The sequence below is a fragment of the Hesperophylax consimilis genome, chromosome 14, assembly GCF_061612785.1.
Source record: "Hesperophylax consimilis isolate HC1 chromosome 14, BYU_Hcon_1.0, whole genome shotgun sequence".
NCBI lineage: Eukaryota > Metazoa > Arthropoda > Insecta > Trichoptera > Limnephilidae > Hesperophylax > Hesperophylax consimilis.
In genome coordinates this window covers 11798120-12268042 of record NC_142849.1, presented here as the reverse complement: position 1 = coordinate 12268042, position 469923 = coordinate 11798120, and the positions used below count along the sequence as shown (strand labels likewise).

General features: G+C 34.1%; 3 protein-coding genes and 1 non-coding gene across 7 annotated transcripts; 3 read left to right on the top strand and 1 right to left on the bottom strand.

Annotated features, from left to right (window-relative positions):
* Positions 1–359: 359 nt before the first annotated feature.
* Moca-cyp (nuclear cyclophilin protein Moca-cyp) lies at positions 360–35901 on the top strand. Of its 2 annotated transcripts, XM_089639509.1 has the most exons (20): positions 360–470; positions 556–754; positions 867–972; positions 2228–2315; positions 9493–9522; positions 10103–10242; positions 10966–11089; positions 11512–11754; positions 15597–15708; positions 16532–16627; positions 23172–23316; positions 24798–24917; positions 25008–25079; positions 26504–26747; positions 29248–29490; positions 30665–30925; positions 31913–31966; positions 33244–33547; positions 35121–35196; positions 35725–35901. In XM_089639509.1, the coding sequence occupies exons 2-20, from the start codon at positions 560–562 to the stop codon at positions 35844–35846; spliced, it is 2775 nt and encodes a 924-aa protein (XP_089495635.1). In that variant the 5' UTR covers positions 360–470; positions 556–559; the 3' UTR covers positions 35847–35901. The 2 variants fall into 2 exon arrangements, with proteins under 2 accessions (XP_089495635.1, XP_089495636.1); XM_089639510.1 differs by lacking the exon at positions 360–470 and having other exon boundaries at positions 494–754.
* A 3858-nt stretch (positions 35902–39759) lies between these two features.
* Positions 39760–468732, top strand: LOC149417887 (uncharacterized). Of its 3 annotated transcripts, none has more exons than XM_089639507.1 (18): positions 39760–39931; positions 392453–393226; positions 426163–426307; positions 427367–427435; positions 427647–428028; positions 433032–433266; positions 438120–438314; positions 438852–439007; positions 440746–440910; positions 441673–441832; positions 444537–444809; positions 448159–448292; positions 449181–449416; positions 452315–452495; positions 453035–453161; positions 455619–455682; positions 458544–458648; positions 459121–468732. In XM_089639507.1, exons 1-18 carry the CDS (start codon positions 39865–39867, stop codon positions 459664–459666), a joined length of 4014 nt encoding a protein of 1337 aa, XP_089495633.1. In that variant the 5' UTR covers positions 39760–39864; the 3' UTR covers positions 459667–468732. The 3 variants fall into 3 exon arrangements, with proteins under 3 accessions (XP_089495633.1, XP_089495632.1, XP_089495634.1); XM_089639506.1 differs by having other exon boundaries at positions 449169–449416; XM_089639508.1 differs by lacking the exon at positions 458544–458648 and having other exon boundaries at positions 449169–449416.
* TRNAT-GGU (transfer RNA threonine (anticodon GGU)) lies at positions 238444–238515 on the top strand. The gene has a single exon. It is a non-coding gene; the product is annotated as a tRNA-Thr (tRNA).
* LOC149417888 (uncharacterized) lies at positions 317141–321283 on the bottom strand. Its single transcript, XM_089639223.1, has 4 exons — positions 320076–321283; positions 319617–319875; positions 318970–319038; positions 317141–318259 (listed from the first exon to the last, which is right to left on the bottom strand). The coding sequence occupies exons 2-4, from the start codon at positions 319753–319755 to the stop codon at positions 317988–317990; spliced, it is 480 nt and encodes a 159-aa protein (XP_089495349.1). The 5' UTR covers positions 319756–319875; positions 320076–321283; the 3' UTR covers positions 317141–317987.
* Positions 468733–469923: the final 1191 nt, after the last annotated feature.

Here is a 469923-nt window from a genome sequence, read left to right as displayed (position 1 = left end):
AATAATAATAATAGCAGACAACAAGGGAATCATTGCCAGGAATGAAAATTAGTGATTGAAATTTCGCTAGTACCTGCTTACCAAAAATATTGCCATACTAATGAAAATAAATTACAACCGAAATATGCAAACAATTTTTTTTTACGATAGGAATAGTCTTGATATTCGAGTTTCTATTTTCAAATCCTACCCCCCCCCCCCCCCCCCGACGGAAATTTTTTTGCCCCTGTTCGTAATGGATCATTCGATTCTTTTGATGTTTCGGTTAAAAAAAATCGATTATATAAATATTTCGATCATTCCCATCACTACTCCCGCACCAATGAAGATGAAGTTTATTTATTGAAATCTCTGGTTTACGAAAAGAAAATAAAAATGGGCGATTTTGTCCTCCGTTGAGCTGGACTACTTCATATTCTGATATTTTGATAAGATTGATGTGGATCGAAAATAAAAAGCCTGTAAAATACGTACGAACTCTTCACATCTTGAATTTACATATAATCTGCTTATTTCGCTTGAATATTAGAAATAACAATAATACATTTATCGTAGCAAAATGACTGTAGAAGCGACGGAGAAGCCGGCGAGGGATAGGGTTTTTATGGACCTATCCATCGGAGGATTACCTTCTGGCCGAGTTGTTTTCGAGTTATACAACGATGTTGTTCCTAAAACTGCAGAAAACTTTCGTGGTTTGTGTGCGGGAGATGTGGGACTCGGAGAAACCACAGGAAAACCGCTCACCTACAAGGTATAATAATCTTCTGGTTCAAGTTTACCATACGTATACTCACCTATTATTAACAAGTTCTGGTTTTTAGAAAGATTCTTTGGCTTTTGATTTATTAGTTTTATATTTTCAGGGTATGGTTTTCCACAGGGTTGTGAAAGATTTCATGATCCAAGGCGGTGACTTCACAAATGCCAATGGAACTGGCGGAGAATCAATCTATGGAGGGGTGTTCGACGGTAGGACCATTTATTCTTCTATTTATAATATATTTGGTAGAAAGTTTCTGAATTCACTAGCCAATATTGGATGCAATCACTCAAATCTAAACAAATCTGAAAATTGATAATTTTTGTGCTAGAACACTAACTTCATCTATCAGAAAATTCATAATAAAAAATGCATGGAGCACAGGTGTCAGATGGGAACGCTGTCCTTGTTCTACCGTTATTTCAATGAGAGATGCTCTTAAGAACTAACGTGATTGATCCCTTCGGCACCGGTGCCTAATATGGAAACACGTGCCCAACATTTGTACACAGTTGACATTTTGTCAACAAGGTTCTAACTGACATTTTGCACCAAATGATCTTTGAATGGTAAACCATTTCTTTAGCTCATATCTACATCCAAAATAATTTTGTAGACATTCTGCTGAGTATTAACGAAGTTAGTAATGTGCCAAAGTTCTATCATCAGAACTTTATTTTGGCAGGGTTCTGATGTTCCTTTGAACCTTGTTCAAATGATATTTTGTTCTTAACTGACTGTTAGAAGAAGCGGAACTGCACATAAATTCTCCAACTTAATATGTCAGAGGCCTTTGCTGTTTGAATCCAAACAAATATTGTTTCTAACTGTCAGTTAGGAACAAAATGTCAGTTGAGCAAGGTTCAAAGGAGCGTTAGAAAATTGTAAAATGATATATTGTATCCTTACTGTTTGAACAAGGTTCTAACTTCTCAAGTAGGGTCTGTTCAAGAATCTAATATATACATACAATTTTTTAAATTTCTTCGTTTATAATGAAGAACTAAAATACTATATATATATTAGATCAAACCATAAATTTAGCAATTGTTATAAACGTTAAGAGAAATTGACATTATAATATTTGGAACCCCATAACTCAGAATAAGGTAATATTTAGTTACAACCTTGTCAAAACCAAAATGATTTTTCGTCACTTGAAAACGGTTCATTTCTATGACCCGTTCTTGAGTTCAACAGCTCGGCCGTTCAATGATTTGCCTGCCTCTGTGTTTCCTCCCTCCTACAACACGGGTTTCTTCAAGACCCATGTTCACTCCTTCCCCTCCTCAAAACACCCTCCACACAGCATCCTCAAAGATGACATATGCTCTAAAGGAAATTATTTTCCTGTGGAGTTAATGCAAAAAAAACACTCTTAACTCTTCACTCTTAACCTTTACTCCCCTGTAAAGGAGAACGTTTAGTTCTTATACATTCTGAATAATATTTTTTTGATTGTAGATGAGAATTTTGACATCAAACACGACAAGCAATTCCTCCTCTCTATGGCAAATAGAGGAAAGAATACTAACGGATCCCAGTTTTTTGTGTAAGTATATGGTTCATGGTATTTTAACTCCTTTAGAAAGGCTGTCGGTAAATTTTTTAAATTTTGTGATTTAGGCAGTCATCCCACTGGTCGGTAAGGAATCGACAAAAAACTGAATGCTGTAAGGAAGAGGGAAATGTTGCGTGATGTATGTTGCACGATGTATATTGCACGGTCTCTGCACACGGCAGATAAGCTATGCAGCTTGAAGCTCAGTAAACTCTCGGTATTGCAGATTTCTGCTGTCGGTATTGCAGATTTCTGCTGTCGGTATTGCAGATTTCTGCTGTCGGTATTGCAGAGAACATGGCCGAATGGCGGTCGCACGCAATGTTTGTAGAGAATATAATATTCTTAATATAGTCTCTATAAACCTGGGGTTGTGCGTAAAAAACAATAACAAACTGGTGAATTAAGTCAGTCATCAAGTGGACGAGGTTGTGGAAAGTTTTGTAATATTATTATTGTGCCGAAAATAAATTCTTAAGAATATTTTTAAATTATTACAAACGACTAAAATAAATGTTATTGATAAAAATGATAATTCATTATGTGATATCGGCGGCAACGCAATATATATTGAGCGCCCAATAAATCCTGGTACGTCTAGCTGTATACGGGAAGTATATCGCATCGCTCCACGACCCATTGGCACTGTTTGCAGACCCCAATACAAATACATGGATTGGTGGTCTCTCGGTACACCGCACTCAGTTTTTGTCGATTCTTTTCCGACCCATTGAATGACTTCTGTATTGATCGATGTTTTGTTTCTTAAATTCTCTTATTGCTTGAGTCTACCATAGTAAACACGGAAGATTCATAATTGTACAAATTATTTTTTACTTCCAACACAAAATTTCAATCTACGCTTTGAAGCATGTAACCTGGAGACTTTAACCCTTAGGAGCCAGAGCCCTGCAATTGCAGTGTTGAAGAATTGTACCAACGCACGTCACAGAGCACTGCAACTGCAATGTCGACCTTATACATTCATTTTGCCTTCGGATATTACTTTTACTGGATTTTGTTAAGGGCCATCTCAAAACATTTTTCGAAACTTTACGCCGATAGATGGTGTTATTTTCAATATCGTCTAATAAAACACTTTTAACACGTTATGCTTTATAATATTGAGATGAATTATTGGTTTGCGAACGTATATAAGTAATATTAATCTGTATAAATTTTTTATGGTACCTATAATTACATAATCGTAGAAAACGGCTGAAAAATACACAATTTCATTGCAAAAAATACGTACAAAAGACATTTCACGCAGCTCCGCGCGCGTTGGTACAGGAAATTTTTATTTACCCAACCAAAACCATTTGCGAAAAAGACTCCATTTCAAAAAATTTACGATGTTTCGCATGAGTATGAAAGAGACACGAGATAGAGGTTTGTTCAATTCACTAAACTAAATCAATGCCTGGGAAGATTAAATAATTTATAAAAGGAGCCGGCTAGGAACAACGGTATGTGTGCCGGGAGCTGGCGTTAACTGGACCTTTTTTTTAAAGGCCGCTTTTGCTAAATGAACATAATCATACCAAGCGATGTAGGTATATACCTACATAGTAACCATGTATTCGCGCTTTTGCTTGCTCACAAATATTTCGCGAATAAGTCAAAAGGTTACACTTTTTCTTACATTTCTATGGGGCGCATTCATCAAACCAACGAAGTGGTTAGAATTGCCAGACGGAGAAACAAATTTGTCATATGCATAAGTCAGAAAGGGCTCTCGTAATATCAAGCATCTAAATAATATAGCCATTGTTTTGAAATCAGCTCGCCACGTGCGTCGTAATATATTATGAGTGTCCACAAAGACGATGCCTACAGTGTGCATATGAAGTCGCCTTTTCACATTAAAAAACTTTTTGTATTTTGTAAATGGGTATATTTTATTTTCACAAATGACAAACATGTCATGTAAATAATAGTAAATCCTTTATAGGGCAGAAAGGTGATTGAAAAAAAAAACTTTTTGTACAAATATCTTATACACGGTGTCCATAAACTAGTTGTAAAACTGCCATCACAGTAAGCGGAAAGCGTTGCCTGGGTCGTGATGGAGGAATTAGCCAGCTGTGGAATTGAACTCACGATGCCTGGCGGGAACGACGATAGTAAAAGATTTTTTATTTACTTATTTATTTATTTTTTATTCTTTTCACATATTCTGTCCATATTTCTTTTTTTTGTAAGATCCTTTTTCTTTCAATGTTTGTTTTAATATTTTGTCCGATAGCTTGAATTGGTCTACTTTGTCCAATTAATTCATCATCTTTCTCACAGAGAAGCAGTCCTGGATTTCTCCACAAAAATTAATTTTAGGGGTCTCGTCATTCGAACACTTGTTTTCTTTATTTCCGCGCCAGTGTTTGTGGGAACTAAAAGATATAATATAAAGGCATTAAAGGAGTATAATTTTTGAGCAACATTAAATATGAATCACCCTATACCAAACGAGCGACATGGGTCATAAAATAACAAGCGTGATGGTTAGTTAGTTAGGTAGGTACCGAGAAAATATTTAAAAAATAATAAAATATTTTGAAATAATTTCATAATACTTACCTGTATTCCGATTCGCCGTGCTGACGTTTCATCCCGTTCGCACTTAAGCTGCTGCCACACGCAAAGCTCACATCAACAGATAATATAAAGCACAATAGCGCTCGCCATACAATCCCATACAGACCCGACACACGTAAAAATATAACGCGCTATAAGTGTGGTTCTGAACTTCGCTAACCGAATTTATTTTACGTAACCGCTCCCGACGCGATATTTGAAAAGTTATGCGTCCCCCTCTCCGCCGTAAAAAGGAGAGGGGGTCATTTTAAATTACGGAGCTACCAACTAAGTTCCGTGTTCCCTTTGACAGCCATGACATAAGGAGCCTAATAATGCATTTCTTATTTATTATGTTAGCTCATATCGTCATGTGTGCTAGTAAATTTAGGAACATAAAAAAAACTTTATTTGGCAAACATACTTAACATATATTTAAAATATAAATATAATCAATATTTGAATTTGAAGTAAACAAATTTTCGCCCTTTCAAAATTAATCATATTTTTAATCTCAGTATGTTTATATGGTAATATCATTCGGTTTTTTGATAAAGTTGGACGGCTTGGACGAAAGTTGAGCTTATTTTACAATAATTTATTATATGTCGCTTTCGTCGATCGGCGTGCGAACTGCGAATTTCCTGATTCGACGGAGAGGTTATGTCAGGTTATGTGAAAATGCGCTATTTACGCGCAGATTGTTTAAAATCTAAAAAGTTTTTTAAATAGCATTTATAACTATATAGTTGGCGGCATCTTCATCTGAGGATGAGCTGTCCAACAGATCCAGCAATAGGCGACAAGTATCATCCATTTCAAAAACGTGCTCAAGCTGTCAGTAAGTAAAGTTGTCACTTTGACAAATGAAATTATGTTCCTCGGCCGCTCTCGAATTCAACTGACCCCCTCTCCTACCATAGGAAGAAATATTTGATAGCGTCGTGTGTCGGTAGAAAAGATGATGCGCTGTACATTAACTTTTGATGTGAGCTTTGCGTGTGGCAGCAGCTTTAGTCTTGGATTCACTCTTTTCCCGGAATACTGATGATTCTTATAAAGGGCACGCCTCATTTTTATGGAATAACAATGCTGTACAAAATCGAAAAAAGTCACTTCAAACCGCGGCAGACAATGACTGTTGTAGCCCAGCTACACTACTCGCGAAGTTGATCGAAGTTGACCGAATACGATAGTGTGGGCACGAACTTCGCTTCGCTTCGGTCATCTTCGCTTCGCTTCGCCCGACTTCCGATTGTTGTCGGTAAATGCGCCCAAGTCAAAGGACTCGAAGTTCGAACACGAAGTTTCTGCCCACACTACTCGGTTCACTTCAGTTCGCTTCGAGACGTCGTGTTTGGTGGTTGTGCGTGCGCAGAGTCATAGTGACTATACGTAATAAAATATGGCTTCTACACTGTGGTCACAGGACCTAATTTTTTTGTTCCTAGAAACACTCCAATCCGAGGCGGTTATTTGGGACCCAATTGAAAGGGACCATAAAGATAACTAACTAACTAACTAACCTTGAATAAACTTGACGGCCGGCATAGTCCAGTGGTAACGCATTGGACTGCCATTCCGAAGGTCGCGGGTTCGAACCCGGCGTGCGCAAATAAATTTTATTTGATTGATTTGTGTTATTTCACAATTAATTAATTAAAATAATATATAGTATATTTGCGGCACGTTCCAGAGTGGAAGATACTACCAGTACCTATCGCCCTGGTGTAAGACCACCATTCAGAATTGAAACGTTGCTCCAAATGGCTTAAGCCGTGTTTAGTGACTAGATCTGAATAGCCAGGTACTTCCCCACCTTCCTCTTTCCCTTCCCCACTTACCTTCAGCCTCACAACATCCCCCAATTGGGGATGCCATAGTCTCACTGGCTCCAGACGGGAGCAGTTGGGACTCTTGTGAGGTATTCACTATAAAAAAAAAAAAAAAAAAAATAACCATCACGCCGTTTCCCCGCAGGGGTAGGCAGAGAGGACAGACCGCCAAACAACTCGGTCTTGGCACACACTCCTTGCCTCATTCACATTCATACATCGTCTCATACATACTCTTCTATTATTCTGACTCTTGACATGGCCCGACTCGAGTATCTGATTCACTTGATCGTGCCATGTCTTCCTCGGGTGTCCCCGACTTCTGCTACCATTCACATTTGCATCATATATCCTCCTTACACTCCTATCTTCGCTCATTCGCTCTACATGCCCAAACCATCTAAGCGTCCCTTTCTTAATCTTACTCATTACGCTTACATCAGCCTTGCCCTCTTTGCGGATCTCCACATTCCTCACACGATCAAACATGGTTTTACCACACATACGCCCTTGAGGTGATTTTTCACAAAAACGGCGCTTTACAAATTATCCAATTATTATTATTATTATTATTATACGCCTCAGGGATCTCATTTCAACAGCATTTAATCTACTTTCATCCTTTATTTGCCACTTGAACGTCCATGTTGCCTAGTGCACGGACTCCGAGAGACTGAGCTACTCGCGAAGTTGCACGAGTGTGTGGGCACGCACTTCGGACTTCGGCTAACTTCGTCGAGGACTTCGTCGAAGCGCCGAAGCGAGTAGTGTAGCGGCCGCTCAAATGAATGAGAGAATGTGAATTGGCGGGCGTCTAGCTAGTGATAGTTACAGATTTAAGAAAGTTCTAAATAATTACAACCGCTCTCACTATAATTATTATACAGTTAATTTTGCCTTTTTTACTGCGTGCCAAAACCGCAAATGTTCCTTGCGACGAGTAATACTGGAACATTCGTAAAAAAGCAAAACGAACATTCTATCAGAATAACAAATCAAGCCGCGCAAATTCACATTTTTACTACAAATTTACTGACCACTTTAACACCGTAGGAATGGGCTAATAGCGTGCACGTGAAACATATGGCTCGCACATATGTTTGTCTCCTTCTAACACGGATTCGGGCATTTCGGCTGGCGGTGCCCGCATAAAATAATTACTTTTGTTAATTTAATTACTTGGTTATTATAAATGATAGAACAGTGAAATTTTCGTTCGCGATAAACTCATTACGAGTATTATTTTTCGGTACTAAAATAAATAAAATATTATCTATAGTTTTAAAATGTGGCTGAAAAATAGATTGTATGGGAATTGTCACATCTGTTTCACCTTAAACACAAAAATCAAAATGTCACTTTGTCAAGTATGGTATTTATTGTCTTCGTGTTAGCCTTAACAAAAATGTATTTGTATTTGTAATTAATTATCTTAAATTGATTTAAACTTTTATCCATTACATTGCGCAATTACGTATTATGTAAGTTACATTTTCCATGATGCTGATATATTTTTTTTCAGACAATAACAAATTAACCTATTTATTTTTTGTATTCATCCCTAGGAGATTTTAAAGTTGTTGAAAGGCCAAAAGTAGCCCAAGTTCATCATAAAACAATCTAATATTACTCAATAATACTTTTACCATCATCTGGTATCCAGTGAAAGTTGATAGAGAGGTTACAGGCTCAATTCCCGCAGAATGCATGTTGTCATATTGAATGTTAATTTTGGCCGACCTTACAAAATAGCTTTACAGCTTTGGTAATAACAATATGTATTTACACAACAAAGATTGTATTACATAGCGTAATAATTATTCATTTGAGTTCGCGGATTGAGGGTTTGATTCCTAAAAATTTATTTATACTTGCATGCTGCTGGCACACGATGCTATACTCTCAAAAGTTATTTGGGCATGTCTCGCTATACAGCCGTGTCACACAAGACAGATAATATATTATACCAGCTTTTACCTGCGGCTTCGCTCGTGTGGTAGTGGGGAGAAATTACTGTTCAAAGAATTTTCCTATGGGAATGAAATGTTTTTCTGGGATGAGAAGTAGCATGTGTCACTTCCTAGTCCTCCAACTATCCCTATGCAAAAAATCACATCGATCGGTCGCTCTGTTGCTATGTGAAAGAAGTGATATTACGGTCAGATAAATTGGTGAGCTGCCATGGTCACGTGGCTGTCAGCTGTCGAGGTGACAGATCCCTTAAAACGAATACGGCTTCCGTGTGATACTACAACATACTGTAGGCTACGCCCAAAAAAACCGCATTGGGAGTATAGCGTTGTGTAAACCGGGCATTGCGATTTTGAAACATTCAATAACTTCTCTAATTATAAGAGTAGTTAGTAGAATACCTATTGATGTCACTTATTGATAGCCAACTAAAACATTTGTCATTTATTTCAGGCCTTATTTGTTGTGATGAAGACAATTTTCTCTCAATATGTGTTAATTATTTTTGTGTATTCTCATGAATAGATCAATATTGTAACAGGCCCGGCCATGGATCCGACACTGGGTACACACACTTGATGTGATGACAACAATTGTCTCTGTTGTTGTTGTGATGACAACCATCTTCTCTCAATATTATGTCCTGTATGTTGTGTATTCTCATGAACAGAACATTAACGTGATTTGTGTTGTGTAACAGGCCGGGCAGTGGTGCCGGCACTGTGTGCACACGTGTGATGTGATGACAACCATCTTCTCTCAATATGTGTCCATTGTGTTTGTTGTAGAACAACACAGCCCGCGCCCCATCTCGACAAGTGAGTCCAAAATACATACCTTTATTCGGCATTTCCTACTTTTAACAATTTATATTTTTTTTCTGTAACACTGTTCTGTAAAATCTCGAAACCATCATACCTCCTCTTACTTTAAAGATAATGCTTATGTAGAGTAAAATCCACCTGTGATTTAACGTATAAGTAGTTTTCATTCTTGTTTTTTTCTTCCCTTGAAAACTAGTTTTAAAATTGCCCCAATTTGAAACCCTCATAATAAAGACTTTTTTTCTAGTCCCTTGAAATATCTTTTAAATCTGCTGGTTCACGTTGGGCCATGGCATTAGCCCAACATATACAGAACCACTTGGTGTATTTTGACTGTTGCAATGCGTTGGTTGCCAATGTTGGCCGGCCAACCGATTATCGTTGGTTTTTCATGGACACATCAAATGAAATTGGCAGCAACGCTAGCCCAATGTGTACTGGCAGCTTAAGATAGTTTGCCTTTTTTTAAAATTAAATTTTGAAATTTGTTTTTCATTCAATTGGAGGTTCGAGACATTCTCGAAAATTGCTACTTGTGAATGGACATCAGATTTCATGGTTATTGTCATTCCAGTGTCCACGTGGTGTTTGGAGCAGTGGTGTCGGGGCAGGCGCTGGTCCGACAGGTGGAGATGTTGCCGGTGGACCGTAATGCCCGCCCTCTGCAGGACGCCGTGGTCACCAATTGCGGCCAGCTGGTCAAACTCACCAAAGGTAACGAATACCACAGTACAAAAAACTTCCCACAAGTTTCTGGGTACACAGGCAAGTAAACATAAATAATGAAACAAAGGAAGATATGGCATAGAAGCGTGCCGACTTTCACTGTCCTAACAAAGCGGCAGAGCAAATGAAAAGTGTTTAGGTAGAGACAAGCCGGTTTTGCAGCTGTCAGGAAATGCCTTTTTTGTTCTATATTTTGGACCTAGTATTGATCTAAAACACACCCATTGCTAAGCCATATTTAAAATGTTGACGGTGTGAGTTATGTCGGATAGCCGGGTCAGGAGACTGGGGCCGCCGACGAGTTAACAAAATGTCTGCAACATGTGCCTGTGTACGAACCTCCATGCAGAAGTGGCGATCTGTGACTTTTCAGTGAGCCAGAGTGGTAAGATAAATACGACTTTAATAATGTTGTTGCTGAAAATATACATATTTTTCAAAATGTCAATTTTTTGTATGAATATTTTTTATATTTATTTTTCAATCTTGCCACTCAAGCCCACGGACTACCACTGATGCTTAGATGTACGAATCGTCGAATATCGTAAATTAAGTCCCTCATCATAGCACAAGCCACATTTTCCACTTTCAATGATGGTAGTAGGAGTTTTGCAAATATTGTCAGTTTATTGGTAACTCTAGAATCAAAAAAAAAAAAACAATAATGGTTTGAATGCTATAAAATACTCAGGAATATTTTATTGTTTGCAGTAAGCAAGAAGCATAAGAAACATTCGAAGAATGCCTCTGGTAGTGATGTCGGGGAGTCTTCTGATGACGGAGAAAAGAAGAAAAAACGCAAGAAGAAAAAGAAAGAAAAGAAGTCCAAGAAATCGTGAGTTCAAAATCATACAACTAAAAACATTTTCTTCATTATAAACACATAAATTTGTTTTGAGCAATTTATTTTTACTATATTCGGAAGAACCCTTCCTTCATCAGGAGAATATTAAAACTCAATCTTAAATTAGTGGTAAAAACAAATGTATTTGTTTACATTGTAAATTATGGCGAGCCACAAAGTTAATGCTTTTTACAAATACAGAAAAAAAGTTCTTTAAAAATTGCTTGCAGAAATTACCCATTTCAGTACCAACTTTTCATGAGATTTTTATTTATTTGAGCACACAACATCACCACAACCTGCCTCTTTCTCAAAACCAATGCCTGTAACAACAGAAAGATAATGCAATGGAGCTCTCAGTGAAGGGATCATTAGAATTTGTCTTAAGATTTTATTTTACCAATACATTCCAGCAAAAGGGAGAACCAGGGGAGCGCAGAATCTGCCGAGTCCGACGGAGACAACGGGGGCTCGGCCCTCGAGGGAGGGGAGGGGTCCCACACACCCCCTCGTGAGCTGCAGCACCCCCTCCTGCAGCACACCACCATCGACCCCAAGGAGATCCCGGCCGTGCCCACCAACAAGTTCCTCATGAGGGGAGGCGCTTCTAAAGCCGACGATAAGAAGGATAGGGGAGACAGGGGGAGGAATCAGAGGTATGTGAATCTTTACATTAACCAGTTGACTGTTTTTCAAGCACATCTGCGAGCCAAGTTTTACGACCGTGCTCAGCGTGCACATGTGTGAGCTCTGGAAATTTTTCAGAAGCGATTTTAACCTTTATGCTTTGAAAACTGTATAGAGGAGAAAAAAATCTGAATCAATTGCGTTAATGTCACTGTAGATCCTACAGTTTATTTCATGAATGTAGCCTCCATGATAGCTTACAAAATAATTTGTCATAAATAAAATATTAGAGAGGTAAGTTTTTAGATTCTCACGGCCAAAAGCATTTTTGTTGTTTGTTTTTGGGGTGTTATGCCGTGTTGCGCTAACTCCTTCTTTAGCCGACGTTTCGGACAGCGTTGCAGTGTCCATCATCAGGGCAGATCCGGTAGATCCGAAGATGTGAAGGAGTTAGCGCAACACGGCATAACACCCCAAAAACAAAAAAAAAAAAAAAACAAAAAAAAATATTAGAGTTTCAAAGATTACTTTGAAATTAATAAAAGTCATTATTTCTTTGAAAACACCTTTTGATTGTTGTTTTTCGTGTAGGGTATGTAATCAGGTTTATGTAAAAATAATAAAATCACTTTATATATTTGTATAAATATATTTTTTTGACAGTTGTCTCCCAAACGGGGAAATTAAAACTTATTTAGATAAGCTATTCTGGGGAAACGTCTTCCAATATAAACATGAATATATATATACATATTGAGAAACATGTTAAAAAGGGACAACAAGTGTAAAAGTTAATTGAATTTAAATATGTATCACCAAATTTTTTACAGTACATACCTATATGGTTGGCTAAAAAAGTTTTAGAGTCTGTTCTTTTTATTAGTAAAAATTTTTCAAATATTTGATTATAAATTAAATAAAAAAAAATTTACATTCAATGCGTCCGTGTGAGTACTGTGTTTGTGTCAACATTATTTGCTGACATGAATGTGTGACTGAAGTGTTGTATGAGAGAGACAGCATGAAAGCCAGACAACTGTAGATATATAAAGAGTTTGCATGGTTGTCCGATATCGTTTCACTATCACCCGTCTGAGATAATACATTGTTACTTACTATTCCACCATCCTAACATCACAGTAAAACAATAGTGCCATTATAGCAAGTACATTACCCATAGCAAACAGAGGCGGTTCCTTGGTATGTGCATTGCACTGCTTGTCTTCAGTCTTCACATAACTTACCACAACATCTGTGCCCCAGTCATCACTATGCGAAACTACGCTCCAGTCGTAATTTCCGCCAGGTTATTATTTGAACTATCTTCTAGTACGAGACTCTCGTGCAAGTGCAAACGAGTCGTGCATATTTCCTTGTGCACAAAAATTTGTTTTACCACACTAAGGGAAACAGCATCGGTCGGTATCGAGATGACTCGGCCCGCCAAAACGGCATGTCAGATCATGCTTATAACAGCCAATCACGTGTTGGAGCAGTGCAGATTCAATGGAGAAGCTGTAACGATTATAGGCTTCCTGAGACAAATTTATCGGCAACACAAAACAATATTTATTATAAAGGTTTTAATGAACTCAATTTAAATGTTAAGAATGCTAAAAGTCTCAACATTTTTGGTGGGTTAAGTCTCAATGCTGTTAAGTCCAAATATTAGTGCGTAGATAATACAGGGTTTTCCAATAAGAGGTGTTATTTTGAATAGCCCGCTATTTCGGTAGATGTTACTTTTGAAGCTGTCATTTTTTGACATTTGACAAGTAGAAACTACGCCATTAATAAAAATGGAACGATACACGCTTCAACAACGCATTGAAATTATTAAAATTCACTTGAGTTAATCAAATGCAAATCATCTTGAGTGATGAGGCCCATTTCCACCTCAGTGGCTTCGTCAACAAGCAAAATTGTCGCATCTGGGACTCGGAAAACCCAAGAGTTATTGTTGAAAAGCCTCTCTATCCTCAACGTGTGACTGTTTGGTGCGGTTTATGGTCCGGCGGAGTCATTGGACCTTACTTTTTCGCAAATGAGGCTGGAGCAACAGTTACGGTGAATGGATTGCGCTATCGAGAGATGATTAATGATTTTTTATGGCCGGAATTGGATGGTATTGATCTGGACAACGTTTACTTTCAACAAGACGGCGCTACGTGCCACACAAGCAACGAAACCATTGATCTTTTACGATTGAATATCAAAATAACACCTCTTATTGGAAAACCCTGTGGAATATTATTATAGTAGTTTAGAATAGATATACACCAAATATAAAATGTAAAATTAAAATAAAATATACTTAAAATTAAAAAAACATATATTCACACATTGGCACTCGTGCACGGTGAATTTAAACGGTTTTGCAAGATTTTCAGTAACGAATTGTGTGTCCTTTACTCTCGAGATGATATTGCGAACGCTGACGGAGCAGTATTATTTATTAAATTATTTTTCAACTGTAACTTAGTGGAGCGAAAGAATTTGCTACACTTATATTACGTACTAGGTACATTTTAATAGTGAAAAATTAAAAATTGAATCAATAGCTGGAAATTTTTGTCACGAGCCGCCTCCGATAGCAAATACGCTAGAATAGAGACAATACCTCCAACTTCTGACATTTTCCATACATTCTGATGGCAGTATGTTCCACTATTATCTTCTAGTAAATACTGCTAAGGGAGTGGAAACACGCCCTTCAATAGCCATCCCAAGCCAAGGTGTGAACTACGTGCTCAGGCTGAATGACCTGGGGAACAGTGTCACGAACGGTGCCTCCGAGAAACAGGGTCACATCTTGGAGTATTAAGACCTTACTCCAGCACTCGGGGCTCTGCTGGAGTAGACCTTCTATTTCCCTAGATACCCGTGGGACGAACATTGGACCATTTGAAAACTCCCTTTTCCCTCGTGGGGCCTTCAAGGAACCGAAGGGGAGTGGACTCTTCAGCCATGGGGCCTTCAGGGAACCAAGGACTAGTAGACTCCTCCATCGCGGGGCCTATAGGGAACCAAGTAGGAGTGGAGAGGAGAGACGAAACCCTCTTCCATACCCCGGAGCCTTTAGGGAACCAAGGAGGAGTGGAGAGGAGAGACAAAGGCCTCTTCCCTGTTGGGACCTTCAGGGAACCGAGGGGGAGTGGACTCTTCCGCCATGGGGCCTTCTGGGAACCAAGGAAGAGTAGACTCCTCCATTGCGGGGCCTACGGGGAACCAAGGAGGAGTGGAGAGGAGAGACGAAACCCTCTACCATCCCGGGGCCTTTAGGGAACCAAGGAGGAGTGGAGAGGAGAGACGAAGGCCTCTTCCCTGTTGGGACCTTCAGGGAACCGAGGGGGAGTGGAGAGGAGAAATGAGACCTGGGAATATACACACTGTGGAACCAGAAGACATAGCCACATATCCAATGATAACCCTTGAGAACTTTATAAAAGGGACTGGGTGATTTTTAAAGGAATGAGGTAAAATGGGAGATAGCACAATGGGCTTTGGCCTAAGTGCTCATGGGAACTATATGTAAACCGTCTCCGCTCAAAAAAAAAAAGAAAAAAATACTGCTTATATTTGACTTGAGTTAGGCGCAGTGGCGGCTCGTGACTTTTAGGTGTAGAGTGATATTACAAAAAATGGCATTATTTACATTGTAGGTGAAAATTATTTATTTTTTATTTTTCGAAAATTCGATTTTTTGTATGAAGATGTTTTAGAAATTTCACTTTGGCCGTGCGTAGAGTGCTAGTATTAGCACTCTACGCACGGCCAAAAGCCGCCACTGGTTAGGCGATTATTATTATTCTAGGGTATTTGAACTTATGTAAATAGTAAGAATTTAATGAATATCTTGTTCCATTTGAAGGCAAGGAACGGGAGGATGGGAGCGAGAGGACAGGAGTCGGGACAACAGAAGACCAGCAGAACGGTTAAACTTCACACGGAGCGGTCGGGTTATCAAGGGAAGGGGTGTGTTTGTGAGTACCGACATGCAAGACTATGTTTAAAAAAAACAGAAGTAGTTTTTTTATGTGAATATTACACAAGAGTCCCAACTGCTTTCAACCATTTAGAGCCAGTGAAACCCTGGCATCCCCGATTGAGGTATGTTGTAAGGCCGCAGGTAGTATGGAGGAAGAGTAAGTGCATCATTGGGTTAGAGCCATTTCAAGCTACATTTTGATTCTGATTGGTGGTATTTCACCAGGGCCACACAGAGAGTATTTACCACCACTACAAATAACATATTGGTAAATAATATTAGCCAAAACAAGTCAAATTACATACATCAATTATGTTCACCATTGTTTTTTGTTCAAATAAAATATTTTTTATACGAACAATTCAATTTTACCTGAAAACTACATACCTAAAAAATTGGAATTTCGAAAAAAATTAAATATATTTTTTACTTGTACAGTAGAACCCCGTTAATACGAAATTTTCCCAGAATTTTTTTTTCATACAAAATGGTTTTTTAATTCGAAATTCGTTAATTCGTAATTCGAAATTCGAAATATATTTTTGTCCACGCATGAAAATTTGTTTGTGTAATTTACACGGGAATAAGCCTTAATATTAAACGATGCTACCCGAATTTGAATGGGCGGCCTAGGAACTCGATTTTCGAAATTAAATTTTTTATGTCTCGTGGATTTCGAATTAACGAGATTCTACTGTACTATCATGTAGAATTGTTTCCCCCGGAAATCTTGTTAATATAGATGATTATGTTGTTGTGTTCTTTTGTGAAGTACAAGAAAAAATAAATAAGTAAAGTTGTTGATGTTCTTTTTGTAGCGTTACCGAACTCCGTCGAGGAGCCGTTCTCGCAGTGTGACCCCTCCGCACTGGAAGCAAGCGCAGGCCCGCACCATCAAGCTTTCCGATTTCGAGGTTAGTCTGAATACACAATCCAGTAATATTAATATTTGATGCATCATCAATGTATGAATACCAACTTTACTTTTATTATGTATATTAAGGTTGATTAACCTTTTCACCGCGATCAAATGTACCGAAAATTACACTCGTACGCGGTACTCACTTTGAAAATCAAAACCTACCACTTGAAACAGCTATAAATCTCTTATTTCCAGACAGATTTATGATTTGCTTATCTTAAAAGCTTTATTAATGCTCTTGAAGTTTGTTGAAACACATAAATAAACAATAAACCGCAGGATACAGATATAATATTATAAACAGTGACCCATCACAAGAAATCAACAAGAACTGTCGCCATCGCATGCACACTGCTATATTGTTTATAGTATTTACTTACCCCGGTCTGATGGGATTTGGACCACTGCGCCGATATCATCAAAACACAATTATTTTTATTATTATATCTACTAACAAATAAAGTTTTAATAAAAAGTTAACACGAGGAGAAATATTTATAAGTTTTGTTTTTCATGGTAGTTTCTAAAACATGGCCACACACACAATGTCACATCGCACTCTGGGCATTTATACTGGGACATTTTCCTTTTTTTAGAAATGGCGCACACTCGGCAGGCTCGGTGAAGTTTTTGAGAATTATTTCCCTTTATTGGGTGGGGCATATGTTTTGCTAATGCCTTAGCAGTTAGTCTCAGAGGTAAATCGTGTGAAGAGCGAGAATGAGGCTCAGATCGGGAAGTTTCATGATATTTTTGCAATAATTGTCGTATTACGGCTAATTGGAAATCTGCTAAACTAACATTTTTATTTGTAATTGATTTAAAAGCTACATGAGAGTTCAATAAATACAGATCAATAATATGGAAGGCCACTTTTTTATACCACTTAATTGTTTTTCGCAGGCAATTAATACTACTTAACATCAAGTCCACTTTGTCAACAGAACCCATACACTTATTATAGTCTAGAACGCACTTGGGTTTCATAATTGGTTGACGAGTTTTCCAATCAACTTTTCCCGTCATGTCCATGGAGTCGTCATGTAAGGTTGTTAGCATGTGAACTTCTCTTTTATCGCACCACTTTAAAGCCAACAGAGGTCCACGATGTTGTGCTTTCATTTCACCCTTTTTAAGTTTATTAAATTTTGCCATGCCTTTTCGTGTCTTCCGCACCGTACCACATGCATTGGTTTTGTTAGTATGGAGAAAATCATATAGTTGAGGGCTACTGTACCAATTATCAATAAATAGATTATGTCCTTTATTTAAATAATCTTGAAGTAGTGTCGTTACTACAGCCCCCGAAACTCCGAGACATTCAGAGTCAGTTATGTCAGTCCCTTCGCCACAATAAATAATGAAGTCTAATATAAAACCCGTCTTCACGTCACATAATACAAACATTTTAATTCCAAACCGGTGACGTTTGGATGGTATATATTGTTTGAAAATTAAACGCCCTTTGAAAACAATTATGCTCTCATCGATGCATAAATTTTCATAAGGTATCAAAGTTTTTTTGAACATTTTTCGGGTATGGTCAATTAGGATTTTAACTTTGTAAAGTCGGTCACCAGGAATTTGTGTGTCGGGGTTTGAGAAGTGTAACATTCGCAATATAATTTCGTAACGATCCCTAGACATGGTTTTTCCGAAAATTGTACTAGCGAGCAATGGGTCAGTGGACCAGTGTTCTTCGATAGTAAGATGTCGGTTTCTCGTCATTAACATTAACAGTGCAAAAAAAATGTACATTTCTTCGACAGATGTGTCAACCCATTTACGAAGTCTGGATTTTTGGGAAGGTTCTTGTTTTGATATGGTGGCTATGTAATATCGATTAGTTTCGATCACCATTTTTGTCACTATTTCTTTGTTCAAGAAGTATTCAAAAAAGTCAATTTCCGATGAATTACCAGAAAATAAAGTGGATGGATCAAAACCTGACACAAAATCATCAAATTCATGAACTATTGGAATAAATGGACCAGAGGTCCAAGAAGAAAAGCAGTCTGCATTTACGGTATAGTCTAAGTTAGGTGTACGAGAGTCATGATCTTGGCTTGTCCCGGGGGCGTTTATTTCACTGTCACTAACTTCTTCAGTAATTGGTATATCTTGATCATCTTCACTTATTTCTAAATCAGAGTCCATGTCTAAAAATGTTTCATAAATTTCGTCTTCCGTAAGACTGGGGTTTGCCATTTTTAAGGGAGTTCAATTTTGATATATAAACGGTAAGCCTATAAATATAGACAGATAAATTACTATTTAGGTTGTCCACAAAATTTAGAAATAAAATCACAAAATAAATTCAATCAAAAAGTCTTGAGTAAAATAACTATTTTTAAAACACGTCACGTAAAAGTTCACAAACAAACGAAAGTCAATCAAAAAGTCTCGAGTAAAATAACTATTTTTAAAACACGTCACGTCACTTAAGTTCACAAACAAACTAATGTATCACAGAAAAATATATTACTTAAAAAGATTCGCAAAATAGAAATCGGTCAATATTTTACATCGACGCATAAGTCCATCAAAGCAGATTAGATCACCTAAGAAATACTATGGATGACACAACGATTCAGCGGCGCGACATTCAAATGACTGAATGAAGATTTAACGAATCATCGCTTTCACAATGTTTTATGTAAACAATTTATTATATTTTAACCAGCAAACGCCAGATGTCAGTAAGAAAAAGGATTGAACTATTTTTTGGTTCAGTTATCTGCTAAATTCGTCGCGTATTTACGTAGTATCAAGCCGCTAAAGTGAAACGCATGATATGATGCGCGTAGCGTGGGGGGCACGAATTATTTTCGCATGAATTGATGCGCGTAGCGGCGAAAAAGTTAACTCCTCAACACCTCGTATAGATAGGTTGTAGTATGACTGTAGCCTTTGCGTCAGTCAGACGCGTCCTCCAATCTCTCTGTGTTTTTTTTTTACTATTTTCAAGGGAAATGGGAAATTTTCGTGGGTCACAACATTCCTTTGAACTTATTTTTAAAATCAATTAATCAACATTTTAAATAAACTCAACAACCAGTTATTAGAACTTTATAGTAATGTGATTTGAGTGCAGTGTGGATAAAAGTGAATAATCGAAAATTTTGTTGAATGAACAAACCTGGGACGAGGGTCGGTAACTGTACGCCAGATATTTTCAACGGAATTCTATAGAGCTAGGCCCGAGCAAGTGTTTCGCTACACCCAGGGTAATTTATTATCCCGACTGTCGCTTTGTATTGCGGGCACAATGCACCGCTTCTACAATCACCAGGAACAGGATTATATGGAGACAAATGATGGATTCGTCGAACGTCACAGCGGTGCTGCAAAGGTCTGGTATCTATGTGAGGATATTGTGTCAGCGCTTTATTGGCAGCAGACACATACCTGGACGGATGACGAACCTCGTGCCTGAGCTGTTGGTGGACGCGGTGGACTCTCTCGCTGCATCAGCTGGTCCAGTTTCTTCACCACCTAGGATTCTTGCTGCAAAGTCTCCACCTTCTATCTTCGTGTCACCTGTTCCTGTACTTCATTTTACTTCACTTTATATTTGTAATATTTTTATTTTTTGTAATACCTGCATCAACTGTAAAGCGCTCCTGAGGTGGTTTCACAAAAGCGGCGCAGTACAAATTATCATAGAAATAAATAAATAAATAGGTGTCATAGAAATTGTTGTGTCTCCCTTACGTGAAAAATATTATCTAAACGGTGTTAGAAAGAGAAAATACCACTCTTTATATTCAAATCTAGATGTTATCCACACAAGAATTAAAATGTACACCTATTTTAAGCCAAAATTTCCGACTACAGTTTAAGAAAGATTTATGAAAGTTTGTGAATATTTTATGAATTATTTTTATATGAAATGACATAAAAAGTAGGGTGACAATAATGTTTAATAATACATTTGTCTAAATTTCAAGTATCACATTTGAAAAAAGAATCTTTACTGAACCATTAAAATGGCCCCATCTTGAACCGGAAATGGACCGCAAAAACAAATTTACAGACAGTAGAAATGCAAAACGGTGGAATTTTTTATTTTTTTATTTATTTATTTATTTAGTACAGGTGATGATACAATGACACATGTAGATAAAAAATACTTTGACTGCCCAACTAGGAGGAATTCCCGTTTTAGGACAGTCAAAATTGAGTTAGTATTCATGCACGCATACATATTTTGTAAGAACAAAAACAAAAAAGGAAAAAAAAGAAAAGTAATATAATATATACACAACTAAAATAATATATACATATATAACTAAAAAATAATGATACATTAAAAGAAAAATATTATTATAAAAGATTAAAAGCAAAAAGTTATAAAGTTAACTGATGTTAACTTGTTGTTTGGTTTGTTTAGTTTTGTTTATTTTCTTGTTTTCTTAATGTGTTTGATATTTTGTTTGTTTTATTTTTGGAAAAGTGTGAGTTCACACTCTTTTCTCCCTAATTGGTGAAGCCAGACAGTGATCGATTTACGAAGAGCACCTATGCTTTCCTTTTTCCAAGCATCAGGTATAAAGTTGTAAAGTTTTGGGCCTAGGAATGAAAAATGTCTTTGAGCAAGTGAAGTTTTGGTTGTGGGTGGTACGATTGGATTCCTCCGTGAGTGTCGGGTGTCGTGACAGTGGTCGATAGATGGGTAGAGATGACGTTTTTTATGAGTGTTCAAAATTATTTTCCTCATGTATAATTGTCTGACATCTAGAACTCGTAACTCTTCAAATAGTGAATCGCTGTGGTGCCTAAAAGGTTTTTTCATGATTACCCTTAGTAAGGATTTTTGGGCCTTTGCTAAGTGGTCTAAAACCATTTTTGCACATCCACCCCAGCCTAATGATGCATAATCTAATAGTGACCCACACATAGCGTTGTAAATGAGTCTTAAATCTTTTAGACATAGGATATTTCTAATTGGCATAAAGATATGCGTCAGCTTTCTAACCTTAGTAGTCACAAGGTCTATATGTCCGTCCCATCTAAGATGTTTGTCGATAACAATACCGAGATATTTTATACTGTTCACGCATTCTAATTTATAGCAATTACAGATATTTGATTCGTTGCATTTATGTATGAAAATATTGTATAATTCTTTGGGTTGGCCCGCTTCTGTCACACTAAATCGTATAAATTTTGTTTTTTCTGAATTGAGAGTCAAAAGATTATAATCTAACCAATATTTAAGCTGATTAATACCGTCTTCTGCTTTGTTGTGTACAGCATTCCAGTTTCTTCCTTCAAATATTAAGACAGTATCATCCGCAAATGTTATGATGTGATTGGAGAGATTACTGTTACATAAATCATTTATATAAATACTGAACAGAAGTGGTCCTAGGGTACTCCCTTGCGGTACACCAAATTGTATAAGGGCGGGATCGCTAACTGTATCATTAATTTTAACTTTTTGGTATCTGTTCGCTAAGTAACTATCCATCCATTTGAATAGCTGTCCCTGAATGCCGATGGCCTGTAGTTTTTTCAGAAGTATTTTATGCGAGATGGTATCAAAAGCTTTTGCCAGATCAAGGAAGAGAGCGATGGACTTAACTCCCTGGTCAATATTATTGGAAATAATATCAGTCAGCTTGGCAATAGCATCTTCTGTTCCTAAACCAGGTCGAAAGCCAAATTGGTTCTTAGATAGGATCTTATGATTTTCTAGGTAGAGACTAAGACGATTTTTGACGATTTTCTCAATAATTTTTGAGATTGAATTTAGTAGAGATATAGGCCGATAATTTTGTATATCCGATTTGTCTCCATTTTTGTGAATCAGTATGACAATTGATTCTTTTAAGTGGTTCGGAAATATGCCTGATTTGAAACTAAGATTACAGATAAATGCAATAGTACTAGCTATAAGTGGTTTCAACACTTTTAGCAAATTTGTTGACACTTTATCTGACCCGCAAGCATTCGATGTCTTGAGTTCATCTATCATTTTCATTATTTCATTCGTCGTAGTTTGAATCTCATCTGCTTTACAATTATAAACAGTTGAAGGTATGTTGGCTAGATCGGATTCAGTTTTCTTACATTTATCGAGTATTTTGTTAGCGAGTGAAGCTCCTACGGAAGTAAAATAATGATTTGCAAAATTAGCCATCCCCTTGGGGTCAGCAGTGTTTGTGTTTTTAGTGTCTAATGATTGTATGAATGACGACTTATTATTTTTTGTTTTGGTGATTTTTCGAAATATATCCCAGAAACGTTTCGGAGTTAATGTGTTTTCGTATATATATTGTTTGTAGAATTTTTCTTTTGTTGTTTTAAAACAGGACTCCAGTACACTGAGTCAATAAACAAAAATTTGAGAAATTGAATTGGGGGTTATGTCCCACTATGAAGAAATAAAGAGATGGTTAGCTATTTATAATGGATACCTTTTTATTGTCATGAATTCAGTGTATAATGTGTGCATTAATATACTTATTCGCATAAGTTTGCAAAATGTGCATACAGTTTAATAAATGGTGTTTTATATAATATTTTTGTAGAAAGCTGAAGAGGAACGAATTAAACACGAAGAGGAAGTGAAGCGCAGAGAGGCAGAACGTAAAAAAAGGCACGAGGAGCGCGGGGAACCAGAAGAAGGTGAAGAAGTGTCCAAAAATGCTGAGTATGCTAACAACAAAGGCAAAGGTGATTAGCAATATTATTCTAACAACAAAGATGAAGTCCGCTTTGGCTCTGTGCGCCAGTTCACAACTGCCGAGTTCAAATTTACTAAAAAGCAGTGTTTTGGACATTTTTAAGTCTTTTATCATTATTGATAAGAATACAGTCTGTGTAGCTCCTGCCACAGGCCCATCGCGCTATTTCTCATCTTTTAACTTATTCCCTTGATAGTACGTCGCTCTAGTTCGTTTTTGTCCAACAGACCAAAACGTAAATCGGAAGAAATAGCGCTTCAAAGTTTTTTTTACGAAAAACACATAAAATGAAATTAGCTCAGTTGCTTGGCTTCAAATCGATGGCTTGGATGTTTGGATACATTTATATAAAATGTAATTTAACGGCCGGTTTAAAAATGAATGGCTTTTTGGCCAACGTGTGAATGTTGGATAAACACGCCCAGAATGTTGTTTAATTTTCGTGGACTTGACAAACTTCGTTTCGAAAACACATTGAAAATTTTTTTTTCAGTTGTATCGTATAAATAAATGCTTTCTTAGAATAACTGCATACTTAACTCAATTTCGCTCAAAATGGTCTGTTGGACAAAAACGAACTAGAGCGACGAGTAGCCCAGTCCTTTCAATAAAGTTCACCAGGGTTGTCATTGTATTCAGCTGTGATACCTGGTTTCACAATATATCCCGTCATATAATTGACACCATAGTTTAGTTGGAGTTTCTTTCATTTTGTACAGCTCTTTTTTTCCACACCCAAAAGCTGCACGAATCTCCTGGGGTGGCAGTGTCCTGTTAGTAGTCCTACTAACTCCCTCAATGAAGTTTCTATCTATGTTGAGCAGTTGCCTGGTTCGTTTGGGATTTGAATTGTTTATTACTTTGGGCAGGCTCATTTCTATTTGTGTTTTCCACTCCCAAAAGCTGCATCTCCTGGAGTGGCAGTGTCCTGTTAGTAGTGAGCACTCCTCACCGTCTCATTTCTTCCAGTATGTAAAACTTAACCATGCCGGCCTTTTTAAAGCAATCTATCCCATCACCAGTGGCGGCTCGTGACTGTTGAGTGTGATAAGTGCCAAGTTTGAAAAGTTCGACATTATTGATGTTACAAAAAGATTTTTTTTCGAAAATTTGATTTTTTTATGAAGATTTTCAGGAAATATCAATTTGGCCGCACGTTTTTTCACACATTTTTTCACACATTTTCATCTTCACACAGAAAACCAAATTTTCTAAGGAAAATAAGAAGACGTTTTCGGCTACAACAACATTAATAACGCCATTTTTTGTATTATTAGCACTCTAGTACTCCCAAAAGTCACGAGCCGCCATTGCCCATCACGTGACACGTATGTGTTTATTGAACCTTCATGGATCACATAATATGTGCAACATCGGATGGCCACTAGGGGGAAGCCAATGATGATCACATATAATTCCGAGAAGAAAGTTAATAATTCAAGTTTTCAATGTGACTCTTTTGGTTCATAGAACGGATATGGAAGGCTGACCATGAAGGTGTCAGGACAGCTGCTTCTTCCATCCGCCCAAGGTCTCCACAGTCGGAGAAGGAAGATGGAGAATTAGACACCACCATGGACAACACCTTAGGTAGGCTTAGTTCATACTTGCTTTCTCTCTGTGAATACTGTGAATTTAAACATCTTTAATTTATTTTTAATATGTGTGATATTGTTGTAGATCAATCCGCCAAAGGGTTGGATTATAATGCTCTGGATTATGAAGATTTGCCCTCTGATCGTGAAACAAAAGGTAATTAAAATAGTGTATATAAAGATAATAATATATATAAACTGCTCCCAACCATCTGGACCCAGTGGGATTATCAAATCCCCAATTGGGGTAAGTTAGGCTCATGGTAGTGGGGAGGGGATGGAGATGGGAAAGAGGAAGGTAGGGGAGTACCTGGCCGATTCCGGCAATATCCTGGGCGATACTTAGAGTATATACCACTCACATATGGCAGCTCCTGGATTGCAATGTGTTTGAGAATAATAAATTGTACACAGCATTGGAGTTTACCATTAAATTTTATACAGTAGAACCCCGTTAATTCGAACCCCGATAATTCGAAATTTTCGCAAAAAAAAATTCCGCTGAAAAATTTTTTCATACAAATTTTTTTTTAATTCGAAATTCGTAATTCGAAATTTATTTTTGTCCGCGCACGAAAATATGTTCGTGTAATTCGAAAAAATTTGATTTTTGCGAAAATAAATCATAATATTTCGTAAATCTGAATCTAAAAGTCAGCCGTGGCTATAAAACGCCGAAAAATGTATTTTTACGTGGTTATACATCGTCCTAATTAGTATTATTATTTTGTAAATCTGAATCGATTTACACTGGAATGTCGTATTTTTTCAAATTTATTTCGAATATCCGAGTTTAAAGGGCCGAGAAAATACATTTTACGCGGATATATGTCGTAATTTTACGAGTTTACGCCAAATATCTGCATTTAAAGGGTCGGCCGCGACGAAACTCGGCCGCGTAATTTCGATTTACGCGTAAATATATCGTATATTTACTAACTTTACTTCGAATATCCGCGTTGAAAAAATACGGCGCGACGGAAATCGGCCGAAAATTTTCGATCCATGCCGAAATATGACATATTTTTACGAATTTACTTCAAATATCTGAATTTAAAAGGCCGGCCGCCACGAAAAACTGCCGACAAAATTCGATTTACGCGGAAATATATCATATTTTTACGAATTTATTACGAATATCTGAATTTGAAGAGCCGGCCGCGACGGAATACGGCCGCGAATTCTCGTTTAACGCGGAAATATATCGTATTTTTACGAAAATCTCAATTTAAAGGGTAGGGCGCGACCAAAATCGGCAGCGAAATCTCGATTTACGCGTAAATATATAGCATTTTTACGAATTTATTGCGAATATCTGAATTTACAGGGCCGGCCGCTACGGTAATCGACCGCGAAAATAAAGAAATAATTGGTATTAATACGAATTTACAACTAAAATACCACCCGGATTTGAAGAGGCGGCCGAGAAAATCGATTTTAGGCGTTTTTTTTTTTTTTTTTTTTCATAAAATTTCGAATTACGTGGGAATTCGTTAATTCGAAATTTGATTTTTGATGTCCGCTGGATTTCGAATTAACGAGGTTCTACTGTATTGATTCCTTTTTGTTAAATTTCCACAGAAGAAATCCAACACCGCCATAAATCTTCCCACAAAGAAAAGAAGGAATCGAAGAAAGAAAAGGAAAAGAAGAAGAAAAAGAAGCACTCTAAAGACAATGATAGAGCAGAGAAAGATTCCAAAGGGAAAAGCAAGGGATTAGCCATGGACCAGGAAGAGGAGAACCACAAGCGTTTGCCCAAGTCCCAAGCGATGGCCATGGCTTTTGGTGTTGAAGTGAGGAACAATGATGATCTACCCGCAAGGTCAATATTTATTTTTATTTTTAATAAACCATAGTAGTAGAGAGAGGTCTTACGTACGTCATCGACAATCGTCATCTTCCTTCCTTGTATGAAAATTAAAATGATTAGAAACTAGAACGATGACGTCAGGTGTGACATCTTTCTGTGATTACTAGAAACATACCTCTGGCGTAGGGTAGAGAAGATGAAGTGGCACACAACTTTGTCTTGGTGAACTCTCCTTGCTTCATTACTTTTGTTCTGACTCTTGACATGATTAGTATTTAATCTGTATTAGGCCATATCCTCCTGGAGCATCCGCCAGCTTCTTCTTCCATCTTATATTCTTCCGACGCTCCAAATGCATGTTTTTAACAAAACAGTTTAATTTCTAATTTAAGGCGGGCATTTTACCGCCAAATCACGGCGTAGCCGCGGTTTTTTTTTTTAAATTTTAGCACCAAAGTTAGGCTTTCTGCTAAATATTCACATCTTATGATCTATTTGATATTTTTCTATGAAACTTTCAGTGCTTTACTTTAAAAAGATGTCTCTATTTATCTACTTAGCAATGTATGTGTAATTCTTTTTTTTATGAACAAAAACATTCTACTTTCTTGGGAATCATAGAAAAAACAGTATTTCACAATCGAAATAACTTTATTCATACAAAATTACAAGATTATTTAGAAATTTTCAATACATATAAAAAAACTATAACCTAATAGTGCTTCAATATGTGATAGCATTCGAAACACTTTCCTTTATGCAGGGGCACATTGCAAAACTTGCACATGTACCGCGTTTCACTGCGTAGTTTGTGAGCGGAACATACGCGACAACGGTTTTATTTTTTGTCGTGTTTCAAACTCATTGTATTGACAGGTAGATAGATCGGGTACCGCCGACAACAGAAAACACATGGCCCCGCACCTATTTAGAACCCCTTGTTTACAAGTTTCCCGCTCCTTACCGCTTTGCGCAACAAAACGAGTAAACTCGTCTCCCGCGTCTTACTGTAAAAAGGCATATGACGAGTTTTCTCGTTTCCCGCAAAGAATGTGTTAATGTTCAATCAACTCAACGAGTGATGTTTCGATGCTAGGTGCCCCTGTAAGAGGTACTTTCTCATTGATACGTGTCCCCAACTGTTGTGATGTCCGCTTACGGGGCACTCCTGCTCACAACCCAATTGCTGTGATGTCCGCGTACAACGGATTAAACGAACCTAATTATTATTAGTTCCGAGTTCGAATAATATAATATATTATCTAGTCTAGTTAGAAACCTTCATAGATATCTTATTATTATTATTATCACTAAGCCGAATGTACACATTGACGCCAGCTCGCCAATATGTGAATGCCGTAACCAATGTTGACCGGTTAAAAACAGTCATGTCATTTAGGCGGCAAATCTAAAATGGCACATTTTAATTCATTATAGAAAATTTATGTCAATATAAAAATAAACTAAATATACCTTCATTTTAATATTTTTTTTTATTAAAAAAACAATGAAAATACCCTGTTCAGCATTGGTCATTTGATCTTCTGTTTTTAATGTCAATACCACACAAGAGTCCCAACTGCTCCCAATCATTTGGAGTAAGTGAGACTACAGCATCCCCAATTGAGGTACATTGTGAGGCTGAAGGTAGTGGAGACAAGAAGGAGATGGGGAAGAGGAAGGTGGGGGAGTACCTGGCTTTTCAGATCTGGTCACCAAACATGGCTAAAGCCATTTCAAGCAACGTTTCTGCATGGTGTTCTTACACCAGGGCTATACTGAGAGTATCTTCTACTCTGGAACGTGCCACAAGTATTCTATATACTAAACAAATAAATTCATAAATAACGCAAATTCATCAAATAAAATTAGCTTGCGCATGCCGGGATTTGAACCCGCGACCGTCGAATTTCTAGTCGAAAGCCTTACCCCTTGACCACGGAGGCCGTCAAATCTAGATGGAGGTAAAAATTATTGGCCGCGACAATTTATTTGTACAGGAAGTTTAATTATTAATCATCGTAATTTGTAAACGTAAATAATCACTCACGCAATAATCTACACAACTGTCTCCGCTGAACGCCTATTGCAAGGTGTAAACGCTGTTAGCGGATTGACGCCAAGATCCTTCCAACGTTGGCGGCCAACTCATGCAACGGCCAAGTCATCCTGTATTGGCCCAATGCATTGTGCCAATGAGGTTTGACTTCAATAGAAAATTTAGATACATTTAGTTTGTCAAATATGATTTAAGATTTTCACGGCCAAAAGTATATATGTTTTTGGGGTGTTAGGCCGTGTTGCGCTAACTCCTTCTTTAACCAACGTTTCGTACATCATTGCAGTGTCCATCATCAGGGCAGATGTGTTATGACACTGCAATGATGTCCGAAACGTTGGCTAAAGAAGGAGTTATCGCAACACGGCATAACACCCCAAAAACAAATAACAAAAAAAACAATTAGTTTGTATATTTCTTTGATGTGGTCTGACATTGTAATTTATTTTTCAGAGATAACAACTCTTCATACAGGCGAGATGACAGACAGCAGCCGGAAAGTAAAAGTGAGGGTAAATCTCAGAACTACGATCCTTTCAAACTGCTAAAGACGCAAGTTGGTAAGGATGCTGTGGAACTCAGGCAGAAGAGCGACAATAAGGAGAGAGATAGGAAATTCAGCGAGCGTTCCAGTCCAGACAAAAAGAATGATTCGTCGAAGGATAGGTACAAACAACACTCTTCAGATAGAGACAGGTAATTTTTTACCTTTTAATTAATTGTTTAATCTCGTATTCTTTTGAAGAAAATATGTGAAATATGATTAATGGCTTCATCAATATTCCGATTGTCAATTAAATGGTGTGAAAAATCACATTAAATAATAATTAGCTATGAATAAAACTGAGAAATTTATGTTTAATGACTCATGATGTCACTATGTACTTTAAAATGAATGCCAAGTAAAGTGCTTAATCATTATTCACATTCAAACATAAATAACGATAACAAAACGCGGCAGTTCAAGTTGGCAAACATCATTTTAGCTAAATTATGGACGCATTTATAAAAATTTATAGTAAAACTAGATAACAATTCACACCCTTCAATGTGATTTTCTGTTTTTTTTTTTTCCTTTTAATATTTCCAAATTTGTATATTTATTTTGTTTTGATATTCAACTATTGTATTGTACCAAAGAATAAAGAACACAAGAAATGTGATGTTGGCATGTTTCGTGATCCAAAAATCTCGTCACTCGAGGCTTAAATTTTAATTTCAGAAATTTAGTTTCTCGGTACAAAATCAAATAGAATGAAATATACAATGTCAAGCAGTGCAAGAGAGACATAGTGCTGTATTTATTTGCCATTGGCTCTCTCGGGGCTAGAACCAAAATGTACTAAGTCAGTGGCTACATTGGTTCATTCAAATTGACATGGAAAGCACTTCTATAGAAGTAATAGATAACTTCTATAGAAGTAATAGATACATTGGTCCATTAAAATTGACATGGAAATCACTTCTATAGAAGTAATAGATAACAAACAAGTGCTATATTACTTGTATATTATCTATTCAGTGAATTGTGCTAAATAATGTATACCTCCAGATTGGTTTATTTTCCATAACAAAAATATTTTTCCATAGAAGAATATTTATTTTTCCATACAGACATTTCAATTTTTTTTTACCTAAAAACTTTGGAATTTCGAAAAAAAGTTCTTAATCTTTTTTGCTTCTAAAATCATATATAATCACCCCCCTAAGTTAGCGCACTTTACCGCCGGATACCCTGTGTGCAATCTTGAAAAAATAAAAATAGAAAATACCTTCAAATAGTTTTTTTTTTAATATTGTATGTTGTTATCATCAAATTATTTCATCAATCATAAAAAAAACTTTAAAAAAATCTTTACTTGATTTGCAGACAGAAGCCTTCCGAAAGAGGTAGAGACAAAGAAAGACGGAATGCCACTCCCGAAAAACCCAAAGACAAATTGGAAGAACGCAAAGACGACAAGAACTCTAGAACGGTGGACAAAGATAAGAGACGCGGCGACAGTCCCGACAAGAAAAGGAGGAAGAATTCAGACAGTCCAGCCAGACGGTTCACACCGGACAGGAAACGCAGAAGTAGGTCCCGCAATAACCGCAGGTCCAGAAGCCGCTCCAGGGATAGAAGACCAAGGTAATACAAGACTCCATATTCTATGTTGCGTCCATATATAATTAGAAACAGGGGAGTTTGGCCTTTGGAAAACAGGGAGGGAGGCCTTGAGGACAATAAATTCTCTCATGGCCTGTGTCATCTTGGGGATGCTGTGTGGAGGGTGTTTATGGGGAAAGGAGGTAAAATATGTTTTGGGAAGGAAAAGGTATGAGAGGTAGGGTCAGTGTGTCCAGGAGTGACAGACTTATGAATTCATCCCACTGCACTGTGAGGCGATAGGTTGAGTCTGAGTATAGAGAGTATCTGGAGTATAGAGAGAGTCCGTCCAGTTGGAGAGGTCTCCCTCAATCAGCCATATACACGCCAAACGCATAACTTCGGTTAGCTCCGCCGCTTTGATAGTAAGTGCATATTGTCAATAATTTAAACTATTCAATGCGCATACATACAGACACACACAAACAAACACTCACATATAAACTACACACGTCACCTGGTAATTAAGGAATAAACGGTTCCATGATAAATCAACACAATGACAATTCAACACACTTTTAAAAATTTATATGTAGTCATTAGAAACAATGAAAAAAAAAATTTAAACTTAACCTAACCTATTTCCCTTGTTTGTTGTTTCAATTGTCTATGGTTCCGTCTACATCACATATTTCTCTTGTTTGTTGTTTCAATTGTCTATGGTTCCGTCTACATCACATATTTCTCTTGTTTGTTGTTTCAATTGTCTATGGTTCCGTCTACATCACATATTTCTCTTGTATGTTGTTTCAATTGTCTATGGTTCCGTCTACATCACATATTTCTCTTGTATGTTGTTTCAATTGTCTATGGTTCCGTCTACATCACATATTTCTCTTGTTTGTTGTTTCAATTGTCTATGGTTCCGTCTACATCACATTAGACTTGTATGATTGTAAATTAATTTTGTTAATGGAAAGGTGTTGGTGTAGTGTAAGTGTAGGGGCTTATTTATTTGTTTGTTTCTAGGAGGACATCTCGCTCTCGGTCTAGGGGCCGTATCAGTCCAAGGGGTAGAAATCGGTAAGTTAATTATGTTTCAACTTTGTTGTGTAGTCATTTTTTAAGAATTAAGGTAATAGGCCTCCGTGGTCGAGAGATAAGGCTCTCGACTAGCAAGCTGGAGGTCGCGGGTTCAAATCCACGCGTGCGAAAATAAGTTTTATTTGATCAATTTGTGTTATTTCACAAATTACTCTTTAAAAAAAAATAATTCAAGACCCATGTTCACTACTTCGTATCCTCAAAAAGTCCCACCACATAACATCCCCAAAGATGACATAGACCTGAGGGAAATTATTTTCCTCATGGTCTCCTGTCTCCAGAAGTTAATCTAAAAAAAAAGAATCGTTTGCTAAACATTCAACATTGTTATGTTTAGATACAGAAAGCATTAAACTTCTTTTTTACTCATCGCAGGCACTTCATAAACATTCACCACAATGAAAAGATAAAAAGCGCATTTTAACAGATATTATATTTTACAAAAAAAAGTGATAACGTAGAATGAGTGTCTACAAGTGTTTTGGTTAAAAATCAGTGTACATTAGACAAATTATTAATATGCTAAAAGGTTAAACAAAACTGTAAAAACTCAACCCTTGAATCTGGAGAATGACTCCTATGTAAATTACTGTCTTTTATTTACCGCGGCAGTATATGTAGGATCTGTAAACGATCGGCAGATGATTGGTTCCTGCTGTTTTCCGTAGCAATGTAAGATTTTTATGGAAAAGTTGCAATATCGGAGGGCGTGTGCAAAAGGGGTCCCTCGAATGCTCACAAAAGACTCCAACACGCTTCAGCGACGACGATAAGGTGAAAGACGGAGTTCAATGCTTCCTCAATGACGTGATGGCGAGCTGGTGTGACATGGGTATTCAAAAATTGCCACAGCGCTTACAAAAATACATCGACCGAAACGGCTTATGGATTATGTAGAGAAATAGATAAATGTTCAAGCTTTAAAAAATTTTTTAAAATAAATGTTTTTTGTTGACTACTTTTCAGATTACTCTTGTACAAATACATTTTTGTTAAACTTTTTTTTTACTTGACACTCTCTGTCTACTTACCGATACATTTTGATTATTTTTTTTATTTCTTACAATATATTATGTATGGATAAAAAGGCTTTAATTATAGTATGTGTAAAATACTCTAATTATAGTATGTAGGTATGTATCAATAAAAATAACTTCCTCCCTTTTAAACTCGGTACATAAAAAAATATTTTGGGTAGTAAGGCCAGTCATTTTCTTATTAAAAACATTTGTTATAATATTTTGTTATTATTCCAGTCCTTTGTCTCCTCGTAAGGCTAAACGCCAGGGCCAGGGCGGCAGCCGTCGTCGTTCCCGCTCCTCGTCATCTGGCAGCTCCCGGCGCGGCCGCCGCCGCTCCCCCTCCCGCCGCAAGCGCTCGCCCTCCCCCGCCCGCCGCCGCCGCTCCTCCTCCCGTTCCTCATCGCCGCGCTCCTCGCTGGAGCGGACCCGTAAGCGCGAGGAGCTGCAGAAGAAGCTCAAGAGGGCCGAGCAGCTCATCATTCTAAAGAAGAAGATGGAGTTGGAGCTGGCCGAGAATGAGAGACGGAAGAAGGCGGAGGTAAAATAGTTTTGGGTTTTTCAAATTTCGGATAAAAGTAGCATGATTGAGAGAACATCAGATAATTGATTCGACTTATCGTATACTACAGCAGACAGAGCAGACATCACCACAACTCGTTGTAATCTCGAGCAAGTCGTTGTCTATATCTGAATTCGTCTATTGGGAGAGTGACCCCTTATCTGAATACAGTAGATGTCAAGTTCAAAGTATTCTTTGAAACCCACATAAAAAAATCCTACCTGTAAAATGTCAGCATCTCATCACTACTGCTATTGTATTGTGCAAAAGTGCAAAAATACATCTGTGACGCACCAATAAGAAAAATGCTCCTTTATCTATTTTGATGCAAGTACAATAGTTTAATTTAGGTGTATGTATTTTTAGTACTACAAATTTAACCTATTATTGCATTACACTTTGGTGAGACAATTACATGATAGTTTCTACAATTTTTTTGTGGTTCCTGTTATTATGCTGAATTATTATAATCAAAAATGATAATATCATATACATAATTATGTAAGCAGATTATCATATAAATATTGTGCCATGATGCCGGTCAACTAATTAACAACTATGGGAATGTAATCGATTTCCATAATTTTCCCTCCGGATTGTGATTATTGAGGGCTTATAATATAATGTTTCAATCCCGTCAACACTGTGAAACAACAGCAATTAAATCTTTTAAATACAAACATAAACCCGAGTTCGTTGTTTCAATCTCCATTCAAAACAAGAATGAAATGTGGACATTGTGGACTGGTTTTGGACCCATCATGTCAGAGTCAACAGATTCAGTCGTGCCAATGTGATGGTGTTTTATTGATTTTTAAATGACGATTTTGTAAATTCTACATATATTCTATATAAATAAAAATGTAAATGTTTGTTTGTTAAAAATCTTAAATCCAATACGCATGTGTTTTTATATAGATGGCAACTGTGACAGGTAAAAACATGCTTTTTTTTGAAGAACAGCGCTTCTGTTGAAGTAACATGCTTTTTTTTTTTAAAGCGCCATCTTTTGGACGTAAAAGCAACACGCGCAATTATTTGTCTATCCGCACAATCACACTGAGCCAGCAACACAGCAACTCGTGGTGGGGTACAGCTAGTATATAAATAAAAATGTTAATGTTTGTTTGTTCAAAAATTTAAATCTCTGAAATTCCTCTTTTGATTACTTTGAAATTTTGATACAACTTTACATTCGAATACGCATGTGTTTTTATACACCTACACTATATAAATGTCAGCTGTGACAGGTAAAAACATGCTTTTCTTGAAGAACAGCGCCATCTGTTGGACAAACATGCTTTTTTTTATAAAAAACAGTGCCATCTGTTGAATGTAAAAACCACATGCGCTATTGTTTCTCTATCTGTACAGACAGACTCAGCCACAGCACGTGGCGGGGTACAGCTAGTATATAATAAAACTTACATATTCAGAATAAAGTTTGTTGACCTGAGCGATAATATTTTTTAATGGAGTTCCTTATTCACTAATTTGCCTTTCTTGTTGACTGAATCTTTCTGTGGTTTTTAATTCTATTTCTCTGTTGCAGGAATCCCAAAAAAAGGCTATTGATGTGTTTGACATTGCTGGAAAACTAGACTCCATAGAAGCGAAAAGCGAAGAAGGTTAGTGTAAGAAACGTATGTCCTAGTGAACGAAATAACAATCCAGTATGAAAGAGACAGCTTGATTAACCTGCTGGTCAGTCAGTTGACTGTAAAAAAAATCCCCACCATGCCGAAAAATTAATGTTTAACTAATAAACTACGTAGGTAAGAAAAAAAAGACTCCTACTACCATCATTATAAGCATAAAATGTTGCTTGTGCAATGATGGAGAACTTGGCTCATTTGCCAACACAAACCTAACTAACACGCCGTTTCTCTGCAGGGGTAGGCATAGAGAACAGACCGCCAAATAATTCGGTCTTGGCACACACTTCTTTTGCTTCAGTCACATTCGCACATTGTCTCATACATGCACTTCTGTAATTTCGACTCAAGTATTTGGTCCACTTGATCGTGCCATGTCTTCCTTGGACTTCCCCAACTTCTTCTACCATTCACATTTGCATCATATATTCTCCTTACACTCCTGTCTTGGTTCATCCACTCAACATGCCCTGTTATTTAACTGATTTTATTTATTTTCAGATAAAAAAGCAAAATCATCTTCTAAAAAGAGATCACAATCATCATCTTCCTCCAGTTCCAGCGAAGATGAAAAGTCCAAGAAGAAAAATTCCAAGAAACGACACAGCAGTAGTTCTGATTAACAATAAATTTACAAATAAAATCTGTTTGAAAGAATCGTTCCCTTTCGAACAGATTTCCACAGTTAAAAAATCAATAATTACGAATTGAAAAACCTATGACATGAAAGCACCCCTTTGAAATGTTGGTAGAATAGTCAATAACATAATAAGTTATTATAAATAGAAAATCAGTCTTCGTTTTTACAATCAAATTTGTTAAAATTATTGGCCTAGGTAAATATTTCAATGCAAAATATTCTACAGATAATAATTGTAGATAATACTATCATAAATTTTTATTTATTCTGGGAATTTTAAGGGAAGATACATATTATCATCACCTCCACGTTAAACTTGCGAATCTGCCATTTTCATAAAAATAACTTTTTGTTTAAATATTCTCCATTGTAACGGGATTATTAAATAAATGCCAATTCGTCAAATTTCAATGTTGATTTTTGAGTTCCGTGAAGGTTCTATTAAAGTTTTTTCGTGATTTCAGTTTTGCGAAGCAACTGGCCAATAATGATATAATAAAGGAACTTGAATAGAACCTCCACAGAACTTGCAAATCAACCTTCAAATTTGATGAATTTTTCAAATTCTGTGAAACTACCCAATATTACTAGGTCATTTGAATCAACTCATGGTAAATTTATAAGATTGTAGATAGAAACATTTACCATTGTGTAAAATATAAAGTATCAATAAAATAGACCACAAACGACTTGCAAATCTTACTGTTATATCTCTGCCTTTACTTGCAGATTTATTGTGTTGGGAACTCTTGATAGAGTAAAAGGTTTTTTTACAATAATTGCGTTTATTTATGTACAATAAATATGAGTCTGGATTTAGCTACACTATTCATTACCCGAGGGTTGGTAATTCTCTGTTTCTAGAAGCTTGAAGTCTGACGAGGATACCCCACAGGCAATTGCTACACTCTAGCGACATCTGTCGGACTCTGGAGTAAGCTTTCTGACTAGTGCCATCTATCGCTTGAATACCCAACTTATTACCATACATCACACTTACGTATAAATTAAATAAAAAAAAACATAGTTCTTTTGCCCTACTAAAATGTTGATATTTCACATATTCGTAACTTTAGCATGGAGGTGACGATATATTACGTACTTGAGAATTCGATTTTCTACTAAATAGTCAAAAATTTTACCCAACATTAAAGGAGTCTGCCGAAATAACCGGATATAACGTATCAGGCACAAAAAGAAACACGACCCGCACTACTATGCCCACTGCAACAGATTGACAGCGCGCTATGCCCGTATATGTATATATATGCACGGAGTGTATTGCCTCACGCAAAATGTTCAAGCCGTAGATTTAATGGCGGTCCGGTTATGACACGCTACGGTGATGGTCAGTGACGGAACAGTCTAGTGGGTGTTGTTTCGTATTAATTCATAGAATGAATTTTTTTTTGCATGTGTTGATATGGTTCGGTCATGGTATGATATGTTGTAGTGGGCAGAATCCTTAAAGTGTAATTATTTTTAACCGATTCCAAAATTTAAAACAATATTTTGTATGGGGTTTTTCTGTTAAAAATGTTTATATTAGTTAAGGAATGATAAATACATACAGCTTGTCTATGAATGTGATTTTATTTCCAATTATAATAGGACCTGTTTTAACAAAAAAATAAATGTTTTAATTTGATGTCTTGTTTTATTTTTCATTTAGAGAGAACTTTTCTATTTCAGGTACCGATGACTATAAACAATATACATATTTATAATATAATAAAGGTGTCACGGGGTTAAGTGCACAAACTTCGGGAGGTTTCTACATGATGTTAGAAATGAAGAAAGTTCTTTTTCACCTGAAAACTACCGTAAAATGCTGGAATTTCGAAATAAGTTAAATACCTTTTTCACTTGTATTTTTATGTAGAATTGCTCTCCGAAGTTACTGCACTTTTCCCCCTGGACACCTTGTATAATCAAAGTGAGTTTTCAAAAATAATTCGCAGATATGCAGCAGCCATTTTTTAAAATGTGAATACTGCACAATAGTCCCAACCGTCTGGAGCCGGTGAGACTATGGCATCCTCAATTGAGGTATGTTGTGAGGCTGAAGGTAGTAGTGATATGAAGAAGAAGGTGGGAGAGTACCTGGCTAATCAGATCTGGTCATCAAACATGGCTAAAGCCATTTTAAGCAATTTTTCAATTCTGAATGGTGGTCTTACACCAGGGCGATACTGAGAGTATCTTCAACTCTGGAACGTGCCGCAAGTATAAATTGGGAAATAACACAAATTAAATTTACTTGCGCACGCCCATATTTGAACCAGCCACCTTCGGCTTGCTAGTTGAGAGCCTTAACTCCCGACCATGGAGGCCGTCATAATTATATCTCAATCTTGAATAGGGCAATTGATGAGATGTTATTGAGAAGATTTTAAAAAAGTTCTCGTCATGGAGCCAAGTTATGACTAGCCTAGTTAGAAATAATGTTTCAATTATTTTTATCACTTTTAATTTGGTACCTCATCTTGGTAGCATTCAGAAAATTTTCTCAGTTGGTCATAGGTACTGTAATGTGTGCTTGAAAGGGGATGAGTGCAAGTGAGACAGAATGCTTATAGTAGTTATATAAAGGAATTAATGCATGTTATGACCTCTCTGTTTGTTAGTCTGATCCTTCACTACGCCAAAAGCAATATTGCAATTATTCACAGATACAGATGAACCAACATATCCGTACAGTTGGGGCTGTCACTGTAAAGATAAATTTTGTATTATAAAAGATGGTCTTTAGCTCGCAGGTTGCTCTTGTGGTTGCCTTTTTAAAATCATCAGTTAATTGTATAATAAGTTGAGGGTGGTGTTTGTATGTACTCAGATTTACAATACACGTAGTTCTGGATTATTTTATACTTACGACTCTTGGTTTGTTGGTACTTACTTGACATAATTTATTATTAGATTGCGCAATCTTGATTGAATAATTTGATCACTTAAATCTATTTAAATCCACATACATTTAGATTAGTAAGATAATGCAGACCTCAACAAATTTTATAAGTAATTAACTTCCTTGCGTCCATAAATAAACCACTCACCTTGTGTCTATCTTCATGCATTACTCAATTAGACTCACAATCAAATTTATTAAATAACTACATTCTCACCCCTAATCCCCTAACAATGACCACAAAGTGCTATTGTGTAGGTACCTACCGAGGTACTTACCGCCAAAATGATTTAAATTATTGTTTTATTTCGGTTTTCAAACGCGATTCTTTTTATTATAAAAAGCTGTGAATGTTTCGAAAGTTTTTTTATGGAACTAATATATACTTACTTTAGATTATGTGAACTTATTTCCTAATATATGTTACTAATAGTCAATAGTTTTGTCAAAAATAATTTACCCAAAACACGGTAACAACGAAAAATTAGAGTTGTACAAGAGTGAATCGCTTTATTATTTTTATATTGTTTCGTCGTGTTCCGCAATAAAAAAAAGTTTTTCAATTCATTGAAAACAATCACATAATTGTTATTTATTAATTACAACAAGGGCTACTTGTCACAATATTCAAAATAATAATAATCATTCACCGGCCGGCATCGGAAGAGTACTAATCGGCACCATATCGGCAGTAATAATTGCATTTCTTTCAAGCAACGTAATCTTGCCCGCGTCAAAAAGAGATGAGAAACACAATATTCAAACCAAATCCTAAGATTACAAGGCAGCGCCGCAAGAATATACACGTTGCACTCTAATAAATGAAGTAATCCTATAGCTGTCCCTCTTTTATTACGTCAGAGTTGCCCCGGGTGTGTATGTGCGTGTATTTGTTAATTTGCGCAGTCGGTTGTTGCGCAGTGGTTTTTTATGAGAGTTTGTTGAGCAGTGAGCACAGCGGCGCTGTTCATGTTCAATGGTAGCGCTCTGCGTCGCGTGTGTGTAGTCAGTGGCCGCAGTGTTAGTGAAATACGGATAATATCGAGAAACTCTGTTATTTTTGTTAAAATTGTGTACAAATGGTTAAACATTTATGGCGCTGTTATTATTTCAACTCATCATTGTGTTTACAGTAGGATTGCTTCTGGGGCCAGCTTCCGGTACGTCGAATATTTTGCAATGTGTTTTTGTTTTTGGATTCTCGTAATGTGTGTTTGTGTTCATACAACATCTCTCTCGTAGAATAGCAATATGGCCGTCAATGTTATCGGCCTCGAACTGTTTATTTTCTTCTAATAAAGCGGTCGATACACACTTTTTATTGACATTTTGTGTATTCGATTTGCTGACTGCCCAATATTCGCTATAATCCACGCCGTAAGGTGTCGTTTTGTAATGTGACATGAGCTGTCAAAACGAAAACAATATAGGACGTTGTGCACTGAAACAAACGGACATTCTTTCACCACCTGTGTAGATTTACTACGTATTTTAGGATGTTTTGGATTTTTTATATCTCCTTCAATATGTGTCGCAGTTAATTCCGGAAGGTAGTTTGATTTATAATATCGGAAAATGTATTCGGTTGGGCATGCTCAGCACGTGGATCTGCGCGGATAATGTTGGAAATTGTTTCGAAAATGTTTTATTTCCCTTGTATGCCTATTACCTATATTCCACGGTGGTTAGTTTATGATGGGTCCACGTGTGATAAACTATGATATTGTGACACATTGTTTTGTTGTGAATTGTTCTACGGCTTGAAACGTCAGCTGATAAGCCGAACATGCATTCGAAAACTTTGTTACAACCGAAAACATGTTGCGTAATGTAATGGCTTCGCGAGATTTTTTGTCGACATTTGACAGAATATCCAACAACCTTGCAGTACCTACTTACGGCGGTGGTTCAACTACCTATACTATACGCTTTACTATATTTTTACAAACAGCTAAAAAATGTAGATCCGATACCTAAACGTCCAACTAAACAAGATGTCAAATAATGTTTTGCATCTTTCATGTTTTTAATAAATAGTCACAAAACCATAACAGTTATAACAACTATTTATACCACTTAATTACGTTCAACTAAGCAGTTTCAAATTTGAATCTATTTAGTTTCAGAAAAAAAAAACAATTAAAATGTAGTAATTACATTACAATACAGTTATTACTATTATTTTAGGTCTCATTGAAAATCACTACAAATGTTATGTATTTTAAAAAAGGAATGGAATAATAAAGTAACTACTCGTAAATATTATTAGTAGGATATCTACTCCGCTGTAATAGGCCGGGTGGGTATTGGGTAGGCTGGTAGGTACTGCTAGCTGTTTTGTAGGCGAATGAACTGTAAAACTATGTTAATGATCCTAGGTACTGATCGGGGGTATGTAAACAAAGCCTTCGACGTTCCACATTCCAAGCAGTCGATAAGTATTTTAATGGTTTTATACTGTTATGAAACGTTCACGAAAAAATCGGATTAAACTGCGGTACCTACCTATATTGATATTTATTTACAAAATTTAATGTTTGTAGTAATCCTAGCAATATTGCAGTAATTTCTGCAGTCAAATATTGTTTTTTTTGTCGGCATAATTTCACTTCCAGCTGTAACGATAAAAATTATCTCTTTTTATAATTTATCGTTGCATTTTTTTAATGTTTTTATTTATAACGGTGTTTTTAAATTTGAATATGAAGTTCCGCCATCAAACCATGATGATTTTTTCTCGTTTGGTGTGATTACCGCAGAGCCCCAACTGCCCTAAGCCAGTGGGGGCCATAAGTCATCCCCAATTAGGGGTGTATCGTGAGGCTGAAAGAATTGGGGAATACTGAGAGTATCTACCACTCTGGAACGCAGTTTGTGTGTTTATTGTGAAATGTTATTTATTTGTGTGTAAATACTGAAGTGGAATAAAATTGCAACCAGGACTTACAGCTTACACACTAAACTTGGCAATGGAGGGCATCGCCACTTTAGATACGATGCAATCAAAGCGTAGCATAATTTGCTCTGAGAACTGGTCGTAAAATCGACCTGTTCAGAGGCACGTGTGTTGGCATTCGGTTGAAAGTATTTTCGTAATCTGTGCCTATTGTGTTGCAAATTTGACCCTGAACCAAAGCGGTGGGAGCATAGTCTACTACGCAGGAGGTCAGGGACTCGACTCCCAGTAAAGGCTCGGATTCCTTTGCAAGAAATATTTACTTTAAAATCCTTCCTTTCTTAACAATCTTACAATCTTTTTAAAAATACAATTTAGTACAGAGATTTCAGCATCTGAGAACATTTACATTTTTATGTTAACATAAATAATAAATGGTTGTGTGCATATTTTACGGTATTGTATTGGCTTCGAATGAAGAATGTTTTGTTTTTGGTACTTATTCGTTAATAATTCTTCGAGTTGGGGTTTGGGGTAGGCCGGGGTAAAGGAACAAACATCGATATCGTATTTTTTACATAAATTATTAAAATAACCCAAACTAAACCCTAAAAACCTATTTTGTGCATGTTTACTTAAACCCACTACTTAAAAAAGACTTAATCAAAATTTACATGGCTCTCTGCCAATCACTGTTAGAATACGGTATTATTTGATGGGGCAGTGCAAATAAAAATAAACTAAATCCACTAATTAAAACTCAAAAAGCCATAATGAAAATTATACTGAAAGTTCCTGTAAGAACTAGCACTGACGAAATCTTCACCAATCTTAACATCATGTCAATTAAACAACTATATTCTAAAACTATACTCATTTACATTCATAAGTACAAAACCCAAGAAATAACAACAAACACGTACAATAGAAACACTAGATCTCATGGTCAAAAACTTATCCAACAAATAACTACTAATACAACTTTTGGGCAAAAAAGCTTCTTATATCATAGTATTAACTCTACAATAAAATACCACTCTCACTCAAAAACCTCAACATTATAACATTTAAATCTCAAATAAAAAGCAGGATACTTAATATAGGGAGATCTGAAATAGAAAATATACTGATATCAAACACAGACTAAAACCGAATCTAAACTAAACTGAACTATACAAAAAACCACTATCTTACTTATTTTAAAATTATTTAAAAAAAAATTATACTACATGATATATGTTTATAATTAAATTCATATGTTACTTTGTCATAATATTAATTTCTTATAATTGAATTATAATATGTAAATGAAATCCTCAGCACGGGAGATCCCAGTGAGGATATCATTATCCCTATATGTTACTAAGAAAAGAAGACAATAAATCATTATTATTATTAAATAATTGTCCATATAAGTTAAAATCAAGTGTTGTTTTTTTAAAGAGCATTTGAATGCAACGGAATTCGACAAGTTTACTATTATTTATATTACGATATCTCAACGTAGATTAGGATGGGAGAAGTTCGGTTAATATTAAGAAGACATTGTGCAACACATTGTAGTAATTTATTGAATAAACCATAACCTTTGATGAGGCATTCTTTTGTATGTTTATCTAAAGTACTTAATGTATGTTTGCTGTTGTTAGATTAACTTATTTACCTAACAACGAACTTCTGCGATAATTTTTATAAACAATAATTCATTTTTAGATAACATTTTGTAATCATTCATAATGTTCATTGAGTATTAGATTATTTATCAGATGCCTATACATGTACTATATTTTTCCACAAAGGGACGTGTTTTTGTCCGACCTATCACAATAATTTGTTCAATCGTTTTTTTAGGTCATTGAGCTGATAAGAATGATAACTTGATATTTTTTGATATATTATTGATAAGATGCAATCAACTATTTAAGTGACTAAGTATTATGCTATGATTGCACGTGACAGCTGTTTCGCTACCTGAAGACACTTTCACTTAAATAAAATCTGTATCTATGACAAGATAAATTTTAATTTTGTTTGGAAATCATTATTTTTTTAAAGAAACTGTTGTTATTGTGGCTGGGTTTGTATCTCAATGGCGAACCCGAGGTTTTGCCTTTGAGGTATATAGATAGAGCTAACATTGGCATTCGAAGCATGGGCCACTTACATCGGTTCGTTGTCCTCTGTGAAATATCACGGGTTTCAGTCGGTTAAAAGCGCTCGCCGAGCACAGGTCTCCGGCGATAACTTCAAAAGGCCGACATGCACGCTACAAGTCGTGCTGGAATATACAAGGAAAGCATTGGTATAACCTTTTATCGGTAAATAAGGTTTTCCCATAGTCAGCAGTCGTGTACATTGGATTTTTAATGTTAAAAAACTCGAACGAAGGTTTTTGGGCGACATCGACAGCCACCACACCGCCCTACCTATTTCCTGCACGGGAATAAGTATATAACAGAATGGGTTTTGCCCAAAATGCATGTCTTTCTCATTCAAAACTATTATTACCTATGCTTGATTTTAATGGTGTTAAGAGTTTTATCTTTCGGCAAAAACCACGATATTACGACCAAATATATATTTTTCGACTCCTTTCCCTCCTATTACCTTCACCCTCACAACATACTCCCAATCAGCGATGCCATAGTCTTGTTGGCTCCAGATGGTTGTGAGCAATTGGAACCTATGTATTGCGGGTATTATAAATAAATACGTATACGTATATCCAAAGAAATTGCAAGATAGTCGAAAATATGTCGATATTTACGATTTTAACGAGGCTTACATAAATTACTGGTCACCCTATTCTGTACAGGGTTTTCACAAATGCCAATTGTCCCTTTCAGCAATATTTCCAGGGTCCAAACGGCTAGGGTTGCCAGTCACGTTTTCCCCAAAAAACAGGCTCTTAAGAAAGCGAACTGCTTAGCTCAGAATAACCTGCTTCCAGAACTCGTTCCTACCTTTAATTTATTAACAGCTTTTACGACATATGTGCGTTAATGTGAATATATATAATGTTAATGTGAAGTTCCGTTTTTGCACGATTTTGTATTTATTATCGCTTTTCATATGCAAAATAGCGTGGTATTTTGTTGTTGTTTGTACAGTGAGTTGCGAAATACCGATTTGCGAATTGATAGTTGTAAATTGATAATTATTTTGCAAAATGAAACAGCTATCATGCGTAAAAAAACGTATGCGCCAAGCTGAGTTGTTCTGTATAATTATCATTCTGCGTGTGTTATTATTTTTGATTACTAATCGAATATCGCTCGTTTTACCCATTTTTTTGTTTGTTTTCAGACTATTACTATTTTTTTTTCTAAATTTTTCCTTCGTCATTTTTCTGATCTGGAAAAGTACCTTTTATGTAATTTGATAACCGCACAAGCGTCCCGACCGACCGAAGCCAGTGGGGTTTGTTGCAAGGTTGAAGGAAGTGGGGAGGGCAAAGGAGATGGAAAATAGGAAGGTTGGTAAGCACCTGGCGATTAATGTTTTGAATCTGAAGAGTGGTCTTTCGCAAGATCTGTTTTGAGAGTGCTACTACTTACTGTCTTTGCCCAATTGTCTTTCACTAGATCTGTTTTGAGAGTGCTACTGCTTACTGTCTTTCACAAGATCTGTTTTGCAAGTGCTACTACTTACTGTCTTTTCCCCATTGTCTTTCACGAGATCTGTTTTGAAAGTGCTACTACTTACTGTCTTTGCCCCATTGTCTTTCACGAGATCTGTTTTGAGAGTGCTACTACTTACTGTCTTTGCCCAATTGTCTTTCACGAGATCTGTTTTGCAAGTGCTACTACTTACTGTCTTTTCCCCATTGTCTTTCACGAGATCTGTTTTGAAAGTGCTACTACTTACTGTCTTTGCCCCATTGTCTTTCACGAGATCTGTTTTGAGAGTGCTACTACTTACTGTCTTTGCCCAATTGTCTTTCACAAGATCTGTTTTGAAAGTGCTACTACTTACTGTCTTTGCCCCATTGTCTTTCACGAGATCTGTTTTGAGAGTGCTACTACTTACTGTCTTTGCCCAATTGTCGTTCTCAAGATCTGTTTTAAGAGTACTACGCAATAAACATTTAAATGTGTGTATAACTTTTGCAGCTGCCTGTAAATTGTATATTTGTATATACTCGTACATGTTGTTTATTGATGTCCTGTGTAGTTTAGACACTTCACTTTTTAAATTGCGCGAGATTTCCGGTTCTGTGTTACCGAAACTTCGCTTTGTTTCGGTGATAGCTGTTTCGAACCCTGAGGGCATTAGTGTCATTTGTGACCGTTTATATTATGAATGTGACCTTACGTATTTAGAGTGCAAATTCGGTTGATTTCGTTTTACCATGACTTTGATTTATTTCTTTATGATACCGGTCTATAGTATTATTTTCTATTTTATTTATATTTACTAGATAGTTGAAATGTCTCCATCTCGTTGGGTCTTAGGTTGTTGAATGTTTTGCATATACGTCCTATTAAGACAGCACTACGCAGTAATGAAAAACCACGTGTTTTTGGTTTGAAAATTTCATCGCATAGAAATATTTTAGATACTCAAATTAAATATTTTTCGAGTAGAACACATCATGGCCTTTGAAATAATCAAGTATTTTTTGATTTGTCTTTTTATAAGGCCAGAAAAACCTACCCTGATGTACGGAAGTGAGGCATGGAACTGGCAAAGAAAGGATGAAAGTAGATTGAATGCTGTTGAAATGAGATCCCTGAGGCGTATGTGTGGTAAAACCATGTATGATCGTGTGAGGAATGTGGATATCCGCAAAGAGTGCAAGGCTGATGTAAGCGTAATGAGTAAGATCAAGAAAGGGACGCTTAGATGGTTTGGGCATGTAGAGCGAATGAGCGAAGAAAGGAGTGTAAGGAGAATATACGATGCAAATGTGAATGGTAGCAGAAGTCGGGGGCGCCCGAGGAAGACATGGCACGACCAAGTGAATCAGATACTTGAGTCGGGCCATGTCAAGAGTCAGAACAATAGAAGAGTATGTATGAGACGATGTATGAATGTGAATGAGGCAAGGAGTGTGTGCCAAGACAGAGTTGTTTGGCGGTCCGTCCTCTCTGCCTACCCCTGCGGGGAAACGGCGTGATGGTTAGTTAGTTAGTTAGTTAGTCAGAAAAAAATAAAGTACCAAGCCTATAACGAAAGTTGAAAATCTCCTACTTACTCGTACATTTGATTATTATTTTATTGAATAATTTGGCAAATTAAGTTCTTCATCAGGATTTAACGTAAAACATTTAAATATTTGTGTCTGAACTTCACAAAATAAAATAAAACAGACTTTTTGGCTATGTTTTTTTTTACAAAACAGGCGGCTGGTGTTGAGCGAGAATTTAAACCTTAAGCCGCCCCCACATTCCGAAATTCTACCGATTTACAACTTTCAACTGTTTAACGTTTACGTTTTGAAGTTCCTAAAAAAAATGTTATTTTTGAAGATAAAGCCGAAACGGTAATTATAAAAAAAAATAGAAAATTATGAAAAAACGTTTTGTTCTGTTATTTAAGATGTTATAGGTATGAAAAAAATCAGAGTCTATCTTTAAATGCAACTTAAATATTTGTCGAGAGATTTTTGCTCTATCTCAAACGAGTCGTGTTTTATTAAATATTTTCACCATTTTCGCTTAATTGTTATCGTTTTTTATATTAGCGCGCTCCCTCTATCATTCGTATTTACGTATATCCATTTCAAACAATATTTGAACGCTAACTACGGAGCCTTAATGCCGTCTGCATAAGGAGTGTTATTTTTAGCGGCCCGATTCCAGTAGAAAAAATAGGACAAAATTTCCGCGAGCCAAACCTCGAACTATGTGCGCTTTTGAGGTGATTTTCTTACGAAAACGGCGCTATAGAAATGATCCAATAATATCTACATTGTCAATAGTTGGTAGATTTCAGTAGCATTGTTTACAGTAAATTTTTTTGAAGTTCTGATCTATTAATATAATTTATAGGTTGACGCATCTATTTAAAAAAAAACCTTAAGAAAAAAATCTTGAAAAGAGTGTCAAAACATGGGAGTAAAGCAAACACGTTCATAAAGTCAGAAAACATTAAATTAGTGTAAAAAAATGATAATCTCATCACATTTCGAATTCGTTTTATTATCTAAGATGCGATTTGCTAAACTTAACGGCAACAGTTTGATTAGCATTCTCTTATTGGACGGGATCGCTTACAAATGGATAAGGGAGCCGGGATCGTTCCGGCCATTTGGGCCGCGATCGTGACTGATTCCCGCTTCAGATTAAAAACATCCACTTCGCTCCCGCATCACCGCTATTGGTATTCACGGCATCCCCGCTGCCGTAATCAACATTTTATTCGGCCGATCTAGATTCGCGACTCTCCCCCGCCCCTACGGAATCTACTCTCAGTAGATTAGCTAACCAAGGAGTCGAGACCGATAACCCGAAGCAGAGGTTCCCAACCTTTTTGGGTCACTTTTCAAGTACCCTAATTTCACACAACTATGGTTCAAAATCACTCAATGTTTGATTTTTCGTTATAGATTCTAAAATATGTCATTAAAAAAGTTTTATTTGATGAAATTATCTGTTAAAGGATTGGAAGAAAAAAACTTTCATCTAAACTTTTTTATTTCTTTTTTTTCGGCAACTAAATGGTTAAAACACCTGTGGAGGTGGGTAAATGCTTCGACCCCCTTAAAAAAACATTAAACAGCTGATATTAATTAACCCGTAACAACTGATTTTTTTCAAATTTGACCTTAAAATTTCAACTTCTGACTTGATTTACTTGAAAGTACTCGAAAACTCTAACCAACAATGTTTTACCTACTATAATATAATAGAATCGACTTCAAATGTGACAGTGGATTCATTTTTAATGCCTTCTGTAATATTCTCATAAATCGATTACTATTCCATTCTTTAATTCAGTATATTTACACCGTATTGGTGTTAATTTTAGTCAGATTTAGTCAAGTAATTATGTAAATGTAAAATACGTGTTGTGAAATGTACTTTCATTTTATGACTAAATAATAACAATATTCGTTTAACTCCACTTTTAGTCATAAAATGAAAGTACATTTCACAACATGTATTTTTAATTATGTAAATGTAAAATACATGTTGTGAAATGTACTTTCATTTTATGACTAAAAGTAAGGTTAAACGGATATAACAATATTCAAATTGATTTTTTTGGTTTGTGTATTATAAGATGTTTTTTTATAACGTAATTGCCCGTAAAAGGCAGGTGCAGGTTTTGGTAAACATGTATCGAAGAAATTAACGTTTTAAGATGTGCAAGCAATGCGTCAAAAGTTTCAGTTTTTTTGTTGTCGTTTTTCGGGGAATTTAAAGTAATATATATTTTTTATTTTGTGAATAACGTATTAATTTTTAATTCTCTGAAGTTATTCGACGTTTTGTATAAATTTTTTTAAATTTTTTAAAAATTTTTTCATGTTTGAAATATGAAATATAAAAATATGGCTATTTTTAAATATTAAAGTATATTTCAAATACAAACATCTAAAAGGTTATTTAATCTAGTTTATAAAATGGTCCGACATCTTCAAAATGAAGAGTTATATGTATAGAACATTTTAAATACATTGGAAAAATTTCTAAATTCGATTATTATTATTTCAAGTTTATACAACAGATTAACAACCCTCTTTGGCTGGATAAGCAATGTATATATTGTATATACTTTCCATGAACTATTTTATGTCAGTTTCTACTTTATGTGTCAATTAGTAAGGTTTTTACATATACCATCGTTTATCAATTGATAAATCGCGTTTTTAGTAAGGCTGCTGTGTTTACATGCAGTGTATTTAAAATTCTAAATCCAAAAATTTCAAAAAACCTTTATTGCACAAAATTGTCTTTATTTGTCTATCCGCGAATACGATTTAAAGTGAGATGTCTTGTAATGTTTGTTGATTGATTGCTGATGGGCTCGAAGTTAATGCGAATCCAGTTTGATTCCATCGACCATCATTCATATTTATGTATTATCATTTTCCTTAATATGTTATGCTAATACTTTCTGCCAATAATATGAAATGACGTGGATAATGGATGGGTTGTCTTAATTTCAATCACACCATTAGTCACTTTATAATAAAATATCTTAATTTTAAAAATATGTATTTCAATTAATGTCGTTTAAATTATTCATTTTTCAACATTGTGTTTTGTAAGTATAACCACGGGTTTATTGTTATTAAGTTTAATTTGTAGAACTCCATTTTATTTTTTTATTTTTTTTTTATATATACAATAATATTATTATTGGGTTTATAAAAACAGTTTATTTTTAAACAAGTTCTGCTGTGTAATTATTATTACGCGTGACAGCTGTTTCGCCCTCTGAAGGCATTATCAAACTGTGGGTAGCCCACTTACAGACGATACATTTGTATTATTTCTAGGTAGGTATTTTAATTTCATTTACTGATTTCTTAATTGATTTCTAAGTAAAATATTAAAAATTATTAATGGTTATTACCCCAGCAAAGTTTCCCCAATTAGTGTAATGTTTAAATTTGACTGAATGTCTTTATGTTAGTTATTCCCAAACGATGACTCATAGGGTTATTTTAATAGCATAATTAAGTACTTCATAGTGCACTCATATTTGCATTAGGTTTGAAGATATCTAGTAGGGGTGAACGAATTATATTTGTTTGTTCATTAATTAGAATAGCTTTCGGATTATTAGAGTTTTTGTTAATTTCTAACTGCTCTAAAAGATTCAGTTTACGGCCTTTATTTTGTACGTGTAACGGAGTTGGTTTATTATTATCATTAAGTGAGTGATTTTCATCTAGGAGATGTTTGGCAAATTGAGATTGCATTTTATTATTATTTTTAAAAGATCTTATATGTTCTTTAAACCTAGTGTTAAAGGACCGGCCCGTTTGTCCAACATAAACAGCGTTGCATTCGTCACACTGGAGTTTATAAATGCCACTATTTTGTAATTTGAGTACCTTACTTTTTGAGTTTTTAAGAGATGATCCTAAGTTGTTATTTGTGCGGAAGGCAATATCTAAGCCACACTTTTTGAGGACTTTGGCAATTTTATTAGATGTCTGTCCGATGAATTCTAAACACCCGAATTTATTATTCGTCTTATTATTAGTCGCTGGGTAAATTAATTTAAGGTTATTTTTGTGTTTGTTATTATTAATTATTTTTTCAATGTCTCTACCCTTGAAGCCATTATTTTTAGCAATAGTTAGGATTGTATTTTTTTCCTTCTCGTATGCTTTCTTGTCGATTGTATATATATAAAAAAAAAATAATAATAATAAAAAAATAACCACGGGTGGTGAGTTTGTATCTTTTGCTTTATATAATGTAGGTTAAACCCTCCTGGAGTTCAAATATTAGTACCTGAAAATAAAAAGGTACTTAACCGCCATTTCAACCTTTTTTCAACTTTGAATATAGCAACTATGTTTGCTATGATCATTTCAATGCGCAGATTTAAATTTTCAAGATTCGAATTTTAAAATTATTAATTTCAAAGTTATTGCTAGTTAAAAATAATCTTTAATTTCAAAATGTAATAATGACATTCAAGGCAGTTTTCTCGCTTTTGCCGAATATAAGGTTTTTGGAGTTAGGTACCTTTCGATCGTCTACCCTTTTCACGTAATTGTGTGTGTAGGTTACACTCCTTTTACGCCGCGTTAGGTAACGAAAAAATGCAGACTCACCCCCACTGTCGCAAGGGGTGACCGGATAAATCGTCACGTCTTTACAAAGTTATATAAAGTCATGGAAAGTGATGAAACAAAAACTTTATTAACTGGGTTAAGTAGGTTAGGTTAAATTTTTTTTTCATCGTTTCTAATGTCTTTATATCACTTTTTAAAAGTGTGTTGAATTGTCACTGTGTTGAGTTATCATGTGGTTCGTTACGTTTGGTGACTTAGCAGGGGTGCCTGGGCTATTGGGGTGAAGTTGGCCTAGATCTTGGCTGCGGATGCGTTTGCCCGCCTGTTGCGTGGCAGGCCGGATTGGGAGACTGTTTGAGGCAGACCTTTTGACCTGTCCAGCCGGACTCTCTCAGCGCAGTTGGATGGGTGGATTCATGCGTCCGTCACTCCTCGACACACTGACACTACCTCTCATACCTTTTCCTTCCCAAAACTTATTTTACGTCCTTTCCCTAAAATAATCTCCACACAGCATCCTCAAAGATGATACAGGTCCTAAGGGGGGATGGATTCATATGTCCGTCACTCTGGACACAATGATCCCAAGATTCCTAACCACCCCTCAAAATCCATTTCCTTCCTAGAACTTCCTCCCCTTCCTTTCCCTAAACTGACCCTCCACACAGCATCAACACAAAATAGAAATATATTATTCTCACTGGAAAATGTCGAGAAAAGCCACGGCACGCCCTGCCACCCTGCCAAGACCGGTTCCGGTGACATGACGTAATATTATTTGTTTTGCTTTTTTATATCGGAGAGCTATAACTGATTGCGGAACGTGAATGCGGGGATAGATATAAAAGCGTGTCCACATAAAAATGGCATGTTACAATGTCAGGAGTGAACGAATCTCACCGTGTGCTGCCCGGTACTTTATATCCATGACTATACAACTGTAGAATAAGCTCGATATTAACATAATAACATACCACTCTCCTATACAAAACAAACAAATGTCAAAATATTCAAAGCGTTTATAAAAAATCCTTCTGGGACACAGGGAGACAGAGACACAATGAGACAGGGACACAGGGACACGAGGAAACAGAGACACAGGCACACAGAGACACCGCGAGACAGGGAGACAGGGCGGCAGGGAGGCAGGGAGACAGGGAGACAGGGACACAGTGACACAGTGAGACAGGGACACAGGGACACGAGGAAACAGAGACACAGAGACGACACAGACACACAGAGACACCGTGAGACAGGGCGACAGGGCGACAGGGCGACAGGGCGACAGGGACACAGGGACACAGTGACACAGTGACACAGTGAGACAGGTACACAGGGAGACAGGGACACAGAGAGACAGGGAGACAAGGAGACAGGGAAACAGGGAGACACGAAATTGATAAAACTTTGCAACCAAAACACAGACTGATCAAAGTGAGATAAATAAATACATTACATTAGATTATATTCAAATTTAATAAAATAAAAAATACTGAAGATGTTAAATATGTTCCCCAGCACAGGAAATCCCTGTGGGGAAAACATTATGAAATGCAATTATGTAAAATGGACGTTCTGAAATGATATGTTTTATTTATTATTCGCCCGGCTTTTTCATACTATTTTACAGAGATCGTTTTTGTTATTGAACCATCAAACAGTATAACGACATTATCTTATTTAAATTGATATTTGAAAACCAACTAAAAGTAGTTACACTGACCTGCTTAAACTGCATAGAATTAATTAATGAATTCTTGGAATATATACATGTTAATACGTCTGTAACAGATGCAGTTGAAAAAGCAGGGAGAAATGACTGTTCAAAGTACGTTTCCAGACTTTTAAGACTGTTTTGTTCAAAGAATGTGTTTGTCTGGTGGTATTAGGGAAAAATGACTGTTCAAAGAACGTTTCCAGACTTTTAAGACTGTTCTGTTCAAAGAATGTTGTTTGTCTGGTGGTATTAGGGAGAAATGACTGTTCACAGAATGTTTCCATCGGAATGAAATGTTTTTCCGGGATGAAAAGTAGCCTATGTAACTTTCCAGTGCCACAACTATCAAAGAATGTTGTTTGTCTGGTGGTATTAGGGAGAAATGACTGTTCACAGAATGTTTCCATCGGAATGAAATGTTTTTCCGGGATGAAAAGTAGCCTATGTAACTTTCCAGTGCCACAACTATCAAAGAATGTTGTTTGTCTGGTGGTATTAGGGAGAAATGACTGTTCAAAGAATGTTTCCATCGGAATGAAATGTTTTTCCGGGATGAAAAGTAGCCTATGTAACTTTCCAGTGCCACAACTGTATGAAAAAAAATATACATGCATAAAAATCACGTCGATCGGTCGCTCCGTTGCGACGTATAAGAAGGACAAACAAACACACTTTCGAGTTTATAATATTTAGTTTCAATTATCTTTCTATAAATTGACCATAGATTCTTATAGAATAGATCAGGTCTGAACATAGCGTAAGAGTCAGTTGTTTCACAGAACTTATTGATTTTAGTAGTAGTTTACAAATTGTGTATTAGTTTCCCGCTTAGACATATCTTATGTGTATGGTTTCCCGTAACGTTTTTTTATCAATAAATTCAGCACGACGATTTCAGCATTCTCTCAGATTATTTCATCATTTGCCAAGAGAAGGGCGGGAAGGGCTATAAAATCTAAAAAGCAATATCATAATGGGCTTTTCGAATATACATATGTCTACCTACAATGTACATTTGGTTATATTTATTCACAGGTAGGTACGACCTGAAGGTTTTTTACGGTGGAAATATAAAATTGGATAAGTTTTTTTTTCACTTTCCAAATAATTCCCTCGTTTCTAATTTTGAACGTACGTGTTTTTTAAACAAAACATTGCATTTTTACATCATTTATCTTTTTCGAGTTATTATTTATGGGATTATGTTATGTTTTTATTTTGAAACTCCCTGTGTACATTGTAATATTTGTGTATAAAATGTCCTTTTAGGTTTAAATTCAAAATTAATTGTGGTCAAAGTCGTACAGTGGTTTATTTTTTTTTTTATTTTGCAAAATCCAATGTTACGGTTGCTGCGTTTTGCGAAATTAAAAATCTTGGCCAAAAAACTTTAACTTAACTTTACCAAACCTTTTTGGCGTTGTTTTCGCAGTAATGCAACATACTGGCAGACTGATGGAACCTAAGCGCAAGCCAAATACTAAGTTTGGTGATCGCGCTTTCGGAGTTTGGAATAATAATAAGAATATTCCGAAGGCTTGGAATAAACTCCCTCCGGAACTAAGATCCATAACAAGTCCAACAGAATTCAGGTCTAAACTAAAAACTTATCCTTTTAAGCTGTCATACCCTTAAATTAAATATACCATTCCTGAGAGGAAGTCCAATTATATCCAATTTTCCAATTGTGTCCTAAATACTGTATCTAAATTTCGCTTATAAACAATTAGTTAATGTTGTGTTAATATCAAGTGTCCTACTAGGTAATTATGGTACCTACTGTATATTATCTCCATATTTAGTTAGTAGATCATTGTAAAAGTGTATTATATATTTGAGGTGATTTTGCACAAAACGGCGCTATATAAATCATCCAAATATTATTATTAATACAAAGGCATTTCGATATAGGCATACCTCAAACGTTTACGGTGGTTATAGGTTAACTAAAGTGGTTAGATAGTAGGTAAGTAGGTGGATGTACCAACCTCCATCAAAGTGGCGCCACTATTCTCGCCAAGTGTCGCGTCCAATTTCAATATATCTATGTAACCCATCTTCATTGCACTTCGACTCAAATACCGGCGACAAATGTAATTATTGCAAGCAAGTACTTAGCTTGCTTGCAGTAATTACATTTGTCGCCGGTTTTTAAAGCATTCCCCCAATAAGGGTTAAAAACCGGCCGCGTAAATCGCAGAGTTCATATTATTATTCTTCCTGCATAAAAGCCTTTATTTCCTGTCGACAGTCAACAGTGATTTCGCGTACAGAGCGCTGTATCCTTGTTTTATTATTTGTATATTCATAAGTCCCTTGTCTCATTCATTGTACCTATGCGCACAGTGGTGTTTATACGTCTGGAACCCCCTGATTTTGCGACTTTTTTACCGGTAATTTGGTGTATTAAATTTCGCAATGTGGCACCTTCTTTGGATGGAGTCTTATTACCATGCCGTGGTTTTAACCATGACCATTGCCAATACCGTGCATTAAACCTAAACTAATAGATTCACTGGTTTATTTTTATTTTGTTGCAATATGCATCGCTCGCAGTTCGTAACCAGTCAGTATTAATTGAAAATCTTCCATCATTATCTAAGAATGACGATTTTATGCGATGTACAGACAGGGGACCTCTTCCTATTGAAAAGAACATTTGGGGCGGCTCAAAAAAGGGCTTATGATAAATTATTTATATCATTAGAACTTTTGAAGAGACGAAAACACGCAAGAATATTTAACAAAGCGTTTCGGTGCCTCGTTAGGTGATCGCTTTTATAATCAAATGTGCATTTATAAATGCTTTTATCTGAATTTCCTGATTGCAATTAATAATTTCGCATACCCTTTATTTTCCAGCGCGGAACTTAAACAGTACATATAGCCCAGTTGAAAGATCACTATTAAATTTTGTATTTCGATTTAAATACTCATGTGGAGTAAACCTTTGAAATACTATTCCTATCATTTAAAAAAAGTTTTGTAAGTTGTCATTCATTCAGTAAATTTAATTTCCATTTTATTTATTTATTATTAAAAACATGTTCATTTGAAATATGTATGTAATAAATATTTGAATAGATACAAATATTTTTATTAGAATGATATTGAGAACTGCTCGCAGTAGATTAGCAGGTAAAAAAACACATCACGGGAAAATAATAGTTTAAAAAAAATTGTGAAATTAATATATGTAGTTTTAAAACGGTATTTGAATAAGATAAAAGAGTAATTTTAACAGCAGAAATTTATTTTCATTTTGATATGTGGTGTAGGTATTTACAAACATATAAATTTTATTGATGTATTAGTGCAGATCCGTTAAAAATCACGGGAAATTGTAGAATTTGTGAGGCTGTAACTAATATTTACCTCAGGATCATTGCCTTTCAAAATAAATAATTTACTTTTCGAAAGGTAGTATACTTAAAAAATTATCTATCAAGCATCTGTCAAAATTGTAAACAAAAGAAATACACATTTAAAATAATGAATTCTTAATTCATAAAATTATTTTAATACCCACTTTATCGCTTTTTTTATAGGATTTATCAGTCAGTTACAATTTTGAAAATTGAAAGTGCAATGAACTGGAATCATTTTACGCATTACGCAGGAATATTCACAATCACTTCTCGCACGCACGCGTGCACCGACAACTGACATTAGTATGTTTAGTAATTATTTTGTAAAAAAATTCATACGTTTTTTTTAACGAGTGTACCCTATTTCTGTTGTGTGTTTCCCGATTTATAAGCACTATTGTATGTGCATATATTATTATTACCATGTCGTTGTCACAGCACTTTCTACTTGATGAATAGGAATGGTTTTATTTATGCCTTTATCGCGACAGCGACAAATTTTATTGGTGTCCATGAAGCGTTTTTGCTTTATGGATATTGCTTAGCTTGAGAGATATTGAGATTGCGAACAACATGCGATGATACATTTCATACTCGTAGAATACCATCTATATTATATAATACTGTTTAGTTTATAATAAATAATTATTGCTTACTACCTTAACCCTTTCACACCCGCATTATTGTTTCCACATATGTATATAAAATATGTAATGCTTGATAATACCTCAGAAAATTTTTGGTATTTAATTTTTTTTTTTAAGAAATTTTAATTTGGATTAACATTGGATGTCAGAGGGTATTTTTTAAATAGTAAGGTCAAATAAATATAACACAAAAGTAATACAAATAACTGTTTCATGTCAAACATGCACATTTACAATGTAGTGATAATCTCTAATGTACAAACAAATAACATTTCAACCAAAATTCATTCAGAAATTAAGAAATAACTACGGTAATAAATCTTTAAAAACTCGCCATACTAGTCGAAAACATGCCCGGTCACGACCAATGTTAATTTGAATGAACATTGAAATTCATTTACAATATTCTGGCAAATGACTGTGAACAGTGAATTGAACTGATGTTATTATTATAGAACACATCTTAATGCGTTAAAATATTTGTAATTCGAGTTGAAAATATTGATATCTCACCTTAAATTAAGTAATCAATGACGGCAGAAATTCGATGAAACTCACAATCAGCATATGTCAAAATATTAATCGTTGTTGTGGCGGGAATAAGGATTTCAACCGAGCGGAAAAAATAGACGCCACGGAAAAGATTACAAGCTTATAACAAAACAAAAACATTCCTTTTCTAAATCGCTACAGTTACAGTAAAAAAAAATCACAAAGTTCATGTTAATTTGAATTAACACTGGGGCTGGAAGGGTTAAGACCCCGCATACCGAATTTAGCATACTTTCCTTTAAATTTTAAGGGGGGGCTAAGGTTAATTCGTACGAAAAAAGGCATTTTTTTGTGACAACACAGTTAAAATCTCTTAATTAAATCTAAAAGTAAAGTAAAGTATGACATTTTAAGAATGTTGTATAAAATTTTCACGGAGAAATATTAAAAAATACGGCAATGGCAGCAATTATTCGGACGTGTCTCAAAAAAAAGTAGAATGGCGGTGCCCCTCATAACTCGGTGCTGGGTTCTGAAATCAAAAAATTAAAGTTCATTCGTTAGATAATAGTTTTTCCCAGGTAACGCTGGGAGGGTTTTTCGAAATTTTAATTTTTCACTTTTTTGGAACACTTTGAAGGGAAAAACGCTATTTTTAGTGAAAAAAATCGGCTAATTTGTTATTGTAAAATAATAATTATTAACAAATTTGAAAAAAAACTCCCCAGCGTTACCTCGTAAATTATGTACAGAAATAGTTTTCAAAATTTCAAAAGGATCGGTGCAGTAGTTTTGAAGTTATGACGGTCACCGACTTTGAAAACGTGAGTTGTGGGAAAAACGCTATAAAGTTTTGAACACTAAAAAATCTGGTATTAAACGTTTATAAGCAAATTTTATCGGCTTACCTCACACTGAATCATCAATGCCAGGTCCATAAAGGATGTTGCTATCATCCATGATGTCTAAAGCACCTTTTTGCTCCTGTCTACGACGAATCCTGCCTTCTTTAGTTTGTCTCTCAGCTTCCTGCTCTGCTCGGCTTATACGTATGGTCGGGTAGGGGTTAAAATCCGACAGGTATAAAAATACTCGTAACTTCGTCAATTTTGCTCCAATCAACTTGAAATTTGAACACAATATTTTTAACATATTAAGCATTTATTTTAAAAAAAATTTAAAAAATGCAAAAAAAATAATTTTAAAACCCTAGCCCCCGCTTAAGCTCGATAAGTGATTAATTATATGATATTCCCTCGATAGAAAAAATTGCAAAGTATGCTCCGAATATTGTAAAAATATATTGTTCCTCTGGCCTCCGCCATATTTTGACATAAGGTCGGAGTATTTCCGCTTTGAAACAATGGGTGCGTTAGCTAAAAACTGCATTTGAAATGTGATAAAAAACACTTTCAAATTTTATTATTACATGAAAAAAAAAATTAAATGGCTCACCTTACGTTTTTTGTAATTGATATTATTGAAAATTAAAAAAAATATAAAAACACCCATTTTTTACAAACTTTATTGTTACCTTTTTTGTCGTTTCATATAAAAATAATGTTAAAAAAATCAAAGAGTTAAATTTTTTTTTCAACTTGCGTTCGAAACCTTTGGTTTCATAAGGGTGCACATTATGCATAATTTTCTAACACCGTTTAGATCGACAGTAAGGGAAATAGGTTCAACGATTCTATTAGACCATATGAGTTGTTTTCAAAAGCGAACAAATTAGCCTGAAGGGAAATGCACAGTATTTCTTTAAATGCGAATGCTTAAGACATATTGCTGTATTTTAAATAAGTCATGCTTTATTAAATATTTTCGCTAACGCCATTAAGTGGTATATACTTTCCGTGTCCCCCTGGTAAAATACCACCATTCAGATTCGAAATTTTGCTTGAAATGACAGTAATTGCAGGTACAGACAAGTAATTTTAAAAAGCGCACGTTTGAATGTATTTACGCACACCGCTGTTGGTTCAAACCCGCCCGCGGTCCTCTTACCCCGCAGTATTCCAACAAAGCAGTATTTACACCACTATACGAGCAAATGATTCTTCTGTACTTTCTCACCTCCCCCTTCCCATCTCCCTTTCCTCCAACTACCCCAATTGGGGATACATAGTCCCACATGATTTTGTGGTATTATAACACATAAAAATGTAATTATTTGAGAACCGCACCCGTGTAGCAATTCTTTCAGAAAACATAACGAAAAATAAAAAACGGAGAAAGCTCATATTTTTTGCCAAATTTTTGTTGTTGTTGCAAAAACACAATGCTTTGCTGCTTGTCAGTCTACCGATATTTTTATTTTGTAAATACGAGATTTCTTTGTAGGCAAAATTATTTGTTACGTTGCAGCGAAGTTTCAATTTCCTTTGAAAGATGAATTAGTTTTATATCGTTGCTGGAAACAAATTATTGCTGCAAAAGCCAAAACAAAATTTAACACCGGCGAAAAACACTTCTCAGAATTTAGAAAAAATCGTGACTTTATATTACTATTGGGGAGTGTCGGGTACACCAAAACAGAAAGAATCATATTATTATAAAATAAAATATAATAAGTTAAGTTTTTTTTATATGAAAGTGTATGTTACAGCAGTACCTTTGCGCAGTAATCGGATAAATCGAGCCACAGGACAGTTGCAATTCAACACACTTTTAAAAATTCATGAGAAGTGATGAAAAAAACTAGATTAAATGGCTTAAGTTAGTAGTTATGCCTTTTTGGTCACTTTTAACCCCTCGCACCTTTGGCATATATACAACAGGCGCGGTCCGTCCATACATGCTGTGGATGCTCCGCATCCCTTGCATTTTAGAGTAAAAATATTTGGACTTCTAGCCGTAAACAGCAATACTGCAATGTAAATATTTTAATATTTCTACAGCGACCTCAATGTGATTTTTTTTACGAAAACGGCGCTGTAAAAAATCATAAATATTATTATTATAAGACATCGTGCATATTTTCGTCCCGTTTCTGTGTACGTACAACGAACGACACGATGCAAACAGCGCGGGCGAGCCTAAATACACATAATACATTCTCAAATACTGTGAAACGCGTAAACACACTGCGGTGTGGAAGCGATCTGTAAACCGTATCCAAGAATGCTAGAACGTACGTTCTTTCCGCGCATGCGCACTGAGACCCGCAAGCCAATATCTTCGTCAACTTTATACGATAATAATGACAGCATCCAATTTACAAAAACCGTCTTTAATGCTCATATGTATAATGCACAGAATTGTATACTCTATTTATTACTAACCATTGGATTTTATGCGCATGCTGCTTTGACAGTTTGCTTTGAGCTTGAAGCTGAAGTCGATTTCTTATTGAATATCTGTATAACCTGCGATTTACTTTTTAATCATAATTTAAATAAATAAAAATGAATACCTAAAATAAGATGGATACTTCGCAAACGTGTTCTAAATGATAATAGTGAATTGTGTGGTTGTATAATTGAATCATTAATGCGAAAAAGTTTTGTGTCTCGGCCATTTGCGGAAAAAAAAAACTTATTCAGGATACTGAAAATATTGAGTTATGGAGCTTAATGGATTTATGGACATAATTTTAGAAGGTATCTAATTGCATCTTGTTCGTGGGCTAGCGTCTAGATGTGCATATTTGATATCAAGTACGTAGTAAGTACGAGTATAAACAATAAATTTGATGTCCAGCATCCCTTCTACAAAAAGTCACCGACCGCCACTGATAAACAGTTGTATATCTTAAAGACGCGGTCAGGAGGTCAAAGAATTTGTGTGTATTTTCACCTTGCAATTAAATCCAAATAAATGGAATATTTCTGAACGTATCCGAAAACATCAAACTGTGGTTGAAAGGTGATGAAACACGCTTTCAAATTTTATTATTAGAAATAATATATTATTTTTTAAATAAATGTATTGATTTTGAATGCAAACTTTAAATACTTTTAAAATGGCTCGCCTTACGTTTTTAACGTCTAAACACAGAACTAAAATTTGAGGTTTTACCATAAATCGTGGTGTTTTCTCTTTCTAACACATTTTAGATCATATTTTCACCATGACAGTTAGGGAGACGATGAATTTTATGAGACCATATGAGCTTTTTTTATGTGAATACCGCACAAGAGTCCCAACTGTTACTAATCGTCTGGAGCCAGTAGAACTATGGCATCCCCAACCAGGGTATGTTGTGAGGCTGAAGGGTAGCGGGGCGGGGAAGGAGATGGGAAAGAGGAAGGTGAGGGAGTACCTGGCTATTTAGACCTGATCACCAAATTCGGCCAAAGCCATTTCAAGCAACGTTTCTATTCCGAATGGTGGTCTTACACCAGGGTGATACTGAGAGTATCTTCCACTCTGGAACGTGCCGCAAATCTACTATATGTTATTTTAAATGAGTAACTTGTGAAATATCACAATTTAATCAAAAAACATTTATTTGCGCACGCCGGGATTTGAACCCGCTACCTTCAGCTTGCTGGCCTTACCCCACGACCACGGAGGCTCTACTCATGTTTGGTCACCAGATCTAAATAGCCAGGTACTTCTTAACCTTACCCTTTTCATCTCCTTCCCTGCAGCACACCATACAGCCTCACAACATTCTCCATTTGGGGATGCCATAGTCTTGAATTCAATGAATCCGGACAATTGAGACGGAAAAAACCTACTATAAAATTTGAACCAGTAGTTTCAATTTCAAAAATGTATTTGTTAATTTCCAAATAATATTTCACAGGAATCTGTTAGAGCTATTGAAATATATGATTCATATAACGCTCCTATCCGCCTAGTTTCAAAATAATACAATCCTCGAAACGTCAAACTTTTGAGTTGTCCGTGTTGAGTTGAGTTACGTTACCTACTGGAATGTGTACCTACCGAGAGAATCGAACCTTCCCCTGTCCCTCTCCCCGCCGCAGTCACCTCCCAAATCCACCCTTATTTTGACTCCCACATAATCCCCTAACTCAGTTATCCCATTGAAGTCATTATATAATGGAGATTGTTTCATGAGAATATTGTGCTTGGCAAAAATGACCTTAGACTTATTCTAGAATACTCATGAGTAACTATTACATATAAAAAGGGTTACGTTATTCTAGAATACTCATGAGTAACTATTACATATACAAGGGTTACGTTATTCTAGAATACTCATGAGTAACTATTACATATAAAAAGGGTTACGTTATTCTAGAATACTCATGAGTAACTATTACATATACAAGGGTTACGTTATTCTAGAATACTCATGAGTAACTATTACATATACAAGGGTTAGGTTATTCTAGAATACTCATGAGTATCTATTACATATACAAGGGTTACGTTATTCTAGAATACTCATGAGTAACTATTACATATACAAGGGTTACGTTATTCTAGAATACTCATGAGTAACTATTACATGTACAAGGGTTACGTTATTCTAGAATACTCATCAGTAACTATTACATGTATACAAGGGTTACGTTTTTGATTTTCGGCATGAAATGTATATTTAATAAATAATATCTTAACACATGTGGATGCATATATTCTAGTCCTTAGAACGCAGACATCATGTGCAGAATGCTGTCCTCTTATTTGTCTGTATTTTAATGGAAGGTTCGGAAGAACTAGCGTTATTGATCGTTTCAGTGGGTATTATTTTGTGCACCGTTGACATTTTCCACTTGATAACGGTTCGTTTTCACAATCTGTTCTTAAGTCTAACAGCTCGGCCGTGGGACGATTTGTCATCTTCTGTCCGCAGTGGCGGCTCGTGACTTTTGAGTGTGATACTATGCTAAAGTTAGAAAAATTCGACGTGCGCCGCACGGATTTCTCGAAAATCTTCCTACAAAAAACCGAATCGCGAAAAAAAAGACGTTTTCCGTTAGAACAACATCAATAATGCCATTTTTTGTTATTTTCACATTCCAGTACTCCCAAAAGTCTCGGGCCGCCACTTTTGTGATTCCTCCCTTCAAGATAGAACCAGTGATTTCCTGGATAAAACATTTGTACTAAAATTAGGACCTTGATGAAAAGCCCCCATCTTGAAATTTCTCGATCTCTATGAAAGTTTTGCAAATGTGACATACAAAACACGTAATGCTTTTTTCTCCGTAAAATAATCCGTTTTCTCTAAATAGAATAAAACAAAGTCGCTATCCGCGTCTGTCTGTTTATGCGTTTAGTTCTACTAAACTACGCAACGGAATTTGATAGGGTTTTCACTAGCATGTAGAGAATTTCTCCCGGAAGGTTTGTATAATACATTCATTATAAGTCGATGTTTATCCTTTAATCAAAACATTACTCCAAATCATTCACAACCCCGAACAACGCCGGGTACACACGTCAGCTAGTATTAACATATAACAAATCGCAAGTGCGCCCTACTGTCGAATTTGGCAGCCATCTCTGGTCTGGAGCCCCAAAATACCTGAAAAAAACCCTTGACTCTGTGCAGAAACGGGCGGTCCGTTTGATAGATTCCCCAATCTTAACAAACGGACTGCAATCTTTAGAGCACAGGCTTCAGGTAGGTATGCTGTCCTTGTTCTATCGGTATTACAATGGAAGATGCTCTGAGGAACTAGCGTCATTGATCCCTTCGGCACCGGTGCGTAGTCGGGATACACGCCAAACGCGCGCCCAACATTTGTACACAGTTGACACTTGTCACATGAGAACGGGTCGCTTCTACGATTCGTTCTTAAGTTCAACAGCTCGGCTGTGGAACGAACTGCCGGCCTCTGTGTTTCCTCCCTCCTACAACATGGGACTCTTCAAGACCCATGTTCACTCCTTCCTCTCCACAAAAAGACCCTCCACACAGCATCCCCAAAGATGACATAGGCCCTGAGGGAAATTATTTTCTTCAGGGCCTCCTGTGTGGAGTAAATATAAAAAAAAAAATAAATAAATAAAGAAATAAATTACTGCCATATTGAGCCAAATTTTAAATCAATTAGAAAATGCATAAAAATCAATACCGTATTCAGTAAAATCAAAAATAATCACTCACCTTAGAATACTAACAAGATTTTAAACATTACTCCTGCTAAATTGTCTAATGTGACTTACTGCTGTCTTTCCTGAAGCTGTTGAAGTGATCCCTTCCTATTATTATATCCATATTTTCATCTGAGGCAGAAAGTTCCTTTATGGGCCCCAAGGAAAGTTTATGACTATATTCGAGATATCTCGATTCTGTTTCCATTTACAAAGGCTACCTCCGGAAAATGTTAGCCCACGGACAAAGGAAACTTGGATTCCGCACGGGCAAAACTTTTTCACATAAACTTTGGTAGAGGACTCAGTGGTGGAAATTATTAATTATTTACACCGAAAATAACTTATTTACGCGGGAAATTTTACTAAAACAGGTAGGTTTTTTTATTTGAAAATTTGCTCGTATGTATATTTTATGTATTGTTATAACATACACCAATTCTAAGAATTCATCACCTTGCAAACAAACGCTGTGAACGTATAGCTATATTTGGTGTTAATAATTTTGTGGGTTTCAAAAGGCAACTAATTTCAGACCTATTTGGTGGTTATTAACTTTTTATCATTTCTTGTCTTTTTTAAAATTTCTATACCTTCTTACGAATACATCGCATACTTATTTTTAGGCTAAAGAAGGAGTTAGCGCAACACGGCATAACACCCCAAAAAATAACAAAAATTCTTATGGCCGTGAAAATCTTAAATCATATTTCATGTTATTACTAACTATATATCGAGATAATACACAGTACCATACTTACCTGGTAGTTCACTTAAGATTAACACTTAACTTAACAGTAACTAATTGTTTATTTAGATACAGGATTACATTACTTATTAATTAGTTTTTTTTCTATAGATACAACTGATATTTTTTCCTTCATTTTTAATTGTTCTCTTTTATAATATTAGTATATACCTTACGAGTAAATTATTTTCTTATATTCAGTTTTACTGGTGTGCAACAAACATGAATAATTGTATGTACATACTTACTCTATATTTGAAGCTTTGCTTTATTCACAATATCAGATGTTATTATTTGGATTTGAAGTTAATCATAGTATTTGATATTTCTAGTGTTATGCTATTATCCATGTATCCTGTTACACTTACCGTGTCATGAAGTGCTGACCCAACACATCTATTCTGCCATGTGGTATGCATAGCAGATCGTGGTACCACTCCCGGCAGTAAGTATTTGATATTTCTAGTGTTATGCTATTATCCATGTATCCTGTTACACTTACCGTGTCATGAAGTGCTGACCCAACACATCTATTCTGCCATGTGGTATGCATAGCAGATCGTGGTACCACTCCCGGCAGTAGTTGTTGGGTTATGTGCTGAAGCAGCTAAAACTGTCGAAAAGGGGGCTCTATCCCAGCATTCTGAAATCTTACATTTTTTTGTTTGCCATTTCTTGGTCAACGCAGCTTCCTTCGCACAATAATAATATATATATACACACACATATTCAAATAAAGAATTTTATTAAAATTATTTTGGTACCTACTTCATCACTTGTATGCCATGTTAGTAGTTCCGATTTTGAATTGAAAGTTCATTGATTTTGAATAATGTTACGCATTACGCAGGCGTATTTTATATTCCTTACTACCAACTAACCCATTTCATCGACAGCCTAAAATCACGGTATATTGTAATTGAAGAATTTGTGGAGCCGAAAGTATTTATAAAATATTTGCCTTGGGATTACATTGCCTTTCAATTTGAAATTTTATTTTTGATATAATTTATTTTTAATTTATCGGAAAATTGGAAAGAAGTCAGAAAACCTTTTGAATGAAGGGTATTAACTGTCTGAACGGGGTTCAATAACCTTACCGCGATACCGAATTACTATCAATTTTCACGGTGGTTTTCAGAATCTGACTCCGTGATATTTTGAGCAACACCCATTCTCTGCCGTTATTTTTTCGGTTATTCCGTATCCGTAGCCATTCTGTTTCGATAAACACCCCCTGGGGGGAATGGAGGGTAAAAACCTCGTTATGGACTGGATTTTCGTCCCTTATTTAGGGAATGCTGATATTTCTCTTATCAAAAGGGTTGCGGGCTTTGAAATAGGAAACTCTGGACACTGGAAGAACCCAAAGCTTGTAAACAATCTAATGAAATTGGATATACATTATGTACAGCTTTTCCGACATCAAAATTTACCTTAAGTTTTGACTATTTTCGTGGTGTGATTTTTCTTTATTTTTTTCGTAGGTACCTACGTACCGAGATAATCGAACCTTCTCCCTTCCCTCTCCCTGCAATAGGATACGTCGGACACTGGATGAACCTTAATCTTTTAAAAATCTAAAGATTGTTGAAACATTAAGTTAAGCCTTTCTAACACCAAAACGCATCTCGAATTTCGTTTATTTTCGTGGTGTGATTTTTCTGTCTTTTGGTAGGTTGGTTAGGTTGGTACGTCGTGCCACAAATTTGGCCCCGATAAAATAATAATCATGTTTTAAAACCTTTCGAATAATCTTGCAACCATGGAAAGTAGAAAAGGGAGGCAATAAGCCAAAATATAGTGGTTGTTCCCAATTTGAATAGACCTTTCGATTGTATTTGGTTTCAGTATATTTTCTATTCCAGATCTCCTTGTGTTATGTATCCAGCTTTTTATTTGAGATTTAAATGTTATAATGTAATATTGTTGCGAGTTTTGAATGAGTGGGATTTTGCTGTAGAATTTAGTATCATAGTATAGGAAACTTTATAAACTAATAATAAAACAATATATTTTCATGGAAGCGTGTCAAAGAGTCGCCGAACTACGACCAAACTGCACGGACTATCAATGCGGCAGAGCCAATGAAAGTTTTGTGTTTGGTGTATGGGTAGAAATAAAGGCGTGGCGCCGCTGTGAGTAGATGCGATTTGCAGTAGTATGGGTTTAATATACACTTATTTGCTCGCTGTTTTATACCAGTAATGGGCTCATGACTCATCACCCCAGGGGTTGAATCTATTATCTATTATGAAAAAACATCTATATTATACTAAAATATAGTCGCTATCCGCGTCTGTCTGTTTGTGCGCTTAGTTTTTCTAAACTCCCAACAGATTTTGATGGGGTTTTCACTGTCATTTAGATAACTTCTTCTAGAGGGTTTATATATAATACATGCATATTATACTTATAGAAAGTAGAGAAAAGCCAAGCAACGTTGGGTACACGTCAGCTAGTATTTACTAACAATTATCGATGTGGGCACGGTTTTCTTGACGCATTGTAACCGAAGATGTTTTGTTGTAAAAGACGCGACCTAAATTCATTTTGATCTCCGCATATTTTAAAGCTTTAGCTGTAAATAAATATTTTTTATACGTATATATTGTAGTAATGTTATATTTGATAAAATCTCGTATAATTCAATAAACAACACGTTCGTTCCCATTTGGAGTGCTTGTCCATGCAGTATTTTCTATCAAAGATAGTCTCATATTCTTCGCTTTACTTTGTGTAAATATTATGGCGTGTGTCAGAGGTGCGCAACTGTGCTACAGGTAACTAAAGGTTTTTTTTTTAAAATAAATTGTCTACACTTGGTTACATGGGCATTTAATGATATCGTATCGATACCAATGATAAATACATTGTTAATATTTTTTTATAAATACATTGAACAACATCGGTAACTCTCATGCTAATGTTGCTGATGTTTCTAATATGCCTCTATTGAAGTGGGTATAAGGCTGTACTAATTAAACATTACATTAAACAGGTACATATTTTAACGAGGTCACTGCATAATAGGTTTTTTGTTTTTTTTTCTTATCCGCTGCTTTCATTAACTTCGTATTAATTGTATTTTCTTTTGTTTTGTTTACTTATGGTAGTCCTATAATATATATTTTCTTTCTTGTTTTTATAATTTACTATCAAATAAATATACTTGTAAATGAAACTTGTGACGTCAATTCCAAATCGATTCTTGCACAGTAATCCCAAATGATCTACTGTCCTCAATTATTGGTGTGAGTCGTGGGGAAGATAGGTATGGGAGAGGGAGGGAAATGTGGACAGGAAGGTCTGGAAGTACCTGGATTTTTAGATCTGGTCACCAAACACGGCTAAAACCTTTTCAACCAACTTTTCGAATCTGGATGTTTGTCTTTCACCAGAGCGATGATAAGAGTATATACCACCGGTTCCATGATAACTCAACACAGTGACAATTCAACACACCTTTAAAAAGTGAAATAAAGTCATTAGAAACTATAAAAAATATTAAACCTAACCTAACCTACTTAACCCAGTTAATAAAGTTTTGATTTCATCACTTTCCATGACTTTACATAACTTTTTAAAAATGTGATGAATTATCATTTTAACGATTTATCCGGTCACCATACCACCATGTCCAATGCCGAAAATTTACAAATATATGTTATTTGAAATTAACAATCGTGGAAAATACTAATTAATTAATTTTTTTTTTCTCTCGACAAAGTAGACCGTCATTATTGTTATCTTGTTACCGGAAAACATAAATCCAAAGTTCTTAAAAATCTTTTTTTTTTGACGTAAATGAATTTAAAGTTAATTTTACCCTTGAAGTTTCTCGGTTTGAGCACTAAACACGATGCATTATTTGGTAATTTAATTTTATAAGTCTTTGTTTTCAAAATCGTTTGTCTACTCCTGCTTTTACCCCGTTACTCAAGCGTGGGTTGCTTTGTCCAACTTGAAACCACACCGCGCTCCGTAATGAGGCATTCCGGGAACTAATATCACCTTCTCAAACAAACAAACCGACACATCCGACTTATCAATGTTTGTTTATAACTTTGAAACAATAATACAATAAGTTCTTCTTTATTATGTTTGTTGTCCTTATCTACGATGCCGTTGCAACTAATATTTCATATCTCATTACTATATTTTGGTTTATATATTATATTTTTTGCTTATATGTAATGTGACACCAGAAGAGTTTCATTTCCAGGAGTCAGTGATATGGATCACTTATAATGTTGTGAGGTGGAATGGAATAGGGGAGGTGTTGAGAAAGGGGAAGGTAATTGTTACATGTACCTGCACAGACAAAAAGGAGTGTTGCTAATTTAATTAAATCCTGTTAAAAAGATGACAGCAGGCCATTTCCTTATAAACTATTAATACTAATAGTTTGTAATGAAATGACCTGCTGTCACCTTTTAGACTGCAGGCTGCAGGCCAATAACGGATGAATTGAAAGAGTTCCTAACAAAATATCAGTCAAAAGCGAATGTTTTATGAGGACGGTGGAACACGTGTTCATACAAATACTGATTAATATTTTTATCAGGATGTTGTCACGCTGTCACTTTTTTAACAGGAAATTTTTTTTCCGTGTGGAAATGACGCTGGTCTTTAAATTACTGCAAATTTCATGAAAAACTGAATGAGAACTCACAGAGGATATTTTCTACTTTTAAAATTTTTTGACATTATTTTTTATAGCGATCTTTTCGCTGAAATTTATCTCAAGAACTATTTTTTTTAATATTATGAAATTCTGACTTCGACAAAAATTGTAGTGAAGAATTTAATTCAGACTGCATACTTAGGTAATTTACTTACTTACAAATTGTTCTTTTCTGTCAGAGTGACAAATTATTATATATTATTGCGATTGGATCACAAATAATAAAAAGATGTTCAATTTGTTAGTAATGTGATATGTTTTTTAAACCCTACTTTATTGTGTCATGATCAAAATAACCCCACTATGACGACAGTTCCCATATTAATCCTTTTAACACTAGTCTTATAGTCTCCAATTCCCGAGTTGCCAACGAAGAGATATTGAGAAATGGTATGTATTTCGACGTAGCAGCTTCTTCTCGCTAAGTTCGGGGCCTCTTGGATTTTGATCCATGGCTTAAGTTTAGAATATCAGAGGGCCCCCGAGATGCGAAGATGCTGGGCTATTTCGGTCCATGCTAGCGGCTTTGGGGACTCGGTAGGAAGATTGCCCAAGAAAATTCAGGGTTGACGAGCGCCCCAGATTGATTGATTTTTAATAATTACAGCACTCAGAAATCAAAGCTAACCTACATAGAACAATTCATACGGTCAATGTTGTAACTTATCGCGAGGCTTAGAACACGGCTCGAAATATGAATTCATTGCGACTAAAGCCAATTGAAAACTGCGTTGAATTTTTGTTCTTGTTACAATTCGTGTTTTTTTAACGTTAATTTAGTCTTTTACGGCCTCCTGTGACCCCGAATTTGAAGTACACCACGTTGTTCCTGTTAAAACCTTTAAAGACTTTAATTCGACTGCATATCTGTTTCAGTGCCGAGATAATGCTTAATAATAAAACAAACAAACATTGTTACATCGAGACATATTTTATTTTAGACATACGTTATAGATATCGCACCCCGGGACAGCAGTGGCACAACTCAAAATACCAGTTTTTTTCAGTAGAGCAGTTTGAATGTGTCGTTTTAGTGTGTTAAATCATTTTTGTTAACACAAATAAAAATTTAAAAAAACATTACTTTACGAAATTTGGGAAACTCTTACTCAATTTCGTTACTGAAATTTCTCCCATTGTTATTATTTAAATTTAATTAAAAAATAATATGGTATTTAAAACATAAGGTTTGTGTCATTATTATTGCTGAAATCTTTTTAAATTTTTAACTTATGCCACAAATGGATATTAAGATCCATTCATAATTTGGTTTCCATAAAAGTAATTTTAATTTTGAAACTGCGTTTTAATAGGTAACAACAAATAAAATACACAAAAAAACATAAAAATGTTTCTGCCTCTTACAAAGTGGGACACACAGTAATTATAATCACCATTACCAGCTGTAGCTGTATTAGCATCATCGATAGTGGAAACCCTTAAATTTTGATAAGACTGATAATTGTATTGGACCGAGTTCTGCCTGGCAAATTATTTTAGCTGCAGAAACATCTAGTGGCAGAAGGTATGCCGGGGACAGAATTAAAGCGTCTTGTCGATCTATTAACCCTCCAAGTCTCGAAAAAAAAAACATTTCACAACTTTTCAAATTGGGAGGCGGGTATGGGTATTTGGTGACTTAGCAAGGGTGCTCCGGTTCACGTGATGAGGTTTTTCTGAGGCTTGGCGACTGATGCGTTCATCCACCTGAGACTGGTTAAGGGAGACCTTTGACCTCTCCAGCCGTACTCTCTCGACCCATCGCCTTGTCCGTCACTCCTGGACATATTGACCCCAAGATTCCTATCCAGCTCTATACATTTTTCTTCGCAGAACTTTCTCTCCTTCCTTTCCATAAAAAGACCCTCCACACATCATCTCCAAAGATGACATTCTGTGGAGAGCTAATGTAAAAAAATCATATTCCATTAGAAGCTCTAAAAGACAGATCTGACCTGCATGTTTATACAATATTTATTAATGTTTTTTTATATTGCGTTGATGTTCCGTGTTTTAATTTCAAATTCATAATCGGTATTTAGCGTAAATAATATCTGTAATGAAAATTAATAACATTATCCTTAGATAGGAAAGTTCAATCTCGATTTCATCAGGAAAATCGAAATAGTACCAACCCACTAAATGTCAAATACGACTAGGTATATATATATATATAAATATATTATTCCACGGAGATTATTATCCGGGCAGGAAAGTCCTTAAATTAACTCAATGTCATGAATTATTTTATTCCTTCTCCTTCTGCGAATAGCCACATTCTAGATGACCACTAAGACAAAAATACTTGACCAAAATGATTTTTTTAAATCAAATGTATGGCTAATATTTAGTACGGAAGTGTGCTATTTTATTTATTTGTATTTGTATTATGATATATTGATTTTAGAGGCAGATTAGCATTTTTTTGCAAGTTAATTGAAATATTTAAAAAAATAATCTTACTTTACCCACTGTGTTAATATAATCTTTTATATAAATTAAATGTAAATGTTCGTTTGTTTAAAATCTTATATCTCCGAAAGTTCTTCACCAATTTCTTTTAAATTTTAACACAACGTTGCATTCGAATACGCGTATGTTTATATATACCTATATTATATAGATGTCACCTGTGACAGGTGAAAATAGATTTAAAAAAAACGCCATTGTTAGGCAAACTTGCTTATTTTGAAAAACAGCGCTATCATTGGACGTAAAATCAACACGTGATATTGTTTATCTATCTTCTAAGACATACACAGCCTGTGAAAAATATTTTTTTTTTTAACATTGTAAAAAAGCGTTCTTTCTGTTTTTAATTTTAATTTATGAAATATCTCATAATTTTGTGTTAAAACGTAATCAGTCACTTGTAATTCAAATTTTCGTCCATCAAAATGCTTTATGTGAACATTTTATTTAAAAAAAATTATATTTCATTATTTATTCAGTAATTATCAATAACTTACAAATAATTACCGAAGTCGCCTCCGAAATCATGAAAATTTTAACTATTTATTTACCTATATTTTATAATAAAAAAACACAAATAAATAAATTACTACATAATATCCGTAGGTACTAGATATTTGCTATATTTTTTGATTAAAAAAATATTATTCAGTTTTTTTTATTTTGGCCTCAATTACAAATTAATGTTTTGTATGAAAAGGGCCGCGCAGTCTTTCCTCTTACTACCTGATCATCAAATACCGACGAATCATCAACTCTCGTCCACTGTAATCAGTGTCCCTATAGTCCTAGTACATATATTATATTCCTCAGGTGAGTGGTAAGGTGCAATGACCGTTCAGGAATTCCACAATAATATTTATATTTCAATTATTCTCCTTCACTATGTGTTCTTGTAACTTGTTCTGCGTTTACATCGACCTTTCCTCTGCCATTCCAAGTACTGAAGAATAATTATTGTTATTGTCCTTCAACGGCGCATTGACCATTGTTTCTACAGATTATTCCGTAAAGGCAACAATAGGAACTTTGTTTAATTATTCCAAAAGTTGTTTGCAAATAATAACATTTAAAAATATCCATTATCAACTTCTTCAGCGCCCCGGGGTGATTTTTCTAATAGAATAATTAAGCAATTATTTACAAGGTCCAAAAATACCAAGTAACGTTAGAGTTAATATTACATTTTTTAGCATAATTAGTAAATACAGTAAATAAGATGTGTTATTTTGATATTCAATCGTAAAAGATCAATTTTTCGTTGCTTGTGTGGCACGTAGCGCCGTCTTGTTGAAAGTAAACGTTGTCCAGATCAATACCATCCAATTCCGGCCATAAAAAATCATTAATCATCTCTCGATAGCGCAATCCATTCACCGTAACTGTTGCTCCAGCCTCATTTTCGAAAAAGTAAGTTCCAATGACTCCGCCGGACCATAAACCGCACCAAAAAGTCACACGTTGAGGATAGATAGGCTTTTCAACAATAACTCGGGGGACGAGTGCACTCTTTCAGAGCGCTTCTCCGCCACCACATGGGAAGGTTATGGCGCAGACTACGCCAGTCAAATAACACTATCATCACTGCCATGGTTGCCTGGATGGAGTTCCCCATGGTGGAGACGGGAAATGTTCAAATATCCTCCATAAACGGCTGCTTGCATACAATTTGTGTGTATAATCTTTTCACTTCTTTTCCACATTTTTTGTTATTTTGTCATTTTTAGTAATTTATTTTTCTGATTTTTTTTTGTTTTAAATATGGAATGTATTGCGTATCACATTCCTGCATACATTCTGCAATAAACTTTTAGGACGGGTTGTTTCGGGGAATTTGAACAATTCATCAAATTTCAAAGTTCATTTTCAAGTTCTGTGAATGATTTTTTCAAGTTCTGTTTTTATTTCAGTTTTGTCAAGCAACTAGCCTACAATGATATAATAACAGAACTTGAATATGATTTTCACAGAACCCGAAAATGAACGTTGAAATTTGATGAATTGTTCAAATTCTCCGAAACAACCCGTCCTTAGTATTTTTACATCAAATGTAAAAATAAGAAACATACATTGATTAAAAGATTTAGAAAATTTTATTTAATACTTTAATGATGTATTTTTGTTCATCTTTGGCAAAATGAAAATATCGCGTATCATATTGTATATAGGCGGGGCGTTTCTAAATTTAGGTCATTTCCCCTGCATATTGCGACATTATTTTTAAATGCAGTTTGTTTGATATGTCAATTGACGGATGTAAGCGACTTTATCTTTTTTCGGGTGCTGTTAATTGCAGTTTAGGTGAGGGTGAACGATACAAAAATAGAGATACGTCATTATCGCCATGCTGGAATAATAATAATTTGATGCAGAGATTCAGATAGTGTTTCACATAAAAAAAATATGTTTTTCTTTTCATACTAATATATTATCTCAATAGCAGTGGCGTCCTGTGACATTTTTTAATGATATTTAATTATGTCTAGTAATCAAATAGTTATTTATATTTTTAAAATCAATATAGGTATGATAAACCATTTATCTTTCATTAATTATCTAAATATACAAACAAATAATAATACATAATTATGTACTCATCGATATTTGGTCGATGTATATATTGTAAACAAAAAACATCGATATTTTAACGATGTATATACTGTAAACAAAAACATCGATTTTTGGTTGATGTAAATTCTCTGGTAACCGGATAAATCATCACAATGATAATTCATCACATTTTTAAAAAGTTATATAAAGTCATGGAAAGTGATGAAATAAAAACTTTTTTTAACTGGGTTATGTAGGTTAGGTTAGGTTAAAAAAAAATTTTTTTCATCGTTTATATCACTTTTTAAAAGTGTGTTGAATTGTCACTGTGTTAAGTTATCATAGAACCATATTCTCTAAACAAAAACAACAATATTTGATCGATGCATATACTGTAAACGAAAATATCGATATTTGGTCGATTATTATATACTGTAAACAAAAACAAAAGAAAAAATAAACGATAAGAACATTGAAAACAGTTCTTATAAGTACATATCTATTTGATATTTTAATCTTATATCTCTTATATTGATTTTATATCTCTATTGCAGTTCATTCTCGAGATGAAGTATTCAATGTTTTGCAGATACATCCCATTAATGAATATTGGGCATAAAAAAATTACTATATAAATTTCTTTTAGCTCTGCACGGACATAACTTACTGATAAAAATATTGCTAATTTATTAAGAATGTCTTAAAAATTTCGTAATCCGTTTAAAAACGGGATTGCAGGCCATTAACGAATGAATTGAAAGGTATCCTGATAAACTTTTATTAAAATACCAATATTTTGTCACGCGTTCATGAAAATACTATAATTTTCGCATTTTGTCGTTATATATAATTAAGACAAACGCAGGTGATTGAACACGTGTTTCGATATTATTACGAATTTACTAAAAGTTTATCAAGAAGCGGCCTGCAGTCCCGTTTTAAACAGGATTACCAATAATTTGAATAGATTTTTTTATTAAATCAACAATACTAATTTTTCTCTGTGTGGTCTTATTATACTGACCATAAATGTGTCATAAAAAATGTAGAATTTTTTTTTAATCATTGCCCGCCACTGCCTTTTATCGTATTTTTCTTTATTACACTAAAATAATGTTTTATGACCATATTTTTCCAAATTGTTGTTTTATGTTTGTCTTAAATTAATGAACGAATCCTTTATTTGCCTTCCGTAGTGCGGCGCACAGTGGGCTGACAATCGCCTTCCATAGACATAGAGACTTGAATTTTCAAGGGTATTTTTTTATGTTGATGATTAATTTTAATGCTTAAATGCTTTACATATGAGTATGCTTTGTCTAGTTTACAATATTTTATTGACACTATAAACCAAAACAGTCTAAGAAATAACAAAAGAGGATTTAAAAAAAATCGCATCTTGCGCCACAATACGAAGTATGTCAAAAAAATACAAATAAATTTTAGTATATCTGTGTGTAAGGAAATAATGGCCAACCTTATGATTCCAGAGATAGCCTCATTTTTAGTTTCAGTGCCATACAAATTTTTCACAATCCATTTCTAGCCAAAAAAATACCCTTGAAAATTCAAGTCTCTATGTCTATGGAAGTCGATTTTCAGCCCACTGTGCGGCGGGGGTTTAGGCGCCCGTAACGTACCGGGGTCATTAAACCTAGCTCCACTGAGCTACTTTAATGTTCGTTATCTTTTAATGAATGTATTTACCTCGGCTATTTATTTAGCGGATTCGCGCCACGTGGTGTTAACTTCTTGCCCTTTAATTACGTAACCGGGACGCCCACCCTTTCAACCGTATTTATTTATATCTCTCCGCTAGTCGGGAGATTGTGAATCGCAGACAAATATTTTAAATATTTGTTTACGTGATGCCGCACAACAGAGCGGTTGACGTTGCAGCGGGTAATGAAATGCTTAAGGTATTTATTTATTTAGCAACCGAAAATAACAGGAAAATTATATAAATACGAAGATACAAAGTACATTTTTTTTGCATAACAAATCATAAAATTTATGATTAAAGTTTTTTTTTATAGTTGCAGTTCCCGGCGTTGATAGGGCTTTACGCAGAGTTTATATAATTTTTTGTTTTAAGGGGTGGGAAAAAGGAATTCAGGGTAATTTTTAGAAATCTCGTCAGTTACCTTCCTCTTGTTGTGTAGGTCATGTGTGCAAAATTTCACCAATCTCGGAATAAAACTGTAGAAAAATATTAAAACAAAGCTACGCCACCTCAGACAATCTTCTGTACAATATACTAGTTGACATGTACCTGGCGTTACTGGGGGTTATCGTAAGGAGATAGACATTTACTATCGTGGACTTTTCCGTAGATCTTTGTATGATATACAATTTCTTAGTTCATTATTTTGATGTATCTCACAAGGTTTAGTCAGCGTTAGCAATGTAAACGCCCGAAAATATTTTTTTACGACTTGATTACAAAACATCGACTTTTCTCTATTTTTTTTTTTTTTTTTTTTTTTAATTATTTAATACATGTTACATTATTTTGAAATTTACATAAAGTAGATATAATGAATCACCATACTAGGCGGCTGCCTGTTTCATGGTGACCAATTGAGTGTAATTACTTTGTATGAGATATGAAATCTAGTGTAAACATATGAAATTAGTAACTATAGATGAAGCTAAAATTTTGGAAAAATTGTAATAAAAAGTAGAAGATAGAAATTAGAAAGGAGAAAGAAGTAAATTAGCATTAGATTGTAAAAATGTACATAATTATATATATAATTTTTAATATGTGTGCATGCAAGCACACATGTGTATATAGCAGCAGACATACCTATATACATATAACAACACATGTATACATACACCCATATGACGCATCCTCACGCATATAAACAATAATATGCACGTATTATATATATAAACCTTCCGGAAGAAATTCTCTAAGTGATAGTGAAAACCCTATCAAAATTCGTTTCGTATTTTAGAAGAACTAAGCCCACAAATAAACAGACGCGGATAGCGACTTAATTTTATAATATATATATAGTCGGAAAGGGCACGGTTAAAAGGGTTGTTGGGTTGAACCTATCTGCGTCTTCAGATCTGGTCTCAAAACGAAGCTAAAGTCATTTCAAGGTACCTATCATATCTTTCTACCTGAAATTCCATATGCAATAGGCATATTGATGCAAAAACAGATTTATTCCAAAATAAATATAATATACATAAGCGTTTTCAAACTTTTTTTATCAACCCTAACCTTACCAAACCATTTCGAACTTTTACACAACCATTTCAATTTGGCTTTTACAGTAACATATATTATTATATGAGAATACGAGATATGAAATATTAGATATGAATTATATATATGTGTATGTATGAGATATGAAATATATTCGAAATATGACGTTTAATAAATAGGTCCCAATGGTGAAGTTGGTTAAGACGCGTGTCCCGGTAAGACAAGAGATCCTGGGTTCGATTCCTATTTGTGATCGTTATCTTTTTATTTTTCTGTGTCTTGTTCTGTTTCATGTTTTGTTTAGATTTATTAGTATTATCTTTTTCTTCAATGATGTATTGCTAATATATTAAGAATCTCTTCAAATTATTGGTAATCCGGATAAAAACGGGATTGCAGGTCTTAACGAATGAATTCACAGGTTTCCTGATAAAATTCTAGTAAATTATAACGATGTCGGAACACTTGTTTATGAAAATTCGAATATTCTCGCATTTCGTCATAATTCTTTCGTCATAATTTCTTTTGTTCTGGGGGACTTCAATGTTCATAACGAACCGTGGTTGAAGTTCTCAGGCCCAACGGACTCGGCTGGCCGACAGGCGGAATCCTTTGCCATTTGCTATGGATTAGAGCAACTGGTTCAGGAGCCTACAAGGGTTCCTGATGTCCAGACTCACCGCTCCAATCTGTTAGACCTATTCTTAATTACTGTGCCACACGGTTATAAGATAAACGTCACAGCGCCTCTGGGATCATCCGACCACTGCCTTGTGACGACATCAATCCCCGTTAACCTCAGACCAACCAATGAGAGGCTGAGGAGAAAAGTGTGGCACTATAGGTCAGCAGATTGGTTCGGTATGCGGGCCCATTTCAAAAGACCCTCCACACAGCATCCCCAAAGATGTCATAGGCCCTGAGGAATTATTTTCTTCAGGGCCTCCTGTGTGGAATTAATATAAACAAAAAAAAATATTATCAAGGCAATTAGACATGCATTTGCATACTCACCTAAATCGCCATTTGACTTTAAACTAGAAAACACTCGATATGAAATTGCCCAACTCTAGCAATAATATAGTCTAATTATTATGCCTAAGTCTTATGTTTTCAGTAATTCATCACAATTTTTTAAATATAGTTTTGAACATAACGAAAAGCTTTGAAGTTAAGCCCTCTGTGTAGATAATAATTACATTATTCGTCTATGGTTAATAATTAATCGTCAGAAAATAATCGTAATCGGTAGTAAAAATATTTATACGGGCAGATAATATAAAATCTTTTCGGTCACAACCGCTAGGTAGGAACCCGCTTTTATATCTCTCAGATAGCCGGGTAGTTTTTTTTTTTTTTTTTTTTTTTTTTTATAGAAAATACCTCACAAGAGTCCCAACTGCTCCCGTCTGGAGCCAGTGAGACTATGGCATCCCCAATTGGGGGATGTTGTGAGGCTGAAGGTAAGTGGGGAAGGGAAAGAGGAAGGTGGGGAAGTACCTGGCTATTCAGATCTAGTCACTAAACACGGCTAAAGCCATTTGGAGCAACGTTTCAATTCTGAATGGTGGTCTTACACCAGGGCGATACTGGTAGTATCTTCCACTCTGGAACGTGCCGCAAATATACTATATATTATTTTAATTAATTAATTGTGAAATAACACAAATTAATCAAATAAAATTTATTTGCGCACGCCGGGTTCGAACCCGCGACCTTCGGAATGGCAGTCCAATGCGTTACCACTGGACTATGCCGGCCGTCAATGGGCCGTAGTGGGTAGGTACCCCAAGATTAATTTATAGCTTTTATTAGGTAGCCACTAGGCGGAAATTAGATTGTGTGATATAATTCGGGGGTTTAGGATCACAGGGGCATATCTACAATAGGATATTTTTGAGGCTATATTACAAAATAAATTTATCTTAAAATATACACAACCTACCATCAATTAGATACGTATTGATTAGTTATTATAACTGCCCTAGTTATTTTATTTTTATAGTGTTACTTACTATTTTATTTCTTAATATTTAATTCGTTTCGTTTAATTTACATAATTTCAATAGAATACAATTGTAAAATGGGGCTCCAGCACGGGTAAAGCACCCAGTGAGGTTCATATTACCAATTCATGTATTATAAAAATAAAATATGAACGAAAATAACGATTGGAATGCTCATATCCTCAACTGCATGCCCAACTGCATCTCTTAAGTGACTGTATGTACGAAATAGAAACGCAAATAAAGATTGGAAGGCTCATATCCTCGACTGTATGCCCAACTGCATCTCTTAAGTGGCTGTATGTACGAAATAGAAACGCAAATAAAGATTGGAATGCTCATATCCTCGACTGTATGCCCAACTGCATCTTTTAAGTACCTGTATGTACGATATAGAAACGCAAATAAAGATTGCAATGCTCTAATAATAATAAAATAATACTTGGATGACTTGTATAGCGCCGTTTTTGTGCAAAAACACCTCAAGGGCGCTGGCCCGATGCCCGACTTTATACCCAACTGATATGCCCAACTGTATCTCTAAAGTAATAATTAATCTCTGTAAGTAATAAATATGATTATGGCATTACCAAAACACTATTTTTTGTAGTTAGGCCCCTGTGATCCTAAGCCCTCCAATTTAATTACGAAAGCTGAATGAAACAACCGCGGAAGCTATAAGCTATATGGTAGACATCGGATATGCAAAGGACTGAGGCCAAAGAAGTAGTGCAAGATAAGGACACTTACCTAGGGTGACCGGATAAACTTATCAAAATGACAATTTAACCTATTCAACCTAGTTTTTGTTTCATCACTTTTCATGGCTTTATAACACTTTTTGTAGGTGTGTTGAATTGTCATTTTGATGACATACCCGGTCACCATTTATAAGTAGCCCTAAAAAATATTGGTGGATTTTATGTAAACACCCAAGTGATTTTCTAGTCCAGAACGGGACATGAATACGAAATTATCGCGATTATTTTTTGGGTTATTGTGAGTAAAGGTTGCCCGCCCTGTTTTGTACCAAACTTATTTTTGGATTTGGGGAAAATTTGTTTTTTTGAATTTCGAACTTGGCGAATTCTATAGAATTATTTGAATTTCACTTTTTTCGTAGGTGAATGTAAATCTTGTAGGTGGAAATTAAACATCTTCCCGACATCCGATCCAGCTGAAACTCGGCAGAAAAACTCGTCGTCGATGACAAGGCATTCTGTCATCTATATGTGTTGCAATCACGCACAGATACAAAAAATAAAAAAATCTTATGCGGACATATACGATTTTTTCTAAAATTTTGGATATTGCGGTAATTAATATACGCAATAAATGTCGGTCTTATCCGATAGGTTTTAAAGTACATTTGAAAATAGATATTAAAAAAAACTCTGACGAAATGTGGTTGAAATTAACCTTTAAAATTGTATTGTTTATTAATGGCATATGGCATAAGCTGAAAGTCGCCTACAATAATGCTTATCGCCAAGTATTCCGCCTACCGAGATACTGCAGCGCCACAGAAATGTTCCTGGAGGGACGAGTACACTCTTTCAGAGCGCTTCTCCGCCATCACATGGGAAGCTTATGGTGCAGACTACGCCAACCAAGTAACAAAATCATCACTGCCATGGTTGCCTGGATGGAGTCCCCTCTGGAGACCCTCTGGAGACCCTCTGGAGACGAGAGTTGTGCAAATATCCTCCATAAACGGCTGTTTACACTCATTTTTGTGTTTATATTTTTTTTTTCCACTTAAATTCCGCTTTTTGTGCCTATCTGAATCACCTATGTATTATCATTATTTTTCATACTCTAATTATGTATATTATTTCAAATATGGAATGTATTGCATTGCACTACCCCTGCATACATTCTGGAATAAATTCTTATTATTATTAAAGGAAAGTTGTAATTGAACGCTGGAATAATTCATTATTCGCCTTGCTCTATTGTCGTCTAAATAATAATGGCCCCTTTTCGGCAGCGCGATATCTTAATGAAGCGACCGATTCAAATTTGAAAAAAAAACGCCCATTTCCTTGTTCCCGCCATTTCCGGCGGCGCTTAGCACTCACAGATCGACACGCTTAACTTTGCAGGCGGCCAAGAGAGGTACCACGAAATAATCAACTATTTTATAAATCCCAACTGTCCAGATTCAATTGGACTGTGTCATCACCAATGGGGGTATATTGTGAGGCCGAAGGGAGTGGCTATCCAGAATTGGCTACCAAACATGGCTAAAACCATTTCAAGCACCGTTTCTATTGTGAATGATGGTCCAACACCAGGGCGATACTTTGAGTATCTACCACATTTTCCATATCTAGTCTTAAGCTACGTAATTCATTTTATTTGAAATCTACGCACGTACATAATACCTAATAACAATTAATATTTTGATAATTTTAATGGATATATTTTTCTAAAATATGTCCTGATCAATAAGAGCTAGATAATTGTGCCGCTCTTTCGTGAACGACTCATATTATACTGCTCGAACACATGCCAACAAATTATGTTAATCGTAGGTTTTAATTTAATTTGCAATTTAATCAGTAGCTAACCTTCACTGACATATCCTGAACATACATAGATTAGGCAGAGGTACTAGCAAATATATATGTTTATTTTATTTTCGTTTATCGAATCATTATTCACTTTTGTTTTCGGCCCTTGTAAGACCGCACTAATGGCCGCCTTTTTCAGCGAACATAAACTAACTCCATAAAACAATTTGTACTTACAATAATAATAATAATGATGGCTGGATAGTAATAATAATAATAATGGATGTTCCTACAGTCATTGCGCGTCTTGTAAGCTTAATCGACACAAGGCACAATAGACCTATAGTTAGTTGTTTGTACGTGTTTGGTCGACTTGGCGCCGATCAAGGCGGTAAATATTCCACAATGTCCGCCTGAAACTTCAAATCGATACCTACCGTTGCCGCGAAAGGACTATTCCCGCGCTTTTGCTCAACTTTCTTCCGAAATAATGTTTTATTATGGCCCGGTATATCAATTGATTTTAAGCTCGGTTTGTTGAAATGTCGAGCTTAGCGCGGCTTTGAACATAATCCGTATATAAGTCGGAAGCCTAGATATCAGCAATATTACACGTATTGTCTATGATTTTAATATTGTTTTTTCTTTGTGAAATCAAGCTACTGTCTACGTGTGTGGATTATCTAACGATAGCTGGTTTTCTTGGCCGGTGTAATTTACGAGTTGATTTTCGATTTGAAGTTCCCCACTTCAATCAGCATGGTGCTGTGTGCTAGGATACTAATTTTAAATAGTATTTGTTTTGCTGGAGTCAATGCACGTAATCATGAAATTATGACAAACAAACCGCTGTCGCACGTAGCGAGGATACGGACTAACTTATATACCGGGTCTATTTGTCATTGATCATTGACAAATAATGCGAAACAATGAATATGTACGGAAGTTTTTAATTGGCGTACTTCTGAAAATTAGACACTATTTCAATTTAACACCGGTTCATGCTATTTCTTATTTTCGAACACTAATCCCAATAATGAACCCAGTCTTATATATTCATGTAGATCAACAAACGCTAATTTTGAACATATAAGTTTTATTTTTTATACGTAAAATTTAATCGAATAAAAAAAATTAAAAATTCTAAAAACCGTAGAGATATTATAAGCTCTGTGATTGGTCGGCGGGTTCTGACAGATCTTACACCGCTACCTCATGGGTTGGTCAGCCGCGTGTATTAGAATGGGTACAATTTTGTGTAAAGTTGTGCTGCGTAGACTCTCACACGGGTTACCAGTGTGGTATACAAAAATTAATGTTCGTTTTTGGAAATCTTGTTAAATATTTAAATTAGGATTTGATGATTTCGCCCGAGTGGGGCTGACCTTACTGGCAAAACCGAGGTACGCGTGACGTCACGTGTGCCGCGTCAGGTTTCGATCGTTTTGGCGGCCAATGCAAACATTATTTTAATTATCAGATGAATATTTGTAAAATTAAATAAAAAAAATTGATTTTAAGTTAGAAGGTGAACTTTCATCATTATTTTTTTTAATTGACTACAATTCCTTATTTGCGCAGGTAGATATACTTGTGGAAATTAGACACTATTTTAACGACATCTGTTGGAATGTATTTAAAAGCAGTGCGTGTTGATTTAATTATTATTTCGAAGTTCGAACAGATAGTTCTTTCTTATCACAAGATTACTTTATTGATATCTTCCTTTTCTTAGCATAGCTTCACTATTTTCCATAGACACTAAATACTAAGCTCCCTTTCCAGATTTGCATTATATCGCGCTTTGTTTCTTCCGTGGCGGATTTTAGCTAAAAGCAACAGAATTAATCACAGCCTTTTGAATATAATAATTCTCCGTTCCCTAAAACGTACGAACCAGCTGTAATATTATTATCTCACATCTTCCCTGACAATGCGCGGGAAATCTTCAATCGTTCGGTGCGCCCGGGGCCAGCGTTCTCGGAATAACGCCCAAGGAATTTATTGTACACATTCTTAGTGGCACATCCGACTCGATCAAGTGAATGAATGGATGATGTTTGTGTGCGGTTTAATAAACTGACGCATTCATTAAAACGAGTCACAATGTATGTTAAAGTTTAGGCAATTGGCAATGTGTCGGTAACAAACATAATAATTTAATTTTCATCCCTTTTTCCTTGTTGGGAGACTTGCTTTGTAATAATGTGCAATAATGTGGGTTGGTAATCATTTGAGGTGGATAACATCGTGGCTTAACTTAGTTCCTATGGTTAAATTTAGGTAAATTCTAAATATCTTTATTAGCTGGTAAAAATTAGCTAAAATTATAAGTCAATTTACAGGAACTTTGTAGGTACCGCGCAGTAACTTAGTAGGTTACCCGCAAGAACTTTATAGGCAATGTACAGGAACTTTGTAGGTTACCCCCAGGAACTTTATAGGCAATGTACAGGTACTTTTTAGGTACCACGCAGGAACTTTGTAGGTTAACCGCAGGAACTTTATAGGCAATGTACAGGAACTTTGTATGTACCGCGCAGGAACTCTATAGGCAATGTACAGGAACATTGTAAGTTGCCCTTATGATTTTTGTAGGTACTGCCCACGAACTTTGTAGGTTCCCCTCAGAAACCTCACGGGCCACTGCGCGGGAACTTTATAGGTACCGCGCAGGAACTTGGTGGGTTCCCCGCAGGAACTTTGTAGGCGATTTACAGGAACTTTGTAGGCGATTTCCAGGAACTTTGTAGGTTACCCTTATGATTTTTTTGGTACTGAGCATGAACTTTGTAGAAGAAACCTCAGAAACCTTGTGGGCCACTGCGTAGTAACTTTGAAGGTATCGCGCAGGAACTTTGTAGGCACCGGGATGGAATTTTATAGGTACCGCGCAGGAACTAAGTTTTTTTTACAAGAGTTCCGTCATCTCATGAATGGTTTTATTTTTTCATTAATATTCTTTAGGCTAGCCTACCTAGGTAGGTCCCTAAATTCAATATTTTTCGAGTTTTTCCTTGAAAATGTTATTTTCAGAAATAATACAACAGTAAGCTAGCTACTCACTTTATTATATGTGCTTACCAGGGGGAGTTTTAAGTGAGAAAACTTTCTGGTACATTTTTTATTTCCTTCGCTTTTTACGGTGTTTTACTAATTTCCCCAACTTTTCTTCGGATATCCGGGTACGTAACCTTGTATTACGAGGCTGCGTACAGCGCCATCTTCTTTCTGGGGGTTAATTAATCGACCAAGTCGTTCACAGGGTATGTTGTGGCGGTACCTACTTGGGGTGCGATACAACCCCACCCTCACATTTCTCCCACCCATCCCACCCCCCCTCTCTGGGATATCTTATTTCAGTATTCAAATTTGAAACAGGGCCGGTTGCGGGTTATTATATTCTTTTTTAATTTTATTTTATTATTATATCTTTTTATTTTCTGGTTTATTTTATCGTGTGAAGGAAATGTAGAAAAATAGATAATAGAAAAAGGGAAAAACAGGAATCATTATTAATCTGAAACCGGAAAACTGTCGCCAACATTGTTCACCCACACACGGAGAAAAATTTCTGTTGATAATTTATTAAGAATCTCTATAAATTATTGGTTATTCTGGTTAAAAAGGGATTCCAGGTCGAATGAATTAACAGATTTCCTGATAAACTTTTAGTAAATTACAAGTATATTATCATGATGTCGGAACACGTGTTCAAGAAAATCCGAATTTTTTGCGTCACAACGTTACAACGAAAATTCTTTGTGTCGTCATGATATATTATAAACATTCTTAAATTGTTTTATTAATAAGACATGTTAATTTATCGTGAGGGCAAATATCCATTCGTCTCCGCGCTTGGAATTACTGCAAATCAAGATAGCTAAAATAATATAAATTAATAGCCTTCAAGGCGTAAATAAATAAAGAAATCGCATCTTCGCACAGCGGCGCCTCGCCTTTGTTTCTACCTACACACCAAACGCATAAGTTTCATTGGCTCCACCAGTGGTTTGGTCGTAGCTCAAGCTGGATGGGATATTTTTCAATCCTCTCCCCCTCTAGTGGTGTTGTCATTTGTAAAATACTAGTAATTTCAACCTGGTTACGCCTGAAATATCATCACCCTTATACAGAACTTTAATGGAGCCTTATTTTTTCACAGGTGAATAAATATTTCAAAGCAGAGATGACAAAATAGTAGACCTGGCGTCATAAAATTTGCACATCTGTTTCTGACTGGAATTTTAAGGTCACTGCAACTATATTGAGTCTCGGTCATGACTCGTTGTATCAAGAGCGAGAGCCATGGTATCAGCTCAATATGTTCGTCCGGCTCAAAGAGTTGACTCAATTGAACGACGGCTCTGTTGAACGGGAGCCGTGAGCTCGGAGCGTATGAGCAATAATAATACTATGCTCGCACGATACGACTCGCGTGGTACGGCTCCCCCGCTACGGCTCCCCCGCTATGTGTCCCAGCTCCTAGCTCCCACCTCTCAGATGCTAGGTAGTTGGTAGGTGTAGGTACATATTTCCTGGTCCAGATGTCGGATTCTCAGACGCCGTTCATGTCTCTGATCATGTGGTAACAATTGATACTTGGATAATTTTAACGGCGCTATTTTTCTAAAATATATCGTGATGAAAAAGATTTCTATCGATCCGTGGTTACAGTCTACCGGAGTCGTACGAATACGGCTTATCAAAAAGTGCTAGCTCGCTCATGGACGACTCGTCCCTACTTGCAATGTCATTTCTACCAGAAATACTTTGAAATATTCATTAAATTGTTTGAAAACAAGAGGTGACGGTTTATTGTTTTTTTAAAGTGTTTAATCTCTAGTTTACTAATTATGTACTACTAGCTGACGTGTACCTGGCGTTGCTGGGGATTATCCTTAGGAGATAGACATATACCATCAAGGATTTTTCAGTTGGCCTTTTTAAGATATACAATTCCGTAGTACATTATTTTGATGTATCTCGAAAGGTTTAGCCAGCGTTAGCAATGTAGTGCACGAAAATATATTTTTACGACTTTATTATAAAAAATCGACTTTTCTCTATTTTTTATATATGGATGTATCATATGTATAAACCTTCCGGAAGATATTCTCTAAATAGATAATATCCGTTGCATAGTTTAGAAGAACTAAGCGCACAAAGACGTGGATAGTGACTTTGTTTTATACTATTTAGAGATTTATGTTAACAGCTAGGAAGGCTGTTCCTACGTAGGTCACTAAGGCTAACTTAAAAAAAAATTGGTAAACACACTGGAGGCCCTGAGGAAAAAATATTACAGACAGACGTGGAGAGCGACTTCATTTTATACTATTTAGGGATGAATTATTAAAAATGTCGGTGGTTAGTTAGCCTCATCACAACTGATTTTAGGTTGCCTGGTTACAGGTGCTCTGAACCCCTAATGGTCTTGCTAAGAAACAGGCCACCCTGTTGAGTACTCACGCAGTTACGCTAATAGACATCAGGGCCAACTTTACCCCTTAAATCTGGCCCAAAATAAAATACATACCCTCACATTCTACCGCCACTAACTGTTAGAGCGGTCTCATCTCTAGGAAAATGATAAAAGTCCTAACTTTTGAGGGAAGTTAAATATTATAATAACGTTTTTTGTGGGTGTGTTCCTTGTTTATAGTAGAGAACCAAGCTCATTGATTCTGGACCCACGGTTTGTGGCTTCAAAATCAAACGAAACAAGAAAATCTTATATTGAACCCAAAATGCGTCGTGCATAAGGTAATTAAAATCCACAAAAATGTCATTTATATTAATAGAGACTACGCATCAGGATTAAGCTTAATAGTTCTTGATATCTTATACTTGACGGCTTCACAAAACAAAATGCCGAAAATCACATTAATGTAAGTAAATATTATACTTCAAATACCGGCCCCAATCAACACTCTGATGATGGGCACTGTAACGCTGTCCGAAACGTTTGCCAAAGGAGGACATAATAACCTAAATACTCTGATAACGGGGGTTTGCTCTAGGCTCACATTTTAATTAATTCTGACGAATTCCCACGGATGTAAGTTATTTATATTTGAGATTAATAAAAATAGTACCTTACCACTAAAATATTTTACGTAAAACGGTTTGAAATTTTTATAAAATGTTTTTCATCTATAAAATTAGCGTTTACAACCAGATTTTATATTTCTAGACGAATTCTATGAATTAGTAACCGACGTATTCATTTAGAAACATCTGAGATTTTAGTAATACGTTTATCATAATTAATTAAAATAAACCCCGCGACAGATCAATTTTCTAGGCCTGCTTGGACAAATTAGACCGCAGGTCGGTCCGATACTCCAGGCCGCGCGCTGAATATTTTTGTAGACACCTTCTTCACTTACGTCGTTATGATTCTACTTTATTTTAGGATTTTGTGTCGTCAATCACGAAAATCAAAACATGTTCTTCTTTTGAACCTCGTTCTCTATTGGAAGATACTCGTAACCAGATACCCTACAAACTTCCTTTACTGTCTTCGTGGCACTCTGGGAAGTTTGAGAATGCTACTGCTTGCACTGGCTTCTTGATTTCTATTGGCTAATTAACGCCCCTTTCGGGGCTTTTACATATGAATATTAAGAAATATACATTATTTATTGTACATAACTGAATTACTTCATTAACAATATTTTAAATTTGTTTAAAGATAAATTGAAGATGTCAACTGACTTGGTATAATTTTCTCCCTCCTTTAGTATTCTGGGCAAAGGGGAATACATATGGTAGTTAGTCCCAGAATTTCCGCACTGAAATAAATCCTGACTTCTAGTATTACGTTGTGGAATCCGGATGCTTATCAATTCTAGCAATACCGGACTATCAACTAAATCGTTTAGAATTTTATATAGAAATACCAAGTCAGTGAAAATTCTTCTTTCTGACAATTTGAGCATATTCATATAATTTAACAGAGTGTTGTAGTTCAACATAATTGCTGGAATACCCATTTTAAAATTTATAAAACGTAAGAATTTGTTTTGTATTCTTTCAACAGCTTGTACATGTATATAGTATGCTATTTTGGTAATTTGAGTTTACCAAAGTTCAATTTTGTGATATCTCTACATAGAATTATGATGAAAAATATAAATAGCTTTGATTTTAATTTTGTTAATGTGAATGAAAAATTTGATTATTTTTATACGGTTTTAGCAGTTGTTGATTTAGCTTGATTGTTTATCTTCCTAAATGTTGTTTTGTTATGTGAAAGTCAGGAATTTTAAGTCAGATGCCGCGCTCAAAATGGGTACCAAATGAGCATGCTGTCACTTTTATTGACATCCTCCAACAATTATAACTGTGTTGTTTTAGGATGGGTAAATTGGGTAGGTAGGACAAGTGCATGTTTCCTATCCAGCAAGTCCTATCACCATACCTACCAATCCCATACAATTTCCATGCATCTTGCTTGAAAACTCATGTTAAAAGTGACCTTGCTCTTATTTTGGAGGTCAAGTATGCAAAATTTCATCAATATTTGAAAATTTCCAATTACATTACACAGTAAGTGTGATCGCAATAGGCAAATCAAGAGTGGACTGTAAAAAATAATAGTGAACTTTGGAGTTGACACAAATGGTTGAATGGTTGGAGATGGTGAACATGGAGTAAGGAAGGAATCCGACTCACCCCTTTGATGCTCTTCAAAGATGTTCATGGTTGGTTTCACTCATAGGAGATATGATTTATTTCACACACAAGCTTCCATAACATCCAAGTTGGATAAGAAACACACTGAGGGAACCGAATATATTCACTGCACAGCTTTCTACCCTGAGTTGATATCAATAAAAGCACTGATCACAAAGAGATGTTAATCAAACAGGCTCCATCAATAAACAGGTTTGACAGTTACGTTTATTGTTGTAAAATGTCACTCAAAAATGATTATAGTCGGATAATGACAGGTACTTGTAGGTAGAATAGGATGGGAAAAATTGTAAGGACAATGTTAATGGAAGATAGTTGCGTCAACAGTAAGCGTAAAATGTTGCCTGTGTTATGATGGAAAACTTAGCCAGCCTTGGAATTGAACTCACAATACCTCGATGGCAACCAGACGGGATGCTAACTCAGCCACTGACCGGCCAATTAAAAGATTTTTTTAAAACTTTTCTCCATCAAAAAAAGTCGCCATATATGTGTGTGTTTGTTTTCATTGAGAAGAATGTGTTAATATACGTGATAGATTGACAGCACTTACCAATGATTGATTTCTTCATTAAAATGATCTGTCTTTGTCAGCGGTGCGTATTGTGAACGGATAGAAATTATAAATTACCTGCTTAAAGTTTTATGACACGTTTATTAATGTCAAAGCTGATATATGATCTTCAACATCTCAGAAGCAATTTATTTTTCTCATTTATTTTACTGTGACCAATTTGAATTCTTGAAGTGCTTGCCTATTTTTAAACGTTTATAACCACTCGAGTGCTCGCGTCAATAACTAACATTTACAAAAATCATACCTCTGAATTTTAATACGGAGACATATAAACTGATTATGGTGCTATATAGCCAATGAATTCACCTATATTTTTAGGGTTTATAAAAAGATCGTTAATGCGCGAATTCTGCCAGTCAAAAATGGCATATTATTGCGTGTGATCACTCAAGACGTTTGGCAAACTCGGCATAATATGCCGAAAATCATTCTAGTGGATAGTGGGTACATTTGTCACTTATTTTTACCAAGTTTATGTTCTAGTAGGTATTTAGTCTAGTGTCTAGTGTTTTTTTAGATAAAAATATTTGATGGTAATATGTACAGGGAGTCCGGGAGTAAAGTACGCTAACTTCCGGAGGTGATTCTACGTGATGATAGAAATAAAAAGTTAAATAACTTTTTTCGCAATCATCATCTGCCTGCTTCTGCACAGAGTCTGTGGCTGTCAAATTCAACGTTTGTAAGTTTCGGCATTTAAATCGTTTATTGAATCCTTGCACTTTTTGATAATCTATCGTTTTAAACCACACCTCCCCACTTCCTGCTTAATATCCTGGTCCCTTACGGCGCCGAAGGTTTTCATTATGGCCTGACGTGAATACTGAACATTTTGGAAATCGATAAAAATAGTTTTCCTGAATCTGAGGAACGTATAAACTATGTTGTATTGAATGCAACAAAATGAAGAAACATTGGGATTTTGTTTTCATAATGTCAATTTATAGGTTACCAGCTGACGTGTACCCGGCGTTGTTCGACTTTTCAAATAAACTAAACCTTCCGGAAGGAATTCTCTAAATGATAGTGAAAACCATGTCAATATCCGTTGCGCAGTTTAGAAGAACTAAGCGCACAAACAGAGGAAGACTCTTGAGGAGGCCAAGACCCACCAGGGGTTGTAGAGCCAAAAGTTATGATGATGATGATGAAGCGCACAAACAGACAGACGCAGATAGTGACTTTGTTTTATACTATTTAGAGATTTACGTTAACAGCTAGAAAGACTTTTCTACCGTAGGTAACTGTGGCAAAACTTTAAAAAAATTGTGGCATATTTTTTCTTTTTACATTATCCCCACACTGGAGGCCCTGAGGAAAAAAAATCCCTCAGGACCTATGTCATCTTTCGGGATGCTGTGTGGAGGGTCCTTTTAGGGAAAGGTACGAGAGGAAGTTCTGGGAAGAAAAAAGGTATAACGGGTGTATAGGAATCTGGGGGACATTGTTTCAAGAAGTGGTGGACGAATGAATCCATCCCTCCCACTGCGGTGCAAGGCGATGAGTCGAGAGTCCGGCTAGGGAAGTCAAAAGGTCTCCCGTACAAGTCTCTCGATCCGGCCCACCGCGTAGTAGGTGGGCAAACGCATCCGCCGCCAAAAGCTAGACAAACCTCACCCTACAAAATCGGGCACCCCTGCTAAGACACCAAACATAGCAAACCACTTGGGTTGACCTATGGCAGGTGTGTTGTTTATCTAATAACGGTTCTCGGGACGGCGGTATCCAAACCCGCCTCCCAAATGTTGCAATCCTCATATGTAACTTTGATGTAATATTAATTTTCTTATAATTAAATTATACATAATATGTAAATGAAATCCTCAGCACGGGAGATCCCAGTGAGGATATCATTATGTCTATTTGTTACAAAAAAAGATAATAAACACTTATTATTATTATTAAATTGATAGTTATTACAAAGCTAAAAGTGTTTACGTGATTAATGTTTGGTTTATTTATATCAGTGTTGCGCTTCCTTCCTAGCCAACGATTCAGACAACCTTACAGTCCCAACTGCTTTTAATAGCCCGGAGCCGGTGAGATTATGGCATCCCCAATCGAGGCATTTTGTGAGGCTGAAGGTAAAGTGGGGAGTGGAACGGGCGGGTGAGGAGTACATGTCTATTCAGATCTTGTCACCGAGCATTGCTAAAGCCATTTCAAGCAACATTTCAGTCCTGAATTAATGTCTTTCACCAAAATAATGAAAAAGAAAGTGTGTTGTCTTATAATAATATTGATAAAAACAAATTGTTTCATCCCTTCCGTGCATCCCATTTTCTTTGATATTTGACTCAATACATCCGAATTCCTTCGGCAAGTTTTCTATTTTCCCTCGGAGACAGGTTTTTACGAACACGGTTTCGGGCAGGGGGTTGTTCCATATGGGAAGGCCGGAAAGGTTCTTCATGAGGGGAATAGGGGGGTGGGGTTAGAATCAGCAATGTGTCACGTGACTATCGTTTGATTCCTGGTGAACCTCTTTCTTCGTTCTGTTTCTGTCTTTGGTTTAATTATTAATGGAACATCGCATATTGTTTTAAAATGACTTCCTTGGAATCTGTCATAGTCTAATTTTGTGTTAGCCCTTTCATATAATTAATTAAAATAATAAGTACAATTAATTTTGTGGGCAATAATAACTCACCTCACCTCTCTTCATACTTACTTCCTTCGACTTATGACAGGTCTAATACAAACCTAGTATAAAGTTGCTCAACTATTGTTTCACTGGTATATATTTCTTTTGAATTATGCATTGTCTTAGGCTTCCTTCACACGGGACACTCTGTGTCCGGATTCTGTGTCCGGACTCAGAATCTTGAGCCACTGGGCACCCAAATCCGCGGGACACTGCAGGGACACGCTGTGGCTCTGACGTCATCCAAAACCATCCTTTTTATCTGTATTCTTCACTCGTCAGTCAACATGCTTGAGCCAGAGGAGATGGTTGCACTTGTATGTATAATTTCAAATTGTTTAAAAAAAAAGAAAATAAAACGTAAAAGAAAATTATGGGTACATCCAATTATATCCAGCAGACAGGGAAAAGGGATTTTTCATACTGTTTTTAATGATCTATTGGAAGACGAAAAAAAATTTTTCAATTACTTTCGAATGTCAATTTCATCATTTTTTGAACTGTATGAGAAATTAAGGATTCCGCTGACATTTCAAGATACAAATATGAGAAAATGTATCCCTGGAAAAGAGAGACTAGCTGTGACTATTCGGTAAGTAAAAAAACAAATACTTGTTTAATTTAAAAACTTATATTTTTATAAAATAATAAACAAATAGAATACTAGATACATAAGTATTGAAAACTGTGCATTAATTAAGTAGGAAAATTATAGAATCATCAGACTCAGCAGTCATTGGTGAGGGTGTACATGTAGACTGAAGAGATCTGTTATCACCAGTCTGTGAGTAGTGAACCATATTTCCAGTTTCATTAGAATAACCAAAAGGCGCAACTTGCGATTGATGAGGCACTCTTGCAGGATAATGAAAATTTGGAGGTGAATTCATAGGAAAAGATGGAAAATGTGTTTGTGTGGGAGGGAGGGGGGGACTAGGTGCGTTATATTTTGCCAAAACTTGAAGGAGATCAGACTTAGCAAAAATTTTTTTATGTTCTGGAACAGATTTCAAATGGGCATGAAGTGAGAGCAAAAATAATTTATCATCATCTTCCTCGTCTTTCCGCAAACGTAAATTCATTGACTCCCTCAAAGTTTTGTTGAGAGCTGCTAATTGATCCTCGCTCTCAACCACATTTTGTTTCCTTTTTCTACTTTTACTTCCTGCAGAAGAGCTTTCGGGCTTATCTGTAGACGTCCCTGCCTGAGGATTAGTTGCAGCGTCGTCCTGAAGAAATTGTGTCGACTGCTCATCAGTTCCTTCGTCAACTGGTTCCAAACTTGATTCAGTACTACTTTTCTGAATGGCAGGTTTTAAAAAGCTTAGAATATCGAAATATACATAAGTTTTTCGGCTCGATGCTGCATCACCTGACTTACTTTGTTTTTGTTTTGCTAGTTCCCTTGAATAACTATTTCTCAGACTCTTCCACTTTCTTTGTATTTCAGCACCTAAAAAATATTGAATTTTGTTTACAATTATAATTAAGACATGTTTATACAAAGTTTAAACAAAATACTGCGTTTTGACGCAATCAATTCTTTTGTTTCAGATATTTGGCTGTCGGGTGTTACTTTTCGGACATGTTCTACACCTACAGAATTGGCTTATCAACAATTTCCAAAATTGTGCACCACACTTGTCTACTGATCTGGAATTTAAGATCTGAATGGATTCCTTTACCAACTGAAGAAAAGTTTAGGAAAATCGCAGAGGGGTTCAAGCGAAATGCCAACTATCCAAATTGTATAGGAGCACTAGATGGTAAACACGTTAGGATAATTAAACCCGCTAATTCAGGGTCTCTGTATTATAATTATAAAAAATATTGTTCAATTGTTTTACTCGCAGCTTGTGACAGCAACTATCTTTTTACTTATGTCGACATTGGATCGTATGGAAAGGATTCGGACTCAGGTATATTTCAAGAATCCCATCTTTGGCGAGAAATACAATCAAATACATTGAATATTCCTGCATCAGTAGCTATAGGAAGTAATCAAAATGAAAAAATTCCATTTGTTTTTGTAGGAGATGAGGCATTTGGTTTATCTAAACATGTTATGAGACCTTATCCTGGAAAATGCCTAAGTGTGAAGAAAAGGGTGTTTAATTACCGTTTAAGTAGAGCACGAAGACATATTGAATGTGCCTTCGGAATACTTTCCAATAAATGGCACATTTTTCACCGGCCGATAAACGTAGAAGTAGATTTCGCTAATTATATAATTAAAGCATGCGTTGTTTTACACAATTTTATAAGAACAAGAGATGGGTTTAACTTTGATGATACCCTAACCTGCCCAGGGTTATTAGATATTCCAGATGAACCCGACAATGGTAACCGCCGGGTGCAACCAATGAAAATCAGAGAATCGTTTGCTGACTATTTTGTTGGTGAAGGGAGTTCGCCATGGCAGAACAACAGAATTTGACTATTTTTGTGTATTTTTATATATTTACTTCAAAATGTTGCATTTATTTAGCCCACATAATTTCACTAAGTAGTAAATTAATTTATGCACATAATTAATTTAAAAAAATGTTTCTTTCTTTACTTATAATATTCCTGATGTAATTTTCATTTTATTATTAAAGTTTATTTACTTATATTGAAATAAAAAATCAACAAAAAAGTTTACAATTATTATTACTTACTTTTTTCCACTTTCTTGTCTTGTGGGAGTTCCTCAAAACCTTCTTCCATCTCAACAAAAACTTCCAGCCAGCACTTTTGCTTAACTATTTTATTGCTGTATTCAGCTAAGTTATTATCCCAGATCGCTGGTCTTTCCCGAACCATTTCAATGAACTTTTCTATATCGAAACTCGCCATAATGTAGAAATAAAATAAATAAAATGAAAACAAAATAAATATATAACAGAGAAGCGAATGAAGAGTTGTGTCCCGTGTGAATGCTCTCATAGAACTGAATGTAGGAGAGGGGCCGAGAGAATCAGACAGTGTCCCAGCCACCGCCAATCGGGACACCGACGGGACACTGCCGGGACACAGAATTCAGCGCCACCACACGCTGAATTCTGTCTGAACGCTCCCATCTACTTCTATATCGAGACGGTGGCTTGGGACACAGAATCCGGACACAGAGTGTCCCGTGTGAAGGAAGCCTTACTCCACTTATGTTAATAACTGCTTCACTTGCAATAATAGTGTTTTTGTTTACACATAATTGTTCTTTAATTTATTGGTATTATTATCCTGTTTACTATTGTACGCTTGTAATTCGATTATCACTGTATTTTAAAATCCATTATATGGCGTTTGAATAAATAAATAAATAAATATTCGAACTTAAATTTAAAAAAAAAATATATATATATAACAGATATCTCTGCATACAACGCTCTAAAAGAGTGTGACACTCATAGGTAATAAAAAAGGACATAAGGCATTGAAGTGTGCCGATTGTCGCAGATAACTGCACGGACAATCGAAGCCGCGGAACCAATGAATGTTATCCATTTGCTGTGTAGGTAGAAACAAAGGTGTTCATGCGATTTGCAGTAGTATGGGTGAATGATTTTAGCGACACATGACTACATATTCATATTAATAATGGTTCATAACCCATTTCCATTGTTTCTAATATCTATCATCGTAAAGCTAAACTAATTTCGAAGGTGTCAGCAGTTAATCTTTTTGGTTTTAACATTAATTCCATATAGAACTGAGGAAAATAATTTCCCTCGGGCCCTACATCATATTTGGAGATGCTGTGTGGAGGGTCTTTTTGAACAAAGGAAGGTGTGAACATTGGTTTTGAATATACCGATGTTATAGGAGGGAGGACACACAGAAGCCGGCAAATCGTTCCACAGCCGAGATGTAAACTCACGAACGTCGAAGTTGTAGATACAACGCGTTCTCATGTCAATCACAAATGATGGCGTTTTCCCGACTATGCGCTGGTTCCAAACGGATTAATGACGCTAATTCCTTGGAGCATCTTCCATTGAAATACCGGTAGACAAAAACAGCGTTTCATCGTTCCCACCTGACGTCTGTGCGTTTATTAAGAGACGGAAATCTATCAAACGGACCGCCCGTTTCTGCAAACAGCAAAAGGTATTTCTAAGAACATTGGGGTTCCAGGCCAGAGGTGGCTGCTAAATTCAATAGTGGGGCGCACTTGTGAACTATGGTTGTGAACTTAAGTATCTGTGGGCCTGGACAGTATTCTAGTTCTATTTCATTTTTTTTTTAATAAATCAAACATGAAACAAGAAATGGCTACAAAGCTAGCAAGCGGTAATTACGTTAAGGGGTGAAAATACAATAATCTCGGACTTCTCGTATTACGGTTAAGTTATCTTCACCCGTTTTTCTATTATTGTTTTTATAAGGTTCTCTGCGTAATAGAAAACATACTCAAGGTGGACTCTCACGATATGAAAAGTAACCTCAATTTTAATCGTTTGCCATTTTTTTCAACATTAACCTCTCACAGGAGGCCCTGAGAAAAAGAATTTCTCACAGGGCCTATGTCATATTTTGGGATGTTGCGTGGAGGTTTCTATTTAAGGTAATGAAGGAGAGGACGTTCTGAGAAGGTAAAGGGTACGAGGGTTGATTAGGAATCTAGGGATCAGGCGCATCCTGAATTCACTTCACCCAATGAACCCGGGTAACCCTGCTAACTCACCAAACGTAGCCAACAAGTTGGAATGACTGACGGCGTTAGTTATCCAATAAATTATGCTTATATTAGACTAATGCAATAATATACGACATAATTATTTAAAATGTATTCCTACGTAATGCGTAAATTATCTTTTAATTTTCGAAATTGAAACTGATAAGTATAAATCATATCGAACAAGCATTGATGTATTATACTTATGTCTTATTTAGTCATTGATGTATTATTTAGTCTATGCGAACAAGCCAAGAAATAGGTACAAATATTATTTTTATGAATTAATTATTATTTTTAATATAAACTTATTTTTAAGAGACAAGGATGCATAGCACATAGGATAACATATTATTTTAAAGCAATAATTATAAGCCTGAATCACCCATATACATTGAAAAAATCTTCCGAGAAAAAATACATGCCGCCGACGGGAAGTGAACATTGTAATTTGAACCGGAAATTGCCGGTCAGGTGCTCTATCTACTAATATAATAGTTATTTATTTGAAATGCGTATTTATTTTGTTTAAATTAAATTTTGTTTTTTGTTTGACCGATGCTCACATGAATGAAGATACGTTACTGAGAACGCGAATAGTTTGACTGAACTAGGTCCAGTGGACAAATATAACTATTTCATTCGTACACACATCTTCATTGAATCGCTATTCCTTTCATAAGCAGTGCTACATTTTTTGTTCGATTCGTATGAATATAACGTGTCTAGAATTTTTAAATGGTATTAAATAGATGTCATATTATAAAATTTCGATAGCAAATATTTAACAAATTGTTGATGTCATGTGTGAAATTTTTATAGTACAATATGTTTTCCATCATAACAAATTGTTGATGTCATGTGTGAAATTTTTATAGTACAATATGTTTTCCATCATAACAAATTGTTGATGTCATTTGTGAAATTTTTCACTTTCAATATGTTTTCCATCATAACAAATTGTTGATGTCACGTGTGAAATTTTTATAGTACAATATGTTTTCCATCATAACAAATTGTTGATGTCATTTGTGAAATTTTTCACTTTCAATATTCTAAATACTTTTTGCAATAATTGCTGTTCAAAATTTTAATGTTTTTTTTGTTATTTCAGGTAAGTTACGAGTTTCTCAGCTTAAATTTGACACATCTGAGGATCTACCTTCATTTGGTGAGTTTGTACTTACCTTATATCTGTAGAGTACTGAAAGACACTGAGTGAAATATGGTTAATTTATTAAAAATCTGGTCAAATTATTTGTTTTCCTGCTAAAAATGAGACTGTGGGCCTATTATAACGAATTAATTCACAAGTTTCATAACAAATTATTAGTAAATCACGAATAATTGTAAGTCGGAACACATGTTCTGAAAAATAATAATACTTTTACATCTCGTCCATGTTATTTATTCGGACGAGCCACCTTCATTGAACACGTGATCAGATATATTCTGATATATAATAACATTATAATATATTATCAGGAAATGGTCCGCCCGTCTCATTTCTAGTACTGAGCACGGGTTTTCAAAGGCTTGAAATCTTGCCTGAACAATTCGAATTGCAAAAAAACTCACATACAAAATTTATTTTAATTAAACTTATTTTTGAGTGGATGTAACCTTTAGTGATAGTCCTTAATTCAGATTTGAAATGTTGCTAGCGTGGTTTTAACTGTGTTTACTGAACTGATATGACAGAGTTGTAAGTTTGAATGAAATTGAACTCAATTTCATTCAAACTTACAACTCTCTAAATTGCAGATGCCCTAGTCCCACTGGTTCTAGTTAGGACTGTTTGGTGTACCGTACCACCAGTAAGTTGCATAGAATATTATTCAATTTATTGGAATCATTTTTGAAGTTTACACAGATCAATGTAATATTTAATCAATGAAGAAGTTAATATAAATAAATCTAAACGAAACGTGTAACAGCAAAAGACACAAAAAGGTAACTGTCGCAAGTGGGGATCGAACCCTGGACCTCTGCCTTACCGGGTACACCCTCTAACCCAGGGGTTCCCAACCTTTTTGTACTTTAGAGCACAGTCTAAAATATCGGTAGTGTGGCGGGCACCACCTATTTTTAATCAACAAACTCGGGGCAGCAATCGCAATCAAAATGACAACAACGCGGTTCCAGGCGGGGAATGCTATTTGCACATCACTCCTTGTACACGCCGAAAACCCGAAGTGAGCCGATGATCGCCGAACCGATCGGGACGGTACGAGCACGTGGCTACTGTCAGCTTGTCTGTCGTCTTGTGTCTGTCCATGCTTATTGTTTTCACTGACAGACAGAGCTGGCAGAGTCATGTGCCATGTGTTTTGGCGCCTTCGGCGTTCATCGGCTCAGTTCGTGGAGTTCGTTCACTTCGGATTTTCTGCGTGTACAAGGAGTGATATGCAAATAGAACTCTCCGTTCCAGGCTACCGTGAAGAGTGCAGTCTGGCTCGCCGCTAGACAGGTTGCGACAAGTTTTGTCAGCAAAGAAACCACTCATACATACCATAATCGAAACATACGAATGTATTTAATAAATAAATATAATTCACATTTTTAATTAATGTTTCACTGTCGAATAATGGCGGGCACATACGAATCGTTCTGCGGGTGCCATGGTGCCCACGGGCACGGGGTTGGGAACCCCTGCTCTAACCACTGAGTTTATGTCTTAGTAGCTCGGTGGTGAGTGCTCTCTCTCGGCAAGACAGGTCCTAAACTCGATTCCCAATTGCCACAATTACCTTTTTTCTGTTTTATGTTTCTTTCATATTTATTAGTATTTTTTTTCTTTATCTATTTTTTTTTTTTATTTATCTTCAATGATATAATATCATTTTACTGCAAACCATAACATTGGTACAATTTTTTTAGATTTTAACTTTTAACGGACTATAAATAGCATTTTGACCATCCTGGAACAGGAAAATCTTCCAAGAACATTAAGAAATTAAATATATTATATATTTTGCTTTCTGTTATAAATAAATTTTCAATTAACTATAACGAATAAATTCAACTAAAACGGGAAACTTCCTAGTTGGACAGTCAAAGCTTCCTTTTATATTTGTATATCTTGTATGTAATAAATGTAATACATAATAATAAAAAATAAAAAAAAAATTCGATTTTCAAGTTCGGGTATGAGTAATTTTGCGTTGAATATTTCAAAATAGCCATTTTATTATCTTCCTAAGTTGATTGTTGTTGCCAACCTAATAAATGTGTGTACAAGTTTGTGAAAAAAATCTATTTTTGTGAAATAATGTCATATTGAAATTTTGATTTTTTTAGGGTACACGGAAAAATTTGTATTGCTAATTTATTAAAAATCTCTTCAAATTATTGGTAATCCGGATAATATAAATGGGATTGCAGGCCCTTATCGATGAACTGATAGGTTTACTGCTAAACTTTTAGTAACATAAATAACGAAAATATCATCACGATAGCGTACGTAGCACGTGTCCCAATATTTTCGCATTTCGTCACTATATTATATTATCAAGGCAAATGCAGGTGCATGAACACGTGTTCCCAGATATTAGGAATTTACTGAAAGTTTATCAGGAAACGGCTTGCAATCCCGTTTTTTTACCGATGTTACCAATAATTTGGAGAATTTCATAATAAATAAGCAATACTCATTTTATAAATGATTTTTTTTAAACTTTGTTTAAAACCACTTTATTTGAGTTATATAGGTCGACCGGTTTCGGTTGCACTCAACCTTCTTCAGGACAATGGAAATATAAACTGAATCCATTGTCCTGAAGAAGGTTGAGTGAAACCGGTCGACCTATATAACTCAAACAAAGTGGTTTAAAACAAAGTTTAAAAAAAATCATTTACGTAATGTCAAACTACAAAGTGTTTGCTTTCTTCGATAATACTCATTTTTCTCCGTGTAGGCACAGACTTTAGGGACTGAACCTAACCTAAGAATTTTCTGAAATAGTTGTGTAAGATTTTTTTTAAATTTTACAGCTTTTATTGTATCCACGTTTAGCTTTATCTAGTGCCTAGTGAATTCTTTATCAGTGCCCCCAAGATAAATGTATTTATGAAGGCCGAGCATATCCATCAAGACTTCCCGGAGAAGTTGTATCAGATAATTCCTCCTAATACAATTTTCTTACAATAAACCCGGCAGAGTGCTTTATCTTTCTCCGTTCCGCTTTGCGGGCTTCCTCTCGAAGTTTCAATTACAAATTTATTTAATTTATCAAATATTCGAAGATATCGATGATCGATAGATAACAATTTAAGGGTTACTGTGCATTTTACCTCATGCCTAAGAATTGTATTTATTTGTACTGTATAACGTAAAAAATCTATATAATTAAAAATATTTTTTATGTTTGTTCAAAATCTTAACTATCCGGAAGTTCTTCTCCGATTGCTTTCACATTTGTATTGCATTCGAATACGCGTATGTTTTTCTATACCTATAATATTTAGATGTCACCTGTGACAGGTAAAAATGTTTTTTTGGAAAACTACGTCATCTGTTGAACGTAAACACAACACGCGCTATTGTTTCTCTATCTGCACAGACAGACCGAGCCACAGCAACGCGTGGCGGGGTAAAGCTAGTTAAAAATAAAACATAAAATACAATATTTTAATCCACGCGTTCATAAATGGCGATTATTTATATATTTTTTAAACATAAACCTTTTGAAAGTTATGCATTAAAATATAAGACGATTTTTTTGTTTGTGCCCATACATATGTAATATGAATATGAATAAATAGTTTTAATTACAATAAATATAATTATAATATTGGATTGAATCACTGATACAAAATTGTATTTGTATGCCTTTCTTGAAAGAATTGAGTTTTTATGCGGACAAAAACTATTTATTCATATTCATATTACTTTTGTACGGAGTGGTAGATCCTACTCTCAGTATAGCCCTGGTAAAGGACCACAATTGAGAATCGAAACATTGTTTGATATTGGTGACCAGCCTGAACTGCCATGTAACAATAATAATAATTTTTGGATGATTTTTATACCGCCGTTTTTGTGCAAAATCGCATCAAGGGCGCTGTACAAATATAGCATTCATTCCTAAAACGATCTATGTTATTACTAACTATAGACTAGTTAAAAGTTAAAGTCAATGTATGGCTAACAGATTGGATCCACTGGTTCGTCGATCACTATTACAAAGCTATATGTACATTGTACAATGCATTTGATTGATGAACGTGATGCTAGAATGTACATATTATGTTATTAGTTATTATTCTTATTTATTTAAATTTTGTAGATAAACACGGTTTATTGTTTATTAGAGACATTTATATACAGTTCGCACGCACAGGACATAAATGAACTTTCCGGTATTATTATAATAATTATTATTTTTGTTCTATGAGCGTGTTTAGGAAAGGAAAAGCAAATTTAATACTGTGCAAAGCACAAGGTTTTCATCAGAATTCTCTTCTTCTAATCTTCCTAAATTCGTCCCTCGGTATAAGACAGATTTCGAAACTTCCCACCCTTCCTCTTGCCCATATATCCTCCTCCCAAATACCTCCAGTCTCAACCACGATTGGTGATGCCATAATCTCACCGGCTCCATGCGCTAGGGAGCAGTTGGAACTCGTGCGGTATTCACATAAAAAATACCTATCTAATTCGATTCTTCAAATGATTTAGTTTTTGTCGATCGCTAGATTCAGGGAACAATAACGGATTTCGATTTATCTTATCGCATTTTTTTTATTATACTTGAGTACCCGATACAAAATGTTCGACTATTTGCACAACGATTTTTCTACGAGTCTTATAAATTTATCTATCGCACTTTATCTTTGTATCAATTCAATTTTCTTCAGAAGAGTATTTATTTAGGACGGGTTGTTTCGGAGAATTTGAACAATTCATCAAATTTCACGGTTCATTTTCAAGTTCTGTGAAAGATTTTATCAAGTTTTGTTTTTATTTCAGTTTTGTCAAGCAACCAGCCTATAATGATATAATAACAGAACTTGAATAGGACTTTCACAGAACCCGAAAATGAACGTTGAAATTTGATGAATTGTTCAAATTCTCCGAAACAACCCGTCCTTAATGTCTAATCGCATATTTTTAACACGGAGCCCTATCTGATACGCTATCTCTTCCCATGGGGGCAGAGGAACATAAATTCTTAAAAGCCACTTTCTTGACACAGTAAAGAGATGTGACAACATTTTATTCGGGTAAATTATTCGTCATTTTGAAGTGTAAGATGTTGACAAAGTTCTCTCCTGAACTGAGTAGTATCCTGAAGTAAGTAAGTACCTATTATCCTCAGCAAAAACTTTTTTTACTGATCGTTGTTTTTTAGATCAGGCAATTTTGCATTGCAAAATATTTTTGCTTTTGCCGTTTTTGTTCAAAATCACCTCAAGGGCGCTGTACAAGTATATAATACATTTCTAATATGTTATTACTATCTATATATGGAGATAATATACAGTACAATATGTACTTACCTGGTAGGTCACTTGAGATTAACACTTAATTAACATTAACTAATTGTTTATTAGCAAAATTTAGATACAGGATTTAGGACATAATTGGATATAACTGGACTTCTCAGGAATGGTATATTTAATTTAAGGGTATGACAGCTCAAAAAGGTAAGTTTTTAGTTTAGACCTGAATTCTTTTGGACTTGTTATGGATCTTAGTTCCGGAGGGAGTTTATTCCAAGCCTTCGGCCCAGATACTCCGAAAGCGCGATCACCAAACTTACTATTTGGCTTGCGCTTAGGTTCCATCAGTCTGCCTACAGCTGATCTAAGAGTTGACTGCCTCAGACCAGTGTTTTCCGGGACGCATAGTTCAACGACGCCGTTTCCCCGCAGGGGTAGGCAGAAAGGACGGACCGCCAAACAACTGGGTCTTGGCACACACTTCTTGTCTCATTCGCATTCATACATCGTCTCATACATATTCTTCTATTATTCTGACTCTTGACATGGACCGACTCAAGTATCTTATTCACTTGGTCGTGCCATGTCTTCCTCGGGCGTCCCCGGCTTCTGCTACCATTCACATTTGCATCGTATATTCTCCTTACACTCCTTTCTTCGCTTATACATGCCCAAACCATCTTACTCATTATGCTTCCATCAGCCTTGCACTCTTTGCGGATCTCCACATTTCTCACACGATCATATATGATTTTACCACACATACACCTCAGCGATCATTTCTACAGCATTCTGTCTACGAGTCTGGTAAATAGGTAATTTATTTTTTTTAAATATATGTTTTCCACCTAATACACATTTTAAAGGTTGTAACATTTTTTTATGCAAATTCATATTTAAACATATTTCTTGCCTCGTTTCTTAGATTTTGCCACTTTCTATTTCAAATAATTTTCTCTCAAAGGCAACTAAAGTGATATTTTGTTATTATAATGAGGACCGAGGTAGGAAATTATTTCACTCTGAGCGCTCGCTATATTTTTGCGATATATTTTATAATCATTATATATATATTTATAATCAAGTCCCTGGCGTTGCCCGGACGTTTTTCGAAATCTGATAACTTATCTTCCTCTTCTTTAAAAGGTCGAGTGTGCAAAAATTTCATCAATCCTGAATAAAATAAAGTAGATTTGTATAAAAAACTAAGTTACCCAGCCGCCCTTCATGCCGCTTGCCCGCCCGCCACGGACACTCCTTTACATACATATATAATAGCTAAAGTCCGTGGTGTTGCCCGGACAGATTTTTTCTAAATCAGATATAGACAGTCAACTTCCTCTTGTTCTGAAGGTCGAGTGCGCCAATTTTCATCAATCTCGGAATAAAACTGCAGATTTGTATAAAACATCAAATTTACGCCGCCCGACACAGACAAAAATATACAAAAAATAAAGAATTAATATCAACCGTCCAATAATGGTGTACTGTATAATTACTTTAACTACAATTTATTTTATATTTGTGTTTTAAATATCTTAATTCATTTTTATTTCCGATAATAAATTTAATTCAATAAATCAAATACAGTTTACTTGCGCACGTCGGTATTTGAACCCGCGATCTTCGTGTTGCTAGTCTAGAGCCTTACCCATCGACCACCGAGGCTGTCATAGTGGTGTAAACATTTTTTTTATTTGTTTATTATTATTATGACACCATAAATAATTTAGCTATTATTGAAGGAGATAACTTACTATCCGCCGTGAATTGATTGTTTTTAATATATGGATACAGTTCTAGTCCTACTGATGTTAAAATAATTTATTATTGGAATGTAAACAGTAAATAGTTTAATAGCCCAGCTACACTACTCGCGAAGTTGATCGAAGTTGACCGAATACGATAGTGTGGGCACGAACTTCGCTTCGCTTCGGTCATCTTCGCTTCGCTTCGCCCGACTTCCGATTGTTGTCGGTAAATGCGCCCGAGTCAAAGGACTCGAAGTTCGAACACGAAGTGTCTGCCCACACTACTCGGTTCACTTCAGTTCGCTTCGAGACGTCGTGTTTGGTGGTTGTGCGTGCGCAGAGTCATAGTGACTATACGTAATAAAATATGGCTTCTACACTGTGGTCACAGGACCTAATTTTTTTGTTCCTAGAAACACTCCAATCCGAGGCGGTTATTTGGGACCCAATTGAAAGGGACCATAAAGATAACTAACTAACTAACTAACTAACCTTGAATAAACTTGACGGCCGGCATAGTCCAGTGGTAACGCATTGGACTGCCATTCCGAAGGTCGCGGGTTCGAACCCGGCGTGCGCAAATAAATTTTATTTGATTGATTTGTGTTATTTCACAATTAATTAATTAAAATAATATATAGTATATTTGCGGCACGTTCCAGAGTGGAAGATACTACCAGTATCGCCCTGGTGTAAGACCACCATTCAGAATTGAAACGTTGCTCCAAATGGCTTAAGCCGTGTTTAGTGACTAGATCTTAATAGCCAGGTACTTCCCCACCTTCCTCTTTCCCTTCCCCACTTACCTTCAGCCTCACAACATCCCCCAATTGGGGATGCCATAGTCTCACTGGCTCCAGACGGGAGCAGTTGGGACTCTTGTGAGGTATTCACTATAAAAAAAAAAAATAAAAAAAAATAACCATCACGCCGTTTCCCCGCAGGGGTAGGCAGAGAGGACGGACCGCCAAACAACTCGGTCTTGGCACACACTCCTTGCCTCATTCACATTCATACATACTCTTCTATTATTCTGACTCTTGACATGGCCCGACTCGAGTATCTGATTCACTTGATCGTGCCATGTCTTCCTCGGGCGTCCCCGACTTCTGCTACCATTCACATTTGCATCATATATCCTCCTTACACTCCTATCTTCGCTCATTCGCTCTACATGCCCAAACCATCTAAGCGTCCCTTTCTTAATCTTACTCATTACGCTTACATCAGCCTTGCCCTCTTTGCGGATCTCCACATTCCTCACACGATCAAACATGGTTTTACCACACATACGCCCTTGAGGTGATTTTTCACAAAAACGGCGCTTTACAAATTATCCAATTATTATTATTATTATTATTATACGCCTCAGGGATCTCATTTCAACAGCATTTAATCTACTTTCATCCTTTATTTGCCACTTGAACGTCCATATTGCCTAGTGCACGGACTCCGAGAGACTGAGCTACTCGCGAAGTTGCACGAGTGTGTGGGCACGCACTTCGGACTTCGGCTAACTTCGTCGAGGACTTCGTCGAAGCGCCGAAGCGAGTAGTGTAGCGGCCGCTTAACACGTGAAGAAACGATCAAATAAAATAAAATATTACCAATTTTACATACAGTTCCCAATATTAACTAATTAAACGGATAACCTATTTTAATTATTCTCATTAAGATAGTTTTTGATGCTTAGGTACTACAGAGCCTGCTGTTATCATGTTAACTGTTATATAAAATGTATGGCATGTGAGTCCCCAATAACATGTCAAAATCATAAGTCAAACGGCTATCCAATATAAAGGATGTTTTTTTTAACGGAAGATAGAATTCATCTGATTTTTCTTTATGGATAAAATGATGGTACCTTACCACAACGGCGGTGGTTTGCTCGAGGGTGATATTTTAATTAATTCCGATAAATTCGTAACTAAAATATCTTGTTTTTTCATACCTATACCCACGTACGTAAGTTATTTATATTTAAGATTAATAAAAACAGTACCTACCCTACCATTAAAATGTTTTGTGTAGTAACTATTTCAAAAATTTATAAAACACATATAACATTATTAATTTATTAAAACTGACGAAAAATAACACAAATAATAGTTAACATGTTGAATTATACTAATATAATAGTGTTTTTTTTCAACTGTTGAAAAGAATGTGACCTTACTGGGATATCCCGTTCTAAGGTAACATTGTACATGATATTTGTGTGGATGTGAATTTGGCAGAGTTTTTTTAAAATGTTAATTTTTTTTAAACTATTTTGCAATCTTTTCAAAATATAACATTGAAAGTGAAATAATAGAAGAAAAAGATAACATTATACAAGAAAATTATATATTCTCGAAAAACATAACATTCTCTGTCAGGTTTCAAGATTTTACCTATATTCTTCCTTCCCGTATCCATAATCCATATTGCAATACTTCTTTTGAAGTCGGTTATTTTTTATGGTTCTTATTGCAAGAAGGAGGATATTGAATAGTTTTAAAATAACGAATATTGCAAATTTCTTTCCCAAAGGTAAGTTTTTAGATTCTCACGGCCAAAAGCAGGTGTTCCCAAAAGTCGTTTTTAGTTGTAGGTCGGTGAAATATATGTTGTAATGAAGATCTTGTGAATCGATTCGAGTTGGTCATTAGAATAAAAATTTTTAACGAAAACATTTTTAAATTACACGTTACAAATCAAAAATCAAAGCTGTCATTTTCCAGTGAAAAACATGCACACGGCGCATAAGGCGCATGCGTGAGTCTGCCAAAAGGCTATGTTGCCAGATCTTACGAAGCCGGTTAAAGACATTTTTTATTTGCAATAATTCGGAATAGAAATTGTACACTCTTTGTACATTGCGCAAAAAAAATACCATTTAACGGTTGTTAAGTGATTTTCTATTAGTAAGACTGAAAATGTATAACTTGTTATGGCTGTTAAAGATCAGTTTAGACAATTTTAGTTTATTAGTAAGCTTTTTACGTACACTGTTGTTTACACCTCCTTTATTAATAAGACCGTAATTATGTTGTGTTATGTTTCGTTAGAGGTAAATGGGTTTTAAATAAATAAACTAATAACTTTTAAGTACAAAAAGTTTCCCTGTATTTATCTGATCCCAGCTAGTTGTACCATAATTAGCTGAACAGTATCAAATTAGTAGAATTTCAAACAATTACGTCAACTTCACGCCCAGTAATTGCTAAATTTTCACTTTCCTATATACAACACGTACGCCCTTTTTACGCTAGCTTTGTCATAATATAAAAATACTCGGTAATTAAGTCGGCCTTTGCGGAAATATTAAATATTGTTTATCGCTTCTATTTTCCTGGATGCGATTAAATTCGCTTCATTGGATGTGATCTAGACACGATTTTATACTACCAGTTACAACAAACACTCCTAAATATTAACTCCCTTATATCATTTTGTAATATTACAATCATTTTGTTGGATCGTTAAACTTTCATTAATCTTTAGTTATTATTTTTTTATGTAGGTGATATTCGATTCTTAGAATGGAAACTCGTTGTATATGACAATGCATTCTATCAACACACACAAAAATACGCGAACATATACGCATTTCTCTGAAATTGGATGACATTACAGCAGTTAATATACGAAATAAATGTCAGTCCTACCCGATCGGCATTTAGCGCGGTTGACTCCGGTCCCTTGCAATGAAAGTACCATCCTTGGTTATCAACATATTTTATACATATCTGTTTTTAAAATAAATATATTATAGTAAAAAACTTTGTTTTTTGCGTAATTATTTTTCTATATTGTAATAACTAATCTGTTTTGTAATAATCCGATCGTTTTCTTTTTATTATTTAAAGTTAAAATAACTTTTTTTTAAATTTCAAATCTGTTGCGCTTTACAAATCTATAAATTGTCCATTTATCGAATAATTGTTGTTCCTTTAAAACCTGTAATTTTTTGCATATTTATATTAATTAAACTGAAACTGACACTAACAAGTTTATATTCCGGACTGTGAAAGGATTTGGATTTGTCGTAAGAATCTGGAGTCTGTGACAAATTTAAAAATAAGTTTCATGCTATGTATTGTATCAACATTGAAAATATATATTTACTAACCAAATATACATAGCTAGATACAAACATACACAGCTAGATACAAATATACACAGCTAGATACAAATACTTTTTGTGTACACCAGCTTCTCATTAGGCTGAGCCTGTTCCGAGGTGGCAGACAAATAGAAATAATAAAGCTTTATTTAAAGTTCATAATAAAAAAAAATTGATCGTATTATTATATCTGTATTCAATCATTATAATCATACAGCAATTGTTTTAATATTAAAGTATTTGAAAAATAATTATGAAGAGTTTCTTCTTGGATATTTTAATCTCGTTCAGCCATTTTTCAAATGGAAGCAAATAATAATAACAAACCGAGAAGTAACACCATATCAAACGCTTTCATTTGAATATAAAACTGAAAGTAGAAAAGTCTCGCAATTACGAATAAATGTATTTATTCCTGCATTTCATTTATGCTTTGGAGCCTCCATCTATCGAAGAATACGCAAAGCTTTCATATGAATGTATAATTTATTTTCACAAAAGTTAAATGCAAATATGAAAGCTGTAAATCTGCATATTTTTTCTTTACAAACTGCATCCATCCACGTTCTATAATACATATCGTATGCACCTCCACCGTACATTATTACTTATCTCTTGCAGTGCAATACATTTTTAATGTCTTAGAGTGCAGCTTGTATAATACAGGGTGTTAAGGGACGACCTTTTTTTTTCAAATTAAAAAAATATCGAACAATTTAATTTTCTTTCACATGTTGTCACTGGTTTCTCAGTCGAGTAAACGTAAGACCCCTCACCCGAGCCTAACTGTCCAAAACCTAGAGTTTTTTTATGTATTAAATTGAAAAGAAAGTCACCGAAGACCAAAATTTCACTTACATTTTACTACAAATAATGTCAGGAATCGCTGGTTAAGGCGAAGCTTAATGCTAAATCACTATTTTGTTTAATCTTTATACCGAATTGGTGTATATTATGAATACCAAAAATATGCTTTAAATAAATTGAAGGTTTTCCTATCGTTTCGCTCGAGTAGAATACAAATAAAAAAAATAAATTACTCAATAAAAAATATAAATGTATACTACTAAAAAAAATATTTTTTCAATAGAAATGTGTGAACGCATAAAGGAAACAACTTAAAAAATACGTATAACAGCTGCGATTATCTGTGACAGTTTCACTTGATTAACTTTTTTGCTTTCTTATAAAATTATTTACAAAATAAATAAAAACCAGTTTTTTTGCTCGAAATCGAACGTTTTTAGACTCCGTTTGTCAAGCGATTTTAATGCCTATTACCTACAATATAAGGTATACCAAGAATATACACATTTTCGGCTTGTAGCTTCCACTTTAAGTAAGTCAAGTACATCGCCCTGTATATTATTTAGGTATGCACATATAGAGAGGCATATATAACATTTACTTGTGCATTATTCTGGTTATAGAATTTTAAAAACAAATTGAAATCTATTATTATTGAAATTCATGTTAACTATTGAAATAACAAATTATTTCGTTTTATAAGTATTCCAGCAAATTTATTTAACTACAACACTACGATATGAAAATTCTTAAATTATCAGATAGAAGGATTTTCACAGACTTGGTATTATTTCTATAAATAAATTGTAACTGATACATTTGATAGCCCAGAACTGCTTGCACTGATAAGCTTTCGGATTCTACTACTTAATACTAGAAGTCGGGATTTATTTCAGTGCAGAAATTCTGGAACTAACTACCACACGTATTCCTCTCTGCCCAGAATACTAATGGAGGGAAATAATTGCACCGAGTCAGTGGACATTTTCAACATGTTGTTACTGAGGCAGTTGAGTTATGGATTATAACTATGTCTAATTATTAAATGCGTATAATATTAACTTTGTTTAATGACAATGAATAATGTATAATTACTATAAAGCCCCTAAAAAGGACGTTAATAAATAAATAAAAGTAAGATATGGTATTGAAGCGTGCCGACTGTCGCCGAGTTACAACCAAAATGCACAAAGTGTGTAGGTAGAAACAAAAGCCGGAAGCCGCTGTGCGTGGATGCGATTTGCAGTATTATGGGTGCTGTGTTGAAATTTTACAATACATTGTTTTGAATTTTAGCTGGTTATTAGTATATCAGTTAACTTTAAATTTTTGAAATTATTAGTAATTAGTATATCAATTAACTTTAAATTTTTGAAATTTAGCTGGTTATTAGTATATCACTTAACTTTAAATGTTTTAAATTATTGCTTATTAGTATATCAGTTAACTTTAAATTTTTGAAATTTAGCTGTTATTAGGATATCAGTTGACTTTAAATTTTTTTATTTGAGTTCTTACATCTTCTATTATTTTTTTATTTATTATTTACAATATTGTATTTTTTGTAAATCTCTCAGGCCACGGTTACAGAACCCTTAGTTTTTTTTTTAAATATTTTTTATTATTATTATAATTTTAAGTGTTAAGTAAATCTGTCATTTGATTTTTGGTGATCAGGGGTGAAGGCACGAAATGAAAGAATGTTGTGAAGGTCACATGTGTTTATTGATGAGTCAGGTAGCCGTGACGAGGATTGACGCTGGACAGAAGAATACACCGGATGCTGGCTGATGATGTGCTGGTCAAGCGCGGGTCAGTGAGTCGACGCCGGGCGCTGGTGACCGGGACTCGATGGAGGTCAGGCACTGGCGAAGAACGTAGGTCTTCAGGCACTCCAGTGCTGACGAGACGGCTGAAGGTGCGACGGACCTTGAAGGCAGTTGAGCGGGAACGGCGTGACCAGTGAGGATGCAGCGTGTCCTCGTGGTGGTCATGGTTGCGTGGAAGAAGCGCTGGTCAGAGACACTGGAACCAGGGCGCTTGTAATCCGTTGTAGTGCTTGCCAGGAACGGCGATCTGGACAAGGCACTAAGATGATGTCCCGATAGAGTCCATGATGATAGGGGCGAAGCCGGGTACGTGTCCTTCGCGCTAGCGTGAGCGCGGGTGATCACTCGTTGATCCTTGTAGGCTGACGGCGGAACGGTAACTGATGACTGACTGACTGACTCGCTGCGTCGGGCTTATTTATACTAGACGGCCGACGGTAGCAGTGGGTAGTTGGATGGCAACTAAATTGAAGACACTCGCTCGATCTGGATCATTCGTGAACTTTCGACGGCTTGGCAATTATGCCTAGGCCGTAGGCTCGAACCTTCTGGCGAGTTCTCGTAGTATTCGAGACGGACTGCAGTGATAGTATTGTCGCGAGTAGATAGAGTACGTAGATTACTTTGTTTACGATTTAACGAGCAAGTAGCAAGTAGGTACCTAAGTAGCAAGTAGCAGTTTATTATTAATTATTTAATCTGGATAATTCGACGCCACAGACACCCCCTTCCCAGCAGCTTGGCTGAGGGCTGCGATAGAAGAAATAGCTCGGAAACGAACGTCTTTTAAATTGTGACACTTCATAAAAAAAAAAAAAATTTTGCAAAACACATGTTCACAACACAGACTGAAGATTCACTTGGATAACCATGGTGGCACTACTATCCGCGCTTGTGCGGAGATGCTCTGGTGCGTGATGCTCCGTGATGCCTTAACTGATCACCCATTTTAGACGGGGTTACCGGTGAGTTGAGGTAACACTATCTGCAGGCTGCAGATCACGTCGGGCTGCAGGGCTGCAGAATCACGTCGGGGTCACCACTTTGGTGATCAGGGGTGAAGGCACGAAATGAAAGAATGTTGTGAAGGTCACATGTGTTTATTGATGAGTCAGGTAGCCGTGACGAGGATTGACGCTGGACAGAAGAATACACCGGATGCTGGCTGATGATGTGCTGGTCAAGCGCGGGTCAGTGAGTCGACGCCGGGCGCTGGTGACCGGGACTCGATGGAGGTCAGGCACTGGCGAAGAACGTAGGTCTTCAGGCACTCCAGTGCTGACGAGACGGCTGAAGGTGCGACGGACCTTGAAGGCAGTTGAGCGGGAACGGCGTGACCAGTGAGGATGCAGCGTGTCCTCGTGGTGGTCATGGTTGCGTGGAAGAAGCGCTGGTCAGAGACACTGGAACCAGGGCGCTTGTAATCCGTTGTAGTGCTTGCCAGGAACGGCGATCTGGACAAGGCACTAAGATGATGTCCCGATAGAGTCCATGATGATAGGGGCGAAGCCGGGTACGTGTCCTTCGCGCTAGCGTGAGCGCGGGTGATCACTCGTTGATCCTTGTAGGCTGACGGCGGAACGGTAACTGATGACTGACTGACTGACTCGCTGCGTCGGGCTTATTTATACTAGACGGCCGACGGTAGCAGTGGGTAGTTGGATGGCAACTAAATTGAAGACACTCGCTCGATCTGGATCATTCGTGAACTTTCGACGGCTTGGCAATTATGCCTAGGCCGTAGGCTCGAACCTTCTGGCGAGTTCTCGTAGTATTCGAGACGGACTGCAGTGATAGTATTGTCGCGAGTAGATAGAGTACGTAGATTACTTTGTTTACGATTTAACGAGCAAGTAGCAAGTAGGTACCTAAGTAGCAAGTAGCAGTTTATTATTAATTATTTAATCTGGATAATTCGACGCCACAGATTTTATCTTTATTACTTAGTTTATTCTTATATATGTAAATAATCGGTTGATTTTCCCAAATAAATAAAATAAAAGAATGTTGACACACGCGCGCTAAAATGACCCATCTCCCTTGTTCTGTTATCAATGGATATACGCACCTTACATTTTACATTTATGTTTACTAGTGGACCCCGCAATGCTTCGATATTACTAATTTCGGCGATGTGTGAATGTGGTGCGGTGCATGTGGTCAACAAATGCCCGCTACATTCATTCCCCGGCGGGATTGATGAGGTTCACATGGCGACGCCTGAGGCCCTAGAATGGCTCGCAGACCTAGATGTCCCCCTCTGACCCCCCCACAATACGAAAGAAGAAGATTAATGTCTTTCTCAAGCTTCTTCCACCATTAACTACTGTATACCACAACGTTACTGTTAAAAAAACTACATTGCATCGACATCAATTCGACTCCGTATCTCATTCCGGTGCAGAGATATTGCGTTAAGTATTCCTCAGGCGTCCCCGGCTTCTTCTGCAATTCAAACCACTCTTATAAACACTCCTGGCTTTAATAAGGACAATATTTGAAAATTTCAGTTATATCGGTCGACTACATTTGCGCGCACAAACATACGCAGGCTGAATTTTTATATATTAAGACCAGCTGTACCCCGCCACGCGTTGCTGTAGCTAAGTATGTCTGTGCAGATAGATAAACAATACCGCGTGTTGCTTTTACGTCCAACAGATGTCAATGTTTTTTAAAATATGTATGTTAAATGGCAGACCGAACTCCCTCGATTTAACAGGCCACGATAACCAGTCAAACGCTCTATATTTTGTTAACAATACATATTATCATTTTTGTACAAGAGGTTTATACCTACAAATAATTGTTGTATGCATTTACTTTATCAGGCGTACCCCAGGGGTCCAATCTTGGCCACTGCTTTTCTTGATCTTTATTAACGACCTTGGCCCCATGTTACGCTGTGATTTTGTTCTATTTGCCGATGATCTCAAGATTTACCGCAAAATTTCTACTGATTCTGATCATGTTAAGCTTCAAGAAGACCTTTACACACTAAATAGCTGGTGCATTCAAAACGATATGTTTTTAAATATTGAAAAATGTTACATTATTACTTTTACTCGTAACAGAAAACGAAAGGATTTTGCATATTCCATTAATAATGTACGATTAAATGCAGTCACCACTATAAGAGATCTAGGAATCACTCTTGATTCAAAGTTTATGTTTGATGTACACATAAATGATATTATAAGTAAATCAATGAAAATGATTGGATTCATTCATAGAATATCGAAACCATTTAAATACCCCCAATCCATTATAACATTATACAACTCGTTGGTCAGAAGCAAATTGGAATATGGGAGTGTTATCTGGAACCCACATTATATAAAATATTCTAAAAGTATTGAATCTGTGCAAAAAAATTCCTAAGACTGTTATATAAACTTGGATTAAATGCCTCACTCAAATCTTATGAAGAACGTCTACTTAACTTCAAATTTACGACATTGGAAAAAAGAAGACAATTTGCGGACTTAATATGTTTATATAAAATTATTCATGATAAACTTCTTACCACTAATTGTCTGAGCAATATTCATATTGAAGTCCCTAATAGACATAATTTAATAACAATATTGCATATTTCAATCCACTATCTAGAATGTGTCGTCTGTACAATACAGTTGAATGCGACCTTATAGATATATTCGCAAACAGTCTAGCATATTTTAAAAAACAAATCAACCATCTTCTACCATGATATGTTATGGAGAACAGTTGAGATATAATTGCTTTATTATTTTTCTTTACTTTTCTTCCTTATCCTTTCTCTGTACATTTACTATATTTTATATTTCATACTTTATATTCATGTTTTATATTTCTTTTTCATTATTATTATAATTGTATTTTTTTTCTTTTTCACTACTAGCATCTCCGCCTAATATAAACTAAATCTTGTTTACGCATGCTGTGAACATTTTTAATTGGGGTGTTAATTAATATCTGTGCACATTCCCACCGAAACAATATAAATGTAATAATTGTTAACACTCTGTAAATGTTTCAAACAATAAATAAATATAAATAAAAATAAATACTATTTACTTGCTGTTATAATATGTCAAATGGATATGGTTAAATGTATTATTAGTGTTACTATTGTGAACTTACAATCTTCAGAATATTTTTCTTAAGAACTATGTTTGTAAAAGCCCAATGGGCGTATAAAAAAATAAAAAATAATAAAAAAATTAAAATAAATTTAAAAAAACATGTTTGAACAACAGATGACGTTGTTTTTCAAAAAAAGCCATGCAACAGAACAACAAATGGCGCTCTTTAAAAAATACATGCTTTTTATCTATCACATGTGACATCTATATAATATAGGTATTTAAAAACACACACGCATTCGGATGCAACGTTGTGTCAAAATGTCAAAGCAATCGGTGAAGAACTTTTAGAGATTTAAGATTTTTAACAAACTAACATTTAAATTCTACTAGAAAGAAGAAAGATTACAATTTCGACTAAACTTTGCCGGCCTACTTAAAATACAATAAGTAACCTAGTATGTGTGTACAAATATACAACAGTGTAGCATAGGGTAGGACTTCCACTCGAGTTCCAGCGGTATCCCGGTGTTGGTGCATATACAGTATAAGCAATACCAAGAGTGCATACTGCAGAGAGAGACTGGTTTCATTGCGATGCAAACACGGAAATCGATACGACCGCGGCGACAGAATACTGTACGGGTTTAATGCTGCGTATACATTTTCGAGCCGAAACGCGAGCCGATCATCGAATTATGGGAAAGGAACGAAGCAACAGCGAAAGGCGCGAAACGCCGCTTGCGATGGGCTCGGCTCTGGTTTCGGCTCGCAAATGTATACGCAGCATTAGGCCGTCCGGGACCGGTTTGCCAGTTCTAGTTTTGTGTCGTAGTATCCGCGCTTCGTTGCTTTAATCACGATCGAGCAATAGTCGAAAGGTCTGTTCGGATTTTCAATTCAGTCGTGACAAATTAAATGAAAAAAAATCCCTCATTTCGGTTATGGCTCTGTATATCTGTCGGTTTATGAATCTAGAACAAGTGTCATAATGATTTTAAATAAAAATTGTTTGTAATTATAATATTAGTTTTTGTTTCATCACTTTTCATGACTTTATATCACTTTTTTAAAGTGTATTGAATTGCAATTTTGACGAGTTACGCGGTCACCACGCCCTTTGCTGCTTATATGTCCCATATCAAAGTATTTAATCATTCTTAATCAATGTATGTTGTCCAAATTATGAATTTGAATAATATTATTCTAACCTACACAACTTAGTTTTTGTTTCATCACTTTTCATGACATTATATAACTTTTTAAAGATGTATTGAATTGTCTTTTGATGAGTTACCCGGTCGTCACGCCCTTTGGTATTTATATGTCCTCTATCCAAGTATTTAATCATTCAGAATCAATGTACAGTTGTCCATATTAAGAATTTGAAAAATACTTTTATGAATTTGTGAAGTTGTATAGTCGTTGTAGATCCGTTGTCCCTGACAGATGCAGATATAGAATCGAATTCAATGACAACCCAACATTTCAAAGCTTTCTTTACTTGAAATCTGTGATTGTAATCGAAAAATGATTGGCGTAAACTACAATTTTTGGTTCTAAAATTATTGTTTTATTTAATAAACGCGGACCCTGGCAGAATTCTCAATCGATCCTGATGCGATTTTAAGTAGTAGCATTTACATCTCAGCAAAAAGTGCATATTATTCCTCAGGCCTGATGGAGACACTTTTGCAGTTGCTAGGTCTTTTTTTACCCTTGTTCCGACATTAGCATCCCGATTCGCCCTTTATTGCGAGTGCTCGAGGCACATGATAGGAGAAAGGCCTCGCCCAAGCTTAGAAGGGAGGTTCATTTTCACTACAACTAAACTGTACTTTCAGGGGTGAAAGAGGTTTAAAGGTTGTGTTACACTTGTTATGAGGTTTTAAAAACAATTTTCGTGGCGCGTAGAGCACGTTTTGCTGTATTTGTTAAAGATCGATTACACATTGAGCCAACAACAAAAAAATGCACTTTATTATTTATAGCTAAGAAATTATAAATGTTTGATTTTTCGTCTGTTTTTCAGAAACGAATTCTTTAAAGTCCGTTTGGTCGCTCCAGTCATTAAACTCATTAAATCAAACTTTTTTTCATTTGTATCTTAGCATAATACATAAATACGATAAGTACGAGGGTGGTCTGAAATGTTTCCGACCTCAACGCAAAGATGGCGGTACTCGTCAATAAAAGCTAGTGAATGTAGTTGTGCATCTTTTGACAGTTACTCACCAAAGTTTCGGCCATTTTGGACGCGCAGTCAAGACGAGGAGAAAAATTAACAAAAACTAAGGTGTCTTGCCGTATTGTTTTGTTGCTGTTAAATAAACATTTAAATGCTCATAAGCTTATGATAGAAATGACGTAACAAACGTATCGCATTTTTTAAAATTTCAGACCACAAAAGCAGTGTAAATTTTATTACATCAGATCTTACTATTTTCAGCGCTTTTCCTGTGATAAATAACAGATTTTCTGCCGTATTTAAAAAAATAACCATTTTTAATCCTCTACATTTATACAACAATACTACTTGCCGGGTAGGTACTTAGACTAGGTATCAGGTGTGCTGGCTAGGATGCTTTTAATGCATACCGACCGGTTCAATGACCTCCCCATTCCACCCCACACAACCAGCTGATACCTGCCGCCTCTCATGAGGTATTTATTACATGCGAATTATAGTTATTAGCGTTATTAATTATCCCTGGGTGATTTAATAACACTACAGTGCAGATAAACATACACTTACCTACATATAGTGAAATGTATTAACGCGATGAAAACGTTAAAAATATAGATGAATTTGTTTCCAATTCAAGTTTTTTTTTTTAAATTTTAAACGATACAATACCCTAAAATAAAGTCGGAATCTTAACGACGTAAGTGAAAAAGGCGTCTATAAAAATATGCGATGCATGGCCCCAGCGTATTGTACGGACGTACTGTCTAATTTTCCTCGGCAGGCTTGGAAAGTGAATCTTTCCGTGGGGTTTATTTTTATTAATTCTATTAAACGTAGATATTACTAAAATCTCCGATGTTTTTAATTGAATCTCTCGGGAAGTTACTAATTCATCTTCTAGAAAAATAAAATCTGGTGCTTACCGCTAATTTATAGTTGAAAAACATTTTGTAAATATTTGAACCGATTTACGTAAAATATTTTAACCCTATGTACCTAATACTTGATAATAACTCAGAAAATAACTCAGTTTTTGGTTTTTAATTTTTTTGAAGTGAAACTTCTTTAGGCGCGTAATGGATTTTCGGGGACGGAGTAAAACCGAGTCAGGATCGACACGAAAATGCGGGTACCCCCACCACCGCTCACCGTTCACTGTCCCTCTCTCACCATATGCGCTTGTTGAGGTGGGGGAGCCGCTCACGAACGTTCTCTCTCTTCTCTTCTTTCCTCTCTCTCAGACACCAGCGAACTGCGCCACGCCAAGCATCAGCTGCTTGGTTAGTATACTGCGTCGTGAGTGTAATACGAGTGAAATACGTAATTGATTGTGGTTCATACGGTTTGGTACAGAATTTCAGTGTTAAAAATGAGTAGTGACGAGATAGAGGTGATGAACACATCATTGTCATTGTAATTTCTTTGTAATTTTTAATTGTAATATTGTTATTTATGTAATATTGTATACTTGTGAATAAATTGAAAATTTTTGGAACTATACATTAATCGAACGTCATTCATCTATAAGAAAATATTAGAAAAAGCAAATCCATGCTTCGTCGTTGAATTATTTAACCTCTAATTTTCAAACTAACCTAAGAGAGAAAATAGAGATGATGAAATGAAAATAGAGAGAGAGGAATACTAGAAGTTTCACTTCTGTCTTGCGTAGGCTTGACACACCCACTTTTTTTTCTTTTTAGAAATTATTCTATGTTAATTTGGATTAACATTGGACGTCAGAGGGTATTTTCTAAATAGTAAGGTAAAATAAATATAACACAAAAGTAATAAAAATAACTGTTTCATGTCAAAAATGCACATTTACTCACAATCAGCAGATGTCAAAATATTTATCGTTGTTGTGGCGGGAATAAGGATTTCAACAGAACGGAAAAAATAGACGCCATAGAAAAGATTACAAGCTATTAGAAAACAAAAATATTGCTTTTCTAAATCACTACCGTTACGGTTAAAAAAATCGCAAAGTTCATGTTAATTTGAATTAACACTGGGGCTGAAAGGGTTAATGGTAAGGTTCTGTTTTTATTAATCTTAAATATAAATAATTTACATCCGTGGGTCTCAGTCTATAAAAACATATATTGAAAGAGATATAATTCGTCGGAAATAATTAAAATGCGAGCCTGGAACAAACCTCCTTTGTTAGAGTTTTGTGTCGCGTTAATGAAGGCATGTAAACAGGTATTGTTGTGATCTGCCTTCTTTCATTTCATTTGTTTTCCGGAATAAAAATATTTTTAGTAATTTAAGAAAGAGTCTTGAAATTTTCAGTTTTCTATCCAAATGTTTCTACTTGAATCTTAGTTTGGATTGTAAATCACCTTTCGCTTTGTAAAATCTCGATAATCAAAGCAAACACTAAAATAAAAGGTACATAGTGTGTCATACGATTTCTAGCTTTGATCAGAGGCATCCCTCAAATCGTTGCAGTTTTGCTGTATGATGGCGGCTTTTACCGATCCGGCAGTTCTTTCAAGTCATTAGGCCTCGTATCTGTGGACGACCGCTGCTTCTTTTTCCCAGTTAAGGACGCTATTCACATCCGATGATATTAAAATTTCAACGATCATTGTCATTGTCATCAAATGGTTGGGAGCAGTTAGATTATCATCATCATCATCATCATCATCATCATCATCATCATCATCATCATCATCATCATCATCATCATCATCATCATCATCATCATCATCATCATCATCATCATCATCGTCATTATTATTATGTTGGGTTGGCGCAATCAGCTATTTGATTTCCGTCCTGACCGCGTCATTCTGTCTCCTATTTGGCACGATGGTCATCTCCACGTTGTTATCTATCCACTTTTAAGTTGTTTTCCTAGTACTCTTCTTCCAGAGAACTTCCCCTCCAGGATCAAACTCGGAATTTCATGTAGTTCACCCCAAAGTGTCCCAAAGTCTTGCATTCCATCAGTTCCAGTGTACAATAAACCTGGTACAAAATTTGGTTATAGCATATATGAAGGAATTCCGATTCTTTTCGCTTCCCTAGCTTTTCCTAAGTTTTACGTAATATCATCGATAACGTGGAGTTTCGTGATTGCCTATTTGTAGTAGGTACTGAGGTTTTGATTTTGAATGCTGCGTATAAAAGTAACGGTTTAGAGCCAGGTTGTGTAACAAAATAATTTTATTCGTTTTAGTCAATAGCTTACAAATTGGCTCAAGAGAGATATTTTCCCTTTTTATTCATATAAAAATGAACGTGCTCAAATTCCGGGTTTCAAAAAGCTTTCGAATATAACGTAGGTACAATAATGCTTTATGTTAATGCGAATTTGATATAAAAAAGTAGGCTGAAACCTGGAAGACTTACTGGCATAAAACGTGTATTTTTCATATCAAATTTTGAGGTCGTGAAATGTAAACTGATTTTGAAATAATATGATTTTTTTAAAATATTTGATTCAATTGATCTTGTCATGTCTTCTGACAGTCCGAACGGAAGTCCCTGAATTTTTCTACCATTCACTTCCACATCATAATTCAATATCCTTATTAGTAAAAATACACAAACTCATGCACTTGCTCCAAGTTGTCCACAAACATTGAATTTTAAGAAAAATGTGTTATAGTTATTTAATTTTGGTGTATTACACATCTGCCCATGATGATGGACACCGTAATGCTGTCCGAAACATTGGCTTAAGAAGGAGGTAGCGCAAAACTGCATAATACCCCAAAAATAACTAACTGTAATAATTAACTATTTCAAAACAAAAGAACATCATGTCAATCAATGTTCAAACTTGTCGCGATCACGCAGAGCTCTAATTTTTTTTTCTTACTGAGGAGAGATGAAGGCACTGTTCCAATTGTACTCTCAATACATTTGTTTTTTTAACGTTAATATAACATTTTGCGGACTCCGGTAGCCTCGGAAGTCAAGTTGAAGAATACCACGTTGTTGCTGTTAAAAAAAATCGTACATTTTATATTTATTTTAGATAATGCGTAATAATGAAACAACTTTACAAACAAACATCATTACAAATACTAAGAATATGCAAGATAATATAATTGTGTTGTTTTACGTCAGGATTTATTTTAAGTAGGTACCAGAATAGTGATGGGCATGATTGAGATATCCACTTCGAAATGGTTTTTGTTAATATTCGAAGTATTTCGATTGTTAAACTAATCGATAAAAAAATATTCAAATCAATTATAGTCGAATGAATTTATGTTGGGATTTTACATTTTTTAAATATAGCATGAAAATCTTGTATTTACGTAATTTTTTGCTTAGAACGATATTTGGCGAATATATTTAAGGATCTTAAATCTCCTTAATATCCTGCATTATTATTAAATTAACACAAAATAGGATTAAAACAATGAAAAACGCTAAACACGCTATAATTAAGATGTGTTTTTTTTCACTTTCGTTATGTTTTTCCTACCACTCAAAATGGCGTCGTTACGCGTCGTTAAGTCGGCGTCGGTGTCCTTGGCTCTCCACGCAGCGCAGAACCGCGAGGAGTGGAAGAGCCTTAATCCACCAGGGAAATAGGAATGAGGGTCACGATCCTTAGCGACAAGGAACCGACTTAACTCCTCATGCTAATTAGTTCGGTTTTGGAAACAAACAGCTATTTCTCATAGAAATCGTTCTGTCTCCCTTACCGTCGTAGTTAGAAATATGCACTAAATGGTATTAGAAAGAGAAAACACCAAGCGATATATTCAAATATAGAAGTTATCCACATGACAATCAAAATTTACACATGAGGTTTAAATTTAAATTTACATCTGACCACATTGAGAAAAAAATATGAATTTTTATAATAATATTTTTTTAATGACACGACTAAAATGTGAGGTGGCAGGTGTTTATTTAATGTCTAAAAAAATATAAATTTTTATCTTAATCATTAATTTTAGTTCAGTGTTTAGACGAAAAAACGTAAGGTGAATCATTTTTAATACTTTTTTATGTTTGATTTGAAAATATTTATAAGTCAAAAATATATATTTATTTCTAAATGTGAAAGCTTATTTCATCACCTTTCATAAACAGTTTTTAGTTTTTGGATACGTTCAAAAGTACTCCATTTTTATAGATTTTATTGAGAAACGGAAATGTACACAAATTCTTAGACTTTCTGACATCATCTTAAGAAATATAACGGTCAATATGCCAGAGGCCTGAAGGGTTTAGACATTATTGTATATTGATCTTCATTGAGCTATTATTTCGAAACAAAAAAGTGTTCAGATGTTTTGACTGTGCCCATCACTAGAGCAACATTATTTTGTACGTACAATATTATATTTTGTTCAATTTTCTGCACGTAAGCACACTTTGAAGTTTGTTACCCATGTTAGCTTTTGAACTCTACGTTTGCTGTTGTTGTTTTTGACGTTTGAAATAAGGTTGTACTAAAAAAAAACATTATGTTAATATCATATTCCTTTTCTCGCTAGAAACAAGATCAGGAAACTTATCGACTAACGGGGCGGCACGGTAGGATCCTTGACTTCGGCCGAGAGATCGCGGGTTCGAAAACCAGTCAATAAAATTTTCGAAGGCAATTTATGACAAAAAATCCACTTCAATGTTTGCAGACATAGATTTTCAGATAATAATAGTAACAAAATAGATAATAAGTGTTTTATTATCTTTTTAGTAACAAATAGGGATAATGATATCTCCACTGGGATCTCCCGTGCTGAGGATTTCATTTACATATTAAGAAAAAAAAACTGCTATTGTAAAAAATTATGTGGCACTGATTATATTATGTATTACTTGCGTCTTTTACTTTTCTGTAATATTTGTGTTTCATATATATTTTTAATTTTGAATTTTTATTTGTTTTATATTTTTATCTTTATTTAGGTATTTGAAAATTAATGTGTCCTATGGCTGAGAAGATTTTGGTAATTGTTGTACCTATTTGTATATTAACTGAGTTTTTATAACTGGATTGTTCTCACGTAAGTGAGGTCGTCTGTAAAAACCCAGTATAAATAAATAAATAAATATGATTAAAATTTAGTAGTATGGATAATATAAAGTAACTATAAATATATCGAATAGTGTTTTTTTCTGAAATAATTATAAATATATTACATGGTGTTTTTTTGTTTTTTTGTCAGCCTGTATTTGGTGTAAGTATATTATCTATTTCTGATATTCCTGTGTTTTGTATCTAGCTTTCTGTTTGAGAGTAGCTGTACCTCGCCACGCTTTGCTATGGCTCTCACCGTGCTGATAGAGAAACAATAGCACGTTTGCTTTCACGTCAAACAGATGGCACTGTTTTTTTAAAGCATGTTTTTACCTGTCACAGATGATATCTATACAGGGTGTCCGGAAACTCGTAGTACAAGCGGGAAACTGGAGAATCTACACCACATGGGGAACCCAAAAAAACATTAAGTTTTTTGATTTGAGCATTTTCAAAAAAAAAAAAAACCAAAAAAAAATATTTTTCGGCTATTTTAGGGTTAAAGTTTTTTCTGGTGCTTAGGGTTGAATAACAGATGTTTTAACCCTGCAGAGCAGAAATATTTTATGATTACACCGGGTTAAATGAAGGGTGATTTCAAAATAATGCTTCAAATCCGAGTTTCTTCATTTGTTTTACTTTCAAATAGTTTTAATTAGTTGGGTACTTTGATCTTCAGTAATAATTTATAAGAATTTGATTAAAAAAAAAAAAAAAAAATCATCTTCAAACTCGATTTACTCGATAACGAAAGCTCAAATAAAAAAAAATATACTACAAAATCGACTCCAAATGTGATGTAGATTCACCAGTTTCCCGCTTGTACTACGAGTTTCCGGACACCCTGTATAATATATGTATATAAAAACACACGCGTATTCGAATGCAACGTTGTCTCTTAATTTCAAAGCAATCCGTGAAGAACTTTCGGCGATTTAAGATTTTGAACAAAAGAACATTAACATTTTTATTTATATAGATTTAAATGTTAATATATCGTTGTGAGTTTTGAATGAGAGTGGGATTTTGTTGCAAAGTTTAGTAGACATCAAAGAAAGGCGCGTCGATTTTACATGACATATTTATTAAATTAAATAGTTAGTTACACAGTAGTGTAATAAGTAATAACATTTTTCTTACTCGCTGAATTTCTTGTTTCGATTTACTGAATAAATTTAAATCGAAAGCGGTTTAACTCGACATATTTCCAAGGCAGTGGAGGTAAAGTTGGCCATAAACACAAATACTTTCGTAGTGTAATGTTACCAGGAAAAATAAATACGCCTAGTTTATGCCTACAATAATCTTCTCTCTTAACTTTCTCTTCTTATTCCCCGCGGAAGACTTCAATACGATAGATTCTATTATACAGGGTGTCCGGGGGTAAAGTGCACTAACTTCAGGGGGAAGTGATTCAACATTATTTTAGAAGTAGAAAAGAAAATTAACTTTTTTCGAAATTCCAACGTTTTAAGGTAGTTTTTAGGTAAAAAAAGTTGAATTGTTTGTATGGGAAAATAAATATTCTTTTATGGAAAAATATTTTAGTATGGGAAAAAAAAGTTGGAAATTCGAAAAAAGTTATTTATCTCTTTTACTTCTACCATCATGTAGAATCACCTCCCGAAGTTAATGCACTTTACCCCCGGACACCCTGTATATTCTTTATTTTTATACAAGTTAATTAGTTTGTAGTGAAACATGTGAAATTTTTTTTTCATAAAAATCATTATATAAATACTGTATGTATCTGAAAAATACGGAACAAACCATACGTCAATATGTCTTATTTTTTTAAATATATTTCAAAGCTCCATAGCTCATGGTGGAATTTTCACCACGTGTTGAATAATGATTCAACACGTGGTGGTGGTCAATGAGCCAGCCTTGACTTTTGAAATTCTACTAATTTCGTGACGTAAAAATTAACTGTTCGATAGTTTTTACTGTTTCAGGACACAGTTTTATCACCTTTTAAAAATTACGAAATCTGACTTTACTTATCAAAGATAAACCCTAAGAAATTAAACAAAAGAAATACACTATTCAAATATATAATTAAAATAATTTCTGGTAAACAAAATATTATGTTGTAATTAGGTAGGTACTTTATCGCTTATCTGAATTCTTGTTATCAGTTCCAATTTTAATTTTTTTTTTTTGGTTTTAGGCATTTCACCCTGAAAAGAGTGCTTTGTGCCGGTAACAGTTAAAAATAACAATTTAATCATTGGACTCATTTAGATCGCTAAAACAAATTAAATGTTGAATTCATTCAGGTTAATAAACTTACATAAAGCTGTATGAACACGAGAATTGTTAAGAGATAAAAGGTATGAAATGTTAAGGGGGGACTGGTGTGTGATTTTAATAAGACGGCGGTATATGTTCTTGAAAGATGAATGATTTTTACAGTTAAAGAAAACGTGGTCGAGGGTTTCCTCTTCCACACCGCACTGGCAGACCGGATCATCCAAAACTCTAATTCTAGCCAAGTGGGATGCAATTGAACAGTGACCAATTCTCATTCTCGAAATACATGAAATGAATCGTTTTGACAGTTTTTTACCGTGAAACCATGGCTTAGCAGGGATATGGTTTTGAATTCCAGCATAGAAAGATCCAGTTATTATTTTGGAGACTGCCCAATTTTCTTCCCAGGCACGAGTCATGTTGGATTTAAGAATCGGGAAGACATCGGAGATAGGGATTCTAAAATTTAGTGGGATAGTTCCGGAATCTGAACCAGATTTGGCGAGAGAATCGGCCATCTCATTACCCTCTATACCCAAATGGGCAGGGACCCAGGCCAATATCGTCTCAAACCCAGATTCACTTAGAGAATTGAGGAGATTTTTAATTTTACATATAATATTGTCTTCCGGATAACATAGAATATTTGACATAATTTTTGTTAGAGCACTTAGCGAATCAGTACATAGTAAGGCTCGATGAATGTTGAGAACCTGGATTTGATTTAGCGCTTGTTCAATTGCAAAGCATTCAGCTGTAAATATGGAAACTTCTTTCGGTAATTTATAAGTGAGATTGATGTTGAATTCTGGACTATATATCGATGCTCCACATCTTTTATTTTCAAATTTGGAACCATCAGTGTAAAGGATGGAAAATCCAGGGAATTTTGAAGCCACAATGCTTTTAAAACAGTCATCCACATTATGAAATTTATTTGGGGAAGATAATAATTATAATTACTTTAAAACATACCCACAGGCTTGGACTTAGTGGGGACACAGTAATTTTATTAGTCTAATATTTTCTTTAAATTACTATTATTTTCAGTTAAAATATTTTACAGGGTGTCCGGGGTAAAATAGTGATTTAGCATTAAGCTTCGCCTTAAGGATATGCCGGTGTTCAAGAGGTTAATCTTCTATAGTTTCCCATGATTGTACGATATTGACATGTAAGTTTTATTTTTTATTAATTCAGAAAAAAATCTATCGGCGTAGGTACATACCCTTATTTATATAATATTATGCTTTCAAGTACGTTTTTACTTCCAAGTTTTCCCCCAACGTAAAACTCCGTTTTCCAATCTAATAATATTTTACATACGAAATACAATTTAGGCAAGATCAAAGTGAAAGCAACCATTACATTTATTATATTTCAATTTGTCTGATGGAAAACCTCGTTTTGAGGTCAAAGGTCGTCGGCAGGTATACGGACCGCGTAACAGTATGTCAAAAGTGGAGGCTCTCAGGCCTCTGGCATATTCTGTCAGACGGTCAATTAATCTCTCTGAAAAATCTTCAAAGAAAATCATCGACCGGTCGGTAGCTGAGTTGACATCACGTTTGGGCCCACCCAGGCGTAGTGTGTTCAATTCCTCGGCTGGCTAAGTCCTTCATCACAACACAAGCAACATTTTCCGCTTAGTGTGGTGGTAGTAGGAGATTTTCAAATATTGTCAGGTTATCTGTAACCCGGAAATGTTTAACTTTCTATATAAAAAAAAATTATTAAATTTTATTTCTTATCTTTTTAACGATAAACTAATGTTTATAAGACAAGGTTTTTATGCATAGCACAAAGGATAATAAATTATTATAAGCAATAATTAGTCGCCTCCAATATCAATACATGTTGAAAATATCTCCCGAGTGAAAATAAATACCGCCGACGGGAACTGAACCCGCGCCTTCTGATGTCCGGTCAGACGCTCTGGACCACTGAGCCTGTACATCTTCCCAAAGGAGAGGTAAAAGAAGGAGGAAAATAAGATAAACATTTATACATCGAGTAAGGTTGTATAACATTGGATATTGTTATACTTGACTTTTAGAATTTGGAATCGCGGTAATTTTTTTTCTAAACCAAGCAAAACACATTTCTTTCACGTGTCGTCACTCAGCCAACCAACCAACCAAATCCTCACCCGATCCTAACTGTCCAATACCTATTGATTTTTCATTTTTCAATTTTATTTACTTTTTTTACTCCAAACAATTTTAGGAATCACTGGTTAAAATAAGTCAAGTACGTCCCATAACACTCTGTATGTTATTTGTTTAAATTAATATCCTCCAACATCCCCCAGGGTACGAAGGGATTGTTTTGGATATGATAAAATAATGATCTTGTCTCAAGTCGCCGGAGGTTAGGGGGAATTAGATAACTACGTTAATGCGTCTTATAAACAGTACACATATTATTAGCCTTAAACTTGTTAGTTAGTTGCTTTAAGAGGAAGCTACAAGCCAAGAATGTGTATATTCTTGGTATACCTTATATCGTAGGTAATAGGCATTAAAATCGCTTGACAAACGGAGTCTAGAAACGTTCGATTTCAAGCAAAAAACTGGCTTTTATTTATTTTGTAAATAATTTTATAAGAAAGCATAAAAGTGAATATAGCGAAACTGTCACAGATAATCTTGGCTATAATACTGTATTTTTTAAAAATTGTTTCTATTATGAGTTCATATATTTCTATTGAAAAAAAATTTTTTTTAGTAGTTTGCATTTATATTTTTATTTGTATTCTAATCAAGCGAAGCGATAGGAAAACCTTCAATTTTTCTAAAACATATTTTTTGGTATTCATAATGTACACCAATTCGTTATAAAGATTAATCAAAATAGTCATTTGGCATTAAGCTTCGCCTTAAGTAGGTACTGACGTAAACGGTACACTCATTATCTTTACTCTTCCTCGCTTTAAGTAGACACTGACACAAGCGAAACACGATATTAAGCGCTAAGTAATATGTACAAAGTTTTCTATTTGATAATACCGACACCGCTTCACAAGTCGAAAACTGCCACATCAGAATAAACTTTTTATCAAATTAAACATTTTCTCTTCGAGCTTAGATTGACGGCCTCCGTGGTCGAGGGGTAAGACTGGCAATCCGAAGGTCGCGGGTTCAAATCCCAGCATGTACAAGTAAATTTTATTTCTCACAATTTATTTGCTTAAAATAATATATGGTATATTTGCGGCACGTTCCAGAGTAGAAATTAAAGTAATCAATTATGGTCACAAAACACTTTTTTCAGGGTGAATTGCCTTATACAAAAAAATATGGTCTCCGTGGCAAGGGGTAAGGCTTTTCGTATCCCTATATTTGCGGCACGTTCAAAGTGGAAGATACTCTCAGTATCACCCCGGGAAAGCCACCATTCAGAATTGTAATGCTTTGCTTGAAATGGTTTTAGCCGTGTTTGGTGACCAGATCTGAACATCCAGATACTTCCCCACCCCCCCTCCACTATCACCAGCCTCACAACAAACCCCAAATGGGGATGCCTTAGTCTCACTAGCTCCAGACGGTTGGGAGCAGTTGGAACTTTTGTGCTGTATTCACACAAAAAAATTCAAAAGAACTTAGATTGGAATAGCACAAACATTCACAAAAAACTGATCACAGCCTGGATCAAAAAACGAGATATCCATTTTATACAAAACATTATAACACCAAACCAAACATAATCATGGATGAATGTGTATGTATGTATGTATACATGTGTTTACTTATATGTGTGTAAGTATGCATATTTATGTATGTATACATGGGTGTATGTATATATGTGCATATAAATAAATATTTTTTTTCCTTTTTCTTTGAATAACAATGTACAATAACCATTTAAAAAAAAAAAAATTTAAATCCCAACTTACACCTATATAAGAAAATTGAACCAATACACATAAATACATGTACCATTTAATCATAACCACGTAAACACCTCAGCACAGTGTCACCTACTCAAACCTACCTCACACCCAGCATAAAACACCATATTAACAACAGTTCTAAATTTATTTACTATATACAAATGTAAATATTTGGTAGACACTGTAATGTATGTATAGAAATAAATAAATAAATAGCATATATTCATTCATTAATCTTTCTACCACAACAAGTTTAAATAAGTGATTCTATTAGTAGAAGCTAATGCATTTTCTTCTAGATGTACATTAATATATATTTTTAATTGAATTAAAAGTGATTCTTGCGTTGGAACTTTTTATGCTTATACCGCACAAAACCCTTTAGAGCCATTGGGTCTCTGGCATCTCCAATTGGGGAATGTTGCCAGGCCGAAGGGAGCGAGGAAGTGAAGGGGAGTCACAAAACACGGCTAAATCCCTTTCAAGCAACATTTCTATTCTAAATGGTTGCATTTCACCATTGTATAATACTGAGACTATCTAGAATACTGGAATTATCTGGACTTTTACCATGTTTTCAAAATCCGAGAATGTCAAAACCTCAAGGAGAATAACTGCGCTGCCTTTTTCATTAAAAAATTATATTTGTATTTAAGGACTAAATAAATACTCACCCGATATAACTCAATAACAAAAAAATATCAAAATGTATAGCATATATCTAGTACGGATATGTGCTATTTTATTTATTTATATTCAAATTATGATATTAACCTGTTAACCGGGCGGGACGTATAAATACGTCAAACGTAAACAGTATCGGGTACGGGTAGGACGTATAAATACGTCCTTGAAATATATGTTGCGCCCTGGAACGAGCGGGACGTATATTTCCGAACGGCCGGCGTGGTCTAGTGGTATACGCTTTTGACTACAGATCCGACGGTCGCGGGTTCGAACCCGGCGTGCGCAAATAAATTTTATTTGATTAATTTGTGTTATTTCACAATTAATTCATTTAAAATAATATATAGTATATTTGCGGCACGTTCCAGAGTGGAAGATACTCTCAGTATCGCCCTGGTGTAAGACCACCATTCAGAATTGAAACGTTGCTTGAAATGGCTTTAGCCGTATTTGGTGACCAGATCTGAATAGCCAGGTACTTCCCCACCTTCCTCTTCCCCATCTCCCTCCCCTCCCCAATACCCTCAGCCTCACAACATACCCCAATTGGGGATGCCATAGTCTCACTGGCTCCAGAGGGGAGCAGTTGGGACTCTTGTGCGGTAATACTGTAAAAAAAAAAAAAAAAACGGAAATTGAGTTTTTAATTTTTACATATTTTAATTTTTTAAACTCAATGTTTCTCTTTTATCTGTGCGCTTTTATTTATTGTTCTGTAATTATAACCTTTTTTATATTTTTTAGTAATCTTTATAATTGTTTGTAAATATTCTATTTTTTTAATTCGATGTTTTGCTTTTTTTGAGGCATAAATAAAAAAAAATTAAAATAAAATTAACGTCCACCGGGCGTGACGTATTATTGATACGTCCTAGTGAAGGAGTTCGCGCCCGTTATATATGCTGCGTAATTCAAAACTGAACTCCCGGTTAACAGGTTAAAGGCCTTAAAGAATTCTATTTTTTATGTTTTTTTATGAGTCAATTGTAATTATCAAAACCCAAATCTGTAAATATTTTGACAGCCGAACAGTAAAAAAAAAACATAGAGTCTTTAGTTGCTATATTCGCCCCACGCAGAGTTAAGTATTTCAATATGAAAGCTAGAGGAGGAAAAGAAAATGAATTTGTGCGGTTTCGGTTTTAACGCGTCGGGTGTGATATTAATAGTGCAACCCATCGTGGATAAAGTAACAGGAAAGTAGAATACGAGAAGGGAAATGTAACGGCGTATTATACGGACAGTTATGTAAGCGTGTAAGCGGTGGGTCAGTTGGGGAATGGAATGTCCCTGGAATAACCCTAGTACATATACAATGGATATGTAGGTCTATAATGGATATTCTGTACATTATTCTGATGTTTTGTTTTTCATTAATCCACACATGAAGTGTTTTGAAATTAAGTAGTTGATAACCGGTTTCGCCAGAGATTCGAGAATATTTTACTATTATTATGAAATATGGAATAAGCATTGTCTTTTTGTACTGTTTTGGTAGGTTTTTTGAAGACTTGATATGAAAGTGGCGTTGTGAGCTTCACACGATTGTGTTGTTCTAAAAATTAGAAATTCCAGACAGTGCAAAATTATCAACGTTTTGCTTACGTAAAGAATGCATTAATTTCTAGCGCGAATCGGTCATATAACTTTGTCTCTTACACGCACAGTGGCGAAGACAAAAGTACACGATGTATTGATGTACACGATGTATTGATGGCCACAATGTATTGATGTACACGATGTATTGATGTATATAAAGTATTGACAACGTGCCATAAGTACAAAAATAAACACACACTATTTTAAGAGTTTCGAAGGCACGCAGCATTCTTCTAAAGCTAATCCCCTAATATTTTACTAGTTCTTCGTTAAGGTGAAGTGAAAGTCAAAAGGACGAAGCAATGTTGTTTATTTACTAAAATCGCTTATTTCTAGACTAATAATAATGAGAAAGTACGCGCATACATGGAGGCACTTTTTAATGGAGTCGATTTTGCTTACTCTTCTTTGTTCGGGGCGTAATACACTTACCAGTTCCTTTGATATATTCCCTAATCTCGCCGTATTTACACGTTATTTGTTTACCACCCTTTCCCCTTTTCTTGGAAATCTCTCGGCTTCGTTCCCCGGTTTATCTCGAAATAATCTTTCTCTTCGCATTTCTGTACAAGTGCGTAATTCATTATTCGTGTCACTTGTAGACCATATCGTCGCACGAGAAAAAGAAAAAATGAAATGCTTTGCTTTGTTTGTAATGTACAATAATTTTTTATCAAAAACTATTTTCACTTGTATGAAAATGAAATGCTTTATGTACACCACTTTTAATTAATAATAATCTACATGTTTCAAAGCTAACGGCTTCTTCATCAGGATAATTTATTATCCCGACGAAGAACCCATTGGCCTTGAAAAATGTAGATTATTATTAATTAAAAGTGGTGTATATATACAAAGTCATTATGCAACTAATGAAGGAATATTATCACTATTAATATTAATTAAAACTCTAAAATGTAAAGTTCCATTATTTTTAAGTGTAGCGAAAATTTAGTTCTCTGTTGCCTTTTTAACGCTCCTATTCTTAAGATATTACGAATTATAACGTAATTCTTTTGAACACTTTAAGCTCTTAAAAAAATATGTGTTTTATTTTAAGATAATCTTTACATATTTGCCGGTCTGAAAAGTAATTTATTGTTGATCAACACTAAAGTAACAAGTCTTGAGAAACCGTTCATTAAGCCTTTCAACACCAAAGTTCTTACTCAACACTAAGAAAAAGGGAATATCTTTTATGAAGCCTTTAGCTTTTAGCTTTTTCCATATTTTGCGTATCGCTTATGAAAGATATTCCTCATAGCGTTGCCATCTTTATTCCAGCGACAAATACCGTAAATATAATGACAGTTTCCGTTTCGGCTGTTTCGCTTGGAATGGGATTTTTTTAAATTTTTTTATAGTAAAGACCTCACAAGAGTCCCAACTGCTCCCGTCTGGAGCCAGTGAGACTATGGCATCCCCAATTGGGGGATGTTGTGAGGCTGAAGGTAAGTGGGGAAGGGAAAGAGGAAGGTGGGGAAGTACCTGGCTATTCAGATCTAGTCACTAAACACGGCTAAAGCCATTTGGAGCAACGTTTCAATTCTGAATGGTGGTCTTACACCAGGGCGATACTGGTAGTATCTTCCACTCTGAAAATCCATTGTTTTTTTTAATATTATCTGTGTATTTATGCATGTTGTGCAACTTTTACTATTTTAAAATTAATCAATTGTTTTTATGATTTCTTGATAATAAAAAATATCACTTTTAGGCCTGAAAATAAAATTAGAAAAAACAAAACTTTATTTATAATAAATAATAAACCAACAATATTAAAATACAATTTTATCAAGCGTGTGTCGAATAGGAACAAAAGACAAAATGTAACATTCTTCTGCAATACATACACAACCAACTATCAGACACACTCATTAACAAATAATATGCATGATCTGGGCAACAGGTGTGGGGGTACTATTCTTAAATTTACTGACTCCATTTATAGAACTTAGCGTAATCTATACCAGCACTTTGTTGAATCCTACAAATTGTAGTAGCGTTGGTAATATAGTTATAATGATTTGTCTTATATGTAGTATTATTCTAGTTTCTATATTATTTTATGTTACTGTTACATGTTTTACTAATATTTTTTTCACATTCAGTTTATCAGTTTAACGTTATTTCCCTGCTTTAAAAACTTTGTGTATAATTTTCGATAGCTCACTAGTTATCTGTTCTTAATCCACGTGAAAGTACGGCTGAGCGTAAAATCAAATAAAATAATAGATCTATGTGTTGAAACAAAAGTACGGTGCGTGAATGGGTTATTTTTTCCAATGTCGAGAATTCATATGATAATTAAATTATAGTTTTAATATGTCTTCAATCTTTGTACAGCCCTTAATGTGACATTAAAAATGCATTAAAAAAATTGTAATAAAAAAGTAATCTGCGAACTAAACTTTTCTTCACAGTTTTTTTTCGGCGCAGTTCCATCTATGTCCCGTGACTACGAATACTCTATTACCACTGGTTAAAAAGTTACGACTTTCATCTGAACTACAAAAGTTTTCTTTACTGAGATATAAAATTAATTATTTAGTCAGTCTCGCCTTCCCCTCCCCGTGACGATATTTATTTTTTTTATTACAAAATATTACAACATTTTAAATTATAAAAGTATGCAATATAAATATTTTGTATAAGTGACAATTCCTGAGGCACACAAACTACGGAAACAGCAAAAGCGCCATTTGTTAAGTTCTTTGTTAGTTATAATGTCATAGCCATGTGATGTGTTAATTTACTAAAGATTTGTATTTAAATTTAGTTATCGTATTACGCAGTATATAATTTTAAGTACACAAATATATGTAAAAGCCCAACAGGGCGTTTATAATAATTAATAATAAATAAATAAAATATTTGTGGCACGTTCCAGCGTCGTAGATACTACCCTGAGATATCGCCCTGGTGAAAGATAACCATTCAAAATTTAAATGGCTTTAGACGTGTTTGGTGTGCAGATCTGAATAGCCTGGTACATCCCAACCATCCTCAACCCCGTCTCCTCCCCCGCCCCCTCCCCCCGTCTACCTTTAACTTCACAACATTACCCAATTGGGGATGTAATAGTCTCACTGGCTGAAGACGGTTGGGAGTAGTTGGAACTAGACATGGGTAGATTCGACCGAGAATGCATTTTACTTTATATTTATGCAGCTTGTATGCATTGATGCAATTTGGAAGGCGGAATTGGGTACCGCCGCCCCTGGAACCATTTATTGAACAACCAACCCTTCTGCCATAGGTCACCCCAAATGGTTCGCCACGTTTGGTGATTTAGCAGGGGTGCCCGGGTTCATGGTGAGAGGCGTGTTCAGACCCTTTCACCTCTCCAACTGGTCTCATGACCCATCGCCTTGCGATGCAATGCGAGGGATATATTCATATGTCCGACACTGCTGGACACACTGATACCTTTTACCGTCCCAGAACTTCCTCTCATTCCTTATATTAAATAAGACCCTCCACACAGCATCCCAAAAGATGACATAGGCCCTGAAGGAAATTACTATTAGCACAAGCTCTTTGCTTCATTTACATTTATACACGTACTCGTCAAAAACATACATTTCTAACACAAAAATGTATCAGAACAATCGAAGATGATAAATGACTACTAAAAGCGATTAAAAAGCAATTCAATGTAAAAATATTAAATTGTTAAAATTATCCTCTTAATTAATATTAATTCACATTATCAAATCATGTATTAAAATATAATTATTGTACAAAAAAAAAATATATACATATAACTTTAATTTGTTTTATTTATGTTTTTTTCCTGTTGCTCGCTCCTCTTTTAAACACAAGCGCTCAATCAAAAAAATAGAAACTAATTTAACTATTTAATTAATAAATAATCATAATATATTATTTTTCTCATACACACTCTTCTGTTATTCTGACGATAGTTATTTTGGTAGTAACTGTACGTGTGAGGTTTATACGAATAGTACCTACCCTTACTGTCCTTGGGTGATCACTATATTCACCGCGCACATTACCAGCCCGATTATACCCCGTTACTCCTTTCCTATATGCCCTCCTGGTAGCCACTAAATAAAAGGGTGGTGTTTGTTGCCATTTTCTCTACTTTTACGGCCACCTCTTACACTTAACCGCTTACAGGTATACCGTATCACGTTGCTTATAATCTGAGATTATATAAAACTCTTTAATGGAGAAGAACAATGAAAAATTACTTATATCTGTTTTGACTTTGTCTGTAATTCTGGTTCAATGAACTCCAGAACTTTGCTTTGAATTTTAGATAATAATAATATTATGACTTAAAAAATGTTATTAATATAAATCAAGAAACGCTGCTTAATATATAAGTTTTATTATAATCATTTAAAAATGATTAATATCGGGAGACACTCAAACGTCCTCTGATTGGTCGGTGGGTTCTGAAAGCACTTAAACAGCTACCTCACCGCCGCGTACATTGAAACTACGAATAAAATTTCGCTGCGTATACTCGCACATGGGTCACTACTGCGGTTTACAAATTATTTCAAAAGAATTAACGGTTTTCGTAAATGTTGCTTAATATTTCAATTGTTTTTTTTTCCATATCGTTATCCGACAAAACCGATGTATATTTGACGTCACGCGTACCCCGTCAGTTTCGATCGTTTAGGTTGGGCTTCAAAATGTGAAAAACGTAGTTTTTTTTTTATAAAATAGACATTATTGTAAATGAGTTTTTTTTTAAATCTGGTATTTAAGTTAGACGGTGAATATTCACAATAAAAAATGACTGGAATTCCTTATTGAAAGTTTTTGTGCATAATTCAGATCATCCTATTTAAATGAGACACGAAGCGAAAAAAATCTATGTTTTTTTTTTAAGAACTTACCTAAAATTGAACAACTTTAACATGCCTACATATGTTTTACATTTACATTTGTTTACTAGATATTTCGAAAACACTTTAGTTTTGTTTGGGGAGTTTGTAAGAAAACTATACCTTCACTTTTATCTCGTTCATAGAATAAAAAATAAGAAATCATTTTTTGAGTCAAACTGATAGCGGCGCGAAATATGAGTTATTCATTTTGGATATTTTTAGGATTTTATTAATTATGAATATTTGAAGCAAGCTGGAAAGAATTATTATTTCTATTTCAAACGTCAAAAAAATGAGTATTTCTGCATTATAGTAAAAAAGATAAAAATACTTTTTATAAAACATGGACGCCCGGTCATATATGACCCTCAAAAGCTGGAGGGGTTAAATATATTCGTGGGCAATGCCGGGCAGTAAAATTACACATTCTCTTTAGATTTTTCAAGGTTGATCTTCCCTAAACCCAGAAAATCCCAATTTCCTTTAGAGGTGGAATAATTAAATGTCTTGCGGTAAACGTTCCCGTTCTTTTCGACCCATTATTATCCCATTTTCCAAGATGTAAATACTCGAGGCCGGTAATCTTTAGGGTCCTCTCTTCGCCGCTATCAAAACCAACCCAAACCCTTTGCGCTTAGCGTGGCTATTGGCATTATTTTATTACTACCGTACTTTCTTAAAAACGAATGATACCTAGATCTCTCTACATGTAAGCTGTTTTGATACCTTTACGTGAGCGTTTACTTCTAGCTTTTTACCCGTTAGCAATCACAAGCTTAATTCAATGTAAAAATCACTGGGATGAATTAAAAAATATATATTTAAAAAAATGCCGCGGCCGAGAATCGAACCAAGATAACTGCTTGGAAGGCAACTAATCTGATCATTACACCACCAAATATTGTAGAACGGCTGCATAAATTCATCATATGTACTGACAATAATAAGAATGATGTATTTTCGAATTTAAAATGTTACGCAAATCACAACAGAAATTATATTGTTTCATCAATAAAAATAGTTAAGGCAATGCACTACTTCGTGTAATATTTTGAATCGAGCCGCCATCAATAACACTCCTTACGTAGATGGCGATAAGTCTTAAATTCCCGCTTCACACCATCCACCTGTTTTGATTTATGCAAGAAAAAACGTGGCCAAAAAGTGCTTTTTATTTTATTTTGTGGATGTTCAGGCAAAAATATTTAAATGTTTTTCGATCATTTTATAAATAACTTAATTTGCCACATTATAATATAAATCCAAAACCAAAAATGGGTTCGTAAGTAGGAGATTTTGGACTTTAAAGCAGTTTTCTTATGCCTATACATTATTTTTTTCTGGGCTTATAAAAAGACTTATCCAAAAAATACTCGATTATTTCAAAGGCCAGGATGTATTCTACTCGCAGTATTTAATTAAAGCATCTGAAACATTTCTAGGCGACCAAATTTTCAAACAAAAAATACATGATTTTAAATTACTACGTATTGCATCGCCTTAGTTAATATGTTTATCCTGACGAAGAAACCATTAGTTTCCAAACATGTAGATTATTTTAATTCAATAGTGGTGTATACTAAGTATGAGATTGAAACCAAATGTAAAACTTTCATTTATCAGACTGGACCGTTTTCAAACAGTTACAGCCACTGCACACAACGCAAAACCTACCCTAAGCGTTGGAATTAATTTTTATTATCATGTAGTAACATAATAATAACGAAAGCTTAAACTTTAAAGATAACCATCTGCAGTGTTTCGCACGAGGTACGGTGCATGTAGCTTCGTAAGCGTGTTTAAATAATTATTACATTTTCGTAAACTTTATGTATTCAAAACAATATAAATTAACTCTTGCAGGGGACAACGGTTTTCATATAAAACGCTACGCGAAATGAACGTTTTTCGCGGAATTCATGAAATTATAATGAGCATAGAACGCCGCACAAAGTGGACTCGATTCAACGGCGAAATTATTAGGTGCTGCAGAGAAGGCGTTTTCCCCTCAGTATTTGACTGCTACATTGATATGACATTATCTAGGTGGACCACTTCAATCACTCTTTGAGGTGATTGATAAAATTGTATTTTATTTTTTATATTCGTTAAAGTACGCAACTGACAAAATACGAAGAATCAATACCAACAGTTCAATAACGGTTTACTACATTAAATATGTAAACATAAAACAATGACCGTCTAACTAATAACTAAATTCTTATACGCCAGTTCAACGTTGGTATGGTAAAGCCGGCCTTAAGCCTAGTGTAAAGCCTTTTTAACCATACAAACGCCATAGTATTAAATCAAGATTTTCACTGTTCCGACCTTACGCGCCGAATTATTTACACAGCGTTTATAAGTAAGGAGGTAATATGTAAAACAACAAATTAAAGCAAGAGATTCAATGTTATGGGGGCTACCACAGTAAATATCATTAATGCGTACAGTCGACATATTCGCACAAGACGTTGGGAGAAGTTTAAGTTGATTCTTTGGAAAAGGAATATGGAAAGTTTCTAGGTTTCGTAGTAGAAATCGATTGATATGGATTTTGATTGTGACCATGGTTATTTATAATTTTTAATAGAAATTTGATGTCATTTTTGTCACAACGTTCATTTAAATTATTATATATGTGTATGTTGTATTTAAATGGAATAAAACGTCACATTTAAAAAAAAATGATTTTGTCGTCGAAAAAAAGATGGCCTACTTGAACGTCGCCTAATTCTTCGAACATCTACTTGCAATTCCCTGTATTTCCCCCTCATGGTACAGCGGTGCAAAGTGTCAATTTCCTCTAAGAGGAAGCTACAAGCCAAAAATGTGTATATTCTTGGTATACCTTATATTGTAGGTAATAGGCATTAAAATCGCTTGACAAACGGAGTCTACAAACGTTCGTTTTAAAGCACAAGACTGGTTTTTATTTATTTTGTAATTAATTTTATAAAGAAAAACAAAAAATTTAAGCAAGTGAATCTGTCACAGATAATCTAAGCCATAATACTGTATTTTTTAAAGTTGTTTCCTTAACGCGTTCATACATATCTATTGAAAAAAAATTTTTTTTAGTAGTTTACATTTATATTTATTATGTATTCTACTCAAGTGAAACGATAGGAAAACCTTCAATTTATTTAAAGCATATTTTTTGGTATTCATAATGTACACCGATTCGTTATAAATATTAATCAAAATAGTGATTTAGCATTAAGCTTCGCCCATCTATTCAATTTTTTTATCGTTTGGGTCTATTTTAACCGCTTGACTGCCATGATACCTCTAGTGAACATGTAGAAGCAGAAGCTCACCGCACTTGCCTCGATTTCATAATATTTTAAACCTTAAAAAATGCTCGCTTCATTCTAAAATATATTTTATTCACTTGGCAAGGAAATAACATGTTCGAAAAACGAACAGGGGTTGGAATAGCCGCCCTTTACAGGGCTATTCCACACAGATAAAGTATAAATTAATTATATAGCTTGTGACAGGCGATGCGAGAACACAATGCATAACGTTAATTCACAATCAACTTACCGGGAGGAGATGGTGAAATCTGCATAGTGAGCATCATCTGTCAGCACTGGAACGTTTAGCGTGGTTGGTAGCACTCGTTATTTTAGATTAAATTGCGATAAAAAATACGTAAGATAATTATTTCGATAAGGAACCGGCAATGTTGTTATGACGGGACGAACGGTTTTTGTGCGACTGGTCGGCCCACGGCCTCCGTGATTCCAGCTGACATGTGCGAAATTAAACTATACAGTTTAATTTCTGACGATACGATTGGTTATCACACAGCCTGTCAAAAGCGATCGGCGTTACGGAACATTCCGCCCACCAAAATACAACAACGTGTATTTTAAAGAAAATTTAGAAAACGAAACGGGCAATGCTGTGGAACGTTGCGTGAACGAAGAAACAGTGAAAAAGAGAAGAAAAAGAAAAGAAAAAATATATATATTAATAATAATAATGAAAATGATAAGAAAGAATGCGCCGCGGAAGCGAAGATGATTAGTCACATTGACTAGGCAATGGACATAATTTGGTTAATGGTCTCGTGAGAAGAGAACCATTCGATGTACGAACCGTAGCGATACGAACAACGCCGTCGGGGCCTGGGTGACAATGTTCTCGATGTAGAGCGTCTATCACAAGAGAAGTAAGCTTAGATTCGCGAGGAAGTAGGGCAGGATGTTTATACTCGAATTCGAGCCCGGATCGAGATAACCTGCCACCCACCCTGAGCACACCGTGGTCGTCAATGAAGGGATTAAGCTTCCGCATTTGTTTCGACATAAGGTTGCCCTCTTTCAAGCGCGTGATATCATCATTAAAATGTACATGTTGAGTGCGTTTAACTACTGTCAAAAGTGAAGTGTGAATTTCGGCACGGTTTAATGGAAGATACAAACGACGAGATTCTTTATTCTGTAGGTTGTAGATGAATCTAAGACAGTAACCGAGAATGCGTTGGATCTTCCGAATCGAAGAAAATTTAACTAGTAATAGGTCCACCAGATTTTCGTCCTGTTGGACAAATAAAGATCGAACTCGTTCCTCAGAGTGAAGTTCAATTTCGTCGAAATTGCCATCGAACGACGGCCAAGAATCGGATGACTGGATCAGCCACGAAGGCCCCGCCCACCATAACGTGTGATCGATCAGATCGGCTGAGGATTGACCACAATAAGCGACATCCGCTGGATTATCTCCAGATGACACGTGATGCCAGGAAGTCCCTTCGAGGGCATCTTGAATGTAACTGACACGGTTAGCCACGAAAGTCTTCCAGCGACACGAAAGAGAACGTAACCAGGCGAGCACGATGGTTGAATCCGACCACGCAAAGGTATTGGAGATCGGAAGCAATGGTACGTATAAATCTTTGACGAATTTTAATAGATCTGCTAGAAGAACTGCCGCACACAGTTCAAGGCGAGGCAATGAAATCTTTTTTGTGGGGGCGACTAGAGACTTGGCGCAAACCAAATATATTTGGACTTTATCGTCAACATCCATGATTCGCAAGTAATTGAGGCAGTATTCCGGAGGCAGATCGGCGAGGAATTCTGGTTTGTTACTAGCCCACTTCCGCAATTCGAATTGACCTCGTTTGAACAGCTCGATAACTTCGGTTTTCGTTTGTTGAGCTTGTTCCAAGCTGTTACAACCGGTGACGATGTCATCTATGTAAATATCCGAAGTTAGCACACGACGCGCTAGCGGTAAATCATAACCTTCATATTTGGTCAACTGTTTGACAGTACGACAGGCTAAAAATGGGGCGGAGGAGACACCATAGGTTACAGTGTTTAGTTGGTACTCTTGGATGGGTTCCGACGAATGAAAACGCCAAAATATTCTTTGGAAAGCACGATCTGGTTCTTGAACCAATATTTGGCGATACATTTGTCGTACATCAGCCGTAAACACTACCGATAGTAAACGGAATTTTAGCAAAAGCTCCAGCAGGTTCTTTTGAAGCTTTGGACCGATAAGCAAGGTATCATTTAACGAGGATCCGTTCACATCCGCCGCTGAGGCGTCAAAAACCATTCTTAGGTAAGTGCTAGCGCTGCCTGGACGAAGAATGCAATGATGAGGTGTGTGATACTTTCCCTTGTGCAAATCTTTTCCAGGAACACGAGTCATGTGACCACTGTGTAAATAATCAGTCATGAAAGCAGAATGTTGTTCACGTAAGGTTGGATTTGCTATGAGTTTGCGCTCGAGTGAATGGAATCTGCGTAAAGCGATCTCACGCGACCCTGGGAAAGAGATATCCCTTCCCCTTTCTCGGAAAGGCAAGGATACGATGTATCTTCCCGAAGATCCGTCCCGTGAGTGGTCAGTGCAGTACATTTGTTCACAAAGTTGTTCCTCAGGAGTAAGGTGTGAAGATTGGGGAACGGTGTCTAACTCCCACAGTTGCTGGACCTCTTCGTGAAGCCGGTCCTCGTTAGTAACGATGAAAGATTTCGTTTCGTGAGCAGTGTTCGAACCAACTGAACCTAGAAGAAGCCAACCAAATGCAGAATTGAAAGCTGATGGCTGACGTGGACCACCATTCACATTACCAGGTCTCAGAAGAGAAGAGAAAACCTCAGCACCCAGAAGAAGATCAATCGGTCCCGGTTTGTGACAGTCAGGATCGGCAAGAGGCAAGTTTCTCAACTGATGCCACGATGACTTATCTAGACGAACAGTTGGCATGTTGCCGCAGATACTAGGCAGCGTAAGTGCCTTGATGTTGAAGAGAACCCGTCCCTTAACACCGATCTCTAATTGAATGACTCCCGACGTGGTTGCGGAAGATTGGCCTAAGCCGCTAACTCTCTGAGAACTGGCTTGACGAGGGATGCCTACGAGCTCCGCAGCACGATCGGTGATGAAGTGAGCTTGACTGCCCGAATCGATCAATGCGCGAAAGGTTTGGAAACGGCCGGATGAATCGCGAATGCCAACATTGGCGGTTGACAATAGTACTATGGACTTGTCTCCTAAGTTGGTGAGGACCTGAATTTTAGAGTCGGAAGACGTCTCCTGGTCCGTAGACGTCGTGGAGTGTTGATGCTGATCTCCCAAAGAAGCGTTTTCGTCTCGATGGAGCAAAGTATGATGTTTTTGCTGACATTTTTGACATGTAAACAAAGATTTACAATCTTTAAGATAATGAGAAGAATGAAGACAATTGAAACACCAACGGTGTGATTGAACAAACTGTAGGCGATCCTGAACTGACTTGAGTGCAAATACCTTGCACTTGGAAATGGAGTGGTCTTCCCCGCAACAGGAGCATTTCAGGTAAGTGGTGGAGTTCGAGGACCTATTTGTTTTAGGCTGTCCTTTCTTAAGATCGCAAAGAAGCGCTGAAGTGCGTTTTTTGGCAGCCTGATTAAAGTTCCGTGCAAGAGGTTTGTCAATAGTACTGCTATCGCGAGTCGAAAAATGTAAGTCTCGTACAAGAGCTTCGCATTTGTTATAAAGAAACTCTTTGAGTTTCAAATATGAAGGCAGGTCGGTAGGAGACTGCAGTTGTTCGAATGCGCATCTTGTAGGTGAATCTAATTTCGACAGAATTAAATAACAAAGCACGAAGTCCCAATTATCTATTGGGAGATCCAATTCTTTTAAAATTGTTAAATCCTCATTAAATACATCGAACACGCGACGAAATTCAAAAGGATCGGTAGACGGAAAATTTAAATTTAGCATTTCCCGCCAACACGTAAATGCGAGTTCACGCGCGTTACGATAGCGCGCAATTAATCTTTGATATGCTTCAACGTAGTGAGCTCCTTGTACTGGAAATGTCCGAATTAACCCTAAAGCTTCTCCAGATAAACATGAGAACAAATACTGCATGCGTTCGATGTTGGATAAAGATTTGTTTTCATGAATGAGAGCGTTAAACATGTCGTAAAATTCGGGCCATTGCTTGACATTTCCAGAAAATATTGGAATGTTTATTTTTGGTAATTTAACGTTTGTGCACGCATTCGCGGTTTTACAATCGAGAGGCTGACTGGTTAACTCCTGGTAAATTTCCACAATTTGATAATACATCTCGTCAAAGGTTTCGCGAATTTTATCCTCATCAATTTCGTTTGTGTCATCTAAAGCTAATATTTCCGCGTGAGACGTTTCAAATTCAAGAACTATCTTTTCCAGAGTAGTATAATGCGCTAACAGTAAGTTGCACTTAGTTGCATCGTGCAAAGCGCTTTTTGCTATTTCATGTGTCTTGACTAACCTATTATTCGCTAATGTCCGTTTCCGGCGCAATGTTTGAATGGCTGGGGCCATGTTGAATAAACACGATTGGAAACGTACCCAAAAACGAAACAAAATAAATGATAATAATTTAATCTATTATAATTATATGCGCGGTAGGTCGTAAATACTCAAGCGCTAGGTACCTACCTAATTACTGTTCGAATTGATTATTATTCAATATTTAAGAAACATTCCACAGCATTATCCGTTTTGGCATAGATAGATTATAATCTTAAAGTTCCCTGGTTTCGGCACCAAAAATGTTCGAAAAACGAACAGGGGTTGGAATAGCCGCCCTTTACAGGGCTATTCCACACAGATAAAGTATAAATTAATTATATAGCTTGTGACAGGCGATGCGAGAACACAATGCATAACGTTAATTCACAATCAACTTACCGGGAGGAGATGGTGAAATCTGCATAGTGAGCATCATCTGTCAGCACTGGAACGTTTAGCGTGGTTGGTAGCACTCGTTATTTTAGATTAAATTGCGATAAAAAATACGTAAGATAATTATTTCGATAAGGAACCGGCAATGTTGTTATGACGGGACGAACGGTTTTTGTGCGACTGGTCGGCCCACGGCCTCCGTGATTCCAGCTGACATGTGCGAAATTAAACTATACAGTTTAATTTCTGACGATACGATTGGTTATCACACAGCCTGTCAAAAGCGATCGGCGTTACGGAACATAACATATCATAATATTATTCAAAGATACCTCTAGTGAACATGTAGAAGCAGAAGCTCACCGCACTTGCCTCGATTTCATAATATTTTAAACCTTAAAAAATGCTCGCTTCATTCTAAAATATATTTTATTCACTTGGCAAGGAAATAACATATCATAATATTATTCAAAAAAAAATTTTCATAACTTGTAAGCGTATTTATTTTACTTGTGAAAAAAGGCGTCGCAAAAATTCCGTGTTAAATGTCATAATTCCAATTTTGGTCGAGGTACCTACTACGCCGTGTTTATTTTGAAGAACTCTTATTTAGCTGGAAAACATAATAAAAATCAAGAATATTTATTTTATCGTATTATTTTTTCGTTGTTACAACATTTATTAGAGAGAAAAAAACGTTTATCAGAATGGAAGCTATCTTGAGGAAGCTGCATATGATTTATTTATTCTTTTTTATATAAATATATAAAAACATTATCTATTAAGATAGTAAAATTTACAAAAATATAATTTTACAAAAAACAAGTAAGTTGTTACGAAAATAGTGCACAACACTTCTTGGCATTCTAGGGGTTAAGACTGGCTAACCCCTATTTTGTAAAGACGTCGTGTAATATTTTGAATCGAGCCGCCATCAATAACACTCCTTACGTAGATGGCGATAAGGCTTAAATTCCCTCTTAACACCATCCAGCTGTTTTGATTTAGGCAAGGAAAAAACATGGCCAAAAAGTGCCTTTTATTTTTTTTGTGGATGTTCAGTCATAAATATTTAAATGTTTTCCGATCATTTTATAAATAACTTAATTTGCCACATTATACAATAAAACCATAACCGAAAATGGGTTCGTAAGTAGGAAATTTTGAGCTTTAAAGCAGTTTTCATAGGCCTTATAAATTATTTTTTTCTGGGCTTATAAAAAGACTTATGTAAAAAATACTCGATTATTTCAAATGCCAAGATGTATTATACTCGCGGTATTTATTTAAAGCATCTGAAACATTTCTAGGCAACCAAATTTTCAAACCAAAAACACATGATTTTGCATTACTACGTATGGCATCGCCTTAATATAGCATACATTAAAGTTGTCTCTGATGACTCCTTCTATCCTGTCTAACCGAGTTTTACTCAAATTTGTTAGCATAAAAGCCAATCTAGATAATGTTATACCAATTAAATTATTCCCTGGTCCTGTCGGGTCCCTCCCGTTTGAAGTTAGCATAAGAACCGTGAATATGTTCACGTTCCGCTGCCCCTGCAATTGTGGAATACATTTTGCCATCGTTTAGCCTATTAAATATTTAGATTAATATTCGTCGAACAGTTTTTGCGATTGGCGGACCCTCCTGCCTTGCGAAGCTCTGCTTATTGGAGCGTGGGGAACGAACCATTACTACATTCACTTCAAGGCAACGATTGTATCTTCCTGTGCATTTTGCAAGTTTTTAAATTTATATTCATCTTTATAAACCTGTTCCTTGCAACATTTTTTTACTGCAAAAATATTTTCAGTTATAAGGTACATGGATAAAACGTACTGATATGAAATATTGTTAATTTTTTTAAATTTTGCGGCCCGGTTGTATTGTACGGGACGGCTGTTGAATTTGCTTGATCAAATCTATAAAATAAAGTGGAAATCTTAAAGACGTAAGTGATCAAGTGGCGTAAAAACAAATTCGGCGTGCTGTACGGCGTAATGGACGCACCTACGGTTGACTTTGCTCTAGCAGGGCAAGAAAATCGATCTTTTCGAAGGGTTTATTTGAATTATTTCTATTACGTATTGCTAAAATCTCAAATGTTTCTGGAGGGAAATATCCGGAAGTTACTAATTCGTAGACTAGAAAAATAAAATTTGGTGCTTACTGCTGATTTTATAGTTGAAAAACCTTTTAAAATTTTCAAAGCGTTTTACATAAAATATTTCAATGGTAAGGTCCTGTTTTAACTAATCTTAAATATATATAACTTACATCCGTAGGGACCCCTCTAGAAACATTTGAGAATTTAGTAATGCGTTCATCAGAAATAATTCAATTATGAGGGTTGAGCAAACCCGCGGCAGTAGTCTTTTGTCGCCTTAAGAGAAAGCTACAATCCAAATATGTGTATATTCTTGGTATACCTTATATTATAGGTAATAGGCATTAAAATCGCTTGACAAACAAAGTCTAGAAACGTTCGATTTCAAGCACAAAACTGGCTTTTAATTATTTTGTAAATAATTTTATAAGAAAGCAAAAAAGTTAATCAAGTGAAAATGTCACAGATAATCTTAGCTATAATACTGTAATTTTTTTGAAGTTGTTTCCTTTATGCGTAAAAAAATATTTTTTTTAGTTTACATTTATATTTTTATTGAGTAATTTATATATTTATTTGTATTCTACTCAAGCGAAACGATAGGAAAACCTTCAATTTATCTAAAGCATATTTTTTGGTATTCATAATGTACACCAATTCGTTGCAAAGATTAATCAAAACAGTGATTTGGCATTAAGCTTCGCCTTAACGCTCTTATTTCGGAGATGCTATGCTAAAAATGGCCGAATTCCATCGATATATACCGGAAACCGTCTACCTGGAGCAGACGTTTACATACTTTGTTACTTCAGGAATATACGAACCTTATTTTGCCTACACTACACTACAGCTGCTACGAGTCTTTCGAACTCTGCCTTTAGAGGCTGTGGGCAGGACTCGTTGTGGGGATAAAATCCCAACTACACGTGCCTCAGATTGAATGAAACCATACTATCGAACCGTACGAATTTAATTTACAAACGCCGTATTTTCACGTAATGGGTGTTATCGTTGTTCGTTCATATTTCGCTAATGTAAAATTTTGCTGTTGGGACCTGTAATAGTAATCACTAATCAGAGTACACTGGGTTTGTAAAACACCATACACTTTTTTAAACGTTAGGTTCTCTTGTCTCACATAAATTGAGTTGTAAAATTTACCATATTATTTTAATTATGCTCTAAGGGAATAACGCAACATCCAGTTTGATTAGCAGTATTTTTAAATTAGTAGGTCTGTGAATGGTAGACGTAATGTTGATTACTGCGGCTTGACAGTTCGCATCCGTCGCAACGCTTATGCGCTCAATGCGGTGGAATAAGGGAGTACTAACAAACACGGCTACCGTCTTGACTTGATTGACCGGATACGGAACACACAACCACATTAAGAGGAAGCTACAAGCCAAAAATGTGTATATTCTTGGTATACCTTATACCGTAGGTAATAAGCATTAAAATCGCTTGACAAACGGAGTCTAGAAACGTTCGATTTCAAGCAAATAACTGGTTTTTATTTATTTTGTAAATAATTTTATAAGAAATCATATAAGTTAATCAAGTGAAACTGTCACAGATAATCTTAGCTATAATACTGTATTTTTTTTAAATTGTTTTCTTTATACGACGTTCATACTATTAAAAAATATTTTTTAGTAGTTTATATTTATATTTTTTTATTTAGTGATTTATTTTTTTATTTGTATTCTACTCAAGCGAAACGATAGGAAAACTTTCAATTTATCTAAAGCATATTTTTTGGTATTCACAATGTACACCAATTTATTATGATTAATCAAAATAGTGATTATCACATAATCATAAATCTGTAGTAGATAAGGCTATCTGTTTACACCATCTCGCGGATGTAGTAAAAGTGAATTGCTTTATTGTCTCCTTTATTTAAAGGTCGTAAATTATTTCGTAATGGACAGTAACTTAATAATTGTGGTGTTTCTGGATAAAAAAAAGTACTTCGGTTTAAAGAAAAACCATTTCCTTCTTAGCTATAAAATGTTATGATTGCATTAGATTTAACTTCTTGATAATATTTATCTGATTTATATAGCGCCGTTTTCGTGAAAAATCTCCTCAAGGGCGCTATATGGTATATGTGTTCAATATCTGTCTCTTCGTCTTCTATTTATTTGTTTATGTCGTGGTCGGGCAACGTGAATTTGATTTGTATACAAATCTACAGTTTTATTCCAAGACTAATGAAATTTTGCACACTTGACTTTCAAAACAAGAGGAACGTCGATGTAACACGGGGGATTTATACCAGACCCCGCATACCCAATTTCTACCGATTTATAACAAGTTTCTTTCTAACTTAACTTAGTTAATTTACGAACTATTTAAGTTTTTAAGATCCAAAAAAAAGTTATTATTTAAGAAAATATCTATACATTTGTTATGCCGAAACGTTAATAATATGAAATTCCTTCAAAAAGATCGCAAAGTTCATAAAATTATTTAAAACACGTTTTGTTCTGTTATTTAATATGTTATAGGCATGAGAAAAATTCACAGTTTATCTTTAAATGCAACTAAAGCATTTGACGAGAGATTTTTTCTCTATTTCAAACGAGTCGTGTATTATTAAATATTTTCACCTTTTTTGCTTAATTATTATCGTTTTTTTAATATTGGCGCGCTCCCTCTAATTCTAGTATTTACATATCTCCCTTTCAAACCATCTTTTAACGCTTACTACGGGGCCTTAAGCCAGTAAAATATAAAGGATAAGAAGATTGATGATGACAAAAACCATACCAAAGAAAATGTATAGAAATTTTTTAGTAAGTTGTTACACGAATAACTATTTTTCTTGGAGAGTTTTGTTGGATAATCATTTAAGCTTGTTATAATAAGAGATTTATAGATATTATCCCTAAAACATTCCATACTTGAAGATCTTCGGTACTAACAACCGACCGCCGAAAAATGTAATATGCTTTTATGATACTGAATAAAGAAAAACAAAAATCGTACCCCATCTTTGCCGCTTGGAGACAGTAGGACATACGCTAAAGAACACACGATAAGAGTGTGTCTTGGATTAATTATATTTACCTACAACCCTATTAACGTAATATACATACACGGGTCTCTCGTATTCCCCTTTTGGAAGTATCTTCATGCGTAACGTATTTCTCCAAATTTCAAGTCCTTGAAAATCCTCGTGCTGTAGATTTATTTAGATATGTGTTTGTGGTCATGGATAGTGTGGCATTTTTCGGATACTCGTCTAAATGTGATTTAATAGGACTTTAAATAAGACTACCCGGCTTTGTTTGAGAGATGATATAATAATCTGATACTATTATTACCTTAAAGACTGTACAGTTTAGGATTGTTGCAAACGGAAGTGGCGCCCTCTGTTATTTTAAAAATAAACCGATGAAATTTTCAAACAGTTTTTTTCTGCCAGTAGGTATATATAAATATCGATAAAATAATGTGGTGTCTTTTTTGACAGTCAGATGGATATTTTAATTTACATAGTCCTAAAAATAACAACGTTCGAGAGAGCTTTTGCAGCTTCAGAAAACGAATTTCTGCTTTAAGTTTTCCATCCGGTATATTATCTAAAACTCAAGTTTTATCTGCCCGAATACACTTATAAGCTCCGTTATAGCGTTTAAAAAGAACATTTCTTTCTGAAGATGGTTTGAAAGGGAGATAAGTAAGTAAAAATTAAATTAGTAAAATATATAAATGCATTATGTAAACTGCATTTTTTAACGGGCTTAAATAATTAAATAGAATGTTTAAGGGAAGTGTGTTTTATGTCGGGTCTTAATTCCTGCAGTTTTAAGACGTTGTCTTTCTCTGTCCAAGTGTTTTTATATGCAGTCACCTGCATTGGCAATAAAGACTGTCATAAACAATAGTCCCACAGACAAATGCGGCCTTTAATTAGCACGACATCCCCCCGCAGTCTCGGTTCTATGAAGCGATTACCCACATCCTCTATTCGCGTTTCCCAGCTGAATATTAAACAACATTAAACGCAACGTCTCTATCAACCGTGTCTCATTCTTAACATCTTTATCGGCAATGTCCCATTCACAACATCTATATCGGCAGTCGCCCATTCGCAATGTCTCACATAATGACTTGCGATTTGCAATTTGTGCAGCCAGCGCACGCCTTTGTGTATTAATTCGCCTTGCAATCAATAATATCATCTAATCCAGAAGTTCTCAACAACCGCGACCCACCTTTTAGAACATCAATCTTGAATTTGAAAAAAAAATCAGCAAGAAACAACTCACCCCTTGAACCCTATGTTAATCAAATTAAAATTGAATTGGTACTACATACAACAGAAAACAAGGCATTAAATATTTTGTACGGTAAATTATAGGGAGTTTGCATCTCCCGAAAATAACAACAATATTATTTTTACCCACATTCTTGTGTGGCTGGTATCATTGTAAACCTGCGCGCGGTACCTCGCGCGGCAAATAATATTATTCTGTCTCCAGCAGTCTAGCCATCGGGTTGACCCTAAGGCTAAGGACTCAGGCTAAGGACTCACGGAGCGATTTTTACCCGCGCCCGCCGCGGTTGCGGGCCCGCAGCCTCTGTAGAATGCAGATATGTATGTAAAAAATTAAAGCACATTTCACGACGCGTTTTACGCCCGCGGCGTGTGCGATTGTTTGCGGGGCCCGCTGCACCCGCGGTCATCTTGTACCGGCGGCGCGGCCGCGGTGCCGCGGCCGCGGCGGGTTGCCCCCGCGCGCTCTGCGATCGGTTGGCGGGCGAGTTAGTGGAACTCAGTCTTGCAACCGCCCGTCTTGCGATAATCAACCGCCAAGATTGCGGGCGATAACCGCGACCGCGGCGGCTGCGTCACCGCAAAAAAGAGCGGTCTCGTGAGTTTTGAAAATAAAACTCCATTCCGCCACCGCAGCGGACGCGGGTAAAAATCGCTCCGTGAGTCCTTAGCCTAACGGAGCGATTATTACCCGCGCCCGCCGCGGTTGCGGGCCCGCAGCCTTTGTAGAATGCAGATATTTATGTAAAAAATTAAAGCACATTTCACGACGCGTTTTACGCCCGCGGCGTGTGCGATTGTTTGCGGGGCCCGCTGCACCCGCGGTTATCTTGTACCGGCGGGCGCGGGCGCGGTCCCGCAGCCGCGGCGGGTTGCTCCCGCGCGCTCTGCGATCGGTGGGCGGGCGAGTTAGTGGAACTCAAGTCTTGCAACCGCCCGTCTTGCGATAATCAACCGCCAAGATTGCGGGCGATAACCGCAACCGCGGCGGCTGCGTCACCGCAAAAAAGAGCGGTCTCGTGAGTTTTGAAAATAAAACTCCATTCCGCCACCGCAGCGGGCGCGGGTAAAAATCGCTCCGTGAGTCCTTAGCCTTAACCTCCTCTAGCGTACGCGATTTATTTGTTCATAAACTTATTATAAGTGAGTTTTGTTAAAATAAAAAAAAAAATAAATTAGAATTATCCAAATTCTCGTCATTTCACACTGAAAGTAATCACGCAATCTTGGATTCTGCGGATTTGGAGAACAGTAGAATCATTTAGTCAAAAATCGATTTAAAGTGGCGATGATAACCAATCCTCCAAAAAATTTTTACAAAATTCTATTTATGTGGAATAGGAAAACCTCTAGAATGATGAGCTCATAAATATTTTCCAAACTTTTGTCTGGAATTTCATTTAGTTAAAAATCCATTTAATTCTCCAATAAAACGCCATGCCACATATTAGGTCAATTAGTTTTGTTTTTACTAAATATTAAAAAGATTTGGTTTAAAGGTGTAACGTATTTGAACATCAAACCCGATGATTGTTACAATTATATCGATACCCTCTACATGTCAATACTACTGCTGTCAGCATTGATGAGAGCGGGACATTATCCATGACTTGGTCTGAACGAGCAGTCTCTAAGGAAGGTTTAGCGAGCGGGTTCTTCGAGAGTGGACAGAATGGCGTCCCTAATAGAAAATACGGATAAGGCAATTAGCTGGTATTAGTTTATAATGTTTGGTTACCTCTTGTTTTAATCATTCTACTTTTTTCATTATGTTACAAAATGACACAATATCCCACAAATTATCGGAATAATCACGCAAGTGATTTTAAAGTTATTTTAATCTTATGATTATTCTTCGATTCGCTTCCACACCCTGACATATTTTTACAATCAAATTTATAGTAATTATTCTAGAATCGAAATATTGAAGCTTTAAAACTGTTAGCTTTATTCTTTTCTAATAAATGTTGTCATTTTGTTACATGCTCTTTTCTTTTTATAAACCCTAAATATTAATTAAGAATACTTATCAAAGATAAGTGTTACAAAGGGTGCTGAAACCTGAGCGAAGCCGGAGAGTAAAGCTAGTTTAAAAAAACCTTTAAGTGGATTAGGGAAAAAAAAAAATTTCTCAAAGTTTATTTAAACGGTTCTGTCAATATATCTGCTGAACGAGATTTTACTGTATATTTTTTAATATCTATTCTTTGAGAAGCTCTGTTTGTTGTATGCTGTTTGTTTATTCAAATTGCCGTCGCAATGGCGCGATTGTTATCAGACCCTTCAGAAAATAGTCGTATGCCATTTCCACGAATGGAATTTATAAACAAGTAGATAATGTAGTTAAAGTTATTAATCCAGCGAAGGTTTACATAATGTAAATAATATTAAATTTATCTCTAGATTTTGTACAAAAAAGGTCCATGAACTTATAATAAATCCATCGAATTTAACTAGACTAGGCTGGCCAATTTCTCATCTCATAAAGATAGCAGCCGATAAAAAAATGCGCGGTGGCAAAAATTCGAAGTATGACCGAAGGAGATAGGGTCCCATTAGCTCAGTTGGTAGAGCGGCGCACAGTGGGCTGAAAATCGGCTTTCATAGACATAGAGACTTGAATTTTCAGGGTATTTTTTTTGGCTAGAAATGGATTCTGCTGATCATTACTATGCTATAAAATGTCGTACGAAGCAATTGCGTGTACAAATGAAGGAGTTATAATTTTTTTAAGAAAAATTTGTATGGCGCTGACATTAAAAATGAGGCTATCTCTGGAATCATAAGGTTGGCCGTTCTATCCTAACATACAGATAATACTACTATTTATTTGTATTTTTTTTGACATACTTCATATTGTGGCGCAAGGTGCGATTTTTTTTTTAAAAATCCTCAAAGTTGAAAAAACCCTTTTTAATGTTGATGATTCATTTTAATGCTTAAATGCTTTTGGGCTTGCAGTGTAAATAAAATATTGTAAACTAGACAAAGCATACTCATATGTAAAGCATTTAAGCATTAAAATGAATCTTCAACATAAAAAAGTTTTTTTTCAACTTTGAGGATTTAAAAAAAAAAATCACAAGTTTCGCCACAATACGAAGTATGTCAAAAAAATACAAATAAATAGTAGTATATTTGTGTGTAAGGATATAATGGTCAACTTTATGATTCCAGAGATAGCCTCATTTTTAATGTCAGTTCCATACAAATTTTTCTTAAAAAAATGATGACTCCTTCATTTGTACACGCAATTGCTTCATACAAATTTTTATAGCATAGTAATGATCAGCAGAATCCATTTCTAGCCAAAAAAAATACACTTGAAAATTCAAGTCACTATGTCTATAAAAGGCGATTTTCAGCTCACTGTGCACAGTTTTTTGGCTTGGAGTGTAAATAAAATATTGTAAACTAGACAAAGCATACTCATATGTAAAGCATTTAAGCATTAAAATGAATCATCAACAAAAAAAAGATTTTTTTTCCACTTTAGGATTTAAAAAAAAAAAATCGCACCTTGCGCCACAATATGAAGTATGTCAAAAAAATACAAATAAATAGTAGTATTATCTGTGTGTAAGGATAGAACGGCCAACCTTATGATTCCAGAGATAGCCTCATTTTTAATGTCAGCGCCATACAAATTTTTCTTAAAAAAATTATAACTCCTTCATTTGTACACGCAATTGCTTCATACGACATTTTATAGCATAGTAATGATCAGCAGAATCCATTTCTAGCCAAAAAAAATACCCTTGAAGATTCAAGTTTCTATGTCTATGAGAGCCGATTTTCAGCCCACCGTGCGGCGCCCGGCAAGGCGAAGTTCCTAGGTTCAAGTCCTAGATGCGACCGTATCTTTTTCTGTTTCAAATTTTCGCTTAGAAATCGCTACTTTTGTCTTCAATAATTAAATATTACATTGTTTTTTTTTCAAATAAAAATATTTATTAAAATCAGTTTTTTTTACAGTTAGGTCTGGCGTGGGGGTGGTAACACGGCTTAATGACCATGACCAATTATTTTGACAAAAAAAAAACATCAAAAAATGTCACCGAGACCTACATTAGACTTACATATTTTACTTAAAATAAAAAAGTATTGTAATATTTAATGTCGGGTGCGTCTCTTAGCACCCTGTTAATAAATTGTTATTAAATTAATATGAAATAAAATTATTTTATTCAAGTGTTTCAAAGTTTCCTATTAGCAGTTTTGTTTCGTCGAATTTAATGTTTCAAAGACCCAATCATGTCTGATTACGTCTAAAAAAGATCGGATCCTTCAACGGAAGCAATCTTCTTGATATGAACTGATATGCTTGGTGTAAATGCTGGCACGGAGACTCCATCGAAGCCAGAGTCAAGCTATCCCCCTGGAATCTGGGTATACTGTACATTTGTACAGGGCCTGCAGATACTTTAATAGCACCTACACAACTCCTGACCCTGTAAAAATCGTAAGTGGGTTCGACTGTTGAACATGAAAAAAAATGTTAAAAAAATTAATGTAAAAAGCCGTCACGGGACTGTCGCATATGACTGTCAGATGTGAAACATAGAAAACCATTTTTAAAGAAGTAACCGAAAATTAAAGTAAACAAGTCATTATATTTTTGATAATAAAACAGTTATTTTACTATCATTAAAATATTTCCATGTTTAGAATCAATTGCCAATTTTAGTGAGAGTAGAAGCAAACATACCGCACAGAGTTTTGGCGGCCGTGCGGAAAGAGTCGAGGCACGAGGTTTTCCGAATGAAACGCCGTTCCGTGCAAGAGCGTCATCCCGTCTTCAATATTTCCATTAGTTTTATTTCCTATTGAGAGCTTCTCTAGCCTGTTCTGTATCGGGTGTTCCCATCCAGCCTCAGTTCTCCTGGGTCCACAAGATGAGATCCTGGAAATATGTAGAATGGAGATGGATCTTCCTTCATGATTGTTGCTTTCATCTTTAGGGAATATTACGCGAAAGCCGAAAAAGAAAACTGTGTTTGCGCTCGTAAATCTCTCCAGAACTTTTTTCCATTTATTTTCGTTTGCATTTACTTGCCCCGGGCGTTTAAGTGACCATCTTCTTATCTGATTTGAAGACATCTCGTTTGGGTCTACTTTGTTGTTTCTTGAAATGGTTTTTATAATTTTGTAATTGCAAGAAAATTGTTTTAATTATCTCTCTTGTTTAAATTCGTATTACATGGGTACAAAAAGATTAATACATTTTCAAATACTGTTTTTTCGTTTTAAGGTACTATGAAAGTACTCGTAGCTACTGAGCTATGTGTAATAACTTTGTTGATTAAAAATAAACCTGAACATTTTGTTGTAAAGTATGTTTGTACTGAAGTATGAAAGATAAAATGGTGTATTGAAAGTTGTGGATACGTGTATTACAGTAATATAATAACGTAGTTAAAGCAATTTTGTAACATAATTATAAAAATAAACACGAACAGTTTGTTTATTTTTATAGATTATTATTCATATTCACATATCCTACGAAAAATGCCAAGACTTGCGGTTCCTTTACTGCGACATGAGACTCTAATAACGGGGGTTTTCTCGACGCTCTCATTTTAATTAATCTATTTTTCGATTTTAATTATCCTACGGATGTAAATTATTTATATTTAAGATTAATAAAAACATTACCTTACCATTAAAATATTTTATGTAAAACGGTTTGAGAATTTCGTAAAACGTTTTTAACTATACAGGGTGTATCGGCACGTACCCGACAAACTTTAACCAGCTATTCCTTAGCATATTTGGAGTAAAAAATCTTATGTGCACTTTGCTGTCCGGTAACGTTTTTTTTAATAAAAAAATTATTATTCATATTTTCACCACATGTCACCACTGTTTTATCCTTTGTCAAAGTTTGAAAACCCATCTGACAATATTTTATTCGAATTCCATTGAATAATGCACGTGTGTACCTATATTGGCGCACTTTTACAATCACATCGAAATGGCACGGCACCATTCGTCTCATTTTAACTGTTATTATTTAGTGTGTGCGAAAGAGCGAAGACGCTTTTCGACATACTTGCTTATAACCAGAGATGTGCTTTATTTCAAATAAATCCATTTCAAATGGAAATGCAAAATGCAAAATGGGTATTTTCCATTTTGCATTTTAAATGCTTTTCTAAAAACCATTTTGCATTTTGCATTTTAAATGCTTTTTTCAATGCATTTTCCATTTTAAATGCTTTTTTGCAACATTCTTCCTACTATCTCCACTCATGTTTTTTCATAAGCCCCAAATATCAGTCGGTCCTCAACCTCGCTAAGAGAGATAATTTACATTTGTCAAGTTGCTCCCTGGTAGAAGCCCTGGCAATGAATGATACCATTACAAAAAATACTGATTCAAATACTGAACATGGGGCCCCGGCCATGACGCTGTAATATTAAATGTTAGATAGCAGTTTCTATGTTTTTACGTTGGCAACAGTTGACTTGCGCAATTTTTTTGTGGTTTCATAATCTGTAGTCGTGGTGTTTAAGGATTTACCATCATGTAATATGTTTGTTCTACATCGATGTCCATTATTAAATGAGAAAATTGTTTAAAAATTCTATAATTATTTTAATTGTTTGACTTGAGAAACCATTTTGCATTTTCAATGCATTTTGAAAATAGGTATTTTGCATTTTGCATTTGAAATGCTTTTCTAAAAACCATTTTGCATTTTGCATTTTAAAATGGAAAAGTTCTGACCCATTTCCATTTTGCATTTCAAATGGTTTTGGGTACCCATTTTGCACATCTCTGCTTATAACAGCTGTTGAACACGAAAAGCAAAGCCAATGACAGTGATGTAGTGTGGAAATTTTTAATTTTTTTGTTTATAATTAAAAAAAAATGCTACCGCACAGCAAAGTGCCCATAATTTTTTTTACTCCAAATGTGCTAAGGAATAGCTGGTTAAAGTTTGTCGGGTTAGTGCCGATACACCCCGTATAATTAGCGATTAACACCAAATTTCATTTTTCTGGACTATGAATTGGTAACTTCCCGAGGGATCGCTCTAGAAACATTTGAGATTTTAGTTATACGTTTATCATAAATAATTAAAATAATCCTGACGGAAAGTTCGATTTTATAGGCCTGCTAGGGCCTTCGAGCCGCGCGCCGAATATTGTTTTTATACGACTTTATCACTTATGTCGTTAATATTCCTACTTTATTTTAGATATTTGTTAGGGCAAATTCAGCCGCAGGTCTGTCCAATACACAAGGGCCGTGCGTCGTATATTTTTGTGCACGGCTGGTTCACTTACGTCACTAAGATTCTGGCTTTATTTTAGTGTATTGTCTCATCGGCGTTTGAAAGGTTATTAATTTTTTTAATTTCCTTTATAAAACACGCTGCTTTGTGTGCACGTAAATTTAGTTTTGGGAAGCCTAGAATCTTCTTGTAGGATAATTGTGATTATTTAGCTTGTAAATCGTTAACATTTTCTTAAATTAGCTCCCCACAGGAGGCTTCAAGGAAAATAATTTCCCTCATGGCCTATGTCATCTTTGGGGATGTTTATTTATTTATTTATTTATTTATTTATTCATTTAAATTTACACACAGTACAATATGTTATATACAAGATATAATTAAAATATTTTGTGATTATTGATTATTGTACCTTATCAGGTCGAAATTATTGGTTCCTAACTAGGCAAATTGCCCGTTCCAAGAAACCAAAAAATATGTGAAAGTAAGTGTGTGATTTGTCGATGTCTATAATATATCTCATTAATGTTTTAATTTGTGATGTTTTATCGTTACAATCTTATGATAGAGTCGAACTTGAGCTGTTGTGTATGTTTCAATTGTGTATGAGCAATAATTAGAATAATGGAAGATATATATAGTGTGTGATTAGTCTATGTCTATTTATTACGTGACGTTTTTTAACATTTTTTCACATTCTCCTCTGCCCAGTCCAATCAACCATTTAGTTATTATTGGGCCTATGTATGAAATATTACAAGTTTTTATGTTTAATTCAGGGGGGATTTTGTTGTACAATTTAGGTCCCAAGTATGTGTGTGTCTTTTGGTACTTTGCCGTATTGCTCGTTGGGATCATAAGGTCATTTCTGGTGTAGCTTCTTGTGATGTGTTTATGGTCAATTTTATTAATATTGTCTAGATTTTTATTTACATAGATATGTAGTAACCTTTTTTATATAGTTTTGACGAACATTAAGTACATTAAATTGTTTAAAGTTGTTGTGTGGAGGGTCTTTTAAAAAATGAAGGAGAGCAAGTTCTGGGAAGAAAACAGGTGTCCAGGAGTGAAGGACGTATGGATCCTTTTCTCCCTCTGCGTTGCGAGAGTATGAGATATGTTGTTTAATAATTGAGATAGACGCGATTTACGAAACCCTTACACTTTTCATGTTTGGGGGGGCACAGGGGGGGAAGCAAGGGGGGTAGGGGCGGGGACTTTTTTCTAAACACTTGTCTCAATGGTAGTAGTCGATGGGGAAAAAATTAGCTTTATACTATTTAGTTGGTCTAAATGGTGTTCTACGACACAGGCTGACTGGACTATATCTATATAAATTTTTAGTACTGCCTTCTCATTTCCACCTCTTGTGGATTCCTTATTTGCTGTCCAAACTTACAAGGTTTCGGTTCACTAAATTTCTCTAATTAGCCATAGGTGGTTACCACACTCGGTGTAGTGAAATTTATTAACTTGTACAGAGGCATTAATAATTGTAATTTATTATGTATAGAGAGATCCTATTTCGTAATGTTTGTATAGGATTACGGCAATGGCCAATACTATTAGTGTTTGTCAATATATTAATTGGTTTTTTTCTTCTATTTGCAGGTAAGTTCCAATCTTCTCTGATTTATTTTCGTCCCGGGGTCATTTAAGGGTCATCTTGTGATGATAAGGTATGTATTTTTAAAATCTCCAAATGGGTGTTTTTTTGTAATTTTTTTAATTAAATAACGTAGCTTGACATGCAACCTTTTTTGTCACCTCACAAGAGCGATTTATTAAAATACCTTTCGCATAGACTTTGTACTGCGTCTATGCATTAGATATGGCTATCAGTCTGTTAATAACGGATTGTCAATCAGACGAACCGCTACCTTTGCACAGAATAACATTTGTTTATAAGGGTTTTTGGACTCCATCCCAGAGGTGGCTACCAAATTCAATTGATGAATCTGCAAGCCCTATACAAGACTTTCAGTTTCTTGCAAGCCAAATGGAGAGAAATCGGTTATTGCCCTCGCAATAAATCAACAGGTAAACCAACTAACTAGCTAACCATCACTCCGTTCCCCCGCAGGAGTAGACAGAGAGGACGGACCGTCAAACAACTCGGTCTTAACACATGCTCTTTGCTTCATTCACATTCATACATCGTCTCATACATACTCTTCTATTATTCTGACTCTTGACATGGCCCGACTCAAGTATCTGATTCACTTGATCGTGCCATGTCTTCCTCGGGCGTCCCAGACTTCAGCTACCATTCGCATTCGCATCATCAACATCATCAACCGATCGTATTAATAAAACATTAATTTAACAATGTTTTATCGATTTGCCTTGATAATGTATCATGACGGTGCAAAGAATTCTCGTTGTAATGCAAAAAAGTTCAAATTTTCATAAAAACGTGTTCAGACATCATGATAATATTCGTAATTTACTAAAATTTTATCAGGAATCTTTCTTTTTAAATTCCTTCGTATGGCCTGCAATCATATTTTTAACCGGTTTTACGGCTTATTTTAATAAATTAGCAGTAGTAATTTTTCTCCGTGCAGATAAAAGACCTTTCTAACGAAGTCCTGTTTTGCATCTGCCTGAACCTGAAGATTTTTGATAAGGGAAACACCGATGTAACCAGCACTGCTAAAGAGTTAAATAAACTTCGCAAATAAACTATCCACGGCATGTTTGTAAACATGTCAGTGAACTGATAAAACTATTATAGTACCTACTGTGCGAAAAAATTCCCAGGAACCTCGTGACGCTCCCATCGAATGGTAATTGTAGCTAACAGTGTTGACACACCCAGTTTACATTACATGCGCTCAAAAATAACAACTAATAACAGCCTTGCTCAGCAATTTAGCTTCACCTTAATTGGCAGCCTGACTCCGGCTGTCCGTTATTTTTTTGTTATATGATGGCCACAAAAGGGTCCTTACTGTCAGGAGCCCGTGGAATTATGCCATCCACAATATTGGGCACGTTGTGAGTAGAAATTGTCCAAAGAAGCGAAGTTAGCAGTGCTGGTACCTACCCTGATGTATGGAAGTGAGGCACGGAACTGGCAAAGAAAGTAGATTGAATGCTGTTGAAATGAGATCCCTGAGGCGTATGTGTGATAAAACCACGTATGATCGTGTGAGGAATGTGGAGATCCGCAAAGAGTGCAAGGCTGATGTAAGCGTAATGAGTAAGATCAAGAAAGACACGCTTAGATGGTTTGGGCATGTAAAGCGAATGAGCGAAGAAAGGAGTGTAAGGAGAATGTTCGATGCAAATGTGAATGGTAGCAGAAGTCGGGGACGCCCGAGGAAGACATGGCACGACCAAGTGAATCAGATACTTAAGTCGGGCCATGTCAAGAGTCAGATCAATAGAAGAGTATGTATGAGACGAATGAGGCAAGTAGCTTGTGTCAAGACCGAGTTGTTTAGCGATCCGTCCTCTCTGCCTACCCCTGCGGGAAACGGAGTGATGGTTAGCTATCGACGATCAAAGGCCGGGTGAGGTTGTGGTGGGACGTCGGAAAAAATATACTCGAAAGTGGGCAACGGGCCCAGTCAGCCCTTTATAACGTGACAATTGTGTAATTTATTCAAAATCGTTATATTCTTAATACGTCTTGAACGCCTCATTGCCCAGAATACTAATAGTGGGAAATAATTCGAGTCAGTGGGCATCTTCAATTTATCAACAAAAAATAAGAAAGATATTTTTATATTTTATATATTAATATTAGTGTGCTGATTTTAAAAAAAAAACATTTATATCTTTAAATATTTCAATCAATATCTATTATAAAAGTAATTGTACAATGTGCGTGCCGCTACAAATCAGAAACGAGTCCCGGTACGATCAAGGAAGTTATATGGTGTGGTAGCACTCTAGCCCCCATCCATGAAGAAGGTTCCCGTTTTTACCTGAAAGGCGCGCTTATAAAGATATAAGGGCTGAAAGTTTCGCCCTCTAGAAATTTCTAGAACAGTCCAGAACATTCGAGAGCATTCCACAACATTCCAGAACATCCCGGAACATTCTGGAATGTTGTCCTGAACAACCCAAAACATTCCGGAATGTTCCGGGATATTCTGGAATGTTGCGGGTTCTTCGGGAATAGTCTGGAAAGTTCGGGACATCCCAGGTCATGATGAACTAAAAACGGGTTTACAGGTCGTTTCCTGATAAACTTTTAATAAATTCGTAATCTTGACAATACATATCTCTAAATATTGTAAAACAAAGTCACTACGCACGTCTGTCTGTTTGTGCCCTTAGTTATTCTAAACTATGCAATGGAGTTTGATACGGTTTTCACTATCATTTAGAGAATTTCTTCCAGAAGAATATAATACATGGATATTAGGTATGCGATAATCGCGTAGACTATCGTAAACGTGGGTTAGGCCTATGTAAATTAACCCTCCGATCGCTGAACCAAAAAGATAGGTATTCGCAAATGTGACTTACGGAAGAGTTGGTTGTGATGTTCGATTATATGGTTGGATGATAATTATAACTCCGGCTAAAAATCGAATTGACACATCGGTGGTTTTCTCGGTACGGTGTTTTCGTCAACTGTCATTAGCTGACGTTTTTGCTACAGCGCGGGCGGCTCGATTCAACTCAAAGCAACACTGCGCAGATTCAAACCAATAAAATTATAATCCTAGCCTTCTTATTGGTTGGAGCGGAAAAAGCGTTAAAACAATTCAGCGTCACGAAACAAATATTATATTTATTGAAAGTAAAGAAAATTCGAGCAACGCCGGGTACACGTCAGCTAGTTTAAATACATTTTACAAACGAAACATCAATATTTGAGATAGACTTACTTTCTGAATTCCTTTTTGAAATTAATCATATTTTGAATCTCAGTAATTTCATTCGGGATTTTGTTTTAAAGTTGAACGGCCTTGTACATAGAGTTTTCCGGGTGCTGGACTTATTTCTTGTTACCAATCTTTTGCTTTGCATTTCTCGTCCCATGTCCGTGTATTTCGTGATTGTAATTCATTTTTCTTTTCAGTTCCGTACACATTATCCCTATGTTAATAATATATAGATTGTTGCTGTACCATTTAAGTTATGTATAAAAAGAAAGAAAAAAATCTGTATGGTTTTTTTAAATTCCTGTGTGAAAGTTCCTAAAATGGGCGTCAATAATTAAAAAAAAACTTTGTCCATTTCCCGACGATCCGCAAAATATCACCTCAACCCTTTAGCCGCATCTGGAGTCATTTCCAACACGCCGAGTGCCATATGCCGGGGTAGCAGGTAAAAGTGTGTGGGACCCACCCGACATGTGATTGACAGGCGATAGGGTACGTCGAGGGGAAAGGGTTAAACGTGGATTACTTGTTAAACAGGAAATATCATGTATGAAAAATGTTTTAACGTTTTTTTACAAACGGGAATGTAAATCGCGTCCCACACAACGTGAATTTTTTTGGGACACTGGAAATGTATATAAAGTACAAAATTGTTTTTTTTAACGTTATTTTCATGATTTCGGTCTTTTAGTGGGCAAATTTAAACGTAGACTGTTATAAAAGATGAAATGTTGTGCTCCGTTTTTTTGCGTAGGAATTTATAAAATCATCCTTTAGTCGTGGAAATATATTTATTAAATTGTGTTTTAACGTTATTTTTTAAAAAATTAGTGTTATTTTATATAAATGTGACTATGTAACAGAATTACGCTTTTTACCTAATTTTATATAAATGTTACTGTTTAGCAGAATTACTCTTTTTTGCCTAATTTCGTATAAATGTGACTATGTATTATGTATAAATGTAACAGAATTACCCTTGTTACCTTATTTTATATAAATGTGACTATGTAATAGAATTACTCGTTTTGCATAATTTTGTATAAATGTGACTATGTAACAGAATTACTCTTTTTTGCCTAATTTCGTATAAATGTGACTATGTTACATTATTACCCTTTTTACCTAATATTATATAAATGTTACTATGTAACAGAATTACCCCTTTAACCCAAATGATAAAATTAAAGTCGATTTATTTATGGAATTGTTTAAGCTTGAAAATTATTAAAAATGTTATTTATACGCCCATGGTGCTTTTACACTGGGTACATTGAAATGTTTACCATTTTGTACATGAAGGTTATAAACAAAAATAGTTTCTTACATTACAGTGGTGTGCAATTGGATAAAAGAATAAAATAATAATTATAAATTGAAATCATCAGAAATAATATAAAGTATGTTTTAAACATCAAATTTGTTACATTAAAAATGTCGATATTATTGGTATATTCATTTGCTAAACTATGCAGGCGTTATATGAAATACTTGGGAGTTATATTAGATTTAAAACAAAACTAATTTGGAGAGAAGTAAGAATTCTCCAAAATAGGGCCATGAGAATAGTGTTTAGGCAAAAATAGATTTTCAAAAGTAGCTAAAATATTAAATGAGCTAAATTGGGTAATGAATGTCTGAATCTTGACAGATAGACTCGTTGTCGATGACAATGCATTCTATCAACTTTTAGTGGCAATCACGCATACACCAAAACCTCCTAGATCACAAGGCCGGGACACTCATTCAAGACAGCCTCCTAACTTTATGGTATTTTACAATAAAATTCGTTTTCATTTTTTTTTCATTTTGTTCTTATTCATTAAAACATCTTAAAATGTTTTAGTTAATTTAAAAAATAAATAAAAATACTTTTTTAGGAGGTTCCCATACTAGTTAGGAGGCCGATTTGATTCAGTGTCCCGGCCTTGTGATCTAGGAGGTTTAGCGTACACACTCGGATATATATGCATTTCTCTGAAATCGGATGACATAACAGCTGTTAATGTACGAAATCTATTTTGGTCCTACCCTATCGGCATTTGGCGAGATTGGTAGAGGTGTCGACTCCAGTCGCTGGGTAGGAAGGTTTAATCCTTAATTTTAAAATAGATGTATAGTAGTAAAAATACGGGTTGATTTTTCAATGAATTTGGCCGGGACCGGTACCTTTTATATGACGATATTTATAATAACTTCCTCAAAGCCAAAAATAAATGTATTTTTATACTAATATTTTGTTTTATTGTTATCAATTTTTTGGAAATCACATTTTTTATATTCTTATCTTTACTAACTCAACATCAAACCGTTTCTCCGCACGGGTAGGCAGAGGGGATAGCATTCCTTGCTTCATTCACATTCTGTTATTCACTTGATCGCGCATTGTCTTTCTCGGGAGGCACCGACTTTTCGTTCCATTCACTTTCTCGTCATATAACATCTCCTTACATTCCTTTCTTCGGTTATCCGCTGTACATGCCCAAACCGTTTAAGTGTCCCTTCATTAAGCGAAGATATTTATGCATCGATATCATTAAGCAACTCTACTCGCCTACGTACGAAGTCATTTGGAGTTTACATCAGCTGTTTGGTCTCCATTTTACTAAATCCACATAAACAAAATCGAAGCAATTCAAAACAAATTCCTAAAATATCTTTGTTACAAGTCATTTGTAAGATAATAATTAAGGCAGCTTCATACTTTAAAATTGATTCTCTAAGTGTACGGAGGCATCATAAGGATGTACTATTCCTGTATAAAGTAGTTAACAATAATATTCAATGCCCAGAGTTGCTAAATAAGATTCAATTCAATGTACCTGTGCGTTCAACATACTCTTCGGTGGATCAATGCAAAACGAACTCTAAGCAGAATTCTTGCCTGAACAGACTATGCAATAATTACAATAGCGTATTATCCAAGGTTGATATTTTCAGTTGCGAACTTACCAAATACAAGAGGTCCATAAAAGAATATTTCTCTGATGGTTTGTGAATAATGTTTATGTCTCTATTGTTTATGTCTCTATTGTTTATGTCTCTATTGTTTATGTCTCTCTTATGATTTGATTTACATCTACAACCTCTCTCGATGGCTATACATGTATTGTTTTGTAAATTTTTCGTTTATATAATCTTTTGTTTTTATATTTTTTGTAATTCATAATCCTTTCTTACAAATTTAATTTCTTATTCCATATTATGCTGTCTCAGTAGAGGTAAAGTCACAAGGAGGAAATCCATAATTGTTTTTATTTTGGCTGTAAAATACGGTGACCGGATAAATCATCAAAATGATAATTCATCACATCTTTAAAAAGTTATATAAAGTCATGGAAAGGATGAAACAAAAACTTTACTAACTGGGTTAAGTAGGTTAGGTTTAATTTTTTTTTCATCGTTTTTAATGACTTTATATCACTTTTTAAAGGTGAGTTGAATAGTCACTGTGTTGAGTTATCATGGAACCGTAAAATACTTGTACAAACTGATTAAATGTAAACTGTCGATTTCCCGAAAATTAATAAATAAATAAAAAATAAACAACCTATTACCAAAATACTTTTCAAACAAAATTATATGCAACAAGGACATTCACAGACATGGCCACAAGAACTTGCAATGAAATTATATGCAACAAGGACATCCACAGACATGACCACAAGAACTTGCAATGAAATTATATGCAACAAGGACATACACAGACATGGCCACAAGAACTTGCAATGAAATTATATGCAACAAGGACATTCACAGACATGACCACAAGAACTTGCAATGAAATTTTATGCAACAAGGACATTCACAGATATGACCACAAGAACTTGCAATGAAATTATATGCAACAAGGACATACACAGGCATGGCCACAAGAACTTGCAATGAAATTATATGCAACAAGGAAATTCACAGACATGACCACAAGAACTTGCAATGAAATTATATGCAACAAGAACATTTACAGATATGAAAACAAGAACTTACAATGAAATTAGGCTCTCAAAAAAGGATAGAGCCTATACACAAAATAGTTTATTATCCCTTAGGATGACTACCTTCAGGTGCACTCCAGTGACTGTGTAGAGTAGGTTTTGGAAGTTTTTAACGCATTTTAATACTGTCCATGAAAATTAGTAAAACTTTGACATTGTAGAAGCCTGTCAATTATTTCAAATATAATATTCAATATTATATTTGGCTTTGAGATATTTACAAAATATTACTCGTCTTCTAACTATTAAAAGGAATGCAATATTATAATGCGCTGCCGAAAATTAAGTCTGTACCAATTGATAAATTCAAGATGGAGTGTAGGAGCCATTTTCATCAAAAGTGATAGAAAATAAAATTGTAAATTAAACATACGTAAACATTGATGTACAAATTCCTAAAATAGTATTAATAAGTAATAATAAAATGAAACTTATTCGCTTACGTCAAGCCTTACATTTTTCCGATACGTGTTGAATAAAATTTCTAAAATGTAAATAATTCATTCAATTATTATTATCATCCTTTAGCATTATTTTCCATCCCCGCTGAGGGTTTATTGCCCTAAAGAAAAAATATGCTGGCTATATTTTACTATCTGTCAAATATTTCCGAGGCATTTGACGCGAAGGGACTTCGGGGAAACGAATGTTGCCATTAGCGTGGAGTCATTTTTTATCGGTTGAATATTTTAGGATTCCCCTAATCCCGCGAGTGGTGGATTTTTACGACGACAGAATAAGATAAGCGGCCATTTGATATGCTAGGAAGATCATAAAGTTTATTGTGCTGCAGTAAACAAAGTCAGCCTTCTTTTTTAGGATATATATAATTGATTACTACATAACTTAAATTCTTATCTCTATATTTTTTTAATTCGTTACTCCTTACTATGTTTTATATTATTTTTAAATTCCTCTATATTTAAATCTTTTGATATATTCTTTCAAATTATTTTAATGTATTTCACATAAACGCAATCGCACATATAAAATGTCAATATTATTTTTTAATTTTTTTTTTGCTTTCTGCAATTATGTCCGGGTTAAATCTTCCCCACATGAAAAACTTAACCCTTCCACACACTTTTCCACAAATGATCATCTAGTCAATCCACATTATGCAAGTGCATTATATAAGCATAATAAATACAAGAACAACACGTCAACTCACAAGAGATCAAATGGGAAAATAATTCACCGACTCCAGATATTTTCATATCAGAGGGTTCGGCTCGGTAGAACTCCTAACTGGACCTATAAATCCTACTGATCCTCAATATATTTGTCACCTACTCAAACCTACCTCACACCCAGCATAAAACACCATATTAACAACAGTTTTAAATTTATGTATTATATACAAATGTAAATATTTGGTAGACACTGTAATGTATGTATAGAAATAAATAAATATTTTATAAATCTTTCGTAATCCTACATGTATTTAAAATGACTGATTTTTTTCATTTTATATATATAATTTCTTTGACAGATCTAATATTTATTATTTTTATAAGTACATTGATTTCGTAAATTGAATTTATATATATATATATATTTTTTTTTATACTTCCGATTTTGTTGTCCGGGTTAAATCTTCCCCATAGGAAAAACTAAACCCTTCCACTCACTTTTCCACAAATGATCAGCTAGTCAATCAACACTATGTAAGTGCATTATATAAGTAAAATAAATACAAAACAATACAAGAACAACAACACGTCAACTCACCAGATATCAAATGGGAAAAAAATTCACCGTCTCCAGATATTTTCATATCAGAGGGTTCGGCTCGGTAGAACTTCTAACAGGGCCTATAAATCCTACTGATCCCTCAACATACATATTTAAAAAATCTTTTGTTATCCTACATGTATTCAAAATGATCGACTTTGCATCTTTATATATAAATTTTTTGATAGATCTAATACGCCCAAATTTTTAATTAGAGAGCTAGGTATAATGCCAGTAGCCGAAATAACGAATGGTAATATTTTTATAGTCTGAGAATGCCAAATTCTTTTTTTTTTCATTTCCTAAATCTGTGTATTTTCTTATTTTTTCGCTAACAGATTTTTGAATATTACAGGAATTTGGTATAGCGACATCAATGATATAAGTTATTTTTTTAATTTTGTCATGTAAAACTATATCGGGTCTATTATGACTAATCGCTCGGTCTGTTAGTATAGTTTTATCATAATATATTTTATTAAATTCGTTTTCTAAAAATGAATTTGGTTCGTATTCATAATATGGTACTATATTACGGCAGTCAATCAATTTATGTTTAATTACCAAATTTTGGTGAATTATTTTTAAAACTTGATTGTGCCTAAATGTATACTCGGACGGTGCTAATATAGAACATCCCGATACAATATGTTCTATAGTTTCCGGAAAAGTCAAACATTTTCTACACAAATCATCAATTTGATTTGTATCTTTGATTATATGCTTTCTATAATTTTTAGTATTAATGACTCTATCCTGAATGGCAAGCATAAATCCTTCTATTTCTGCGCTCAACTCTCCAATACTCAACCATTTGTTTGACGAAAATTTGTCAACATACGTTTGGTTGAGATAATTGAAGTGTTTTGCGTGTAAAATTTTATTTGACCGGAAATCTAATAATTCCTGGTTGGGATTTATAAAAATGTTGGCATTCTCATCGTATAAATTTAAAGGTGTAATATTTCTATCTGCCTTGCAAATTATTTTGTGCATTTCTGAGCTATGAGCTTTCCTATCGAAAAAAGTTCTTAGTATTTCTACCTGATTATGTTTCAAAGAAGTTATTTTGACTATACCTCTACCTCCTAAATTTCTAGGTAAATTAACTCGTTCTATAGCTGAATTTGGATGATGGCAATTAAACTTTGTTAGCGTAGTTCTAATTAATCTTTCTAAGTTTTCTAAATCTGTATTAGACCATTTAATTATGCCAAATGAGTACGTTAATAGAGGTATTGCCCAAGTATTTATTGCTTTTACTGCTAATCTTTGTTCGTTTACTTGGGCAATCGGATAATTTTGCGAGAAAAGTGAATGTAATTTTTTCCTATATAACAACATATCTGTTTCTAGTTTGGTTACATAAAAATATGAACGAACAATGAACATATTGACATCGTTCGTCCATTTCATACGCTGTCTAGGGATACCTGCTTTTGTTTTTTGGGGTCTTAGACTATCCATGTTCATCTGTATAGATGACATAATAATCCCCTGTTCATCTACGTTGGTTGCAAATGACATTGTTGTCATTTTTCAAAACAACTAGGAGATGATTGTATCGTTAGTGCTACATTCCAGTAAACAAATCAACAAATAATTTTCAATATGACCAAATTAAATATTCTAATCAAACTACCTTTCGACATAACAAATCTATAATTTCCAATTCAACTACCTTTCAACATTACAAATCTATGATATATTATGTTCCAGAAAAACGTCAACATAAAAATATACCTTTAAAATGTTTTTTTTTTCAAATGAATGTTAAATATTGTTGTTTACCTTGGTTACCTGTTGTTTACCTTGGTTCCTCAAATATTTTTTTTAAAAATCCTATTTATTTACCTAAATATCCTATGGCTTACTGGCAGTTTATTTATTGCGTTATCTGATATACTCTTCTTTAAATATTTTTATGTTTTGGGATCAAAGCTAATTCTTTTTTATATGACCACCACCAATCTCTCAACAGGACTGCCAGACGTGGCTCGGCGAAACTCCCCAGTCACTCTATTATTTCACTTTGTTCTTTTTGTGCTTACAGGTACTGGAGTGTGGGTTCCCTCCACCAACTATTTGCCTGAAACTTGTTACTTGATTGTTTGATGCTTATTGTTCTGTGTTGTCTTTGGATTAATACCTGTAAGCGCTCGCATACCGCTTCCTAACACCGTATGCGGGGACATTGAAGGTCTAGCTTCATTTATATACTTTGTAGAGCCGTTTATTCAAAAATTAGATTCATGCGAGAGCTCCGAAGGGGTGACCATAAGTCACCTATACCGGGGTGGGACAGGGCGGGTGTAACCTTCAATAACCTTCAATATGATATTACAAAAAATAATCAGAGAGCAAATGCAAAGCATATGCCTTAACTAGCGTTGCTAAGCAATATCTATATATATATATTTTAATTATATGCTAATATTCTCTTAAGCTCTATACGCCTTATTTTCTTTTAAATTATATACTTTTATATTTCTTTTAATTTCTTCTTTATTTCATACTTGATATATTCTTTTAATGTATTGTATATAATATAATCAATCACCACAACACGGGCATGTGCCTAGCTTGGTGGTCTAAACGTTCCTAATAATTGTAATAACCATTTCACTGAATAAAGAAAAATTTAAAAAAAAACACCGTACAACACAGTAACAACTGCTCCCAACCGTCTGGAGCCAGTGAGACTATGGCATCCCCAATTGGGAGTATGTTGTGAGGGTGAAGGTAGTGGGATGGGGGAGTACCTGGCTATTCAGATCTGGTCACCAAACACGGCCAAATCATATCCGTACTAGACATTTTCTATACTTTTTGATGAAAAAAAAAACATCTTGGTTAGGTATGTTGGCCTCAAATCCAAATTTAAGTTTTTTATGTAAAACGTCGCACAACCTTTTTTAAAGGTTTTATGCCCCCTTTGAGGTGATATTTCACGCATATTGCACTAAATATATTGGTGTACGGAAATAAGCCTTATGTATTACTATGGTCAAGAGCCAGTAATAATTTGTGTTCTTAGTTCATTAGTTGTCTTTAACAAGAACCAGTTGTTTTCCACGTATATTACTTATCAGGCCTACTTATTACTTAGTCAATATTTTCAATTCGTGTTAGCAATACGAAGGTGCAAAATAGTCATCGTTCCAAATGTGAAAATGGTTAATTCCGCAAACTTAAACATAACAGCCATACCAAAGAAAAGGTGTTTTTGTTTTACCAATAAAAATGGCTCGCTACTTTCCAATTTTCATACTAGCGCGCAGGCGCTCCTGAGCGCGCATGCGCGCAAAGAACCTCGGTTTCCCCGCGAACAACTGTGTCGGTTTATCATGTGTGATTAAAATAAAGTTTTTTTAATAATAATTTCTATGCTAATGATACATTTGCTGTTATATTAGTATTTTTCAATGTTTTTTTACTCATGTTAATTGTTAATTATGTCATATTGTGAATAATATAGTTTCATGTTATCGGAAAAAGCGAGGTTGTATCCTACTTATTATTTTAACCTTTACCTTTTTATCGCGTTAATTTAATAAATTTTCAATAAAAGTGATGTTGTTTGCATGTGTACGTACATACAAAGTTTAAAAAACATCAAAGTTTATAATGTTGACAAAATGGATGATTTTTTTGTAATTTTCAGAAAATCCTTATTATAATATTTAATCATTTTTAATTTGTATGAATGAACGAGATAAAAAGTAAAGTGACAGTTATTTTGCAATTTTTTTGATTACATTGCTTGTGTTTTTTGATTTTTTATTTCTTTGAAAATTTTCAACGTTTTGACTCAAAATTTTGGTGTTTTTTTTTCATCTTTTAAAATTAAAATATTTCAATTTTTAAATATTAAGGTGTATTTCAATAACAAAAATAAAAAAAATAAGTTTATCTTGTATCCAAATTGATATTTGTTATTACGACATTTTCAAAATAAAGGAAATACAGAATATTTAAAATACCTAAGAAAGCTTTGGAAAATCGATGAGAAATTATTATTATTTGAAGTTTAAACATCAGCTAAACTACCCCCTTTGACTGGATAAGCAATGTATACATCTTACGTATCTTTTTATGAACTATTTTATGTCAGTTTATCTTTCACGTTTCAATTAGTAAGGCTTTTGTGTACACTGTATTTAATCAATTGAATAAAATTTTAATCTCGCTTTTTATTAAGACCGTTTTAATGTTCTCCGTTTTACTTTTAAAATTCTTACGAATTTAGCTTCTCATTTTCAGCATCCCCAAAGATGAAATGGGTAATGATCTCCCTCTCCATCTGCCTCAGTATTGCATATGAAAAAAAAGAGAACGGTACTCATAGATTAACATTCCACAACGATATTATTTGCACCATCTCTTATCAATGTGATGTAAAGAATAAGTTGTGGTAAATAGAGGACTCAAAAAACTTTCTAATGAATTTTCTAAACCCCCCTTCACCCTTTCCCTCTCACCGGGTCGATCAACCCTCCCATGTAGATGCTATAGCTACGCCACTGCATATTAGCAATAATAATCTTGTTGTTCAGCTGTCCGTCCTCTGTCGATTCCATAATAACTCAACACAGTGAAATTTCATCACACCTTTAAAAAGTGATAAAAACTAACCTGTATACCTAACCTTCGTACCTTATTTAAACTATTTTTTGTTCATCACTTTTGATGACTTTATATTACTTTTTAAAGGTGTGAATTGACATTTTGATGAATTATCCGGTCACCCTCTCTGCCAAACCCTACCGGAAAACGGCGTGATGGTTAGTTAGTTAGTGCGACGAATAGTAGATATTCGGTCAGATCCCGTTGAAGATGAAACGTGACCAAGACATATTTTCAAATTAAGATTTCATATGGATACTCTCCTTCTTTACATGCAATACAAGATTTTAGATGGATACTCTCCTACTTTACACGCAATACAAGATTTTAACAAGATTTCAGATGGATACTCTCCTACTTTACACGCAATACAAGATTTTAAAAAGATTTTAGATGGATACTCTCCTACTTTACACGCAATACAAGATTTTAACAAGATTTCAGGTTGATACTCTCCTACTTTACACGCAATACAAGATTTTAGATGGATACTCTCTCCTACTTTACACACAATACAAGATTTTAACAAGATTTCAGATGGATACTCTCCTACTTTACATGCAATACTAAATTTTAACAAGAATTCAGATGGGTACACTCCTACATTACATGAAATACTAAAAGTTTATTCCTGCTCAAATGTCAGTGCTTATACCGGATTTACTGAGGGAACAGCATAAACATTATTTTACGTTTTGTCAAAATTAAATGAAAATCACTTTCATTTTCATACCAGGAATTATCACCCTATAATCCACTATCCTCCTAGGGGTGGATAAAAAAATACAGTTGAAATTGTCGTTAGCCCCGACGAGATGTTTTACGACAGTTTTCATCTCGAGACATCAAACCCTCTTTATTGGGCGACAAAACTATACAAAACAGCCTAAGAATGCGTAAAATATATACTGTATTTGCATATATATTGTAAAAAAATACGATGTCTATAATCTTCTGCCAGTTGCGAAATAACTTGAAATATCTCCCTGGACCATAGAACAAAGAAGGTAACTAGAAGCGCCTTCCATACAAATTTTAGTGGTAACAAATGTTCAATTTAACCCAATAACTCAGAGCTCCGTCTCACTTACACTCACCTGACATCGTAGATCTCCATCTCATTTGAATTTTTTGTTCACATCGTACTATATATTGTGTAAAAAATATAAATAAATAAGAATATGTAACATATGTACAATCTAGCATCTCGTTCATCTATCAAATGCATCAAATATAAGCTTTTTAATAGTGATCGACGAACCGGTGGATGCAATCTGTTAGCCATAAATTGATCATATTTTGATTGATCTATAGTTAGTAATAACATAGATTATTGTAAAAGTTTATTATGTGTTTGTAATGTTAAAATAGGCCAAGTTAAGGTTAACACACACGGCGACTCAATCTTTGTAATTACCACACGTTAATGTATTATTGTAGCAGCATTTTATTTATGCACCAGCACAAAACACGACCATAACATCAAATCATCATCATCATACAATACATCGCAAATACGCAATACCATGCATTACCTATTTATCTAAAACTTCCAGTAACAAAACAAAAATATATCGGCAAAGCTCTTAAAATATATTTCCTCACCAACTTTATCAACCAGTTTAACTGTCTTTCTTTGGAACTCTCTAACTTCCGTATATCTTTCTTAATGTGTGTATTACATATTTTTCTTTTAACCCTTCAGCGTTTTGGGGTCATATATAACCGGGCGTCCATATTTTATAAATGTATATAAAAATAACCAAAATGAATAATTCATATTTCGCGCCGCTATCGTAACAATTGGTTTTAAAAATTATGTGAATGGGATAAAAGTGAAGTTACAGTTTTCTTACGAATTCACCAAACAAAACGAATGTGTTTTCAAAATGTCGAGTTCTCTCAATTTTTCTACGATTAGAGTAAAACAGTAAGTAAAAATGTGGTTGGCGTTTTTACAACATTTTTCATCTTTGATATTAAATTTTTTTTATTTTGAAGTAGTAATGTTTATTTTAAATGCGTAAACTAGATAGATAATTTTATCAAGTTTCTAAAACAGTTGTTTTTACGGAAAATGAAAAAATTAGATGTATATAGCGCATTTGAAATACATAGAATATATTGAAAACTGAACAAAACTGTTGAAAGAACTGAAGGGTTTTATCTATGGTAAGTCTGTTTTGAAATCTATGCACACTGTTCATTGAACTCCATTTTAAATTCGTTTTCTTGTGGGAAAATAATTTCGTTTTCAATAATGTTTTTTTTTTCCCGAAATGAATTTTATTCAACTCATTGGGAATAATAATAATTGTCACTTAAATATATAAATTTAAAAAAAACTTAGGTATATATGAAAAAAATACAATACTACAAAATAGAGCATTGATAATTATACTGAAGAAAAATAGGTAAGACGTAAGTCGAGGAATTGTTGAAGGAGTTAAATATCTTGTCATTTGAATGAATTATTTACACCATCACAATATTTTTCATCGACAAAAAATTGAGGAAAGTGAATTCAATTAGACTTCTTAAAAGAAAAGTCGTTGATTTTGGGAGCAATGAAGACATATTGTCCAGGAAATATCCTCGTAATATCGGTCGAGAAACCTCACAATCAAGACAGGGCAATATGTCGACAAGAATAGGCAATTTACGACATTCCGGAAATCATGACGGAAATACCTTGCCGAAAAGAAATTGTCATAAAAAAGTGTTCGTTTAATTTCCGAGTCCGCCCCGGATATTTACCCAGAGAGTAAATATGAAATAAAAAAAAATCGACACCTCTTTTGATTGAGCCATATAGACCGCTATCATTTAGTTATATCTTCTTCTGGCTTTAAAAATAAAGTGAGATTTTACGGATACGAGTGTTGTCAACAAGAAAGAAGGCGGGTTTTTCTCCACTTATTGAAATACATAGGAAGGCACATTTCAAATGAATGGGTGGAGAGAGGGCGATACGGAACTTTCTTCATCGAGTTTACACACCACGGTCCACGACTTCATTTATTATTATTACTGCCCTGACACTATAAACTTGCTATCTTTACATATACCTCCAAAATATACTAGACGGAATATTTTATTCTACAACAATAACTTCGCTACGAATTCTGTGTTAGAAAGAATACATAGGTTGGGCAATGAACTAAGTGATGTCGCTGACATATTTAATTTAAACTTCAATACATTTAAAGCCAAATTAGTCCACCACTTTTTAAATGTAAATAATGTATGAGAAATCATTATTTTTTATTTCGATTTTCTATTGTTTGTTTTATACTGTTGCTAAAAATGAAATTTGTAATTTTTATGTACTTAAAAGCCCAATAGGGCGTCAATAAATAAATAAATTATAAACAGGACGAATTCAACTTTAAGGTTGATAGGCGTAACTACCGATGATTTTACACAGATCCCGGGCACGGTCGCACTGTTGATACCCATACCGATGTTAACGCGATAAATAAATCATTTTCATAAAATTTTCATTTTTCTTTTTAAATTCCTGTACCTTTTATTTATTAATACTTTTTAGGTATTCGTACATGTTAACTACAGCCAGACTAGTGACATGCGTGCGTTGAAGCGGTCGTTTTGTTAAATTTAATGAATAATATTCAACGCTCTAAGACATTCTCGTGTTCTGAATGCATTTATTAATGTTTTGTTACTACCACGTATATCAAGGAAAAACTTTGTCAACATTATCTTTATTTCTAAATTATAAACAAAAAAATTTCTATGCTACACAAATATTTTGGGCTTTTAAATTCAGCGTCAAAAATTGAAATGTTACCTTTAATGTACATTGGCAGTCAACTTTGGGCTAGAGCCCCACAAAACTTGATAAACCTACTTGTTTCTGTGCAAAGGAGGGCGGTCCGTCTGATTGACAATCCATTGTAAACAGACCGATTGCCATCTCTAATGCACAGCTACCGGCATTTTTTTCCTTCATATAATCAGCGCCTCTTCTAGACCCGCATTAATAAATCCCTCCCTATAGCCCCTGCTTTTACCTGCCTCACAACGCTGCCCATCCGGATGGTAAAATAGCTCCCCTGCCTGTACATTATACAGACAGGGACGCTCTTGTGAGATGTCACATAAAGGAAGGAGTTAAAACTATCAACTTTTGTTTTTCGAAGCTGGAGAATGGTATCGATTGATCGCGGCTTACATCAATCAAGTCTATGGATCTATAAGTCTATGTATACTATTTCTTTCAGTTTTAAGAGCTTTGTTAGTCCCCCCCCCCTTCTATTCATTAATAAGCCAGTTATTTAGCATAAGTTTATCAGACACCTTGAAGACCGTGCCAAAATTTACAAAGCAGTATTACACATAAAGTAGCTATCAACTATAAATACTAGTAAGAATCTCGTCTCTCCCCCCTCTCTTCAGCCTCATAACAAAACCTAATTGGGAATACTATATCCCGCACGCTTGGGAGCAGTTGGGACTCTTGCGTGATCTCTCTCTGGTTTCAATCCTGGGATTGGTTTGCAGCACAGACATAGGAATTAATAGACGAGAAGATAAAGGCGAGGGGTAAAATCAACTGTTGAAGAACGAAGGGAGTGAAGATGACTGTGATTCGTCAATAAATCAACCTGACAGTAAATAGGCATCTCGCATTATAATATCACCATTTACTTCTTAAAAGTAAAATCTGCTTTGAATGAATAGACATTTTTACATGGGAGCGCAAATTACTCGCCACGTTATGAACAAATTTGCGAAGTCCAAATTCGGCAAAGTAAGGCAGCTTCTATATTCAGAGTCGTAGTTAGTTTCAGAGTATTTAGTTAAGACACTTTTATAAATGTTCATAATTTACTTCCCAGCAACCAACCAGCTTTGTGTTTCGCGTCCAGACGTTTCTCGATGTGATAGTAACAACTGATTCATATTATACGATGTGAATATGCTTAAAATAAAATAAAATAATGCTTATATATGGAATGTAATACGACAATTGGGTTTATTCTCTTTTTTCGCATCTATTTTTACCAGTTTTCATAGTACAAGTAAACATTTTGCCGTGTTATTTCGTAAAATGAACCGATGATGCCTCGACCATAGTTCGCACAAGAATGATGACGTCACGTTTTCAAATATCACTTGAGGCCGTACGCGAGCCCAGCCGGCTCAATGGAACCGGTATGGGAGTGGGGATAATACGCTTTTAATCACTTAGGGCAGGTCTACCTAATATTCATATGTCTATGGTTTGCAGCAATTTTATCTAATCTCCTCTTCCATTCTTCCCTGTCTTGTGCGGCTCTTTTGACTTCTGCATATGATGAGCAGCGCACGTCCACCAGCAGGTCCTCCAGGTACTCTCGGCGTGGGCGTCCCCTAGAGTTGGTCCCCTCGGTCATACCCTCTATTATGACATGCAAGAGGCCTTCTTGTCGTATAACATGGCCGATCCATCTTGCGTGATATTCACGTTTAAAATAAACCGCCCCTAAAGTAAATTTATATTATTTAAAGCTACAGTATACATGTATACAATAACAGCGATTTAAAAGGCCCTTGGGGTGAATAAATAATTATGCGGCGTTTTATAAAATTTTCGTGTAATATTTATATGTTGAGAAACATATTCGTGTCCATACTGTGAATGACGAAGTTGGCAGAATTCAGGAGCTTACGAGATAAATCCTATCTTACGGGACAGTACAGGGCGCTTATCAAAATGATTACAAACAAACAACAATATTTGTACTTCTGTATAATCTCAAGCAGGAAGGTTATGTTTTAATAACGCCAAACAATAAAATACAACATGATAAGTCCTTTTGCATTAAAATAAAAACAGACTTACGAACGTCATTCTAGGCAAAATGGGAACGAAACGCAATTATGTACGATGGTTTTGAAACATAGGAAGAACGGCTGCGCGGCCTTTTAAACTTAAGGCGATGCCATACGTAGTAATGCAAAATCATGTGTTTTTGGTTTGAAAATTTGGTCGCCTAGAAATGTTTCAGATGTTTTAATTAAATACTGCGAGTAGAATACATCTTGCCTTTGAAATAATCGAGTATTTTTTAGATAAGTCTTTTTATAAGCCCAGAAAAAAATAATGTAAAGGCCTATGAAAACTGCTTTAAAATTCAAAATCTCCTACTTACGAACCCATTTTCGGTTATGATTTTATTGTATAATGTGGCAAATTAAGTTTTTTATAAAATAATCGAAAAAAAAATATATATTTATGCCTGAACATCCACAAAATAAAATAAAAGGCACTTTTTGGCCATGTTTTTTTCTTGCTTAAATCAAAACAGGCGGATGGTGTTAAACGGGAATTTAAACCTTATCGTCATCTACGTAAGGTTTGTTATTGATAGCGGCTCAATTTAAAATATTACACGACGTAGTTCATCGCCTTAAATTTGGAATTGAGGCCAAAATACCCAACCAAACTGAATAATATTTTACTTTACCAAAAGGTGTATCAAATATCTAGTACGGATTTAACTAACTAACCATCACGCTGTTTTCCCGCAAGAGTAGGCAGAGAGGACGGACCGCCAAACAACTCGGTCTTGGCACACACTCCTTGAATCATTCACATTCATACATCCTCTTCTATTATTCTGACTCTTGACTTGACCCGACTCAAGTGTCTGATTCACTTGATCGTGCCATATCTTCCTCGGGCGTCCCCGACTTCTGCTACCATTAATAGTACTATTAATGATCTACTTTATTTAATTGTATTTTAAATTATAAAATATAGGCCATCACAGAATTACATTTTCAATGATTTTAGAGGCAAATTTGGCAATTATAATTATTAAAAAAACATATTTTATTACACAGGTATATTGAAAAAAAGGCCGTTTTTTGGTAGAAATTTTAATTTTTGTATGATAAATACGTGTGTCAACGCAAAACACTCTTTTGTAATTAAATATTACGCCCATTAAAATGCTGTTTTTGATCATTTTTAATTTCTATTTTATTATATTTATGTAGTTAAGAGTGTAAATATTTTTTTAAACTGCTAAAGTTGCCTCTAAAATCATGAAAATTTTTATTATTTGACACTCTCTATTTTATAATTTAAAATACAAATAAGTAAAGTAGCACATATGCGTACTAGATATTTACTACACATTTTGATTAAAAAAATAATTATTCAGTTTGGTTGGGTATTTTTGCCTCAAATCCATAAGTTTTGTATGAAAAGGCCGGGCAGCAGTTCCCCTTAAGGGGATATGTGCTACTTTGTTTATTGGTGTGTCAAATTATTTTTCACGATTTTAGAGGCAAGTTTGGCAATTATTTCTGACGGTAATTATCGAAACGGTAATCTTGCCTTTTTAATATGTAAATATGACAAAATATGAATTATTACAAATACTATTTTTATGGGTTTAAATTTAATTTTGGAACCACCATTACGAATTTAATATTGTGTACGTTCGAATACAAATTTGTCGCATATAAATGTTAAATTCCGATCAAGTTATTCGTAATCCTTTAAAAAACGGGACTGCATGTTTTAACGAATTAATTGACAGATTTCCTAAAAAAACTATTAGTAAAACACGAATGTGTTATGAGGATGTCAGAAGACGTGTTCATAAAAAATCTAATTTTGTCGCATTTCGTCATTATATTTATCAGGATAAGCGCAGCTCCGTGAACACGTGTTCCAGTATATTATAAATGTACTAACATTTTATTGGGAAATAGCTTGCCATCACATTTTTAACCGGATTTTAATATTCATTTTTCTCCGTGTGTTAGTGTAATATTTTCCTTCAATATATCATTAATTTTATATACATGATCGGATTTTTTTCAATGAAGAGCTTATCGGGCAAGTTCCTGACAGTGTTAATGTTCCACCCTGCAAGAATACCTCTAGATTTACGAGCACGCGCCCTTTGCAACGTGAGCCGGCGGGGGTGGTTTAGGGGTGGTGCTACCTGCCCCCTCTCAACTTTGAGTGGGAAGAAGCGTCCATCCGAGACGCGGGCGCAGCCAACGTGCGGGTTGAGCGCCTCGGCTAAAGAGCACAACACACCTGTAATATTGATACCTACCCTTACTACCCCGTATATTCGCTATCAATAACATTACACAGTAGAAAAGATTAGCCAAGTCATACTTATTACTTCAATAATAAGTATGACTAGAATGAAGATTTATTAAAAATAAAATATTCGTAATCCTGTAAAAAACGGGATTGCAAGCCGCTTCCTGATAAAGTGTTAGTAAATTCGTAATAATATCGGAACACGTGTTCAAACAACTGCGTTTATCTTAATAATATATCATGACGAAATGCAAAAATGTTAGGCTTTTTATGAACACGTCATCGTGACAAAACATTGGTATTTTACAAAGTTTATCAGGATACCTATCAATTCATTCGTTAATTGCCTCTCAATCCCATTTTTAACAGGAATACGTATAATTTGAAGAGATTCTTAATAAATTAGCAATATTTTTTTATCAGGAAGCTTTCTTAAGTATGTTTCTATTTTTCTCGTATTTAAAACTAGGTACTCATTTATAATTTAAATTGTTGAAAGTAGGTACTTAATTATACACCATATATTTTATTTGTTCAAACACAGTAAACTTGTGTTATGGCACCATGTTAATTAAAAATAATAACCACTTCCTTTTAACCATTTTTGTATTGTTTAGATGCAACTGACATGTGTCGTGATCTATGCTCACCTCATCGGGATTTACTTAAAGCTCCACCATTTTTATAACAAAGATTATACCAATACGTTTCTGCCAGGTTTTTTACGCAAATAATAAACTAAATTGTAAAGATTGCGGATTTCTTTGTTGTACGAAAAAAAACTTCGTGGAACTTTAAAATCATGATAAAGGAGCATCTGTTGCGTGTAAACAGTAATAGTTTCTCGTAGTTTGCTAATAGCATTTTTTGCAAGCGAACCACAATTTCAGTAATGGTGTATCGATTTTTCACTGTAATATTAATGATCTCAGTTTGGATAAACTGGAAATTAATAATCAATTTGTGATTTAAATTTATGTAAACCTTGACTAGGTGAGCATAGCTCACGAAACAAGTCGGTGGTATTTTATTTAAAAAAAATAATAATTCAATTTGTCCGAACAAACGTAACCATCTAAATTATTTTTTCACACTTTGTTCTGGCAGGAAGGTACCATCAAAATATTGAAACAATCCAAATAACTAAGTCTAAATAGACACGACGATTTCACATTTGAAAAAAGAATGTTTACTGAACCAGAGTTAGCCACCGAGTCAATGTTAGCCACCAAGTCAGAGTTAGCCACGAAGTCAGAGTTAGCCACCAAGTCAGAGTTAGCCACCAAGTCAGAGTTAGCCACCCAGTCAGAGTTAGCCAACTAGTCGAAGTTAGCCACCTAGTCAAAGAATGGCTTGCTTGAATAGCAAAGTGGTTGCAGCCTATTTTTTTAAAACGGAAACTTTTTTAGCTACAAGCCCAGTGGAGCCGTCCTAGTTTCTTCCAGATATTCATCTACGGGTCTTCCTCTCAAAAAGCTCATGGACCAGAGAGCTGTGAGCTTTTTATCTCAACTCATCGAAAGTGCATTTTCAGTGAAACTGTCAATTATTTTGATATTCGTGTAATGAGATTTGGTAAACATTTAAAGAACGAAAAATATAGCTGTTCCTGTTAGAAAGCTTGTTTGAAGCAGGTTGTGCATTACGTATATGGCACATGAATAATTGGCAACCAATTAAAATATTGTGTACACAGTCGAACAGCATGCAAATAGTGGGGAAAAATTCGCTTAAATTTATGAGTCACTTAAAATTTCAAAATAACTGCCCACGAGCGATCCCTATCGGACCATTTGTATCCCCAATTTCCCCTTTGCAATTCATACCCGCCCCCTCGCGAATGCAAAATTCTAATCGCCTGCATAAATATGTCGTTTGAACTTATCAAATAACGGAAATCTCCAAAAAGTTTTTATATGGTACGTGAATTTTTGCCGTACAACAAGAATGGGGTTCAATGACCTCACGGTGGGAAATTCAATTTGGGGTATGTATTTTTATTACGTTTCGCGCTGCTGGTTTTATTGTTAACAGCCATCTACAATAGCGAATTAATGATTTTATTTTTTTCACATTCTTTCATAATATGGGCCTTAAATAATTAATTGTAAGATTCGAACAAAGATCTTAAATAAATGACTAAAACACCAGTAATCTAATTTATATTATAAATATCTTTCAATCAGCATCTATTTCCCGGCGACCTCGGAAAGTTAACTGAATTAAATTCGTTAAAATGGTATTCAGCGAAAATGAACCTCGGATATCAATTCAAATTAGTATTTGTGTTAGGCCCTTTTTACAAAGGTATACGCAAGTATCCGATACTCGATGATTTTAGTATCTTGGCGACCACCGCCATGCATCTGTGCGGAATTCGTACACAGCACACGTTGCCGATATTTAATAAACTCGTCGGCGACTTCAGTCTCCCGCGACCAGCCGGGCGAGGTTGTCGATACTCAAGACTTTAAACATGGCGTCACTTGTGTCAGACATTTTGTAACAATGCGTATGCTTTAAATCAATGCTATGAAGAAAACAATCAACAAAGATTGACAGGATAAAAACATTACAGTAACAGCAACTGTTCGGTTGTTAGTGAGGTTATGAAAATATTGTAGTTTTAACAATGATTGGTAGCGACGGGGTCTCGTGATTTCAGTAGCGACGTGTAAGAAGGACTGTGCGCGACGAGTTGTTTGCGACTTGAGTACACAACATGAGTATCGAATACTCGTACTTGCGTATTCCTTCTGAAGAAACGGTTTAAGGCAACAGAGGTACATTTCGGATATTTTTACGATTTATAATTGTCTTCTGTTGAATCTTATATTTCGTAACACTTTTACAAGCATTTGATCACCAATGTGGAGAGGCGTCAAAAGTTGTTATTGTTACATAGTTAATCCTGTTTATGAAAGCGAAGGGTCCCAGTAGGTCGTCTTTGACAATAATATGACGCCTGCTTTTATAATATTTTTTTTAACCTCACTGTGACACCTGTTTCGTATTCCCAAGGCATTATCAAGTAACATTTTTGAAGAAAATACAAACATTCTTTAAAATAAGCACATATTTTTAAGCGGGTTCTATCCTTTGCTAGCAGTCGATTGAATGTCTGACAGGTTAAAAATAAAATGTACAGGTTTATATAAATTTAAAAGAGCATTATATAATTCAATAAACAAATGGTATTAGTTACATGTGTTGCCGTCATTCGTGGGCGTAATGAATATATTTTCCTTTCAGAAACATTCAGGACACTTGAAGAGTTTCTAGGGGTAATATTTTTAAAAGACGAGAGAATCCGGAAGCGGAGGAAACCTATTTTAAGGTTCCTAATTCCCCGGCCATTCCCGGTATGGGCACTTGGCATTTTCGGCAAATTGCCGCTTTCCCAATTTTCTATGCTTTAATAATGTTAAATATAGGTTTTGTGTGGATGATCAGATAGCTCTAGTTAAACTCCGACTGCACTTATTATAGTGAATACAGAGATTACGGAACGTCTTTACAAGTTAACAGTTAGTATGTGAGAGAGACTGAACTACCTACGCTACTACATTTTATACTGTCCTATAAGTATTGCCAGAGTTTCCTTTATCATTATCCTACAAATCAGCTTGTGGTTGTAAAAGCATTTAACCCCGTCATTGGTGTATGTGAAATAATAAGAAGTGATCATTTTCTGTGCATTGTTGGTTATTTAAACCATGCTTTCTAAGCTTTATTAATTTTTTAATCGAAAAAAGTTTAAAATACAATTTTTAAACTTTTCATTCCTGTGGGAAGATTCTTTGTGCAGTTATTTCTCCCTAAAACCACTAGAGCTTGAATTCTTTTGATGAATTTTTTAGGTTAAATAAAAACTCCAACAGCTCGGAGGGCTTCGAAGCAGAGAATAGACGGTTTCCTCGACAGGGTTTCCTGTTGGGGTAAGAATAACCTTGTCGAATTTAATGTTTCAAAGGGCCAATCATGACTGATTACGTCTAAAAAGGATCAAAATAACGCTCTAGTCTCCTACAACGGAGAAAAACTTCCCAACATGCCTTCCATTGATATCCATGGTGTAACTCTCTGTGACCAGCTCAGGCACGAGGGCTCCATTGAAGCCAGTCAAGTTAGATCCTCAGAAGCTGGGCGTACTATACAGGACCCGCAGATACTTTGATAGTACACGACTGCTTACCCTGTACAAATCGCAAGTGCAATCCGTTTGGCGGTCCAAACGGATTGCAATCACCTCCCTCTCCCCACTACCTTCAGCCTCTCACCATACCCCAATTACCGATGCCATAGTCTCACTGGCTCCAGACGGTTGGGAGCAGTTGGGACTCTTATGCGGTATTCACATTAAATAAAAAGGAACTACCAAATGATAACCAATTATAAACGTCCAGCGAGCTTTTACATATAATGCAGTAGGTACATTTTTTTTTTAAATTTACAATGAAAACTTAATATAACATAATGTATAAGAGTAACATAAAATATGGGTTACATAAAAAATAATTAAGTGACATATAATTAGCTAATCTGCCAATATCATCCAAATCAACGATAATACTAAGAAATACGTATAAAATTGTTGTTAATAATAATTTATACTAGGTAGAAATATGCACATACGGCCAAATTCAAATTATTGTCAAATACATTCAAATCATTTAAATATTTGTTATCAACACTATGTATTATGAATCAATTAGCCGTTCGACGTTAATTCTTATTGCTTACAGATTTTAAGAATGGCATACGGCACATAACTTATTTTTTTACATTTTTACAATCAATTGGTGTAACTACTACAGTATGTTGCCAACGCGCAAACGTTTTACCACTTTTTTTTTTACTTATAAGCATCGTACAAATTTCAAATAGACGGATAAAAATGAGTATGGCTGATTTATTAAAATCTTGTTAAAACCGTGATGGCAAGCTTTTTCCTGATAAAATATTAGCACATTACGAATTTATTGGAAACTTTAATGCAGCTGCGGGTATCATGATAAATATAATGATGAAATGCGACAATATTAGAATTTTTATGAACACGTGTTCCGACATCCTTATAACTCATTCGTTTTTTACTGAAAGTTTTCTTCATTCGTTAAAAGCCTACAGACCCTTTTTTAACAGGAATACGACTTTGACCAGATTTTAAATAAATTAGCAATATTTTATGTCAGTAAGTTTTCTCCGTAAAACTATAACTTTTGGTCTTTGAATTGAAGAATGAACATTCTTTTCAACAAATGTAAAAAATTGTTAAACACAAAAAATTGGTAATATCTCTTTCCACCCTTTTCGATGTGTTTATTGATTCTTCCGTTTATAATATCGTCCACTTGTCGGCCGCCAAACAAAAACAAACATTCGTATATAACATTATCTCAAAGTTACTTCCCTTTCGGATCGCAGTCCAAACGTTTATTGAAGAAAAACTCGCAACTCTTCAACCAACCAACATGGTGAAATCATCCACCCACGTTATTGTATAACTTCCCCAACAAAAAGATGCCCGAAAACCTTTATTTATTTACATAGGTTCATTCTTTAGTGTGTTCTTTTCGCCTCCCGGAAGGTTTGAGGTACAACTTTGAAATATTCTCATTTGTATAATTTATAAAGTTGCCGATTGAAGTCTTATTTATATCCCCTTTCGCGGTTTGCGGGCCCTGTTCAGTGGCGTAAAAATAAATTCTCGGGCTCCTAGGCAAACACGTAAACCGGAATTTATTTATTATAGCAAACGTTGCACATACAAAATATGATATTAAATATAATATATATATATATAAACAAAAATAATACAGTAAATTGTATTTCTTAGTCCTCCTCACTAGGGTGACCTGTGCTGAGGCGAACTAAAGTTATTCATTTTTGTTTTATTAGTTTTCTATGTCGTTTTTAATGTTTTTTCATTAATCTCTTTCAGCCAGATTTTTGTTCTTGATTTGTAATCATTCAAATTTTCTGGAATATTTTTTATGTCCTTGTGATTTGACCTTGTTTGATGAATACGATTGTTATTATTTTATTTTTATACATATGTTCGGATAGCCAGGCGGCCTTAATGGCACTGGAAAGTAACCGATGCGACTCCAGACTGGTGATGGAATGCAGGACTATCCTAATAGAACTGGCGACCATCAATAAAGTAACCCTGCTCTGGGTACCAGGACATAAAGGTATTGAGGGCAACGAGCGGGCTGACGAACTAGGAAGGAAAGGGGCGAAAGCACCACTTGTGGGATCTGAGCCGGCCGTAGGAGTAGCAGCTTGCCACACCAAACTACATATCAAGAGGTGGGTCAAATCCCAACACTGGAAGGAATGGAAGAAGGCACCCGGAATGAGGCAATCTAAAGTACTCATAAACGGACCGGACCCTAACCGAACCAGGCAACTACTCGATATGGACAGAAACTCACTGAGGGAACTGGTAGGACTATTAACGGGACACTGCCATCTCAGGAGACACATGCAACTGTTGGGAGTGGAAAACACCAACATCTGTAGGAAATGTGAAGAGGAGGAAGAGACTCCAATTCACCTATGGTGCCAATGTCCCGCTCTGCTGGGAATAAGGCTCAGATACCTGGGAAGACACAGTGTGGAACCAGAAGACATCGCCACATATCCAATGACAGCCCTGGTGAACTTCATAAAAGGGACCGGGTTACTGGCAAGGGAATGAGGTAAAATGGGAGATAGTAAAATGGGCCTATGGCCTAAGTGCTCGCGGGGAACGTAAGTAAACCGCCTCCGACTATAAAAAAAAAAAAAATTATTTTACTTTTCATTTTTCGTGATAAATATTTACGTTAGCACAAAATTTCGGGAGTCTGGATTTTACTGCTAAAAAAAACAAAACCATGTTGAAGATCTTTATTGCTGTAATAGGTTAGCTACATTCCCAGGCGGTCGAGTTTTATCCAGAAAGAATTTGATAATTGGTGGAACGCTATGACAAGTGCTTCAATTTAAATGGCGACCATGTTGAACGGTTCCATGATAACTCAACACAGTAACAATTCAACACACTTTTAAAAAGTGATAGAAAGTCATTAGAAAGGATGAAAAAAAGATTTAAACCTAACATAACCAACTTAACTCAGTTAATTAATTTTTTGCTTCATCACTTTCCATGACTTTATATAACTTTTTAAAGATGTGATGAATTATCATTGTGATGATTTATCCGGTAACCTGTTGAAAAATGATGGAAATCTGTAGTTTTAAGAGGAACACATATTTGTTATTGTCAAACGGTGGTTACACAACTGGCCTGAAGATGGATACTGTAACGCTTTCCGAAACGTTGGCTAAAGAAGGGGGTTGCGCAACAAGGCATGATACCCCAAAACTAAATCACGATTAGCAATGGTTACTTTCCGAACCGCCCTCATATGAATTAAGAAAATTTTTAGGAAAAGATTAAGGACGGATTGTTTCACAGAATTTGAACAAGTCAACTAATTTCAAAGTTAATATTCAAGTTATATGAAGGTTCTATTCAAGTTCTGTTATTATTTTAGTTTTGTGAAGCAACTGGCCAATAATGATATCGAATAATAATAATAATAGAACTTGAATAGAACCTCCGCCGAACTGGTAAATCAACATCGAAATTTGATGAATTCTTTAAATTCAATTCAGAGTTTCCATTTTTATGTTTTACACCGTTTTATGTAAGTATAATAAATTTTAAGTTACGCCCCTGAGCTGACCCGTTCATTGCTCGCAATCGGATTAATTTGAAAGGGTGTGTTTTTTCGACTTCCTCCAACTACGAGCAAATAGATTCCGACGTAATAATTCGTCTCCGTCGCCCGTTTTTCGTTATTCAAAGAGACCGGTGATATTTTATTTTTTCAAAAAGGTTTAATTCCGTTGAACGGGGACCGCAGGGGCCTGATTAATTGTTCGGAGATTACGTCGGCTGTTTCAATGGAATGCCTCGAAAGACCCCATGTTTGTAATTACGCCAAATTACGGTTTAGTTTTTTTGCATCTTTTTTGATATCGTCAAATTAATATGACTCGGTGCAACTTTGTACTTTGCAATACGGAGTTCACAAAACTTTTTATTTATAGTGCGAGCGAACGGTAATATTTGAAGGTTCTTATTTATAATGCGAGCGAACGGTAATATTTGAAGGTTCTTATTTATAATGCGAGCGAACGGTAATATTTGAAGGTTCTTATTTATAACGCCACCGAACGGTGATATTTGAAGGTTCTTATTTATAATGCGAGCGAACGGTAATAATTGAAGGTTCTTATTTATAATGACACCGAACGGTAATATTTGAAGGTTCTTATTTATAATGCGAGCGAACGATAATATTTGAAGGTTCTTATTTATAATGCGAGCGAACGGTAATAATTGAAGGTTCTTATTTATAATGACACCGAACGGTAATATTTGAAGGTTCTTATTTATAATGCGAGCGAACGGTAATATTTGAAGATTCTTATTTATAATGCGAGCGAACTGTAATCTTAGAAGGTTCTTATTTATAATGCGAGCGAAATGTAATATTTGAAGGTTCTTAAATTTTGATCAAAATATACACTTTGAAAACTTCCTGATAAAAAATATTTATGATTTATTAAGAGTCTCTTCAAAATTATTCGTATTCCTGTTAAAAACTTGATCGTAGGCCATTAACAAATAAATAAACATAATAAAACACAATAAAAAATAAAAGATAAACTCTAAGTACACATGTTCATAAAAATCCTAATATTTTGCATTTCTTTATGATACATTATTAAGATAAACGCAGGAGCGTGAACACGTGTTCCGATATTATTATGAATTTACTAACAATATCTGGAAGCGGTTTGAAATCCCGTTTTTAACATATTACTAAAAATTTAAGATTTAAAAAAAAATCAGCATTATTCAAACGAAAATAAAACTCCTGTTATAGTGTTCAGCTTAAATGTTTGCGATTCTTTTACAGCGATCCTAGAAAATTGCTTAAATTAAAATAAAAATTCATAAATATACATTCAGAATGAAAGTAAAAACAGTTATATCAAGAAAACTGCTGTGGTAACTCCGGTTCAATGAACTCTAGAAGTCAGATTTCCTTTAAAGTTTTGTGTGATTTTAAAAATTGGAACTGATTGTAATAAATCGATACCTACCTATTTAAAACATGTACTAAAATTTTCGAGGATTTTAGGTTTACAAATTTCTATGTTACCTTCTTTTTAAGTAGGTACTTAGAGTACCTACCTATAATAATATTATATATTTTTTGTCAGAAAATTATTTTAATAATTAATAATATGAATTGTTTATTTTTCTTAGGTTTAATCTTGACCAACAAAATCGGATTTCGTGTATTTTCAAGGGTCTGCGCTTTTTCCATTTTCATTAATTTTGTAATCATCTTCACAAATCATAATATCCCGTGATTTTTTACGGGTCTGCGCATGTATTGTGATAAAGAAGTTTCCGTTTCGAATGATGGCCTTCCGCAAGTCACTTAGAAATAGCACTTATTGTTTTTAGTGACAAAGAAAAACAAATTTTACCTACAGGTTAATCAAATTTGAATATTTTTAAACATTTTTTTTCAAATAAACTGGTATATTCTTTTATTAACAGTTTTAAATAGAATAAAGGTTTAGTGTGATACAAGCTCTATGCGAGCATTGCATCTGTTTGAGTACAGTATCCGTGTCAACTCTGACTGCGATGACAAAACAAATCTTATTTCAGTTCAATTGTACAATATTCCATAGACAAATTACTACTAAACAAAGCTGTTGTTACACAATTCTGTAAATTAATTATCTGTTCGTGCTATATTGTGGCTTAAAATTGTGAGTCAGCACACATCTCAATCTAAATACAACGACGTAGTGTAACAAACTCGTAATACAAGACTAACTGCAAACGATGAACTTGTTCTTCCCAATTATCTAAATAAATACGACCAAAGAAACTTGTTATCAAACTCTCAATTGTGAACAAACTTTCAGAAGGTGATGCATGCTGAAAAAGTGGTTAACCCTTCAGGTTTTAAAATATTTTTATCAACAAGTCCCTAACGACGTGGTGAATTTTCTTGGAATTTCGGAATTGTTCCGAGATATCTAAAATGTGCTTCATATTACTTATTTTTGAAGTTGTCGCTAAAAGAAATACTATTTTAGAAGCTAGATTTAATTATCTTTGAAATATTTGCATTTGATAAAAACATCTTTCTAAAAAATATTTTTTTAATGTCAACATAAAAATGTTAACAAAAAACTTACCAGGACGTTTTGACTCGGAACGTCGATAATTTATAAAATAAATTCCTTTTGTGTGGGTAATTAGTAATAAAACTGTCACTTCACTTTTAATGCCGTTTATACAATAAAAAATGCCGCCAATTCGTAATCATGTGCTTTGTGTATTTTAAAAAAATTTATCCATGTAATAATGTATAATAATTTGATACAAACTGTGAAGAATAATTATTTATCTTTCCAATGAAGGAACATATCACATATCTACGAATTATAGAAAAAAATATAAAAATACTTTTATCATGTATTGACGACGCCCCGCTCAGATTTGTCTTTCAGAGGCTATAACGGAATATGATGTTTGTGGCTAGTAATGTCCTTCCGAAGCCTGAAGGGTTAAAAGACTTTTGGTACTGATCTGTTTTTCTCTCTAATTTTCTCAGGGCTTGTACTTATTACTGATTCTATGTTCATGTTTTTGTTATTTGTTTATTTTATTTAGTATAAATCTTATCTCTATGATTCACAATAATAATGCGAGTATGGATCCTAAATTTAAATCTATAAGTAAATTGTTAATGAGAACCCTTCGAGAAACTGCTAACTAGCAGTTGAACCGCTCAAATGTTTTAGGGTCGTACATGACCGGGAGTCCATATTTTATAAAAGTATCCATATCTTTTTCTATCATTTTTTTTCTGTGAAACTGCACAAGAGTCCCATCTGCTCCCAACCGTCTGGAGTCAGTGAGACTATGGTATCCCCAATTGGGGTGTGTTGTGAAGTTGAAGGCAGTGATGAGAGGAAGTAGATGGGGAAGGAGACGGTGGGGAATTACTTGGATTTTTTTATATTAACTCCACACAGGAGGCCCTGAAAAAAATAATTTCCCTCAGGGCCTATGTCATCTTTGGGGATGCTGTGTGGAGGGTCTTTTGTGGAGAGGAAGGAGTGAACATGGGTCTTGAAGAGTCCCATGTTGTAGGAGGGAGGAAACACAGAGCTATTATGGCTATTCAGATCTGGTCACCCAACTTGGCAAAAGCCATTTCAAGCATTCTACTCTGCATGCTGGTCTTATTACATCAGAGCGATACTGAGAATATCTTCCAAAATACATATTTTTGTCAACGTTAGAATAATAATTCTTCTCAGTTTGTCTATATATTTAAAATTCGAAAAATAGCCAAAACGAATTATTCATATTTCGCACCGCTGGCATAACGTTCGGGTTAACTTTAAAATTATTTTTTATTGAATGAACGAGATAAAATTTGAAGAGACAGTATTCTTACAAATTCCTAACACAAGAAATGTATTTCGAAATATCGAGTTCTGTCGATTTTTTCTACGTTTGTAGCAAAATTGTGATAAACGTTTTTGACAACATTTTTCATGTTTGATACTTATTTTTTATTTAGAAATATATTTTTTTTTTTTAATATAAACATTGGAAAGGCAATTTTATTTTGTTTCTAAAACAGTATTTGTGTTTCTGAAAAATAATATGTATGTAGCACATACGTCGTAAACATTGCAAACTCGCCAATAATTTTAATAGATTGTAGGGGAAACGGGACTTCATTGTAATCACGTAACTAAAAATAATAAACGTGAAAGAAATTAATGTAAATAGATATTAATATTTTGTATAGCTTGTAGGGTAAACGGGACTTCATTGCAATCATGTAACTTAATTGTTTTATCTTTTTTTTGTAAAACCATTGAAGTGAATGATTTTCTCACCCTGTTGCTAATTCCGAACATCAAAACATTTCGAGGCATTAATTTTTTCCGTTTATTAACCCTGTTTTTTTTCTGCGTTTTATAATTCAAATCCCCATTTCCTTTATGAATTATATTCAAGGCGGCCCACTGGCACTTTCTCGGAGGGTTGGCCCGGAATTAATTTAAAGTGATAGAAGAATTTTTCGATTAAAGCGTTATTTAATAAGACTGTTTGGAGAAGCCTTTAAAATTGAAATTTTTCCAATGACGCGATGGTGCTGACCTCTGACCCTACACAAATATAATGAATGAACCAGAGAAAAAAATTGCCACGACGGAAAGTCGGTTAACAAATAAGCAGAAATTTCTGTAGGGTTATTTAATTAAGGAAACGTTTTGTGAATATTTTTTGCTTTACCACCCCACTTTGCCCACGTCTTAATACCTTGAGATAGTTTTTCTTATTTAAATATTAAAATAATGCTTTCTGATATTTAAAAAAAAATACTATGCTCGTGATATTATATAAGGGCTACAAGCCGAAAATAGTTGAATTACAGACATTTCACACAGAAAAGCTGTACAAATTTTAATAATTCCAGACTCACATTTCGAGTGGTTTTTGCGGATTTGGGAAGAAATGCACAGTTTTTCTGCTTGAATGACTAATGCTTAAAAAAATTATACATATATATAAAAAATAAAAATAAATACTTACTCTGTCACACCTTCTTTACAATTTCTTCAATATTAGTTTTCTTTATTTCTCACCTTACTTTTAGTTTCTAGTTTTATTTATTCTTGCACGTTTTTATCTTAGATTTTCTTATTTTAATATTGTTACTTTTATCTGTTTGTTATTATATTTTAATGATGAAATGTTTTATGTATGACTACATAAAACACAACACGGGCATTAGCCTAGTATGATAGTCAAAAGAAAATGTACTGTATCATCTTAATATTTATTAAATAAAATAAACAAATAAATATATATATCTCTCTTCTATATTGCTTGGATTACTATAATTATATTCAGTGCTTAAGAAACATAAACCTACCCGTTCTTTTTCCGATAGCCGTTGACTGCTAAAATATATCCTTATATAAATGAACTTAGTGCGAGGTACTTGTCATTTGTAAGAATACACAAATAAATTTCTAAACCCAGTGCTTTTCAATTCGTCCTATTTAACGTAGGGTTCTCCTCTTAAATTCCGCATCAATAATGTCCCAATAATGGCACGCCACTCAGATCAAATTAAAGTATCGTCAGTTTGGCCAACTTTTCCCCTCCATCTCCATCTCCACCCGCACCCCCACCCCCTGGCTTAGTCTTAGGGCTAATTTAAACATATTATTATCTAAATAATTTTATCCTGCTTTTATAGCATGTCGTATTTTGTCGTTAACACGAACAATACCATCAAAAGATCGTTACGTATGAAAGCTAAAATAACACAGGCAGACAAATGAGTATTGCTGTTTTATTAAAATCCGGTTAAAGACGGGATTGCAGGTCGTTTCCTATTAAACTTTTAGTATATTCCCAGTATATCGGAATACGTGTTCATGCACCTGCATTTGCCTTTATAATATACTGTTATATCTCTGCTTACTAACAGATTTAGTGTGTTGGGAACTCTTGTGAAGAAGTAAGAAGTAAGGTTCTTTACTATAATTTCGTGTATTTACGTTACAATAACTTAAGTCTGGATTTGTCTACACTGTTCATTACCCGAGGGTTGGTAATTCTCTGTTTCTGGGAGCTTTAAGTCTGACAAGGATACCCCACAGGCAATTGCTACACTCTAGCGACATCTGTCGGACTCTGGAGTAAGCTTTCTGACTGGTGGCATCTATCGCTTGAATACCCAACTTATTACCATACATTTACATATACATTGATAAATACGGAAATATTATGATTTTTATGAACAGGTGTTCTATTTTATTAGGAAACCCATCAATTTATTCTTTAAGGGCCTGCAATCCCGTTACTAACCGGATTACGAATAATTTGAAGAGATTCTTAATAAATTATTCAATATCAGTAATATTTTTCCGTGACATTCCATGACGCTGTTTTCACTGTCAGTTCGCTTAGTATGTCCAAATCATTTATCGTCCATTTCTTTCTTTCTTCATTCTACTCTTTCTTCAGTATTTTACCTACATGACCTCAATGATAGAGTGGTTACAATCCTCGGCTACGATTCCGGAGGTTACGGGTTCAAATGCCAGAGTGTGCCAGTAAATTTTATTTCAATAATTTGTGTTTTTTCACAATTTATTTCATTACAATAACATGCAGTAATAGACTTACAATAATTTGTAATATTACGGCTAGCTAATTATTTAACTAATAAACTTTGCACTTAATCAACATTATTGATATAATGTTGTTTTGGAGGAAAGTTCCAAAGCAAAACATAATAATAACTTATGTTTACGATACAAGGTTTTTATGCAAAGCACAAAGGATAAAAAATATTATAAGCAATAATTATTAGCTTTAAACATGCAATAATTAATAAAAATAATAACATATGTATATTCTAGCATCACGTTCATCAATCAAATGCATTGTATTAATGATCGACGAACCGGTGGATGCAATCTGCCATAAATTGATAATACAGGGTTTTCCAATAAGAGGTGTTATTTTGAATAGCCCGCTATTTCAGTAGTTGTTACTTTTGAAGCTGTCATTTTTTGACATTTGACAAGTAGAAACTACGCCATTAATAAAAATGGAACGATACACGCTTCAACAACGCATTGAAATTATTAAAATTCACTTGTGTGAATCAAATGCAAATTATCTTGAGTGATGAGGCCCATTTCCACCTCGGTGGCTTCGTCAACAAGCAAAATTTTCGCATCTGGGGCTCGGAAAACCCAAGAGTTATTGTTGAAAAACCTCTCTATCCTCAACGTGTGACTGTTTGGTGGGGTTTATGGTCCGGCGGAGTCATTAGACCTTACTTTTTCGAAAATGAGGCTGGAGCAACAGTTATTGTGAATGGATTGCGCTATCGAGAGATGATTAATGATTTTTTATGGCCGGAATTGGATGGTATTGATCTGGACAACGTTTACTTTCAACAAGACGGCGCTACGTGCCACACAAGCAACGAAACCATTGATCTTTTACGATTAAATATCAAAATAACACCTCTTATTGGAAAACCCTGTAGTTTAACTGGTCTATGGTTAGTAATAACATAAATTATTGTAGAAATGTATTATGTATTAGTACAGCGCCTTTGAGGTGATTTTGCACAAAAACGACGCTATGAAATCATCCTAATCTCATTATTTATTAACGCAATTATTGTTTAGTAAAATACCAGTATTTATTGATTTTTCGGTGGTTTAAAAATAAGCAGTACATTAAATATAGCATAGTTGGCTAGTGCACCGACAATCAGAAGTCTGCGGATTCGTTTCCCGTTGGCGGCATTTATTTTTTCATTAATAATTATTTCTTAAAATAATTTGTTAGATTTTTAATAACTAAGTAATACTTTTTTCTCCATTTATGACGCACGTGTGGAAGTGAATGAGGCAAGCAGTATGTGTAAAGTAAAGATAGACTTTAGTTATATTACCTATTACGTTAAGATTACCTTTTATATCAGTTATCCTATTTTATACACGATAATGGTTACTTAGGCTCAGTTGTTTCGAAGAAATTCACATGTGACCAAGTCGTCAAATAACCACACACCGCCATTTTGTTTTTATTTAAATTTTAAAGGTCCCAGATAAACTTCGATTTAAGGTGAGTTTCAGCTTTATATAAAATTATAATAAGCTGACTAGCTGATAGTTGTCCTCTTCTGCTGATCATAATTTGTTCTACAGCTGAAACGGACTTTGACCTTTAACGGGGACCTTTCAACTGTCAAAAAAGAAAATGGCGCTGAATGGCCAATTGATGACAATATTACATTTGAATTTCTGTGACAACATCCCGCTCTTAGTTAAGTTAATTTCATTAATGATATGTTGTTAATTACCAAACCCAAATTTATATTTTAGGACCAAAATACCTACACGGAAAAAATCTCCGGATAATAAATGTTGCTAATTTATTAATAATCGCTTGAAATTATTCGTATTCCTGTAAAACACGGAACTGTAGGCCATTAACGAATGAATTGATATGTATCCTGATAAACTTTAAATAATATACGCATGTTTTGTAACGATGTCCGAACAGTGTTCATAAAAAATAATAATTATATATTATTAAGACAAATCCAGGTGTATGAACACGTGTTCATAAAAAATAATAATTATATATTACTAAGACAAATCCAGGTGTATGAACACGTGTTCTGATATTATTATGAATTTACTAACATCTATTTTTATTATATTATAGGAAACAAACAGTCGTACATTTAAGCATAAACATTAATTATTCACATTTTTCTATTAATTTTATTATTTAGTTTTTGTACCTACACAATATATTTATAAATGACAAAGAAATATAAAAATAAATAAACATTATAAGGAATTACAAAATGTTATAAAACAAGTAAAGACAGTTAGTAGTAATACAGTTTTCGCATGATTATGCTTATCAGTTTAGTAAGCTACATGTAATATGTTTTCAAGTAACAGTTGAAAATGTGTACATCTCTTGAGGCATCGTGAGTTTTACAGATACGTCCCATTTAAAAGTTTTGCGCATATTTGGATTAACAGTGTGGTGTTCTAAATAAGTCGTTCGATCTGGTGTTGTGTTAGGGCAACAAAATGATATCTTTTCTAACAGATATGATGAATCAACAACATTGTTCACGATTTTGTATAAGAATAGGGCATCAGAAATTTTTTTGCGTTTATATAACGCGGTAGGGTCAAACCGATGATTACTAAAGCGATACGTTAGGTGTTTGGTAAATTTGTATTGGATATTTTCAATACGATCATGTTTGATATTGAGGATTCCAAATGACTGAGGCAAACTTGATTTGTGACCTTACATATGACAAATATAGCAGCAGGTATAAGCACTTTATCAGAAAGTGGCTTGCAGTGCCTTCTTTAACAGGATTACCAATAATTTGAAGAGATTTTTAATAAATCAGCAGTACTCATGTTTCTCCGTGTATGCGGCTTCTATATTATCTTATTCGTTCGTACGCCCTACCAAGGACACCGCGTGATAGTGCGTACGTATAACGGACTGAATCGATATTTTCTGCGTATAAGACCAAGGTCATTCGGTTCCCAAAGACAAAATCGATCGGCCAACCTCAATACATAAACAATAAAGCCGCCAACCTACTTACAAAATAATAAAAACGCAAATTATAATACTAATAATATTGACGAAACACGGAAAAAGTACGGAGTCGAGCAATTTCCGCGTGTATATTGTGGAAATTCTCTCGTACGAACTGCGCTCGATCACCGACCTTTGGGGGTTCTCACACTGGCATACTAAACCCGCCCTCTCCCAGGGGGTGGGATTCCTCCCCCAACTTGAGATGGGGATGTTTCCCCACCCCCTTTCTTTTCCTCCCACTCGCCCACTGCACCGTTCTGCCATTTTCGTTGCGGAAGTAATAAAACGTTGAGAAAGGGCGGGTCGGAAAGAGCTGCGAGCCTATCCCAAATTCCTACCACGGAAAACGCCCGATTTTTTGAAAATTTGCTGACAAAATAAGAGCCTCTTAAAAAAAGAGATGAAAACATTATTTCGATTTTGAACGTCATATAAACATTTAGTGTGGTCGTTTTTATGTAGTGTCGTATCCTACCCTGGAATGTATCCAATTGTAGAAAATTTGCTACAAAAACAAAATACGAGCCTCTTACAAAAATAGATGGTAAATTTACTTCGGGCTTAAAATATAAAACGTACTTTAGTTTGGCCTTTTTTATAATAGGACATCTGCGCTCTACCCCTGTGTGTGAATGTATTCACAAAATTTATGGAAAATTTGCCGACAAATTACAAGCCCGTCGTAAAAAGAGATGATAGAATTATCTTGTTGTAAAACGTCGTGTGAACGTTTGGTGAGGTGTTTTTTTATGTCGTGTCTTTGCTTCCTGGATTTATTACAAAGGCTTTGTTGAGGCGTAGAAGCGTCATTTTAGCTGCGCGTGGAGCTTTTTTTATATGAGTATGGTTGTCTTCATAATTTTATATCCGTTTGCTTACGCTTAGTTAATATAATTTAATTAAAATCGAGTAATTCGTCGGTGTTCTTACTTGATGCATGTTGCGCAGGATTTATTTTTATTTTTTATGTACAGTGAAAACTTGTAATTTTTAAGGACCATCTTTTGAGTAGTGATGGACATAATTCATTGTTTAAAATCGATTGGATACAATTCGATTTGAATTCGTTCGATTACGTAATCGATTATTTATCATTGAGATCCATTCAATTTATAAATAGAAATAGAAATTCTTTGCCAAAGCAAAGAAGGTCGTCGACGTTGAAATTTTTCCCTGGTTGTTTTTTTAAGAACCTTATAATTTATTCATCGTTCGTAACTAACTAACTAACTAACCATCACGCTTTTCCCCGCAGGGGTAGGCAGAGAGGAAGGACCGCCAAACAACTCGGTCTTGGCACACACTCCTTGCCTCATTCACATTCATACATCTTCTTATACATACTCTTCTATTATTCTGACTCTTGACATGGCCCGACTCAAGTTTCTGGTTTCCTTGATCGTACCATGTCCTCCTCGGGCGTCTCGACCTCTCGTTACACTATATTCTTCGTTCATTCGCTCTACATGCCCAAAATATCTAAGCGTCCCTTTCTTAATCTTACTTATTAAGTACGTCTCTTTTTCTATTATTCTCTTCACGTCTTCCTTCGGGCGTCCCCGAATTCTGCTACCATTCACATTTGCATCATATATTCTCCTTACACTCCTTTTTTCGCTGATTCGCTCTACATGCCCAAACCATCGTAAGCGTCCCTTTCTTGATCTTACTCATTACGCTTACATCGGCCTTGCACTCTTTGCGGATCTCCAAATTTCTAATACGATCACACATGGTTTGTTCGTTCATTATTCTGTGAAATGAAAATCGACTACAACGAATAATGTTATTAGCCTATGTTAGAGCTACTCCCAGTATGGTACAATAAAATGTACGTTATTCTACGTGTAGCTCTACTGAACAGCTTACCATGGGTGTAATAGCCGCTTAGAGTGATTACTAAAAAATATAAATCCTCAACAGATACATGATTGTAATACAAACTTTTTCAAGTAGATCGGTAGCTTTACCACTATTCAGAATTGGAACGTTGCTTGAAATGGCATTAACCATGTTTGTTGACTTAAGTTTGGTACTTCCCAACCTTCCACTTTAACATCTCCTTCCCCTCGCCATAACATTCAGCTTTACAACATATCCCAAATCGGGGACGCCATACTTTCAATATAACTAAATAACCTTCATACAGTTTCCCTCCAGAAGTAGGCAGAGAGGACGGACCGCCAAACAACACGGTTTTGGCACATATTGCTTGCCTGAATGGCGACGTATGAATTCACATTCATACATCGTCTATTAATCTGACTCTTGACATGCCCCGAATCAAGAATCCGATTCACTTGATCGTGCCATGTCTTCCTCCGGCGTTCCGACCTATTCTAGCATTCACATTTGTGTGATATATTCTCATTACAATATTTTCTTCGTTCATTCGCTCTACATGCCCAAATCATCTAAGCGTCCCTTTCTTAATCGTACTTATTAAGTAAGTCTCTTTTTCTACTATTCTCTTCAAGTGGTATCATATAGTAATCCACGTTGCTACTGTTAAAAAACTATACTATGTCGATTTTAATTCGACTCATTCTAATGAAAAAATAAGTCCCACTCGAACGTCTCCGACGTCTTCTATCATTCGAGCCACTCTCTAAAAACTCATGGCACTAATAAGAACAAACTTTGCAATTTTAACCGAAATCGGTTGAATGGTATTGGAACGCGTACAGGACAAACAAAGAACAATTCAGATTGTTTGGATTTGAAAAGTTATTTTTATTATGATCATTTTCGTAAGATACATACCGTTCCAATTTTGAAAATATCGCACTTGTACGCACAAGAAAATCATTTTATAATGTTCGCAAATGCCGAAGATTCAATAAGGCACATTATTATCCGACCCCCGACGAAATAGCGCTCCCTTCGCTAAAATAAAGCACACAACTTTTAAACAACTTTTTTAATAATGCCAAAAAGTCTTCAAAAAGAACCTTGTGTGAGTATAAATTTATGAAATTGCATTTCCAGAAATACGCTTCCTGCCAAACTCTCAAAGAAACATCAATCAGAAAACTTCACATGAAAAACAATTACTTAAAAAATTGTTATTCTCGTTGAGTTCATCTTCGAGAAACCCTTCTTACATGGATTGATCAGTTTCCAAAGCATGTTATCCCTTCCTTTCCCACGTGTACCGAACGTTTCCTGACTTTTTGACCCCCGCTCTTTCACTGATGAAGTATCTATCGAGATTACCGGCATTATCTGCCATAAAAAAAAACATACATTCAGTTACTTATCAAGAGAATAAACAAACTTATGGTTCTCTCAATCACAAGGAAACCAACAACAAATATTAGTGAAAAAGTGAATACATCACATAAGTGAAACTTTGTGCTTAATTCTATTTCTAAAGAATATCACCTTCCGGCATTATCTGCATTTAAAAATATACATTCAGTGAAAAAACAGAGTGATTGTTCAATCTTATAATTCTACAAAAAACAATTTAACTCATATCAGTGAAGTACCTAGTGGACATACCATTTCAGTTGAACACATAATTCAAAAAAGAGTGCTCAAATCGATAAAATAATAAAAATAACAAACATTTAAATTTCGAAGCGTATCAAAGCGTCATTGTTTTTGTCAACACGCAAAGTACCTAGGTATATACTTATTTCCAGGCTGACCGACAAGTTAGCCATATTGCCTACTTGCCAGGTGACAGGCGCAAAATTTCTAAATCTAAGTGTGATTACAGTGCATTACTCCACAATCTATTGGAATTATTTAATTGTGTCATTACAAACATCATGTCAGCAACAAGATCCGCCATTGAACTTCAAAAAATCATGGACTCGCTCACCGAATACATTGATCGTAAACTGGGTGAGTTGAAATCACAATTGTTTACAAAATTAGAGACGGAATTAACCGATCTAAAAAAATCAACTCAATTTGTGAGCGATAGATATGATGACATAAATGAAAAATTAAATAAAATTCTCGACCTTCCGAAACAACACCAAAAAATAATGGAAGATTTGGAAAACAAAGAAAAAAGAATAGTTGCTCTTGAAACGAAAATATCTGAATCTGAACAAAGGGAATTAAAAACTTGTGTAGAAGTCAACGGATTCAGAGTATCGCCGAACGAGCCACCACAAGAAATAGCCAACAGAATTAGCTCAGCCTTTGGAATTAATTTAGAAACAGTGGACCAATACAAATATATAAAACCTACTGAAATAAAACCACCACGTCTAATATTTACCTTCAAAGATGACACAAAAAAAATAACCATGATGAATGCCAGAAAAAATAACAATGTCTCCCTTCTTTTAGCAGATGTCAATAAAAAGGTTTACGTAAATGAAGCCCTGACGCCATACTACAAAAATCTTCTATGGAACACTAAAATAAGGGCAAAAGAAAAAAAATTCAAATTCATTTGGTTTAAAAATGGAAAATTACTCGCACGAAAATCCGAAGACTCTCCAATTTTTGAAATAAAAAATCATTACGACCTCGAAAATAAAATAATGTAAACAAACAATAAATTCCATAACCATCTATAATATATTGAACACTTATACCAAAAATGGATCCATTAACGGAGATTGAATTCGATTACCCTTCTCCCGAAACCATCACAACTTCAACAATACGAGAAATTAATGACTACATACAAAACAAAAAAACAAAAACATTAAAAATACTCCACCAGAATATTAGAAGCATCAACAAAAATTTCGTAGAGTTGACAGTGATGCTAGAGCAACTTGATGAGGAAATCGACATTATCATACTCACAGAATGTCGTATAAAAAAAGAAACATATTCACCAAAACATCTGGACAAATATAAGGTATATAACTCCACGCAACATAAAAGTCAGAATGACGGAGTGATAATTTATCTTAAAAATGAGATCCAAGGAATTGTAAAGGAAATTCAACTCAGAGACGCAAACTGTCTACTGATAAACATTAATAATGACATCTCAATATTCGGGATATACAGATCACCGTCAACAAGAGACATATCTCCCTTTCTTAATTCCCTGGATGATGAGCTAACCCTACTACGAGATGTTCGGAACGTGTACTTAATTGGGGACATTAATATTAATCTACTAAATACAGGACAGAAACACCCGCAGTGTGATGACTACCAACTACTTTTGCTGCATCATGGACTGATCAGTGCAGTTAATGTACCAACTAGATTAGGATATAACGAAAACGCTCAAACTGTATCTGCCTCCTGTATTGACCACATCATGGTAAAAACAAATAAACCATACTGTACCGCCGTTCACCAATCCAATATTACTGACCACTTTACACTACTACTCACCATTCAACTTCAAAATACACAAACATATATTAAAAACACACTTGTTAAAAAAAGAATTAATGTTAACAAATTAAAGGATTTACTAAAATCGGAAGATTGGGGAGAATTACTTAAAATTAAAGATTTTCAAGATTGCTGGCACTCATTTACAAACATTGTTCAAACAAATATTCATAAATGTTCAGAATCATTCACAACACAGACTTCACACAAACGTAAAATAAAAAAACCTTGGATTACTCAAGGACTTCTAAAAAGTATAAGAATTAGAGACAAATTACACTTGAAAACTAAAAAAAACCCACTTGATCTTTCATTACTAAATCTTTATAAACATTATAGAAATATGTGTTCCAAACTTCTGAAATATGCCAGAGGTAACTATTATAAAAGTCAGATTCAAGACTGTAATAACGACCCTAAACTTGTCTGGAAAATTATTAGGGAGATGACATATACTAACAACAATACAAACAGTGATATTTCCGAACTGGATACACCAAATCAAAAATTAAATATGAAAGAACATCCAAGGGAAATAGTCCAATTTGTAAATGAATATTTCTCCAATGTCGGTTCTAATTTAGCTAAAAAAATCTTTAAACCTCTTCGTACTGCTAATGAGAATAACAACGCACTTACTAATAATATCACCTTTAAATTAAATACAGTTACGGCAGATGACATTAAAATCATTATAGATTCATTGAAACCAACACTCACTTCCGGATCAGATGGCATTTCAATGAGAATAATTAAATCAACTAGAGATGAACTAATCCAACCACTTCTCCACCTTGTGAACAGATGTATCAAGGATGGTATCTTTCCTGCATCGCTTAAATTGGGTTCTGTTATACCAATCTTTAAAGCCGGAAATAAAGCGGATATAAGTAACTATAGACCGATAACAATATTGAATAATCTTTCAAAAATAGTAGAGAAAGTTATTAAGAAACAGCTCACTCAATATCTTGAAAAAAACCGCATACTATCTGAAAATCAATACGGCTTTAGAAAAAATATGGGAACTTCCGATGCCATCGCCTCTATTGTAAAAAGTATAAAACATAGTCTCGATAATGGTAATAAGTGTATCGGAATATTTTTAGATCTATGTAAAGCTTTCGATACAATTGATCATACATATCTTCTAGAAAAACTCAAAAAGATTGGAATCGTAGGTCGTGAACTGAATCTCATTCAAAGCTATATGTCAGAAAGGTCACAACTAGTCAGGATTAAAAATGAATCAAGTCAACCAATACCAATTCAATACGGAGTTCCACAAGGCAGTGTCTTAGGGCCGATTTTATTCCTGATATATATAAATGATCTATGTAATCTAAACTGTCACGGCTCAGTAATTAGTTTCGCAGACGACACAGTTCTTCTCTTCCATGGAAAGTCGTGGGAGACAGTATTCGTAAAAGCTGAAGAAGGGATGAATCAGGTAAAACAATGGCTTGATACAAATTCACTAACATTAAATGATACAAAAACTAAATATATTAAATTCAAAATTTACAACAAACAGACAGATAAAGTCAATTCAAACCTAAACATAAAAATTCATAAAAATTGTTTAACCGCGAACCATGAAATTCCTTGCAACTGCCCAAAATTGATTGAAATTCAAACAATAAAATACCTTGGGATAATTATTGATCAAAACTTAAATTGGAACTCCCAAATAGAAAATGTGAGCAACAAATTAAAAAAACTTACCTATTTCTTCAAAACAATAAGAAACATTTTAGATAAAGAACAATTAATTCAAATCTACTACGCATTAGCCCAATCTCAACTACAATATGGTCTTATCGGATGGGGAAGCTCATGCGATTCCACTATAAAACCAGTCCTCGTAACACAAAAGGCAATTCTAAAAATTATACTTAGGATCCCCATCAGAACTCCTACCGACTATGTTTTTAAAACCCTGAATGTAATGACACCAAAACAATTATACGCAAAAGATATACTAATTTACGCATTCAAAAACCAGGACAACTTTACACAGACAAACTCAGACAGACTCACAAGATCCACATTACAACACATGTTACACCAACCTACAACTAAAACAACTTTTGGACAAAGAAATATGCAGTATTATTCTATAAAATTATTTAATGTCCTCCCTTTTGAAATAAAAAACATTAAAAAAATAACTGACTTCAAAAGAAACATTAAGAAATGGATTATGGATAAGGGAAGGAAGAATATAGATATAATTTTGCAACCCAACAAAGACTAAAGCTTGTATTATGTTTTATTTTTTCTCTAAATATTGTTTTTTAATTTTCTATGTAGTATTTTAGCATATGTACTTATAATATTTCAAACATATAACCATGTACAATGTGACCTTAGAACGGGGTACCCCAGTAAGGACACATTATCTTTTATAAAAAATTGTTAAATAAAAAAAAAAAAAAAAATAAAAATAAAAAAAAAAAGAATAGTTTTTTTTAAGTCATTGGCTTATCAAACAAAATTTACAGCAACCGAAGCCAATGAGATCAAATGCACTAAATAAAATTTTAATATGCATGGTATTTACTCTGTTGATCGCGTACTGAGGGGGTAGATATCTGGATATAAAGGTCTAATTAAAAAAAAAAACATTTTTCAATAACTGTTTTTATAAATATAAACCTAAAAGGTATATCCAAGACACAATCTAGGTTACAAATAAATTCGTGTTGACCTTTGTAACAATGAATTGAGGATAATATTGTTCATTCTGTGATTGATATATGAATATGCTTACTAATCTCCAGAATTTGACTGAATTCAAACGGGCTTTAAAAACAAAATTATTTAAAAAATCTTACCATTCATAAATCTTAACTTCTTTTCAATATTTTATAATAAGCCATATTCTAAAATTTCCGGTAATTGTTTGGTTTCGGTTGCCTCTTTATTGTGCCTTTTTAAATGTCTACTCAGAAGATTCTCATTTCTGAGCACAAACTGCCTCCTGTTTTATATTGTGTTTTAATTTTAATTTTCTTGTTTTATCCTGTCCTGCTGTTATTGTTATTCCAAGTTTTGTCATCACTTTGTATAAACAGTATATTTAGTGTTATAATATTAGATCTGTATTGGGTAAGGCACAATGTAGGAATAATTTTAAGAACATGACCACTAATATTAAATTACCGTTTTTAAGTTTGTTATAGTAAAACGCACTTGAAATCAAATGACAATAAATGGCACTATATAAATGCCATGTTATCATTTTCCGACTTTATGTCAGGGTTAAATCTTCCCCACAGGAAAAACTAAACCCTTTCACACACTTTACCACAAATGATCATCTAGTCAATCCACATTATACACGGTGTCCGGAAACTCGTAGTACAAGCGGGAAACTGGAGAATCTACACCACATGGGGAACCCAAAAAACATAAAGTTTTTTGATTTGAGCATTTTCAAAAAAAAAAAAAAAACCAAAAAAAAATATTTTTCGGCTATTTTAGGGTTAAAGTTTTTTCTGGTGTTTAGGGTTGAATAACAGATGTTTTAACCCTGCAGAGCAGAAATATTTTATGATTACACCGGGTTAAATGAAGGGTGATTTCAAAATAATGCTTCAAATCCGAGTTTCTTCATTTGTTTTACTTTCAAATAGTTTTAATTAGTTGGGTACTTTGATCTTCAGTAATAATTTATAAGAATTTGATTAAAAAAAAAAAAAAAAAAAAAATCAACTTCAAACTCGATTTACTCGATAACGAAAGCTCAAATAAAAAAAAATATACTACAAAATCGACTCCAAATGTGATGTAGATTCACCAGTTTCCCGCTTGTACTACGAGTTTCCGGACACCCTGTATAAGCATAATAAATACAAAACAAGTACAATATACAACAAAATACAACAAATACAATACAAGAACAACACGTCAAATCACCAGAGATCAAATGGGAAAATAATTCACCGACTCCAGATTTTTTTTTTTTTTTTGTAATTATTTTTTATTTTTAATAATATGTTTACATGGTACATAATTCATTTTACATATTGGGTTTTTTACTACTCTTCCATTAAAAGCATTTGCTTGTGTATGGAAGGGGAGTGTACATGAATGTTGTTGTTAGTTAGTACTTAAATAATTCATTGTACATAAATGTACGTTTGCTGTAGTATTTTTTTTTATAGTAGTGAAGGATAATATATTAATATAATAAATTTTAAAAAAGAAAGGAAGTTATGGAAAACAAAAGGATATTTGTGAGATTAATTAAGTGACAGAAGTTTTTTTTTTCAGAATATTTTTTAAAATGTCTCTTGACAGAGAGCAGTATTTGGGTTTTATCATTAATGCTTCTGATTTCTTCTGGTAGACGATTGAAAAAAGTTCTTCCCTGGTAAGTATAATGATGTTGTGCAAAAGACGTATTTAGTTTTGGGCATAGAAAAACATGTCTAAGTCGCGTTCTGTTTTCATTTAAAAATTGATATTTATCTTTTTCTTTTATAATTTGGATTAATGAGTTTTTAATATATAGGTCTTTAAATGTAGGTACTTGAAATTCTTCAAACAGGCGTTCTGTTGGGTAGTCAAAGGATTTTTTTAATATAATTTTAATAATTGTTCTTTGTATAATTTCAATTGGAAGAAGGTTATATTTATACGCGGATCCCCAACTAATAATCGCGTATTGTAAAGTGGATTGAACTAAGGCATAGTAAATTAAATATAGATTTTTTATCGACAGAAAGTTTCTAATTCTTAAAAATATATATATTAATTTTCTAATTTTGTTTACTACTTGACATATTTGTTCCTTCCATTTCAGATTTTTATCAATAATTACTCCTATATAATATTTATATAGATATTTTCATATCAGAGGGTTCGACTAAGTAGAACTTCTGATGGGACTTATAAATCCTACTGATCCCTCAAAATAAATATTTAAAAATCTTTCGTAATCCTAAATGTATTTAAAATGACAAATTTTTGCATTTTTATGTATAAATACTATTATTATTATTATTATTAGATCAGCAGAAATGACATAAAAAAGGTTCAGGTTAAAGGCGTTGTCTGCAAGACAGAGATCCTGGGTTCGATTTCCAGTTGCGACCGTTACCTTTTTTACTTTCTGTGTCTTGTTCTGTTTCTTGTTTATTGAAACTCGTTTGTTAAACTGTTTATTAATGAATTAGCAGTGACATTATTGTTACTGTGAAAGATATTTTTAGTTCGCGTTACTCTATTAGGAACATTAAATGAAATCAGTTGCAATAATGCAGAGCTGTCATAAGTGAATTAATGATTTTTAAAATATATCAATCAGATACTTGTATAGATAATTTTCTGATACCAATACTCTACCGCACAGCTTTAATAAATATAGATTATCATTTAACACTTATATTTTCGATTGAATATATTTTTTAAAATTTATGTGTCCTAAAAAAAATGTGCTGTATTTTTTCAAATGTGCGGTGACTAACTTTTTTTTTTTAAATTTATTTATTTCATCAAAAAAATTACAGAATATATAATATATCATTAGTAAGTTGTATAGATGTCAGTTAGAAACAATGAAATTGTTGAAAGAGTAATGTTACAATAATACAGCAGTTTCTAATATAAGAAAAAAGTAGATATGAATGTAAGGGTGTTATATAGAAATGGCATAATATACTATATTTTAGGTTGTGCATAACCTGCCTCACTAGGCGAACCTGTATTGAGGCAGAATTTTTAGTTAATTATTTCTCGCATTTTTTCTATGGTTTGCTTATAAATGTTTAATATTGGTTCACAGCAATCCATTATTTTAGGTTACATTATTGTTTACATATAGAAAATACAAATACAGCAAGTTTAAGCACAATACATCCTATAATAACTTAAGAGTGACAAGGCATTTGGTTAGGTTTCATTATTGTTTGCATTTACACAATAGTCCAGTCAGTGGGGAGTTTTACCTTGCAAAAGGTTAGGTAGTAGCGATTTTGATATATGTTGTTAAGATTGGGACTCTAAGGAAAAAAAAAGTTTTCGACCTTGGGAGGGTCGAGCTCGACCCGCCATCTTGGATTGAAGGTGCCAAAATTTGTTTTTTTCAAAATAATTGTGAAGTGGTCGTTTTTACAACCAAATTGATGAGAGGAAACTTAAAGACAACTAAATTACCTACATTTTTTGTAGAAAGTTTTTTTTTGTAAGTCTTAATATGAATATTTGTTGATAAAGAAACTGATTTCTCATTTGACAGATTTAAGGGATTCTGATAAATGGACTTTACGGGTAAAATTCCTTAACTTAACTTTCATTTCACCCACTTCCTTTGACTCTGTTAACCCTCTTTTACATTGAGCCCGAACATTATCTAATGCCCGGTTTAGATGGGACGGCCTAAATGTGCGCCATCTTGGACAATCTGTCGAACGGAAAATTGTCTTGTGCTTCCAGATTATCAAGTTATTTCTTTTCTTTTTCTGCGCGATATTAACGGAGAGCTGCTGTTATAATGTAATAATACAAAAATCATAACATGAATTTGCCGAAAGGGTCAGAACTTTAACCGAATGTTTGCCATATGCTATGCATTAGTGGTATGAATCTCGATATTTCTTCTTCTGAAAGAATCGATTCATGTTTACTTTGAACCTGTCGACAATGTTATAGCTAAAAAATATATATCCTCGAATGTACCTCTTTTTTAACCAAACTTCTCCCATTAATAGTAACGAGCGCAGGCGTTCGATTCATATCGAGTCTTTCGAAGTACAATACAAATTAACATTGGAGGAATATTATTTCTCCAAGAAATTAACTCGACTAAGATCGACTGGTTTGAATTGATGAGCCCGATTCAATTCGAGTTTTTTTAAAAAATTTTAAATTAATATTTGAACTAAGAGTCGAATAACTCAGTTTGGTTTTACCAGTTTATATAAAATACAAATCAACCCGTAAAAATATTTTTACTAATATATGTATCGTTTTAATGAGGATTGAACCATCCTCCTCAGGGTCTGACTAAAATGAGTAAATCACTTAAGCTATATCATGATTGAATAATACCGAGATTTATATTAACTTCTGTAAATTTTAATAATGTCATCCAATTTCAGAGAAACGTTCGTGAGCATGAGTGCCACCATAGATATGGATAGAATGCGTTTTCATCGACAACGAGTCTATCTGTCGAGTTTTAGCTGGATCGGATGTCGGGAAGCGGGTTAATTTCCACTTCCAAGATTTCACTTCATTCATTCATTCAGGGAAATAAAATCGAAATTCAAATACATGTGTTTAAAAAAATTATCCCGGTTAGTGAACCATTTAGTTATTATTCAAATACATGTGTTTAAAAAAATTATCTCGGTTAGTGAACCATTTAGTTTGAATAGCTGAGCTCAATATTATCGAGGTATTTAGAAAATTTTATATCAGCTAATTTTCTAAACGAATCTTCTTTCGTTTTTGGAAAAATCGTTAGTAACTTTGGTAATCGTTTCAATTTGTTAACGAATTGTTTGAAATGCCGACCTACGACTTTTACGACGTTTCGTTAAAAACGGTGAATCAATACGGTTTTTTTAAATGTGCACTCCGCACAAGAGTCCCAACTGCTCCCGGCTGTTGGGAGCCAGTGTGACTATGACATCCCCAATTGGGGTATGTTGTGAGGCTGAAGCTGGGGAGGGGAAGAAGATTAGGTAGATAAAGGTTTGGTAGTATCTGGCTGTTCAGATCTGTTCCCCAAGCACAGATAAAGCCATTTCAAATTTCATGCAACGAAATGCTTATCCCGTTTTAAATTTTACTGAGATTCGCTGGAAACAAATCATTCGAATAACTCAATTACCACATTTACTGAGATTCGTTCGAAACGAATCATTCGAATAACTCAATTACCACCTAAACGCCAAATTCAGGTGTCATTTAAATCGAGCTTTACAAACTCCGTCACCGAAAGGTCACCAGGGATTGTCAAGGAGGGGGTCGAGAAATACGCACCAGGTCCCAGATTCCCTGCAGCACCTAATTCATACATTATCTCCTCGGCTCCCTAGAATTAGTATTCATCGCCTGTCTCAAATCCCAAATCCCAAACCCTTGGAGATTTGAGGGTTCGGGTTTCGGAATTCAGTATTTGGACGGACGTATAATTCCGCCTTAAAAAAGAGTAACGTGCAGCAAAGTGTTGGAAACCCGATCCGATCTCCCTGGGGATTTGAACCTAAATGGGTTAACCGTTAATGGTGACGCACTAATGAAATTTCAAAATGATGCTTTAACTCGTCCCCTCGTTATGGCATTAATCGATGCCGGGAAATTATTTGTAAAATTTCTTTGATCTTTCGTTTTTAATTTTTACTTTTAAAGTATGAAATTTTTATAGGGTTTTTTGTTTGTAAACAAAAAAGTCATTTTGAATTGTGTGCTGTGCCAGAAATGAATAGAAAAATCAAACTTCCGATTTTATTTTCCTATGTACTGCGGAAGGGAATTAAAATAAATTAAATTAAATAAACTAAATTAAATTAGCAAAATCACTTGAAACATGTTTATTTTATTATTGATTGAAACTCAACATGGCACATGTTTCTACAGTAAAGTGTGTCATGTTCGTTCTACGATCTGTTAATACAAGATTATTGTGACTAAAAAATCTTTTTTATTATCGCTAAAAACACCATTTATCGCTTAAATTCGCGAAAATATCGTTAATGCTATGAATGGGTGTCTCTACCTTTAATTTACTTAATATAGACAAAATTGGGTGTACGTACAACTTTCTAGGTAACTCCTGTTTTTTTTAACAAGATTGTCACAAATTATTTTTATAAAGTTTTTTTTTCTTTATTCTCACTTGACCAAAACGCCACACTGCAGTAAAATTTCAAACTATCGACGGGATGTTTTTTCAAATTTGAATATTAAAATTCAAGTTTTGTGAAAATGAAAAAACCAAGTGTTTGTGTCACCTACTCAAACCTACCTCAAACCCAGCATAAAAAAAAAACACCATATTAACAACAGTTCACAATTTGAGGAATTGTTCACAATTTGATGAATTGTTCACAATTTTATGAATTGTTTACAATATGATGAATTGTTCACAATTTGATGAATTGTTCACAATTTGATGAATTTCTCACAATTTGATGAATTTCTCTCAAGTTGATGAATTGTTCACAATTTGTTGAATTTCTCACAATTTGATGATTTTTTCACAATTTGATGAATTGTTCAAATTCCTTCCGTCACTATTCCGTCCTAAGTGTATAATATCTAAATACACCGTCCTCTAGCTTCCCGGATTCTCTGGAAAGATGACTGACCTTGTCCGGTTATTCCAACAGAAATAAACGAGGTCATGCTTCAAGTGGGAATCTAGAATCACGCCGGAATGCGAAAGGTGAGGGAAAACTCTTCCTGTCTAAAAGGACCTTGTTTCCTAATAAAATTTTACTAAAATACGAACGTATTATCACGGTGTTGGAACACGTGTTCATAAAAATCAAGGCAAGTTTAGATGCATGAACACGTATTCCGAAATATTATGAGATTACTAATATTTTATCAGGAAACGGCCTGCAATCCCGTTTTTAACCAGATTATCAATTATTTGAAGGAAAGAGATATTTTGATTTTTCTCCGTGTGAGGTCTCATTGGTTTTTTAAGTAATTTGAACCGTGGTTTCATTTGATCGACGATTAGCGCATTTTTTTACAAACCCTGTTCATTCTCGGTTCGTTTCAGCGTTTGATTATTTTTTTAGCAGCCGTTAAGCGCTCCAACGGGCCTAGATTCATCGTTTAACGGGGACCGTTTAAATGACGAATGCTATAGAAATGTGTTCCCTGAGACGTATATGTGGTAAAACCAATGTATGATCGTGTAAGAAATGTAGAGATCCGCAATGAATTCTAGGTTAATGTAAGCTTAATGAGTAAGATTAAGAAAGACAAAGGAGCGTAAAGAGAATATATGACGCAAATGTGAATGGTAGAATAAGTTGGGGTCGCCCGAAGAAGTCGAGTGATTCAGATAATTGAGTCGGGCCATGTCAAGAGTCAGAATAATAGAAGAGAATGTATGAGACGATGTATGAATGCGAATGAGGCAAGGAGTGTGTGCCAAGACCGAGTTGTTTGGCGGTCCGTCCTCTCTGCCTACCCCTGCGGGGAAACGGCGTGACGGTTAGTTAGTTTTAATTCCGAATAGTGACAATGTGACGGGAGTTCAAATAACCTAACCTCAGATTTATAAATAATTCTTCAAGTTTTTCTGTGGCGGCAAAACAAGATGAAGGTCACTTTGTAAGTCTGATTTCGACAGACCTTGTGAAGAGCCCGATCAACGCTGGGGACTCAAATTTGACATCTTAATAAAAATCTGACATCTTAATAAAAAATCTGACATCTTAATAAAAATCTGACATCTTAATATAAATCTGACATCTTAATAAAAATCTGACATCTTAATAGAATATTATACCCTTAATTTGTTTATGTTTTGTTCTTAGGCTGTATTTTTAGTACATTCCCTGAGTAGGTACCTACTTCATTAAGACTTCTCTTGTTTGTTGATGAAAACGTAAGGGCCCCTTGACAAGCGTATTGCGAATAATCGATGGAAGGAATTAATTAACTTCTAATTATTAGCAACCCGACCTTATTATTTTCTTTCAAGGGAAACTTTTGAACAAAGTACCTATGATTTTCATCGCTCAAGGGGCGTCTTTGATTTATTTAATGATGGCATATAAATAAAGCGATATATGGGGGGAGTATTTCTAAAGAATAAGTGAATCAACTCCATCAAAGTTTATTTTTTGATAATGAGACTTAAGGCGAAGCTTTATGCTAAATCACTATTTTGATAGACTTTATATAATTGGTGTTCATTATGAATACCAAAAATATGCTATTAACTTTTTTGCTTTCTTATAAAATTATTTACAAAATAAATTAATACCAGTTTTATGCTTGAAATCGAACGTTTCTAGACTCCGTTTGTCAAGCGATTTTAAATCCTATTACCTACAATATAAGGTATACCAAGAATATATACGTTTGGCTTGTAGCTTCCTCTTAAACATTTTTATATTATGTAAATGTTCAGAGTACCACAACATAATACCATCTAGGTGCAATATCTTGAAGAGAAAATGAGAAAATCTTTGTTGCTAAGATAGTTTTAAACTATATTTCATCGATAATACTTTTTTAATCACATTTGTAAAGTTGTAACACTTAGGACGGGTTGTTTCGGAGAATTTGAACAATTCTTCAAATTTCAACGTTCATTTTCAAGTTCTGTTTTTATTTCAGTTTTGTCAAGCAACTAGCCTACAATGATATAATAAAAGAACTTGAATAGGACTTTCACAGAACCCGAAAATGAACGTTGAAATTTATGAATTGTTCAAATTCTCCGAAACAACCCGTCCTTAATAATTATTGCACCCCCCTCCCCATATACTGGGTGTCCGTGGTAAAGTGCGCTAAATTCGGGAGGTGATTCTAAATGAAGGTAGAATTAAAAAATATTAATAACTTTTTCGAAATTCCATTGTTTATTTTCATGGAAGAATATTTATTTTCCCATACAAACAATTCAACTTTTTAATCTAAAAACTTCCTTAAAACGTTGGAATTTCGAATAAATTTATTAATCTTTTTTATTATCGTGTAGATTCCACCCCACCCCTCCTCAAGTTACGCACTCTACCCCGGACACCTGTATATGGTAACTTCGACGAAGTACACGTGTCAATTTATAGGAAGGCTAACTAACTAACCATCAGAGAGGATGGTACGCCAAACAACTCGGTCTGCACACACTCTTGCTTCATTTATATCCACACATCGTCTCGTGACTCTTGACATGGCCCGACTCAAGGATTTTGTTCACTTATGTTCTTCTTACACTCCTTTCTCCATTCATTCTATCTATTTGCCAAAACCATCTATGCGTCCCTTCCTTAGTCTTACTCTTTAAGCTTTCAACAGCCTTGCATTTTTTAAGAATCTCCCCATACACGATCATACATGGTTTTACCACACAGGGATCTCATTTCTACGGCATTTAGTCTACTTTGATCCTTCGTCTGCCAGTTCCATGCACCAGTGCCTTACATTAGGGTAGGTACCAGCATTCCTTTGGAAAATCATGCACGTGTTCACATGTAAAACAAGCACGTAGATAATAAATTCAAGGGGTACCTCTATACCAATTCTTTTTAATTTTAATTAACCCTGTGACACATGCTTGTATCATCGAACAATTTGGGAGGTAGGTTTGGTTACCGCCGCCCCGGGAACCATTTATTGGATGACCAACACATCTGCCATAGGTCACCCCAAGTGCCAAGCTACGTTTGGTGACTTAGCAAGGGTGCCGGGTTCATCGGGTGACGTGTTTTCAGGATGCGCTTGCCCACCAGTTGCGTGGCGCACCTTGACTGGGGAGGCTGGTTTGTGGAGACTCTTTGACTTCTCCAACTGGTCTTTCGAACCATCGGCTCGCACCGCGATGGGAGGAATATATTCGTACGTCCGTCACTCCTGGACTCACCGACCCCTAGATTCTTACCCACCCCTCATACCTTTTTCCTTTCCAGAACATCCTCTCCTTCCTTTTCTTGAAAAGACCCCCCAAACAGCATTCCCAAACTTGACAGAATCCCCAGAACAAAATATTTTTTAAGGGCCTCCTGTGAGGTAAAGTTAAAAAAAGCAATAATGCAAAAATGGCCTTCCTTGCGGGATACATATAGACATTCTAATTATTGAACATGCATGTACAGAATAATAGATGACACGCTAATTATAGGAAAATTACAGAAAAAATAGATTTTACCGAAAAAAATTTACGGATTTTAAATAAAAGTAAAATTTCTGTGTACATACATTTTGTAAATACATTTTGTACAATCATGTGTACATACAATCATTTTGTACAGTACGTATTACATAAATATTGTACATTCTTGTGTACATACATTTTGTAGATTCCTGTATACATACATATTATACATTCCTGTGTACATGCATTTTGTACATTCATGTGTATGTACATTCATTTTGTACAGTCCGGTGTACATACATAATGTACATTCTTGTGTACATACATTTTGTACATTCCTGTAAACATACATATTGTACATTCCTGTGTACACACATTTTTTACGTACATTTTATACATTCCTGTGTACATACATTTTGTTCATTCATGTGTATGTACATTCTTTTTTTACAGTCCCGTGTACATACACATTGTACATTCTTGTGTACATACATTTTGTACATTCCTGTATACATTCATATTGTACATTCCTGTGTACATAAATATTGTACATTCCTAAGTACATACATTTTGAATATAAAATGATTTCCTTTTGCTATTATGATTTAGATATAAACTTCAATTAAGTTGTCCAAAATATTATTTTGTACAATTCCTTAGTTATTTGCGGCTTACGAACAACTTATTTCCCTAGGCACTCTATTTTTGTCTTTGGGCAAAACAACTTCCCATTTTGGTTTGTTTTTACCAATTTACCAGTTTCGTTCCGCTCGAAATCGTATATGCGCAAAGGAGATTAAATCGATCAACTCATTATCGAAGAAGTATTAGTTTGGCCCGAAACTTTATGTGCCCCTCACGCTTCGGGGATTACAAGGGTCCCCCCTTGGAAAATTCCGTACAATGCTTTCTTTACATCCTACGTTACGTATACAACCTATATAACATTACGTGGTGGTTCCACGGGATGCCTTTATCCAGGAAATAGGCCTTTATACGCTGGCTGGTTTGGAAATACCCTAGAAAAGATTCTTGAAAAGGATGCATTTCTTTGTTGAATAAACTGTTTATTTTTTAGAGCCTCGGAAGAGCTTTATTGAAGATTTGAGCAAGCTTTCAACATGTTTCTTTACCATCCTTTTTTCGGGTTTCTGAACCTTTTTGACGTGTTTACAAAAAAATCTGTTTTCGTGTTATTAATTTGCTTCCTGCATAAATTTCCTTGCCTCTGTAGTGTAAGGCTTTGATTGAGGTATTAATTAAAATGGAATAAATTATTTTCTAATTATCACTGAGGTAGTATTTATGTATGTATTAATGTATAGTGGGGGATAATTGAGTTTGACCTTTTTTCGAATATTTCTCTGCATTTGCCTAGTGATGAAAAATAGTGGGTTCCCATAGACAGTCAAATTAATATACGTGCCAATCAGGGAAATAAACCAAATCGGGTAAACAAAAGTTTCGGCTTGTTTCTAATATTTAATCTTTTATTTGACAGTGTTGTAATTTACCCACCTCACTTCCATTAAGCGTCGGTACGCCAGGCGTATCGTTTAAGAACGAACAAGTTCCTGCTCAGAAAAGTCCCACAAAGGACTGCGCTGCAAACATTTGCCATACTTCACCGAACTTTACTTTTCTGGTTATTTCTTCGGTGGTCTATGTACCACTGATGTAATAGTTTCTTCTAAGTATTTGTTTGCCTCTAGGTCGTCTAAATGATTTCTAAATTTGGATAGCTGTGTGTTCCATATTTTCGTTAATGTATTATTTTAATTACTCGTGAAATGTTTGTCAAAATTTTAATTCTTTGAATGTTTCTCTCTTTTCAGGTAAGTTTCAGTCTTCTCAATTTATATTTCAAGATTTTCTGGATTGTTGCAATGGGTTCTGCATAACAGGTATGTATTACTTCAAGATCTGGGATTTCAATATATATACTAAAACTGTAATTAAAAATAAGCACTCTACAAAACTTTATTTTGGTGGTGAAATTCCCTTTTTTTGCAAATGCTTCGAGTATTTTCTTTCTAAGGGATGATCTTCAATTCCATTCCGTTGCCATTCGATTCTATTGTGTGAAAATGACTTTCCAGCTAGATGCTAAACTGCTTTTGCTAGCACAAACTCATCTGTAACAACATTGCGGGTCGCAACAGAAAAACAAGCTAAAAAAAATTCCATTCTCGCTTTCTGTTTGCGTTCAATCTATCTTTTTGCATTTATATTGTCTCGTTACTCGGTGACGCAGTATCTGACAACGTAATGAATATTTTGTATGCTCATTTTAATATTTGTGTAGATAGTTACTATTTGTAGGTAGATATGTAACATTTACAGTCTTGTAGCTCCATCATTTCTTTTTGTCATTTTGCCAAGGTGATATTGACCAATTGCTCTCTGACCGGTTTATTTCTGAATGCACTTTTAATCCCTATGTGAAAATTGTGAGAAAACAATTAATTGCATCTTGATCTTACTATCTAATAGTAGATTGGTTTGTGCGGCTAAAATAGACTAAATGTTTGTTTTCCTATAACCTTTAACAACGCTGTTTTAATTTAGTTCTTTAATGATAAACTAATGTTTATCAGACAAGGTTTTTATGCATTGCACAAAGGATAACAAATTATTATAAGCAATAATTAGTCGCCTGAAATATCCATACAAACTCAGTGGTCCAGAGCACCTGACCGGACATCAGAAGGTGAAGGTTCAATTCCCGTCGGCGGCATTTATTTTTACTCGGGAGATATTTTCAATTTGTATTCATATTTCAGGCGACTAATTATTGCTTATAATAATTTATTCTGCTTTCATTTGTTAATCTTGACGTTAGTAAGTACCTACGCGTTGGGGTGATTCGACAATGATTTTTTTGGATTTTTTTTAAGTTGATAATACGTTGTCCTTGTGCACCCCCATATACCACAAAAAATTCAAAATTTCTAGCAAGAGACCTAAAGTTAATAATTTTAAAAAAAAACTGATTTTTCCACATATTTTGTCCAAATCCATTGCATAGTTTAGAAGAACTAAGCACACAAACAGACAGACACAGATAGCGACATTATTTTATAATATTTCGTTATTTTTTCCGTGTATGTATGGGGCGGCCAACTGAATGTCTTCCTTCTGAAATAACTCAAAATTCGAATTTGATCTTCTGACTTTCGTTCAGTAAAATCATATTAACTGCATTGGAAAGCGGATCAATTATACACAGGTACCAGTGGATTTAACCTACTCTCTAATGGTAGAAAGTAGAGTACAAAAGTATTAAAGATTTCCGAGATATTTATATCTTAGAGACTTCGGGTATTATCCCTCGTAATATCCACAAGCCTTTCTGTTTGGTATTCTGGGTATTAATAGTCTCACCGATATGAGGAAAACCGCTACAACAGCACATCATAACCTTCTGTACGGACATATATTTCTGATATAATCTTTAATTAAATCATTGAAGACACTATTTACGACTAACGAAAGATTTGAAACGGAAAAGAAAAAAAAAGTTTTAGTCGCATTTCCTAGATCTTGTGTCTGAATCTTTTCTGTCTTCTCTGATTTACATCTTCTCATTGGAGAATCGTTAATAATGTCTTCAACGATTAAATAAAACAATTTAGGGTTTAAGGCGATGCACTACGTCGTGTAATATTTTAAATTGAGCCGCTATCAATAACAACCCTTACGTAGATGGTGATAAGGTTTATATTCCCGCTAAACACCATCCGCCTGTTTTGATTTATGTAAGAAAAAAACATGGCCAAAAAGTGCCTTTTATTTTGTGGATGTTCAGGCCTAAATATTTAATTTTTTTCGATCATTTTATAAATAACTTAATTTTCCACATTATACAATAAAATCATAACAAAAAATGGGTAAGTGGGAGATTTTGAACTTTAAAGCAGTTTTTATAATTATTTTTTTCTGGGCTTATAAAAATACTTATCTAAAAAATACTCGATTATTTCAAAGGCCAAGATGTATTATACTCAATTAAAGCATCTGAAACATTTCTAGGCGACCAAATTTTCAAACCAAAAACACATGATTTTGCATTCCTGCTTATGGCATCGCCTTAACTCATTAAGTTACTCCACAATAAAAATAATCCATAATTCCCTATAATTACACAAAAGCGGGCACAGGATTGTGTTGTCTCTAGAGACAGAACTAACCTACCATTCATTAGTAATTCAATTATAATAATGATTGGTTTATTTGTATAGCGCCGTTTTCGTGAGAAAATCGCCTCAAGGGCGCTTAACAACTTAATTTATGCATTTAATCTATTCTTATCACTTAGACTTATAACTCATTATTAGTGGCTATAACTAAGTTTGATAGCAAGTGACTTATAACTAAGATTAATGTCTAGTGATTTACATCTAATACTTTTAACTAGTGCTTTAAAACTATACATAACTAAACAATTGAACGTAGAAATATTAATATATCTTATTATTATTTAACTAGAGAAAAATGTATGTTTATTGTTGTTTATTTTTAATGTACTTGCGCGCTAAAAGTAGATCGATCAATGAAAAACAAACCGTACACAAAATTCTTCCGTGAACAGACTTTGTAATAATTACAATAACATAACATCAAAAGTACACAATTTCGTTTGCGAGTATAGAGCATAGAAAGTCCAAAAAAGAGTATTATTCTCATATTTCATGCGAATGTAACTTTCCTGTTATTTATATTTATAATTCTGTTATGAATTGAATTTGTTTTTGTGAATGATTACAGACTCGACAGAGTTCAGAGCTAAACTAAAAATTTAACTTTTTCAGACAGTCATATCAATAAAGTCGGAAACTTTTTACCTTCACAGTTCGCGACATTGTAAATAACTAAAGGTGTAAAAATGTTAATTTTTTTGTAAGGTTTTTAAGGTCGTTTCGTTAAAATTCTCTAGTTCTAAAGAGTCCTCCATTCTCCAGTCTTGCTAAATAAATATCAACTCTTGCCACATCTCCCAATGAATATAATATCCTTAGTAATGGATGGTAAAATAGCAATTTTTAAACCAGTGTCCAGTGTTGTTTTTAATATAGTGTCCTCTGCGTGCAAAGTCGTGATTTTTTTTAATAAAATTTATCTGAAGTGACCAGGTAAGTATGTTTTTCTGTATCTGTTAGTAAATCATTAAAATAGATAGAGACTTCCTATTCGTCATAAATTGTACAGCGTCCTTGAGGTGATTAAGTATTACTGTGCAATAAACTGTTCCATATTGAAAATTTCAAATAAAATTAAATACTTAGGAATAATAATAGACAAAAACCCAAACTGGAAAGATCAAATCAACCAAACCGTCAACAAAATAAGAAAATTAATTTATATATTTTTGAAAATTCGAAATTTTTTCTCATTGGAAATTCTAACATCAGTCTACCACGCTTTAGTACAATCAAATCTCCAATACGCTGTAATCAGCTGGGGAGCTGCATACAAAACAAATCTACTCCCTGTTAAAATTGCACAACGTCTAATTATAAAAATAATATTGAAAAAACCAAGAGATTATCCAATCCACCTAATTTTAGAAGAATTTAAAGTATTAAAATTTAATGATCTTGTCCAAAAAAACATAATAACTTGAATAATAAAAGAAAAACAAAATCGCAGCTTTTTAACTGAAAGTCGTACTCGTCAAAAACATATATTTCCAACACAAAAATGTTACACCGCTTTTGCTCAACATCATAACATATATCTAGGGAAAAAATACTTCAACAGCCTACCCGAAAATATCAGAACAATAGAAAACGATAAACACCTACTAAAAGCAATTACAGAGAAGTTCAATGTAATACCAAAATTATGAAACAATCTTTTTAATTAATTATAAACTTTAATATTCATAATTACAAACACTAAATATTCTTAATCTTAATGCTCACCACTCTTCTAGACACAAGCGCCAGCTTCTATAAAAGAGAAAACTAATTGTATGAATTATTTTAGTTAACATTGATTATACTCTGTAATACTAATGTACTGTAAATTGATTAATTTTTTGTATGTTTTTTTTACAATAAATATACAATTATACATATTATACAGTGTTATCAAGGTAAATAATAATAGCTTTTCCTCACCATAAAGAGACGAGGCTCTTGTGTTTGGTGAGTGAATCCTAGCTCAATTATATGGAATCATGTAAGTAAGTAAATAATATATTTGCAAAACCAAAGGGATAAGTAAGAAATATTAAAAATATAAAATATAAAATATTACTAAATATAAAATAATATGCATGTATTATATATAAAAAAAACTTCCGGAAGAAATTCTTTAAATGATAGTCAAAATCGTATCAAAATCCGTTGTGCAGTTTAGAAGAACTAAGCGCATAAACAGACATACGCTTATAGCGACCTTGTTTTATACTATTTAGAGATGAGCGAGTTTTTTTGTTGTAGTTTCATATAATTCTGTATTGAACATAATTAATGTTATTTTCTGTCTTATATTTATTAAAGTGAAAACTTCTAAAGTGAAAACGGTACTAACTCCAACAAGAATCAAAATAGAAAAACTACAAAACGATAATGAGAGAAGTAAGTATGTGAATTGTGCAGAGATGAGATTGAATGAGAAAAAAATGGATGGTCTAAGCATAGACGAAACATGGAACCACATAAAAGTGAGTCTTTGTGAATCTGCTAGAGAGGTGTGTGGAATAAGTACGCAAGGTAGAAAGAAAGGTGATGCATGGTGGGATGATGATATTAAAGCACTGGTCTCAGAGAAGAAGAAAGCATGGTTATGTCTGATTGCGGCTGGCAGTGCTTCCAGCGAAGAGAAGGATCGAGCGAAAGAAGTATATAAGGAATGTAAGAAAAAAGTAAGTGTGGGAGTGAAAGAACGAAAGAAACGCCTGGAAGAGGAAGAAGGAATGAAAATGACAAACCATTTCCAAGAAAACATTAAGTTGTTTTGGAAGGAAGTCAAAAGGTCCCGGTGTGGCCCTGAAAACGGAAGCATGAAAGTAATAAAATCGAAAGATGGAAAAATGTTGACGAATGAGGAAAAAATAAAAGAGAGATGGATGAAGTATTTCGAGGAAGTCTTTGAAAGCGAAGTGAGTGACAGTGATTCTAGCGGCGAATCAGATATGAACGATGATGGACTGAATGTTACCGAAATTAGCATGGATGAGATAGAAAGATCAATTAAGTGTATGAAGAATGGCAAGGCTGTCGGTTTCGACAATATTGCTGCTGAATATTTTAAAGGAGGTAGCCGTATAATTCTCACATGGTTGTGCAATCTTTTTAACCAATGTTTAAAGGAAGGTTACACGCCTTTAGATTGGAGAAGGGCAGTGATCATGCCATTATACAAAGGTAAAGGGTCACGTATGGAATGTGGGAATCATAGGGCTATTAGCCTGCTAAGTTCAGTTGGCAAGCTGTATGGTAGAATTTTGATTGAAAGGGTAAGAAAGGAAACAAAGGATAAAATATGGGATGTGCAAGGTGCTTTTATGAGTGGAAGGGGGTGCATGGACCAGATCTTCTCATTGCGTATGCTAACCGAGAAGTTTCTGGCAAAAAACCAGAAACTTTTCTGTGCCTTTGTAGATCTACAAAAAGCATACGACCGAGTCGACAGGAAAAAGCTATGGAAGGTGTTGTCCAAGTATGGAGTGAATGCGAATCTGACTCAGGCAATTGCGTCTCTATATGAGGGAAGCGTTGCATGTGTTAGGGTGAACGGTGGTTTTACGGGGTGGTTTGATATCACAAAAGGTGTTAAACAAGGCTGCGTAATGTCACCGTGGTTATTCAATCTATACATGGATAATTGTATGCAAGAATTGAAAGATGTGGGATTGGGCGCGAATTTGAGAAATCTGAAAGTATGTTGCCTGTTGTATGCTGATGATGCGGTGCTGATTGCTAATAGTATGGATGATCTGCAGTCTCTCGTGTCTAGGATGAACGAAGTATGCGTGAAGAATGAGTTAATGATGAATGTAAGTAAGTCTAAAGTAATGGTGTTTGAAAGAGAAAGTACGAAAACAGTTTGTAATATAGCTGTGAATGAGGAATACTTGGAGCAGGTGGATGAATTTGTGTATTTAGGAAGCATGTTTACGAGAGATGGTAAGGCTGACAGAGATATTGAAAGAAGAGTAAATGCAGGTAACTCCATTAATGGAGGACTGAACGCAGTTGGCGCTAACAAAAAATTGTCCAAAGAAGCGAAGTTAGCAGTCCACAATGGAGTGCTGGTACCTACTCTGATGTATGGAAGTGAGGCATGGAACTGGCAAAGAAAGGATGAAAGTAGATTGAATGCTGTTGAAATGAGATCCCTGAGGCGTATGTGTGGTAAAACCATGTATGATCGTGTGAAGAATGTGGATATCCGCAAAGAGTGCAAGGCTGATGTAAGCGTAATGAGTAAGATCAAGAAAGGGACGCTTAGATGGTTTGGGCATGTAGAGCGAATGAGCGAAGAAAGGAGTGTAAGGAGAATATACGATGCAAATGTGAATGGTAGCAGAAGTCGGGGACGCCCGAGGAAGACATGGCACGACCAAGTGAATCAGATACTTGAGTCGGGCCATGTCAAGAGTCAGAACAATAGAAGAGTATGTATGAGACGATGTATGAATGTGAATGAGGCAAGGAGTGTGTGCCAAGACCGAGTTGTTTGGCGGTCCGTCCTCTCTGCCTACCCCTGCGGGGAAACGGCGTGATGGTTAGTTAGTTAGTTAGTTAGTTATATTTATTAAAATACATGAAAAAAAGGAAATACCCACTGGTAATAATTGTCAGAATGCAGGTTTCGGTCTTGACGAGTAATTCAAATCCCGAGTATATATTGCAGTCGTTAATGCTGCACATTGCACATCTGGACGGGACGAATGCATCAGTGTGTGTTGCATCACCTCGGGTTATTTATTGCAATCAAATAATGCATTGACATGTCATTGCATTGTTTTGCTGAATATCATATTAGGCGATATGTGACGTGAATTTTTATTTTTGCATACCAACTCTGTGCGGGCTTTATTACTTAGGCTTTATTTTTAACCTACGCTAATATTTTTTGTAATAATTCCTTGTCGTTTTATGACCAACTGTCATTTATATACTATCCTCACATATTGTAATGTTGTATGATAGCTTTTTTATAACTCACTTTTAAGACGAGACACTACCCTAAAATAAAGCCAAAATCATAAGCCCCCGTAATAAGCGGTTAAAGATGGTTTGAAAGGGAGATATGTAAATAAGAATGTTAGAGGGGGCCCGCTAATATTAAAAAGGAATTACAGTTAAACGACAATGGTGAAAATATTTAATAAAACGTGACTCGTTTGAAATAAAACAAAAATCTCTCGACAAATGCTTTAGTTGGATTTAAAGATACACTGTGATTTTTTTCATGTCTATAACATATTAAATAACAGAACCAAACGTGTTTTTAACAATTTTTCTATCGAGCTAATTTCATATAATTAACATTTCGGCATAACAAATGTATCGATATTATCTTAAAAAATAATACATATTTTTTTTAGAACTTTAAAAGTTACCGAGAAACTTGTTATAAATCGGCAGAAATTGGGCATGCGGGGGCTTAATGAATTCAGTGAAGAAACTATGCAAGGGCGGAAAGGGCATTAAGAAAAATTGGCCTTTTTCAATCATCGAAATGGGTATATTTTTTGGCTCAAGTTGAAAAAACTATGAATACCAACAAAACCATTGAACTTATCATTCGACAAAATTTATATATCAAATAATTAGTGGGTATCTCAAAAACAATTGAACGTAAGTGGCCACTAGGTTGACTTGTGACGGCTACACTTTTTGGTAAAAGCATTCACAAGAGAAGGGTAGTTTTGCATGTGATGTTCATCATTTTGACGATGCGATGTGATATTCGTCATTTTGACGAACGTCAGCTTTCTAGGGTTAGTTGAATAAAAATAACTTGCGCTCGCCGGGATTTGAGACGCGACTTCTGGATTGCTAGTTGAGATATTTACCCCTCCATCACGTAAGCCGTCCAATTTTTTGTTATATTGTGTATTTTTCATTTAGTGAACGAAATAAGATAAATAATAATGACTAAATTTACGATTTTTTTTGTCATTGATTTTCATCTTTATTTGAGCAAATGACGTTTTCTAACGTTTGATTTCATAGTACTCCCTTACGCAATTTGAAATATGTCATGAACCAAACTTGTTATAAAACTTTAAATTTGTTTGAGGTTTCAATGTCGCGCCCAAATGAGACCAGAGAAAGGTAGGTACTAAGTAGAAACTGACAGTAGGTACTGGCGCGTGGCGATAGGTACTAGGTACTAGTGGTGACCGGATACTTGTCAAAATGACATTTAACTCACCTCTAAAAACTCATATAAAATCATGAAAAGTGATGAAACAAAAATTAGGAAAATTAGGTTAGGTTTATAGGTTGTTTTTTTCATCATTTTTAATAACATTTAATGTGTTGAATTGTCATCTTGTTGAGTTAACGTGGAACCGTACATGCACGGTGAAAAATGTGTATTGCTATTTAATTAAGAATCTCTTCAAATTATTGGTAATCCGTTTAAAAACGGGATTTCAAACCCTTAACGAATGAATTCACAGGTTTCCTGATAAACTTTTAGTAATACTCGTATACTATTTATATTATCACGATGTCGGAACTCGTGTTAATAATTCTACAAAACAACTTTAACAGTTAAAAAAGATTTTTAATTTATTCAATAAATATTTTTATATAAAACGAAATAGTGTCGTACAACAACTTTAAAAAATACCGTATTATAGATAAGATTATCTGTGACAGTATCACTTGATTAACTTTTTTGCTTTCTTATAAAATTATTTACAAAATAAATAAAAACCATTTTTGTGCTTGAAATCGAACGTTTCTAGACTCCGTTTGTCAAGCGATTTTAATGACTATTACCTGCAATATAAGGTATACCAAGAACATACACATTTTTGGCTTGTAGCTTCCTCTTAATTTCACTTGTCGATTTTCAATACTAAAATTTGACAGTCTTTCTTCTGCTTTAAAACAACAGTATTTTACTTTCAAAAACAGCGAATTAATCTGCACGGAGAAAAGTGAGTATTTTTATTAAAATTCTGTGAAAAACGGAACAGTAGGCCATTTCATAATCACATGTCAGTACTTTCCGAACACGTGTTTCATGCATCTGCGTTTTATGGCGAAATGTGAAAATATAATGATTTTTATGAACACGTATCCTGACGTCGCGTTAGTACATTAATTATTTTACCAAAATTTTAACATGAAACCTATCAATTCATTATTTAAGGGCCTGCAGTCCCGTTTTTAACAGGATTACGAATCATTTTATAAGATTGTTAATCAAATGCTTGGATTTTTTCTTCGTAATGCGAGATCGTTTACTAATGGAATTGCAATACGGAGAACATATGAAGCACTTGTCCGCAGCATCCTGGAATACAGCTCCATTATTTGGGCCCCTTCTGAACAAAACCATATCTTAGAAATAGAAAAAGTACAAAAAAGGTTTATGCGTTACCTGTATATGAAGGAATATACTACAGGAATGCTCGATTTCAATACATTAGAAGCCCGCAGAAAAATATTTTTAGGCAAACACTTTTTTAAGTTAATCTCTGGTACAATACACAATCCGCCTATGTTGAAAGAGGTTAACTTTTATGTCCCTAACAATTATACTCGAGGGAGATCCCATGCACTCTTATATGCTTCGAAAGCGAGGACTTCTGCCTATCAGAACGCGCCAATAAACAGAGCGACTCAACTACTTAACGACTCTGCATTAGCCATCGACATTTTCAATGTCACCTAAAGACAATTCAGTAACTATCTTTTAACACATGTCACAAAATAGTAAAACTGCCTCTGTAAACTTTTTAATTTGTAATCTTCTCCATGATATATTGGTGTATAACCGTTTTATGGAGAACATGAAAAAAAAAATTAGCAGTAAGTTAAATCCTTAAGTTTTCTATGTGTATTTTCCGCGAAATCTGCATTCTGATCAATCACTTAAGTAGAAGTACATTGCAAAGTGTCAGAGACTTTCGGGGTTAATTTTCTAGATTATTTTCACACATCGCACTGAAGTAGGTACTGGTGGTAGGTAGGCACCCCTAGGATATTAATATTAACGCCGCCTCCAGGATGTTCACAACTTTCCAAGGAAATTATTTGAACTTCTCAGCACTCCTGCCGTCGGCTGTCACTCCCTGATATCTTCATGTTTTGCAGATTGGTACCGACAGATAGACTTCACTCTGGGAGGGTAAGGAAACTGGTAATTTATTACAAATTCTAGAATATTCCAGAATGTGCATGACATATATTTCACGAAGATGAATATAACAAAATAAGCTAAATAATAGTACCTATCTACTGAAATGTTGGGTTGTAGAACTTTGTATGGAATAATTAATTGTTTTAAAACATTTCATGGTATCTTGTTCAAATTGTATTTTTAAAAGCTCAAAACAAAAAAAAAAGGTTTTTATTGATTGTTCTCCCCTTCTGTCTATATATATATATATATATATATATATATATATATATATATATATATATATATATATCACACCGCCTATTTGGCGACCAGCATGGGAAAATATGCATTTAAAGTGGCGACCACCGACATTTGGCGACCGATATACGGTTGCCACTTTGTTTTCTCAAAATTTTTACACAGTTCAATAATAGATGTCGTTACAAGCATCTCAGCGAAATTAGTCCTGGTCGCCAAATTGGGCTGGGGGTGCACGTTTTCGAATATTTAAGTTCCGGAGTCTGTCGCCAGGCAGCTTGGCGCTAGGTTATATACACAGCCACGTATTCCGCATTTCATTCCTGGCCTTTAGTGGCGACTGGGTATGACGAATTCTTAATTTCACAACAAGCCTTTAGTGGCGACTGGGTACGACGTATTCCGCATTTCATATCTAGCCTAAAGTGGTGACCTTTCATAACTAGACTAAAATGGCGACCGTGTTCGACGTATTCTGCGTTTTATTCCTAGCCGTTAGTGGCGACTGGAAACGACGTATTCTGCATTTCATATCTAGCCTGTTGTGGTGACCGTGAAGGGTACGTTTTTTTGCATTTCATAGCTAGTGGCGACAGGAAACAATGTTGCCGGTTCGTTTCAACTCGCGGTGGCTGGTTATTTGCGACGTTGCAGCACATGTTTTGCCAGTGGTCCCGAATGTCTTACTATTTCAAATGTATCTATTTTCAATTTAATACCGAGTATTGACGTCTGTACGTTTTAGAGTTTATTTGGCGACCAACCATTTTAATGTCTTGTTTACATACAGTATTGATTACTGTCGATACAATGAAAGCAACTCGTTCTAAATAGAAGTTAAAAAGCACAAATAGAAATTTAGAAGGTGGGTATGGGTAGCACTTCCCTGGAAACCATTTAATGACACAACACCCCTGACATAGGCCACACCAAGTGGTTGGCTACGTTTCGTGATTTAGCAGGTGTGTCTGTTTTCATGGGGTAATGTTTGCCCGGGTCTGGGTGGTGGGTGCGATGACTGTTTACAACCGGTTACCGCGGTCAGGGCCGCTTGGTAATGCCGGGGCCTGAGCCTCAGACTGACGACTGAGGGTGTGCTGCCTCATCAACTAGTTGGGCAAATGTTGTGCCGGTTCGTGACCGAAACGGACCCAGCAACAGCGTTCGGGGACATTTGGGGTGACCTCTCCAGCCGGATTCTCTCGGCTCATCGCCTTGCGCCGCAATGGGTGGGTTGGGTTCATACCAATCATCACTACTGTCCACTATAATCCCTAGTTTACTACACACTCCTCATACCCTTTTCTTCCCAGACCTTCCTTTCCCTTCATAACATTGCAGAAAAATGTACAAATAAGAAAACAATTAACTGGTAAACATTAAACAAACAACCATAAGGAACTCCAGTCCATTATTTTTATATTTTATTATTAAATTACAGCATTTTAATTCTATGGTATCATCTTCTTTGTATTCAATTTATTAAAATAAAAAAATTAAAAAAGAACTAATTTCAATTTCTCTACAAAGTCTCACATGGCGTCTCCAATAATACTAAACAATAGGTACGCATGTACCTAACAACTGTCTTTACAATACAATCACCTTTCTGAATGCTTCTGGTAATACTGGCAAGTATCTCAGATTTAAAGTAAAATACAAAATGATCATACAAACAAAAATAAATAAAACCGTTACATTGACAAGTTGGCGGATAACAAAATTCTTATTATTAATTCATAAATATAAATAGCATACTAGGGTTGTACTGCAATTATTTGTCATAAATTCACAAGTAATAAACTAGTTTTTTCGATCTTTTTATAGTTTTTTTTAAATCAAAATCGCATTCCAGGTTGTACTCCTAAGGGTAAGGCTCATTAACAATTTATTAGTATGTAATTTTATTTGAATAAATGTTAAAAATATAAAAATTGATTATTTTTTCGGTATGGAACGCATTGTTGTATTTTACATTGTTTTATATGGGAAAAATTATTTCGCAACGAGTGTTTCACATAACGAGTAAGATTCTGGAACGAATTAGTCTCGTTATGAGAGGTTCCACTGTACTTATATAACCACCCTTTACAAAATAGTTTTATTTTTATTTATTTACTTATTAATTGACGCCTTGAAGGCTTTTACATGAATACACGTTTACAAGGATACTTTATCAGGATCACAATATTAAGTGTATATAATTTAGTACATAACACTTGTTTAATTTACATATAAATGACATGGAACGTAATATTAGTCATTCTTGTTTCTTATTTTACGCGGATGACATGAAATTATATAAATGCATTGACTCCGTAGATGACTGCAACCAGTTACAAGAAGACATTAACAAAATTGAACAATATTGCGAAAACAATCAACTATTTCTAAACCTAAGCAAATGTAATGTGCAATTAATTATACTTACAAATTGAACCTTGTACCATTACAATGGGTAGAAACAATCAGATCTCTTGGACTAATACTACATTCTAAAATTTTATTTAAGGATCATATTGAAAATATTTTAGAAAAATTTATAAACAAATGGTCTTTATTATAAGCATAGCAAAGCCTTTCCCGTAGCACACACCCTAATTATGTTATATGTCATATGTAAGGTCACAACTTGAGTTCGCCGCAGTCATTTGGAATCCTCAATATCAAACATATGTATATTGATCGTATCGAAAATATCCAAAACAAATTTATAAAACACCTATCGTATCGCTCGGTTTGACCCTATCGCTTTATATAAACGCATAAAAATCTATGATGCTTTATTCTTATACAAAATCGTGAACTGTCTTGTTCGTTCATCATATCTGTTAGAAAAGATTGCATTTCGTTGCCCCAAACAAAACACCAGATCGAACGATTTATTTAGAATATCTCACTGTAAATCCAAATACGCGCAAAACTCTATAATAGGACGTATGTGTGAAACTTCTAATACCTTACGAGATTTTCAACTTGAAATCAAATAAATTGCAACTCACTAAATTAATAATTAATAACTAAAAATACTTTTACTTTTGGGAAAATTATACTATTATGTGGAGGGAACTTTACTTCGTGTGGAGTCGAAGATACTTACGAATCTTTCAGGAAGGATCATGTGTTCAGTGATGAAATCAAAAGTTCCTCGCACATTTAATAATTAACAAATTAACTGATTCGTTTGTCTTCCGTAGTTTGTTTTATTATTTTCAATTAGTACCTATAACCATGCGAAAACTGTATCTTTAATAATATTATGTACTTCTTTAACATTTCATGGAATTTAATTGGTCTATAACATATTCATGTTTATTGTTATATTTCACTGTACGACTATAAGTTTCCTAAATAAATTTAAATAAAAAACAATTTTAAAAAAATTAGTTGAAAATAAAAAGTAGGTACAATATAAGTGGGTACAGAGTAAAACAGAAATAATAATATAAAAGATATTGAACATGACGTTAGCAATGTAAATATTTTTTTCGGAAGATGCAAATTTAATTTTATTATGGTTCGGACGGTAATATAGCGGGTGGGACTTCAACACTTCTAATTTTAAGCTGCCATATAATGTTGGAGATTTATTGCTTTTCCTACTTGAGATAGACAATAGATAAGGGTTTCAGTAAGTAGTTTACCTAACACTTAAAAATAAGTCCTAAAAATGATATTTACAATGCAACATTTTAGAATTTCATAATATAGTTGTAAGACACCGTGTTTATAAATATACCATGCCAAAAATATTACTGTACTTTACAATATAAGGCTATGACATTATTTGTGAACATGTGAGGAAATAATATATGTTTTTATGCTACTTTTAAAAAAGAAATGACGAATAAATATAATTCTTATGACAAAAACTATTTGGAATAGGATTTGTCGCATTCCGGAAAAAACAGATACCTAACTGAGTTTTGCAAATATTTTTGTATTTATTATTGTGACGGCTGTTTCGGGGTTCAAGTACTTATAAAATTTCAGCTACGCCACACGAAGGCAACTTATTTATATGATTTTATTTACCCCTTCAGTATTCTTATTTGTATGATGTTTTGGTGTTTTATTAACACACTTTGATCGGGTTATTTTTTCACCGGCAGACCGCTGAAAATGGGCGAAAATAAAGGTCCCGTGCGAATTTCTTTAATTTTTATTAAATCGCTATATCTTCGAAAATAATGGAAATATTTTAATAAAATTTTCTACATACTAACTCAGCATACCCAAGCTATAAAATTTCTAGCCGAAAACCAAGTATTATTTCTAATGCAACTAATTAAATCGAAAACAAAATCATTGTTGGGTCATTAGGGTTCAATTTTTAAAGTATAAACTAGGTTTCAATTTTATAAAATTACAAATTATTATATTTTCACCAAGCCCAAATCATTATAAAAACAAAAACAATTGCCACATCACTAGTATCGTCAGAGTAACACATTATTACCCATTCAAATACCACGTGTGCAATTGCCACCCAAAAAACCATCGGAACATGCTAATAATATTGGTTATTTTTTAAAATGAAATTTAAAATAATCTCCTCGGAACACAACCGTAGGACAATTTGCTTTTTAAAACCTGCCATGCACTTGTAAATATTTATTATGGTCCGCCTTACTGTGTTCGCCGATACCTGCTTTTGTTAGATGCGCCAGACACTCGGTAGTTGAGTGGGTGCGGAACCGAGATAGAGAGATTTGTTTCGAGTTCCAGGGACATAAAAACTCTCGTTCCAGGAATTGAACTATTATAATAACAGAATATGTTATCTAAATTACTTATTTCATTGTACTTCAAACGCAATACCTATCAAGTGTCAGGTGTTAATAATATAGGTCATTTTAGTTGAAATATCGATGTACACAAAAGATTCCAAGATAAATACTAAAAAAAGACTTGCATTACAATTTGATAATTACGTACGTATAGTTGGAACCTTTACAGAGAGATTGGTTTATAATATTCATATAAAAACATCGGATAATTTCTTCTTTTCTGCCATTGAAATGCGTCGGGCGCAGAAGGTAGAAATACACTTCCGACGTTAAGCATCAATCGACCGAACGCGAACGGGAAGAACTACCCTTCCCGATTAAAGTGTGTTAAGCTAGCTTGGAATGGCTTTAGCTGTGTTTGGTGACCAGAACTGAATATCCTGGTACTTCCCCACCTTCCTCTTCCTCGTCTCATTCCCCTCACCTACCTTCAGTCTCACAACATTCCCCAATTGGGGATAGGCCATAGTCTCACTGACTCCAGACGGGAGCGATTGAGACTCTTGTGTGGTATTCAATTAAAAAATGTACTAATAGACGTAAAAAGTAGAAGAACAACATAATATAACTGGAAGTGGGTTTACAAGCGTCCTGAGGGGTTTTACATGTTGGTAGTACAATATTAACATCACAGAAAGTTTTAAAACAAAGTAAAGTTAGTAATAATAAAAATAAAACTATATTAGATAAACAAATACAACAAACAAAAATTAAAATAACACAGCAAACAGAGAGGTTATTAATTTTCTTTTGAATTAACTTAATGTTTATAAGGTAAGGTTTATGCATAGCACAAGAATTGCAAATTATTATAAGCAATAATTATTGTAAGGCTGCGGTTACACTTGGAAGTTTTTTTTACCGTAAGTGAGTTAAGGCGATGCCATCCGTAGTAATGCAATATCAAGTGTTTTTGGTTTGAAAATGTGTTCGCCTAGAAATGTTTCAGATGCTTTAATTAAATACTGCGAGTAGAATACATCTTCCCCTTTGAAACAATCGAGTATTTTTTAGATAATTATTTTTATAAGCCCAGAAAAAAATAATGTAAAGGCCTATGAAAACTGCTTTAAAGTTCAAAATATCCTACTTACGAACCCATTTTCCGTTTTGATTTTAATGTATAATGTGGCAAATTAAATTATTTATAAAATGATCGAAAAAAATTTAATATTTATGCCTGAACATCCACAAAATAAAATAAAAGTCACTTTTTGGCCATGTTTTTTTCTTGCATAAATCAAAACAGGCAGATGGTGTTAAGCGGGAATTTAAACCTTATCGCCATCTACGTAAGGGTTGTTATTGATAGCGGCTCAATTTAAAATATTACACGACGTAGTGCATCGCCTTAAGGCAAAATTATCTATCGAAACGTCACCTATAAAGTGACATGCTGCCAATGGGACTCGAACCCACGGCCTTCTGATTACCGGTCAGCAGCTCTACTTCTGAGCTATGGCGGCTTATTTAATACCCGCCAAATTAGTCAATGTGTACTTAGTGTTCTGCAAGCAAAATTATTGCTTATTAATTTTTTTCTTACCTGAAAAAACCAACTTCATTTTTGTAGGTAAAGGAATTATAAGTGCTTAATTCTCCCACTTAAGGGCGTCGAGATATATGTCTTGATTAATTGACTAATTTGGTGGGTATTAAATAAGCCGCCATAGTTCAGTGGTAGAGCTGCCGACCGGTAATCAGAAGGCCGTGGGTTCGAGTCCCATTGGTGACATGTATTTTTTCTCGGGAGCTTTTTCAATTTGTAAGTTTTTTCTCTTACAATAATATTGCTTATAATAATTTGTAACCGAGAGGTTTACAAAAATCTTCTTTAATCATGGTTATTATCGGTTAAACTTGATTAATCTTAGTTTATCTTGGTTTATCTAAGTTAATCTTGGTTAATGTTTTGGTAGTCTTAGTTAATAATATGGGTATTCTTTGTTAGTAGCCTCCATACTCAAAAACTAAATACAAAAAACAAATATTAATATAAGTACACTGATGCTCGAACTCTGAATTTTGTAAAATAAATGGTTAAGCAACCTAACTTTTACTATTGTCTAATTACCTTGTCATAGTTACCTAAGATTATTTTTGAGAAATAGTTCTTTGCTAATTAGCGCCATGCACTAGTCACCAAACCTGCTGGAGTGTTATTTATTTATGCGACAATTTATGTTTCCATTTTTAATTTTGTACCTATTCATGTATGGGATTTCAGCACTGTGCAATGCCGCGTACAGTTCAGACTTAATGAATCCACCCATAAGCGACACTTTGAACTTAAACTCTTGTCTCTAACTGCTCAAGGAAAACCTCCCCTCTGCGGGTGTAAAACACTCAGCCAACCTCCAATCATACAGATGAGGTTAAGGAAATATCCGAAGAAAGAGTTGACTTTAATTAGGTAGGTAGGTAGCTGGGCAGGTAGGTACATTGAAAAAAATTGAAAAAATCGTCATACATATCTTGCAATACTTAGTTTTAATAAAGTAGTGCGTATCTCTATTTGATAGCCTATTACTCTTGGAATTATTTGACATTTACGTGCCTGAAAACTTGAGCAGTAGGTAGTCGTCATCATGACACGAATTGTTCAAGATACCAAACTGCAGAATAGATTTTCAAGCATAGCATAGCATGACAATATGAATTTTTCTGTTGAATAATATTGTAAAAACAGTATATATATTTAATTACTCTAAATAACCTCAAAACTTGGTTCGTATACCTACCTGTATTCCCTAATGTGTTTATTGTTCTAGATGAGAAATATTTTACGCATGCAAATTGCATTGTGTATATATCTACTGATTAATCTATTGATCAATACATTATTTTAGTAATTGTGGAATGATTTGCCGGCCTCTGTTTTTCCTCCCTCATGCATCATGGGTCTCTTTAATACCCATGTACAGTCTTTCCTCTCCTCAAAAAGACATGTTCAGGCCCAGAAGTAAATTATATTCCTCAGGGCCTCAATGTAAAAAATGGGTTTAAGTAAAGTAAACATTTTTTTCCTGCAATAAGTTATATCTTAGGCCCTTGAAGTGGTTTTTCACAAACACTCTACAAATAATCAAAATATTTTTTTACTAGGTAGGTAGTTCCTACGTGCTTAAGTGTGAACAGTGTACACTAAGGACGGGTTGTTTCGGAGAATTTGAACAATTCATCAAATTTCAACGTTCATTTTCGGGTTCTGTGAAAGTCCTATTCAAGTTATGTTACTATATGGTTGTAGGCTAGTTGCTTGACAAAACTGAAATAAAAACAGAACTTGAAAAAATCTTTCACAGAACTTGAAAATGAGCGTTGAAATTTGATGAATTATTCAAATTCTCCGAAACAACCGGTCCTAAGAGTGCATAATAATAATTGGATAATATTTAGAGCATCGTATTTTGAAAAATCACCTCATGGGCGCTGAAACTATGGTATGGTGATACTATGGCATATCCTTACAACGACACCCTTCGAGGATTTTCAGGATTAGCATAACTGATGAATTAGCAAGTAACCTTCCCCAGGACTTGTTGAAATTACAACTAGCTTATGGCAGGATTATTCGTTTATTATATCTTAAAATATCACGTGACATTAATATTTATTCAAAGACAGATCATTTATTTCATCTTATGTTGTTTTTTTTTAAATGCCACACAATAAAGTCTTTTACAAATTAAGTAGGTACGTTATTATAGGTAAGTTGTGCAAAGTAGTATGACAAGTTTAAAGTACATAATATAATAATAACTGTGTAAAAGAAGTACATAAAAGATAAAATATGACACGTAAAAGATAGATATAATAGTACAATATTCTTTAAGTAGCAAGTTGAAATCTGGGTAGCCGGTAGAGTCTACGAAGATTCATGTTATTTATGATGATAGAAAAATTACTATAAGCATTCCAGCTATTATTTGAACACGTATCCTCAGTGATTTTTATATATTATTATAAAAAAAGTGTTGTTACACATAATAAATAAATAAAACAATTTGTTGAGCACGAGACCACAAAAAAATTCAAGAAAAGCTAATAATCATGCGACAGATATAAATATATTAGGAAGATGGCCAACTATATAACAGATGGATAACTTTTTTTTCAAAATAAATGCAAAATATATTATTATTCGTCAGCATAATTCACATCGAATGACGTTATAGGATAATAACAGGATATTATTGTAGTACTTATATTATGTAATCAATACATTTATCTTAATAATCTATGGCTTGCATAGACATATGAATATTCCTATGTCTGTGATGGCTTGTCATTGAAGTAAAATCATGTATTATTTCATAGTGCTTTCACACAAACAAAAGTATTGAAATCCGTAAGTCTAAACTTAAACTTTAGGTTGCACAGTTTACACCCGCGCTGTGCAAGCGGGTTCCTTTCAGAGCATCGGACCATCATAATATGATTATTTGCCGGAAATTAAAACAAAAATTATGTCCTAAATGAAAAAAAATAATTGATTATTGACAGTAGATGTAATATGGACGATGGTCCCTTTACTTAATCAATTGTTTATGAAATTTTCCTTAAACTAACTCAACTCTTTTTCTTGTTAGAATGGTAGAATAGAGTCATTACATAGGTACATAATATTCGTGATAATTACTAATATCAGTGAACGAAATCGTTTTATCTAAAATCAGAAAAAATTGCAATCGCCCAACAAACATTTGGTAGGGCGCTAATGTCAGATGTTGTTAGCTTTGACGAAACAGATTCCAATAAATATAAGAGGGATCAATCAAATTAATAATAATATGACCATTCCGTGATAATTTTATCCAACTCAGTTCTATCTAAACAATAACTTGTTTATTTACGGTGATAAGTTTATTGTTCGCCAAAAAAGTTGAGAAAATTATTAGTTTACTAATACGGATTTTGTGTTGTTTAGATATATAGAGAGATTATCTTGCCTTTATCACGAGACTAATTTTAAAAGGGTTCCCAGATTTTAAAATAAAATTTTGAAACATATTTATATTAGATTAGCCGGGCTTTACACACAATTTTTAGAATTCGGATGTAGGTAGTAATTTTTATTTTATTCTTATCGTCAAGTATGCAAAATTTCATCAACATCGCAATAAAACTGTAGATTTGTATAAAAAGCCAAACCAAACATCTTTATATATTATGCATGTAGATAGATATAAAGCTGATGATCCGGCCTTGCCCGGCTTTATGCAATTATTTCGAAAAGTGGCCCTGTCCCAATGTTTTTGTTTTTGTCGAATGTTTTGAAAACATTTTGTCGCTGGAGACCTGACTTGAGATGACCGCCGCTAACTATGAAATTTGGCAAAATTTCGTTGTTGTTTCTAAGCATAGAAAAATAATTAATTTTCTACCAATCTTACGGTTTCACTGTCAGTGAATTCAATTCATTTGGCTAATACCATTTGTTCCCACCCAGTCAAGGCCTGGCTGGTTTCATTGGCTGGCTAAGTCCTCCATCACTGAATAAGCAACCAACATCTGCCGCTTATAATGACGGTAGTAGGAGATTTTTAAATAGTGATAGGTTTTACGAAATCCGAGAATGATTATCTTTCTTTTAAGAAATAAACCTTTTCGCAATTGTCGTCCATCGTAGAAAGGCAGCTACTAAGTCAGAATACTTATTGGTGACAAACATAACGCTAGAGCCAAAGCGGTTCGTTAAAATACAAGCCAAAATCTATAGTCAATTTCGACAGACGTGAAGGGAGATAATTACGTTATTTTCTGTTATTTCTAATATAAAATGTATCATAAAATCGTTCACCATTTTGAATTTTCGGAATGCTATTCTTTTAAAATTAAATTTGCATCATTCTAGACAAGCAAATTAAATTAATGTATTATGTCGTCAAATTAACCTTTGTTTGTATGGACTCGTCTTTTCAATGACAGCGTATCGTCATATACATAGGATATACACCGGTGCCAAATCAAGACCAAATTAAAAGGATTCTGAAAGCATCGGAATATAAACGTATGGCATACGGGAATATACGGAAGTCGTTAAATGTTCGTAATGAACGGACGCCTTATTAAAAACGTAATGTACTGTGATATTCGTAAGATATATGCGGTTACCAAAAGGGCAGCAATATGAGAGGGTGTCCAAAAGACTCTAAAATGTATGTACCTTGCAAAAATATGAATACCCTTAAAACACGATTTATGGCAAATTCTGTTACGATCACTTTATTCTATAACTATATATAAGTGAACATTCACAGCGTTTTTGTTTCTAAACCTACCATAAGCGGTGGTAGTCAAAAGGATGCGAAGTGAAAGGTCGCCACATCGGTAGCGGGATTTATATATATATATATATATATATATATATATATATATATAGAACCTTTAAAAGATATCTAATAACTAACATTAAATAATTTTAAATATTCTACTGGAAGTTATCATGTTGTTGCTTTGAATCCTTTCCAGTTACTTGCCTTCCAATTTATACTCATGTGTTCAATTTAGTTGTAGGTATACATTTATTATATTGTTATTATTGCTATTGTGTAGTGCTTTTATTGATTGCTGCTGTGTTGAAATGTTACAATACATTATGTTTTGAATTTTAGCTGGTTATTAGTATATCAGTTAACATAAATTTTTAAAATTTAGCTGGTTATTAGTATATCAGTTAACTTTAAATTTTTAAAATTTAGCTGGTTATGTATATCAGTTAACTTTAATTTTTTATTTATTTGTGTTCTTACATCTTCTATTATTTTTTTATTTATTATTTACAATATTGTATTTTTTGTAAAACTCTCAGGCCACGGGTACAGAACCCTTAGTTTTTTTGTCTGTTGATTGAAATCTGTTGATTTTCCAAAATAAATAAATAAAATAAAACAATATTGTTCAGGTTTCCCATTTGGGCCACGCAGTTTATATTGGCTATAAAAAAACTAAAGTTTTTCCATTTTTTAATGTGAAACCGCGCAAGAGTCCCAACTGCTCCCATCCGTCTGGAGGTAGTGAAATTATGGGATCCCCCAATATGAGGTATGTTTTAAGGCTGAAGGTAGTGGGGAGGGCAATGAGATGGGGATGTGTAAAGTGGGGTAGTTGGAAGGTGAAGTACCTGGCTATTCAGATCTGGTCACCAAACACATTCAGAGCCATTTCAAGCAACGTTTCAATTCTGAACGGTGGTCTTACACCAGAATGATACTGAGAGTAGTTTACTTGCTCACGCCGGGATTTGAACCCGCGACCTCCAGCTTGATAGTCGAGAGCCTTACCCTCGACCACTTCATAAGTTATTACATAATATGTCGCCTAATAATTAGACGTTAAAGGAGTCCTTGAAATGTGACTTTTCTTCCTATATTAGTAATTTATTTATTTTACGCCTATTAAGGCTTTTACATACATATATAACAATATTTACGAAATTATATTCGTATATAGTGCAGGAAATGACTGTTTAAAACACACATATAAATAAAAAAATATTGTTGAATTTGATCCACACAGTATGTAGGTACAAAATATAAAAATAAAAAATCCAAAATATTTTTTTTCTTTCAGCCGACAAAATACCGTAATACTGTCAATTTAAATACGTTTATCAAAATATTCCCCTACTTGATAAAAAAACTTCAATAAGGTATGCTTATATATTGAAATTAATGTACTAAATATATCAACAACATCGGAGTATTGCCGACTTTTTTTTTGCTCCCTAAAACACATCGCCTTGCATCGCACTGGGAGGAACGAATTCAAACTTCAGTCACTTCTAGACACACGGAACCCCAGATTACTACCCATCCCTCATACCTTTTCCTTCCACAGATCTTCCTCTCCCTCCTTTCCTTAAAAAAAACCTCCACATAGCATCCGCAAAGGAGACATTATATAATATAATATTGCACGAACGACGATCAAAGTTTTTTTTACAATTTCTTACTAAAAGTACCTAAATATATTTGAAAATAAAAACCATTATATTAAAAATATTGTAAGATGTAATCCAACTACCCTCACCTACCTCACTAGCCAAAAAATAAACTAAGGTTACCATTAAAACTTACCAAGATAACATTTTAGTTCATCCATGATTAATGTATGTTCTTATCTTATTTAACTATTTCTGTACATTATTTATACAAAGCTCCTATTTCAAGCTATTAAAGCCTTCTTTCGTTATCAAATTCGTTAAACATATTCGCAACTAACACAAAAAGTACCCCAGAGGTGTGCTTCCGAAATTTGAAATAGACGACGAGGATATCAGAAGAGGTAACATTCTTTCTTATAATATAAATTTTTGAGTTTCGTACCCATAAAAAATCATATTTGTTTATATTTTTAAATTCTTAAGCTGATCTAAGTATCAATTTGTTTTTTCTGGTAAGGTGATCGTTAACAAAAATTTTACCTCCTGCAACACCTACGCTCTTGCAGTCGACCCCCTTATTCTTTTTAATGGCCGCAAGCAGTTCGTCCTTCTTCCTTTTGGAGATGAATTTAGCCACCACGTTTCGATGGCGGGCGTCACGGGGAGCTGCTGCTATTCCGTCCTGAGAATGATTGCGAGGTTTGGCTCTAGTAATGAATTCAATGTCCTCTTCTTTAATGATTTGTCCAACGTTAGATTTTTACGAATTTTATTAGACTCTCTGCTAGGTTTTCATCCTTATTTTCGGGGAGACCGAAAATTTCAATGTTATTGTGGAGCAGCTGCTGTTCTCTTTCGTTGTTTGTTTTGTCCAGATAAGTTACGAACTTTTTTAATTCGATTACTTCGGCTTCAAGCTTATCCATTTTTTTAGCTTTTCTTCTAAAACCAAAATTACGTTAGTGTAGTCTTCGATGGTGCTATTGTTATGAACGAGTGTCTGTTCAAAGGAAGCAGTTTTTTAATTCATTGATTGCAGCTGGGAGGAGAGTTTCTTGATTTCGCTAAGAATAATTGAAGAGTCGACGGAGTTGAGATTGCTGGAGAGCGGTGATTGTCCTATTTTACATTTAGCGCACATCCATGACTCCCTCCGATATCTTCTTGAAAATTGAATTCTTAAAACCATAATGCTTAAAAAAGGAAACGAAAAAAAAAAACCTAATGTATTAATAATAAACTAGCGGATACAAAACCCACTGACGCCGTTCGCTGTTTGAAAACTTCAACGGTTCTTTTTGAAAATAACAGAGGGCGCCACATCCGTTCACAACAATCCTAAACCGTGCACTCATTAGGATAATAATACTCGATTTATTATTTTTCTCAAACATTTCTAATTCGGTATTACGGTTTTTTGACGCAAATTTCCTACCTACGTTTCGATAAACATTGCTGTATCATTACGTACATTGATTTTTTTTTTTTTATATGGATATGTATATTAATTTTTTTTAAAGAAAATTACTAACGTTGAACATATATATTTTACAAAATATTATAAGGAATAATTTATCATTATTATTTTTTGTTGATCCGCGTACATTTAATATTCTACCAAAACAAACACAAATGGCTAATAAAAAATTAAACTATGTAAATGAAATAAAATTATGCCTTTATGATTTAGATGTTTTATTTAAATTCTTTGCCTTTAACTTAACTTCCAAATTAACATGTTATTTTATTTTTAAAAATATGTAAATAATTAACTTAAAAAAAAACTAATATTAAATGATTAAACTTTATTTTTCACTTCTTCACAAATAATATTGAATTATTATACCGTACCTTTAAAAATTACCCTACAACTTGCATGATGTAGTATTTAAAATTTTTGTTTGTTTAATAAGTTTATTTATGTTCTTATTTTATTAGTTTTTTATATTACCCACGCACAGGCAGTGCCTTTGTGTTTAAAAAAATTATATGTACGTAAAAAAGAGGAATTCTTGTGCCTGATAAGGAAGTTACGATCCTAATTTGGTTGTCTATCATAATATGGGTGACCGAATAACTCATCAAACTGACAATTCAACACACCAGTAAAAAGTGTTATAAAGTTATGAAAAGTGATGAAACAAAAACTAAGTTAAATAGGTTACATATAAATGTAAACTTGTTTTTGTTTCATCACTTTTCATAACTTTATAACACTAAGTTAAATAGGTTACATATAAATGTAAACTTGTTTTTGTTTCATCACTTTTCATAACTTTATAACACTTTTTATAGGTGTGTTGAATTGTTATTTTGAGGTGTTATCATGTATGAAATAAAAAATATTTATTTTTAATGTGAGTTTTTTCTTAAATGTTTATTCTATTTCCTTTGTTCTGATTGGTTGATAATACAGTCCAATTCAGAAGGGATTGTAATTTTTTGTGGCTTGGTAAATATTGCATTTGTGTTGTTTTAAAATTGGTGTAAAATAACTGGTCTCCATTTCTATTAGTTTAAATAATAATTCTTTGATTATTTTTTCTTTACACATTTTGACTTGCTTAAATATGCCATCATATAAAATGATGACATAATGAATTAATGATCTTGCTTAAATGAAATGGACTTAATTCACATTTTCTCCCCTTATTTCAAGAGTAAAATATAACACGTAAAAATATATATATACTTTAAACTTCCGATTTAGTTGTCCGGGTTAAGTCTTCCCCAAAGGAAAAACTTAACCCTTCCACTCACTTTTCCACAAATGATCAGCTAGTCAATCAACATTATGTAAGTGCATTATATAAGTAAAATAAATACAAAACAATACAAGAACAACAACACGTCAAATCACCAGATATCAAATGGGAAAAAAAAATTCACCGTCTCCAGATATTTTCATATCAGAGGGTTCGGCTCGGTAGAACTTCTAACAGGGCCTATAAATCCTACTGATCCCTCAACATAAATATTTAAAAAAAAATCTTTTGTTATCCTACATGTATTCAAAATGACCGACTTTTGCATCTTTATATATAAATTTTTTGATAGATCTAATACGCCTAAATTTTTAATTAGAGAGCTAGGTATAATGCCAGTAGCCGAAATAACGAATGGTAATATTTTTATAGTCTGAGAATGCCAAATTCTTTTTATTTCATTTCCTAAATCTGTGTATTTTCTTATTTTTTCACTAACAGATTTTTGAATATTACAGGAATTTGGAATAGCAACATCAATGATATAAGTTATTTTTTTAATTTTGTCATGTAAAACTATATCGGGTCTATTATGACTAATCGCTCGGTCTGTTAGTATAGTTTTATCATAATATATTTTATAAAATTCGTTTTCTAAAAATGAATTTGGTTCGTATTCATAATATGGTACTACATTACGGCAGTCAATCAAGTTATGTTTAATTACCAAATTTTGGTGAATTATTTTTAAAACTTGATTGTGCCTAAATGTATACTCGGACGGTGCTAATATAGAACATCCCGATATAATATGTTCTATAGTTTCCGGAAAAGCCAAACATTTTCTACACAAATCATCAATTTGATTTGTATCTTTGATTATATGCTTTCTATAATTTTTAGTATTAATGACTCTATTTATAATAATATATATTATTATAATATATATTATTATATTATTATTATTATATCTCATTATGAATTATGAATCTAAGTAAGAATCGTGGCTCCCTTATCAGGCACAAGAGCTCCTCTTTTCTGATAAGGTATACATGACCATATATGAACCTTAATATTATATTTTGCAAAATATGTATGTAAATGTAACCCATATGATGTATATTAAAATAATAAAAAAAAGAAAAAAAAAAAAACGTATTAAAAATTATTTGCTTTCTTGGTTTTAAATACAATTTTAATATCTCAGGACTTCATCGTATTTCGAATTAACTCGCTGCGTATTTGCACGAACTACTATATTAAAAAACAACACAAAATTGTCCAGTTTTTCTCATTTTTATCAAATTCCTTCGCCGGAGTGTCCGAACGTCCAATCCCGTGCGCAATTTGTTTACAAACCACGTAAAAGTCTTAAATTATTTTTATCATTTCTCTTTAGTGATGGTGGCCATAATAGAAACATCCACTTAAGAAAACGCTGAAATAATCGTTTGATGTTGCCAAACTATCGAACGGATATAGACTATTAGGTCGATATTTTAAAACAGAACGCAAGAATATCGATGGCGTCGATCTTATATGTCGATCGATATATCTGTCTCGTAGTGCCCATTCGATTGATTAATTAAATCTGATTTTAAATTCAATTAATCATTGAATAAATCTAAATATTTGATTTATTTTTTGTTCAGTATCTAATGTTAGAATAAGTTATTTTAAACGATTATTGTTGGAATCTATTTTCGAAATATATGTCTCGTTTATGCCCATCACTATTTCCCTCCCTTAAACAGGAGTAATAATTATTCTTATTTCCCGTGGCTCTGTTTTAACGATAATAGATACTAGCCAAGTCATGGAAATACTGTGATAAATCTGTCGTAATTGTTTCTGATGATTTTTTAACCCTATCCTACCCTACCACAATTGTTTCAGATAATGTGTTAACCCTATCCTACCCTACCTCAATTGTTTCAGATGATGTGTTAACCCTATCCTACACTACCTCAATTGTTTCAGATGATGTGTTAACCCTATCCTATCCTAACTCAAATGTTTCAGATGATGTATTAACCCTATCCTACCCTACCTCAATTGTTTCAGATGATGTGTTAACCCTATCCTACCCTACCTCAAATGTTTCAGATGATGTGTTAACCCTACCCTACCTTAATTGTTTCAGATGATGTGTTAACCCTATTCCACCCTACCTCAAATGTTTTAGATGATGTGTTAACCCTATCCTACCCTACCTCAAATGTTTCAGATGATGTGTTAACCTTACCTTACCCTACCTTAATTGTTTCAGATGATGTGTTAACCCTACCCTACCTTAATTGTTTCAGATGATGTGTTACCCTACCCTACTTGAATTGTTTCAGATGATGTGTTAACCCTACGCCACCCAACCTTACCCTTAAGGCGATGCACTACGTCGTGTAATATTTTTAATTGAACCGCTATCAATAACAACCCTTACGTAGATGGCGATAAGGTTTAAATTCCCGCTTAACACCATCCGCCTGTTTTGATTTATGCAAGAAAAAAACATGGCCAAAAAGTGCCTTTTATTTTATTTTGTGTATGATCAGGCATAATTTTTTTTTCTATCATTTTATAAATAACTTAATTTGCCACATTATACAATAAAATCGTAACCGAAAATGGGTTCGTAAGTATGAGATTTTGAACTTTAAATCAGTTTTCATAGGTCTTTACACTATTTTTTCTGGGCTTATAAAAATATTTCTAAAAAATACTCGATTATTTCAAAGGCCAAGATGTATTCTACTCGCAGTACTTAATTAAAGCATCTGAAACATTTATAGGCGACCAAATTTGCAAACCAAAAACACATGATTTTGCATAACTACGTATGGCATCGCCTTAAAATGTAATTTAAACTTCAAATAATATTTTTTTTTTTTTTTTTTTATTATTTTAATATAGATCATAGTTACATTAATACATACATTTTTTATAATTGAACACTCCTGATACTTAATTACATTGACGCGTATTTTGTGAATTAACCAACCGCCTTTTAAATATTGTAAAATTAAAATAATACTAATTTCAATTGTAACTCCATATATCTGTCTATAACTCCGATTCATTTTCAAAATTGGAAAGTTTAGTTTTGGTGAATTTAGACAAGCGGTAAAGTAGCTGCTTAATTATAAAAATTTTATAAGTAGGTACTTTATTTACATAGAAAATTTGCTAGGAAAATGTTTTACCCCGATCGGGGATGGCATGGTCTAACTTACTCCAGACGGTTAGAATTAGTTTAACACTGAATAAAGTATTCAACTTGGGTAGGTACCCATAGCCGATCAGTGTAAGGCTTCAGAAACAAGATTAAAAAGTTATCATTATAATTTCGGTATTAAAATGTGAAATATTTGCTTTGGACTTTCGTGATAGTTCTTCAAGGAATTCCCCAAGTTAATTCTAACACGTTCAGGGTTGAAATTTTCATACCATATTTATATTATTTTATTTATATTTATTATAAATATGTGACTGACAGTAGAAAGGCAATTTTTTTAAGTGCTCGTAATAATGAATAATGATGCTGACAGATTACGCTATACGCATCATGGCTTGGTCTATTTCAGCGATATGCAAGTTTCATTCTGAAATAGGCCAAGCCACGAGAATGTCGCGTGGTCTGTCACAGGCTTAATACATTTTTTTTAAAATTATCTCAACAAGTTGACCGAGGCTGCATTATTTTTTTGTTGATTTTACTAACCCCTCAAGGCCCCTGGCATATTTTGTTAGGTGGTTGGATATTTCCGCCTTGCAATAAAATCCAAATAAATGGAATTTTTCTGAACATATCCATAAAGGTGGTGAAATAAGCTTTTTAATTTTATTATGAATATGAATGAGCAAGAGGTGTGTGTCAAAACCGAGTTCAAACACGGCCCATCCTCTCTGCCTACTCCTGAGCAGAAACAGCGAGACGGTTAGTTAATTAGTAGTACTGGTGGATGGAGAAAGGAGAATCAAGAGAATAAATGAGGCTGAAATGAATGGAAATGTAATCTGGGGAGGTCCGATGAGAATCGTGACCGGTAATTATGTTCCTGGTAATAATATTCCATGTCAAAATGTTTCAGGCATGGAAGATGCACCGTTTTTGAACTCGTTTTTGGCACACACTCCTTGCTTCATTCACATTCATACATACACTTCTGTTCACTCATGTATTTGATTCAATTGATCGTGCCATGTCTCTTCTGTATTTGATTCAATTGATCGTGCCATGTCTCTTCTGTATTTGATTCAATTGATCGTGCCATGTCTCTTCTGTATTTGATTCAATTGATCGTGCCATGTCTCTTCTGTATTTGATTCAATTGATCGTGCCATGTCTCTTCTGTATTTGATTCAATTGATCGTGCCATGTCTCTTCTGTATTTGATTCAATTGATCGTGCCATGTCTCTTCTGTATTTGATTCAATTGATCGTGCCATGTCTCTTCTGTATTTGATTCAATTGATCGTGCCATGTCTCTTCTGTATTTGATTCAATTGATCGTGCCATGTCTCTTCTGTATTTGATTCAATTGATCGTGCCATGTCTCTTCTGTATTTGATTCAATTGATCATTCCATGTCTCCTCCTCGGGCGTCTCTGACTTCTTCTACCATTCACATAAGCGTCATATATTCTATTTACGCTCCTTTCTTCGTCCATTCGCTTTAAATCCCTAAACCATTTAAGCGTCCCTTTCTTAATCTTACTAATTACGCTTACATCAGCCGTGCGTTCTTTGCGAACCCATACATTTCTCACGTGAGCAAACATGATTTTACCACACATACTTTTCAAGGTTTCTGCGTCATTCAATATACTTTCGTCCTTTCTCTGTCACTTTCGTGTGAGTAGGTCGCGAGAGTAGGTCGCGAGAGTAGGTCGCGAGAGTAGGTCGCGAGAGTAGCTGCGAGAATGTGTCGCGAGACCCGGGTGCTGACGAAAAATAACCCGCTCGCTCTTCAGAAGCTCGTGAGCGGGTTTCGGTGAGAAATCAATCACAATCGACCCAGGACTAGTATACTTTCGTCCTTTACGTCCTGTACATTAAGGTTTTTCTTTTAATTTTAATGTAAATCCGCATAAGAGTTCCAACTGCTCCCAACCGTCTGGGGCCAGTGAGACTATGGCATCCCCAATCGGGGTATTGTAAGGCTAAAGGGAATATGAAGGAAATGGTATGTATCTTAAGGTCTTTTTTTCAGAATGCACCGAGAAAAATCAATATTGCTGATTTATAATCCGGATAAAAACGGGATTGCAGGCCGTTTCCTGTGCATAACTTTTAGTACATTCCTTAAATATCGCACACTTATTCATGCACCTGCATTTGCCCGATAATATATAATGACGAAAGGTGAAAATATAATGATTTTTATGGACACGTGTTCCTACATGGCGATAATACATTCCTTTTTATTAAAATTTTATCAGGAAACCTATCAATTCATTAGTTAAGGGCCTGCAGTCTCGTTTGAATAGATCTTAAGTTTTATATCAGATAGAAATAGGATTTAAATATCTTAAGCCGAACTTAAAAAGCAACTAAACTTCCTGCCCTCATTGAGTTGATATCCATTTCGCTCTGTCCTTGTTTAAAATCAACTGTTAAAAATTTTTAAAATATACGAAATTTTTTCGTTTTCCTTGGAAATCTAAAATACCAATGTTCCAAAGTTTTATGCGTTCCGGATTTTGAAGATCACCCAATACCCAAATACTGGAAGAATAGAAAATGAACGTGGGAAGTTATTTTCTCGTATACGTTTTCCCGATAAATTATATTCCACATTTTTTCGATGATGGTATAGCTGTAGAGAACGTGTCACACAAGTTTTAACAAGAATGCCAAAAAAATATCTCTTAAAAATTATTATTATCTTATTTAAACTCTTTCAGCCTTCGTAATAAACTTGTTTCAAATTTTACACAACTGATAAACAACCATTTAAGATACATTCGTGTAAAATTTAAAACATGTTTATTAGTAAGGTCCTTTATTATTTTATAACTTGTTAAACTATAAAACATGCAAATGGGTTGTAGGATACCTTTCTTTTCTATTTTTCACTCAAGAGACAAAATTGGAAATTACAGTGACATCTCTATATTTGTGCAATACTGTTTTTTTCCATAATTTCAATTTTTAGTTTGAAAAAAATTCGAATGAAATGTTTTTACGAACACTTTTTGTTTTGGAAAACCTTAAAAAACATGAGAATAGTCTTACAATATTACCCTAGCTTGTTTACATCGGTAACTGGGCTACTCCGGACATTGTCAATTCAACATATTTTTGAAAAGAGATATATAGTCATGAAAAATGATTTAAAAAACTCATTTAAATTTATTTAGTTAGATCATGTTTTTAACAGCACAAATCATTACAATGATAATTCAAACACTTTTTAAAAGTTATATAAAGTCATGAAAAATGATTTAAAAAATTGTGTTAAATAGGTTAAGTTAGATCATGTTTTAACAGCAACACAAAAACAATTCAAACACTTTTTAAATGTGATATAAACTAATGAAACTTAAACTAGGTTAAATAGGTTAGGTTTATAGATTCGTTTTTTTTTTCATCGCTTTTATTGACTCTTATTCACTTGTTGAAGATGTGTTGAATTGTCACTGTGTTGAGTTATCATGGAACCGTTGGGTTTATGGGCCTTTTTGTGTGTTCAAATGCCAGTGTCCCGAATTGCCACGGAACCGTTTGCATCAACTGTCAGGACTGTAATACTGGCGGAAAGTGAACCAAAACGCGCTAATCTCGTATTCATTCTTGTTGATGTAATGATAAAACATTAGCAAATATTTTTTTTGCGAAATAGCCAAATCAATTAGAGTTCAGCCATCTTGAAAGTGCTTTTTTCATAGGACACGGAGAAAACTTACCGAAATGAAATATTTTTTATTTAATAAAAATCATTAAACTGGTCAAATTATTCGTTTTTTTGATAAAAACGGGACTGGAGGCCCATAACGAATGATTTGACAAATTTCTTAACAAACTATCGGTAAAGCATGAATATGTTATGAGGAAGTCGGAACATGTGTTCTTCCAAATAATAATTATTTTTATTCCGAGAAGGCCACATGTGTGAATTCAGATATATTCTGAATGACTGATATTTTATTAGGAAATTGTCATCCAGTCACATTTGATTTTTAAAAATCCGTAAGTACTAATTTTTGCCCGTTTGTTTAGTATTGAAACAGTTTTGGATAATATCTACCATTTTTCCCATCATATACCTACTATCATACCTACTATTCATTTCCTTCCTTAAAAACAGCCTTGCCCACACTTGGAAAAAAGAAGATGATTTGTTGCATTGTAAATTGTCGCAAGTACAACATTCGAATTCGTCTCGTGTAGCAAGAGGGTGCAATCGTCGTGTCCTCGTCGTATTAGTCACATGCTTTGTGCTCTGTTTAAAGATTATCTCGTTTTGGAGGAAATTTCACCCCGTGAACAGTGCAAGTTCGTCGAGAGTCCTATTGCCGGGATTCTTGGGAATTCAAGGTAGGCTGTTCCTTCATTCCATTTTTCCCGTGATTTATCAAAACCAATTGAATGAGCTTTACGCTGTCGTTTTTTGTGGATTTGATTTACAGTTCATTTCAGTGTAATAGAACACGTTACACCGTTAGTGTTAATAATACACCATGTTTATGCATCCCTTGCAGTTTTACAACTTATCTACAAGTTTGTAGTCTGTATATATATATTACTCCCCTCGTAGGTACAAACTGTTCTCTCCTCCATTGAAAATATTCAAGTGAGTATTATTTTATTTTCCCGAGGAAATCTTTCTTATTTGTTCTGAAGTTATTGTTTGCGGGGAAACTTTTCCATTGGGAGAGCGGCAGTATCATTTGTCAATTATAGCGGCAAGTTTTGAAAAGAAAATTCGCCTTATTTTCTTAGATGATTTATAGACCTTAGTGCGGGATACATTAACCAGGGATGTTATTAATGAATATTCGATATTTATTAGCGGAAAATTTCATTTTACACTATATGATTTTAAAATACAGGCTAATAGTTTTTTCACATAATTAAAGATAAGTACGATCAGTTGGAGGCTAGGTGTCGCGGGATCAATCTTCTTCTAGTTCAGCTTCCTTTATAAGCGTTCAAGAAGAAGAAGAATACTAAAGATGATTTTAAAGGGAGATGTAAATTCGAATGATAGAGGAAACGCGCTAGTATTAAAACATGTTTAATCCAAAAGGCGTAAGCGAGTGTTGTGAAAATATTTATTAAAATTATACTTATTTACAATGGAGCAAAAATCTCTCAACATCTGAGTTAAGTAGCATTTAAAGAAACATCGTTTTACACCTATAATAAGTTAAATAACAGAACCAAATGTGTTTTTTATAATTTTCGAAACAAACTTTGCGATTTTTTATACCAAGTGAATTTCATATGCTTATTTTTCAACTCAGCATCTAAATAACTTAGAAATTAACGTATGAATATTAAGAGCGTAAAAATTTAAAAATATTCAAGGGAAGTAAAATTATGTTAGAAATTCGAAATGCGGAGTCCATCTTTACACGAGAAACATTTTACGCTTATATTGATTGTAGTAGCGATGTTCCTTCTTGATGTTACCATTAATAATTGTGATGGTGGCTATATTTTTTCATAATTTTGACGTGATGTCATATTTGACAAGGATAAGTCAATTACCGATTGATGTCACCAAGTACTATTCCATGGCATTGCCTCGTGTCTGAGGATTTGTGATCAACATGGGGGTGGCTAGAGAATCGTGGCAGTAATACAAAAATTTCGCATACAATTAATGGAATGACAATACACAAACATGTTTTTAATACTAAATACCTTTTATAGTAATACAAAGAAAAATAGTTTGGACGAATATATTTTGCGAGGTGGGGGAGATTTTACGTTTTTGTATCTGACATTTTTGTAGTGCATCTTGTATGAGGTTCTCAACACTAGATTCTTGGTATACTTGAAAGCTGGGTCAATCGATCGTTTTGTACGACCCGGGTCGCTCGCGACCCATTGGCGTCGTGAGCGGGTCGGGAAAACTCGTCGCCCGGCTACTTTCTCTTTAGTTTGATTTAGGTAGATCGTGGGAAATGTAACTAATATGGGAAATTCCAAATAGATAATGCGTCAATATTCAAAAACCTTTAAAATTTCATAAATTCATTGCAAAATCAACAAAAAATACATTAACTACGTGAAAAGAACAGTACAGCGATAGAAATCTGCAAATATTTTAACTATTCAATTATAAAATCTTATTTATTTTATAGTTTAATTATTTTGATTATAATAATTATATAAACATTTCCCTGTATACGTAAGTCCCCTGTATAAGATTGGGTCGTGAGTCCCGGGTGCTGACAATCTCTGTTCGCTCGCTTCGCCATTCCAGCACCCGGCAACCGGGTCATCAGAGTAGGTCAAGTAAGTAGCTCGCGAGACCCGGGTGCTGGCGAAAAAATAACCCGCTCGCTCTTTGGAAGCTCGTGAGCGGGTTTCGGTGAGAGGGTCATTCACGATCAACCCAGGACTAGTAAACTAACGATGTAGTAGTCGAAGTAACTGTCAATGTAATTATCGCCTAATGACCAATACTGTTGATAAATACTTTGGTCGTGTTGATGCATAACAATATTTTGGTTAAGAACTCATGCCAAAATTGATTTAATTTAATTCTGTAAATACATTTAATATTACTCTCGTGCTTACATATGCCAATAACCAATATAATTGATAGATTTTTTTGTCGTTTTGCTGTTACTGTTAAGCTATATATATACTTGGCATCCATTAACCCTACAAATTGTGCTTATGAATATTACACCAGTTCGAATGACATAAACCAATTATATATAATAATTTCTCTTTGACGTGATATTGATAGTCAATGTAAATTCAATTTCCCATTCAAAACACCGTCTAGGTCACGAGTGTAGTGTCATGTATGGTAGGTTCAATGTCCTATTGATTTTACCGATTTCGATTGGTATATTTGTTACCATATAAAGGTCATTTCGTGACTTTCTGAAGTCATTAACCTGCATAGTGCAACGTTTGACTGATTTTATAAATGATGTTTTAACTTCTACCCTTATCGAATATACCCTTTCGGTAATCAATGAATGTAAATCTTGTAAACGGAAATGGACCCATTTACCGACATCTGGTCGAGCTGAAACTCGGCGGACAGACTCGTTGTCGATAACAATGCATTCTATAAAATTGGTGGCAATCGCGTACACACATGCGGTCATATTACATACGCATTTCTCTGAAATCGGATGACATTACAGTTAATATAATAGTTAGTATAAATAGCACGGGACAGCCAAAAAACAACACAAACACCATAAAAATACACGAATGTTTAAACACCAACATCTGCGATTGCCCTCCTCTAGAAAAAACAGAACAAATAAAGTATCTAGGAATAGTAATTGACCATAACCTTAGATGGATACCTCACATCAAACAAATCACAAATAAACTTCTCAAAACAATACACATTTTCCTAAACATAAGAAACATATATATAAAATAAAACAGTTGAAAACAATATATTTTGCACTTTGCCAATCAATAATAGAATATGGAATTATTGCTTGGGGAGGAGCAACAAATTCGGCTATCAATAACATAGAAACCGCACAGAAAACGATCTTAAAGGTGATACTAAAAAAACATAGACTGACTGATACAGACCAAATATTCAACAGCTGTGACGTACTAGATATACGCCAATTATACATTAAAACACTACTAAACTACATTTTTGACAAAAAAAATAAGTTTCAACATACACAAAATAACACTAACAGACCAGTTAGACAAGCGTACAAAGAAAACATAAAAACTCCGACAGTAAATTCAAGCTTTGGACAAAGACACTACCAATACCATGCAATAAAAGCTTTCAACAATTTAAAATTTGAAATTAAAATTGAGGAAAATAAAAATAAATTCACACACAAATTTACTAAATTGATTAAAGAACAAAAAAGACAATATTACCAAAATTTCATAGCATAAAATAAAAATAAAACCTACACGTAACACACAAAACCAATATAAACACACATCACTCACAAACACACAAGATTATTTTCAATGTACTATTTTTTTTTAATTTTAAATATATTATTATGTATTTTTAATTTTAAATGTATAATTTTTCTCATTAAATGTATTATGTAGTTTATATTTCATATTATAAAATGAAGGTCTCAGCACGGGCAAGCCACCCAGTGATGCCTACATTACTGGAAAACTTGAATTGTAAAATATATTGTACCTAATAAAAAAAAATAATAAAAAAAATGAAAAATATACGAAATAAATATCGGTCCCACCCGATCGGCCTTTGGCCAGGTTTGTAGAGTTGTCGACTCCAATACATGGGTAGGAAAGTTCAATACTCAATCAAACCATTTTATTTTATTTATATCATAGTAAAAAAGACCGAATGCTTTTTTAGTACGGGTCGCGTAAGGGTTGGTGTGAATAGCACGTCAAATTTAGAATTGTGTGTATTTGACAGTTTTGATTTAAATTTGGGACGCTGGTATGGATACCGCCGCCCCGATGAATCATTTATTGGATAACCAACACCCAAGTGGTTTGCTACGTTTGGTGACTTAACAGGAGTGTCCGGGTTCATGGGGTGAGGTTTGTCTTGGTTTAATCGGCGCATGCGTTTGCTCACCTACTGTAGCTAATGTAAAAAAACACAAAACAAAAAGTGATGTCCTTGAAAAGCACAACTGAGAAACAGCCTTTTGTCTTGCTTACGCCTAATGGTTTAAAGCGAGAAAGGAACAACAAGGTTAACATTACTCGAATTTAATGTAAAAAAAGTTTTACGTTACATTTGTTTTAATGATAATAACAAATTTGTAATGTCGCTGTAATTTTTGTTTTCTGAATTCGAATAATAAGTTTGAAATATGCAGGCTATGCAACTGTGTGAGTTCCGAAGTCTAAGTGATAGGAATAGGTTAAATGCATAAATTAAGTTGTTAAGTGCCCTTGAGGTGATTTTCTCATTAAAACGGCGCTATACAAATAATCCAATCATTATTATTATTATGATACCTTCATCCGTCATTTCACTTTACACAGCACGTCAAAGTCGTCAAGAACTAGAAAAATTATTTGTCAACCACTGTCAAATTAAATGATGGAATTATTCATTTCTTGGCCGACCGACTTGGTGCTCATTTAACAGTCGAACATTGTCTTGTTAAAGAATGTTGGCATACGTGCATAACTTCACACACAGATTAACTAAATTATCTGTGCAGATAGCCAAAAGCGGAACTGATCAGAACAAGGCGGCTGAAGAGAAACGTTTTATTTAAAATGTTATTATGAAACCTTTTTTATTTTATCTTTTTTATGGTGGAACCTTTTTATGGTGAAACCTTTTTTATGGTGGAACCTTTTTATGATGGAACCTTTTTATGGTGAAACCTTTTTTATGATGGAATTTTTTTATGATCTAACTTGTTTGGTGGAACCTGTTTTTATATGATGGAACGTTTTATATGGTGAAAATTTTTTATGATGGGACTTTTTTGTGGTAGAAATTTTTTATGATCGAATTTTTTTGTGGTGGAACCTTTTTTTAATGGAACCTTTTTTTAATGGAACCTTTTTTTATGAAACTTTTTTTGAACATGTAGTTTCAATCAATACCTACAGTAGCGACTAATAGATTACGTTTGCTGTGGGTTTTATTTATTTTTTATAACCTTGGAAAGGGAGCGCATAGGTCTCGCAATAGAGTTGATCCCTACAACAACCAATTGGGATTGTGTATATTGGTGCATATGCGGGTATACACCTTATATCCTTGTAAAACATCACTGAGTAACAGCATTTTGTCTTGATTTCACCTACTTATTGTTAATACTAATTTCCGTTTGACTCCGTCTGTCTGTAACTCCGTTTCAATGAATTCAACTATTGCGTTGAATTTAAGTGTCATTTTCAAAATTGTTTGTTTAAAGAATTCAGACAAGCAATAAAGTACCTACCTATAATTGGTTCGACTTTATGTCCGGGTTAAATCTTTCCCACAGGAAAAACTAAACCCTTCCACACACTTTTCCAAAAAGGATCATTTACTCAATCCACATTATGCAAGTGCATTATATAAGCATAATAAATACAAAACAATACAAGAACAACACGTCAACTCACCAGAGATCAAATGGAAAACTTCACCGACCCAGATATTTACATATCAGAGGGTTCGGCTCGGAAGAACTCCTAACTGAACGATAAATCCCTCAATAAAAATGTATTTAAAATGATTGATTTTTGCATTTTTATATATACATTCTTTGACGGATCTAATACGCCTAAATTTTTAATGAGAGAGCTAGGTATAATACCAGTAGCCGAAATAACAAATGGTAATTTAAGGAATTATTTTGATTGCCATTATCGAAATTGGAACTGATTTGTCAAGAATTCAGACTATCCTCTTATTTTAGACGGATATGCGCTAGGTAAAAAAATAATAAATGTCAAAACATGAACCAACTGACAAGAAGGAAATACCAGAAGCACAGAAATATGATTGGGTATTTTCGTTTGGTTATTATTATAAACATTTTTTCTAAGTGAAAGTAATTGTAAATATATTTTGTTTTTTGTTTTTTCAATGTTCTGCACTTGGGTTGTTGTACAGAATTTGAACAATTCATCAAATTTAAACGTTCATTTTCGGGTTCGGTGAAAGTCCTATTCAATTTCTCTTATTATATTATATCATCATACGCTAGTCGCTTTACAGAATTTGAAAATATATTTCACAGAACTTGAACATTAACTTTGAAATTTGAAAAATTGTTCAAATTCTTCGAAACAACCCGTCCTAAGACAAAGGAAAACATTGAAACAGAAAATTCAGAAAAAGATTCGGTCGCACCTAGGAAATGAACCCAGGACCTTAACCTTGCCGGGGCTTTGCTCTACCACTCCGACTGCTAATTCGACCTTGACCCCTTCTTTAATATTTAACTCTATCATACTTCCGACTAAGTACTACCAACATTATCTTCATTTATCTTTATGTTTGCTAAGCAGAGTTCTTGCCTGAACAGACTATGCAATAATTACAATAGCGTATTATCCAAGGTTGATATTTTAAGTTGCAAACTTACCAAATACAAGAGGTCCATAAAGTAATATTTCTCTAATGGTTTGTGAATAATGTTTATGTCTCTATTTTGATTTGATTTATATCTATAACCTCTCTCCATGGCTATAAATGTATTGTTTTGTAAATTTTTCGTTTTATATAATCTTTTGTTTTGTATAAATTTTTTAATTCATATTCCTTTCTCCCAAATTTAAATAACTTATTCCATGTTATGCTGTCTCAGTAGAGGTAAAGTCACGAGGAGGAAATCCATAATTGGTTTTATTTTACTATATAATACTTATGTACAAACTGATTAAATGTAAACTGTAGATTTCCCGAAAATTAATAAATAAATAAATGTTTGCAAGATTCTTCGCGAACTAAATGCAATCTAGACAGTCTATTGGATAAATATATCCATTTTTATTTTAATGTCCGACATCTATGAACTTTTCTACAAGCCTAGGATGAATTAATAATAGTTCTTATAATTTATTTTTTAGCTTTCGTTGATAATAATATTAATTTTGAAGCAATTTTATCATTCGAGCGTCGTTAGTGACGTGCATAGTGTAATGGTCGATTAATTTCACAATTCAGTTTGTTTGTTGGTTTATTAAAATTACCCTTTGATCGTTGCGGGGTTCGCTGGTCGTCTAATAGCCAAAGCGTCTAGTTCGGCGAACGCAACATTATACCCTTTTTACAATTATTATTGTTTATTTATTATGTTCGACTCTTTTTCACGAAAAATACTCCCATGAGTGAGCACTTCTAAGAATGGTAAATTGTCACTAAAACTGCGAATTGCCGAGTTTATTTGTCTCTTTCAGAGTTGGTGTGAATTTCTCCCTTATTTTATTTGTTTATTTTAGTCGGGCAGCACTGCATACAATTTACGTCCTATTGCAGCATCACATTCGCATTTTCACATTTTTGATTGTAAAAAGCATAAACTTTGTAGCTCACCATAACGTATATATAGCGCCGTCTTGTTGAAAGTAAATGTTGTCCAGATCAATACCATCCAATTTCGGCCATAAAACGGCACCGTAACTGTTGCTCCAGCCTCATTTTCGAAAAAAGTAAGGTCCAATGACTCCGCCGGACCATAAACCTCACCAAACAGTCACACGTTGAGGATAAAGAGGCTTTTCAACAATAACTCTTGGGTTTTCCGAGCCCCAGATGCGACAATTTTGCTTGTTGACGAAGCCACCGAGGTGGAAATAGGCCTCATCACTCAAGATGATTTGCATTTGATTCACTCAAGTGAATTTTAATAATTTCAATGCGTTGTTGAAGCGTGTATTGTTCCATTTGTATTAATGGCGTAGTTTTTACTTGTCAAATGTCAAAAAATGACAGCATCAAAAGTAACATCTACCGAAATAGCGGGCCATTCAAAATAACACCTCTCATTGGAAAACCCTGTACTTCATCCTTTTGAATAGTTAATTGGTGATAGGTGTTTTTACTTTATTTTCTATAATAAAATATAGACAAGCGTTTCCGGGTTACAAACAATCTGCCAACGTTTAAATAACCTCTATTACCATCATTATAAGCAGAGAATATCGCTTGTACAATGATGGAGAACTTGTCTAGTATAGAAGTTCAACCCACAATGTCTGGGTAGGAACCCGACACATCAGCTACTAACAGGACTTACAAGATTTGGCTGTTTGCCCCCAATGTGCGACAAATTGAATTTCGCAAAAGCAGATTAGAAAAGCTTTATTGTCAATTCAATTCACAAAAATATTACATTTCCATTAGCAAACTTCACAACATTGCATTCATATCTAAAAAAAATGTCAATAACTATTATTCCCTTGCATTACAAGCAATTACACAACTAATAATACATGATAAAAAAAAAAAAAGTAAATGTTCGTTCGTTCAAAATCTTAAATCTCCGAAAGTTATTCTTATGTCGCCTTAAGTTAGTTTTAATATTTTCCTGATAACGGAAGGGTTCTTCCAAAACCGGTGAGTTCACACTTTGAAAGTTCATAACTTCGTCGTTTTCCAAGGTATAGAAAATCTAATTTTATTGTCGGTTTTCACCCCACATTTTCATAAAAAAAGACAACCTCATTCAGAAGAACTTACCGACTTTGCTTTGGGGAATTTATATTAGATCGGGGAATGTTCCCGGGTGCACATCACTAGTCTGACCCCCCCATATTAGGTCGGGGAACGTTCCCGAGTGCACATCACTAGTCTGACCCCCCCCCCCCCATATTAGGTTGGGGAATATTCCCGGGTGCACATCACTAGTCTGACCTCATATATTCTTTATTTTTAAACCTTTAGGTAGATACTCTATTCATCTCGAAAATCACCAATTGATAATTTGCCATTAAAATGCACGAGTTTTCCCATTTATATCAAAAAAGAAAATAAAAACAAGGGCGCCATACCTAAGATGCTAACAGAACACAAATAAAACTTTCACCAGGGTTACAAAAGGTTAACATAGCAGGAAGGGACCAAGGGTAATAATTTCAGGGATGCGTCCATTACCCGCAGTGCGCCTTCGGGATGCGTCGTAAATTATTTGGCTTCACGCGGCCGCGGGACGGCCACCCCTAACATTATTCCTCCATAAGGGAGATGATCTTGGGACTTTGAAATCCACTGAAAATGGTTTGTATAGAAATAGACACAATAATATTTTTTTCTTTTGTGCAATATTGTTGTCGGTCGTTTATTTAGGGGTATAAACACATTTATTTTCCACACATTTTGGTCTCATGTTGCTTATAAAAGGTTATCATATAACAATGTTTTGTATCCTTGACACGGTAAGAAGAAAAGTCGAAGCTCGACATATTGCTTTCTTGAATAACAACGTTTATTTTCATAAAATATTTTATCATTGAAGAAGAAGATAATACTAATAAATCTAAACGAAACATGAAACAGAACAAGACACAGAAAAATAAAAAGATAACTGTTACAACTAGGAATTGAACCCAGAATCTCTTTTCTTAAACCACTCGACCATTGGGACCTATGTGAGAAATGTAAAGATCCGCAAAGAGTGCAAGGCTGATGTAGGCGTAATGAGTAAGATCAAGAAAGGGACATATAGAGCGAATGTTTGGGCACGTAGAGCGAATGAGCGAAGAAAGGAGTGTAAGGAGAATATACGATGCAAATGTGAATGGTAGCATAAGTCGGGGACGCCCGATGAAGACATGGCACGATCAAGTGAATCAGATACTTGAGTCGGGCCACGTCAAGAGTCAGAATAATAGAAGAGTATGTATGAGACGATGTATGAATGTGAATGAGGCAAGGAGTGTGTGCCAAGACCGAGTTGTTTGGCAGTCCGTCCTCTCTGCCTACCCCTGCGGGGAAACGGCGTGATGGTTAGTTGGTTTGTCACTAAGTAAAAAATAACAGCAATAAATTTTGCAAGATTCCATTACATTCATATACATAATATGAGAACCAAAGTTTGATAAAAAAATAGCATAAAGTCTTGCAAGAGACCGAAAAACAGTAAATAAAAAGTTATTGGAAAAAATATTTGCCAACCGAAATGATTTTTGGAAGTAATTATTTTTAACCTTAAGGCGACACAATACCCTGATAACGGGGATTTGCCCCGACGCTCACATTTTAATTATTTCTGATGAGCTTATTACTAAAATCTTAAATGTTTCTAGAGGGATTCGAAGGGATGCAAGTTATTTATATTTAAGATTAATAAAAACAGGACCTTACAATTAAATATATTATGTAAAACGATAAGTACATTTTATTAAATGTAAAATGTTGTAAGATAAGCGGCAAGTACCAGATTTTATTTTTCTAGACGATGAATTAGTAACTTCCCGACGACTCCCTCACAAAAGATTAGAGATTTTATTAATGTATTCATAAGAATTAATTAAAATAAAAACACTCGCGAAAATTCAATTTCTGGCCAGATACACGAAAGTCGACCGCCAGTACTCCAAAACTCTGGATTGTTCGTAGTATATTTGTGTGCGCGTTGGTAAGGAGTTATTACGTAATGACTCAGACGCCGCCAAAGTTCCGGCCTGTAAGGTTGTGTGTCATCCGGCCCGTCGCTGCGGTCATTTCTTTTGCGTATTATTTTATTTAATCAAACGATTACTTTGAAATCTATTAGTGAAATTTTCTTTTTTTTATAATTTAACTTCTTCCTCAAGTGAGTAAAGGTTTTTTATATAAATAATAAATATAAATATAAATAATAACCAATACAAAAGAATACATTATTAAATGCGTAAATGTGTAGGCACTTGAGAAAAAAGATGACACTAAAGTATTGTCGTTATGTTATTACGTATCATTTCTAGCCCAAGTAGACTTTTTTACTATTAATCCGTTTTTTACGACACTTGGCGAGCTGGCTGTCAATCAGCGGCACAGAATGTTATAGAGTGGCCCCTTCACTAGAATCGTTTTCCTTTATTTACGCCCTACTGGGCTTTTACATAAATTTCTAACTATACAGTCGTTGTATAGTTAGAAATAGAGTAGTTGTAACAATAGTATATCTAATAAATTATGGTAAAATAAAAGGAGTTTTTTACTAAGGAGTGGTATTCTCTTATATTTCAATTAAGTGTTTGTGAAGAGTTCGTTTCATTACTAATACTCCAGGGCAATTAGCGATTCGCGATCGTAATTATTCCGGTAGTCCCAATTTTTTTTATATGTTTTATAAACTGGTCCCCTGATGTAAAATCTGAATTTCCGACCTTGGCACACCTGTGCTCGCGCCGCCATTTTGAAAAAAACCGGCCGAAATCGCTCCAAAATCTAGTTTTTCCAAAATATCTCATTTCCAATGCAGATTTTGGCTAAATTAGCTAAACAATTAAAGTAGAACATAAAATTACTTACAACTTTTGCGAAAACAATTTTCTTCAATCTCTAATAGGTACCGAGGTAGAAAGTCGTAAAGGTGCGTATATTTTTGAAAAAAACAAGTTTTTTGCGCGACTAGCTTTGGTTTTTTGTAAATATCTCGTTTCCAGTACAATTTTGTGAAAAAATTATTGATACTAATTTTGTAGAAAATAAAATTTCATAAAATAAATAGGTATTTAATTTATGTGTTTTAACTCTAATATGTATCCAAGCTCTAATCCACCAAAACCAGTTAAATTACCCAACAACAAATTTTTGAAATTCGAAAGTTTTTTTTTCCATAAAACAAAAACTCTACATCGAAAGTTTTTCTCCATACAGACAATTAGACATATGTCACCTATAAAGTACCTAAAGTCATTCGAATATTAAAAAGAGTCATTAATCTTTTAAGTTTAGATTGTTAGATCATTTGTTGTAGATAGAATTGTGCAATTATCTCCCCAAGTTACTGCACTTACTTACGTTGAAATGATTTTCAATTTTAAGGTAAAATTGAACCAATTTATAATAAATCTCTTGGCTAATATATATACTTACGTTTCAGTTAAATATGGGAAAACAGAAGACAAAAGGAGTTTTATCCCGAACAAAATTACGGCACCAAGGAAAATGTTTAACGTATAAATAAATAACGTATAAAAATATAAATTATATACCTATTTATTTTATGAAATTTTATTTTCTACAAAATTAGTATCAATAATTTTTACACAAAATTGTACTGGAAACGAGATATTTACAAAAAATCAAAGCTAGTCGCGCAAAAAACTTGTTTTTTTCAAAAATATACGCACCTTTACGACTTTCTACCTCGGTACCTATTAGAGATTGAAGAAAATTGTTTTCACAAAAGTTGTAAGTAATTTTATGTTCTACTTTAATTGTTTAGCTAATTTAGCCAAAATTTGCATTGAGAATGAGATATTTTGGAAAAACTAGATTTTGGCGCGATTACAGCCGGTTTTTTTTAAATGGTGGCGCGAGCACAGGTGCGCCATGGTCGGAAATTCAGATTATACATCATGGGATCAGTTTATAAAACATATAAAAAAATTGGGACTACCGGAATAATTACGATCGCAACCCCCTTTTTGGCGCTATGTGTACTGGCCTATAATACGGAATCCCCAAATATATCGACAACATTCTCACATTTATAACCCAGATAACATGTAGGTACGTTTATCATCAACAAATCAATACAAAAACCGACCAATATCATATAACAACAAAGGCAAAGGCATATGGCAACAAAGAAAAAAAGAACAGGTATCCGCTAGTAAGCAGGGTGAAAAAAATCAAAGGCAGAATAAAGAACACAGAAAAAATGTGCAATTAATGCTTGCTTCTAGACTCAGCAATATACCACCTCTATCTATATTACAGCAGGTAATTTATACACTTGTATATACCCGTCTATACGTACTTATACGCTCGTGTGTATAATTCCAAAATTTGATTGAAAAGTGAATTAACATAATGTTTCTAATATTGTTTTTATTTCATCACGAAAATACTTAATATATCAATAATCCGATGCCGAAAGGACCGATTTCACCGGAGAAAAATTCTGAGCAAGTAATAACTGATTTAAACATATAATTTTATTATGAACGTATTGAGTCGTAAAAAATTTTCAAATACATATTTCCCATACATATTGTTTTCAATTATATATCCGTAATAGAAATTTTAAACCGTTAAATATTTATGTTATATACAGAAAGCCTACCTCAAACATTAACGAATTCTTAATGTATCATGAATCTATTTTAAATAACTGTACAGATGATACCCTTATCTTTGGTGATTTCAACATTGACATTCTTCAAAAAAATAATACATCTCTTAAATACATCAACACGCTAGACTCATACAACTGTTTCATATGTAACACATCCTATCCTACACGAGTAACAGATACCTCTACTTCTCTAATAGACCATATCATCTCAAACAGACAAAATATTTCCTCAACTACTGCAAATATAGATGCCTAGCTAAGTGATCATAACATTTTGATATTAGATTACCAAAACAGCTTGAAACATCACACTAATAATAGAATACATTCTTTTTAAAACAACACCAAAACCGATAAAAACATGTTAAAAACATATGTAGAATCCCACAACTTTCCACACCAAACCACCAGTAATGCCAATGAAATCTATAATAATTTTAATGAATACATCAAAACAGCAATAAAATCATCCCAACATAAATCTGAGTTACGCATAGGAGACCAACGGAGGGGTAATACTCCATGGTTTGATGCAAAATTAAATGCACTTATCAAACAGCGCAACAATGCGTTTAAAATCTGGAAAAAAAATCAGCAAAGTGATATATTCACAGCACTGAGAAATAAAACAAGAAATCAAGTTACCAACTATAGAAGATATGCTAAAACCAAATACTACACGACTATATTTAAAGAAAACCTGCGTAATCCGCGACAGACATGGAAAATAATAAATGCAATTCTAACAAATAGCTCGACACCCCAGAAAGATGAAATTGAATGTCTTCTCATTAAGAATGAAGAAATAACATGCCCAACACAGATAGCTTCAACTTTTAACAACTTCTTTATATCAGTTGGGGAAAACTTAGCAGCTACAATTGCATCATATCCAGATAATTCTATCACTATAAACACGGATCAAAAAGCAATCCAGTCCTTATACATGGCCAAAACAAATAAAACAGAAGTTCTCAGTATCATCTCTCAACTAAAGTCTAATGCATCTCCAGGTTTAGATGGAATTACACCAGTGTACCTGAACTTTTGCAAAGATATATTAGCTGACCACCTTGTATTTCTTATTAATCAATCCCTGAATAGTGGAATCTTCCCAGATCAACTAAAGATAGCAAAAATAATTCCGATTTACAAAGATGATTGCAAAAAAAATCCTTCTAATTACCGTCCTATATCCATCTTCTTTGTCGTCTCTAAAGTTTTTGAAAAGGTTATTAAGCTTAGGCTCACTAAATATCTCCTATCAAACAATTTACTCGCATCCAGACAGTATGGATTCAGAAACCAATCTAACACAAAATGTGCAGCCTTCGATTTTGTATACGCCCTCCAAAAGCATATAGACCAGGGTAAGCATGCTGCAGGCTTATTTATAGATTTAAAAAAGGCTTTCGATACGGTTGACCATGGGATACTACTAAAGAAGCTAGAACACCTAGGCATAGTAGGCACTCCCCTGAAGTTACTGTGTAGCTACCTCTCTAACCGACACTGTCAGACCTTTGTTGGAAAGGGGACAAGCAGCATGGGAACGATAAAATGTGGCGTGCCTCAGGGCTCCGTACTTGGACCATTACTATTTTTAATATATATAAATGATATTGCTAAATGGGGACTTAAGGGTACAATACAACTCTATGCAGATGACACAGTGATTCTTTATCACAATAATGATTTAAACGAACTTGAAAAGGAAATGGAAAGGGATGTAGCTTGCCTGGCAAACTGGCTGCGATTAAACAAACTTAGCCTAAACATAAAAAAAACACATTACATACTGTTTGCAAATAAAAAAATGTAAGTCTTAATATAAGTCTTGATAATAACCACCTTGAAAGGGCTGATGTTACAAAATATCTTGGCCTTTTCATTGATTCACAACTCACATGGAATCACCAATTTAAACATGTTCTATCCAAAATTACTCCTATAACTGGTGTTTTATATAGACTTCGCGGGTTACTTCCCCCCTCTCTATTAAAATCGATTTACCATGCTATGATTCACTCACATCTAATATATCTCGCCGGAATCTGGGGATTTGCTACAAAAAAATGATTTCAGAAGTCCAAGTCGTCCAAAATAGAGCCCTGCGAAATATTTTCAGTTTACCTTGGGACACACATGTCAAAGACATCTACAGAAACACCCAAATACTTCATTTTAATACCATTCCCACTTTTGAAATAACGAAAACTATATTAAAAGTAATTCAACACTCGGCACATTCCAACACTACACTCTATTACAATTACGACGTACACCAACACAACACAAGAAATCACAACAAACTACATATACCAAAAATCAAATCAACAAAATATGGACTAAGATCCCTGGAATACATAGCTCACACAAAATATAATCAACTACCCAACGAGATCAAATGTGCAAGTCAATGTAAAAAGACCCAAACTAACATACTCAAACTTCATCTTATTAATGACTATCTGAAATAATAATGTTGTGTATGTCCCATCATATGTCCATTTAATACATACAGCTATATGTTTCATGTAATGCGTATCATTCCCGCAATGAGTTTATTAACTCCTGGGAGTACAATGCTTTATATAATATACTATATTCTGTATTGTATACTTTTAATAAAAAAAATAAAAAATAAAAAAAAATTGACGTAAATAAAGTAAAAGTTTTGTTTACACAGGAAGAGAAGAAACCCGTTATTCTGGAAGGAAGGAGAATAGAAGACATATTTTTTCTTTAACTGTATTAAATAGAATTTCGCAGCACGACTCTTTTTATGATTGTAATTATCTAACTTAGAGATAGTTGAGCGTATACTTCGAGATGACAAGTTCTGGGAAGAAAAAATGCTTATTAAATTAACTAATTTTTAAATGGATTGCATTCTTGTCGAGCTTATCGATCCTGGAGTCACAAGGTCTATGAATGTTCGTGATGCTCCACATATCTTAGATATTGTATGTAAAGAACGTCAATTTGGAAATCGTCGTTTAGATTTCGACGAAATGCTATTTATTGAATAATTATTTTCGTTTTTTATATAAAATTATTTTTACTATTTCTAACTTATATTATAATAAATGATGGCCTTTATACAAAAAAAGTTGCATCTTATGCTTTTTACATTACATAATTATTTGTTTTGTAACTTTTTGTAAACGATAATAATAAATATTGAAAATGACTGATATTTTATTTATCTTGTCAATATATTCAGATATAATTATAATCAGATATTATGAAAATGATTCGTGATTGAATACCGTATTGCTTTGACATCTGTCAATGAAGAACACGTCGGTTACGAGTCATAAGTTACTGCCTACCGTCTATCAGTATGGTTACAGAAATCTGATAAGAATCATAAAATCATGAGCTCCTTCTGCAATAGGTAACGTTTCTATCGAAATTTACCTAAAACATGCACATTCAACTTAATATTACTATTCACATAGTTTGAAAGACGCCCATTATTAAGCATTTCATGTTCAAACCTTACTCATGGGTACCATCTAGTGGATTTCATAGCTGCTCTGACTTCGAACCGAGTTGACCGCGCTTGGTCAACTCAACGTGTCGTGTTCCCCGTTCAAATTTACTTCATTCCTCCACACCCCGAAACATTATAATATTTGTTTCGATACCGCGGAGCGCAAGTGAAACTTTTTTGGCTTCGCCCACTTAAAGCGCGTTCACGCCCATAACTGATATATTTTTAGGATCTTATTTCGTCTTAATTTTAATCGTTGTTTGGCGGTACGTCCTTTTTGTCTACCCCTGCGGGGAAACGGTGTGATGGTTGGTTACTTAGTTAATTTTACTTATCGACATCATATTTTAAATTCAGAATTAACAATATCATCTTGCAACCAATTTTACCATATTGATCTACTTTTTAAAATGAAAACAAAGTTTCTAACTAAATTGGTTTGTAAGCTAGATAGTGTCTCGGATAAACATATCCGAGATAAACTTAAAAGCCATCCTGGGTTCAATTCCTAGTTGTTACCGTTATGTTTTTATTTGTATGTGTATTGTTTTATTTCATGTTTCGCTTAGACTTGTTAATACTAATAATAATAATAATAATTGAATAATTTTTAGAGCGCCGTTTTTGTGAAAAATCACCTCAAGGGCGCTGTACAATTTATTTCCTAGGATCTACATTTGTTATTTAGAAAATATACCAAAACATACTTACCTGGCAAGTCACTTCCGACAAACACACTTATATTAAAAAGTTTATTATCATTATTATTGCTAGTATTATCTTCTTCTTAAATTATACAATATTCATAATTTGTGGAAAACATACACATAATTACAGCATCCTTGCCTCATACTTCTGTCTTCGGTGGAAGTAATATGTGAGTATGTAAGACCCTCATTTGTCTTTAACTTACCACATCAGCGGAGTATAGCTTACTGAATGGGTTTGAAAGTTATGTTAAAACAACATTGATCTTTTAAGTATGATATAAGAAAGCAAAGACATATGTAAGTTTCTGCTAAGTTCAGATATCGTTGGCGATGTAGTTACACAACGTGTTTAGTGCAATTTTTATTACATTTAGCGCATTTGTAATCCCTGAATATTAACTAAATAAATTATTTTTTCATGATAAACTTACTGAAACCTTGAATAAGTTGCCATAGATTTTCAAATTAATTATTTTTCTTTAATCCGTATTACTACTTAAACTTGAAAGCAGAAAGTAAACATTTATATTTTACAAAATATGACGATTCTTTTCCTTTTATGGCGAGATTTTTCTTCTTTCATTTTAGCTTTATTTGTTTATTTAGGTAATCTTTATTTTATCACAAGGTTTTTTTTAACTTTACTTTACAAATAATATACCCATTCTGCTCTACAGGAATTTGAAAGAGTCTTGAAAATAACGATAAATTTTCTTCTGTTTTTCGTTTTACAAGCAGTTGGCATTGCTGTAATCGCTTGAAACCACAACAGCCATAGACTAAATAAGACTAGACACGGCATAACCATTGAAAAATAACCCCAACACAATTTTGGTTTGGTTCACGTGCACATTTATGAAAAGGCGCACGCATTGTGTCGCAATGCGAAATGGGCACTGTGCATTGCGTTTTACCTTTTGTTGGTCTAGAGTTAAGCTATTTTGCTTGTCAGCTATTTTTGCTGGTAAAATTCCTGACGTCACATGAATAACACACCCACAAGGAATCCACCAATAGGGTGATTCATGTTAATTATTATCACGTGCGGATATACAAATATCACGCAACCAATGCGTGATAATTATTGATGTATTAGTCGTCTAGCGTTGACACGCGTGACAGCTCAAGTGTGTGTGAATTATTTGGTCCGTGTATTTTGCCAATCAGGGTTGTATTAAGTCGTTATTGCCTTTCGGGTAATATCTGCTTCGCCTTTTCGATTTTTTGTAGAAGAATTGATAGAAATAAATTTGCGTCATTTAATGAATTCATTTTTTTATTGGGTATGTTCGCTTAGCTTTCCCCACAAAACCGGAAAAAATTGAGAAATGGTTAGAAACAATCCGAATTCAATTATGTGACAATAACTGGGCAGGAAACCGCGTTTGCTCTAATAATTTTCAAACATATTTATCTCACTGCAAGCGGCCTCCGACGTGTAGACTGCAAAACTTTGCCTGTTTTTCCGGTAATTATAAAAAACTTTATAAAGTTTATTATGGATTGATCAGGTTTTCATTGATAATGTCAGTGTTTTCAGGCTGATATCGGACAGTCGCTGTCCACTATGGGCACAGGTCCTGCGAAAAGAGATACCGTCATTGTTTTTTCTCGAACAGGACTGGTTCTCGATCCAGCTGAAACTTTTTTTGTAATCGAAAAGCCGGTTGTTCCTCTATCAGAATTGCAACAACCGATGTGCGTGAATGCCGTAAATAATACGTAAAATCCTATTTAACGGGCGTAAATAAATAAATAAGTATATATTGTAATCATGTAATCACCACCCCCCTTAACCCTTACCCATACGCTCTCTGAAGCTCTGTCATAATCATTGTTGCTTATTCAATTAGGTTGCTTCGTTCCTTTCCCATAATTCGTGGTTCAGCTCGCTTGTGAACCCGCAATATTTTATGATTTATCTCTCTCTTTAGGTTAATCTTACATTATGTTTAATGTAAAGTCGTTAGGTTAGTTTTAGTACTTAGGTTAGTTTTCAATAATGCTATCTAGAAGAAGGTTGAGAAACTAGCTGACCAAAACTAGTTGACACAATGTCTTAATTCTAACAAAGTGGTTGAAGACAAAATAACTTTTAATTGAATGATAGTAGTATAATTATTAAATGATACGTAGTGTTGTTCTAGTCTCTATAATTTTATGTTACTGTTAAATTTTTAACTAATATTATTTTATATTCATCAGTTTTAATTATTTTGTATCACTTTCGACAGCTTACAAGATATATTCTGTTTTAAAATGCATGCAAAAGCCAGACTGGGCATAAAACCAAATTAAATTAAATGATTTCAAGTCACAAAGTGATTGCTTTCTTCAATAATTATATATCATTCTTTATAAATACTGTGGTAAATTAAAAAAAAAACCTATTCACAATAGTACAAATATATACGTTTTTGGTTCTATAGGACCTGTATAGAATTCAAAAACAAAATATAAATTAAATTAAAATCATTTTGTATTATTTATCAATTCTTTCCTGATTCAGCCCTTATTCAGCACATAAAATTTGCTGTAAGTGTTAGTTTCTTTTTGGCTTTATGTCCATATTACAACACCTCTGACAACAAATTCTCCGTGGTTTTGCTTACGAGTTTGAACGCTTGTACAAGGAGTTTAAACAGAGTTGGGTTGTTAAGTTCATCTCCATATTTTTGACGTACGCTATGTGGGGTCATTTTAAAAATGAATTTAGCTAGACAGGGCTAATCTAGTATAATACATCAATGACAACAGCGAATGATTTGCCTGCGCGGTACAAATATCGATTTGTTTATTCGGTTCATTTGTATAAACTAAATAATTTCAGGTTATTGTGCTTCCTCTTTCTTTAGCCAACTTTTCGGACACCGTTACGGTTTCCACCGTCAAGGCAGATGTGTGGATTCTATTGAAGTGGGTTCAAGTATGTAGATGTGACACCGCATTAATCCTTTTACGGCCAATATTTCATTTTAATAATTAGTTAACTTAATGTGGTTTTCGGCGTTTAGTTTTGGTGTAGCCGCCAAGTACAGGATACCAGAAACTATTAAGCTTTAGCCCCTTCGTCGTCGTCTCCGTTAATATAAATGGGAGTTAACCCAAAAAATAATCACGGTTCTACTTTTGGCCGTGACAATCCCAATTCTTGTCAAGAATGCCCTGGATTCCATGATTCCTCTTTGAATACGTTGCTCGAGAATTTAGATGAAACACTATAATTATTTCCGCTTTTTTTACTTCAGTTAGTTCAGTTTCATCTCCAAAGCTCTAATGACGAACAATCGGAAACTACCGAATGCGCACTGCTACTCGCATGATACTCGGAGACAATTTCCTGATAAAAAATATTTATAATTTATTAAAAATCTCTTTAAATTATTCGTTTTCCTCTTAAAAACGGGATTTTAGGCCATCGACGAATGAACTAATGTTTCCTAGTAAAGTTTAAGTAAAATATCAATGTTTTTTCAAGTTGTTCGAACACGCGTTTATTTTTATTTTTTATTGTTCTTTATTATTGATTGATAACTACTACTGAATTAAAGGTCCTAAAGTGTATCAAACAGTGATATTATTTTGATTTTACTTTCCATGTGTAGACAATCGTGATATACTTCTTTGTACATTCAATAATATTTGTCTAAAATCGACATTTTTTCGGATTCTCTGTCCAAAATTAAAAATGGCATTTGTCAATAATATTATAAACTGTTCAATGAATATATATATACACACACATACATACACACTATAACACCTATACACTACACACGTCACCCGGTAATACTGAATATGCATATCACATTGATCTGAATAATTGTCAATCGCACAGCGAAATGATTTTTACGCTGCTCGTCTATCCGCTCAGTCAAAATACTCATCATGTTAGTTGTAAGTTTCTACATATTTGTCATTAAGACAGCAAGTTATAGGCCTTAGTCGTAAGTCACTAGATATAAGTCTTAGATGTATTTTGTAATTTTAAGTCACTTGTTATGAACCTTAGTCGTAAGTCACTAGAAATAAGTCTTAAGGCGAAATAGGTAGACTTGACCTGAAATTTGGCATTTTTGAGGCCACTTTTAGACGTATGGACACTTTTCTAGAAAAAAACACAAATTGATTTCGAAAGATCGTTATTTTATCTTGTAAAGTAAGATGTAAAATTTTGAAAAATAATATTATTTTCATATCATAATAAAGTGTTACCGTTGGACGATGCGCAGATTTGTTGCATTTTCAAAGGTGAAGTTGTATTATACAACAAATATTTCAAATCATTGAATAATAATGTACAAACAATCAATAAATTATCTATCATAAGTATGTATAAGAATTTTGTTTTTATTTCAAATAAAATTACTAATAAATAAATCCGAGCACGCGTTTTGTGACGAAAATCCCTCAATTGGACTATTTATTTATGGTCTTACAAATTGGTATAGTTCAGATTTTTTTAGAAAAATTATTTACCAAGACATAATTGAAACATTAGAAATAATTTATGACCAAAAAATATATTCTTAAAGTATATAATAGTAATTAATTTCGATTCGCGTTTGTTGTTTGTGATTACCCCGGCGCAAGCCGAAATTTTATCATTCCCCGCTGCGACAGGGCGGCGAGCGGACGTCTATTCCACGCCAGTCTACTTGATAACATTTTAAAGAAATTCCTCGCTTAAAAATGAGGAGGAAAATACCCTCGAAAAAAAGTTTTATTAGATAGCACAAATTACGACATCAAAAACGTACGTGGAAGATATATTTTCAGAAAAAAACAAAGGTTAGTGATATTTTATTATCCGTGTACATTGTTCGTACTTATATGCTACAGGGTCGTTCGAAAGAATCAGTCAGAATAAGCACATATTTTTTATAACATTTGGCGATAATTTTGTGTTGTTTAATTTCAAGGGAAAAGAATCAACTATGGACAGGAGTTTATGTCCGTTATCGTTTTTTCATGTATAAATGTTAAAACTTATGCCAAAGTACGTGAAACTGTTTGTGATTGGTAGTCAAAAAGTGACACGAACCAAATGAATTTCGATTCGTGATGTGCGATTCAAATCATTTTTTTGTTCATAATTTCTATTTTATTGTCCAATTCACTATTACATTGGTATAATTCAACATATTTAATGTTTTTGTGTTACTTTTTGTCAGTTTCATAATGTCATATTGTGAATTGAGCTTCTTGTTTTAGGAAAAAAAACAAGGTTATTTTTGACATACAAACCTATGATTTTTACTCGTGAATTTAATAACATTTCGAAAATTAGACGAGTCAGGTCGCTCCGTTAATCATGAAAACAAATACATGAAAGCGATACAATATTATGCAATCGCATAACTACATATGTAGGTAGGTACCGTAGAAAATAGTTGGAAATAAAACCTAGTTTTAATATATAAACTACTTCAGTTGTAAGGAATAAACCCTTTTTTCAATGTCATACATATCAAATCAAGTAATACTTTGAAGATAAGTATTAGAAATAAAACTTACCGGTAATACCTTTCGGACAAACGAATAAATAAGTAAAACAAAAGATTTTTACTCACCTTTGGAAAACTCGTGTAAAATATTTAAAAAAAAACAAATTAAACAAATATTTGAAATTATTTTAAATGTATATTTATATACCTACATATTTTATATCTACCATGTCAACAAACTGCATTTGTATTTATTTATGTTTACGCACTCCGACGTATAGATAATTTACAAATATGTATGTAACTACTTATAAGGAAGAAAGCTACAACCAAGAATTAAACAACAATAATTGTTATTTCATCGGAACCATGCTGTAGTTTTCACTGCCGCGCGAGTGTACGGCTCGCAGCGGAATGAATTCGGTATTTCTGTCTCGGTCTAAAAAAACGTCCGATCGCGAGATCGTCTTTTAACGAAATTTGAATTCTCGTCCGCTGGTTAAATCGCCTTAAATGAAAGCCATTACTTATTATTAATCCTTGTTGTAAGCCAACTGTATTTATTATTTAATATTGTACAGCGCCCTTGAGGTGATTTTTCACGAAAATGGCGCTCAAATTAGCCAAATAGTATTTTTATTAGTATACCGTAAATGGGAAGCAGCTAATAATGTCAATCGCTTCAATTTATGAATGTGAATGAGGCAAGAAGTGTGTGCCAAGACCGAGATATTTGGCGGTCCGTCCTCTGTGCCCACCCCTTCAGAAACGGTGTGATGGTTAGTTATTTAGCTTCAATTTACAATTCTGTAAACGATCACTTAGCAATTATTGACTTGGGTAACTATAAACTAACTATTGACAATTGACACTGAGCGTCTTCGTACCTCTTTAGACCTATTTGAAATGTGGTGTTGAACAATAAAGAATATTGCCGAGAATTAACTATACAATTCATTATGATTTATTTCTCTATTGATATTATGTAGATATAATAGTTTTTAAAATAAATCAATCAATTATGTAAAGACGGTGCACATATATATGTGCCCATAAGTCAGGAACGGTGCTATGCGGGCGCAATTGGAACAGTCCACTGAGGAAGATAATATCTATACATTTGTTATGCCGAAACGTTAATTGTATGAAATACACTCCATTGAAAAATATTTGAAAATCAAGCTCTGAAAATTATTAAAAAAGCGTTTTGTTGTGTTATTTAAGGCGAAGCTTAGTGCCAAATCACTATTTTGATTAATCTTTATATCGAATTGGTGTACATTATAAATACCACAAAATATGCTTTAGATAAATTGAAGGTTTTCCTATCGTTTCGCTTGAGTAGAATACAAATAAAATAAAAAAAATTACTCAATAAAAAATATAAATTTAAACTAACTAAGATTATCTGTGACAGTTTCACTTGATTAACTTTTATGCTTTCTTAAAAAATTATTTACAAAATAAATAAAAACTACTTTTGTGCTTGAATTCGAACGTTTCTAGACTCCGTTTGTCAAGCGATTGTAATGCCTATTCCCTACAATATAAGGTATATCAAGAATATGGTTCCATGATAACTCAACACAGTGACAATTCAACACACTTTTAAAAGGTGATATAAAGTCGTTAGAAACGATGAAAAACATTTTTTTTAACCTAACCTAACCTACTTAACCCAGTTAATAAAGTTGTTGTTTCATCACTTTCCATGACTTTATATAACTATATAACTTCGATGATTTATCCGATCACCCAAGAATATACATATTTTTGGCTTGTAGCTTCCTCTTAATATTAATAATTGTTAATTAATGTATCTTTAAGCATTTTGTTTTTTGCTCTATTTCTAACAAGTCGTGTTTTACTAAATATTTTCGCTTAATTATTATCGAAAAACTTATATTTTTTTAAATTTAAGCGCGCTCCCTAGAGGGAAGAATATAATGATATAAGATATGTAAATACGAATGCATATATGCAATACATATCTCCCTTTCAAACCGTCTTTGAACGCTTACTACGGGGCCTTAATATCATTTTTCATAAAAATTGCTCTTCACAAAATACAAATATTATTGATTATATTTTTATTTATCACCCACCTTGGCGTCAGCAGGTTTAAACAAGGAGCGCCAACATTTTACTTGCGCCAGGTCCAGTTTGGTTTAGGGCCGGCCCTGCCTGCAGTTATTATAATACTATTGTTTTACTGGCGCTATTCTCTGTGCCCTGCGACCGAAATCTACCAAACTCGAAGCGTTATCATCTCCTTCGGGCTTTATTAATTCCGCAGGGATGATTCCACCCCCTTACGAGTGGGGGGGGAGGGTTTTGTTGTAGGTATTTATTTCCCTGTGACGGGGAAATGTAATGGAAAATGTAAAGAAAGGCGCTTTTCCGGGTCTACCTTCGAAACCATCATACCGCTTAAATTATTATCATACCGCGAACGCATGAACAAAAATATACAAGCTGCTTTTAGAGTAAAGGTTACTTCTCATATTCGATTTTAGTTAAATGTAATATACAGTTGCTGTTCTTTGCGATAAGAAAACCTGCAGGGAATAATCACAATTGTTCTGAAAAAATATATTAAAATATAATTTTAACGATCCATCTAAATGTTGTTGCGTGCTGAAAATACTTTCGTTAGAAATGCCTGCATATAGCAATTTCACATTAAAATACTTCCGTTAGAAATGCCTGCATATAGTAATTTCACACTAATAATAATAACAATATTTGGATGATTTGTATAGCGCCGTTTTTGTGCAAAATCACCCCAAGGGCTCTGTACAAATATATAATACACTTCTACAATGATCTATGTTATAACTAACTGTATATGGAGATAATAAATAGTACCATACTTACCTGGTAGATCACTTAAGATTAACATTAACTAATTGTTTATTAGCGAAATTTAGATACAGGATTTCGGACACAATTGGAAAATTAGATATAATTGGACTTTCTCTCGGGAATGGTATATTTAATTGAAGGGTATGACAGCTTAAAAACATAAGTTTTTAATAAAGCTTTTAATAAAGTTTAAATAAAGTTGGTTGTTTTCAGGTGAAAAAATGTAAAAAGCAGTAATTGTTGAATGAAACACTAGTATATATTGAATTATTTCGCGGATAAGAGATAAGCCGCCATAGCTCAGTGGTCAGAGCTGTCGACCGGAAATCGAAGGGACACGGGTTCGAGTCCCGTTGGCGTCATGTATCTTTTATCAGGAGATATTTCAATGTGGATGAGTGTTTCAGGCGAATAATTATTGCTTGTAAAATAATATAAGTTTTTAGTTTAGACCTGAATTCTGTTGGACTTGTTATGGATCTTAGTTCCGGAAGGAGTTTATTCCAAGCCTTCGGCCCAGATATTCCGAAAACGCGATCACCAAACGTAGTATTTGGCTTGCGCTTAGGTTCCATCAGTCTGCCTAACTTTCAATAACTTTTCATTAGATTTTATTTCGCAATCTGTAGAAAGAATGTAAGCTAAATAATTAAATTTTAAATTTTATACCTACCTATTTTTTACTTTTATATAGATGTAGGTATTATAATAATCATAATATTTTGATGATTTGTATAGCGCCGTTTTTGTGTAAAATCACCTCAAGAGCGCTGTACAGTAGATGTACCACTTTAATTTTCTATTGCTCTATGGACGGGTTATTTCACAATATTTGAGCAATTCATCAAATTTAAAATTTGATTTAAAGGTTCATTTGAGGGGTGGGAAGGTTGACATTTAAATATAATTCTCAAAATTAGTTTTTGTATTGTAATAACTGGATTGATAATAGATTCAGCACAGCCACCCCATCCTACAATACCGTATGTTGGTTGCTACGGATTGAAAAAGGGCAAAAATAGACGCTTCTCAGAGTTAATAACGAAATAATCATAATAGTTTCCAAGTCTAATATAGAGAATAAAAACCAGAAAAACGGACTAAAGTAGATATGCTCCTCAATTTTTGTTCTCAAACTTTTCTTGCATTTCCTCCGGTATCCCGGCGCTCAGCAAGCGACACAGCTCTAGTGACAACTGGCAACTTTTTTCTCGTGGAAATGAAAATGTATTTTTCAATAAACCATTGCGTTCCGCAAACAATGTTAAATGGTTCGTGCTTTATTCGATGTGTGCATATTTTACTCTGATTTTTATTTATTTATTCGATCGGATGGAATTTGTAATTGAGTAAGTAGGTGCTTAAGGCGACATAACACTCTAATAACGGTGGTTTGCTCGACGCTCACATTTTAATTATTTTCTGATGAACGTATTACTCAAATTTCAAATATTTCTAGAGGAATCCCTAAGGATGTAAGATTAATAAAAACAGTACCTTACCATTAAAATATTTTATTGAAAATTTTATAAAATGTTTACAAAAATTTCTCTAGACATCTCGTGACTAGAATTGTGTGTCTGACATTCGTGTTTATAAATTTCCCTAGACATCGCGTGACTGGAATTGTGTCTCTGACATTCGTGATTATAAATTTCCCTAGACATCACGTGACTGGAATTGTGTCTCTGACATTCGTGTTTATAAATTTCCCTAGACATCACGTGACTGGAATTGTGTCTCTGACATTCGTGTTTATAAATTTCCCTAGACATCACGTGACTGGAATTGTGTCTGACATTCGTGTTTATAAATTTCCCTAGACATCACGTGACTGGAATTGTGTCTCTGACATTCGTGTTTATAAATTTCGTTTGATAGTTTGGTCAAGAGTTGCTATTGAGCGTATGGGCGCAATTTGCTACTGGTGTAAAATGTGCAAGTTCCACTCTCGTGAACCTCCATTTACAACTCATGCACCCCCTGCTGGTCGAAATCGACCCCTGGGGATCTATATAATATATACCTATTTTACGTCATTCTGAAATTACCACGTTTTTTTTATTTTGACCTCTAGGGGGGACTAAACAATACCGACCCGTTCGGCGCCCGCCCGCCATTCCGCCCTTCCGGCCCTGGAAATCATATCTAAACGGATCTCCGGAGACTAGGAAATGGCGCGTATCGCCATATATATTTAAATAAATCTAAATACAACTTTGTTTGTCTACTTTTCCGCCCACCTACGTCTTTTGTTTCCCCGTTGCTCCTGGAAATGGTATTCTAGTCGCAAAACAAATAAATCTCGATTCGTTAATATTAAATATTTGAACACTCTGTAAAAAGTCCTAAAGCTTTATTGAATACTCAAGGCTCCGTTATAACCGTTCAAAATGAAGAAGAAGATTACTGAAAATGGTATCAAAGGAAGATATGTAAATACAAATGATAGAGGGAGCTCGCTAATATTTAAAAAAAAGATTATAGTAAATAGGCGCCAGCTACTGTTGTGAAAATAGTTAATAAAACATGAATTAAATTTATTAAAATTAAATCTCTGGACATCGAGAACATCTCTCGACATTTAAAGAAACACTGTGATTTTTTTCATGCCTATAACACGTTAAATAAGAGAAACAGATGTGTTTTTATGTATAATTTTTAGAGCATACTTTTTTATACTGCAATTTTTTTCTATCGAGTAAATTTCATATAATTACATTTTCAACTCAGCATCCGAACAGAGATTATCTTAAAAAATAACATGTTTTTTAAGAGCTTAAAAACGTAAGGTGTTTAAGGGAGGTATGTTATTATTTTCGGGGTCTTAATCTTGACCTTGGAAAAAATCGAGCTTTTGTTCGAGTCTTTTTATAAGCCTACGAAAAAATAAAGTAACAGGCCTAATATAAAACCGAATAACTTCACCACACGAAAACAGTAATATTTGAGTATTTTTGTATTTAGTGGTATGTTATGGATTGATCGATTACCCGGTGGGTAGGATGCTCGGTTAGCAGACAGACGAACCGAGTGTGATACTTACAGCGGATATCGACTTACTCTCTTTTCAGAACAAGTTATAGTAGTCTCATAGAGAGGTCGTATGCGATGACATCTTCCTAATATCTACGTCTTTTTCGTTTTCATCAAAATGTGCGAGAAGTAAGATTTTTCGTTGATTACGTATGTTCTACATGTCTTTGTGATTACTATATGCCTTGTTAAGTAAAAAGGCCTGTACGATCAATCTTTGGGTTTATACTTCTCTTTAAAATAGTAGGCACTAAGTAAAAAGTAATTACATATCCGTCCTCTTTAATTCAACCCCTTATAAAAATTTTATACTTTTTTAGTAATCTTCACCTAACTAACACACTTAAAAAAATTATGTGTTAATATTAAAGCACAGTGTAAAAGTTTATGTGCAACACCACTTGCGTATTTCAAACCTTTACTTACGTCTTTTATCCTTTTGATTAGTTCTAGAAAATATTGAAATCCTTTCTGAGCCTCAAGCCGTGAAAATGTTCTTCCTTCAGTTATGTCTTATCCGTGTTCTCTGTATTGATTGCTTTTGTTTTTGTTCCTCGTGTTGTTTTAATTTCGTGCTGTATTTATTTCCTGGAAATAAATACATGGTACCTTGCCAGGATATTTCCTGATTCGTGCTTTATGCCAGAGAAATTTATTTATTTAACGCCCGGAGGGCCTTTACATGTAGGTGGTACAATTTTGATAACAGACAATTTTGAAACATGAGAAAGAAATAGTAAAAATAAAATTACATCAAAAAAAATAATATACGCAAGAAACAAAAATAAAAAGAACAAGAACATAAATTAAAAATACAGCGATTTGACTGGTTTACAAAAATACAACTTCCATTTAGGAATAGTGTTGAAATAAATCTTTTACGTGATCCACAAAATTCGCAAAGTTAATATTAAATATATCGACATCACCTAAGTATTGGTTTCCCATAGTGAGAAACCGTTGTATTAGGGAGTTCGCAATGTAATTGCTCTTATGTGTGTTGCAGTGGAATAGTGTATTTTGTCGTGTTGTTATTGTAGGTATTCGTAAGTTTATGAGTTGCAGAAGTTCGCTACAGTCGAATTTAGAGTTTAGAATTTTGAATAAAAAAGTTAAGTCGTTTATTTTACACATGAATGTTGTATAATTTTGTTGCTACAATCCTATTCCATTTAAACGGGAGATGGTACACAGTTTTAGGAGTCGTCACTCCCAAAGAAAGGAAGAAAACTGACACATTACAATATGAAATTAAGTGTTGGTAATTCTCCCTCTTAAATCAGTGACATCTGCTGAAATAAATTAAAACATTGTGTTCAATTTATTCACTGCATTTAATAATAATAATAATTACATGGTATTTATATAGCGCAGTTTAGTGTCATTTCAATTCAAGTGCGCTTTGCTATAACAAACTTAAAAACGGTAATTTACTATTAGTGGTCATGTTGTTAAAATTATTCCTACAGTGTGCCTTACCCAATACAGATCTAATATTATAATACTAAATATACTTTTTTTTCACGTAGCAAACACTTAGTGGGTATACATAATTAAAATAAAATAACTTTGTTTGAATAATCAAACAAAGTTATTTTATTTTAATTACTAAATATACTGTTTATAATAATAACATCAGGACAGGACAAAACAAGAACATTAAAACTAAAACATAATATAAAATAAGAGGCAGTTTGTGCTCAGAAATGAGAATCTTCTGAGTAGACATTTAAAAAATGTTTAATAAGGAGGCAACCGAAACCAAAAAATTACCGGAAGTTTGAGAATATGGCTTACTATAAAATATTTATAAAAAGTTAAGATTTATGAATGGTAAGATTTTTTTAATAATTTTGTTTTTAAAGCCCGTTTAAATTCAGCCAAATTCTGGAGATTAGTAAGAGCTGAGGGAAGTCTATTCCAGATGAGCGGGCCTGTTACACTAAAAGAGCGATCATAGTAAACGGCTCGATTTGACCTAGAAAGTTCGATTAGACGATTACTTACATCTAGATATGCTGACTTTAGAGTAAGCTGTCTATTGCTGTTTATTTATTTTTTACTAATATCGGATGTATTTTGGGGATATTATGTTCGCATTAATTATGAAATGGATGATGTTTAGTTAACCTTTTAGTAATATTTTGGCTATAACAATATAATTTAACCTTTAAAATACACAGCCCGACAAACAACTATTTGCCGATATTTAAAGTAATTCCAGAAGTTTGTGTATTTGGTTCAATTTCCAGGCAAACTGCCTACACTTGTTTGTGACAAACAATAGCGCAATGTGTTCGACCTACAAATCTGTGTAGGTCACTTGCTATATTAATTTAATGTTGATTGTCCCCTAGACTTGTATTAGGTGACTTTCACAACATTTTGCAAATCCTTTTGTGACAGTATTTATCAACAACATTATTTCGAAAAGCCTGCTGGTAAATTTGTATTTCTGCACGGAGAAAAATGATCCTGTTAAAAATGTGATCGCATTCAATTTTATTGATAAAATATTAGTCATTCAGAATATATTAATAACACGTGTTCTTCTGTGAATGCGACTATATTAGTATGTCAATATCAATATCAGTATTTGTACGAACACGTGTTCCGCGGTCCTCATAACTGATACTTTGGTAGGAACTCAATTCATGCGTTAATAGCCTACAGTCCCGTTTATAACCATAAAACGAGTGATTTAACCAGTTTTCCAGACCAGACATCTCTCCCAACGATGGTATATGGAAACTGATTGTTTACCTCCATATTAAGACTATAATTTTTTTCAAAAATGATTTAAGATTTTCACGGCCAAAAGTATTTCGTTTATTTGTTTTTGGGGTGTTATGCCGTGTTGCACTAACTCCTTCTTTAGCCAACGTTTCGGACAGCATTGCAGTGTCCATCATCAGGGCAGATGTGTTATTTAAACAAAATTAAAACTAAACACCCCAAAAACAAATAACCAATATATATTTTTTAATAAAACGAAACTACATTTCATTATTATGGACGACTCGAGACCCGCCAGAGTCTTTGCGTACAGTGTTTGTTAGTACATATAATTTTTTTTTATTTTTATAGTGCCAGTGAGACTATGGCATCCCCAATTGGGGGATGTTGTGAGGCTGAAGATAAGTGGGGAAAGGAAAGAAGAAGGTGGGGAAGTACCTGGCTATTCAGATCTAGTCACTAAACACGGCTAAAGCCATTTGGAGCAACGTTTCAATTCTAAATGGTGGTCTTACACCAGGGCGATACTGGTAGTATCTTCCACTCTATTTAATATTTACATTCTATAACAAATATACAGTACATAAAATAAAAACAATTTGAAGTAATTTTTCCTCACTATTGCCTGATCTAAGAAACAAAAGTAAAGCGTTTTTTTATTAAATTTATATGTACTTTTCACAGACATAGGAATTAATAGACGAGAAGATAATGGCGAGGGGTAACATCAACTGTTGAAGAACGAAGGGAGTGAAGCTGACTGTGATTCGTCAATAAATCAATCTGACAGTAAATAGGCATCTCGCATTATAATATCACCATTTACTTCTTAAAAGTAAAATCTGCTTTGAATGAATAGACATTTTTACATGGGAGCGCAAATTACTCGCCACGTTATGAACAAATTTGCGAAGTCCAAATTCGGCAAAGTAAATTTCTTCTGTTTGCAGAGTCGTAGTTAGTTTCAGAGTATTTAGTTAAGACACTTTTACAAATGTTTCATAATTTACTTACCCCAGTAAACAACGATGAGCACACTTGAGAATCGCTACATTGTGATGTGATAGTATATGTTTCTAAAACTGATCCATATAATACGGTGTGAATAAGCTTAAAATAAAGTAAAATAATGCTTACTTATGGAATGTAATACGACAATTGGGTTTATTCTCTTTTTCACATCTATTTTTACAAGTTTTCATATCACAAGTCAACATTTTGCCGTGTTATTTCGTAAAATGAACCGATGATGCCTCGACCATAGTTCGCACAAGAATGATGACGTCACGTTTTCAAATTTCACTTGAGGCCATACGCGAGCACAGCCGGCTCCAATGGAACCGGTACGGGGAGTGGGGATAATACGCTTTTAATCACTTAGGGCAGGTCTACTAATATTCATATGTCTATGGTACTTTTAGAAAACAATAATAAGATAGCTAGGGCAGTTTATATGATCTAAGAGATTTTGGTTTAACTCACTCTCACAGGGCTGTCCCATTATGAATATGCGTTATAATTAGCCTCATAGCGAACAGATCAAACGCTTACCCCAGTTCATCGAGAGTTTTTACGTAGCGAACAGATCAAACGCTTACCCCAGTTCATCGAGAGTTTTTACGTAGCGAACAGATCAAACGCTTACCCCAGTTCATCGAGAGTTTTTACGTAGCGAACAGATCAAACGCTTACCCCAGTCATCGAGAGTTTTTATGAAGAAATCTGAATTGACTAATTAAATTAGCAGTATTTTATATCAGTAAGTTTTCTCCGTGTGGTTAGTTTTAACCCTTGGAATGGCAGAGGTAAAATGCCAACCGCCCGCCGTATACCGCTTAAGGCGAAGCTTAATGCTAAATCACTATTTTGATTCATCTTTATAACGAATTGATGTACATTATGAATACCAAAAAATATGCTTTAGATAAATTGAAGGTTTACCTATCGTTTCGCTTGAGTAGAATACAAATAAATTACTCAATAAAAATATAAATGTAAACTAACTAAGATTATCTGTGACAGTTTCACTTGATTAACTTTTTTGCTTTCTTATAAAATTATTTTCAAAATAAATAAAACACAGTTTTCTGCTTGAAATCGAACGTTTCTAGACTCCGTTTGTCAAGCGATTTTAATGCCTATTACCTACAATATAAGGTATACCAAGAATATACACATTTCTGGCTTGTAGCTTCCTTAAGAGGTGTAGTCAACACTCTTTCTTAAACCTTACCGTCTTACTATAAAACGTGGTGAAAATTTTATCCCATTGACAGACGACCGTGTATGCGAAAACATTAATAAGATAGAAACTGACATGAAATAGTTCATGGAAAGATATCTCGTACATTGTTTACACAGCCAAAGAGGGTTTTTGATCTGTTGTATAAACTTGAGATTTATTACCGAATATAGGAATATTTAAAAGGCATTTTAAATGTGCTATATAGTTGTTCTTTTTCAAGATGTCTTAAAAACAAATAGCATTTTAAGCAACTGGATAAAATTACCTTTTAGATTTTTATATTTGAAATAGTTAAAATTTTAAATTAAATTTACTTTTATCTAGAGAAAAAAAGTCTTTGTTATTTATAAATTGGAATATTTTGATTTCCAACATGAAAAAAGTTGAAAATTTAACGCTAGTTTTATTCCAAACGTGGAAAAATTGAGAGTATGCGAAATGTTAAAAACACACTTCTTTTATTTAGGGAATCTGCAAGAATACTGTTTCCTCACTTTTGTCTCGTCTATACAATAAAAAAATATTTAAAAAAAACATTTTTTTTATATAAACGTGGATTTCTATAATTTATATTTACCTACACATACATAAAACATTTGTGTTATTAAAAAAACATCACTTTCATTGAATTCTTATTAAATTCGCGCGGTAACGGTAAATTAAAGAATAATGTATCCGAAACAACCTAACTTTTTCAAGGCTGAATTTCATGTGTTAGTATGCGGAAAATCCAACGTTGCCAGTTCTTTTGGAACCCAGATAAAGATATTTTTCATTAGTACCAAATCGAATCTAAGCTTTTACAGTCTTTATACAATGTGTAACAAAAACACCCTTTATCGAATGTGAAGTGTTTTTCTTTAGCAATGCTGTTAGTCTAACAGCTAAAATACCGTGCGCCGGCCGACACTATTTTCGTAATAACTTGCTTTTTGCAAAATTAATAATTACGTAATTTTGTATTTTTTTGTATTTATTACTTTGTGCTGATTCTATAACGCACAATATGGGAATATCGGGTTGCTGTTTGGCCGTATTTTTCGGTCGCGTCGGTTTTAGAGGCATAATTTTAATGTCGTGCTGTTTATAATGTGCCAATCTTATTATAATGCAAGTTTGTCTCATAATTTCATATTTTTAATAGGGGTTCACTGCATAAACGCACTTTAGAGAAAAACCGCCACTGCTAAGACATAATGAAATATCAAGATATCGTTAATTATTTTATGGAAACATACCAGATCTTGAAGCATTTAAGACGTACATCATTTTACAAGCTACATCATCCGTTGCTTATAATTATGGTAGGAATTAATCTGGGAATGTTTAACTTTCTTGAAAAAACTTTAGAAAACTTAATAACTGTCTTTATAAAAGCCTGTTGATAACATTAATATATTCATTGACGAAGCGTAAGTCTTAACACTTTGTTCGACACTATTCATAGCACGCTTTGCAAAACTTTCAGAAAGTCTAACACACTAACCAACAATTTGTTTTAAATATAAACAACGTTCTTAATACAGCAACTGGGTAAATTATATTGAAAAGTTATAAAATATTCGAGTGAATGACTAATTTGTTTGATCAAGTTCAAAGATTCGTCATAATTCATAATACCCACCTAATATAACTACCCACGGTACCTACCGAAGCAATTCTTTTACTGTCTATATATAAATCTTTCAGAGGTTGAATTGTTCAATACCTTCCTGTCAATATCTAAGTACCACAATTTAGGCTATCGAAAGCGTTCAAAAATAAGATGTTGGTTTCAAAGGGAGATCTGTAAATACGAATGTTAGATCGAGCGCGCTAATATTAAAAATCAGTAATAATTAGTCGAAAATTGTGAAAATATTTATTTTTTTAAGGTGGTACAATTTTTTTGACAGACAATTTTGAAAGAGAGTCAGAATCATAGAAGAGTATATATGAGACGATGTATGAATCTGAATGAGGCAAGAAATGTGTGCCAAGACCGAGTTGTTTGGCAGTCCGTCCTCTCTGCCTACCCTTGCAGAGAAGCGGCGTGATGGTTAGTTAGTTACTACTATACATTGCTCTGTAACTACTTTCGCAGTTTTTACTCTCGTTATTACATACAATGATTGAACTCCTTTGTACAACAGAACATAACTTGTATTGTACCTGCTTATATTGTTCAAACTCCTTTTATTGTGTTATGATCTATTTATGACTTATTATTGTACTCCTGAAAAACTTCCCTATACAATGTATACATGTAAAAGCCTTCAAAGCGTGAATGAATAAATAAATGTCTAATTTTTAATACTTTCTGCGTTTTTCTAATTGAGCCTCTACAATAATGTTGACTTCTGCATTAAGAAACCCGACTTCGATTATATTATTTTGGTGAGTCCATACCACATAACATTATCTTGTTGATACAATATCATGGCCACTATAAATATGTCTTCAAGTCCTTCAATTGCGAATTAACATTTATGTGTCATCCCAATGGATGATGTGGGCTGCGACCAACTGAAATTTTAGAGGGTGTGTTACCTTCCCGAGATAATGTTCCCAAGATGGGCGCTAGCCGAAAACTGACGTTAAAATATTCAAATTTAATAATAATTACTAGTGATTTTCTGCAGATAAAATTTTGAAAAACACAATTATACTTGTGCAGATAAATCATTTCAAAGAGGACACGTGCCTACCGATCGTATCGAAAGTTTCAAAAAAGTTTTTCGAAATAGTTTGGAACAACCCGCCAATTGCCTAAAGCTGCGCAGCGACGCGACGTTTGTCAATTGCGTTTGATTTGATACGATAATACTCAATTCGAAGTTGTTATTTTTTTGTTTTGTCTAATTTTTCAGCGTCCTAACTAAAATTAAAGAATTGTCAAATTTAATTATTTTTTTTATTCATCCGGTGCACCAATACACAAGCAAGGATTTCTTTTAAATGATTTATCCCTACATGTTTTCTAGTTGCCATACTGCGCTTAAAGCTATGCTTAATGCTAAATCACTATTTTGTTTAATCTTTATAACGAATTGGTGTACATTATGAATACCATACCAATATGCTTTAGATAAATTGAAGGTTTTCCTATCGTTTCGCTCGAGGAGAATACAAATAAAAAAATCAAAATTACTCATTAAAAAATATAAATGTAAACTACTAAAAATTTTTTTTTCAATAGAAATTTATGAACGCGTAAAGGAAACATATTTAAAAAATACAGTATTATAGCTACGATTATCTGTGACAATCTCACTTGATAAACTTTTTTTCTTTCTTATAAAATTATTTACAAAATAAATAAAAAACAGTTTTGTGCTTGAAATCGAACGTTTCTAGACTCCGTTGGTCAAGCAATTTTAATGCCTATTACTATAAGGTGTACCAAGAATATACAAATTTTTGGCTTGTAGCTTCCTCTTAAAAACAAATTCTTAATTTTACAAATATGGATATATAATTTTTTTTTCAGAAGAAACATTGAATTAACCACAAATATAGGAAGAATATTAGTGTTTTGTCAACACTTGTTGGGGTGGGAAGTACCACACAAGAAATATGCATAAGAATTGCAGAGGAAATAGGGCGTCTTACAAGGAACAAAAAATATCAATTTACATTTAGGTATAATAATTTTATATGTGAGAGTTTTTGTGGAGATGTTGTATTTCACTATTTTCTTTATTATCGAAAAAAATAATTAATTGAAGGTATTTTTATGTTGACGAATAAATTTTCAATAACTATTTAAAATGTGCCATCTTCGACTCGCCACCAAAACTGTTCGTTTTTATTCTTGAATTCGACGGCGTTGATGACAGCCGTCTTACCAGGCATTGGCATTTTCTATGTCGTAATGACGTTGTAGCCAGTTGAAACTGTTTCGGAATGTATGGTTTTAGATCGTTTTTGAGAATCATTTATTAATTACGAATGAAAATATAAAAAATTTAATATTTTTAGTACAATAATCATGATCACATAAAAACATACTAATAAACTTTTAATCTTCCACTCATATTCATAGTTTGTGAAAATACCCCATTCAGCCACTTCGGTTGCAATGAGATCTACAGGGTTTTCTAATAAGAGGTGTTATTTTGATATTCAATCGTAAAAGATCAATGGTTTCGTTGCTTATGTGGCACGTAGCGCCGTCTTGTTGAAAGTAAACGTTGTCCAGATCAATACCATCCAATCCCGGCCATAAAAAATCATTAATCATCTCTCGATAGCGCAACCCATTTACCGTAACTGTTGCTCCAGCCTCATTAAAAAAGTGAGGTCCAATGACTCCGCCAGACCATAAACCTCACCAAACACTCACAGGTTGAGGATAGAGAGGCTTTTCAACAATAACTATTGGGTTTTCAGAGCCCAAGATGCGACAATTTTGCTTGTTGACGAAGCCACCGAGGTGGCAATGGGCCTTATCACTCAAGATGATTTGCATTTGATTCACTCAAGTGAATTTGAATAATTTCAATGCGTTGTTGAAGCGTGTATCGTTCCATTTTTATTAATGACGTAGTTTCTACTTGGCAAATGTCAAAAAATGACAGCTTCAAAAGGAACATCTACCGAAATAGCGGGCTATTCAAAATAACACCTCTTATTGGAAAACCCTGTATTACTGTTTGATTTATTCGATAATTTTTTTCCTCGTTGTGGTGCAGGCATTCTCTGCAGTTAAATGGTCGAAGACCCTTAATGATTAAACTAGTTGTTTTATAATCATCGTAATTGTTTCGCTTAGCGCAAAATGACCAAACATTATCTCTCGACAAACGGAATGATGAGGCGGACCACTGTATACAAATAGGTACCAAAAACAGTTAAGACGAGACAATATCCTAAAATAAAGCCAGAATCTTAACGACGTAAGGGAAGCAGCCATGAACATAAATATGCGACGCGCGGTACTGGTGTATTGGACAGACCTGCGGTTAAATTTGCCCTATCAAATCTCTACAATAATGTGGGAATCTTAACGACATGATGAAGTGATGATCGATTTTGATTTAACAGGCCTAGAAAATCGATCGTTCCGTGGGGTTTATTTTAATTATTTCTGATGAACGTATTACTAAAATCAGAAATGCTTCTAGTGGGATCCCTCGGGAGGTTATTAATTCATCGTCTAAAAAAATTAAATCTGGTGCTTACGCTAGTAAAATTTTCAAACCGTTTTACATAAAACATTATATCTTAAATATAAATAACTTACATCATTATGGATCCCTCTAGAAACATTTGAGATTTTAGTAATACGTTCATCAAAATTATTAAAATGTGAGCGTAGAGCAAATCTCCGTTATTAGAGTGTTATGTCGCCTTAAGTGAAGCGGTTTCTCTCTGATGAATTAATCTAATCCAATCGAATTCATTACTTTGAAAGCTTGTAATATTGTTGTCATAAAAAAACAAACAATTCAAATATCTCAAAGGGAGCTTTCTTACAGCTTACCAAGATTCTTAAAAAAAACATTGAATAGGTAACCTTAAAGGAAGGACGGGCGAATAATTCTAAATACTTCCAACCTTATTCAGTTTGTGAGGTAAAGTATTGCCTTTATTTAATCTGATAATAGTTTACTTCGTTGAATTTTTTTTATGTTCTAATTTGATCATGTAATATAGGTTTTTAAAGTTTCATGGTAGGTTAGGATAGGTAATCAGGTACCATTAAAATAATCAAAGTCCTCAGTTTCTCAATTCGTTCAAGAGGAATGGCTTCTCAGCCTTTACATACGTTAGCTCCACACAGGAGGCCGCGAGGAAAAAAAATGCCTCACGGCGTATGTCATTTTGGGGCTGCTGTGTGGAGGGTATTTTTAGGGAAAGGAAGGAGAGAAAGTTCTGAGAAGAAAAAAGTGTGAGGGGTAGGTAGGAATCTGGGGGTTGATCTGTCCAGGAGTGATGAATGAATGATGATAATGAATCCATCCCTCCCATGGCGGTGCAAGGCGATGGGTCGTGATAGTCTGGCTGGAGAGGTCAAAAGGTCTCCCACAACCAGTCTCTCCCGATCTGACCCGAACGCAGTAGTATGGCAGGGGTTATGCGGTACCCATACCCGCCTCCCAAATTGAACTTGATCGTGAATTTAAGGCCAAAATACCAAGCCAAACTGAATGCGTAATTTAAAAAAAAATATAGTAAATATCAAGTATCGATTTAAGCTACTCCATTTATTTGTATTTTATAATTATAAAAATACGCGTGATTTGAGATTTTCACGCCTAAAAGTATTATAGTGTTTTATTTTTGAGGTATTCTGCTGCGTTGCGCTACCGCCTTCTTTAGCCAACGTTTCGGACAGCATTGCAGTGTCCATCATCAGGGCAGATATGTAATCGAAGATTGTAATGACGTATGTGCTTATTTATGTAGTTGCGATAACGTGTTGCCAGTTCCAATCTTCTAAGAGCTGATATTAAAGAATAATAGAATATTATTCTATTTATTACCCTAATTATACTATTATTTTAAATAAGGAGGCTAATAAAAGGGTAGCTATACATAAATCACGATTATAAAAAAGGCCTTTAAAGAATTCGATTTTTCTTTTTTTTAAGTCAGCTTTGGCACTTTTTGTGAGTTAACAGTAATTATAAAATAAAAATTTTGACAGACTCAACTGGCATTTGGCTCAGTTGTTGCCGCAATTGACTACAGTCCCAGGGTATGAATGTTAAATCCTTAGTCTAAAATGACTTATATATAATTTTAAAAGACATTTTTAAAAGTTCACAGTCAGTCCCTAGGGAAGAATGTTCAATTCTCAGTCAAGCAATTTTTATTTTTTTTATTTATTGAAAAAATAAAATAAATGAAAAAACTTTGATTTTAATATATCAAATATTGGGACACCCGATTTGGCATAGCCAAATACTATGTAAGTATTATAATATTAAATGCGTAAAAGTTGACCATTCTCCAGGTGACGAAAAAAATGATAAAATAATTTACACACCAATGATATGCACCATACTTGAAATCATGCTATAAAAAAATGATATTTTTGACAAACACTTCAACAACAAAAAATAGTATAACTCCAGTCCGTTTGCTTTTCACTGTGTTTAAGAAATAGTATAACTCCAGTCCATTTGCTTTTCACTGTGTTAAAGAAATAGTATAACTCCAGTCCTTTTGCTTTTCACAGTGTTAAAGAAATAGTATAATTCCCGTCCATTTGCTTTTCAGTGTTAAATAAATAGTATAACTTCAGTCTATTTGCTTTTCACTGTGTTAAAGAAATAGTATAACTCCAGTCCATTTGCTTTTCACAGTGTTAAAGAAATAGTATAATTCCCGTCCATTTGCTTTTCAGTGTTAAACAAATAGTATAACTTCAGTCTATTTGCTTTTCACTGTGTTAAAGAAATAGTATAACTCCAGTCCATTTGCTTTTCACAGTGTTAAGTTTCATCTGTTTTACCCATTCCCTGAATATGCATTTCGGATGCATGGTATCCCAATTCCCATTTCCACGAATCATGTCATAAAATAAGTTTAACTTTTTGTGACACATCAACAGAAAACGTTTTTACTGTCAGGAATATTTATCGCTTTCCTTGTGACAGTTCACCCCCTTTTCCTTCGCTCCTCATATTACCTCCCGAATCATTCAATTTCATCAACATCGAACCCAATACTCGTTTATATTATTGTAGTTCGATTCGCTCATGATTCGAAGACGTGTTGTCGTGTTGTTGATCCACGGCCGAGCAATAAATCAGGCGACCCATCAATCGCCACTCGCCATCATAAAATTGTTTTGGGCCGCCTTTTGATCGGGCCGGCTGGCGCGGGGGTCCTCCCGATTTATAGCTTCCTGCCGAGCGCGATTAATTCTACAACATGTCACTTCAAAATGGCCAGAAGTTCCTTTAGTAGGAAATGCATCCAAACACTTTTATTTGATTATTTAATCGATGTAGTTTATGATAGTTCAAGGACATTTTTTTAGATTCATTAACATTATTTGTGACAAAATTTCTTTTTATTTACCTACTTATTAAGTCATTTATTTATTTCATCTATACCACTGGAGTATCTAAATATTCGCACGCTTACCAATCTTCATTAATTAACCCCTCGGGATAATTTATTCGCTTTTGGTGACAGATCAAATAGGTCTCATAGAAATCGTTGTGTCTCCTTTACTGTCATGGTAAGAAATATGATCTAAACGGTGTTAAAAAAAGAAAACACCACGCTTTATGTTCTAATCTAGAAGTTAAACACAAAGAATTTAAAAAAAAATACCTCTATTAAACCAAAGTTTCCGACCGCAATTTGATAAAAATTTATGAACTTCGTGAATTTTTTTACTAATTTATTTTTCGCTACCAGTAATTTTAGTTAGAAAATACTTAGTTGAGCCATTTTTCATGTTCGCATTAAAAATATGAATATTTAAAAAATAACATAATTATTTATAATTTAACGTATTTCCTCATCTTTCAAAAACAGTTCTAAGTTTTCGGGTACATTCAGATATATTTCATTTATATGAATTTTATTGCAAAGCGGAAAAACTCTTGACCTTCTGACAGGATATGCCAGAGGCCTGCGGGGTTTATTAACACTAAGCTTATTGCGACACAAATTCGTCTCGCAATTTATTACATTGGCACATTCAATTGAAGATTTAAGAAATAAACTGCATTAAACGAAAATACAACTTCGCCTCCTTAAGATAAAAAAATCCTGCCGATTTAACTTATAAACATCTTATTTCAGTTACCTCTCTGAGGAAACGAACAAATATAAAGATGATCACTACCTATGAGCCACCGAGTGTAAATTATACATTAAAGTATGGAAAATGATTAAAAAAATCTAAGTAAGTGTAAAGTACTGAAATAAAGGACGTGTAGGTAAAATATGATTTAAGAAGATAGCGCAACACGGCATAACACCCCAAAAACAAATAACAAAAAAGACGTGTAGGTAGATTTGTACAGGTGTTTATTTGGGAACAGACTAATGACCGAGAAGATGACACACGCATTCACACCTTTCTACAAAATTTACCCAATTGATAATCCAGGGGAGGAATATTGGAAACATGGTTAAGGGAAGCAGTTACAATCACAAGAAGAGACCAGTGCATTACAGACATACATTGTCGTGAAATTAAATTTACCAACTAAATGATTATATTGTGTTGTGTTTATTAAATTAAGGCAGTTTTGCGTCATTACTTTTTTGTTATTTTTAAAATTAAAAAAAAAAGTTTCATAATAATAAATAAAATTCTCTCTCGCTTGCATTCATCCCCTTTCACGCAAAAATTACAGCAAGCATATACATATACGTGCCTGAAAATTCAGCCGTAGTCGTTGCCACGACTTTTTCAAGATACCACACTGCACAACAGATGTTCTAGCACAAGAGAAGTGGAATGGTGCTATTGAATGAAATTTCTGAAACAGTGAATGTATTTGATTCCTCTTTAAATAGCCTTAAGGCTTTTTCGTATAATTATCTTCCCAGATTTTAAGTTTCAGAATGAGAAGATTGTACGGTAATTATATGAAAAATCTGTCGTACAATCATAAACAATATATAAAATAATTACTTTTCATAAGTGATCTCCACAATTGAAAATATTATTAGGCTTTTCTGTAAATAAATACAGCTTTAAAAATCTGAATTTATTTCCACTTTCATAAAAATGAAAATTCATAAATAAAATGAATTTATTTGCACTAATATTATTGTAGACGAAACGCTTCTAGAATAATACTACGATACTTTATTTGCTTGTCATTATAGCCAATATTTTCCTTAATTCAATATAACCAGGGCAAGTGCGCTGAACTACTAACGAATCCACTGTGGACTCGTCGGCACACTGTGGGTGCAAACGTCAGAAATCCACGATGGTATTCTTGGCACACTACGGGTTAAATCTTATAATTTTTAATACTTTTGCAAGAATTTGATGGCTGGTGTGAAGAGTTGTTAAGTTAATTATATATTTAGGGTGGTATATAATACTATATTAAAATATTCGCCATTTCAGACGATCCTCGAAATGTTCACTGACTCAAGTATTTTGAAAGGATCCAGTTCAAACTGCTGAATGCGATTTAAAGGCATTCCTGGAATAGCCCGCCTTACATAAATATCCGAATTAAGCATTCCTGGAAACATCTATTTACTACTGGCAACATTCTAAAACGATATTTGATGACGTTAGATTAGATACCTAGATTAGATACGTTTTTGGAGATCAAGATCTCGTTTTTCCAGACCCAAAGCTTCGGATAAAATATTTCTTGAATAAAGAAGGATTTAAATCTCAAAGAATTCACATGGAGATTTTTAAATCTCCATGTGAATTCCAGTCTCACAGAAAAACTTGTGTCTTCCTTACTGTTGTGGTGAGAAATATTATCAAAAGCTGTTAGAAAGATAAAATATAATGCTTTATATTCAAAAAAGTGATGTGACGGTAACGTTTGTATTTATTTCATAAAATATATGTTTAGTACGAACAATAAAACATGAGATCGTATATCTTTCAAAACATATGTTTATTAAGAACAATAAAACATGAGAGCGTATTTGACCATCTTTCAAAATATATGTTTATTACGAACAATAAAACACGAGAGCGTATTTCATCATCTTTCAAAATAAATGTTTATTACGAACAATAAAACATGAGAGCTTATGTCACCATCTTTCAAAATATATGTTTATTACGAACAATAAAACATGAGAGCGTATTTGACCATCTTTCAAAATATATATTTATTACGAACAATAAAATACGAGAGCGTATTTGACCATCTTTCAAAATATATGTTTATTACGAACAATAAAACATGAGAGCGTATTTGACTATCTTTCAAAATATATGTTTATTACGAACAATAAAACATGAGAGCGTTATTGACCATCTTATATATAGATATAGTTTATTTTTAAAGTATTTATTTATTCAGAACAGACTACCATTATATGGTCAGAACAGACTTTGTCTATTGAGGCGGGTAAATAAAATTGTGTAGTAAAAAACTAGAAATAAAATAAATGCCCGGTTTGCCCGCACTGTAACAGAAAACTGATTTCTTTGGAATTCTGCGAGTTTCAAATATTTATCTATGGCAATAATGACGATTCAAACCTAATTTAATTTACTTTCAGATGTCTCACATACATAACTAACTGACACTTCATTCATTAGCCCTAAATTCGCAAAGTAATCGAGTCCCCCCTTTAACGTGTTTATCCGAATGTGCAATATTTTTATTACATCCTCTTTTTTATTCCAAATCCCCCAATTATATTAAAATTATCATGAAGTCTGATCACCCCGAGAATAATTACGTAAAACCTGTTACTTATCTTCCGCTTAATGTACGTTATTATTTATTTATAATTCTGCGAATTTATGATCTTTAGAAGGGGTCCTGCCGTAACGATTATTGCTCTCCGAAACGTTGGCTAAAGAAAGAGATAGCGCAAAGGGCATAATACCCCAAAAATAATAGAATTAATATACGCACTAAATAACATTTTTTTATTGCACACATTGTTTTCCATGCATTTATTTTTCTCTTAACTTTCAAGTTTTCATTTTGTTAGGTTAGGTTAGTTTAGTTTAGTTAGTTAATCGCAAATTTTGTCTTCAATAAAGATTAAGGCGATGCACTACGTCGTGTAATATTTTAAATTGAGCCGCTATCAATACCAACCCTTACGTAGATGGCGATAAGGTTTAAATTCCCGCTTAACACCATCCGCCTGTTTTGATTATGCAAGAAAAAAACATGGCCAAAAAGTGCCTTTTATTTTATTTTGTGGAAGTTCAGGCATAAATATTTAATTTTTTTTCGATCATTTTATAAGTAACTTAATTTTCCACATTATACAATAAAATCGTAACCGAAAATGGGTTCGTAAGTATGAGATTTTGAACTTTAAATCAGTTTTCATAGGTCTTTACACTATTTTTTCTGGGCTTATAAAAATATTTCTAAAAAATACTCGATTATTTCAAAGGCCAAGATGTATTCTACTCGCAGTATTTAATTAAAGCATCTGAAACATTTCTAGGCGACCAAATTTTCAAACCAAAAACACATGATTTTGCATTACTACGTATGGCATCGCCTTAAAGTAGTACTAACAAAATAATCCTTATTTCATGATAATTTAATGTTATACTATTTTCCTCGTTCGTAGTACCTACATAATATAAACCTGGTCAATAAATTTGTATATATAATAATAAAATAGGTTTACTTAAATAATTCAAGCCATGTTTCCCGTCCCCACCGATTGGTACGGCCCGACCCGGTAGATAATAGTTAATGCGGTGTTTATGGCGGCATTTTCCCAGCGAGCCGTGAGCGCCGGCCGGTCACCGACTTCTACCTTCCGCCTCGCGCCATAGACCTGCCCTTCTAGGAAATATAGGATCTAAACCGCACACCGATTAGGCAAATAATATTATAAGTTGTGCTGAGCTAGGGTTGTGCCTGCGGAGGATATGTATTTTAGATGGACTGCGATCGATATATATATTATTCAACATCTCGCATAAACCTCTAGCATACCGTATGCTTCTGTTGAAGGTTCCTTTCAAGGTGCATGCGCTGAATAAAAAAATCTTAAAGAAGGAACCAAATAATGATATTGTTAACGACTAAACTAATCAATGTAAATTTTTAACTTATTTTATGTTTTCAAGTTTAATTTGTAGAACTGTTTTTTTTAATTTGAAGTTTTTCTTTTATATATTCAATTGTATTGTTATTCTTTTTTATTTGTGAATACGGCACAGTAGTCCCGACTGCTCCCAATCGTCTGAAGCCAGTGAGACTATGGTATGTTGTTATATATGAGGCTAAGGTAGTGGTGGGGAGGGGAAAGAGATGAGGAAGTGTAAGTACCTGACTATTTTGATCTGGTCACCAAACACGGCTAAATAAATTTCAAGCAACGTTTCAATATTGAAGGTGGTCTTACAGCAGTGCGAGTCAGTTGATAATGTATTTTATGACAGTTTAATAATACCTTCAGAAGGCGAAACTGCTGTTACGCATAATAATAATTACACAGACGAACTTGTTTTTATATATATATATATATTTTTTTAATAAATTTAATATTTTATATGAATACATTATTAAATAAATATAAAAAGAAAAACTGTTTTTAAAATACGTTTTTCAGCTCAAAAATCATAAAAGGGATTATTGCCGCGGCTCGGATTTAAATTTGTTGAGAGAAATTGATTTTTTCCCTCACGATGGCCTTGTTAATAAAACAACAATTTAAGAATGTTTTATCGGTTTGCCTTGATGATATATCATAACGATAGAAAATTTTTTCATTTCAATTAAAAAATATTCGGATTTTAATGAACACATGTTCGGATGTCGTGATTAATATATTAATTATTTACGAGACGATTATTTACAGACGAAACGGCGTGATGGTTAGTTAGTTAGTTAATTTTCTAATTTACCAATTATCGGAAGAGATTCTTAATTAGTTAGCAATAGTAATTTATTCTCCGTTAAAAACAGTGTTTTTTTTTCAATTAAAGAAATATAAATATTTCACTTTCTAACTACATAAATAAAAGCTATATATTCTAAATACAACTAACAATAATAATTTTTCATGAAATCTCATCATAAAAATCATTTAAGGATAATATAATTGTTACGATTGAAGAGTTTTTCTTAAATTTACTTATTCAATTCTCCGTTTTGAGGCTATCGGGAAGGATATTGTAAATATGAGTACCCTCATGACCTATGCTTCTCCTTAGCACTTTCAGTCTTTATAGTTGCATTTACTAAATTGCAAATATTTTCATCCTTGATAATTCTTTATGTTACTTTGCGTGCTTGCAAAAAAGGGCTCAATGAAAAACGTGCGAGTAAATTATTGTATTTCCCATTTAGGGTCCTTCGGCGGATGCATTTTATCCAAATTAGCCAACTCAATAAACTAGAACTAACAACATAAATATATGACATATGACCACTTCCGCCTCGCTAAAACCTATATCCTTAACACTGGATATTACAACGATTCTTACGTAATGTTGAAAATACACCTGTAAAAGGTATGGTAGACAACAGACGTCTATAAAAAACTCCACGTGCCTGATTTTTTAAATTGAATTTTAATAACACCTTGATCTTTACTTACCTGGATAACTTATTGAGACGTCTATTCGGAATCGATTTATTATCTTTCTTGTGACAACTTCAACTCCTTGTATGCATTTCCTGCTAAACTCAAATTCAAGTCATGAAGTTCACCGACATTGTCGTTTCAGACGGCCATAAAATGACAGTTCACAATGCATTTTGTTTAAAAAATCGCATTGTCAAAACTTAAGGCTTTACCGACAGTAAGACATGATTTTCACTTTGATTTATTTTGGTGGATTGTCTACGTGCATGTTTTAAAATTGAATGTACAATCGATTGATTAAAGTAAGTAAAATATTATAGAAACGACTACATAACGACCAAATTCTTGCACAAAATATTATAACGAATTCGATTCAATCAAAGATCTAAGGTATAAATCGTAGAAAAATCAAAAATGCAGCTCTTAGTAGAGCTGTATTTTTAATTGATTAATTTGATGCATTTTTTTACTGATTAATTGATTGATAACCTAACCTAACCTAACACAAATATATGTTTCTATTATTTATTTCAAAATTGCATAGCTAAATGGAAAAAAAGTGTAATATAGAGATAATAGTATTAGTAGTTATATTTAATAGTTCTAATGAACACCTTTATACTAGCTAATTAGATTGTAATGAACATCTTTATACTAGTTAAGAACATTCTAATGAACATCTTTATACTAGCTAATTACATTGTAATGAACATCTTTATACTAGTTAAGGACATTCTAATGAACATCTTTATACTAGCTAATTACATTTTAATGAACATCCTTCCACTGGTTAGGAACATTCTAATGAACATCTTTATACCTGTTAAGTTTATTCTAATGTACATCTTTATATTAGCCAAATGCCTTCTAATGAACATATTTATATTAGATTAATACATTGTAATGATAATCTTTATATTAGCTAAATGCCTTCTAACGAACACATTTATATTAGCTAGCTTACCTTCCGGTGAACATCTTTGTATTAAAATACCTTCTAATGAACATCTTTATATTAGCTAAATGCCTTCTAATGAAAATCTTTAAATTTCTATAGCATGACTAACTACAAGCTATCGTGCGAATTAAAATTATAATACGGAAATCAGTAGGAAAATAATGTACTATAAGTTAGCCATTTTTCAAATCATTAGATAATATGTTAATACAAATTGATTTCTAAAATTCTGCTAGGTAAATTTATTTTTTCAAGTAATGCCGTTTTCTGTCACGCTTAAACACACTCCTATTTAAATAAATTGAAAAATCGTGTTTGATAAAAAATAATTACACAATTTAAATAATCCTATTTGAGTTCTACAATATAAATGCGGAACAATTTATTTTGTAAAACACGAATTCAAATTATTTCGCGTATTTGTTATGGTATCATCATCCTCTTGGGAATGTATAGATTAACTTATTTCAATTTCGTAATACGGAGTATCCCGTTTTACCGTAGCAGATACAAGTGCGAAATTTGTTAATTAATTCCCACGTGAAACTAAGGAACAGGAATCGTGTTAACACTTGGGTTTTATTGAACAATGTGTTAAGATTAGCCCACACGTTCAAGTTATACTAATAAATGTTACAGCGTTCTATAACATTTTGCTTTTACCAGTCAAAAATGACCCAATCCTAATCTAACTTTTCGGAAGCGTATTTACCCATGGTCATACATTTTTACAACGTTAAGGCCGAATTACAGCTGCCAAATAACTCATTGGAGAGTAGAGGTGATCACATGTAGAACAGACAATGGGCGGTTCAATTCATTGAGATTAGTTTAAAATGCTGTTAACATGCTTTCGCCAAGGAGTTAAGGATATAGGTTTTAGCGAGGCGGAAGTGGTTATATTATTTATGTTGTTAGTTCTAGTTTATTGAGTTGGCTAATTTGGATAAAATGCATCCGCCGAAGGACCCTAAATGGGAAACACAATAATTTACTCGTGCGTTGTTCATTGAGCCCTTTTTGTATGAAAAGTAAAATAAAGAATTATCAAGGATGAAAATATTTGCAACAATTTAGTAAATGCAACTATAGACTGAAAGTGCTAAGGAGAAGCAGAGGTCATGAGGGTACACATATTTACAATCTCCTTCCCGATAGCCTCAAAACGGAGAATTGAATAAGTAAATTTAAGAAAAACTGTTCAATCGTAACAATTATAGTATCCTTTAATGGTTTTTATGATGAGATTTCATGTAAAATTATTATTGTTAGTTGTATTTAGATTATATAGCTTTTATTTATGTAGTTAGAAAGTGAAATATTTATATTTTTTTAATTGAAAAAAAACACTGTTTTTCGCGGAGAATAAATTACTATTGCTAATTTATTAAGAATCTCTTCAAATTATTGGTAAATTAGTAAATTTAGTAAATTACGAATATCCGAATATTTTTGCATCGAAATTAAAATTCTTCGTCACGATATATTATCAAGGAAAATCGATAAAAAATTCTTAAATTGATGTTTTAAATAAGGCTATCGTGAGGGAAAAAATCGATTTCTCTCTGTGTTTTAGACTTAATGTGAACAAATTTAAATCCGAGCCGCGGCAATAATCCCTTTTCTGATTGTTGAGCTGTAAAACGTATTTAAAAAAAAGTTTTTTGTTTTATATTTATTTAATAATATTATCATTCAATTTATTTAAAAAAAAATTGATAACAAGTTCCGCTGTGTAATTATTATTCAGCGTGACAGCTGTTTCGCTTACTTAAGGCACCAGCAAACTGTCAGACGATAACGTTGTCTGTGGCATTTTAATAATGCCTTCAGAAGGTGAAACTGCTGTCACGCGCAATAATAATTACACAGCAGAAATTGCTAATAAATAAACTGTTATTTATAATTTGAATATCGCCATAATCGCACTGCTGTCAGACAACCTTCAGCATTGAAACGTTGCTTGAAATGGCTTTAGTCGTGTTTGGTGACCAGATCTAAATAGCCAGGTACTTATACTTCCCCATCTTTTTCCCCTCCCCACTACCTTCAGTCTCACAGCATAGCATAGTCTCACTGGCTCCAGACGATTGGGAGCATTTGGGACTACTGTGCTGTATTCACATATAAAAAAATAACAATACAATTGAATATATAAAAGAAAAACTTTAAATTAAAATACAGTTCTACTAATTATACTTGAAAACAGCAAATAAATTAAAAATTTACAGTGATCAGTCTAGTCGTTAAGAATATAATTATTTGATTCCTTCTTTGAGAATTTTCTATTCAGCGCATAAAATAAAGAAAATCTTAAGACAGCAGTTATATGCCCCTTGTAAGAAGCCTTCAACAGAAGCATACGATATGATAGTGGTTTATGCCAGATTGTTATCGCAGTCCATCTAAAATACATATCCTCCGCAGGCACAACCCTAGCTCAGCACAACTTATAATATTATTTGCCTAATCGGTGTGCGGTTTAGATCCTATATTTCCTAGAAGGGCAGGTCTATGACGCGAGGCGGAAGGTAGAAGTCGGTGACCGGCCGGCGCTCACGGCTCGCTGGGAAAATGCCGCCATAAACACCGCATTAACTATTATCTACCGGGTCGGGCCGTACCAATCGGTGGGGACGGGAAACATGGCTTGAATTATTTAAATAAATTAAATGAGTAATATTATTATATAAATATACAAAATTATTGTCTGGGTTTATGATAGGTAGGTACTATGAACGATGGAAATCTATGAAAATCTTTTCTTAGTACAACTTTAGTCTTTATTGAAGACAAAATTTGTGATTCTTAAACGAAAATTTGAAATAAAAATATACGATCACATCTAGGACTTGAACCCAACCCCGGCAAGGCGAGGGTCCTGGGTTCAAGTCCTAGGACCGTGTATCTTTTGTGTTTCAAATTTTTGTTTAAGAATCGTTAATATCGTTGTCAATTATTAAATAATACAATATGAGGTATCACTAATTAAGTAATTCCAAATATAACCTTTATTGCTGTTGTGTATGAGAAAAATAAATGCACGAAAAACAATGTATGAATTTCAAAGTTAAAATATAATTTCTGTGAAAGTTCGATTGAAGTTCTTTTATGATTTCATCACGAGCCGTTGTTTCAAAGTACTTTGATAATATCAGAACTTGCGAATATTAACTTTCTCAATTTGTGAAATTTTGAATATTCTTACTTTCACTGACTGACTCAGCAGATCGCACTGACCGAATGGAAACATAACCTCCTAGATCACAAGGCCGCGACACTGAATCAAGTCGGCTTCCTAACTATGACAACCTTCAAAAAATGTATTTTTATTTATTAAATTAAATAAAACGTTTTTAAATGTTTTCACAAGAATAAATTGAAATAAAAACGGTTTCGCCTGAATTACTCGCCATATGAATCAGCAGTGCATACGGCCAAAAGCACTGTCTCGGCCGAGCACTCGGCATGTGTAATTCAAGCATTTACATCTCCTGCTTCCCCATTAATGTACACCATACTAGCTGACTAGGGTGTTATCCTTAGGAGATAGAAACATACCGTCGCAGACTTTTCTGTAGGCTTTTTTAAGATATACAATTCCGTAGTACATTATTTTGATGTATCTCACAATGTTAAGCCAGCGTTAGCAATGTAAGCGCCATATTTTTTTTACGACTTTATTACAAAACATTGACTTTTCTCTACATTCTATAAATATAATTTACATGTATTATATATATAAACCTTCCGGAAGAAATTATCTAAATGATAGTGAAAATCCTATCAAAATATGGTGCGTAGTTTAGATGAACTAAGCGCACAAAAACAGACGCGGAAAGCCACTTTATTTTATACTATTTAGAGATTATATAACATGGTATCTAATATATTTTCTCTCTCTCTTGTTCCAGGTAAGATTTTCACCTTGATAAGGTTTCTTCATTGAGAGATTTCGGCGGCAGGTGAGTAGTAAGTAGGTAGTATTAAGTACCTACTCCAATATCTCGATTGAAAGCGGAAGTGACGTACAACGGATAAGGTTTCTCTTCAATTTATTCTCTTTGAATTTTGAATACGGGAGTATTCAAAATTCGTATGGAAAACTGTTCTATGGCGATTGGTGATCTATCAAAAAAATATGTAGGTTTCTTAATACTACTAGAATACTGACTCTTTCAACATTGCCTGTCGAAATAAACTGATCTATTGTTGAAAAGTGGAGTGTGCTGTACGTTTTCCTTTACAGTTTTCTTTTTATTGAAATGCATCAAGCAGCCAAATATGAAATTGGTTCACTTTTATTGGTTAGGTTTTCATTTTTAGGTAAAATAAAGATATTTGATGTAAACTTTGTAGTTGGCATTTTTTTATTTTTCCGCTCACTCGGTGTAAAAGATTTTTTCTTTACGCAAAATTTTGACCGTAACCATACACGGAAAAATGAGTATTGTTCATTTATTAAGAATCTCTTCAAATTATTGATAATCAGTTAAAACGGGATTGCAGGCCGTTTGTTGATAAAATTTTAGTAAATTCCTTATATAACGGAACACGTGTTAATGCTAATAATGGTAATATTAATTAATTGTTTGTAAATTTGTATAATATTAAATACCATTAATTGTTTGTAAATTTACTTGTAATTACATGTATATTGTTGTCTACCTTCCACTAATCGATTATCCTTTGTATCGCTTTAAAATAATGTTGTCTTTGTCTAATTATATTCTTTCTTCCTCTGTCTGTCAACCTATATATAACCAACAACTATGTCTTAGTATTTAGTTATTATTATATCCTCATGAAGCTTCGTCTAAGCGAAACCGGTCGATGTGTAAAATAATAAATATTCCTTCTTCTAACTCAGCAAACTTATTTTGTGGCACCATTTTAATTAAAAATTAATAAAATACTTCGTTTTAACCACTTTTATTGTTTATTACCAACATGTTTCATGAGCAACGCTCACTTCTTCAGGGTTTTTAACAATAAAAGTGGTTAAAACGAAGTATTTTATTAATTTTTAATAAATATTCGTTTTTTTTATTTTTAGTGTTTTTATTAGTGTTTTTTTTTTATTTAAAAAAAAATAATTTAATTTAACCTATGAATTCATTCGTTAACGCTTTCACACCTCTATAATACCTCAGAAAATTATTTGTAAATTTTTAGTATATAATTTTTTTTTAATTTTTCCATGTTAATTTGGCTTAACATTGGACATCAGAGGGTATTTTTTAAATAGTAAGGTAAAATAAACACAACACAAAAGTAATACAAATTACTGTTTCTTGTCAAAAATGCACATTTACAATGTAGTGATAATCTCTAAGGTGTGAAACAAATAACATTTTAACTAAAATTCATTCTGAAATAAAGAAATAATCTAGGATAATATTTTTTTTAATTCGTCATACTAGTCTAAAATATGTTCGTCACTACCAGTATTAATTTGAATGAACATTGAAATTCATTTTCAATATTCTGGCAAATGACTGTGAACAGTGAATTGAACTGATGTTATTATTACACATCTTTATGCGTTAAAATATTTGTAATTCGAGTAGAAAATATTGATACCTTACCTTAAATGAAGTAATCAGTGACGGCAGAAATTCGATGAAACTTACAATCAGCAGATGTAAAAATGTTTATCGTTGTTGTGGCGGGAATAAGGATTTCAACAGAACGGAAAAAATAGACGCCACAGAAAAGATTATAAGCTATAAGAAAAAAACATGGCTTTTCTAAATCGCCACCGTTACGGTAAAAAAAATCACAAAGTTTGTGTTAATTTGAATTAACACTGGGGCTGAAAGGGTTAAGGGCCTATAACGGGATTACGAATAATTTGTAGAGATTCATAATAAATTAGCAATACTCATTTTTCTCCGTTCATCATCATATTTTTATTATAACTATGTATATTTCTGCCACAAACATGTTGCCAATTTAGCCTCATCTACATTCAAACTAAAATATTAATACATAATGTATTATCATAAGTTCTGCCTAAATGCTATAAATAATACGTTTTACATGTGTTGTAAAGTGTGCCTAAGTGTCATAGAAATAAATTGTTAGTTGTTAGTAATTTTAAAGGTTTATACTAGATTTGAAATATATTTTTTTATAACTACATAACAACATACAAAAAGGTGGGTTAGGAACAATAAATAAATCGTCTATTGTTTCTGTTTTATCTGTCCACGCGCTATATAATTTATTAAATGTAACAAAGAAATAAAATAACATACAAATCTCTAAAAGGGCTTACAAAGGTTGGGTTTTTATAACTCGGTTAACTAGAAATTTCATCAATATTAAGTGTATTAAACTGTTATATTTTGCCTTTGTTAGAAGTCAACTTGAATACAATTCTCCCGTCTGGAACCCACATTACAATATACTTGTACATGTAAAGGCTATTGAAAGAATACAATATAAATTCAAACATTCTTAGTTTTAAAATAGGTATTTCAGCATTTTTTTTAACTGCAACACCTTTTTACATTAACTGAATATTATGCTTAAATTGTCTGATAGAAGGATTTTGATTGACTTGGTATTTCTATATAAAATTCTTAAATTGTCTGATAGAAGGATTTTGACTGACTTGGTATTTCTATATAAAATTCTTAAATTGTCTGATAGAAGGATTTTGACTGACTTGGTATTTCTATATAAATTGTCTGATAGAAGGATTTTGACTGACTTGGTATTTCTATATAAATTGTCTGATAGAAGGATTTTGACTGACTTGGTATTTCTATATAAAATTCTAAATGATGCATTTGATAGTCCACAATTGCTTGCATTGATAAGCTTTCGGAATCTACTACATAAAACGAGAAGTCAGGATTTATTTCAGTACAGAAATTCTGGTACTAACTACCATATGTATTCCTCATTGCCCAGAATACTTATGGAGGAAATAATTAAAAAAAATAATAATTTAATTTAAAACACTACTAAACTACATTTTGGACAAAAAAAAAATAAATTTCAACATACACAAAATAACACTAACAGACCAGTTAGACATGTGTACAAAGAAAACATAAAAACTCCGACAGTAAATTCAAGCTTTGGACAAAGACACTACCAATACCATGCTATAAAAGCTTTCAACAGTGTAAAACTTGAAAGTAAAATTGAGGAAAATAAAAATAAATACACACAAAATTACAAAATGGATTAAAGAACCAAAAAGACAATATTACCAAAATGTCATAGCATAAAATTAAAATAAAACCTACACGTAACACACAAAACCAATATAAACACACATCACTCACAAACACACAAGATTATTTTCATTGTATTATTTTTTAATTTTAAATGTATTATTACGTATTTCGTATTTTTAATTTTAAATGTATTATTTTCTTTTTAAATGTATTATTTTCTCTTTAAATAATATGTAGATTATATTTTCATATCATAAAATGAAGGCCTCAGCACGGGCAAGCCACCCAGTGAGGCCAACATTACTGGAAAACATAAATTGTAAAAAATAATGTACCAAATAAAATAAAAATAAATAAAATTATACTGAGTCATTGAACATATTTAACAAACACAAAAGTTTTTACTGAAACAGTTTAGTTATCTGTAATAAATATGTACTGTATTAATATATCATTTTTACTATTCATTATGTAAAAGGCCCTAAAAGTGGCGTTAGTAAATTAATAAATAATTACAACAACCAAATACTAAAAACTGAAGTTATAACATAATTTAATGAACTAAAGTAGCACAAATTTTTATGATAGGTTGTTTCAGAGAATTTGAACAAATCATCCAATTTCGAAGTTGATTTTCAAGTTATGTGAAGGTTCTATTCAAGTTCTGTTATTATTAAATTATTGGCCATTTGTTTCACAAAAATGAAATAACAACAAAAATAACCTTCACATAACTTGAAAATCAACTTTGAAATTTGATGAATTGTTCAAATTATCTGAAACAACCCATCTTTACAAAAAATAAATCCAATCCAAAAGAGTAATATAATTTATTTCTTCAGAATAGTAATTGGAATTTTATTTATAAAAAATAACATTCAAATTCTCTTATTATATAATTATTAGCCAGTTGTTTCACAAAACCTAAATAGTAACAGAACTTGAATAGAACCTTCACAGAACTTGAAAATCAACTTTGAAATTCGATGAATTGTTCAAGTTCTCTTAAACAACCATCCTTACAATCAATAAATCCTATACTAATTTGAGATGAGCAATATAATTTATTTCTTCAGAATAGTAATTGGAATTATATTGAGAATAATGAAAATTGACATTGATGATTAAATGTCAGTCGTGATGGTCTGTAAATGGTTCGTTTTGAACATTAATTGCTTCGAGAACAAAGTTTTCACATTATTTCTAGGCTGGCTGCCGTTTGCTCAATTTTATAATATCTCACTTAAAAAGTTTAAAGGAAAATGGTTTATTTGCCATTAATTAACCTTACCACGCACGAAGTTCCGATGCCACGGAGGCTGCTAGAGGTCTCATCAACACTTGGGATTAATGTTGACTTCTCAAACAAGCAACACTACAAATGTCCCACCACCTCACAAAATATTTTATTTTTATTTTTATAGTGAATACCTCACAAGAGTCCCAACTGCTCCCGTCTGGAGCCAGTGAGACTATGGCATCCCCAATTGGATGTTGTGAGGCTGAAGGTAAGTGGGGAAGGGAAAGAGGAAGTTGGGGAAGTACCTGGCTATTCAGATCTAGTCACTAAACACGGCTAAAGCCATTTGGAGCAACGTTTAAATTCTGAATGGTGGTCTTACACCAGGGCGATACTGGTAGTATCTTCCACTCTGGAACGTGCCGCAAATATACTATATATTATTTTAATTTATTAATTGTGAAATAACACAAATTAATCAAATAAAATTTATTTGCGCACGCCGGGTTCGAACCCGCGACCTTCGGAATGGCAGTCCAATGCGTTACCACTGGACTATGCCGGCCGTCAAAATATATTTGTCCCAACGCTTTTTTTGTATTACTATTAACATTGTTTTGTGGTGGTGATGTGATTAGCTGGTGAAGTGATGAGATTGTATCTGTATTGGCAGTATTGGCACTACATGACTACATTTCGTGTATGAGACATTTTATGTTAAACCCACCCTCAATATAAGAAAATATTCTGGGGAAAATTTACTTTGATTAATCTGCTACCGAACGTAAGCAAAGCAGGTTCATATGAGAAATTGATGAAAGGACTATTACAATGGGTTGTTTCGTAGAACTCGAACAATTCATCAAATTTCAACGTTCGTTTGCGAGTTCTGTGAATATCCTGTTTAAGTTCTGTTATTATATCATTATAGGCCAGTTACTTGACAGAACTGAAATAATATCAGAACTTAAAAATTGACTTTGAAATTTGAAGAATTGTTCGAGTTCTCTGAAACAACCCGTCCTCAAGAGTCCAGATAAGACTCAGTTTTTCACAGAATTTGAAGATTTCATCAAATTTTAAAGTTAAGTTCTGTGTTCTATTCAAGTTATTTTTGGATAGAACTTTGACAAAACTTGAAATTTGATGAATTGTGAAACAAACCGTCCTAAGTATTCGGATGCGATATTTCTCTACATTTTTTATTAGCAGTCATATTGGCAGTCATGAATTATCGAACAAAATTTAATTTATATCGAGCTTCGCTAGTTCTTGTAATCAATCTTTCTTTGAATCCCAAATTAATATTCTCTCTTGTTTTTAACTTAAATAAAATTTAGATAGGAGATATTATTCTATTAGATACTTTTTTTATAAAAAGTTAACAAAGTATAATATTTGTATAGTAAAAAGTGTTTAAAATTGAAAATTATTGATTTCTTCTTAATCTATTATCTCTAAATAGTATCAAACAAATTCACTATCCGCGTCTGTCTGTTTGTGCGCGTTCTTTTAAACTAAGCAACGGAGTTTGATAGGGTTTTCACAATCATTTAGAGAATTTCTTCCAGAAAGTTTATATATATAATATACAGGTATTACATTTATTTAAAGTAGAGAAAAGTCGAGCAACGCCGGGTAGTCAGCTAGTTAATACTAATTATTAATTGCATCTTCCACAATATTAAAATTTATTTGTTCTGTATTAGAAAAAATACAATATTTATAGCACCTTCCAAAATGGTGAAAGATCAACAATAAGAATCTAAACATTGCTCGAAATGTCTTTAGCCGTGTTTTGTGACGAGATCTCAATGCCAGGTACTTTCCAACCTTCCCAACCCATTTCAACGACGTTTCAATTCTGAATGATGGTCTTACACCAGGGCGATAATGAGAGTGTCTTCCACTCTGGAACGTTGCGCAAATAAACTATCTTGCTGCAGAGTCTCCATCCTCTATCTTCGTCGATCGTCACAGCGGTGCTGCCAGGGTCTGGTATCTATGTGAGGATATTGTGTCAGCGCTTTATTAGCAGCAGACACATAGCTGGACGGATGACAAACCTCGTACTGGCACTGTTGGTGGACGCGGTTGGCTCTTTCGCTGCAGCAGCTGGTCCAGTTTCTTCACCACCTAGGATTCTTGCTGCAGAGTCTCCATCTTCTATCTTCGTCGATCGTCACAGCGGTGCTGCCAGGGTCTGGTATCTATGTGACGATATTGTGTCAGCGCTTTATTAGCAGCAGACACATAGCTGGACGGATGACAAACCTCGTACTGGCACTGTTGGTGGACGCGGTTGGCTCTTTCGCTGCAGCAGCTGGTCCAGTTTCTTCACCACCCAGGATTCTCGCTGCAGAGTCTCCATCTTCTATCTTCGTGTCACCTGTTCCTGTACTTCTTAACTTCACTTTATTTTTGTAATATTAATATTTTTTGTAATACCTGCATCAACTGTAAAGCGCCCCTGAGGTGATATCTCACAAAAGCGGCGCTATAAAAATTGTTGAATAAATAAATAAATTTTATTTTTAATTAATAAATTGTGAAATAACACAATTCTTCGTTTACCAAACGTACTTGACATATAATTTCCCCTCCAATTAAATTTAGTTAATTGCAATTGCAGAATAAAGATATGTACGCTGCGTAATGACATTCTCAAGTTGGCGTCCATCCTAGACCGTGCCACTTTTAATTCTATAATTGGCCAATCACTCTCCATCTCCTTAAATAAGTACACATTAATTAACGTTTTGATTAACTCGTATTTCGAATTCGCTTACTTATTTATATAAAGGCGCAGACCTGTGAATAATTTTAGGATTTGTGAAGCTGAGAAAGTATTTATAAAAAAAATCAACCTCGAGAACTTGACATTTCAAACAAAAAATTATATGAATTTACTTTACGTAATTAATTAATGTTTTGATTAACTTGTATTTCGAGTTCGCTTATTTATTTATATACTGGCGCAGACCTGTGAATAATCACGGGATATTATAATTTTAGCATTAGTGAAGCTGAGAAAGTATTTAAAACAAAATTTGCCTTTAGAACTTGATATTTCATATAATTTATGAATTTGTGAAATAATTTTGGTATCTACTTTATCACTTGTAAAATAATTTTATTCATGAACCTTATCGATTGTTTGAACAATCGGTTCCAATTTTAAAAATGACACTTAAATTAATTGATCAATGTGAATGTTAATTGATAATTAATCTGCGACACGATGCATACTGTGTTGCAGACACGGTAACCTGCATTTACAAATAAGAACTTTGCATTTCAAATAAATAATTGTATTTATTTATAAAATAATTTTAGTGCCTACTTTATCACTTGTGAAATAATTATATTTATGAACCTTGTCGCTTTTCTGAACAACCGGTTCCAATTTTGAAAATGACACTTAAGTTAATTTGAGTTCAACTTTCACTTATCCACTCGAACGATCGCGCGTCAAAAAACTTTTTTCTCCGATTGCTCGCGGTTTTTTGGCGACGATTTTGAATATTTTCCGCCAACATTAAAAAAATCAAACCTCCGAATTTTAATACGGAGACATAAAACTGATTGTAGTGCTATACAGCCAATGAATTCACCTATATTTTAATAATTATTCTATATTTTTAGAATTGATAGATAAATTATTAAAAAATCTTAAACTTTATAAATGCGCGAAATTTGCGTTTTTGTGATTTGAAATTGCCGCCAGTGGCAGTTTTAAAAATCTTTATAGAATATTTTCTACGTTTTTATGTTCTCTATGGCCTGTTTGATAATCACAGATGCAAGAATGTAATAGAAAAATATTTTTTTGCATGTTAAGATCTCTTCAAAAGTTTGGTCAGAAAATAATTTTGTAAAATTTGAGTGCGTGACGCGTCAAAATTGAAATCACTGTATTATGCTATATAATAAATTTACCACAAAAACTGGTATAACGTTAGGAAGATACATTAACTGTCTACAAGTATTAATAAGCATAGTCGCCGTGTTGGCTTTATTTTATTCATTTGATGAATTATACAGAGAGCCTATTTCACGATGTCAAAATCATGGTGCTACTTTTTAAATAATTGTAAATTAGAACTGGAGATTTGTAACCATGTTTTTATATTACGTGCAAAACGAGGAAATAAGGCTTAAAGTGAGATATATATCATAGATATAAACATTGCCAATATTTCAGGGGGATACTTTGAAAGTTGATGAAATTCACCAATATTTGACGAAAAATCACTTCTGACAGCTACCTTAAGGTCAATCTACATAGGTTAAATCGGAATATGTAAAATGATGATAAATTTGTATATATATATCAAACCTTTGTATGACCGTAGAATGGCAAATAAAATCATAGTGATAATTTTATATCTAAACGCAAAGGTATCGAAAAAAATGGGGGATGGAAAATAATTGATGGAACCAATAATTGATTTATTTATTAAGCCCTTATATCCTTTTAAATCAATATTACAGTTGTACGGTTACAATGAATGAGCAGTATATTGATTTAAACATTGTTTACACACTTTGTCATAATAAAAATATATTCAGTTTATTGGTTTATTCATAATTTAAGAAAATCAATACATAATAATATCATTGTGCCTCGCTATAGAGTGAGATTCTGAGTATCGCTCTGGTGAGGGACCACCATTCAGAATTGAACATTGCTTGAATTGGCTTAGTTATGTTTAGTGACTAGATCTGGAAAAGCCTCTTTACAGAAAAATTGACAAAATGTAATTAAGACATAAAAATAAAACGAGTTATTTAATGTGTACAATAAACAGGGAAAAATTAGAATACCTGTGCATTTGTTCATGCATATTTCAATGATCAGAATTGAAATATACATATTAAATGTCCACCGAACCTTATCATATAGAACCTTTGAGGACAACATAACATGAGACGTGAGTATGCGGAAAGAAATGATTAAGTCCAACCATCCAGGCCATCATAATTGATGTTCAAACAAATTTAATTAAATTTATAAATTTTAATTTCATAACTAAAAAACCAAAAAAGAAAAAAATTAAATAAAAAAAAACCCTCAGCAAATCTATATTGTAGTGTGATATGGCTTCATGCAATCATAGCATAATGCCACATCACACTTTGTAAGGGTCCTTTTGAAAATGTTATTTATGCTGCACCACGCACATTTCACCTTTTTCCCGCTACGGACCACGAAGTGGTTGCCTTTCAGGATAGGTCGCAGAGTCTTTCCTTCAGCTATTAGGCCAATGGTCCGCACAGTCGTGTCAATTTGACTACGACAGAACAGCAGAAGGAGTTCATCCGCAACCTCACTCCTGAAGTTTCGGTACAAAATGCGTTTATTTTCCTTGCGGAGCTTTGAGCGGTACAATATATACGCATTCTGCACCGAAACGCTTAGTAGTCTCCTGAAAAGCTTCTTGTACCAGACCAGGTTTCGCTGTCGTTCAATGGGGAAGCCTGACAAAAGCTGATCTTTTCGGTCAACCCCCCCCATTACCTTGTTATAGTCTAGTACGAGTTGAGGTTTGTAAGTCTGATTGATCTGCATACCTGTTGGTCTCTCTCGCGATCAGTTCAACGAAATCTGCATCAAAGATTTTAAGAAAGGTTTGCCCATTTCGTCGCTATTAAAAGTTGGTCTTGGCGTGCCTGTGAAAGTCTCCCTTATCCCGTAAGATATCATTAGACCAATCGAAAGAGTAACCTTCAGGCGGCAGAATCGAACGCATTGCCTCACTATCTACCTGGTCTTGTCTACTAAAGTCTATGGGAGTTAGGTGAAACGTTGATAATATTATGATAAGGTATTGGTGGCATGCAGAAGGTATCCTCATCGCTCTCTTCGTGGTCGACGTCGCTCGCTTCGTCATATCGTCGCTCGATCTGTCCATATCCATTTCTGAAACAACAGAAAACCCAAATTAATTTAATGTGTCTATATTACGATAACCCACTGCCTCTGGTATGGCTTTTGACTCGCAATACGATGGTCGCGGGATCAAATCAAATAAATTATATTTGAATAATTAGTGTTATTTTCACACAAAATTCATTAAAAATAATATATGTTATATTTGCGGCACGTTCCAGAGTGGAAGATACCCATAGTATCGCCCTGGTGTAAGACCCCATTCAGAATTGAAACGTTGCTTGAAATGGCTTTAGCCGTGTTTGGTGACCAGTTCTGAATAGCCAGGTACTTTTCCACCTCCCTCTTCCACACCTCCTTCCCCTACCCGCTACCTTCAGCCTCACAACATACCCCGATTGGGGATGCCATAGTCTCACTGGCTCCATACGGTTGGGAGCAATTGATACTCATGTGCGGTAAGCACATAAAAAAATATATATCTAATGATTTTTCACGGGTCTGCGTTAGTATTTAAATTGTGGTTGATAAAAAAGGCTCTTGTGAGGTATTCATATAAAAAAATAAATAAAAAGTTAATCAAATACTTGAGGCGGGCAATGTCAGGAGTCAGAATAGCACAGTCAGGTAGGTATGGAATGAAGAAAAGAGTGTGTGTGCCAAGATCGAGTTGCATGGTGGTTCATCCTCTCTGCCTACCGAAATGGCGTGAAGGTAAGTTAGTTAGTTTTATAACTCACGGTTTCCAAGTACAGACTCTTCTAGTACAGCTGCCTCGTCCACGTTACTGTTTCTGCCCATGTCTGACTCTGAAATAAAAGAAAACACAAATTTACAGTAGAATTTGGATATAATGACTTTGCATTTAACGGTCTACTGTTTTAAGTGACGATAATGTAAACTCTAGTAAGGTTTCATAGCTTTTCGTAGGAAAACGTATCCGTTTAAAGTGACCAACTACGTAAAGCGACCTATTTTAATGATAATTTGTCCGGTTACAAAACCCACCTACCAATACAGCCTCGCTTTGACTAGGAAGCTCGACACAATGAGTCCCGTGAAGCGAAAGTGTTTTTTCAATTTAAGAAAAAAATGCTGTATTACACCGTTTAGAAGCCGGTGAATCAAATGTAATCCTCGCAAAGAAGTTCGGCATGTCTTATTTCTCACTCTGCAATACCCGTTACAGAAAAAAAAGATGTGTAATGATGCATCCACGTCATAACAACAATACATTTTGTATGTTTGTTATGTGGAATTTTTAAGTACTATGCCTATTTCCTGCCAATATACCAACAGTGAAACTGTGCTAGGGATATCAATATAAAATATAGATAATTGATTTTATATTGAGCCCCTGGTTTGACATTTAAAAAAATAAACTCACCGTTCCCAAACGCCGACAATTCTTCGTAGAATGGCAAGTCCACCCACAGCTCGCTGTGATAGCCGGCCTCCGGAGAGAAGAGTTCCCCACTCCGCGATGTCCCAGGTAACGGCTCGGGAGATGCTGCACGGATAGGCATAATTGGTGCATTGGGAGCCGTTGATTGGGTGTGGACATCCACGGTGGTGGTACGGGTCGTGGCAACGGTGAAGGCGTCCCTTGTGAAAAGGGACACGTTGTTCTCTCCGGAGATGGAATTCTGAAAACATTTACATAAATCATATAAATTGTTCTCATTCACGTGTGAAACAGTAAGTACAGTATGTAAATAAACAGTAAAATATGCACTGAATGTGCCAAATGCACAGAGCGCTGATCTTACCAACTCTCACTGTAAGTGTGGAACGCTGTCAGGAAAAACAATAATATTGTATCAAGCATCTAAATACGATTGCTTACTTTTGTTTAGTTTTTCTTGGAGGTGCGGTAGGGAGCAAAATGCGCGCCGCCTGCTTCTTGAATTTTCGGCTTTCCAGCTCTAGCCGGAAGGAAGCAGGCAGGGCCCTAACAGCCTTTAGGGCCTTGACGCGATCCTCTCGCACCAGTAGCAAAGCAGGGTCGCTGTTTAAATAAATACAAATATATGATGAGTTCAACGGCCACAGCAAAGTACTTTCATAAAAAAACATTAAAAAATACTAACACTCCAGACGAGGCTGCAATTGCAGCTCTGCGTTGACGTCCACGTGCAGGTAGTCCGGCCCCAGCTCGTACTCCACCTCTCCCTTTTCCTCTGCCACCTCTTGCAGTCAGCACCACTCTATATATTTTAAATTGAAAACACTTAATGTAAGTAATGTAAAATGTAAAATGTTTAAATTTTGTTAAATATTGCACTAATATAAAATTTGAAAATAATTATTGGGTCGTGGAGTGATCCCTTTCCCTGGACGACAGCTGTTTCTGCACAAATTTGGTAAAAGTAAACAAATTAATTAATTATACAACTAAATTACTAAATTTTTATTGTGTGACGAAGGCTTTACACCATTTTACATGTGAAAAAGAGTCAACTTTTTGACATATGACTTAAAATAATTGGTTAGCAAATATCTGTATTAATAATGAACCAATTCAAATAAAACTTATATATATCTCTTTGTTTTGAATCACTGTGATGGAATATCTATATTTCAAATGCGCGAGTGCAGTATTTAAGACATTATTGTAAATCAAAAACAGATGACGTCTTCAGTTGACGTAATCTTACACAAAAACTTCAACCAAAACAATATAATACAAACAAACGAATTAAAAACGCATTTCAAAGATAGATAAGTCAATCATGATTACACAGATATATAATTATGCGTTAAAAACCCAATAAATTAATTACTTACGGCATTTTAGGAAGAGTCCAAAATTTCGTGAATGTTGAAAATTTATAATTATGTTTTTGACAGGACGCCATAAAAAAACCGCGAAAACTCGTTAAATAACACTTCAAAGACAACGGATAAGTTCATAGACAAAGAGAATATATTATCAGCTATTCGATAAAACAAGTAGCTGGCCATATAAACGTTTTAAATAATTACAATAAATATTTTACGAATGGTAGAAAAATCGGTCCATTTTTGGACCGATATCAATCGCAGAAAAATAAAAGTGGTCGATTTTTCGACCGAAATCGTTCCAGTGGATAAAGCCGTGTATTCATCTGCGACACAGTGCGTAGGTACTCTGTGTTGCAGACATGCTAACCTGCATTTCAAAAGAAGAACTTTGCATTTCAAATAAAGAATTATATTTGAATTCAACATTCACGTGAAGCCGTGTACTCACCTGCGACACTCAACCGAAATTAGTATTTTTGAAATTTCCAAACAATAATTACTATCATCAATTGTATTAAGTAATCAATCAATCTCAACTTCAAAAAAAGAATATCAAAACTTTAAAAAAATCGCAAAGCAATAATTGTTGAATGAAATGTCCTAAAATATATAATAAAATCCCCTCTCAGCTGAAACTGTGTGAATTGTCATCCTTCGGTCCAAGAGTGACAAAATGGTTGTTGGATCTAGGCAGGACTGATTCCGAAATGATACTAAAAATGTAATTTAAAATCACGAACGCCTCTATGTATCTTTTTTATGTATCTTTTTATGTATCTTCGTTTTAACATAGGTACTTATTTTAGCTAGTCTTAAATCCTGTATTCGTCTATGATAACATGAAACTTGTAAATTTGACTGTCCTGAAACGGGAATCCTTCCTAGTTGGACAGTCAAAATCATAAAATGTAATCAATATTATATTATAAAAAAAAAATTAGGTATTATTTATTGATTTATTTGGCGGTTAAAAATAAACCGACATAGCACAGTGGTTCCGTGCACATGACCGGCAATCAGAAGGTGAAAGTTCAATTCCCTTCAGCGGCATTTATTTTATCTCGGAAGATTTTTTCAATTTATATTTATATTAATAATTATTGACTATAAAAATTTGTTCTTCTTTGTGCTTTGCATAAAACCTTGTCTTGTAAACATATGTATACCTTTAATAAACGTCATAACGAATAGAGTTTTGGGCGAAAAAATAATTAAAAATATATATTTTATTATCCTTAAATATTGTAAAATAAAATCTCTTTCCGCGTCTGTCTGTTTGTGCCCTTAGTTCATTTAAATTACACACCAGATTTTGATAGAGTTTTCACTATTATAGTGAGATTTTTTTCCGGAAGGTTTATATATATAACGCATGCATATTATATTTATAGAAAGTAAATAAAATGGGATGTTTTGTAATCAAGTCGAAAAAAAAAAAATTTATTGCTAGCGCTGGCTAAACATTATGAGATACATCAAAATAATGTACCACGGAATTTTACATCTTAAAAAGGTCCACAGAAAAGTCCACGACGGTTTATGTCTATCTCCTAAGGATAACTCCCAGCATCGCCGGGTACGCGTCAGCTAGTTATTTAATAAGAGGTAAAAATCTGAAATCACCAGTGATAATAAACTTAAATAATCTATGAAGTCCATCGATTGTTCTGATTTCAATTGTGCCCTGTAATTTATAATCATTTGTCGTCAATACCATTTGGTATCGGAAAAGTAGAATGAACATTCGCGGTAGGGTCGGGAGTAGGGAAGTGAATAGACGAATGGTGACACGGGTCTGATGGGGGTACGAACGGAGGAAAGACGGAGGCTCTTGGGAGGGAAAAGGACGCTGTAAGTCTCGCGAGGATAAGAGTGATGACGAAGGGTGTTCGTTTCTCTACATGTGGATGTACCGCATTAGCTCTGACCGCAATCGGAATTTCTCAACTGTCAAATCAATCTGACAACTCAAATATTGAAATCCAGCCCTATTTTAATAAATTAGAGCATTACCTTAGCATTCTGCATGTAAATGATATAACAAAGATAGCTATAAAAATGCTTGGTTTCATATGCAGAACGGCGAGTGATTTCAAGTCACTTGAATGTTTGAAAACATTTTAGTAAAAAGCCAGGTAGAGTATAATTCGCCTATTTGGTCCCCATTGTATAAAATGCATTCTGAAAATATTGAAAGGGTACAGCACAAATTTCTAAGATTTATTAACTTTAAACTGAATATTCCAATTGTCCTTGTGATGATACAACTTAACTTAATAACGCTGTCAGATAGGCGGGTTATCTCTGACCTTGTACTTTTAAATAAAATTATTATTAATTGCATTGACAACCCTGAAATTCTCCACAAATAGAAATACGAGGCAAAGTGCTACATTTTTCTGTAACAATTTTAAAACCTACTATGAAGCTCATACACCTATAAATAGACTACATCATTTTGGTAATAAATTTGGGAATATTGTAGACATGTTTAAAGATTCCGTATTAGATATAAAACGAAATCTTTTTAATCACTTTACCGAGATGTATGAATTCACAACTCCGTAGTGAATAAACTTTTGTTTTTATATTTCTATGTTCCTTAATACATATTTAGCTTTCCGTAGTCCACACTATTAATTTGAATTTACCTTAATTTAATCAAAAATCATTGTTTATTGTAAACTATGTAACAAAACTGTATTACTTGTGCACTACTTTTGTAAAAGCCCATTAGGGCGTAAATAAATAAATAAATTACACTACCGCATAAGAATCTTGGTTGATCCCAGCCGTCTGGAACCAGTGAGATTATGGCCTCCCCAATTGGGGTATGTTGCGGAGTTAAAAGTAGTGGGTAAGGGGAGGAGATTTGAAAGGGAATGATAGGGAAGTACCTTGCTATTTAGATCAGATCACCAAACATGGATAAACATTTCAATCAATACTTCCATTCTGAAAGGTGCTCTTCCACCAGGGAAAAACTGACTAACTAACTAACCATCACGCCGTTTCCCCGCAGGGGTAGGCAGAGAGGACGGACCGCCAAACAACTCGGTCTTGGCACACACTCCTTGCCTCATTCACATTCATACATCGTCTCATACATACTCTTCTATTGTTCTGACTCTTGACATGGCCCGACTCAAGTATCTGATTCACTTGGTCGTGCCATGTCTTCCTCGGGCGTCCCCGACTTCTGCTACCATTCACATTTGCATCGTATATTCTCCTTACACTCCTTTCTTCGCTCATTCGCTCTACATTCCCAAACCATCTAAGCGTCCCTTTCTTGATCTTACTCATTACGCTTACATCAGCCTTGCACTCTTTGCCGATCTCCACATTCCTCACACGATCATACATGGTTTTACCACACATACGCCTCAGGGATCTCATTTCAACAGCATTCAATCTACTTTCATCCTTTCTTTGCCAGTTCCATGCCTCACTTCCATACATCAGGGTAGGTACCAGCACTCCATTGTGGACTGCTAACTTCGCTTCTTTGGACAATTTTTTGTTAGCGCCAACTGCGTTCAGTCCTCCATTAATGGAGTTACCTGCATTAACTGAAAGTATATACAGTGAAACCTCTATCTATTGGTTTTAAAGGGACCTATCGAAATAAACGATGAATGCGGGAAAACAATGAATGCGGGATAAAGGGGACAAAACACAAGGAGATACGATCCAGTAAAGATACCGTCCTCCCAATCTGCATAACCGTTGGTAGATTAAAATTATAAGAAGAAAATAAGTTTTAGATGTAAATAAATGTATTTATTTTTAAAAAATACAAAGCTAAACAGAACCAAGTTTATTGCATTGTAAATACATAATCTTTCATGGACATTTGTTTTTTTAATGTTTTATTTCCGCAAGTCAACAGTATATTTTCAGCTTTGCAAATGATATTCTTTTCGGCATCAGTTATTGAGTGTGCGTAGTAGAAAGTTTTCAATCTTTCAAAGAGGGTGCATGCTTCTAAAAATGAAGGTACAGGCAGCGGCTCCTCTTCATCAATATCGACCTCTTTTGTTGTCTCCGTCAATCTTGCGTCACACAAGCTTTCGATAGTTTTTATCCCACAAGTTGGGATATTGTCGTCGAAAGTAACAAAATTGTTAAAATTTGTCAAATTTGGTACCAAGAGATAAGAATTTTCTCCAGTTCGCTAAACTTTGATTCTTTACTGGTTTTTCTAGTTTTGGAAGATTTTCCGCACTTTTGAATTTGCTCCTGAATTTTGTTTTTTTTCAAGAAAATAGAATTTATCGTGGATGCCGCGATTCCTAAACGCTTGGCTATATCGATGCGTTTTTCAGCGGGGTTTTTTTCCACCTCTTCGATAATTTTCAATATTTCTTGAAGAGTACGTACTTTTTTCATCAAACGGCTCATTTCGAAAATAGTTTAAAATCTCAAAAAGGATAACTGCAAACACTCCACTAAGTTCAGGTATCTAGCGACAACTGACGACAACTAGCGACTGATGGCGGCGACACACTGTTATTCTTTCTCTTTCTCTCTCAAAAGTTTCGCGCATCGTAACGAGTGCCGTTTGGCGCCGTTAAAACATAGACAAAAAATATCAAATACGCGACGTAATTCCTACGATGAATGCGGGAAAATGGTGGACATAGAAACGATCAATGCGATCTATTTTTGTATGAAATGAATTCGGACTAGAAGAAATAAATGATACATCCGGGAAAACTATTATTCGAGGAACGATAGATAGAGGTTTCACTGTATTATCACTCTGAAAGTAAGGTGCCGCAAATATACTGTATTTTTGTTTTTGTTGTTGCGTCCTTTTGACGCAACAATGTAAGTTGATATTTTATTCGCGCAATATATAGTATAATTTTTTTTTAACTACTATTGTACGACAGATTAATCATACATTTACAGTACATAATTTATTGTTTTAAGATTCTTAACATTTGGGAAGATAAGTATGCAAAAAAAAATAGGGTTTTTAAAGACTAATTAAATTCTGTTAGGATTTAGACCTCGTATTCAGAACTTCTACCAATTTATAACATACTTCCCTTGAACACTTGAAGAATGCGCGAAGACAAATAAATATTGCTATTTTATTAAGAACCTCTTCAAATTATCGGTAAACCGGTTAAACCCCCGCAAACCCAATTTCTACCGATTTGTAACAAGTTTCTCGTTAACTCTTTAAGTTTTTAAATTCTTAAAATACATTTGTTATACCGAAATGTGAATTATATGAAACTCACTCTATAGAAAAAAATCGCAAAGTAAGCTCCGAAAATTATTAAAAACACGTTTTGTTCTGTTATTTAATATGTTATAGGTATAAAAAAATTCACAGTGTATCTTTAAATGAAACTGAAGCATTTGTCGAGAGAGTTTTGCTCTATTTTAAACGAGTCGTGTTTTATTAAATATTTTCACCATTTTCGCTTAATTATTAACGTTTTTTCAATATTAGCGCGCTCCCTCTAACATTCGTATTCACATATCTCGCTTTCAAACCATGTTTGAACGCTTACTACGGGGCCTTAAGGCGATGCCATACGTAGTAATGCAAAATCATGTGTTTTTGGTTTGAAAATTTGGTCGCCTAAAAATGTTTCAGATGGTTTAATTAAATACTGCGAGTAGAATACATCTTGGCCTTTGAAATAATCGAGTATTTTTTAGATAAGTCTTTTTATAAGCCCAGAAAAAAATAATGTACAAGGCCTATGAAAACTGCTTTAAAGTTCAAAATCTCCTACCTATGAACCCATTTTCGGTTATGATTTTATTGTATATTGTGGAAAATTAAGTTATTTATAAAATGATCGAAAATAAATTAAATATTTATGCCTGAACATCGACAAAATAATATAAAAAGCACTTTTAGGCCATGTTTTTTTGTTGCATAAATCAAAACAGGCGGATGGTGTTAAGCGGGATTTTAAACCTTATCGCCATTTACGTAATTTTAGTTATTATTGATAGCGGCTCAATTTAAAATATTACACGACGTAGTGCATCGCCATAGCAACGCATTTGACGATGAATCGAGACGTTTCGGATTCAATTTCCGCTCAGGTCCAAAAATAGAGTATCTCGGTTTTTTTCTCTGTAGTAGTCGGTACAAAGACGCTGTGGCCTGTACCAATTGCGCCTGCATAAAATAGGCATGTCCCTCACAAAGCAATATTTAGTGCAATCACAATAATTATATTGAAGCTAGTGCAATTATATTCATAACAATACGCTGTTTTAAATTACACACCGTGAAGTTGAAATATTAATCTTCATATTGAATTCGTTTCTAGTGCAATTAAAATCATCCTACCGTACAATTAGAGACATAATTCCATATCTGGCGCAATTAGATAGTTGATTCAAGCTTGCAGTTAGACTTGTGGGCTTACAAACTCCTTGACTCTGGACTCAGAGGTCGCGGGTTCGATCTCCGGACAAAAATCGAAAATTAAATTTGTATGAGTTTATTACATGGGCATTATATTATGAAATATTATTATTACTAGTGCAGATTCGTGAAAAATCACGGGTTATTATAATTGTAGGATTTGTGAAACTGAATGTAGATATTTATAAAATATTAGCCTCAGGATCACATTGCCTTTCAAAAACAAATATAGCCAATTTTTTTTTCAATAAGAATATATTTTTTTGTTGAAAAGTTTAGGGTTTTCAGAAATTTACCTTTCATTTGAAGATTAATAAACCTGAAAAAGTGTCATTTGTCAAAAGTTTGAATAAAATTTATGTAAATTTACTAAAGAACGTCAGAACATTGAACAACTTGAATTATTACCATGGTGTTTGTTTGGTTAAAACGGTCTTAAACCAGACTCGAAGCCGGCTTTGCCAAACCAACGTTGAACGGGCGTGTAAGAATCTAATTAGTAAGACGGATAAAATATAGAATTATCAATACCTTCTTTATCATTTGTCTGAATTTACACAATCATCAGTTCCAATTTTGATAATTTTAAAACAAATTTGAGTTCATTACGCGGAAATATTTCACATCACATACAACCGAAATTAGCATACCTTTGCATCTCGTTAAAGAGTGTTCCGTTCCAATCTCTTAGCATTAAACCGTTTTTGAGACCCCAGTATAGAATCGAATATTTGAAGTGGCTTTAGCATGTAAGTTTTTAGATTTTCACGGCCAAAAGCATTTTTGTTGTATGTTTTTGGGGTGTTATGCCGTGTTGCGCTAACTCCTTCTTGATCCGAGTATCTTCGGATCTACCGGATCTGCCCTGATGATGGACACTGCAACGCTGTCCGAAACATCGGCTAAAGAAGGAGTTAGCGCAACACGGCATAACACCCCAAAAACAAACAACAAAAATGGCTTTAGCATGTTCAGTGATCAGATCTGAATAGCCAGGTACCTACTTTTAGTCTTGCAATTCTTCTTGGCCAACCCCATTTCCGTATTACGTTTTTTATGGTCCTCTGAAAACTTGAGATTTTTCAGAAATGCCCTTACTTTGCAATGGAATCAACGATACTTGCGATCATGTACATTCTTCCCAAATTAAACCATTTCCAAAATAATCATACCCTTCACGATTTAACTTATTTACAAATTATTTCAGCAGAGTTTTCCGTTTCTCCGGGAGAAAGTGAAAAGTTTGTTTTACCAAAATGTCAACAGTTCCCAGTTCCCTCATCGCTGCGATAATACCTCCAAACTGTTCCTGCGAATAATCCAGCAATTCTATTTACATACAAGTGGTCGAAAGTTTTGTCTTTTATCTTATGTATGCTTCCGGAAAACTTAAATTGTCTCCTTGATATACGCGACTTAAAACGGCGCTTCTTTTCGAACTTACCGCGCGTATAAACGTCCAAAGTTTCCTCGGCTTTTTGTTGTTCGAGGAGCTTTATATTTGTGTTTTTCGCGGTTGCTGAATTCGTTTATGCGGGAGGTGGTATGGCTACGAAAGTATTGATTCCATTGAAACATCTAAACTTTTTATTTTTACACAATATTTCTTTAGTTTAACCCCTGGAGTGCCGACCTACCTCGACCTTGTTGTACTCTTTAGTGTGCCAGGGGTAAAATGCTCATCGCCCGCTGTACCAGCCTTTACTATTTTCTTAATAACGTACTTGTTTTTTGAAAATAAATTTTTTTGTAAATTACACCGTCTGATCAGATATATTTTTTTATAAAATAATAAGTACAGAAAAATATCAACTGTATTATTTTTAAAGTTTTTTTAATATATAATATTATCTCTATGTAAATAATATGTAGAATGTAAATATGTAGACCTCAGAATATACTTTATAACTATACGTTAACAAAGCAACATATTTACCAGTTCCATACTATAAAAATTCTAAATCTCCACCATACACCAAATTAGAAATATCGCAAGAATTGCTTTGTATTCAAATTGTTACAACTGCAAGAATCCAACATTAGAAAAAAAAATCTTTATAATAGTAATCATATTTCAAGAATTTTAAAGTCTAGAAAAAACAGTATGTACAGTAGAAGATTACTTGTCCAAAATCATATTTCGTAATTATCTCAGAACTTTGCTTTTTGAGTTGTTACACTTTGGAATTGAGGCATATATTTTAGTATTATGTTACAATACACAATAAAACTGGGGAAATGCAGCGAACAACTAGCGATTCTACGGTAGATTCGTCGGCACACTACGGGTACAAACGTCAGGAATACACTGCGGATTTCTCGGCACTTTAAAGGTTAAGCTACCGAAATAGTTTGTCGGCAGAAGCGTAGTAACAACAATAGTTGCAATAAGCAGTGATGAACTGAATTCTCTACATACAAATAATGGTGAGGAAATGCAAGAATAAATTAACACTTATATTAACTATAAAGCAGAGAATTTCATTCAATTCGTCAGTCAAAAACAACGTCAACGACGACCTCTGGCATCCCTAATTTGCATACCCTTTCTGTTTAAAAAGTTAACACAATTTTTTCAGCTCCTAACATAATTTTGTTTATTTTAAAAACACATCAATAATTACTTCTACGTAGTTTTAATTATGATTAATGACTTAATCGAATAATTACGGTCGTGGTCCGTGTAAAACTCTCGTCAATTTATTTTTAACAGAAGGTCATAATTTACACAAAACCTAGTGCCAAAATAAAATAAAAAGTAAGTATTGTACTTAACTTAGTAAGATTGTACCTACGGACTAGCTATGAAATAGGGTTTTCAACTACGAGTATCATGCTTATGATTATGACAAGAGATGAATTCAGTATCGCTCCCAATTATCTGAACGATTGTATCACTCGTTCGTCTGGTAAACAAAATGTTGTTTTTTTTAATAGTTTTTTAGGAAATCTGTCTCAGTCCTGCAGTCCCATTTTTAACTGGAACCCGAAAAATTTGACCAGATTCTTAATAAATTATATTTTATATCAGTAAGTATTCTCCATGCGTAGTTTTTTAACTGGAAATTTAACGTAAAACCACGCATCCACATACTCCGGTTTATTCCGCCTACCACTAGTAATTTTTGATAGCAGTAGGCGTTAGGCTTACCTTTAGTCACAGAGCAATGCACGCCACTGGTGTTGACCAGTTGTTTAGTATGTCTGTTGAGACATACTAAACAACTCCCGGTGAAGTTACCTGCCCAAATCGTGAATTTGGGCAGGTAACTTCTCGTAAAATACGTAATTAATTAGCATTCAGTGTTTGAACGGAATCACGTACAGACACAAGAATAGTCCTAAACCGGGGGATATTGGTAAATTATGCTAATCTCCTAACACCTCCTACGATGTCTCTTGTCTCATGTGTCTGGTATTTGATATGGAAAATACAAATTTAACTTTAGATAGGTAGGTACTGTAAATGTATAAATTACACCATTATTTGTTAGTATCGATTATCAAGACAAATTACCAATGCTTTTGGTGCTTTCTAACCGCTAACTACTTTATAGAATTATATTTAAGGCGATGCCATACGTAGTAATGCAAAATCATGTGTTTTTGGTTTGAAAATTTGGTCGCCTAGAAATGTTTCAGATGCTTCAGTTAAATACTGCGTGTAGAATACATCTTGGCCTTTGAAATAATAGAGTATTTTTTAGATAAGTCTTTTTATAAGCCCAGAAAAAAATAATGTATAAGTCCTACGAAAACTGCTTTAAAGTTCAAAATCTCCTACTTACGAACCCATTTTCGGTTATGATTTTATTGTATAATGTGGAAAATTAAGTTATTTATAAAATGATCGAAAATGTTTTTAATATTTATGCCTGAACATCCACAAAATAAAATAAAAGGCACTTTTTGGCCGTGTTTTTTTCTTGCATAAATCAAAGCAGTCGGATGGTGTTAAGCGGGAATTTAAACCTTATCGCCATCTACGTAAGGGTTGTTATTGATAGCAGCTCAATTTAAAATATTACGCGACGTAGTGCATCGCCTTAACTAGAAAAAGATGCGAGATTCTATAACTTCTTCTCTTGATATAAACAGATTAGAACCAAAAATAGGTATTTTCCGATAAGGTGAAGTTCGATAAGTGCTTTCCGATACATGACCAAGAATTCCCTTTAATGAAAATGTTTTTTAATAGCTGATATGTGCCCGGCTTTGCTAGGGGTTATCCTTAGGAGATATACAAATACCATTGCGGACTTTTCAGTTGGCCTTTTTAAGATGTACAATTCCGTAGTAAATTATTTTGGTGTATATCTTAAGGTTTAACCAGCGTTAGCAATGTAAGCGCCCGAAAAAATATTTTTTACGACTTGATTACAAAACATCGACTTACTCTAATTTCTATAAATATAGTATTCATTTATTATATATAAACCTACCGAAAGAAAATCTCGAAATGATAATGAAACCCATATAAAAATCCGTTGCGTAATTTAGAAGAACTAAGCGCACAAACAGACAGTCGGCACAGCGGATAGCGACTTTGTTTTATATTTAAATATAGTGTCATTGTTTTTATTAATTTATTAGTTTTAATAGTGTCATTGTTTTATTTTATTTATTTATTAGTTTTCATAGTGTCATTGTTTTTATTTATCTATTACTTTTAATAGTGTCATTGTTTTATTTATTAGTTTTAAAAGTGTCATTGTTTTTATTTATTCGTTAGTTTTAAAAGTGTCACTGTTTTTATTTTTAGCAAATCGTTATCGACATTTGTATTCGGTAAATCAATCGCATTGAACTACCGCTAAGTGAACCTTTGGGTCAAACCCATAATCTCGGTGTCCCCAACGCAAATGAGCATTATGCGCTAGACTAACAGTTTAGTATCATGCCACAAACGGTACAATTATAACTGTATAAATCTATAATGTTATAAAAAATTTTACAAACTGAATAATTTTAATAAACCATATTTAGCCACTATTTTCCTTGGATTTGTGGCTAAAAGCTCTATTTTTCTCTAAGCGTTAAACCAACTGATATTACACTTTTTTTACAAATGTAGGTAGGTATGATTAAAAAGTTTACAATAGTGATGCAAGAAGTGAAGAAAAGGTTTTTTCGTAATATAGTTTTTCTTTTATTAAAAATACGCTGGAATTTCAAAGTTCAATAAGTTTTTTTTAAATACGTTGAATTGTGTTAATCTTTTCCAAAGAACAATTTTGGTATAACTCTCAGTATTTTTTTCATTGATGAACGTTGTCGTTTCTCGTATCTGAATATGTTTGAATATTAATAAATAACATTGAAAATGTGTCTAAAATAATATGTTAAATTCTAGACGTTCTATTTCTGTTAAATAATAATTTAAATCCTATTACGCGTTCCAGTAGAATCACATTATGAATGTATCTTATGTTTCACGGTGTGCTTTGTGTCGTCTAGAATTACGCAATATAATATCAGATCTTTAGTTAATCGTCAATAGTATCTCCATCGATTGCCATAAGAAGATTAAAGCAACTTCGGCAACCGTATTTTGATTTCGAAAAATATTTATAAGTGATTAAGTTGACGTTAATTAATTTCTTCGTGATTTTAGCCTAAGATGGTTTAACATCCGAGCAACTACTGTACTGATGGACATATTTTACTTTTCCAATCGGTGGTCGTGGTGTTAGATATTTGGGATACCTGTGCCAAATAACCTTATGTAGTTAGGAGGAAGCTACAAGCCAAAATGTGTATATTCTTGGTGTACCTTATACTGTAGGTAATAGGCATTCAAATCGCTTGACGGTGTCTAGAAACGTTCGATTTCAAGCACAAAACTGGTTTTTAATTATTTTGTAAATAACTTTATAAGAAAGCAAAAAAGTTAATCAAGTGAAACTGTCACAGATAATCTAAGCTATAATACTGTATTTTTTAAAGTTGTTTTCCTTACGCGTTCGTACAATTCTATTGAAAAAAAAAATTTTTAGTATATAACATTTATATTTTTTACTGGGTAATTTTATTTTTTTATTTGTATTTTACTCGAGCGAAACGAAAGGAAAACCTTCAATTTATCTAAAGTATATTTTTTGGTATTCTTAATGTAAACCAATTCGTTATAAAGATTAATCAAAATAGTGATTTAGCATTAAGCTTCGCTTTAAGCTTTATTTGCCGAGTGAACAGTATTCTTACAGTTAGGTTTTTCCAATTCATTACTATCCAAATATTTATTTTATTGCAAATATCAACAATAATTTAATCTTGTTGTAACACGAGAAAATATTTACCGTGAAGCTGTTAATACATTTTATACTGGCGGCAACTTGTCCTAATACTGAAATTTGTATAGGTTAACCCTTTAAGCTTTAGAAGGTCATTACTAGCTACAAACGTCATATTTATTAGAACCTCAGTCCATACATTATAAAAGTTTTTTTTCATGTTGGGAGTCCGGGATAAAGTGCATTAACTACACCGGTGATTCTACATATTAGTACAAGTAAAAAGAAAAATAACATTTTTCAAAATTGCAACGTTTTAAGATTGTTTCTAGGTAAAAAAAGTTGAATTTTTGTATGGGAAAATAAACATAGGAATTTATTTCATAGGAAACTTCCGAAATTAGCGCACTTTACCCCCGGACACCCTGTATGATGCGGATTTATGTGATTTGTTAGTGAAATAATTATTCTTCTCGGTTATAATATAATATTTATACTAAATCACTGGATAAAATTCTAAAAATCGTCAAAGTGTATGATTACAAATTAGCGGTATTTTTTCAATGACAGTTGTAAGTTTTAAAAGTATTAATTTTTTTTGTGTAAACGGCATTAAAAGTGAAGTGATAGTTTTCTCACTAATTCCCTACTCATAACGAATGTCTTTTCTAAATATCGAATTCTTTCAAAATTATGTTCGTCTTTAGTTCTTCTTTTGGCCACTTGCAAAGCTAACCATGTTAAGCTGTAAAAACGATTCGCGTCACGTTTGGTTAGACTTCTATCACGTTTACTTAGATTTACAACGCGCCCGTCCATATACACATTAATACACTACAGTCTACGTCGACACAAAAAAACGACCGTTCCTATACTTAGATCAATTACATTTTATTTCCTATTCCAGGAATTATAGACGTATGTTAATTTAATGACCGCTCAAAGAAAGATGTTCTCGCAGTTTTATTATTATTATTTTTATGAAGTAGATAATTTTTCTATCTGATTAAAAAAGCTTTTTGTGGTCGGTGTTTGTGTATTTTTTCTTTAATCACTCTTGCTCAAATTCAATTCTAAAAAAATGTCTCGACTGTTTTGGGCAGATACATATTTACCCAATATTATTATTATAGTTATTTGTGTACCATTCAAAAGTCACAAACAAACTAAGAAATAATTATTTATACCTTTATGAAAAGGTGTTATACACTGGGACGTATACTGCTCGGGTTAAAATATTTACTCATAATAATATTCATGCAAGATTATTTTAGACTGGCACACAACTTTGTTCCAATCCTTAGAAACACGGTCATTTTTGCATTTCGCGTTTAGTTGCAAACTTCACGATTCTTCAGATGCCACTGAAATTTGGTCAATTTGATTGTGCGTTCCGTATTTGCTTTGGTAAATCATTTTTTTTATTTAAAATATTCTTCACATAGTGCTGCGAATGGGTATTACTGCTTTTTTACATTTTCAGGCCGATCGATATTTGTCAAATCAACCAGATTGTTGACAAAGTCCGCGATCCTAATCCTGGGGGTCGGGCGGTTTAAAAATCTGCCAGCCACTGATACTGCTGTATTATGGCCGGTATACGCAGTACGCATGCGCGTGATTATGAGTAACGTTTTGTGCTAACCTCTTATTATCGCTCCGTTTCTATTATGATTAAGACGGATGGTGTTCAATTCCACGGAATATAGTTACAAGAAGGCTATAATAGCACACCTCTTAAATATTTACTAGATGATTACTGTTGCACTATACTATTTTTTACATCACATGTATATAAAAGCCCTTAGGCGAATAATAAATTAATATTTTAAAGTTAATTTTAACATTACTAATTCTTGGCAATATAACTGTCCGAATAAATTGCACATATTATCCGTTTATTACCAGACTAAAGCGCAAACGATGCAAATTTTCACCATTCCAAATGCCATTATTATTTATGATTTTCCGATAATTTTGCCAAAAATAAAAGACATAGGTAACTAATAAATGTTCATCTAGCGATCAAACGTTTTGTAAACTTCCCAAATTGATGATAAAAGAGATTAATAATCGATTTCCATAAATCCTTCGAATGCCACATGGAGAAAACTTACTAATAAAAAATATTGCTAATTTATTAAGAATCTCTTCAAATTATTCGTAATCCGAGTAAAAACAGGTTTCAGGCCCTTCACGAATGAATTGATAGGTTTCCTGATTTAACTTCCGCTTCCATGATCTGAACACACCTCACCCGATGAACCCGAACAACCCTGATCACTGACCAAACGTAGCAAACCACTTGGGATTACCTGTGGCAGATGTGTTTGTTATCCAATAAATGGTTCCCGGGGCGGCGGTACCCATACTCGCCTCCCAGATCTTATATTAACATTATCTTCTTTACTCCAAAACTCTGTCGTGGATCGGTAATTTAAATTAATTTTTCGAAGAAAATTTCTTCCGAAAGCTTATCACTTTGTGATGTCACTATTTATTAGAATAGTACACAAACAACTTTGTTTACATTACTTTAATATATATAACCTCTACATGTTTCATGAACAATGTTCACCTCATCAGGAGATAGATCATAGAGTATATACTTTTGCTCCTAATGAGGTGAACATTGTTCGTGAAACATGTAGAGGTTATATATATTAAAGTGATGTAAACAAAGTTATTTGTGTATTATTCTAATGGTAATTTAAACGTGGCACTACTGTTCGGCTTCAGATGGCAATTGATTATTTCTATTGGAACAATTTCAAGCAGGGTTCAAGGGCGACACCATATACTAATTGTTGTAGGTACACATTGAGGCACACCAACAATAAACACAATGTTTATGAGCTTTCCATCGCCTTTGTCTAGTTACGAGCGGAAACCAATTAAACTATTTATTTGAAAGCTATGATAATAACATACCTTTATTTGAGACATTTTGCAACTAAACTAAAAATACATGTAAGGAAACCAAACTTGTTCAAAATATAATGTTTAAATATTGAAAACAATATTAGTGATTTCTAAACGAAAATCTGAAACAGAAAAATCCGAAAAGGAAACGGGCACATCTGGGACACGAACCCAGGACCCTTGTCTTTCCGGGACAGTGCTCTACAACTGAGCTAATGGGACCCTATTCCCCTCGGTCACTTTTAACTGTATCATACTTCGAATAAGAACCACTAACATTGTCTTCATTTTTTCACCGCACATTTTTACCCATTTTTTGTCCCAGATGTGACCGTTTCCTTTTCGGATTTTTCTGTTTCAGATTTTCGTTTAGAAATCACTAATATTAATATTGTCTTCAATATTTAAATATTACAATTTGAGGTTTTACTCAATAAAGTTATTCCGACAAATAAATATAATGTTTAATTATTGAAGACAATATTAACGATTCCTGAACAAAAATCTATAACAGAAAAATCAGAATAGGATACGGTTACATCTAGGACACGAACCCAGGATCCTCGCCTTGCCGTGGCACTGCTCTACCACTAAGCTAATGGGACCCTATCTCCTTCGGCCATGTTTAACTGTATCATACATCGAATAAGAACTACCAACATTGTCTTCATTTTTCTCATCGCACATTTTTATTGGCAACTTTCTTTATGTGTGAACGCAAGATTCAACCCGAACTAAATTTCAAACTAGACAGCGTCTTTTAGATAAACATATCTTATTTTTTTAAATTTAATGTTAATCATCTATTGACTTTTCTGCAAGTCTAGGATGATTTTTTTTTAAAAATAACTTAGTGAGTAAAACTTCAAATTGTAATATTTAATTATTGAAGACAATATTAACGATTCCTAAACGAAAATCTGAAACAAAAAAATCAGAAAAAGATACGGTCACATCTAGGACACGAACCCAGGACCCTTGCCTTGCCGGGGCACGTGCATAAAAAAAAAAACAAAATATAATGGTTGATACTTTCAATATCGCCCCGGTGAAAGACTAAAATTAAGAATAGAAACGTTGCAGTAAATGGTTTTAAGCGTATTTAGTGGCTAGATCTGAATAGCCAGATACTTCCCTATTTTCCTTTCCCCATACGTTTCCCTTCCCCACTCCCTTCAGCCGCACAATACACTCCAATTGGCTTGGGACGGTTGGAAGCAGTTGGGACTCTTGTTCGGTATTCACAACAAGAACAAAAATCGACTTTATTGAAGCATGGGTAAATTTGACTTCTCACAAACTGAGCTTTCTGTCGAGGATAGCAGGTAGTTCAATATTATGAAAGGAAATTATGGCTTATATTTGATTTTCACCAAAGATATTAGAAGAACGAGATATGCTATGTTGGCCGCCGGACCGTAGCCGGAGTACTACCTAATTAGGGTACTTTGAACGGTATCGGGACGTGTACGCACAGAAATCTGTTCTATGTATTAGTGCGGATACCTTAGCGCAAGCGAAGGTGTGCAGTAGTATTGGTGAACAAAACCGGCGACACTCGGCAAAACAATTCCACTCAGTACGAACTGCGCATAGCACATCTCGTTCTTCTAATATCTTTGATTTTCACAGACTGTTGGCCGAAGCTGTGAAATACTTTTCATTAATTTATCGATTGCCATTTTACCGAGAAGTTAGCAAAGGTCTGTCTGCTTTTGATTAAATAGTGGTGAGTAATAAATATGACCGTTTCATTTAATTTTCCTTCATAAATTGTAGACATTTTGATATTATTCAAGCGTACGAGTATTTTGGTTTGTACTGAAAACTGTCATCGAAGTTTCTAATTAATGCGCGGAATTTCCATACTTGCAAGTTTATTTATTTGACCATGCTTGATTCTGCGTGGGTGTCTCAAAACGTTTATCAAATAAACGCACTAAGCTCCTTTGATATTATTTTGAAGCTGTTTGATTTGTGGGTTTTTCATTTATTGCAATACAGTGGAACCTCTCATAACGAGTACCTCCTATAACGAGTAATTCGCATAACGAGAAAAACAGATGATGAAAAAAATGCTCCCTTAACGAGCGACATTTCGAATAACGAGTGACGCAGAAAGGGCAAGTTCTATTTTCACGTCACTCACTTGTGAGCCGGGACTTCCGCGCCAGTGCGTCTGCGTCAGTCTCCGGTTAGCACTCGTTCCGCCAGCACGTTAGTGTCGTTGTTGTATTTGGACATTATTTGTAAATTTTTTTTGGAAAGCAAGAACAAGGTATGAGCGTGGCTGATCTAGCGAGCACATTCAATCGGTCTACATCAACGAATTGATGCACTATCCTCAAGAACAAGGATAAAAATAAGAAGATAGATGCAACACCACTCCGTTACTCCAGCCTATGGACCAGCAGGTTATTTCTAACTTTAAGAAACTCTCCACTAAAACAATCTTCGAGATTTGTTTTGAGGTGACTGAAGGGACAAGTCTCATTCTCAGAGAGTTTCGGAAAGATCGCGTTCACATCGTTACTTGCCTCAAGATGATTGACAAGTCGTGGGAAGGGGTTACCAAGAGGACCCTCACTTCTGCTTGGATGAAGCTTTGGCCAAAGAGCGTTGTCGAATGTGATTTTGAGGAGTTTGAAATAGTACCCGTGGAGTCTACAGTCAACGAGATTGTGTCTTTTGCCAATATCATGGGGCTGGGGGTGGATACCAACGTATTGATGAGCTTGTGGAAGGGCTCAGTCAAGAGCTGACCAACGAAGAGATTTTGGAGTTGCATTGTGTTTCACAGCAATAAGTTATGGAGGAGAGTTTGTTAGTGGATGAGCAGGAAGTAGCACAGAAATGCTGAAAGCATGGGAAACTGTTTCGTCGTACATTGAGAAGCATCACCCTACTATGGAGGCTATGCGTTCTAAAAATTTATTCAATGATAATGCTGTGTCACATTTTCACCAAACTTTGAAGCGTCGGCAAAGACAAATGTCTCTAGACATCTTTCTAGTAAAAAAAAGAAATTTATTAAAAAATAATAAATTAGTTATTTCGATTTATTTTTTGCAAATCGAAATCGCATTCGAGATTGTTACGCTCCTTAACAATTAATTTCTAAGTATGTAGTTTTATTTGAATAAACGTTAAAAATAATAAAAAAATGAGTATTTTTTGGCATGGAATGCATTATAGTATTTTATATTGATTTATATGGGAAAAATTATTTCGTTTAGCGAGTGTTTCACATAACAAGTAAGATTCTGGAACGAATTAAACTCGTTTTGAGAGGTTCCACTGTAATGTATAAAGTGTGTATTGCTACTGCATTGATTTTCCACTTACTACCTACTCTACTTTGTTGAATATGGTTTAATATTGGACAGTCGGTAGGAACCTATTTAAAAGTTGGTTTCTTAAAAAGGATCAGAAATAACTTGGATCTCGAGACAACGCGCCTTGTATACAATTATATTGTATCTCCGCATTCAAATTACTGTTCTTGTATTTTATTATTATGTAACGAAGCCCAAAATGATATACCGCAGGTTATACAAAATAGGCGGATAAGAATGATGTTGAAATGCAATATTTTTACTGAAGTTAAAATTATGTTACAATAATTGACAACTATACAACATGTAATATATAATACGTTAACAAAGATTGTATGTTTAAAAATATAATTGATATCAAATTAATAAGCACTAATTATTAGCCTGAAAAAACATACAAATTGAAAAAATAATGCCGCCGACGGGAATTAAACCTGCAGCGTTATTTGGAGTAAGAAATGTAAATTAACTTTTGGTCTCCAGTGACTTTTCGACGTTTGTTGTTTACAAATAATGTCAGGAATCACTGGTTAAAGTAAGTTAAGTACGTCCCTTCATACTCTGTATAATAATGTCAGGAATCACTGGTTAAAGTAAGTCCAGTTCGTTCTTTAACACCCTGTATAATAATGTCAGGAATCAGTGGTTAAAGTAAGTCCAGTACGTCCTTTAACACCCTGTATAATAATGTCAGGAATCACTGGTTAAAGTAAGTCAAATACGTCCCATAACAACCTTTATAATAATGTCAGGAATCACTGGTTCAAGTAAGTCAAGTACGTCCCTTAACACTCTGTATAATAATGTCAGGAATCACTGGTTAAAGTAAGTCAAGTACGTCCGTCAACACTCTGTATAGGCCCGTGTAAACCTCTTTTTACCAATGAACAATACATTGAAAGTAACCAATGAAAATTACTGCTTTCATTAGACATTCGACTTTGTTTTCCTTCGCAAATTTTCTGCCACTGACTGTTTTATCTTTTTGCATAGTTTATCGTTTCTTTTGAAGTTTATGTATTTTTTTTTATAAATGTAAAGAATCAATTATTTTTCCTTGTTAATATTGCTATTGTTCAGGTACTAACTTGTTAACATTATTTACCAGTGTAATCTAAATAAGGTTCTATGCCATACTTTACAAGTATTTCACGCAACTAAACTAAGTTCAGACGCGTTGAAAGCCCTTGCCGACAAATTAGCTACTTTTATATTCTGACCACAAACACCGCCTGCCTTTAAATTATAATGTGACAATAACTTACATCTTTCTCAATTCTGAAAACAACCTATTAGTTTATATCAATGACGTGCACTTCACATTCTATAAGGTTTTAATGTTTTCCTGGTCAATATCAAACATTCGTATAATTTCCTGTATTCCTTTGCACAAAATTAGAATTCAAATAAGCGTGAGAAGAATATTAAAACAAATTTTATTTGAACTCTCACACTCTATAGCGAGGTTGTTGCTGATTTTCGCAACTATACTCAGATCGTGCGTTATTATACAGGGTTTTCCAATAAGAGGTGTTATTTTGAATAGCCCGCTATTTCGGTAGATGTTACTTTTGAAGCTGTCATTTTTTGACATTTGACAAGTAAAAACTACGCCATTAATAAAAAAGGAACGATACACGCTTCAACAACGCATTGAAATTATTAAAATTCACTTGAGTGAATCAAATGCAAATGATCTTGAGTGATGAGGCCCATTTCCACCTCGGTGGCTTCGTCAACTGGGGCTCGGAAAACCCAAGAATTATTGTTGAAAAGCCTCTCTATCCTCAACCAACGTATGACTGTTTGGTGCGGTTTATGGTCCGGCAGAGTCATTGGACCTTACTTTTTCGAAAATGAGGCTGGAGCAATAGTTACGGTGAATGGATTGCGCTATCGAGAGGTGATTAATGATTTTTTATGGCCGGAATTGGATGGTATTGATCTGGACAACGTTTACTTTCAACAAGACGGTGCTACGTGCCACACAAGCAACGAAACAATTGATCTTTTACGATTGAATATCAAAATAACACCTCTTATTGGAAAATCCTGTATATGACCACTTCTCTTTCGGTGGCAGAATTATACAATAAAGAATAACACTAGAAGCGCCAAAAGTAATAAGTTATAAGTTTAAGTGATACGAATAAATTGAATTCATAAATTAAGTTGACGAAAACGGCGCTATACAAATAATCCAATGTTATGCCGTGTTGTGCTTCCTCTTTCTTTACCCAACGACAGCGTCACAGTGTCCTTCATCAGGGCAGATGTGTAGATTGCGATGGGATGTTTATTTTTGTATGTAGAAGTGATATCGTATTGATCGTTAATCCTCTTAAGGCAAGTGTTTCAGTTTAATAATTAGTTTAATTAATGTGGTTTTCTACGTTTTGATGAAGAAGAAAATGAGATAATTTCTCAATTTGATGGATGTTCTTGAGGTATATTGAAGAATTTTCAGCAGTAGATTTCTCACAACTACTTTCGTATTTTATTTATGATCATTGCATATTGTTTTTTTTTTATGTTCGCCTCAATATTTTGAGATGGTTTTCCTTTTGCGTAATATTTCAGCTTTTTTCTGTTCCCAATCCTTTCTTGTGGTATTTTTGCCTTTTCTCTGTCTAATGATTGGTTCTCTTTCGTTTCAGGTAAGTTACTTCATACTTGGTCATCATTTGAAGGAAATTAGCTTTTAGGAAATGCCAGGTAAGTATGCGGATCGCGTTTGGATTAGTGAAAGGAAAATCACAAGAGAAGATTCTCGTTTAACTATGGCTATAAACCAAATAACAAGGACAAAAATTGATAAGTCATTCGCACTCCTACCGTACATTTTGACGATTCAAAAAATGTGCACTGTTAACTAATGTACGTCATTTTTTTCAATTTTATTCTGAAAAAGGTTGAGGAACAATTCTGGACTTTTATACATGTATATTTTTTTAATTAGTAAAAAAAGATACACGAATTACATTACACAATATAAAACAGTTATTAATTACATAATATAATATAATATAAGTATTTGATGTACCCCCATAAATAAGCTGGGCTTGTGTGTATGGGGGGTGTTGTTATATTGGTTTATATTTGATATGATTCAGTTCAACTGTTCGGAATAATTTTTAAGGTGGCTTTTGAATTCGTTTATATTTGCATTCATGTTTCTATTTTCTTCTGGTAATGAGTTAAAAAATTTAACTCCGAGATATTCATGGTTGAACTGTCCTATTGTTTTTTTACATTTAGGAGTAGGAAATTTGGACGTTTGTCTAAGATTTCTGTTATTTTTAAAGGATGCAATTTTATTTTGAATATTGTTTTTATAAATTTGTAATTTTGCATGGTAGAAGTACAATGCACTTAATTTTCTGGCCTTAAATATATACGAGTTAATATTAAATACGACTTAATACATTAATTACAGGGTAATACGAGTTTCAGCACAATTTTTTTCTCACAAATATATATTTTTTAAATATTTATGTACGAGTATTCAATATTCAGTATCGCCCCGGTGAAAGATCACCGTTCATAATTTAAACTTTGCGTTGCTTGAAATGGCTTTAGAAGTATTTGGTGACGAGATCTGAATAGCCAGGTACTTCCCCACTTTCCTCGTCTCAATCTCCTTTCCCCACTACGTTCACTCTCACAACACGCCCCAGTTGGAGATACCCTAGTCTCACTTATAAAAATATCTTGTCTTTTGACATTTAAAATAGTTTTTCAGAGCTCCCTATAGCTCGTGATTGAAATTTATCTATGAACAGATGGTTGTGAAGACCTAAAATTTTCAATGAAAAAGCTCATTCATTATTTGAGAGTTTTCTGCTTTGTGGTTTAACTTGATTTTATTTATTACCATAATTATAAAACTACACCCAGTTTCCAGAGGAATACAATTAGAACATATCTCATTTTGCTTACCAAACTCGCAAAAAACATTTGATATACAATATAGTCTGTAATAAATTCGCATTGAAGTCATGTCTAATGAAAATCTTTTGTTTGGAGGCGTTATCCCACTTGACAACGAGCAGCGATACAAGTACATATGATGATTAGTCACAGAACAGATAATTACTAGAAGTGCGATCAATAACAATTGGAAAGAAAACTCATGTGGCCAGCTTACATAACAATTTTCAACCCCTAGGCCCCGCCAGTTCGAAGAAATTGATGATCTGTTCAAGAAAAGATTTCTACATTTCAAAATGCTTGATTAATTTTGCCATTATTATGTAAATATTACAGAATTCAGTTATAAAAAACTTTTTAATTAAAACCCAGATAATTTATTTTTCATTTTTGGCTTTCACTCAATAAGGGCGATCTTGACTATACAAAGGTTAAATTTTTTCTTAAAACTAGTAAATTTTTTTAACAAAATTACAGTTACATGAAATAGACAAACTTATAAACTACAGCAAATAAGTGTAGATGAATTAATAAGTGAAGATTAGTTATATACAGAACTGGTAATAATAGTAAGTAATTACAAAATTATAAAAATAGGAACAAGTTTACAAATAATAGTGGGCTTTCCTTGCTATTTAAAGTATATTTTTTATCTTCCTTTATTACATGAGTAACATAATACTATCCTCACTGGGATCTCCCGTGCTGAGGATGTTATTTACATATTATTAAAATTTAGTAGTATGGATATAAAGTTATTATACATATTTGAAGTAGTATATTTTCTGAAATAATTTTAAATATTTAAAATAGTTTTTTTTATAATCTAAAACTATAATTTTAAAACAAAGGCGTAATTGCGTTTCTCTGTAAAAACAAAAGATTTATTAACAATACGTATTTACAACTCTTAACCATCACATTATCTCTTAACAAAAGATTCACTCACCTGTAAAAACAAAAGAAACAACATTTAAAGCCCTTATTTCAGGTTTCTTAATAATGTGAGATATTATATTCAGGTGTATTCGGTGTATTTAATGAAATAATGATGACCCTTTTACTTTTATATCTCGCTTTAATTCGCTAATGTCAAAGCTGTCATCAGTGACATCTTGTGGGCCACCAACTAACTTGTCGGTAACGCGGCAAATTCAAATTTAAGTAAAGCACTCCTAAGTTGTTTTCTTTAAATATATTACTTTTTTTTTAGTGCAATTGAGTGGTTTCGGTTTCAGTCTGTATTTGGTGTCAGTGTATTTTCTATTTCTGATCTCCTTATGTTGAGTAGTCCTTAGGGTGAGTTTTAATGGACAGTCGGATTTTGTTGTAGAGTTTAGTACCATAGTATTATAGCACGCTTTTTTTTCCCAAATGTTGTAGTTTCTTGTTGGATATGTTTTTGACCTTGAGATACATACCTCCGCGGAAAAACTATACCGAGAAATTAACATACTGACAATCTGAAAACTGTACGAAAATCATGCATGCCAATCAATCTTCAAAATATAATATAGTTTTGGACACGTGAACACAACATTTATAAAAACGTCAATATAATAATCTGTACAGCGCCCTTGAGGTGATTTTTCCCGAAAACGGCGCTATATAAATTAGCCAAATATATTTATTGCTATACACGAATACAGTAAGGACTGGAAGTGGTTAAAGAAGGATAGACCATGAGGGTGTACACGTGTACAATCTCCTTCCCGATAGACAGAAACGGGTGTACACGTGTACAATCTCCTTCATGACAGTCTGAAAATGGTGTACACGTGTACAATCTCCTTCCCGATAGCCCGAAACGGATGTACACGTATACAATCTCCTTCCCGGTAGCCTGAAACGGGTATACACGTATACAATCTCCTTCCCAGTACCCTGAAACGGGTGTACACGTGTACAATCTCCTTCCCGATAGCGCGAAACGGATACATAATAAAATAAAAAGTAATGTAATAGGAGATAATTACCAAGTAATGAGATGCCAAACCGCGATTGCGGCGTCATTGTAACAAATTCGGTTTTTCGTAAGAAAAGATTACATTATTAAAGAATAAAAATAATGTTAAAGTCAACAATTATTTATTAATTAGCAATTAGAAACATGAGACTCAATAATTTTAATAAATGGTTATAATAACTCAAGGGCCATGTGCCAGGTCGAAGAGCACTAGCAGCAAGGAATTTAAGATGGAACAATATGAATTCGCAAAAGTGACATAAAAACCAGGAGATCAACTAACCTGTGATAAAGTATAGGGCGCCATGCAGAGATGTTAATCTCTACAAAATTTAATAGTAATTTAGGAAGATAGTTTACAGTAAAATAAAGGTTAAACTAACTAACGCTGCCATTTCCATTAGAGATCACACGTCAGTGAATTCCAGAATGTCTACTCCAGCCGCTTGCCCGCTTAGAACCAGTGTTGCCAACTCGAATTTTAAAGTAGAGCTAGGCGAAACCCAAAAAAGAGCCAAAAAGGAGCTAAAATTTTGAAAGTGACATAAAGCATGGGGGGGGGGGTTGTTAGAGAATTTCAGAGAAGAAAAATTCGGGGGCGGACTGCAGAATTTTTGACAAAAAAATGACTTACCTTTTGTCCTTCTTGTTGGCTGCTTTTGAACAACTCATAAGAAACATTCAACAATACACTTGTTTGTTTTTATAATTTTCAAAACGCAATTTTTGATAATATCGAAATCTTCAGGATATTTTTATTGTTTTTTTATAATTTTTTTTTGTTAGGCAGCGACTAGTCCTCTAAAAAATCTAAGCAGTCATCCGGTTCCAGTTCCTGTACCATCGCACTGCCAGGACCGGCTTCATCAGGATTTTTTTCATATAAAGCCATTGTTCCAATATTTTTTGAACTTCTGGGGGAAGTTCATAATCCTCGCAACATTTGTTGCGAGGATTATGAACTTCGCCTGAGCCCCGATCGAATTGTTAAAATCGAATTAACCATGTCATTGCCAAGTCTATTTCTAGTTTTATTTTTGACTATATTTAACTGGCTAAAAACTCGTTCCACTTCTCCGTTTGACCACGGCAGAGCAAATACCGAAACTGCGAAAGAGCTGATTTCGTGGAAAGGATTTTCATCAGCGGCATCACAATACTTTAGAACCTCAGCCCAATACTTGACTGTGCTTGATGTGCTTCTCCAGGGTATTAGGGAGATCTTGAACCATTGGACTTCGGCTTTTGCAATGATGTCTGCAGAAATGCCCATTCCGTTCATCAGAGGTGCGATGCTTTCTTTCAGCTGTTTTAAAGTGTTCGAAACTGACAACTGATCTATTTTCCGTAAAACTTCATAATTTTCGATCGAAAGAAATTTAAGATCGATAGGTTTACAGCGCAGTTCACTGTGAGACTTGCGCGGCGGCGGACTCGGTCGCTCCGAAGTGTGCGTGTAAACAGCGCTATTTTTAGTAACTGTTTACTTGTGCAGGAGTTCCGGGAATCTCTTTTTTTGGGAAGTCCTCGTTATTTTGGAATATTATTGCAAATATAATGTTTTTTTAATATTATTTCACGTGAATAAGAGCTGAAAAATCTGAAAAACGAGCTAAGAAGCTAAATGACTTTTTTTGGAGCTGACGACGTCGATTTAGAGCCAGATCTAGCTCTAAAGGAGCTGAATTGGCAACACTGCTTAGAACTGAACTACTCACGTTTGCCGGACAAAACCATCTCCCTCGCGTTCAATTCTTCTTCCTCTAATTTTAACGACAACAGAGAAACAGCCTAGTGTCGCATGTCGGTGTTGTCAGCCAGCCGAGATGCAGTAACAGTTCTTTCTTACAGGCGTGGCAAATATAACTGTTACAAGTGAAATTGTATTATGCAGTTCATCGCTTCACCGCCCTTTATTGTAACGACCCCTTACAGGCCAAAAAATAAATTAAAAACCTTTCGACCCTCTCACTACATATTTTAACGTTTTTCTAAGTTTAACCCTTTCAGAACTGAATTAAAACTGACAGTGGTAGACCATATTTGATGCTTGATAACAATTGAAATTACGGTAAAATCAATCACCATGTACAATATTTTATTTTTATTTAAACCACTGTTTTAAATATCCACATACAAATAATAATGCCCACGCACAGGCCTCGCCTTTGTGGGATTTTTTTGTTACTCTTTTTATTTTTTGTTATTATGTATGTACCTGTATATATATGTATCAAAAAAATTTTCAATAAAAAAAAAAAAAAAAAAAATTGGAGTTATTTGAATTTTTTTCGAGTTTTTTTCAGTTGTTGATGTTTTAGAAGATATTGCTAATTTTATTTAAAATAACATTGGGTCTCAGAGGGCGTGTTTCACATAAAATGAAAAAACATACACTATTTACATATATATATAACATTTTTTTCAATTAAAAAAATTACAATTTCGATTAACGTTTGTGAAAAACGAACACATCCTTAATTATTATGGTAAAAGTGAGCTTACTTTAGGCAAACGGAAACGCCTATGAAACGCTTCTATCGGTGTATCAGTTCAGTTTATTAATAGTGTGGGACATTCTCGCGATTGACCTATTTAACCTTTAAGACAGATCATCTCCGCTATTAATAGACGTTACACAATAGATACTAAACGCATTGTGTGTACACTATGTAATAATATTAATATTGGTGTAATCAATATTACTTTAGGGATTTATGTCACTTTTAAGGATGCAGAGTGGGGGTATTATTAAGGAATGGAAAGGCGGAGGTTCTGGGACGAAAAAGGTATGAGGGGTGGGTAGGAATCAGGGGTTTTGTGAGTCCAGAAGTGACGAACGTGTTAATCCATTTGTCCGACTGTGCAAAGTGAACAATCATGCTAGCTAGACGAATTTTTTATTTTTTTTAATTTTTATCTGTAAAAGAGTGCCACCAAACAAAAATATACCTTTTTTACCAAATATGACCGCTACGAGGTCTTTACGTCGCTTGTTTATTAATTTTATGCAATTTTTTTTTTTAACAGAGTTGATCAACTCAGTGATCCCTCAGTGCCATAATATCCATTCTCATAAATTGTGCAGCGATCAACTAAGTGATCCCTCAGTGCCATAATATCCATTCTCATAAATTGTGCATTGATCAACTCAGTGGATTCCTTAGTGCCATAATATCCATTTTCATAAAAAGTGTAAAAATTAAGGCAAATCAGACTCCTTCCCAATATCCACTGTTCACCACGCTATACCGTAGTTGTATCGCTTGTTTAATGCTGTCCAATATATGTATAGAAAAGTTCACAGACGAATATTGCTACTACAAGTGCTGTTTTTTTGTTGGAAGATACATTCATTTAATTTTGTATTTTTTGTTAGGTTAAGCTGTTTTTTAACTGTTAGAAGGGAAAAGAATTTTGCCTTTCCATTGCAAATATTATTATCCTGTATTGTAGCTTGATCATTAAAAATTCTTTCACGTTTTCCGGTTTTCTTTTGGTGTGACAGCAATTTAGCCCTTCGGCGGGGTCTTGAAACTTTCAAATGCCTTCGAAAGTATTTATAAACTTTCAAATTTCTTAGAATGTTTCGACCTTCGGGTGCCTTCGAAGGGCGAATCGGCATTCAAATAATATAACAATCAAACTTAAAGTGTTTGAAAGTTTTAGATTACTAAAATTACTAAGTCTGGATTACGGTAAATTACACAATTAAATACAAATTGTCATTTATAGTTTTACACCTTCAACATCTGAGATAATTCGTCATATTTTGCTATTCCGCTGATTTTTGTTAATTGGTTTTAAGAGTCACCTCTTTTAGAGTATCAGGAAAAGATTAACGAATTTTGATTCGATTCCTAACTAATTTACAAATTTTTCAAGTGAAAAAAATAATTGCAATGGAATAGTTTAAAATGGTGTGTACACTAGTCCCAACGAGATATCATACGTGACGTTATCGTTCTAGTATCTTCTGCCTTTTTCGTTTTCAAACAAGGCGCTTGAGAAGGAAGAGGACGAACGTCGATAACGTCCATACGAGTTCTCGCTGAGACTAGTATATCGAATGAGTTCTGCCCGTCGCGGTCGCACCGCATTCGCCAATCAATTTAGGCGAATGCTAAGTTGAGTAAAAAATATCAAGTAATGAAATATCTAAAAACCTTCAAAATATTATATTGATGAATTACATGAGATCGGGTTGTTTCCACGACCCATTCTTGAGTACAAGAGCTCGATTATGGAACGATTTGCCGGCCTCTGTGTTTCCTCTCCCGTACAAGATGGTTGTCTTCAAGACCCATGTTCACTCCTTCCCTTCTCATAACATCCCCTAAGATGGCATAGGCCCATAGGAAATCATTTTCCTCAGGGCCCGCTGGGGATTTAATATTTATAAAAAAATATGTACACTATTTACTAATTTATTTTTACGTCTATGTTACTAATGTATTATAATTTACAAAATATTACATTTTATCTTGCTTAATGTGGCTCATATGTTCCATCTTGAATCTACACTAAGAAAACTTACCGTTAATTTATTAAAAATATGGTCAAATAATTTGTTGTACTGTTAAAAACGGGACTGCAGGCTTTTAACGAATGAATTGACAGAGTTCCTAACAAAGTATCAATTCAAAGCGAGTGTTTTTGAGGACGGCAGAACACGGGTTCATACAAGTACTATAATTGATACTGTCCCATTCTTTCTGATATTTATTAAGAAAAGAACACGTGTTCTCGATATATTCTGAATGATGTTTTATCAAGAAATTGGCACACCACACGATCATTTTTCGCCATGTACCAATTGGTGCAGACTTTATAGTTCCCGGCATCGAACAATATTTTATCGTTTTTGTCCTTTTTTGATAGTCTGATTTCATTGTACGTCCTTTATACTAAACGACACGATTGAAAAAAAAGATATTACACTACAGCGTATTTGATAGTATTATTATTATGTGGGTATTAATATTTGAAAAATAGTTTAATCTTTCATGAATAATGTTTTTATCTGAAGAACATCTTACTAGTTTCATATCCTGCCAACACGGTAAGAGCCGATATGATGACGATAAGTCGTCTCTCCGGGTGCTGGAAAAGTTGCCAAATATTGTAAAATGATTGCTTTCTTTTGGTCAGCAAAGTTTCAAACAGAACAAGCGGGGTTTTTATACAATTTCTGTCGATTATCTCCGAATATATTACGCTTTATATTTCGTATTTTTTTGTATTCCTTTCAAAGTAACAAACTTTTAAAAGGCCGTTGCTTTTTGGGGGCATAATCGATTGTTTGGTTTATGATTGAATATCCGATGAACGTTGTAGTACAAATTTAATCGCATTCAATATCATTGATTGTTTTGGAACACTCAATGCGACCATTATTTATCATTAATTGTTTTGGAACACTCATGCGTCCATTATTTATCATTGATTGTTTTGGAACACTCAATGCGACCATTATTTATCATTGATTGTTTTGGAACACTCAATGCAACCATTATTTATCATTGATTGTTTTGGAACATTCAATGCAACCATTATTTATCATTGATTGTTTTGGAACACTCAATGCGGGGAAGGTGACGGGGAAGAGGAAACTGTGGGAGTACCTGGCTATTCAAATATGTTCACCAAATACGTCTAAAGCCAATTCAAATAACTTTTCAATTCTGAATGGTGGTCTTACACCAGGGCGATACTTAGAGTATCTTCCACTACGGAACTTGCCGCAAGTAAACTATATATTATTTTAAATGAATAAATTTTGAAATAACTCAAATACATCAAATAAAATTTACTTGCGCACGCCGGGATTAATAATAAAATCGAGAAGCAATATTGACACTTACTGCTATCTCGTTGCAACTTTTGGTAGTTCAGGTATATTAATAACTAAAAATACTAGTGGAATGGTTGATTTTGACCAGATAGTTCAAATATGAATAGTTTTTGCTTGATTAATGTCGGTATTGCAGCAAAAAAGCGGTTTTAAAAAAAACTTTATACAGTTTTTGTTAGTTTCCTTTAAAAAGGATCTAGTTTAAAAAAATAGTATCCAGTTCATCGCAAAAAGAGGAACCTAATTTCAACTGTAAGAGAAAACCATACAAATTGGATCGTTTTCGCACGTGGATTCTAGTTTATGATTATGACTCTAGTTTCAGGATAATACGATATTAACGTTATCGGATTTCAGTTATGCTCTGAAAGAAAAACAGGATACTTAAAACGTTGCTTTATATTTTTATATTAATTTATTATAAAGAGATTGAGATGGAAGGAATCGCCTCAGAAACTTTGTATCAAGTAGGTATGGAAAAGTTACACAGTTATTAATATTATTTCTTCAGTCCCCTTTCCTTATATTCTGCTTCCCTGGGGCCTCAGGGTTGAAGATGTACCAACTTCCGACTGCTGTCAACCTAACACTTGAGTTCGAGAGCCTAACCATCGATGGAGGTGAAAACTAGATCCCCAACAGGAAATTTAAGCTTTCTAGGTCGGTGCTGAAAATTTAATATACTTTATAAAATCGATGTTATTCGTAGGGTCTTTCTAAATGGAGTCTTTGTTTGTGTCCCTCAACTCGAAATTATGTTTTACAGCTTCATAATTTTGTTAAACAGTATATTTGTACCAACTTTTCTTTTGTGTGCACTCGACGCTATCGGCTTTGGGCATGTTGACGAAACAATAATTTATTATTTATTAACAATAATTTCTTTTGGTCAAAGAAACTATTTTTATATCAAGCACCACTTATGTTTAATATTCTTCCAAATCATTTCAAGTCTACAAATTTCTGATGATGATTGTCTTGAATATTTTTTAAATAATAAAATTACTCAAAAGTCCCATTTGCTAAAAACTGAATGTCACCCTCTACTAACTGTGTTTATTATCTACTTTTTTCTTCTTGGGAATAATGATTAATAAGTAGTTATGGTTCACATATTCTTACAATATACTATCAAATTACCCATCTGGTAAATCATCAAATACATTTTTTCTTTATTTTTGAAATATTTTGTGTTTGTATGTAGTACTACTTTATGTGTGTGATTACTCTATGTTTCCTTCATTCAAATATAAATTGTTAACCTCTATACAGGCTTAGTCCTAGTGAGGTTGATTTTTATGAGAAAAAACATGATTTATGCAAAGTGAGATGCAATCAATAAATAATTGCAGCGATACATTCATCAATGTATCGCTGCTGGGGGCATCATCTTTCTGATGTCATCTTCAGGACTTGATTCATAAAACGCCATAATATACCGAATATAATAAAATAAACCTCATTTCTGTAAGTTGCGCCGTTTTTTTAACGGCCCTTCAAAATGCACTGTCTATTTTGCCACACCCTGTATCTTTCGCTCACATTTCAAAGTCAGTCTTCCGTGGCTAATGAATGAGTGATTTCTATAATATATGTTTACTATTTGTAATGGGTAACTTTAAGCACTCATAGCGCGTCTCAGCAGAAGCAATAAATCTTCGTAATATTCCCAAATGGACCAGCGTGTGAAGCCAACACAATATCGGTCAATGCTTTCTACGATGGTTATTCATCAAGCAATAAAAACACACACTGACCTATTTCTACAGTGAGACATCTAAAAAATGATTGATTCCTAATATGACTTTTGAAGTTATTTTTTACTAAAACTTATAATGCAGATAGCTTTAGTGATGTACTGATTAAACAAACTGACATTGACCTAGAATTTTCTGACACAAAAAAATGAAATGCCAGAGCTCACTGCGCGAATTTAATATGGTTTGCGAACTTATTTTTTAATATGCCTCTGTCGAAATATAAATCTGTACTGATAAAAAAATTAATCAGTGCATATTTTAATGAGATATAAGAGCTTTTTTGCACTAGATTTTGTTTTTTTTTTTTTTTTATTTCTTACTGTAACTTTGTACTAATTTGTGTTATTTTTTAATGGTTAACTTATATAATTATAATTTTCCTTTCTTTCCACATTGTACTATGACTATAAATAACTTTCATGCACGTAAATGGTACCTACTTGTGCCGTTAATCTATATAAATAAAAATGTGAATGTTCAAAATCTTTAATCTACGAAATTTCTTCAGCGATTGCGTTGAAATTTTGACACAACGTTGAATTCGAATACGCGTGTGTTTTTAGATACCTATATTATATAGATGTTACCTGTGACAGGTAAATCATGTTTTATGACTTTGACAACTTTATTTGACTGGTAAAAAACATGCTTTTTTTGAAAAATAGCGCTATCTGTCGGACGTCAAAACGACACACGCTATTGTTTATCTACACAGACAGACTGAGCCAAAGCAATGCGTGTTAGAGTACATACAGCTAGTTCTAAATAAATAAAAAATTCTTCCATTGAGCTACATCTATGTTTTCCGCATTATATTAAGTATGTCAATTGTAAATTAAATAATTTTTGCAAATTTTATGACTCCAGAACTCACCGTAAGAGAGTTTTTGCTGCTTCAGAAGCGAAAATCTCGAAAGTGGAATTTAAAAAAATATATATCTCAAATCTTTTGATTAACAAAGCTAAACAACCATTTGAGTATGTAATCTGTCTTAATGCAAAGAAGAATGTCTGTGGGTTTGTTTTTAATACAAATCTACAGTTTTATTTCGCGATTGATGAAATTTACCACACCTTACCTTCAAAACAAGAGGAAGGTTACTGTCTACATGCGATTTCGAAAAACTACTTCTATCCCCTTTTCCAGACCCTTAAAACAGAATGAAGCCCGGGCAATTCTGGGTACTTCCGTTGTACCTTGGTTCTATTCAAATATATTATTTTGTAAGAACTACAATAATTGTGATTTTAAGAGTCCTTCAGCTTTTCCTAGCTAATCTTTTGCTCATAAAATATTATTTTTGTTGTATTTTAATTCAGTACGTAGTTATTTTTAAATTGTTCTTATACAACTCCTTACGCAGACATAAAAAAACACCTATACAGTCACTAGTGAGCCCAACTCTCGCAATGAACCCTGATACTTTTTTCTCCATTTCGACACCTGCAATGTCACTCACCGTCTAGTTACGTCACACCGTCTATGTTTACATTCCGGTTTGGCCAGCCCCCATCCAGCAAACCGCTCAAGCACAAAAAAGTCCGAATATCCATTCACACAAATAATGTGCAGCAATATTAGTAGTTTTTTTTGTTTACTCGTGTGTGTAATTTGTGGTTTCGTTCTTAAAAGTGCCCACTCACCGAAAAGGCGGGACGCATCATTCATGCAAATTTATTTCGGAGATTTTAATGAATATTTTTTTTACTCGTTTGTGAGATTTATGAGCGATGTTTTGGTGGCCTTGTAGGAATTAGTAGTATTATTCTTTGTCGTGGAGTGTTGTTTGTACTTCGCTACGCAATAATAGCTAAAAGTTTAGTGTGTGATGGGCCGCGTAAATTTTGGCGCGAGCACCTGCCGGTGCCCCTTTCCCCCCTCCTGAACTCCCCCCCAGCTTCAACAGTTGAACAACGTTTGCGATTCTGTAGTCTGTATTGGTGTTGATCTCTTGATATTCTGCGTCGGAAGAATTCGACATATTTAGCAGAGTGAGAGGCTAAGCGTCTTTAAATTATGCGCAATAATATTATGATTTAATTTTTTTTCCCTTTTTAAGGAAATATTATCTAGTTATTTAGCTTCTATTTTAAAAACTATTTTTTCTAATTTTTGATCAATTGAAAAATATGGAATAAGTTCACAGTATTCTTGTCTTATTTTTATACAGTTGAGATGATGATATTTTTTTACTTGCAACTACCTTTTTTAATACGCATTAAAAAAACCGAACATAAACAACAAACAACATTTTGCATTTACGATTATATTATTGAAAATAGTGATATTATATATTATTTTCTTAAATATTGATTAATTCCCATGTACAATCCTTCATATTTGACATAACATTGAAAAAATAATAACAATGAAAGTGAATAATATCGTTATGTGTAATGTATTAAGTAGTTATTTCTAGTTAAATAAGTGAAAATGTAATTTTCTTTAATCCAAAATAAAAACTCTAAAAAAAAAGCTAATCGAAGCAAGGTTCTGTAGGTAGGTACTGCCAACCTAAAAATCACTTAACCAGGGGCTATAAACGCAGGTTCCCCCTCGTTCGAAATTAAGCATGAAAAAAAATAATAAACAGTGTTTAATTTTTTTTCGTATAGGTAAATAGATTAAGTGTATTATAAAAATCGCTTTTTTTATAATACACACAATTTATTTATTTGAAAATTTTTTTATTTCATTATTATAATATATTTATATCTCCCGATTTTTTATTTACATAATTTGAGAGTGATTCTGATTAGAGATGTGAGAATCCATTATTATTAAATAATTTTTACATTTTGGTACCTAAATTTCGAACTAGGGGGACCCTGCGTTTATAGCCTCTGGTTAAGTGATTTTTTATAGTTGTTGGCAGTAGCTATCTACTGAATCTCTCTTCGATTAGCTTCCACAATGTTATGTCAAATACGAAGAATTTTACATATTTGCGAAAATAATATTAAATGTCACCATTTTCAATAATAGTAAATGCAAAGAGAAGGAATCAAAAGTTTATTTTTTAAAGAAAATTAGCTACTGAATCCCTAGATACACCACAACCTTGACTTCCTTTCACTAGATACAATAAGATTATGAATTCCGGTAAGAAAGCAGAGTTTTGTACCGTGAGATATTGAAAGTATATTTTACTAAAGTCGCCTGAGAATATTATTAGAAAAGTTATTAAAGCTTAATCAATCTTAAAAGCCAATATATCAACTCTCGTGACAATAACTTACTTGACAGCGTCATCACAATAGCCCAATGTTTCATCGCCTCCTGGCAGATCGGTAAGAGGTTTGGCCTTACGCTCAGAGTTCGCGGGTTAAAAACCCAACTAATTGCAAATAAGGAATAGGTACCTATTGTAATCGATGCTGTTACGACAAAATAGTAGGTTTCTTGTGAATATATAATTCTAATGCACTCACGTAACTTCTTATCTTATTATTCGAAATCCATGGGGGGGTGTTACAGAACTTAACTGAAAAAAATTTCCCCACAATCAAAAACTCATATGTGATTCCACACAATAATTTTTAGAAATCCATTTAGGGGGGTAGCTACGGAATTCCATATCGTAAAATTCCCCACATTTTTCCGGTCGCAAATATCATCATAACAAATGCCCTAAAGGAATACCCGTCAAAGATACCTATTAAGAATACCCAGTGAGGCCAACATTACTAAATTGAAATATGAAATATTGTAAAAAAAAAATGTATCAACAATAAAAAAAAGAATACCCATCAAAAATACCTATTAAAAATACCCATCAAAAATACCTACTAAAATACCTATTAAAAATACCCATTAAAAATACCCATCAAAAATACCTATTAAAATACCCATCAAAAATACCTGGTAAATATATTTAATCCCGGTATAAAATACTTATGAATATTTTGGAACCAGGTATTCAGGCGGTTGAATTTTCCCTATCAAATCTCTAAAATAAAGTGGGAATCTTAACGACATAAGTGATGAAGTCTTGTAAAAACAATATTATGATATACAAAACAATGGTGTAATGGACGGACCTACCATCGACTTTGCCCTAGCAGTCCTAGAAAATCGATATTTCCGCGGGGTTTATTTGAATTATTTCTGATCACTAAAATCTCAAATGTTCCTAGAGGGGGACCCATCGGAAAGTTACTAATTCATCGTCTCGCAAATAAAATCTGTTACTTGCCGCTAATTTTATAGTTGAAAAACGTTTTATAAAAGTTCCAAACCGTTTTACATAAAATATTTTAATGGTAATGTCCTGTTTTAACTAATCTTAAATATAAATAAATTACATCCGTAGCGATCCCTCTAGAATCATTTGAGATTTTAGTAATACGTTCATCAAAAATAATTAAAATGTGAGCATCGAAAAAAACCACCGTTATCCATCGTTAACAATATTTTAGGTTAGGTTGAGAAGAGTGAAAGCAACAACTTTCATCTATCAGGTAGTTAATTGCTGAAGGTTTTGTTTGAATTATTACAACCACGTTAATTACAAATAATTAGAGCTCTCAGAATAATTAACTTCGAGCATTGGCTTAAAGAAGATGCATTGGTACAAAAGACGATACAAATGCATACAATCCTTTGTGAAGTCAAATTTGCAGTTTCTTTAACACCAGGTAACGTCAAATGCTGGCAAACATTTAAACAATATCTTTTTATTAGAATGGTCTTTTCGATTCCTTGAAACTGTTTTAAAAAGACTTAGTTTATACCTACACGGAGAAAAATGAGTATTGCTGATTTATTATAATACTGTTAAAAACTTAATGGTTAGCCATTTATTAATAAAATTCAGTACATTCAGAATATATCAGAACACGTGTTCATGCAGCTGCGCTTATCCTGATAAATATAATGACGAAATGCGAAAATATTATAATTTTTATGAACACGTGTTCCAACATACCGAGGCATATCATCATCCTCAACACTTTCGCGTTTTACTGATAGTTTTTTAGGAAATCTGTCAATTCATTCTTTAAAGGCCTGAAGTCCTGTTTGAACAGGACTTCAGGCCTTTAAAGGAATACGAATAGTTTGACCAGACTCTTAATAAATTACCGATATACGGAGAAAACATACTGACATAAACAGTAAGTTTTCTCCGTGTACACTCGACGAATTCGACTTGTCCTTGCGTCTGTTCAACGTTCCGACATGCAATCAAATTGTTTACCGAAAGCACCTTGCTTCCTCTTTAGTTTCCCGCTGCCAGAAATCAGATTTTCTTTCAAGACTCAGAATATCTGACAAGAGAGAATCTAAACGACGTAAGTGAAGAAGGCGTATACAAAAATATGCTACGCGCGGCTCAACGTATTGTACGGACCTACGGTCGAATTTGCCCTAGCTGGCCTAGAAAATTGATCTTTCCTCCAGGCTTATTATAATTAATTCTGATTAACGTATTACTAAAATCTTAGATGTTCCCAATTTAATACCTCGGGAATAATTCATCGTCTAGAAAAATAAAATCCGGTATTTACAAGTAAGTTGAAAAACTTTTTATAATTTTTTTTAATGATGAGGTACTGTTTTTTAGTAATCTTAAATTTAACTAACTTAAATCCGTGGGTATTGATTTGGTATGAAAAAAAAAAGTTTTACAAGAAGAAAACTTACTGATATGAAATATTATTCATTTATTAAAAATCTGGTCATGTTATTCGTAATCCTGTTAAAAATGGGACTGGAGGCCTATAATGAATGATTTGTCAAGTTTTATGAGGAAGTCGGAACACGTGTTCTTAAAAATAATAATAGTGACGCATCTTGTCTATTATATTTATTCCGATGAGGCCACCTGCGTGAACTCGTGTTCAGATATATTCTGAATGACTAATATTTTATTAGAAAATGGTCACGCTTTCACATGTTTAACAGTATTTGATAAAAAGAAGCCTTACTTATTTCGTGTAGTTACGAATTCATCGGAATTAATTAAAATGTGAGCATCGCACAAACCCCCTTATTAGATCTTGTGTCGCCTTAATGCTATTCCAGCAGCATTTCAATTATTGGGCGATGCCGAGAGTTTCTACAAATCTAGACAGATCGATTTTGTGTCATCCAATTAGTATGAAATCACGTGGATTACGTTCCCATCTATTTTAAGACTCTAAATTAAAATAAAAGGAAATATATATTACATATTTGTAATAAGCATTTACTTTGTGGCTCGTCATAATTTGCAATAAAAGATATAAATTTGTTTTAGACCACTTTAATTTTAATTGCACTCTACCGGTGTCGGAAGCACCCTTCCTTCGTCAGGAGAATATTAAAACTCCACTCCAGTTTTAATATTCTCCTGACGAAGGAAGGGTGCTTCCGAAACCGGTAGAGTGCAATTAAAATTAAAGTGGTCTAAAACAAATTTATATCTTTTATTGTAAATACAGGGTTTTCCAATAAGAGGTGTTATTTTGAATAGCCCGCTATTTCGGTAGATGTTACTTTTGAAGCTGTCATTTTTTGATATTTGACAAGTAGAAACTACGCCATTAATAAAAATGGAACGATACACGCTTCAACAACGCATTGAAATTATTAAAGTTCACTTGAGTGAATCAAATGCAAATCATCTTGAGTGATGAGGCCCATTTCCACCTCGGTGGCTTCGTCAACAAGCAAAATTGTCGCATCTGGGGCTCGGAAAACCCAAGAGTTATTGTTGAAAAGCCTCTCCATCCTCAGCGTGTGACTGTTTGGTGCCGTTTATGGTCCGGCGGAGTCATTGGACCTTACTTTTTCGAAAATGAGGCCGGAGCAACAGTTACGGTGAATGGATTGCGCTATCGAGAGATGATTAATGATTTTTTATGGCCGGAATTGGATGGTATTGATCTGGACAACGTTTACTTTCAACAAGACGGCGCTACGTGCCACACAAGCAACGAAACCATTGATCTTTTACGATTGAATATCAAAAAAACGCCTCATATTTAAAAAAACCCTGTATACAGGCAGTGGCGGCCGGTGGTCAAAATATGTGGGGGTTCACCGGATTACAACATTAAGTCATAAAATAAATTAAATAAAGGTACATACCTATTTATAAAGAAGTTCTATTCTCTGCTCCTTTTGTTTAACGAAGACCTCTATCAATGCTTAACACTGATAGTGCGTTCAGTTTGTCCTGGCTCAACGTGTTTAATAAGATTTTATTCATTTTAACGTTGAGAAACATCTTTAGCTTTCAACTGAGGTCATTCCAAAGGTCATGAATGGTGCACAAAAGTTTTAGTAATTTCACAGTCTCGGGAAAGTCTTTTTTTGTTAGCTTTTGAAAAATCGTCGCGGGCGTAAATTGCACAGAGTTCACCTTTTACTGAACTTTATTTAGGAAGTCATACGTTTTAAGCGTCACATTGAAATCATGTTCTGGGAAATTTGACCTGTATCGATTTTTATCAAATAGCTCATTATGGTGTTTAACTTAGGCACGGTAGCCTGAATCCAATTGCATTCTGATGTCAACTTTTCCTAAAACCTTTAAGCTCAAAACTTTTTGTAAATGTAAATGACAAGAATTATGTTTTTTGATTTTTTCAGAAAGGTGAGTTACATCAGTAACACAACTGATTGTCCAAACTGAATCAACATCGTAAATTAAATACGTAAAACAAAATAAACTATCACATGCACAGAGCTACGAAGCTTTGTTATACATTGTTTTGTTAAATGATCGAGTAAACTAAACTTCTTCGATCCAGATTTTCACTCTTGTTTTATTATCAGTTCAGGTTTTAGGTGGACCGGCATTTTTTATTATCACTTTGTTTTCAAAACTCGACCTATTGTTCTTAATGTATTCCACATTCAGACTCATTCTTAATTTATACTTTGAACAAACACAAAAGTAATCATAAATTAGTATAACCTGCAATTGATATGCCTTATTAATAATTGATATACAAGATCGATATAACCTGCAATTAAACTTCAAAACTTTCGCAGAGTAAGAAAAGTTTTAAATTCAACAGACAATACAATGCCCAGCAACGGCGAGTACTGACTAAACTGATAATAAGTAATCTGACCATCACTCATCTCTTAATGACATGTTTTATCCTGTATGCTTGTATCGAAGAAGCGGAACATTCGCTGAAAAATAGCAGATGGTAAATTGAAACCACGATATCGACAATAATATCAAACATACGCGTTTTAGTTTAACTTTCTACTGAATAAACCGTTCCTTCTGATGTGGTGGTAAAACCCCGAACGCCGTCCTTGACGTGGTATTATTTGCAAAGAATAGTATGAACTGGTATGTACCCACGCTTTCGACTGTTCCACAGAATATGCGACAAAGCAGTTAAATTTTGGATCGCAATCGAAAACGAACTGCTACGAACATAGGCACAAGTTAAAGTCGGTCTGCAAGTTAAGCGCGCTTAATAAGTAGGTACCTTTTGAATGAGATATTATAACCGAACCGATTTTCGTATTGTGATTAGTCATGTCGGAAATCTTGTTGGTTGTTCGGCGCTCGGGAGCACATATTAGCTGGCCGCCACTGTATACAGGATGTATCGGCACTAACCCGACAAACTTTAACTAGCTATTCCTTAGCACATTTGGAGTAAAAAATGTTATGGGCACTTTGCTGTCCACAATTCCACACTACATCACTGTCATTGGCATTGCGTTTCGTGTTCAACAGCTGTTATAAGCAAGTATGTCAAAAAGCGTCTTCGCTCTTTCGCACACACTAAATAATAATAGTTAAAAATGAGACGAATGGTGCCGTGCCATTTCGTTGTGATTGTAAAAGTGCGCCAATATAGGTACACACGTGCATTATTCAACGGAATTCGAATAAAATATTTGCCAGATGGGTTTTCAAACTTTGACAAAGGATAAAACAGTGGTGACATGTGGGGAAAATATGAATAGTAAATTTTTTATTAAAAAAAAACGTTACCGGACAGCAAAGTGCACATAAGATTTTTTACTCCAAATATGCTAAGGAATAGCTGGTTAAAGTTTGTCGGGTACGTGCCGATACACCCTGTATATTAATTTGAAAGTAACGAGTTTTTGCCAGGACAAGATTATAACTTTGAATCTTCTTTGATTATTTCTATAAAATTATCATCTGAATGTGAAAACTGATTGATTAATCAATAATTTAACAAATAACGCTAACGACATTACGCTTTATCCTACGCAGTTAAAAAATTGCAATATTTCTTTCGTTCCTGGTTGCTTTTCGCTAAATAATTTGCCCTTGAACGCAGCAACTGTTTGTACGCATTTCGCCTCGAAAGATAATAATAATAATAATGCCAAAGTAATATGTTATATTGCGAATAAATTACTAAGCAACCAACTATATACAATATACATATTAAATTTACATACATTCTTATATTATGTACATATTACGCAGTGTAAACTGTATATTATATATGATACAATGTGCGGATTAAAATTAGTATGTTTATTCTGTCTTTGTTGTGCTCCGCATGAGAAGTCAAATGTAATTTTGGGTATATAGCTGTATGTATGTAATTATTTCGAATACAGTTTTATACAGCCCTGAAGAAGCTACGGTTAGAGCGAAACCCTAATAATAATTATCATCTTCATTTTCTTAACGCAAATTTATATTTTTTGCTATCTTTATATATGATTGCAAGATTCTTCCCGAAATAAATGCAATCTAGATAATCGAATCTATTTCTGAATTGTCTCTTTCAAATTTTCGTTTGAGAGTTACTTATATTGTCTTCAATTATTGATATTCTGCTCAAAAATAATTGCGGTTTGCTGTTCCCTTACACGTTAATCGAATCAATCGATTAAATCCAGATTGTTTAGTAGCTAGAGATACATTCATAATAATATTTGGACGATTTGTATAGCGCCATTTTTGTGAAAAAAACACCTCAAGAGCGCTGTAATTGTTATGTTAGTTTTAATCATTGTATAGTTTACAGTTCCCAATCAATATATTTTTTTATTGTCAGCAAATCTTTCACTTTTCTTTCAGTTTTGCATTTTAAAACATAAACCAGCTGTTATACTTAATTTTATTTATTTTTTAAAGAAAAACCAACATTCCTGGGTAACGAATAACTCAAAAATATTAGAAAACTTTAAACTACCATCGTACTGGAAATGTGGCTCGTATTTTGATGGAGGAAGCTGTCAGAGGAATTGAACCCATGACGCCTGGGTGGTATCCGACGCATTTGTCCACTCAGCCGCCAACCGGTCGCTTATATCGTACATTCTTTTCTTGATTCTTCTTATTGAGCCCTCTCCTATTGAAGGCTGGCTACCATCAGGGCAATATTCATTATGCTTTCTGAAGGTTCTCTGATACAGTATCCAAATAAAGTCATTATTTAAATGTGTTAAACGTAAGAAATAATTAATTTTCTGATGTGATAGTCCGGATTTCATTCTGTCCAATACGGACTCAAATTTTATTCCACAAAGGTCAATCTTGCCTATTCTATGTCAACGCATAAGAAGTTTTAGGAAGGTCTAAAAAATAATCCTTGGGGAAAACCACAACCATTAAACTAATTCCCAAATTGCCTCGCGATCTTTCTCCAGAAGACTTCTTGTAAACAGGGCAAAAACCCTGTGTGCAAACAAAAGTTTTAAATCGAATTTTCAATTCCCACATTTCCTACCGAAAGTTGTGTCCTAACCTTGCATTAAAATTAAACCTCCCCTGGTAGGGTGTCCATGATTTTCTTAACACCGGAACAGTGAATTGAATTTTACGAAACATCTTTCTAAATGACATAAAATAATGCACAGTCTTCCCCCAAAATTTGAAATGCTTTTTATCTTACATAACTTTACATCATTATCTTCAATGCATGTTTACAAAGATCACGTATTTATGTAGCAGTGCTTTGATTACTAATTAAAATCACTAATTTGTTGTACCTACGTGAAACCTTGTTAATCTTACGTAATATTATTATGTTAATTAAAACATACAAAACGTTAGAATAACCATAAAACTTGACATGTTTTATAGATTTAAGATAATTTAAACCTAATGAGATTTTTATTACTACTTGTTTGACTAGTATTACAACAGGCCAATAAAAGATTGTTAAATAAATAATACAACATCTTTGTGATGCTTTGTATTGATATGCGAGGCCATTAAACGTAATTAATATGATGAAGAAACAGACGCTAGAATGCTTTGACATGTAGATTGTAGAATGGATAGGCGAAGAAAGAGTATCTAGAGAGTGGTTCCATGATAACTCCTCAAATCCTCACAGTCCTCCTTAAATCAACAAGGAGGATGAAAGACATTTTCTATATTAAAGCCTACCACACAAATACAGGATATTTTTCCCCTGTACCGCGAACATTAAGAAATTATAACATTATACATGGCTCTAATAATGAAATAGACATTTTTAATGACCAATTTAAACACTTCAAAAAAAATGTATTACCTTTAATCATATTAAGCTGATATTGTGATGAAGCCCTTTATTTAAAGAGAAGCAACATTGTACCTACCTAATCAGTGTCTCACCAGTACAGGTGTGACAATAACAAATAGTTTATGAACATATTTGTATTTACCTTTCACCCATTCTTATTTGTTATTTACTTGCATATTTAGCTTACATATTATTATAATAGATTAATATTAATATTACTTACATTTTCCTTTTGTTACTATTTTTGTTATTATCATTTTGTTATTATTATGTATTTAAACATCCATGTATATAAATTTCTGGGCACCATGCCTGTTTTATGTACTTAAATAAAAATAAATAAATAAATAAATAAATAAATAAATTGACAATTCAACACACCTATAAAAAGTGCTATAAAGTTATGAAAAGTGATGAAACAAAAACTAGGTTAAATAGTTAGATATGTAACTCATTTAATATAGTTTTAGTTTCATCACTTTTCACAAGTATATATAGTTACAAGTTATTATAAGAATTCGGGAATGCCGTAGAAAGCCGAGGCAATAGCAGAAGAATTATTTCATACGATTTGCGTTTGTAGCGAGGACTGAGTGCCATTAGATATTTGTGTGGATTCCACCATCCTGTGGGGAAATTGCGTAATGGCTACTATAAATATATGTGTGTAAAAATGTTTGTGTGTTTGTTTGTTTATCCCCTATAGACTACAAAACTACTGGACCGATTTCACTGAAAATTTAAAAGTTAGTTTTATTATTTCCAGGAGTGTTTAAGGCTCAGTAGTAAGGGTTCAAAAAGAAGAATATAAATACGAATATTAGAGGGAGCGCGTTGAGAGAGTGGCAGAAGTAGTCGGGGACGACTGGGGAAGATTTCGCATTATCTCTGCACTGGAATGAGATACGGAGTCGAATAAAAGTCGTAGCACCAATGTGGTATACAGTAGTGAATGTTGGAAGTCGAGCATGCCCGATGAAGACGTTGCACCATCGAGTGAAACAAAAACTTTTCAATTCTTTAGAATAATATTATTATCCACCTTAAAAATATACTCTGTTTTCAGATACACTAGAATTCACAACCTCAAAACTTTCCTAAAACCACGAGCAACGCGGGGTACACGTCAGCTAATAATATATAGCAATTATCTTTATAGGGTGCTTTACAAGAGCCTAATATAATACAGGGTTTTCCAATAAGAGGTGTTATTTTGATATTCAATTGTAAAAGATCAATGGTTTCGTTGCTTGTGTGGCACGTAGCGCTGTTTTGTTGAAAGTAAACATTGTCCAGATGAATACCATCCAATTCCGGCCATAAAAAATCATTAATCATCTCTCGATAGCGATCCATTCACCGTAACTGTTACTCCAGCCTCATTTTCTAAAAAGTAAAGTCCAATGACTCCGCCGGACCATAAACCGCACCAAACACTTTGAGGATAGAGAGGCTTTTCAACAATAACTCTTGGGTTTTCCGAACCCCAGATGCGACAATTTTGCTTGTTGACGAAGCCACCGAGGTGGAAATGGGCCTCATCACTCAAGATTTGCATTTGATTCACTCAAGTGAATTTCAATGAGTTGTTGAAGCGTGTATCGTTCCATTTTTATTAATGGCGTAGTTTCTACTTGTCAAAATGTCAAAAAATGACAGCTTCAAAAGTAACATCTACCGAAATAGCCGGCTATTCAAAATAACACATCTTATTGGAAAACCCTGTAGTTCTGTTGGCAGAATTCCACCCCCGTAAGACTAGAAGACCTGGGTTCGAGTTCCAGTTGCGACCGTTACCTTTCTGTTCCTGTCCGTTTCATATTTTCATGGAGAGTTGTTGATATTATCTTCATCAATCATTAAATTGTTCTCTCATTAAAACTCCTCAGGCCTTTTATGTCAGACGTTCGGAGTATTTCCGCTTTGCTATAAAATCCAAATAAATTGAATATGTCCGAACGTATTCGAAAACTGAAAACTGTTTTTGAGAGGTGAAGAAATACGCTTTCAAATTTTATTATTATAATTAAACATGAAAAAAAAATTGATTCATTTTACGTTTTTTGTAACTAAAATTACTGATAGCGAAAAAATATATAAAATATTTTATTAGAAAAATGTATTATAATCGTTAAATCACTTCATTTTTTGTCGTTTCATCTAAGTCTCATAGGTTTTTTTCAAATTGCGGTCGGAACCTTTTGTTTCATAAAGATGCACATTTTAATTCTACTGTGGTTAACTTCTAGATTTGAATATAAAGCGTGGTGTTTTATCGTTCTAACACAGTTTAGATCATATTTCTCACCACAGCAGTAGTAAGGGAGTTATGAAGATTTCTGTGAGATCATATGAGTCCGAACCAAAGATATTAGAAGAACGAGATGTGCTATGCGCAGTTCGTACTGAGTGGAATTGTTTTGCCGAGTGTCGCCGGTTTTGTTCACCAATACTACTGCACACCTTCGCTTGCGCTAAGGTATCCGCACTAATACATAGAACAGATTTCTGTGCGTACACGTCCCGATACCGTTCAAAGTACCCTAATTAGGTAGTACTCCGGCTACGGTCCGGCGGCCAACATAGCATATCTCGTTCTTCTAATATCTTTGGTCCGAACCAACCAACAGACCATCAACCCGATACTACATCAGCAATAGCTGTTTACGTAAAATAATAATAATATCCGAAGTTCCCAAGACTTCTCTGCCAGTTAGTCACCCTCCGCCCCTTGCGGGGCCCCCGGCCCGCGACCGTGAAGGTCTGTATACTATCCCCGCCGGCCGCCGTAATACATAGCGGTTCCAGCGGCCTAGGACCGTGGAGGGGGGCCCCTTTGATCCGCCGTGGAGGGGCGGCGCCCCCCGAGGGGGCCGGGGATATGGTGGCGATGCTGCTGATGACGATTCTCTCATCATACGCAATACGTGTCGTATCGTACACTTGTAATGTGGGACTTGTAAATAATATGTGTGTGGTGTTAACAACACAAATTATTCGTATGAATTTATGCGTATATAGGCGTACTTGCTCCGATATCAGGTCCCTCTTTCTCATAAACGACTCGTGTAAATACCATTATGTGTTAAACAGAGCGCCATAGATCATGCGACTACTTGTTTTTTTATTAAACAAATGAACAATAATTATTAATATTGTTATTCCACCAGCGCCGACCCGTTAAAAATCACGGGATTACAAACTTTAAATTTGTTCCAACGAGATACAAGAACATCTAAAAATAGATACAAAAACAGTTAAGGACAACTTTGTAGGGCGTGGTCTTGAGTGAGCTTGGGGCCAGCTCTCACTCAGGAGTGGCGCTTGATGCTGGTAGGCTGCGGTCACCACCGTGTTGGAGGAGGCCATTAGCCGCATCCTGGCTCCAGTGACCCGGTGTCTTATTCTTTCTCGGGCGTCTCTTCCATTTATTCCACCATTAACTACTGTATACTAATCATCTACTACCACGAGTAAGCGAAAATGTTGCTTGTATTGTGATGGAGGTCTTAGCCAGCCGAGGAATTGAACACACAACATCTGGGTGTGATTCCAATGCGATGCCAACTTAGACATTAAAAAATGAGTATGTTTGTAATCTATTTCTGGTTAGTTTATATGTAGCTTATAATTTTCAAAAGTTATAAAGATTTGCAGCAGCGATGAAGACGCGTCAATGAGGAAATATTCATTCAGTAAAATCAATGGGAATTCTCTTTTACTTTTAACCTTTTCTCAATGACGTGAAACACGTCAATTTTATAATTATTTTATCCTTCGTACCGAACTTGATGTAGAAACAAACATTGTTCTTAGCATTGATGTATTATATTTAGAGGTAAAATTCGGTTTCAATTTTTTACCTCCAACTGATGATATTGTTAAATCAAATATGAGATTGACAAATATAACTGTTTAGTTATTTATTTATTCAAACGCCATATAATAGCTTTTACAATACAGTGATCTTCGAATTACAAGCGTACAGTGGTAAACAGGATAATAATAGCAATACATTCAGGAACAATTATGTGTAAACAAAAACACTATTGCAAGTGATGCAGTTATTAATATAAGTGCAGTAAGATAATGCATAATTCAAAAGAAATATTTGAAAGAAATATTCAAAACAATAGTTGAACTACTTTATGCTAGGTTTGTATAAGGCCTGTCATAAGTCGAAGTACGAGGTGAGTTATTGTTACCCACAAAATTAATTGTACTTGGAATAGCTGAGTTGGCATCGCAACTTGGTATTAACAATTCAGGGCTGTTAGCTATTCAATGATACTTATGTATAAGAAATAATAGTTAGTTAACACTATAAGATATCGAAGGAGCCATGCACAAGAATATTATCATTCCTGACATCGATTATTGTATTTGAGGTATGTTATTATAACCTAATAATTAGATCCCAATGGTCGAGTGGCTAAGCCTCCGCACTCCCAATTTCTGTCGATTTATAACATGTGTCTTTTTAACACTTCAAGTTTCTAAAAATATATATGTTGTTTTTGAAGATAATATCTGTTGTGTTCGTACAAACAGGTCTCCAACTCGTCTTGGAAGGAATTTATAATTAAATGGTTATTTTAGATTAATCAGGGATTTATTAATACTCCACGTATTATAATGGTGACTCGATAGTCGACCTAACTAGAAGCTTGCTAATTGGAATCTGAAACAGTAAGTTTCTCTGAGAGCCTTACCACTGGCCCTGGCGACTTCTGGCCACTGGCTCCATCTTGCGGACTTCCACGCAAGCTCTATGCTCTGCCATCTGTGCGTGCATCTATGAAGCTCTTACTTCCCAACAATATCCCTACATTTATAATGCCGAAACGGTAATTTTATGAAATTCCCTTGATAGAAAAAATCGCAAAGTAAGCTCCGAAATTTGAAAACACGTTTTGTTCTGTTATTTAATATGTTATAGGTATGAAAAAATTCACATTGTATCTTTAAATTCAATTTAAGTAGTTGTCGAGAGATTTTTGCACAAACGAATCATGTTTCGTTAAATATTTTCACCATTTTCGCTTTTACATATCTCCCTTTCAAACCATCTTTAAACACTGCCCTAAGACGCTGTTCCAGTAAGACAAGTGATCCTGGTTTCGGTTCCTAGTTGTGACCGTCCATTTTTTTGTGTCATTTTCTGTTTCATGTTTCGTTTAGATTTGTTAGTTATCTTCTTGTTCAATGATTTTTTTTTATTAAAAATTAATAAAATACTTCGTTTTAACCACTTTTATTGTTTATTACCAACATGTTTCATGAGCAACGCTCACTTCTTCAGGGTTTTTAATAAAAGTTTTATTAAAAACCCTGAAGAAGTGAGCGTTGCTCATGAAACATGTTGGTAATAAACAATAAAAGTGGTTAAAACGAAGTATTTTATTAATTTTTAATTAAAATGGTGCCACAAAATAAGTTTGCTGAGTTAGAAGAAGTGATTTTTTTTTGTGTAATGTTCTGTTTCATGTTTCGTTTAGATTTGTTAGTTATCTTCTTGTTCAATGATTTTTTTTTTGTGTCACGTTGTGTTTCATGTTTCGTTTAGATTTGTTAGTTATCTTCTTGTTCAATGATATTTTTTTGTGTCATGTTCTGTTTCATGTTTCGTTTAGATTTGTTAGTTATCTTCTTGTTCAATGATATTTTTTTGTGTCATGTTCTGTTTCATGTTTCGTTTAGATTTGTTAGTTATCTTCTTGTTCAATGATATTTTTTTGTGTAATGTTCTGTTTCATGTTTCGTTTAGATTTGTTATTTATCTTCTTGTTCAATGATATTTTTTGTGTCATGTTCTGTTTCATGTTTCGTTTAGATTTGTTAGTTATCTTCTTGTTCAATGATATTTTTTTTGTGTCAAGTTCTGTTTCATGTTTCGTTTAGATTTGTTAGTTATCTTCTTGTTCAATGATATTTTTTTTGTGTCATGTTCTGTTTCATGTTTCGTTTAGATTTGTTAGTTATCTTCTTGTTCAATGATATTTTTTTGTGTCATGTTCTGTTTCATGTTTCGTTTAGATTTGTTAGTTATCTTCTTGTTCAATGATATTTTTTTGTGTCATGTTCTGTTTCATGTTTCGTTTAGATTTGTTAGTTATCTTCTTGTTCAATGATATTTTTTTTGTGTAATGTTCTGTTTCATGTTTCGTTTAGATTTGTTATTTATCTTCTTGTTCAATGATATTTTTTGTGTCATGTTCTGTTTCATGTTTCGTTTAGATTTGTTAGTTATCTTCTTGTTCAATGATATTTTTTTTGTGTCAAGTTCTGTTTCATGTTTCGTTTAGATTTGTTAGTTATCTTCTTGTTCAATGATATTTTTTTGTGTCATGTTCTGTTTCATGTTTCGTTTAGATTTGTTAGTTATCTTCTTGTTCAATGATATTTTTTTTGTGTAATGTTCTGTTTCATGTTTCGTTTAGATTTGTTAGTTATCTTCTTGTTCAATGATATTTTTTTGTGTCATGTTCTGTTTCATGTTTCGTTTAGATTTGTTAGTTATCTTCTTGTTCAATGATATTTTTTTGTGTCATGTTCTGTTTCATGTTTCGTTTAGATTTGTTAGTTATCTTCTTGTTCAATGATATTTTTTTTGTGTAATGTTCTGTTTCATGTTTCGTTTAGATTTGTTATTTATCTTCTTGTTCAATGATATTTTTTGTGTCATGTTCTGTTTCATGTTTCGTTTAGATTTGTTAGTTATCTTCTTGTTCAATGATATTTTTTTTGTGTCAAGTTCTGTTTCATGTTTCGTTTAGATTTGTTAGTTATCTTCTTGTTCAATGATATTTTTTTTGTGTCATGTTCTGTTTCATGTTTCGTTTAGATTTGTTAGTTATCTTCTTGTTCAATGATATTTTTTTGTGTCATGTTCTGTTTCATGTTTCGTTTAGATTTGTTAGTTATCTTCTTGTTCAATGATATTTTTTTGTGTCATGTTCTGTTTCATGTTTCGTTTAGATTTGTTAGTTATCTTCTTGTTCAATGATATTTTTTTGTGTCATGTTCTGTTTCATGTTTCGTTTAGATTTGTTATTTATCTTCTTGTTCAATGATATTTTTTGTGTCATGTTCTATTTCATGTTTCGTTTAGATTTGTTAGTTATCTTCTTGTTCAATGATATTTTTTTGTGTCAAGTTCTGTTTCATGTTTCGTTTAGATTTGTTAGTTATCTTCTTGTTCAATGATATTTTTTGTGTAATGTTCTGTTTCATGTTTCGTTTAGATTTGTTAGTTATCTTCTTGTTCAATGATATTTTTTTGTGTCAAGTTCTGTTTCATGTTTCGTTTAGATTTGTTAGTTATCTTCTTGTTCAATGATATTTTTTTGTGTCATGTTCTGTTTCATGTTTCGTTTAGATTTGTTAGTTATCTTCTTGTTCAATGATATTTTTTTGTGTCATGTTCTGTTTCATGTTTCGTTTAGATTTGTTAGTTATCTTCTTGTTCAATGATATTTTTTTGTGTCATGTTCTGTTTCATGTTTCGTTTAGATTTGTTAGTTATCTTCTTGTTCAATGATATTTTTTTGTGTCATGTTCTGTTTCATGTGACGTTTAGATTTGTTAGTTATCTTCTTGTTCAATGATATTTTTTTGTGTCAAGTTCTGTTTCATGTTTCGTTTAGATTTGTTAGTTATCTTCTTGTTCAATGATATTTTTTGTGTCATGTTCTGTTTCATGTTTCGTTTAGATTTGTTAGTTATCTTCTTGTTCAATGATATTTTTTTGTGTCAAGTTCTGTTTCATGTTTCGTTTAGATTTGTTAGTTATCTTCTTGTTCAATGATATTTTTTTGTGTCATGTTCTGTTTCATGTTTCGTTTAGATTTGTTAGTTATCTTCTTGTTCAATGATATTTTTTTGTGTCATGTTCTGTTTCATGTTTCGTTTAGATTTGTTAGTTATCTTCTTGTTCAATGATATTTTTTTGTGTCATGTTCTGTTTCATGTTTCGTTTAGATTTGTTAGTTATCTTCTTGTTCAATGATATTTTTTTGTGTCATGTTCTGTTTCATGTGACGTTTAGATTTGTTAGTTATCTTGTTCAATGATATTTTTTTGTGTAATGTTCTGTTTCATGTTTCGTTTAGATTTGTTAGTTATCTTCTTGTTCAATGATATTTTTTTGTGTCATGTTCTGTTTCATGTTTTGCTTAGATTTGTTAGTTATCTTCTTGTTCAATGATATTTTTTTGTGTCATGTTCTGTTTCGTTTATATTTGTTAGTTATCTTCTTGTTCAATGATATTTTAACAGAGAGTTTCGGAAAACTGGTTTCCGTCAACATATTTCTTATTTAAACAAAGTTGTTTCATGGAATCTCATAATGTTTGGCCAATAATCTTTAACTTCGAATTAGCCCGTGGCGTCCTCCATCGAATGATTTCCATTCGAGTAGCTATTTATCCGTCAAGGTGATATCAGAACAACATGCATCATTGACCCAAGTAGCCTAGTGCCTAGCAGCTTGTAGCCAAGTAGACTGGTAGCAGAGTATCAGCCCAGACTGCGGGGCCCCTTGTTTTCCTCAAGGCATTGAAATACAATTACCAAGAATGGATAACACTTGTGCAATTGCATAATTGAAAGATATAATAAGTTTTAGAGATTCGCTATAGATGGTCTGTTTTTTTCTGTCGTACGAGCAACCATCATTCTCTACTCCTTCCACAAATTTTGTACTGTTGACGGCCTCCGTGGTCGATGGGTTAGGCTCTCGACTAGCTCCGGAGGTCGGTGATTCAAATCCCGACGTCCCAATTAAATTTTATTTGATTGATTATTTTTATTTCACAATTTATTAATTTAAAATAATACAAAGTATATTTACGGCACGTTCCATAGTGGAAGATAATTTCAGTATCGCCTTGGTGTAAGACAATCATTCAGATTTGAAACGTTGCTTGAAATGGCTTTAGCCGTGTTTGGTGACCAGATCTGAATAGCCATGTACAGGATTTTCCAATAAGTGGTGTTATTTTGAATAGCCCGCTATTTCTGTAGATGTTACTTTTGAAGCTGTCATTTTTTGACATTTGACAAGTAGAACTACGCCATTAATAAAAATGGAACGATACACGCTTCAACAACGCATTGAAATTATTAAAATTCACTTGAGTGAATCAAATTTAAATCATCTTGAGTGATGAGGCCCATTTCCACCTCGGTGGCTTCGTCAACAAGCAAAATTGTCGCATCTGCGGCTCGGAAAACCCAAGAGTTATTGTTGAAAAGCCTCTATTTCCTCAACGTGTGACTGTTTTGTACGGTTTATGGTCCGGCGGAGACATTGAATCTTTCTTTTTCGAAAATGAGGCTGGAGCAACAGTTACGGTGAATGGATTGCGCTATCGAATAATAATATAATAATAATATCGCTAACAATAATATAATAATAATATCGCTAACAATACATGATTTTTTATGGCCGGAATTGGATGGTATTGATCTGGACAACGTTTACTTTAAACAAGACGGCGCTACGCGCCACACAAGCAACGAAACCATTGATCTTTTACGATTGAATATCAAAATAACAACTCTTATTGGAAAACCCTGTACTTCCCCGCCTTCCTCTTCCCCATTTAATTGCCCTATTGGGGATGCCACAGTCCAGCTGGCTCCAGACGGTTGTGATCAATTTAGACTCTAGTGCGGTAGTCACATTTGAAAAATATCTGTACATAAAAAAGTCACCAATGTTATTAGAATATGTTTCATTACTGAAAAACCCATTTATTTGAAAAGCCACAGCTCCCTTACAATATATTATACCTACGTATGTCCTTTATGTAGCGCATTTTAGTGATGTTTTACCACTAGTGTAGTGTCACCTTTCTCACTCTTTCTTGTGCTGTCAAGCTCGTCTGTGTAACGACTTGCAGACTTTTGTGTCTCCTCCTTCTTGAACATGTGTCCTTTTCAAGACCCTGGTTCACTTCTTTTCTCTTCCTAAATAAACCCTTCGCACGGCATCTCCAGATATGACAATCGTAGACAACAAAACCAGTCAAACGGACTATAACATCACATACATTATTTTTAAACTTCTATGATGTCAAATACGAATTTAGATTTCTTGTCATAGACTTAACAGAAAAATTTCCACCAAGATTTTGGCGTTTTAATTGTCTCTTTTTGTGGATCATTTCTAATACTGTGATGACTAACTGTTATGTAAATGTATCAGTAAGTTATAGTAAGACAGTCAGTGAAAAAGTGCAAAGATTTGTATTTTTCAACGAAAACTCTTTTTTAATGTTGGGCTTACCTAGTATGTTCAATGTCTATTATTTATTTTTAATTCACGTTTTGTTTGCTCCATGCTTCAAACATTTCTGGTTACGCGTAAAATTCGTGCGCTGTTTTTACGATTTGCCATTTTTAATCCTCTTATAGTAAATTATTATACTTTTCATGACATATGTGTTGTTTTATGTCTTTTGTTACTGTACTTTTTGTGACATATATATATTTATGTCTTTTATTGTTGTTATTTATATGGCATATATGTTTTGTATGTCTTTCATTATTGTACTTTTTACGACGTATATGTTTTTTATATATTTTAATATTGTACTTTTTATGAAATATGTGTTTTTTCATAATTTTATTATTATACTTTTTATGACATATATGTTTTTTATATCTTTTATTATTGTACTTTAAATGTACTTAAGAACAAAAACTGGGTACGTGTTCATAATATACAATTGGAATGTGGATTATAAAACCTTACCACTAAATTCTCTGTAATTTGTAACCTCTCCCTCTTTATCATAAACAATCATAAAATTTATCATAAACTGCTGACAAGCTACTTGCAGTAGCTTAGCGGGTATAAATAATATTGTATGTAATCTTTAATGCATGCATAATTTGTTAATTTGAGGAAATTGTTTTAGTAGAATTATGTTAAAAGTGTTGCCTTTTATAATCAAAATATCCGAATAACTGATTTAAAAAAATCAAAGTTTTTATTTGGGTTTTAAATTATAAAAAAATAGGCCATTGATAATTTCGATATTTCATGATTTCAGAGGCAACTTTGGAAATTATTTTTGAATTAATGATAATTATTTAAAATCATAATTTTGCTCTATCTACCATGTAAATAGAAATAAATTAATCAGTTGTTATTTTGTAGTGTTTGGTAGGAAACGACTTCAGAATGAGTTTGTATGAGGTACCTACTCAAATACTGAAAAGTGGTGTTGAGGTGTCCCACCTCAAATAAAACGAGGTGTGCGGTATGAAGAGTGAGGTGCAAAATTGTCAAAAACGTTTAACGTTTTTGTATGAGACATTTGTACAGCATCTTGTATGAACTTATTTTGGCCACAAAATAAATTTTGTATGAAGAGGCGGCGAAGCAGCGGCACCTCTTAAGTGTAAACACGTTGAAGAGAGATGTCGATAATATGCGTAATTTTTATGTTTACATTTACATAAGTCATACACCACGGCCATTTTCAACCAGATCATGCGAACTCTTGAACATTCTTCGTGAATTAAATAGAAAAATCACACGTTCAATGTCAATATATCCCAATTTAAAATACATTTGCATTTTTTTTTCTTCCTATTTTGATCCCGTTATGTGGTTCTAAATCTCTTAACCTACTCAAACATGTACGAGTATCTAGATATCACCATTTTTTTCATTCGTGGATATCGTTTAACATATTTCGAAACAGAAGTTCTTTTTCTGAGTGAAAAACTTCCGGTATCATATTCTAGCCAATGACAACTACATTCTTGGCAAATTTGCGACCATTGACAACTTTTTTCTAGCTTGTCATTGGCTAGAAAAATACACACGAATCTATGGAGATACCTTATCTCTGAATGTGTCCAAGGTATTAATGTTCACAGTTCCTTACTTTATTTGCCTATTATCCCTTTGTCTTTACGGATACTTAAGCTTAAAGAACCTCATTATTTTCTTGTGTTATGACAGAGAATAAAAAAATTTTCTGATTCTCCATAACAGAGCAAACAGAATAATATGTACTAGTACTTAGGCGAAATAGATTTTCAAAAGTAACTAAAATGTTAAAGGGTCGCCATAGCTCAGTGGTCAGAGCTGTCGACCGGAAATCGAAAGGACACGGGTTCAAGTCCCGTTGGCGTCATGTATCTTTTATCAGGAGATTTGACAATGTGGATGAGTGTTTCAGGCTAATAATTATTGCTTATAAAAATAATTGTTACCCTTTGTGCTATGCATATAAAATCTTGTCTTAAACATTAGTTTACCAAAAAAAAAATAAGTTCCTACAGGATGATACCCAGTAGGCGATAGGTAGCATTTTAAAAACCTCCTGCTATCGCCTTATGTTTTCTGCAAGAAATATCGATAAAATAAATCGGAAGTTTTATTTTCGGGCCCTTTTCACGTAAAGGTTTATAGTGTCATTGCTGAAGTCTTTCCAAAATACAGGGGAAAAGGAGAAGCGTGACAGGGTCGTCCCGATGTTATTTTATACCCTTTACCTTGAACTGCTTTGTTTGTTGTCTGCTTTCACTACCTGAATTCGCATCCCTTTCGTGTTAATTGGGCACTTATCCAGCTGAATCTGAACAGATAAAGAGGCTTACGGCCGCTGTAAAAAAGTCAAAATTAATGTTTAAAATGTCGTTTTTAATTTTTTTTGTCAATGGCATAAATTATTTTTTTATTTTATTGTGGGGCTGTTAAGTAGATGAAAATATGTTTCACTTTAGACGTCGAATCAAATTATGAAGGTGAAAAAAATTAACCCATAGAAAACATTTTTTTTTTCTACAAAAAAAAACTACTATAAAATGTGTTTTTAAACTAAAAAAATTAAAATATTTTGATTGACTATTGAACTGGAGTCGAGAATTCTACCAACCTCACCAGATACCGATCGGGTAGGACCGACATTTATTTCGTATATTAACTGCTGAAATGTCTTCCGATTTCAGAAAATATGTATATGTCCTTGTATAATATGTTTCAGGATAAACTCTGTATAAACTGCGAGCAATTTGCGTAAGATAGATAGCTTTGTTTCATTCACCGTAAAACGTACTAGAAACTCTGTGTTATTTGTAACCTCCTCGTTTTATTAGATTATAATACTTCTTGCAATTATTAGGCAGTTTCAGGAATTGTTCGGCGGTTACTGGAATGCCGCGTTATCGCATTTCTCAGGTGAGTTCATTCATATGCGCCAACAAGGGATGATAGGTGATATGTATGTGGAGAACGTGGTTTTAAAACATATTTTCACTGTAATTTTTAGGCGCCTTGTTTAATTTGAGATGCGGTAAACATTTCCTCTCGTAAATCAGATTTTTTTTATTGTACCGGCATTTATTGATTTTGACAATACTTAAAAAATGATTGTATTGTGTTTATTAAATTAAATAAAAATGGTAGAACCTGCAGACACGCTCCCTTGGGGCACTTTTTGTTGTTGCTGTATTAAAACGCTAGTAATATCAATGTTTTATAGTAAAAATAATGAATTAATATAATTTAATAGATGCTCTCCATATTACCGTGGTGAAAGAATACCTACCATTTAGAATAGAAGTATTACTTGCAATGGCTTTAGCCGTATTTAGTGACCATATCTGAATATTTAAGTACTTCCCAACCTTCCACCCTCCAACTTTTTTTCCTCCCCACTGCTTTGGCCTCACAACAAACCTCAATCGAGGATGCCATAATCCCACATGCTCTTGTGCGGTTTTTACATATGAACATTAGGACCGTTTCACATACCTACTTGGTCTGTGCTTGCTGATTGCAATGGTAGATTAAATATGGAAGCGGGCAACCACACCAAAGTACTAATGGTTTAATAAAGCACCACACAATACATGTATGAACCACATCAAAGACAGATGAATTACATTATCGTCATTATATACCACACGATTGTGCGACTACGCTAAAAGTGGGCAGATTAAATAATCTTGCTTATACACCACACGATTGTGCGACCACACCTAAGGGAACAAGATAAATGGTATCAGTTATGCACCACACACGAACACACGAAAGGGAGAATGGTCAAAACGTCATTAGTATTCCCCACACACGATCACACCAAAGGGAGACTGGCTAAATTATCACGTCCTATGTACAGCACAAAAAATATCCAACCACATTGAAGGTAACAGTTATAATATTATATCGATTTTGTGCAAAACATAACCACACCAAACTGGTTAAACTATGCACCACACAAGGCCACACCAAGTAGACACTGGTTAAATTATCTCGATTGCGCGTACCACGCAATTATACGACCACACCAAACGTAACAGTTAAATTACATATCAATTCTGCACCCCAGAGGACCACATCAACAGGAGACTAATTTAATGTCATGTTTATACGCCGCCCAATCATCGAACCACACCAAAGCCAACAGTTAAGATATCAATTATGCACTTCACAATACTACACATAAGAAGACGTCTTAAATTATGATGATTAATGATTTTGCTTTAAAACAAAGCAGGCATGTTAAGCAATCTCGCTTATGCACCACACGATTGTGCGACAACACCAAAAGGAACAAGTTAAATTTCGTTAAAGTTAACAAAGTTGTCAGTTAGATGTCGATAAAGTACCTCACTCGACTACACCTAATAGAAGGAAATGCTATTGAATATACTTAAAACACGTCCATACCAAAGGAAGACTTCGTATATTGCCATGACTATGCACCACACAATAATTATGCGACCATACCAAAGGAAACACATCGTGCACAACCATTGATGTAGTATTTAGTCAATGTGCACAACACATGACCACACGAAATGTAAGCTTGTAAGATTATCACAATTACGAACCACGGAATTATCCAAAGGTAAGCTGATATCGCGATTATCGTAATATCGACTCTGCATCACCCAGAACCGTGCCAAAAAGGGGTTATACCAACAGTATTGACTATGTACTATGTGTACCGCAACCGACCACACCAAAGGGAATCTTGTTTAGTTGTCATCACCATAAACACCGCACAATCCTGTCACCATACCGCATGGAGTCGCAAATCTTGCCTGTGAATCAATTTGTTGTTTTATCCACAAAGTGGACTGTAATCAATATTTGACACAACTATTGGGTAGCTGTGGTTAACAATTAGAATTCGAAAGGAATTCTGTCTCACCCTATTCTGTTAAACATCTTGTTGCAAAGCGATATTATGGGCTTGAGGGACAAAGTGGGTGATCACTGCACTAGCTTCCGTTATAATACTCAGTATTATACATTGAGGGAGCACTTAACATATTCACGGCATAGGTTTTCTTAGCAGACTGGTTTGTACCGTAAATTGTTGCAATGTCACTGACGTAGGAAATAATTGGCTGGAGGAATGCAGGAACATATGTTAAAGGAAGATGCAACGCAACAGCGCAATTATTTTAAATTATTACAGATGATTATTATGACAGACATTTTGAACATTGTCATGATTACGACAATATTGCGTATGCTGGAACTTTCGCCCAAGGAGACATTTGGTCCCGCTGCGATTGAACTCATGTATACATTACGGTTACTGTAGGTACTTCTGATAGCGTTAATCCCGAGGGACGAAACTTTGATATATTTAAATCAGGACTTTATGTCCTCTGCCGAATCTTGGGGACCGAAAGTTTCGGGAAATGAGGAAGTGAAGTTATTGCTGGATGTTTAAATTCGTTGAAACTTACAATTAAATTGTAATATTTATCTGGTAGATATTTCCAAAGAAGCTTTTATGTTAAGCTCTTTATTTTGGATCGATTTACTTACTTTTTATTTCGATATTAGCTTTACCTCGCCACGCGTTGCTGTGGCTCTGTCTGTCCGTGCAGATAGAGAAACAATTGCGCGTGTTGCGTTTACGTCCAACAGATGGCGCTATTTTTTGTAATAACTTACTTTAAAAAAATTATGTTTTTGTAAATTGTACCACTTACCACATGATGCGAATATATATTTACAAAAATTTATAAGTCGTGTAAAAACAATATATGGCGCGGCCCGGCGTAATGGACGGACCGACGGTCGACTTTGTCCTAGCAGGCCTAGAATGTCGATCTTTCTGGGTTTATTTGAATTATTATGATTACTAAAATCTCAAATTTTTCTGTCCCTCGGGAAGCTACTAACTACTCTAGAAAAATAAAATCTGGTGCTTACCGCCAATAAAATTATCAAACCGTTTTACATAAAATATTTCAAAAGTAAGGTCCTGTTTTTATTGATCTTAAATATAAATAACTTACATCCGTAGGGATCCCTCTAGAAACATTTGAGATTTTAGTAATACGTTCATCAGAAATAATTAAAATGTGAGCGTCGAGCAAACGCCCTTTCTTAGACTCTTATGTCGCCTTAAATAACGATGAAAAGAGAAGCAAATGTGTTGATTGCTCGCGTTAAAACAACAACAGGTGCCGGACCTGTGCCAAATTACAGAGATTTAGTTTGTGGTATGATTTGCGCTTGATTGACGCTTCCGCAGAGTTCAGATAGAAATATAGTTCCATTGTTCGGCACTACTTTCCAGGAACTCTGTGCGGTGACTAAACTAAATCTGTAGTAAAACAAATAAAAACGAAAACCAAATAACCAAACGCGTGGATTCCGAAGTTCATCTCTTATTATTGTAAGGTAAACACATTTATTGGCTACACAACCGCCCTTGTGGTGATTTTGCACAAAACGGCGCTATACAAATCATACCAATATTATTATTATTACAGTTATAAAGCCAATTTCGCGAGGTCTATCAAAGTAAACAATTAATACCACGACACCTAAACCAACAGGGAAAATAAAATATACATTTTTAAACAACATTCCGACCGCAAATGAAAAGTTAATACGAAATAATTATAACTAATATTAGTGTCTGAGGGGCAATTGTGGCTCTACTTAATGTTAAGAGGAAGCTACAAGTCGAAAATGTGTACATTCTTGGTAAACCTTATATTGTAGGTAATAGGCATTAAAATCGCTTGACATACGGAGTCTAGAAATTTCAAATTTCGTTCGATTTCAAGCACAAAACTGCTTTTTATTAATTTTATAAATAATTTTATAAGAAAGTAAAAAAGTTAATCAAGTGAATCTGTCACAGATAATCTTAGCTATAATACTGTATTTTTTAGAAGTTGTTTTCTTTACGCGTTCATAACATATCTATTGAAAAAAAATTTTTTTTAGTAGTTTACATTTTTTTTTTACTGATTAACTTATTTTTTTATTTGTCTTCTACTTAAGCGAAACGATAGGAAAACCTTCAATTTATCTAAAGCATATTTTTTGGTATTCATAATGTACACCAATTCGTTATAAAGATTAATCAAAATAGTGATTTAGCATTAAGCTTCGCTTTAAGGATTTGTCCTTAACCTTAAAATTAACGAGTTTTTCGCTGAGTTGGAGAACTGGAATTGCAGTTAACGAAAAAGTCGTTCATTTTAAGGTTAAGCACAATTCTTTATCCTTAATTAGAGACGGAATTGCCCCTCTGGTCACACTACAGATGATTTATTCCATGAGGTCTAGCACGGACGTTCTATAAAGCCCTATGTCAATACGAAATTGACTAAATTCGTGATCTATGATCAGTTTGTAACATTCCCTGCACGGTAACGATTGATTAGAAATTCCGACAGAGAAAGCCCGCCAAATCTCCTTGTCTGTCAGTTCAATTTTCGTGACTTGAAATACGAAATTTTTTTAACAATATCGTTTTTTAAGCAAAAATACTTGTTTATTCATGAACGGAGGCAGATTAACGAAGCTCCTAGGATTGAAAGACGTCATTTATGCGATCAATTAAATCCACTCGTACTTGGAGAGATGAATTTCAGATACTTGTATCGTATATCTCGTATTATGGCTAAAGATCTCACTGACCAATTAACTCATTTGTGAATAAAGACCTCATTAATTCAACCCCACAACCTTCAGCCTCACAACGTAGGTACCCCAATTTTACGTAGAAAATAAGTATATTCGATATTTACGACAAGTTTACCAGGAAACCTATTTATTCATTCGTTAAAGGCCTGCAATCCCGTTTTTAATCGGATTACCAATAATTTGAAGAGATTCTTAATAAATTAGCAATAATCATTTTTCTCCGTGTGGGGATGCCATAGTCTCACTGGCTCTAGATGGTTGGGAGCAGTTAACCCTTATGCCATATTCACATTATATTTAATAATAAAAAGCTTGTATTGATTAAGGTTTTAAAAAAAAATATCCTTCCTCTTTTCAAAATTTCATTCAATTATCTCAAGACACCAAAATACATGTCGGTTACAAATAAATTCACGCCTTTATAGCGCACCGGAAAATGCTGGGTTTTTTGCAGGGTTGTTTTTTATGTATTTCATCCTTCGCATTCCCCGATTCGGGATCATTCAACCCCTCCGATTTTCTGCCCCCACCCATTCTCACCCCCCCTCCCCCATCATGCACCTTCCCCCCTCACCCACTCCCTCAATATGCACCCCCCTCCCTCATTTGATCAAAGGACACCGGAAAATGCGGAGTTTGAGAGAAATGCTGCTCGAATAGCGGTGCCCAACAGTGTGAAATATTGTAGGCATTATTCCTACACACTAGTGATGGCATATTCGAAACATGGAACAATATAATGATGTTTCGAATTTTACGCTTTCAATCTACTCTTGGCTTACGAAACGTCTGTACTTCTGATTCATTCGAATGGATACAATTATTGAAACATTTTGATACTCTACTAATGTTTTTGATTTATCGCATTATTGTATTTTTCGCCGGGGCGTTTAATTTATTTTGTTTTATTTTGACACCACGCAAACATTTGGTTCGTGATTCGTCTTCGGCTTCAACATAATCAATTTCTTCGAAGTAAAAAGATTTTTATAAATTAAAATCAACTTTTAATTCATTCAAATATTTTTTATACCGTAGCGATTTCCAATTTATTGCATTGATTTTGAAACGATTATTTTTTTCGATTCTTAAAGTGAGAGATAATTTCGAAAGGAAAATTCAGATATTCCCATCACTACTGCGCATACGTTCACACTTCTTTTTGATTATTTTTGTTTTAGAACTTGTGCGTTAGTGATGCTAGCAATATTGTCTTTGTTGAGAGTTTTTTTTTTACTCTTGGCAATACAAAGTTGGTCTGTGCAGGCTTGTGTTACGTAATTGTCTACGTCTACTGTACACGCATTTGACACTGATCATAATATTTTTTACTAACAATATTTGTATTTTTCACTGAGAACGATTTTTTTTTCAAGTAACCTCACGCAAAATACGCCTGTTTATTTCAGCAATATGTGGGTTAGTGCAAAAGCTTCATTTAGTATTTGTGTTCTCTTATGTACATTATGCATAATAAGTACTAGTTACACAGTACCTGTATGGATAAGTAGAAGTGTTGTGAGCACCTCAATAGAAAAACCTGTGCTGAGGTATTCGCAAATTTTAGAAAAAGTGTTATAATGCCGTCGTAAGTAAAAACACAGCATCTTCCATGAGATTCTCAAGAAGGATACTGTGGTTCCATCCATGCCTGCAGTAATGTACACATATAAGGTTAGTAGCCGTTACATCGTATTATTACATAGACACAATTTCGTGAAAAGAAAATGATACTAGATTAAATGTACTTGCAGTAAGACGAAAGAGATTAAAACAAAACAAAAGTAATTATAATTAATGCAAGTATTTAAAATTCAAGTATTATCTAGGGCTTTCAATCCCGGGAATTTTATTCAAAACCGGGATTACGGTGCTAGCATCCTGGGATTAAGACAACCACAGAACCGGGATTACCGGGATCCCGGTTTTCAAGATCCCGGGATTGAAAGATCTGGTATTAACTCCATTAGATATCTCTTATTAAGAGGAACGGTCAACAAAATTTGTATTATAATGGTAATGATTACTTTCAATTCTTAAATTTAACATTGAACGCAACTGAACACCGAGTAAACAAAAAAGCTCGCGATGAAAAAACAACGTTAATGGGATTCGTGATTATTATTTACCACGCGGATTAATTCGGAATCGTTTACTTTTACGCTTTAAATACGTGAGAATACGCTAACGTTATAATTTACGGTTCCCTTTGAGCGTATGTACGCGTTCGAGTTCGCATCGCATTACGCCACTGTTAATCGTGTCGGGAGAAGGGATGTTCTTTTGTTTTACATCACGGAAATGGAAATCGAGCCTCTTTCCGGGTTAGGGGTGGGGGGAGAGGGTTTGCCCGCTCCCATGGGACGAGAGGAAGTGGGAAAGGGTTGTTGTTACTGCAAACCCTGTCAACAAATTACGTTGCTCCATATACGTATTATAGGAATAATCAAATTGCGGGGAACGCTTTTTCAACTTTATTAAAGTCAGTTATCTTAAATTTGAATATTCATTAGTGATGAATTAATTATTTGCACACATTTTAGTCGTATTCAAGTATTTCTTTAATGTTGGACTTTGTTTAAACTCGTAAAAACGGCCCTATTCGAAGTTTTAACTGGCGCCAAGGGATTTTGCACCAGATGACGTCACATAGCTGTCATTATAGTCCGCGAATACGGCCCGGGCGGTATCTATGACGTCAGAGCAAAGCAGGAGCGTTCATATTTGATTTTTATTATTTTACCCATTTCATGTGGATCTCCGGGTCATTGTATTTTGAAGGATTTGTTATAATTTGTTTATTTGAGCATAGGCAATAAAACATGTTTATACATACGGCCGCTATAATGATTGTAATCAACCGGGGAATAGACGTAAAACGTGATAGATTTGCCTAATAACGAGTATAATAATGTATATTCTTTGCCACTAACTTCTTGGAATTAGTTAGAATACAAGTTATTGACGTTGAAACGGTTACTCGAAACGTTTTATTGTTCAGTGTAATCCAAATCCTTCTGGGGTCCAGCTTTGGACATAGGTCTTTGTAAGTGTCTCTAGTTTTGCCGATTCTTAAATGTTTATCCCAGTTAAAATGGGCAATTAAACTTTTAATCGCCCATTAATTTATTATATAATTGAATTCATATTCAGTTTTATTTTTAAACCTTCCTTGCCGATGCTGTGTACTGATTTGGCATATCTATAATTATTTTAAAATCTTTGTAAATATACTAAACATCGAGTTCATATTTTAAGTGTTCTTTACCAATACACGTATGTGTTGAATAAGATAATTAAAATATGTAGGTAAGTATAGAACGCAATAGAAAAATATATCATATAGGAAGATCGAAAAAAAAATCGTTAATACGTATTATTGCGTGCGGTGATAACTTGCCAAGTGTTGCGGTAGTGAGCGAGAGGTGCCGGCAGTCTGCCGGCTGTAATGGACGTTTCATGCGTATTATGCGTGACCGATATTTTTCCTCGGATTCAACACTAAAACAATTAATTAAATATTAATATTAATTCAATGATTTACATATCTAAGTAATATACGTGAACTATTCATTTTATCCAACTTAAAAATGACAGAATTCAGAATGTATACCCTATGTACTGGTTTTGGATAGGATACGATATCAGAATGAGAGTGTGTGAGGTACTCACATACTGGAATGAGGTGAGGAAATAATAATAAAGTAAAAACCCTGACCTACCCCTCGCACCTCTTCCACCTCACCCCCCGTTATATACCAACTCTCCCTCAACGCCTCCCCTCCTTAGAAGCAGTTGGGACTTTTGTGCGGTGTTCACAAAGTAATAAAAATCCCCCCCTCACAACATACCCCAATTGGGGATGCCATAGTCTCCATTGGGTCCAGACGGTTGGGAGCATTTGTGACTCTTGCGTGGTATTCACATAAAAAAAAACAATATTTTAAGAAATTCTTACTGTAGGTACTTTTGTTGGAGTTACAGTTAAATAATGTTTTTTTGGATATTTTAAAGCTACACATCTCACGATAAAAATCGATATTTCTAACTAAAAACAGTTTGCTTGCTATGAAAAATCTATACATTTTTTTGAACGGAAGTATTATACAGGATTGGAAAATACGTGTTGGTAATGCGACGCACAATTCTGTAAGGGTGGGGGGAGGGGTAGCGTTCCCACCATCCTCCCCTTTATCTTACCAGATTCTCCAAGGGGGGACCCTTGCGGTGAGTGAGTGAGTGGAGACACCGCGAGCTTCTGCTCTCCTGATACGAATCCAATTTCACCCGCGGGCTGCAGACAGTAAAAGTTAGCAGTAAAAACGCACTACGTGAGGATTTAGATATTCGGATTGATGTGGATTTTATAGTCAAGTTAAATATATAATACGAAAATTATACTAAAAACACTTTGATAATAAACTAACCCTCCGCTAGACCCGTACACGGAGAAAATTAGTATAGCTAATTTATTAAGAATCTCTTAAAATTATTTGTAATTCCGGATAAAACGGGATAACAGGCCTTACGAATGAATTAACGGGTTTCCTGATAAACTTTTAGTAAAATACGAAAATATTATCATGATGTCGGAACACGTGTTCATACAAATATGTGTTCCGATATATTAGGAATTCACTAAAAGTTTTCCAAGATACTGCCTGCGATCCCGTTTTTAACTGGATTTCCAATAATTTGAAGAGATTCCTAATAAATAAGCAATACTCATTTTTCGTAGTATGATAAATATAAAGTAATTATCAATACATTAATTAGTGTTTTTTTCTGAAATAATTATAAATATATTACTCTTTTTTAGTGACGTTTTTAATAAAATACCAGCGCAGCCCCGCCTAAAATCGTGGAATATTAATTTTTTAATTAAATAAATGTATTTTTAAATAAAAAAAATAAAAATTGCCACTCCTGCGAATTCAACCCCGATAAACTGCTTAGAAAGCAAGCATACTTACCAATACACCATCAATAGAACGCCGGCATAAATTCCTTATATTCACTGAATATAAAATTAAACATATATTTCAGAATTTTTTATACGCCCATGGGGCTTTTACATTTAACCGAAATGTAAAAATAAATCAGCATGTTTATTTTTCAATTTAATTAATTTCTATGGTACTAAGTGTGTTGAATGTTTATCGCGTAGTTTGTTTTAAGGATTAACTCTACTGTAAGTATGGTTAGGCATGCGAATTTACCCTTTTCGAAGGGGTTAAAGTCACCCTTTGATCCGAATAATTTATTCAAACGATTTTTTTTTTCATTTTCATTACCAGTTTGCAAATTATTTAGAAAGTTTAGTTTAAATCCTCGTGTGCGTTTTTAGTTCTTACGTTTCCCCTTGCCGGCGTCGACAACTCTAGGTTACCGCGCGGTATAAATAGTATGGTATAAAGTGCAGACATATATATAAACAGTGGCGGCTCGTGACTTTGTGGGTGTACCAGAGTGTTAATTAATAATAAAATGGCATTATTAATGCTTTTTTTCTTCGAAAATTTGATGTTTCGTATTAAGATTTTCAGTAAACTTCAGTTCGGCCATACGCCGCACGGATTTCCTGAAAATCTTCATACAAAAAATCATTTTCATCTACAATTACATCAATAATCTATGTTTTGTTAATATTAGGACTCTAGAACACCCAAAAGTCACGAGCTGCCACTGTAAGGACGGGTTGTTTCGGAGAATTCGAACAATTCTTCAAATTTCAAAGTTAATTTTCAGGTTCTGTGAAAGATTTTTTCAAGTTCTGTTTTTATTTCAGTTCTGTCAAGCAACTACCCTATGATGATATAATAACAGAACTTGAATAGGACTTTTACAGAACCCGGAAATCAACATTGAAATTTGATGAATTGTTCAAATCCTCCGAAACAACCCGTCCTAAGTAATGTTTTTGTTTTCCATCCATATAATTTGCTTTTATTTTTAAAGTAAGTAATTCCTTTTTTATATAATATTTGAAGCAGCAATAACTTTTTTACTATGAGCCATGAATTTTTCTAATATATTAATTTAACTATAAAAAAATCAACAAGGCCCTCAAAACTTAGCCAAAGCCGGGTTGTAATAATAATAATAATAATACTTGGATGGTTTGTATAGCGCCGTTTTTGTGAAAAAATCACCTCAAGGTCACTACCAGTTCAACCACAGCTTAAGTTGATTTCCATTTTACAGCTTCTCTGAGGTGAAATTTCACAATATTTATAGTACTTATAAATTCAAGCATTATTAATTAAATAAATTCCTTTAAAAACCTTTTAACAAATCCTCCGTAATTATTTCGTCATTTCGTTAAAGAAAGGCGGCCCTAAGCGCTAAAGATCATAAATCCGAGTGTTTTTGTTTTGACAAGCTCGCTGCTGGCGTTGTGAAATCTCCTGAGCCGAAGTTAGCCCAGAGAATTTTCTACCGTTATCTCTTCCTATAGAGCTTTTACTCTTTGTTGATATAAATTATTTCGGTTTGTTTAATTTTACTAATGAATAATATTTATGTACGTTGGTCCTGTGTCTTGATTCGCGTCTAATGGTTTATTGTAGCCTTGTATAAAGATATCTCATGTAAATGCAAGTCAAAATTACTATATTCGTCTTTTATGATATATAATTGTATATACTTGTTATCTCTTTCTGCTACGTGCGTCGTTTATGAGAAAGCGGGGGAGGTTACGACGTAGCTATCAACGGTATGTTTATAATAATAACATCACTAGGTTCTGGATATTTTATCATTATTTTTGTAAATTTTTTTGGTGTCTATTTTCTAGTTTGCTAAAGGTTCACACTAAAAAATTCACAATACGATTCAATATACATACCTACCGGAATTTTCGGAAACTCCTCTGAAAATGCCTTCGTTATTTTGAAGCCCGCGCATACCCAATTTCTACCGATTTATAACAAGTTTCTCGTTAACTCTTTAAGTTTTTAAGTTCTAAAAAAAATATATGTTAATTTTTAAAATAATATCTCTACATTTATTAAGCCGAAAAGTTAATTATTTGAAATGCAAAAAATAGCAAAGTAAGCTCAGAAAATTATTAAAATCACGTTTTGTTCTATTATTTTATATGTTATAGGCATGCAAAAATTCACAGTGTATCTTTAAATGCGACTAAAGCATTTGCCGAGAGATTGTTGCTCTATTTCAAACGAGTCGTGTTTTATTAAATATTTTCACCATTTTCGCTTAATTGTTAACGTTTTTTTTTTAATATTGGCGCGTTCCCTCTAACATTCGTATTTAGATATCTCCCTTTCGTAGTAAGCGTTCAAAGATGGTTTCTTCGAACGCTTACTACGGGGCCTTGGGTCAGCACTCGAAATTCACAATACGATACAATATACATTCCTACAGGAATTATTGTTTCTTACACATTTGAAAATGCCTTTGCTAGTTTTAAGGCTGCCCCAACCTACAAGATATTATAATTAGTGTATAATTATTTCATAAAATTTTAAAGATTGCAGTTAAAGCGAAACTTAATGCCAAATCACTATTGATTAATCTTTATAACGAATTGGTGTAGGTACATTATGAAAATCAAAAAATATGCTTTACTTAAATTGAAGGTTTTCCTATCGCTTCGCTTGAGTAGAATACAAATAAAAAAATAAATTACTCAATAAAAAAATATAAATGCAAACTACTACAAAACATATTTTTTCAATAGAAATGTATGAACGCGTAAAGGAAACAACTTTTAAAAAATACAGTATTATAGTTAAGATTATCTGTGACAGTTTCACTTGATTGACTTTTTTGCTCTCGTGTAAAATTATTTACAAAATAAATAAAAACCACTTTTTTGATTCAAATCGAACGTTTCTAGACTCCGTTTGTCAAGCGATTTTAATGCCTATTACCTACAATATAAGGTATACCGAGAATATACACATTTTTGGCTTGTAGCTTCTAACGGCTGCGCGGCCTTTTTTATACAATACTTAGATTTGGATTTGAAGCCAAGAAACCTAACCAAACTAAATAATTTGTTTTTTATTCAGAAGGTATAGTAAACATCTTGTACGGAAAGTTGCTATTAAATATTTTTATTTTGAATTATGATAATGTAATTATTTAAAAAATAATTTTACCTTCCTTAGTGTTTTGAATACAATTAAAAATAAAATTAAAAAAGGCATTTTTATAGTAGATTAAAAATACGTCTTCCAGCGAATAATTACCATCAACTCACAAATAATTTGCAAAGTTGCTCCTAAAATCATTAAAAAAAAGTATTTTGCTACCTATATTTTGAAATTTTAAACGCAAATAAATAAAGTTGCACTTATCCGTACTAGATATTTGATATGTCTTTGGATTAAAAAGATATATTTTTTAGTTTGGCTGCGTATTTTGGTCTCAAATCTAAATTTAAGTTTAGTAAGGGCGGTGCTGTTTTTCCTTTTTTCATTCACGAGAGATTTTAGGGCGCCCACAGACGATAGACTTTAGTCGCGGCGACAGTTACGACGGCGGCAACAGGCTACGAAAACTATTCCAAAATTCAAAAAAGTCATGTGCGCACCTCCATTAACCATAATGCATTTTTATGCCCGCATTTGTTACAACGCAACTGTCTCCGCAACTTACGTCTCTCGTCTGCGAACACCTTTAAACATTTTTTTGCGATGTATTTATTGAATTTACAGATAAATGATATACTTTATTTATTTATGTCTATTCTTGAATACACATTTTACAAATGACTACAATGGTTTATATTGTAGTACAGAAAAAAACACATAAAAAAGGTACAAAAAATAAAGAAAATAGGTTGATATAGGTATTAAGTTAAGTGTATTTGTAGTGTGTTCAATTCTTAGGGTGGCTAAGTCCTCCATCACAACACAAGCAACATTTTAAGCTTACTGTGTTGGTAGTAAGAGATTTTCAAATATTGTCAGGTTATTCGTAACCCGGGAGTAAATAAATAAAGTCGTTCTTTAAAAAAAAAAATAGGTAGTTTAACAACCGTGCGTGGGTGATATTGTATGTTACGTGAACACCTCACTAGGAAAACCTGTGCTGAGGTGTTAACGTGTTTGTGATTAAGTGTGACAGGTATTTACTGTGTAGACATATTCAAACATAAAAACACACATTTCTATGTGAGTGAATGTATTTTTGAATAATTCTTGGAAAACGTGTATAATATTTAATGTTACTTATTATATTTTGGTTATGTTTGGTTTGGAATTATAATCTTTTGAATAAAGTGAATATCTTGATTTTTTATCCAGTCTACGATATGTTTTTTTAAAAGTTTGAAAATGTATTTACAGTCAGTATTGTTTCAGAGTAATGGGCATACTGTTAAAAAGTTTGTTTGCTTAGTATTGAAAGTTTCTTTGTCCGTGTGTGGTGTCATCGGAATGTTCAGTGTTTTATTTGTTGAGGACCTGGTTTTTATTATGGCTTAGCTTTATTATACCAAATACTATACTTTTATAGTATAGTTACTATAGGTTTATTAGAAGTCTACGAAGTTGCGCTTAGCGCCGTTTTGAGTGCTGATCCTTAAGATTGTTTATAAACCACTAATGTTTTAATGCATGTAATGTCATAATTTTTTATGTATGCTAACTTTGTCCTCTTTTTGTTCACAGTTTGGGCGGGAGGAGGGGAGGGGGTGCGCGCGGCGGTGCGCGGGGCCCCGCTGCGCCTCGCGTGCACCGCGCCCGATCCGCGCACCGCCGCGTTAGCCAAGCCTAAACACTCCAACATGCTGGACATCGCCAGCGGGTACCCCCCCAGCCAGCAGCCCCTGCCGCAATCCCAGGAACAACCCTTGCCGAACCCCAATCCTCCGACCCCGGCCGAGGAACCTAAACCCACCACAAACAAACTCCCAAACAATACACGCAACAAAACCCCAATGGGCATACTCAAAGAAGACGATTTTTACTACGACAGCAACAACGATAGCGACTACTCCAAAGGAACAGAAGAAATAGAACTATACCCCGATAACGGAAGAGGAATCTACGATGACGATATAATAGATGATTTGGGCCAGCCGAAAAAGAAACCTGAAGAAATCGTCACATTCAAAAAGAAACAAAACAACAAAAAACTTGAAAAGAAACAACTTGAAACAACAAGAAACAAATCAAAACAATCAACCAACCAACAGAAATCTCCTGAAGTCAGCGAACCAGTAGTCCCAGAGACAGTTGGTTATATTTGGTATCACAATGGAACGGAGATCAGCGCCAATGAGACCAAGAGATTCGTTCTGTCTGATGGGACTTTGTACTTCAAGAAGTTCGGGAATAGGAGGGGGCAGAAGGCCGGGCTGCAGGATACGGGGCATTACAGGTGCCTGGCTGTCGGGAAGTATGGTGCCATGCTGAGCACATCCACTGTCATTACATTTGCAAGTGAGTACTCTTCTGATTTCTTTACTCCGTGTGCTTTTCAGACATCTAACTTAGTTTGAATAGTTTAAAAGACGCCTTTTCTCCATGAGAATTCAGAAAACTAAATCCAACACAGACTTATAAGCTATGCTACCGTTTATGCAATACACAATTCATTTTCTCATTAGTAAAACAATATTCCAAATTAAGACTTGTTTTCATCGTTATGAAAGTTAGATAAGTAAAATCCTAAAATCATGCTTTTTTCGCTTACATCTTGTACTGTTCGCGCCGAGAAAGAAGTGCTCCTTGCGGGGGAAACTTTCGTATCGTATCGTATTTTCTAAACTATCGTACAGATATGTTAGATTGGTAAAAAAAAATCGCGAAATTACATATTATATAGTTCACTTCGAATTTCCTTCATTATTGATTCCTTTGGAAGAAATATCCTGAAATCACTCTTAACTTCTTTCAATATGTTTTTACGTCGATTGCATTTTGAGTTTTATTTTTATTTTTTATATATATTTAGATTACCTACTCGAGTTTTGTTGTTATGCGAGTTACCTACATTAATAAAACAAAATCGTTTTTCGTACATATTTTTTTCATTCTAATTTTTTGTTGTTTTTTCGGAAAGTAATTTGCTTTGAGTAATTTTACCTCAATATTATTTTTACTGATAGAAACGTAAAGTCTCCACTCCCTCCCGTACCAAAAGAGTAATCAATATTAAAATTATTATTACTTTTTTTTACTATTCCAACCCAAAACCGTATCTTTTCAATGAAGCCTTACTTATGTTGTAAATTATGAATAACAGTCGTGTTGATTCATCATATCTGCTAGAAAAGATAGCATTTCGTTGCCCTGAACACAACACCAGATCGAACGACTTAATTAGAACACCACACTGTAAAGCCAAATATGCGCAAAACACTTTAATAGGACGTATCTGTAAAACTCACAATGCCTCTAGAGATGTAGACATTTTCAAGTGTAACATGAAAACATATAAAATGCAACTTACTAAACTGATAACTTTATTTTTTATTTTGTCAAATAATCCTATCATCTTTGTTTATTTTATTGTTTTTATTATAATCATGCGAACACTGTATTACTACTAACTGTTTTTAATTGTTTTTATAACATTTTGTAATTCCTTATAATGTTTATTCTTTATATTTCTTTGTCATTTATAAATATAGTGTATAGGTGTAAATATTGAATCAACGACTAGAATTAATGGAACATTATTGGTCGAATATTGTAAATAATTGCTGTTTATGCCAAATATTTAAATGACTGTTTGTTTCCTAAAAAAATGAAATAAAATAAAATAAAAATAACATTATTTCAAAAAGGTACATATTCCGGGAAACCTTCCTTCTGTAGCTTTAGAATTTGTGTGCAACAAATAATAGGTTTTTTTACCTGTACTTGTTAAAAAAATACGTATAATGTATAATAGGATACAGGTGGTTATAACATTCAAAATACACGTAGATCGAAGTTAATATAGATTGTTTTAATTATACTTATGTCTCTTGGATATTACACAGGTTATCCCTCTTCAATCAGTCGGTGTTTGGTTGCAATATTCTATCAATTTCGTGTATCCTTGTGTCCCAGATCCACTGTTCTATGATTGCTTTGAATATATATTGACATTTTTTAGTTTTTTGTAGGAGTGTGGTAATTTGTTGGAAATGTTTTGCAGTTTTCTCCATTTGTGAGGATAATCGGCAAAACTTAATTTCACCATCAGTTTCTATATGCACAAGTGGTCAATATAAATTCAAAACAAGATCGGACCCAAAACACTACCTTGGGTCACACTAAATGTTACGTCAACTGGCTGGCTAGTTTTATTACCAATTTTTACAATTTGTTTTCTCTTTGTCATGTAACTTAAATAATCGTAATTCTTTATCTGTGATCCATATGTTGTAAATTTTAAGGTACTTTTAGTTTATGGTGTCAAAGGCTTTTGAAATATTGAGGAATATTCCAATGCATTTTCTACCTGCATCTAGATTTTTTAATGTTATTTATAACTAGGGAAATGGCGTCAGATGTACCCTGATTTTTCCTAAAGCCAAATTGATTTTGTGATAATATATTTGTATTTTTTTTTATTTATTTATTTTTTATTTTTTATTTTAGCGACTATATAAAATAATTGTTACATACAAAATATAATGGTGAAATTAAGTATAAAATATTGTATTTCTTAGTCCTCCTCACTAGGGGGTCCTGTGCCGAGGCGGACTAAAGTTATTTAAATATGGTTTATTTGTCTTCTATGTCGTTTTTAGTGTCTTCTATGTCGTTTTTAGTGTCTTCTATATCGTTTTTAGTGTTTTCATTAGGGTTTTTTCATTGACCTCTTTCAGCCATGTTTTTATTAATGATTTGTATTCATTAGGATTTTTTATTAGTTTTATGTCTTGGGGAAGGATGTTATGGAGTTTTGTTGCAAAGTATGTATAGTTTCTTTGTCCGAATGTGGTTTTATAACTTGGAATATTTTTTATATCATTTTTGTTCGATCTAGTGTTATGCATACACAGTCTAGTAGAGGATTTGTTATTTTTGAAGAGCTTCAATAATATATTTTTGGCATATATTTGCTGTACATTTGGTACGTCAAAGGAATTGAATATTTCAATTGAAGGCGTTCTAATTGGTACTTTCAATATGGTCTTTATGATTCCTTTTTGAATCGTATTCAGGTTGTGTAGGTACGTATGTGTAGCAGATCCCCATCCTATGATTCCATATTCAATTCGAGAATGACATAATGCGTAGTAGACCTTTTTAATATCCTTTTTATTTAATACGTTTCTTAGATTTTTAAAGAAATATATAAGGCTTGTGAACTATTTAAAATTAACTATTGACTTTGATTGGTTATTTTGTCCCGAATTCCAAATTAAAGTTTTCGATGTAAAAGGCCGCCCAGCCGCCCCTCTTAAATGTCAAAATTCATGTAATTTTGAATTTAAAACACGTCAAACGTAGTATCGCCGAGGTGAAAACGACGAGATTCGAATAGCTAGGTGTAAACTAATCATTCTTTATGTCTATTAATTTGCCACATTTCACCCCTTATTATTAATTCCCCTCACAACATATCCAATCTTGAGATAGTCCCCCGGAACCCTAACAATAAGCACTTGCATTAAATTTTTTTTTAATATGAAACCGCACAAAAGTCCCAACCGTCTGAACCCAGTGAGACTATGGCATCCCCAATCGGGGTATGTTGTGAGGCTGAAGGTAATGGGGAAGGGAAGGAGACGGGGTAAAAGAAAAATCGGGAAGTACCTGGCTATTCAGTTCTGATCACCAAACACGACTAAAGCCATTTCAAGCAACTTCAGAATGGTCGTCTTACACTAGGGCAATACTGAATGTATCTTTCACTATGGAACGTGCCGCAAATATACTACATATTATTCTAAATGAATAAATTGTGATCAAATAAAATTTACTTGCGCACGCCGGGATTTGAACAGCGACCTCCAGCTTGCTAGTCGAAAGTCTTATTGCATATCGTGTGGTAATTGGTCATCTATTTTAAAGTGAAAATTCTCAAGACATCCAGCGTAACATTTAATAAATCACCCAGTCTACAGAATAGAGAAATATATGCCTGGATTGCCAGGCGTCTTGCACGCACGTGGAATACAGATCGTAGTTTTGGATGTTTTTAGGAAATTTGATCTAGTGCTTTTTGACTCCAACCAGATATATTATTTTTATCTGGCCATGACGTAAGCCGGCTGTTTCTCAGTCTTCTCTGACGCTGAAGATCGTTGCTTTGTGAAATATATTTCTTTCACGGCGGTGAAAGACCTGCAGGTGATGTGTCGTTTATTTTTCAATTAATTTTAATGATATTTCTCTCAAGGCCAATATCATCTTTGAGGATGTTGTATATTTTTTGGCAAAGGAAAGAAAGAAAGTTACGGGAAGGAAAATGGTATGAGGGGTGGGTAGGAATCTGGGGGTCAATGTGTCCAGGAGTGACGGACGTATGAATCCATCCTTCCCAGTGCGATGCAAGAGAGAGAGTCCGGCTGGAGAGGTCAATAGGTCTCCCTCAATCAGTCTCTCCCGATCCGACCCGCCACACAGTAGGTGGACAAACGCTTCCGCCGCTAAGACCTAGACAAACCTCACCCCATGAGAGCACCTCTGCTAAATTAATTATGGCAGGGGTGTTGGTTATCCAATAAATGGCTCCCGGGGCGGCGGTACCATACCCGCCTTCCAAGTTGTTATTCTGTTGATTCATCGTAATTGAAAATACCAATTTCCTCCTCTGTGCCTCTGTCCGTAACTCCTGTTAAATGAACTCAAATTTGGTTTGAATTTCATTTTCATTTTCAAAATTCGAATAATGTTAGGAGATGAGATACGAACTGAAAAAATTGGTTCCCCTTTTTTACCTTTAATTATTCCTATTTGACCTTCAACACTTTAACTACCGATTCCAATTCCCGCAAACCTGACTATGACTATCCCGTAAGTTTTCACCGGTCTGCCTGCGCAAGTAAAAAATACTTATTTCGGTTGTGTAACCCTGGTTCAATGAACTCCGGAACTCGGACTTTTTTTTTTGAATTTTTAAAATTGACACTGATATTTTAAGAATTCAAGCGATAAAGTATGTACCCGTAAATTAAAACATTTTTGTGTATATGTTTTCTTGATTATTCTGCAGCAATTTTCTTTGTTCCGATTTGTTTACATAGACTGTCAGCTTCCCAAATCCTACAATTATAATATCCCGTGATTTTTCATGAGTCTACGCTAATTACTTATACTATTTACCTATTAACGCAGTTTTTCTTTCTTTTTGATGTACAGGTTCGAATCCCGTTTTAGCACCAATTTTTTGTTTTCCACTGTCAGTTTGTATGCTGTGATGTCGGTTGGAGGTGATAATGTTCGATGGCTTTTAAATTGGAAAATTCTGCAGATTTATTACTAATTAACCTTCACGCCGTTCCCATCAGAGAAGATGTACCGTCAAACAACTAGATCTTTGCACGCACACCATGCTTCAAATTCAAATTGAACATTGGCCCGAATCAAATATTAGGTTCACTTGATCGGGCTTTTTCTTCATCGGACCTCCCCGACTTAATATTTATGTAATATATTCTCCATTCTTCGTTAATTCGCTCTTCAAGCCCAAGCCATCTAAACGTCTCTTTCTTAATCATGCTCGATACGTTCACATCAACCTTCTCTTTATATATTTCCACATTTTTTACACGGAAAACCGTGGTAAAAACCGCACTTGCATCTCAGGGATCCCATTTCTACAGCATTCAGTCTAAATTAATCCTGCCTCTGCCAGTTTCATGTCTCTTTACCATGCATCAGGGTAATTACCAGCACTCCATTGTGGACTGCTAGCTTCGCGTCTTTGGTATTTTTTGTTAGTTTTTAATGATATTATACTGATCCGGGAGATATGTTTTATCTTAAAACTAGTCAATAAAAAAATATTTTATCATTTTTATTTTTCCAGACTCAAATAGACCTACGTAGGTACATATCATTTACTCTTTTCTATTTTTCTAGACACAAATAGACCTTTGTAGGTATATATCATCTAATCTTTTCTATTTTTCTAGTAACAAATAGACCTATGTAGGTACATATCATTTACTCTTTTCTATTTTTCTAGACACAAATAGACCTTTGTAGGTATATATCATCTACTCTTTTCTATTTTTCTAGTAACAAATAGACCTATGTAGGTACATATCATTTACTCTTTTCTATTTTTCTAGACACAAATAGACCTTTGTAGGTATATATCATCTACTCTTTTCTATTTTTCTAGTAACAAATAGACCTATGTAGGTACATATCATTTACTCTTTTCTATTTTTCTAGACACAAATAGACCTTTGTAGGTATATATCATCTACTCTTTTCTATTTTTCTAGTAACAAATAGACCTATGTAGGTACATATCATTTACTCTTTTCTATTTTTATTTTGAATCTTTTAAATTCAATTATCCATGTATTTTATTTAAGGTTTTTGTTGCAACTTTGTTGTTTTTTTTTCATTATCTTTATACTTTCTTTATTGTTTTAATTTTTAATTATTTACATTGATACAAATGGCTTGTAAATTATTATGTAAAAGCCCATTAGGGCGTGTAGTAAAAAAAAAAAATAATCTCTAAATAGTATTAAACAAAGTCACTATCCGCGTCTGCTTATGCGCTTAGTCCTTCTAAAATATGCAACAGAGTTTGATAGAGTTTTCATTATCATTTAGATAATTTCTTCTACAGGTTTATATATACGATGTTTATATATTGAAAAAAGAGAAAAGTCGAGCAACAACGGGTACACGTCAGATAGTGGTTAATAAATGGTTTTGGAAAAATAAAAATGTTGATGCTTACCCTGCATCCTCTGTTTAGGACTCTTATACCCCGCAAAGAAATTCCATTATGATTGCAATATCAATGACAGTTTTGCCAGCCTTAGTTTTTCCCTAAGGAAATGGACGACCTTCGTAAATTCATGTGCTCCGGATAACATCCCTGCAAAATACTTAATAATCGCTAACTCTGGTTATTGCCGCTGGGCCCTTTTGGCGACTTATCCGTTATAACGAACATAAATCATGTTTTTTTGGAAAACATCACTTAGCAAAACTATGAACTGATTCTATCTGGTTCGATAGCTCTTGGAATATACCGGAAATATTTCCGGCCGCGAGTTTCTTTATAAATTATAGAACATCGAAAGGGGAACGGAATGAAACTATGAGAGGATGCCACCAGAATGAAAGTCCTACCTTTGGTCCTGGTGTCCTCAATGTTCCCTCTTTCTGCCAGCACGTAAAAAAAACTACACGGCGTGATTGCACTTAAGGCGAAGCTTAGTGCTAAATCACTATTTTGATTAATCTTTATAACGAAATGGTGTATATTATGAATACCAAAAAAATGGTTTAGATAAATTGAAGGTTTTCCTATCGTTTCGCTTAAGTGAAATACAAAAAAAAATTACTCAAAAAAAAATATAAATGTAAACTACTAAAAAAAAATATTTTTTCAATAGAAATGTATGAACGCGTAAAGAAAACAACTTCTAAAAAATACAGTATTATAGCTAAGATTATCTATGACAGTTTAACTTGATTAACTTTTTTGCTTTCTTATAAAATTATTTACAAAATAAATAAAAACCAGTTTTGTGCTTGAAATCGAACGTAGACTCCGACTCCGAATCTAGACTCCGTTTGTCAAGCGTTTTTATTGCCTATTGCCTACAATATAAGGTATACCAAGAATATACACATTTTCGACTTGTAGCTTCCTCTTAATTTTGGAATTGCAACCTAACACCCTGCTAACAGAGGCGCTGTAGAAATTGTACTGGTGGTACTTCCCGTCTCCCGTGACAAGGTAACAGGACGGGAAGGTGGGGAATGAATTATTGCAGATAATAATCGGTTATATGCCTGAACACTATCTCAAATATGCCACTACACGGAGAAAAATGAGTATTGCTAATTTATTAAAAATCTCTTAAAATGATTTGTAATTCCGGTTAAAACGGGACTCCAGGCCTTGCGAATGAATTAACGAGTTTCCTGATAAACTTTGAATAAATTACATATATACTCGTATTATCATGATGTCGTAAAATTGTTTGTATCGTCATGATATAACATCAATATACATTCGTATATTGATGTTTTATTAATGATGCCTGTTGAGGTTAAACGTAATGTATGTTTTTATCTGTGCATTCGTAGATGTCATTAATTTAATTATTTTATGTTAATACACTTTTTTAAGTTATGTTTTAAAATATTTAGACCAATTATTGGTTTGCGCCCGTACATAAGCAATATCAATATGAATTATAACCGGTCAGTAGCTGAGTTGGCATCGCGTTTGGATCCCACCCAGGCGTCGCGGGTTCGATTTCTCGGCTGGCTAAGTCCTCCGTCACAACTCAAGCAATATTTTCCGCTCATTATGGTGGTACTAATAATCAGAACACTTTTGAAAAATGAAAAAAAAAACACCTTTAAAACTTACAAAAATCCATAAAAAGTTATTGAAATAGAATTCCAACATAAATGAAAAAAAATTCAAAATTTGAAAAGCAATAAAAGCCTAGGTAGGAATTTACAAAAGGGTAGTTATCCACTAATACATTAGTAAAAATAGATTATGCTTGATTACAAATACAGGAATAGAAAAGGAGAGAAAAAGGAAACCAGACAAATCAAAATACGACAAGATAATTTCGTATTTTCGTTTTTGAATGTACTTAAAAATATTATTTTGAAGCATTATTTTGAATTTTTTTAATATGCTGTTTTTATACATATCTGGAAGGGAGTTATATAGTGTGTAGGTGTGTGCTTGGCTTTGGAGATATAAAACATTCGGCTGCGGCGCTTTACTTTTTACCATTTATATATTTTATAAACACCGTTTTATAAAATACAAATAAATTTACGATACCACCGACTTCAGTTGACTATGTCAACCTGTATGTTCCCTACCACCCGCGGCCCACGAAAAAATTTAAATTGAATAAATTTGTACTTCGATGAAAAAAGGTTGATCATCACTGCTCTACATTATAAGACTCCAAGAAATCTGTCTATACTTTGATATCACGCATTGCAATCCAAACAACGCAAGCGACAGATCTCATTAACTCTGTTTATTTTCCTTGCATTTATCAATCCGAGAGACCACCGATGTTGATAAAATTAATCTACAATGTCAATCTGTTTATTGCGGAGATGAAGAAAGGGGGTAAAGTAGAATGGGAGAAGGGGAGAGAAAGGTTGGCGGTAGGAAGGTAAGATGAAAAAAGGAGCGTGTTATCTGTTCCATCCCACTCTATTTGATTTTATTCCTCATTTTCAAACCACGAGCAATTTTTCCGTGAAAGAACCAAACGATTTATGACGAATTTAGTATTTGGTACGACAGTATGCCACTTTCCAGAGTTTGCTTTTGGATTGATTGGTCTTAAGCGTTGATTTAAAATTGATATAAAATTTACGTCGTGGTATAAACTATAAGCTCAAAAAAAGTGTTCATATGGATTTGATATGTGACTTAAAATGTCTGTAAGTTAATTTTCATACAAAATTTAAATTTGGCTTTGAGTCCAAAATACCCAACCAAAATGAAAAATATTTTTTTCATTCGAAAGGTGTTGTAAATATCTAGTACGAGTACGAATATGTGCTACGTATTTAATTTATGTTTCAAATATGAGCCATTATAGATTTTCATAATTTTAGAGATATGTTTGACAATTATTTGTGACTTAATGGTTATTGCTAAAAAAATAATCTTATCGTTCCTACTATGAACATATAATGAAATGTTAAATATGAATTCTTAAAAAAAATATTTTCACTGACTTAGTCTTATTTTAACTCAACCGTTTTGAATTTCATCTGTTTGTAAATTTATTCATATGAAACGGGAAATTTTAACTTTCATATTCGCATTTTTTAAATATAATGATACCTACCTGTCCGAAAAAAGAATTATCTTTGAGATAGTGACTTTACTTTGGACTAAAAATGTCTCCTTTTTCTTCCTTTTTGATTAAAAATGTCTCCGTGATAACTCAATACAATGACAACACACTTTAAAAAGTGATTTAAAATCATCAAAAGTGATGAAAAACTAACCTATGAACCTAACCTACCTTACCTATTTAACTCTTCAGGCCTTGGCCATATTTCGACAGAAGGTCGGAGTATTTCCGCTTTGCAAATAAATTGAATATATCTGAACGTATCCGAAAACTAAAAACTCTTTTGAAAGGTGATGATAAACGCTTTCAAAAATTACTATCCATCTATATAAATAAAAATGTAAATGTTCGTTCATTGCATTGGAAGACGCGTGTTTTTTTTAAACAGTGCCACCTTTTGGATGTAAAAGAAAAACGCGCTATTGTTTCTCTATCTGCACAGACAGACTGAGCCACAGCAATACGTGACGGGGTACAGCTACTTAGAAATAACATATTTTTTGAAATATTAAATTTTTTATGTAAACATTAAAAAAATGGCACACTTTCCTTCTTGTAACTAAAATTACTTACAACATCAAAAATATATATAAAAACACACGCATCGTATTACAAGCATTTCTGTCACCTTACTTTTTTATCGTTTTATTTAAGGCGATGCACTACGTCGTGTAATATTTTGAATCGAGCCGCCATCAATAACACTCCTTACGTAGATGGCGATAAGGCTTAAATTCCCGCTTAACACCATCCAGCTGTTTTGATTTAGGCAAGAAAAAAACATGGCCAAAAAGTGCCTTTTATTTTTTATTTTTTTAGTGGATGTTCAGGCATAAATGGTTAAATTTTTTCCGATCATTTTATAAATAACTTAATTTGCCACATTATACAATAAAACCACAACCGAAAATGGGTTCGTATGTAGGAAATTTTGAACTTTAAAGCAGTTTTCATAGGCCTTATAAATTATTTTTTTCTGGGCTTTTAAAAAGACTTATGTGAAAAATACTCGATTATTTCAAAGGCCAAGATGTATTATACCCTCGGAATTTATTTAAAGCATCTGAAAAATGTTTACGCGACCAAATTTTCAAACCAAAAACACACGATTTTGCATTACTACGTAGTGCATCGCCTTAAAAACAATTCATGAATAATTTTTCAAATTGCGTCCGGAATCTTTGGTTTCATAGAGGTATACTTTGTAATTCTTCTGTGGTTAACTTCTAGATTTGAATATAAAGCGTGGTGTTTTCTCTTTCTAATACCGTTTAGATTATTTTTGTCACCATGACAATAAGAGAAATTGTATATTGTTCCCAAAAGCGAACAAATTAGACTGTGGGGTTAATCTAGTTTTCTTTCATGACTTTTCATGATTTTCACTTTTTAAAGGTGTGTTGAATTGTCATTTTGATGGGTTATCCGATCACCCCAATACATACCATAAAATCCACCCAATCCAATCAAATGTTATTAATTCAATTTAAATAAAAATATAAACTACCTACATACAATTTACAAAGTTTATAAGCTGAAAAGTTTAACCATATTGGCATTGATGGAATGAAAAAATCGAATACTGAAATATACGAACCCCCCCCCCCCCCCCCCTACCCCTGCTTTAAAGCGGTTAGAAAAGTTTAGAGAGGATAAAGTTAATTTACATTTTGTCATTAAGCGTGCAATTTTACAACTCATTTTATACCGCCCCTGCAAATGACTTTTGTTGAACTCCTTCAACTTTATGCATTACAATCTCCTCAATATTTTCCCAGGGGGTTTGGTGTTCAGAAGCTTTTCGATTTTCATTTAAAATTATGCTTTGCAATTTGCCGCGTTGAACGCCGAAGGTATTTTTGCGTAAAACCATTATTGTCAACGATATTGCCTTTATTAGCGCAGGCAGCTGCGAAATATTAGAGATGATTTTCCTGTGATACTTGTATAATATTATAATGTTTCTGCTTTTATCTCATTATCACTGTAGTACTTGCGTTATATCATTGCGCACTTAGCATAATTATTGTCGGAATTAATCTTGTTTATGACATTTTCATACTCTCCCAAAACATCAATTCTGCTGCTTTTCCTGCTACAAATACACACGGAGAAAAATGATTACGGCTTTTTTTATCAAGATACTGTTAAAAATGTGACTGCATGACCATTTCCTAATAAAATATTTGAATATATCTGAATAACACGTTTTCACGCAGATGGCCTTGTCTCGAATAAACAAAATGGACGAGATGCCAAAATATTATTATTTGTAATAACACGTTTTCCGACATCTTCATAACATATTCGTGCTTTACTGATAGTTTGTTATGAAATTTATCAAATCATTCGTTATACGTCTCCAGTCCCGTTTTTAACAGGAAAACGAATAATTTGACCAGTAGATTGAATGCTGTTGAAATGAAATCCCTAAAGCGTATGTGTGGTAAAATCATGTATGATCGTGTGAGGAATGTGGAGATCCGCAAAGAGTGCAAGGTTGATGTAAGCGTAATGAGTAAGATTAAGAGAGGGACGCTTAGATGGTTTGGGCATATAGAGCGAATAAGCGAAGAAATGAGTGTAATGAGGATATATGATATGCGAATGGTAGCAGAAGTCGGGACGCCCGAGGAAGACATGGCACGATCAAGTGAATCAGATACTCGAGTCGGGCCATGTCAAGAGTCAGAATAATAGAAGAGTATGTATGAGACTATGTATGAATGTGAATGAGGCAAGGAGTGTGTGCCAAGACCGAGTTGTTTGGCGGTCCGTCCTCTCTGTCTACCCCTGCGGGGAAACGGCGTGATAGTTAGTTAGTTAGTTTTTAATAATATAAAAATATTTCATATCAGAAAGTTTTCTCCGTGCGATATATATGTTATTACGTGATAACCTTTCACTATAAGATTTTTTAAATTATGAGCTATGTTCCTGGGTTACGAATAACCTCACAATATTTGAAAAAACTCCTACTACTGTCGTTTTAAGTAAATTGCTTGTGCCATGATGGAGGGATTAGTTAGCGGAGGAATTACCCATAGCCTCAGGCTACCCCTGCGAAGAAATCCTTAGATATATCACAAGTTTTCATTTTGTTTTTTTATTTATTGCTCTTTTAAAAATACAAAGTAAAGTAGTTTATTAACAGTCCTCGTCACTGGGTATTCCTGATCCGAGGCGGAGTGTAGGTTGACGCATGGATATTAAATCATAATTTCCTTTCCATCTGGGTGATATATTTCATTTGAAAACTAATCAGTATAAATGTTGTATATTGAATCACTTTTATTTTTCTAGACACAAATAGACCTATGTATCCATATAACTTCTCCGCTTCTACTATTTTGTTTTGTTGAATCTTTTAAACTCAATTATATGCGTGAGGATTCATTTTTGCCATTATGTTTACATTCTTCTTTATTGTATTAATTTTTAAGTGTTTACTCTGATCCAAAAAGCTTGTATTTTTTTTAAGAAAAGCCCACTAGGGCGTGTAATAAATAAATATATGTTGATTTCCATAAAGTAAAAATAAATTTTCAAAAAATATATCATTGAAGAAGAATATAATACTAATATAATAAATCGATAGAAATAGAAAAAATATATGGGAAAATTAGTTGAAAGATGATATTGTTAATTCTGAATTTGAAATACGATGTCGACAAATATGACGCTTAGGACGGGTTGTTTCGGAGAATTTGAACAATTCGTCAAATTTCAACGTTCATTTTCGGGTTCTGTGAAAGACTTATTCAAGTTCTGTTATTATATCATTGTAGGCTAGTTGCTTGACAAAACTGAAATAAAAACAGAACTTGAAAAAATCTTTCACAGAACTTGAAAATGAACGATGAAATTTGATGAATTGTTCAAATTCTCCGAAACAACCCGTCCTTAGTCTTAGTTAGGTTGATTTTTATGTGAAAAAAACGTGTTTTATGTATAGTGAGATGCAATAAATAAAATAAAAATAAAATTATTTTTGTCTGAAAGGTGATAAAATTGACATAGTGATATTTCTATAATATCGATCTACAATTCATAACAACACTTGTACTTATTTTCAATATACTTTTACAGTTATAGCAATATTATTATCTTGTCATTTTTGCTATATACGTACATGTATCTAATGTAATGTAATAAATAAAAAAAACACTCGATCATTGGGACCTATTTACAAGGACGGGTTGTTTCGGAGAATTTGAACAATTCATCAAATTTCATCGTTCATTTTCAAGTTCTGTGAAAGATTTTTTCAAGTTCTGTTTTTATTTCAGTTTTGTCAAGCAACTAGCCTACAATGATATAATAACAGAACTTGAATAAGTCTTTCACAGAACCCGAAAATGAACGTTGAAATTTGACGAATTGTTCAAATTCTCCGAAACAACCCGTCCTAAGCCTGTATCGAGGTTAATATATCCTTTTTCCCTAACTTAGCGGTATAGTATGTACATTTATTTATTTATTTATTTATTTATTTATTTATTTATTTATTTATTTATTTATTTATTTATATACGGACAAATAGTCCATTAACAACATATTAATTACACGAATAAGTTTTATAAACAGAGATGACAGTGAAAGGAGAGCATATATAAATGAGGAGCGAAGACAATAATAATGACAATAATAATATAAAAGTAAGAATGGGAGATAATAATAAGTCAAAGCATGAAGATGGTTCAAAGGGCATTAGAAATTAGACATTGCGTATTGACTGTCGAAAGTCATTTAGGCATATACCACAAAATTCAATGCTTTGACTTGACAGTGAGTTGACAAGTCTCGACATTCTGGACAAAGGAGAATGGTATCCATAATTGGTAGAATGTTGATTGACGAACAGCAATTCATTATTTCGGAGTCTACGGGAAGGGATGTTGAATTGGATAAGTTGCAACAAAGCAGGTGAGTCTGTAATACCATTGATAATCTTAAATATGCAAATCAGATCAGTGTCCCTTCTACGTTTCTCCAAAGAAGAAATGTTTAAAGTTTCTTCAACTTCATCATATGAGTACTCTCCTCTTACAAGACCCAACCTCCAAGCGATTCCTCGTAGGAAGCGATGTTGTACGGATTCTATGTGACAAATGTGGACAGCATAGAAAGGAGACCAAATAACACTAGCGTATTCAAGGTGAGGGCGAACTAACGAGCAGTAAAGAGTTTTAAGGGTACTTATATGTTTAAAGTCAGAGGTTATTCTATGAACGAAGCCGAGTAGTTTAAGTGATTTGTTAACAATGTTGTTAATGTGCTCACGGAAAGAAAGTTTGCAGTCTAGGGTGACCCCAAGATCCTTGATAGATGTTACAGTAGATAAACAAACATTGTTTAATTTATAATCAAACTGAATAGGTTTTTTGGTTCTATAAAAGGACAAAATTTTACATTTATCAACATTAAGTTCCATGCAGTTTATTTTGCACCAATTATTAAACGAGTCAATATCACGTTGAAAATGTAAGCAGTCAAGGTAGGATTTAATTATCTGAAGAATCTTATTATCATCCGCAAAAAGCCAGAAGCGTGTATGAGAAAAAACTTTGGTGATATCGTTAATAAAAAGGTTGAAGAGAAGCGGGGCCAAATGAGCTCCTTGGGGAACGCCGGACGTTACGTCAATGTTAAAGGATTCAAAGTTGTTTATTTTAACCCTTTGTTTTCTATCGCTCAAGTAAGAGCGAAAGAATGATAACAACGGGTACATAATTAATTAGTGCGATCTATTTACTAATAATTTCTCAAATTTTTCATCTTTTTATAATTCTTTAACTTCTCCATCATCTTCTTGCAACCCAAACTAGCTATACATCATTTTTCTTTTTTTATATTATAGTAATGTATAGATTCTATATCCGCAAAATGTAAAATTCACCCGCCATAACACAGGGTCATCCCTAGCATGTACTCTCTAAATCATGTATCAATAAAATAAAATATTAGTTCCTAGTTAGGCAGATTGCCCGTTATAAGGAACCAAATGCTGTTAAAATTGCTAAAAATTTATTCTGTGAATATATATTAAGTATTTACTAAATGAGCCATTAATAGGTAACCATGTAAAATTTTAAGTGGCATTATTGAATAGTTTTTCAGACTCCACCATCCCCAAGCCAATCAACCATTTAGTTATTATTGAACCGATGAAGGACATTTTGCATGTTTAATATTTAATTCTTGGGGGATTTTATTATATAATTTCGGTCCCAGATATTGCTACCTTGGACCACGAGATACTTTCGGGTGTGACTTCTTGTGATATATTTAGGATCAATTTTATCAATATTTTCTAGATTTTTGTGTACGTGAATAGTAACCCTTTTTATGTAATTTTGACGAACATCAAGTACATTAAATTGTATGTAGAGCTGATCGTTAGAGTAATAATAAACATTTTAATGAAGACCCCCCCCCCCCTTCGAAATATTCACAAAATGCAATTTAACTTTCATACACAATTTCATGATCTTTCATAGAAGAAACACGATTGAAGTTATGACCGAGCTAAGTTTCTCTTTGACTCATTAAGTTTTTAAGTTCTAATAAAAATATATATTATTTTTGAAGATAATATCTATACATTTGTAATTTCGAAGCGATAATTATTTTAAATTCCCTGGATAGAAAAAAATCGCAAAGTAAGCTCAGAAAATTATAAAAACACGTTTTGTTCTGTTATTTGATATGTTATAGGCACGAAAAAATTCACAGAGTATCTTTAAATGCAACTGAAGCATTTGTGGAGAAATTTTTTGCTGTATTTCAAAGGAGTCGTGTATTATTATATATTTTTACAATTTTTGCTTAATTTTTTTCGTTTTAATATTAGGGCGCTCCCTCTAACATTCGCATTTACATATCTCCCTTTCAAAACCATCTTTGAAGGCTTACTATGGGACAAGGTGAAGCTTAATGCTAAAGCACTATTTTGATTAATCTTTATAGCGAATTGGTGTACATTATGAATACCAAAAAATATGCTTTAGATAAATTGAAGGTTTTCCTAACGCTTCGCTTGAGTAGAATACAAATAAAAAATAATTTACTCAATAAAAATATAAAAGTAAACTACTAAAAAAATTTTTTTTCAATAGAAATGTATGAACGTGTAAAGGAAACAACGAATGATTTCATCATCTTATGTTTACTTAGCCATATTTTGATGTCTTCTGATATATTTTTAATTTCATTTGGAAGGACATTGTATAATTTTGTAGCATGGAAATTATGGTTTAGAAATTATGAGTTTGAAAAAATGGTTTAAAAATTATGGTTTAGAAATTATGAGTAAGAAATAATGAGTTAGAAATTATGGTTTAAAAATTATGTCTTATGGCGATGCACTACGTCGTGTAATATTTTACATTGAGCCGCTATCAATAATAACCCTTACGTAGATGGCGATAAGGTTTAAATTCCCGCTTAACACCTTCCGCCTGTTTTGATTTATGCAAGAAAAAAACATGGTCAAAAAGTGCCTTTTATTTTATTTTGTGGATGTTCAGGCATAAATATTTAAAAAAATTTCGATCATTTTATAAATAACTTAATTTGCCGCATTATACAATAAAATCATAACCGAAAATGGGTTCGTAAGTAGGAAATTTTGAACTTTAAAGCACTTTTCAAATGCGTTATACATTATTTTTTTCTGGGCTTATAAAAAGACTTATCTAAAGAATACTTGATTATTTCAAAGGCCAAGATATATTCTACTCTCAGTATTTAATTAAAGCATCTGAAACATTTCTAGGCGACCAAATTTTCAAACCAAAAACACATGATTTTGCATTACTACGTATGGCATCGCCTTAAAAATTATAGTTTAGAAATTATGAGTTAGAAATTATGGTTTAAAAATTATGGTTTGGAAATTAGATGTCCCCTTAAAACTTTAAAACGAATCTCTAGTCAAAATCGTTGGGATACGTTCTGTTACATCCTATATATTCCCATTCACTTTGCCACGGATAATATTCATTTTACCACATTTCCTTGACCTTCTTTACACTATTTTGAAACCACTATCAATCGTAATATTACCATTTCAACCATCAACACATCTATTTTCATTATATCCATTGCTCCCACGAGTTGTGAAATATAATATGTACATAACATCAATCCTCGCACCTCTAGAAACACAGTAAAGTAACACCAACCGAATATACGAAATTCAAATTAATTAGTTATGATGTATGTTGAATATTTCTCGTCAGCCATAACTAAGCATCCCCCCGTCACCGAAGTTCCATGCCTCAAATCCGCTTCTGCAATCTTCTCCGACCGCACCGCACCCTAAACACCCCGCGTGGGCGCACTGTTGAAATATTATGTTTTCCTAAATCATCCCTTAAGAATAATTACGCCATTTGCCAATAACCCCATTCCGCCCGCATAACGATCCTTACAAATTATTAATCGGTACTCGTATGCTGTAATAATGTGACGTGTTTAATCATTTAACCCCTTGAAGCAGAACTTACAATCTGTGGGTCGCAATCTTAAGATATTTCCATTGAAGTATTACAATAAGCGTTCGAAAAGAAGAATAAGGTGATTTGAAAGGGAGATGTGTATGAATATGAGATATGAACATTAGAGGGAGTGCGATAACATTAAAAAACGATTAAATTTTTTAGGCGCGTAAGCGAAAATATTTAATAAAGCACGACTTAAAATATAGCAAATATCTTTCTACAAATTACTTAAATAGCATAAAGAAACAATGTGATGTTTTTTGAAAACATGTTAAATAGCAGAACCAGACGTTTTTTTTATAATTATCGAACATTGCAATTTTTTTCTATCGAGGGAATTTCAAATAATTGACATGTTAATTTCGCCTTACGCACAAGTATCGACCGAAAATGATTACATCAATACTCACAGGCATCGACTAAATATGAATACATAAATACGCACAAGCATCGACTGAATATGACTACATCAATACGCCCAAGTATCGACCTAATATGACTACATCAATATGCACAAGCATCGACCAAACATGACTACATCAATACACAATATTAAATCAACCATAGATACATTTACCGGCTCAAGTTACACCTGTTGTATTAACCGTTAAAATTGTTCATTTCTACACCATCGGAATCTAGTTCCAGTAAAACGAATAGATCTAAGTGCAATCCATAAGTGTGACTGTTATCCACGGACTCTGTGCAGAAAAAATTGCTTTTAATTCAAATTTAAACTCAGCATTTATAACCAAATATCAGTGACCCGTGTTAAACTAACTGTCACTCTTGTTTAGACAGCTGTGATTGGGTGTAATCGCCGCCATTTCTTCTGCTGCCTTGTCATTGGCTTACTGCTATTGCTGCTCACTCCTATTGGCCGTGACTGAGGTAAACAAATATCGAATCCAAATCCAAAAGATTATTTGAATAACTTGCAATGCCTCCTAAGAAGCTGCAGTCTGATGACTCCGAAATACTGAAGCATATCGACTTAAAATTTGACAGCTTTCAAATGTCTTTTAAATCCGAAATAAGGGACCTCATAAAAACAATAGATTACATGTCAAAAAAAATCGATGATTATGAAGGAAAACTAAAAACAATGGACCTGGACCTTAAAGAAGAAAAAACAAAATCAGTTAGGCTCGAAGGCGAGATTGCGGAGCTTACGAAAATAGTTAACCACCTCGACAAAAGGAACAATAACCACGACCAACAGCTGCTCGAAAACAACATCGAAATCTTCGGCATCTCAGAAAACACCAACGAAGACATTGCCGACACAATTATTAAAATTGCAACCAAAGTGGGACAAAAGATTAACAGAGAAGACATTATTTACGCCAGCAGGGTAAAAATACGCCTACATCCTCTACCCGATGGATCCGGACTTGCTACCCCTCGCGATACCCGCCCCCGAAACATTGTGGCCAAACTCGTTACCAAGAAACTGAAGGACGAACTGATTGCCGCCATCAAGAAGAAGAAAGGACTCGACTGCAGTAGCATAGGTTTAGCCGGAGGGAAAATATTTATTAACGACCAACTCACAAGAAAAAACAAATATCTATTACGTTCCGCGAAAGAGTTTAAAAACGCTAACAATTTCAATTTTTTATGGGTGCGAAACTCCAAGATATATATAAGGAAGAACGATACCTCTCCCGCAATCCTAATATCTGGCCTGGCTCAATTATCAAACTTGTTATAACTTCAAAACCTTCTACCTTGTCTACTCACTTTTTTTATAACTCATTAAATTCAACTTATCCATCATTTACTCCCACGCTCACAACACACCACAACAACACACTCATTCTACCCATAACAGCCGCTAAAATGTTTAACAATCATACCTACACACTTGCACATTCAATATATTATCAAGCGTTACACTCGCCTAATGCATATCCCAGTGGACTTGTGACAGACAACAATAAATCGGTAATTTACTTCGCTCTCTTATGTCCGAAAAATTAATAATTTTTTATCAAAACGCGCGTGGCCTTTGCACTAAAACGAAAGAGTTTTATCATAATGTTTTGTCAAATGAATTCGATATAATTTTAATTACTGAAACATGGTTAGTAGACAGCATATCTGACAACGAGCTCTTCGACCCCAGGTATAATATTTACAGAAAAGATAGAGACACGCCCCTAACGGGTAAAACCAAAGGAGGTGGTGTCGCAATAGGTATAAAAAAAGAATTTACTGTTCACTCACGCGACTCGTGGAGCTCGGAAGCTGAAGACATCTGGATTTCACTAGCATTAAAAGACCCAAAACGCCGTAAATCTAATATTCACATATGTTGTTCGTACTTACCCGGAGTCGGTCCAAAGCTATCAAATACTCAGCGTTTATCCTTTCTCAACAGTCATACGTCCAGAATTTCCGATTTAACCACAAACTATCCAAACGATATCTTCTTATTAATTGGCGATTACAACATGCCTAACATCATCTGGAACACCACATATCATCCCCGTGGTACTGACATCTGCTCCACCACCCTCCTTAACTGTCTATCTTATTCGGATTTAAAACAATACAACCACATTCCAAACAGGTACGGTAGAACACTCGACCTAGTGCTCTGTAACACCACAGTCTGCGTCACTCCTGCCGACTCTCCTCTGGTTCCGGAGGACGCACATCATACATCCTTAATAGTTGAACTCAATATTTACGCCCCCATAACCACTTCCTCACCCCAGACGATCAAGTTATTCAATAAAGTCAACTATGACCTAGTCAATGACGCTCTGGCAAAAACTGACTGGTCTTCTGTTTTAAACGCACAGGACGTTAACACGGCGGTTAACAGCTTTTACCTAATCATCGACGCCTTAATAGATGACTTTGTTCCAAAGAAAGTTGTGAAACCAACCAATTTCCCAACGTGGTACTCATCGGCTCTTATTAACATTACAAAAGAAAAGCTGAAATTCTTTCGAGCCTGGAAACGCCACAAGAACCCACTAGATTACCAAACCTTTTCACTGCTCCGAAAAAGACAAAAGAAAATTGCTACTCTCACATACCACAATTATATTTCACATTTAGAACATTCTATACAAAATAATACAAAAAAAATATGGAGCTTTGTCAAAACGCAAAGAAAATCTCCCTACATGCCGGAACACCTAACATACGGCTCGAAAATCGCACACAACAGTAAGGAGATCACTGACCTGTTTGCTGACTATTTCTCTACCGTCTTCACTGATCATACCCCAAATCTAGCACCTGATGTCAAGGAACCTGATCCGTTAAATAATATAGCCATAAACTCAATTAAAATCAATGAAGACATCACCTACAAATATCTTTCATCCATTGACATTAACAAAGGACCTGGTTTAGATAGTTTGCCTGGTATCTTCATACGTAATTGTAGTAAATATATCACTATTCCGGTCAGCGCAATTTTCAAAAAATCATTAAGTGATGGAACGTTTCCTCATAAGTGGAAATCTGCCGTAATAACTCCCATTTATAAAAAAGGCGATAAACATGACGTTACAAACTATAGACCTATCTCTCAACTTCCTATCTTAAGTAAAATTCTTGAAAAAATCGTTTACGACCAACTTTACCTGACTATCGCTACAGCAATTACACCCAACCAACACGGATTCATGAAAAACCGGTCTACTACATCTAACCTGGTCCTATTTGTCAACTATTTGCACAGCAATATGGACGAAAGGGTACAGGTCGATGCTATGTACACCGATTTTTCAAAGGCCTTCGACCGCGTTATTCACTCAATTCTTTTAAATAAACTTACTCGTCTTGGAATACACGGTGACTTATTTAGATGGATTAAGTCATACATTAGTAATCGTAGTCAAATTATCTCAATAAATGGTGTCTTATCCAAAATAATCAACGCAACCTCGGGCGTTCCTCAGGGTTCTCACCTTGGTCCGCTTTTCTTTAACATATACTTAAACGACATAGGCTCATGTTTCCAACACTCAAAATTTTTAATGTTTGCAGATGATATGAAAATTTATAAAACGGTCATCTCTCTATCGGACTGTAGAGAGCTACAAAGTGACTTAGACAGGCTCTGCAACTATTGCACTGTTAATTATTTGGACCTCAATGTTTCGAAATGCCACACCATGTCCTTCACCAGAAACAAGCATATAATTAACTTTCCCTATTCACTCCGAGATGAACCCGTGATCTCAAAAAGCGAATGTAAAGACCTTGGAGTCTACGTAGACAGTAAACTTATATTTAATACGCACATTTCTTCAATCACTACCAGATCTTACAAAATGTTAGGTTTCGTACTGCGTCTGAGTAAATTATTTAAAAATCCTCGTACGCTAGTAATGCTTTATTCCTCACTAGTCAGAAGTACACTGGAATATGCATCGCCTGCCTGGAATCCCAAATACACTTACTATGTCAATAATATAGAGCGCATACAAAATAAATTCATTAAGTACCTAGGTTATAAATACAACAATAATTATATCTGCACTCTCCAATCCCTGAAATCCAGGCGAACGGTAGCTGACATGACATTTCTCCATAAAATAATACACAACGAAATAGACTGCCCAGAACTTCTATCCCAAATAAATTTTAACACCCCATTTAAAAGAACTCGACACACCAACCTTTTTTACACAACTAGTAATAATACAAACGCTGCAGCCAATTCACCTATTTCTCGTATCCTTCAAACATTCAACTCAATTCAAACAAGCACAAACACCGATATATTTTTTGATTCTCTCCCTCTATATAAGAAAAACTTTTTTAGCACACTGAATTCGCCCACATAACACATACAACCACACACAGACACACATGCACACGTACACACACACAAACACTCACACACACCTCTCTCCTTCCCCAGCACACTAATTTAACTTAACTTAAAAATGTAACTTAACCGTAAAATGTATAATATACCTCATATGCATATATGTCAGCAACATGTCATTGGTACCAATTATTGTACTAACTTTTATAATTTTGTAACTATTGTCATCTATGTAATTATGTACTGTTTGTTTCTGCAATAAACAAAAATAAAATAAAATAAAATAAAATACGCACAAGCATCGACCAAATAAGACTACATCAATACGCACAAGCATCGACCAAATATGACTACATCAATACGAACAAGCATCGACCAAATATTACTACATCAATACGCACAAGCATTGACCAAATAAGACTACATCAATACGCACAAGCATCGACCAAATATGACTACATCAATACGCACAAGCATCGGCCAAATATGCACAGAAAGTTGTCTTATTTTTTTGTAGTTCATAACAAAATTACATTTTTCATAAAAATACGCATTCCGCGTTGAAAAATGAATGAAGACCTCTAATATATATATATTTTCATATTATTTTTTTTTTTTTTATATTTACAAAATGTTCTGAAAAACTGTCGGAAATTATTCCCTTTGTCACTTTTTTTCAAGATTTATTTAACACTAGCTAACGTGTACCGGGCGTTGCTCGGGGCTTTACAATATCACCGTTTAATAGGTTTGGGGTAAGTTTTTGAGGTTGTGAATTCTTTAGTACCTGGCCTGGGTGCATTTTTACGGTGTATTGTTTCACTTGATCTTGCAATGTCTTCCTCGGGCGTCCTAGATCTCTTCAACCATTCACTTCCACGTCATACATTCTCCTTACACCTCTTTCTTCGTTCATAATTTTACCACAAATAATTATTTTATGCAGGTCTTCTTCGGGCATCCCCGACTTTTTCTACCATTCACTCCATTTAGTATCATGAAATCCAAATTGTTACTGTTAAAAAACTACATTATGTGGACTTTAATTCTACTCCGTATCACATTCTAGTGCAGAGATAATGCGTTAAGTCTTTCTCGAGCGTCCCGACTTCTTCTACAATTCAAACCACTCTCTAAACACTCCTGGCACTAATAAGAACAAACTTTGAAACTTTCAGCGTAATCAGATGAAAGGTATAGGAACGCTTACTGGTAACCCAGTACATAGAGCAAAAACCAATTTTGAAAATTATACGAGTCCCCTACAGACTATGTTTTTAATTACCTGACTTTAATGTCTCTGAAACAATTATAATATTCAAAAGATATTTTAATTTATGCGTTCAAAAACCAGAATAACATTTGCACACACAAACTCGAGTCGATTCACAAGCTCCTCATTACAACATGCATTTCAACAACCTACAACTAAAACGTCTGTTGGGCAAAGAAATTTGCAATGTTTCTCTATAAATTTATTTAAAATCCTTCCTCTTGCAATAAAAACCCTAAAAAAACGACTTCAAAATAAGTATTAAGATATGGATTATGGACACAGGAAGGAAGAATATAGATAAAATGTGGAAACCTAACAAAGATTAACATTATGTTATGTTTTTATTTTGTATGTTTTTCCACAATATATTTTTCTTGTATATTGTTATGTTTTTCTTCTATTATTTTGCTTTATAATTTACCTCTTGTAATGTTTTGACACGTTTACAAAAATCACGTAAAAATAATTAACATACTAAAAAACTTGTACAAATTTATAATTCATACAAATAACCATGTACAATATGACTTTAGAATGGGGTACCCCAGTAAGGTCACATATATTTTAGATACCTCGAGAGCATTTCGAAATTCCGTCAAATTTTAGCATGTCGTTGGGACTTGTTGGTAAAATTATTTTAAAACCTGAAGGGTTAACAAGAATTGATGGTTAATGTTTTTCGGGGACTTGCTGACACACCCTATATATTATTTAATATTTTTATTTCTCGCCCGGTGATCTTTATAGGTATATTAAATATAAATTGTAATATACTATGTTACGATATCGACCATCGCAAAAAGCCGTTCTAGAATTTAATGTCTAATCATAATACTATGTTTATGCCCATCGTTCCATGTTTGATTTTTCGATTATACTACGATAGACAACGCAGCTATACGATCGAATAAATAATGTGAAATTATTAGACAATAAAAAAATCTATTTATTTGATATTGCTTCCGAAACTGCATACGAATTGCAGCTTCGAATGAACAAGAAAATGGACTGTAGATACTTTAAACGAAACGAAATGGGGTTTGCTGGTATGTGTAAAAAGAACAAGGTTTGGAAGGAATATGGTGTGACCAATCAGTTACTACTGCATCAATCACATTATACAGGGTGCAGAAAAACAGACGGTGCGGTTTTGAAGGGCCGGTACATCCCATGTGGTGGGGGTAGGAACCTGGGAGGGGTCTCATTGTGTCGGGAGGGTACAATTTTTTTATTTTTTATTTATTCTTTAATATATTTGTTATACAATGGTATAGTATATTGTCATCCACGCTAGGAGTTCACCTGTGTTGTAATCATAAAAAAATTAAATCAAATCAAAAAATTAAAATTAAATCATAAAAAAATGCCAAAGTTGCCTCTCAAATCACCCATATTGAATTCTTTAATGGCCTTTATATCATTATTTAAACGACAAATAAATATAGTAGCAATTATCCGTACTATTCTCTGTCCACGATAAGAACGACCTGTTGGAGTACCAAATTAGGTTCGTTCTGCGCATACCACCCCCCCACTCCTTTCCTCCGCCATCGCTCGGCTATCTCCGGCAATCTTCGCTGACAATTCGTTATACGTTAGTGCCTGCGCTTAGAGAAATTAACCCATTCAGACCCTGCTATAAAATGGATGTTCAGCCGATATGTCCGAATTCATTATCACCAATTACGAAAAACAAAAAAGGACAGGTAAACATTATTTATGTGTTATTTGTATGACTATTCGATTTACAACAATGCATTTTTATAATTCAAGGATATAGATAGGTAATATATGTATAAAATTTGTGAATGTTGGTGTTGATCGGTTTTTTTTATGTTTATAGGTGGTGCACAAACCTCAACGGACAATGATAATAAATATGTATCGAAAAAAAATTTCGGAATATCGATCACATTGTTGATGAACTAGAGGACAATAATGATAATTCGTTAGCTTTTGAAATTTCAAATGAATCATCTGAGGAAAATTAATTTTTTTTTTAATGGCAATGATGATATTTTCAACTTTGGATTGATTTCTTAGCCGATTTGATAAATCTGATGCCTAATAAAGTACAATATATGTATTGTAATACTATCATCATCATTATTTGAATGTATTAAAATGTTTTAATTTTTAATTTTATTTATCGGTAGGAAAATAAATTAAATAATTAATTTATTAAAATAGTGGGTCTGAATGTGTTAACGCTCGACCTTTTAGGAGTGGGGTGAAGGGGCGGAGACATGCGCGTCCACGGGTTGTTCTAATCTTGGACCGAGTATAGATATTTGCTATACCTTTGGATTAAAAAAATATTATTCAGTTTTCCATGGTATTTTGGCCTCAAATCCAAATTTAAGTTCTGTATGAAAAAGGTCGCGCAGCCGTTCCTCTTAACATACCCTCTTGTTCTTCCATCATGATGGCTTGATCCATTTGTCCAATGAATATTTCAAACATGTGACCCATCGTAACCCCGAGTCGAGTAAACCTTTCGATATTTTCTTTGTTACCCTTTTTATAAAACCAACATTTTGTAAACGATATCAAATACATATTTATATTTATTATAATCATTAGTTACTTTTCCTTTTTGTATCGATTAATTAGCATTATTGATATTGTTTCCTATCTTGGTATGTACTTATATTCCAGGGGCGTCCCGTGACTTTTATTTTGATTAAATAAAATATATATATATATCTTGATATAACAATTCCATCCAAATCACTTTATACAGGCAAATCATTTTATTCAAGTGCAAGTTTTAAAAAAAATTCGAAACAACCGCCCGCAGTCCCCCTTTACCCCGCAAATGCCCAAAGATACTCAATGCGTGGCGACGTTTATCAATTCTGTTTAAATTTAGACTCGCGATTCAATTCCACAGTGTTCTTTTTATGTTTTGTTGCTTCATAAATTGTTAATTTCTCTTCTTCTTCGTATGGTTGGGGATGATGCAAGGATAAAAATGAGTATTGCCAATTTATTAAAATCCAGTTAAAAACGGGATTGCAGGCCGCTTCCTAATAAACTTATATTTCATTCTTTATAAATCGGAATACGTGTTCCTGCACCTGCATTTGTCCTGATAATATATATTGACGAAGTTTGAAAATATTCGGATTTTCATGAACGTGTTTCGTTGAATCGCGATAACACATTCGTGGAAATTCATTCGTTCGCAATTCGTAGAAAACATTCATTCGTTAAAGGCCTACAATCCCGTTTATAACCGGATTACGAATAATTTGAAGAGATTCTTAATAAATTATCAATATTTTATATCAGTAAGTTTTTTCCGTGTGGAGGTAAAATTGGAACGCTTATACTATTCAGTCTGTCGAATGACATCGGGAGTCACTGTTCAGCACAGATGAGCCACAGAAACTGATGAAGGGGACATTCTTTGAAAATGTGTTCTGTTATTTGAATGTGTCCCCATTCACACAATTTAGAATTCTTTAGGCCCCATTAATGCATCATATATGCACAATATGCTGTGACTGCACCGGATGCGGTTTAGTGAGGTCCAAGCCTTCCGAGGGAGATAGAAAGCTGGCAGTTGAATACTCGGGTCCACAACAAGGTGCATGTTTTTCACGTAGAAACTTTTTTAACTTCGGACTCAGAAGTCTGCCACTGAGTTCACCACGATTTTTCAAGGGTGTTTCGTGATAGATTTCAAACGTGACCTTTTTTAAATGATTTTCCTGTACCCATTAGCAGTGGCGGCTAGCTCTAAGAAACGGAGTAACTACGCACTCCATGAATTTCGGCCAATCTAAAAATTCCCGAGCGCCGAAGAACCTACAAAATTTCCAACACGCCTCATCACAATACGAAACTCGATTCGGTATATTACGCACAACGATAGATATATATGCGTGCGTACGAAATGCAGATCGATTTGTCCCTATATTCAGAGCAGTAATTTTTTTTTAATATCACGCATTGAATTTTACGAGAATGTTATATTCTGTGACAAGTCAAAAACGTAGATACATATTGCTTTGCAAACTTTATTTCTCGTATTTTTACCATCACATACACCGTGTGTCTCCAATTTAACATCTACTCCTTTTCAAAAAGCATTTTTTTAAATAAATACGTATGTATTGTATTATAGGATAAAATATGGGATGCGCAAGGTGCTTTTATGAGTGGAAGGGGGTGCATGGACCAGATATTCTCTGCGTATGCTCACTGAGAAGTTTCTGGCAAAAAATCATAAACTTTTCTGTGCCTTTGTAGATCTACAAAAAGCATACGATCGAGTCGAAGGTGTTGTCCAAGTATGGAGTGAATACGAATCTGACTTGCGTCTCTGTATGAGGGAAGCGTTGCATGTGTTAGGGTGAACGGTGGTTTTACGGGGTGGTTTGATATCACAAAAGGTGTTAAACAAGGCTCCGTAATGTCACCGTGGTTATTCAATCTATACATGGATAATTGTATGCAAGAATTGAAAAAGGTGGGATTGGGCGCGAATTTGAGTAATCTGAAAGTATGTTGCATGTTGTATGCTGACGATGCGGTCCTGATTGCTAGTATGGATGATCTACAGTCTCTCGTGTCTAGGATGAACGAAGTATGCATGAAGAATGAGTTAATGATGAATGTAAGTAAGTCTAAAGTAATGGTGTTTGAAAGAGAGAGTACGAAAACAGAGTGCAATATAGTTGTGAATGAGGAATACTTGGAGCAGGTGGATGAGTTTGTGTATTTAGAAAGTATGTTTACGAGAGATGGGAAGGCTGACAGAGATATTGAAAGAAGGGTAAATTCAGGTAACTCCATTAATGGAGGACTGAACCCAGTTGGCGCTAACAAAAAATTGTCCAAAGAAGCGAAGTTAGCAGTCCACAATGGAGTGCTGGTACCTACCCTGATGTATAAGGAAGTAAGGCGTGGAACTGGCAAAGAAAGGATGAAAGTAGATTGATTGCTGTTGAAATGAGATCCCATGTTTTGGGCATGTAGAGCGAATGAGCGAAGATAGGAGTGTAAGGAGGATATATGATGCAAATGCGAATGGTAGCAGAGGTCGGGGACGCCCGAGGAAGACATGGCATGAGCAAGTGAATCAGATACTTGAGTGGGGCCATGTCAAGAGTCAGAATAATAGAAGAGTATGTATGAATGTGAATGAAGCAAGAAGTGTGTGCCAAGACCGAGTTGTTTGGCGGTCCGTCCTATCTGCCTACCCCTGCGGGGAAACGGCGTGATGGTTAGTCGACACATATGTTGACCACCAGCCGCCACTGCATATTAGTACAGTTATTCATATTCTATATACAGTCTTGTATTATTATTATTCTAATAAATTATTCATAAATATTATGAAATTGCCTCCACCTACTTGAATTCCTAAAATATTTCATTCCATCTAAATGTACTCGTACATAGTTCCATGGATTTTGTTTAATTATGGCTTCTTTAATGTCTTCAGTGGGTATTTCATAATATTCGAATATTCGGTGTATTTGATTAATTTGTTCCCAGATCGATGGATGGCTAATATCGCGGAACCATTTTAATTTTTACTTGAGGAATTTCATTATGGTTATATAATTCTTTCTCTTAGTTTTGTTTATTTTAGACTTCTCCATTTCGAGCTCTTTCTCGACTCGCTTACAAACAATAATCGCTTTTCCCAATATTAATCATATAACTAAAAGATTATGGAATCAGAAAAAATATTTTAACAGTTGGTTTTTCCGATTTTATATGTAGTGTTGTTGTAATTTCTTTTTTACTTTATTTTACTCTTAAGTTTTACTAATATGGCTTCATATTTAGTTTTTTTTAAAATTATTTCTTAATATTTTCTCATTATACTTGTGATCACAATTTTACAATTGTGTATTTTGTACCTTCTTTACAACGGATTACATCTATTTATTGTCGGTATCTCTGTATAATACAGATATTCTCCTATGTACACTGCATCATGTATCACTTCCATGTAAAAGCCTTTTAGGCGTATATACAAATAAATAAATGAAATAAATGGGGCTACCCAAAAAATATTTTTTTTTACTTTTAAGTTCTAAAATTCTGTGACTTATGCTTTTATTATATGAATAAACGGGGTTTAATGAATCAAATTCTTGTATTTCATGTACGAAGACTAAGGAGCTATAGGTCGAGTATATAAGGTCGTCCGACTATCGTAAACTTCCCCTATAAATACACAACATTCAAATGTTAAATTTTTTCACTTTCCATCGATCGAACTATTCGTAAATTTTTCGTAAAAATTCTGTGTTCAGTTTGATAAAAAAAATATATACCAAAACCTCTGTGATCTAGGAGGTTTTTCCCTTACACGCGTTATCTGGGAGTTACTTTGGACAGGAGCCTGAACTTCAGGCAAGACGGGGAAACTCAAGGCTCAACTTAGTCAATAAGCTAACTGGAACATAGCTGGAACTAGCTGGGGATGAGACGCCAACACTCTGAGGACGGCATCCATTATGACTGGAACATACGAGTATTGGGTTATTAGACCTATCTAGGATAACACAGTTAATAAAGCACAAATTTTACTCTACTTCATGTTGGGGTGGAAATTAGTTCACAAAATTATCATAATTATTTGATGAATAGCTAGAAATTACAAATATGGGGATTTCACGATTTAAAAAAAAAGTTCATCTTTCCACCGGTGTAACATGATACACTTATAAAAAAGGATGTAATCTAAAATATGAGAAATTTTATCGACGGACCGAGGTCACCCAAGGTTGAATATTAAATTTTTTGCAAAGTACCAACCTTATTAAATCAAAATATATTTTAGACCACCTTTTGCAAGGTAACAACCCCCACTGACTGGACTGTTAGTGATTTAAAAATAATGTGATATTTTATTTATGTAGGGCATGTTACAACTTCATACATGCTGTGCATGAATTGCGGGCAATTTTATAAATTTCCTAATATTCACAATATATTTTATATACCTACCAGATGAAACAGAATAAAAAAGAGAACATGACCAAAGCTTGGGTTAGTTTATTTATTTAATTTATTTGGGTGAAAATGATAACAATAATATTTATAGTGACGACTTTTCTTTACTTTCAATAAATAAAATATCCATGTATTATATATATAAACCTTCCGGAAGAAATTATCTTAATGATAGTGAAAATTCTATCAAACTCCATTGCTTAGTTTAAAAGAACTAAGCGCACAAACATACAGATGCAGATAGTGACTTTGCTTTATACTATTTAGAGATATCAATGTATTGACACGATTATGAATTTACTAAAAGTTTATCAGGAAATGGCCTGTAATCCCGGTTGTAGTTCATTATATTTTTAGTTTTATAAATTTTAAATTAAATATCCCTGTCGAAGACTTAAAATACAATTTCTTATTAAATACTCTAAAAATACATACATTAGAAGATAGACATAAAATAAACGATTTAACGTTCCTATTCAAAATACTTAACTCTAAATTCGACTGTTGTGAACTCCTGCAACTTATAAACATACATACACCCACCCATAACAACACGAAAAAATACAATATTCTACAGCAGCACACATAAGCGTAACTACATTGCCCACTCTCCGATACAACGACTTCACACCATGGGAAATCATTACTTGGGTGATGTTGACATATTCAATACCAACTGGGCAAGTTTTGTGGATCATTTAAAACATTTATTTCAACAATACTCCAAAACACATCATGTAAACCTACAAATAGCTGTAATTTTCTGTTTTTGTTTCTTGTGTTTGTATGACTTGTTGCATAGCTTTTATCAAATGTAATTTTATTCTTATTTTTTATGTTTCAAAGTATCTGTCAAATTAAAATTATTCTACCAACCATGTAAAAGCCCTCAGGGTGTTAAATAAATAAATAAAAATTATGATCTGGGATGTTCCGGGATGTTCTGGAATGTTGTGGAATGCTTTCGAATACTCTCGAATGTTCTGGGCTGTTCTAGTAATTTAAGTATGAATATGAATATCTTATATTTATTTTCGTTACAATTTAAGATATCTACATCAGAGAGAATATTATTATTTCAACACAATCTTATAAGGCAAGCATTTTGATTTGAATTAGTTTTACATTGTTTTTCATTAAAAAAATTGCACGAAAGTGTGTGCCGTGTAAGTACTTTCAAATCAATTCTGTTTAATAATTCAAGACAGTAAGTAATACTGCTTACGATTTTATATAGAACAATCGCACCTGAAAATTGTCCATGAACATTCGATGAATCAATTTTGAAAAATACAGTTATGTGCATCCAGATAATTATTATTAAATTGATTGTGCGATTTGCAAGAAATATATTTTATAACTTTTTTCTGAATCAATTCAATTTCGTTTATTTAGTTTGTTAGTTCTTTTAATTACTACTAGTATTTAGATACCATGTGAATATGAATTGTAGAAGACTACAATGATTTTATAAATGGTTCGTCAAGATTACAAAGTCGTTTATTTACGATAAGAATTACAAAAGTACTTAGGTTCTTTACTGTAAGTTATTCTGCCGAGAGTGGTTCCCTAATAGAGTCGCCTACCTACAGTCGGCTAGGTTCGGGAACTCGTTAGAAACATTCGGATTCCGGCGTGCCCACGCATCCCTGCTCACACCAGCTCTACCTGTCATAAAATGCAATAATTTTACTGACACATAACAGTTCTTTTTTTCCACTTTTCTCAAATGTTCTGTTACGTCACTGTTCTGTTTTGTCATGGAACCATTTTAATCTTATTCTATCCTTTTAATTATTTTAACATTCTGTTTTCTTCCACAGCCATAAGCCGAGACTTTTCATCGTTTCCAGTAGACAGCACTGTGTTTGAAGGGGACGCTCTTCAGTTTCCCTGTGAGATAGAGTCTAACCCCGCCGCCAACGTTACCTGGGAAAAGAATGCTAGACCCATACCAGAGAGCAAAAGGTACCTACCTAAACCATTATTATTTTTAACCATAGAATGTACACTAGTAGTTCTGTGAACAGTTAATAGACCTCGCATGCAAAAAAGTATGTTTCAATTTGTCTCTTGTTTGTGCAAAACCTTAAATCTCATAAGTATATTAAATACATTTGTGTTTTTAAAGTATATAGATGTCACTTGTTACAGGTAAAAACAGGCTTTTTTTTTTAAACAGCGCCATCTGTTGGACATAAAATAAACTCACGTTAATGTTCCTCTATCTGCACTGACAGACTGAGCCAGACAGCTGGTTTCATTGATAAAAACCAACATTTTCTTCTTAAAGTGGCTAGAGAATAGAGAAATTGTAAGAGATACGGCTCTAATACAAAAATGTCGCATATACGAAATGTAGTTTTGTAGTGCCAATACACAAAAACCACACCAAATCACCACTTAAAAACATTTGTTGTGATAACCAATTTACAAACATTATGAAGGCGATTTAAAGACAACTTGAAACTAAATCACGACAGGAAACCCTAGTGAGGAAGACTGAAAAATATTGAATTTGTACTTGTATTATACTTTTTACCTACATCATGTACAAACTTTGCTATTAAAACTAATAAAAATAAATTAATTAATTAAAATTACCAAGAAAAGGAGTTGGACAAATATATTTTATGAGGTGGCGGAACATTTTTCGTTTTTGTGTCAGGCATTTGTAGTGCATCTTGTGTGAGGTACTCGACACTATTGTAGACATACTTTAGCGGCCCATTCATATGGCTATTTCATATTCGCACACACATATTCGTTTAACGTATTCATCAGTAGTAATGCGACATCCATCCTAAACTACGGCTACATATACCCAGCATTTCTGAGATAAATGCTGTTGGAAACAGCCATGGGTAAAAATCAAACAGCTCTTTTTGTACTGGTCTCCCCATTTGACCATGAATCGAGATTAATGTCGCAGGTCTGATTCTCACGTAACGCAAAAATATATTAACATGGATTAACATACTTTGTAAATTTTCATTTAAACATTACTGACAATGCGTTTTTTTACAGATATTACATCCTCAATTCTGGATCACTTCTGATAATAAACTCACAGAAAGAAGACAATGGAGACTACCGGTAGGCTTTCTTTTTCATTTGTTATACTTCTTATTTATCCAATTTTATGATTGTAAACATTCAATCAAACATTTTATGATTGCAAACATTCAATCAAATATGATTGTAAACATTTTATGATTTTAAACATTCAATCAAACATTTTATGATTGTAAACATTATATTAAACATTTTTATGACTGTAAACATTCAATCAAACATTTTATTCCAGATGCGTTGCTGTAAATTCCATCCTCAACAAAACCCGCCACAGCCCCCCCGCCAGTGTGACAATCATAAAGAATTCCTTACCAACGTATCCACTTAGCTTCATCACTGAGAACCAGATCGAAGATGACTTCTCCAACGAGAACATCACACTTCCCATCAAGACGACCAATGTGTCCATCCACTTTGGGGAGAACCTCTCTCTCGGTTGTGCTGTGTCGGGCAAACCCAAACCCAAAGTGGTGTGGGACTTCCAGTCTGACTCCTCAGAAACGGAAGCTAAGGAAATCAGCTCCATGGAAGTATTTAGGATACAGGATGTGAAGGAAGATAACAGCGGACTCTATACCTGCATCGCCACCAACGATCAACAAAGTATTCAACAGGTTTGTACATAGCATTTATTTTTTTATATTAGGCAGTAATATTATAAATATGTAGTCCATTTCTTGAATATAATTTGATAGGTGGAACCATTCACTGGATAACCAATACCTATGCTATCACAGATCATCCCAAGTGGGTCGCTACGTTTGATACAAAATATTGTTACCAAAACATCATAAAAAAATGATCCCTTCTTGGGGTGGCATTTTCAGAGATCTACAGTAAAACTAATTAGGCTTCTTGTACATTCTGTATGTAAAATGTATTTAAGCATTAAAAAACCAAAGGATTGATGGATAACATTGTTAGTAATGAATGTATCATATTTTTTATCTTCTTGACATACTGACCTGTTCCTTATCTCTTATTGTTCGTCCTTTTAAGCCAATACATTGCATTTTCTTATCTCAGTACAATGAAACTAACATGATGTTAAAAAATAAAATATATATACATACATAGAAAAGATCCCATTCGTTTGATAACACAAATTGTGTTCGAAACAGACAATGCATTATTATGCTTAACCTTTTGAACTCGTTAATTTGCTCCGTTTTATCTATACCCGTACGCGGTACATATTTTCAAATACCTATGCACGCAATTAAATGTCAAATTAAAGCATTCTGGCATGATTTATAAGACTATATAGACAGAACAGATTATTCTCCACAATATGAAAACAAATCCTCGTGTGTCAACGCTCTTAAATGCTTATAAAAACAAAAACATAAAATTTCATACAAAGACGTACCCTATCTTTTGAATGTGGTCCCGCCATTCACTCGGCATGTGTGTACTTAGGCCACTGCGTTGATAGACACAAGTGGGACACCATGATCACTTATCATTTTTAGTTATGAAAAGTTATGAATGACATACTAGTACTAACGCCATCCGTTGACAAAAATGTAAACTAAAGGACTAAAAGGCGCGAAGAGGCGCACTTGATTTTCGATCTTTTTTTATGAAATACAATTTTATTTTTGAGAAATTCTTGTAGATGTCAGCATCGTGATAGTTCTACGAATGTCCAAGTCAGCAAAAAATACATTTATGACAAAAGAGCGCTAGAATATCGGCCGTCAAAGTTTCCGTATCAACTGTTGATACAGCCGCGTGTGAGTATGGACTTTTTGTCGTAACAACAGTTGATACGGCCGCGTGCAAAGAGTTAATTTATTTTCAACACATTACATATAGATGTGGAATAATTTTCTCAGTTTACCCGCGTAACGTGGTCCTTAACAGGACTCCTTGACCTCCAATTAGTTTAAAGCATCCAATCAGGTTCCTAGACTTAAACCGCCTGATATTGCCGGCCCGCCCCTACCCACTCCACCGTTAAATCACTTTCAACCCGTGTACTCCGTCCTACACATAATAAGAATTGATAAGCACTCAATTAGGTTTTGATTTCTGGATCGAACAGATACGCGATAGCGATCAGTTTGAGACAAAACTCAAGACACAAGGCCTCTGAAGATGGACAGTGAGATCTGTCCGAAACATCAGGAGTTCAAAAGTCCTTTTAAGGACCATTTTACGCGAACAAACCGAGAAAATTATTCTACATCTAACACCCGTGAAAACCTTAACCATAGCATAAATATATATTTACATTGTTGAAGAGTTTATCCAAAAAAACAGTTGTTTAGCCTAAAATTATTGGTTTATTTGTATAGTTTGGATACGACCCATAGTAAATATTGTGTTTTTGTATTTCGATCTTAAACAGGGCATACAATTTCACACAGGTGTTATTTTGTCAAGTTTGTTTGATAATTTAATAATACTATTGTGAATATCGACTTGATTTATGACAAAGTCTATTTACTGATTTATGCATAATTTATCATTGTATCGTAAAAGTTATACATATTACCAATGACGTACAATACATACAGATGCGCTGTTAGAATCTCAAATTGGCAAGCAAAAAGTACTTCAATTGTAGTACTTTACATTCCATAGTTTTTGTACTGAACTGAAACGCATTGCGTAAGGTCGTGTGCTACCTCTAAGTAAATTGATTTTAAAAAATACCAAATTTTTTTTTATTATTATCAATAATATCCCGTCTGAAGATTTTATGCGTCAGAGAGAAAATGCTAGGGCGACTCGAGTAGAGGTCTGGGCGCGCAACAGCCAAATTACGAAGTCAGTGCTGTTGCCATCTAAATTTCACTGTTTAAAATAGTCTAATCACTCTTGTTTACTTATACGCTTGCGGTAAAACAACATACAAATCAGCAGTAATAACAATTATCAACAAGAATAGCCACTATTTGCAAATTGTCGTTGTTCTATTATGGCAAGGCACTGACTCCCTTGACTCCTCAAAATCCATCAGGTACCCAGGCCCCCTTCTCTAGTTGGCCTTGAGTTAGTATTTGACGCAACTCTTTAGTATTAAAAACGCAGCCAGGTCCTATTGTTTATTCCGTTCATATACTTTTTTAATATTTATCTTCATAAATGAGCAATGTTTGAATTAAGAATTTAGTGAAAACATAAAAGTGTTTCTTACTTGCCACATTTTATCTAAATTTTATGAGACAATAACAAGTCTAGGTGTATTGTAATGTCATTGCATATTACTTTGTATTACAAATAATTAGTTTGTAGTTATTGTGGGCATAATAAGGCGTACATTATTTATTGTTTTTGCATAATTAGTTGTACATTGGAAAATGCAATAAACTCACGAAGCAATTATGTTCAAAGGTTAAGCAGCACTTATCATGAGACGTTACTTTGATAACTGCTTTAATTACAATATATGTAAATAATTTTTATGCAACATAATTTCCTTTATGTTCACCCTGTTTTTAAATACATCTCTTTGAATTTAACCTTGTTGAAATGATTTTTTTCGGGAATATTAATAATTGGAAGCGGATATTAATCCACTTCCCGGCATGATTGAGCTGAAACTGGCCAGATAGACTGGTTATCTATGACAATGCATTTATTTAATTTGGTGGCAATACGTATACAAACCCAGACATTTATGCATTTCACTGAAATTGGATGACATTACAGCAGTTATAAGAAATAAATATAGGTCCTACCCAATTGGGATTTGGCTCAGTTAGCGCGGTTCAATCTTCAGTCAAAACACTTTTTTTTAATTTTTTTATTTCTAAAACTTCACAACAGTTGAGAGCAAGTCCCTCGGGAGGAAGGTTCAATCCTCAGCCAAACTAAAAAAATATATATTTATATTGTGGCAGCAATGTGTGTGTGTGTGTATTTGTAATTTACGGTAGCTGCCGGAACCGTAAATCGTGTTCAGGAGATGGGCGATTAAAAATGAGTATCTGCAATATTAATTAAATTTATTCGTGAGGATGAATTTACAATTTTACAGAACGCGGAGACTGTGGTAGACAAAGTAGAGATAGTGGCGGTAGAATCGAAGGTTGAAACCGGAATGAAGATTTCTCTTCTGGAGCCCGCTTGCGTCTAGCGGCGGATTAATTTAAGTTAGTGTTGCCACATGTGGGAGAAATAAAGTAGTCCCACAATATTTTAAAATACATCTATAAATAAAAATAAATGTATTTCAGTAAAAAAAGTTTTTTTTACACACTGTTTTTTTATCACATCTAAATCCTACAATATTGGGGTACTAGGTTGCAAGACATAAATAATAGAAACGAAGGAGATGGGCCAAGAACCATTATCAGTATGAAACTGTGTACACAAATGTGACACCAACATTGTTCACCCATAACACTGAAAATCGCATCTACGCACAGCATCTCTACACAGCGACGCTTCACCATTGTTTCTACCTAAAACCAAATGCACTATTTTTCATTGATTCCGCCACTTTGATAGTCTGCGCTGTTTGGTTGTAGCACGGCGACAGTCAGCATGCTTCCATGCCATATCTCTCTTGATTCTATTATTTATGTTTTATAGAAATTAGGACTTTTCTAGAGTCATCATAAATTGATTTTTATGGCCTCTATTTCACTTTGTTTTCTTATTTATATTCATCATCAAAACGTGTCACAAACACATGTTAAAAGAAACCACAAATATTTGCCTTAGACGACCCAATTTTCTTAGATAATTATTATTGACAGCTGTTTCAGTCAATTTGCAAAGTGAATTTATGATTAATATGTCTGCCAAGATGAATTATGACTACTGACTTCGGTAAATACTCGGAATCGCTGGCCACACTTCATAAGATTTTTTTTTAAAGAAAACCTTTTGATTCACCTTAATTACTATAAAAGGAAGCAATAGCATTTTAATTATGTAAAATGAAAATTAGCTTTCGTTGTATGGGATGACATCCAAAATAATTTCTGTTGATGACATTTTTCTTATATTGGTATTCCTGATATCATATGAGTGGCTAGAATTTTTACCATTTTTACTAGGCAAATCAGGTAGGTACTATTTAGGCCAAACTCTGAAAATAAAATAAATGTATTTATTCATGTTTTATAAATAAAGAAATATTTAAAAAAAAGGTTAGGTCAGTATAGGTTAGGTTAGGTTAGGTTAAGCGTGGCCAGCGATCCCGAATAATTATCCTGACTTCAAATACATAGTGTAAAAACTACCAAATTTAATAAATTAACCCAAACTGACCACAACGACTGAACTAATTTTAGTCTTGTTATTATTGATGTGGTAAATAATTTATGTACCTAAATTATACAAATATCATCTGTGACAAGTAAAAACATGCTTTTTGAGTGAACACCGTTATTAAACGTGAAAAATCATCCGTTAATAATTTTAGCCAAAGATTTCAACATTTCAAGTATAGAATTATTAATTAAACAAGAATAAAATAATTTTCTGATTAAAGATTTGCCTACTTTATCGCTTCTCCGAATTCACACAGTCATCGCTTCTAATTTCGAAAATTTCTAAGCAAATTTGAGTTCATTAAGCAGGAATATTTCACATTACGAACATCCAAAATTAGTATGTTTCAATATACAGGTATTAATTTGTGTAATTATCTCATCAGGCGTACCGCGTCACTGTCCTGCTAGCCCCCTACCTCAAGCAGACCCCGGCCTCCGAGCACACGCCCACCGCCAAAACGGTCCGCTTCAACTGCTCCGCCGGAGGAAGCCCTCCCCCAAGGATCTCCTGGTACAAGGATGGCCGCCCCCTAAACATTACTGGCCGGTTGAAGCTCAAGTCTCAAGATAAGAGACCACCGGAACTGATCGTCAGCGATACCATCAGCTCTGATAAAGGTAATTATAATAATAATTAGCAGATATATCGGGTTATCTCTAAAAAAACTGGAAAACTGTATGGACACAGAATTTGCACCTACTATTCAGGAAAAAATTATTAAATATTTTATTACATTTTATATCTACAGCTTTACTAATAAAAAATCACTTCATAACAGTTAAACGGTGTTATTGGTAATAATAATAATAATACTTGGATGACTTGTATAGCGCCGTTTTTGTGCAAAAACACCTCAAGGGCGCTGTGCAAACTTATTACATTTCTACAGTGATCTATGTTATTACTTAACTATTTATGGAGAAAATATACAGTACAATACTGACCTGGTAGTTCACTTGAGATTAACACTTAATTAACATTATCTAATTGTTTATTGGCGAAATTTAGATACAGGATTTAGGACTTAATTGAAAAATTGAATATAACTGGACTTTCTCTTAGGATTGGTATATTTAATTTAAGGGTACGACAGCTTAAAAAGGTAAGTTTTTAGTTTAGACCTGAATTCTGTTGGACTTGTTATGGATCTTAGTTCTGGAGGGAGTTTATTCCAAGCCTTCGGCCCAGATACTCCGAAAGCGCGATCAACAAACTTAGTATTTGGCTTGCGCATAGGTTCTATCAGTCTGCCTACAGCTGCTGATGTTGCTGATCTAAGAGTTGACTGCCTCAGACCAGTGTTTTCCGGGACGCATAGTTCAGAGATGTAGGGTGGGGCCATTTCATTGATGGATTTAAACACCATCCAGCACAGTTTGTACTGGATTCTTTCAGGGCACTTGAGCCAGTGAAGGTTACGAAGGTGTTCTGATATGTGCGAATATTTTGAAACCCCGGTTATGTGCCGTGCTGCTGCATTAAACACTGATTGAAGTTTGTCAATTTGATATTTTGGAAGGCTGGCATAAATGCCGTTGCAGTAATCGAGATGTGTACACATTGTAAAAATAACACACAATGTATTTTTCACATTATTACCAATGAAAAATATCTCCAAATGCACTGCAAAGAACTTGCAATTTTGCATTTTGGCAGACTTCATAGTTTTAATCTATTAACAATGTCATATTGTGACTATAGTTTTATGTCATCGGAAAAGCGAAATTATTTCAAACTAATTATTTCTTAATTAACTTTTACTTGCGTGAATTTAATAAAACTTCCATGAAAGTGTAGGACAATACAATTTTTTAAAAAACAACATTTATATGGTGACAAAATGAATCCAAAATGTCTGATTTTTTGGTTATTCTCTGGAAATTATTATAATAATTTTTAATTGTATGAACGAGATAAAAAGTAAAGTGACAGTTAAGTTATCTTGCAAATTTTTTAAATAAAAGGACTGTGTTTTTTTATTCTCTGAAATTTTTTGTCACTGATTGAAAATGTTTGTGTTAACCTTTTTTTATTCAACTTATTTCATGTTTAAAATTAAAATTTTCTTTCAGATACAAAATCTAAAAGGTAATTTTATCTAGTCTCCAAATTGGTATTTGTTTTTACAATATCTTCAGAATGAAGAAATATATAGAACATTTAAAATACCTTGGAAAAATTCCGTAATTAGATGCGAAATTATTATTATTTCACGTTTATATAACAGAAATTTTTTTTTTTTTTTTTTACCTAACCTACTTAACCCAGTTAATAAAGTTTTTGTTTCATCACTTTCCATGACTTTATATAACTTTTTAAAGATGTGATGAATTATCATTTTGATGATTTATCCGGTCACCCAGATAAACAACCCCCTTTGATAAGCAATGTCAATCTTATGTATCTTTCCATGAACTGATTTATGTCAATTTCTATTTTACATTTCAATTAGTAAGGTTTTCACATAAATGGTCGTTTATCAATTGAATAAAATTTTTGCCACATTTTTTAGTAAGACCGCTAGTGTATATCTATACTAATATTTTATTACCAATATACTAAAATTTGGACTTCACAACATTGAGAAAACACATGAAAAACTGCAAGACTTTTTAGCATTTAAAGGGAGTTCATTGAACATTTTAAAACCTTTATAATAAATATTCGTTTTGTGTTCCCGATAAATTTGTCTTAGGAAGCCTAAAATCGTTACAGCTTCTTGTAGGATAATCATGATCTAATATATTATGATAATACTAAAACTAAAACTTTTTAACATATAATCTGGTAATATTTTATTTTTTAACTTATAAATAAATTATAGTTTATTAACCTCTCAGACAAAGACTTTTATCTACTATGTGTTCCTTTGAGAACTGTCAAAACGTGATAATTTTTGTGTTATTTACGAGTTTTGCTAAAAGCTTCATAACTCACGTTTTGGGAAACGTAGCCTCATTCTAAAAAATGTTTTGGAAAGATTATGAAATCCACTATCGCATTGTGTTGTAATACGTAAATATTTGCGTTTCTAAATATACATTTTATGAAAACGTCAAAAATATGTAAAAATCGCTCACAATTATTTCAAAGCTTTGAAAAATGTACTTTTTTCTGAGTATCATAAAGAAATAACACTTTATATATTGTAGAAATATAATTAAAAACTATTAGTCACCTCAAAATATTAACTGTTACGTTTTATTAAATTATTTAGAAACGCAATAAATTATGAACGAACAAGATGACAGATTCAATCGGCTTAGATAATGCAACTCTACGTTCCATAGATATTTTTGAATACAGACGCGTAGCGTTATTCATTATCGATACTCTGTTTTTTAAATCATGGCAATCCGTATACTAGTGATGGAAATAAATCGATTTTTGTAAAATCTCTCGCGTTTACGTGAAAAGACGTTCTAATGTCTTGACCGCTATTATCATATTTACGTCTTTTGACGTTCCAATGTTCTGAGTGGTTAAAGACTAAACCTTTCCACACACTTAGCATATTGAGTTGGTGTGGCATTGTTTTTCAACCTATTACGAGGGTAGTCTGAAAAGTTTCCGACTTCAACATGAAGATGGCAGCACTTGTCAACAAAAGCTGGGGAATTTGTTTGCGCATGCTTAGTAAGGAACTCACCAAAATTTCAGCAATATTGGATGCGCAGTTGTTGACAGTTGTTTTAGTGAATCGATGTGTTTTTGTGAAAAAAGACAAAATCAAGTATCGAGTTGTCATTAGCTATTTGTCTTTGAAAGGCAATAAGTCTAAGCAAATCAAACAAGAGATGGACGCTGTGTACGGGGACTCTGCACCATCGTTTACCACTGTGAAATTTTAGGCAGTTGAATTTAGACATGGCCGTACCGGCTTGGGACGGCCAAAAACTGCAACCATTGACGATAACATTTCTTAAGTTCACCAAATGGTGCTAGAGAACCGTTGAATTAAGGTTAGAGAGATAGTAGAGGCTATGATCATATCTAAAGAATGTGTTCACATATTGATTGAAAATTTAAGGACGAGAAAGCTGACCGCGCCCTTGGTGCCGCGATTAATCACTCTTCATCACCAAGTCGTTTTCGGATGAACATTTGCAGAGCGTTGTGAGAGCAGTTTAGGTGCAATAAATTAGAGTTTTAGCGCCGATTAATTACTGTAGATGAAAATTGGATAAACCATTACACTCAGAAACAAAAAAAACATTCAAACCAGTGGACTGCAAAAGAACAATCGGCTCCAAAAAAAAGCAAAGACTGTTCCCTCGGCTGGGAAAGTGATGGCGACTGTTATAATTTATATTAATTTAGATATTAGCTCATTACTTGACAAGCTGAAAGCGGGGATTGAGGAAAAACGGCCACATTTGCAGAAGAAAAAAAATTGGTTTCACCAAAACAATGCTCCATCTGACACCTTAGGGGTTGCCATGGCGAAAATCCACGAATTGCAGTTTGATTCACGAATTGCGGTTTGAACTGCTTGACCACCCTCCTTACTCACCAGATCTAGCACCAAAACAATGCTCCATCTGACACCTTAGGGGTTGCCATGGCGAAAATCCACGAATTGCAGTTTGATTCACGAATTGCGGTTTGAACTGCTTGACCACCCTCCTTACTCACCAGATCTAGCACCAAAACAATGCTCCATCTGACACCTTAGGGGTTGCCATGGCGAAAATCCACGAATTGCAGTTTGATTCACGAATTGCGGTTTGAACTGCTTGACCACCCTCCTTACTCACCAGATCTAGCACCATGCAACTTTGAACTGCTTGACCACCCTCCTTACTCACCAGATCTAGCACCATGCAACTTTTTTTTTTGTTCCCTCGGCTAAAAGTTAAGCTCGGAGGACAGAAATTTTCGTCGAATGAAGAGGCCATCACCTTCGTAAACAACTATTTTGCAGAGAAAGACACCAGCTATTACTTGGACGGATTAAAGAGATGGGAGCATTCCTGGGAGAAGTGTATAGACTTAAGGAGATTATGTTGGAAAATAAAAATAAAAAATGAAAAAAAAGAAGTTATTTCTTTGTTAGGTCGGAAACTTTTCAGACTACCCTCATATATCTCTTACAGCACAATACAGAACTCATGCCTCTGTTCTGAATTATTTCCATTATTTTAACTTATGTTTTATTTCTCAAAAAAATACATTTGTTCAGTTATTCAGGTGGGCTTTGGTTTCATTCTGATTAATTAATGTTGGATTGACATTATTTTCTATTTTGCCATTATATGAGGGGACTCAAAAGGAACCTGGAATTCATTTATACAAAATTGTGTTTTTGGTTAAAATTCAAAATTGGTAAATTTGCATCAAACCTGTTTGAAGAATGTTAATTTAATAATGGAAATTCCAATATTGTCAGGTTATTCGTAACCCAGGATGTTTATCAATCCTTTAAAAAATTGTTTTACCAAACTCCTATTGATAATTTCTTATATTCCAGGTGTCTATCAGTGCATAGCCTCCAACAGCGTGGGAGAAGCCAGCGCCTGGGCCCTGCTAGCCGTAAGGGCGCAAAATGTGCCCCCGCCTTCCTTTGTGCGCTGCCGTCCTGTGACTAAAGACACGGTGCGCATCACATGGGAGGCCCCGCATCGCTTGCCTGCTGTGGCCTACACCGTGCACTACATGCTGACAGGTACTAACTCGAATATTACAGGTGTCTATCAGTGCATAACCTCCAACAGCATGGGAGAAGCCAGCGCCTGGGCCCTGCTAGCCGTGAGTCAGCACCAACTCGAATGTTCCAGGTGTCTTATCAGTTCATAACCTCCAACAACGTGAGAGCATCATACATATACTTGTAATCAGCGATATAACCCTTGAAGGGTCTCAGCCACCTCTAGGGTACCTCTCCACTCCTGTGCTGGTCTGCTGCTGTTTCTTTCCAGTTCCTTATGCCTAAGACTGCGGTCTCCCATGGCAAAAGGCAGGTATCTAGCTCGCATGCATGGTCAACACTCCTTTGTCCTGTGGATTTGCTAAATATGAGCTCCTTGCTATGTGTTCTGCCTAACTGTGCCGTGCTGATCTGATATTTTATTGGGAGAAGCCAGTCAGCCATAACCTAATTCTATGACACAAAAATGCTTGTTTTGTTTTGCAAACTACATACCAAGATATTTCTCTCGATCATGTGACTCTTGATCTGACATATATTTTTTTCTTTTCCCAGATGGCGGGGAGGAGCACTCTCAAATTCTGACTTCTAAGAGTTACGATCTGCTTAAGCTGGAACCCTATAGGAGCTATGAGTTCTACACAAAAACATATACCAACCGCAGAGGCGCCAGTGACCAGTCTCCACATGTGGTGTGTCATGGACAAGGCGGTAAGATATCTGATAGATTTAAACGTTGGCAAGGTGGTAGTATATCTGTTAGATTTAATTGTTGACGAGGTGGCAGTATATCTGACAGATTTAATCATTGACAAGGCGAAATGAAAAAGACATAATTATTCATTGATAAAAAGTTTAGATATCTGACAGATTAACCCTTGCAATGCAAAGCTCCTGCGACCTATTACTACCTTAGTTCGCCAAGAGTAAAAGGCCAAGCAGCCTGCCATGCGCCGACTTACACTATTTTTGTAATAACTTACTTGTTTTTGTAAATTTTGCCATCTTACCAGATAAAATGTGTTCAGAGGTTTTTTATGTTTAGGCGACATTTGTGAAGTTTATTGAATTTTATTTTATTTTTTAATTTGATAGAAGTAAGTAAGAAAATCAGTAAGTGTACAGCTGATAGAGGGTTAATATTAAGAAAATTACAAAGTATTTATACCAACCGTCTAATAGTATGTTCTTTCAAATGATCTGCATAAGGGTAAGTATATATTATAAGTTTCAAGCTGTTAATTAATACCTCCCTAATTTAGAATAACTCGTGTTTAGGGAGGGAAAAGGAAGGTATATTTATAAAAATCATACATATCTACCCTTGGATAGCTACTTATATATTTAGAGTGTGGCAGCGGGTTTTGTATAGGGCTGTAATTAGCTGTAATTTACGGCGCCTGCACAAACCGTAAATTGTGTTCAGGAGATGGGAGATTGAAACGAGTGTCTGCACAATTGATTTAGTTTATTCGTGAGGACGAATATTATAATTTATACAGAACGCGGTGACGGTGGCCGAAAGAGTTGTAGTACTGGCGGTTGAATCGAACGCTAAAACAGGAATGAAGATTCCTCTTCTCATGCTCGCTTGCGTATAGCAGCGGATTAATTCGCGTTAGTATTGCCACATGTGGGGGAAAATAAAGTAGTTCCACAAGAGAAATGTTTTTTTCTCTCTAATGTTATAAAAAAATCTAATACAATGAAGAAGTACGAAATTATTCTTGCGTTTAATTATATTTTCTATCTTCCCGCTTACGACATGTTTTTTTACAAATAAAATATTCTTACATTTTATTAAATTTTCTATCTACACGCTTACGACGTGCTTTTTCACAGCTAAAATAATAACATTTGCAAGTGACGAAACGACAAGCTAGAATTATATTAAGATGCATTGTTTCGAAGCCAGGCGAATAAAATATATTTTAGTATGCCAAGATCAATTTTCAAGATAGAAAATACCGTAATAAGTTGAGGCAAGTGCGGCGAGCTATCAGCATATCCACTATGGATACGCTGGCACGCAACAGTATCAACACATGTCAGATATCCACTATGGATACCCTGGCACGCAACAGTATCAACACATGTCAGATATCCACTATGGATACCCTGGCACGCAACAGTATCAACACATGTCAGATATCCACTATGGATACCCTGGCACGCAACAGTATCAACACATGTCAGATATCCACTATGGATACCCTGGCACGCAACAGTATCAACACATGTCAGATATCCACTATGGATACCCTGGCACGCAACAGTATCAACACATGTCAGATATCCACTATGAATATCTTTGCATTCAAGCGGTTAAATTATTGACAAGGTACATGTGGTAGTTTTACATCTTTTATGTAGTAGTTGTGAAAAATCATCTCAAAGACACTGTAATGTATTACAACATGTTTTTAGATTTTGTTGTTTTTGTTTTCAGTGGATACTTATTTGTCTTCAGTGGGAAATACGTCAATGCATGTCGCATGGAGAGACAATGCACCCAATGTAAAGATGTGGCAGCTACAATGGAAACTTATTGGTCCCAACACCACCCTGCACAATGTCACCCTGCCCAACAATGTGTCGTCCTATATTGTAGAAGGTAGGTTTACATTGAGTACTTCTTATATTTGTATTAGATTTGGTTAACTTTGTAAATGATTTTTTTGTCATTTCACCTTCATCAAGTGAGTGGGTTCTACTGAGTTCTAACAAACATGAATAAAGCAGTGCCAATTTTGGCAAATTTCCTTTGTTATCTTCCAAAGAAATAATTTATTTAATGAAATATCAACGAGGACTTGTTGAACAACCAGCTCCAATATGAGTATTTCCAATATCTTTGATATAATTAAAAGTTTTTATTTAATATCTTCTGGTATGTTAGAAAAGTAGGTAGTTACTGACCTTTCTACATAGTGATATTTTGTGATGAAATTGAGGTAGGTATTAATTAGAAATATTTTATTTTACACTAGTTGAGTTGTACCTGGCGTTGCTGGGGGTTATCCTTAGGAGATGGACATATACCATCTCGGACTTTTCTGTAGGCCTGCTCAAGATATACAATTCCATAGTACATTATTTTGATTTATCTCATAAGGTGTAGCCAGCGTTAGCAATGTAAGTGCACAAAAGATTTAAATGTATTCTATTTTTAAACTGTAATAAGAAAAGCAAAAGAATTTGTCTTGACAGATAGATTATTTGCGGGAAAAATGTGTGGGATAATGTTATAAGCTGTGAAAATAATTAATTATGTGTAATTTTAATTTTGATCAAAAGAATCATGTGTATTGCAAACAGACAACAATATGATGTTCTGTTTAATTTTCTGGCGTGTAAATATTATATATATTTTTAGATATACATCCCTTGAACAAATATGAGTTCAGGGTATTGGGCTCGCCGAGTGATAAATGGCTGGATCAGGACCTGAACCTCATAAAGTGGAGCTCTTCTGCCAACAGAACCCTCAAGCCATACAACAAGGATGGCAATATGAGGGGTTTCAACCACAATGGGTAATTATTTTGATTTAAAAATAATAATGTAACTAATTTATAAGGTGTTTTCTAATGACGCCATTTGTTTTGTCACCATTATTTTCTATGGAGTTTGCTGTCAGTCTTGATTAGACTGTTGTGTAGATTGAATCCTGTCGGTCAATAACATTCTAAATGTAAATTTTTAGTCAACAGCCCCCTTAAAATAATAATAATATAACAACCAATAATAACCGACCTAACCAATGGCGTTGAATCTTATACAGGGTGGGGCAAAAGTAATCAACCGATGTTCTTTTGCTGTAATTTTTTTTTTAATGATAAATCTTGGTATTGCTTGTTATTCCGCATTCTTGCGGAGTAAACCGATTCGTGTCTTGTCGATTTGTATTCTGCGTCTGTTTACTTCACAAATGTCAAAACCGAATTGACATTTGGCGTCATTTACAAAAGTTATAGCGTTTTCCAATAGGGTGATTACTTTTGCCCCACCCTGTACATCAATATTTTTTCTCAAAAAAGCATTTAAAAAATCCCATCATATAAAACAGCATTTTAGACAAACAATAGTAAAGGTAAATTTTTGGGAAGATTGCGGAAGATTACAAAAGATAGTTTAAGCCATTTAGGTGTTTATTCACTTTAATGCAGCAATTGTCCCGCGTTCTATATAGCCAAAATGTCACGTAATATTAATATCCGGATCAAAGAGCACCCAAGTTGCCTAAATAGTAACAGCTTCTCCGAGTTTGCAAACCATCTCATTGAAACAGATCATAAATTTAATAAAAAACACAGGGGTCAGGTTACTTCATAAGAATGGAATAGGGATCATAGCCTGGAAAACTAGGAGGCACTAGAGTTACAGAAAGCCAAAAACATTAATGGCCAAGTCATCAACAATCAAATCAATCTAAATAGAAGCCCAATTCTTAGGTTGTTCCCTTTTGACAAAGTCCACTATCTTCCCAACCCCCTACCTACTCCTGCAACCTCTTCCACTGGAACTCGGCCCGATTTCTTGCAACCCATATAAACTTAATATATTTATAACACTTCTGGTAGATTGTGGATTAAGTTTAATATAGTATTATCCAGGGCAAAGCTACGGTTGTAGCGAAACCCGTTCGACATTAAATATAAAAAATAAAAGTTGTGTTTACCAAGTTATTGTTTTATTTTAAGGCGATGCACTACGTAGTAATGCAAAATCATGTGTTTTTGGTTTGAAAATTTGGTCGCCTAGAAATGTTTCAGATGTTTTAATTAAATACTGCAAGTAGAAATAATAAATTGAAATAATCGAGTATTTTTTAGATAAGTCTTTTTATAAGCCCAGAAAAAAATAATGTATAAGGTCTATGACAACTGCTTTGAAGTTCAAAATCTTCTAATTACGAACCCATTTTCGGTTATGGTTTTATTGTATAATGTGGCAAATTAAGTTATTTATAAAATGATCGAAAAACATTTAAATATTTATGCCTGAACATCCACAAAATAAAATAAAAGGCACTTTTTGGCCATGTTTTTTTCTTGCATAAATCAAAACAGGTGGATGGTGTTTAAGCCTTATCGCCATCTACGTAAGGTGTGTTATTGATAGCGGCTCGATTTTAAATATTACACGACGTAGTGCATCGCCTTAAATCATAATGTCACGTCACAAAGTATCTACTTCATATGAAGAAAGATTTATATTTTGTTGCAAGAAAATGACCATGATTTTCGTTGTGAAAGAAGTGCAAAGGTTTAACATGTCAACTGTGGTTGGGACACTGGTGTCCTGCATACAAAAATCTATGAAATTTATTAAAGCGATTTTAACCCTTATCTACAAAGGAACTGTAGGAAGAATGCATTCAGAATCGCTTGCGCTAAATATTGCTTTGGAAAGTACTTCTTATTTTATGTATGTAGCTTCTCTGATGGCTTCTACGATTTTTCAGCATGTAATTTTTTCTCAAGGCCACAGTTGATAATATAAAAATCCTGAATTTGTTGAAAATTTAACGACGTAATCCCGGCATACGCAAGTAAATTTTATTTAAGCAATTTTTGTTATTTCACAATTTATTCATAATAATATGTAGTGGAAAATACTCTCAGTATCGTCCTGGTGTAAGACCACCATTCAGAATTGAAACATTGCTTGAAATTTCTTTGGCCGTGTTTGGTGACCAGATCTGAATAGTCAGGTACTTCCTCACCTTCCCCATCTTCTTCCCCTCCCCACTACATTCTGCCTCACAACATACCCCAGTTGGGGATGCCATAGTCTCCTGGGCTTCAGACGGTTGGGAGCAATTGGGACTCTTGTGCGGTTTCACATAATTTTTTTAAAATAAATATGTAGTATACTTGCGGCACGTTCCAGAGTGGAAGATACTCTTAGTATCGCCCTGGTCTAAGATTACCATTCAGAATTGAATGTTGCTTGAAATGGCTTTAGCTGTGTTTGGTGACCAGATTTGAATAGCCAGTTGCTCCCCACCATCCACTTCCCCATCTCCTTCCCCTCCCAATACCTTCAGCCTCACAACATACCCTAATTGGGGATGCCATAGTCTCACTGACTCCAAACGGTTGGGAGCAGTTGGGACTCTTATCCGGTATTCACATTAAAAGAAAAATAATAGAAAAAAACTTATATGATGTTGCAAATGCTTGAACATATGCATCTAAAACTAGGTTGTAAAAGTCAATATTATTTTGTTTTCAGCAATAACCGCCACGACCAGCTAGACGCCAGCAGCCACAGGCAACCAGAGCTCGACTCTATCGACAGGCTATTTGGCAGCTCGCTACTGCAGCCGACTTCTTTAACTGCTGAGGCCACAGGCGCTCGCTCCGTCAACGTGTCGTGGCGCTGCGACGCGGCCGAGGCCAGCGCTGACGGTTTCTACTTCACGCTGTGCTACTCGGAGCGGTCCAATACAAAGGATGATCTGGACTCGCTGGATCCGCATAAGTTCAGGGATCGATGTGTAGACAGGTATGCATATTATGTATAAATTATGATGTATGATTGCTATCATTGATTGTATGAAGCATCAAAATCTCTCAAACGCTGAGTTCTGGTATCATAGTATTTGCACAGCCTTTTCTGTTGGGAATTTAAAGGTCAGCGCAACTTTCAGCTGACACCATTGTATCCATCAAGTGTTGTGTATTTTGTAAATATTGATTTAACCAATGACATAATAAACTTATAGACACGTTGTAGAGATCTTAATGTGGCAAACAAAAGATACGGTAATTGCCATCCTTTCGATTTAGCACTAACTATAACGCGTCGCATGAAGTTGTATGCTATTTCTAACCGGATTGCATAAGTGAATGCTAAAATGTTCTCGTATGTGTTTCCATTACGCGACAAACACCAGTAAACCCAAGGAATAACATTTCGTTCGTAAATACACACAAAATTCTTATTGTTATAATTAATACAATTATTTCCTGAAGATTTTAAGCGCCACTTGAGAAAGTGAGACATCGAACGTAGCGACACGCTATAGGTATAAGAAGGACAACCTATTGGCTGTAGGTCGTCTCGTACAGCATTCCGTATTCATTGTTTATTGTTTATTGTTTATTGCGGTATTTTAAGTAGGTACATAGTTATCTATGTCCTAATACAATCCTTATATACATATAATTATAGTAACACATTTAAAATGAATCAATCACATATTTTCGTAATTTAATTTTAAATGTTTTTATGTTTTCTTCTGATTTTATTTCTTCTGGTAGCTCTCCAAATATCTTCAACGCTCCGTACATCAATGACTTTTGACTCTGTGTTTTTTTCCTGAAGGGGAGTCTCAATTCATTTATTTTCCTCGTCTCATGTGTGTGTTTGTTCTGTAGTTTATCAATTTTTCTTAGGAATTCACTAGACGTATGGCCATTGATTATCTTGTAGATTAAAAATATGGTATTAAAGTAAATAATTTGTTTAAATGACAAGATATGTAACTCCTTCAACATGTTCTTAATTTTTGTGTATCTATTTTTCTTCAATATGGTTCTCATTGCTCTATTTTGTAGAATTGTCATTTGTTTCATTAAACCGTCGTTGGATAAGAACAGAATGCTGCTACAGTAATTTATGTGTGGTACAATAATTGCGTTGTACACATAGACATATGAATATTAGTAGACCTGCCCTAAGTGATTAAAAGCGTATTATCCCCACTCCCCATACCGGTTCCATTGGAGCCGGCTGTGCTCGCGTATGGCTTCAAGTGAAATTTGAAAACGTGACGTCATCATTCTTGTGCGAACTATGGTCGAGGCATCATCGGTTCATTTTACGAAATAACACGGCAAAATGTTGACTTGTATGTACTATGAAAACTTGTAAAAATAGATGTGAAAAAGAGAATAAACCCAATTGTCGTATTACATTCCATATATAAGCATTATTTTACTTTATTTTAAGCATATTCACATCGTATAATATGAATCAGTTGTTACTATCACATCGAGAAACGTCTGGACGCGAAACACAAAGCTGGTTGGTTGCTGGGAAGTAAATTATGAACATTTATAAAAGTGTCTTAACTAAATACTTAAACGAAATATTCGACTCTGAAAATAGAACCGAATTTTTTTGCCGAATTTGGACTTAGCAAATTTGTTCATAACGTGGCGAGTAATTTGCGCTCCCATGTAAAAATGTCTATTCATTCAAAAGCAGATTTTACTTTTAAGAAGTAAATGGTGATATTATAATGCGAGATGCCTTTTTACTGTCAGATTGATTTATTGACGAATCACAGTCAGCCTTACGCCCTTCGTTCTTCAACAGTTGATTTTACCCCTCGCCATTATCTTCTCGTCTATTAATTCCTATGTCTGTGGTGGTACACATTTTTACTGGAAACTGTGTTAAGGAATCTTCTTATTCTTCCCAACAGTGAGATTTTTTTGGCAATCTTTTTAATAATTTGTTTTGTATTTTGAGCAAAAGTTAATTTGGAGTCAATTATTACCCCCAAATATTTCATTTCAAATACTTGTTTCAATACTTCACCGTCTATCAATATGTCTTTTTTTGTTTGCGTTACTCGTTTTCCAATGTTCATGAATTTTGTTTTGTTTACATTCAATTTAAGTTTATTTTTCTTCAGCCATATTGATATATTATGTAGGTCTTCATTTATATGGTTCATTATGAGTTCACAATCTTCTCCTGTTATATATATCAGTGCGTTGTCTGCAAATAATCTTATTTTACAATGTTTCAATACTTTTACCATATCATTAATGTACATTATAAAAAGAATAGGTCCGAAAACCGTTTTCATTCATCTTAGTGTAAGCGTCATCTCAATCACACCCGTGATGTAGAACTTAGTATTCCCCCCAACTTTAAGGTATGCAACACTGTCTGGTCCTATTTCTATTTTATTTATACACCCGTATTCTTTGAATGTATATCTTTCTCATACATGAATGAAAGTTTGAATTGAGAATTTTACTGAAAACTTTGTGTTTTTTACTTGCTACTTTTTGTGTTAATTTTGTGAACCAATAACATGTCTATATTATGTTTGTATTGCCTGCCATTAAATTTTTAAACAAAGGCAGATCAGGAATTAAATACCAGCAGCAAAGTGAGTGAGTGCAAACTACATAATATGTTTAACGGTAAACGTAACGTACATTATCAACTAAGCATTCAAAGATGGTGATAATTATTTTATAAAAGTACTCTTTTCGCAAGTGATTCTTAAAATATTAAGAAAAAATTATTTGTTTGCGCCTGTGCATACGTAATATGAATATGAATAAATAGTTTCGTGGGTTAAAAAATTAAATTCTTTAATACAATACAAATACAATTTTGGATTAAATAACCGATGCAGTATTGTATTTGTATGCCTTTCTTGAAAGGATTTAATTTTTAAATGGACAAAACTATTTATTCATATTCATATTACGAATGTACAGGTGCAAACAAATAATTTGTCTCAATGTTTGAAAGCATAACTTCCAAAAAGTGTATTTTTGTAACATAATTAAATTTACGCCATCTATGAAAGCGTAGATTATAATGTATTTTACTTTTACTGTAAGTATATAAAATTATTCATAAACTGATTGTTGTTGTACGCGTGCAAAACAAACAAAAAAATCATCCTTATATTTGAAAGCATAACTTGCAAAAGTGCTTTTTCCGTGAAATAATTAAATTAGCGCCATCTAATAACGAGCAGTTTATGAATAATTTTAAGTTTACTGTTAAACACTCGTGGATTGACAATAAAAATCAAATTATGTTTAACAAATGATTATGGAACTATTCATTATTCATTTCTTTTTTTTCTTTTTTGTAGCCTCAACAGCTGGATGGACGTGCTGGGCTTGGAACCAGGAACTCTTTACAGCTTCAAGGTTCAGGCTGTGATGCAAAATCAGCAGCGAAGAGGCCCCTTCAGCGAGACGACAGTCTGCCGCACCAAACATGAAGGTAAGACATACATCATTCTCCACTACTATAACCATGTCTACCCCTATTTACAGATCGAACTGTTTAACTTTTGGCCATAAAAATTCAATGAATTTTATAAATAATAATCATTGAAAAAGAAGACATTACCAATAAATTTAAACGAAACATGAAACAGAATAAGACATAGAAAATAAAAAGGTAACGTTTCAACTAGGAATCGAACCTAGGATCTCTTTCTTACCGAGACAACGCCTCGGTTATTGTGACCCAATTTTTTTACATCATTTTTGTGTATCTCATATTTTAAACATAGAATTAACAATTTATTATCTTTAACTAATTTTCCCATATTTTTTGCTGCCATCTTTTTGAATTGTTACAAAGCTCTAGAGAATTTATTTGTAACCTAGATAGTGTCTCGGATAAAAATATCCGATACCTTACCTTACTATTGTGTCATGTTCTGCTGCATGTCTCATTTAGATTTATTAGTATTATCTTCTTCTTCGATGATTAATATTACATTGATGGGAATAACCTTCAATTTTTCCAATAAAATTTAAAAAAAAATTATTGTTAGTTAGTTCTTTTGGCCTCTTGAAATGGTATGCTCTGCTTTTTTTGTGGGCGAAGAAGTGAAATTGAAATTCAAACGAATTGAAATTGCGATGATATGGACTTCGCCCACGTTAAACGCAGCATAACCGTGTCTGTCCGCTATCTATTTTGGCCCATCAATTTTTAAAATGTGATTACAAGAGTTTAAACTGCGCTACACACATGTTTATTTGAAATAAAATAATAATAATAGCATAATAAACAAATATAACACGTCTGTCCGTTGATTGTACTCCTGCAACATTCACTGACAATTTTTTTAATCCAATCTTACAGTGTCAAGTGCAGTTACAGATGTCCGGTGGGAGTTCCTTGACGGAGGGGTGGTCAAGATATCCTGGAACCTGAACAACTTCAAGTCGGACCCCTCCGTGGACCAGGATTCCAACTTGGGGGGCTCCAGCCCCGATGAGGTTGAGGCCCCGAAGCCCCCCGTGGTCTACACTGTCTCCTACAGCCAGGACCCCCAGACACCCCTGCCAAAATGGTCGGCTAAGAATGTGACCAACATAACACAACTAGAGGTGAGCCGGTAATGTGTTGCCAACAAGTTCATTATTATTTTTTTAAATTTTTTAAATATTGTGATCTAGAAGTGGGAACTTTAGATCATATATTTTTGGGCTATCCCTCTCTAAAAAAATATCCTCTCTTCTATGAAGCCTTATCTAAAATTTCCCCCCCTCCAATAAACATCTCATCTTTTCTAAGTCTGAATTTGACTCCATTCTTCCATATGCTTTTGAAATTTGCCAATTTAACCACTCAGAACATTAGCACGTCAAAAGACGTAAATATGATAATAGCGGTCAAGACATTAGAACGTCTTTTCACGTAAACGCGCGAGATTTTACAAAAATCGATTTATTTCCATCACTAGTATACGGATTGCCATGATTTAAAAAACAGAGTATCGATAATGAATAACGCTACGCGTCTGTATTCAAGAATATCTATGGAACGTAGAAGTGCATTATCTAAGCCGATTGAATCTGTCATCTTGTTCGTTCATAATTTATTGCGTTTCTAAATAATTTATTAAACATATTTTAGTTTGGACGGTTAATATTTTGAGGTGACTAATAGTTTTTAATTATATTTCTTCAATATATAAAGTGTTATTTCTTTATGACACTCAGAAAAAAGTACATTTTTCACGGCTTTGAAATAATGGTAAGCGATTCTTACATATTTTTGACGTTTTCATAAAATGTATATTTAGAAACGCAAATATTTAGGTATAACAACACAATACGATAGTGGATTTCATAATCTTTCTAAAACATTTTTTAGAATGAGGCTACGTTTCCCAAAACGTGAGTTATGAAGCTTTTAGCAAAACTGGTAAATAACACAAAAATTATCACGTTTTGACAGTTCTCAAAGGAACACATAGTAAATAAATGTCTTTAAAGAGGTTAAACAAAATTAATATATAAATTCACCTTCCCTCTCTCTATAATTTGAAATTATGGCCTAGAACACCCTTGATGGGTGAAATCCAGAAACATTTAAAAACAAAGTACCCACCTAATAAAGTAAATACTGAGTGTTGAAAGTACCTACCAAAGGGTACCTACTCAAAGTACAATTTTTAAATATTATAGAAATACTCTTCCGAGGATAGTACCTACTTAACAGTACCTACTTAACAGTACCTACTCAGAAAAATATTGAATCGTAGACAGTATCTTCCTAACAGTGCCTACTCAGGGTACAGCACTCAAAAATGGTGCTAAATGTCAATTTGCAGACTTCTAACACAAGCATCACAACAATCAATTATCTGTAAATTCTATACGGGGGTAGTTAGGAAAATGTATAAGGTTTCGACAGTATAAAATTCTTAAACTTGTCTGTAATAGGTGCAGTTTGAAAACCAGCAAAGTCATTTTCAAATGTTTAACCAAAAATTCCAGTATATATTTCATAGTATAGCATTTTCAAGATTACAATTTAAGAATTTTATTTACTGGAACCGTAGACATTTTCAAATGATTTACATATCTGCATAGAATTTATAAAAAATAATTGCAGTATTGCTTGAGTTAAAAAATTTACAAAGTTTTAAAAGTTTTTTGAGTGCTGGCCTTAATGCCTGGAGTATTTTTGGGAGATATTTCTCCCAGTCTGACTCATAAAAATCATGCTATCTTATTTAGTATTACGGTGAAACATATGATTTAAACAGTGTTAGAAAGACATAACACCAAGCTTTGTATTTTTGATTTAAAAGTGAAAACTTTGAAATAATTCTAAACCACATTTACCATTTGAAAAATATTTGCAATTATTTTAATAAACATTTTTATATAAAACAAAAAAGTGACAGTAACTCTTATTATTGCTCTTGGTGTAAAGTGTTAATTACAGTTTACACGATAAAAACCATTGCTAAGGGACTTTAAAAACTATCTATTTTTAATTGCATATTTGCAATATAAAAACCTGAAAGAGTCGTTCATCCGCTTTCATGAAAAATAGTTAATTTTGAGATATATTCAAAATCAGCGAATCTATTTGAAATTGAATGTCAAGCAATATTTGATGGCATTATACTTTTACGTAGAGGCTTGAGGGATTAATGCATCTATCTGGCTTGCAAATAAATTATGGAGTTTTGAAATTTCCATTTTCTGTCAGTATTTAATACAATATGCTTTTTTGCTTGCTTTATATTTGTCAATAAGAAAAAAGATTTCATTACCCTCTCAAACGCCAGCGTGTTCATGTGGATCATGGACCTAAAAAGCCCTGGACAGACCATTAGTGCGGTTTTATATGAATGGCATTGAAGCCAGTTCTAGGGTGAGGGGATATTGCCTGGCAGCCATCTTGTACGACAAACTTTTGAAATGATTTGTATGCAAAGGCTTTGGCATTTTTCATACATCTTCCCCCTCACCCTGCGGCTTCAAATTGTTCTTAAATAACTCCGTCCAGGGCTTTTTAGGCTCATGATATGGATAGATTTACATTAACTAGATTTATTTACTATTTCATTAAATACATTCATTTACACTGTAACGAGATATTCTGAGAAAACTGGATATGATAGATTATATACTATTTTTATAATTATATAAACAGATTATCTGGTAAGACAGTACAATTTACAAAACATAATTTTGCAAAAAAACGAGTAGGTTATGACGAAAATAGAATCAGATGGCGCACATAGAAAATTTTGCGGCGGCCCAGCAACAGTTGCAGTGTTCAAATCTTAGGAAAGCTGGGCATAGTCTTGCCGATGAGAGCTACATTGTAGTCTCCCTTCAAATTTAAACTGATATTTATCAGAGAAAGTCTTTAAAATTCTTATTTTTTCTTGTACTTTAATTAGGTATAAATGTACGCACTTATGAGGGGAACATTTTTTTAATTTCATGTACATATTTCAATGAATATTAATTGTTCAACAGCTACACGATTTAAACACAGAGGTCATCTGCTATGTTATGGTCTCTCTGAGAGGTGAGGAGAGGGGCAGGATGATAGCTATCCCGCCTCTCACAAAGGGGGACACTTCCACTCCTGTTGTCAAGGTCACCAAGTCTGAACTACCTATTGCTGACAAGGATACATCCAGCGACCAACATTATGGTATTTTATAACTTATTTAATACTACACATAACATATTTTAATTGTTCTTATCATGCCTCCATTGAGGAGCTGAATGCAATAACAACTTATGATGAAGATTATAGTTTTGAGTAAAATGCATTAAAAGTTTTTTGAAATGCTTAATATTCACTTGTAACTAGTGTTCAAACTTTTGCTAATGTCTGTATAAAAACTATAGGAGTAATATTTACACACTAGATAAAGAAGGGATTTGAGATACTTAAAAGGCGATGGAAGCAAATACAGCTTATTTTGGTGCTAAAGCAACTAAGCAACTTATGTTGTTATTCCATCGTTCTCCTGAAATAATACAATATAGTTTACTATAATCATCATGCTGAGTGGTAGTGATAATGAAAAATTGCTTGAAATGACTTTAGCCATGTATAGGCAAGGTATGCCACTCAGATGCATTGTGGTAGTCACCAAGATACTTGAATCGTCGAGTATCGAATACTTGCAAAAAAGAGCCTTACTGTAAATATATTTCTAATTGATAATGTTTGTCTAACTGCAGGTATAGCACTAGGGGTAGTGCTCTCAGTACTCTGTGTGGTTGTCTTTGCCAGCATCATCTTGTGGCAGCGTCGGAAACTCGGGAGGAATCAGCAGGGACCACCTAATCCGCAGATCAGGACCAATAGGTGAGTTAACTTTAATTTTAAAAGTGTTGCGGTTTATTATATCATCGTTCACCCATATTACTGCAAATCAGTTCTACGCACAGTGCCTCTACACCTTTCTTTCCACCTAAACACCAAACCCACATCTTTCTTTGGCTCTGCCACTTTGGTAGTCCATGGCGTTTGGTCCTAGCTCAGAAATAGTCCTTACACTTCCACACCATATTTTATCCCTTAATATAATATAAAATCTAGGAAGATTTAAACATCGGTGAAGGTTTCGCCCCCAACGAATCGTCCTTTTTTTAACAAAAGATTAAGAAACATCTAAAATCTGTATTGAACAATATGCTTATATATTTTGTATCTATGTACATAGTTTGTTGTTTATGCTAGGGAGTTTGTAAGTTCAGTTTACCTGCAATGCTGGCTCACAGTTCGTAACTCCTAGACTGTAGCACTTATCAGATTTATTTTAACGGTTTAAAGTATGATTTTCTTGACAATATTTGAATTACTCCTACTAGCATCATTATAATAATGGAGGACTTAACTAGCAGGATATTGAACCCGCGACACCTGGGTGGGAACCCGTTACATTTGGACCACTCCGCCATTAACCAATCCTTTGTAAGAATCTTGAAACACTGCCTATGTTCCGTCAATCTTATTTATTATATTAGACTGAAAACTCTTATAATCAGGTGAATAGTGTATAGGACAGCCAGGATTCCAACGTCCGTTCTATTATGCTCTCATAATGTCTTTGTTTCTCAAAACCTCTCTACGCGACCTTATACACTACCGACATCTGTTGGGTAGTTCTATAACCTCCATGATCTATCTACACTAGAGCCATCTATGTCTCGTAGTGCGAACTATCATAATAAAAATAATAATTTCTATGGTCTCGTTTTTTGTGAGGGCGCTGTAAAACTTATTATGTATTCCTAGGCTCTATCTAATTTTATTATTCACAAACAAATACACAAAACAAACTTACTTGATAGGTTACTTCAGATAAACATACTTTTACTAGAAAGTTTAAGCTTGGGGAAGATACGACTTTGCACACAGAGGACCTCTATATTAAAAACATTGGACATGATTTCATATTTGCTATTTTACCATTACTATTGATATTACATTTATCAGATGATTAGTGGCAAAAGTAGAGTTGAAATTTGTTTCAAAGGACTGGAGAACTTTTATGAAATGATTTTAAAAAGTTTACAAATTCTTAGTTGTTTACATTTTTTACACATTTAGTTATTTACAATGTCACGGACTGTGAAGGCGAAAGGTTTCTGACTTTATGGACTGTCTGAAAAAGTTAGTTTTAAGTTTTGCTCTAAATTGTGTTTTCTTTCTGTCATCATTCGTAAATCATGTGGCAATTCATTCCATGGGAGCTGTCACTCGGAAAGCAAGCGCACACGGTATCTAGTGTGCGCTTTGGTTCCTTCAACCTTCCGATAGCTAATGACGCTGCTGACCTAAGGGTTGACAGTCACGAATTGAGAATACACATTTCCGATAAGTAAGCCGTAGCTACTCCATTAAGTGACTTAAGTCACTTAATGTTAAGTCACTTAATGTTAAGTCACTTAATGATAAGTCACTTAACCTTTTGAACGCGTTAATTTGCTCCGTTTTATCTATACCCGTACGCGGTACATATTTTCAAATACCTATACACCCAATTAAATGTCAAATTATAGCATTCTGGCATGATTTATTGGACTATATATAGACAGAACAGATTATTCTCCACAATATGAAAACAAATCCTCGTGTGTCAACACTCTTAGATACAAAGACGTACCGTATCTTTTGAATGTGGTCCCGCCATTCACTCGGCGTGTGTGTACTTAGGCCACTGCGTTGATAGACACAAGTGGGACACCATGATCACTTATCATTTTTAGTTATGAAATGTTGTGAATGACATACTAGTACTAACGTCATCCGTTGACAAAAATGTAAACTAAAGGACTAAAAGGCGCGAAGAGGCGCACTTGATTATCGATCTTTTTTTATGAAATACAATTTTATTTTTGAGAAATTCTTGTAGATGTCAGCATTGTGATAGTTCTACGAATGTCCAAGTGAGCAAGAAATACATTTATGACGAAAGAGTGCTGGAATATCGGCCGTCAAAGTTTCTGTATCAACAGTTGATACGGCCGCGTGCAAAGAGTTAATGTTAAGTCACTCAAAATGTTAAGTCACTCAAAATGTTAAGTCACTCAAAATGTTAAGTCACTCAATGTTAAGTCACTTAATGTTAAGTCACTTAATGTTAAGTCACTTAATGTTAAGTCATTTAATGTTAAGTCACTTAATGTATTTAAAATACCATCGAGCAGAGCTTGAACTGGATTCTTTCATGTCATTTATAAGCCAGTTGTAAGTCTTGCCGCAGTGTTGAAAACGGATATCAATTTATTAATTTTATCTTATTTATCTGTTTTTCAGAGTTGCTCGATCAGATTTTGAATGTCAGGAGCTTATGGGGCAACCTCCCCATATCGACGCCAAGGTAAATTACCACATTCTTATATTTTTACATTTATATAATTCTTATTATTTCTTCTATTATAATTTCATCAACTTACAATACAACACGCATAATTTTATATTCACTAACGTACATACATAAATGTTATGTATATATTATTATCATATTAATTTAATATTTCCAAAACATTTCTAAAATTAACCACACCAAAATTTAACAGTCCTCTGGTAGAATATACTGCCTGCTTTTTCTTCTTTATATTACATGAAATCATTTTATTATTGAACTTTATTGTCTAATAACTAATCATTTGAGATGCAATATTACATAAAGAATTAATTTGCAATGGATACCTAGTCAAAATATTTAATAACCCGTTCATAGATTTGGTGCAAGCTAAACAAGGATTTATTAATCAATCCGTCTAATAAATCAATTGTTTAGTTGCACAAATTTTTGTGCAGACATGAATTTGATATTAACAGTTTGTTGAATGTGTCTGTTGAGTTAATGTTAGTAATTTCGGTTCTCTATTGTGTTGTATAATATTTATAATCATAATTTGATTTTGTTTGTAACTGCGCGTCGTCTTCGTAACCCTAAACTTGAGGGAATAAGTTTGTGAATGTGTACGTATAGGGTGTCTGGGGGTAAAGTGCACTAACTTGATAATTGGTGAGGACATGATAATACAAGTAAAAAAAAAAATTCAAAATAGTTTTAAGGTAAAAAAGTTGAAATATTTGTATGCAAAAAAAAAGCATTGGAATCTTGAAAATAGTTATTATTTATCATTATTACTTCTACCGTCATGTAGAATCACCTTCCGAAGTTTATTAATTTTACCCCCCCCCCGGACATCCTGTATACAGGGTGTCCCATAAACTATGGATCAAACGAAGTGGGGTGATAGGGGAGGTTATTTGCAAAATGACCACACATGTTGTGGTCCAATTCTTAACCCTTTCAACGTTATATCAATTTTTGTATTTAAAAAAAAAACCCATACTCAGGCTTAAGAATTGGACCAACACATATTTTGTTATATTGTAAAAATGTTGACCACCTCCTAACAAGTAAGAAACCATAGAATAAAGGAGAAAACTTGAAGTGCGTTCCGTATAAATTTTGAATGAAAACAAATGTGAAATTGACTTATTGAATAGTACTTTTTGGTTCTAGACCATTTAGCATGCGGTCTGTCTCTCTTACACTTGCCTGAAGTGTATATGGCCATCCCATTTGAATTTCATCATGGTGAAACGCAGTTTTGTATGGAAATATAGGCCCAAATTAGGCATATGTTCGAATTTAAAAAAACACGCCCACAAGTCACTTCTTGTGTTTTTTAGCTGTAGTTCAACTTTCTATGATACATATTTTTTGTATCAGTTTCATTCGGATGCTACGTTTTATTTTTAATTAAATAAATAAAATTAAAAAATATAGATTTTCTATTGTAATATGGATACAAAGTTCATAAAAATACTTTCATTAAATAGATACATCATTTAACAACATAATAAGGAACTCCAGTTCTTTTCTTTAATTTTTTTTCACTAATGGCCTATATTACCAGTATACATTTTTTATTGTTAGTTAGTTTTAATACTTAAGATAATGTTATAAGTTTTAAATTTTTCGAATCTTTTAAAATCGCACAAAATCTATAGACATGACATGTAAAATGTTAGCATCAATAATATTATTGTATTGAACCATGACCTTACCTGAAATCAACAAATAACATTATCATCAGTTCTGATGTGCTCTGTGGACAATGGACATTGTAGACCATAGATATATTACTCACATAGACTGGTGTGATGTTAGAACGTATTAACCAAACGGTGTGTTTTAATGTGACGGATTTTTATTAGTTTTTAAATGACGATTTATAAATTATTTGTATAATAATAAAGCTTATACATATATTATATTCAGAATCAGCTTTTATTGATCTTTGTGAATATATTTTTCGCTGGAGTTCCTTATTAGAAAAAATATTCCAAAAAACACTGCACTTTTTTGTGAAATTTATTTTAGATGGCATACTGGGTATTTTTTCTTTAAATTATGAAATCGGTTTAACATTGAAAGCGTTGAGAATTGGAACACAACATATTTGGTCATTTTGATTGCAGATTTCCTCCCCAATCCCCCTACTTCGTTTGATCCATAGCTAGGGGACGCCTGTACATATGAAACAGAGTGTAGGTGTAGAGTCTGAATCAGTCTTGAATTTAATTTAATGTAACAGTTTGGGGAATGTGTCTGTTAAGTTAAAGGTTGTCAATTCTGTTCACTTCTAGTTCTGTTGCTGATATCTCCGTTGTAACCTCTCTTTCCATTACATGGTACATTTCTGATAAAGAGGGAGAGGTCACAATGAATCTATCAGAGGTATACCTATTCTTGATTAGTTCTACATTATACACGGTGTCCGGAAACTAGTGAATCTTCATTATAAAGAGAACCCAAATTTTTTTTTTTTCGATTTTTGTTTTTTTTTTAACTTCTTTAGGCATTAAAAGGTTAAAAAACTGTTGGATCGGGTCTACGCTTTAATGCCTTTTAAAAGACAGTAAACGGCTGATGTTAACCCCTGTAGCGACTGATTTTTTTCAAATTAGACTTAAAAAACTGCCAAGTTTGAACTCTATTTACTCAAAAATGAAAGCTGAAAACAAGTATATTCACTAGTTTCCCGCTTGTGCCACTAGTTTCCAGACAACATGTATAATTAGGAAGGTGTGGTTTGTATAAATGGTGTCTGATACAGCCTTGAATTAGTGTAATATCATAACAGTTTGCAGAATGTGTCTGTTTACTTAATGTTTGTTATTTCTGTTCACTATTTGATGTGTTGTATATATATTTAGGGAGGAGTGGTTTATATAAATGGTGTTGAATCTGAGGTCTCTTTGGGCGGAGAAGTTGGAGAACCACTGCTTAATGGTCATGTTCGTATTACTGAGAATCCCAGAGTGAGTATATATACATAGTCATTCTTTATCTATTATCTTCTCCAGATACACTTTTACTACTGGTGTTAAATTTTTGACAAATGTCCAGGATCATGATTGGGTAATTTATAATTATTATATATTATAGAATATTATGTTGCTTTGTAATCGTTTTGGTGTGGTATTTATTTTTCAATGCTTTGGAAATATTATTGTGAATGTCATCATTCCATACATACATTTATTTTATAAATTTCGTATGTTATTATCATTCAAATTTATTTATTGAATTTCGCAACCCATATGATGATATTTGTTTAAAATTAAACACATTTCTTTTCATGTAGAACTTGCCAACTTAATCCGACCCTGTGATGTAATAAATTATTTGTAACTCTTTCTATTTTACATACCTCGATACTACTTAGTTATAAGAATGCATTATGTGAAAACCTTAAATTCTTTTGTTCTAATCCAAGAATATTATTTTCAGTTCTCGAAGAAGCATTTGCCAAATGGCAATTGCCGACCACTTCTTGGTAAGAAAACACCGGGACCCGTGTTTGACGGCACTCTGGACGTGTCTCGCTACGAGGAACTGCCCGACGTGACAGTGGAGACCATCCTGGAGGGAGACATGACCCTGGACACCTCAGCGGAACAGGTTTGCTCCGACATCCTGTCTACTTCCACACTCCCCATGAGCAAACCAGATTCCTCCGCAGAAAACAACTGCACGTCCAACTGTAACGATCTTGTAAACGGCGTACAAGTACACATCGACAGGAATTTCAATTCTGAAGTTACAAATGTTAAAAAAGTGGACCCTACTGGCAATGACAAACTTATATTAGATACAAAGTATAAGGAAAAGGAAAAGGAAAAGGAAAAGGAGGAGTGTACCGAGAAGGGGAGCGGGCCCAACACGAGGCTAGAGAATGCCAAGAACAACTCTTCGGTAGACACGATGGCAACACTGGACTACCGGGAGAACGGCAGCACGCGGAGAGTGGCGCCGGCACTGGGCCCCAATGGGTGACACGGCTCGTAGGGCGCGGGCGCAGACGGCGCGGCAGCTAAGGAACTACACAGTGGCAGGCGGCCAGGGGGGCACCACGAGCGTGACGACAGAAGTGCATTTACAAACTTTACACGGAGAGACCAGTGGGAGTCATAGAATAGCGTAACTGTGTGTTCACTATTTCTTTCAATCCTCGGTTGTAAAAACCCACGTTTACTTTGTGATCATTTACAAAAGCAATTTTTAACCATTACCTTTTTATTTATTACATGTTTGTAAAATACACCTAGAGAGGTTTATTTAAATGTTTATAATTTATATAGCTTTGCAAAAAGTATGCGTTGGTAGTCACGAATTAGATGTTCTGTATCTAGATGTGAATTTTATGAAGTGTTATCTCGGTGAAGTGTTTAGTAGACCTGTGCCGTGTGCTGTACATTGTCTTGTTGGACACTGATACCTCATGTTGGATGTAATGTACCCTCTCCATTTCTGATTCTTATTGTGTTGAATGTTTCAGTAAAGTAGATAAAATAATGTGTCAATATTTTATTGATGTTGAAATATATGGACTCTAAAATAATGTAAATGTTGAAGTCGTGTAGATTTTTTAAATAAACTAAAACAGTTGATTCATTCAAAAATGGTTGTATTTTCCAAGTGGAAATAATATTAAGCTATAATTAATACCGAACCATCTGTTTGGTCCTCGGCGAGAGTGACGATCATCTGAAGTCTACTGATCTGTTTTAGTGTGCGTTAATTGTACATATTCATATGTTTACTAAATGTTGGGTTATTAATCTCCTTTGGTTTCTGTTTCCCCAGTTTCTATTTGGTCTCAATAAGTACATTCTTCAGTTTCTGTTCCACTAGCCCTTATTTCACATAAATGAGAAAACCCTTCACTCTAATTTGTTTTAAATGAGCATTCCCTTCAACTAATCGGAAACTTTCATCTGTTTCCTTATCTCATTGATTACACCTTTAGCTTTTGTTTCCCTTTCTAAATGAGCACACTCCTCAACTTCTGTTTCCCTGATTCATTGAGCATACTCTTCTACTTTTGTTTTCCTGATTCATTGAGCACACTCTTCTAGTTTTGTTTCCCTGACTCAATGAGCACACTCTTCAACTTCTGTTTCCCTGACACAATGAGCACACTCTTCAACTTCTGTTTCCCTGACACAATGAGCACACTCTTCAACTTCTGTTTCCCTGACACAATGAGCACACTCTTCAACTTCTGTTTCCCTGACACAATGAGCACACTCTTCAACTTCTGTTTCCCTGACACAATGAGCACACTCTTCTAGTTTTGTTTCCCTGACTCAATGAGCACACTCTTCAACTTCTGTTTCCCTGACACAATGAGCACACTCTTCAACTTCTGTTTCCCTGACACAATGAGCACACTCTTTAACTTCTGTTTCCCTGACTTTTATTTGGTCTCAGTGATAACCCCCTTCAGCTTCTGTTTTCTTGACTAATTTGAAGCACTCTTTGAGGAAAGTTATATCTTAAATGAATAAGAAAAATGTTTATAATAAAGTTGCAAGTTTAATGTTAGATGAATGTATTCTCTATTTGGATTGATGTTGTTAAGTGGATTTATCAATGGTTAGGTAAAGTGGGAGATAGCGCGGCTATCAACAGCTTTCTTCTGTCATTCCTTCCATCTTCTTGAATAGTATTTTTCTCCCTTTGCTTTTTGATATTGCAATAAATAAAAAAAATATATTTTTATTAGTCATGAGGTAGCAGGTAGATGTGTATTTTCTTAATTATTTATATAAAAATATGCTGAGAGAAAATTAAGAAAAAAAAGTGCTGGTTTGATGTAACGTCTTTTGCTTGTAAAAAAAGAAAAACAACTTTGATGAAAGATCAGAATGAAATGGATTTGATATTATCTAATATCTTATATCGAACCATTTAAATATTATATTAAATTGGCTTCACTTAAATGTTGTGTCATGAATGTAAAGATGTTAGTTGTTGTATCCAACCATAATTATTGTAATTAGAGAATTGACATTGATAGAAATTTAAAATGTTTGTATAATATCAATTGAGAGTAGAAACTAACTGTGCATGAAATAATTAATAAAATACATGTTTTCTTACGAGATTTGTCGTGGAATTTAGAGTTTTAACAACATAAAAGAGAGGTTTAAAAATTATCGGTTTATGATTAAATTTAAAAAACTTTAACTTAATTTTCATTAAATATGTTTCGTAAGTTTTGGGAATAGATTTCCATAGACAAAATAACCGTTGTTTGTTAGAACAATAAGACGTTGAATCCTGAAAAGAACTCTTCCATAATTATTAACAGTTTAATTGAATTTTTTTGGCAAAGTTATTTGAAGGATAATTAATGTGAGGTTACAACTGGAGCACGTTTATAAATTAAAGATTTGCACCAAACGTACAAAAGATTTCTTGCTGGTTGTCAAATATTCTTTCAACTTTTTTTTTATTTTCAACTTCTATTCTTTCTCTGTTGTGCAATAATAATAAAATATTTCTTTTCTACTGTAGAAAACCCTAAAATAACCTGCATTTTGTAAATAAACATTTGTTTAAAACACTTCTTTCTGCACATACATTATTATTATTTATTATTTTTAAAATTAATAGAATTATCTGAACATTATTTTAAAACTAAGTATTTGAATAAAACTTACGAGTAAATAAGTTTAACTTATGTAAAATTAGAATAATCGGATGTGCGGGTATACTGATATTTTTATTTTATTTTATAATATTGTATTTTGATATACGAGTAATAATTATTATTCTTTTTAATTCCCATTTTTCGGTTCCTACATTTGATTTTGTTTTCATTTATATCAGCATTAGTTAGCTACCAAGCTAGATTATATTAATTAGGTTTAGTCGGAGATGACACAATAACTTACCATTAGGTTTTATTTAAGTAATTTTAGTCACTTTGAAAAATCTCACTGAGAATGTGAGAATTTCCCAATAAGAGATTGGTTTTGTCTTTGGGTTGATTCCACCAACTTTATTTAGTCTACAGTGTTTCAGTATTAATCCACATCATCCATGTCAAGTATTTGAGGGTAGCCTGTCCTTAAACTCAGAAAAACTTCCGCTTTATTGCTCACTATCAAATCATATTTTACAGTACAGATTTTTAGCATTTTAATATGTCATTGCATATTATGGATACAGCACAACGAATAGGTGGTTCTTTGACCAATCAAATTAGTTTAGTAGATTCCGTGCTATCCTTCCCGTTGCTACAATTATACAATAACCGAGATAAATACAAGTAATGTAGGATACATTAATAGCATAACGTAATGGGCTACTTCACTCAGTGCTGTATGGAATCCAGGCAACTTGGATATGTATATATTTCTTTAGTTCGGTAACATTATTAAACTGTATAAGATTGAGTACCTGATTTCAAAATATTGTAGGTTATAATCTATATTTTACGACTTACGGTAATCTTATAAACTCAAAGTATATTTCCAATGCTTCAGTATATTTAAGGACGATAAGCTAACTACGCTAGGCTTGTATTGAAGTGATTTCCCAATAATTGTAATAAGGTCCTTGGCCATTCTGCGTAAAGACTTCATTATATTTAACCTGCAGTCAAGTCATTTTATTATGCCCAACTGTTTATTTAATATTTATGCTTCTTTTGTAGAAATACGCTTTTATTGAAGCTTGTATTACCCGATTGGATCCTAATTTGTACCATTCGATGTAGGCTTAAAGGTTTAAATAATTTAGCGTTATATCAAGGTTTAAGTAGCAAAAGTTTTCGTGCGTAACTTGAGGCGGGCGTGTTAAAACAAAGACGGCAATCTCCACCATTGGTCTAAAATGAGTTAGATACGGCAATGGATAGAGAACCAAAAATACTTATGACAGCTGCTAAGGTTTCGGAGCAAAAATGACAGAATCCCATAAATTTTTGAATTATTGTATTTAGTTTTCCAACAACAACGGCAATCATCTTTAGGTTACAGAACAAAAACGGCAGTATTTGTTTGGACCAATCAGAGAGCCAGATATGGCTGCCCCATAGTGTGAATCGCATATTGTAACCTAAAATAAATGGCGTTTTCTGTTCCTAACAATACCGGCAAAATCTGTATGTGTTGGCAACGAAACTGGCAGTATCCAATCATACGCAACAAAAGTGGCAATCTCCATCTAATTATTCAATAATTTACAAATTAATCACAGTAAAATATACACAGAGTGTAACTTATGGAAACACTTTTTAACCAAAATTATATTTTATAATTATAGTGTGAGAAAAGTACTAAAAAAAATCATTTATTGCATATTACTCAAAATGCAAAGAAGTGGAGAAATCTTTATTTTAACACGCATCACCTGTTATTACATAAGTAGTTAGTTTTCTTTTTTGAGTGCCTAAATCGACCGAAACATTATAAGAGTTTTTTAATTTATTTCGACGCCGGATGTTTCACATCTAAAAGAGTTTTAGAGTGACCTGACTAAACGATTTGCGAAGTCTTCAAAAAATGCAATAATTTCTTTAATATTCTTTTCTCCACATTTGGATATTGTGGTCAGTACTTGGTAAAATTATAAAAAATTCACCAATAAATGCGTCCAAGAACATGAAAGTTTTGATTAGATTGCGGGTTTGTTTGTAGATTTTAAACAAAAACAAAAAGAACTTGTCAAGGGAAGACAAGATGATGTCATCTGGTAAAATCATTAAATATGTATTCCGATGGATGAATTCGGATCACTTTGAAAAAAAGCAATATTATGAATTATCTTTAAACCTTGTGTGTAATTAACATTGTTCATATTTTAAATCTGTTGCTCCTTTAAACTTGTTTGTTTTTTAATCCCATTTTCTCTTAAATTCTGTTTCAATCATTTCCAATTGATTCCTTTCATAAATGAAGAAAAAGAACTACAAAATATCTTTTACATAACCAGTCAGAGAATGGGACCATTTAGCGCAAATCTGCTAAATAGCACATTATATTTCTTTTGAATTTCAATCTGTGCACAATAAATTTGTTCATTAATTTGTCCTGTTTAGTAATCTAGACTGTAAGGCTTATGAATATTAAAATGAAACCTGTGAGGTGGTGTAGGTGTATACAATACTGTTAAGAATACAAAATTTTAATGTTAGGAAAAGGTAATGGTTTAAAAACACATCAATCAAATTATATTGCGAGTTATGAATTATGAAGTTGGCTTTGAAAGCAAATATCTTGAGAAAATCTATAAGTACACATTTTATTTTCCTTGAAAATACAACATTTTTTGTTCACTTTTGAAATTATTCAATTGGGTTTTTACATATTTACTTTGTTTAAATTATTTAAAAATTGTCAAAATTTAAAAAATATTTTCTTTGACCATGGGGATATTTCACCATCCTCTCGATAACTATCCATTATAATAAATAATGAAATACTCGCAGGAGGTAGAAAGCTCGGCTAACTTATCTGATACGTATATTGTATTGCCACAACCCTTATGTTTGAGTACCGAAGAGTAAACTCTGACTTTATAAATAAATAAATTGTTGTTTGAAAATACATTAATGGTGCTTTTGAAAGGATGGTGTAATACCCCCTATGTATAATATATTCTTTTATATTTTCAACAGGGATATTTTATTATGTTTTTAAACATTTCAAATCAGATTTTGAATTTAATATTTGACTTAAATTGGAGTTAAATATGTATTTATTTTGTAGTTTCCACACGGCCTTTGTCTGTGTTTCACTAACACATTTCCTTAAAATACAAACACTAATATTCTACTGTTGAGATGTATGTTTAATTATTAGAAAGTTTATTTTAAACAAATTCTACAGTTTCCATTACATCCTTATTAAACATTATGTTAACACCGATATATCTAAACAGAAGATTTTTCTGTTGTTGGTTACCTTTACATAGTGTAGATATTTTCACAGAGTGTTCATCTTTTGGCAATGAATAAAGCATTCTTAAATAATGACAATTGTATGTATGTTAGCAATTAGTCACATTAGAGAGCAAATCACCTGTTTACAAATGAATGAAAGGAATATAATGTACAAACACAATAATATATTATTAAAATGTAAATACTTGGCTGTTGGAACAGTTCATTATTATATTATATTCTTAACGCAACCTCTAGTACTAAATCAATATGCAATACATACCTGAATCTGATACCTTTACTTTTGGAAGAGCTTTTATATTTGTAATAATACAAACATTCATAATATCTCTTTTTATTTGTAATGCAAACAATTTCATTCAAGAGTCACAAATCATATTTTTATATGTTATTAATTTTCCGTATAGGGATGAAACTGAAATTTACAAACTGATTAATTAATATTTCAACAAGCGGTTAATTAATGCAGATATATCAAATCATTAATTAATATTGCAACATAATTCATTAATTTATTAAATTTACTGAAACCGAAGCATGGCCAGCCACCAAAGTAGCGCAAGTCGCTATGACAATCAGGCACCTTGTCGAAGCTATTGTTCCCTGACCCGACCAGAAAAAGGAGATAAAAATTATTCTATTTCAGTTGGCAATAATATATTATCGTTAGGGTTTTATTATATATATATATAACTGTTTCCCTTATTGTTTTGCTAACACTGCTGAAAAATCATTTGTCAGTAACTTCTGTAATAATTTAAGTTTCAAACCATTATTATTATTTTAATGATGGATTCGATATTGCTTTACACCATTATGTACAACTGGACTAATTAGCTGTTATATTGATGTAGTATTATATTAGCTATATAAATATGTAAGAAAATTGTTGTGATGCTCTAATAAGCATACTTTTTAATCTGATCAGGATGTCAAACAATCCAACTTTCCATAATTAAAATCAAATTACCTTAATTAAAATACTGATAATAATAATGGCTGATCCCGTGATCGTCTCTCTTTTGACATTTTCACCATTTCCTCTTTTAACTAATTGAAATATTTGGGCTACACTTTCGTTAGTAAACATAATTAATTTTATATTATTGTCTATTAGCCTATTTGCCTGAATACTTTTGCTTTTCACCACTGGTTGCTATTGCTAAATGCAGTATTTTTTGTTTACTAGTACACAGTTATACATAGGTTTGTACTTAAATAATAGATATGAATAATTGACTAAAGCTTGTTATTTTGCAAATGTATTAGTTTTCCAATCAAACCAAATTAAAATGTCTTTTTAGAACGATTCATAAATTCATTTCGCAATTAAATTTATGAATAATTAATTCTGTTAGCTCAAACTCAATTTTTTAATTTATCACACTTATCACATTCGTTTAAAATATTTAATATGTACATGTGTAGTTGTTTTATGACTTTTTGAAAGCTTTTTTGGATTTTTAGTAACCAGTTTTACATGTTCTATTTCAGGATGATTCTAAATATATTTAAGCATGTTTTAAGATGTCAACCATTACCTCATGTTTTATCATGTTCAAATGAAGTATATTTTTCTACATTTTTGTTTAAGACTCAAAATAATAATACCGCTCATTTTAAATTAAATACCTTTTATGTGCTGTAGCTACTGGAAATAGTACCGTCATGGTCAGACTTGACAATTGAACTTGCGTTTAACCAACAGCAGATCTGATAAATGGTATATGTAATGCAATTCAGATGCCGTTTTTTTTCTCCAAGCTATCAGCAGTTTAGTTATTTATTCTAGTTATTTTAACCAACCTGGGGGGAGTGTATCTTTTGCGTTAGCGTAATGTTGCGTTTCGCATGAGAGTGAACACAATATCGTTGCTCTTGGAACGGATTCACTTTCGTATGTCCGTATGGACTTCGCTCCCATTCAAAGGCTAACTCAAAAGACACAAACTCACCCTCCTGATTTATTTATTTTTGTTATACTAATGTAAAATATTTTAGTAGTTTATTTGGAATAAGATTATAATTTGAACAATAACTTGTAAGGTAAAGTTGTGGCAACTTTAATATTTTAAATAATAAATTAGTGTTAAGTTCACACTAATTTGCAGCTTGGGTAAATGATAACGTGCTGGTAGTGAGCGAGTACCACGCAGAAGTGAGTTTGTTTGTTTGCCCCAAACTGGGACGGAGTACGGACCAGGACCCAGAGGTCTGACGCAGACCAGCGAGTGAGGTAATCTCAACTTGTAGCTGCTTATATAACACGGGTATAAAAGTTCTTCAATATTTTGACTAACCGAATACATATTTTTTAGATTTTTACAATCAATTTGTTTTTGTTAAGTACTTTCACACTGCACATTCCTTTTGTTCATTCTACAGATTTATTTAGTCTCAAGAAGTCCTAATTTACCGGGACTTTGTCCGTGGATCAAAACTTATTCCATATTAAAATATAGTTTGTTTATTTATTTTCCACACGCCTTGCAGATTATATGCGCGGCGCGTGGGATGATAAGTATCTACCTCAAATGAATTACCTATATTATGACTACATAAATATATTATAATGTTTATTTTACGCACTTTCCCAAATGTTTTGTACAAGTTTTTACTGCTTACATTTGTTTTTACTCCTAATTTATAGTTATATATTTTTGATTCAGTTATTAACATTGTTGGGTGCGCAGAAGAAAATTAGCACCTCTGAAAATTGCTAAACATTTGTATATTATTGAAATCTCATAATGTGTATCTATGAAATGCTCAATTAAATATTTTAAAAATAAGTACGGTTGATAAATAGATTCAAAACGGCACTAGATTTTTTAATACTTAATAATATGTAAGTTTGGAGGATAAGTCTCTGGATGATAATAATTAAGAGCACAGTGACATGAGAATTCAAAGACAAATTTTAGCAACACAGGGTTTATTATAAAACACACACAATTAATGTTCACTTTCACCAATCGTGTTTAATGACTGTCATCCACCATATTTGTTACTTTGTTTTTTTCTTTTATGACAAACATTACCGAATTTAAATTTTCAGTGTTATTTACAGCCACTATGTACAGATTTAACAAAAATATTTTAAATTTTATAATTAAGAATAATAACGATGAAATGTACAAACCATACTTCCGATTATTTATTTACCAACACAACCCGTCCTTTACCCGAATTTCTCCAAATAGATTAGAGAGAATTGGAGAATAATATTTTGTAAGACTTCCTGGGGAAGTCTTACAAAATCATACAGATTTTTCCCTGCTACGGAAATGGTCCAACATAAGAATTTGACTGAACCAAAGAATAAAAATTACAAATCGACTGTCCCTAATTAGCAAGCTGTTTAAAATTTCGTTTCCTCATTTTTATTAGCACAATTTTATAGCCTTGTTGTTTTGAAATTTTTCATAAACCCCTATTTATTTAATTGGAAAAATATTACTGTTGCAAAGTTACCAGTTTGCAAATTTTTGGGATAGTTAAAATAATAATGACTTCTTAAAGCGCAAGACACATTACACTATACGCATCAACGCTTATTTGGAAGTGACCTATGCAGATTATAATGTTGAGGTGTCACACTATGCTATGATCTTCCTCAGGAGAGAGGGTCAGATCAATTTGGGAACTGCCACGGAATATCATTTCTTTGTATGGGATATGTCACCTCGACAGATGACAGCCGCACGGGCACTCCGTAAATTGATATGACGTAATTTGGTCACGGCTTCATTTTCAAATATTGCCTGGCTAGCAGTTGTTGAATTAAGGAGTCAATAGAGATGTATGTTCACTAAAGAAAATGGACAATGTTTGTTTTTATAAATACTTTCAGTTTCAGAAATCCTTCAATTATAATACCTCGTTTTCACCGGTCTGAACTAGTATTAAATAACATTGGTGAAAGGATGCATCTTTGACCGTACACCTTTCTTCACTTTAACCTTTGGAACGCCGAGCTCCCTTGACCTAACACCTCCATAGTGTGCCGAGGGTAAAAATCTCATAAACAGAATTTATTAATATAAGATTACCATAAGGATAACTAACCATGCACCCACCTATTACAGATTATTATCCTACACAGTATGCATTACATCCCCCAATCCTTTCTCCTCACCACTTTCCCTGAAATTGTGGGTACAAATTGATAGTCCTGATGGTTTTTGGGACTTCATTTTTTTTTAAATAAGGAAGAGAAAGTCTATCATTCTAAGCATAAAGAGTACAAGTGAAAACCGACAACTTTTCAGGAGAGTGATTTGAAATTTATGGTTATTTTTAAATGAAATATATTTTTGAGATTTTTTATTTTGATA

Coding starts and splice junctions, on each gene's coding strand:
- Moca-cyp (XM_089639509.1), top strand. CDS start 560: ATGACTGTAGAAGCGACGGAGAAGCCGGCGAGGGATAGGGTTTTTATG. Junction 15,709..16,531: donor TCAAGGGAAGGGGTGTGTTT/GTGAGTACCGAC, acceptor TTCTTTTTGTAG/CGTTACCGAACTCCGTCGAG. Junction 16,628..23,171: donor TCAAGCTTTCCGATTTCGAG/GTTAGTCTGAAT, acceptor ATATTTTTGTAG/AAAGCTGAAGAGGAACGAAT.
- LOC149417887 (XM_089639506.1), top strand. CDS start 39,865: ATGGCGCTGTTATTATTTCAACTCATCATTGTGTTTACAGTAGGATTG. Junction 426,308..427,366: donor CCCATACCAGAGAGCAAAAG/GTACCTACCTAA, acceptor GTTTTTTTACAG/ATATTACATCCTCAATTCTG. Junction 452,496..453,034: donor ATCCAGCGACCAACATTATG/GTATTTTATAAC, acceptor GTCTAACTGCAG/GTATAGCACTAGGGGTAGTG.
- LOC149417888 (XM_089639223.1), bottom strand. CDS start 319,755: ATGCCTATCCGTGCAGCATCTCCCGAGCCGTTACCTGGGACATCGCGG. Junction 319,039..319,616: donor ATTGTCGGCGTTTGGGAACG/GTGAGTTTATTT, acceptor CTTTTATTTCAG/AGTCAGACATGGGCAGAAAC. Junction 318,260..318,969: donor AGAGTCTGTACTTGGAAACC/GTGAGTTATAAA, acceptor CTGTTGTTTCAG/AAATGGATATGGACAGATCG.